The following is a 478,476-nucleotide window of genomic DNA, read 5'->3' as shown; positions in this document are numbered from 1 at the left end:
ATATTCAAGGAGATACTACATCTCTTAAAAGTTACACTTACTCACAATGCAATTATTACCCAACGAATACTTACGAAATTATTATCTAATAATAAGTTTTAAAAAATGGTAGAACAATTTTTCCAAAACTGGATTACTCATTTTGGAATTATTAATAAAAAAATGCATATTATAAATAACGATTAAGGAATACGTATAAAAAGGGGCGTGGTTAAAAGACGCCATTACCGGAAGATGTAGGTAAATGATTAGAGTTGGCAGAACATTTGATATCGAATAAAAAATAACTTCAACATCGTTATTGTAATTTCGTAATCAATTACGTAATATTAATAGTGAAGAAAAAAACAGAACAATGCTGTGTTTTTTTTCTAAGTGCGTGTTAGTTTCGTATTTCGGTTGAATCGAAAGTGAGAATTTGAAGGTTATTATAATAGATCAGATGAAATGACTCATGGAGCGTTGGTTACGCAGGAACGTTGTTATGTAACGTTCCCATCACATAATGAGAAGCGAAATGGAAATGTCCACCTACGCTATTTACGTGTACGGAAAATCAATTCTAAATTACGTATCGGTTGTTAGGTGAAAAGTATATTATATAAAAATACATTTAGGATAAAAAATTAAATTTTCATATGATTATTTACAACGTATTTAGAGTTTATGTGTCTTATCGTAAATTCGTTATGGTAACGGTTCCGAAATAACGATTAGGGTGATAACATAACATCTCGTGTGTAGTTGTAATCGCCTCGAATGCGGCGTTGCCGGGTATATACGAAAAAAGTATATTATATCTAGTAAATATTTAAAAACTGTGTAAGGATGATTAATTTAGGAGGTGGAGTTTCGGTAATAGTATAAAATATGATACTTTTGAGGTACGGAGGGACAAAATGTGTAAAATAAATAATAATTATCTGTAAGAAAATCATATTCAAGTTTATTAGCCTCTATTTCGTGAAAATATTGATGGAATATCATGGAAATTTCTGGATTCATGAAGGAATTAGTCCTCTTTTGATATATCACGCATACAAACATCTAGGATCAAGTATACAGGATAAATTTGAAAATAAAGTAAATTGAGAAAAAATAATTTCCCTCGTATCTTCTGAAAAATTGAACTTACAGATTTATAAGTATACTCAATCGTTTCAGGATTAATTCTTGTATAAAATGTCCAATTTTCATGTATTGGTTTCCGAGATACAGGCTGATAAAGTTGGCTGATATTCTAAACTCATTGAAAAAGTCATGATTCCATAACTTCCCTTATATCTCCCAAACCATCAAACTTATAGATTTATACTTATACTCAGTCGATTCAGAATTAATTATTCTATAAATAGTCAAATTTTCATGTATTTTCTCCAATTTGTTTCCGAGATACAAGCTGATAAAGTTGGGTATTATTCTAAACTCATTAAAAACGTGTTAACTTTATAATTTTCAAAATAATCAACCGTATAATTTAATACACTCACTCAGTAGATCAAAATATTTTTTTTTCGATATAATTCCATCAAAATTAAATATACATCACGCTTTTCCCAAATTTGATAACAAACGATTATTCCCAATATATTTATATCACAGTATCAAATTTTCTCAACCAACCTACTAAATCCGGCAACGCCGCTCGAAATTACACGTTCGACTATCACGACGCGCATTTTCAATTCCAGTATAACCGAATGGCGCGAACCGTACACTCGTCGCGTGGTTCTAAGACGATTACATGTGCACAACGTAACCAGTTTACATAACATTCACGCAGGGCCACAACCTAACCTCACAAACTCAGTGCTGCATCGCGAAAGGGCCCTATTACGTAACTGCATCGTCATTATTATAATGAAATAAACGATGCGGGAGTACGAGGTTCGTAAAACAGAATTATCGCATAATTACCCCGATTTTTTAACCTCCCTCGGTACGTATACGAAACCTAAACTAAAGTGTGACGGTAGAATTTTACGTAAAGATACTGAACGTATTAGAAAATTCAAAAAATTACGTAAACCTCGTAATTATTATTTGAAAGAGTTCGGTAAAGCTTTATTTCGAGCTATGGATCAAAATCGACTTTTGTTTATGTGTCCTTTATGCAGGAAAGTGCTCGAATGTCCGATGACCGTCGAGTGCGGTCACACTTTTTGTAAGGACTGTATAGATTCGGCGGAAAACGATTTTTTCGATACTTGTGTTGTTTGTTTGTTGAAATTAACGTCTCAGAAACGTCGCGTTAATGTTTTGGTACAACATCTGGTGGAAAAATGGAGGGAAAGGAATAAAAATGATAAAAGAAATGCAAGTAAGTCGATTATTATGTAATTCATTCGTAAGTTTTGTTATCTTTAGAATTTTAACTATATTATAAGTTTTAAAATGAATTTCAATGTCATTTATACGTCTTACGTAACGTCTGCATTTATATTTTTTTAATAAACGCTTCGTATATTACGTAATTTAATCTAAAAATCCAGTTTTTTTATAACTTTTTTTTTAATACGTTATAACTAATTATTTTTACTCACTCTGTATTATATAATATATCAATAATACATCAACAATTATTTAATTATATTTTTGTTTATTACAAACATCATATATTACATATTTAAACCCTTAAAACCCATAGGCGTAGAATTATTTAAAAAATACTTTATTCACCTATTTACTACTATAAAATAATATTAATTATTATAAAATATTATTTTTATATTCGAAATAATACTAAATTACGACGTTTTACTCATTTTTTTATAAAAAAACCTCTTATATCCGAAATTTTAATTTTTTCAATTATTTTCATTTCGGGTATGTTACGGTCCTGTTCTTTAACTAATCGGGGTCATTGCGGTCAATCTTTTGTTTCCAGACAAACGCAAACGATCCAGTTAAAAACATTTATATTAAGGAAAACGGTAAATAGAAACGTTCTGTATAATATTTATTGAAATTATTAAATAAATTCGAATGGAATCTTGAATTTTTTTTTGTTATACGTAGGGACGTTTCGTTGTGGTGCTAATGACGATGTATTTCAAGTTTAAAGGTCGATGACCCAGGAATTTTGGCAGTCGAAATAACTATACCGACTAATTGTTATTATATACGAGGTGTTCGAATATTTCGAGACAGGTGATTTTTCGTTTGTGTTGCAAAATATTCTTGTGGTTTGATACGAGGGATGGTTTGAATGGTGTACGGGGCGATTGTGATAAGTTAGAATCATAATTTGTTGATTAGTTGATGACGGAATTTACTTTTTAGAATTGGGTACGAATTTGGGCACTATTTATTATAAATTTTGATGATATAACGTGCGAATATGCTTTTGAGTAGATAATTTGAATGAAAAAGTATGGTTCCCTCATAAATAGTGCCCAATAGTGAATATTTAATTGAAAATACAGTTTTGTGCACCATATATTGCACATTTTGCAAATATGACGTGGAAAATAGTATAAACCAAATACTTGTAGGTGAATATATACGTAAGGTGGGTTATTCACATGGATAATTGGGTTTTTCTCATGATTAGTGCCCAATAGTGAACATTTAATCGAAAAATGCATTTTTGGGCACCATATATTGCACATTTTGCAAGTAGTACTGTATAAAACAAATACCTGTAGGAGAATATATGCATTAAATCGAACAATTTAAAGGAAAAGTGGGTTTTTCTCATGAATAGTGCCCAATAGTGAATATTTCTTTAAAGAATACGATTTTGGGCGCCATCTATTGCACAGTTTTACAAATATGACGTTGAAAATAGTATAAACCAAATACCTGTAATTGTAAATATACATAAAGTGGGTAATTCATATGGACAATAGGGTTTTTCTTATGAATAGTGCTCAATAGTGATATTTTGTTAAATATTACAGTTTTGGGAGCCATATATTGTAAATTTTTACAAACATGACGTGAAAAATGGTATTAAAAAAATGCCTGTACATGAAAATATGCATAATAGTAGCTAATTTGAATTAAAAAGTAGAATTTTCTTATCGATAGTGCCCAATAGTGAATATTTCGTTAAATATTACAGTTTTGGGCCCATTTATCGAAAATTTTTGTGAATAGGACGTTCAAAATGGCATAAAACAAATATTGGTCGTTAAAGTTGATAATTTACAAAGAAAATTTGAATTTTATTAAGATTAGTGCCCAATAGTGAATATTTCGTAAGAAAATACAGTTTTGAGCGCCATTTATCGCAATTTTTTGCAAATATGACGTGAAAAACGGTATAAAACAAGTGCTTGTCGGTTAAAATAAGCGTTAAAGCAGCTAATTTACATGGAATGTAAGATTTTCTTACAAATAGTGCCCAATAGTGATTATTTAATAGAAAATTACAGTTTTGGGCACCATATACTGCAAATTTATATGAATATGACGCTAAAATATGTATGAAACAAGTGCTTGTCGAGGAATTTGAGTTTTTCTTATAAATAGTGCCCAATAGTGATTATTTGATGGAAAAATAGAGTTTTGGGCACCATATACTGCAAATTTATACAAATAAAACGTGAAAAATTACATAAAATGGATAAATTTAGTTAAATAAAAATCAAGGAGAGCAAAAACCGAACAAAATTCACTGTAGACATAGAAGAAAATGCGTGAAATTACCAATTGAATCGAAAAGAAGACAACGACGTTGAATCTGTCGTCATAGCAGGTCATTTTTTGTGGCATAATGTCTTCGTTAACAAAAAAAAAAAGGAAAAATAATGTAACTTATAGTTGGCGATCGAATTTCATGGTTTATGGGTCCGACATCGATTATTTTCCATTGGTCGACAAACATAACAAAAGAAACCGCGTCGCAACGCTAATAATTTCAATGGGGTCATACTCGTTACGTTGTATCTGAAGCAGTGGCGGAGATAATAGGTGGAAGAAATCGAAAAAATTGCGAAAAACGAAAATCTGTAAGCAATTTTCGAACTGCCTACATTTCGGTGTCATTAATCGATACGTTTTCCATTTTTATTAACGAATAGTGCCCAGTACTGAAAAACGTAGTTTTGGACGCCATTTTTAGTTTTATTTTATACAAAAACTCAAAAAAATCGTAGAGAAAAAAAATCTGTAAATGAATTTATAAATTGCCCACATTTGGGTATCAATTGTCGATGTTTTTCCATTTTTATAAACGAATAGTGCCCAATAGTGAATATTTCGTTGAGAAACGTAGTTTTGGGCGCCATTTTTCGTTTAATTTTATACAAAAACTCAAAAAAATCGTACAGAATGAAAATCTGTAAATGAATTTACAAACTGCCCACATTTTGGTATCAATTGTCGATGTTTTTCCATTTTTATAAACGAATAGTGCCCAATAGTGAATATTTCGTTGAGAAACGTAGTTTTGGGCGCCATTTTTCGTTTAATTTTATACAAAAACTCAAAAAAATCGTACAGAATGAAAATCTGTAAATGAATTTACAAACTGCCCACATTTTGGTATCAATTGTCGATGTTTTTCCATTTTTATAAACGAATAGTGCCCAATAGTGAATATTTCGTTGAGAAACGTAGTTTTGGGCGCCATTTTTCGTTTAATTTTATACAAAAACTCAAAAAAATCGTACAGAATGAAAATCTGTAAATGAATTTACAAACTGCCCACATTTGGGTATCAATTGTCGATGTTTTTCCATTTTTATAAACGAATAGTGCCCAATAGTGAACATTTGGTTGGAAAATACAATTTTAATAAATATAATTCGAAGAAAGTCAATTTAGAAAAGTATAAAGATGTTTTTGAGTTGAAAAAAAAATATTTGACACGTGTAATTCATCATATTTCGCAGTCCACTTTATTTTTAAAGTTTTATCGGTAATATTTTGAAGGCTTCGATGTTACGAAGTACGTTAGTTTATTTTTTGAAGGGGATTTCGTTTATTTTCTGTTCGATGCGAATATTGAAAGTGCTTCTTTCTTAGATACAGATCGAACAATTACATAACCTAATTGATTAACGAATGTTCATTTTACAACCACGGTTGGATTTTACATAAAATGTTTGTTATACAACGAATAAAGAGATGGGACGCAACAAAACGTTAGCGGCATACGAATTCTCGGTCGAACATCTGTTTTGGTGTATAATTTTGAGAGGAGTAAACTTTGATTACCTGTATCTCAGAAATTATATAAGATGAATGAAGATTTTTAAGAAAAGTTAACTTTGATCCCCTATATCTCAGAAATTATTGAAGTAAAATTATTGAAAATTTTACAGTTTGTTAATAGATCAATTCTGAATCTATGGAATTTTTATATGAAATTCCACATTTATTAGTACGTGTGATATAATAAAAATTAAACGAGCATGAATCTTTTTAAAAAAAGTTAACTTTGATCCCCTGTATCTCGGAAATCATTCGAGGAAAACGAATGAAAATTTAACATTTTATCAATAAATCTAATCTGAATATATGGAATTTTTACATGACATCCTAAGTTTATTAGTACGTGTGATATAATAAAAATTGAACAAGTATGAATCTTTTTAAGAAAAGTTAACTTTGATCCCCTGTATCTCGGGAATCATTCGAGGAAAACGAATGAAAATTTGACGGTTTATCAATAAATCTAATCTGAATCTATGGAATTTTTACATGACATCCTACGTTTATTAGTACGTGTGATATAATAAAAATTAAACGAGCATGAATATTTTTAAAAAAGTTAACTTTGATCCCCTGTATCTCGGAAATCATTCGAGGAAAACGAATGAAAATTTAACATTTTATCAATAAATCTAATCTGAATATATGGAATTTTTACATGACATCCTAAGTTTATTAGTACGTGTGATATAATAAAAATTGAACAAGTATGAATCTTTTTAAGAAAAGTTAACTTTGATCCCCTGTATCTCGGGAATCATTCGAGGAAAACGAATGAAAATTTGACGGTTTATCAATAAATCTAATCTGAATCTATGGAATTTTTACATGACATCCTACGTTTATTAGTACGTGTGATATAATAAAAATTAAACGAGCATGAATCTTTTTAAAAAAAGTTAACTTTGATCCCCTGTATCTCGGAAATCATTCGAGGAAAACGAATGAAAATTTAACATTTTATCAATAAATCTAATCTGAATCTATGAAATTTTTATATGAAATCCTAAGTTTATTAGTACGTGTGATATAATAAAAATTAAACGAACATGAATCTTTTTAAGAAAAGTTAACTTTGATCCCCTGTATCTCGGGAATCATTCGAGGAAAACGAATGAAAATTTGACGGTTTATCAATAAATCTAATCTGAATCTATGGACTTTTTACATGACATCCTACGTTTATTAGTACGTGTGATATAATAAAAATTAAACGAGCATGAATATTTTTAAAAAAAGTTAACTTTGATCCCCTGTATCTCGGAAATCATTCGAGGAAAACGAATGAAAATTTAACATTTTATCAATAAATCTAATCTGAATCTATGAAATTTTTACATGACATCCTAAGTTTATTAGTACGTGTGATATAATAAAAATTGAACAAGTATGAATCTTTTTAAGAAAAGTTAACTTTGATCCCCTGTATCTCGGGAATCATTCGAGGAAAACGAATGAAAATTTGACGGTTTATTAATAAATCTAATCTGAATCTATGGAATTTTTACATGACATCCTACGTTTATTAGTACGTGTGATATAATAAAAATTAAACGAGCATGAATATTTTTAAAAAAGTTAACTTTGATCCCCTGTATCTCGGAAATCATTCGAGGAAAACGAATGAAAATTTAACATTTTATCAATAAATCTAATCTGAATATATGGAATTTTTACATGACATCCTAAGTTTATTAGTACGTGTGATATAATAAAAATTGAACAAGTATGAATCTTTTTAAGAAAAGTTAACTTTGATCCCCTGTATCTCGGGAATCATTCGAGGAAAACGAATGAAAATTTGACGGTTTATCAATAAATCTAATCTGAATCTATGGACTTTTTACATGACATCCTACGTTTATTAGTACGTGTGATATAATAAAAATTAAACGAGCATGAATATTTTTAAAAAAAGTTAACTTTGATCCCCTGTATCTCGGAAATCATTCGAGGAAAACGAATGAAAATTTAACATTTTATCAATAAATCTAATCTGAATCTATGAAATTTTTATATGAAATTCCACATTTATTAGTACGTGTGATATAATAAAAATTAAACGAACATGAATATTTTTAAGAAAAGTTAACTTTGATCCCCTGTATCTCGGGAATCATTCGAGGAAAACGAATGAAAATTTGACGGTTTATCAATAAATCTAATCTGAATCTATGGACTTTTTACATGACATCCTACGTTTATTAGTACGTGTGATATAATAAAAATTAAACGAGCATGAATATTTTTAAAAAAAGTTAACTTTGATCCCCTGTATCTCGGAAATCATTCGAGGAAAACGAATGAAAATTTAACATTTTATCAATAAATCTAATCTGAATCTATGAAATTTTTATATGAAATCCTAAGTTTATTAGTACGTGTGATATAATAAAAATTAAACGAACATGAATATTTTTAAGAAAAGTTAACTTTGATCCCCTGTATCTCGGGAATCATTCGAGGAAAACGAATGAAAATTTGACGGTTTATCAATAAATCTAATCTGAATCTATAGAATTTTTACATGACATCCTACGTTTATTAGTACGTGTGATATAATAAAAATTAAACGAGCATGAATATTTTTAAAAAAAGTTAACTTTGATCCCCTGTATCTCGGAAATCATTCGAGGAAAACGAATGAAAATTTAACATTTTATCAATAAATCTAATCTGAATCTATGAAATTTTTACATGACATCCTAAGTTTATTAGTACGTGTGATATAATAAAAATTGAACAAGTATGAATCTTTTTAAGAAAAGTTAACTTTGATCCCCTGTATCTCGGGAATCATTCGAGGAAAACGAATGAAAATTTGACGGTTTATTAATAAATCTAATCTGAATCTATGGAATTTTTACATGACATCCTAAGTTTATTAGTACGTGTGATATAATAAAAAATAAACGAGTATGAATCTTTTTAAAAAAAGTTAACTTTGATCCCCTGTATTTCGGAAATAATTCAAGGAAAACGAATGAAAATTTAACATTTTATCAATAAATCTAATCTGAATATATGGAATTTTTACATGACATCCTAAGTTTATTAGTACGTGTGATATAATAAAAAATAAACGAGTATGAATCTTTTTAAAAAAAGTTAACTTTGTACCTTGTATCTCGGAAATCATTCGAGGAAAACGAATGAAAATTTGACAATTCATTAATAAATCTATTCTGAATCTATGGAATTTTTATATATAATCCTACGTTCATCAGTCTGCGAGATATAGTCATTAAAAGGTATATATGACGTACTCTATTTACAATTTCTTGATTTGTCCTTAGAAAATAATAATAACCATGTCTATACATTATATAATAATGTGTTTATCGTAAATAACCACTTTTGTCTAATGAATATTAATTAATGTAAAGCACTTTGATTTTATACAGTATCAACAACAATTTTCCATTTATTCATAAACATATTATTTTTCTTATATAACTTTAATTTAGTGAAGTCGTATCTTTCAATACACCCCTCGTAGTACATTCTTAATTATTTTTAAGAAACATCCTTTGAGAATGACCTACCCAAATATGTGTCACTTATCTATTAAATTCTGGTCTGTATGATTTTTTAATTGAGGTTAGGTTAATCGAAAAAAATCGATTGTGTCACTATTCCAAATTTTTGATCATACTCGTATATTCAGAATAATTGAATTTTTTTAGGAATAGTCGAGCTCAGTCGATACAGGAATGAATCTATGAAATTTACACGTTTTTTCTTCGATTAGTTTTCGAGATACGGACTGATAGAGTTTGGTGTCGATTTGAACTTATCGAAAATGTCATTATCCCATAATTTCTCTTATATATCCCAAACTATCAAACTTATAGATTTTTATATATGCTCAATCGATTCTGGATTAATTTTACTATAAATTGTTAAATTTTCTTGTATTTGCCTTAATTTGTTTTCGAGATACAGGCTGACCAATTTTGGTGTCGATTTGAACTTATCGAAAATGTCATGATCCCATAATTTCCCTTATATATCCCAAACCATCAAACTTATAGATTTTTATATATGCTCAATCGATTCAGGATTAATTTTACTATAAATTGTTGAATTTTCTTGTATTTGCCTTAATTTGTTTTCGAGATACAGGCTGACCAATTTTGGTGTCGATTTGAACTTATCGAAAATGTCATGATCCCATAATTTCCCTTATATATCCCAAACCATCAAACTTATAGATTTTTATATATGCTCAATCGATTCAGGATTAATTTTACTATAAATTGTTGAATTTTCTTGTATTTGCCTTAATTTGTTTTCGAGATACAGGCTGACCAATTTTGGTGTCGATTTGAACTTATCGAAAATGTCATGATCCCATAATTTCCCTTATATATCCCAAACTATCAAACTTATAGATTTTTATATATGCTCAATCGATTCAGGATTAATTTTACTATAAATTGTTAAATTTTCTTGTATTTGCCTTAATTTGTTTTCGAGATACAGGCTGACCAATTTTGGTGTCGATTTGAACTTATCGAAAATGTCATGATCCCATAATTTCTCTTATATATCCCAAACTATCAAACTTATAGATTTTTATACATGCTCAATCGATTCAGGATTACTTTTACTATAAATTGTTGAATTTTCTTGTATTTGCCTTAATTTGTTTTCGAGATACAGGCTGACCAATTTTGGTGTCGATTTGAACTTATCGAAAATGTCATTATCCCATAATTTCTCTTATATATCCCAAACTATCAAACTTATAGATTTTTATATATGCTCAATCGATTCTGGATTAATTTTACTATAAATTGTTAAATTTTCTTGTATTTGCCTTAATTTGTTTTCGAGATACAGGCTGACCAATTTTGGTGTCGATTTGAACTTATCGAAAATGTCATGATCCCATAATTTCCCTTATATATCCCAAACCATCAAACTTATAGATTTTTATATATGCTCAATCGATTCAGGATTAATTTTACTATAAATTGTTGAATTTTCTTGTATTTGCCTTAATTTGTTTTCGAGATACAGGCTGACCAATTTTGGTGTCGATTTGAACTTATCGAAAATGTCATGATCCCATAATTTCCCTTATATATCCCAAACTATCAAACTTATAGATTTTTATATATGCTCAATCGATTCAGGATTAATTTTACTATAAATTGTTGAATTTTCTTGTATTTGCCTTAATTTGTTTTCGAGATACAGGCTGACCAATTTTGGTGTCGATTTGAACTTATCGAAAATGTCATGATCCCATAATTTCCCTTATATATCCCAAACTATCAAACTTATAGATTTTTATATATGCTCAATCGATTCAGGATTAATTTTACTATAAATTGTTAAATTTTCTTGTATTTGCCTTAATTTGTTTTCGAGATACAGGCTGACCAATTTTGGTGTCGATTTGAACTTATCGAAAATGTCATGATCCCATAATTTCCCTTATATATCCCAAACTATCAAACTTATAGATTTTTATATATGCTCAATCGATTCAGGATTAATTTTACTATAAATTGTTGAATTTTCTTGTATTTGCCTTAATTTGTTTTTGAGATACAGGCTGACCAATTTTGGTGTCGATTTGAACTTATCGAAAATGTCATGATCCCATAATTTCCCTTATATATCCCAAACCATCAAACTTATAGATTTTTACATATACTCAATCGATTCAGGATTAATTTTACTATAAATTGTTAAATTTTCTTGTATTTGCCTTAATTTGTTTTCGAGATATAGGCTGACAAAGTTTGGTGATGATTTGAACTTATCGAAAAGGTCATGATCCCATAATTTCCCTTGTATAACCCAAACCATTAATCTTATAGATTTTAATATGTACTCAATAAATTAAGGATTAATTTCACTACATATTATCCAATTTTCTTTTATTTGCTCCAATTTGTTTTCGAGATATAGGCTGACAAAGTTTGATGTTGATTTGAACTTATCGAAAATGTCATGATCCCATAATTTCCCTTGTATATCCCAAACCATCAAACTTATAGATTTTTACATAAGCTCAGTCGATTAAGGAATAATTCTTCTATAAACTATGAAATTTTGAAATTTTTTCTTCGATTATTTTCCGAGATACAGGGGCTCAAAGTTCGACGTATCCGTCATCGACCTCAATTTTGCGATCTACGAATTTTGCAAAATAAAAAATGATCAAGTTTTTAGTTAGGAAAAAAAAAGGATTAATGAAATACGTTGCATAAATAATAATTATTTATCGTATTAAATCATAGCGGTGAATTATGAAAATTTCAATCCGCACACTTTCAAATGAAAACCTTGTACTCATTTCACAATATCATTCAATGAATTTACACACTCTTGTTCTCGATTTACGCTCTAAACAACGACTCAGTTTTCCTTTATTTCGATTAATTGTTGTAATCAAAAACAACTAAAAATATTATTGATAATATCATAGAAATAAATAAGCAACTAATATTGGTTTAATATGGTGTGAATTATAAAAATAGTTTAACAAACATTATCCCATAATTTCCCCCATATCTTCTAAACCATTGAACTTAGAGATTTATGCATTCACTCATAAGATTTAGAAATGAGTGTTTTATAAAATGTCCAAATTTCATAAATTTTCTCCAATTAATTACCAAGATACAGGGTGCCAAAGTTTAGTTTCAATTTTTACTAATCGAAATTATAATTATTCCATAATTTCCCCCATAACTTCTAAACCATTGAACTTAAAGATTTATACATATACTCATAAGATTTAGAAATGAGTGTTTTATAAAATGTCCAATTATTATAAATTTTCTCCAATTATTTACCGAGATACAGGGTGCCAAAGTTTAGTTTCAATTTTTACTTATCGAAATTATCATTATCCCATAATTTCCCCCATATCTTCTAAACCATCGAACTTAGAGATTTATGCATACACTCATAAGATTTAGAAATGAATGTTTTATAAAATGTCCAAATTTCATAAATTTTATCCAATTATTTACCGAGATACAGGGTGTCAAAGTTTCATTTTAATTTTTACTAATCGAAATTATAATTATTCCATAATTTCCCCCATATCTTCTAAACCATCGAACTTAGAGATTTATGCATACACTCATAAGATTTAGAAATGAATGTTTTATAAAATGTCCAAATTTCATAAATTTTCTCCAATTATTTACCGAGATACAGGGTGTCAAAGTTTCATTTTAATTTTTACTAATCGAAATTATAATTATTCCATAATTTCCCCCATATCTTCTAAACCATCGAACTTAGAGATTTATGCATACACTCATAAGATTTAGAAATAATTGTTCTATAATATGTCCAATTTTCATAAATTTTCTCCAATTATTTACCGAGATACAGGGTGCCAAAGTTTAGTTTCAATTTTTACTTATCGAAATTATCATTTCCTCAATATCTTTTCAACTAAAAAAAATCATGTCTTTACCTGGTGAATAAATGAATAAATTGATTCATAAACTGTTAAATGTCGACGTCGATTTTTAATCCGAACACAGAATTAAATTTATTCAATGATATTAACCCATATCGTGGCAACAACACCGCTGAATTTAGCAATCAATTTCAATGTCGTCTTGTGACTGTTATATAATTCTTGCGTCTTATGATTTCGATACAATTGAACACGAAACGTTTCGTAACGTTAAAATTTGCCGTTTAAACTCGCCATTCATTTCTATTACAACAAAAATTTGATTTCGTTACGAACCACCCTGTATTTTCATTGATAACAAGCCACCCTATATGTTGTGACGTTATTTAGACACGCTATAACTATCGTACTCCCCTGTATATCGGAATATCAGCATTGAAAGGGCGTTTAGGTTATTTTTTTTTTAATTAATTATTTGGTAGACATTTTTCTTAGTGTATGGATGGTTTTTCGAATTTATTTTTTCGTGATATATAATTATTTGCGTAGTTGAATAAATATGGATATGAATATTTAATATCTTTCGATTTGGAAAGATTTCCTCTATGACCTGTCAAATTTTAAATTCCGTTAGTTTCCGAGATACAGGGGATTAAAGTTAACTTGAATTTTGATTAATCAAAATAACATAGTTTTCTAATTTTACTAATAGTTCCATAAGTGTCAAAAATAGAGCCTCATACTATAGATCCATCGATTCATAAAGAATTGCTCTATAATCTGTGACATTTTCGAATTTTAAATTCCGTTAGTTTCCGAGATACAGGGGATTAAAGTTAACTTGAATTTTGATTAATCAAAATAACATAGTTTTCTAATTTTACTAATAGTTCCATAAGTGTCAAAAATAGAGCCTCATACTATAGATCCATCGATTCATAAAGAATTGCTCTATAATCTGTGAAATTTTCGAATTTTAAATTCCGTTAGTTTCCAAGATACAGGGGATTGAAGTTAACTTGAAATTTGATTAATCAAAATAACATAGTTTTCTAATTTTACTAATAGTTCCATAACTGTCAAAAATAGAGCTTCATACTATAGATCCATCGATTCATAAAGAATTGCTCTATAATCTGTGAAATTTTCGAATTTTAAATTCCGTTAGTTTCCGATATACGAGGGGTTAAAGTAAACTTAAATTTTCAATAATCGAAATGACATATTTCTCTAATTTCTCAACAGTTCCATAACTGTCAAAAATAGAGCTTCATAATATACATCCATCGATTCATAGAGAATTGCTCTATGACCTGTCAAATTTTCGAATTTAAAATTCAGTTAGTTACCGATATACAGGGGATTAAAGTCAACTTGAATTTTTATCAATCAAAATGACATATGTTTCTAATTTTACTAATATTTCCGTACCTGTCAAAAATAGAACTACAATGTATAGCTCTATCGATTCACCAAGAATTCTTCTATAATCCGCCCAATTGTCAACTTTTTAACCCTATTTATTTCCAATATACAGGGTTCTAAAGATTAATAAAAAATTTCTCCGGTAAAATGACATATATATCTAATTCTACTAATATTTCAGTAGCTATCAAAAATAGAACTTTATTGTATAGTTCTATCTATTTAGAAAGAATTACTCTATAATCCATCAAAATTTCACATTCTCATCTCTACTAGTTTGCATTATACGGGGGCGCAAAGTTCACTCACACATTATTTTTAATTTAATTTAAACAAATCTCCATATGAAAATCTGGGACATCCTATATAGTTAGTATGTATTCTGACGACTTATGCATTACTGGGAAACGCGTTATATAAACTTGACGTAGTATAAAGTATATTGATTACGACGAATCGGCTCTTTAGAAGTTACGTTGAAATTATATTTCATTATAAGAAATCTGGCAACCGCGCCATCCTGTATAAGGAATATATTTATATAAATAATACGAAGTTATCGTAAAAATATTATATCGTCGCTAACTGATGCATATTGGATGAGTGTACAGTTAATTTTGAGGTCGTTCACCACAATTTATTTGAAATTTGGCAACATACCCGAATTATCTGTCGTTAATACTAATTTTAATGTTCGTAATAACCCCCAGTACGATAACGAAATTTTTACAAATAGATGGCGCTGTTAATTGCATAAAACCGATTGTTTCCATACATAATTGGTCATATCACTAACAGGTGGCGCTTAATACTTAATATATGTTATTGATTTATAATTTAAACAGTACCGGACTAAGGTAAAATTTGAATCGTTTGTTTTAAAAAATAAATTAATTCAATGAAATCGAATACAAAATTGCTATACCGGGTGCGTCTATAATGTTAAAACTGTATTAATTTCAAACTCGGAATCTACGTAAACAAAAATATTTTTTTATTTATTTCAGATGTGGTACCGAATACGGAAGATATATTAGGCGTGGCGCCTAGGTACCACCTTCGGTCCGGTTACGCGGGACTTCACGTTAAAAAGGACATGCAGAATAAGGTAAATACGAGGATTTTTGGTAGTACCGAGCGTACGTGTTGGCCCGATTTAATTTCGTTTGATTTTTCTTGTTTCAGATATCGAGTTTGTTGGAGAAATCCACAGAGAGGTTGTCGTATAAAAAGGCAAAACGAAAAACGAGAAACGGTGGTATTTGTGGTACGACTTATTGGTTTGAAGGACAGCAAGGATATGGACAAGTTCAGGAAACTCTGGATAGCGTTTTTAGAGAAGTTGATGATATTCAAGGTAAAATATTTTGAGTGGTACTACCCCAAATTATGTGCTCTAACTATTGAATTTTTGGTAGTACTTCAAATAGCAAAATCTTGATATCTCATTCTTTGTAGTGGTACCACTAAATATCGTGTCGTATTTGATGAAATTTCAATGTTGGTAGTACTGTTTACAAACAAAATCCAAAATTATTCTCTAATTCTTAAATTTTTGGTACTGGTATTAGTTCAAATCGCAAAAACTTGATATCTCTTAGTTTGTAGTGGTACTACTGAAAATATCGTTCCATATTTGATGAAATTTCAATGTTGGTAGTACTGTTTACAAACAAAATCCAAAATTATTATCTAATTCTTAAATTTTTGGTACTGGTAGTACTTCAAATCGCAAAAACTTGATATCTCATAGTTTGTAGTGGTACTACCGAATATATCGTGCCATATTTGATAAAATTTCAATGTTGGTAGTACTGTTTACTATCAAGATCCAAAATTGGTAGTACTTCAAATAGCAAAAACTTGATATTTCATAGTATGTAGTGGCACTACCGAAAATATTGTATCAATTTAATTAAAATTTCAGTACCGGCAGTACTTTCCGTAACAAAAACAGCTTATCACGTTCTATAAAAAAGTTCTACTGCATATTTTATGTTCTAAATCTCATCTTCGCTATTTCTTTTGGTAAACCGAACAGTACTACCAGATATCGTACTAGAATGCATCTAAATATCACTACAGGTAGTACTTTTTTGGTTCTATTATAAACAATATCAATCTAAAATGTATTGTTGTGTTGCAGTACCGAATATTTTAATTTTGGTACTACTTCATCTCTACTAGAAATTTGACATTATAATCTAAAAACGGTACTACATGTTATATGGTATCGTAATTCATCTAAATATCGCTACAGGTAGTACTTTTTTGGTTCTATTATAAACAATATCAATCTAAAATGTATTGTTGTGTTGTAGTACCGAATATTTTGATTTTGTTATTACTTCATCTCTACTAGAAATTTGACATTATAATCTAAAAACGGTACTACACGTGATATGGTATCGTAATTCATCTAAATATCACTATAGGTAGTACTTTTTTCGTTCTTTTATAGCCAATATCAATCTAAAATGTATTGTTGTAGTGTAGTACCGAATATTTTGATTTTGGTACTACTTCTTCTGGTAAAAATTTGAAATTATAACCTAAAAACGGTACTACACGTGATATGGTACCATAATTCATTCAATTATCAGTATTGGTAGTACTACCATCGACCGGTACTACCAAAACTTTGAAATTTTCACTTATTTCAACAGAAGAAGCTCTGAAAACAAGTTGGAACTGCATATTATCCTGCGACTTAGAATGCATCCTGTGCAGCAGATGCATTTTGGATCCTGTGACGACTGGTTGCGGACACACGTTCTGTCGTGGCTGTTTAACCCGAGTACTCGATCACGGTCTTCCCTGCCCCCTATGTATGACCTCCCTCACCATTTCGGATTATTCGAGGGGCTCCACGGAAGTACTACAAGAAGCCATCAAATTCCTAGTGCCACAAGACTACAATGAAAGATTGGCGATCAATTTGGAGGAGAGTTCGATACTGGACAACGGTACCGATGTGAGTACCGTCGTAATCGATCGTTTCGATCAGTTTTGAGGTTAGATTTTCCGATTTCAGGTACCGGTGTTTATTTGTACGAACGCTTTCCCGGGCGTCGCTTGCCCTTTGTACGTTTACGAACCGAAGTATCGTTTGTTGGCGAGGAGGTGTCTTCGATCGCCGACCAAACGTTTCGCCATGGCGGGAAAAGACGCCGGCGGCGATAAGTTCGTCCAATACGGCACTTTGTTGGAAGTCAGGGACGCCGTGAATCTCGAAGACGGTCGGTTCATTTTAACGACGGTCGGTGTGCGGAGGTTCAAAGTCGTCAGTAGAAGCGAACAGGTGAGAAACTTTAATTCAAATGCGTCACGTAACTTTTGGAAGACCCTGTATGTATTTTTGACGTTTTCGAATTTGAATTTTACGTTCTTTGACAAGAGTTCAACATTTTTGTCGTTTTTGACATCCCTAAATGTAAGTTTGACGTCTTCGAATGTATTTTTGACGTTTTTCGATATATATTTGACGTTTTTGAATTTTCTTTTGACGTTTATTCACAAAATATTTACATTTTTGACAAACTTAAATTTTTGACGTTTTTGATATTCCTAAATGTACGTTTGACGTCTTCGAATGTATTTTTGACGTTTTTCGATATATATTTGACGTTTTTGAATTTTCTTTTGACGTTTATTCACAAAATATTTACATTTTTGACAAACTTAAATTTTTGACGTTTTTGATATTCCTAAATGTACGTTTGACGTCTTCGAATGTATTTTTGACGTTTTTCGATATATATTTGACGTTTTTGAATTTTCTTTTCACGTTTATTCACAAAATATTTACATTTTTGTCGTTTTTGACATCCCTAAATGTAAGTTTGACGTCTTCGAATGTATTTTTGACGTTTTTCGATATATATTTGACGTTTTTGAATTTTCTTTTGACGTTTATTCACAAAATATTTACATTTTTGACAAACTTAAATTTTTGACGTTTTTGATATTCCTAAATGTACGTTTGACGTCTTCGAATGTATTTTTGACGTTTTTCGATATATATTTGACGTTTTTGAATTTTCTTTTGACGTTTATTCACACAATATTTACATTTTTGACAAACTTAAATTTTTGACGTTTTTGATATTTCTAAATGTACTTTTGACGGGCTTTAATGTATGTTTTGACGTCTTGGATTGTATTTTTGACATTTTCCGATATATTTTTGAATTTGCGTTTGACGTTTATTCACAAAATATTGACATATTTAAATTCTTGACGTTTTTGATATTCCTAAATGTACTTTTGACGTCTTCGAGTATATTTTTGACATTTTTCGATATATTTTTGACGTTTTTTGAATTTGCATTTGACGTTGAAGTTTTTGGATGTACTTTTAGTATACTCCTGTCAAATTTTGACATATTGTGACATTTTGACTATTTCTACAGTACTTTTTTCGTTCCCGAATAAAGTTCAACAATTGGATGTACGTTTCACGTTTACATACGCGTATTTGACGTTTTCGGTTAAAATTTTGACATTTTTGAATATAAATTTGACATTTTTGGATCAAATTTCAAAGTTTTTCGAAATGCTATTCCTTCAGGACGGTTACGACACGGCACGAATCAATTATATGAAAGACAACGACGTTCCTACGGAAAAACTACAAGAATTAATTTCTATACACGAAAGGGTCTACAATAAAGCTTCCAAATGGATAAAATCATTGAAACCGAAAGTATTGGCCGAAGTGGAAAGGCTCATAGGGAAAATGCCGAATGTCGAAAGGGATTGGTTCCAATTACCCGACGGACCATCGTGGGCGTGGTGGTTGATGCCCATTTTACCACTCAGCTCTCAATTACAAGTGAGTAGAGTCAATTTTTTGATACGTCCTGTACAATATTTATTAATATACATATTTGAATACGAATACGAAATTTTAAAAATATATTTCCTATGGCTTCAAAATAACAAGATTTTATATTAATTGTGTGGGACATTCTGTATTACAAAATTTTTCGCACAAACGTAACTATATTTACCTAAAGTTTCAAATTCATCTTTTTTTCGCGTTAAAATTGTGGGACGTTCTGTATAACAATGTTTTGTATAAATAGTGGGACATCCTGTATTACAAAATTTGATATCAAAATTGAAATAGATTTACAAAAATTTGTAAATTCGTCATTTTTTTTAACCAAAAATGTGGAAATAAAATTTTATATAAATTGTGTGGGACATTCTGTATCACAAAATTTTCCGACAAACGTAACTAGATTTACCTAAAGTTTCAAATTCATCTTTTTTTCGCGTTAAAATTGTGGGACGTCCCGTATAACAATGTTTTGTATAAATAGTGGGACATCTTGTATTATAAAATTTGATATCAAAATTGAAATAGATTTACAAAAATTTGTAAATTCGTCATTTTTTTGAACCAAAAATGTGGAAATAAAATTTTATATAAATTGTGTGGGACATTCTGTATCACAAAATTTTCCGACAAACGTAACTAGATTTACCTAAAGTTTCAAATTCATCTTTTTTTCGCGTTAAAATTGTGGGACGTCCCGTATAACAATGTTTTGTATAAATAGTGGGACATCCTGTATTACAAAATTTGATATCAAAATTGAAATAGATTTACAAAAATTTGTAAATTCGTCATTTTTTGGGACCAAAAATGTGGGACAATCTGTATAATAAAATTTTATATTATTTGTGTGGGACATTCTGTATTACAAATTTTTTCGCACAAACGTAACTAGATTTACCTAAAGTTTCAAATTCATCATTTTTACGCGTTAAAATTATGGAACGTCTCGTATAACAATGTTTTATTATAAATAGTAGGACATCCTGTATTACAAAATTTGATATCAAAATTGAAGTAGATTTACAAAAATTTGTAAATTCGTCATTTTTTGGGACCAAAAATGTGGGACAATCTGTATAACAAAATTTTATATAAATTGTGTGGGACATTCTGTATCACAAAATTTTTCGCACAAACGTAACTATATTTACCTAAAGTTTCAAATTCATCATTTTTACGCGTTAAAATTGTGGGACGTCTCGTATAACAATGTTTTATTATAAATAGTGGGACATCCTGTATTACAAAATTTGATATCAAAATTGAAATGGATTTACAAAAATTTGTAAATTCGTCATTTTTTGGGACCAAAAATGTGGGACAATCTGTATAATAAAATTTTATATTATTTGTGTGGGACATTCTGTATCACAAAATTTTTCGCACAAACGTAACTATATTTACCTAAAGTTTCAAATTCATCTTTTTTTCGCGTTAAAATTGTGGGACGTTCCGTATGTTTTATATACATACTGGGACATCCTGTATTACAAAATTTTTTACGCAAAAGTACTAGATTTATGAAAATTTCGATATTCTTCATTTTTATGAAAATAAAATTGGGGGACGTCCTATATAAATCGATTTTTCACTGATGTGGGACTTCTCGTATTACAAAGTTTTTCAGACAAACGCGTATTTCACGAATTTTTTAAATTTTCATGAGACATCCTGTAGGACAATATTTTATATGACTTTCCATGAGATTAATATTAATACATTCTGACATCTAAATTACGGGACTTCCTGTATATCACGAGAATTGTAGGGTATACTGTATAACAAGAGTTGTAAGATATAAATTGGGGGACATTCTGTATCACAAGATTTTCACGCAAACTCGACTAAATTTCCGAAAATTTCCTACACCCTACACATCCCGATGTGACCAAATTTAAAAGTTCTCATAGGGTCTAAATATATTTTAAATGACACCAAAAGACGGGACGTCCTGTATACGTAGATTTTTACAAAAAATAACGGAATTTTTTACGTAAATTATGAGACATATTGCACAAAAAGTTTAATTGTTGCAATACATATATATTTATTGAATTAAAATTGTGGTCCGCACTGTATAAAAGATTTGAGGTTATGTTTATGTTTCTCCAGGTGGGGTTTCTGAGTACGACCAGCTTGGAGAAACGACTCAGAGCCATCGACAAGATGTTGGAGCACATGAAAATCCGCATGAAGGCTTTGGAACGAAACACTGTTGCCTGTCCGCAGGAAATCGATTCCATAGATTATTGCGGCGATAATGGCGGTTCTTTCGATATGCCATATAATAATTAAATATTTATTGAAAACAACTTTTCGCTATTTATTACCGAAACACATCTTTTTATCGAAATTTCGAAAAAAATCATTATTGCTGACAAACCCCGTATGCGGAAAAATTAATTTCACACCAGCGTGTACGTTTTGATTCTAATTATACTTGAACGTACATTCGAATCGCGGTTTTGGATTAACGTTTAATTTTATTTTATTTTTTTTTCTAATACAGGGTTTCTCGTTAATACGGATCGCAAATAATTGTTACGAACGTCCGTATTTTTTCGAAAATTTCCTATTGTATGGTTTTTTTCTCTTCCCAAAAATTAATATTTATATCGTACAATCATTTTAACATAGACAAATTTTTGGATTCTCTATACTGTAGTTTTCCTACCATAGATATAGATAAATAATAAAAAACCTGTATATTTATATCTATATATATATATAATGTGACCAAAAATCTATTTATTTTTCTAAAAATTTTTTATTTCCATATATTTTTTTCAATATTCGATAAAACTCGAAATATGTCGTCGTGCGCTTGCGTATTCTTTTAATTTCTTTCAAAGATTAGTTTTAAATATTATAAATTTCATATTTATTTTTTTTCCATGTGATAATATTTTAAAGCAATTATTTATTAGTTCGGTCATTATATGAAAAACATTTTCTTAAATAAACTTTTTAAATGAACGCCTACTTCAATTTTACCTCTACCTTACCCAAAAATCTTCTAGAATCATTTGAAAAATGATCTAGAATAGTATAAAGTGCTTTGAAACGATCTACAAGCGTCTAAAACGATCTAGAATGGTCTATAGAATGCTTTGAAACGATCTAGAATAATCGAACACGACCTAGAATTGTCTTCAGAATGATCCTGAGTGCCCTGAAATGATCTTGAGTGATCTGAAACGAACTAGAAGCGTCGAAACGACCTAGAATGGTCTATAGAATGCTCGAAAATGCCCTGAAACGATCTAGAATGGTATAAAGTTCACTTAATCGTTCTAGAATAATCGAACACTATCTAGAATGGTATCACGTACTCTGAAACGATCTAGAAGCGGGTTCAGAATAATCTAGAACGGTCCAAAGTGTACCAAAATGGTTTAGCATCATCTGAAAAGCTAGAAAATAATCAAGAATAGTCTAAATTGTTTAAAAAAGATCTAGAATATTCCAAAAACGAGCTAGAATCGTCTGAAGTGTTCCAAAAACGATCCAGAATGATCTAAAGTGTTTCGAAACGATCTAGAATAATCCAAAAATGATCTAAACTGTTTTAATACGATCTAGAATGATCGAAAATATTCTAAAAACGATTCAAAATATTCCAAAACCATCTATAATGATTCAAAAACGATCTAGATTGGTCAAAAGTGTTTCAAAATAATCTAGAATCACCCAAAATGTATTAAAACGATCTAGTATGATTGAAATTGTTTCAAAAACGATCTAGAATAGTCTAAATTGTTTAAAAAAGATCTAGAATATTCCAAAAACGAGCTAGAATCGTCTGAAGTGTTCCAAAAACGATCCAGAATGATCTAAAGTGTTTCGAAACGATCTAGAATAATACAAAAATGATGTAAACTGTTTTAATACCATCTAGAATGATCGAAAATGTTCTAAAAACGATTCAAAATATTCCAAAACCATCTATAATGATTCAAAAACGATCTAGATTGGTCTAAAGTGTTTCAAAATAATCTAGAATCACCCAAAATGTATTAAAACGATCTAGTATGATTGAAATTGTTTCAAAAACGATCTAGAATAGTCTAAATTGTTTAAAAAAAATCTAGAATATTCCAAAAACGAGCTAGAATCGTCTGAAGTGTTCCAAAAACGATCCAGAATGATCTAAAGTGTTTCAAAACAATCTAGTATAATCCAAAAATGATGTAAACTGTTTTAATACGATCTAGAGTGATCGAAAATGTTCTAAAAACGATTCAAAATATTCCAAAACCATCTATAATGATTCAAAAACGATCTAGATTGGTCTAAAGTGTTTCAAAATAATCTAGAATCACCCAAAATGTATTAAAACGATCTAGTATGATTGAAATTGTTTAAAAAACGATCTAGAATAGTCTAAATTGTTTAAAAAAAATCTAGAATATTCCAAAAACGAGCTAGAATCGTCTGAAGTGTTCCAAAAACGATCCAGAATGATCTAAAGTGTTTCAAAACGATCTAGTATAATCCAAAAATGATGTAAACTGTTTTAATACGATCTAGAGTGATCGAAAATGTTCTAAAAACGATTCAAAATATTCCAAAACCATCTATAATGATTCAAAAACGATCTAGATTGGTCAAAAGTGTTTCAAAATAATCTAGAATCACCCAAAATGTATTAAAACGATCTAGTATGATTGAAATTGTTTCAAAAACGATCTAGAATAGTCTAAATTGTTTAAAAAAAATCTAGAATATTCCAAAAACGAGCTAGAATCGTCTGAAGTGTTCCAAAAACGATCCAGAATGATCTAAAGTGTTTCAAAACGATCTAGTATAATCCAAAAATGATGTAAACTGTTTTAATACGATCTAGAGTGATCGAAAATGTTCTAAAAACGATTCAAAATATTCCAAAACCATCTATAATGATTCAAAAACGATCTAGATTGGTCAAAAGTGTTTCAAAATAATCTAGAATCACCCAAAATGTATTAAAACGATCTAGTATGATTGAAATTGTTTCAAAAACGATCTAGAATAGTCTAAATTGATTAAAAAAGATCTAGAATATTGCAAAAACGAGCTAGAATCGTCTGAAGTGTTCCAAAAACGATCCAGAATGATCTAAAGTGTTTCGAAACGATCTAGAATAATACAAAAATGATGTAAACTGTTTTAATACGATCTAGAATGATCGAAAATGTTCTAAAAACGATTCAAAATATTCCAAAACCATCTATAATGATTCAAAAACGATCTAGATTGGTCAAAAGTGTTTCAAAATAATCTAGAATCACCCAAAATGTATTAAAACGATCTAGTATGATTGAAATTGTTTAAAAAACGATCTAGAATAGTCTAAATTGTTTAAAAAAGATCTAGAATATTCCAAAAACGAGCTAGAATCGTCTGAAGTGTTCCAAAAACGATCCAGAATGATCTAAAGTGTTTCGAAACGATCTAGAATAATACAAAAATGATGTAAACTGTTTTAATACGATCTAGAATGATCGAAAATATTCTAAAAACGATTCAAAATATTCCAAAACCATCTATAATGATTCAAAAACGATCTAGATTGGTCAAAAGTGTTTCAAAATAATCTAGAATCACCCAAAATGTATTAAAACGATCTAGTATGATTGAAATTGTTTAAAAAACGATCTAGAATAGTCTAAATTGTTTAAAAAAAATCTAGAATATTCCAAAAACGAGCTAGAATCGTCTGAAGTGTTCCAAAAACGATCCAGAATGATCTAAAGTGTTTCAAAACGATCTAGTATAATCCAAAAATGATGTAAACTGTTTTAATACGATCTAGAGTGATCGAAAATGTTCTAAAAACGATTCAAAATATTCCAAAACCATCTATAATGATTCAAAAACGATCTAGATTGGTCTAAAGTGTTTCAAAATAATCTAGAATCACCCAAAATGTATTAAAATGATCTAGCATGATTGAAATTGTTTAAAAAACGATCTAGAATAGTCCAAATTGTTTAAAAAAAATCTAGAATATTCCAAAAACGAGCTAGAATCGTCTGAAGTGTTCCAAAAACGATCCAGAATGATCTAAAGTGTTTCAAAACGATCTAGTATAATCCAAAAATGATGTAAACTGTTTTAATACGATCTAGAGTGATCGAAAATGTTCTAAAAACGATTCAAAATATTCCAAAACCATCTATAATGATTCAAAAACGATCTAGATTGGTCAAAAGTGTTTCAAAATAATCTAGAATCACCCAAAATGTATTAAAACGATCTAGTATAATCTAAACTGTTTTAATATAATCTAGAATGATTGAAAATGTTCTAAAAACGATTTAAAATATTCCAAAGCCATCTGGAATTATACAAAAATGATCTAGAATGGTCTAAACTGTTTCAAAATCATCTAGAACGATCACAAATATTCCAAAAATAACCAGAATCCACTAAAACACGTATTAATTTGTATATTTAAGAAACAAAACTGATTCGTCGAGTCAAATTTCATTAGAGAACATGAAACAACACAATTATATACAGGGTACGATAAAAAATTTGACCTTTTAGATTCATTTCGCTTTTATTAGAGATTTTTTAGGCGGATTCGTTGGTTTCGAGACCTGTTTTTTCAATTTCACGTGTGCTGGAGCCGCCGCTCTATTTTTAGCCGCAACTAGAGCTTGTTTAATGTAAGACATTCGCCTCCTCAAGGTCTCTCTCCAACCGCATTCGAAGGCCATGCGTTTTTCCTCCGCCGAAGGCGATCTGCGCAACATTTTCCCGAACATCAATTGCCAAACTTCTTCTTTGTTACATAGCTACGGATACGAGGGCGTTCGAAAGTTATACTATACGGGGGAAGGTGATAAAGTTACCTCGTAAAATATTTTGTTCGTTCTGGATAATGTTAAGACGTCGTTGATTTTCAGATAGCGGAGAATAAGTAAAAAAGGTCGAGCGGGGAGATTTTCCAATGTTCTCTTGTTGTCGATCAAATTTTTTATATAATCGAACACGTTCCGACCGAAATTGTTTTTTATTTCTTCTTGTAGATGTTTATCGTCGAGAAAATCGTCGATTTCGCATATTTTTCGCTTGGGAAACGAATGGGGCCCGTGGGTGATTTTCCAAACGTTCAAACATAACTAAAAACGATACAATTCGATTCGATTTTATATTTTTTTTAACTGAAAACGACTTACAAACGATTCTCCAATTGTTAAACCGTAATAGTCCCTGCTCGGCGCCGTTGCGCGTGCGTATAGTTGCAGCAACGTCGATTTTTTAAAATCTCTCGCCGCCATTTTATTCATTTCGACAATTACTAGACGATTTGACGTTTATTTGACGGAACCTGTCAAAAGTCATAGATCTCAACCGCCGTTTACGCGTCTGTCGCTTTAATTTCGATGATACCAATGTTGCCAGATAGTTTAATTTGTCTCAAGAACTAGTTTTTAACGTTAATCGTATTATGAAACATCTAAATTATTCCCGGAGCACTCTGAATTGATCTCATGTAATTCAAGACGTTTAAAAAGTATTAAAAGTAATCTACTATGGCCTTAAGTATCCCAAAACGATCTACGATGACCTTAAATGTTCCAAAACGATTTGAAACTGCTCCTAAACCATTTCAAAAGATGTCTAAGAGGTCTAAAACTGTATGAAAGTGTTCTAAATCGATTAAGAACGATCTTAAGTACTCTAAAATTATCTTAAGTGTCCTCAAACGATTTGAAACTGCTATTAATCTTAAAGGTTCTTAAAATGTCTTAAAAGGATATAAAATATCTAAAAAGACGTTTTGATGTTTTGAAACGATCTAGAATGACCTTAAGTGTTTTAAAATTGCCCTAAAACTATCGAAAATAACCTTAAGTGTTTTAAAATTGCCCTAAAACTATCTAAAATAACCTTAAGTGTTTTAAACTTGCCCTAAAACGATCTAGAAAGACCTTAAGTGTTTTAAAATTGCCCCAAAACTATCTAAAATAACCTTAAGTGTTTTAAACTTGCCCTAAAACGATCTGAAATGACCTTAAGTGTTTTAAAATTGCCCTAAAACTATCTAAAATAACCTTAAGTGTTTTAAAATTGCCCTAAAACGATCTAGAATGACCTTAAGTGTTTTGAAATTGGCCTAAAACTATCTAAAATAACCTTAAGTGTTTTAAACTTGCCCTAAAACGATCTAGAAAGACCTTAAGTGTTTTAAAATTGCCCTAAAACTATCTAAAATAACCTTAAGTGTTTTAAACTTGCCCTAAAACGATCTAGAAAGACCTTAAGTGTTTTAAAATTGCCCCAAAACTATCTAAAATAACCTTAAGTGTTTTAAACTTGCCCTAAAACTTTCTAAAATAACCTTAAGTGTTTTAAAATTGCCCTAAAACGATCTAGAATGACCTTAAGTGTTTTGAAATTGGCCTAAAATTTTCTAAAAGAACCTTAAGTGTTTTAAAATTGCCCTAAAACGATCTAAAATGACCTTAAGCGTTTTAAAATTGCCCTAAAACGATCTGGAATGACCTTAAGTGTCTTTAAGAAGGGCGTGAAAGGTTTGTAATTATTTAGAAGACGAAAATTTCCCTGACGTTAACAAAAAGATTCGCAAATCACGAAATTCACAAAGTTTATCAAGAAAGTGATTATATTTCAGAAAACAAATGACACAATTGTAATGAGATATTTCGTAATACGAAAAATATTTATTTTCAATAGTATCTTGTATCCGAGGAAATGAAAGATATTTAAAGAATGCCGATACTAAATCGAAACCGGTCAGTTTATCAGAAAACGTTCAGTGAATCGAGCCTCTTCGAATCTCGCTCTCTACGACAAACGATTTTTCGAAAAAAAAAAAAAATAAAAAAAATGTTGTCGACAGCGTCCACACCTACAAATATCATAAACAAAAACGACCAACGAAAATCGCCACAAGGAAGTCCGCCTAACATTGTAAGTCATATTTATCATTATTATCATTTTTTTTTAGACGATACTGTATATAAATATCACGGAACATTAAGAATCATCCAAAACGATCTATAAGCACGAAGTATGCTCTATAATACGCTCCAGAATTATTCAAATTTGATCTAGAATTATCTAAAAGGTCTAAAACGATCCACAATCTCTTCTATTTGATCTAGAACGGTCTAAAATTTTCTTGAACAATTAAAAATGGACTACAGTGTCTTTAAAAGATCTAAAACAAGTTCTAAGGATAGAAAGTATTGTCTAACTTCATTTAGTATGATCTAGAAAGGTCTAAAATGGACTATAATATCTTTAAAAGATCTAAAACATGTTCTAAGGATAGAAAGTATTGTCTAACTTCATTTAGTATGATCTAGAAAGGTCTAAAATGGACTATAATATCTTTAAAAGTTCTAAAACAAGTTCTAAGGATAGAAAGTATTGTCTAACTTCATTTAGTATGATCTAGAAAGGTCTAAAATGGACTACAGTATCTTTAAAAGTTCTAAAACAAGTTTTATGAATAGAAAGTATTGTCTAACCTGAATTAATACGATCTAGAGAGGTCTAAAATGCACTAAAGTATCTTTAAAAGATCTAAAACAAGTTCTAAGGATAGAAAGTATTGTCTAACTTCATTTAGTATGATCTAGAAAGGTCTAAAATGGACTATAATATCTTTAAAAGATCTAAAACAAGTTCTAAGGATAGAAAGTATTGTCTAACTTCGTTTAGTATGATCTAAAAAGGTCTAAAATGGACTATAGTATCTTTAAAAGTTCTAAAACAAGTTCTAATGATAGAAAGTATTGTCTAACTTCGTTTAGTATGATCTAGAAAGGTGTAAAACCAAGTACATGATCTAAAAAAGTTCTAAGATGAAAAAAGTATCAAATAACTCAGTTTAGTTTAATCTAAAAAGTTTTAAGGGGTCTTCAAATGTTCTAAAACAATATATAATGATATAAATTACTGTTATACTTAATCTAGAAATATCATAATTGTTCTTAAGCAATCTACAGCGACGTTATCAAATTATTTCCTAATTTCATTTAGCTGCATCTCGATTATTCTCGGATGTTTTTAAAAGCAGATTGTGACATGACACAGTTTATATTAAGAAAAAATATAAATATAAATTCGGATAAGATATTTTCAAGGATATAAAAATAAAAACAACGCAATTTCGAAATTATTCGCTATTTGAATCGTTGACAAATACAAACATTCGTTACGATACTTTCGGTACACACTGTATGAAACGATCTGAATCATTTCCTAGCGAAAAAATTGGAAAATTCATCGGTTATAAGTGGAATTATAACGAAAATACCGTTTATATCAAATAGATGTTCAAAGTTCTAAAACAAGTTCTAAGGATAGAGAGTATTGTCTAACTTCGTTTAGTATGATCTAGAAAGGTATAAAACGGACTAAATTATCTTTAAAAGTTCTAAAATAAGTTCTAATGATAGAAAGTATTGTCTAACTTCGTTTAGTATGATCTAGAAAGGTCTAAAACGGACTAGAGTATCTTTAAAAGTTCTAAAACCAGTTCTAATGATAGAAAGTATTGTCTAGCTTCGTTTAGTATGATCTAGAAAGGTCTAAAATGGACTAGAGTATCTTTAAAAGTTCTAAAACAAGTTCTAATGATAGAAAGTATAGTCTAACTTCATTTAGTATGATCTAGAAAGGTCTAAAACGGACTAAAGTATCTTTAAAAGTTCTAAAACAAGTTCTAATGATAGAAAGTATTGTCTAACTTCGTTTAGTATGATCTAGAAAGGTCTAAAACGGACTAGAGTATCTTTAAAAGTTCTAAAACCAGTTCTAATGATAGAAAGTATTGTCTAGCTTCGTTTAGTATGATCTAGAAAGGTCTAAAACGGACTAAAGTATCTTGTAAAGTTCTAAAACAAGTCCTAATGATAGAAAGTATTGTCTAACTTCGTTAAGTATGATCTAGAAAGGTCTAAAACGGACTAAAGTATCTTTAAAAGTTCTAAAACAAGTTCTAATGATAGAAAGTATTGTCTAACTTCGTTTAGTATGATCTAAAAAGACCTAAAGTGGACTAAGTATCTTTGAATCGTTGACAAAGACAAACATTCGTGGCGATACTTTCGGTAGACACTGTATGAAACGATCTGAATCATTTCCTAGTGAAAAAATTGGAAAATTCATCGCTTATAAGTGGAATTATAACGAAAATACCGTTTATATCAAATAGATGATGCAATTTATCGAGAAAATTACGAATGGGGAAAAAAACGAGGTCGGTACATTATAAAAAGCGTTGAAAACAAAAACATTCGATTAAATTATAGTTTAAACGCTAATAAATATGAACGCGAAGATATCTAAAGATGTGAGTAATTGTTTATTTCATTATTTTTAAAAATAAACCGCATTTTTATATGAAAGTTTCTTATCGAGTCGTAATTCATCACTTAAGTCGCGTTATTGACGCACAGATGGCGCTTCAATTGTCAAATCCGTACGACGTTTACGAAGTACCAGCTTTCGAAATACTATGTGTCAAATTTTATGACATTTCGATAAGTCAGAAAAAAATGACAGTCGTTTAAGTGAAGTTATTTTCGTTTTTTTTTCGTTCTTGATAAAAAAAATACTGTACAAGCTCAGCTACGACTACGATCATTTGTTTTTTGGTTTACTAAATTTTAAGCGTGATCGATGATGGTGAATGTTCTGGTCGTCCAATCGAGATGATTACTCAAGAAAACATCAAAAAATTCCATAAATTCATTATATCCAATCGTTCTGATATCAAAACGATCATCATCTGATCGTACTGCAGATGATGCATCACGTCCGAAGCTTCCAAATGCACAACAATCATCTGGGAAGGTTATGGCTTCAATATTACACTTGGAATTGATTTCTCGTCTACCGTATAGTCCAGATTCGGTCTACAGTGACTATTTATCTCAAAAAACGCTCGCCGTTAAGAAATTCAGCTGAAATGACGAAGAAATCGCTGAAATTGAAGCATTTTTCGAAGCAAAAGACAAATCCTTGTTCGAGGACGTCATCGAGATGTTAGAGAAGCGTTTTCGGGATGCGCGTGGTATATTGTCCATGGAGTATCTCTAAAAGAGAGAGACAAATAGTTGTTGGATCGTTCGAATGCAAAAATCGAGGAAAATCGACCTTATATGATGGAAAAAACCACCGATTAATAAATCGATGATAAAATTGAAAAAAATACACTTGGAATTGCTTTCTCGTCCACCGTATAGTCCAGATTCGGTCTACAGTGACTGTTTATCTCAAAAAAACGCTCGCCGGTAAGAAATTCAGCTGAAATGACGAAGAAATCGCTGAAACTGAAGCGTAAAAGACAAATCCTTAGTTAGTGAGAGGATTTATTGAATGTTGATGTACATTTAGTGTTTAAAATGTCATTTTTTCAGCCGAAGCTGATGCCGGGAGGAAACTATATAAGAATAGGTAAAGATTCGGCGCACAGCACGTGCGTGGTGTTCGCCCCGCGCGCCGAAGAAGTCGGAGTCTTGGCGAAATATTTGAAAATATTCAAAAATCACGGCGTGAATCTTCTGCACATCGAATCGAGACCTTCGACCAAAACGCCGGAAAATTACGAATTTATGGTGGAGTGCGCGCCGACCGGAAACCTAGGAGCCGCCATAACCGATTTGAAAAACACCAGCAACTATTTCCAGATTATATCGAGAGATTACAAAGATAATAAAGGTATGGGCCGTTCGAATTTAAACGAATTTGATTAATGGAAAATTTTTTATAGACACCGTACCGTGGTTTCCGAGGCGAATTAGGGATTTGGATCGATTCGCTAATCAAATTTTATCGTACGGAGCCGAATTGGACGCCGATCATCCGGGATTCACGGATCCCGTATACAGGGCGCGCAGAAAATATTTCGCGGACATCGCTTTCAATTACAAGTAAGTTATATTTATCGTACAATTCGATATATCAGACGGTTTTCGAAATTCCAAACTTGGCAACGTCGCCTCGATGTTTTATTATGGGATATAGTGTTCGATGGTCGTTTGACCGAATATTTTTATGAAAAAATGTGTTTTTGTTCCAACGTCAATTACGAGAGTAAAAATTTGGGTGTTCGAATTCAAACATGCTCGATTGGCGATGAGGGTTCGGAGAGGTGGAAAACCATCGAAAAAGTTCACCAAATTGTACTAGACGAACTTCAGTTTGAGTTTAGAGACAAAAGAACGCATTTTTTACCATTTTACCATTTACCATCCACCGTGTTCGCCGGATCTAATCCCCGGCGACTTTTTGCTCTTACCTAACTTTAAAGTTTCCCTTGGAAAAAAAAGATTCTCAAATCCGACGATTTTTATTTGTAATGTTATTATCGAACAACCCTCGTATGTCTATTAGTATGGAAAACAATACGAAAAAAAAAGAAATTCTTAGGAACTCCCACTGTATATTAATACAAACGCCAGTTGAAGAAAAATATTGCCAAAGACAAAGATTTTTATTTGTAATATTTTCAAACAACCCTCGTATTCTTAACAGTATGAAAAACAATACGAAAAATAGAAATTCTTAGGAACTCCCCCCTGTATATTAATACAAACGCCAGTTGAAGAAAAATATTGCCAAAGACAAAGATTTTTATTTGTAATATTTTCAAACAACCCTCGTATTCTCAAAAGTATGAAAAACAATACGAAAAATAGAAATTCTTAGGAACTCCCCCCTGTATATTAATACAAACGCCAGTTGAAGAAAAATATTTCCGAAGACAAAGATTTTTATTTGTAATATTTTCAAACAACCCTCGTATTCTCAAAAGTATGAAAAACAATAGGAAAAAAAAGAAATTCTTTGGAACTCCCCCCTGTATATTAATATAAACGCCAGTTGAAGAAAAATATTTCCAAAGACAATGATTTTATATTTTCAAACAACTCTCGTATTCTTAATAGTATGAAAAACAATACGAAAAAAAAAGAAATTCTTTGGAACTCTCCCTGTATATTAATATAAAAGTCAGTTGAAGAAAAAGATTTTCAAAAAAAACATTTTTTATTTTTAATATTTTCAAACAACCCTCGTATTCTCAAAAGTATGAAAAACAATAGGAAAAAAAGAAATTCTTTGGAACTCCCCCCTGTATATTAATATAAACGCCAGTTGAAGAAAAATATTTCCAAAGACAATGATTTTATATTTTCAAACAACCCTCGTATTCTTAATAGTATGAAAAACGATACGAAAACAAGAAATTCTATGGAACTCTCCCCTGTATATTAATATAAAAGTCAGTTGAAGAAAAAAATTTTCAAAAAAAACATTTTTTATTTGTAATATTTTCAAACAACCCTCGTATTCTCAAAAGTATGAAAAACAATAGGAAAAAAAGAAATTCTTTGGAACTCCCCCCTGTATATTAATATAAACGCCAGTTGAAGAAAAATATTTCCAAAGTCAATGATTTTATATTTTCAAACAACCCTCGTACTCTTAATAGTATGAAAAACGATACGAAAACAAGAAATTCTATGGAACTCCCCCTGTATATTAATATAAAAGTCAGTTGAAGAAAAAGATTTTCAAAAAAAACATTTTTTATTTGTAATATTTTCAAACAACCCTCGTATTCTCAAAAGTATGAAAAACAATAGGAAAAAAAGAAATTCTTTGGAACTCCCCCCTGTATATTAATATAAACGCCAGTTGAAGAAAAATATTTCCAAAGACAATGATTTTATATTTTCAAACAACCCTCGTATTCTTAATAGTATGAAAAACGATACGAAAACAAGAAATTCTATGGAACTCCCCCCTGTATATTAATATAAAAGTCAGTTGAAGAAAAAGATTTTCAAAAAAAACATTTTTTATTTGTAATATTTTCAAACAACCATCGTATTCTTAATATGCAGTATGTTTAATGTTTAACATAAAGCTACGTTGCCAGATTTATTTCTATTTCACGGATTATAGGGAAAAACGTTTTCAATTTTTTTATAGACATGGGCAAAAATTACCTCACGTAGATTATACAAAAGAAGAAATTGAAACTTGGGGTAAAGTTTTTAAGCAACTAACTACGTTATATCCTACCCACGCCTGTAAAGAACATAATCACGTATTTCCTTTACTGATTGAAAATTGTGGTTATAGAGAAGACAACATACCGCAATTAGAAGATATATCTAACTTCCTAAAAGGTATTTTTTTTTCGAAAAAAAAAAATTATTAATAAATTAGTCATAATTAAACTTTTTTAGATTGTACTGGTTTTACTTTACGTCCCGTAGCGGGTCTATTATCATCTAGAGACTTTCTAGCCGGTTTAGCATTCAGAGTTTTCCATTCCACCCAGTATATCAGACATCCTAGTAAACCCTACTACACCCCCGAACCCGACGTATGCCACGAATTATTAGGACACGTACCCTTATTCGCCGATCCGGAATTCGCTCAATTTTCCCAAGAAATCGGTTTGGCATCGTTGGGAGCACCAGACGATTTTATAGAAAAACTAGCCACGGTAATAATACATTTTCAACCGACCCGGTATATGAAAAACGTCTAAAACTACTTATTTTGCAGTGTTTTTGGTTTACCGTTGAATTTGGATTGTGTAGAGAAAATGGAGAATTGAAAGCTTATGGGGCGGGTTTGTTATCGAGTTTTGGAGAATTACAATACGCCCTAGAAATGAAATCGGAAATAAGACCTTTCGATCCGGTTAAAACGGCCGTACAAAAATACCCGATAACCCAATATCAACCTATTTATTACGTCGCCGAAAGCTTCGAAGATGCCAAAGAAAAAATGATGTAAGTATAAATGAATTTCTACTCACCCTGTATAACACTTTAAACTAACTTCACTATTATTGAAATTTTTTATATAAACACTCACTGTATACACGTAAAAGTCATTTAATGCACTTTATATATGAAGTAATTAAATAAAATATTTTAAATTGCATAAAACTAACCTCTAAATATTAACCGTTGACAGATCAATATAAACTGAACATAGATTCAATCGATAGTGTCTACCATACTGTTCGTGAACTGTCGATCATTTCCGTCACGGCGGTCGTTGTGTTTGGGTATAGTTAGGTAGAAAATTTCACTATATAATTTATAATCATTTATTTCAGTTTACACTGTATATAAAATAAATATATAGAATCGTTTAAATTTCATAAAACTAACGTTTAAATAGTAACCATTAACGCAAATTAAACAACAATGATTCAATTGACGGTTTCTATCATTTCGTGTACTATCGTTTGTAATTGATCATTTCTGTCATGGCGGGTCGTTGTTTTTGGGTACAGTTCGGCACAAAATTTCACTATATAATGTATAATTATGTATTTTAGTCTACACTGTATATAAAATCGTTTAAATTTCAGAAAACTAACGTTTAAATCGGAACTATTAACGAAAATTAAAAAATGATTCAATAGATGGTTTCTATCAGTTCGTGTACTATTGTTAGTAATTCGATCATTTCCGTCATGGCGGTCGTTGTTTTTGGGTATAGTTAGGTACAAAATTTCACTATATCATGTATAATTAATTATGTATTTTCATCTACACTTTATACAAAAATCGGTTAAAACGTATAAATAACAACCCTAAAAAACTAAGTAGGTATCTATTCAATCAATGATTTCTATCAATTCGAGTACTGTCATTTGTGATTCGATCTTTTCCATAATGGCGGGTTGATTTTGAGTACAAATTTTATTTAAATTTTCTTTTTCAGAAAATATGCGAGTACAATACCAAGAAAATTTGGTGTCAGATACAACGCTTATACCCAAAGCATAGAAGTTTTAGATTCTAAATTACAAATTCAACGCTTGGTTAGTAATATTTCAACGGAAATGTCCATACTGACTGATTCTTTGAAAAAATTGTAATACCTTACGAAATCTTAGTATTATTTGTTTTTTTTTATATATATATTTATATTATTTAGTGAATAAATAAACATTTATTTCCTATATTTTGATATTTTTATGAGGGAAAATCTTCAATGATAGGTTTAAAGGTAAATTATAAATATAGATTGAAATATACGTTTTTATTTGTCTGTATATATCACAATAATTAAAATAGGTGTTAATAAAATATAGAAATTCATTATTTTCAAAATATATACAATAATTATGTCGTTTTTTTTAAATATATTATTCAAAATATAAACATCGATATAAATAATCGAATTGAACTACGCCATTTTGGAAAACAGTTGAGTCTCGAAAGTGTTTAGGTTAGTTGTCGTGTGACACCGGTAGACGAAAGGTTGCGCGTTGTGGAAAGTTATACAAAATTATTATTTAAACAAATAAAATCGATATAAAAAGTGCAATCATAAATAGTGAAACGATTTTAAGTGTTTGTTTAGTGTTATTGTTATAATAAAAAAGTGTTGTGAGTGTTTTTTTTGTGATAAGTTTTGTGTAGACAGTAGACGCGCCAAAAAAACCGAAGGTAATCATTTATTCTTATTTTTCGATTATTATTAATAATATAAAGGTTTTAATGAAATTTTTGGATATTAGCTACGGGGTAAACTATAATTACCTTTTATATTATCAATTCCAATTAGGTATTAATTCAATTCATTATTAAACTCAACTGAACTCAAAATGTCCGACTTCAACCGATAATAAATTATTTTAAATGAAATTTAATTTGAAAAATTGTGATTTTTCTCAAAATTTCGTAAACCAATATAAATATTTTAATGAATTTTGTAAAAAAATGGATGAAATTTAATATGAAAACACTTAATCACTTTGTTTGGGTATTGGAATCGGGGTTACTGTATATCAAAGTCTGTTGTTGCAATGGTAGAGGTAGGGATACTGCTGGTACGATTACAGAGGCTTGTCCTGGTATAGCAGGTAATCCTTGAATCGCTGTGGTGGTACTACTGACTATTCCTTGATTTGAGGTTTGGTAAGATATGGCTGGTTCCTGTGGAACGTTAATTAACACTACCTTTTATTTCAAAAATTCGTACAGGCCACAATGAAATGAATATTGAGTTAAACTTCTTACAGATTATACATAAAGGATTTTTTTATTAGGAAAAAAATCGACAACGTTCTAAATGTTAGTATTTCTGAGATACGGGGCTTTAAAATAATAGTAAGTAAAATATTAGTATGAAGTTAATGTCGTTTTTGAAAAATCGTACAAGTCAAAATAACCAAAATTTTAAGCTGAAATTTTGGTGAATTATATGAAAAAGATTATTTAATCAGGAAAAAAATTGACATTGTACTAAACTTTTGTATATCTGAGATACGGGGCTTCAAAATAAATGTCTCCAAAATATTGGTATGAAACTATTGTCGTTTTTGAAAAATCGTTCAAGTCAAAATAACCAAAATTTTAAGCTGAAATTTTGGTGAATTATATGAAAAAGATTATTTAATCAGGAAAAAAATTGACATTGTACTAAACTTTTGTATATCTGAGATACGGGGCTTCAAAATAAATGTCTCCAAAATATTGGTATGAAACTATTGTCGTTTTTGAAAAATCGTTCAAGTCAAAATAATCAAAATTTTGAGCTGAAATTTTGAGAGATTATATAAAAAGGATTATTTTATTAGGAAAAAAATTGAAAACATCCTAAATATTAATGTATCTGAGATACGGGGCTTTAAAATAATAGTAACTAAAATATTGGTATGAAGTTAGTGTCGTTTTTGAAAAATCGTACAAATCAAAATAATCAAAATTTTTAGCTGAAATTTTGGTGAATTATATAAAAAAGATTATTTAATCAGAAAAAAAATTGACAATGTCCTATATTTTTGTATATCTGATATACGGGGCTTCAAAACAAATATCTCTAAAATATTGGTATAAAGGTATTGTTGTTTTTGAAAAATCGTACAAGTAAAAATAATCAAAATTTTGGGCTGAAATTTTGAGTCATTATAAGGAAAAGATCATTCTATCAAGAAAAAAATGTAGAATGTCTCAACTATCAGTATACAGTACATACAGTGTTGGACAAAAGTATAGAAAATATGGTATTGAAAATTTTACTTGTTTATCATGGTGAATTGAAAAATGAATTAATGATTATTACCACTTGTTGTGAACCAGGTAATATTCCAAGTCTTGCCATCAACAATTGCTCCGAGACTCTTCTAAGTTCTTGTTGTTGCTGCCCAATCACAGCTTGTAGTTCTGCATGCTTCCTCTGAAGATCAACTTGCAACTGAGACTGCGCATTAGGCATCACGATATTATCAACCTAAAAACCATAAAAATTGCGCATCCCCCGGTATATTCATCTATATATATATATATATTAACATTACCGGAGCTGGTGATAGTATACCGGGCGAGGGAAAATTGTTGATCAGCTGTTGTACAGGTATGGCTGTTAAATAATGTTGAGGATCCGTAAACTGAGTCGGTTGTATCTGATGTTGATGGACGATTGGTTCGGATTGTATAGGTTGTACTACGTGGGGGGGATTCTGGGGGACGTAATTACTTTGAGATTTCTATAAATAAAAACGATTATTACGCATACAATTCTTTATTCTAAGTAAAACAGTTCATAGAAAACGAGAACGATACAAAAAAGTTTTTACAAAGAAGAAGATCCGATCGAAAAGTGACTAGAAAGCTGGTATTCAATCTAAAAGTGACTGTGAAATTTTAAATAGTGTCTAGAAAGTTGGGATTCAGTATAAAAGTTTCTAGAAAGCTGGGATTCAGTCTAAAAGTGACTGTGCGGACTTTAATAGTGTATAGGAAGTTGGGATTAAGTCTAAAAGTGTCTAGAATGCTAAGATTCAGTCTAAAAGTGACTGTGAAATCTTGAATAGTGTCTAGAAAGTTGGGATTAAATCTAAAAGTGTCTAGAAAGCTGGGATTAAGTCTAAAAGTGACTGTGAAATCTTGAATAGTGTCTAGAAAATTAAGATTAAGTCTAAAAGTGTCTAGAAAGCTGGGATTCAGTCTAAAAAAGACTGTGCGGACTTTAATAGTGTATAGGAAGTTGGGATTAAGTCTAAAAGTCTCTAGAAAGCTAAGATTCAGTCTAAAAGTGACTGTGAAATCTTGAATAGTGTCTAGAAAGTTGGGATTAAATCTAAAAGTGTCTAGAAAGCTGGGATTAAGTCTAAAAGTGACTGTGAAATTTTAAATAGTGTCTAGAAAGTTGGGATTCAGTATAAAAGTTTCTAGAAAGCTGGGATTCAGTCTAAAAGTGACTGTGCGGACTTTAATAGTGTATAGGAAGTTGGGATTAAGTCTAAAAGTGTCTAGAAAGCTAAGATTCAGTCTAAAAGTGACTGTGAAATCTTGAATAGTGTCTAGAAAGTTGGGATTAAATCTAAAAGTGTCTAGAAAGCTGGGATTAAGTCTAAAAGTGACTGTGAAATCTTGAATAGTGTCTAGAAAGTTGGGATTAAATCTAAAAGTGTCTAGAAAGCTGGGATTAAGTCTAAAAGTGACTGTGAAATCTTGAATAGTGTCTAGAAAGTTGGGATTAAATCTAAAAGTGTCTAGAAAGCTGGGATTAAGTCTAAAAGTGACTGTGAAATCTTGTATAGTGTCTAGAAAGTTGGGATTGAGTCTAAAATTGTCTAGAAAGCTGGGATTCTGTTTAAAAGTGTCTATAAAGCTGGGATTCAGTCTAAAAGCTACTAGAAAGCTAGGATTCAGTCTAAAAGTGACTTTGAGGACTTTAATAGTGTATAGGAAGTTGGGATTAAGTCTAAAAGTGTCTAGAAAGCTAAGATTCAGTCTAAAAGTTTCTAGAAAGCTGGGATTCAGTCTAAAAGTGACTGTGAAATCTTGAATAGTGTCTAGAAAGTTGGGATTGAGTCTAAAATTGTCTAGAAAGCTGGGATTCAGTCTAAAAGTGTCTAGAAAGCTAAGATTCAGTCTAAAAGTGACTGTGAAATCTTGAATAGTGTCTAGAAAGTTAAGATTAAGTCTAAAAGTGTCTAAAAAGCTGGGATTCAGTCTAAAAGTGTCTAGAAATCTAAGATTCAGTCTAAAAGTTACTAGGAAGTAAGGATTTCGTTTTAAAATAACTAACAAGCGAGGGATTTCAAAAAAAAGCGACTAGAAAGACTTGAAAAGGTTCCAAATAGCTATTATTGGGTTGAAAAGTGTTTTCGTCTATTAATAAATAATCAAGTCGTAGTTATAACGTTTTTAACTTATTCGAAACGTCGCATTTTTGAGGTCAAACATTCCTCTAGGGGTCGAAACGTGTTTAAAATCGATATCACAACATCTCGAGTTTATTAAGGCCGTTACGTAATTCCGACGCCTGCTTTTGATTCAATCTTTCAATATTCCGAGCAAAAGTATAATTATTTTTAAGTATACGGGTTGTCCCCGTTGAAGAACTCACTCTATGACTCGATTGCCTGGAAGCGGGCGAGTCTGCGGACATCGAAGTACAATCCGAGGCGGATCCGTGTCTCACCACGCTCGTTTCGGTCGTACCGGTCGGACTTGAGACGGACCAAGGCGACGGTTCTTCGTTAGTTGATTCTCCTTCGCTGTTTCGTTTCGCCATCTCCGTGTTACTTCGTCGGGGAGAAAAAAAATATATTTTTTTTTCGGTACAAAATTATTAGAAAACGATCAATACCTTACAACTCTGTGATTGCAAACTATGAATTCCGGTTTGGAGTTCCATTGGTGGTACGTGATGTAGAATCTTGTTTGTAACCAGATCCACTGTTGACCTTTGGTTAAGAATCTGTAAAAACACGACGTACCCTCTCCCTTTTCCATCAGAGACACGTGACATACTACAACATTGTCTAAATCGTCTATGTGGTAATAGTCGTATCCTGGAAAGCACAAATTCGATAGAAATAATGAATCTAGAAATCGAAAAAAGTTGTCTAGAAAGTAAAAAAAGTGTCTAGGAAGTAAAAAAAGTTGTCTAGAAAGTAAAAACAGTGTCTAGAAAGTGAAAAAAGGGTATAGGAAGTGAAAAAAGTTGCCTAGAAAGTAAAAAAAAGTGTCTAGGAAGTAAAAAAAGTTGTGTAGAAAGTAAAAAAAGGGTCTGGGAAGCGAAAAAAGTTGTCTAGAAAGTAAAAAAAGTTGTCTAGAAAGTAAAAACAGTGTCTAGAAAGTGAAAAAAGGGTATAGGAAGTGAAAAAAGTTGCCTAGAAAGTAAAAAAAGTGTCTAGGAAGTAAAAAAAGTTGTCTAGAAAGTAAAAACAGTGTCTAGAAAGTGAAAAAAGGGTATAGGAAGTGAAAAAAGTTGCCTAGAAAGTAAAAAAAAGTGTCTAGGAAGTAAAAAAAGTTGTCTAGAAAGTAAAAAAAGGGTCTGGGAAGCGAAAAAAGTTGTCTAGAAAGTAAAAAAAGTGCCTAGGAAGTAAAAAAAGTTGTCTAGAAAGTAAAAACAGTGTCTAGAAAGTAACAAAAGGGTAAAGGAAGTGGAAAAAGTTGTCTAGAAAGTAAAAAAAGGATCTAGGAAGCGAAAAAAGTTATCTAGAAAGTAAAAAAAGTGTCTAAGAATTAAAAAAAAGTTGTCTAGAAAGTAAAAAAAGTGTCAAAAAAGTAAAAAAAGGGTCTAGGAAAGTAAAACAAGTGTCTAGAAAGTAAAAAAAGGATGTAGGAAGCGAAAAAAGTTGTCTAGAAAGTAAAAAAAGGATGTAGGAAGCGAAAAAAGTTGTTTAGAAAGTAAAAAAAGGATGTAGGAAGCGAAAAAAGTTGCCTAGAAAGTAAAAAAAGTGTCTAGGAAGTAAAAAAAGGGTCTATGAAGCGAAAAAAGTTGTTTAGAAAGTAAAAAAAAGGATGTAGGAAGCGAAAAAAGTTATCTAGAAAGTAAAAAAAGGACCTAGGAAGCGAAAAAAGTTGTCTATAAAGTGAAAAAAGTGTCTAGGAAGTAAAAAAGTTGTCTAGAAAGTAAAAAAGTGTTTAAAAAGCGAAAAAAGTTGTCTAGAATGTAAAAAAACTGTCTAGAAAGTAAAAAAGGGTCTAGGAAGCGAAAAAAGTTGCCTAGAAAGTAAAAAAAAGAGTCTAGAAAGTATGAAAAGCGTCTAGGAAGCAAAAAAATTTGTCTAGAAAGTAAAAAAAGTGTCTAGAAGTCGGAAAAAGTTGTCTAGAAAGTATAAAAGGGTCTAAGAAACGAAAAAAAAAAAGTGGAAATGGTTTCAAAAAGTATCTGGTAAGCCAAAATTAAATGTGGAAAGTGAATATGCTTTTACAAATTGTGTGGGTGGCCCAAAAAAGTGCCGCCTCGAAAGCTAATAATAACATAATAAACTCGCTAAGAAACATAACAACGAGTATACCTCGTATAAAAATAGATTACCTGACGTTCCTAAGAGCTCGAAAGGTAAATACCCAATAATTGGCGGGGCTCGATGATCTAAAAACAGAAATTTCCATTCCAGACTATGCCTAGACGTAAATTCACTTTTCGTCGAGTCTGTCAAAGGCATTTCTTTGATCAATAATGGTGTTTGGATACGTCCCGTCCCGACAAATAATAATCTATGAATCATACAAAAAAATAGATATATTATTATTAGAATTATTATGAAATTTTTATTTTTTGCACTCACCTCGTATCGGTTTCGCCCCCGTATACGTTCTCGTTGCGTAATAAATTTTCATCTGGACCTAGAGCATCATAAAATTTAAAAAAAAAACAATAAATAGTGAACGATAAAGTTGCATTGGATTCGAACCCGCGACCGTTTGACTGCCTAACCTAACAAATATATATATATATATATATATATATATATATATATATATATATATATATATATACGAGGGTATAGAAAATTGTGGAAAAGAAACAAACTGATAAGAGTGAATGAAATAGAGTAGGTACTCACGAAAATATCCTTCGAAATGTACCATTTCGAAGGATTCGTCCGTTTTCGTTTCGAAACCGCCACGTTTCAAATGACACGTAAAGGATATTTGTTTGTCTTCCTGAGAAGGATTCAAAATGTTATATACGTTCGTGTATTCGTCTTCGCTAATCAGCTGATATATCGTCGTCTTCGATATTTCCTTCTGTAAAGGAATATGGAAAATTTATTGATTTCGAAAGTGCTTTTGACACAATTACGCACAGAAATAGTGAAATATGAGTCGTTAATTGATTTTCAAAGTGTTTTTGATACAATTACGCATAGAAATAGTGAAATATGAGTCGTTAATTGATTTTCAAAGTGTTTTTGATACAATTAAGCATAGAAATAGTGAAATATGAGTCGTTAATTGATTTTCAAAGTGTTTTTGATACAATTAAGCATAGAAATAGTGAAATACAAGTCAATAATTGATTTTCAAAGTGTTTTTGATACAATTAAGCATAGAAATAGTGAAATACAAGTCAACAATTGGTTTTCAAAGTGTTTTTGATACAATTAAGCATAGAAATAGTGAAATACAAGTCAACAATTGGTTTTCAAAGTATTTTTGATACAATTAAGCATAGAAATAGTGAAATACAAGTCAACAATTGATTTCAAAAGTGCTTTCGACACAATTACTGATAGAAATAGTGAAATATGAGTCGATAATTGATTTTTAAAGTGTTTTTGATACAATTAAGCATACAAATAGTGAAATACAAGTCAACAATTGATTTTCAAAGTGTTTTTGATACAATTAAGCATAGAAATAGTGAAATACAAGTCAACAATTGATTTCAAAAGTGCTTTCGACACAATTACTGATAGAAATAGTGAAATATGAGTCGATAATTGATTTTTAAAGTGTTTTTGATACAATTAAGCATACAAATAGTGAAATGCAAGTCAACAATTGATTTTCAAAGTGTTTTTGATACAATTAAGCATAGAAGTAGTGAAATTTTCGTCTATTATTGACATCACAAGTACTTTTGACGCAATTATTGAAACAAAATATGGGATATGGGGTTTTTATTGATTTCAAAAGTGCTTTCGACACAATTACTGATAGAAATAGTGAAATATGAGTCGATAATTGATTTTTAAAGTGTTTTTGATATAATTAAGCATAGAAATAGTGAAATATGAGTCGTTAATTGATTTTCAAAGTGTTTTTGATACAATTAAGCATAGAAATAGTGAAATATGAGTCGTTAATTGATTTTCAAAGTGTTTTTGATACAATTAAGCATAGAAATAGTGAAATACAAGTCAATAATTGATTTTCAAAGTGTTTTTGATACAATTAAGCATAGAAATAGTGAAATACAAGTCAATAATTGATTTTCAAAGTGTTTTTGATACAATTAAGCATAGAAATAGAGAAATACAAGTCAACAATTGGTTTTCAAAGTGTTTTTGATACAATTAAGCATAGAAATAGTGAAATACAAGTCAACAATTGATTTCAAAAGTGCTTTCGACACAATTACTGATAGAAATAGTGAAATATGAGTCGATAATTGATTTTTAAAGTGTTTTTGATACAATTAAGCATACAAATAGTGAAATACAAGTCAACAATTGATTTTCAAAGTGTTTTTGATACAATTAAGCATAGAAATAGTGAAATACATGTCAACAATTGATTTCAAAAGTGCTTTCGACACAATTACTGATAGAAATAGTGAAATATGAGTCGATAATTGATTTTTAAAGTGTTTTTGATACAATTAAGCATACAAATAGTGAAATGCAAGTCAACAATTGATTTTCAAAGTGTTTTTGATACAATTAAGCATAGAAGTAGTGAAATTTTCGTCTATTATTGACATCACAAGTACTTTTGACGCAATTATTGAAACAAAATATGGGATATGGGGTTTTTATTGATTTCAAAAGTGCTTTCGACACAATTACTGATAGAAATAGTGAAATATGAGTCGATAATTGATTTTTAAAGTGTTTTTGATATAATTAAGCATAGAAATAGTGAAATACAAGTCAACAATTGATTTTCACAGTGTTTTTGATACAATTAAGCATAGAAGTAGTGAAATTTTCGTCTATTATTGACATCACAAGTACTTTTGACGCAATTACTGAAACAAAATATGGGATATGGGGTTTTTATTGATTTCAAAAGTGCTTTTGACACATAAAGCGGATTTACTTACCGGGGAATACCCTAATAAAGAAGCTATACCTTCCGAAGTATAATATATTTGACCAGACGTCGAAAATATTATAATGAAACCGTCTACGGCTTCTAAAATGAGATGGATGAATTCTTCATTGGTCAGAAACGTCGGTTTCCAATCTTCTTCTATTTCGTTAACGCGCGATCTCACCGTAACTTCTAGAAATATAAGAAAAAAACAAACAAAATCTAATCGAATCCGATCGGATGTCGAATTTTTTTCTCACCGTTGTGATTTTTCAAAAACGAAATCGTCGATTTCAAAACCGTGGATTTGTCCATTTTTCTATTACCGCTCGAAACCATCGAACTCAACTCGTTTACTAACATGTTGAATTGATCCCGACGTTTTTTTTCACTCAAATTTCTAGATTTTCTAAAATTATAATTCACTTTTATAAAATATGATTTTTCCCAATCGAAATCGTACCTTTTTGAATCTTTGTCGTCTGAATCATCGTCCATCTGTTCTCTTAAAAGAAAAAACAAAAAAAAAATAACGATCACGCGTTTAAAATTAACAGATTTGATCTGAAATTATTATACGCACCTCGTACAAATACCTGTTAAATTAATACCGTTATGAAATGTGATTCGTTCGACCCTGAATATTATTGAATAATATTTACCGTTAAATTACAACACGCAGATTTAATTTTTTATACAATTTAAAAAAAAAATTTTGATACTCACTCGAATCGTTTATTAAATCTGGTTTTCAACATATTCCTAATTGTGCGTTACTGACAGTGACATATTGGTCGATAACACGCGAACGCCCCGTATATTTCGAACCGATTTCGTACGCCAAAACCTTCATCATAATCTTAGTAACGATTTTCGAATAAAACTAAGCCAATAATAACAAGAAAAACTCAACTGACACTCGTATAAACATATGTGTGTGCTAAATCACGAAGAATGTACTCGATAGAGTTCAAGTTCTCTGGCTACTGCCGTCGCTATTTTCATAAAACAACGTTGCCAAGTTTACTTCATTAATAAAATAATTCGTATCGTCGTAAGTTTTATTTTATAGGGTGATTCATTTATATTTATACCGTTCCTAGTAAGTAAACAATGATTTTATTGAAAAAAAAAGCTTAAATAATACTCAAGTATGAGTATAACTATATAGATTGTCCCAAAAATACGATTCGTTTTAATAAAAACCCCTATATTCACATTTTTTATTTCTATTTTATCATTTTCAATGGAACAACCCGTATATTTTCATTGTATTAGATGGTACTAATCGTTTTTTATCGTAGGGCACAAAATGTTTCCCATACCTATCTCAAATCTTTCTGAAATTATAAATATTTGTTTAAAAATAATGGTACACCCCCTGTATATTCTTTAGTACCCCCAATTTTTTATCAAAATAACTTTTTTTATGTCGAAAATAAATTTATTTGGGTAAAAAGTCAATAAATCGATTTTTAAATTTTCAATTTTGGTATGCACCTCGTATATAGGATGTGAACGTGTCAAATACGGGTATTGTGACATTTCGAGCTATACAGGATGTCTCAAATATAAGATTTGTTTAAATTGAACTACCTATATTCAAATTGTTTATTTTTACGTGGCGAATTATCATTATTTCACTATTTTAAACGGGACATCCCGTATATTTTCATTGTATTAGTTAGTAATATTCGTTTTCTATCATAGGGCATAAAAGGTTTCCCATACCTATCTCAAATCTTTTTGGAATTATAAATATTTTATTAAAATTAATGTAAAAATAACTAGTACACCCTGTATATTTTCAAACTATTAGATACAGCTCTTAGTTTTCTCTAAATATGACTTTTTTTATGTCAAAAATGAATTTATGTCAATAACAAGAAAATAAATCGAATTTTATATTTTTAATTTTGGTGTATTCCTCGTATAAAAGAATAATTGGATTTTTTTTTCGTTTGGGGATGCGAAACTTTTTAATTTTACTAATACGTCGAAAATTCAGTTTTTAAAAATTTTTTTATCAAGTAAATAGTTTTTAATTTTTACTAAAACCGGTCCTGTGTTTACATCGAAGATTGATTGATTAAAATTATAATGCATCTAACTACGCATGCGTCGATATATACTTCCCGATTATTTTCAATTGCAGCTCGCACACAATGTTGCCACGTTTTAACAAAATTCCTAAAATCGTAAAGATTTTATTCATGAATTATATAAAAAAATCTATTAACACGTTTACTGACGAGGTATTATATAAAAAAAAATAATTAACACGTTTACTGCCGAGTTTTGAATTTTCTTTTTTTCTTTTCATTTTCAGAACATTTTGTTTTTTTAAATTTTTTTGGTTCAATTTTGGAAAGTCATTTCATTCAATTTTTTTGAATATTCTTCAGTTATTTGGAATTGTTTTTCAAAATTTCTTCAAAAATCTTCATTTTTTAAGATTTTTTTTATTTCTTTTGCTGAATTTTCAAAGAAAAAAATTTAAAAAAAAACGAAAATTTCAATATTTAAAATTTATTAAAAATAAAATAAAAATTTCCCATGATTAAAAATTTCTAGGAGCATTGATAAAATGTCCATTTTGAAAAGAACACGTTATGGCGTAAATATTCGAGTTTTATATAATACAGGGTCTATCGAAATTTCATCGATTCCATTTGAAAAAAACTCTTCGATCACGTCTCATATTAAAAGGTAATCGACTCTTCGAATAAATCTTCGGTACCGTAAAAAGCTGAGGCTCCATCGGCGACTTGGCAACCTTCACGTGTTTCCAATAGCAACCCAACTTACCTGACAACATATTCTGAAATTTAAATAAAACATTTTTCAACAAATATTAAATCATATAGAACTTAACCTAACTAAACCTTATCGTAATTAGCCTTAACCTAACTTAACTTAACTAACATAACTAAACCTAACCAAACCGTAACATTAGTTAAAGTAACCAAATCTAAACATAATTAACTAAATCCACCTTGCGCTTAACTTGACCTAACTTAAATATAACTTGACCTAACTAACCTTAACTCAACCAAACTTAAATATAACTAAACCTAACCAAATCGAAACATTAGTTAAAGTAACCAAATCTAAACATAATTAAAAAAACCTACCTTCAGCTTAACTTGAACATAACTTTACCTAACTAACCCTAAATTTAACTGAACTTAACCCAACTTAAACATAACTAAACCTAACCAAGCCGAAACATTAGTTAAAGTGACCAAATCTAAACATAATTAACTAAACTTACCTTGAGCTTAACTTGACCTAACTTGAATATAACTTTACCTAACTAACCCTAAATGTAACTGAACTTAACCCAACTTAAACATAACTAAACCTAAACAAGTCGAAACATTAGTTAAAGTGACCAAATCTAAACATAATTAAATAAACTTACCTTGACGTTAACTTGGTCTAACTTAAAAATAACTTGGCCTAACTAACCCTAAATGTAACTAAACTTAACCCAACTCAAATATAACTAAATCTAACCAAACCGAAACCTTAGTTAGTGTAACCAAATCTAAACATAATTAACTAAACTTATCTTGAGCTTAACTTGGTCCAACTTAAAAATAACTTGGCCTAACTAACCCTAAACTTAACTGAACTTAACCTAACCAAACCGAAACATAATTAGACTTAACAAAACTCAAACATAACTAAATGGAACCTAACTAAATCTAAATTTGACTGATCTTAACCTAGCTTGAACATAACTCAACTTAAATGTAACATAACTTAAACTTAACCTAGCTAAATCTAATTTAGAGATAAATTAACCTAAAAATGTCGACTTACATTGTACTTATAAAGATCGTCAGTAATAAATTTTACGCCATTGGGACAGATCAAAACGGCCTTGTACTTCCCGGCTGTTATGTGACTTGCGTACGTCGCCGAGCTCAATTGCTCTAATGAGTTCGATGGTTCGTTGTACAAATTATCTGTAAAATAATACGAAAACAATCGAAATTATCGATATTAATAAGCCCGAACGTATTTAGGGGTTAAATTCAATGCCCGTTGGATCATATAGTCCGTGTGGCGGTTGTTTTCCGATTTTTTATTCGACCGTTATTATTTACGTTAGAATTCGATTTTAGAGAATAAAAACTCACCTCTGACGTCAATACTGAAATGACAGAACGCTCTATTTCCAGCCTCGTCGTTGGCTACGTAAGTTATGTGATGTAATCCAGGGCCGAACTCGCTTCCTGGCTCCTGCAAATCGACGAAAAAAATGACACGGAGTTAAATTATCGAATAAAATAAAATCTTACTCTCGTTTTGTAAATCTTGGAAATTCCGACGTTGTCTTGGAAAATCGGTTCTTTCCAGTAGACGATGGCGGTTGTTTCCCCGCTATTAAGGCGTCTCTCGACGTTGTCCGGGCATCCCGCCGCTAAAGGCGGCTCTTTATCCAAAACGTTTATGACCAATTTACACGATGCGGTCCGGTTAAAATCGGACGACGAAGCGGCTATGAAATTTAATTCAGACCTTCCGGCGGGGAGGACGGTTTCCAATCTGGTACCCCAAACCGGTCGCGAAATGACCAAACTGCAATTCTCAGAATGAAAAAAAAATTTTCGTAAACAAAAAATTATCTACCCACTTCCAATCGGCGTTCGTTTCCGGCTTCGGTATTTTCACTAACATCTGCTTTTCACCTTGGGGCAGGACAAAATCCATTCGTCCTTTATTAGGACAGGTAACGTACGTATTATCCGGCGCTGCAAAACGGTATTTTCAGGTATTTTGCCAAGAATTCCAAGTAAAAGTCAAAAGGAGTTAGATTTGGACTATAAAATAACCACCAAAACGTCGATTCGATGGAAAACGAGTTATTTCTTCATTTATGTCGATTTTTATTTGATATTTGCTTTATTTAGAAGGATTTTGATATATAATAGTCACTGGGGATCAAATCTGTGCCTTAATATGGCCACCAAATCATCAATTCGATGGAAAACAAGCAAAAAATTAGCTCTAGTTTAGTTAATCCTTCAGTAATGTCGATTATTATTTAATATTGCGTTATTTAGAAGAATTTTGATATATAATAGTCACTGGGGATCAAATCTGTGCCTTAATATGGCCACCAAATCATCAATTCGATGGAAAACAAGCAAAAAATTAGCTCTAGTTTAGTTAATCCTTCAGTAATGTCGATTATTATTTAATATTGCGTTATTTAGAAGAATTTTGATATATAATAGTCACTGGGGATCAAATCTGTGCCTTAATATGGCCACCAAATCATCAATTCGATGAAAAATAAGCAAAAATTAGATCTAGTTTAGTTAATCCTTTAGTAATGTCGATTATTATTTGATATTGCGTTATTTAGAAGGATTTTGATATATAATAGTCACTGGGGATCAAATCTGTGCCTTAATAAGGCCACCAAATCATCAATTCGATGAAAAATAAGCAAAAATTAGATCTAGTTTAGTTAATCCTTTAGTAATGTCGATTATTATTTGATATTGCGTTATTTAGAAGGATTTTGATATATAATAGTCACTGGGGATCAAATCTGTGCCTTAATAAGGCCACCAAATCATCAATTCGATGAAAAATAAGCAAAAATTAGATCTAGTTTAGTTAATCCTTTAGTAATGTCGATTATTATTTGATATTGCGTTATTTAGAAGGATTTTGATATATAATTGTCACTTGAGATCGAAGCTGGTCTCTAAAATGGCCAACTGAACATCAATTCGATGAAAAACGAGCCATAAATTAGATCTAGTTTAGTTAAACCTTCAGTAATGTCGATTATTATTCGGTATAATGTTATTTAGAAAGATTTTGATACATAATAGTCACTGTGAATCAAATCGGGACTATAAAATGGCCACCAAAGCGAAAATTTGATAAAAAACAAGACAGAAATTGGATTTAGTTGAGTTGTTTATACATTTTACTACTTTACTCTTCCGTGTAGCGTTATTTAGAAGGATGTTGATGTATTTTAATCATTGGTTATTAAATCTGGTCTATACGATGGCCGAAACCCAAAATAATTGCATTAAATCGAGCGGCTTCCTCATAAAAATAATTTCCGTCATTAAATATACTCACTTTTGATACAGGAGCCGTACAAAACGTCCGACGCGACAGCTGGCGTCCAATTCATATTAGAATCGCACGTATAATTACCGATTCCTTCTTTCAAAGTAAAACCTTCGCGACAATAGATGGCGCACGATTCTCCGATATAAGTCCTACCGGAATTACAAACACCCGGTATATACCAACCGTTTCGGATAACTGGTAATTTGGGACAAGTCGCCACTGTAAAAAAAAACGTTTTTTTTTCCTAATATATACGAGGGTTTTTCGGAAATTTGTCTCACCCAAACAAATTTGATCGTCGTTTTCCCATTTTCCCGTTTCTGTACAAATTTTCTGTTTATTTCCTTTTAATTTATATCCTTCGTTACACCAGACGTTACATCTAGTACCCGCTGGTACTTTATCAAGTTTTTCCTCCCAACACCTGACGACGCCGTTCACCGGAGCCGGTGGTAGTTTGCAATAAACCACCCTAGATGGTCGGCAAGACTTACCATCCCTCTGGAACGTTTTAATAATAAAAAAAGGGTTTTCCGAAGTATAATTACACCTAGTACCAACCTGTAGCTTATATCCTTCGGGACAACCGCATTTAAACCCCCCCATAAAATTTCTACAAATCATTTCGCACCCCCCATTATCAATCGAACATTCGTCGACGTCCACGCACGTTTTATTCCTTCTTCGATCTAATTTCAATCCGAAAGGGCACGTACATTCGTACGACCCCGGTAGATTCTTGCAACCGTGCGAACAACCGCCCTTATTCACCCTACATTCGTTAATTTCCTTACAAACCCTACCGTTGGGTCGCAGAATATACCCAGCGGGACAAAGACATTTTCGTTTACCCCCTTCGCTACGACAAATATGCGAACAACCCCCGTTGTTTTTCGTACACGGATCCTCGTCCTTGCAGGTTTTATCTGCAATGAAAAAAAAAAAAAATCGAACGTACTTAAATGCGGTAGATAAAGCGGTTATATTACCGAATAATTTGTATCCCGGCGGGCAGGTACATTTCGGTACGCCTTGTAGATTGACGCAGCCGTGCGAACAACCCCCGTTGCTTACGAAACACGGATTCGATTCGACGCAGGACGTTTCGTTTTTTAATCGGTAACCTTCGGGGCAAGAACAGATTCTCGCTAATGAGGTCGAATTACATATGTGGGAACAATTGCCTGTAAATAGACGCCATTTTATGGTAAAAATCGTGTTCGCGAGTCGTGAATTCGGACATTACAGAGGCTAGTTTCGAAAAATTATATTGGAAACCCATTTCCGGGAGTGTGGGGCTATTACAGAGGCTAGTTTCACCAAGAAATATTATTCGGGGGGTTATTACAGTGGCTATGTTCAAAGATACATTCGAATTTCGTCAATTATCTTATTTGAAATCATTTATGGGCGTATAGAACGTGAATGGGGCTATTACAGAGGCTAGTTTTACCAAGAAATATTATTCGGGGGGTTATTACAGAGGCTAAGTTCAAAGATACATTCGAATTTTGTCAATTATCTTATTTGAAATCATTTATGGTCGTATAGAACGTGAATGGGGCTATTACAGAGGCTAGTTTCACCAAGAAATATTATTCGGGGGGCTATAACAGAGGCTATGTTCAAAGATACATTCGAATATCGTCAATTATCTTATTTGAAATCATTTATGGGCGTATAGAACGTGAATGGGGCTATTACAGAGGCTAGTTTCGCCAAGAAATATTATTCGGGGGGTTATTACAGAGGCTATGTTCAAAGATACATTCATTTTTCGTCAATTATTATATTTGAAATCATTTATGAGCGTATAGAACGTGAATGGGGCTATTACAGAGGCTAGTTTCGCCAAGAAATATTATTCGGGGGGTTATTACAGAGGCTATGTTCAAAGATACATTCGAATTTCGTCAATTATCATATTTGAAATCATTTATGGTCGTATAGAACGTGAATGGACTATTACAGAGGCTAGTTTTACGAAAGAAACGTGATAAAGATTAAATTAATGATCTATTGAATGTGAATCGGGTCATTACAGTGGCAATTTAACAAAGAAACATGCACTTACCGTTATTAAGTAAACAAGGATCTGTTGGTACACAATTTAACGAACCTTCCAAGACGAATCCTTCAGGACACGAACATTCCACTTCCCCTTCTTCATCGCTTGAACAAAAGTGACTACAACCCCCGTTGTACTCCAAACATGGGTTTTTAACCGAGCAATGCGTTAAATTGTGTAATTCGTGAGTTTGAGGACACGAACATGTTCGAACGCCTTCTTCAAATGCGCAAATATGCGAACAACCCCCGTTGTTCTCCAAACATGGGTTTTTAACCGAGCAATGCGTTAAATTGTGTAATTCGTGAGTTTGAGGACACGAACATGTTCGAACGCCTTCTTCAAATGCGCAAATATGCGAACAACCCCCGTTGTTCTCCAAACATGGGTTTTTAACCGAGCAATGCGTTAAATTGTGTAATTCGTGAGTTTGAGGACACGAACATGTTCGAACGCCTTCTTCAAATGCGCAAATATGCGAACAACTCCCGTTGTTCTCCAAACATGGGTTTTTAACCGAGCAATGCGTTAAATTGTGTAATTCGTGAGTTTGAGGACACGAACATGTTCGAACGCCTTCTTCAAATGCGCAAATATGCGAACAACCCCCGTTGTTTTCGGTGCAGGGATCGATTTCCGTACAAGTTGTGGAATTGACGAGTTCGAAGTTTGAGGGACATGCGCATCTAACCGCCGAATTCGCGTTAATGCAAATATGGCTGCAACCGCCATTGTCTGTCGAACAAGGATCAAGTATATAGCAATCCTTGTCTTCTAGGATGTGCCCTTCGGGGCATTCGCATTTGGCGGTACCGTTTTCGTTGACGCATCTGTGCGAACAACCGCCGTTATCTCCCCAACAAGGATCCGTCACTATACAAGTCCGGTTATCGTTTTTTAATGTGTAATTTTCCTCGCATGCGCAGAAGTACGAACCTCGAGTGTTTATACACTTTTGGCTACAATTTCCGTTGTCAGTTTGACATTCGTCGATGTCGACGCAAGTCACGTCGTCTGATGAAAGTTGGAATCCTTCGTAACATGAACATTCGTACCCACCTAAGAAAATTCAAGTTATTATATGAGAAAACAGTGAAAAAAATGATAAAACAATGTATTAGATGATAAAGCAACGTATTAGATGATAAAACAACGTATTAGATGATAAAACACCGTTTTAGATGATAAAACACCGTATTAGATGATAAAACAACGTATTAGATGATAAAACAACGTAATAGATGATAAAACAACGTATTAGATGATAAAACAAAGTATTAGATGATAAAACAAAGTATTAGATGATAAAACAACGTATTAGATGATAAAACAACGTATTAGATGATAAAACAAAGTATTAGATGATAAAACAAAGTATTAGATGATAAAACAACTCATTTAGATCTCTCCCTTACCTTGATAATTGACGCAAATATGTTCGCATTCGTGTAAATCCTCGTTTTCATCGCATTCGTTTACATCCACGCAGAATTTATCCCTTTCCAAAACGAAACCCTCCCTACAGCCGCATTTATAAGATCCCACCACGTTTACGCACGTCTGCGAACAGTCTCCGAGCAAAAGACATTCGTCGATGTCTTCGCATGTTTTGTTATCCGAACCTACAACAAAATAATCTCCCAGATTTTGGCGGTTGGTGTCGGAAGGGGGGGTTTTTTTACCTAATACGAACCCCAAAGGACACGTGCATCGCATTTTTCCGTCTATTCTCGTTTCCCCGTGGGAACAAGTCGTATTTTGACAAAGGGGGTTCGTCGCCGAATCGCATTCGTCGATTTCTGGAATTAAATGAATCAAATCACCCTTAATACGGCCCTGTTCCGCTACGAACCACTCACCTTCGCAATCGCCTTCTTCGCATTCTTCTTCTATTTCGTTATCGGTATATTCTTCGTCATAATCATCGTATTCATCGACATCTTCTTCGGTGGTTACTTTGTTTTTATTTTCTTCATCAATTTCGTTAATTTTTCTGTCAGAATCGACTAATTTCGGTTTGGGTGTTAAATCAGTAATAGATTCTTCTGTTGTTTCGTCGTATTCCTCGTCATCTTCAGTTGTATCATCGTCTTCTTCATCTAGTTTTTCTATATCGTCATTTTTATTGTGATTGGTATCTTTATTAGTTGTTTTAATATCAATTATAGTAGTATCTTCATAATCTTCGTCTTTCCTATCTATTACAACATTTTCTTCATTATCTTTAATGTCTATTCCATCTGTTTTGGTAGTAATTTCTTCCCTTTTAATATCTATAGAAGTATTAGATGATAATTCTTCATTTGAAGTAGTTATTTCTTCGTTATCTTCATCATTATCGTTCTCTTCGTCTTTCCTATGTATTAAAACATTGGTATCTTCATTTTCGATGTTAATAACAGTGTTTTTACCATTTTTATCAACAGAATTAAGCGTTTCATTCATATTTTTAGTTTTATCTTCATCTTCAGTATGTATTTCATCTGTTTCAGTAGTAATTTCGTTGATTTTTCTGCCAGAATCGACTAATTTCGGTCTGTCTGTTAAATCCGTGATAGATTCTTCAGTTGTTTCGTCGTATTCTTCGTAATCTTCAGTTGTATCATCGTCTTCGTCGTCTAGTTTTTCTATATCATCATTTTTATTGTGATTGGTATCTTTATTAGTTGTTTTAACGTCAATTATAGTAGTATCCTCAAAATCTTCATCTTTCCTATCTATTACAACACTTTCTTCATTATCTTTAATGTCTATTCCATCTGTATTGGTAGTAATTTCTTCATTTTTAATATCTATAGAAGTATTGGATGATAATTCCTCATTTGAAGTAGTGGTTTCTTCGTTCCCTTCACCATTATCGTCGTCTTCATCTCTCCTATCTATAAAAACACTTTTATCTTTATATTTAGTGTCAATAACAGTGTTTTTATCAAAAGATATAAGAGTGTCATTTATGTTTTTAGTTTTATCTTCATCTTCAATATCTATTTTAACTGTTTTTATTGTTGTTTCTTCGCTTTTAATATCTTTAGAAGTATTAGATGATAATTCTTCATTTGTAGTAGTTGTTTCTTCGTTATCTTCACTATTATCGTCCTCTTCGTCTTTCCTATCTAATAAAACATTGGTATCTCCATTTTCAATGTTAATAAGAGTGTTTTTATCATTTTTATCAACGGAACTAAGAGTGTCATTCATATTTTTAGTTTTATCTTCATCTTCAATATCTATTTCAACTGTTTTTATTGTTGTTTCTTCATTTTTGCTATCTTTAGAAGTATTCGATGATATTTCTTCATTTGAAGCCTTAATATCTTCGTAATCTTCATCGTATCGATCTTTTTTAGCGTTTTCTCCAACATTTTTAATCCTCGGATCTACGTATTCTTCTTCTTCGTAATCGTCGCTATAATTTTCTTCATCGTAGTCTTCATCTTCGTATTCGTCTTCGTCAGCAGCGTCTGCAAACAAAATATCACCAGCCGGCGGACAATCTTCTGGATCGCATTCGTTTATATCTGAAAATAGACTTGATTTAGTCTCTTGTGATCAACAGGATGAGAAATATTGGATTTATGAAACGTACCGATGCAGCGTGTTCCTTTTTTTCGAAATCCCGAAGGACATTCACATTTACTACCAGTTTCTTTATCGGGTGGTCCGATATTCGTACAAGGTGCGTCTGGAGTTGTGTTAAGATGTTCTGGAAGAACCCTCGTAGTATATTTACTTTCTAGAATAGAACACAAACTCATAGGTTATGTCTTGAATGTTAGAAAACGTATCTAGAAAGTTAGAATTTGAAATATGTCTAGGCAATCAGAGAAAAATATTTATAGAGTCAGAATCTAGATAAAAAGTGTCTAGAAAGGTTTTGAAAACTCGAAAAAGTATTTTGAAAGCCAGTATTTGAATAAAAGGTGTCTAGAAAGACAGAATCTGAATGACTGGTGTTTAGAAGTCTTGAATAACGTTTCTGTAAAGTTAGAATTTGAAATATGTCTAGAAAACTCTGGCAATTGAAGAAATATATTTAGAAAGTCATATTCTAAATAAAAAGTTACTAGAAAGGTTTTGAAAACACAAAAAAAAGTATTTCGGAAGTTAGAATTTTAACAAAGAGTGTCTAGAAAGTCATATTTTGAATAAAAAGTTACTAGAAAGGTTTTGGAAACACAAAAAAAGTATTTCTAAAGTTAAAATTTGAAAAAAAAGTGTGTAGAAAGTCATATTCTAAATAAAAAGTTACTAGAAAGGTTTTGGAAACACAAAAAAAGTATTTCTAAAGTTAGAATTTGAAAAAAAAGTGTCTAGAAAGTCATATTCTAAATAAAAAGTTACTAGAAAGGTTTTGGAAACACAAAAAAGTATTTCTAAAGTTAGAATTTGAAAAAAAAGTGTCTAGAAAGTCATATTCTAAATAAGAAGTTACTAGATAGGTTTTGGAAACACAAAAAGTATTTCTAAAGCTAGAATTTGAACAAAGAGTGTCTAGAAAGTCATATTCTAAATAAAAAGTTACTAGAAAGGTTTTGGAAACACAAAAAGTATTTCTAAAGCTAGAATTTGAACAAAGAGTGTCTAGAAAGTCATATTCTAAATAAAAAGTTACTAGAAAGGTTTTGGAAACACAAAAAAGTATTTCTAAAGCTAGAATTTGAACAAAGAGTGTCTAGAAAGTCATATTCTAAATAAAAAGTTACTAGAAAGGTTTTGGAAACACAAAAAGTATTTCTAAAGCTAGAATTTGAACAAAGAGTGTCTAGAAAGTCATATTCTAAATAAAAAGTTACTAGAAAGGTTTTGGAAACACAAAAAGTATTTCTAAAGCTAGAATTTGAACAAAGAGTGTCTAGAAAGTCATATTCTAAATAAAAAGTTACTAGAAAGGTTTTGGAAACACAAAAAGTATTTCTAAAGCTAGAATTTGAACAAAGAGTGTCTAGAAAGTCATATTCTAAATAAAAAGTTACTAGAAAGGTTTTGGAAACACAAAAAGTATTTCTAAAGCTAGAATTTGAACAAAGAGTGTCTAGAAAGTCATATTCTAAATAAAAAGTTACTAGAAAGGTTTTGGAAACACAAAAAGTATTTCTAAAGCTAGAATTTGAACAAAGAGTGTCTAGAAAGTCATATTCTAAATAAAAAGTTACTAGAAAGGTTTTGGAAACACAAAAAGTATTTCTAAAGCTAGAATTTGAACAAAGAGTGTCTAGAAAGTCATATTCTAAATAAAAAGTTACTAGAAAGGTTTTGGAAACACAAAAAAGTATTTCTAAAGCTAGAATTTGAACAAAGAGTGTCTAGAAAGTCATATTCTAAATAAAAAGTTACTAGAAAGGTTTTGGAAACACAAAAAGTATTTCTAAAGCTAGAATTTGAACAAAGAGTGTCTAGAAAGTCATATTCTAAATAAAAAGTTACTAGAAAGGTTTTGGAAACACAAAAAGTATTTCTAAAGCTAGAATTTGAACAAAGAGTGTCTAGAAAGTCATATTCTAAATAAAAAGTTACTAGAAAGGTTTTGGAAACACAAAAAGTATTTCTAAAGCTAGAATTTGAACAAAGAGTGTCTAGAAAGTCATATTCTAAATAAAAAGTTACTAGAAAGGTTTTGGAAACACAAAAAAGTATTTCTAAAGCTAGAATTTGAACAAAGAGTGTCTAGAAAGTCATATTCTAAATAAAAAGTTACTAGAAAGGTTAGGGAAACACAAAAAGTATTTCTAAAGCTAGAATTTGAACAAAGAGTGTCTAGAAAGTCATATTCTAAATAAAAAGTTACTAGAAAGGTTTTGGAAACACAAAAAGTATTTCTAAAGCTAGAATTTGAACAAAGAGTGTCTAGAAAGTCATATTCTAAATAAAAAGTTACTAGAAAGGTTTTGGAAACACAAAAAGTATTTCTAAAGCTAGAATTTGAACAAAGAGTGTCTAGAAAGTCATATTCTAAATAAAAAGTTACTAGAAAGGTTTTGGAAACACAAAAAAGTATTTCTAAAGCTAGAATTTGAACAAAGAGTGTCTAGAAAGTCATATTCTAAATAAAAAGTTACTAGAAAGGTTTTGGAAACACAAAAAGTATTTCTAAAGCTAGAATTTGAACAAAGAGTGTCTAGAAAGTCATATTCTAAATAAAAAGTTACTAGAAAGGTTTTGGAAACACAAAAAAGTATTTCTAAAGCTAGAATTTGAACAAAGAGTGTCTAGAAAGTCATATTCTAAATAAAAAGTTACTAGAAAGGTTTTGGAAACACAAAAAGTATTTCTAAAGCTAGAATTTGAACAAAGAGTGTCTAGAAAGTCATATTCTAAATAAAAAGTTACTAGAAAGGTTTTGGAAACACAAAAAGTATTTCTAAAGCTAGAATTTGAACAAAGAGTGTCTAGAAAGTCATATTCTAAATAAAAAGTTACTAGAAAGGTTTTGGAAACACAAAAAGTATTTCTAAAGCTAGAATTTGAACAAAGAGTGTCTAGAAAGTCATATTCTAAATAAAAAGTTACTAGAAAGGTTTTGGAAACACAAAAAAGTATTTCTAAAGCTAGAATTTGAACAAAGAGTGTCTAGAAAGTCATATTCTAAATAAAAAGTTACTAGAAAGGTTTTGGAAACACAAAAAGTATTTCTAAAGCTAGAATTTGAACAAAGAGTGTCTAGAAAGTCATATTCTAAATAAGAAGTTACTAGAAAGGTTTTGGAAACACAAAAAAGTATTTCTAAAGCTAGAATTTGAACAAAGAGTGTCTAGAAAGTCATATTCTAAATAAAAAGTTACTAGAAAGGTTTTGGAAACACAAAAAAGTATTTCAAATGCCAGAATTCAAACAAAAACGTCTGAAGAACAAGAATCCAAACAAAAAGTGTCTAGAAAATGAAAATATAATAGAAAAGTGTCTCAAACATTGAAAAAAGTATCTAGATGATGCATCACTCTGTATATTACGTAATAAATGCAATAAATAATTTATTTACTGACCCAAATGAGCTGATTATTCAAGTATACCCATCAATTAATTGTTATAAACATTTATTATAAAAAAAAACGACCCAATTCTAATTAAAAATTAAGTAAAAGTAACTTTTCAAATTATTATATTAATTAATAATAGTAATCCGGAATCACTCGAGTGCGTTCGGAGTAAACAAAATCAACGTTCTCGTGAACGCTTCTACGCTGTTAATTTCAAATGAATAAAAAAAGAAGTAGACCTTAACCTATTCGATTCGATGACATGTCTGACGTAAACCGTGACAGTTCAAGAAAAATTTGATCAAATCATAAATATGCCCTTCAATCCATTAAAATGCGTCTACGGTTCATTCGTCTTGCACCAACGGTACGTCCTCATAATAATGATGCAATTAGCTTTGCTGAACGCTTACCATTTGAGGGTGGTTTTGAACATAGCGATCACGGAAATGGTAGATAGGAACGTAAGTAGCAAAGTTGACGCCTGCCCGGAGTACGTTTACGAAAAATTGGAAAAAGTGGAAGGAGGCACTTTCCCGTGGGACAACGAGGCCGAAGCCGGGGTGCTGTACGCCTTTTTCGGCAGGTATATACACAAAATTATTTAATAAAAAAAAAAAAAAATTAGAATAGGAACTAATTTGAACGGTTCCAGCTACTTCTTGAGCCACATCCCCGGCGGTTGGATGGCGGATAAGTTCGGCGGCAGGCACGTCATGGGCGTCTGCATGATCGTCTCCTCGATAGTCACCCTTTTGATGCCGTTGGGGATACGGTACGGCGGCTCTTGGGGCGCTATAATATTAAGACTAATCTTAGGTTTTGCCCAAGGGCCTTTACTACCCACCATATCCACTTTCATACAGTGCTGGATACCCAAGCACCAGAGGGGGTTTTTGGGCGGGATCGCTTTCGGCGGTTCCAATATGGGAGCCGTTACCGGAAGTGTGTTTACAGGTAATTTAATTACGGGGGCGGTACGTAAAATCATACACATTACTAGGACGACACCGAAAATATTCTAACGAAAAAATTTAATTTAAATGTTAATGCTACGGGGACTCTACAAAATGTATCAGCACGAAATCGACGTAATTTGTATTATTACCGGGGATATGTGAAATGTACTATAAAAAAATCGGTAAAAGATCGCTTACGGGTGCAGTACGAAATGTATTTTTGAGAAAACGACATAATTCTTATTATTACGGGGGATATGTCAAATATAATATGAGAAAGTTGTCAAAAGATCGTTTACAGTTGCAGTATAAAATGTAGATTCACGAAATCGACGTAATTCTATTTATTACCGGGGAAATGCTAATTATACCATTATTAACTCGTCAGAGGTTCATTTACGGGGGCCATACCAAAAATATTCCGATGAAAACGTGATATTTTCTATTACGAGGGGAATACCGAATATATTTTAATGAAATATTCAAAGCTTCACCTACGAGGCTAGAATCTATGACATTTTAATGAATATATTAGTACAGCTGGCCGTTTAATTCCCACAATTTGTCGTTAATTGTCTTAAGTGCCTTTTTTGCCCAAAAAAATCCCAGAATTTGCCGTTAATAATTGTTGAAATCTGTTTTCTGCCATGAAATTCCCAGAAATGGCCGATAAAAATTTTTGATAGCCGTTTTTATGCTGTTTTTAGTGTAGTTTTTTGCCGTTAATTATTTCCAAGTGCCGTTTTTTGCCATTAAATTTCCGGAATTTGCCGTTAATTATTTCCAAGTGTCGTTTTTTGCCATTAAATTTCCAAAATTTGTCGTCTATTATTTTCAAATGCCGTTTTTTGCCGTTAAATTCCCAGAATTTGCCGTTAATTATTTCAAAGTGCCTTTTTTAACGTTAAATTTCCAAAATTTGTCGTCAATTATTTTTAAATGCCGTTTTTTGGCGTTAAATTTCCAGAATTTGCCGTTAATTATTTCCAAGTGTCGTTTTTTGCCATTAAATTTCCAAAATTTGTCGTCAATTATTTTCAAATGCCGTTCTTTGCCGTTAAATTCCCAGAATTTGCCGTTAATTATTTCCAAGTGCCGTTTTTTGCCATTAAATTTCCAAAACTTGCCGTTAATTATTTCCAAGTGCCGTTTTTTGCCGTTAAATTTCCGGAATTTGTCGTTAATTATTTCCAAGTGCCGTTTTTTGCCGTTAAATTTCCGGAATTTGCCGTTAATTATTTCCAAGTGCCGTTTTTGCCGTTAAATTTCCAGAATTTGCCGTTAATTATTTCCAAATGCGGTTTTTCGCCGTTAAATTTCCAAAATTTGTCGTCAATTATTTTTAAATGCCGTTTTTGGCCGTTAAATTTCCGGAATTTGCCGTTAATTATTTCCAAGTGCCGTTTTTTGCCGTTAAATTTCCAGAATTTGCCGTTAATTATTTCCAAATGCGGTTTTTCGCCGTTAAATTTCCAAAATTTGTCGTCAATTATTTTTAAATGCCGTTTTTTGCCGTTAAATCCCAGAATTTGCCGTTAATTATTTCAAAGTGCTTTTTTTAACGTTAAATTTCCAAAATTTGTCGTCAATTATTTTTAAATGCCGTTTTTTGGCGTTAAATTTCCATAATTTGCCGTTAATTATTTTCAAGTACCGTTTTTTGCCGTTAAATTTCCATAATTTGCCGTTAATTATTTTCAAGTACCGTTTTTTGCCGTTAAATTTCCAGAATTTGCCGTTAATTATTTCCAAGTGCCTTTTTTGCCGTTAAATTCCCAGCATTTACCGCTAATTATTTCCAAATGCGGTTTTTTGCCGTTAAATTTCCAAAATTTGTCGTCAATTATTTTTAAATGCCGTTTTTGGCCGTTAAATTTCCGGAATTTGCCGTTAATTATTTCCAAGTGCCGTTTTTTGCCGTTAAATTTCCAGAATTTGCCGTTAATTATTTCCAAATGCGGTTTTTCGCCGTTAAATTTCCAAAATTTGTCGTCAATTATTTTTTAATGCCGTTTTTTGCCGTTAAATTTCCAGAAATTGCCGATGAATACGTAATATTTTTTATTACGAGGGGAATACCGAATATATTTCAATGAAAAATTGAAAGTTTCACCTACGAGGTTAGAACCAATGCCAAAAATATTCTAATGAAAACGTAATGTTTTTGATTACGGGGGTCATGTCGAATATATTTCAATGATAGAGTCACGCCTCTCTACACTTACGGGTGTAGTAAGAAAGTTATTTCAAAATTTGATCACACTTGCAATTACGGGGGTTAGTGCTAGAGATATTCGAATGGAATCGCGATATATTCGAATATGAGGGGCGTAATACAATAATCGATCATTGTTATAGGAATGATGATATCGGCCGCCAAAAGCTGGGTGGTACCTTTTTACGTATGGGGTTTTCTTTCGTTGATATTTTGCGCTTTTTACTATTTATTCGTATTTTCGCATCCCTTCACGCATCCCTTTATAACCGACGAAGAAAAAGAATATTTGGCGCAAGAAATAAAAAAGCCGGAAAGATTCAAAGTACCGTGGTGGCAATTGTGTAAATCTTTACCGGTAAGGTCGGAATATATAATCAAAAAAAAAAAAAAAACGAAAACAAAAACGATTCGTTTACAGGTATGGGCCTTATTAGCCGGCCAATTCGCCCACAATCTAATCTTCTTCACCCTCTTGACCGATCTGCCGAAATATCTGAAAGAGATACTCAAGATGAACGTCGAAACGAACGCTTTCACCACCGCGCTACCCTTTTTCGCCCTTTGGGTGGGAAATATCGTGTTCGCTTACGTAACCGATTTCATAACGAACCGCGATTGGCTGGAACTGGCGACGGCTAGGAAGCTTTATACGACATTTTCGTGCGTCGTACCGAGCTCCATATTAATAATCACCGTGTATGTCGGTTGCAATAGATTATTGGCGCAAATATTGGTGACGGTGTCGTTTTTTTTGGTCGGACCGTTTTTCTCTGGAATGAAAGTCAACGTTAACGATATCACGATACATTACGGGGGTAAGTTCGAAAATTAAACGCCTTCCAATTTAGATTAACCATCGATATATATATTCGGTTAGGTACCATAATGGCGATTGTGAATGGTATAGCTTCGTTCGCTGGGTTGATAGCGCCTTATATGGTTGGTATATTAACTACCGACGAATCCATCGAAGGTTGGCGGATTTGTATGTGGCTTTTGTTCGGTTCGTCCACCGCTCTGGCGATTGTTTATATAATATTCGCCAAAGCGGACAGACAGGAATGGGATTACGTGAACGAATAGGTACGAGAAACAAAGAAAAAAAAATGAAAATGTAAATAAAAATGTTGACGTGCACGAAATTCGCTTTTCATTTGTTGGTAAAAATATCGAAGATTGTCGATATAAGGTCAGAATAACGCCGAACCATTCGAGTATCGACTTATTTTGGAATTAAAGCCCGATTTACACTACATAATTTGAGTTTGTTCGTATGACAGTTAAAACAGTCCAAGCAAGTCGAGCGGGCCAACTTAAAATTTCCGACAAGCTAAAAAATGCCGTTTTTACGCCGTTTTTTGCCGTTAAATTCCCAGAATTTGCCTTCAATCATTTTTAAATGCCGTTTTTTGCCGTTAAATTCCCAGAATTTGCCTTGAATCCTTTTTTAATGCCGTTTTTGCCGATAAATTCCCGGAATTTGCCTTTAATCATTTTTAAATGCCGTTTTTTGCCGCTAAATTCCCAGAATTTTCCTTTAATCATTTTTAAATGCCGTTTTTAGCCGTTAAATTCCCAAAATTTGTCATTAATTATTTCCAAGTGCCGTTTTTTATCGTTAAATTCCCTGAATTTGTCGTTAATTATTTCCAAGTGCCGTTTTTTGCCGTTACATTCCCCGAATTTGCGTTTAATCATTTTTAAATGCCGTTTTTTGCCGTTAAATTCCCAGAATTTGCCTTCAATCATTTTTAAATGCCGTTTTTTGCCGTTAAATTCCCAGAATTTGCCTTCAATCATTTTTAAATGCCGTTTTTTGCCGTTAAATTCCCAGAATTTGCCTTTAATCATTTTTTAATGCCGTTTTTTGCCGTTAAATTCCCAGAATTTGCCTTCAATCATTTTTAAATGCCGTTTTTTGCCGTTAAATTCCCAGAATTTGCCTTTAATCATTTTTTAATGCCGTTTTTTTGCCGTTAAATTCCCATAATTTGTCATTAATTATTTCCAAGTGCCGTTTTTTACCGTTAAATTCCCCGAATTTGTCGTTAATTATTTCCAAGTGCCGTTTTTTACCGTTAAATTCCCCGAATTTGTCGTTAATTATTTCCAAGTGCCGTTTTTTACCGTTAAATTCCCCGAATTTGTCGTTAATTATTTCCAAGCGCCGTTTTTTGCCGTTACATTCCCCGAATTTGCCTTCAATCATTTTTAAATGCAGTTTTTTGCCGTTAAATTCCCAGAATTTGCCTTCAATCATTTTTAAATGCCGTTTTTTGCCGTTAAATTCCCAGAATTTGCCTTCAATCATTTTTAAATGCCGTTTTTTGCCGTTAAATTCCCAGAATTTGCCTTTAATCATTTTTTAATGCCGTTTTTTGCCGTTAAATTCCCATAATTTGTCGTTAATTATTTCCAAGTGCCGTTTTTTACCGTTAAATTCCCCGAATTTGTCGTTAATTATTTCCAAGTGCCGTTTTTTGACGTTAAATTCCCCGAATTTTCCGTTCATCATTTTTAAATGTCGTTTTTTGCCATTAAGTTTCCAGAATCTGCCGTTAATCATTTTTAAGCGCCGTTTTTATGCCGTTAAATTCCCAGAATTTGCCGTTAATTACGTTAAAGTGTCGTTTTTGCCGTTAAATAATATAATATAATAAATAATAATTTTTTAGAGCCATTTTTTGCTGTTTTATGCTGTAAAATTTTCAAAATTAGCCGTTAATAATGTTTGAGGCCCGCTTTTGCAATGAAATTCCCAGAATTTGCCGTTAATAATGTTTGAGGTCCGTTTTTTGCCGATAAATTCCAAAAAATTTGTCATTGTTACAGTTCGAGGGCCGTTATATGCGCTTTTACCATTGAATTTCCATAATCTGCCGTTAATACTGTTTGAGGGCCGTTTTTTTCCGTAAAATTTCCGGAATATGCCGTTAATAATATTTTAGGACCGTTTTTTGCTGTAAAATTCATAGAATTTGCCATTAATAATGTTCGAAGGCCGTTTTTGCCGTGAAATGGCCAGAATTTGCCGTTAATTATTATCAAATGCCATTTTTCATCTTGAAATTCTCATAATTTACCGTTAATTATTTATAAGTGCCGTTTTTATATCGTTTTATGCTGTAAAATTTTAAAAATATACCGTTGATAATGTTTTAGCGCCTTTTTTGCCATGAAGTTTCGAAAATTCACTGTTAATTATTCTAAGTGCCGTTTTTCATCGTTATATTCCTAAAATTACCGTTTATTACTTTTAAGGGCCGTTTTTATGCCGTTAAATTCCCAGAATTTTTCGTTAATACTGTTTGAGGGACGTTTTTACCGTTAAATTCCCAGAATTTGCCGTTAATCATTTTTAAAAGCCGTTTGTGCCGTTAAATTCCCAGAATTTGCCGTTAATTACTTTTCAGTGACGTTTTTTGCAGTTAAATTCTCAGAATATGCCGTTAATTACTTTTTAAATGTCGTTTTTGTCGTTAAATTCCCAAAATTTGCCATTAATCATTTTTAAAAGCCGTTTGTGCCGTTAAATTCCCAGAATTTGCCGTTAATTACTTTTAATATCCAACTTTGGTTTGAGGTTGAGGTTTTTCCTTGATAAAACTTATAATTTGCGAGAAAATAAAAAATATATACTAAAAAAAAACGAAATTTCAATATTTCCCCCACCCTCGTATTAATAATTTATTTCGATTGTACATAGATGTGTTTTCAAGTTGTAACGTTTTTCTTTTGTTTCCTGGATGTGTCTTAACGTTTTTCCGAAAATATCTCCAGGAAAACATCGTAAATTTTCTTAATACCCGTTTTTCGATTTCGTCACCATCTATTTTAAGGTCCGTTAGTACGAAATAAACTCGGTGTAAAATATCGAACCGATCAATTAGGGTCAATTATTTAAAAATCATTATTTATATTGGGTCATAAGTTAAAAACGATGAACCGTTCGTATTTCCATACAAAAAAAATTAGAACTTTCGATTTTATCCACAAAAAAATGAAAAATTACGAAATAAAACATCGCTCGATAAGTCGTGTAACTGATGATGGTCGTAGGAGTCACATCGATACCTTGATGACACTCGAGCGTGCGAGGGACACCCGGAATCCATCGTCTATGATGCGGGTCTCCATTAGGATCGTGTACCATAAATCTTTAATTTAAATAATTAAATTTACGATTCTTCGCGCTCACACAATCATAAAACAAAAAATTTTATTATCGATTTGATATCCTTCAAGTAAATGACTAACAGATCCCAATATTTCGCACCGGGGGTGAATTCATTAAAATTTATGGCACACGATCCTAATGGGGACCCGCAACATAGATGACGTACGTTATTTTGTATCGATGTGACTCCCACGACCATCCTTTTTTTGTATTTGTTTTAATAAGCAAAGGATTCATTTTGTTTGTTTTGAGTTCACTTTATACAACAGTTTAGGTCTTTTATTATCGTTTTAGACATAAATCAACGACTTATTAATTTTTAAACAACCCTCGTATTACTGAAACTTATAATATTTGAAGGAAACGGTTGAAACATTGATGAATCACCCTGTAGATATTAAATACTGTCACTATATATCAACACAAACTATGTGGTAATAATAAAAAAACACCCATAGTGGTATTTCGATATCGAATCATCACGTGGGTGTTAATCTAGTAACCAAATGTGCAGTAAAAATTAACACTACTTCGTATTACATATTTCACGATTATAATACTTTTGTTTTACATATTTAACGCGCCCACGAAAATAAAAATCCGATATATTAGCATTTTTTTTTCGGTTAAATCAACATATCTTACAACAAAGTCCTTAATTTCCCCCGATTTAGTTTCCTGTGAAAAAAAATCGTACTGAGAACGTGGGATAATACAAGTGCTATTTGACATACTTGAAACAGTCATAATATAAATAAAAAGTATCTAGAAAATCAGAATCTGGACAGAAAAAAGCTAGAAAGTTGATAACAGTCGTTAAAAATATCTAGAAAGTCATAATATGAATAAAAAGTGTCTAGAAAATGAGAATCTAATTGAAAAGTGACTAGAATGGTTTTGAAGATAAGAAAAAGTATCTAGAAAATCAGAATCTGGAGAGAAAGAAGCTAGAAAGTTGATAACAGTCGTTAAAAATATCTAGAAAGTCATAATATAGATAAAAAGTATCTAGAAAGTGAGAATCTGGACAGAAAGAAGCTAGAAAGTTGATAACAGTCGTTAAAAATATCTAGAAAGTCATAATATAAATAAAAGGTATCTAGAAAGAGAGAATCTAATTGAAAAGTGACTAGAAAAGGTTTGAAGATAAAAAAAAGTATCTAGAAAACCAGAATCCAGACAAAAAGAGTCTAGAAAGTTGATAACAGTCGTTAAAAATATCTAGAAAGTCATAATATAAATAAAAGGTATCTAGAAAGAGAGAATCTAATTGAAAAGTGACTAGAAAAGGTTTGAAGATAAAAAAAAGTATCTAGAAAATCAGAATCTGGAGAGAAAGAAGCTAGAAAGTTGATAACAGTCGTTAAAAATATCTAGAAAGTCATAATATAGATAAAAAGTATCTAGAAAGTGAGAATCTGGACAGAAAGAAGCTAGAAAGTTGATAACAGTCGTTAAAAATATCTAGAAAGTCATAATATGAATAAAAAGTGTCTAGAAAATGAGAATCTAATTGAAAAGTGACTAGAATGGTTTTGAAGATAAGAAAAAGTATCTAGAAAATCAGAATCTGGAGAGAAAGAAGCTAGAAAGTTGATAACAGTCGTTAAAAATATCTAGAAAGTCATAATATAGATAAAAAGTATCTAGAAAGTGAGAATCTGGACAGAAAGAAGCTAGAAAGTTGATAACAGTCGTTAAAAATATCTAGAAAGTCATAATATAAATAAAAGGTATCTAGAAAGAGAGAATCTAATTGAAAAGTGACTAGAAAAGGTTTGAAGATAAAAAAAAGTATCTAGAAAACCAGAATCCAGACAAAAAGAGTCTAGAAAGTTGATAACAGTCGTTAAAAATATCTAGAAAGTCATAATATAAATAAAAGGTATCTAGAAAGAGAGAATCTAATTGAAAAGTGACTAGAAAAGGTTTGAAGATAAAAAAAAGTATCTAGAAAATCAGAATCTGGAGAGAAAGAAGCTAGAAAGTTGATAACAGTCGTTAAAAATATCTAGAAAGTCATAATATAGATAAAAAGTATCTAGAAAGTGAGAATCTGGACAGAAAGAAGCTAGAAAGTTGATAACAGTCGTTAAAAATATCTAGAAAGTCATAATATAAATAAAAGGTATCTAGAAAGAGAGAATCTAATTGAAAAGTGACTAGAAAGAATTTGAGGATAAAAAAAAGTATCTAGAAAACCAGAATCCAGACAAAAAGAGTCTAGAAAGTTGATAACAGTCGTTAAAAATATCTAGAAAGTCATAAAATAAATAAAAAGTATCTAGAAAGTGAGAATCTAGTTGAAAAGTGACTAGAAAGAATTTGAAGATAAAAAAAAATATCTAGAAAACCAGAATCCAGACAAAAAGAGTCTAGAAAGTTGATAACAGTCGTTAAAAATATCTAGAAAGTCATAATATAAATAAAAAGTATCTACAAAGTGAGAATTTAGTTGAAAAGTGACTAGAAAGAATTTGAAGATAAAAAAAAGTTTCTAGAAAACCAGAATCCAGACATAAAGAGTCTAGAAAGTTGATAACAGTCATTAAAAATATCTAGAAAGTTATAATATAAATAAAAAGTATCTAGAAAGTGAGAATCTAGTTGAAAAGTGACTAGAAAGAATTTGAAGATAAAAAAAAATATCTAGAAAACCAGAATCCAGACAAAAAGAGTCTAGAAAGTTGATAACAGTCGTTAAAAATATCTAGAAAGTCATAATATAAATAAAAAGTATCTACAAAGTGAGAATTTAGTTGAAAAGTGACTAGAAAGAATTTGAAGATAAAAAAAAGTTTCTAGAAAACCAGAATCCAGACATAAAGAGTCTAGAAAGTTGATAACAGTCATTAAAAATATCTAGAAAGTTATAATATAAATAAAAAGTATCTAGAAAGTGAGAATCCAATTGAAAAGTGACTAGAAAGGGTTAGAAGATAAAAAAAAGTATCGAGAAAATCAGAATCTGGACAGAAAGAAGCTAGAAAGTTGATAACAGTCGTTAAAAATATCTAGAAAGTCATAATATAAATAAAAAGTATCTACAAAGTGAGAATTTAGTTGAAAAGTGACTAGAAAGAATTTGAGGATAAAAAAAAGTATCTAGAAAACCAGAATCCAGACAAAAAGAGTCTAGAAAGTTGATAACAGTCGTTAAAAATATCTAGAAAGTCATAATATAAATAAAAAGTATCTAGAAAGTGAGAATCTAGTTGAAAAGTGACTAGAAAGAATTTGAAGATAAAAAAAAATATCTAGAAAACCAGAATCCAGACAAAAAGAGTCTAGAAAGTTGATAACAGTCGTTAAAAATATCTAGAAAGTCATAATATAAATAAAAAGTATCTACAAAGTGAGAATTTAGTTGAAAAGTGACTAGAAAGAATTTGAAGATAAAAAAAAGTTTCTAGAAAACCAGAATCCAGACATAAAGAGTCTAGAAAGTTGATAACAGTCATTAAAAATATCTAGAAAGTTATAATATAAATAAAAAGTATCTAGAAAGTGAGAATCTAGTTGAAAAGTGACTAGAAAGAATTTGAAGATAAAAAAAAATATCTAGAAAACCAGAATCCAGACAAAAAGAGTCTAGAAAGTTGATAACAGTCGTTAAAAATATCTAGAAAGTCATAATATAAATAAAAAGTATCTACAAAGTGAGAATTTAGTTGAAAAGTGACTAGAAAGAATTTGAAGATAAAAAAAAGTTTCTAGAAAACCAGAATCCAGACATAAAGAGTCTAGAAAGTTGATAACAGTCATTAAAAATATCTAGAAAGTTATAATATAAATAAAAAGTATCTAGAAAGTGAGAATCCAATTGAAAAGTGACTAGAAAGGGTTAGAAGATAAAAAAAAGTATCGAGAAAATCAGAATCTGGACAGAAAGAAGCTAGAAAGTTGATAACAGTCGTTAAAAATATCTAGAAAGTCATAATATAAATAAAAAGTATCTACAAAGTGAGAATTTAGTTGAAAAGTGACTAGAAAGAATTTGAAGATAAAAAAAAGTTTCTAGAAAACCAGAATCCAGACATAAAGAGTCTAGAAAGTTGATAACAGTCATTAAAAATATCTAGAAAGTTATAATATAAATAAAAAGTATCTAGAAAGTGAGAATCCAATTGAAAAGTGACTAGAAAGGGTTAGAAGATAAAAAAAAGTATCGAGAAAATCAGAATCTGGACAGAAAGAAGCTAGAAAGTTGATAACAGTCGTTAAAAATATCTAGAAAGTCATAATATAAATAAAAAGTATCTACAAAGTGAGAATTTAGTTGAAAAGTGACTAGAAAGAATTTGAAGATAAAAAAAAGTTTCTAGAAAACCAGAATCCAGACATAAAGAGTCTAGAAAGTTGATAACAGTCATTAAAAATATCTAGAAAGTTATAATATAAATAAAAAGTATCTAGAAAGTGAGAATCCAATTGAAAAGTGACTAGAAAGGGTTAGAAGATAAAAAAAAGTATCGAGAAAATCAGAATCTGGACAGAAAGAAGCTAGAAAGTTGATAACAGTCGTTAAAAATATCTAGAGAGTCAAAATATAAATAAAAAGTATCTAGAAAGTGAGATTCTAAATGAAAATTGCCTTGAAAGGTTTTAAAATTCAAAGATTTTCTGGATTACAGTTGAAAAAAATATCTAGAAAGTCGGAATTTGATTAAAAAGTGTCTAAAATGTCATATTTTGTATAAAAAGTGACTCGAAAGGTTTTAAAATTTGAAAATACCATCTAGAAAACCAGGTTTTGAGTAAAAAATGACTAGAAAGCCAGAATATGAATAAAGAGTATCTAGAAAGTCGTATTTTAATTCAAAAAGTGGCTGGAAAGGTTCCTATAATTAGAAAAAGCTGTCTAGAGTACCAAAACAAAAATAAAAAATGTGTAAAAAAGTAAAAAATACACCGTATTTCAATTAATTCCCGAATTTCCCTCGTAAAATAAATTTTCTAAATTATTTTCAATTTTTCATATATTAACTTTAATACCTTGTATCTCAGAAATTCTAATTAATAAATATTATTATAATTTCCGTTTTATATGATTCTTTTTTATATATTATTAAAATTGATTTTAATTAACAAACAACTTACCAGAAATAATAAACAGGCACATTAGAAAAAAAATACGCGAAAAACTTTTAAAATGCATTGAAAATTTTTAGTTTTTCCTCTAGCCGATGTTCGATATAAACTGATACATAAGATGCCAGATGGAATCATAAGAAACTCCTACCACTATACGTGGGACGAGATAAATTAATCGACCTAACAATTTCAATAACAATAATTATTTTATTTATATACAAAATAACGTATTTTAAATACACCCTGTATCTATTGGTTTTTTGCAATAATACCAAAAATAACTCATTTATACATATATTTACGTAATATTTCATTTTATTATTAGATTTTAATTTGCTTTTATAAGAATTTATTTAGAAAATCTTTTTTCGAAATTTATGCTTATAATCGTGTAAGTGGAGGCCAATTAAAAGAAAAAGAAGAATGTACGTGTCAAGCTTCATTACATCAACTTATGTACGCTCTTTTATAACCAATCTAAAATTCCACATTATTTATTTTTATAATCGTATAGGTAAAGGCCATTTATTATAAAAAGAAGATTGTATGTGTCAAGCTTCGTTGTATCAACTTAACGTACCTCCTTTTACAACCAATTCAAAATTTAACATTATTTATCCTTATAATCATATAGGTAGAGACCAATTACAAAAAAAGACGAATTTATATTTTAAAATTGTTATATTAACTAGTTGTACGTTCTTTTATATCGATTCGAACTATTAACTATGTTATTAATCGCATAGATAAAGGCCAAGTAAAAGAAGAATAACGTCACTAACTTCATTACCGAACGATATAAAAAAAGAAGATAAAAGGTTATTTGTTATTATAATGACTTTAAAAGCTGTTTTACGTATACTTTCTCCGGTAAAAAAGTGTGTTAATCCCCCCAAAAACCTATTTCTATCGAGATCGTTAAGTTTACGATTAAATAACGTTCAACGACCGCCATTTTCTTTACATAACAGTCCACAAATAAGATATGTTTCGACGCAAAACGAAAAAGACGTGAAACAAATTTACTGGGGTAGTTTAACGCCACAAATAAAAGCAGTGAAGGTAAACAATGGGCGATTCTATTATTTTAGTTAATTGTTTCTTTTCAGATTTTCTCCTTATCTTCTAGTTTGGTGGGAGTAATATCCCAGCCTTTCTTATATAAGGAGATAGCTTCGACGGGTAACGTGCCGGTTATAGTAGCGGCTTATACGGCTATAGGATTTTTTACAGTCGTTACCCCAATATTGTTACATTTTATAACCAAAAAATACGTCACGCATTTGAATTATAAAAAAGATACTGATAGTTATGTAGCGAAAACTGTTAATTTCTTCTGCGTGACCAAAGAGGTACGTGTTTTCATATAAATATCATTTTTTTATCTATCATTGATTCAATTTTTCATTTTGTTCGACGTTTTCTTGGATATTTTGATGCTTTTTAGTTAATTGGGGTTCAATGTTTTATAACGCTGGGTATTTTGATTGTTTTTTATTGTACTACATCCTAGGCATTTCACATATTGTCCTGTTGTCCTTAAACATTTCTCTTTAATGGTTTTCGAATGTTTAATAGTTCATTTGTCCTGACTTTGTTGTGTTACTGAATTTGGTACATTTAAGTATTTTTTATGGTGTTTTTGGATGAATTTACTTATTTTATCATCAAATGGGGCTTCTGGTACATCCACATGAACTTAAATCATCTTTTTAGTACCCTTATGAGTCATTCATAACCTTTTAGCAGTTTTTTTATGATTATCTACCATAAAATTTCGATTTTTATGGTGTTTTCGATCGAATTTCTGTAGTTTATCATTAAATAGGGCTTTTGATACATTTACATGATCTCAAATCATCTTTCAAGCACCATTTTCAGTATTTATACAGTTCTGAGTAGTTCATTTGTCCCCATTTTGTTGTAGCTCTCATTTATTACTTATTAGCAGTTTTTTATGGTATTTTTAAGTGACTTTATGTATTTTATCATTAAAAAGGGCTTTTGATACGTTTACATCATCTCAACTCATCTTTCAAGTATCATTTTCAGTATTTATACAGTTCTGAGTAGTTCATTTGTCCCCATTTTGTTGTAGCTCTCATTTTATTACTTTTAAGTAGTTTTTTATGGTAGTTTACCATAAAACTTTGATTTTTATGGTGTTTTCGACTGAATTTATGTATTTTATCATTAAATAGGTCTTTTGATACGTTTACATGATCTCAAATCATCTTTCAAGTACCATTTTCAGTATTTATACAGTTGTGAGTAGTTCATTTGTCTCCATTTTATTTTAGCATTCAATTGATTCTTTTTTACCAATTTTTTTCAAATATTTACCAATTTCCGAGTAGTTCATTCGACCCCTAAACGTCATCCAATTCCAATTCCACCGATATGTTCTATAGACAATTAATTTTCAGACCGAATTTACGCCCGAAGACGTATTGGTACCAGACGTACCCGGTATGTTTACCACTATAAAAGTAAAGGGTAAACCCATGTTCATAGATCCGAGGATGTTCGATTATCCCGAACATTACGCCAGGATAATGGGTTATGACAAACCGTTGGATTTAAAATTGTATCGAACGTCTGAAAATAAAAAATAATTTATTCCCTCGTTTTTTTTATCGCCCCGTACATCAATTTAATAAAAAACCACTTCGTTTTCCTCACCCTGTATGTTAATTTAATAAAGACCCAATTTTCACACACCCTGTATGTTAATTTAATAAAAAAACAAAGTCTACATACCCTGTATATTAATTTAATAAAAAATTAACTTTTACACACCCTGTATGTAAATTAAATAAAATCAGTTCTTTTTCCTCACCCTGTACGTTAATCTAATAAAAAATCAATTTTTACATACCCTGTATGTTAATTTAATAAAATCAGTTCTTTTCCTCGCCCTGTAGTTAATTTTATAAAAACGCAAATTTTACACACCCTGTATGTTGATTTAATAACGCATTTTTTCCTCGCCCTGTATGTTACTTTAATAAAAACGCAATTTTTACACACTGTATATTAATTTATTGAAAACAGTCTTTTTTTCCTCACCCTGTATATTAATGTATCAGTGGTATGGTTTTTCTCGTTCTGTATATTAATTTAGTAGTGACGTACTTATTTTTACTACCCCAGTATAATGACTAATAGAAACGCAATTTTTTCTCACCCTATATGTTGATTAATATTAACGAAATTATATTTTTTCCACCCTGTATATTAATCAATAAGAACCCGCTTTCGCTTACCTCTAATAAGATCGTACTTGTTTCTCCGCACCCTGTATGGTGTTTTCCCTCACCCTATATGTAAAACTTAATACCAACGCAGTAATTTTTTTTCTCACCCTGTATATTAATGAGTAATAAAACGCAATCCAATATTTATATATATATTTTTATTGGTTTCGACTGTACCTGCCAGTTTTTTCGGCATTACAATTTCAACATGGCACACTGTACATTAATAATAATCTGTAAATATATATAACTGTACATATATATCTATATATATAATAATAATAATTTGGTTGTTTACCAATTTTTTTTATTTAAAGATTCTCCATGTATATATAATAACATTCTGGAAGGTGAGTTTATGTCGTCACGCTTCGCGCAAGGCACTTCGCTAAATTAAAATAACAGAATTTGTCTTTTCATCGTTGCATTAGGGGGATTCGATCACTTTTTATGCGAAAAATCGTGTCGTTTTTCAAAATTCTTTGTATTATTTAAATTTTTGGAAAACCCTGTATTCAATCAAATTCGTTAGAGGATGCAAAAAGGAAATGACGTAAAATCTTCTTCTTTTTCGAAATGTGGTCCCATTTATTCTACAACCACGTCGAATATTAATTGTATTGTATATATGAGGGAGAGTAGGAAAATAAATTGAGGAGAGAAATTTGGAACTAGAATTTTTATTAAATAATGTACGAGGGACAATAAAAAGATAACAAAATGTCTGGGAAATGAATCAACTGAGAAAATTTTGACTGAAATACGTTGAATTATGTAACGAGGATCGATCGAAAAGCAACTGATTTTCATTAGATATAATACGAGGGATGATTGAAATGATGAAGAAACAATCTGGAGAAGAATTAAAACAAAAGAAAGCAAGAAAAATGGATATATTCAAAGTGAAAATTGTTTTTTGGTAAAAGAATAAAATTTAGATTTAAATAAACTGCGTTTTCGAAAGATTTTCATTAAATAATGTACGAGGGAGAAGAAAAAAGATAAAGAAACGCTATGAAGACAATAAGGTGACGAAAAGCAGGAAAATGGATATATTCTAAGGGAAAGTGTTATTTTTTGATACAAAAATGAAATGCACACCGAAATGAACTGCATTTTTGGAATATTTTCTTTAATTTATATAAGAGGGAGGATAAAAAAATAAAAAAACAGACTGTGAAGGTAATAGACCGAAGGAGAACCAGAAAAAATAGAAATATTCGAAACAAAAGTAGTTATTAGACAAAAAAACGAAATTTAAGAGTTGAAATTGTACGAGGGAGGATGAAAAAGTTGAAGAAACAGTCTAGGAAGAGAAGAAAGCATAAAGCAATGAAAATATTAGACGGAAAAGTTGTTTTTTCATATAAAAACGGAAATGAGCTGCATATTCGAAAGATTTTCATGGAATAATATACGAGGGCGGGTTAATAAATCAACTGAATCAAGGAAAATTGAAAAAAATTGTTATAATTGGTGGTAGGGGTAGATATTTTGTGAAAAAAGCTGAATTTAGATTGAAATTATCAATATTTTCAAAAGATTCTGATTAGATAATATACGAGGGACGATAAAAAAGCAAAAGAATAATCGGGAAAGGGGTCTGAAGGTTTTAAAGGAATTAGAAGAAGTCTCTTGGGATAAGGGAAATAAAAATCCGGAAAAACTGTAGGAAAACTACCGGATGAAAGGAAATGAACCGGAAATATGGAAATTGGGGAAAAACTTGATGTTTTTTCATGAAAGATTGAATTTTTTAACATTAAATCGGATTTTGGGCTAACGATTTGGATGTTTTACAAAAATTTAATACTATTAGAAAGAAATTTGGATTTTATCGCCAAAAATTTGGATTTTTGCTGAAATTTCAATTTATTTATGACAAATTTCGTTTTTTTGTGAAAAATTTGGATTTTCTGCGAAAAATTTGATGTTTATCAGAAAAAATTTGGAATTTTCAGCTAAAAATTTGATTATTTTATGAAATATTTGAATTTTGCCGCCAAAAATTCGATTTTTTGCAAAAAAAATTGGATTTCTGACAGAAATTTTGGTGTTTTTTGGAAGATTTCGAATATTTCCGCCAAAATTTTGATTTCTTTAGAAAAAACTTTGGATTTCACTGCGAAAAATTTAGTTTTTCCAGGAAAAGTTAAGATTTTTAGCGAAAATTTGAATATTTTCTGAAATATTTGGATTTTGTCGCCAAAATTTTGACTCCTTTTGGAAAAAATTTGAATTTTCGACTTTTTTAATGTTTTTTTGAAAGATTTCGGATATTTTCGCCAATATTTTGATGTCTTCGTGACTAATTTCGATTTTTTGTGGAAAATTTGATTGTTTCATGAAATATTTGGATTTTGCAGCCAAAAATTCGATTTTTTCCAATAAAAATTTCGATTTCCGACGAAAAATTTTTAGATTTCTAACCCCAACCTTCAATTTTCAACAAAAAAAATTTGGAAAAATTGAGAATATCCAAAAATATGTCGCGGAAAACGTAAAAGCGGCGATTCCCACCATTCAATTGTATACAGGGCTATCGAAAAATCAAATTCCGTCGAACGTCGAACCCCCCTTGGAACAAAAACAAAACATCTCGAACGATATTCGAATCGATGACTTCACGCGATTACTCATTATCACATTCAATTTTATTGCACTCGATCAACATTTTCCGATAAAACGATTCGAAAATCGCCCAAAATTCCGATGAAAAAATTCCCCTTACCCCCCTCCCCCCTCCCTACTAAAAAGACATGGAAGGAAGAGTAACCACGTTCCACATTTATATTTTACTGTATCACAGCCGAGAGGATTTACATGGAAAATATTTTAAATGTCAATAAAATCCGGGCTAAGCTACGGTTTCAAGTGTCATTAAAACAAAAAACAAATTTTCGTACCACCCCCCGTAACTAATTGGACCATTTCGAACTGAAACCGATCCTGCAGCGCCAATAAAAGAAATTTACGTAAAACCCCCGTAAGTAATCGAACTAATCGAGTCGTTAGAAGACTTTTTCGTACAACCCCCGTATGTATCGGAACGATATTCGAACTGAAATCGATCCTGGAACGTCAATAAAAAGAAGTTTACGTAAAACCCCCGTAAGTAATCGAACTAATCGAGTGTTTAGAAGACTTTTTCGTACAGCCCCCGTATGTATCGGAACGATATTCGAACTGAAATCGATCCTGGAACGTCAATAAAAAGAAGTTTACGTAAAACCCCCGTAAGTAATCGAACAAATCGAGTCGTTAGAAGACTTTTTCGTACAGCCCCCGTAGGTATCGAAACGATATTCGAACTGAAATCGATCCTGGAACGTCAATAAAAAGAAGTTTACGTAAAACCCCCGTAAGTAATCGAACAAATCGAGTCGTTAGAAGACTTTTTCGTACAGCCCCCGTAGGTATCGAAACGATATTCGAACTGAAATCGATCCTGGAACGTCAATAAAAAGAAGTTTACGTAAAACCCCCGTAAGTAATCGAACAAATCGAGTCGTTAGAAGACTTTTTCGTACAGCCCCCGTATGTATCGGAACGATATTCGAACTGAAATCGATCCTGGAACGTCAATAAAAAGTAGTTTACGTAAAACCCCCGTAAGTAATCGAACTAATCGAGTGTTTAGAAGACTTTTTCGTACAACCCCCGTATGTATCGGAACGATATTCGAACTGAAATCGATCCTGGAACGTCAATAAAAAGAAGTTTACGTAAAACCCCCGTGAGTAATCGAACTAATCGAGTCGTTAGAAGACTTTTTCGTACAACCCCCGTATGTATCGGTACGATATTCGAACTGAAATCGATCCTGCAACGTCAATAAAAGAAATTTACGTAAATTCCCCGTAAGTAATAGAACGGTTCGAAATTATTTTCCCAAAAACCGAAAAGCGCAAAGAAATTTTCGTATATCACCTGTAACCAATAATAAGCGAAAATAATGAAAGAAGTCTTCATAGAACCCCCGTAAGTAATTGAAAGATTCGATACTACAACCGAAAAATTTGAAAAAAATTTTCGTATGAACCCCGTAACTGTGTTAGAACAAGTTATAGCACCACCCCTGTAGGTATTTAAATGAATATACTTCCAATCGAGTCATTAAAAGAAATTTTCGTAAAACCCTCGTAAGTAATTAAAAGATTCGATACTACAACCGGGGAATTTGGAAAAAATTTCGTATAACCTCTGTAGTTCGAAAAGGAAATTTTGATTACGAGGGGAGTCCGAAAAAAAACCGTAGCTTCGTAAAATTTAAATTGAATTAGAAGACGAAATCAATAGTTACAACCTCGTTTTTTTATGTATTCGTGCGAAATTATTATACAGATTGTCCCCTGAACGATTAATTTCTAATAAGTAGTTTGACGTTTCTTAAAAAAACAGATCTTTGTGAAATATTCCCTTTGAGATCGATATCAACGGCCTCTGTATTTACCACAATCGTTGAACCGTCGTCAGTTTTATTTTTATCACTCTGTAGTAATACTTTTTAATTTTGAAATTAGAAAAATTTACGTATACTTTTCGAAAGATCCCGATGGAAAATTTTGTATTGTCATGTAATTCAAATCTACCTTAGACGGAGGAATGTACCGAAAAGGAGAAAATACACCAGATTTTTCGAAAAAAAGTCCAAGAAAAAAGGAAAAATTTAGAAATACTTTTTCAAAAACAAAAAATTTACGTGGAATTTCGACCTCAAATTGAGAAATTCAAGTGATACCAGGGTTACAAGAAAATTTAGTAAAAAACAATGAAATTTGAAGTGAATTAATATCATACGAGGGGCGGTGATGAAGTAAGGAAATTTAATAACTGAATAATAGAAAAATTTTAGCAGTAGTTTTTTTTTATGAAAAAATTGAACGCAAATTAAAATGACTTGCAGATTCGAAGGGTTTTCATTGCATATTATACAAGGGGAGATAAAAAAGTGGAAAAAAGAACCCGAGAAGAAACTAAGTTGAGGAAAAACGAAAACAGATGGACAATTTTGGAGTAAAAGTAGTTTTTTTTTAATATCGATATATATATCAAGGAAATTTGGATATACATAAAAAATTTCATTAAATAATATACGAGGGAAAATAAAAATAAATAAAGAAAAGTTTGGGACGTTTTAAAAAAGCAAAAATAATGGAAAAAATGGGGGATCAAGTAGTTTTTTAATGAAAAACTAAAATATTTATGTAATTTAATATACGAGGGGCGTTTGGAAAGTGATAAAAAGTTGAAAAAAAAGAAAGAAGAGTTTGTGACGTAACAACATGGAGAAAAAGCGAAAACAATGAGGAAAAAATGGCGAAATAAATAGTTTATTGATGAAGAAACAAAAATGCGTTGTAATAATATACGAGGAGAGATGAAGATGTTACGAAAAATGGAAAACTTTGAATTAAAAATTGTTTTCCGGTGAAAAAAACCAAAATCGGACTAAATTGAGCGAAGTTTTCGGTAAAATTTGCCTCAAATATTATACGAGGTTCGATAAGAAAGTAAGAAAACTGTCCGGGAAACAATTAAACCGAAAATATAGGTAAAAAAATGAAATAAAGTACAAATTAATCATTTTTTCGGCGAAAACAACGAAATTCGGACTGAAATGAGCGAAAATCCCAAAAATTTGTTTCAAATATTGTACGAGGTTTGATAAAAAAGTAAGAAAAGAATCTGAAAAGCGATTGAATTGAAAATAAAGGCAAAAAATGCAAAAAAAATGGCAATTTAATGTGTTTTTCGGCGAAAACAACGAAATCTGGACTAAATTGCGCAAAAATTCTGAAAAATTTGCTTCAAATAATATACGAGGATCGATAAAAAAGTAGGAAAACGATCTAAAAATCGATTAAAACGATTCAATATACGAGGGAACGTGACTGACGACTCAAAATCAATTGATTAACACGCCAAAATACGAAATTCCAATCGCAAATGATTTTTCCCCCCTTTTTGGTAGCACCACCGATCCATCTAAGGCGACATTAGACCAACATCCCTACGAAAATACGCGTCTCGAATCGAAAATCTCTCCCCGCGACCGGATCCGAACCCCGTCGATTTATTTCCCGTAGGTATCGGCCCAAATTCGTTACCGAACGAATTTTTATCCTTCGAACCGAATTTCCTTCGGGATCATTCGATGCGGTGTCTCCTGGCGCCGTTTTGTTCTTCTTCGTCGCACATCTGATCCGGCGCCGACCAGCGTCGCTTCCTGGCGGCGACGCTGTCGGGCGACATCGATTGCGGGGGGTAATTGGAAGTGTAGTGTAAGTTCATCGGCTGCGTTTGCGCGGAAACCTGAAATTTTTTCGTATTTTTCAATGCGCCCCCGTATTCGACGATCCCTTACGTACCTTTTGGTCGGACGGGTGCGTTTTCGTACTAGCCGGATGGGGTTGTTGTTGTTGTTGTTTGGGGGTGGTTTTCGATCGCCTTTCTCGGGGCGTTAACGATATTAGAACGTCGCCTACTTGCAACCGGTGCGTTTTCAAACCGCACAATTGCTGCGTCCGTTCCGGACAACAAGACGCCCAACCGTGACCCATCACGAAATATGGTTGCTCCAGAGTCGATTCCATTTCCACCTGGACATAACAAAAATCGATCAAAATCGCGATTTTTATGAAAAATTTTGAGTTTTCAAAGCTCGATTCGCTTTTAGGAAGGGTATTATGGTCCCCCGTGACGGTTTTAACGAAGGGAAAACTCAATCGGGACCGATGGTCAACCGTTTTCCCCCCTTAAATCAAAACTCGAGTTTGGAATTAGATATATAAGAAATTTAAAGCGAAATCAAACCTGAAATCGTTGATAACGAAACTTAATAGACTTTTTGAGAACTTCACGAAGAGCTACGAGCTTTAACCCATGAAAAATCAGACGTTTCGAGTTCGATTTTCTCAAAAATGAAATCAGGAATCAAAAATACAACTTCTCATACGAATTTGAGCAAAACCAAACAAAAATTCGTTGATTTCGTAGCTTGATGGTTATTTCGAGGTTTTAACGACGAGCTATGAGCTCAAACCCATGAAAAATCGGACTTTTCGAATTCGATTTTCTCAAAAATTGAATCAGAAATTTAAAATACAACTTCCTAAACGAATTTGAGCAAAACCAAACAAAAATTCGTTGATTTCGATGCTCGATCGTTATTTCGAGGTTTTAACGACGAGCTATGAGCTCAAACCCATGAAAAATCAGACGTTTCGAGTTCGATTTTCTCAAAAACGAAATCAGAAATCAAAAATACAATTTCCTAAACGAATTTGAGCAAAACCAAATAAAAATTCGTTGATTTCCAACCTCGATCATTATTTCGAGGATTTAACGACGAGCTATGAGCCCAAACCCATGAAAAATCAGATGTTTCGAACTCGATTTTCTCAAATATGAAAGCAACAATTTAAAATTGAGTTATTAAACGATTTTAAGCTGCATCAAATGCAATTTCGTAGCTTAATCGTTCTCTCGAAGATATCACGAAGAGCTAAGAGCTGAAACTCGATTGAATAGCACTTGATTTGAGCTGAACATTACCCTGAATCAAAATATCATCTGCACCAATCGACATTTCGTTAAAAACGTAGCTTAATCGTCCTTTCGAAGATTCCACGAAGAGCTAAGAACTCAAACTCGATTAAATAGCAGCTAATTCGAGCTACTTAACAGTATCTTGAACCGAAAATTCAGCTAAATCATCAAAATTACTTTGTTAACGAAGTTCAATTGTCCTTTCGAAGATTCCACGAAGAGCTAAGAGCTCGAAATCGTTAAAAAAATTCGATTTTGCCTTCTGAAGCAAAACGGGAGTTTAAAATTTGATATCTTGAATATTTCAAGAAAAATCAAACCAAAATCAATTTCGTATTTTTAAAGTTTCCACGACGAGCTATGAGCTCAAACTCGATCGAAGAGCAACTGGTTCGTGCTCAACAATATCCCGAATCAAAACCACGGACAAATTACGTTGATAACGAAGCTCGTTCGTCCTTTCGAGAATTCTACGAAGAGCTAAGAGCTAAAAGTCCAGGGCAGAGTTTGGGGGGTCCATAATGGGGATTTTTAGAGGTTGTAATAAGAAAATGTGAGGTTAGGGATAACTAGAAGAAGGAAAATTGGTTTTTGGGATATTTCGGAATATTCCAACTGACCTTGTCTCGTCTGTTATTGTAGGTGAGCGTTATGGTGGAATTCGCCGTCTGTTGATTTTCCTCTATTTTGACGACGGTGCTTTCGGCCAGCCTCACCTCCGGACTCCTTTCGGCCGACATGATGAAATCCTCGGTGCGCAAGTCTTCGATTCTCCTGAGGTCGCCGTTCGACAATTGAATAAGAGATCCTTTGGCGAAATTACCTGGTAGATTGTTGTTGTTTAAAGATTTTTTGGGCGATCTCGGCGGCGACATCGTCGCCTGCAGCCTCTTCCTACCTTCCAGAGGTTTTTGCAGATCCAGAGGACCGATCCGTGACGTTTCTTCAGGTCTTATCAATATTCTATGTTTCAAAGATCCTTCTTTACCTGAAGGTACCTGAACACACACAAAAACCACACATCAGATCAATATAATCAATAGATTCGTTCTAGATCAATCTAGAATGATCCAAAAGTGTACTAAAACGATATAGAGCAATCCCAAGCGTTTTGAAATGTTTCGAAACGATCTAGAATGATTCATAGCGATTTGGAATGATCCAAAGTGATCTAGAATTATCCAAAAGCGATCTGAAATTGTTCTAGATCAATCTAGAATGATCCAAAAGTGTAATAAAACTATATAGAGCAATCCCAATCGTTTTGAAATGATTCGAAACGATCTAGAATGATTTAAAGCGATTTGGAATGATCCACAGCGATCTTGAATGATCTACAGCGATCTAAAATGATCCAAAAGAGATCTGGAATCGTTCTATATCAATCTAGAATGATCCAAAAGTGTATTAAAACGATATAGAGCAATCCCAAGCGTTTTGAAATAATTCGAATTGATCTAGAATTATTCATAGCGATTTGGAATGATCTACAGTGATCTAGAATGATCCAAAGCGATCTGGAATCGTTCTAGATCAATCTAGAATGATCCAAAAGTGTAGTAAAACGATATAGAGCAATCCCAATCGTTTTGAAATGATTCGAAACGATCTAGAATGATTTAAAGCGATTTGGAATAATCCACAACGATCTAGAATGATCTACAGCGATCTAAAATGATCCAAAAGCGATCTGGAATGATCCAATGCGATCTAGAAACGTTGTAGATCCATCTAGAATGATCCACAAGTGTCCTAAAACGTTATAGAGCAATCCCAAGCGATTTGGAATTATCCATAGCGATCTAGAATGATCTATATTCATTTGTAATTATCCTAAAACGTTCTGGAATGATTCTAAGCGATCAAAAATCATCTTGATTGATCCCAAAGATATCTAAAACGATATAGAAGTATCCAAAACGATCTAGAATGTTCTAAAATCATTTAAAATGAACCAAAGAGATCAAAAACCATCCAAAATGATAACAAAGTTTCTAAAACGAGCCAGAAGATTCGAAAACCATCTAGAACGATCAAAAACCATCCAAACCTATCCGAAAGCATTTAAAACGAAGTAGAAGTTTCCAAAATGATCTAGACCGATCCGAAACAACCAAATATCTTTCAAATAGATCCAAAAACGGTTTTAAACGATAAAAAAGTTTCTAAAACGACCTAGAAGTTTCCAAAACGATCTAGAATGATCCGAAACGATCAAAAACCATCCAAATTGGTCCGAAAGCGATTTGAAAAGATAAAAAAGTTACTAAAACGACCTAGAAGTTTCCAAAACGATCTAGAACGATCCGAAACGATCAAAAACCATCCAAATTGGTCCGAAAGCGATTTGAAACGATAAAAAATTTTCTAAAACGACCTAGAAGTTTTTAAAATGACCTAGAAGTTTCCAAAACGATCTAGAACGATCAAAAACTACACGAAAGGAACCAAAACAATTTAAATTGTTATTCGAACCTTGATTATTGACGTATTCGTGAATGAATCGTCATTTTGACAGTTACTTACTTTGAACGACGAACTTTGGTTGAGAGGACTGACGGTTTGGGGTGGTAGAGGTGGCGTCTTCTTGTCCATCACTAACATCTGAGCGGATTTTAAACTAGAAGGCGGACTGTACGAACTAGGCGGCGTCAGAAACGACGAAGTAGCCGTCGGCGAATAAGTTTCGATCGGCGATAGAGGCGTCGGCGGAAAATTCGTTCTCATCTGCATGTAGGGCGGTTGGCACAGGGGATAAGCGAAATGGGAATATTGATGCGTTTGCGGGAATATCCTGTAAGCGCCGTACGGAGACATGTCTTCGGTTAAGTCTTCTTTGGGTTGTGCTAAATTTACCGGATTCGGCGGAGACGGGTACTTGCCGACTGGCCGGGGAGGCGGCGCCAATCTGGTACCGTTCGGATACGTCGTCGGCACTCCATTGTATCTGCTGAAAACGATCTAGGATCATCAAAAATCTTCTAAAACGGTATATATAAACCTAAATTGTCCTAAATTTATTGAAAAATCACCTAAAACGATCCAAAATGATGTGAAAATGTTCTAAAATGATGTATAAGGACCTGAATTGTACTAAATTTGTTGAAAAATGCCCTAAAATGATGTAAAATGATCCTTAAAGGATCTGCAATGATGTAAAATAGTCCTAAAAGATCTGAAAATGTCCTAAAATGGTGGAAAATAGTCCTAAAAAATCTGGGAATGTCCTAAAACGATCTAAAATTATGCAAAATGGTCCTAAACGGATCTGGAATGATGTAAAATTGCCCTAAAAGAATCTAAATTGATGTAAAATAGACCTAAGAGATATTAAAATGTCCTAAAACGATTTAAAATGGTGGAAAATAGTCCTAAAAAGATCTGGAAGATGCGGAAATGTTCTAAAACGATCTAAAATTATGGAAAATGGTCCTAAACGGATCTGGAATGATGTAAAATTGCCCTAAAAGAATCTAAATTGATGTAAAATAGACCTAAGAGATATTAAAATGTCCTAAAACGATTTAAAATGGTGGAAAATAGTCCTAAAAAGATCTGGAAGATGCGGAAATGTTCTAAAAGAATCTAAAATTATGGAAAATGGTCCTAAACGGATCTGGAATGATGTTAACATGTTCTAAAATGATGTAAAATGGTCCTAAAAAGATCTAAAAGATGTGGAAATGTCCTACAACGATGAAAAATGATGTAAAATGGTCCTAAAAAGATATGAAAGACGTCGAAATGTCCTAAAATGATCCTAAAAAGATCTGAAAGAAAGAAATTGGACGTGTATACCTTGTAGTTGGAGGTTTCGGAGCAGGCCTGAGAAACAACTCGGGAGGCTGCTTCGGAGGTCCTCTCCAAGGCTCCGGGTACGTCATATAAGGTATTCTCCCCTCCACGCCTGCTGAAATCATCGACATAAGAACCCAGTCGTTACGTCTTTCTAGAAAAAGAAAAAAAAAGAATAAAAGAATTTTGATTTTCTAACATCCCTCGGGGTCGTAGGACAGTCTTAAATACATTTTCCCTTCGACTATTTCAATAGTCAATGACAAGTCTTCAGAAAACTTGAATGGATACAACAGATAACGACCTAGTGACCCTTTTAAACCTGCTCGGAATATCGGATCGATGCGGTAGTCATGAATCGAACCCGCCGGCGCCCCACACACCTAAACGGGGCGTCTCGACGTTCTCCTACCCTTTTTCTTATCGACGCCGCACCCCCGGTTTTCCTTTCAAGCCAATTTATCGTTCGTCTCCATAGTACGCGCACTATGCTACAAATACTATTTTACGATACTATAGCGACAACGATGAACCCAGTAAAACCGCTTATTCTCTTTATATATTTGTTATATTCGCGTATTCGCGAAAATTTCATAAAAAACTGTCTCTTCAAGTGGAAATATTTTTTTATTACCCCGTATATCAACTAAAACGGAGGGACACGCTGTATAATAGAAATTAGTATATTGAGACACGCTGTATAATAGAAATTAGTATATTGAGACACGCTGTATAATAGAAATTAGTATATTGAGACACGCTGTATAATAGAAATTAGTATGTTGGGACACGCTGTATAATAGAAATTAGTATGTTGGGACACGCTGTATAATAGAAATTAGTATATTGAGACACGTTGTGTAATAGAAATGAGTAGCTTAGGACACACTGTACAATAGAAATTAGTATTATGGGACACGCTGTATAATAGGAATTAGTATGTTGGGACACGCTGTATAATAGAAATTAGTATGTTGGGACACGCTGTATAATAGAAATTAGTATATTGAGACACGTTGTGTAATAGAAATGAGTAGCTTAGGACACACTGTACAATAGAAATTAGTATTATGGGACACGCTGTATAATAGGAATTAGTATGTTGGGACACGCTGTATAATAGAAATTAGTATTATGGGACACGCTGTATAATAGGAATTAGTATATTGGGACACGCTGTATAATAGGAATTAGTATATTGGGACACGCTGTATAATAGAAATTAGTATATTGAGACACGCTGTATAATAGAAATTAGTATGTTGGGACACGCTGTATAATAGAAATTAGTATGTTGGGACACGCTGTATAATAGAAATTAGTATATTGAGACACGTTGTGTAATAGAAATGAGTAGCTTAGGACACACTGTACAATAGAAATTAGTATTATGGGACACGCTGTATAATAGGAATTAGTATGTTGGGACACGCTGTATAATAGAAATTAGTATTATGGGACACGCTGTATAATAGGAATTAGTATATTGGGACACGCTGTATAATAGAAATTAGTATATTGGGACACGCTGTATAATTGAAATTCAAATAAGACTGTTAGTATGCTGGGTTAAATTTGGATGCTGAGACATTCTGTATAAAAGAAGTTGAATAGTAAAATTGATGTAAAACATCAATGATTTTTTGGGACTCCCTGTATGATAGAAGAAAATTGACTTTGAATCAATGTAAAATATAAATTTATTTGGAATAGGTTCTTAAGACAGACTGTATAATAGAAATTTGTATATGAGGACTCGCTGTATAAAAGAAATATATATCTTGGGACATACTGTATAAGACCAAGTGAATTTAGAACAACAATTCGGAAAATCTTGTTTCGGGGCACTCTGTATGATAGAAACTTGTATCTCGGGACAAAATGTATAACAGAAATTTGTGTATTGAGACAAACTGTATAGTGTACGTTCGAACCAAATTTCAAAACTGAATATCAAATATGAATCCATAAAATTTAAAAAAAACTTTTTTGGGACACTCTGTATGATAAAAACTTTTATCTCGGGACGACAAGTTTGTATATTGAGACAAACTGTATAGTATGAGATCAAATTGAATTTCAGGAGTAAATTTAAAGTATCAATCAATAAAATTATAAAAGCAATGTTTTCCGGGACATACTGTATAATATAAATTAAAATTTTATATTAAAAACTTGCATATTGGATTGACTGCTCAAAAGAAATTTGTAGAACACTCTGTATAATAAAAATTGAAATTAATGATAACCATAAAAAGCATTGCGTTTTGGACAATCTGTATAATATAAATGTATATCTTTGGAGACCCTATAGAAAAATTTTATATTGATATAGACCGTAATATAATAGAAATTTAAATAATGAGACGTGCTGTATACTAAAAATTCAAATTGATTATAGAGAACCGTGCATTTTGCGACAATCTGTATAATAGGAATAGCGAGATACTATAATTAAACAGTGGTATCTATAATGTAAATTCGCCAGCTGGTGTTTTTAAATTAAAAGCAATTGTGATGTTGATGACGTTCGGTTGGAGACAAGCATCCACTCACTCACACACACACACAAACACTCACTCACACACACACACACACGTACAGAGTAAGAGCGATCCGTCAAGGTCAGCGTAGTAACGAGTAACAAAATAACGAGCACGCAAGCAAGGCTAAGGTTACATGTTACATAACCTTCCTCAATGGATACTAATAAATTAGTATAACGAAAAAATGTATAACGAATTCAAATCCATACATTTTTATTGAAATTACAATAATAATGACTCGAACTGTATACATGTTCCTGATTAAAGGCGAACGACGTATGATTTGTATTTCGAATTAAATTTTCGTATGATGAAAATGCACTTTATTAACATAATAAATTACGTACGTTAACAATTACTTTGATAATAGTGATAACAATTATTGTAAAATCGAGTACAAATTTTTATATATACAGTATGAGCAAAAAATTAAAAGAATATTTTGAATTACTTCCGCAAATTATTCAAAACAACTGAAATTAATTTTCTAGTTCTTACTCGATGCTCAGAATATGAAATACGGGGAGTTTAGAAAAAAAACAGAGAACGCAAAATGCATTTCAGTTGTATATACAGGGAGTGGAAGAAATTAAACTGAATCTACAAAATATTTAGAACAACTGCAATTAATTTCCTAATTTATACTTTTGATGTTTAGAATATGAAACACGGAGGATTTAGAAAAAATATAGAGAACGCAAAATGCATTTCAGTTGTATATACAGGGTGTGAAAGAAATTAAACTGAATATTTCGAATTACCCTAAAAAAATATTCAAACCATCTGTAATTAATTTTCTATATGACATACGAGGGATTTAGAGAAAATATATAGAAGAAAAAATTCGTCAGTTATATATACGGGGTGGGAAAGAAATTAAACTAAATATTTCGAATTACCCTAATAAAATATTCAAACCATCGGTAATTAATTTTCTATACGACATACGAGGGATTTAGAGAAAATATATAGAAGAAAAAATTCGTCAGTTATATATACGGGGTGGGAAAGAAATTAAACTGAATATTTCGAATTGTCCTAACAAAATATTCAAACCATCTGTAATTAATTTTCTATATGACATACGAGAGATTTAGAGAAAATATATAGAAGAAAAAATTCGTCTCAGTTATATATACGGGGTGGGAAAGAAATTAAACTGAATATTTCGAATTACCCTGAAAAAATATTCAAACCATGTGTAATTAATTTTCTATATGACATACGAGGGATTTAGAGAAAATATATAGAAGAAAAAATTCGTCTCAGTTATATATACGGGGTGGGAAAGAAATTTAATTTAGTATTCTGAATTACCTGGACAAAATATTAGAAACACCTGCAATTAAAGCTCTAGTTTATAGTTTTGATGCCTAAAATATGAAATACGAGGGGTTTAGAATAAATACGTAGGAAAAAATGCGTGAAAAAAGGGCGGACGTCAAATTAAAACAATATTTTAGTCTCTACCTGTATTATATTATTAGATACAGGGTGAAATACAGAGGGAAAAATGAGTTTCGTTTATATATACAGGATGGACAGGAAGTTAAATAATATTTGAAGCACCTGAAGTAAATTTTTCAGTTTTTAATATGATATACAAGGGTCTTGTGAAAAATACTAAAGGAAAAAAAGGATTCTACGTTAATTGTGTATACAGTGTGATTCATAAATAATATATTTGCTAGGACGTTATAATATCGCGAAAATTTTCGGTTTACGAATTTTTTCGTCTTCATTTTCCCCCACCCCTTCATAATTTCTTCACGGCAATAAAATTACTTTATCTGATCAAACAAATTATGTAATTTCGTTATAATTATAGTTCGATATCTAATGAATAAATTAATGTTATGTAATTATTGCATATACGAGCTCGTTCATTGGAAAGAAAAACGTTTTCTTTCATAGTATTTGGAACGTTGTGGGTTATTTGCAAAAATTTACGAAAAGGGGTCATTAAATTCGAAAGTACGTAGAAATTCGATCATAACTTATAAATACACACGTCGAAGAGGGACAAATAGTAAAAAACGTCGAAAAAAAAACAAAAATAATAAAAAAAATTGATATAAATTCGATACTGATGATGTCGAATTGGTCAGAAACGTTGAGAAAACGAAAGTAATTGAAAAAAATGATACCGAAGATGTCATATGTCGTTACGAAACGTTTAAAAACCCAAAAATTGATATAAATTCGATACTGATGATGTCGAATTGGTCAGAAACGTTGAGAAAACGAACGTAATTGAAAAAAATGATATCGAAGATGTCAGATATCGTTACGAAACGTTTAAGAACCCAAAAATGGATAAGAATTCGATACTGATGATATCGAATTGGTCAGAAACGTTGAGAAAACGAAAGTAATTGAAAAAAATGATACCGAAGATGTCATATATCGTTACGAAACGTTTAAAAGCCCAAAAATGGATATAAATTCGATACTGATGATATCGAATTGGTCAGAAACGTTGAGAAAACGAAAGTAATTGAAAAAAATGATACCGAAGATGTCATATATCGTTACGAAACGTTTAAAAGCCCAAAAATGGATATAAATTCGATACTGATGATATCGAATTGGTCAGAAACGTTGAGAAAACGAACGTAATTGAAAAAAATGATATCGAAGATGTCATATATCGTTACGAAACGTTTAAAAACCCAAAAATTGATATAAATTCGATACTGATGATGTCGAATTGGTCAGAAACGTTGAGAAAACGAACGTAATTGAAAAAAATGATATCGAAGATGTCAGATATCGTTACGAAACGTTTAAGAACCCAAAAATGGATAAGAATTCGATACTGATGATATCGAATTGGTCAGAAACGTTGAGAAAACGAAAGTAATTGAAAAAAATGATACCGAAGATGTCATATATCGTTACGAAACGTTTAAAAGCCCAAAAATGGATATAAATTCGATACTGATGATGTCGAATTGGTCAGAAACGTTGAGAAAACGTTTAAAAACTCTGAAAACCCAAAAGTAAATAATAAAATGATACTGAGGATGTTATATAAGTACGAAACGCCGTAATATTAAAAATTATAAAACATAAAGACACTAAACATGTTAAAAAAATCGTTTCTCTACAAAAATTGTCGTTACCAACTTTGTTGACGTTAAATTTTCGATTAACCCTCGTATATATTTTCGCGCGTTTCGTAAGTATCTCATTTATGCGTCGGATTTTTGTAATGTGATGTCGAAAATGAATTTTTTCTTTCGCATTTACGTTTTCGAGGCGAAATTCCGCAGAGAACTTTTCGTTAACATCCCGTATAAGTTTGTGTAAACATTTAGCGGAATTAGAAGCCTGGATAAGCGAGTGTTTGATAATAATTCAACATACTTAGATGTAATAAAATGGATTTCTGTGTTTACTTTAAACGCCGATGGAGTTCAGTTCAACAGATCACTTTGTTAGGAAAAGTATCTGGCGCGCAGATGTTTTTTCGAATAACGAGAATAAAAAGATATTGGGAGATCGCGTGTCAACGTACTTTTTGCTAAATTGATGAGAGGTTGAGTTGATTTAGACCGAAAACGAAATTCCGTCAATAAAAAACAGAAAAGCAATATGGGCATAGTGAAACGAGTTAATTGTTACTTGTTTTTCGTCCCCCGTATATCGTTCCAGTCAATTTTCTGTTGGCTATGGTAGAATTTTGGATTCCGAAAAATTTTAATGCATTTAGGACATAAACGTAGTACTAAATTGGGGATTTTAAGGTTACGCTATTTTAATTTTTTATACCCCTCGTATAATATTGACACGAATTTTGGGCTCGAATTATGAAAATTAATGATTTTATTCATAGTATGGAAAAAATTCATTGATATGATTTCAAAAATAACATTGAAAATACAATAAGAAGTTGGGATGTTTTAGAAATATATTAAGTACATTTTTTTCAACCCTCGTATTAATTCAATAGATATTTTCAGTACTGATTATGAAAATTCACGATCTTATTCACATTTTTGATACATTTTATCAATACAAAAATGAACAAAAAAAAGTTGGAGGGGTTCCAAAAATAAATCGTTTAGTTCAATTCTTTCACCCCTCGTATAGATTTAAAAAGAAATTTGAGTTGTATTTATGAGAATTATGGATATAATCCATATTTTAAAAAATTTTATAGAAATAGATATAAAATTAACGAAAAATATCAAGATTAAATTGGGGGGGGTTTAATAAAATTGATATACTTCACTTTGTTCGTCCCTCGTAGAAATCTAATCGACATTTTTGGTAGTAAATAGAAAAATTGAGGATCTTATCAACATTTTCAGAAAATTTCATAAAAGTAGATATAAAATTAATAGGATAATAACAGAAAGAAGTTGGGGGGTTTCAAAAATAGTTATATACCCTACTTTTTTCGCCCCTCGTAGCAATTTAATCGAAATTTTTGGTGCAAATCATGAAAATTGAGTATCTCATCCACAATTCCAGAAAGTTTCATACAAATAGTTATAAAATTAACAGAAGAATAACAAAAATAAGTTGGGCGTTTCAAAAATTCATATTATACACTTTTTCCGCCCCTCGTATAAGCTTAGTCGAAATTTTTGGTAGTAATTATAAAAACTGAGTACCTTATTCACATTTTCAGAAAATTTCATAGAAATAGATATCAAATTAACAGAATAACAACAAAAATAAGTTGGGGGGTTTCAAAAATTGTTATATACTCCAATTTTTTCGCCCCTCGTAGCAATTTAGTCGAAAATTTTTGGTACAAATTATGAAAATTGAGTATCTCATCCACATTTCCAGAAAATTTCATAGAAATAGTTATAAAATTAACAGAATATTAACAAAAATAATTTAGGTGTTTCAAAAATTGTTATATACTTTACTTTTTTCGCCCCTCGTAACAAGTTAGTCGAAATTTTTGGTACAAATTATGAAAATTGAGTATATCATCTCCATTTCCAGAAAATTTTATGGAAATAGTTATAAAATTAACAGAATAATAATAAAAATAAGTTGGGGAATTTAAAAAATTCATATTACACATTTTTTTCGCCCCTCGTATAAGTACAGTCGAAATTTTTGGCAATAATAATAAAAATTGAGGATCTTATCGACATTTCCAAAAAATTTTACCAAAATATATTTAAAATTAACAGAACAATAACATGAATATTCAGAGGGGGTCCAAAAATTCTAATACCACTCTTTTATCGCCCCTCGTATAAATTTTAATTACAAATAATGAAAATGAAGAATCTTCTTCACATTTTTAGAAAATTTCACCAAAGAAATAATTAAAATAACAAAAAAACAAATCAAAATAAATTGAGGTTTGAAAAAATAGATTGAATACACTTTTTCTCGCCCCTCGTATATATTTCTCGGTAATTTTCAGTTGGAAATGTGAGAATGAAAAGTTATCGAATTTACAACCTGTATCTGTGTCTATAAAACCAAACGCACAATTTTATTTTCCTACAAAGTCTCGAACCACGTCATCGTTTTTTATTATTTAAAAAAGAAAAAAAAACTTGACCGAAACCGGCCACCCGATCGTCAACAACAACTCGCACCACACTACCAAACAACCCAACCGAACTCATCGTATTTCAGGAATGCATGAAGAAATCTTCGGATTTTCAAGGGTAGGGATTGAGTGATTCTCGCCCAAACAATCCAATCCTCGTTAAAGAACCAGAAATCGAGTTGGTACAATGGAATTTACGCCGGGCAGGTACAGGCCCGCCTCTCGACAAGACACGCTCTTCACTTTCGTCATATAAAGATGAAAAACCCCATCGAAATATGATTTTTAACGGTCAGTTAACGTTTTAAACAACACCTGTTTCCCATAACCTCAAAAACCAGATAGATACGTTTCGTAATTATTTATGAAAATTTTGTTAGAAACATTTTACGATTTAAACTTGTTTGGCGGCGTGTGCAGGTGGGAGGAGCCAGAGTGAAGGATGAATGGACTCGTCCCCATGGAAACTAGGAAGCGTCAAGGCTGCATTGATTTTCACAATCAAGGTTGTATCGAGATACGATATACCCGAAATTAATTTCGACACCTTCTCGTATTTTTTTTTAATAACAAGTAGTAAAATTTTCGAAATACTAATTTTAAATAAGTGATAAATTAAAACGAGAACTCGATCGATAATAGCGTTGATGAGAAACGTTAATGAAATTAATTAAAAAAAAAATTATTCAATTTTGCCGCACTGTATCTCACGAATTAAAACCCGAAACAACAAGAAATTTCATACAAATTGAAGGATGATAACTATTTTTTAATAAGACTAAAAATTATCGAGTTATAAGGATAATACAAGGACGATGTCATTGTATGTTTTTTAAAAATTCAAAAATTTATACAGCTTAAAATAATGTAAATTTTCAGCTAATTTTTTCATAAACTATCTGCCAGGATCTATTGAATAAATAAAAAATTTTTTATTATCCTAAATTAGAAAATCAATTAGATACGAGGGGTTAAAGAAATTATTTCTTAGAAAAAATTTATTACAATTTGGAGGCTCTATAATTCATTAAATAGAGCCCGGGAGGACCCACAAATTTCTCCAAATATGAAACAACTCTTCCCGAATTGGAGGATGATAACAATTTGTTAGTAGAGCTAAAGATTATCGAGTTATAAGGATTTTACAAGGACGATGTCATTGTCTGTTTTTACGGAAATTAAAAATTTATACAGCTCATAATAATTAAGATTTTGAGCTTGTTTTTTGATTAATTATTAGCCAAGATTTATTGAATAAGAAAGAAAAAATTGAGTATACTACAGGATGAAATAAATTAGATACGAGGAGTTAACGAAATGATTTACATAAAAAAATTTAGTTCAACTTTGATGCTTTATATCTCGCGAATTAGAACCAGGAATAGGACGAAAATTTCTACAAATATAAAACAATCCTTCCTGAATTGAACGATACTAAACATTTGGTAGAAGGACTAAAGATTATCGAGTAATAAGGATAATATAAGGACGATGTTACAGTAGTTTTCACCAAAAATCAAAAATTCATACAAGTCAAAATAATTCAAATTCTGAGCTCATTTTTTGACAAACTACTTGCTAACATCATTTGAATAAGAAAGAAAAAATTTGAGTATCCTACAGGATGCAATAAATTAGATACGAGGGGTTAACGAAATTATTTACATAAAAAATTTTATATCAACTTTGATGCTTTATACCTCGCGAATTAGGACCAGGAATAGGACGAAAATTTCTACAAATATAAAACAATCCTTCCTGAATTGAACGATACTAAACATTTGGTAGAAGGACTAAAGATTATCGAGTAATAAGGATAATATAAGGACGATGTTACAGTAGTTTTCACCAAAAATCAAAAATTCATACAAGTCAAAATAATTCAAATTTAAAGCTCATTTTTTGACAAACTACTTGCTAACATCATTTGAATAAGGAAGAGAAAATTTGAGTATCCTACAGGATGAAATAAATTAGATACGAGGGGTTAACGAAATTATTTACATAAAAAATTTTATATCAACTTTGATGCTTTATATCTCGCGAATTAGAACCAGGAATAGGACGAAAATTTCTACAAATGTAAAACAATCCTTCCTGAATTGAACCGTACTTAACATTTGATAGAAGGACTAAAGATAATCGAGTAATAAGGATAATATAAGGACGATAATACAGTAGGTTTATACAAAAATTCATACAAGTCAAAATAATGTAAATTCTGACAAACTAAATTAGATACGAGGGGTGAACGAAATTATTTACTTGAAAAGAATTCAGTTCGACTTTGATGCCCTATATCTCGTAAAATAGTTGTGATATAGATATGAAATTTTCACTGATCACCCAATATTTACCACTGAACCCATAGATTATGTATTTCACTATGTATATTTGTTATATTTGGAAAATATTGGCACAAAAAACCAAATAATTTAAAACAAATATAAATTTATTATAGTTGGGACATTCTATATATATGACAAGACACGTGGGTGGAATTTTTGTGAAAATTTATGTAATAAAAGTAAAAAAAAATAGTTTTATCAGTTTGTACAGTTGCAAATGTTTATTATTATTATTATTATTATATTAATAAAATGTAGTATACGACAACCGAACGGAAACGGACCTGTCGTCATCATATTCCTTTATATTTTTAGAATTACAATTACAACAATCGTTTTACCTCATATCTAAAGCATCTATTGAATCCTTTATTATCCCCATCCATGTGATCCTTTATATAAATAACTAAATATATAAAAAAACGTTCACTATATCCAAAAAAGTAACACCTTAAGATTAACCTTCACCAGCTGATGTCATTCAACCGCGTTAATGCACGTCCCTACCACTCTACACACAAAACCCGACTACTTCGATGTTAGTTCGCCGTTCCACCGCCTCGTATCTGTCACTTATCAACGCAGTTGCCACATCTATTTCATTTCGAGATTTTCATGAAAATTTAATTTAAATACAATATAGACAACTAAATATTTATTTAAATAATTTGTTATATTGTAAATCGTATTAATTATCGATTGATAATACGTGTGATAAAATTCTATAAAGGTGAAGGTCGTCGGTGGGTTGGCGTGGCTGGTTCGGTTTCCAAGACGACGCCAGGGACGCGGCCGGTGCTATTCCTGGAATTCGGTTTATATAAAATAAAAAAAAATCCCCAAACTATACCGGGGTATTTTCTATTACGAGGTGTTGACCAAAATTAGTTCCTACTACAGTAATGTTAAGAAAAATTAGGTCCTATTACAATACTATACGAGGTGTTAACAAAAATTAGGTCTTACTACAATACTATACGAGGTGTCAACAAAAATTAGTTCCTACTACAATACTATACGAGATGTTGATCTAAATTAATTCGTATTACAAAAATATACGAGGTGTTGATCTAAATTCTACCGGGGAAATTATTATAGCAAAATTTTTATACGAGGTGTTGACATATTTTAAAAATCAGGTTAATTAATATCGTATTTTGAAAATTTGTAATGGCGATTGAGGATCGTATAATTTTATGATTTTTTCTTATTTTCACCTTCGATAAGTGACGCGAAAATATACTGATAGAATATTTATAGGAATATTGGCCTTGCTGTATACGTCTTGATGTTAAATCAATTATTCCAGACGTGGCTTTAATGGACTGACCATTTATTTTATTATAATGTCTTATCAAAACTTATAATCAGAATATACTATAGCGAGTATGTAAACAACAAAGAGTTTTATACGAGATGTGTACAAAAAAGATAAAAAAAAACTTGATTGTACGATATATATAACAAGTTTTTTATTCATAATACTAGTAAAGTCTGACGGATTTGTCCCTGATATAGTATCATTTTCCTCTGCACCACCTTTAGTTTAATATTTTGACGAATCACATTGTATATATAGAAAAATCGAATGATTCCTGTCATTAATAATCGATTCAACACATTTATTTACTTTCTATCGAATTTGGGGTATATAAAAGTCGAAAGGACTATAAAATCTTTACGTAACTTGATTTTAGTATTAAATTTTGACGAATCACATTGTATATATAGAAAAATCGAATGATTCCTGTCATTAATAATCACGAATCACATTGTATATAAAGAAAAATCGAATGATTCCTGTCATTAATAATCGATTCAACACATTTACTTACTTTATATCGAATTTGGGGTATATAAAAGTCGAAAGGACTATAAAATCTTCACGTAACTTGAGTTTAGTATTAAATTTTGACGAATCACATTGTATATATAGAAAAATCGAATGATTCCTGTCATTAATAATCACGAATCACATTGTATATAAAGAAAAATCGAATGATTCCTGTCATTAATAATCGATTCAACACATTTACTTACTTTATATCGAATTTGGGGTATATAAAAGTCGAAAGGACTATAAAATCTTCACGTAACTTGATTTTAGTATTAAATTTTGACGAATCACATTGTATATAAAGAAAAATCGAATCATTCGTGTCATTAATAATCGATTCAACACATTAACTTACTTTATATCGAATTTGGGGTATATAAAAGTCGAAAGGACTATAAAATCTTCACGTAACTTGGGTTTAGTATTAAATTTTGACGAATCACATTGTATATATAGAAAAATCGAATGATTCCTGTCATTAATAATCGATTCAACACATTTATCTACTTTATATCGAATTTGGGGTATATAAAAGTCGAAAGGACTATAAAATCTTCACGTAACTTGATTTTAGTATTAAATTTTGACGAATCACATTGTATATAAAGAAAAATTGAATCATTCGTGTCATTAATAATCGATTCAACACATTTACTTACTTTATATCGAATTTGGGGTATATAAAAGTCGAAAGGACTATAAAATCTTCACGTAACTTGGGTTTAGTATTAAATTTTGACGAATCACATTGTATATATAGAAAAATCGAATGATTCCTGTCATTAATAATCGATTCAACACATTTATCTACTTTATATCGAATTTGGGGTATATAAAAGTCGAAAGGACTATAAAATCTTCACGTAACTTGAGTTTAGTATTAAATTTTGACGAATCACATTGTATATATAGAAAAATCGAATGATTCCTGTCATTAATAATCACGAATCACATTGTATATAAAGAAAAATCGAATGATTCCTGTCATTAATAATCGATTCAACACATTTACTTACTTTATATCGAATTTGGGGTATATAAAAGTCGAAAGGACTATAAAATCTTCACGTAACTTGATTTTAGTATTAAATTTTGACGAATCACATTGTATATAAAGAAAAATTGAATCATTCGTGTCATTAATAATCGATTCAACACATTTACTTACTTTATATCGAATTTGGGGTATATAAAAGTCGAAAGGACTATAAAATCTTCACGTAACTTGGGTTTAGTATTAAATTTTGACGAATCACATTGTATATATAGAAAAATCGAATGATTCCTGTCATTAATAATCGATTCAACACATTTATCTACTTTATATCGAATTTGGGGTATATAAAAGTCGAAAGGACTATAAAATCTTCACGTAACTTGAGTTTAGTATTAAATTTTGACGAATCACATTGTATATATAGAAAAATCGAATGATTCCTGTCATTAATAATCACGAATCACATTGTATATAAAGAAAAATCGAATGATTCCTGTCATTAATAATCGATTCAACACATTTACTTACTTTATATCGAATTTGGGGTATATAAAAGTCGAAAGGACTATAAAATCTTCACGTAACTTGATTTTAGTATTAAATTTTGACGAATCACATTGTATATATAGAAAAATCGAATGATTCCTGTCATTAATAATCACGAATCACATTGTATATAAAGAAAAATCGAATGATTCCTGTCATTAATAATCGATTCAACACATTTATCTACTTTATATCGAATTTGGGGTATATAAAAGTCGAAAGGACTATAAAATCTTCACGTAACTTGAGTTTAGTATTAAATTTTGACGAATCACATTGTATATATATAAAAATCGAATGATTACTGTAATTAATAATCGATTATTTATTCTACTCACTTATTTATATAATAATATGAAATTATGAATAGTACGGTCTAGTACATACAACCTAGTCTTGAACTGTCATTTTTCGTTTTTTTTTTTCTAATAATTCTTTGTTATTAATGTTCATAACGCACACGCAATAACATTCCATCATATACCATAGCACGATATGATATTATTAATTAATATCCACTAAACTTCATTGAATTTAGTTTATACATTTAAATAGAATTTTCAACACAAATTTCCATCATTTTCAACGTTGTTTAAATGGAAAAATTGCTGTTTAGGTCGTCGCCTTGCAGTCAAACGGTCCCAGGTTTGAAAACTTTCCATCAAATATAATATTTCAACTTTTCCGAATTACAATTTAAACGTAAATCGTTTCCAACATTCCAACCGGCAACAGTGTACATACGTTTAGTAAAAAAAAAAAAAGGAAAATGAATTATTTACAGACATATTAACAAGGCTAGCCATTACGTGTATTTATACTAAAGACAACGACCGCACTATGATATATTTATATTATTAGAGAAGTTTCCATCTTTTTGGACTTTAGCCAGTAAACTTCATCTTCATGGACGTCCTGAAATCTTTCAGGAACCTGAAAACTACGTCACAATCAATTGGCTACGTCGGGCTGTACCATCCAATGGTTTCAGACACAATTTAATGTTTTAATAAGTCGTGAAACGAGTTGTACCTGTCATATGTCATTTTATGACGTCAAATAACTGTCATGGCGTTCTAGAAACTTTCGTGACGTCGAAAACTACGTCACAATCAATTCGATTCGTCGTGCTATATCATCGAATTGTTCCCGGAGCTAAAACGCTCTCTATTGACATATATACATACAAAAATAGCAGAAAACATTCTAATAAGGATAAAGGACGTCTTTGTATCCTTATTATTAACAATAAAATCTAGTACCACGTTCCTATATTGAAACAAAACGTTTTAGACACAATTTAGTGGTGTAGTAAGTCTTAAAACGAGTTGTAGCTGTCATATGTCATTTTATGACGTCAAATAACTGTCATGGCGTTCTAGAAACTTTCGTGACGTCGAAAACTACGTCACAATCAATTCTTGTAACACCGAATGGTTCCAGGAGTTTAAGCGCACTCTATTGACAGTTTTTCGAAGTCTATATATAAAAAACCTTTTAGTTATGAATCTACTCGTATATTTCCTATTTAAAACGAATGAATAGTTGAATAAAACGATTCTAATTAATAAAAAAAATCGACGTTTTTAAACGAAGTTATTTTCAACTAACCCTATATATTTAGGAAATAAGCCCTCGGACTATAAAATTGAAAATTTATTCGATTTATTTTGTCGGGGTAAATAAAATATCGAACGCACCTGGTATACGTTTAAAAACGTATAAACGGTGTTTATCATTAATTCCATTTTATATTATCGTTTTTGTTTATCAAAATGGCGTCTCTCACCTTTTACTAAATTTCCGAAAATGTAGAAAAACTCAACACATTACATAAACGCGAAAATTTGAATTTCGAAATCGAGACCTAACTCTACGATTAAAGACATGAGACTGTAGTCGTATTCCGAAATGTGTAGTACGTTTACTAGAGGAATGTGGTGGGGCTACTACTAAAGTCGACCGAAGAAACGGCCCCGAGAAACATAACAAAACTCGACGAAAATCCATCTGATCGATTGGGGTAAGAAAGTTCAGGGTGTAGGAGAGACGGTCCGAGGATGAAATGACTGAAAGATGCTATGCACTGGTTATTTTCTTCTTCTTTCTTCGCCGTCAGGGGATATCATTATTACATATTTATATCGTTTTTTTTTTATTATTATTATACAGTAGCTGTTTCGTTATCTTCAATTTATTATCTCGAAATTTGAAAAAAAAAATTATATAAGTATTATACAGGGTCAATCATAGGGAAGTATTTCGTAAAATAAAATATTTTGCTTTAAGTAGAGATTCCTTCAGGAAATACTCCCATAACTGCCCGCTTTAGGATCATAATAAGATGTTTTTGAGGTCGTTGTGAATCTAACTTAAACTAAACTAGATTAAACCTAACCTAAGCGAAGCTAAAGTAACTCTAACTTAACTTAAGTAAAGTAAAACTAATCTAAATGAAGCTAAAGTAACCTAACCTAATCTAAACGAAGCTAAAGTAACTCTAAACTGACTTTAGTAGAGTAAACCTAATCTAAACGAAGCTAAAGTAACTCTAAACTGACTTAAGTAAAGTAAACATACGATAATCGAAGCTAAAGTAACTCTAAACTGATTTTAGTAGAGTAAAACTAACCTAATCGAAGCTAAAGTAACTCTATACTGACTTTAGTAAAGTAAACCTAATCTAAACGAAGCTAAAGTAAGCTAAAATAACTCTAATACAACTTTAGTGAAGTAAACCTAATCTAAACGAAGCTAAAGTAACTCTAAACTGACTTTAGTAAAGTAAACCTAATCTAAACGAAGCTAAAGTTACTCTAAACTGACTTAAGTAAAGTAAACATACGATAATCGAAGCTAAAGTAACTCTAAACTGATTTTAGTAGAGTAAAACTAACCTAATCGAAGCTAAAGTAACTCTAAACTGACTTTAGTAAAGTAAACCTAATCTAATCGAAGCTAAAGTAACTCTAAACTGACTTTAGTAAAGTAAACCTAATCTAAACGAAGCTAAAGTTACTCTAAACTGACTTAAGTAAAGTAAACATACGATAATCGAAGCTAAAGTAACTCTAAACTGATTTTAGTAGAGTAAAACTAACCTAATCGAAGCTAAAGTAACTCTAAACTGACTTTAGTAAAGTAAACCTAATCTAATCGAAGCTAAAGTAACTCTAAACTGACTTAAGTAAAGTAAACATACGATAATCGAAGCTAAAGTAACTCTAAACTGATTTTAGTAGAGTAAAACTAAGCTAATCGAAGCTAAACTAACTCTAAACTGACTTTAGTAAAGTAAACCTAATCTAAACGAAGCTAAAGTAACTCTAAACTGACTTAAGTAAAGTAAACATACGATAATCGAAGCTAAAGTAACTCTAAACTGACTTTAGTAAAGTAAAACTAATCTAAACGAACCTAAAATAACTCTAATTTGACTTAATTGAAGTAAACCAAACCGAATCAACCCAACCCAATTAAAGCTAAAGTGAAGTAAACTTAACCTAATGGTAACTTAAGTGAATCTTATATAATTTAAGCTAATCTAATCGAAGCTAAAGTAAATCTAATCTAACTTAAGTTAAAGTAAACCGAACCTATAATTGAAGCTAAAGTAAAACTAATCTAATAGAAGTCGAAGTAAATGATTCTCGACTGTTTTCTTACCAGAGGTCTTCTTCTTTTTCAACCAATCTTAATCTCCCAAAATCATCCCTTCAAAAATAAAATATTTCGTTTAATTCGTAAATGTAGCTAATAAAATCTAACCGGAAATCAACCTAACCGATTATTAAACCGGAAATACTAATTTTCGACATATTAGATTCAGATAAATGGATTCTACGATCTCGAAAACGCCTAATTGCGATTTTAAATCTAGTAAATACATCCTGGGTTATCAAAATTTGGTATTCAACGATGATATTTTTTTTGAAGAATTTCACGTCAATCAAAAGATTAATTTCAACTCGAAACGATCGGCGATTGTTATTGTGGACCGTTTTCGAAAATCCCCAAGTCGAAAAAATCATTATTTTTAGGAAAAAAAGACCCAACTCATACACAAAAAGATACCTGCCATACATCTATTGTAAATTTCGAGTGCCACCCCGCAGGGTCATTGTAAATACGACCATTTGACTCCATTATGCCGTTTGTGTTTTTCTTTTATGGACCACTTGATGTCCCAGAAGGCGCCTCGTACCTAAATTCTGAGAAAAGATCTAATTGACTATACCGATGGTCTTTTGTTGAATGCTTTTCGAATTTACCGCCGAATTTTATATATAAAAAATATCAATTCACACGTAAACAAATTTTTTTATATAACATCAATTCATCCCAGTTCGGTTCTGTGTTAATTAATTTAATACATACTGCAAATAACGTGAATCATTTTAAATAAAAATATTTATTGTTTAAATGCGTAGTTTACAACTCAGGAAATGACTCATCGTACCCTACTGACCAGTGACCATTGTATATATATATTTATATATGTATATATAATACATTACGAATATATATTAAAAAATAAATTTTTTAATTCACGAGTCTATAATACTTTAGCCACGCCCCCCGTATTTCAAATATTTAATTACACACATACGATCGTCAACGTTGATGCAGATTTCTGTGTTACCGATACGCGTCCGTCGGTAAAAAAGATTCCAATACTGTTTATAGTTATTGTAGTTGTAATGGTGTCTGCATAATTAGACATGATTTTAATTAAAATAAATAATTAATTAAAATGGTTTTTGATAATATATAATTGAATCAATAATATGAAAAATATTAATTATTGGTAATTGAATGAATTTTTCTTGTTTCGCTTTTAACTTAAAATGTTGTGAGATTACGAGTGTCGTACGATTAATTGTGTCATTTTATTTTGCAGGATTCGTAAGGGAGATGAATCAGGATATCAAAGGAAACAACAGGTAAAATTTCTTAAATTTTATTTGATTTAAACACAGCCTAAAATAAAAAAAGTGTGTTAGTAGAAATTTTTTTTTAAATATATTAACAACAATAGAAAAATCCTATTATCAACATTTATAAGTTTTTTTAACAATTTAAATAAAATCACAGGGTAATAAATAATTTTTTTAAATAATTTAATAATTAACAATAATACGACTAGAATTATTTCACACGGTATATCAAATTTCAATTTTTTATACAAAATGGCGGAAGTACGGAAAGTGGAGGATATAACTGTCATTTATTTATTATATTGAGTTACGAGGGGTATTACGAAATATATTATGATAAATAAAAGATATAGTGGAAAATAAAACAATATGTATCTTGTAAATACGAGGGTACTGTTATAAATTCAACTCTATTTTTAGATTTAAAAAAATATTTTTACGAAAATTGTATTTTTCTACAAAATGGCGGTAATGAGTACTGTCATTCATGCTACGAGGGGTATCGCGAAAGATATAGTGGTGAAAAAATAATATATATAAATATAAATCATGAATATACGAGGGTATTGTTATAATTAAGACTTTTTTCTATATTCTTTCCCATTTAAAAGAAAATATTTTTACGAAAATATGCTACGGGAGATATTGCGAAAGAAATAATGACGAAACGAATGATTTCAAAAATTTTATACATCGAATAAATGAGATACGTTTCGAATAAAAATATTCCATCATCAATCGAAATCTAATATGACGTAGTTTAATTGACACCTAACTTGAATATACGAGGGTATTGTTATAAATTTGATTCTTTTTCTCAAATTCTTTTTTTAATAATATTTATACGAAAATGTGCTACGGGGGTATTACGAAAGATACATTGACGAAAAAAAAAATAAACATATTTATGTCAAATATACGAGGGGATCGTTATAAATTCGACTTTTTTCAAATTTCTATCGATTTAAAAGAAATATTAGCACTAAAATATTCTACGGGGGATATTGCGAAAGATGTAATACCAAAACATAAATGAGATACGTTTCGTATAAAATGATTTCATCATCAAATAAAATCGAAATCTGATATAACATTATATGTATATTGAATATACGAGGGTTGCGTAATAAATTCGATTTATTTTTTTAAATTCTTTTAGTTTTTCGAAATTATATATGGTATATACATGGGGAATAATTAATATTACGGTCTGTACCAAAAATAGATATGTATCTAAATGTTCAAATCACGTTATTTTTTATTTAAAAATTTTAATATATTTCGCGAATTTATAATAAAACTGGCAACACTGGAAATAGATAGAAATTTTCAAAAAATTTAGAGAAAAAAATTCAAAAATATGTCAAATTGTGACGCGTTCGGAAAACTATTTTTCAAATCGTGTTGAGATTGTAAAAAAATTCGTTGGCGTTGTTGCCAGTTTTTATAATTTGTCCGAAATAACTGGAAATTAATTTTTTTCGCAAAATCCATGTATATACCGTGAAAAATGAAAATAAATTTTTTGATTCATAAGGAAACCCTATGGAAATTCATTTTCCTATGAAAATATAATTATATCTAACATTTAGACTCTTTTTTTTTCTAAAAGAGGTGAACACATCTGTCAACAAATATCTTTTTATTTATTTTTATTTTTTTTAATAAAACGAAGCTTTTGCCAGCTGGATTATGAACGTTTTAGTAGTGGGATTGTGGCAAAATTAAAAACCAAAGTGTACTAACTCTAATATATTTCCAGCTTGGATACGAAAAATCGGAAATATATTAGAGTTAGTACATTTTGGTGTTCATAATATAGCGGACAAAAACTTTGTTCCAATTTTACGAGGTGTGGTCAAAATGTGGAAGATTTCGAAGTTATAAATCCTTATCTTTAGAGGATATTTATATCGTTAACTGTCATATTTTGGACACATTTAAATATGAGAAATATGGAAAAGTGCTTCTAATATTTACACCGATATTGCCCACAAAAAGAAATTTTTTTAATGAAAATATCAATTTTTTATCATAATTTTGTTAATAAAACGTTAGTTTTGGGTCTAAATGATGAAAAACCTTCAAAATCTTCTTCCCAATTGAAAAACAATCTCACCTCGATCTATATATCTCGACTCACATTGTAATAAAACATTTTTTTCTATCATAATTTCGTTAATAACAAGTAATTTCCGGTTTAAACGACGAGAACAAGCTAGTTTCCGGTCTAAACGATAAAAAAACTTCTTACGCGTAAAAACAATCTCACTCCAAGCTATATAACCCGACAGGCATTGTAATAAAACATTTGTTTGTCATAATTTTGTCAATAATACGCCGATTTTGAGTCTAAAGGATGAGAAAACGGAAAAATCTTCTGCCTAATCGGAAAACAACTTCACCTCGACCTATATAAGTCGATTGACATTGTTCTACAATACCAGAATTTCTTAAATAACTAGTAATACCCGGTTTAAACGATGAGAACAAGCTAGTTTCCGGTCTAAAAGATAAAAAAACTTACGAGTAAAAAACAATCTCATTCCGAGCTGTATAACCCGACAGGCATTGTAGTAAAACATTTTTTCATCATAATTTTGTCAATAATACACCAATTCTGAGTCTAAAGGATGAGAAAACGGAAAAATCTTCTGCCTAATCGAAAAACAATCTCACCTCGATCTATATATCTCGACTCACATTGTAATAAAACATTTTTTCTATCATAATTTCGTTAATAACAAGTAATTTCCGGTTTAAACGACGAGAACAAGCTAGTTTCCGGTCTAAACGATGAAAAAACTTTTTACGAGTAAAAAACAATCTCACTCCGAGCTATATAACTCGACTGGCATAGTAATAAAACATTTTTTTGTCATAATTTTGTTAATAATACGCCGATTTTGAGTCTAAAGGATGAGAAAACGGAAAAATCTTCTGCCTAATCGAAAAACAATCTCACCTCGATCTATATATCTCGACTCACATTGTAATAAAACATTTTTTCTATCATAATTTCGTTAATAACAAGTAATACCCGGTTTAAACGATGAGAACAAGCTAGTTTCCGGTCTTAAAGATAAAAAAACTTACGAGTAAAAAACAATCTCATTCTGAGCTGTATAATCCGACAGGCATTGTAGTAAAACATTTTTTCATCATAATTTTGTCAATAATACACCAATTCTGAGTCTAAAGGATGAGAAAACGGAAAAATCTTCTGCCTAATCGAAAAACAATCTCACCTCGATCTATATATCTCGACTCACATTGTAATAAAACATTTTTTCTATCATAATTTCGTTAATAACAAGTAATTTCCGGTTTAAACGACGAGAACAAGCTAGTTTCCGGTCTAAACGATGAAAAAACTTCTTACGAGTAAAAAACAATCTCACTCCGAGCTATATAACTCGACTGGCATAGTAATAAAACATTTTTTTGTCATAATTTTGTTAATAATACGCCGATTTTGAGTCTAAAGGATGAGAAAACGGAAAAATCTTCTGCCTAATCGGAAAACAACTTCACCTCGACCTATATAACTCGACTGACATTGTTCTAAAATACCATAATTTCTTAAATAACAAGTAATTTCCGGTTTAAACGATGAGAACAAGCTAGTTTCCGGTCTAAACGATAAAAAAACTTCTTACGAGTAAAAACAATCTCACTTCGAGCTATATAACCCGACTGGCATTGTAATAAAACATTTTTTTCTATCATAATTTCGTTAATAACAAGTAATTTCCGGTCTAAACGATAAAAAAACTTCTTACGAGTAAAAAACAATCTCACTCCGAGCTATATAACCCGACTGGCATTGTAATAAAACATTTTTTTCTATCATAATTTCGTTAATAACAAGTAATTTCCGGTCTAAACGATAAAAAAACTTCTTACGAGTAAAAAACAATCTCACTCCGAGCTATATAACCCGACTGGCATTGTTCTCCGTACCCAATTCATCAATTCCTCCAAAAACAATCAACGAATTCCGTAAATGAAAGATAATGATATGAATATACGAGATAATTGGAAAGTAACTTATTTAGACGGAATAATCGATGCGAACAATCGATTTTCAATCGAAAACCGCAGTCCAACAAGTAAAAAAATTTATGATAAATTTATCGCATCTACTTTCCCTGTTCGTTTCCGATTTCGAACCGACAATCCTCGGCTGGCTGCCTTTGTGCGGCAATTCGTCCCCCGATCGATTCTTCCCTTTTCTTTTGATGTAATCCAAAATTCTTTCGGTTTCGACTTCGTTCAGTATCCCGCTGCGATCGGGACCTTTGACGCCATCTACCGTACGGCACAGAAACTCTTTTTTCGTCATGAGACCGTATCTGGAAAGCAAAAAATCGCATCGAAAAAACCTAGAACGCGACGAAAAAAATCAAAACTCACCTAGGGGCGTACGCGAGATCCCTTAAAACGGCCGTTATATTAATTTTTTGGATTTCTAACGTTCTTCTTTTACATTCTTCGATGCACCACCTCATCACGACGCTGTAAACCAAAATTTCCGACGAAACTTGAAGGGTATCTCTCGTGGTTATGGCCAAAATGTCGACGTAAGTCAAATCTAGCATCTCCTTTTGTCTAAGTATGAAATCGGCGTTTCTGTCTATCTCTAGAAGGCAGTTGTTTCTCAAATTATCGATGAGATCTTGTACCCAGTCGTGGCTGCCTTCGTATTCTTCTTCTAATAGAGGCGGGGCCGATGGTTCCATGTCGTACGACGTTTCGAACTTCTTGCATTTCGATAAATGATGTAGAATTAGCAGTACGTTGGTTTTATCTAGATGTTTGTTGAGGTTTTCGATACATTGTTTGGCTAACGGTACGTTTTGGACTTTTACTGCCGTTGAAAATAAGTCTAGGGCTATTATGGGTTTGTCTATCGACAATGGATCAGCTTTCATCGAGCTAAAATATAAAAAAAAATAGTTATTAATAAAAATAGAATGTAGAAGACGAGCCCAGCTATGTTATCATACGATAAAAACATTAATAGAATGTAGAAGACGAACCCAGATTTGTTTTAATACGAAATAATTGATTACAAACATTAATAGAATGTAGAATACGAACCCAGATATGTTTTAATACGAAATAATTGATTACAAACATTAATAGAATGTATAAAACGAACCCAGATATGTTTTAATACGAAATAATTGATTACAAACATTAATAGAATGTATAAAACGAACCCAGATATGTTTTAATACGAAATAATTGATTACAAACATTATTACAATGTAGAATACGAACCCAGATATGTTTTAATACGAAATAATTGATTACAAACATTAAAAGAATGTAGAATACGAACCCAGATATGTTTTAATATGAAATAATTGATTACAAACATTAATAGAATGTAGAATACGAACCCAGATATGTTTTAATACGAAATAATTGATTACAAACATTAATAGAATGTAGAATACGAACCCAGATATGTTTTAATACGAAATAATTGATTACAAACATTAATAGAATGTATAAAACGAACCCAGATATGTTTTAATACGAAATAATTGATTACAAACATTAATAGAATGTATAAAACGAACCCAGATATGTTTTAATACGAAATAATTGATTACAAACATTAATAGAATGTATAAAACGAACCCAGATATGTTTTAATACGAAATAATTGATTACAAACATTATTACAATGTAGAATACGAACCCAGATATGTTTTAATACGAAATAATTGATTACAAACATTAAAAGAATGTAGAATACGAACCCAGATATGTTTTAATATGAAATAATTGATTACAAACATTAATAGAATGTAGAATACGAACCCAGATATGTTTTAATACGAAATAATTGATTACAAACATTAATAGAATGTAGAAGACGAACCCATATATGTTTTAATACGAAATAATTGATTACAAACATTAATAGAATGTAGAAGACGAACCCATATATGTTTTAATACGAAATAATTGATTACAAACATTAATAGAATGTAGAAGACGAACCCAGATATGTTTTAATACGAAATAATTGATTACAAACATTAATAGAATGTAGAATACGAACCCAGATATGTTTTAATACGAAATAATTGATTACAAACATTAATAGAATGTAGAATACGAACCCAGATATGTTTTAATACGAAATAATTGATTACAAACATTAATAAAATGTAGAATACGAACCCAGCTATGTTTCTGTAAGCTTCCTGTAGTTTATTTTCGGTGTCGTCTATTTCGCTGGATGCTGTCGAGTCTAATATAGGTTTTGTTTCTTCGCAAGGTTCGTCATCTACTTTCAGTACCATTTTATGGTAATCTGGAAACATAAATTTTCATATCTTTGGGTTATTTATCAAAATATCGATTTCCTCTTCGTTTATTGAAGGAATGTTACGAAAATATTAATGAGGATACGAATTTTTGTATTAGGTTCATAAAATGATGTATTTTCAGATTCCATTCGAAAAAAACTGCCAAAAAAATTATACGAGGGTCAGAAAAAATATAAATTCTCGATATAAAGATTATTCAAATTTAATTTTTATCTTTTCTATTGCTTTTTTTCTATCAATATAGATATATAATGATAGAATTATGTAATAAATGAAGAATTTTAGGTTCCATGGAAAAAAACTCCAAAAAAACCATACGAGGGTCAGAAAAAATGTAATTTTTCGATGTAAAGAATGTTCAAATTTTCTTTTCAGTTTTTCTATTGCTATTTCTTTACCGATATGAATCAAAACTGTCAGAATTATGTATAAAATGAAGTATTTTGGGTTCCATGAAAAAAACTCCAAAAAAAACCATACGAGGGTCAGAAAAAATGTAATTTCTCGATGTAAAGAATGTTCAAATTTTCTCTTCAGTTTTTCTATTCCTGTTTCTTTACCGATATGAATCAAAACTGTCAGAATTATGTATAAAATGAAGTATTTTAGGTTCCATGGAAAAAAACTCCAAAAAAACCATACGAGGGTCAGAAAAAATGTAATTTCTCGATGTAAAGAATGTTCAAATTTTCTCTTCAGTTTTTCTATTGCTTTTTTTTTATCATTATATATATAAAATGACAGAATTATAAATAAAATGAAGTATTTTTAGGTTACATGGAAAAGTAACAAAAAATTATACGAGGGATAGAAAAAATGATAAATATCTATTCAAAAATCTTACGACTTTCTACTTCTTTTCATTTTTTGGTCGGTTAATTGATGAAATTCCATAGAACAATTACTAGAATGATAAATTCACGGACCTATAAACTTATACGAGGGTAACAAAAATCATCAATTCCGAAAATTTTCGAACTTTCTCTATAATTTCACATTTCGTTGAATAGTACAACAAAAAACACATTGAAATCACGCAATTTTCAAAATTAATATACAGAGTGAACTCACCAACATACCACACTCCATTATTATCACTTCTAATTGTCACATATCACATTCAAACAAGTTTTTAAAAAAGAAAACATCCATTTTATTACACAGTAGTGGCTTACGTACCTAATAAACACGTTTAAGTAAATATTATCAGTAATAATTAACCTATTTTATCAATATTTACCCAAAACCACTAACGTACTAACGAATTTTATCAAACCAATACTAGATAACACGAAATAAATGTATAAAATCGATATTTGTTATCAAAATTCTAAATGCTGCTGCGTCCGAATCGCGTTTAATGCTGTATCTGTCCAATATTTCGTTCGCCCCTCGTAATTGTGTTGTATATAAACAGCGATAACCGCCAAAGGTATAGTAAACAAAAGTAATTAGTTCGAAAGTAATTAAAAATAAAGTGTGGGTAATTAAAACTAAGGATGGATCTGTTTTATCGTTACCAAAAAAAAAAAAAATGCGTAAATATTTGCGGTTGGATTAGCGACTGGGTTTTAATTTGCTAATTGGACTTAATGAATAAGGCGAATAGATAAAAAAATTTTCACTCGCAAGCGGACGGTGTTGATGACTAAGTGCTAAAAATTTTAATTTTTTCGAAAATGGAGACTAAAAATTAAGTCGTGCTGATTGCGACAAAAACGGTTGCCATTTTACTATGATTGAATTCTTTTTTTCTTTAAATTGAATAATAGAATGAAAATAATGAGGTTTCTAACCTAAAAATTGTCGTATTTTGACAGGTAACAGATCTACTGTTCCAAAAACTCAAAAATTAAATATTTCCAATAAAATATGGTTTCACCCCTGTATACTAGGATCGATTCTGTTTTTTCTCTTCTTTTTTGAAGTAAATGTAGTGAATAAAAACGTTTTATGAACTGAAACAATTTTTAACTATTATTTTAAAATCGAATTTTCTGAAAACGAATATTTTTATTACAAAAAATGGTGTCACCCTTGTATATTTTGACGAATCTGTTATCTCTAATCCCTCTTTAACGAAAATACAGAAAAATTGGGCATTTTTTGGTCTAAAACAATTTTCAACGATTGGGCATATTTCTAAAAATCAAATTTTCTGAAAACAACGATTTTGTTTACAAAAAATGGTATCCACCTTGTATATTTTGAAAGAATTTGTTATTTACGATCTCTTTTTGAAGAAAATACAGAAAAATTGGGCATTTTTTGGTCTGAAACAATTTTTAACGGTTGGATACATTTCTAAAAATCAAATTTCCTGAAAACAAAGATTTTGTTTACAAAAAATGGTGCCACCCTTGTATATTTTGAACGAATCTGTTATCTCTAATCCCTCTTTAACGAAAATACAGAAAATTTGGGCAGTTTTTGGGTCTAAAACAATTTTCAACGATTGGGCACGTTTCTAAGAATCGAATTTTTGCTATAAATAAAGATTTTGTTTACAAAAAATGGTATCTCCCTTGTATATTTTGAACTAATCTCTTATTTCTGATCCCTTTTAACGAATATACAGAAAATTTCGGCAATTTTTGGGTCTGAAACAATTTTTAACGATTGGGCATATTTCTAAAAATCAAATTTTCTGAAAACAAAGACTTTGTTTACAAAAAATGGTATCCACCTTGTATATTTCGAGAGAATTTGTTATTTTCGATCTCTTTTTGAAGAACATACAGAAAAATTGGTTATTATTTAGTCGGAAACATTTTTTAACGGTTGGACACCTTTCTAAAAATTGAATTTTTTAAAACAAAGATTTTGTTTACAAAAAATGGTATCCCCCTTGTATATTACGAAAGAATCTATGATTTCTGATATATTTATATAAAGCATACAAAAAAATCACGTGCTTTTGAACCAGGAACAATTTTTTTAAACCGAGAATAAACAATCAAAATTTTTTTTTCGAATTTGAAACTATCGCATCGCTTCATGCAAGTCCCCACTTCGGGATGAACTAGATCGTGAAATATTCGAAAGGTATGCGGATCACGACTAATTTTAGTTGTTGTTCCAGTGAAAATATTCGATATGTAAACAATGTTGCCGCTTTTTATAGCTTCGTGTACATTTTTTCGAGTTCAAGCGGACCGAAATCTAAAAAATCCATTAAAGAATTCAAAATTTTAAGAAATATAAACAATTTTATATTAAAAACACTATTTCGAAACTAAAATTTAATAAAAATCAATCGCAATCTGTTAATAGTGGTATTATTATAAAATATAATACGAGGTTAGTACAAAAAGTTGTCTTATTTATTTGTGATATTAAAACAAAGAAAAGAAAAAGGATTTTTTCATATTTTTGAACACTACGTAACTGAGTATTGAGAAAAAATCGCTCGCAATATGTTATCAATACTTTTACTACAATATATCATACGAGGTTAGTGCAAAAAGTTCGCTTTTTTATTAATGTTATTAACACAAAGAAAAAAAGAGGATTTCTTCATCTTTTTGACCACTAAGTAACTTAATATTAAGAAAAAATCACTTGAAATATGTTATTAGTGCTTTTACTATAATCTATCATACGAGGTTAGTGCAAAAAGTTCGCTTTTTTATTAATAATATTAAAACAATAAAAAAAATTAATTTCTTCATCTTTTTGACCACTAAGTAACTTAATATTAAGAAAAAATCACTTGAAATATGTTATTAGTGCTTTTACTATAATCTATCATACGAGGTTAGTGCAAAAAGTTCGCTTTTTTATTAATAATATTAAAACAATAAAAAAAATTAATTTCTTCATCTTTTTGACCACTAAGTAACTTAATATTAAGAAAAAATCACTTGAAATATGTTATTAGTGCTTTTACTATAATCTATCATACGAGGTTAGTGCAAAAAGTTCGCTTTTTTATTAATAATATTAAAACAAACAAAAAAAATTCATTTCTACATCTTTTTGACCACTAAGTAACTTAATATTAAGAAAAAATCACTTGAAATATGTTATTAGTGCTTTTACTTTAATCTATGATACGAGGTTAGTGCAAAAAGTTCGCTTTTTTATTAATAATATTAAAACAAACAAAAAAAATTCATTTCTACATCTTTTTGACCACTAAGTAACTTAATATTAAGAAAAAATCACTTGAAATATGTTATTAGTGCTTTTACTTTAATCTATGATACGAGGTTAGTGCAAAAAGTTCGCTTTTTTATTAATATTATTAAAACAATAAAAAAAATTAATTTCTTCATCTTTTTGACCACTAAGTAACTTAATATTAAGAAAAAATCACTTGAAATATGTTATTAGTGCTTTTACTATAATCTATCATACGAGGTTAGTGCAAAAAGTTCGCTTTTTTATTAATAATATTAAAACAAACAAAAAAAATTCATTTCTACATCTTTTTGACCACTAAGTAACTTAATATTAAGAAAAAATCACTTGAAATATGTTATTAGTGCTTTTACTTTAATCTATGATACGAGGTTAGTGCAAAAAGTTCGCTTTTTTATTAATATTATTAAAACAATCAAAAAAAATTAATTTCTTCATCTTTTTGACCACTAAGTAACTTAATATTAAGAAAAAATCACTTGAAATATGTTATTAGTGCTTTTACTATAAACTATAATACGAGGTTAGTGCAAAAACAAAGAAAACAAAATGGATTTCTTCATATTTTTGACCACTACGTAATTTAATATTAAGAAAAACTCCAGTTGCATTATGTTAATAGTAGTAAATATATAACAATATATACGGGGTGGATACGAAAAGTTATATATTCGATTATATATAAATTATATATTAAAATAAAGTGGAAAAAGATTTTTTTCGTGTTTTAAGAAGCTTTATAATTGAAAAGCAATCAATAGAATATATTATACAGGGTGATACGTTTGACTAACGCAAATAATTCGACGTTTTTTCCTATTTATTACGAAAAATTTTTCTATTATAACATTTTGACGTTCTCCAATTAAAAAAATCGGTTGAATTAAATACATTCCCTATATAAAAAGCTCGTTCCCAATAATTTTAATTTAAAAAACAACCCTCCAACAAACAATTGATTGATCAACAAAATCGATTCTATATTTACCGGGATCCGAATGACATTCAGACGAATTTTTCTTCGTAAAAACAACTCACCTTTCGATTTAAAAGATCCTGGAAACGAACACACCAAAAATAAACAAATATAAAAATCACCAGCTCTGTTTACCAGGTTAACTGACCCATCCCGAAGCCCGACTAAACTCAATTCCGGAAGGTCCCAGTACGCGCGTCGACGCGAAACGTCCTCGACGACGCAAACTCCGCGATCTAAAGCGAACCTGGTAAATATAAATTTTCTAGCAGCAGGACAGTTTTCCCTTAAAACCGTCAGATTACTTTACGTTAGGTCATTTTTCCGATCGATATCGCTACTACGAACTTTGTTTTCTACGAAAAAAAATATACGAGGCTTGCTCGATAAGTTTTCGAACTAAAAAGAATCGATACATTTCTTCCCTCGTATAAATATAACGTCTATTTCTTCTAGACCCCCTGTATATGATAAACTAGAAAGAATCAAATGAATTTCCAGGAGATACGAGTTCAAATCTCCTATTAAATGGACGTTCTGTATAACAAAACGATAATTTCTCCCATACCCCCCGTATATAATGAACCGACTTCAAAAACAAATAAATTTCCACATAAATCCAGTTTATTCACTATAATATATACAGGGTGAATCAAATTTAATGTAATTGTACATATTTTGAAACTATTACGGTCATTCTAGTTAAAAACTAAGATATTAGAGTCGAATTATGATCTTAAAGTCTCTCAAGAGTCATGGGGAGCTCAGTAACGGTCATTCTTATGAAAAACTCAGATATTAGAGTCGAATTATGATCTTAAAGTCTCTCAAGAGTCATGGGGAGCTCAGTAACGGTCATTCTTATGAAAAACTCAGATATTAGAGTCGAATTATGATCTTAAAGTCTCTCAAGAGTCATGGGGAGCTCAGTAACGGTCATTCTTATGAAAAACTCAGATATTAGAGTCGAATTATGATCTTAAAGTCTCTCAAGAGTCATGGGGAGCTCAGTAACGGTCATTCTTATGAAAAACTCAGATATTAAAGTCGAATTATGATCTTAAAGTCTCTCAAGAGTCATGGGGAGCTCAGAAACGGTCATTCTTATGAAAAACTCAGATATTAGAGTCGAATTATGATCTTAAAGTCTCTCAAGAGTCATGGGGAGCTCAGAAACGGCCATTCTTATAAAAAACTCAGATATTAGAGTCGAATTATGATCTTAAAGTCTCTCAAGAGTCATTGGGAGCTCAGTAACGGTCATTCTTATGAAAAACTCAGATATTAGAGTCGAATTATGATCTTAAAGTCTCTCAAGAGTCATGGGGAGCTCAGAAACGGCCATTCTTATAAAAAACTCAGATATTAGAGTCGAATTATGATCTTAAAGTCTCTCAAGAGTCATTGGGAGCTCAGTAACGGTCATTCTTATAAAAAACTCAGATATTAGAGTCGAATTATGATCTTAAAGTCTCTCAAGAGTCATGGGGAGCTCAGAAACGGTCATTCTAGTTAAAAACTCATATATTAGAGTCAAATTTTGACCTCGGCAGAGTCATTGTAAGCTCAGAAACGATTATTCTAGTTAAAAACTCAGAAAATAGACTCGAATCATGATATTAACGTATGTGAAGTGCCATTGGAAGCTCAGAAATCGTAAGAGGATCAGAAAAAAGACTCGAATTTTGTCCTTAAAGTGCCATTGGGAGCTCAGTAACTGTTAGTATCGTAAGACGCTCAGATACTAGATTCAAACTGTTACTTTAAAGTCCCGGAAGTTTCATTAGAATCTCAGAAATCGTAAGTTTCGTAAAGCGCTCAGAAACTATACTCGAATTTTGACCTTAAAGTGCCATTGGGCGCTCAGAAACTGTTAGTATCGTAAGACGCTCAGATACTAGACTCAAATTTTGATCTTAAAGTCTCGCAGGAGTCATTGGGAGCTCAGAAACGGCCATTCTCATGAAAACCCCAAAAACTGGACTCGAATTTTGACTTTAAAGTGTCGGAAGTGGCATTGGGCGCTCAGAAACTAGACTCAAATTTTGATCTTGAAGTCTTGCAAGAGTCATTGGGAGCTCAGAATCGGCCATTCTCATGAAAAACCCAAAAACGAGAGCCGAATTGTGACCTTGACGTATCTGAAGTGGCATTGGGCGCTCAGAAACTATTATTATCGTAAGGCGCTCAGAAACTAGACTCAAATTTTGATCTTAAAGTCTCGCCAGAGTCATTGGGAGCTCAGAAACGGCCATTCTCATGAAAAACCCAAAAACTAGACTCGAATTTTGACTTTAAAGTGTCGGAAGTGGCATTGGGCGCTCAGAAACTAGACTCAAATTTTGATCTTGAAGTCTTGCAAGAGTCATTGGGAGCTCAGAATCGGCCATTCTCATGAAAAACCCAAAAACGAGAGCCGAATTGTGACCTTGACGTATCTGAAGTGGCATTGGGCGCTCAGAAACTATTAGTATCGTAAGACGGTCAGATACTAAACTCAAATTTTGATCTTGAAGTCTCGCAAGGGTCATTGGGAGCTCAGAAACGGCCATTCTCATGAAAAACCCAGAAACTAGACTCGAATTATGACTTTAAAGTGTCGGAAATGGCATTGGCCGCTCAGAAACTATTAGTATCGTAAGGCGCTCAGAAACTAGACTCAATTTTTGATCTTAAAGTCTCGCCAGAGTCATTGGGAGCTCAGAATCGGCCATTCTCATGAAAAACCCAAAAACTAGACTCAAATTTTGACTTTAAGTGTCGGAAGTGGCATTGGGCGCTCAGATACTAGACTCAAATTTTGATCTTGAAGTCTCGCCAGAGTCATTGGGAGCTCAGAAACGGCCATTCTCATGAAAAACCCAAAAACTAGACTCAAATTTTGACTTTAAGTGTCGGAAGTGGCATTGGGCGCTCAGAAACTATTAGTATCGTAAGACGGTCAGATACTAGACTCAAATTTTGATCTTGAAGTCTCGCAAGGGTCATTGGGAGCTCAGAAACGGCCATTCTCATGAAAAACCCAAAAACTAGACTCAAATTTTGACTTTAAGTGTCGGAAGTGGCATTGGGCGCTCAGAAACTATTATTATCGTAAGGCGCTCAGAAACTAGACTCAAATTTTGATCTTAAAGTCTCGCCAGAGTCATTGGGAGCTCAGAAACGGCCATTCTCATGAAAAACCCAAAAACTAGTCTCGAATTTTGACTTTAAAGTGTCAGATGTGGCATTGGGCGCTCAGAAACTATTAGTATCGTAACGCGCTCAGAAACTAGACTCAAATTTTGATCTTAAAGTCTCGCCAGAGTCATTGGGAGCTCAGAATCGGCCATTCTCGTGAAAAACCCAGAAACGAGAGTCGAATTGTGACCTTGACGTATCTGAAGTGGCATTGGGCGCTCAGAAACTATTAGTATCGTAAGGCTTCTGAGCGCCTAGACTCAAATTGTGACATTTAAGTCTCGGAAGAGCTCAGAAATCGTAAGTTTCGTAAGAGGCTCAGAAAATAGACTCGAATTTTGACCTTAAAGTGTCAAAATAATCGAGTTCACTTAGCACCAAACATATGGTGCAGACATAAAAATAAAACAAAATACAACAGAAAAACAAAAAATTTTATTTCCGCATTAAAAACAAATAATATCAACGCACGCGTTCCGGATCGTCCAACCTCAACACTTCCACCCCGGCTAGTTCCGTTTCCCTCCCGAGGCACGACACGTCCTGCGGCGTCAAAAACACGAACTGCAATTCGGGCTTCGATTTGGCGTGCTGCAACAAAATGTCGATCACCTTGGAACGATTCAATTTATCCATATAAACGTCGAATTCGTCGAGAAAATAAAACGGCAGCTCCATACATTGCCAGAGGGAGTAGAGGAACGCCACCGTCGAAAAGGAACGCTCCCCCCCGGACAAATTCGACGTCGTCGTCCGACCTTGGGAGCCGTGCTGCGGTATCACCACCAAATCCAATTTCTTCCCCTCGATATCGATCTCCAAAGTACCCTTGAACTGCCTATACTCCAAAATCTTTTCGAACGAGTACTTCATATAAGTTTCGAAATATTTTTCCGTTAATTTGTAGTGTCGCTTCCTTTTTTCCACCGCCAAGGATAATTCGTTGATATCCTTTTGTAGTATCTTCATTATATCGGCGGTTTTTTTGAATTTCGACGTTAGTTCGTCGTATTTTTCCAAAATTTCCTCCAATTTTTCGTTGTCGTTTTCTATTTTCGTTATTTTGTGTTTGATTTCGTTTATTTCGTTGGTGATCGTTTGGATTCGCCGTAAATCGGGTAGCCGTTCGCCGACTGACCTTGCTTCCGTTTCCGATTGTTTTAGAGCGTTCCGTTTTAGAGCCGCTTCGGCTCCGGCTTCCTTAACTCGCATTTCGTAATCTCCGATTCGATTTTTATCGAATTCTTCACCGGTCGAAACTTCTTGTTGTTTCAATAGGTTTTCTCGTAATTCTCGATCCAATTGTTCGATTCTTTCTTCCAGATCTCTCGTCGCGACGTTCAAACGAGATAAATCTTCTTCTTTTTCGTTAATCGACGTCTTGATTTCTTTGATGTCGTCGTTTATTCGTTCGAGTTCGGCGTTTTTGGCGTTCAACCATTTTTTACATTCGTCCATTTCTTGTTCGAGATATTGGACGTTTTGTACTTCCGGTTCGGCGGTAGCGTTGATTTCCTCCAGTTGTTTTCTGATCTGAGCCCTGGCTTGAGTCACTTTCTTCACTTTTTCCTCCAATTGGATCCTTTTGTTGATCTGTGTGAGTAAATAGAATAGAATCGAATAATCAACGACAAAAAACTAGTCAGATTCGTCGTATTTCGAACGAAAATACTCGGAAAAGTCACTAGAGGCTCAGAAAATTTACAAAACAAATCAAATTTGTCAAAAATCTCGAGTGGAGAATGCCTTGACAGTCATTAGAAGATCACAAAGTGTCATAGAATTCGAATTTTGACAAGAAAATCTCAGAAAAGTCATTAGAAACTCAGAAAATGTCGATTCAAGTAGGTTGTGTCAAAAATATTGGGCCAGAAAAGAAGAATTTCGATCGGAAAAACTCAAAAAAATCGTCAGAAACTCGGAAAATGTCAAATCAAGTCCGAAGTATCCAATACGAGACTCGTACGTAGGGAAAATTAACGAATTACAATCGAAATGTTTCAGAACAGTCACTAGAGGCTCAGAAAATTTATGAAACAAATCAAATTTGTCAAAAATCTCAAGTGGAGAATGCCTTAAGAGTCCTTAGAAGCTCAGAAAATACCAAATCGGGACTGAGAATACGATTCGAAGCTCAAAAACGACTAAATTGACGTCACAACAACCGAATACCCCAAGGAGAGACTCAGAAAAGACATAAGGAACTCAAAAAAAGTCAAATCGAGCCTGAGAAGTCGACCTCAAAGCTCAGAAACTAGGAAATCGACGTCACAGTTGCCGAGTTTCAGCCGGAGAGTCTCAAACGAGTCCCTAGAAGTTCAGGAAATACCAAATAAAGCCTGAGAAGGCAAATCGAGGCTCAGAAACGACAACATTGACGTCACAATAACCAAATACCCTAAGAAGAGCCTCAGAAAAGACATAAGAAACTCAAAAAAAGTCAAATCGAGCATGATAATCCGAATCGAAGCTCAGAAACTAGAAAATTGACGTCACAGTTGCCAAGTTTCAGCCGGAGAGCGTCAAACGAGTCACTGGAAGCTCAGAAAATGTCTAATCGTGTCTGAGAAGACGAATCGAAGCTCAGAAACGCCAAAATGGACGTCGAATCAATCGCAACATAAAAAAATTCATCAGAAAACCACCAAAACATCGCTATAGGATCAGAAAAAATATATACTCACTTGTTCCTTAATTCCGTTCCTGAAATCCTCCAACTGTTTAACGACAGTCATTTTCTTCCTTTCCAAATTCTCCACGTTCTCCTCCAACTGTCGGGCGCGATCCTCGATATCCACCTGCAGGTACCGAGCTTTACGATACGACGAAGCGTACGTCCGATAATTGGGATCCGGATAATATTTATCCCCTCCGACGGTGATGCCTTGATGGCAATTCTTCGGTACTTTCCTTTTGTCGGACAACAAATCGCGCGCCATACCGTCGGAAGGTATCAACAGGATATTTTCTGGACTGCAATTGTCCACGATGCAATTGGACACGACGGCATCGGTTATATCGATCGCCCTGTAGATGCTGACGCAATCGTTCGGTTCGTGGACCGAATTTCGGGCGACGTCGTGCCTTTCGGGAATGAATTTCGAGGTTATGATTTGGGGATGGGAACCGGGACCTAGGATTTTATTGAAGATTTCCCTCAGGAGTTGATTGTCTTTTTTGTTGTCGACGGCGAAGGCTCGCAGAAGATTGGGGCCTATGTAGCCTGTAAAAAAAGAAAAACCCTCGGCTCAGAATTTCGTACGGACGAGCTCGGAAAATGGCCGAACAAGAACCGAAAATCGAAATCAGAAAAGTCATTAGAAGATCAGAAATTATATAATGAAGTAAGGTAAGTCAAATATTTCGAATAGAGAATGTAGAAAAAATGATATCAAGCTCAGAAAATGACAAACTATGCCAGAAAGTCGAGTACGAAGTTCAAAGTTTAGAAAATCAGTCAAACAGTCGAATTTCAACTTAAAAGTTTCAGAAAAGCCAGCGGATGCTCAGGAAATGACAAATCAAACTAGAAGAGTGTCAAAAGAGTCATTAGATGCTCAGAAAATGGCAAACTAAGCCAGAAAGTCGAGTACGAAGTTCAAAGTTTAGAAAATCAGTCAAACAGTCGAATTTCGACTTAAAAGTTTCAGAAAAGCTGGTGGATGCTCAGGAAATGACAAATCAAGTCGGAAAAGTTGAGTTCGGGGCTCGGATACTAAAAAACTGTGCCAAAACAATCACTTTTTGACCAGAAGATCTCAGACATTATAAAATCGAGCCAGAACAGTCAAATCTTGACTGAAGAGCCTCAGAAGAGTCATTGGGTTCTCAGAAAATGACAAATCAAACAATAAGAGTCTCAAAAGAGTCAATAGATGCTCAGAAAATGACAAACTATGCCAGAAAGTCGAGTTCAATGTTCAGAAACTATAAAATCAGTCAGAACAGTGAAATTTCGACTAGAAAGTCTCAGAAGAGGTGCAACAAGGTCAAAAAATGACAAACAGCGCCAGAAAAGCCGAGTTCGAAGCTCAGACACTGAAAATTGTTCCAATACAGTAAAATTTTGACCAGAAGGTCGAAATTTGAACAGGGACTCTTAGAAGAGATGTAACAAGTTCAGAAAATGACGAATAGAGTAAAAAAAGTCGAGTTGAATGCTCAGACACTAGAAAATTGAACCAGAAGAGTAAAATTTTGACAGAAGAGCAATTGGATGCTCAGAAAATGGCAATCAAGTAATAAAAGTCGAGTTTTAAATTCAAATATTACAAAATTGAGTCAGAGCAATAAAGTTTTGACCAGAAAGTCTCAGAAGAGGCACAACAAGCTCAGAAACTGGAAAACAAGTCAGAAAAGTCGAGTTTGAGGCTGTGATACCAGAAAATTGTTCCAGAACAGTCAAAATTTGACCAAAAGGCACAGCAAAGTTAGAAAATGATAAATAAAGTCAGAAACGTCAAGTTTGAGGCTCAGAAACTAGAAAATTGAGCCAGAACAGTCAAATCTTGACTGAAAAGTCTCAGAAGAATCATTGGTGGTACATGAAAAGGCGAATTGAGACGGAGCAATCAAATTTCGACCTAAGAGTTTCAGAAAAGGTACAACCTGTCAGAAAATGACAGACCAAGTCAGAAAACTCGAATTAGAGGCTCAGAAGAGACATTGGAAGCTCAGAAAACAATCAATTGATAGGATATATCAAAACCCTTTTGAGTATATAGGTAAAAAAATGATGATTTTACGATTATTCAAGGTGTTTCATCAAAAATTAGATAAAATTTCGTCATTTTCTACAAAAAACGAAAATCGCCAAGAACAATAAGACATTTTTCTGAGTGTAAAAGCGCAATTTATCGAATATACGGGGTGTTTCGTTATAAATTGAACAGAACCTCGACGTTTTTTTAGAATCACGTTCTACAATTCGGAAGCTGAATAGAATTTTCCTTGGAAAACCGATTTTTTCCAATGAAATTTCGAAAATAATTAAAGAAAAAACGTACCTTCGACTGCCGTTGTCCATTTCTTATCCTTTATCTTGATATAGGATCCCAAAGGACCTTTCGGTTCCTGCACAAACCGTTTCCTATTCTCATAAATCATTTGTTTGATTTTAGGCATCTCCCTCCCATATAACAACAAGTCGTTACCTGATTCCCCCCTCAAAGCCTCCAAATTTTTCTTCTCGTTGTAAATCCTTTCGTCCAATCGCGCGATCTCCCCTCTAAGGTTCCCCTCTTCGGTTTCCCTCCGCGACAAATCCCCCCTCAACTGAAATAAATCGTTTTTCGATGTTTCCAAATGATCCTCCAAACCTTTCAATTTCCTCTGCAGCTCCCCCAAATTCCGCAGCCTCTCCACTTTCTGTTGTTCCACCATCGACATATTCTCCTTCGAAGTAGCAATCTCCCCCTTCAAACTATCCAAATCGGAATTTTTATTTTGTATCGACGTCAAAATTTGTTGTTTTTCTTTCTTTTTAGACGCCATGTTAGTTTTGAGTTCGTTTATTTGGGATCGAGCGTCTAATAAAGGTCTTTTTTGCACTTCGATCTGTTGTTTTATCTCGCACATTTCACGTTCTAGCGCTTCGCGATTTTTTTTATAATTCGTTAAAATTTCGGCGCGTTTTTCCGAATTCGTTTTCAATTCTTTCAATTTCGTTTCGAAATTTTCCAAAACGCGATTTTTTTCGTTTAAATCCTCCTCGGCGTCGCGTACCTTCGACCAAACCAATTCTCTTTGCAATAACAATTTTCGATCTTTTAGAGACAAAATTGATTTGTGGTTGTCCATTTTCGTTTTTAAACGTTTAATTTCCTCCTGTAATTTCCGGAAATTTTCCGTTTTTTCGTTCATAATTTTAACGGAATCCTCCTTATTACCCTGTATCTTCTTATACTCGATTTCTAAACTTTCTAATTTCGTCGCTTTCATAAACAAAACGAATTTTTTCTTAGGATCACTGCTAGTTAAAAAATTCCTCGAAGTATCCTGATTAAGGATACAAATAGGATTATCGACTTGTATATTCAAATTTGTCGTAATATTTCGTATTTCTTTTAATTGCGTCGATATAATTTCACCTTTAGACGATTTTATTTTATACGAACCACCCCCGTTTGTACTTAAACTGCGGATTATGTTAATACTATCGCCGTATATATTCGGTTTGTAAGCCATAGGACCTTCGTTCGATAATTCGATTTCAATAATAGCGGAAGGTTTACCTGCTTTTACGAACCCTTTAACATTTGAACCTCGATTCGTTAGAGTAGCCCTACCACCTAAACCGATTATTAGTGCAGTTAAAATAGCACTTTTACCACTACCGTTTTTACCTATGACGAAACTGATATTTTTCACGAAATTCACTTCTAAATACGAATGGCACATAAAGTTTTTCAAAATAATACTCTTCACTGTACCAGCGCGTCTATCTTCAAAATTTTCCACTGTTTTAGCTTTTTTCGCTGCAACGTTTTCCTCTTCCGTAATCGGTTTTAAAGGTTTTCGTTTCCTCGATGACATTTCTAATCATTTAATTATATAATTGATAAACTAAATTTTAATAAGAAACAATCTCTTTACAAAGATATATCGATATCTAAATAATATGTAATATGTCATCTTTCAACTTTCTTCTTCTTTTTTAACCGAACGTCATCGCCTTAATAAGATAATCTTTTATTTAAATAAACGTTTTTACTAGTAGAAATTGATTCAAATAACATTTATATGTATTTATATGAATAATTTTCTAATATCAAAATACAAATTATATTTATTTGTATTACTAATTAACTCAAATAATTTGATATAATGTATTGATATATAACTTAACAAACGTGTCACTTTTGGTAAAAAAGAAGAATCAGTACTTATAACGAAATTATATTATTAAATATACGAAGGGTAGTACAAAAATTAATAAACGTATGAAAATATTTTAAGTGAAAATTACATTCATATTATATATAGGGTGTTTTAAAAAATCGAACCGTATTAATTAAAATGTCGTTAAAGTTATGTATAAAATGTTTTTTGTATAAAAAAAATTATTTGGGCGAAAGTTTCGTATAACGTTTAAGATTTTATAATTACCAGGGGTGGTACAAAAATTCGTACTATAAACGTTTATATTATATATATGGTGCTTTAAAATAATACGACAATCATTTGTATAATTTTTTATTATAAAAAAATGATAATTGGAGAGGTTTCATTTTTATTTTTTTCTCGTTTTAGATTCTTGCTTCGTTGGCGATTTCCTTTTATCTCGTCTTTTGGTTTTACTTTTCGATCTGGATCTTTGTTTTATTTTTATTTTCGGTATAGCCCCCGAATTGGGAGGCATTTTCTTTTCCGTTTCCGTCGGTAATTCTTGCAACCTGGCGAAGGTGTCATAACCGTATTTGCAGCAGCTTTTACCTGAAAAATTCCTCTTTTTTATATCGAGTATTTTTTTAGTGATTTATTTATGTTGTTTGTTGACTTACCGTTGCAGAAATCTTCCCCGCATTCCGTACAGGATACCACCCTAGTTTCGACGACCCCGCATTTATTTTTGCTCTTTCTGATTTGCGAATCTATTTGGAACTGACGCCGTTCCTGTGCCCGGCTTTTGTTTTGCAATTTTCCAATCTCTATTAACCTTAAAAACCATCATATAAAAAAGAAGATTTTTAAACCATAGAAATCTGGCCTCGATGCTAATAAGCTACTTAGCTGTTATTTAGTAGAAACAAATAAGGTGGAGAACGAAAAAAAGAAGAATTTTACCTCGAGAAATAATTTTCTTCGATCTTGCTCTTGGGTCTAAGGTCCGTCAACATTTTCCAATCAATGGAAACAGCGCACAGATCTTCCAATTTCAGATCGATCATTTCGACTGGTAGAGGATTCATAAAATTATATTTTTCTTTATTACGTTTAACTTCATTCTTGTTTATCTTGAATTTGAAATTTTTCTCTCTTATTTTTATCGTTTCCGGTAGGACTTTTTCCGGTTTGATTCTAAAATCTGGAACTCGTTCCAATAACCTCCTGAATTCTTCTTTGGAATTTATGACGGTTTTCGACATATCGAGAATTGGGACGGTTTCTTTTTTTTTCGTTAGAAAATCGTCGAGTTTCGCCATATTTCCTATCGATTTTTATACAGGCTTGAATCGAAATTCGTTATATCTAAAAACATTCGATGACACGTGACATATGACACAAAACACTTAACGAATGACAGATGACACGAAACTTATGATAATTGACATATGACACACTTCGTTTGACGGATGACTGGGAACACATTATGGATGATAGATGCAATAAAACACGAAAATGATGTCAAATGACTTGGAACATATGGTAGATGACAAATGACACAAAATTATGCTAAATGACAGTTGAAACGAGATATCAACTCGGAATTAATGACAGATGACGTGGAATATATGATAAATGACAACTGACACAAAAAATATTATAAATGACAGTTGAAACGAGATATGAACTCGGAATTAATGACAGATGACGTGGAATATATAATAAATGACAATTGACATAAAAAATATGATAAATGACAGATGAAACAAGATACGTTTTAGATGACAGATGCAACAGAACTCGGAATTGTTGACAGATGACACAAGTCTTGACGATGATAGGTGACAAATGACATAAAATTCGAAATTAATGACATATGGCGAGAAATATATGTTGATGACAGATGAGCTAGATAACAGTTGCAATAGAACTCGAAAATGATGACAAATGACGTGGAATATATGGTAGATGACAAATGACACGAAAAATATGATAAATGACAGATGAAACGAGTTATGAACTCGTAATTGATGACAATTGACGTGGAACATACGGTAGATGACAGATGACACAAAAAATATGATAAATGACAAATGATCAAAATATTTACTCGTAATTGTTGACAGATGACACAAAACTTGACGATGATAGGTGACAAATGACATAAAATTCGAAATTAATGACATAAGTGGGAGAAATATATGCTGAATGACAGATGAAGCAAGGTACGAGATAGATAATAGATACAACAGAACTTAAAATTGTTGACAGATGACATGAAACATAAGACGGATGATAGATGACAGATGACGTAAAACTCGTAATTGATATCAGATGACATAAAGCATATGACGGACGATAGATGGCGTAGAATATGTAATTATTGAATATATGACATATGACAGTTGACATATGACATAAAACACGTGTTTTCGTTGATATACACTCCAAATCGAGAAAAAAATTGTACTCGGGTATTTTAAATAGGCGTTATCGTCGTATACGAATACGATATTTCTGTTTTCGATTTTTTCGTTTGATTTTCATAATATCGATAAATTTTAACTAGTCGAAACTTGCGGGGAATGTAAATTGACATCTTCCTCCCATTGTTCGCGTTTCAACAACAATCCGTTACGTAATTTATCCAGTTTCTCCATATTGTTCAAGTTAATATCCAATTCCGGTAGTTTATCGATTTCTTCGTGACGTAAAATCGATTTTTCTCGAGGCGAATGATCATCGATTCTCAAAATATCGACTTTGACGCCGTTTTCCGAACACGAGTGTCTACTACACCTGCACATACAACAACAAAAATGCCTTTTATAATAAATGTGATCCCTATCGGTTTCCAAAGGAATATTTTCCGTTTGAATCATCCTTATACTCCTCCTGGAATGTCCCTTCTTCCTATAAGTCATCGTGGGCGATCCCAATTGGCTTTCATCGCTCGAATTCTTCTCCTCCCTCGATTTCTGTCTCAGTTTCCTCTTTTGATACAGTAGATCTTTCTCGCTCTGTTTCACGTATCTTGTCGGTGGTCTATTCACCCCCCATTTTGGCCTCTCCTCCAAATTTTCGCTCCTGCTTCTTCTTTCTTTTCGAATCACGTCCGTTCTAAGGAAAACCGATTCTTCAGTTTGCGTGCTACAATCGCAGAATTTTTTATTTTCTCTGTATTGCGTCGGAGTTAAAACTCGAGCTTCTATACGAGGCGTGTTCGGTATTAATAAAGCATACTGGAATTTTTCGACGCCACCCGGTATTATAAGAGTGACGTTATTGTCCGTTCTGGGAGTCGTTTGTGGAATTTCTTTGTCTCTAGGAGACGAAATTTTCGTTTCTTCATTATCTCTAGGTGATAAACTTTTGCCTCTAACCTCCAAATTATTATTAACGTCGTTATCAATGTTCTCCAATTTTTTGTTATTCAATTTCTCCTCGAAAAGATCCGCATTTTTACTAATTTCCATATTTTTAATTTTATTCACGTCGTTTTTAATATTCTTCTTCGTTTTCGCTAATAGCGCTTCCTTCTTTGCTAATTCAATAGCTTCCTCTATGGCTTCCTTCCGTTTCCTCTCCCTGTCCAATTTATCTTGTAACAATTTATACTCCTCCTCTCTCCTTTTCCTTTCTATTTCTTGTTCTCGTTCTATTCTTAGTTCTTCTTCGTGCTCTTCTCGTATCCTTCGTTCGTTTTCTTCTCGTCGTTTCCTTTCCCTTTCTTCCAATTGTTTACGTATGGCGTCCTGGTGGGCCAGAGCTATTTGTCTACGACGTTCGCGTTCCGCCATTTCGACGGAATCTACGGGAATGTTCTGCCCTCGCAAGAAGGTGTTTCTGAAAAGTACGATAATAAAATTGACCGTGACATTTGCCTCCATGTTTTAAAATCAGTAAAATCGGCCGCGAAATCAGTAAACATCAACCGCGAAATCAGTAAACATCGGCCGCGAAATCAGTAAAATTGGCCGCGAAATCAGTAAAATGGGCCGCGAAATCAGTAAAATCAGCCGCGAAATGTAACGCAAAATCAGTAAACTGAGCCTTCAAACCAGTAAACGGGCAACAAAATCTGTGAAATTACCCGCGAAGCAAATATGATGAACCACAAATTCGCTAAATTAGTCCTCGAAATCCGTTAAATTGGCCGCGAAATCAGTAAAATTGGTCGCAAAATCTGTAAAAACGGACCGCAAAATCAATAAAATTGTGTGCAAAATCAGTAAAATAGGCCGCGAAACAAGTAAAATAGACCGTGATATCAGTGAAATGTGCCTCGGACCCAGTGAACGGGCCACAAAATCAGTGAAATTACTAGCGAAACAAATGAAATGGGCATTAAAATCACTAAAATGATCCTCGAAACCCGTTAAAATGGCCGCGAAACCAGTAAAATTGGCCGCAAACTCGGTAAAATTGACCGCGAAATCGGTAAAATGTTCCGAGAGACCAGTAAAATTGGCCGCAAAATCAGTAAAAATTGGCCGCAAAATCAGTAAAGTGCGCCGCGAAATTAGTAAAATTGGCCGCGAAACAAGTAAAGTGGACCGCGAAACGAGTAAAATGGGCCACGAATTTTCTCCGATATTGAAATGAATGATTTCTTACCGATTTCGCGAACAACTAGAGCCGATTTGAGATCTTTCTTCTTCGCATCGTTGTTCGGGCGATTCGGCCGGTGAGGTATTATTGAAAACGATCTCTTCTCCTTTCAATCCTCTTTTTACCCAATTCGGCGGTTCGTGTATACCGTGTTCGCGAAAAGATTCTTCTTTGGATTGCCAGTATTTACTTTTGTCTATCCATTTCATTCTATCGTCTCTACTTGACGAAGATTCGTACCCGGATTGCGCGTTGGCGTAATCGGGCGAATGATTCGGATTGTCACTTCCGTATCCGGATGTTTCCCCGCCGATTTCTTTCTCTCTATCGTGTTTTTCGTTAGAATTGTATTGGTTTTTATAAAGAGGTGGTAGACTGCTTCTTCTTCGTGTTATTCCTCTCGATATCCTGGAATTTCAGTATACAGTGTGAGGCGTAAACGTTCTATTTATTCAGTACCTGTCTAATGGTCCGTGCGTATCTTCGGATAAATTCCAATGTTTATCTAAAGCGGCGAGTTCTTCTGAAAAATATGTTCCTAGAGAATTTTTTTTTCTTAATTTGCATTAATCTTTTTGTTTACCCTTTTCCCTTGCCCATTGTAGCTTTTTTCTTTCTATTAGAGAAAGGGACGCGTCGTACGCAGCGGACATCTTATTAAATTTGGCACGGACGTTTCGAAATATTTACCAAAGAAAATAATTGAAAGCTAAAACAGATATAAGCAGTTAGAGATGCTCTATTTGGAAAAAAAATCGATTATCTTTGTTTTATTGAAAATAAAACTGTCATTTGGGGTTAGAAGTTGTTTTTTATGTGAATAAAAAAGTCATCTGTCTGTATAGACTGTCTTTTATGAAATAAAACTGAGTTTTTGTCTTTATTGAATGTCTTTTATGAAAATAAACTGTCATTGCTCATTGTAGACTGTCTTGTATAAAAATAAAACTGTTATTTGTCTTTATAGACTGTCTTTTATGAAAATAAACTGTCAGTGCTCATTGCAGACTGTCTTTCATAAGAATGAAACTGTTTATTTTTCTCTATAGACTGTCTTTTATGAAAATAAACTGTCAGTGCTCATTGCAGACTGTCTTTCATAAGAATGAAACTGTTTATTTTTCTCTATAGACTGTCTTTTATGAAAATAAACTGTCATTGTTCATTGTAGACTGTCTTGTATAAAAATAAAACTGTTATTTGTCTTTATAGACTGTCTTTTATGAAAATAAACTGTCAGTGCTCATTGCAGACTGTCTTTCATAAGAATGAAACTGTTTATTTTTCTCTATAGACTGTCTTTTATGAAAATAAACTGTCAGTGCTCATTGTAGACTGTCTTTTATAAAATAAAACTGTGTTTTTGTCTTTATAGACTGTCTTTTATGAAAATAAACTGTCAGTGCTCATTGTAGACTGTCTTGTATAAAAATAAAACTGTTATTTGTCTTTATAGACTGTCTTTTATGAAAATAAACTGTCAGTGCTCATTGCAGACTGTCTTTCATAAGAATGAAACTGTTTATTTTTCTCTATAGACTGTCTTTTATGAAAATAAACTGTCAGTGCTCATTGCAGACTGTCTTTCATAAGAATGAAACTGTTTATTTTTCTCTATAGACTGTCTTTTATGAAAATAAACTGTCATTGTTCATTGTAGACTGTCTTGTATAAAAATAAAACTGTTATTTGTCTTTATAGACTGTCTTTTATGAAAATAAACTGTCAGTGCTCATTGCAGACTGTCTTTCATAAGAATGAAACTGTTTATTTTTCTCTATAGACTGTCTTTTATGAAAATAAACTGTCAGTGCTCATTGTAGACTGTCTTTTATAAAATAAAACTGTGTTTTTGTCTTTATAGACTGTCTTTTATGAAAATAAACTGTCAGTGCTCATTGTAGACTGTCTTTTATAAAATAAAACTGTGTTTTTGTCTTTATAGACTGTCTTTTATGAAAATAAACTGTCATTGTTCATTGTAGACTGTCTTTTATAAAATAAAACTTTGTTTTTGTCTTTATAGACTGTCTTTTATTGAAATAAAACTTTTAATTATCTTTATAGACTGTCTTTTATTGAAATAAAACTGTTATTTGTCTTTATAGACTGTCTTTTACGAAAATAAACTGTCATTGCTCATTGCAGAGTGTTTTTCATAAGAATGAAACTGTTATTTTTCTTTATAGACTGTCTTTTATAAAATAAAACTGTGTTTTTGTCTTTATAGATTGTCTTTTTTGAAAATAAACTGTCATTGCTCATTGCAGACTGTCTTTCATAAGAATGAAACTGTTTATTTTTCTCTATACATTGTCTTTTATGAAAATAAACTGTCATTGCTCATTGCAGAGTGTTTTTCATAAGAATGAAACTGTTATTTTTCTTTATAGACTGTCTTTTATAAAATAAAACTGTGTTTTTGTCTTTATAGATTGTCTTTTTTGAAAATAAACTGTCATTGCTCATTGCAGACTGTCTTTCATAAGAATGAAATTTTTCTCTATACATTGTCTTTTATGAAAATAAACTGTCAGTGCTCATTGTAGACTGTCTTTTATAAAATAAAACTTTGTTTTTGTCTTTATAGACTGTCTTTTATTGAAATAAAACTTTTAATTATCTTTATAGACTGTCTTTTATTGAAATAAAACTGTTATTTGTCTTTATAGACTGTCTTTTATGAAAATAAACTGTCATTGCTCATTGCAGACTGTTTTTCATAAGAATGCAACTGTTATTTTTCTTTATAGACTGTCTTTTATAAAATAAAACTGTGTTTTTGTCTTTATAGACTGTCTTTTATGAAAATAAACTGTCATTGCTCATTGCAGACTGTGTTGCATAAGAATGAAACTGTTTATTTTTCTCTATAGACTGTCTTTTATGAAAATAAACTGTCAGTGCTCATTGTAGACTGTCTTTTATAAAATAAAACTGTGTTTTTGTCTTTATAGACTGTCTTTTATGAAAATAAACTGTCATTGTTCATTGTAGACTGTCTTTTATAAAATAAAACTTTGTTTTTGTCTTTATAGACTGTCTTTTATGAAAATAAACTGTCATTGTTCATTGTAGACTGTCTTTTATAAAATAAAACTTTGTTTTTGTCTTTATAGACTGTCTTTTATGAAAATAAACTGTCATTGCTCATTGCAGACTGTTTTTCATAAGAATGAAACTGTTATTTTTCTTTATAGACTGTCTTTTATAAAATAAAACTGTGTTTTTGTCTTTATAGATTGTCTTTTTTGAAAATAAACTTTTAATTATCTTTATAGACTGTCTTTTATTGAAATAAAACTGTTATTTGTCTTTATAGACTGTCTTTTATGAAAATAAACTGTCATTGCTCAATGGAGACAGTCTTTTATAAAAATAAAACTGTTATTTGTCTTTATAGACTGTCTTTTATGAAATAAAACTGTCATTGCTCATTGTAGACTGTCTTTTATAAAATAAAACTGTGTTTTTGTCTTTATAGACCGTCTTTTATGAAATAAAACTGTCATTGCTCATTGTAGACTGTCTTTTATAAAATAAAACTGTGTTTTTGTCTTTATAGACTGTCTTTTATGAAAATAAACTGTCATTGCTCAATGGAGACAGTCTTTTATTAAAATAAAACTGTTATTTGTCTTTATAGACTGTCTTTTATGAAAATAAACTGTCATTGTCTATTGTAGACTGTCTTTTTTGAAATAAAACTGTGGTTTTGTCTTTATAGACTGTCTTTTATGAAATAAAACTGTTATTTGTCTTTATAGACTGTCTTTTATGAAAATAAACTGTCATTGCTCAATGGAGACAGTCTTTTATTAAAATAAAACTGTTATTTGTCTTCATAGACTGTCTTTTATGAAAATAAACTGTCATTGTCTATTGTAGACTGTCTTTTTTGAAATAAAACTGTGGTTTTGTCTTTATAGACTGTCTTTTATGAAATAAAACTGTCATTGTCCATTATAGACTGTCTTTTTTGAAATAAAACTGTTATTTGTCTTTATAGACTGTCTTTTATTGAAATAAAACTGTTATTTGTCTTTATAGACTGTCTTTTATGAAAATAAACTGTAATTTGGCTTTAAAAACTTATATTGTGTCACTAATAAACCGAATAAAGCTGTGACTGATTTATGACTAAACTATAAATATCAGTAGAATCAAATAGTCGAAATCTACCGTGATAATCCACAGTAAGGAATGGTTTTTACCTTGAACGACTTTTTTACTATGATAAGTCCTTATTTAGTATTCTCGACACGAGATCCCCTCATTATTTTACACAAAATCACATTTTCCAGATTTAATCATAAATTTCTAGGTCGTATATTAATTTTTCCGAATCGATTTTTCTAAATATAAGAAATTATCTAATATATATCACTATATATAGAATAAATTGTTAATAAATATGTCAAAAGGACTTTAAAACGATATAAAAGTGCATTTAGTTCTATAAAAAACGTTCCAAAGTATTAAAAATACCCGTAGACAATTTTTTTCCTCATGGATTCAATATATCACTTTCTGTTTTATGATTTTCATAGAATCCATCAACTTACCGCGTGTCTTTTGATGCTTCCACTCGTTGAAAATGAAAAATAATACACTGAGAACCTCACAGGACGAGTCCTTTCGATCGCAGACTTGCCCGAATTATGGAAAGGAAACCCACTACCATGCGGGAAATATTTAGCATTTGATCAATCGTATATAACCATGGTGACCACATTTCAAACATTCCGGAGGTTAATAAACTTTCATTTTCGCGGTAACTTTGTCAAATCGTCCAATCAACCGAGATGTCGTGTGAGGAAAAGTGATTTTTTCGAATAAGAAGTAGGTTAGAGTCAATAGATTTTATCCGAACAGGAAATTTTCACTCTTTTTTATTTATTCAAGCCCTATCGTAATTTAGATCACCCGAAACGAAGAATATTAAAGTAATAGCACTAATTACTCATCCTGTATGCATAAAATCGTATTAATCGATGTTTTATTTACCAAATTTAATGAATTAGGTTTGATATGAAGTTTTGGGACACCCCGTAACTCAAATCTATTCCCCAAACTCGTTATCTCGAAGAATATTGAGGTAATAGCACTGATTACTCACCCTGTATGTATAAAATCGTATTTATCGATGTTTTGTTTACTAAATTTAATGAATTAGGTTTGATACGAAGTTTTGGGACACCCTGTAACTCATATCGATCCACCAAATTCGTTATCTCGAAGAATATTGATGTAATAGCACTAATTACTCATCCTGTATGCATAAAATCGTATTATTCGATGTTTTATTTACCAAATTTAATGAATTAGGTTTGATATGAAGTTTTGGGACACCCTGTAACTCAAATCGATTCTCCAAACTCGTTATCTCGAAGAGTATTGAGGTAATAGCACTAATTACTCACCCTGTATGTATAAAATCGTATTAATCGATGTTTTATTTACTAAATTCAATGAATTAAAATTGATACGAAGTTTTGGGATACCCTGTAACTCAAATCGATTCCCCAAACTCGTTATCTCGAAGAGCATTGAGGTAATAGCACTAATTACTCACCCTGTAAGCATATAATTCGAACTCTGCAAATTACTAAGCTTTTACTATGTCAATTACTGTGTTTGTATAAAACTGAATAATCACTTTGTCTTTGTGAGTGCCTTAAAATTGATTGCCCCATTATTCTAAGTGCTTTATAGTTTCAATTCCGTATTTAAATTGTTCAAAATACATCTGCCCATTTTCCCAAACGTTTATTCTTCATTCCATTTGATTTTTACCCCAAAGAAAAGTACCAGTCAAAATTCAAACATGCTACGAAACATCACGTGGATTCTTTCGATTTTTATAACAATCGCTGCTCAAAACGAATCGTCATTCGATTTTATTTCGAATTATTTAAATGAAGAGCAATCGAAATTTTGCATGTTTATACTTTGTTGGGCGGTTAGAGGTGCGTACATATAGTGTTAGTCAAAACTGAGGTTTGATTAAATTAGTTTTTTTTTAGAACGAATTCATTTACAAAAGTACGTACATTCGAATGGAAATTCAAGAACTATGTTTCTAAATGATGCTAAAAATATTGATTCTACGTTATTTAATAATCAACTTACGATAATTTTGGATTATGATTGTCCCAATGCGATAGCGATGTTAAGAAAGGTTTTTTTAATAATTTTTATATTTTATTTTTTAGGGGCAAATAGCAATTTAATTAAAGCCCTGTAGGTACTATATAGGGTGACTCAAAAAGTTTTTATTGAAAGTATATCAATTTCTGACGATTTTATTATTATTACTGCCCAGTGGCTACTATACAGGGTGATTTAAAAGGTTTTTATTGAAACTACATCAATTCCTGAGGTTTTTACTTTCATGAAGGTCCTGTAAATACTATACAGAGTGAGTCAAAAAGTTTTTATTGAAACTATATCAATTCCTGACGATTTTATTATTATTAGGGCTCAGTGGCTACTATACAGGGTGACTTAAAAGGTTTTTATTGAAACTACATCAATTCCTGAGGTTTTTACTTTCATGAAGGTCCTGTAAATACTATACAGAGTGAGTCAAAAAGTTTTTATTGAAACTATATCAATTCCTGACGATTTTATTATTATTAGGGCCCAGTGGCTACTATACAGGGTAACTCAAAAATTTTTTATTGAAACTATATCAATTCCTGACGATTTTATTATTATTACTGCCCAGTGGCTACTATACAGGGTGACTTAAAAGGTTTTTATTGAAACTACATCAATTCCTGAGGTTTTTACTTTCATGAAGGTCCTGTAAATACTATACAGAGTGAGTCAAAAAGTTTTTATTGAAACTATATCAATTCCTGACGATTTTATTATTATTAGGGCCCAGTGGCTACTATACAGAGTGACAAAAATAATTTTTATTGAAATTATATCAATTTCTGACGATTTTATTATTATTAGTGCCCAGTGGCTACTATACAGGGCGACTTAAAAGGTTTTTATTGAAACTACATCAATTACTGAGGTTTTTATTTTCATTCAGGTTCTGTAGATACTATACAGAGTGACTCAAAAAGTTTTTATTGAAATTACATCAATTCCTGAGGTTTTTACTTTCATGAAGGTCCTGTAAATACTATACAGAGTGACTCAAAAAGTTTTTATTGAAACTATATCAATTCCTGACGATTTTATTATTATTAGGGCCCAGTGGCTACTATACAGAGTGACACAAATAATTTTTATTGAAATTATATCAATTTCTGACGATTTTATTATTATTAGTGCCCAGTGGCTACTATACAGGGCGACTTAAAAGGTTTTTATTGAAACTACATCAAATCAAGGTTTTTATTTTCATTCAGGTCCTGTAGATACTATACAGAGTGACTCAAAAAGTTTTTATTGAAACTATATCAATTTCTGAGGATTTTATTTGTATTAGGACCCAATAGCGACTATACAGGGTGACTCATAATGTTGTTTATTGAAACTATATCAATTCCTAATGATTTTGTTTATATTAAGGCCCAGTAGCTACTATACAGTGGGAAAAAATGTTTTTAAGCAATATTAGAACCAGAAGTAAACGAAATTATATATTAAAGAGCAAGTTTGAACCTATATATAGGGCGTGTTAATAAAAATAACCATTTTACGTTAATTTTTCGACTAAATTATTTACAGAACGACGATATGAAGTATGATTTCTCATATAATTGGTTGATAATCACGAAAACTACGCTAGAAAAATGGAAAATTGAAAATTTACTATCCGGCGTTAAATTGAGACTAGATTCGAAATTTCGTTTTGCCATAACACATAAAGAAAACGAAATTCACGATGTTTTTTTGCCCGGAGTAGAAACTAACCTAAAAATTCATAATTTTCGAAAAAATTTCTCATCGTTTTATGATATGAGAAAAAATTTGGAAGGGGTTTTGATACGTACTGGAAATAGGGTAAATCCCACCCTATTTTTGGATTATTTTCTTTTTATATTAAAAAAAAAATTTTACATCGATTGCAGAAGAAGATTATTTGGATATATTGAGAACTAAAGATAGGGTTCAATTTCAAATATTCAATTTTCAAATTTTCGTCGTTTTAAAAGAAGCGCATCATTTTCAGTAAGTTTCTAACCTTCTAATATTTTTTTATAACATTAACTTTACCCAATAGAGGATTTTTTACCTAATTATTAGTACTTTACCACATTTTTCTGCAATTTTGGAATTTTTAACCCTTTACATCAAATCGATACGTATTTCCTGCCATTTAAGGGTGAAAACCACCCCTTAAAAACTAAAAAAAAGTAGTATAAGTTAAATATTTATTTACGTATCGAAAAATGTACCCTTAGATAATCAACCCTTAAACTTAGAACATAAATATAAAGTAGAATCCTATAGACGTATTTTGACTATCCCCCGTATAATTATTTTCGTAATTAACGAAAGGTTTCGAATCAAATATTATTTTGTAACGAAATTTTAGTTTCAATTTGACCCGCAGACACGTCTGGTTCGGAAACGAATCCTCGGGAATCGACGGCGGCTTAAGTCAATTAGTACACGAAAGAAAAATCGATATCAGTACATCCGGAGGTTATTTACGACCGGCCAGAATCGATTATTACGATTTTTTAATGCCGCTGTATAAATTCAGGTACCATCAACGAATAAATTCGTTTTAGGAATTATTAAGTTTCATATTTTTCAGGTCCGCTTTCATTTTCGTCAATCCCGATCGAACCGGACCCGGTTTGGAAATATTGAAACCGTTTGCGATCGATACTTGGTATATCCTAGTACTATCTCTAATAATAATCGGTATATCGATATATTTGACGTTTCGATTGGAATCCAAATCGAAATATAGTTTGTGCAGCTCGATGTTAGTCACCATTTCAGTTATATCTCAACAAGGTATTGAGAATGTCGTAGTTTAGAGCTTATTGGTGTCGAGTACTAGATCAAATTGAACAACTATAGTTTCTGGCGTGTTCTGGGTCGAATAGAGCTGTTCTACAATGTTCAGTGCCGATTAGAGGTGTTCTGGAGTGTTCTGTGTTGAATAGAGCTGCTCTGGAGTGTTCTGTGTTGAATAGAGTCGTTTTGTAGTGTCCAGTGTTGAATAGAGTCGTTCTGGACTGTTCTGTATTGAATAGAGTCGTTTTGGAGTGTTCTGTGTTATCCTGAGACGAGTACTAGATCCAGTTGAACAACTAGAGCTGTGTTGCAAAGTTCTATGTTGCATAGAGTCGTTCTGGACTGTTCTGTGTTGAATAGAGTCGTTCTAGACTGTTCTGTATTGAATAGAGTCGTTTTAGAGTGTTCTGTGTTATCCTGAGACGAGTACTAGATCCACTTGAACAACTAGAGCTGTTCTCGAGTGTTCTGTGTTGAATAGAGTCGTTCTGGAGTATTCTGTGTTGAATAGAGCTGCTCTGGAGTGTTCTGTATCGAATAGAGCTTCTCTGGAATGTACTGTGCTAACCTGACTCGAGTACTAGATCCAGTTGAACAACTATAGCTGTGTTGGAGAGTTCTGTGTTGAATAGAGTCGTTCTGGACTGTTCTGTATTGAATAGAGTCGTTTTGGAGTGTTCTGTGTTATCCTGAGACGAGTACTAGATCCAGTTGCACAACTAGAGTTGTGTTGCAAAGTTCTATGTTGCATAGAGTCGTTCTGGACTGTTCTGTGTTGAATAGAGTCGTTTTGGAGTGTTCTGTGTTATCCTGAGACGAGTACTAGATCCAGTTGAACAACTAGAGCTGTTCTCGAGTGTTCTGTGTTGAATAGAGTCGTTCTGGAGTATTCTGTATCGAATAGAGCTTCTCTGGAATGTACTGTGCTAACCTGACTCGAGTACTAGATCCAGTTGAACAACTATAGCTGTGTTGGAGAGTTCTGTGTTGAATAGAGTCATTCTGGACTGTTCTGTATTGAATAGAGTCGTTTTGGAGTGTTCTGTGTTATCCTGAGACGAGTACTAGATCCAGTTGCACAACTAGAGTTGTGTTGCAGAGTTCTGTGTTGAATAGAGTCGTTTTGGAGTGTTCTGTGTTGAATAGAACTGTTCTGGAGTGTTCTGTGCTGTATAGAGTTGTTCTGGAGTGTTCTAAACATGAATCTATTCCTATGTTTTTAGGTTCGTCAATTGTTCCTTCAAGAACCGGCGGTAGGATAATATTTTTAACTTTATTGATAATGTCGATGATAATTTATAACTACTACACATCTAGTTTAGTTTCTTCTTTACTGAGTAACGTTCCTCGACCAATGAAAACGATAAAGGAACTATACGAAAGCGATCTAAAGGTACATTTAGTGACGTAAATCTGGAAAATTTATTATTTTTATTTCAAGATACACCCGCTTTATTGATATCATCAAGGCATTTGTACATGTGCGTTTTCCTATATTACGTCTATTTCAACTAAATATTACCAAATTTCATCGAAATCGTGCTTATAACTTCCTCTTAGATGTATACATCGTTTTAATGATCCCACAAAGGCATTCGACCATGTTTTTTTGTATATTTATTATCATTTATATAAAATCACGTAACAACATTTTTCTCACGAGCCTAGATGTAGTTTTATTGATATTAATAAAGCGTTCGTACATGTTCTTTATCTCTCAGATGTATACATCGTTTTAATGATTCCACTAAGACTTTTGACTGTGTTTTTAATACGAGAATATCAACAAATATGAACATTAACCTTCTCGCAGATCAATATTTCGATTTATTGATATCACCAAAGCATTTGAACACGTTCGTTTGCTATATTTCGTTGTACCGATGACCGGTTTCAAAATAGCGAATTTCAGGTAGCTATAGAGCCTTTACCGTACCTGTTCAGTTATATACTTCAACACAAAGACGATCGTTTCATAAGTTTATTGAACAGGACGAAAATCTACGAGAAGGGCGCTCTGAACGCCGCCTCCGCCGTACGGGGCATAGAGAAAGTTAAGAGGGGCACGCACGCGTATCTAACCGAATTATCTACGGCGTTTTCTTGTCTAGCGGATTCAGATCAGGACGTCGTGTGCGATTTGGCGGACATTATATTCATACCGTTCGGAGATATCGGATTGGTCGCTCAGAAACGTTGGCAGTACACGGAATTGTTCCATATCACGTAAGCAAAATCGTTTCTATCCAAATGATTCGATCTAATGAAATTTCAGTTTGAGGAAAATTTTATCCAGCGGCATTTTTCGAAGGATCGAAGATTTTTGGGTATCGAAAAGACCGAAATGTCTAAACAAAACGAGAATTAAGGCAGTCGGAGTACCCGAGCTATTTTTAATCTATCTAATATTCGTTATTGGTTTAATTGTATCGTTAATAATTTTTTTAATCGAATTTTTATTACATAAATATCGTTAGATGTATTGTAGAATCACTAATATTGTTTCGCGCACTAATAAAACACACCTTGTATAACGTAAATATTGCGTAATTATTTTCCCTTTATCCTTCTGTATTCTAAAATCGATTTAAAGAAGCGGACGATTGAATTTCTGTTTATTGGGCCCCACCTTTTATTGTAAAGGTCTCCCATTTAGCCAGATTTCACTTAAAAGGTCCCATCTTCACATAAAAACTCCGTCATTTAGCTAAATTACTCTCAAAAGATCCAATCCCCAATCCCCCTTTACACAAGAGGTCCCTCATTTAGCTAAATTTCTCTCAATAGGTTTAATACGTAATAGCCCTCCACATAAAAGTCCCCCATTTAGCTTAATTTCACTTAAACGGTCCCATCTCCGATCGCTCTTTACATAAAAGTCCCACATTTAGCTTAATTTCACTCAAACGGTCCCATCTCCAATCGCTCTTTGCATAAAAGTCCCTCATTTAGCTTAATTTCACTTAAACGGTCCCATCTCCAATCGCTCTTTGCATAAAAGGTCCCCCATTCAGCTTAATTTCACTTAAACGGTCCCATCTCCGATCGCTCTTTACATAAAAGTCCCACATTTAGCTTAATTTCACTCAAACGGTCCCATCTCCGATCGCTCTTTACATAAAAGTCCCACATTTAGCTTAATTTCACTTAAACGGTCCCATCTCCGATCGCTCTTTGCATAAAAGGTCCCCCATTCAGCTTAATTTCACTTAAACGGTCCCATCTCCGATCGCTCTTTACATAAAAGTCCCACATTTAGCTTAATTTCACTCAAACGGTCCCATCTCCGATCGCTCTTTACATAAAAGTCCCACATTTAGCTTAATTTCACTCAAAACGGTCCCATCTCCAATCGCTCTTTGCATAAAAGTCCCTCATTTAGCTTAATTTCACTTAAACGGTCCCATCTCCGATCGCTCTTTGCATAAAAGGTCCCCCATTCAGCTTAATTTCACTTAAACGGTCCCATCTCCGATCGCTCTTTGCATAAAAGGTCCCCCATTCAGCTTAATTTCACTTAAACGGTCCCATCTCCGATCGCTCTTTACATAAAAGTCCCACATTTAGCTTAATTTCACTCAAACGGTCCCATCTCCAATCGCTCTTTGCATAAAAGTCCCTCATTTAGCTTAATTTCACTTAAACGGTCCCATCTCCGATCGCTCTTTGCATAAAAGGTCCCCCATTCAGCTTAATTTCACTTAAACGGTCCCATCTCCGATCGCTCTTTACATAAAAGTCCCACATTTAGCTTAATTTCACTCAAACAGTCCCATCTCCAATCGCTCTTTGCATAAAAGTCCCTCATTTAGCTTAATTCCACTTAAACGGTCCCATCTCCGATCGCTCTTTGCATAAAAGGTCCCCCATTCAGCTTAATTTCACTTAAACGGTCCCATCTCCGATCGCTCTTTGTATAAAATGTCCCCCATTCAGCTTAATTTCACTCAAACGGTCCCATCTCCGATCGCTCTTTACATAAAAGTCCCTCATTTAGATCAATTCCATTGAAAAGGCCCATTTCCAATCGCGCTTTACACGAAAGGTCCCTCATTTAGCTGAATTTCACTTAAATGGCCCCATCTCTCTTAACAAAAGTTCCATCTTTATACACATTTCATTATTAGGGCCCCATCTATTCAAATTTCATTGAAAATTAATGTTTTTGATTACGTTCTGTTAAAAAAGTCCCATCTCTAATCACAGTCTATACAAAAAGATCTCTCATTATGGTGCGTGCCATAAAGAGGGTCCCATCTTGGTATTTATTTGCTTATGAAGGACCCATCTCCTGAAACTTCATCGAAGAGTTATTTTTTTGAATAAGTTTTGTTTGAGAAGTCCCATCTCTATTCACGTTCTGTTTAAAAGGTCCCTTCTTTTCATAAATTCGAAACTATGATGTAACACCATTCGATTAATTATTTCTGAGATACAGGATCATACTTAAGCCACCAAATGTTCCAGGTTGGAATCCTATCAACTTTCTGAGATACAGGACCGTAATTTGGTCGTCCGTTGGTCCAAATTCGATTCCTGTCCACTTTCTATTATACAGGATCGTATTTTAAATCTTTAACGATCCAAATTTGAATTATATCTATTTTCCGAGATACAGGACCGTAGTTTGATCATCCGTTAGTCCAAATTCGAATCCTGTCGACTTTCTGTTATACAGGATCGTATTTTAAATCCAAATTTGAATCCTTATCGAATATTTTTAATATTTATATCGATAAAAATGATTCATCATAAAATATTTTATTACTTATAATAATTGTGAAAAAATTAATTTTGATTTTTTTAATTGAATTACACGTAATAAAAAAAAAATAGATAAAATTTTATATAAACCATAAAATTTAATAATAAAATCGTAGATTACGAGGGGCGGATCATATTTACACACACACACACACACACACACCAATAATAATGTTATTCTATTAAGTTTGACTGAGGATGTTTGAACAGGTTCCGAAACTTTATTTGTTTATAAAATCGTAGTTGGGGACGGAGGGAAGGTGAATAAAAAAATTTTTTAGTGATTCTTATCGTTTTTATTAATTATATATATCCTAGTAAGGATGATTGTAAATCGGAATACCGCCGACTGGATAATTGATAGGATTATATCCTGGTACCATTATTTGAACCGGTTGATCCGCCCTTATAGGTATGAATTTATCCTTTCCCGCGGAAACGAAACGTTTCAGCGCCTCCTTGATTCTATAGAACAAATGTAGGCTCCTTAAGGACTCTTGGTTATCCCGTTCTAGTTCGAGGCTATCGTCCGCTAAAGCCCCGCAGATGCTTAGGATCAAAATTAACTGGAAAAATTTTAAAATTGGAAAAAAAAATTCGCGAACGCTTTTCACGTTCCAAAATTATATTTTGAAATTTATAAAAAGAGGATTTTTAATATTGGAAAAAAATGAAATTCGTACTTACTATTGGAACAGGAAGCATGATTCGAAATAATTAAAAAAATTTATTGGAAATACTCGATTTTATGCGGAAAAAATGAATTTAAAAAAATTTATTACTTATTGTTTAAAATCCTATAAAAATATTTTTCTTTTAACCAGAATCTACGAGGAGAAATCCATATTTAAACGTTAATCTAATTATCTTTTACCAAAAAGGTCCTATCTCAGTTATATTCGATTTAAAAGGTCCCATCTCTAATTAGCTTCCACCAAAAAAGTCCCATCTTCACTTATATTTTATCAAAAAGGTCCCATCTTTGATTATCTTTTTTAAAAAAGTTCCTGCCTCAGTTATATTCGCTTTAAAAGGTCCCATCTCTAATTATCTTTTACCAAAAAGGTCCTGTCTCAGTTATATTTGGTGTAAAAGGTGCAATCTTTAGTTATGCTTAAACAAAAAGGTCCCACCTCTAATTATCTTTCATAAAAAATGGTCCTACTTCAGTTATATTCGGTTTGAAAATGTCCCATCTCTCATCTTATGCCAATAAGGTCCCATCTTTAATTATCCTTTAACCAAAAGGTCCTATGTAAGTTATATTCGGTTTAAACGGCCCCATCTTTAATTATCTTTCACCAAAAAGGTCCCATCTGTAATTATCTTTTACAAAAAAGGTCCTGTCTCAGTTATATTTGGTGTAAAAGGTCCCATCTCTAGTTATCCTTCACCAAAAAGGTCCCATCTCTAATTATCTTTCATAAAAAATGGTCCTGCTTCAGTTATATTCGGTTTAAAAATGTCCCATCTATCATTTTGTGCCAATAGGGTCCCATATTTAATTATCTTTTACCAAAAAGGTCCCATCTCTAATTATTCTTTACGAAAAAAGTCCTATCTAAGTTATATTCGGTTTAAGAGCTCCCATCTCTAATTATCTTTTACCAAAAAGGTCTCACATCAGTTATATTCTGTTTAAAAATGTCCCATCTCTCATCTTGTGCCAAAAAGGTGCCATCTTTAATTATATTGTACCAAAAAGGTCCTATGTAAGTTATATTCGGTTTAAAAGGTCCCATCTCCAATAATCTTTTACCAAAAAGGTCTCACATCAGTTATATTCTGTTTAAAAAAGTCCCATCTCTCATCTTGTGCCAAAAAGATGCCATCTTTAATTATATTGTACCAAAAAGGTCCCATCTCTAATAATCCTTTACCAAAAAGGTCTTATCTAAGTTATATTCTGTTTAAAAGGTCCCATCTCTATTTATCTTTCACCAAAAAGGTCCCACCTCAATTATATTCGATTTAAATGGTCCCATCTCTAGTTATCTCTTATCTATCAGGTCCTATCTCCTTCTGTATATATATTTATATATTTTATTTTGAGGGTCTCATCTCTAGTTACTTTTTAACTAAAAGGTCCAATCTTGAAAACCGTTTTCTTGTAAAGGTCCCGACTCTATTCACATTACGTGGAAACTTGTATTTATTGGTTACTTCTGTTTGAAATGTTCCATCTTTAGTTACCTTTGATCTAAAAGGTCCCTCATTTAATTACGTTACATGTTAAAGGTCCCATCGTGAGTTACGTTTTCTTATGAAGGTCCCATCTCTATTAACGTTACGTATGAACATTTATTAATTGGTTATTTTATTTTCCCAAACGTCCCATCTCTAGTTACCTTCTAACTAACAGGTCCTTGATTTAGCTAAGATTCATAGTGAAGGTCCCATCAAGAGACGTTTTGTTTAAAAGGGACAGGACTCATTTGAAAGGTCCAATCTCTAGCTAGGAGGTCCCATCTTTAAGTATGACTCATTTAGAAGGTCCCAACTTTAGCTAAAGCTCATTAAGGTCTCATCTTTAGCTAGAACTCATTTGAAAGGTTCAATATCTAGCTAGCGCTCATTTAACAGGTCCCATCTTTAAGTAGGACTCATTTAGAAGGTCCCACCTTTGAATAGGACTCATTTAGAAGATCCCATCTTTGATTATGACTCATTTAGAAGGTTTTATTTTTAAGTAGGACTCATGTAGAAGGTCTCACCTTTGACTAGGGCTCATTTAGAAGGATCCACCTTTAAGTAGGACTCATGTAGAAGGTCCCACCTTTGAGTAGGACTCATTTAGAAGATCCCATCTTTGATTATGACCCATTTAGAAGGTTTTATTTTTAAGTAGGACTCATGTAGAAGGTCTCACCTTTGACTAGGACTCATTTAGAAGGATCCACTTTTAAGTAGGACTCATGTAGAAGATCCCACCTTTGAGTAGGACTCATTTAGATGATTTCATCTTTAATTATGACCCATTTAAAAGGTTTTATCTTTAAGTAGGACTCATGTAGAAGGTCCCATCTTTAAATGGGAGTCATTTAGAAGGTACCATCTTCAGTTAGGTCTTAACCTGAAGGTCCCATTTTCAAAATTCACCTTTGATGTGGTTAAGGCATAAAATAAAACCATATTATTCGTATTTCTCATAATTTTATTGAATTTTTTTCTCAAAAATCAAAATTAAATGTTAATATCCTTGAGGATATCAGTAAGGATATGGACGGGGGTAGTTATTGGCATATGGATAAGAATTGACAGGTGGTGGTAGTGGGTAATTATTGACAGGTGGATAATAACCCGCATTCATTATCGGTACAGGAATGCCATTTATTATCGGATCCGATTTAGCCGATTTGAAACGTTTCAGTGCCTCCTTGATCCTATAAAACAAATGAAGTCCTCTTAGAGATTCTTCTTCCCCGATATCTTCTTCCTTTTCCAGTGGTCTGGCGGCCGTCAAGGCGCAGACGACGGCTAAGATCAAAAATATCTGAAAAAAAGGACATTTTAAATCTGTCGATGTCATTTTTAAACTGTTTTATTTTTTGGTTTCTTCTAGACCTTTTTGAAATGTTCCTGGAAGATTTTAAGTGATTTAGAACATTTTAAAATTATTTTTAAACATTTTCATGACACTAAGAAACATTTTAAACTGTTTGGGAACATTGTAAACTGCTTTAAAAACCTGTTCTGGGCATTTAGAACATTTTACAATGTTTTAGAGCATTTTTAATAATTTCTAACCGCTTTTGAAACATTTTAATTGGTTTAGAACATTTTAAAATTGTTTCGGAACATTGTAAACCGCTTTAAGAACCTATTTTGGGTATTTAGAATATTTTACAATGTTCTAGAGCTTTTTTAATAATTTATAGTCGTTTTTGAAACATTTTAGAATTGTTTCGGAACATTGTAAACCGCTTTAAGAACCTATTCTGGGTATTTAGAACATTTTACAGTGTTCTAGAGCATTTTTAATAATCTCTAACCGTTTTTGAAACATTTTAATTGGTTTAGAACATTTTAAAATTGTTTAGGAACATTGTAAACCGCTTTAAGAACCTGTTCTGGATATTTAGAATATTTTACAATGTTCTATAGTATTTTTAATAATTTCTAACCGTTTTTGAAACATTTTAATTGGTTTAGAACATTTTAGAATTGTTTCGGAACATTGTAAACCGCTTTAAGAACCTATTCTGGGTATTTAGAACATTTTACAGTGTTCTAGAGCATTTTTAATAATCTCTAACCGTTTTTGAAACATTTTAATTGGTTTAGAACATTTTAAAATTGTTTAGGAACATTGTAAACCGCTTTAAGAACCTGTTCTGGGTATTTAGAATATTTTACAATGTTCTATAGTATTTTTAATAATTTCTAACCGTTTTTGAAACATTTTAATTGGTTTAGAACATTTTAAAATTGTTTCGGAACATTGTAAACCGCTTTAAGAACCTATTTTGGGTATTTAGAATATTTTACAATGTTCTAGAGCTTTTTTAATAATTTCTAACCGTTTTTGAAACATTTCAATTGGTTTAGAACATTTTAAAAATTGTTCCAGAACATTGTAAACCGCTTAAGTACCTCTTCTAATTATTTAGAATATTTTTCAATGCTGTAGAGCATTTTTAATAATTTCTAACCGCTTTTGAAACATTTTAATTGGTTTAGAACATTTTAAAATTGTTTAGGAACATTGTAAACCGCTTTAAGAACCTGTTCTGGGTATTTAGAATATTTTACAATGTTCTAGAGCTTTTTTAATAATTTCTAACCGTTTTTGAAACATTTCAATTGGTTTAGAACATTTTAAAAATTGTTCCAGAACATTGTAAACCGCTTAAGTACCTCTTCTAATTATTTAGAATATTTTTCAATGCTGTAGAGCATTTTTAATAATTTCTAACCGCTTTTGAAACATTTTAATTGGTTTAGAACATTTTAAAATTGTTTAGGAACATTGTAAACCGCTTTAAGAACCTGTTCTGGGTATTTAGAATATTTTACAATGTTCTATAGTATTTTTAATAATTTCTAACCGTTTTTGAAACATTTTAATTGGTTTAGAACATTTTAAAATTGTTTAGGAACATTGTAAACCGCTTTAAGAACCTGTTCTGGGTATTTAGAATATTTTACAATGTTCTATAGTATTTTTAATAATTTCTAACCGCTTTTGAAACATTTTAATTGGTTTAGAACATTTTAAAATTGTTTAGGAACATTGTAAACCGCTTTAAGAACCTGTTCTGGGTATTTAGAATATTTTACAATGTTCTATAGCATTTTTAATAATTTCTAACCGCTTTTGAAACATTTTGATTGGTTTGGAACATTTTAAAATTATTCCAGAATATTGTAAACCGCTTTAAGAACCTGTCCTAGGCATTTAGAACATTTTACAATGTTCGAGATCATTTTCAATTACTTCTAACCATTTTTTTAGAAATTGTAATTGATTTAGAACATTCAAAAATTGTTTTGGAACATTGTAAACCACTTTAAAACCCTTCTTGGTTGTTCATAACATTTTAGCATGTTCCATAACATTATTATTGATTTTAGAGTATTTTGTGGAACATTTTCATTCACTTGGAACATTTTATTTCGTTCAGAACATCGCAAATGGTTTCTAATCGTAATAAATCGTATTTGCGAAAGTTCCAGGAAAGTCTAGATTGTTCCAGAACACTTTTAAGTCATTCTAAATTGTTATAAAAACATTTTCGAATGTTCTATAGAAGTCTATAACGTTCCAGAATATTTTGAACCATTTAGAAAATTTCAATTTGTTTATAAACGTTCTGAATCACTTTCGGATGTTCTAGAAACGTTTCGAATGTTCTAGAAAAGCCTCGAATGTTCCAGATTACCTTCGATTAACTTTTATCGTTTTTTGACACTTTTTGCTCGGTTTTCAACGTTGTGGATTAATCGAAAAAAACATATTTTTGAGAAAAAAAATGCGTACTTACCGAACGAACAGACAACATGGTAGGAAACGTTTAAGAAAATTGTTACAAATCTTTCAATATATATTGAAAACATCCCATTATCGAAATTTTATTACGTATTGTTGAAAATACTATAAAAAAATTTATCTAGAAAAAAATCTACGAGGGTAAATCGATATTTACGCGTTATTTTTTCGAAATTAAACAAATTTGACATTTCGACGTATTTTTTTCTCGCCATCGTGGGGATAGGAGTAATTTGTGGACGTTTTTTGAATGAAAAAGTCGATCGGTAACATAATTAATTTAATTCATCCAATATACATTATATATTAATATATATATCTATATAAAAAAATTGTAGTACCATCTCCAGGCTAAAATTTGATCCATCAAAATTGATAATAAAAAAAAATAACAACAACCGATTAACTACCTTATGTTATATCGTATATAAGTATTTGAAAACGATTTCAACGACAAAAAATTATCTATGAAATATCAACATTTTCATTTAATAAGGGCAGGTACGTCTAAAATGATATTATCAGTGATAAAAGCTCGTTTTTCTTTTCTTTTTGTTTTTAATGTTCCCATTTTTAATTCAGTTTCACGTTAGTCCCATTTTTAGTTAAGTTCTGCGTAAAAAGGTCCCATATTTAGCTAATATTTATGTAAAAAGTCCTATATTTAGCTAAAGTTTATGTAAAAAGGTCCCATATTTAGCTGACGGTTTATTTTAGTTGAGTTTTACGTAAAAAGGCCCATATTTAGCTAATATTTATGTAAAAAGATCGTATTTAGCTAAGGTTTATCTAAAAAGGTCCTATATTTAGTTAACGGTTTATTTTAGCTAAATTCTACGTAAAAAAGTCCCATATTTAGCTAAACTTTACGAAATAAGGTCAAATATTTGGTTAATGGTTTATTTTAGTTAAGTTCTGTGTAAAAAGGTCCCATATTTAGCTAAAGTTTATGTAAAAAGTTCCCATATTTAGTTGACTGTTTATTTTAGTTAAGTTCTACGTAAAAAGGCCAATATTTAGCTAAGATTTATGTAAAAAGTTCCATATTTAGCTAAATCTTACGTAATAAGGTCCCATAGTCGGTTAACGGTTTATTTTAGTTAAGGTCTACATAAAAAAGTTCCATATTTCGCTAATATTTACGTAAAAAGTCCTATATTTAGCTAAAGTTTATGTAAAGAGGTCCCATATTTAGGTAAACTTAATATAAAAAGGTTCCATAATTAGTTGACGGTCTATTTTAGTTGAGTTTTACGTAAAAAAGCCCCATATTTAGCTAAGATTTATGTAAAAAGTTCCATTTTTAGCTAAACTTTACGTAATAAGGTCCCATATTTAGTTAACGGTTTATTTTAGTTAAATTCTACGTAAAAAGTTCTATGTTTAGCTAAAGTTTATGTAAAAAGGTCCCATTTTAGCTGAGTTCTACATAAAATGGTCCCATATTTGACTAACGAACCATTTTTAGTTAAGTTTTACGTTAAAAGGTCCCTCATTTTAGCTATGGTTTGCGTGAAAATCCAATTTTTAGCTAAGTTTTATGTAAAATGTCCGATCTTCGTCAACGATTCTTCGAAAACTCCATCCTCAAAACGTCTCTGTTCCCAAGACTCATCTTTAGCCAAATTTCATGCGAAAAAATTGTCATGTAAAAACGTCCCATCTTTAGCTAAGTTAAATGACCTCATCTCTAACCATTTCGACTAGTATGTTTTTACTTATATTCTACGGAAAAGGTCCCAGGTCCCATTCTTAGCTAATTTTCACGTTAAAGGTCCCATATTTAGCTAAGTTTCAAATAAAAAGGTCCCATCTTTATCTGCGATTGTTAAAAACCCTCATCCTCGGAACATTTCGATCAGTAGGTCCCATTATTAACTAAATTTTGTGTAAAAACTCCCATATTCAGCTAATTCAGATTCAGTTTTATTTAAAAAGATCCAAAGTTTGTCTACGATAGCTTAAAGACCCCATTTTTAGAAGTTTTCGATAAAAAAATCTCATATATAACCGAGTTTCGTACAAAAAGGTACCTTACCACCGATATTTACGAGCAGGGCCTTACCTTTTTATCGAAATTACCCTTTTTCCCCACGTAAATCATTTTCGGGTCAAAAAAACTCGCTCAATATCACTGAATATACATCCCCGAGTATTTATAATAATAAACCCTTAACACTACATCTACTATTGGCAAACGTACTATAACCATTCCATTATATTTATCAAAAACTAAATTCCCTTCTACCTTTTACGTTATTGAGCAAAATTATATCGACATTTATTTACGAATATTATTCGTTAACGAACATATCGATGGCGCACGCGCACGCGCACACACACACATACACACACACACACGCTCAAAATGTCTGCAACATTAACAGAATCGACGATAAGGTCGGAAACGTCGAACTAAAAACACAGCCTCGAGCGGTTTATATCGATATTGTCGATGATGGTGACTAGAAAACAAGAAACGAAGTACCTGGTTCAAATCTGCTATTTGGGGCGACTTTAGGCATCCACAGAACATCAAAAAGAAACCCTAGACGTGCGATTCATTTGAATTTAGAACTACAAGTTTATTCTGAGGTGGCTAATGTAGAGAATTTGGGTGTGTGCTTGGTCTGAACAAAATTAAGAACAAATTAAAAAGTTGTTCTACCTTAAAAACAACCAGAACAACATTAAGAATAAAAATAATTAGTATTATAACTCACGGTTTGTTCTGAAATGATGAATTTGGTTTGCTCGTCGACAAAAACATAAAGAACAAAATTAAGAACAAATTAAAAAGTTGTTCTACCTTAAAAACAACCAGAACAACATTAAGAATAAAAATAATTAGTATTATAACTCACGGTTTGTTCTGAAATGATGAATTTGGTTTGCTCGTCGACAAAAACATAAAGAACAAAATTAAGAACAAATTAAAAAGTTGTTCTACCTTAAAAACAACCAGAACAACATTAAGAACAAAAATAATTAGTATTATAACTCACGGTTTGTTCTGAAGTGATGAATTTAGTTTGCTCGTCGACAAAAACATAAAGAACAAAATTAAGAACAAATTAAATCGATGGATTTGTATAAGTTTAGTTACAAAAGCTCGAGATTTGTTCGTAGGCAACTTAAATCGAAAAATTGTGTTTGTTCCTTGTCAAAAACGTGAAAAACAAACGAAATCGGTGTGGATTTGTGTTTATTTTGTTCATAGAGCTTCTGTTGTTGCTTCTATAAGATCGAAATGAAGAAATTAGGTTTGTTCTTTATCAAAAAACGATCAGAACATATCAAGTTCAATTAATATCGGTGTGAAACTGTCTTTTGCACCGAGAGCTCAAAATTTTCTCTACATAGACAAAGAAGTTTGCTCAGTGTAAAAAAAAATTCGGAACATATTAAGAACAAACAAAATCGGAGTGGATCTGCGTTTATTTTGTTCCAAGAGCTCTAAACTTGTTCCTAGGAGCTCGAAATATGGAAATTAAGTTTGTTATTTGTCAAAACACGATCAGAACATATCAAGATCAACTAAAATCTGTGTAGAACTGTCTATCTTTTGTTCCGAGAGCTCAAAATTTGCTCTTAGATGATGAAGTTTGTTCCATATCAAAAAACATTCAGAACATATTAAAAACGAACGAAATCGATGTATAACTGTGTATAAGTCGTTCCGGGAACTAGAAATTTGTTCCTAGAAGATCGAAATAAACAAATTGGGTTTGTTCCATTCAAAAAACATTCAGAACGTATTAAGAACAATCAAAATCGGTGTAGAAATGTGTATGTGTCGCTCAGAGAGCTCGAAATTTGTTCCTATAAGATTGAAATAGACAAATTGGGTTTGTTCCATTCAAAAAGCATTCAGAACGTATTAAGAACACAGGTACTTATTAAAAATCAGTCTTAAAACCAATCCTCGCTCATACAGGTAACTAAAGACCAATCAATATGATTGTTATATGATATAGAATTAATGCCGTACCAATTCTTTTTCTAACTTAGACATGAACTGTCAAATTGACACTCATACCGACCGAAAACAACGATACATTGTTCTATTAAAAAATAAAATAGTCCGATTATTCATTTCCTTTGTTCTACTTTAAAAATTTCACCATAAAACCGTGTTGTTCGTCTTTGAGGGGTTCTTCCTTAACGGAAATAGGAAAATGGACGGTGTCGTCTAAAGGGGTGATATCTCGCATCGTGAGTACTGTAGATGGAGCTACCGTTCCGGGAGGACTCGAAACGTTGGTGTTGATCATGTGATCTTGTGGACTGTGAGGGGTCGTCGTTGGAGAAGTGATGGGACTGTCGGCTGAATCGCTGGTACTCTGATAATTGTTGTTGTTGTTCATGTTGTTCGGTACTACTATGGTAGGGGTCGTTGTTTCGATACTTGTTCCTACAATTATAATAAATATCGGACGGTAAAACCAACTCTTAAAACATTAATGAAATTGTTCTCAATAAATTGTTCCTAATAAGTTGTTCCAGACATTAATCGAAGAGCCATTATTCATGTTCTCTTTGTTAATATTGTTCACTTTTACATTTAAGAGCATATATAACAAATTTAGGAACAAAATAAAATAAACTGTTCTATAAATTATTCTTAATAAATTGTTCCGGATTTTAGTGAAAAAATCCGAAAGTAATGTTCTCTTCATCAATATTGTTCTCTACTACCTCTAATAACGTTTATAATGAATATGGGAACAAAATTAAATAAACTATTCTATATAAATAAGATTGTTCTTAATGAATTGTTCCGGATTTTAGTGAATGAAATCCAAAAATAATGTTCTCTTTATTAATATTGTTCTCTACTACCTCTAATAACGTTTATAATAAATTTGGGAACAAAATTAAACAAACTGTTCTATAAATAAAATTGTTCTTAATAAATTGTTCCGGATTTTAGTGAAAAAAATTCAAAAATAATGTTCTCTTCATAAATATTGTTCTCTACTACCTCCAAGAACGTTTATAATGGATATGGGAACAAAATTAAATAAACTGTTCTATAAATAAGATTGTTCTTAATAAATTGTTCCGAAATTTAGCAAAAAACGTCGAAAAATAATGTTCTCTTTGTTAATATTGTTCTCTACTACCTCCAAGAACGTTTATAATGGATATGGGAACAAAATTAAATAAAATGTTCTATAAATAAGATTGTTCTTAATAAATTGTTCCGGATTTTAGTGAAAAAGATCCAAACATAATGTTCTCTCTGTTAATATTGTTCTCTACTATCTCAAAGAACATTTATAATTAATATAGGAACAAATTAAAATAAATTGTTCTATAAATAAGATTGTTCCAAATAAATTGTTCTTTACTTACCTCCGAGTAACATTTCCTGTAGTAAACTATCGATATGGGCAACTCCGAACAATTTGGCAAATTGAATTTGTTCGATCATATGCCAGGTAATCGATTGTAGGGCTGGTAAAGTGAGCAGCAGTTCGCCGAATCTCCCCCTACTGTCATACTGTCGATCGCTGATATAATCCTCCAGGTTTATTTGAATCTGGTATCTCAATGACTTGATCCGACTCGGTTCCGTCAAACCCTTGGCGTCTGGAAGGTACGACGGAATTAAAAAAAAAATGAAAAATGATCGTCGACGACGCTACTCACTTGGATCGAAGAATACGATGGCCTTGAGGCAAGCGAATTCGGTATCGTCGATTTGGAGTTCGTTCATCGGTTTGACGAGTTCGTCGATGATTCGGCTACCGATTCTGGATATGCTCATATCTGGAGATACGTTACGGGGATCTGGTATCAAAGCTGCGTACGTTGGACGAGTAACAGTCCGATTATTAAGGTATGTTCGTACATTTTAAACAATTCACAATGTAATATGCCCAAAACGTGTTAGACATACCCCGTTGTAAGCGTTAAATAATTCACCCACGCCAAAAAATTTCGTACGACGCGCGTGCGCCAAAATATATAGATATATTCGCGTCCACCGAACGAAGTATTGATTCTAGTCGACAGAATATAGATTTTTCTGGTGTCCGCCAAATTTTTGATTTTGCAGATGTCCGCCAAAATACTAGATTTTTTGGCAGGCCTCCCAAAAATTGTAGGTTATGCAGGTGCCAGACAAAATTCTAGATTTTTTAGCAGACGTCTGTCAAATTATAAAATTATTGTGGTCCGCCATACTACATATTTCGAAAGTGACTGCCAACTTTAAGTTTATTCAGGTGTCCGCCAAATTATAAATTTTTCAGATGTCCGCCAAAACTCTATATTTTTTAACAGAAGTCCCAAAAATTGTGAATTTTGCAGGAGTCCGACAAATTATAAAATTATTGTGGTCCGCCATACTACATATTTAGAAAGTGTCTGCCAACTTTAAGTTTATTCAGGTGTCCGCCAAATTATAAATTTTTCAGATGTCCGCCAAAACTCTATATTTTTTAACAGAAGTCCCAAAAATTGTGAATTTTGCAGGAGTCCGACAAATTATAAAATTATTGTGGTCCGCCATACTACATATTTAGAAAGTGTCTGCCAACTTTAAGTTTATTCAGGTGTCCGCCAAATTATAAATTTTTCAGATGTCCGCCAAAATTCTAGATTTTTTAGGCAGACGTCTCTAAAATTGTGGATTTTGCAGGTGCCTGACAAAATTCTAAATTCTTTGGCAGACGTCTGTCAAATTATAAAAGTACCATGGTCCGCAACACTATAGATTTCTAAAGTGTCTGTCAACCTCTAGATTTTTCAGCTGTCCGCCAAATTCTAGACTTTGCAGGTGTCCGCCAAAATTCTAGATTTTTTAGGCACACGTCCGACAAATTATAGATTTTGCTGTGGTTCATCATACTATGCATTTAGAAAGTGTCTGCCAACTTTTAGTTTGTTCAGGTGTCCGCCAAATTATAAATTTTTCAGATGTCCGCCAAAATTCTAGATTTTTTAGGCAGACGTCTCTAAAATTGTGGATTTTGCAGGTGCCTGACAAAATTCTAAATTCTTTGGCAGACGTCTGTCAAATTATAAAAGTACCATGGTCCGCAACACTATAGATTTCTAAAGTGTCTGTCAACCTCTAGATTTTTCAGCTGTCCGCCAAATTCTAGACTTTGCAGGTGTCCGCCAAAATTCTAGATTTTTTAGGCACACGTCCGACAAATTATAGATTTTGCTGTGGTTCATCATACTATGCATTTAGAAAGTGTCTGCCAACTTTTAGTTTGTTCAGCTGCCCGCCAAATTTTAGATTTTGCAGATGTCCGCCAAAATTCTAGATTTTGCAGGAGTCCGCCATATTATAGAATCCATAGATGCTGACCACTATATTTTGTAAATGTCCCAAATGATCAACTCTATAGCCGTCAAATTATAGATTTTGCAGTTGTCCGCCCAAATTATCAACTCTATAGTAGTCAAATCATACATTTTGCAGTTATCCACCTAAATATTGAGTATGTAGTCGGTAAATTATAGATTTTGCAGGTGTCCGCCCAAATTATCAACTTTATAATCGTTAAATTATAGATTTTACAGGTGTCCGACTAAATATTGACTCCATATTAAACAAATTATAGCTTTTGCAGTTGTCCGCCCAAATTATCAACTCTATAGTAGTCAAATCATACATTTTGCAGTTATCCACCTAAATATTGAGTATGTAGTCGTTAAATTATAGATTTTGCAGGTGTCCGCCCAAATTATCAACTTTATAGTCGTTAAATTATAGATTTTACAGGTGTCCATCTAAATATTGACTCCATATTAAACAAATTATAGATTTTGCAGTTGTCCGCCCAAATTATCAACTCTATAGTAGTCAAATCATACATTTTGCAGTTGTCCACCTAAATATTGAGTATGTAGTCGTTAAATTATAGATTTTACAGGTGTCCATCTAAATATTGACTCCATATTAAACAAATTATAGATTTTGCAGTTGTCCGCCCAAATTATCAACTCTATAGTAGTCAAATCATACATTTTGCAGTTATCCACCTAAATATTGAGTATGTAGTCGGTAAATTGTAGATTTTGCAGGTGTCCGCCCAAATTATCAACTTTATAATCGTTAAATTATAGATTTTACAGGTGTCCGACTAAATATTGACTCCATATTAAACAAATTATAGCTTTTGCAGTTGTCCGCCCAAATTATCAACTCTATAGTAGTCAAATCATACATTTTGCAGTTATCCACCTAAATATTGAGTATGTAGTCGTTAAATTATAGATTTTGCAGGTGTTTGCCTAAATTGTTGATTATTTAGTGAACAACCCGAAGATTCTGAAGAGCGTCCGCCTCATTCTACACTTTAAACGATTGTACATAAAGTCGAATGAATGAAAAATGTTTGATAAATGAATTTCATGCTTGTACCGAACCACAAAACGTATTAAACACAATAAAAAATGTACGAACATGCACCTATTTTAATACTTTCACGATCTAAGCAGGTTCATTTAGTAAAAACGAAAAAGTACGAGGCGACGATGAGAATTTTCGCTATACCCCCGTAACTAAAATTCTATTTATTCGTTTTTATCGACGACGTAATTAATTACCTGAATTTTTAATGGAAAATTTCGAATTTATATAGAAATTAATTTACGAAATATTACAATTTACAAATCGAGTTTCGTCGTATACCAATTAGAATCGGTCACGTGATCGCGACAACTTGATGACACCAAATGATGATACATAAATATGCGTACATTTAATTGCACTTTGAAGAAGAAAAAAATGACGATAATTACATTGGATAATTGAAGGTTATGTCCTAAAAAATTATTATCGTCATTAAAAACTTCACTATTAACGACGGAAACGACATTTTCGACACTTTCTTCTTCTTTTTCGATCATTTTTTCGTCACTAAAATACGCGCCTTTCGAAAATTGCATCGCCTCGTACTTTATACCCTCGACACCAGATTTTCATGCAACACAGTTAATCATTTTTAATTTTTTAATGATAAATTAATCACCTGGACATTCTTTGGTCATTATACAGTTGTTCCCTAATAAAAGAACGTCTTTCAAATGCATCGATCTTCTTGCTAGACCCAGTAATAGATGCTCCCCAGCGTGCGCGCGGAGTAGAGTCACCTGGAAGATACACCCCGTAGAAAATATCACTTTTCGTGGCCCCCCCGTATCATTAGATGTCAAAACATCATTTATACTGAAGATGGACCACCAGAATCGACCAAAACACGATTTTTTAATCCAAATTATATTTTTTTGGAGCGTATTATACAATTAGAAGTAATAGTACAGTCAATAACGATTAGAAATTCAATTAAATCTAGAAATGGAAGCGGAGTTATCTAAATAGTACAGTCGTTACAGAATGATTTCTAGATTCACTCATTTTCTCACTAAAATCTCCAAAAAGATCGAAATTATTGACGCAAAAGCATTTAAAGTATTACGTTTCGTAGTCCCCCCGTATTATTAGATGTCAAAACATCATTTATATTGAAGAAGTACCAACAGAATCGACCGAAACACGATTTTTTCATACAAATTATATTTTTTTGAAGCGTATTATACAATTAGAAGTAATAGTACAGTCAATAACGATTAGAAATTCAATTAAATCTAGAAATGGAAGCGGAGTTATCTAAATAGTACAGTCGTTACAGAATGATTTCTATATTCACTCATTTTCTCACTAAAATCTCCAAAAAGATCGAAATTATTGACGCAAAAGCATTTAAAGTATTACGTTTCGTAGTCCCCCCGTATTATTAGATGTCAAAATATCGTTTATACTGAAGAAGTACCACCAGAATCGACGGAAACATGATTTTTTTATCCAAATTATATTTTTTTGGAGCGTATTATTCAATTAGAAGTAATAGTACAGTCAATAACGATTATATTTCGAATTAATTCTAAAAACGGAAGAAGATTTATCGACTAATAATATTCACCTGATCGTCCAATTGCAATTCCGTAAAAGCCGGTATGTATTTCGCCCATTCCACCAATATCAACAACTGCTGTTTCATTGAATCGCAAACGTCATTGATACTTGCCAATTGCCTATTCGAAATATCGTAATCGTTCACAGGATTTGTATCCATTTGCTAAAAACCAGAACAGTTTAAAACACTCTTTAATCACCACCCGAAACGTGTAAAAGCACCTTCAATTACTACCGGAACGTGTAAAATCAGTTTCAATTGCTTCCGGAACGTATAAAACACGCATTAATTACCACCGAAACGTTGTAAAATACGCTTTAGTTAACAACGAAACGTGTAAAATCAGCTTTTATTACTACCGGAACGTGTAAAATACGCTTTAGTTAACACCGGAACGTGTAAAACCAGCTTCTATTGCTTCCGGAACGTATAAAAACAGCTTTAATTACTACCGGAACGTATAAAACCCGCTTAAAATATCGGAATAGACCCCGGTTTTTGTGTAAATTACCTCTAAAGCAGCTCCCACTTGTCTGGAGAGCATTTCTGCGTTGAGTAACGATCCCACGGACAAACCGTTATTTTGGTTGTTCTCCTCGTAACTGGGTCTCCTGCAGCTGATTCGATCCCGTTCGTTCTGCACGGCTGAAATATAATTTCTTTAAATCGAATCAGTACTTTACGACGTCCCCCCGTATACGAAAAAGCTCACCTTCTTTTTTCATGCCGGCCTTGAAGCACTTCCTCAACCGACAATATCTGCATTGGTTCCTCTTGTCTTTATCCACGACGCAATTCCTATTGAATCTGCAAATAATACGAGGGGTGTGCGACAAGTACCAAAATTAGGGGCGTTAATTAGATGCGGACTTACCTGCATGTATATAAATGATTCTTTCTAACGGATCTTCTGAAAAAGCCTTTACAACCGTCGCAGGAGGCGGCTCCGTAGTGTTTGCCGGTAGCTCTGTCGCCGCAGATGGCGCATTGTTGGCTGAGTGCGTTAACGCCCCCGCTGACGTTACTCAATGTGGCTGTCAATGAATTGTTACATGCCGCCATCGTTAAATCTGGATCTACTGATAGAAAAAATTAAGTATTTTACTATAATAAAAAAATCACCTCTCGATCTATATACATCAACGGGCATTGGATTTTCCTATTGAAATTTAAGAAATATATGAGAATGCGTGAAGAAAATATTATAAAACCGATTTTGTGCAACTAGAAGATACATTTTTTCATTTAATAGGCTGTTAAATTATTAACAACCGCTTCTCGGCCTATGTGCACCATCGGAGATTGGATTTTTTTATCAAAATCTAAGAGATTCATGAGAATACGTAAAGAAAATGCTACAAAACTGATTTTGCGAAACCTGAAGACACAATTTCTCATTTAATAGGCTATTAAATTAATAACAACCGCTTCTCGGTCTATTTGCACCATCGGGGATTGGATTTTTTTATCAAAATCTAAGAGATTCATGAGAATACGTAAAGAAAATGCTACAAAACTGATTTTGCGAAACTTGAAGACACATTTTCTCATTTAATAAGCTATTAAATTAATAACAACCGTTTCTCGGTCTATGTGTGTCAACGGACATTGGATTTTTCTTACGAAATCGACGATTTTCGAGAGAATTGAGAGAAAATTATATACCGAACCTTCTGAATTTACAAAAAAAAGGACTTACCGAACATGTTTCTCAAAAAAAATTTGTTCTTAATTACACCAACTTTATCCATAGATTTTATCACGTCGAATAACGTGGAAATTATTTTAAAAAAATCGAATTATCTAAAGATGCATTAAAAACAATTATCTTATCTTTCAAAAGTATGTCTATTTCAGAAATATAACAGATAAACTTAAATGATAACATGAAATATATTAAAAGATCTCCAAGCTTCTGATATTTTGATACTAAATAATATTTCAACATTTAATATTAAATTCAAAGGATAGGTTATGAAATTTCTACTAAAAGTCATCCAACTAAGCTGGAATTTCGGAAACCGTTGGTGATATTCATACTGAACACACTATTTTCACCACCACTACACCAAAACGAAAATTCGATAACCAAGTTATCATCTTCAGAGACTCTTAGAGTGATACAGAGTCGGCTAGAATGTTCTATAATGTTCTAGAACAATCCCAGATGTTATGAAACGATACAGAACAATCACAGATGTTCCTAAACAATACAGAACAATTCCAGATGTTCTGAAATAATACAGAACAATCCCAGATATTCTAAAACAATACAGAACAATCCCAGATATTCTAAAACAATACAGAACAATCCCAGATGTTCTAAAACCATACAGAACAATTCCAGATGTTCTAAAACAATACAGAACAATCCCAGATGTTCTAAAATCACCTCAGATTGATATAGAGTCGACTAGAATGTTCTGTTATGTTCTAGAATTATGTAGAACGATACAAGGGGGAATCAAAAACCTGTTGAATGTTCTAGAACGAACGAAAATGTTCTAAAACGATACAGAACAATCCCGGATGTTCTAAAACAATCTTAGAGTGATACAGAGTGGATTAGACTGTTCTATAATGTTCTAGAATTATGTAGAACGATACAAGGGGGAATCAAAAACCTGTTGAATGTTCTAGAACGAACGAAAATGTTCTAAAACGATACAGAACAATCCCGGATGTTCTAAAACAATCTTAGAGTGATACAGAGTGGATTAGACTGTTCTATAATGTTCTAGAATTATGTAGAACGATACAAGGGGGAATCAAAAACCTGTTGAATGTTCTAGAACGAACGAAAATGTTCTAAAACGATACAGAACAATCCCGGATGTTCTAAAACAATCTTAGAGTGATACAGAATGGATTAGACTGTTCTATAATGTTCTAGAATTATGTAGAACGATACAAGGGGGAATCAAAAACATGTTGAATGTTCTAGAACGAACGAAAATGTTCTAAAACGATACAGAACAATCCCAGTTATTCTAAAACAATCTTAGAATGATACAGAGTGGATTAGACTGTTCTATAATGTTCTAGAATTATGTAGAACGATACAAGGGGGAATCAAAAACATGTTGTATGTTCTAGAACGAACGAAAATGTTCTAAAACGATACAGAACAATCCCAGTTATTCTAAAACAATCTTAGAATGATACAGAGTGGATTAGACTGTTCTATAATGTTCTAGAATTATGTAGAACGATACAAGGGGGAATCAAAAACATGTTGAATGTTCTAGAACGAACGAAAATGTTCTAAAACGATACAGAACAATCCCAGTTGTTCTTGAACAATCTTAGAATGATACAAAGTCGACTAGAATGTTCTAGAACGATACGAAAGTGACTCAAAAACGTATTGAATGTTGTAGAACAACCGAAAATGGTCTAGCACAATAAAATTGGTGTGGTGGTGGTGTAAACAGTGTTTTCAGTATAATACTGACCTAATTATAACGAAAAAAAATTATAAAAAATTTCAAAAACTTCGTTTTCCAATAAAGCAATAATTTCTATTGACCCTGTGTAATTAGAACAATAAAAATAACACATTTCATATCGAATATCAAATGAATCAAATGAAAAATTACAGGAAGACGTTATGACTATTAAATACAGGGTATTCCAAGAATTTTGTGCCATATTTATAAATAAAAAAGTTTCCAACAAAGATAATGACATATAAGTATTTCCTGGTAATTGGTCGAGTTGTTTATAACAAAAAAAGTCCTTTTTCGGTAACTGATTCGTCGTAACACGTGACTATTTATTTGTATACCATATAATTCACTATTGACGCGTATTTGTTGATCACAACAAAAGCTTTCGACTAAGTACTACTACCAATCACTTTCACCGTTAATATATTTACCAGACTCGCTAATTTTACATACAGGAAACAACCTAACGTTTTAATACTGATTCATTGTTCTAATTACATTATTTATTATTATTTTTAATAATAAAAACCGACTATGGTAAAATAATTATGACTAAACTCTGATATATGCGTTATCAATTCATTTTTCATCGGGTTCGTGACATTTCTGGAAATTTTTTTACGTGATTACAGAACCGAAGTCGAAGATAAGCGCGTTTCATTGTCTGTACAACGTTTTTCGCTCTATCCCGAACGACAGAAACCGCTGAGGAAGTTTTCGAAATGTTATATAGACTATTTTCGATTTTTTATATATATACAGATGATCATTCATCTTTTTTTTGTATCTGTCAGTTGTTTTTGACCGTTTCAGAACATCTACGATTTTTTTATTGCTTTAGAACATTTTCGTTTGTTCTTGAATATTCAAAACGTTTTTGAGTCCCCCTTGTATCGTTTTAGATCATTCTAGTCCATTCTATATCACTCTAAGATAGTTTTAGAACGTCTAGGATTGTTCTGTATTGTTTTAGAACATTATCATTTATTCTAGAACATTAAACATGTTCTAGATCATTATAGAACATTCTAGTCCATTCTGTATCACTCTAGTATGGTTTTAGTACATCTGGGATTGTTCTGTTTTGTTTTAGAACATTTTCGTTTATTCTAGAACATTCAATACGTTTTTGAGTACCTTTTATATCATTCTACATCATTCTAGAACATCATACAACATTCTAGTCGACTCTGTATCACTCTAAAATGGTTTCATAACATCTGGGATTGTTCTGTATCGTTTTAGAACATTTTCGTTTATTTTAGAACATTCAATACGTTTTTGAGTATCTTCCTTATCGTTGTACATCATTCCAGAACATTGTAGAACATTCTAATCGACTCTATATCAATCTAAGATAGTTTTAGAACATCTGGAATTGTTCTGTATTGTTTTAGAACATTTTCGTTTATTCTAGAACATTCAATACGTTTTTTAGTATCTTTCTTATCGTTGTACATCATTCCAGAACATTGTAGAACATTCTAATCGACTCTATATCAATCTAAGATGGTTTTAGAACATCTGGGATTGTTCTGTATTGTTTTAGAACATTTTCGTTTATTCTAGAACATTCAATACGTTTTTTAGTATCTTTCTTATCGTTGTACATCATTCCAGAACATTGTAGAACATTCTAATCGACTCTATATCAATCTAAGATGGTTTTAGAACATCTGGGATTGTTCTGTATTGTTTTAGAACATTTTCGTTTATTCTAGAACATTCAATACGTTTTTTAGTATCTTTCTTATCGTTGTACATCATTCCAGAACATTGTAGAACATTCTAATCGACTCTATATCACTCTAAGATAGTTTTAGAACATCTGGAATTGTTCTGTATTGTTTTAGAACATTTTCGTTTATTCTAGAACATTCAATACGTTTTTGAGTATCTTCCTTATCGTTGTACATCATTCCAGAACATTGTAGAACATTCTAATCGACCCTATATCAATGTAAGATGGTTTTAGAACATCTGGGATTGTTCTGTATTGTTTTAGAACATTTTCGTTTATTCTAGAACATTCAATACGTTTTTTAGTATCTTTCTTATCGTTGTACATCATTCCAGAACATTGTAGAACTTTCTAATCGACTCTATATTAATCTAAGATGGTTTTAGAACATCTGGGATTGTTCTGTATTGTTTTAGAACATTTTCGTTAGTTCTAGAGCATTTTAAAATGCATTCTAAAACATTCTATAATAATTATGAGGATTGATTATCCATCTAGATCATTCCGTTGGAACATCTATGAACTTTATCTATTGTACCAGAACATTTTCGTTGCTTCTACAACGTTTTGAAGTAAAATGTCGATTCTAGATTATTTTAGAATCGTAATAGATAATAATTAGTGCCTTCTAGATCTTGCTATCGATATTTACGTGGAAAATGTTTACTAAACGATTTTTTTTTTACCTTGATAGGTGTTTGTAGCAATAAAAACATCCATATCCATTAGAATGTAGTCACAAAACATTTCACTTTCACATAAATATATTTATTGAAAACTAAATAGTACCGCTTAATTAAAATAAGTACTAGTTTCTGATGGAATCGTCGGTAGTTGTCATATTGAAATTCGTATAAAAAAAAACTGGTTATGATATTCTAATGGAGGTTATGTTTGATGTCACAATCGAAATTAAAATGCAAATAACTGGTTTTACGAAAACCTAATGATTCACCATTCGTAAATTAAATATAAAATAATTTTTAATTAGTTGTCAGCAATGATTGGCTTTTACGTACAATTATATTTATATATATATAACGTTGATTAAATATAGTATACAACACGTTATCGTTATTCAAATATGTTAATTCGATGACTAGTCTTCATAATTACTTTTCAAAATTGTTATACTGATAATAAGAAACTAAATTTCTCGAATTTCTGATTATTTCGAACAAACAAAGAATCATTTATTGTCTTAGAACATTTTCGTTTGTTTTAGAACATTCTCGTTGTGTCTAAAATGTTTCAAACTAAACTATATCAAGCTTAGTACATTCTAAATCTTTTTAGAATAGTTTAAATTCATCATGGATGATTTCTGTGCAACCAAAAAGAATGTTTATTGTACTAGAACAATTTTCGTTTGTTTTGGAACATTCTCGTTGTGTCTAGAACGTTTTAAACTAAACTATATCGAGCTTAGTACATTCTAGATCATTCTAGAATACCTTAGACTCATTATGAATGGTTTTTGTACAACCAAAAAGGATGTTTAGTGTCCTAGAACATTTCGATTGTTCTAGAACATTCTCGTTGCGTCTAAAACGTTTTAAACTAAACTATATCGAGTCTAGTACATTTTAAATCAATTAAGAATAGATTAGGGTTATTACGAATTAATTTTGTGCAACCAAAAAGAATGTTTATTGTCCTAGAACAATTTTCGTTTACTTTAGAACATTTTCGTTGAGTCAAGCACGTTTAAAACCAAACTTTATCAAGTTCAGTACATTTTTAAATACTCTAGAGTCATTTTCGATTATTTACAAACAACCAAGAGGAACAATCATTGTTATAGAACATTTTCGTTTCTTCTAAAACATTCTCGTTGTGTCTAGAACGTTTTAAACCAAACTATATCAAATTTTAGTACATTCTACATCATTTTAGAATAGTTTACAGTCATTATGGATGATTTATCTGCAACGAAAAAGAATGTTTACTGTCGTAGAACAATTTTCGTTTGTTTTAGAACATTCTCGTTGTGTTTGGAACGTTTTAAAGTGTACTATATCGAGCTTAGTAAATTCTATATCATTTTATAATACCTTAGACTCATTGTGAATGGTTTATGTACAACCAAAAAGGATGTTTATTGTTCTAGAACAATTTTCGTTTGTTTTAGAACATTCTCGTTGTATTTGGAACGTTTTAAAGTGTACTATATCGAGCTTAGTAAATTCTATATCATTTTATAATATCTTAGACTCATTGTGAATGGTTTATGTACAACCAAAAAGGATGTTTATTGTTCTAGAACAATTTTCGTTTGTTTTAGAACATTCTCGTTGTGTCTAGAACATTTCAAACCAAACTTTATCAAGTTTAGTACATTTTTTAATACTCTAGAGTCATTTTCGATTGTTTATTAACAAACGAGAGGAACATTCATTGTTATAGAACATTTTCGTTAATTCTGGAACATTTTCTATAGTACTAGAACAAACCTACAACATTTTAAAGAACATTTCTCGACATTTAGATCGTCACAGAGCAATAATAATTCTTGTAAATCGTTTCTAGAACATCAACAAAGATTCTCTTTCATTTCAGATAATTTTTAACAAAACTGCATCGTTATTAATAAATTAAAAATGGTCGTGCATCATTTTTTTAAAAACCTAAGGATTATTATGTATTTTTAGATCGTTCTAGTACAATTTTTGGTTTCAAATCACTTACCGATGATATTGTAGCTCAAATAATTTTCATCTAAACGTATAGTGCTGCTTAGAAGGTAATCTCGAGCTTCCACCTCGCCATCGGACCCCTGGAGGAGTCCCCCAGGACTCGGGGAATAATAATTTGAACGCATCATCAAAATGAGAAGAAGAAAAAAACGCACAGCACTGAACGGCTAATAAACAATTCGAAATCGAGATGGAACGACGAGTTGTATGACAACCGATGTGGTAGGGGGTCGACTGGAGTGAAGTAATTTGTTTAAGATTTCATTATCATGTACCGATAACATGGATTTTATTTAAACAAATTCCGAATTTGATCAATTAGAAAATAAACCTTGACAACAAACTATTATTAGGGATTATATGTTTGCCGGTTATCGGTTTATTTGTTGAGTTATGGACGATTAAAGTTGGAAAGTTTGTGAGAAAAATTTGGATAACGGCGAATAGTTAACTTTGACGCTCTGTATCTCGGTGATCGAACGTAATAGAAACATCAAATTTCGAAGAATTATAGATGAATTGTTCCTGTATCTATTGGAATAAATCGAAAATCGATATTTTCATTTTTTTGAAAAATATCAGCAAAATTAGGGGACTATGATATATATTAGAAAAAATAAGTTTGACGCCCCGTATCTCGGTTATCGAATCTAATAAAAACATGAAAATTGGAGAGTTTATTGAAGAATTGATCCTGAATCTAATGATTTAAAGTATAATCCGCTAAGTTTATTATTTTAAGTAATATGAGCCAAATTAGAGGCACGTACTAATTAATAAAAACAAAAACTTTAAAGCCCTGTATCTCGGTAATCTAACCCAACAAAAACATGAAAATTGGAGAGTTTATTGAAGAATTGATCCTGAATCTAATGATTTAGAGTATAATCCGCTAAATTTATTATTTTGAGAAATATGAGTCAAATTAGAGGCACATAAAAATTATTCAAAACAAAAACTTTGAAGCCCTGTATCTCGGTGATCGAATCTAATAAAAACATGAAAATTGGAGGTTTCATTGAAAAATTGATCCTGAATCTAGTGATTAAGAGAATGAATCGCCACGTTTCTTATTTTGAAAAATATGAGCCAAATTAAAGGTACATCAAAATTATTCAAAACAAAAACTTTTGAAGCCCTGTATCTCGGTAATCTAACACAACAAAAACATGAAAATTGGAGGTTTCATTGATAAATTGATCCTGAATCTAGTAATTAAGAGAATGAATCGCCACGTTTCTTATTTTGAAAAATATGAGCTAAATTAAAGGTACATCAAAATTATTCAAAACAAAAACTTTGAAGCCCTGTATCTCGGTAATCTAACCCAACAAAAACATGAAAATTGGAGGTTTCATTGATAAATTGATCCTGAATCTAGTAATTAAGAGAATGAATCGCCACGTTTCTTATTTTGAAAAATATGAGCCAAATTAAAGGTACATCAAAATTATTCAAAACAAAAACTTTGAAGCCCTGTATCTCGGTAATCTAACACAACAAAAACATGAAAATTGGAGGTTTCATTGATAAATTGATCCTGAATCTAGTAATTAAGAGAATGAATCGCCACGTTTCTTATTTTGAAAAATATGAGCCAAATTAAAGGTATATCAAAATTATTCAAAACAAAAACTTTGAAGCCCTGTATCTCGGTAATCTAACACAACAAAAACATGAAAATTGGAGGTTTCATTGATAAATTGATCCTGAATCTAGTAATTAAGAGAATGAATCGCCACGTTTCTTATTTTGAAAAATATGAGCCAAATTAAAGGCACATAAAAATTATTCAAAACAAAAACTTTGAAGCCCTGTATCTCGGTAATCTAACACAACAAAAACATGAAAATTGGAGGTTTCATTGATAAATTGATCCTGAATCTAGTAATTAAGAGAATGAATCGCCACGTTTCTTATTTTGAAAAATATGAGCCAAATTAAAGGTACATCAAAATTATTCAAAACAAAAACTTTGAAGCCCTGTATCTCGGTAATCTAACACAACAAAAACATGAAAATTGGAGGTTTCATTGATAAATTGATCCTGAATCTAGTAATTAAGAGAATGAATCGCCACGTTTCTTATTTTGAAAAATATGAGCTAAATTAAAGGTACATCAAAATTATTCAAAACAAAAACTTTGAAGCCCTGTATCTCGGTAATCTAACCCAACAAAAACATGAAAATTGAAGAATTTATTGATAAATTGATCCTACATCCAATGATTTGGAGTATAAATCGTTACATTTATTATTTTGTAAAATATACCCCAAATTATAAAATTATTACAATTATTATAAAAAAAACTTTGACGCCCTATATCTCACTAAACTACAATAATAATAATATGAAAATTTGATAGTTCAATAAAAAATTGTTCCTGAATCTACTAATTTACAGCACAAATCGCTATAAGCATCATTAAAAAAATATGAGTCAAATTAGAGCCTCATAAAATCTTCTAAAATTTCAAATAATACCAAAAAACGAAATCCATGATAACGCCCTGTATATCGGTAATAAAGTATAGTAGAAACGTCAAAATTTGACAATTTATCAAGGAATTATTCCTGAAACGATAAATTTCAACTAACGGTCTCTAGATTATATATATACGAGTAAAATTAAAAATTAATCAAATTCCTTTTGTTATATTAAAAAAAAACAACTTATAACTTATGTACCGGTTTCGATACCACAGTGCCTCAACAGCAGAAGACTTTTATCATCTCAATCAAGTTTTCTCAATAAAAAAAAAGTACAAAACTATTTTTTCTATTCCCAAAAACGTTTCAACGAACGTATTTTATAATAATCAATTATTTTCATGAATATAAATATAATTTTATCATAAAAGGAATTGTATGTTTATAATATATCATTAGAAAACAATAATCATTAGTTCGTTGCATGAATAGACGATAACATAACCTATACAGTACGTAAATATAATTATTAATAACATCCAATTCATTGAATCGAATTTGAAATATTAAAAATTAATCAAATAGTGTTCCGAGACATATAAAAATAAAATTTTCAGCTGTATCTTCAAGTTGATCGGAAATATATACTATTTAGACTTTATTTTGGGACATACTGTATCAATACATTAACAAAAACCGACTCGTTTTTTTTTTCTAAATACCCGGTGACCTTCGGCGTCGAAAAACACGATATCCATTTATAATTCTTGTTTTTTCTAGCATTAAAAGTTAGTATACAGGATGTCCTCATCCTATTATCAAGTTTTTTCATATACAAATTGGATGTAAATCAGACCGGTAAGAAAATTTCGTTGATTCAAGGTCGATTCGTACAACAGAAAATTTAGTCAAGGTAACATGATATTTTAATTGAATTTTTATTATTAGTACTGTCTGTATAATAACTTTAATTATCTATTATTATGTTCTACGATGTATTTTCTCATATTTTTTACATTTAATTACCTTCCTAAACTAACCGATTACAAAACACACTACTAGGGAATGGGAAAGGTAGTAGTAAACTTTGAAGCCCTGTATATCATGAATCGATAACCGAATAAATGTGAAAATGTGACGATCTATAGTAGAATTAGTACTGAATCGATAGAGTTAGAGTATGAGGCTCTATCTTTTATAGTTCGAAAGATATGAGCAAAAGTAGAGAACGAAACGTTGTTGGGAAATGTTGATGTTAAAAAAAAAACTTAAGCAACTTTAAAGTCCTGTATCTCAATGGTTAGTGCAAGGAACAATTTGAAAATTTCGACAGTTATTATGGAATCGCTTTTCTATCGGTTGAGCTAAAATATGAGGCTTTATGTTCGATAGTTTCAAAGTTATGAGCAAAATTCGGGAACGGGAAATTGTTGAGAGTTGTTATAATTAAGTTGACTTTAAAGTCCTGTATCTCAGTAATTTGTTGAAGGAACTATTTAAAATTTTGAATCGTTATTAAAAAATTGCTCTTCTTTCAATTAAGCTAGAATATGAGGCTCTATCTTTGATAGTTTGAAAGATATGAGCAAAAGTAGAGAACGAAACGTTGTTGGGAAATGTTGATGTTAAAAAAAAAACTTAAGCAACTTTAAAGTCCTGTATCTCAATGGTTAGTGCAAGGAACAATTTGAAAATTTCGACAGTTATTATGGAATCGCTTTTCTATCGGTTGAGCTAAAATATGAGGCTTTATGTTCGATAGTTTCAAAGTTATGAGCAAAATTCGGGAACGGGAAATTGTTGAGAGTTGTTATAATTAAGTTGACTTTAAAGTCCTGTATCTCAGTAATTTGTTGAAGGAACTATTTAAAATTTTGAATCGTTATTAAAAAATTGCTCTTCTTTCAATTAAGCTAGAATATGAGGCTCTATCTTTGATAGTTTGAAAGATATGAGCAAAAGTAGAGAACGAAACGTTGTTGGGAAATGTTGATGTTAAAAAAAAAACTTAAGCAACTTTAAAGTCCTGTATCTCAATGGTTAGTGCAAGGAACAATTTGAAAATTTCAACAGTTGTTATGGAATCGCTTTTCTATCGATTGAGCTAAAATATGAGGCTCTATGTTTGATAGTTTCAAAGTTATGAGCAAAATTCGGGAACGGGAAATTGTTGAGAGTTGTAATAATTAAGTTGACTTTAAAGTCCTGTATCTCCGTAATTAGTTAAAGAAACTAATTAAATTTTTGAATGGTCATTAAAAAATTTATTTTTTATTTTAATTGAACTAGAGTACGAGGCTCTATATTCAATAGTTTGAAAGGTATGAGTAAAATAATATATAATTGCTAGATTATATTAGGTAACTTTGACGCTCTGTATCTCAGTAGTCGACTGGAATAATGAAATGAAACTTTAATAGTTTATTATGAAATTGTACACGAATCTGATAATTTAGAGTATAAATCGCTACGTTTATTATTTTGAAAAAATAAGCCACATTAGAGACAAATGAAAATTATTTTTTTAAAAAACTTTGACGTCCTGTATCTCAGTAATGCTGTGAGAGAAATATATGAAAATTTCCCTGTTTAATGAGAAATCGTTCCTTTATTCATTCCTTCAGATCATAAATTGCTATCTTTTTCATTTTTAATAATATGAGTAAAATTGTGAACCGTAGCATTTTTGAAAATATTAAGTATTACAAAAACTTTGACGCCCTGTATCTCAATAATCGAGTCTAATACAAATTTTAGAATTTGACAGTTTATTAAGGAATTGTTTGTCAATCTTTTGGTGCATAGCATAATTCGCTAAGTTTATTACTTTCGAAAATATTGGCAAAATTAGAGGACTATCAAAATTATCAGAAAAAAAAACTTTGGCTCCCTGTATCTCAATAATCGAGTTTAATACAAATTTCAAAATTTGAGAGTTTATTAAGGAATTATTTGTAAATCCATTGGTTCACAGCATAATTCGCTATGTTTATTATTTTCGAAAATATGGGCAAAATTAGAGGACTATAAAATTATCAGAAAAAAAACTTTGGCTCCCTGTATCTCAATAATCGAGTCTAATACAAATTTCAAAATTTGACAGTTTATTAAGGAATTATTTGTAAATCCATTGGTTCACAGCATAATTAGCTATGTTTATTATTTTCGAAAATATGGGCAAAATTAGAGGACTATAAAATTATCAGAAAAAAAACTTTGGCTCCCTGTATCTCAATAATCGAGTCTAATACAAATTTCAAAATTTGACAGTTTATTAAGGAATTATTTGTAAATCCATTGGTTTACAGCATAATTAGCTATGTTTATTATTTTCGAAAATATGGGCAAAATTAGAGGACTATCAAAATTATTAGAAAAAAAACTGACTCCCTGTATCTCAATAATCGAGTCTAATACAAATTTCAAAATTTGACAATTTATTAAGGAATTGTTTGCAAATCTTTTGGTTCACAGCATAATTCGCTGATTTTATTATTTTGGAAAATATGGGCAAAATTATATGACTGTCACAATTATTAGAAAAAAAAATCTTTGACGTTATGTATCTCGATAAAGAACTGTAATAATATCATGAACATTTCATTAATTCAATGAAAAATTGTTACTATATTAACATATTCACAATAGTAGATTAAATATCCCATATTTTGATTCATATGACCAAAATTAGAGGAGCACGATATTTTTCAAAATTCTCCTTAAGCTTCTATTCGAATATTTTCAAAAAAAAGTCGAAGATAATCATCAACGTCATTATATCATTTACGAAAAAAAAAATAATTGAATTCCACATAACATTGTCGTTATTTTATGCTATTTATTTCAAGGTAAACGACTGTAGAAAATTTAGGCAATGTCTGCATTATTATAGAAACTAATAAACAAATATTTTATATAAAAATAATTCTATAATTAAATTCTACAAAGTCATAACACGACAGATCCGTCTTCAATACATAAAAAACAAATAAGTAATATCAGTTTCCGTATTCAATTTTCGGTTTACGAAACATTGTGACCTGGATACGGTCCTGTCCTTTAAATAACAGTTCCATAAAAACAACAAACAGCAATTACGAAGAACCAAACAAAAATAATCTTATCGACAATAACAAGTAGAATTGACACAACGTTGCATTCACTAACCTCATGTAAATTTATAAACCGAGGGACAAAAAAAAACAACAAAAATATTACCGTTCTCTCTTGCCACTATAACTTTGGCGTTTTGAACGATGACGGACGCTTCCACGTCGTTATTTAATGTCAAAATCACCTGTTGCTCTTCCATGGCGTTTTGGAAAAGTTCCAAAGGTCGATCTGCGAGATTCCAAACACTACAACACTGTAATGTCGCCCGCGTATAACTGAGCATCGCCCACTTCGTTAAAAACGTTTACCGGAAATACCTCACCGAATACGAGTGCTAGTAATCGAGCGTTAGAAAGAGACGGAACGATAAAGGGTTGTCTGTGAGTTTGGATTTAAGTAGAGAAGGACGTGCGCAATGACTTGCCACTTCTACCGAATACAATCGACCGTATAAAAAATCATTATGAATCATAAATTAACTTAGTTGATTATTTTATTGTAGAACTATAATTAACCGCTGATTTGTATTTATAGATAATAAAGATGAGTCGTTAATTGGTATGTTGATATTAATTAAATTTAAGTTAGAGGTGGTGTAAAATAACTAATATATTTTAAATTAGAATTAATTCATTATATTTATTTGATCAGTAGATATTTTTTCATGAATACTACGCGATTTTTTTCTTATTAAAATGTATTTGAAGTTTGTAGTAGCAGCGACATCTTGTTGTTAAGTAATTACACTAGATTATTGATATTGGCGGCCATTTTCAGTCCGTTTTTATGGAAACATTCATATTTTCTTATAAAACTCAATATAAATAATGAGTTTTACAATTTTTTTTATTCTTCTATCTACTTTCTCAATTATACGTTGATACAAAAGATAAAATTGATAAAAAACGTGATCATTTTAAATTTGTATGACCAACAGCCATTTATAGCCCATTTTTGATGATATAATTCATATTTCTTGACATAAGCAAGAATTTTATCAATTTTTTTTTCATTCTACCACTTGTTTTTCTCAATAATATATCAATATGAAAGATAAAAATAACGAAAACGTAATTATTTTGAATTTGTATTATCAACAGCCATTTTTAATCCGCTTCGACGATATAATTCATATATATTTTTGAAGAATTCCGCATAAATGATTAACTTATTAATTTATTTTGATTTTACGACTTATTTTTCCGAATGATACGTCAATATTCAGCATATAATCATTCAAATATCAAATTATTTGTAGTTGTTTTGAGTTTCCATTACCTGCTACATCTATTGAGTGATTTTTGAAACTATAACACTAGATTTCACTAATCGTCGGCCATGTTTAGTCCGTTTTGGTGTTATTACTGAAATTTCTTGATAAACATTAAAATAAATAATAAGTTTATCATTTTTCCTGATTGTACGACTTGGTTATCTCAATTATACATGGACAAAAAAGATAAAATTAATGAAAACGTAATTATTTTGAAAGTATATTACTAACAGCAATTTATTGTCCATCTTGATGATATATTCCATATTTTTCGAGTAAATTTGACATTAAAAAGGATTTTATTAATTTTTATGATTCAACGACTTGTTTTTTTCGACAATACATCGATATGAAAGATAAAATTAATGAAAACGTGATTATTTTGAATTTGCCATTTTGAGTCCGTTTCGTTGATATAATTCAAATTTCTTTTGAACAAATTCAACATAAACAATGCATTTTTTAGATTTTACGACTCTTTTTTCGAATAATAAATCGATATTGAGTATAAAATCAATCAAATATCAAACTATTCATATTTGTTGTGAGTTGCTACTACCTGCGACATCTATTAAACTAGTTCTAGAACTATAAAACTAAATTTCAATAATCGTCGGCCATTTTTAGTCCGTTTTAATGATATTACTGAAATTCTTTAATAAAATTTATCGTTTTATCATTTTTTCTAATTTAACGACTTGGGTAAACGTAATTGTTTTGAATGTATATTACTAACAGCCATTTTTTATCCGTTTTGATATATTTCATATTTTTCGAGTAAATTTGACATAAACAAGGAATTTATTGATTTTACTGATTATACGACACGTTTTTCTCAATAATACATCGATATTAATCAAAAAATCATTCAAATATCAATTTATTCGTAATTTGTTGCCAGTTTCCACTACCTATGACATCTATTAAGTGAGTTTTGAAACTATAAAATTAGATTTCAATAATCGTCGGCCATTTTCAGTCCGCTTATCAAATCCGCTCGAGATTTCTCAATTAAAATTGATGATACTAATTTTTAATATCGATAGAAAGTATGAAGTTGATAAAAAATTTGATTATCAGTATTTATTTTTGATTTCTACTACCAGGGACATCTATTTAACAAGTTGTGAAACTATAATACTAGATTTCAGTAATCGGTAGCCATTTTTTGTCCAAAAAGTGTTATTTTTAATAGAATTCTTAATCCCCTCGTAAATAGGATTTGTATAATAAAAATTTTCGAACATTTTAATCATTTGAATATTGTTTTTATATATATATATATATATTCATATACAGTCTTATATACAAAGTTTTTAATATTTCGTATCCGTATAATTTATAACCAAACCCCGTATAAAAATTTTTCCAGAACAAACGTGTTCGTTATAAAAAAAAATTATTATTATTATTGGAAATAACAAAAAAACGCTATTAAATTGGTTAATCTCGTTTTTAATAAAGAGTGGGGTTGAATAAGATAGAAAACAAAAAGTTTTTTGTTCTTTTTGTGAAGCTGACTGGTTCTAGCGAAATAAGTGACGTCCTTTGTTATAAACTAAAAACAGTATAATATTTTATTGTACTTCTTAAAAAAAAAAAAATAAAACAATCATTAAATAAAAATAAAATAACATTGTTTATAAATATTATAAATAATAAGTCGGTAAATCCATTACGTAAATTTAGTGTCCTGAAAAACGTTATATCAGTTTGGACGACATTTTGATTAGTTTTTTCCAATGAAAATGATCAAAATTTTTATAGTGTTTAATACAGTTTTGTGCTTTGGAAATTGCAGTAAGTACTTTCTAATAAATCAACGTTAAAACGTGCATAAATCATTTTTTTTTTTTCAAATTAGATTTTCGTAAAAAACTTCGAGGTCGTTCAGTTTTTTTTTATTACACACAATAACGTGATTCATAAGCGGAATAATTCTAAAAAATTCCCGAATTAAATCTAAATACGAAGTACACTGTTAAAAATATTTATTTAAAAATAAAAATTTCAGACATTTATAAAGAGCTACCGTCAATTTTTTTCATCGACAATTACGAAAAATGTCAATCGGAAGGTAAAATTTTTTGTAAAACGACAATTAATTTGAAACCTACGGGTGAAAATACGTCTCGTTATTGGAAATTGATACAGGTTAGTTTTAATCCTATCGACGGCGCCATTTTGATATTAAAAAATCGATTATCCTTTCAGCATTCAATCGATAACGATCAAGCTTATAATCACGATGAATTATTCCACGCTGTATGTACGAATCGAACGGAAATCGGGCTGGAACGAACCATTTCCGAGCGTTATCGTGAAAATTTTAAAAATTTCGGACTCAACGCCGTCATTAAACGATTAAATTGTGGTTATGTTAGTGACGTGAATCAAGCGGATCTATTCGATTGGTTGTGGTTGTGAGTATGAATCGTTACGTCATTGCATTTTCCATATCTAATGTCAATTACTCACGTCATACGTCATTTATGCTATAAACTCTTCCCTTTTGAGGTTATTCTATATGTCAAATGTCATTTACTATGCGTACCTACTTCATTTGTCATTTGGATATAATAATTTTAGGTTAGTTTAATGTTATACGTCATTTATGCTATTAATTCATCACATTTGAGGTTATTTTATACGTCATATGTCATTTATTACATATATTTACGTTGTTTGTCATTTATATACAATAATTTTAGGTTATCTTTATGTCGTACGTCATTTATGCTATAAATTAATCACATTTGAGGTTATTCTATACGTCACATGTCATTTACTGCGCGTATCTACTTCATTTGTCATTCGGATATCGTAATTTTAGGTTATCTTAATGTCATACGTCATTTATGCTATAAATTAATCACATTTGAGGTTATTTTATACGTCTTATGTCATTTATTACATATATTTACGTTGTTTGTCATTTATATAAAATAATTTGAGGTTATCTTTATGTCATCAATCATTTATGCTATAAATTCATCACGTTTGAGGTTATTTTATACGTCATTTGTCATTTATAGTCACTTATATACCATAATTTTTAGGTTGTCTTCATGTATTATGTCATTTATATGACGAATTTTTTTCATTTCAGACGATTCTATTCGTCATACGTCATTTACTAGGTTGAATCACGTATTTTTAACTTATTATATACGTCATATGTCATTTATATTATTAATTCTACACATTTTATTATTTATATTTAGGTTTTGTCAATGTCAAATGTCGTACACTCGATTTGTTTATTCATTTTTAGGTTATACTACTATATATGTCATTTACTCGTTTGATTCACGTATTTTTAGGTTATTTCATACGTCGTACGTCATATACACGATTTGTTAATTCATTTTGAGGTTATATTTCCTTTATATGTCATTTACTTGGTTTATTCACGTGTTTTTAGGTTATCCTCTACGTCATACATCATTTACTAGATTTATTCATTCATTTTTAGGTTATATTCTTTTTATATGTCATTAACTCGGTTGTTTCACGTGTTTTTAGGTTATTTCATACGTCATACGTCATATAATCGATTTATTCATCCATTTTGAGGTTATATTTCCTCTATATGTCATTTACTTGGTTTATTCACGTGTTTTTAGGTTATCCTCTACGTCATACGTCATTTACTAGATTTATTTATTCATTTTTAGGTTATATTCTCTTTATATGTCGTTTACTCGGTTGTTTCACGTGTTTTTAGGTTATTCCATACGTCATACATCAATTAATCATTTGATTGACGTATTTTTAGTTTATTTCATACGTCATATACTCGATTTATTCATTCATTTTGAGGTTATATTTCCTTTATATGTCATTTATTCGGTAGTTTCGCGTATTTTTAGGTTATTCTGCACGTCATATGTCATTTACATACTCATAGCGACCTATTGGGATGCGAAGAATGAAGAAACCTCAATTCTGAGTCACAATTTCGGTGAGTAGACTTATCGTATAATAAAAAAAAAATCGTCAATTTAATATTGTTATAGGTACTTATCTGCGACAATTTTCTTTGGTGAGAAATTTTAAGAAATTCAAAAACATCCCCTCCAGCGAAGATTTTCAAAAACTGAAAAGCATCCAAGGGATCAGATTCTACAATATGTTGTTGATCATATTCTGTCATACTTTTTCCAGTTACATTGGAGGTTATGTGGACAACACGGATTACATCGAAAACGTAAAAAAAATTGGAAAAAAAAATTACGGAAACATATTTTAGAATTTTTTTTTTAGATTCCGGATAATACCGTTCGACACGGTATACGTAATCTTCTAGTATATCTAGTGCAAACTTTTTTTCTATTTTCCGCTTTCCTGATGTCTTATCACTTTTTCCAAATCGTGCAGAACAGAGAAAACGACGGGCACAAACCGAGAATCATCTATCTGTCTTTCTTTAATAGATATTTAAGGTAATTTTGCATAAATTTTCCGCGCGACATCTATCGATTCAAAAAGGTTAATTGATTGAAGTGTTTTGGTAAAATATTCGGCCATTTTTAGTCCTTACGTAAGTGTATTTATGAATTTTAACCTAAAAAATCTGAAATATCGAATTTATTTGATCAAATACTTTGTTTTTATGGAAAATAGATTGATATTAATATATTTTCATTTAATTTAAATCGTTAAAATATGATATTTTTCGTATTTATTACGAGCTAGTATCACCAACGACATCTGTATTAGCATTAATGAACTAATTGCGTTGAATAATATTCAGCCATTTTTAGTCCCTGTATGACTTTCTGATGAATTTAATTTAATACAAAAACATCGAAAAATCGAAAATCTTGAGTCAAATTTTACATTTTTTGTATATTGTCTTTATTTCAATTATTTTTTAATACTTGAAATATTATAAAAAGGAAGTCGGCCATTTTAAGTCCTCTCATTAGTGAATTTCAACGTAAAAACGTTCGAAAATCGAATTTTTTCTACCATTTCCTCCATTTTTTCAATATTAATATAGAATGAAATAATTTTTTTTTCTTTTAAAATGTTTAAAAAGGTGTTTTTGTTGTATTTATTTCATTTACGTATTACTAGCGACATCTACTGAAGTAATAATCAACTATAAACCTTTCATAGATAAAATAGTCGGCCATTTCTAGTCCGTCTATAATTTTATTTACGTATTTTAAGTGAAATAAGTCGAAAAATCGAATTTATTGAATGAAATCCTTTGATTTATTTTGAATAATTAAATGATTTGAATATTTTTCTATTATTTTAAACGTTTTAAAGAGAAACTCTGCCATTTTTAGTCCTTGTATAACATTATTAATAAATTCAACCCTCAATAAGCTAAATAATCCAATGTATCATATCAATTTCCTTATAAAAATAAATAATATGATCATTTAAAATAATTCTTTCCCTTTGTAATTACGAAAAAATCATATTTTTGTTATATATTTCGATCTCGTACTACAAACGACATCTATCGAATAACTAAACAACTGTTTGTACTGACTGATGATTGTAGGCCATTTTTAGTCCGTCTATAATTTTATTGACGAATTTTAAGTGAAATAAGTAGAAAAATCGAATTTATTGAATGAAATCCTTTGATTTATTTTGAATAATTTAATGATTTGAATATTTTTCTATTATTTTAAACGTTTTAAAGAAAAACTCTGCCATTTTTAGTCCTTGTATAACATTATTAATAAATTCAACCCTCAATAAGCTAAATAATCCAATGTATCATATCAATTTCCTTATAAAAATAAATAATATGATCATTTAAAATAATTCTTTCCCTTTGTAATTACGAAAAAATCATATTTTTCATATATATTTCGATCTCGTACTACAAACGACATCTATCGAATAACTAAACAACTGTTTGTACTGACTTATGATTGTCGGCCATTTTTAGTCCGTCTATAATTTTATTTACGTATTTTAAGTGAAATAAGTCGAAAAATCGAATTTATTGAATGAAATCCTTTGATTTATTTTGAATAATTAAATGATTTGAATATTTTTCTATTATTTTAAACGTTTTAAAGAGAAACTCTGCCATTTTTAGTCCTTGTATAACATTATTAATAAATTCTAACCTCAATAAGTTAAATAATCCAATGTATCATATCAATTTCCTTATAAAAATAAATAATATGATCATTTAAAATAATTCTTTCCATTTTTAATTACGAAAAAATCATATTTTTCATATATATTTCGATCTCGTACTACAAACGACATCTATCGAATAACTAAACAACTGTTTGTACTGACTTATGATTGTCGGCCATTTTTAGTCCTATTTTTTAAAAAATTCCAATAAAACCATATTTTTTTATAAATAATACGACGTTAAAACAAAAATATTGATGAAATTCAACAATTTTAGATTAGTACCATTAATAATCGTAATGATAGGTATGGGGGGTACAATATGGATATTGAACATATTCAAAGGCCCTTTCAAAGATGCATACGCAGACGCCGAATACATCAGATGCAGAAAAAACTGGTGGTCGACTTTATCATTCATCCACAATCATCACAATTACCACGAAAGTGTAAGTTAAAAATTATGCGGGGGTGAATTTTTTTGAAAAGAAAAATTTTTTTTAGTGTTTTTTTACCACCTGGTATCTAGCGGCCGATACGCAACTGTACGTTTTATCGTTATCCATAATGGGAGTGGCTTGGATATATAGAAAAAACGTCAAATATTACTTAGGGTATTTTTTCATATTAGGGTTACTAATACCCTCTATTGTAACATACGTTTACGATTTAGATTTTATTTTTCGTATTAACCCCGAGTGAGTATCATTTTTTTTTTCAATATTTCCCACATTTTTTCACGTGTCTTTATAATTACAGAAATTCGAAAATGGATAACTTCAGATCGTTCAAATTTAACGCGATGTATTCGTCCACGTATTGCAACATGGCGACTTATATGTTAGGATTAACTTGCGGTTACGCCTATTTACATTTAAAAAACGTCGAAATCCCATCGAAAACGGTGAGTAGATTACCTTCCATATCGAACCGTTACTTTGGAACTGATTGCGTTACTATAAGTTCCCATCTCTATATATGGTAAAGTATTTAGTTCGTACTTCGAAGTGTAGATGGCGGTTTTAACGTTTTAATTATTTAAGGTGACGGAATTTTTGTGGTTTACGTCGTTTTTCGGTTTACCAGTACTGGTTTTAGGAATTTCGTCGTATCATTTTTCAAGATTGACTAACGCCCTTTTGAGCGGTATATTAAAACCGATTTACGCTCTCGGTATAGGTATAGGGGTGTTCGGAATATCGAAAGGACTCGGAGGTAATTTTTTAAAAAAAAAAAAGGATTATTAGAATTTTTTTGATGAATTTTTAGGTTTGATAAAAAAAATATGCGAATGGAAACCGGCGGTACTGCTAGGAAAATTGACTTACAGTACATATATAGTTCATTACGGTATAGTTTTCCATAGAACTGCAGTTACTACTAAACCTTTATACATATCAGATTACGTATTGGTAAGATTTCTTAAGCCGATCCTGTACTATAGCTCGGAAAACGTTCATTAACGATCAGAGCGTCATCTAGCCGACGATTTCCGAAACGTAGTACAGATTCCTACCGATTTTATCTTAAATTATTATTGTTTTAGCTAAAATCGTTCATAGGGGACGCCACAATCTCGTTTTTCTTCGGGTTTCTTGTGTATCTGGTATTCGAAACGCCTGCTTCGAATATGCAAAATTTACTTGTACCCCAAGTAAGACATCAAAGAGCCAAAACGGAAGTTTCGAAAGACAAATAGAGGTGGAACTAAATGAATATTGTTCACAATCGAATTTTTTTGATTAAATATGTTAAAAATCTCCGATTCGTTTTATTTTAGACCGTTCATTATATTATATGAGGTTATAAAATATTCTAGGACGTACTAAAACAGTTTTAGAACGTTTTAAAATATTCTAAGAGGTTATACTTTATTCTAGGACGATCTGTGATAACTTTGGAACGTTTTGGAATATTCTAACATGCTATAAAATATTCTGGAACGTTCTAAAACGATTCTAGAACTTCTCGAAACATTTTAAGACATTTCAATATATTCTATGATTCCATAAATTATTCTAGGACGTTCTATAATAATGTTAAAATGTTTTGAAATATTCTAAGACGTTTTGCTTTATTCTAGGACGATCTGTAATAACTTTAGAACGTTATGGAATATTCTGGGACGTTATAAAATATTCTAGAACGTTCTAAAACAATTTTAGATCGTTTTAAAATATTCTAGCACGTTTTATTATATTTTAGGACGATCTGTAATAACTTAGGAACGTTTTGAAGCATTCTAAGACGTTTTAATATATTCTAGGAAAATCTATAATAACTTTAGAACGTTTTGAAATATTCTAGATCCATTTGCTGTATTTCAGAACGTTTTGCTGTATTCTAGAACGTTTTGCTATATTCTAGATTGTTTTGCTGTATTCTAGAACGTTTTGCTATATTCTAGGACGATCTGTAATAACTATGGAACGTTTTGAAACATTCTAGGACGTTATAAGTTATTTTAGAATGTTCTAAAACAATTTTAGAACGTTTTGAAATATTCTAGGACGTTATAAAATATTCTAGAATGTTCTGAAACAATTTTAGATCGTTTTAAAATATTCTGGGACGTTATATTATATTTTAGGACGATCTGTAATAACTTTGGAACGTTTTGAAACATTCTAGGACGTTTGGCTATATTCTAGGACGATCTGAATAACTTTGGAACGTTTTTTGAAACATTCTAGGACGTTATAAGATATTTTAGAATGTTCTTAAACAATTTTAGAACGTTTTGAAATATTCTAGAACGTTTTGCTATATTCTAGGACGATCTGTAATAACTTTGGAACGTTTTGAAACATTCTAGGACGTTCTAATATATTCTATGAAGATCTGTAATAACTTTAGAACGTTATGGAATATTCTAGGACGTTATAAAATATTCTAGAACGTTCTAAAACTTTGGAATGTTTTGGAATATTCTAGGACGTAATAAAATATTCTGGAACGTTTTAAAGCAAATTTAGAAAATATTTTTGCATCGAATCAATCGAATATTTTCCTCTAAAGCTCGAACATATAATCAAAACATCGTAAAGTAAATCTTCCTTGATCGTTGAAATAATCGTTAAAAAAGTACGTTTAATGTACGTTAAAATAGATAATCCATCTCAATAATTAAATTTTACAAGAAAATACCATCATAATTAAATTAATCGTCGACGAAAATCGAAATTACCAAGCTGCTTGTAAATTACAAGCATATTAGAATAATCTGAGTGATGATGTGGTTTCTAAAATCGATACTTTCACTTATAATAAGTATCCAACGTTCCCAAGCATCAATTTCCAGTAAGTAAACAAGTTCTAGAACGTTTTAGAATATTCTAGATTATCTTTTATAGCAAAACAAACTGAAATTATGTGTTTTACAACAATTTCTAACGTTATAGATTATTTCGAATCTCTAAAATCGTTTTCCAATCATCGTAATATATTCTAGAACATTCTAAGTCTTTCTTGAACACTCTATATCATTCTAGAGCATTCCAATTCGTTTTAGAACATTCTGGAACATTCCATATCAACCTAAACCATTTTAAGTCCTTCTAGAATGTTCTGTGTTCTTCCAGAATATTCTGCCTTGTGTTTCGACTTTCTAGAACATTTTATATCACTCTGTATCATTATTTATCGTCCTCGAACACTTTGTGCCGTTCTAAAACAAACTACATTGTTTTTTGTTTCGAATAACACATGCTATAACCTTCTGGAACATTTTATCGAAATTATAGAATATTCTGAATTATTTTTTGTCTTTTATAAAACATTTTATATTGTTTTGAGACGTTGTTAGTCGTTCTAGAACATTTTACAACATTCTAGAACATTTTACAACACTCTAGAACATTTTACAACATTCTAGAACAATTTACAACACTCTAGAACATTTTACAACATTCTAGAACATTTTACAACATTTTAGAACATTTTACAACATTCTAGAACATCCTTTGTGGGTCTAGAATATTCTGCTATATTCTACATAATTTTATATCGTTCTGAAACATTTTGCGTCGTTCTAAAACATTCTATATCGTCTAAAAACATTTTAGACAATTTTAGAACAATGTAGATTTTTTCTAGAAGCCATTGGATCATAATAGAACATTGTAGATTGTTTTGAGAACATTTTAGAGAGGTTTCTAGCATTTCAGATGGTTTTGGTGCGTCACAGATCATCGTAGACCGTTCTAAGTTACTTTCAGAACTTTACAGAACATTTTAGCACATTATAGAACATTCTAGAGCATTTTAGAGCATTCTACAATATTATATAACATTCTAGAACATCCCAGAACGTTCTACAATAATCTAGAATATTAAAGGGTATTCTAGAGCATTCTAGAACATTCTAGAGCATTCTAGAACATTCTAGAGCATTTTCTAGATCATTATAGAGCATTCTAGAACATTATAGAGCATTTTAGATCATTCTAGAGCATTCTAGGGCATTCTAGAGCATTTTAGAACATTCTAAATAATTTCTAAACATTATAAAATGATACTAACATTGCGTAACGTCTTAAAGATGAACAATATGGTTCGTTACCCGAATTATTCCATCAGGACAATTTCGATAAATGTTCGTTCCTTAATGACGAATTTCTTTATTGTTCTTTCGAATATCATATGGAACCGAACAATCCAGAAAATCCCACGTGGGATACCATACAAGTGAGTACGTCAAATAACGTGATGTAGAACCCCATAAAAACGTCAAACATTTCCAGGAAATCATTTCGAACGATTATAATTACAGACACGACGTTTTGCGTCACTGGATCTGCGTACCGTTCACGTGTCCCGATTCGATCGGAAATACGACGATTCTTGACGAAATACAACTAAACATCAACGATTGCTATGATAAAAAAATGAAAAAATACGATTTAAAAGGAAAAATAAGAAATTTAGACTGCGTCACGACAATACCTAAATACCAAGTCGATTATGTGGACGTGGCAACCGCGTAAGTTGAATAAATCGAACGTATTACGTATCGTTAAGCCCAGCGCACATTGTAATATAAAATTCCACAACGATATAAGTGAAAATTTTGTTGAAAATGTTAGTAAAGTTAAAAGTTTCATAAAATAATTATTATTTTTTCAAGGTAACACGTTTGCGCGGTTTAAATTTTAGTTATATTGAATAATTACTTCATTATATATCGTACAATAATTTTAAATGTGCGCTCGGCTTAACACCATGAAATAATTTCTTTTCGGCATCGCGGAGTTGCCGGATTTATGTATTTACTCAAACGTGAGGTATCGAAATTTTTTTTTGTGTTTTAGATTTGTATTTCTAATATACGGGGGTATTATAATTATATCCAGTTTAGTTGAAATTATAGCTACGAGATGGTGTTCCGAATCGTATAATAAGTACGAAAATACGTTAATGGGGAAAATAATTGGTTCGTTTTCCATAAAAAAAAATTGGTATCGATTAACGAATGTCAATTATACAGAGGAATTGATATATCTACAACCTATACAGGGTATTAGATTTATAAATACGATCCTAGTGATATTTCATCATACTTGTATGTTATCAGTGATGTTGCCAGTCGTCAATACGCATTTTATCGAAAAGGTGATTGATTTTTTTTGGTCCGTTCTGTATAATAACGAAATTTATATTCCAGTTGAGCGATAAATACGTAAGTTTATTGTTATCGGGCGGTTCCCATTACGTCATAATTTTTTTCGTATTATCCTCCATGTTGCTTACCTACGGTGTATTCAAAAATTTCAAAAACAAAAAACTAACCCCGAAAATTCTATTTTCGATTTTTTTGAGAAGATACATCAGGTAGGTACTTCGAAATTTGAAAAAAATTGTCGAATTTCAATTTTTTTTTAGGTTAACGCCTACGATGATGGTCGTTGTGTGGTTTAACGCTACTTTGTGGCGACATCTAGGCGACGGACCGGTTTGGTACAATCTAATCGGTAGAGAGAGTACGAGATGTAGGGAAAACTGGTGGACGCACTTATTCTATTTAAATACCCTCGTAAATTCATATAACATGGTTAGAATTATTTTTTTACGAAAATAATACGTCAAACGTCATGTCAAACATCATATTCCGTGTCAAAAGTCAAATTGCGCGTCAAATGTCTTGTTAAATGTCACGAACCGTGCCAAAAGTCGAGCTAAACGTCAAGTGCCGTGTCAAAAGTCAAATTACGTGTCGAATGTCATATTAAACGTCACGTTCCGTGTCAAATAACAAGTTAAGAGGCACATTCGTTGTCAAAAGTCGAATTAAACGTTAAAAGTAAAAAAAATCGCAGTACGTGTGAAATGTCATGTTAATCATCACTTTCCATGTCAAAAGTCACGTTAACGGTCACGTTCTGTGTTAAATATGATATATATTACAAAGTTGACGTCATATCCGGTCGATAAAATCACTTCAGATGGAATTTAAAGCATTTTGTTCGGGAGAAATATTCAAACGGGATCAGATCGAGTTTTCAGTGGGCTAAAATTGTTCAAAATTTTTTAGAAATCATACAATTGAATCGGTTTTGGATAAAACTACACGTCAACGTGTCGAATGTGAATTAAAAAGCCACGTTACGTATGAAATGTCATATTATAAGTAACATTCCGTGAAAAATGCCAAGCTAAACGTCACGTTCCGTGCCAAATGTCACGTCAAACGTCACTAAGCATCAATTCTAACCTCACTTCCATGTTAAACATTATTTACCATAAGGACGTCATATCAGGTCGAAATATTTCAGAAATTATGTAATCGCGTCGAATCTTGATAAAAAAACTTGTGGACATGTCAAATCACAAAAAAATTGATCAAAACTGCACGTCAATACGTCAAATGTCAATCCTAACATCACGATCCATGTTAAACGTCATTTATAACAATGAAAACGTCATATCCGATCGATATATTTCAGAAATGATGTAATCGCGTCGAATTTTGATGAAAAAACTTGTGGATATGTCAAATTATAGGAAATTTGATAAAGATTAGACGTCAAATGTCAATCCTAACATCACGTTCCATGTCAAACGTCATTTATAATAATGAAAACGTCACTTTTCGGCGATATATTTCAGAAATTATGTAAACGCGTCGTATTTAGATAAAAACACTTGTGGTTATGTCAAATCACAAAAAATTTGATCAAATCTAGACGTCAATACGTCAAATGTTAATCCTAACATCACGTTCCATGTCAAACGTCATTTATAACAATGAAAACGTCATATCCAGTCGATATATTTCGGAAATGATGTAATCGCGTCGAATTTTGATAAAAAAACTTGTGGATATGTCAAATTATAGAAAATTTGATAAAGATTAGACGTCAAATGTCAATCCTAACATCACGTTCCATGTCAAACGTCATTTATAACAATGAAAACGTCATATCCAGTCGATATATTTCGGAAATGATGTAATCGCGTCGAATTTTGATAAAAAAACTTGTGGATATGTCAAATTATAGAAAATTTGATAAAGATTAGACGTCAAATGTCAATCCTAACATCACGTTCCATGTCAAACGTCATTTATAACAATGAAAACGTCATATCCAGTCGATATATTTCGGAAATGATGTAATCGCGTCGAATTTTGATAAAAAAACTTGTGCGTATGTCAAATTATAGAAAATTTGATAAAGATTAGACGTCAAATGTCAATCCTAACATCACGTTCCATGTCAAACGTCATTTATAATAATGAAAACGTCATTTTTGGGCGATATATTTTGGAAATTATGTAATCGCATCGAATTTTGATAAAAACACTTATGGATATGTCAAATTATAAAAAATTCGATCCAGAGTACACGTCAATACGTCAAATGTCAATCCTAACATCACGCTCCATGTCAAACGTCATTTATCACAATGTCAACGTTAAATCCGGTCGATATATTTCAGAAATTATGTAATCGCGTCGTATTTAGATAAAAACACTTGTTGACATGTCAAATCACAAAAAATTTGATCAAATCTAGACGTCAATACGTCAAATGTCAATCCTAACAACACGATCCATGTCAAACGTCATTTATAACAATGAAAATGTCATATCCGATCGATATATTTCGGAAATGATGTAACGTCGTCGAAAATACGTCAAGTGTCAATGTAAACGTCACGCGTCACAACAATTCGCTTTATCGACACCATTTTGACAAAGATACGTTTTAAATAACCTCAAACATGTTCTAAGACGAAAGTTTCATTATATTACAGTGTACTCCAACACTTTGGTATCTCGCTGAAGATACCAGATATTTTATTTCGATGTTGGTACTATTGTGGTACATAAAAATACGCGAGAAACACATTTGGTACGTCCTGGGGACTCTGTTGTCGATTAGTACGATATTCACCTTCCTATACAACTACATCAACGATTTCGAAACCCTCATTATACCGAGGGCGGAGTAAGTTAAATTCTGAATCGAATCAAGACGTTATTCATTTCGTTTTTCCGAATTTCCAGATCGGTTTATAACCTCAAATACATAGTAGGCGATCCGTTGTGGCATTGGCATCACATATCCCATATGGGAAACGCCTGCGCGCCCATAATCGGCGTCGGCTTCGGTTATTTGCTGTATAAGACCAGACACGTGGATGTGTTCGGCGCAAGGGTGGGTTTTATACGGTCTCATATCGCGCAGATTTTGATTCGTGTGATTTTTTTTGCAGAAAACGACGTGGGAGGTCGTGTTTTGTTTGTTGACGTACTTACCTTTTGTGGGGATAATAATTATACCGGGTTGGTACGTTTTTATAGGTAAATTTGAACATGACGCGTTTATTTCTTCATGGTTCGTCGCTGTTACGAAACCGATTTTCGTTTTGTCTATGGGGTGGTTTTTGTTTGGTTGTATACATGGAATTGGAGGTGAGTTTATTGGATTTTTATTATTATTTAATGGAGAGGTTTTCTCGGGTTGTATATGTGTGTCTATTTTGGTGGTTTATTATTGAAAAAATGCGTTGATTCACTGTTGAAACTAATATTTGAGTTTCCGTGAATTTTTTCAGAATTTTCATGATTTTTTTTATAATTTTCACCAAATTCTTTTAGTTTCTTTAAAAATCTTTAGGTGGTTTTTCGGAATTTTCATAGTTTTCATCTATGTTTATAAAATCTTTTTCACTAATTTTCCGTAACTTCGGAATTTTTTCATAGTTTTCCCATAATTTTTATGGAATTTCTAAAATTTTTTTCATATATTCTGCTTTTTTCTGAATTTTCATGTTTTTTACCATGATTTTCATAATTTTTTCCATGAATTTCGCCATTTTTTCATAATTTAAAGATTTTTACATAAATGTTTTATAATTTTTATCCATTCCATGATTTGCTACATATATTTATTCGATTTTTCATATTTTTCTGATTTTTTTGGAATTTTTATAACATTTTTTAGTTTTTTTCTGAATTTTCGTTATTTTTACTATAATTTTCATAATTTTTTATCGTTTTTATCAAATCTTTTCCATAGTTTTCTCCAATTTTCGACATTATTTATAGTTTTTTTTTTAAACTTTTATGGATGTTTTCAAAGTTTTTGCATATTTTCTGGTTTTTTCTGAATTTTCATGTTTTTTACCATAATTTTCATAATTTTTCCATGAATTTCGCCATTTTTCCATAATTTTTCATAATTTTTATAGACTCTCCTTGATTTTTTGCATATTTTTAATCGATTTTTCAAAATGTTTATGATTTTTTGAAATTTTTATGATATTTTTTTCTGAATTTCTATGATTTTTACCATAATTTCCATCAATTTTTATGAATTTTTGGAATTTCTATGACATTCTATAGTTTTATCCTAAATTTTCAAGATTTTTTAAAATTTTCAAGATTTCACGTAACTTTTTGAAAATTTTTCTAAAATTTCCATTATTTCCATGATCTTTTAGTATTCATCAATTTTTTAGTGATTTTTCGAATATTTTCAAAATTTTTACGATTTTTCAATAATTTTCACTATATTTCTCTATTATCTGAATTTTTTTTGTTTATTCAAAATTTTTATGATTTTATATATAATTTACCGCAATTTCCATTTTTTACTTATTTTTCTGCATTTCCGGAATTTTTATTGATTTTTGTATAATTTCTATAGTTTTTAATAATTTTCCCTCGATTTTCATGTTTTTTCCTCAAATTTTCTCATTTTTTCCAGAATTTTTGATTTTTTTTGGAATTGCTCTCAATTATAAATATTTATTATTATTTAATCATTTTTACGTTATTTTCGTTAGTTTGTGATGCTTCGTCGATTTTTTTCAATTTCCTTTGATAATTTTCTTGATTTTCCATAATTTTGACGATATTTTTATCATTTTCATGATTGTTCATAAACTATCATGATTTTTTCGTAGTTTTTATTAATTTTTCATTAATTTCTATGGTTTCTTATCATTTTTCTCTGATAATCAGGTTCTTCCATAATATTTCCAGCATTTTCATAATTTTCTTCAAGATTTTCGTGATTTTTTTGTAATTTTCTTGATTTTTCTTATATTTTCTCCATAATTTTCATATTTTATTCAAAATTTTCCAATAATTATTCAACAATTCCCATATTTTCCATAACTTTTCAATATTTTAAAGGTTTCTTGTACAGTTTCCATATTTTTCAATAATAGAGATGGGAAATCGTAATCCTGCCAGTTACAAAATAACGGTTATCAATTTTCATGTTAAAGAACCAAATAGTTGACCAATCAGTACGTTTTAAGGGTTCCCAAAGGACCAGAGGACGTTGAAAATAGAAAATAAAACGATTTTAATCACAAAATCGACAATTTCATTGCTCTTTTATTTTAAAAAAACGTCTACAATTTTTTTTCAACGAACATATTAATTTATTCACAACATATAAACTGAAAAAAACAATTCCTAATAAAAATATGATGACGTCCATCATGAAATATTCGAAAAAAGACATACCGGCCGCAGCACTTCGTAGATGCCTCGCCCCCTTATGGCGCAGCACGTATTCTATCCACCAAATCGCTTTTTCCACGCCTACCATTGGTTGGTCGATTATAATCGATTTTCCTTCACGCACCGCTATTCTGTATCTACGAAAAGTAAAACATTTTCAATGGTTTTCTTGGTTTTCACATTATTTTTGTAGCTTTTCAATTAATTTCATCATTTTTTTAGGGTTTTTAACATTTTTTTCATAATTTTCTAGAATTCTTATATTTTATTTCCAATATTTTCTATTTTTCACATATTTAGTTTTTTTCGTAATTTTCTGAATTTCTCAAGGTTTTTACGATGTTTTTCATCGATTTTCCAAATTTTTATGATTTTTACTATAATTTTCACCTAACTTTCCCAATTTTCTCAATTTTTTAATTCTTTTTTATGACTTCCATCAATTTTTCTATTATTTTTATGATTTTTTCATAATTTTCACATAATTTTTCTTATGATTTTCTTCTTTTTCAAGATTTTCACATTTTTTCTCACGTTTTCCTTCAGTTTTTTAAATTCTTATGATTTTTTTAGTTTTTCTATATAATTTTCTTATTTTTCCAAAATTTTTACGATTTTTTCATGATTTCCATCAATTTTCTACTATCTACTTTCTACTTCTATTTTTATGCTTTTTTTATAATTTTCACATAGTTTTTCTAATTATTTTTATAATTTTTCCATTTTTTCAGAAAATTTTCACGATTTTATCCATGTTTTCCATCAGTTTTACAAAAAATTTTATGATTTTCATCAATTTTTCATAATTATTATAGAATTTTCGTAGCTTCTTCAAAATTCTCTTAATTTATCGGAAATTTTCATAATTTTCACAAAATTTTCATCGATTTCTCATAATTTTCATGAGTTTCCAAAAATTTTCATCGATTTTCATAATTTCCATCATTTTCCAATATTTTCGAGATTTTTATATAATTTTTATGAAATCTTCGTAATTTTCTCCCTAATTTTCACAATTTATATAATTTTTGAATAATTTCCATCCTTTTACAATATTTTCGAGATTTTTATAAAATTTTTACAAAATCTTTCTCATTTTTTGCGTATTTGCACAATTTATATAATTTTTGAATAATTTCCATCATTTTACAATATTTTCGAGATTTTTATAAAATGTTTACAAAATCTTTCTCATTTTTTGCGTATTTTCACAATTTATATAATTTTTGAATAATTTCCATCATTTTCCAATATTTTCGAGATTTTTATATAATTTTTGATTAATTTCCATCATTTTTCAATATTTTCGAGATTGTTATATAATTTTTACAAAATTTTCGTAATTTTTTCCGTATTTTTCACAATTTATAAAATTTTTGAATAATTTCCATTAACTTTCCATATATTTTGTTCGATAATCTCACAATTTCTATTATCCAATAATTTTCATAATTTTTTTTTCACATTTCCTACCCACCCTTTATACGCAAAAATCTATTTCGACCTATTTCCGCAAATCACTTCATTTTTAATGCACCCTGTATGCGTAACAATATTTTTCCTATCCTTATTCCTTTAAATGACTTCATTACTAACCCACCTTGTATACTTGACAGTTTTTTTCACGCCTATCTTTTTAAATCACTTCATTTTAAACGCAACGTTTTATACTAAACAATATTTTCTTCATACATAATTTTTCTTAAGTCATTTCATTTCCAACGTACCCTGTATATTCGATAATAACATTTATACCAATATTCGTGATTCGATCAAGTTCTAACGCACCCTGTATACATGGAGAATTTATTTACATTAAGTTGGTACCCATGCGAATATTAACGAACTTACTTATCGTGTTCGGCTACTTCGATTATGGCCGCCTTAAAATCATCCTTTACGATATTCTCATAATCGATTCTCAACCCCATTCCAATTTTTTCGATTTTATCGATATTATTATATTGATCTAATATGAAAGGTATACCTATCAAAGGTACCTCGTTAAAAATGGCTTCTTCTATCGATTGCAAACCACCTTGAGTTATAAATAACCTCACATTTCGATGACCTACGACAACAAAATGAAATCTATTAAATCTATTCACCCAAACCGATCGATACCTAAAATATCTTGTTGCGGAAACCATTTTCTAATAATAACGTTCCCCGGTATATCTAACAAATCTTCTTCTTCGTATTTCCATAATACCTCATAAGGTAATTCTCTAAAACAACTTATAATTTCTTTTTTTACCTCGGTAGATAAACTAGCACTTTTCACATTCGATCCTAAACTGAAATATATGACACCCCTCGTAGAATTATCCATAAATTCTTTAATATCCTAAAGAATAATTTTATATATATATATATATATATATATATTTGAATATATTAATTTGTTTACCTGCGGTAGGGGTTTCTTCTTTTTTATATGCATCATATTGATCTCGATTATATTAGGTACGTTAGGCCGTATAGAATGTATTAAAGGATTTACGTTCACCATTAGTAGACTAAAATTTTTTTCCACGTCACCTAAATACGGTAAATTACCGAAATGTTTTCTCGCTATTTCATCAGACACAGGAAGAACGTACCAATAATAAAAAACCCTGTACCAAATATTGTATAACAAACTATTCACTTTATCTATAAAAGTTACGTCACTATGGATGTTTAGCATCATATCCGGTGACGTAATAGGATGGGTGGGGTTACCGAAAGCGTCGTGGGTATGAAGATATACTTCCATCGATGATATACCTACAAATTTTTACGATCACACTGTATATACGTTAAAATTTTTACGTACCTATTGAAATGCATTTGTATTTTCCAACAAATCCAAGCGCTACGCTATAATGATTCATATTTTGTAAAATAACCAAATCAAATTCGATTTTGTCGTCATTTATTAATTTACGTACTGGTTCTAACCTCAAAATTGTTTCGAAAGTAATTATACCGAAATTTAACATAAATAATAGTTTAGAAAATAGGTAATTATCTTTAGATATCGATTTATGTAAAGAAATATTTTTTAAATAATTATAAGTAGTGGAAGTATCGATTTCCGTGAGATTTGTCAACGTTGGATCGTTAAGAGTATTCGGCGTTATAACGGTGACCTTGTGACCCCTTAAAGAGAGTTCCTTCCAAATCGGTTGGAATATCATTTGATGACTTATTGAGGGAACGAAGAAAACACACAAAATTTTCGCACTGAAAACATTAGAGAACGTTAAAAACAAAATAAGAAACACTCGTAGTGACATTGTTAAAATTTATAATATACTAAATTGTTCATTTAACATTATATAGGTCTACTTTTATCGTAATATTAATCATATTAATAATTCATGAGTATAAAAATGATAATTAACTGAAAAAATGCTTCATGTTACTAATTTACCATATTTCACATATTTAGACGTATTGAGGGGTTTTCAATAAAACATATTTTAGAATAATAATTTTTGTTTTCGTCACCATTTGTATTTTTTTTACACCCTGTATGTAATACCAATCTATAATTATTTAAAATTACGAAAAATTTTAAGAGGACACGTAAAATGTATTATTTTCTAACTTACCTCGTATATATTACAATAATTGTCGTCGATGTTATTTTACACACGCGTCGTATATATAGTTTTAACTAATGCCCGTTTAAATTATGACTATTCTAGACGGACCTTGTATATGAGACACGTAGGACACTCTTTTTGAAATCACCTTGTATTCAAAATAATATTTTTTTATACCTACTATAATTAGATATTTTGTTTTACGCACGCCCTGTATATATAACAATATTTTTTTATACCTATTCTCACTTTTAGGAAATTTAAAAAAAATTCGAGAGTTTCTCAAGTATACCATGTATATATTTCAATAAATTTCTATACCTTTTATGTATATAAGACCCACCCTGTATAAATGACGATACATTTTGACGCCTAAGATAAGAACAAACCTGTATATATTTTGATAATTTTTAATACCTATTACCATGAAACACAATTTTGAACGTACAATGTATGAATAACAATGTTTTAATGGCACATAAATTCATTAGATTTTTGTTTACAAACAAATATAAAAAAATAAATAGGAGACTTTTTTGAGAAAACCTTGTATATATTTTGATATTTTTTGATACCTATGGAACACTATTTTAGACGCACCCTGTATTAATGACAATATTTTTTTGACATTTCAGTCTAGTTGTAATTTCTCATAAACGACATTGTGGTCTCACACTATACTTGGGAAATTTATTATTATTTTTCTTCTTCTGCTTCTCTTCTTATCTCATCATGTAGGCAGAGACGTATCCAGATAATTTTATGTAACAACAAATAATCTATCATTTCTAATAATCTATCAAACCAAAATTTTTATAGGGCTCGCCGATAAGATTTTAAGATGGCAACCGATGTACATTTTAGGCAGGTTAACGTATAGTGTTTACCTCGGCCATTTTACTTTATTAATGTCGAAGGCAGCAGTAACGAGAACCCCAGTATATGTCAACCATATTTTAGTTGTAATTATACAACCAAAATCGGTTTTACCACCATTTTGATTAATTTTTCTTTCAGGTACACGATGTTATAGGCGATTTAATAATGTCATATATACTCGCATTTTTTATTACTATATTATTAGAAATGCCAATTTCATCTTTACAAAGATTATTCATACTACCACCTTCTATTAATGACGAAAACAAAAATAAATAATATGTGTAAATATACTTATGATAATAAAAAAATTGTTGAACCGATCCTGTCCTTTTTTCTTCGTCGTTAAAAAGAAGAAGATTAGTATGACAGCGCGTCATCTGTCTAGTAAAACGTGATTAATAACGAAAAAGTATATTATATTGTAGTAAATTTACTGTGAAAGGGGGAATTATAGAATAGAATACAAACAAAATAATTTTATTAATAATTATATTAATAAACGTAATAATATACAAACGACTAATATGTTCAACACCTCGTCGATAGGTGGTTGTATAAAAGTTTGTTCAAGCCATCGATGAAAAGAAGATGATCTCAGCGCGTCATCTGTCTATTAAACGCGTTTAAGTATTAGATAGAAAGTAAAATCGTTTTTAATTTATTGTGAAATGGGGGTTAATAGTTTTCAATCTTGTAAACAGAGAAATAACAAAAAACAAGAAAGAAATAGTGATAGAAAAACTGTAGTGGATATTATCGACAGTGATATCGAGATGTGTTATAGTGAGAGGGAAAATAGTGAAAGGACTGACTCGGTACCTAAAGACGAAGATTTATTTTTTATTGATATTTCGGGTAACAGAAATACTTCGAAACTTTTAAATGACACATTAACGAGTCAAAGTAGTTCGAATGTACCGGAAACTGTCTCCCCGATGTTTTCATCGCCAAATGTTGAGAAAAAAAGAAAAAAAAATTCATTAAATAGTTCGAATAGTGATAGATTGAGTGAACAAAATAAAATTGTTTTAAATAATGATGTTAAACGTGAAAAATCCGAACAAAAAGTTTCAAAATTGAATAAAAACGAATTAGATGAAGAAAAACACGCGGTTGTTACGAAAAAAAAGAAAATCAAAAGTGATATTGAGGCATACGTCGATAGGGATGAAAAAATCTGGGAGAAATTGAAACAATCGTCGATATTAAACGGTTCTCTTGATCTGGGTGTGAAAGTGAAGAAACGAGATTCGGATGAAAAAATTTATGAAGAAAATAAAAAAAAAAAGAAAGTGGATTATGAAGAGGAAGCTAAACAGGTTGATTTTCTGAAAAAATGGGAACAAAAAATAGGTAAGTGAATTGTTTTTCTTTATTTATGTCATTGTCTTACATAATTTGATAGATTTATGAGGCTGTTTTTGTTCTGCTTGTGTGTATAAATGTGGCAAAATTTTTGTAGTTTTTGTGGCTTTTCTCTATTTTCTTCATCTAAGAACAACTTTGGAGAATGTGGCATTTTCTTATTGTTTTTGTGGCTGTTTTTAACCTGTTTTCGTGGATAAATGTGGCAAGGATGACGCAGATATGCAGATTTCCTCGATTTTCTTCATATAATATCAATTTTGAAAGACGTGGCGTTTTCTTATTGGTTTTGGGGCTGTTTTTGTTCTCCCCTGTGGATAAATGTAGCCAGATTCGCTTTTATTCATTTCTAATTTTCTTGATCTAATTACAATTTTGGAGAATGTGGCATCTTCTTATTGTTTTTGTAGCTGTTCTTATCCTGTTTTCGGGAGTAAATGTGGCAAGGATAATGCAGATCTGCGGTTTTCTCGATTTTTTCTAATATCTATTTTGGAAGATGGGGCAATTTCTTATTGCTTTTGTTCTGTTTTACTTGATAAATGTGGCAAAATTTACCAGAAAATGTATGAGATTCAAGTAGATCTGTTATTTCTCTCAATTTTCATCTTCTCATGCCAATTTTAATAAATGTGGCCTCGTTCTTTCTGTCCCTGTTGCCGTTTTAACTCTGTTTTTGTGTTCCAAGAACATTTAAATACGTCGTTTTCTCCAATTTTTCCCCCCATACAAATTTTGATAACTGTGGCGTTTCAATACGAATTTGAATAAATATGGCATTGTTGATTTTATTCTATGTTTATAAAAACAGTGAGATGGATTCTGGTATTTCACTTTACTCAATTATCTTTTTACAATTCATATTTTAGTAAATTCATCTTGTTTTATATTACTTATGTGGATGTTTTTTTATTTCGTTTGCACATATAAATGTGGTTAAATTCGAGTAGAATTGACAGTTTTTTTAATTCTTTGTTTCAAATTCAATTTTTAATACATGTGGCTTGTTTTAAATTATTTATGTGGCTCAAAATTAACGTAGCTCGTTTTAAATTACTTATGTGGCCGTGTTTATTTCGTTTATTCATATAAATGTGGTTAAATTCGAGTAGAATCATCAGTTTTTTGAATTAACTTTTTCTAATACGTTTTGCAATAAATGTGGCTTATAATAAATTATTTATGAGGTTCAAAATTCACGTGGCTCGTTTTAAATTATTTATGTGGCCTTTTTATTTCGCTTTAGCATATAAATGTGGTTAGATTCATGTGAAGACGTCATGTTTTTAAATTTTCTATCAGTAATACGAAAATAAATGTGGCATATTTATGTGGCAATTTTTATTGTTTCGTCTAGCGTTCGATTCGTGTTATATTGATGGAAACGAGAAGCAAATACTCGCAAAACTTTACATAAAGTTGCCTTTCGATGATATACCCCCTCTCCACGACATCCAGAGACCTAGCAAACCCACGCTAGACGAAACCGAACGTGGTAAACAACTTAACGCCAAGACGGGGCCCTATAGCAAAGAAGAAGACGAACAGATCAAAGAGAATTGGATGAATTTTTGCAAAGTGAGTGTTTCGCATCGATTTTTTTTTGGGGATAATTAATTTCTTGTTGTTTCTTAGGATCACGATTTGAATTTGGAACCGTCGGTTTTTTACAAATTACCCAAATGCATGGGACGGAGAGAGAAGATAAAATTCATGCAGTATCTGTCTCATAAATTGGATCAGAGGAATCCTTTTTACGTACATTTGAGGTTCCAGAGATTGTATAGCGAGAACACGGTTAAATTAGGCAGGTTTACCGAAGAAGAAGACGAGAAAATATTGAAATTTATGAGGAACAGTTGTTCGAATAGGTCGTATCAAGATTTGGCTGTATTATTGGGCCGTAGGCCGATGGCCATACAAAGAAGGCTTTTCATGTTGGAGAACGGGCTTAACGAGACTAGAATCGAATGGAATATCGATTTGAGTAAACGATTAATCGAAGGTATTTTGAAGGTCACAGGTGAGGGATAAAATAAATTGACGATAATTTCATTAATGATATTTCATAGTATATTCTTATGTGTGTATCGTTTTGCGTTTTTTTCTTAGTGTATAATCCATTTTGTTTTCTTAAAATTTGGACCTTCTTCTGAATGACTTTGTAATTTTTTAATTTTCGTTTATCATCCTTCTCGTAGGAAAAGAAAAAGTAGAAGATTTGGAGGAAGTTTCCCTCAATATCTCCCAGTTGCGCCAATTATCCCATCTATTAGACGACATACCCCCGAAAAAATTGTTCAATTCCTGGTACAAATACGTCCACCCCAGATTATTCCTCAGAGAAACCTACGAAGAAATAAAAACCGATCTGGTGAAAATGTAAGTAAAAACGAAAGTTTCCGCTTTCACTGTATCATATTCGTTCTCTATTCCCCAGGATGTTTTATAATAAGGAGAAGGATTACAGGACGGTGAATTGGAAAAAGTACGCTTCGAATTTCAGCGGCATCAACGAGTACAAATTGTATGAACTTTTCGCGAATATGGTCTCTAATAAAGTACCGAGAAAGAAGAGATCGAATTTGAGAAGTGAGTACGATTTTTCGTCTCCCCCCTTGTATGTACGAGTCTCCAATATTTCGCGGTTTTTATAAAAAAAAAAAAAAATTTTCTTAGTGTACGCGTGTTTTCCGCTATTTTTCTTGGTCTACATAATTTTTTCACGTTTTTCGTAGGTGTTGTTAAACATTTATTGATGGAACGGACCAAATCCAAGGCTCTACGTAGGTATGTGTACAAAAACGGCGATTTGACAGTGACGTGACAATTTTTCCAAACTTTATAATGTATATTTAATAAAAATTTTTTTTTCTCTATTTTTCTCAGTATGTATTTAAATTTTTTGTTAATATTTTAGCGTATTTATTTTTTTCTCTAAGTGTACAACACGAAACCAATTTTCCCATCCAATATTTTTTCTATTTTCTTTCACAAATTTTTAAAAAAATATCGATCGTGCCCTATAAACGCAAATAAAATATACGAGGAGCGATTAAAAAATGTAGTACCACAAAAATTATTAAAGCACCTTCGTATTTTATATATATATATAAAAATTTACAGTGGAAATAGAAATTTTTTTAGGTGTTGATGTGATTTAAGTGTAATTGGAATTGTTTCTATCGATAAAGCCCCGTGAACAAAAATTAAAATATAAATACTATTAAAAAATTAGTAACAATAGAGTTTAACCAATAATAGCCTTCGTATTTTAAGATATGAAATTTTCATCAAAATAAAATACGCTAAAACTCGAGGGATTTTCTTAAAAATGGCGTCGAAACTATTATACGAGGTGTCCTTAAAAAATAAATTAGAAAAAAATTAATTATCAAGGTACCCTCATATTAAATTTTATATAGGTTTTTAATGGAAATTGGAAGATGCTAAATTATATTGGAAAAAAATCTTTTTTTATCATTACATATACGCCGATATAAAAAATACGAGGTGTATTCAAAAGATAATAAGTAAAACTGTATTAACCAACAATATCCCCTCGTATTTCACGGATATATGACATTTTTCTGAAAAAAATTGCAGAATTTTCTTATAAATGGCGTTGGGATCAATATACGAGGTGTAGTTGAAAAATTTTTTATTCAAAATCCAAAAAAGAGCAAAACACAATTCATCCGATAGATTTTTCGATCGCTAAAACCCGAATCATCATACGAAACGTCGAAATTTCAACTGGATCCTTTCATTTTCTGCCTCTTGACGCTCCTCTCCTTCGCCTGCTCGTACAAACTCACCAATCTCCCCTCCTTTGCCAAAACCTTCAAAATTTCAACGATCAACGGCAAATAATTGTGCTTCCTCCGTATATTCTCGATATGATATCGACGCCTCTTATTCTCCTCTTCGGCGACGAGAATCCTCAATCTAGTTATCTCCTCCTCAGTATCCTTCTGCTTTTCCAATTCCTCGATCCTCTTTTCGTACAACATTTTCCTATCGCTGACTATAGCCATCAAATTGAAATGGATCTCCCCCTCGCAATACCTGAACAAACAAAAAAAAAATGAAAAAAAATCACCCCCGAAAAACAAAATAAGACGGCCACCGCCACCCACCTTTGTATCCTCTTCGATATAACCGGTCTGACCGCCTCCGTCCAATCCGTATCGGCGGGTACGGCCCCCAAATCGATGGGGCCCTGTTTCAAACCGTCCAATTCGTACAGACGCCCGTCGATCGGTACGTAACTCACGAAATGGAACACGTCTTCGTTTTTTTGTCCCGCCGAAGGACCGAAATCGAAAACCTGTTCCCTGGCGAACGAATTATGAACTGTCCTTATAACTACAGAGTTACTTATGGTTAGACCTGTAAAAACGACTCGTTAAAACGATTTTCTACTTTTCGTGGGGGTTGAGGGGAATCGATTTACCTTTCATGTTGGCGTCGAAACCTTGACAGAAATCTTTGAGTTCCGTCAACGTCGGGCCCAATTTTAAATCGGGATGTCGACAGTTTAATAATACGCTGAGGATGGCTTGGGTCGCGCATGCGTTTTCTATTACTTGTCGGGCAAAAAATATTTTTTCTAATCGGCTATCTTGGACTAAAGATCCCGATGGATCGTCATCTTTAGTCCATTTGAAGAGGAATATCAAACCGTGTATCGGTCTGAAAATAACGAGAGAAAAAAAAACGGTTAATTTCCCCATAAATCTTATAATTCGGCCTTAAAATATAAAAAGTTGAGTAAATTTCCCCATAGACCAGCCTAGAAATTCGAAGAATCTCCCTTTGAAACATTGAGTGATTTTCCCCATAAATCTTTCTAAAAACATAAAAATTCGGCCAATTTCTCCACGAACTTCGAAAATTTGCCTTAAAACACAAAATATCAGTAAATTTTCACATAAATCTCATGTATTGAACTAAAAACACTAATATAAGTCTTTTATCCATAAATTTCAGATATTGAACTAATAATTTTTCCATAAATCAGCCTGAAAACATAGAAATTCGGTAAATATATCCATTAATTTTGCCTAATACCACGAGAATTTAGTAAATGTCACTATTAATTTGACTAAAAACAAGAAAATTCGATAACTTCCTGTTAATCTGACTTAAAAAGAAAAAATTGAGTAAACTTCCCCATAAATCTGCCTAAAAGCTTCAAAATCATTCAATTCTCCCATGAAACTGCTTAAAAACGCCAAAATTTAGTAAATTTTCCCATAAATCTCCTGAATCTGCTTTAAACCTACAAAAAATGGATCAAACTTTCCCACAAATCTGCCTAAAATTACAAAACCATTCCATTTTTCCATGAAACTACTTAAAAATGTAAATTTAAAAAAAAGTAAATTTCCCCATAAATCTTGTGAATATGCTTGAAAATCAGGAAAAATCACTCAAATTCTCCACGAATATTGTGAATGTGCCTAAAGAAGATATCTAACTATAAAACACAAATATCCAGGAAAACTCTCCAGGAATCTCGCGATTTGCCTTAACAAGTGAATTTCTCCGTGAATCTCTGGTATTTAACTAAAAAACAAAAACATCCTGTAAATCTCCCCATGAATTTTATTTATTGGACCAAAAAAACTAGTAAGGTCAAAAACTTTTCACGTTAATTTTCCATATGAATCTCATCTATTTAGTCAAAACCACGAAAAATTAGTGAATTTTCTCATTAAACTGCATTAAAACAGTAATTGCCACATAAATCTCGCAAAACGACTTCGAAAAACCTCTAAATTCCCACACGAATTTCACGACAAATTTCCACGAAAAAACAAATCCTTACTTTAAATTATTAAACTGTTCCCCATCGAGGCTCCACAATTCTTCTACTTGTACCCCTTTACAACCTACAAAATTATGAGCGGTTAAAACAAATTATATTTACGATAAAAATACCACGACTACCGAATTCTTGTATTAATTCCGTGAAAACACCTGGGTCGCTTTCTATAAGGCACCAATTCCCAACAGCTTCTGCCATTTTTTACAAAAACAATTTTAACATTTCACAAACATATCCAACCTCAAATTCATAACTGTCATTCTTCTTATTTTATATCACGCGTTTTATCTACTACTTAACCACTCCACGCAATCATCCAAGACTAATAGATAATATTTATCTGAAATCTATTTAAAAATATTTTTTATCTATGGTTTAGTTGAATTTAGTTTAGTGGATGTAATAAATCCGAGACCTAACCTGTATACATACTACACGTAGTTTTATTGTAAAACCACGTGGTTGTTTTTTATGATAATGTAAATAAAACAATAAAAAAAATTTATAAAACGTTTTTATTAATCGAAAAGTCCAAGACCCATGTCATCATCAGATTCCTCGGGTTCTGATTCCTTTTTCTTCTCCTCTTTAGCGGGAGCAGCTGCGGCCACAGCGTCAGGAGCTGCGGCTGCTGCTGGACCTGCCGCACCACCACCTCCAACCCCCGAACCGATATTAGTGATCAATTCTTTCACGTTAACGCCTTCCAAGGCTTTAGCGAAAAGCCCCGGCCAGTAAGGCTCCACGTCAACGTTGGCGGCTTTAAGTATCGTCTGTATTTTCTCACCCTGTAAATTGAAAATCATTATATTACTCGAATTATATGAAAATCAAGTCGAAGAAATTGTTTCTGATTTTCCTTTGGTAGCGAACAGATTGAAACCGTCCTACCATACACAAAAAAAGACTTTGCTGTACCCACAACTAGCACACCCCTTTCTATATCTACAACAGAAGGGGCCGGCTTATATGTGTGGGGTAAAAACGTGATTATTACAAAAATATTATTAAAAACTCAAAAAATAAATATGTAAAACTAAAAATTTATATCGTATTAACACCGATTACTTATATTTTCGAAAATATTACAAGGATTTGAAATTTATATAAATATGGTTGTATAAAAATAACACTTACAGTTATGGCGATGTCGTCGTCAGCTAAAATAAGTGCTGAATATACACAAGCGATTTCGGTAGTCGAAGCCATGGTATTTTTTAATTAAATGTTATAATTTGTGCAAGTCGCCAATCGGCCTTAGCTCAAAGAGAACAAGCACACGCAATGTCTACAATTGAAATGACAGATTCCATTACTGCGAATACGATTATTAACAAATACATAATCGATTCTAATCATTCGATTATTATCTACACTATTTTAATTTTTTAATTTCGAAAATATAATTTTGATTATAATATGAACGAAATTCTTCAATTAAAATACTTATTCACTAAAAAAAACGATGATTAATTGATAAAATTATATTTTAAAAGTATAACTAATAGTTATAGAAATGCAAATAATCGATTATAAACGATGTACGCTCTGTAGCTTTAATACTTTTGACGTTTCACGTTCATTAAATACGTTCGTCAATAATACCCTACAAAATTAATACGTATTTTGTTTTTTCTTATTATATTCACAATAAACTGGAGTGAATTGAGGTGATTAATATGAAAATAGCATTTTTGTATTGAATTATCAAATAATCTTATTAAAATATATTAATTTTCATTACCGAGCGCACTTATCATATACATATTTAGTAATTATAGTAGTTTTCACTAACGTACTTATGTCAAATTGATTGTTTTCAAAAAAGAAGAATAGATATATGGAGAAAATAACTCAAAACAAAGTTTTAATTTGTATAGTTAAAGTTAATTAAGTGAGAATATTCAATATATTACACACGTATAAGGTTCAAAGTTGATAAACAACAGCGATATCGTATCCCCACTATAAACATCGTTATCAACAATAACCAGTTTTTAAATTTATAATCAAAACCGAAGTTCATATATATATATAAGAGGGCAAGTGCTTGATCTCGAACAAATATTTTTGTTTAATACTCTCGATTTGGGTATTTCGAAACGAGAAAATGGCGCAGAGAGATGCTGCAACTAATCAACTCAACGAATACAAGAAAAATGTACAACAAGTAAGTGACTATTTTACGTAATTTTTTCTTTCAAATCTAGGTTTTTATTGCGTCGAGATTTAAGTTAGGAGATTAAAGGTCATCAGTTATTTTGAAAACAAAAGATATTTTTCTATAATTTCGATATTTTTTACCACTTTTCACGATTTTTTTATCAATTTAAGTGATAATATAAGTAGAACTTCTCATATTAATTTCTTTTTTTGTATTTTCCATCGGGTTTTCAACTTTTTGTAGGTCATGGTTAAAATTCGTTACAAATCGAGTTTGTCTCTATACAATTACGTTAATATATCTCAAGGTTTTTAGATATTAGCATTTTCATAAATGGAAAGTCTTATTTTGTTTTTTTTTGAATAATTTACTTTATAATTCCTAAAAATGATGATATTTTGAAAAATAAGTGTATATAGTACATTCTAGATGATGACTGAGCACAAATTCATGTAATGATTAAACATATTTCAGTGAATTACAAAATTTTATTATAAATACAAGGGTAGTCCTTTCATAAAATTATATCTAATTTATTAGTTTTATTTATTTTTTTGATGAATAATGAGCATTTAAAGTGTGTATAATGTTGTCGCCTTCTTATCATTAATCTTTAGTCATAACAAAAGCTTTCACAAGGTCATAAAATCCTTCCAATCATTTTATTGCTGTCATCTACTTTCTTTTGACTTATAGGCCTAATAAAGTTTTTACAATGTTGTCAACCCCTTTTATCCACTTCAAATGCCTTTTTATCAAACTTTAGGCATGATACATTCCCTCCAATCATTTTTTTCCATTGAAAGCGATGATTTTTTCACTTTTATTTTCCCCTAGACCGAATCGGTTACGACCGGTTTCGGTATTCCTATAGGAGAACGCGCCGCCTCCTTGAGCGTCGGACCCAGAGGTCCTCTTCTGTTCCAAGACCAAAACCTCGTAGACGAATTGGCCCATTTCGATAGGGAACGTATCCCAGAGCGAGTCGTCCATGCTAAGGGAGCCGGGGCTTTCGGATACTTCGAAGTAACCAACGACATCACCAAGTAAGTTTCGGTAATTCCCCCCTCGAAACTATCAATTTTTTAACCCCGGAATTTCCCGTAGATACACGGCGGCGAAAGTTTTTTCGACCATCGGTAAGAAAACCCCGATTGGCGTACGGTTTTCGACGGTGGGCGGCGAATCCGGTTCCGCCGATACGGTTCGAGATCCTAGGGGATTCGCCGTTAAATTTTACACCGAGGACGGTATATGGGATTTGGTGGGAAACAACACGCCGATTTTCTTCATCAGGGATCCGATTTTCTTCGCAAGTTTCATCCATACGCAAAAGAGGAATCCCCAAACTCATCTCAAGGACCCCGACATGTTTTGGGACTTTATGTCGCTCAGACCGGAGACGATGCATCAAATGATGTTCCTGTTTTCGGATAGAGGTAGATACATAAATATTTGTAAGGGAGAAAATGGGAAAATTCGGTTGGGAAATTGTGTGACTTTGTAATTTTCTCGGCAGGAATACCGGACGGTTACAGGCACATGCACGGATACGGTTCTCATACCTTTAAATTGATCAATAAAGATGGTAAAGTGCATTTCTGCAAGTTCCATTATAGGACCGAGCAGGGGATCAAGAATCTCGACGTGAAAAAGGCAGAAGAGCTGTCAGCTACCGATCCAGATTACAGTGAGTTTTGTTTTTTTTTTTTCGAAATTTTCTTGAAACTTTCCTTTACAATCTCGAATTTATAATAAGTTATGTATCCATCTGTATTTTTATCGTTCCAAAGCTACTAAATCGGGTCTAAAAATAGGCTACTTTGACAGATAATTCGAAATATTGACTTTATAGTGAATTTTTGGGAGTTTTTTTGAAATTCTCCTCAAGATTTTCTTTGAAATTTCGAGTTTTTAGTAAATTACGTCTCTATCATAATATTTATCGTTCCCTAGGTACTAAATTTGGTTATAAAATAGGCTACTTTGAAAGATAATTGAAAAATTTGACTTAATAGAGAACTTTTGGGTTTTTTTTTTCGAAATTTTCAAGATTTTCCCTAAAACCTGGAGTCTATACTAAATTACGTTCCTATACTTATATTTATCGTTCCCTAGGTACTAAATAGGGTCGAAAAATTGGCTACTTTTAAGATAATTCGAAATTTTGACTTTATATTTAGTTTTTCGAAATGTTCCACAAGATTTTTTTTGAAATTTCGAGTTAACATTGAGTTGAGTTTGTGTCTGTATATTTATCATTCTCCAGGTACTAAATCGGGTCTAAAAATAGGCTACTTAATAGATAATTGGAAATTTTGACTTTATAATAAATTTTTAAAAATTTCCCTCAAAATCAAAATTGAAATCTTGGGTTTCTACTGAGTTATAATATTTATCGTTCCCTAGGTACTAAATCAGGTCTTGAAATAGGCTCTTTTGGCAAATAATTCGAAATTTTGACTTTATAGTGAATTTTTTGAAGTTTTTTCGAAATAAAATCCAAAACAACGATAATTTTCAAGTAATTTCATGATGTAGCTTCTAAAAATAACTCCAATTATCATAATTTACGTTTATATTTATTTTTTCTATTAGCATTCAATAGGAATATCTACGTAATGTACTGGCGAATTAATTCAACAAAAATATTCCATGAAAACAATCGAAATATGACATTAATTCACATAATAATCGATTGAAAAAATAACGCGCGTTCTGTTTGTACGTCAAATTGACATAACAAGTACGTTCTACAATACAAATCTCACGACTCCAACGTAACAAATAATCGATTCACTAATAACAATCGATTATATCCATAAATTCCACAGAGTACGTTCGACAATGCGTCATTAACGTATTTCTATTCTTACATATGTCAATTAAATTAACATATACGAGGTGCGTCCGATATATTTTATTATTAAAAATATTAATTTAGGTATAAGAGATCTTTACAACGCAATCGCCGAAGGTAAATACCCGAAATGGACGCTTTCGATTCAAGTTATGACGCCCGAACAAGCTCAAAAATCCCCATTCGACCCCTTCGATTTGACGAAAGTCTGGCCCCAAAGCGAATATCCCCTCATAAAAGTCGGCACGATGGTATTGAATCGCAACCCCGAGAATTATTTCGCCGAAGTCGAACAAATAGCTTTCAGCCCCTCACATCTGGTGCCCGGCATAGCCGCCTCCCCCGATAAGATGTTACAGGGTCGTTTGTTCGCTTATTCCGACACGCACCGCCACCGTTTGGGGCCGAATCATCTACAATTACCTGTTAATTGTCCGTTCAAGGTGCGCAACTACCAGAGGGACGGTTTCATGAACGTCAATAACCAAGGAGGGGCGCCGAATTATTTCCCCAACAGTTTCGGGGGGCCGCAGAACGATCAAGTTGCCAAATCCTTGGATCCGGCGTTTACCGTTTCCGGAGAGGCTTTCAGGTAAGGAATTTTTGAAAAAAATTCGTTTTTGTTTGTATTTTGACGTTTTTTTTTGCGTTTTTTTGACTATTTTCACCGAAAATTTGATATAAATTGAGGTTTTTTAATGGTTTTCACAGTTTTTGGAGAAAAAACAATCTCGCTTCCCGGGCTATATATTCTCGTCGGGCGTTGTATTATAATCCAGTCTGATTCTAAGCTCTAGTGACTCTAAATTTGAGATTTTTACTTCTTGTTCTTCATTTTTATTAAGATTTTGGTGGCAAATAAGATTTACGGAAGGTTTTAGTCTTTTTTGACGATTTTATTCATTTTTTCAACTAATTTGATCAAAAATTTGGTGTTTTAATGAGATTCTTGGAGAAATAATCGCTCCTGAGGTTATTTACCTCGTCGAGCATTGTATTGCATTGCAGTTCGATTTCAAGCTCCAGTTATTCTGAAATTGATATTTTTCCTTCTAGTTCTTCATTTTTAATGAGATTCTGGTGTCAAATGAGATTAATGAGTTTTTTATCGTTTTTCTGACGTATTTATACTTTTTGTCGTATATTTTTATCGAAAATTTAACGTCAAATGAGATTCCTCGAGTTTTTTAATGGTTTTTACAATTTTTGACAAAAAAAAACAACCGTTTGTTTAGAATTTCACTTTTTTTTGTCAATTTTAGGTCAAACGAGATTCGATCGGCTTTTTATCAGTTTTTTAACGTTTTTATCAATTTTTTCGTCCGTTTTTATCAAAAATTTGGAATCAAATTAAATTCGTCGAGTTTTTAAAATGATTTTTACAGTTTGTGACTAAAAAACAACCACTTCTCGTGTTATATACATTGTCGGGCATTGTATTCTATTTCCAGCTCGATTTTAAGATCTAAAATTCAGATTTTCACGCTTAGATCTTGATTTTACTCATCAATTTTATGTCAAACAACATATTTTTATTCGTTTTTTAATTGTACCTACAGTTTTCGACGAAAAACAACCGTTTCTCTGACTATAAACCTAGTCGGGCGTTGTATCAAATTTTAACCTCGATTTACGGCGATATATTGACTAAATAATAAACGCTTCTCGAGCTATATACTTCGCCAGACATTGTATGACACTCTAACGTATCGTGGGACTCAAAAATATTGAATCTATTTGATTTTTTTTTATTCGTTGCTATCAATTTTTAACGGTTTTTGCTTCTAGTGACAGAAAAATCGATATTTTATTGATTTTTAGTCTTTTTTGATTGAGTAATAATCTCTTCCAGCTCTATATACCTCGTCGAGATGTTTTTCGGGTCTTTAAGTTTGTTCAGAAACAACCGCTACCCGGGCTATATACGTAGCTCGTTATTGAATTGTATTTTTTATGTTTTTATCAATTTTTCGACCTAAATGTGACCCTGTGGTCTCATTTGCGTGTTAAATAAATTGAAATCGGTGTTTATGTCATAATTTTGATTGATTATTTTCAAAATATTACGAAATTAAATAACTTTTTCGCTTTTTTCGAGGTTATCGATTTCGTTTTGCGTAATATTTAAACAAATATTTCGATATTTGAAAAAAAAATCGCAAGTCATTTCGAGCGATATTCGTTCTGGTATCGTTTAGATACAGTGTGGATCGAAAATTATTCTAAAAATTTCAATTTTATTTCGAATTTATCAATTTGTTAAAAATAAATTATTCCAGCTTATAAACAATTTATCTATTGATAAAAATCGCGTTTTTATTTATGCATTTTTGCACACGACTTGTTTCCCATTCGATATATATCACCGATTAAATTTCATACGAGGGTCGATTAAAATCGTTTCAATTCTATAGATAGTTTTTGTTTCATTTTTTTCTAATTTACTTTTTATTGACGCCTCGTATTTATCATATTCTATCGCCATCTATGAAAAATACTTTAAATTATTTCATGTTGGATAAATTCTTTAATATCCATGTGATACGAGGGGTTTTAATATCGTTTACTTTATTTTTTGAACACACCTCGTAGTTTTTTATTAGCATTTATGTGATGGAAATCGCTAGACAACTTTTTTCCACAACTCAAGTCTTCTACATCGAAAAAATTCAATTTTATTAAAAAATTAGATACCGGGGTGCGTTAATAGTTTATTTCGTTTTTTTTTTCTAATTTACTTTTTATTGACGCCTCGTATTTATCGTATTCTATCCCCATCTATGAAAAATATTTGGGATTATGTCACATTTGAAGAATTTTTTTATATTTGTGACGTACGAGGGGATGTTGTTAGTTAGTATCGCGTTCTATTTTATTTTTTACGAATCCCTCGTACTTTTTTGCGATAACGTCATAGATATCGTCATGTCGTGTTGCAGATACGAGACGGGCGACGCAGATAACTTCAGTCAGCCGAGAATCTTTTGGAGGAAAACGTTGAACAAAGAGGAGAAGGAGAGATTGGTATCTAATATAGTGGGCCATCTATCCGACGCTTCGGACTTTATTCAACAGCGACAGGTGCAACATTTCAGACAGGTCGACGAAGACTTGGGCGATAGAATCGCTCAGGGATTGAAAAAGTCCAAGAGTGCAAAGGCCAAAATATGAAAATTTGAAAAATGAACATTTTTTTATTCATTTTTATTTTTTTATCTGTCTAAAGGTGTTTTTGATGTCAATAAATATATTTTAACATATTCTCTTTTGTTTCTATTTAAATTACCCTATTTTTTGATTCCAGCAGCGCCATCTATTCGATAATTACCACACTTTACTACCACATCTACAGTACAAAAAGTAATTAGTAGATTGTATGATGTAGTTGAGACATTTTGGCATATATGGCGCACCCGGTGTTATTCTAAAAGTCCTTCATTGTTGAATTTTTCTTTTGTATTACACGATGCGCCATCTGTTTCATAAAATTCAAACTTTACACCCGAATCTACTGAACAAAAAGAAATTAGTAAATTGCACGATATAGTTGGGCTATTTTGGCGTAGCTGGCGCACCTAGTATTACTCAATAGTCCTCCATTGTTGAATTTTCTTTTTTATTACACGTAGCGATATCTTTTTGATAATATCCAAACTTTTCATCTAAATCTTCCGGACAAAAAGTAATTAGTTATTTGTTCTATTTAGTTTGGACACTCTGGTATAGATGGCGCACCCAGTTTAAATCGTGGAAAGTTTACAAACCATAATTTTTTAAAATAATCAATAAATTTTGGATATTATTCAAGATACGAAAGCTAATTTTGTCTTTATCAATAAAGTAACAAAAATTTTTCATCAAATTAAATCTTATTTACCTTTCTTCTTCATAGTAAAAATCTGTTCCGCCATCTATTTCACAACTCTTGAAACTTACTAAGCATTAATGAAAAATTTTAATAACAATCACCTTTGAAGGGTTGAAACCTCGTTAAAAATAACTTTTCAACAAACAAAAATTAATTTTTCTACTTCAAACTCATAATTGATGTATTTTTTTTTATTGAAAAACAAGAATCTAACCTAAAATTGATTCAATAGCTTTTCACTTACTTTTTATTACATATTCAGGAGAATAGCATGGAAAAACAAAAAAAAAATGATTAAATTATCGAAATTAGCGTAATAAATATTCTTGTCGTGAGTTTAAACATCGCCCATACACTTTAAAAATGGCTAAATCACTCCAAACATCGCTGAAACACTTTTAAACAAAAAAACTCAAGCAAAAACAGTTTTTTTTATATATATTATTATTACAAACGAATACAACTGATAAAAATAGCCCGTTTAGAACTTATCTTCTTAAATTTATTTAGCCAGTTCGTTAGATAACCAATCCAAGCCTTCGTACAACCCGTTCCCTTGTGTAGCACAAGTGGCTTGTATGAACCATCTCCGGTTCTTCAGAGCTTGCAATTTCAGTTTATCCGTCAATTCGGCAGTAGTCATTGAATTCGGCAAATCCTGTTTATTAGCGAATATCAATAAAATGCAGTCTCTCAAATCTTCCTCTCCTAACATATTGTGTAATTCCTCTTCGGCCTCGGCGATTCTGTCTCTATCGTTGGAATCCACGACGAAAATCAAACCGTCGGTATTGGCGAAATAATGCCTCCAAAGTTTTCTGATTCTCGTTTGACCGCCGACGTCCCAAACAGTGAAAGATATGTTTTTGTATTCCACTGTTTCTACGTTGAAACCGATCGTTGGTATCGTGGTTACGATTTCTCCTAGTTTTAATTTGTATAGGATCGTCGTTTTACCTGCGGCGTCCAATCCCACCATTAATATCCTCATGGGTTTTTTACTAAATAATCTATTGAATACTGCAGATATGGTGAGCCCCATAGTTTTATCACTTCACTATTATCCACAATTACTATACCGAATTATTTGTGTTTTTTAACCTTAAAGTCCTATTTTGTGCCCTTTTTACTAAATTTATTTTGAAAAATATACGATTTTTGTTAGTTTTTCGTCACTTATATTTTTAATGATGTGTAAATTGAAACGTCAAATACCTAAACGTCAGCTTCAATTGTCATATATCGAAAGCTGAAATAGCGTACACTTTATTATGATAGAATAGAAGCGCGTTTCTAAAAATTTATTACAAGATTTTGTTACTATGAATTAATGATCTTAATTAGTTCCTAGTAAACACTTTTTACTAAAAAATGTATGAATAAATACAAAATTACATCAATTTCAATAAAAACTCGAATTTTTATTCGAATTTTAATATTCATTTCAAATATACGAATATTGTAATAGCAAACAGTGATAAAATGGTAATGATATATCAACCCAGGCGCGTTTTCAAAAGCGCTAATAAAAAGCTATAACATAGTTAATGAAAGAGCGTTTTGTTTATTAAGAATTTTATTATATTTCATAATGTTATTAAAAATTATTTATAGTTGAATAATAATTAAAAAATGACAATCTATTAATTGATAATCAAAAATATGTATAATAAATAAATATATTAACAATTATGTAGAAAAAACTTTGTTTATACACAGCTGAACGTATATTAGAAATTTTTATTAATCGATTTTAGTATCGATTTAAATATAATTTTGTGATTACTAAATTAATTATTTTTTCAATAGATTCAGTATATTATTTATAAGAATTATATCCCTTTGAGGACCCTTAAGGGTAACGGTGGGTCAGATAGGAATAATTAGGTTAAAGCCTTTCGCACATAAAGTGACGGCGTCGGTTAACCTATTAGCTATTCCTTCCTAATCGGGGTGTCGGTCAAAAGAGGTGAAATGACCACTCGTAATTAAGTTATTGATAATAATTTCACTTAAACTTGAATATATAGGGGTCGTAAAAAAATTATTTTCCCTAATAGGAGAATAAAACGTTCGTAGACGATTCGATGGAGACTGAAAAAAAGTTTCGTCGATATCGTTACGATCATCAATCATTTTGATTGTTCGTTTAGGGTCAGAATATTTCGTTCGGTTGACGTAATCTTCGAACCAATATTGTGTACACTTTCGGCGCTCGGTTGTGGTAGAGAGATAAGGAAATTTAAATACGGTTACGTGGATTACACTACATGTACATACAGGGTTTTTCAAACATTTTGTTTTCAAATGTCAAATTTGGGTATTCATGTACGGGGTGTGGTCAAAATGGTTATATAAATATATACGAAATCACGTGTTTATAATCCTATTTAAATATATACAGGGTTTGTCATTGTTATAAAACAAAATAAAATATGCGAGTTTATTTAAAATATGTTATTTAATGTACAGGATGTTGCAGAAATGTTTATACATATATACAGGATGTCGCTTGTATGTGATTCTAAATACAAGATATTACGAAAATATATACATACATCCATATATACAGGACGTAACCTATTTGTGGTTCCCTACTCTATATACAGTATGTTACGAAAATTTATATATATACAGGATGTATCGTAAATAAACATTATTCATTTAAAACGCATTTTTCGATACAATAAAAATTGTTGCGAATGTAATAAAAATGCAGAAAAATGTATCTCAAAATATACAGTGTGTAACGAAAATATATTTATATTGGGAGAAAGAGAGAGAAGTGAAGGAGAGATGGGTGAGAGTGATGGAGAGGGGTGGAGGGGGTAGGGATGTGTGAGAGAAGGGTTGGTGGGGAAAGAGGAAGAGGGGAGGGGGAGGAAAAGAGAGAGATAGGGAGATACAGGATGTCCCGTACATAAAATGTGATGGGGATATAGTAAAAATTCAGAAAAAATTGTGTTTTAATATATAAAGTATTACGAATTGTATTATTTACAGTATGTTTCGTAATTTGGTTCGACACATTAAAATGTGATGCGGATATATTCGAATCGCGAAAAAAAAAATGTGGAAAATCGGTGTTTTAATATACAGGGCGTTAAAAAAAATTCTTCGGCGCTTATAAAATGGCAATCGTACCGCATGAAATCATGAAATTCGTTTTAAACGACAATAATTTGGTATTTAGTGAAAAAGTTGACGTTGAAATTTGTACTAACTCATTTTTCTCGCAAGTATCGAGGTCGTTGCGGCATTTCCGTTGTTGTCTAAATCAATTTTCGAACGAAATTCCAATTATTAACGAGCTGTTTCTCCGAGGGTGTTAAAGTACACCGATTTGTAACCCTAAAAGATCGGAATTTATCGTTGGGGATGACTAAAACAGTACGCCCTCAACAATTTCTTGACGCACAGTAAGGTTTCTTTTCCTATAGGGCTATCGAGCCCTAATGGACGATCTATTTATATAGTGTTTTTCACGAAAGCTGCGACGAAATGTGTTTTTTTTTCTATTTAAAGCCCAAAATTGTTTTAATTTTGTCTTATTTTGGAGTAATTTTTTTGATAGAACGTTAGAATTTATTTTTGTAGGGCAGTATACATTCTGAAGGACCCAAAGCACACAATAAACTACGAAAATAAAATGTAGAAATGTAGTAGAAATGTTCGTTTTATATAATTCAAAACATTATATTATATATTTAAAAAAAAAATGGATTTTAAAGATTTTTGTCGGGCAGTATACACTCTAAAGGGCCCAAAACGATGAACCAACCATAAATAAACGATTTTTTTTTCATAAAAATTCATGTTCGTATTATATAATTATTATTACTGAATTTTTTTTCTTATAAAACGTCGGAAATCGTTTTTTTGTCGGGCAGTATACACTCCAAAGGACCCAAAACGATGAACCAACCATAAATAAACGATTTTTTTTTCATAAAAATTCATGTTCGTATTATATAATTATTATTACTGAATTTTTTTTCTTATAAAACGTCGGAAATCGTTTTTTTGTCGGGCAGTATACACTCCAAAGGACCCAAAACGATGAACCAACCATAAATAAACGATTTTTTTTTCATAAAAATTCATGTTCGTATTATATAATTATTATTACTGAATTTTTTTTCTTATAAAACGTCGGAAATCGTTTTTTTGTCGGGCAGTATACACTCCAAAGGACCCAAAACGATGAACCAACCATAAATAAACGATTTTTTTTTCATAAAAATTCATGTTCGTATTATATAATTATTATTACTGAATTTTTTTTCTTATAAAACGTCGGAAATCGTTTTTTTGTCGGGCAGTATACACTCCAAAGGACCCAAAACGATGAACCAACCATAAATAAACGATTTTTTTTTCATAAAAATTCATGTTCGTATTATATAATTATTATTACTGAATTTTTTTTCTTATAAAACGTCGGAAATCGTTTTTTTGTCGGGCAGTATACACTCCAAAGGACCCAAAACGATGAACCAACCATAAATAAACGATTTTTTTTTCATAAAAATTCATGTTCGTATTATATAATTATTATTACTGAATTTTTTTTATAAAACGTGGGAATTTTGATTTTTTGTCGGACAGTTTATAATCCAAAACTATCAATACACCCACGAAACGATAAAAAAATCGTTTTTCTCGTAACGATTCGTACAAAAACCGAAGTATTTAATTCGTTTATATATATATATATATATATATATATATATATATATATATATATATATATATATATATATATATATATATATATATATATATATATATATATATATATATATATATATATATATATTATATTTTAATATGAGACTCGCTCCGGTTCCCACAGAAGAAAATCAATATAGTACAAGAAAAGGAAAGACCACCATTCAAGAACATACACTCCCGCTTTGTTCCACTCGAAATAACCGGCGCGACTTTATTGTGTTCGACAAATTACTACGCACAGATCTGGCTGGTCTTTTATTACTTTTCCCAATTAATTCAATTCAAGAGTTATCTTTGGATAAACGTATCCCTTGACATTATTCATCAACACGACATTCCCTCAAAACGAATCGATATTAACAAGCTTATGCTTACACATGTAGTGTTAACCATAACGGTTGCGAATAATCACATTGTTCCCGTTACCATAAAATCCCCGTATCAGCGAAAACGTATTCAGCCCTATATATATATATATATATATGGTGTCATAAGGCGATTTAATGGTATAAAATAATCTACAAATGATCTAAATCGGTGCGGAATAATAGAAAAAACCATAAAGAAACGATCTAAGGTGTTAGGAAATGATCTAAACTGTTTTAGAAACTTCTGAATTGATGTTAATGTTCAAATAACTATTTAAAACGATCTAGAAGATTTTGAAATGCTCGAAAATGATCTGTAATGATCTAAAACGTTCTGTATTTATATATATTCAATTTGAAAACCTTTAAGTACTACCTAAAATAATCTAAAGAAGCTTAAACATGTCCTAATGCGGCTAAAAAATGATCTAAAACGTTCTGTACTTATAAAGAAATATTTGAAATGTTGGAAAACATTCAAATACTACCTTAAATAATCTAAAGAGGTTTAAACATGATTTTAAATGGTCGAAAGTAGCTATAACATGTCCTAAAATGTTCTAGCGCGGCTAAAAAATGATCTAAAACGTCGCGAATTTATAAAGAAATATCTGAAACTTCTGAAAAGCTTAAAATACTACCTATAATGTCCTAAAGAGGCTTAAACATGATTTTCAATAGTCTAAAGTGGCTATAACATGTCCTAAAATGTTCTAAGGTGGTTAAAAATGTTTTAAAACGTTCTAAGTTCCTATGGAGAAATCTGAAGTTTTTAAAAACCTTCAAAAACGATCTAAGATATTCTAGACAGTCTAATATATGATCTAAAGCGGCTAAAAAATGATCTAAAACGTTCTGAATTCCTATGGAGAAAACTGAAGCTTTTAAAAACCTTCAAAAACTATTTAAGATGTTCTATAAAGTCTAATATATGATCTAATGTTGCTAAAAAAATAATCTGAAACACTACCTAAAATGTTCTAAAGATTTGAAATGTTCTAAAGTCGCCATATGTTCTAAGGTGGCTAAGAAATGATATAACACGTTTCAAGGTGGCTAATAACGGTATAACATGTTCGAAAGTGGCTAAAAAACGATATAACATGTTCAAATGTGGTTAAAAAATGATATAACATGTTCTAATGTGGCTAAAAAACGATATAACTTGTTCAAATGTGGTTAAAAACGATATAACACGTTCAAAGGTGGCTAAAAAAACGATATAACTTGTTCAAATGTGGTTAAAAAACGATATAACACGTTCAAAGGTGGTTAAAAAACGATATAACTTGTTCAAATGTGGCTAAAAAACGGTATAACATGTTCCAAGGTGGCTAAAAAACGATATAACTTGTTGAAATGTGGCTAAAAAACGGTATAACATGTTCCAAAGTGGCTAAAAAACGATATAACATGTTCTAATGTGATTAAAAAACGATATAACACGTTCAAAGGTGGCTACAAAACGATATAACATGTTATAATGTGGCTAAAAAACGATATAACATGTTCCAAGGTGGCTAAAAAACGATATAACATGTGCTAATGTGACTAAAAAACGATGTAACATGTTCTAAGGCGGTTTAAAATGAGATAACATATTGTGGGGTGGCTAAAATGTTCTAAATTATTACAGGGTGACTAAAAGTTCTTGAAAATCGCATCAAAACGATCTAATATACTCTATAGAGGTTAAAAAAATGATCTAGGCTGATAAAAAATGATCGTAAGTTATTTAAAACGTTCATAATCGATGTAAAGTTAAAATTTTGATGAGTGATGAAAAATTTTGAAATATCTTGAAAATTGATACTTTTCCGGCTTAAAATCGTAATCGATTGTCGAGCAAAGCTATAGAAAACAATAATACAATAATACAAATATAAAAACGGACTTTTTCATTTCGTCCAAACCCCTCCGATATTCCAGTCAGTTCTGCCACCTGTTTAAAAATTCCTCGGCCGCCCCCTACCCCGTCTCCTTTCGCCCTTACGGTAGCAAAGAGGAATTGGCCGTATACACAAAATATCCATAATGCAATAGTAGGGAGAGGAGAGGGGCACAAGCGCACAACGTTGCGGCGCTATTGCCAGTTCGATAACTGCCCCTGTTGAAGTTGCATCGACGTCGGGATGGAGTTTCATGGGAGCGACACGCGTTTTAAATATTCATAGTGATTGTGAGGGTGCCACCGAACTTTTTTTTTTTTGACCATGGGTGCCGTTTTTAATTAGATTCTCTGTCGAATCGTTTCGATTCAGGTAAGAGAGATTTCTATTCCCTTATTTGTATATATATATATATAGGTAACTACCTACCTGTAATGGCGGTTTTCTGTTATTTCTGAATAGGGATATCGACTGTGGGGGTGATATGTCAAAAAAATACCATTAGATTCATATAAATTTAATGCCGTTACCCGCCGTATCGATTTCTTTGTACAAACTCGAAATAATCGATTTTTTCTCGTTTATTTTATATCGATATCACGAACGATGACAGGAACAAAGAAATATTTCGGATATGACGTAAGCAAAGTGTCCAAATATTAATTTTTCGATATTCGGAAGGTGATACAGGACCCGGAATTCGGTTGCGAAATTTTTCGACGCCGTAACTTTTTTTTCATTATTTGAAACGTAGATTATTTTTCGATTGGTTCAGAAACATTTTTCGCAACCCAGACGCGTTTATAAACATTATAGTTAATTTCGCAGGCACTTTTAGTACTCTAACAGCATATTAAAAGTTTGTAAGCATCCCAGATAGTTTTGGAAGCATTTTCCGTACCCTGCGAGCATTTTCGATAGTTTTAGGAACATTTCTCGTACTCTGAGAGCATTTTCAATAGTTTAAGGAGCATTTTTCGTATTCTGAGATCATTTTGGAAAGTTTTAGGAGCCTTTTTCGTATTCTGAGAGCATTTTCAATAGTTTAAGGAGCATTTTTCGTATTCTGGGAGCATTTTCGATGGTTTTATAAGTATTTTTCGGATCCTTGGAGCATTTTTGATAGTTTTAAAAGCATTTTTCGTATTCTGGGAGAATTTTCACAAAAATTTTAAGCATTTTCGATAGTTCTAAAAACATTTTTCGTATCCCGGAAGCATTTTCCATAATTTTAAAAGCATTTTTCGATTTATGAGAGTATTTTTGAAAGGAAAAAGCATTTTAAAATGGTTCACAGGCATTTTTCGTATTCTGGGAGCATTTTCACACAAATTTTGAGCATTTTCGAATGGTTTAGAAGCATTTTTCGTATCCTGGGAGTGTTTTCGATAGTTTTACCAGCTTTTTTCGTATTCTGGGAGCATTTTCGATAGCTTTACAAGAATTTTGCGTATTCTGGGAACATTTTCACACAAATTTTGAGCATTTTCTAAAGGTTTAAAGGCATTTTTCGTATTCTGGGAGCATTTTCGATAGCTTTACAAGCATTTTGCGTATTCTGGGAACATTTTCACAATGTTTTTGAGCATTTTCGAAAGGTTTAGATGCATTTTTCGTATTCTGGGAGCATTTTCGATAGATTTACAAGCATTTTGCGTATTCTGGGAACATTTTCACAATGTTTTTGAGTATTTTCGAGAGGTTTAGAATCATTTTTCGTATCTTGGGAGCCATTTTGATAGTTTTACAAGCATTTTCCGTATTCTGGGATCATTTTCAACAAATTTTGAGCATTTTCTAAAGGTTTAGAAGCATTTTTCGTATCCTGGGAGTATTTTTGATAGTTTTACCAGCATTTTGCGTATTCTGGGAACATTTTAACAATGTTTTTGAGCATTTTTGAAATGTTTAGAAGCATTTTTCGTATCCTGGGAGCCTTTTTAGTAGTTTTACAAGCATTTTCCGTATTCTGGGATCATTTTCACACAAATTTTGAGCATTTTCTAAAGGTTTACAAGCACTTTTCGTATTATGGAAGCGTTTTCAATAGATTTACAAACATTTTTCATATTCTGGGAGCATTTCCGATAGTTTAACAAGCATTTTTCGAACATTTTCGATAGTTTTGAAAGCATTTTAAACAGGTTTACATGCATTTCTCATATCATAGGAGTAACTTTTATGATTTAGAAACATTTTTCTTAGTATGCCAGCATTTTCAGCGTTCTCAATAGCATCACAAGCATTTTTGATAAAATAGAGGCATTTGCAATAGTTCCACAGGCATTTCCGTATCCTATTAGCATTTTCATATTTTCTCGAGTATTTTTAGTTCTTTAGGAGTGTTTCAGCATTTTTATTTATGTGGAAGCATTTCCAATAAATTTTTAAACATTCTCAATAGCATCACAAGCATTTTTCGTATCCTATGAGCATTTTCAACAGATTGACAAGCATTGTTTATTGATCAGTTGAGCGTTTCGAACATTTTTCTTAATCAAGAAGCATTTCAAATGAGTTTTCAAGCATTTTCAACACTTTTTAAACGTTTTTAAAGATTTAGAAGCATTTTTTCTACCAATAAGCATTCTCAATTACTTTAAGTCCATTTCAACGTGTTCATAAGTTGTTGTAAACACATTTTCCAATCGTTTCAAGCGGTATAAAGATCATTAAACAAATTTCGATGATTTCCGAATGTTTTGAGCGTTTCGAATAAGCTTTGGAACGATTAAAAGAGATTACATTATTTATAAGGTTTTCAATCGATATTCAGGCGTTTCAAATTCCAAATTCCAACGTTGGAGACAAGCCGAAACGGCTTTGTCTTGTTAGAAACACTTTCTTATAGTCAGTTATGTCCGCTGTCGCTTCTTGGGTCCAGCATTGAATTAAACATTACCAGTTCTGGGTAAATAAGAGATCTCTATTGATTCGACGTGTATACAGTGTGAAACGAAATGAAAGTCAACGAATACGGAGAAGAAAATCCGTCCTTTATTACATACAGGACTCTTATATAAACGTCTAAAACCATTACGTCGACCGGAACAGGGAAGATAATGTGTTAAGGATGGGATAAGGACGATTTTACCCTTATCCAGGACGAGATAGGACGTGCAGATGTAAGTAAAATGAAATTTGTGTCATCGAGACGTATCGCTAAGCAAGAAAATCGCTGTTAGGTCATTAGTGTGCAGTAGAATTTACTAGGGGCGTCGATTTTTGATGTTTCACGATTTTTCGGCGAAGGCGCGTATTATTTTGTTAAATTTGGTGAATACGCTTCCAATATTTTGACGAATGCGTGTATTTTTTTGTTACATTGACGTTCGTGAGAATTTTTGATAATTTGATGAGCAGTTTTGTAGCTCAGACGTATATCAATAAGTTTGTAACCGTTAAAAACAGCTTTTCGAGCATTTTCAATAATTTCATGAGCATTTTTGTAATCTAGAAGTATTTTCAATCAATTTGGAGCATTCTCAATAATTTAACAAGCATTTTTAGTAACACGAGTGCATTTCCTTGAAGTTTGTTTGCATTTTCGACTGATTTTAAGCATTTTTTTGAACCAGGAGCGTTTTCAATAGGTCTTTGTGCATTTTTCTTAATATTACAAGCATTTGTTTAAATCCAGATTCATTTTTAACTAGTTCTCAAGCATTTTCGTCAATTTCCAGAGCATTTTTGTAATCTAGAAGCATTTTCAATCAATTTGGAGCATTCTCAATAATTTAACAAGCATTTTTAGTAACACGTGTGAATTTCCATCAAGTTTGTTCACATTTTCGACTGATTTTAAGCATTTTTTTGAACCAGGAGCGTTTTCAATAGGTCTTTGTGCATTTTTCTTAATATTACAAGCATTTGTTTAAATCCAGATTCATTTTTAACTAGTTCTCAAGCATTTTCGTCAATTTCCAGAGCATTTTTGTAATCTAGAAGCATTTTCAATCAATTTGGAGCATTCTCAATAATTTAACAAGCATTTTTAGTAACACGAGTGCATTTCCTTGAAGTTTGTTTGCATTTTCGACTGATTTTAAGCATTTTTTTGAACCAGGACCGTTTTCAATAGGTCTTTGTGCATTTTTCTTAATATTACAAGCATTTGTTTAAATCCAGATTCATTTTTAACTAGTTCTCAAGCATTTTCGTCAATTTCCAGAGCATTTTTGTAATCTAGAAGCATTTTCAATCAATTTGGAGCATTCTCAATAATTTAACAAGCATTTTTAGTAACACGAGTGCATTTCCTTGAAGTTTGTTTGCATTTTCGACTGATTTTAAGCATTTTTTTGAACCAGGAGCGTTTTCAATAGGTCTTTGTGCATTTTTCTTAGTATTACAAGCATTTGTTTAAATCCAGATTCATTTTTAACTAGTTCTCAAGCATTTTCATCAATTTCCAGAGCATTTTTGTAATCTAGTAGCATTCTCATTGACATTCGACACATTTAATCGATTTCAGTGCTATTTTCGAAAGTTTCCATCGATTTTACAAGCATTTTCTGAAGTTTTTGTGCATTTTCTATCATCCAGGAGCATTTGCAATGATTTTAATAACATTTGTCATAATTTGCGAGCATTTTCATCAACTTCTGATGCATTTTACCGATTTCAGAAGCAATTTTCATAAATTTATAAGCATTTTTTGTAGTCTACGTTTATTTGTATCAAGTTTACAAGCTTTTCTTTAATTTCACAAGCATTTTCAACTAATTTGTGAGTATTTTTTGTCATATATGAGTGTTTTCAATGCTTTCATAAGCATTTTTATGTTTAGGTATCGTTTAAAACAACTTCTGAAGCATTAAATAGATTGAACAAGCATTTTTTGAAACCCAGAAGCATTTCCAATAAGTTTTTGAGCATTTTTTATCATGTAGAACCATTTACATTGTTTTTACAAGCATTTGCCATATTTTCTCAACTTCTGACGCATTTTACCGATTTCAGAAGCATTTTTTGGAACCCAGGATCATTTTTTATTAATTTTTAAGCATTTTTTGTCTTATAAAAGTGTTTCCAATGTTTTTGTAAGCATTTTTGTAATTGCGTAGCATTTGAATCAACTTCTGAGGCATTAAATCGATTTCACAAGCATGTTTAGAGACCCAGAAGCATTCTCAATAAATGTTTAAGCATTTATAATGTATTCAAAAACATTTCAAGAACCAATCAATAACGACACCGTTTTTCACGCATTCGGAGGATGTTTTCCGAATATTCTGTCGAATGCTCCCGTTTTTTTTCTAATTTATTCATAACTTTCAATATACAGGGTCCACCGAAATGAAGTATACATCTCGAAATACATTTTTTTTTTGTTTAAATCACTTTTCAACGGTTATTTCGGATTTAGTTAATTTCCACTTCATTTATATGATAATTCCGATTCTTATTTGAATTTATATTGGAATATCTCCGAGGGGAAACGTCATATTTCCCTTTCCCGATGTTTTTTTCTATGGCAAAAAAATTTACATCGCGATTTTTCCGTATCGAATTAATTATATTTGGTGAGGTTACGAGCGGACTAGATCGTACGATACGGAGGTTAACGTACTAAGTATAAAGATAACCCTTGAACGTTCGAGGGGTTATATTAGCACCCCGAGATAATTCCCGAGTCAAGTTCGTCTGCTAATGGTACGGAAAACCGATCCGCGGATAGCGGAAAACTTGCTCGCTGTTCACACACAACTAAACCACATGTAATTAACGAAAATATTTGTTTTCACTTCACCAACAACATTTCTAAGATTGTTTCACCCTGTATTCGATACTTTCCGGGGAAAAACATGGCGGGGATTCGAGTTGACGATGTCGTTCATTGTTGAAGGTGATTTTTCGATGAAGATAAGCCGCGTTCGTTCTTTTGTTGACTTGCACAGCGAGCTTTTCGTTTTTTATGATGATGAACACGGTGAGAGCGTTTAACTATGCGAAAAAATTTGTCTATGGATAGTTTAGGGTGTCGTGAGTTTATTAAATATTTGTTCTTGTCAATACTATCGTATAATATGTTTGTGTGAATTATTTTCCACAGTGAAATATGGAATTTGTCTATGGATAGCTTCTCATGTACTAAAACTCTCATATTACGCCTTAACGCAGTTGAATACATTCAAATTTATCTATGGACAGCTTGTCGTCTATTGAAATTGTCAAATTCAGCTTCTATAAAATTAAATACTTTAAAATTTCTCTATGGATAGTTTCTCGTGTACCGAAATCGTCATATTTTATATAATACATTCGAATTTGTCTATGGATAGCTTCTCATGTACTAAAAGTACCATATTATGTTTTAATATCGTTAAATACATTCGAATTTGTCTATGGATAGCTTCTCATGTACTAAAATTATCACATATTATGTTTTAATATCGTTAAATACATTCGAATTTGTCTATGGATAGCTTCTCGTGTAGTAAAATTATCATATTATGCTTCAATATCGTTAAATACATCCGAGTTTGTCTATGGATAGTTTCTCGTGTACCAAAATTGTCATATTATGCCTTAATATCGTTACTTATATTCAAATTTGTCTATGGTTAGTTTCTCGAGTACCGAAGTTGTAATATTATGTCTTAATACAGTTGAATACACTCGAATCTGTCTATGGATAGCTTCTAGGGTACCGAAATGGTTATATTACGCCTTAATACATTTAATTACAATCGAATTTGTCTATCGTCAGATTATCGTATATTGCAATTATCGTATTGTGCCTCTATACAATTGATTACTTCCAAATTTGTCTATGGGTAGCGTTTTTTGTACTGAAATCATCAAATTCTGCTTCTATGTTATCAAATCTTTTCAAATTTGTCTATGGATAGCCTCCTGTGTGAAGAAATTGTGCTTTTATACGGCAAAATATGTCTAAATTTGTCTATGGATTGCTTGTCGTGTACAAATATTATTGAATTATGTTTTTTTATAGTCAAATATTTCTGAATTTGTCTATGGATAACTTCTCTTGAACTGAAATTGACGATTTATCTAAATTTATTCCATCTATTAACTATTTTTTACGATTATTATACATAAATTGCTGTCATGTCATTATTTATATAAAGCCCTATATACTGTCGTATACTATGTAATTTGTTTATGGATAGCTATTCTTATTCTGAAATTTTCCAAAAATCTATTTCAATAATCTTTCAATTATTTTCGATGTTAATATTACGAATATTTATCATAGCAACGACAAAAGATCTTTTCTATCGTCGAATATATAAAAATTTGTCTATGGATAGCTCTCGTTTTCCGATATAGTCGTATTTTTTACATTTCTACTATCTGTGAACTAGTTTGGTCATTTTTTATATAAAAATGCGTGTCATTATTGATAGAACAATCAAGTTCCCTGAAATTTGTCTATGGATAGCATTTTTTTTTCTGAAATTATCAAAACAACCATATTTCAACTATATTTGAAATATTTCTTACAAGAATTTAATTCATTAATGAGAGAAATCCTTTTTTGATTATAAAATAATTTCGAATTTGTCTATGGCTAGTTATTCATGTCCCAAGTTAACGACTATGGTGCTATTTTTTTTCTATATACGGATCACCATTAATATATTTTATATAAAAATGTATATGGTCAACGATACAGCGATAATTATTTAAAAAATTTGTCTATGGATAGCTTCTTTTATTCTAAAACTGTCAAAATATCTGTATTTCAATTATTTATCAACTACTACTATTGTTTTTTATGATATAAATTAATCATATCCATAAAATATATCGTTTGGTAGAATGTATTTTATAGTTTGTCTATGGATAGTTCGTTTTGCTTAAAACATCGACATCTCAGCCATTTTTCTTCCGATTCTAATGTTCTACATATCAATTAATATCTACTCAACGAGAGGAACAATTTTCCGTTTTCATTTATTACGATATCTTCCTGTAGATGGCGCTCGATTCGAAAAACTTCCAAAACTACGTTGAAAAACGACATAAAACAAATGGTATATCAATTTTATTAAAAGTATTCGTTAATTAGTACCCCTTGGACTAGATTATGATGAAAAAAGTAGATGGTTAGGCCACAGAAACGTGTTTTCAGTAATAATAATAATTAGAAACGGTAGGGGATGTTGTTCGTGGACCCTAGCGAATCTGGCATGTTTAATATAATACCGGAAATTAACCGATTCTCCGGGGGTGGAATGCCGGAGCTTTTTACAGTTGCCTATCGATCGCGTCTATGTATGATTCATAGCGCTTCTGGATTTTCACGTCTCACGCCTTCATACCTGTGCCCGGTGCGTGTCTTTTGCGTTCGTACCTCCGTAAAAATTTTCGATTTTTACATATATACAGGTTGTCCCCTAAATCGAGACGATGCTATTTTAATTCGCGCCCCCGTTGTGGTCAGGTAACTTATTTCAATTTCTGGCCAGTTGGGGTCGGGGAAATAACGAAGTAGCTCCGGAGTTTAATGCCGAGGGGGTGAACGTGAAACTGTACGTGGATCATCAATTCCCTTCTCGACGTTACGAAAGCTTATAAATCATCATGTTTATGTCGAGGGTTGTACAGAAATGTCGCTCATTTTACAGGGAGAAACCGATGAAAGGCATTAGTCGTAAAATGTTCTGTGTAGTTAGTTATTTCCATATGTCTAATATGGATCTTGGAATAAGACGAAACAAATTTCGAATTATGGCGAACGCGCCCAGAAAAATTTCAAATACAGACGAACGCGCCCGATAAAATTTCAAATAATGGCGACCGCGCCGGGAAATTCAAATAATGGCGAACGCGCTTGGGAGTATTTCAAATAATAGCGAACGCGCTTGGTTGGATATCCAATTATGGCGAAAAGGCAATAGTTTGTAAAAAAATCGATGTTCAATCAACAGAAAATGAGTTTGAATTTTTATATACAGCTATTTCGGAAATATAAACCATATCAAAAACTTTCAACTTTAAAACCTTGTATATCGTAAACCAGAGATGATTAAAACGTCAAAATTTTTTAGATTATGGAACATTTTATGCGCAATCTACATAGAAGAAATTTGAGTAATTATATACAAGGGTTTTAAAAATATGGATGAAATTAGAAAACTGTTAAGAATTTATTGAGAAAAACTTCAATTCAACTTTGAAACCTTGTATCTTGTAAAGCACTAATGATAAAATCCTCAACATTTTATATATTATGGAACAATTAATGCCCAATCTACAGAGCATGTGTTTGAGTTATTATATACAGGGGTTTTGGAAATATGGACAAAATTTAAAAAACTTTTGAGAATTTATTGAGAAAAAGTCTATTTCAACTTTGAAACCTTGTATCTCGTAAAACAGTAATGATAAAAACGTCAAAATTTTATAGATTATGCAACAATTAATGTCCACTATCCACAGCATGTGTTTGAGTTATTATATACAGAGGTTTTAAAAATATGGACGAAATTAAAAAACTGTTAAGAATTTATTGGGAAAAACTTTAATTCAACTTTGAAGCCTTGTATTTTGTAAACCAATGACGATAAAATTCTCAAAATTTTATAGATTATGGGACAATTAATGCCCCATCTACAGAGCATGTGTTTGAGTTATTATATACAGGGGTTTCGGGGAAATATGGACAAAATTAAAAAAACTGTTAAGAATTTGAGAAAAACTTTATTTCAACTTTGAAACCTTGTATCTCGTAAACCAGTGATGATAAAAGCGTCAAAATTTTATAGATTATGGAACAATTAATGTCCAATATCCACAGCATGTGTTTGAGTTATTATATACAGGGGTTTTGGAAATATGGACAAAATTAAAAAAACTGTTAAGAATTTGAGAAAAACTTTATTTCAACTTTGAAACCTTGTATCTCGTAAACCAGTGATGATAAAAGCGTCAAAATTTTATAGATTATGGAACAATTAATGTCCAATATCCACAGCATGTGTTTGAGTTATTATATACAGGGGTTTTGGAAATATGGACAAAATTAAAAAAACTGTTAAGAATTTGAGAAAAACTTTATTTCAACTTTGAAACCTTGTATCTCGTGAACCAGTGATGATAAAAACATCAAAATTTTTCAGATTATGGAATAATTGATGCGCAATCTACAGAGAATGGAATTGAGTTATTATATATGGGGGTTTAAAAAATATGGACAAAATTAAAAAACTTACGAATTTATTGAGAGAAACTTTATTTCAACTTTGAAACCTTGTATCTCGTAAACAAGTGATGATAGAAACGTCCAAATTTGTTAGATTGAGGAGCAATCTGCAAAGTATGAGTTATTATATAGAGAAGTTTCAAAATTTGAAAGGAATTCAAAAACTTCGAACAACAAATTGATTTTAACTTTGTAGCCTTGTATCTCGTAAACTAGTAACGATGAAAATATAAAAGTTTGATAGATTATTAAACAATCAATAACTAATCTAAATTCTATAAATTCAAGTTATTATATACAGGGGTATCAAAAATATGAACAAAATTAAAAAGCATTTTCGAAACCTTATATTTCGTAAGCCAATAACGATAAGAATGTCAAAATTTGACAGATTGTGAAGAAATACTTGCCCAATCTATAAAGCGTGCATTTAAAATATTATATACAGGGGTTACGAGAAAATAAACTTATTACATGTGAGGAAAATTCAACTTTTCACTTTAACCCTGTATATTTCCGATAAATCTCAAATCTATTAGACAAAATTTTATCAAGCATTTAGATCGATCTTTTTTCTACGAAAAAATTTAAAAACCAAATTTGTATCTGCGATAATTTTGGAATTATCAAAAATCATATCGAAACTAGTAAGAAATTTTCGAAAAAAAATGTTTCCAAACGAATATTTTCCCGAATTTTCCACTGTTTAGTCTCGACATAAATTTCCAATTAGAACGAAAATGAATTAGAATAATCCTCGATTTTGTTATTGCGCCGAATCTGACGTCACAGCCGGAGTTTCCTGTCGAACTTCCTTCCCTGCTGGGAACCAGATGGTCTAATTGAGCGTATCCCTCTTCCACCTCATTATATTTCCCCGAGGATTTTGGTTTCGACCAATTTATCAAAACGAATTAATTAGAAAACTTAAAAGTACAATATAAATGAATTCAACCCGAATTCTAATGGAATTAACATGTAAAATAAATAAATTTAGTCGATTTACGTACAACCCCGTATAATATCGAGTTTATTTACGATATACACTTCGAGATTTATCGATTTGTACCAGGGATCGACAAGCACAACGACAAATATTATAAAAAAATTGATTCAAACGAAAATTTTTGGAAAATTGGCGAAGGCGCAGCGACGAACGTCCCGAGAATTGGCGAAGGCGCCGGGATAAGCGGCCTAAGAATTGGCGGAGGTATCGGGCCGGTCGAACGCTTTGCAAGTGATGGCGGAGGCGCCGGTGCAAAAATTATGGTGGATGGGATTATGGAATTTTCTCTTGCGATACGTTATGTTCTTTGGAATTTTGTATCGCGAGGTTGGAAAATTACCTTTAAACTCGTAATTCCAGTGGAAATATCCGAAATTCCGAGCCGAGGATTGTTCATTATACGAATATTAAAGCAGGGAAAGGATTAAGGACTGAACTTGGTTTTTTTCTGAGGATTGCGCTTCCGAAACGTTTATTTGCTGAACCAAATTGGATTTTACGTATTTACGTGATTTAAACACTTCATTCTATACGAGGAGATCCGAAAATGTTGGGGATAAATTGATGTTATACGTGGAAATTCAAAAATAATATTGAGGGTGAATTTTAACGCCCTGTATATTGGAAAATAATAAGATTTTTGATATTATTCGATTGATTTTGAGGAGAGCAATTTATTTTGAATCATTCAAGATATTTTGTGAAACTCTAAGTTAAGAAGTTTGAGTGAAAAAAGAAAAAAAATAATTTTGATCAATAGATAAATGACGACCCTGTATATTAGTAAATAGTGAGTGGGAACATTTTAAATTTCGTTACTATATAGAGTAAACGTTATTTTATCGATTTATCTTCGATTTAAAGCTCTATATGTGTTTTTTGAGAAAATAAGAACAATTTTATGAAATCATCTAATTTTTACAAAAAAAAATCAAATCCACTTCAACACCTTGTATCTCTCAAACAATTGGCGATAAAAACATCGAAATTCAATAGATTATGAAGCATTTTATGACTAATATATAGAGTATGAGTTGGTGTTACTATATACAGGGTTTTCAAAAATATAAACAAAATTAAAAACCTGTGAACTTATACATCAAAAAAATGTATTTCAACTTTAGAACCTTATATCTCGTGAAATAGTTACGACAAAAATTTAAAAATTTGACAGTTTTTATAGCATTTGATGCTCAACTAATAGATCATGAGTTTGAGTCTATATATACAGGGGTTTCAAAAAAATGAGAACCTTAAAACTCCAACTTTGAAACCTTGTATCTCGTGAACTAGTGATCATAGAAACGTCAAAATTTCATAGATTACGGAACATTTGATGCCTAATATACACAGTATGAGTTTGAGTTAGTATATACAGGGGTTTCAAAAATATGAACAACATTAAAATCCTTCTATAAATTTATTGAGCAAAAAAATTGATTTCAACTTTGAAACCTTGTATCTCGTAAATTAGTCACGATAAGAATATGAAAATTCAACAAATTGTAAAGCATTAGATGCTCAGCCAATATGTCGTGAGTTTGATTCTATGTATACGGGGGTTCCAAAAATATGAACAGAGTTATAAAACTTTTATGAATATTTAAAAAGAAATCAATTTCAACTTTGAAGCCTTGTATCTCGTAAATTAATCAGGATTAGAATGAGAAAATTTCACAGTTTGTATAACATTCAATGCTCAATAAGAATATCATGAGTTTGAATCTATATATAAAGGGGATTCAAAAATATGAATCAAATTATAAAAAGTCTATTTGAATTTGTTAATCAATTAATATTTTAGAACCCTGTATCTCGTGAACAGGTGACAAAAAAATGTCAAAATTTGACAGATTATATAAAAGAATGATGCTTAATGAATACATTATGAATTTAAATCATTACATTCAAAAATATGAACAAAAATTTGAAATTATGCCAAAAAATTTCGTCCAACTTTACAGCCTTGTATCTCGTCAACAAGTAACGATAAACATTTCAAAATTTGACAGATTGTGTAACATTCGATGCTCAATCCAATAAGCATAAGTTTGAATAAGTATATACAGGGGTTTCGAAAATATAGACAAAATAATAAATAGTTTATGAAGTACATGGGAATCATCAAAAAGCTGACACCATATTATGTCAAATAAAATCATTTTTTTTTTCAAATTTCAGATACAAAAGGAGCCCAAAATTTATCGACGCTAATGAATGGTAAGTGAAATTCGAAATTTTCCAAAAAAATACCATAGACAAATAAGCATATAATCGTGAATAGAATGAATTCTGAAATGATACCCATCAATCGATAATAAACACCCCAATTCGAATTAATAGCTCGTTTGGTATGTCGTCAAAACATTCCCAGTCGAGAGTCAATAAAAGACAGTTAACACGGACCAATATAAAAACCCCCTAGGGCATTATATCATGGAACCGATGAGAATTTCCTTTTGTACGCATGCGTGATTTTAACTTTTCTTTTTTCTTACGAAATCGCGTCCGTTTTATCGAAAAAAAATAAATCGATGCTCGTGTATACTACATTTAAAGAATCTCCTTGTTTGTCCCACGTTAGTTTCATATTAAAAGATGTAAAAAATGAGAAAAAAATCATTTTTCTTGTCTGTATTTTCAATCTTCACGCGATTTTATTAACCGTATGTTATTAGGTATATTATTCAGAATAATAAATTTATTTTTGATCGCATTGGATAAGCGCGACAAGCACACCACGCTAAGGTCGAAATTCCCCCGTTTGATCACGTCAAACGGGGTGGAAATATCTATTGAAACATTGTGATTTTTTTGCAGGAAAAGCATCCTTATCAGGATTTCTCTTTTGAGGATTCGATTATGAAGATATTTCGTAGTATTTTATTGAATTTTATACTGGGCCTTCTAGAAACAAGCGACGCAGTAGATCCTTGTAAGTATATTTGTTTATAGGTTAGACAGAACCGGACTTACGAAATTTTTACATAATAATTTTCCCATTCTCCCCTAATAACGGTTATTTTCCAAAATAAAGAAAAACTTTTTGGATGAAATGTACTTGAAATTTTTCGTAGAAAACGTTTATTGTATTTTGAATGCACCTTAACAGGTGAAATTTTGAAAAAAAAAACGAGTTTGAAATGAATTTAAAAACCGCCATGTAGCGTAAATTATAGTAATCAGATTATTTCGAAATTATAACAGATATATTGGTGAAAATGAGCTCTTTCTAACGAGACTAATTTCGCTAAAATTAAACGAGCAGAACCGGACTTACGAACGTTTTTCTACAATAATTACACCACTCTCCCCTAACAGTTATTTTCCAAAATAAAGAAAAACTTGTTGGATGAAATATACTTGAATTTTTTCGTCGAAAACGATTATTTGAGTTTTAACACACCTCGATGGGTGAAATTTTGAAAAAAAAAAACGAGTTTGAAATGAATTAAAAAAAAATTAAAAACCGCCATCTAGCGTCAATTATAGTAGACAGTTTATTTCGAAATTATAACAGATAGATTGGTAAAAATGAGCTCTTTCTAACGAGACTAATTTCGCTAAAATTAAACGAGCAGAACCGGACTTACGAACGTTTTTCTACAATAATTTCTCCACTCTCCCCTAACAGTTATTTTCCAAAATAAAGAAAAACTTATTGGATGAAATATACTTGAATTTTTTCGTAGAAAACGATTATTTTAGTTTTAACACACCTCGATGGGTGAAATTTTGAAAAAAAAAACGAATTTGAAATGAATTAAAAAAAACAAATTAAAAAAGGCCATCTAGCGTCAATTATAATAGACAGATTATTTCGAAATTATGACAGATAGATTGAAAAAAATGAGCTCTTTCTAACGAGACTAATTTCGCTAAAATTAAACGAGCAGAACCGGATTTACGAACGTTTTTCTACAATAACTTCCCCACTCTCCCCTAACGGTTATTTTCCAAAATAAACAAAAACTTTTCCAATCAATTATACGCAGAATTTTTAGCTCAATCCAATGCTCGTATTAAAAATACCCGTTAACGAAAAACCATAAGAAATGATTTTTTCCGTATCATTTCTAATATTCGTTTATTTCGTACTACACCCTGTATATATCTAATTTCAGCACAATGCATTGCACCCCTCGGTATGGAAAGCGGAATTATACGAGATTCAGATATAACTGCGAGTTCGTCTTTCGATAACGGCAACGTCGGACCCCAAAACGGCAGGTAAAAAAAAAATTCGAAAAAAAAAAATATCCCGTAGCACTAAATCCGTTATATCCGCAGGATACGAACCGACAAAAACGGCGGAGCCTGGTGTCCGATGAAACAAGCGACGACGGAACCGGACGAATGGCTGCAAATCGACTTGCGAAACGTCCGTATGATAACCGCTACCGAAACGCAAGGACGTTTCGGCAACGGACAGGGCATCGAATACGCCGAAGCGTACATTTTGGAATATTGGAGACCGAAATTACACAAATGGATCAGGTATCACAATAGTAAAGGCGAAGAAGTTATAACCGGCAACATAAATCCGTATCTGGAAGCTAAACGCGAACTAGATCCGCCGATATGGGCGAGTAAATTTCGATTTTACCCGTATAGTTATCACAAGAGGACTGTTTGTATGCGAGTCGAATTGTACGGTTGCCAATGGACGGACGGTATAATAAGTTATTCGATGCCGCAGGGAGATAAGCGCGGCAACAATTGGGAATTTTATGATTTCAGGTAAAAAATTTGGCACTTTATAGCGATAAAACCGAAATATAGCAACAATATAGCGATATATATCTATTTATAACGATGATTGCCAAAATATAGCGATATATAGCAATATTATAGCGATATATGTATCAACTTATAGCGATAACTACTAAAATACAGCAATAATATAGCGATATACAGCAATTTATAACGATGTTTGTGAAAATATAGCTATATATAGCAATATATATCAACTTATAGCAATATATATCAACTTATAGCAATATACATCAACTTATAGCGATAACTACCAAAATATAGCAATAATATAGCGATACCTAATAATAATATAGCGATATATATATATATCAATTTATAGCAATAACTACTAAAATATAGCAATAATATAGCGATATATTATCTTATAGCGGTATTAACCAAAATATAGCATTATATAGCAATCTTATAGCGATATATCTATCAAGTTATAGCGATAACTACCAAAATATAGCGATATATATCAACTTATTGCATTATAATAATTATAACGATGTTAGCCAAAATATAGCAATAACAATATAGCGATATATAGCACTTTATAGTGATATTAATATTAATTTACAGCAATATGAACCAAAACATTGCAATAAAATGATATATAGCCATAATATAGTTATATTTAGCGATTTATAGTTACATTAACCAACGTATAGTAGTAAATAGTGATATATGTAGCTATATTATAGTGATTTATTCAAAAATATTTTGCAATTTACAGCAATATGAACCAAAACATTACAATAAAGTGATATATAGCCATAATATAGTTATATTTAGCGATTTATAGTTACATTAACCAACATATAGTAGTAAATAGTGATATATGTAGCTATATTATAGTGATTTATTCAAAAATATTTTGCAATTTACAGCAATATGAAGCAAAACATTGAAATAAAATGATATATAGCCATAATATAGTTATATTTAGCGATTTATAGTTACATTAACCAACATATAGTAGTAAATAGTGATATATTTAGCTATAATGTAGCGATTTATTCAAAAATATTTTGCAATTTACAGCAATATGGACCAAAATGACATATAGCGATATATATAGCAATTTATAACGATATTAATCAAATTGTAGCCATAAATAGTGATATATAGCTATAATACAGTGATATTTAGCAATTTATACTGATATGATCAAAATATAGCAATAAATAGTTGTTCATAACTGGATTTAGCCATAATATAGCAGCATATACTGATAGTTTAGCAATAACTGGCAACATCTAGCGATATTCGATAATTTTATGGTTGTTTTGATCGTTTCCAACGTATTTTGATAATTTTTTCTGTTCCTATTGGTAGATACGACGGCGATTGGGACGGTAATATGCTGAAGAACGGTTTGGGTCAATTGACAGACGGCAAATTCGGACACGACGATTTCAAATCGGATTTTTACGACGGTCAAACTTGGGTCGGTTGGAAAAACGATACCAGACACGGCGGACCAATCGAAATCGTATCGGAATTCGATAGAATACGAGAGTTTTCGTCCGTGCATATTTATAGCAACAATCAGTTTACCAAGGAAGTGCAGGTGCGATTTCCCGACGTTAAATCTTCATTCGTTTATATCGTTTTTTGTTTTCTTTCAGATTTTTTCCATGGCCAAAGTAGATTTTAGTATAGGCGGGAAGCGGTTCTCCCGAAGCGAGCCGATCACCTACGAATACATCGAAGATCGAATATTCGAAAGTTCTAGAAACGTATCGATTAAATTGCACCACAGAATCGGAAAGTTCGTTAGGGTTCGATTATATTTCGCTTCTAAATGGATACTGATAAGCGAGATTTCGTTCGATTCCGTCGTCGTGAACGGTAATTTCACCGTCGAGGCGGAACCCACCTCGACACCGCCCGAGGATAGTTTATCGGAAGAAGAAAAACACGATCATAAGATCGAAATTCCCGTACCGAACGATGTCAACGAACCGGCTATAGTCGCTATTATCGTTATAGGTATATTCCGATGATTTTTTTTTTTTGGAAAAAAAATTTTTGATTATTTTTTTTTCAAGGTATCATTTTGGCCATTCTATTGATTGGTACTATGGCGATTCTCGTTTATAGATTGAGGAATAGGAAATTTTTCGGTAGTCCTAATTCATCGAATATCGATTTTCCGAGTACAACGATGCCGCATCTTCAACCGGAATCAGTTTATGGTGAGTAATCCTATAGTTTAATAGTCCTATTGACTGCGCCAGTTACTGAAAAAATTATTATTTGATCCTATAGACTGCGCCCATTACTAAAGATATTTGACCTTAAAAACTGCCTTAATTGACGAAAAAAATTAATATTTGATACTAAAAACTACCTAATTTGATAAAAAATTAATATTTGATCCTATAGACTGCGCCAATTACGGAAATTTTTTTATTTGATCCTGTAGATGGCGCCAATTACTAAAAAAATTGATATTTGATCCTATAGACTGCGCCTGTTACAAAAAAATTAATATTTGATCCTAAAAACTGCCTAATTTGATAAAAAATTAATATTTGATCCTATAGACTGCGCCAATTACGGAAATTTTTTTATTTGATCCTTTAGATGGCGCCAATTACTAAAAAAATTGATATTTGATCCTATAGACTGCGCCAGTTTTTATTAAAAAAATTCAATAAGCTTAGTAATTTTCTCATTATCTAAAGCGTCGTCAATACCAGGGTTTTTTCAAAACTTTGGCCTTCTGTAATGCCTCAAAAATTTCGATAAATAAGAAGAATAGTTTGTCAAAATGTGACTTAGATATTTCATTTGTTTTCGTTTGTATGATAATTTTTTTCAATTCTGTCAAGGATTCAATGAAAAAGAAAGTTCCATCGAAGCTTATGGGGTGACTGAGATCGAAGATTATCGAATGGTGCAAGGTACGATGAAATCGAGTCTGAGATCGACTTTACCCCTACCCCACCCCGGACATATAACTGAAAACAACGAATACCAAGAACCATATCAGGCCATGAAATTCGCTCCTTATTATAGCTACAGTCCAGTCGTTATGGAAATGAAAGACAAAATCAACAACACCATAGAAAAACAAATAAAACCGACAGATAACTATGAATATGTTACGCCCGAGGGCAGTAATCTTCCCTTACTGTCCGACAGCGATAGTACGTTGACTTTATATAGAAACAGATTAACGAGCACGTCGTCGAAAGCCCCCAAGACGTCAACGAAATCGACACACAACGAGGATATAGTTAAACAAGTAGGTAAAGGATCGTGATGACCTTTAATTTTATTTTTTCTACATCCTTTATGTACAAAAAGGTTCGTTGAAGGAAATGCGAGTTCGCGAAAATGTTAAATAAGCGCGCGTCCGCCAAAAATTTCATCTACAAACGTATTCGGCAAAAATTTTGAGCAAGCGCACGCGTATGACAAAATTTTTATCAAGGAAGTATTCGACGAAAGTTTTGAACAAATTCGCGTTTACCAAAACTTTCGCCGGGCGCACATTCGGCAAAATTTCCAACAAATGTTGATTCGGCAAAAGTTTCAAATTCGAGTTCACTGAAACTTTGGCTGAAGCTATAATTTTAACTGTGGGCTCGTTCGGCAAAATTTCTCGCGAATATATGTCTGTCAAAATTTTATACAAATGAGTGACCGCAAAATTTTTTTAATGAACTCGCGTCCGCCAAAAATTACATACAAACGTATTCGGCAAACATTTTAAGCAAATGGTCGTTCGTTAAAAATTTTGAACATTGGCAAAACTTTTATTAAGGAATTAAACGCGCTTTTTGCAAAAATTTTAAACAGTTCGCGTTTGCCAAAACAGCTGAAGCGCGTTCGGTAAAATTTCTAACAAATGACAAATGTTTGTTCGGCAAAACTTTTAAACTGATGGCGTATACGACAAAATTTTTCGTAAATGTGTTTCCGTCAAAATTTCTAACAAACGCGCCTTCGTCGAAAATTTCAATCGCGGACACCAATATATCAACTGCTGCCGAATTCGGCAAAATTTTAAACAAATGTACAAGTTCGCCAAAGCTTTTACCATGGGCGAATTCGGCAAAATTTTAATAAATGCGCATCCGCTAAAGTTACAATCAAATACGCAATTGCCAATGGTTTAACTGCGGGCGGATTCGGCAAAGTTTTAAACAAATCCACGTCCCGGCGAGTTCGCTAAAATTTAAAACCAGCGTGGGTTCGCCAAAACTTTAACCGTGGGCGTATTCGGCAAAATTTTAATAAATTCGCGTCCGCTAAAGTTACGATTCGGCAAAATTTTAAACAAATTCGCGTTCCGGCGAGTGCGCTGAAACTTTAACCGTGGGCTTATTCGGCAAAATTTTAATTAATGCGCGTCCGTTAATTGTCAAGGCTTCAAATGCGGACGGATTCGGCGAAATTTCTAATAAATGCACTTCCGGCAAAATTTTAATCAAAAATTTGAAACGAGATCATGTTTTCAGTCGCCTACCAGACAAGACGCGATTGCGGCACTAAAAAATCGATTGGACGGTAATAATCTGAAAGAAATACCTCGACATCGTCTTCGAATGCTCACCAAGCTATCGGAAGGCGCTTTCGGAACGGTAATATACGAGGTGCAACGAAAAAATTCAACTTTTAGTAACAAATTTTAAATTTCTAGGTGTATATAGCCGAAGCTGATAGTATAAACGAATTTTCTTCGACGTTCTGTAGATTAACCCGATTGGTGGCTATAAAATTTTTAAAAGAAACCGCCGGGGACAAAGAGAGGTGACGAAATTTCACATATCGAAACCGAAAATTTCCTAAAAATCGAATTTTTCCTTTACAGACAAGATTTTTTCAGAGACGTTCGTATACTGGCCGCCCTAGAAGATCAAAACATAGCTCGAGTTTTGGGTATATGCAGTTTGGACGATCCACTCTGCGTCGTAATGGAATATTTGGATCAAGGTGATTTGTGTCAATTTTTGAGGACGAATCATCCAACGTACAACACGTTAACTTTCGATTGCCTCCTGTATATGAGCGTGCAGATAGCGTCCGGTATGAAATATCTGGAAACATTGAATTTCGTTCATCGAGATTTGGCGACGAGGAATTGTCTCATTGGAAACGGATATCAAATAAAAATTTGCGATTTCGGAACGTACAACGAACTCTACGTCAACGATTATTATAAAGTCGACGGTTATACGCCGTTGCCGATACGTTGGATGGCGTGGGAGAGCGTCTACCAGAGTAGGTGAGTCGAACGAGAAAAAAAAAATTGCTGTTCAAGTCAAAAAACAAGATACAATTCATGTCAACACGTTAATTGTGCGTTTTCTAAGTCAAAGAATCCATTTATCTAAGGCCAAGATGCAAAAAAAGTCTAATCCAACATTAGTTTAGCGTTTTATAAGTCGTAGAATCCATTTATCGATGTCCAACATGCAGAAAAAGTCTAATCCAACATTAATTTAGCGTTTTCAAAGTCGTAGAATCCATTTATCGATGTCCAAGATGCAGTAGAAGTCTAATCTCAAATTAGTTTAGCATTTTCGAGATCGTAGAATCCATTTATCTAAGTCCCAAATGCCGAAAAACCAAATCTCAAATTAGCTCAGCGTTTTCAAAGTCGTAGAATCCATTTATCGATGTCCAAGATGCAGTAGAAGTCTAATCTCAAATTAATTTAGCATTTTCGAGATCGTAGAATCCATTTATCTAAGTCCCAAATGCCGAAAAACCAAATCTCAAATTAGCTCAGCGTTTTCAAAGTCGTAGAATCCATTTATCGATGTCCAAGATGCAGTAGAAGCCTAATCTCAAATTAGTTTAGCATTTTCGAGATCGTAGAATCCATTTATCTAAGTCCCAAATGCCGAAAAACCAAATCTCAAATAAGCTCAGCGTTTTCAAAGTCGTAGAATCCATTTATCGATGTCCAAGATGCTGTAGAAGCCTAATCTCAAATTAGTTTAGCATTTTCGAGATCGTAGAATCCATTTATCTAAGTCCCAAATGCCGAAAAACCAAATCTCAAATAAGCTCAGCGTTTTCAAAGTCGTAGAATCCATTTATCGATGTCCAAGATACAGAAAAAGTCTAATCCAACATTAGTTTAGCGTTTTCAAAGTCGTAGAATCTATTTATCGATGTCCAAGATGGAGTAGAAGCCTAATTATATATATAGAATCCATTTATCTTAGTCCCAAGTGCCGAAAAACAAAATCTCAAATTAGCTTATCGTTTTCTAAGTCGTAGAATCCATTTATCTAAGTTCAAGATACAGAAAAAGTCTAATCCAACATTAGTTTAGCGTTTTCAAAGTCGTAGAATTCATTTATCGATGGCCAGTGTGAAGAAGCCTAATATAAAATTAGTTTAGCGTTTTCGAGATCGTAGAATCCATTTATCGATATCTCAGATGTGGAAAATTCCGGTTAAACCAATAATAAAATTCGTTGAACAAGACGAAAGATGAAATATAAGTGCCGATAAATGGATTATACGATCTCGAAAACGCTAAACGAACGTTTCCTTTTCTTTAGAGTATATTTTGAATTACAGGTACACTACGAAAAGTGACGTTTGGGCGTTCGGCGTAACTCTATGGGAAATATTGACGAATTGTCGTCAAAAACCGTTCGATTCGATGTCGGATCCGGACGTAATGGAAAATTTGGCGCGCCATAGTCGCGACGACGGTCAATTTAAATATTTACCACGACCTAGCGCTCATAAAGATATATACGATCTGATGATGGAGTGTTGGAAAAGGGACGAAACCGACAGGCCTACGTTTAGAGAGATTCACCTATTTTTGCAAAGGAAAAATTTGGGTTACGTCCCTGTATAGTTATCGGCGATTTGTTACGACGATTTAATATGGGAACAATATTGTAAATAAATACACAGGGTGATACTTTTTAAAATATTTATATAGATTTAAAAAAAAATTAAAAAAAAATGCATCGAATATTTATTTTATGGAAGAATGGTGATTTATTAGGGGACATCCTGAATAATAATAATTTTTTTTATATTAATAAACTGGTAGATGATAATCGCTTGTTGAAAGTTGTAGTCGTAGTTGATACTGTATAAAATGATCCGTTGTTTGAACAATCCCTGTATGTGCCTATTTATCTATTATTGAATTAGTTATAAACGATGGGACAATCGGTATAACGAAATAGCGGAAAATAAATTATTATTATATTATATCGATCTTTCTAGAACAAATTTAATTATCCCAAGATAATATGAGAATATTATAAATTGTTCTGAATGATCCTGGAACGATTTCAGAACATTTTAAATTGTTCCGAGTCATTCTAAACGATTCCAGGGCATTTTTGCAACATTATAAATCATTTTAGATCGTTTTGAATGATTCCAGAACAATTTGATAACTTTAAAAAATCTTCTAAATGATTCCAAACAATCTAAGAACATCATAAATTGTTCTATATGATTCCAAAACAATTTGAGAACATTATAAGTTGTTCTAAACGAATCCAAACAATTCGAGAGCATTATAAGTTGTTCTAGATTGTTAAAAAACAATTTGAGAACATTATAAATTGTTCTGGATTCTTCTAAATAATTCCAAACAATCTGAGAACATCATAAATTGTTCTAGGTTGTTCTATATGATGCCAAAACAATTTGAGAACATTATAAGTTGTTCTAAATGAATCCAAACAATTCGAGAGCATTATAAGTTGTTCTAGATTGTTAAAAAACAATTTGAGAACATTATAAATTGTTCTGGATTCTTCTAAATAATTCCAAACAATCTGAGAACATCATAAATGGTTCTAGGTTGTTCTATATGATGCCAAAACAATTTGAGAGCATTATAAGTTGTCTAAACGAATCCAAACAATTCGAGAGCATTATAAGTTGTTGTAGATTGTTAAAAAACAATTTGAGAACATTATAAATTGTTCTGGATTCTTCTAAATAATTCCAAACAATCTGAAAACATCATAAATTGTTCTAGATTGTTCTAAATGAATCCAAACCATTCGAGAGCATTATAAGTTGTTTTAGATTGTTAAAAAACAATTTGAGAACATTATAAATTGTTCTGGATTCTTCTAAATAATTCCAAACAATCTGAAAACATCATAAATTGTTCTAGATTGTTCTAAATGAATCCAAACCATTCGAGAGCATTATAAGTTGTTCTAGATTGTTAAAAAACAATTTGAGAACATTATAAATTGTTCTGGATTCTTCTAAATAATTCCAAACAATCTGAAAACATCATAAATTGTTCTAGATTGTTCTAAATGAATCCAAACCATTCGAGAGCATTATAAGTTGTTCTAGATTGTTAAAAAACAATTTGAGAACATTATAAATTGTTCTGTATTCTTCTAAATAATTCCAAACAATCTGAGAACCCCATTAATTGTTCTAGATTGTTTTATATGATTTCAAAACAATTTGAGAACATTATAAGTTGTTCTAGATTGTTAAAAACAAATTGAGAACATTATAAATTGTTCTGTATCCTTCTAAATGATTCCAAATAATCCGAGAACATCATAAATTGTTCTAGATTGTTTTATATGATTTCAAAACAATTTGAGAACATTATAAGTTGTTCTAAACGACACCAAACAATTTGAAAACATCATAAATTTTTCTAAATGATTAAAAAACAATTTGATGGCATTATAAGTTGTTCTAGATTGTTATAAACCAATTTGAGAACATTATAAATATTTGTATAAAATTATAAATCGGAAAATTTTGCATGAACATGCAAATTTCATTTTTGAAAATTTGTTAATTTCGAAAAATTTTTGAATTTATAATTCAAAATACAATTTTCAAAAAAAAAACTAATTAACAAAAAAATTGGATCGCGTATCAACCCTCATATCTCAATTTGTTATACAGATTGTCCCATCGAAAATTCCACTTCTATTTAATCCAAAATTGATTTTTTCACTTCATAAATTCCATTTTTACAAAAAAATCGGAAGCAGTAGAAGAATACGAACCCCGCATTTAGCTCGTGGACCAAAGATACGGAACGGACATTTTTTTTTCGTAACTACTTTTTACTGAAAGACCCGGTATTATATAGATTTGAACGTAAATTTTGGAATCCAATACAGACAAAAACATATCATGGTCCAAATATACTTTTCCAGTTTTTTTAAATTTTTTTGTATTTTTTTTTTCATTAAATTCTCGCGATTTTTATTCGAAAAAAAACCAGCACAATCAAGATTTAATATTTTTTAATTCACGTAGCACAATAATAAGAGACAATGCTTAGAAAAATTAAAAAATATATATAATTTTGCTAGTAGTCAATTGAGCAACATGTAAAAAATATTTAAAAATTAGTTTATAAGATTTATAAAACGTATACTTCGAAAAATAAAAGTAGAAACCGACTTTTTCACCAGATCTGAATGTTAGTGATTTTTTTTATAATTAATTTTATAAAAATATTTTTCTTTAAACATCTACAGACAAATTTAAGTGACTGGGATTCAAATCAGGACGATATTGTTTACATTTCGTCTATTCTATCTATTTTTCGTAGATAAATTTTCAACGAATCGAAATTCTAACCTCGAAATATTTCTACTTTTTATTCGAATGTAGTACCTAGACACACACACACACACACAATACCCTTCGCCTTGACTGAAATGAGATCACTATATCGCTCGATCGTGTACAATATTTATTAGATAAATTCATAAATATTTTCAATCTAATATGTACCATACTGTATAAGCACTAGATTATAGAACAAAAAAAAACTCGTTTTGTATATATTTACGATATAATTTATCATGGCTTTTTATAAAACCCCTTGTATATTGTAATAGAGTTCTTCAGCGATCGCAATAACAAGTTTAGGCAACCCCTCGAAACTATCTAAATAGTTCCAGATCATTTAAAGGGATACTGAATTGTTCCAGAACGATTTCGGAACATTCAAAGACGTTCCAAGCCATTTTAGGAAATTGTAAGTTGTTCCGGACCGTTAATGAAAATTATAAATTGTTCCCCAATCCACCTCAAGCAATTCCAATTGTTCCTAAACTATTTAGGAATGTTCTACGTTGTTCCGCATCATTTTAGAAAATTATAAGTTGTTCCGGACCGTTAATGAAAATTATAAATTGTTCCCCAATCCACCTCAAGCAATTCCAATTGTTCCTAAACTATTTAGGAATGTTCTACGTTGTTCCGCGTCATTTTAGAAAATTATAAGTTGTTCCGGACCGATAATGACAATTTAAATTGTACCCCAAAACCGTTTCATTCAATTCTAATTGTTAGCGTACAAATTCGGAATATTCTAAACAGTTCCGTTTACTTTTTTTAGATTAAGTTGTTGCGGAACGTTAAAGGAATTTATAAATTGTTTCCCAAGCCACTCATTTAATTTTAATTATTCCTGAACGATTTCGAAATATTCTAAGCTTTTATGCATCGCGTTAGGGAATTATTAGTTGTTCCGGACCGTTAGAGAGAATTATAAATTGTTCCCCAAACCACTTCATCCGATTATAATTGCTCCCGAATGATTTCGGAATGTTCTATGCCATTCCGCTTCATGTTAGAAAATTATAAGTTGTTCCTGGCCGTTAAAAAATTATAAATTGTTCCGCAATCCACATCAAGCAATTCTAATTGTTCCCGAACAGTTTTGGAATATTCTACGTTGTTCAGCATCATGTTAGGAAATTATAAGTTGTTCCGGAATGTTAATAAAAATTATGAATTGTTTTCCGATCCACCTCATGCAATGTTAATTGTTCCTTAACGATTTCGGAATATTCTAAGGTGTACTGTATCGTTTTAGGAAATTGTAAGTTGTTCCCAAGACAATTGAAGGCAATTCTAAATATTTCTGAACGATTTTGGGGCATTATAAGTTGTGTCAGATCATTTTAGAAAATTACAAATTGTTATATCGATCTTTTTTAATCTTTCCAGTACAAAGTGAATGAATTCTAAATTGTTTTTAATCGTTTAATGAAATTCTAAGTTATTCTTAAACGATTTAGGGCATTCTGAGTAGTTCCAGATCATTTTCCAATATTCTAAATTGTTCCAGATTATTCTATATAATTCCAGAACAATCTGAGAACATTTTAAAATGTTCCGGATCAATCTAGGGCATTCTAAATTGTTCCAGATCCTTCTAGAACATTATAAATAATTCTAGAACCGTTTTAGAGAACATTCTAAATTGTTCCAGAGTATTTTTTGTTTATAACTACAAGAAAAAAAATATTTTCCATGTTCAATGAAATAACAGAAAAACTCCAAAGATCGTCAAATTTGTAAATATCTTGGTGGTACGTTAGATTAGTAGCTTTAAGTACCTAAACTAGCTTGAACAATCAATTTTTACAAAACTTGTTAAAATCTTTTTGCACTGAGTAGTTTTTTCCGTTTCCAGTTGATATAAGTTCAATTTCGTTTTATTTTATAGAAAAGAAAAATGAAAATTTTAACCATATAATAAAAATTTAATCAAAAAAGAAGACGTTTTTGCTTATTATTCACCTAACCTTAACATACCCACCACCCGGAAGCTCTATAAATCATTTCAAATAGTTATTTCATATCGTCTAGATTCTAAATTGTTCGAGACCATTTTAGAAAATTCTAAATTGTTCCAGAATAATTTAAGAACATTTTGAACAGTTCTAGATCATTTTAGAACCATTTAGATGGTTATGGAAACAATTTAGAACATTCTAAATTGTTCCCAAAGAATTTTAGGACATTTTAAATTGTTACCGAACCATTCAAATGATTAGAAACGAACTTTAAAACATTGTAAATTTTTTCAGAAGGATTTTAGAACATTCTGAATTATTCTAAATCGTTTTAGGGAATTATAAATTGTTCCAGACCATTTCAGAGAATTTGAAATTGTCGTGGAACATTTGAGAAAATTCCATATTGTTCCAGAACAATTTTTATAACGTTCTTAGTTGTTAAAGATCAATTTAGCAGCATTGAAATGATTATAGATGAATTTTAGGACATTCTACTGTCTTTTAGATATTTTTAAAAAATTCCAAGTTGTTCCCGAACGATTTCAGAACATACGACGTAGTTCCAGATCAGATTTGAACATTCTACATTGTTCCAAATGATATCAGATCAATTATGAGATATTCTAGATTTTTGTAAACTATTCTAAATGATTCTAGAACAATTTCAAAACATTCAAAATTATTCCTGATCTTTCTAGAACCCTTTGAATTATCCCAAGATAATTTGAGAACATTATAAATTGTTCTAAACTGCTCTAAATAATTCCATAACTATTTGATAACATTAAAAATTCTTCTAAATGATTCCCAACAATTTGAGAATATCATAAATTGGTCTATATGATTCCAAAACAATTTCAGAACATTATAAATCGTTCTAGTTGGTTCTATTTGATTCCAAAACAATTTGAGATCATTATAAATTGTTCTAGATTGTTCAAAACAATATGAGAGCATTATAAGTTGTTCTAGATTGTTATAAAACCATTTGAAAATATTATAAATTTTTCTAATTGATTCCAAACAAATTTCAGTACATTATTAATGGTTATAGATTGTTGTAAATGATTCCAGAGCAATTTCATTATAAGTTGTTTTAGATTGTTCTAAATGATTCCAAAACAATTTTGGAACTTTATAAACTGTTCAGGAACATTCCAAATGAGTCCAGGGTCATTTGAGAACGGATTAGTGGGTTTTTCGAAGAATTTGAAGGATCAGATTTGTCGACCGGCCCAAATATATCGGCCGACGAGTTTATTTAAACGAAAAGTGGTTGGGTAATATAAGAAAAAACAACAAATTAGACAGAGCAGATAATATATTACAATGGAAATACATAAAAATTATGAAATAAAGTTTCTTAAAAAAAAATAACCAAAAATATTCATCGAAGAAAAAGGAGGAGAGGGAGGGAAAGAATGGAAAAAAACATTGTTTACTAACTAAAAAGTTGTTCGGTCGCTCGTTCCAGATCCCAATTACAAGAAGACAACGAAACTCTCGCCTGATGCTCCTCTATACCCATATCGACCAATCGCCTAATTTTCTCGTTACATTCCGCGTTTATAAAGGGACCTAAAAATATTTCGAAAAAAAAAACAACTTTTCTCACTACCCCCGTATAGGAAATTTTTACCTCCGGCGTACGCGTTCGTCCAATGTTTCGCCGTTAAAGTGAACATTTCCAAATTGTCTTTATATTGTTTGGCTACGACGGCGTCTTGGGGATCGTCGGGCTCCGCCGCCGATAGCAGAGCTTGCAACGACAACAAAACTGTCCTTAAAGTCATAGCGGCGGCCCTAAATCGACATTTTTTTTTTGGAGGGATAATACAATGGAAAATCATCGAATTATACACAACTTACCACTGATCTTTTAATATGTCTAAACATATGGCTCCTGTTACTGACGATATATTCGGGTGCCATATTTTCGTGATAAACCTAACCTATAATTAAATTTACGATTCGTTTTTTGTATATTCACACCGCGAAATTACGTTAAATTAATAAAAAAAAACGTAAAAGATAGTGAAAACACTATAAATATAATCAAAATAAAAGTTGAAATAATTCCGCGTTTTTATAAATAGCCCTGTCAAATATGTCAATTTTTTCAACACAAATACGTTCGAAATTATTCAAATTAATTATAAAAAAACGGTTTAAATAATATTTCGACTTACCTTTGGTGGATTGAAAGGATAAGTTTCCGGAACGCGAATTTCCAAAACGAAATTACCACCTTCGTATGGGGTATCGGGAGGACCTGCAATTTCACCTTTTAACTCTGTATAACTGTCATTTAATAATTCCACTCTTATAGCACATTTCGCTACCTAAAAAACCAACTTTATAATCACACTAACGATGATATTTGTTACATTATTATAACCTCTTCACTTTTTATAACTTCTTTGAATTCACGTTTAATCCTTTGTGCTGCGATATTCGCCATATTGATTATTTATTTGTTTTTCTAAATAGTTTTTTTTATATAGAAATAAATCGAAATTTTAATTAAACCGATTAATATTAGTAATGATTTGAAATGAAAATTTAGAATTATACACTAATCATTTTTAATACTTCAATTTTCTTCTTCTACTCGATATTGTAAAAACCTCACCCGTCGTGGTTATTCACGTCACTCCATAAATCAAATATAATAAATTTAGTATCAATTGTAGTGAATTGAATATAATAGAATTTCAATACTTTATTGAATGTAATTATGAATTCTTATCTAAATATAATATGAATATATCTAAATTAGTTCAGATGTGTGATGATTAGACTGGATTATACAAACGAACGATTCTATGTCAAATTATCAAACGTCAGATTGATCACTTGTCATTTGTCGTTATAGAAAACGCGTTCTACAACTACAACTTAATTTATATTATTAAAGTAATTTTTATTATATTTATTTTCAATAATTATTTATAGTTTATTTGATAAAATGATACTTGATACTTCATTAAATGTAATTAGAAATTTTTATCTATTTCTAATGTGGATATATACTTTTAATTAGATCGGTTGTTACACTGGTTTATACAAACGAACGATTCTATGTCAAATAATCAACGTCAAAAACCTCCCGTGGATATAATGATGTGATATATTGATAGTGAAATTATGTAGAAAATAACTTAATAATTCGAAAGATTTATTGGATTTATTTATAAAATGAGTTTTTTATTGTAAGTACTATTATTTATTTATATATATTATTATTAATAACTGAATATACAGTGGTAGTCGTTCTTCGAAAACGTTCAAACCGAAGAAGAACATACCCGAAGGTACTCATCAGTATGAGTTGATGAAACACGCTGCGGCCACTTTGGGTTCGGGTAATTTACGTCTAGCGGTGATGCTCCCCGAAGGGGAGGATTTGAACGAATGGGTGGCGGTGAATAGTAAGTACACGCCGTTTACGTCGTCGATTTTTTTCTGTATATAATTTTTTGAAACAAACTTTCAGCCGTGGATTTTTTTAACCAAATCAACATGTTATACGGTACAATAACGGAGTTTTGTACCGAAGATAGTTGTTCTATAATGTCTGCCGGACCGAAATACGAATACCATTGGGCCGACGGACATACCGTTAAAAAACCCATCAAATGTTCCGCGCCCAAATACATCGATTATTTGATGACTTGGGTGCAGGATCAATTAGACGACGAAACGTTGTTTCCTTCGAAAATAGGTAAACGTTACGGGATATTTTCGTTCCACGTGGTATAATTTTGGGTATTTCAGGCGTACCGTTTCCGAAAAATTTCCAATCCATTGCAAAAACGATTCTGAAACGATTGTTTCGTGTTTACGCCCATATTTATCACCAGCATTTCAGCGAGGTGGTTCAATTAGGCGAAGAAGCCCATTTGAATACCTCCTTTAAACATTTCATCTTTTTCGTGCAGGTAAGTTTAATATTACGGGGGTCGAACGATACAACACATATATTCAATCGGTAAATGGGGGGATGTTTACAAACAAATGTGACATGTGTCAATTGTTGAGGTTAGGTTGGTATGATTTAAGAGGGTAATTTGTAAATTATTATCATTACAATCTATTAGGGGAGTGTATTGTTATAAAAATGACGTAGATTTAGTAATTTGCAGTCAGTTTTGTGATTTATATTGAAATTTTTGGACCAAATTTTGAGTCCTCGTGACATAATCTAATGAACACTAATTTCGTCGGAAATGTCTGTGTTACTTTAGAAATTTAATGTCAAATGCCATTTTTTTCGCTATTATGATACAGTGGAAATACGTAAATTAATGATGTCCAATATTACGTGATTAATACGAATTATTTCGATCAAAATCAACGAATCAAATCGATTCTAGGGATATTATAGTGAAAAAGACATAGATTATCTAATTATAAGTCGGTTTCGTGATTTTTCCAAATTTTTTGGATCAAAAATTATCAAATTTCGTGTCATAACCCCTACTTATGATAAAAAAGAAGAATCGTCGATATTCATACGTTGTCATTGTTCTTTTACGTCAATTGTCAAATTCGTTGTATCACGACGGGAATTGTAAACTAAATTTTGATATAAAACCATTTGAATGAGATTATTTTAAAAAAATAAGTGAATGGAATCAAAAGTTACCGACTCTTATAGATTTTTGGTAATTTATCAATTTAATAATACAGTGTTTATACGAAAAATATCTCTTCTTGTCAGAAATCATCAAATTTTTGACTCATAACCTCTAAGAATGATAAAAAAGAAGAATCGGCGTGATATAACATGAGAACATGTTGTTAACGTCATCGTTACTTTTAAGTCAATTGTCAAATTCGTTATTTTACGAGGGGTATTCGTAAATTATTGTAAATTCATTTCAATTGAGGTTATATAAGTAAATATTGAAATTTTCATGGCGTTTAAATCATTTTTGAGGTTATTTAGTACAATTTGAGTAATTTTTTCATGAAAACGACGATTTTTGGTGAAATATTAATGGGTATTATTATGAAATTGTAGGAATTTAATCTGATCGAACGAAGAGAGTTGGCCCCCCTTCAAGAATTAATCGAAAAATTGACTGCTAAAGAAACTAGATGAATTTGAATATATTTATTTTATGTGCTTCTTATTACGACATATTTTTTTCTAATTACGTTAAGAAAAAGTTTATTTTCGACAGAAAAAACGTGAATATTTTTTTTTATAACTTATTATGTTTCTACTGTTATATATATATATATATACGAACGCTATTTGTTAGACATATTTTTTTATAAATGCTTATATCTTTTAGCTCTAGCTCATATTAAATAAAAAATAGTATATATTTAGTCGTATTTTTTAGCAATAACGTTGTAATTTTTAATTTGTGTTTTGAATTATAATAAAGAAGGAAAAAATCTTGACTAAAACGTCTATTATTTTAACCAAACTCGAAAAAAAAAACCGGAAACTAACCTAAAACTTATCGAAATTTCCAAAATCCGAGGTTTTTTATTGACCAAACGAGATAAAAATAATAATCACTTTTCGTAATTGAACGTAATTATATCGTTAACAAAAAATTACAATTTTTTAAAAATATTTACACGAAATATAAACAAATAAGTCCACCAAAAACTGATATAAAAACAACTTGCCTAACAGACATATTTGTAATTACGAACGATATAAAATTATTTATCGACCTTATTTCACGTATATATAATATAATATAAAATATAATAATAAACTGTCAAAATATCGATTATAATAATTCGATTACGAACATAGATTAATAACTACACAATAGAGGTTCAACGCATATTATTTGTAGTTGTCTTTCAATATATAGGGAATGAAAAATAAGTTTTTAAAACAAAATTTTTTCATTTTAAATTACGAACGATATAAAATCATTTATCGTCCCTATTGCACGTATATATAAAGGTTAAAACTAGGAATATATAAAATGTCAAAAGATAGATTGAAATCATTGGATTAAGAACATAGATTAATAACTACACGATAGAGGTATCTGAACGTACATTATTTGTAGTGGTCTTTTACTATATAGGGAATAGAAAGTATGTTTTTGAAACAAAAATTTTTTTATTTCAAATTACGAACGATATAAAATCATTTATCGTCCTTATTGCACGTATATATAAAGGTTAAAACTACGAATATATAAACTGTCAAAATATCGATTATAATTTTTAGATTAAGAACATAGATTAATAACTACACAATAGAGGTTTCTCAACGAATATTATTTGTTTTTAAAATAGTTTTTCCATAAAAATATAATTCAATTCCCGAAAATTCTTTTGTTTACATATAAGTTTATTAGAAAATTCACGAGAAAAAATTATTTTCATAATTATTCGTAATAATTCAATTAGTAGTCAATACTATCGGCTGTCAAATTCCTTAATCGATTCTTTGTGATACGAGTGACATTCGAGAATTACTACACTAAAAAAAGTGTTACATTTTGAGAAAAAAAAACAACGAAATTATAATTGACTACAATTTTTTTTTCATAGAAAAAATTTTTGTTGTATAATTATAAAGTCGTGGTAAATGTGATCTAAATTGGGTTTCTGAGATAGGATTGTTTCTGGAATGAATAAAATATACAAAGGAGACGAAAACAATGGGAATACGTACAAATGAAAGGGATCTGAAGTGCCCTTGCTTTTAGTAAAGAAAAGAGAAAAGTCAGGGCTAAATTTATATCTTAAAATCAAAGTAATTCAATTATTGGAAGGTATTAGTAAGAAAAAATCACTACGTTGAGACGTGCATAAGAAAAATTTATTTTTATATTTTATAAAATTAATTTCCAATTATTTCAAAGCTTCGAGAGTTTCCTGTCCATTGAAAATATTTAATAAGGCTGCTTTTTAATCAAGGGCTTCGTTTTGAATCCTTTTTGTAGTGAAATTTCACTATAAAAAGTTACATGAATGGTTATTCATCTAATAAATACGAAATTAAAATGGAATTACGTCATTTTTTGTCTATATTATACGGGGAATACAAAAAACTATAAATCTAAGACAAAAATTCAAATTGTTTTTGATTTTTAAACAAGAATTTCTGGAAGTATATAAAGTTCTGGATTAAAATGTTCGTTTAAGGCAATTAGTACAATAATAGTCTATAGAATTCAGGCTTTAATGGATGAACTGACTATAACTTTATAAGGATGTCAAGTTCTTGCTAGTATGAACCCAGAAATTTGAAAAAATAGGTAATGTTGCACGAAAATATTTGTTTAAAACGGTTATTATGGTGATATTTTGATTCAGGCTTAAATTTACGAACCGACGAAACTTCGGAAGTATGTAAAATGATGTATGAAAATGTTTGTTCAAAGCAGTTATTTCAATAATACATATGTAATTGATGAACCGACTATAAATATAAGAAATTATCAATTTTTCTTCAATATAGACCCAAAAATTACAAAATTATGATTAATACTGTATAAAAATGTTTGTTTAAGGCAGTTATTTAAATATATATACACGAAATTTAATCTGCAATTGATGAACCGACTATAACAATGAAAAGATGTCAATTTTCTTTCAATATAGACCCAAAAATTACAAAATTATGAATAATACTGTATAAAAATGTTTGTTTAAGGCATTTATTTAAATATATATACACGAAATACAGTTTTTAATTGATGAACCGACTATAACAATGAAAAGATGTCAATTTTCTCTCAAAATAGACCCAAAAATTACAAAATTATGAATAATACTGTATAAAAATGTTTGTTTAAGGCAGTTATTTGAATATATATACACGAAATTTAATCTTCAATTGATGAACCGACTATAACAATGAAAAGATGTCAATTTTCTGTCAATATAGACCCAAAAATTACAAAATTATGAATAATTTTTCATAAAAATGTTTGTTTAAGGCATTTATTTAAATATATATACACGAAATACAGTTTTTAATTGATGAACCGACTATAACAATGAAAAGATGTCAATTTTCTCTCAAAATAGACCCAAAAATTACAAAATTATGAATAATACTGTATAAAAATGTTTGTTTAAGGCATTTATTTAAATATATATATATATATATATATATATATATATATATATATATACACGAAATACAGTTTTTAATTGATGAACCGACTATAACAATGAAAAGATGTCAATTTTCTGTCAATATAGACCCAAAAATTACAAAATTATGAATAATTTTTCATAAAAATGTTTGTTTAAGGCATTTATTTAAATATATATACACGAAATACAGTTTTTAATTGATGAACCGACTATAACAATGAAAAGATGTCAATTTTCTCTCAAAATAGACCCAAAAATTACAAAATTATGAATAATACTGTATAAAAATGTTTGTTTAAGGCATTTATTTAAATATATATATACACGAAATACAGTTTTTAATTGATGAACCGACTATAACAATGAAAAGATGTCAATTTTCTCTCAAAATAGACCCAAAAATTACAAAATTATGAATAATACTGTATAAAAATGTTTGTTTAAGGCAGTTATTTGAATATATATACACGAAATTTAATCTTCAATTGATGAACCGACTATAACAATGAAAAGATGTCAATTTTCTGTCAATATAGACCCAAAAATTACAAAATTATGAATAATACTGTATAAAAATGTTTGTTTAAGGCATTTATTTAAATATATATATACACGAAATACAGTTTTTAATTGATGAACCGACTATAACAATGAAAAGATGTCAATTTTCTCTCAAAATAGACCCAAAAATTACAAAATTATGAATAATACTGTATAAAAATATTTGTTTAAGGCATTTATTTAAATATATATACACGAAATTTAATTTTTAATTGATGAACCGACTATAACAATGAAAAGATGTCAATTATCTCTCAAAATAGACCCAAAAATTACAAAATTATGAATAATACTGTATAAAAATGTTTGTTTAAGGCATTTATTTAAATATATATACACGAAATTTAATTTTTAATTGATGAACCGACTATAACAATGAAAAGATGTCAATTTTCTCTCAAATAGACACAAAAATTACAAAATTATGAATAATACTGTATAAAAATGTTTGTTTAAGGCAGTTATTTGAATATATATACACGAAATTTAATCTTCAATTGATGAACCGACTATAACAATGAAAAGATGTCAATTTTCTCTCAATATAGACCCAAAAATTACAAAATTATGAATAATTTTTCATAAAAATGTTTGTTTAAGGCATTTATTTAAATATATATACACGAAATACAGTTTTTAATTGATGAACCGACTATAACAATGAAAAGATGTCAATTTTCTCTCAAAATAGACCCAAAAATTACAAAATTATGAATAATACTGTATAAAAATGTTTGTTTAAGGCAGTTATTTAAATATATATACACGAAATACAGTTTTTAATTGATGAACCGACTATAACAATGAAAAGATGTCAATTTTCTGTCAATATAGACCCAAAAATTACAAAATTATGAATAATTTTTCATAAAAATGTTTGTTTAAGGCATTTATTTAAATATATATACACGAAATACAGTTTTTAATTGATGAACCGACTATAACAATGAAAAGATGTCAATTTTCTCTCAAAATAGACCCAAAAATTACAAAATTATGAATAATACTGTATAAAAATATTTGTTTAAGGCATTTATTTAAATATATATACACGAAATTTAATTTTTAATTGATGAACCGACTATAATTTATCAATAAACATCAATTTTTTTATTAAAGTATACCTAAAATCATTAAAAATATGTGAAATACTGAAATAAAATGATTTATTTATCGATTTATATCGGATATGAATGGAATTATACGATGAACCGACTATAATTCACGAGGAAAAATAAATTTCCTGTTAACTTTCACTAAAAACTTCGAAGATATGTGAAAAATTAAAAGCAAAATATAAGTTTTCTATTAATAATTAAAATTGGGCTTTATAGGATGAACCGGCTATAATTCACGAGGAAAAATAAATTTCCTGTTAACTTTCATTAAAAACTTCGAAGATATGTGGAAAATTAAAAGCAAAATATTCGTAAAACCAAGTTTTCTATTAATAACTAAAAATGGGCTTAATAGGATGAACCGACTATAAACCTAAGACAACAAATCAATTATTTCGAAACTTTTCAACAAAACTTTAGGAAGTACTAAAAGAAAATAATCATTCCATCCGTTTACCATCCATAAATTATGAATATTAAATTGAAACAACGCCGTTTCAACCATTTTTTTTTATTTACTTTTTCTTTCGGCAACGGAAATCATGCGCGTCTTCTAGTGGAAATTATGGAAAAGCGTGGTAAGGCATCAGTAACCAGTCGAAGTTCGGTTGATTCGGTTGACAGCTAGCTAGTTGATTTCTCACAAAATTCGCGATATGAAGTTTTCAAAATGAAACCATGGACGGACCAGAGGTAAATCGCAAATTTTATCAAAAAAAAACCGATAAAAATAATTTAAAAATATTATTCTTATCAATAATTTTATCATAATCATGATTTTATTAATAATAAAACCGAAAGAAATCACCACCTTCACTTCAGTTGATTGAATATAGTTTATTACGAATACACTCGATCTAACACGAACATACACGAAAATGAGGTTACTGATTGTGAGTTTGTTTGTATGTTTCTATTTGTATTTTTGTTTTTTGTTTTATTTTGTTTATTACAGATATTTTGTTTGTTTTTGGTAACTTTAAATGCAGCATCTGTCATTGAAACGGCTTTGAAGGATTTGGGAGAAAAATTAGGTTTGAAATTAGAAATTAACGTTCCCGATAAGGTACATACGGACGATGATGGCCGACAGTTTGTTTATAAAAAAGATTGGGTTGGTAGTATACCGGTGTTAACCAAAAAGTATCTAGATAATGAAGAAATTGTGTACGTAGATAAAACTAATTATAAATCGTTTCAATAAGAAAATTGACGCGTTTTTTGGAAGTTTTTGAAATATTGTTAGATGGAAAATAAACTTTTTTCAAAATTTTTGATTTTTTTTTCCATTTTTGTTATATTCCGGAGCGTGTTGTAAAGTTTTAAAATATTTGAGTGAGTTTTGTCAAATTTCTGGAACTGGGTGGGAAATTTTTCGGAAAGAAAATGTTTTGGAACAAATTAGAATGTTCTAAAATGAACTAGAACAATCAAACATGTACCGAAATTATCCAGAACAATTTATAATCTTTTCAATTTGCTTTCAAACCATTCACAATTTCACAAAATCACTTGGAATGTTCCAGGATCATTTGGAACGTATAAAAATTGTTCTGGAAGAATTTAATTTATGCAGCATTTGTTCTGGAACAGATTATAATATTTTAATTTTGTCCTGGAACAATATAAAATTATCATAAAATCGCCTTGAACAATTTATAATGTTTTAAAATTGTCCTGGAAGCTTTTCGAATTCTCTAAAATGATTTTGTACGATTTAGAATGTTTTAAAATGAATCAGAATAAGTTGGAATATACAGAAAGTATTTAGAACAATTTATAATATTTTAAATCAATTTTCAAACTATTTATAATTTCATAGATTCGCATAAAACAATTTATAATGTTCTAAAATGAACTAGACAATCAAAAATGTTCCGAAATTATCTAGAACAATTTATAATCTTTTGAATTTGCTTTCAAACCATTCACAATTTCACAAAATCACTTGGAATGTTCCAGGATCATTTGGAACAACTTAGAACGTATAAAAATTGTTCTGGAAGAATTTAATTTATGCAGCATTTGTTCTGGAACAGATTATAATATTTTAAATTTGTCCTGGAACAATATAAAATTATCATAAAATCGCCTTGAACAATTTATAATGTTTTAAAATTGTCCTGGAAGCTTTTCGAATCTTCTAAAATGATTTTGTACGATTTAGAATGTTTTAAACTGAATCAGAATAAGTTGGAATATACAGAAAGTATTTAGAACAATTTATAATATTCTAAATCAACCATCAAACCATTTATGATTTCATAGATTCGCATAAAACAATTTATAATGTTCTAAAATTGTTCTGGAACTATTAAGAATATCCCAGAAGGATCTAGAACAATTTTTTTGAATTGGCTTCATAAAATCACTTGGAACAATTTATAATATCACAAAACTGTTCTGGAATTATTAAAAATGTGTCAGGATCATTTGGAACAACTTAGAATGTATAAAAATCAAGAATTAAAAATGTTGCAATTGTTCTGGACCAGATTATAATGTTTTAAATTTGTTCTGGAACAGATTATAATGTTTTAAAATTGTCCTGAAAGCTTTTATAATCTTCTAAAATGATTTTGTATGATTTAGAATGTTCTAAAATTGTTCTGGAATTATTAAGAATAACCTAGAAGGATCTGGAACAACTTAGAATGTATGAAAATGTTTTGGAACAAATTGAAACGTTTTCATTTGGTTCTGGAACGGTTTAGAATGTTCAAATATTGTTCTAGAACTATAATAAAACCCCTTAATATACTCGAACAATTATATGCATGTATCAAATCGATCTGGAACATCTTAGAAATCCTATTGCGAATGTTGATTTTTCATTTAACTTTATAAAGAACGAAATATCATATCGAAACATCAAATTACATCATTCAATTGTATCAGATAGAAAGGAGAACGTGTTCTAATTAAATTAGATGAAGTAAATAGATTTGTACACGCTATATACGATCTAATTTGGAGGTTAAACGAACGTCGTTTGTTTCAAACGGAATTTAATTAACGTACGAGGTAAACGCAAAGTATTAATTGGTCTATAACATCATTATACACTTGAACTTTCACCAATTATATTCGAAAACAAATATACCCTATCAAAAACGTACAAATCAGTAAATATTTTTTCTTCTCTAGGCATACAGATGCATGCAGATTTTATAAAAACGATTCGGAACAATTTATAATTGTCAAAACGATCTGGAAGAATTTGAAAAGGTTCTAAAATTGTCCTGGAATGCTATAAATTGTACCGAAACAATTTTTAATATTCCAAAATTGTTCTAAAACAATTTAAAATCTCATAAAATGACCTGGAACAACTTAGAATATCAAATAATCGGTAGGGAATCATTTAGAATGTCCCAGGAATTATTTAACGAGTTTTAAAACTATCCGGAACAAATTAGAAAGTTCTAAACCTGTCTGGAACAAATTATAACGATCTAAAATTATTCTGGTACAAACTAAAACGTCATCAAATGAACAATAACGAATTAGAAATCGATCGAAATTCATAGAGGTTTTGAAAACCATTATAAATATTTTCAGAAGTTCTATTATTTATAAGGAACTGGAATGAAGAAATTCAAGAACTACTTAGAACGTTCTAAAATCGATCTGGAACAACATAGAATTCACTAAAATAGTAGGGAACAACTAATACAGTTCTAAAATCGTTATAGAACAAATTATAAAGTCATAAATATTCCAAAATTGCTGTAGAATCCTTTAGAATGACCCTGAACTACTTAGAATGTTCCTTAATTGTCCTGGAACATATTATAATTAACCAAAATAATCAAGACCGGAGTCAAATCTCCTGGAAAGAGAGATAAATCTACTTAGAACGTTCTAAACTCGTTCTGGAACAAATTTATAATATACCAAAATTATTCAGAACAAAATATAATGTTTTGTTAAGATACTGAACGTTCTAAAATGATCTAGAACAATTTAAAATGTTCTAAAATCGTTGTGGAATCATTTATAATATTCCAAAATGATTTAGAACAAAGTAGAATCTTCTGGAAAGATATTGAACGTTTTAAGATGATTTGGAACAATTTAGAATGTTCTAAAATCGTTCTGGGACCGTTTATAATATTCCAAAATGATTTAGAACAAAGTAGAATGTTCTGGAAGTATATAGAACGTTCTTAAATGATCTGGAACAATTTAAAACGTTCTAAAAATGTTCTGGAACCATTTATAATATTCCAAAATGATTTAGAACAAAGTAGAATGTTCTGGAAGTATATAGAACGTTCTTAAATGATCTGGAACAATTTAGAACGTTCTAAAAATGTTCTGGAACCATTTATAATATTCCAAAATTATTTAGAACAAAGTAGAATGTTCTGGAAGTATATAGAACGTTCTTAAATGATCTGGAACAATTTAGAACGTTCTTAAATGATCTGGAACAATTTAGAACGTTCTAAAATCGTTCTGGAACCATTTATAATATTCCAAAATGATTTAGAACAAAGTAGAATGTTCTGTAAAGATATGGAAGGGTCTAAAATGATCTGGAACTTCGTAAAATGTTTTGAAATTCATCCATAATCACAGGAAACTTGTAAAAAATGATTATTTTCCTGTTCCAGCTGTGTCGGTACAATAAATCTTCTGCTGAAGCTCCTCCAAATCCCCTTCAAGATACGATAGAATACGATAATTTGATGTCGATGATCGCGCAGATCGTTTGGAGTATCGTCTTCTTATTTATGATAATAACGGCAACGTGCGGGAACTGTATAGTCATCTGGATAATCGTCGGTAAGGACGTTTTGGTTTAATATGGTTGATGATGGTTGTTTGTCGCTGGTCGTAAGGTATTTTCGGGATGTTCTTTATTTGTTACAGCCCACCGAAGGATGAGAACGGTAACCAACTACTTTCTAGTCAACCTCAGCGCCGCCGATCTCCTTTTGACGACCTTAAATTGCATCTTCAACTTCATTTATATGTTACGAAGGTATAAACGTCTATTATTATTGTCGATTTCGCGTTCAATGACGAAGAAAATTATATCAGACGAAAAATTTTCCAATTAAGATAAGATAACGTCTATTTCTGATTCGATTTACCGCTCGAAAAGATTCGAAAATAATTGAGCGTAAATAAAAGTTTCGAATCAACATATTCGCCACGGTTTTTCGAAAAGAAAGTTTTCGCGAATGACGTGTATGATTAAATTAACGCGTCTTGTTTTTTGCTTTCCACGTCGTCTCAATTGATTTTACGAGCTTCACAGATTATTGTTGAACTTTGAAAACGTTCATTATGAAGTTGAGATTCTATTGAAACGTTTGAATAAATTATACACCGCATTTGTTTGAACAAACTTATAGTCTTTAGGAACAATTTAATGGCTTTTGGGAACATTTTATGGCTTTTGAGAACATTGTATGGCTTTTAGGAACAATTTAATGGCTTTTGGGAACATTTTATGGCTTTTAGGAACAATTTAATGGCTTTTGGGAACAATTTATTGGCTTTTGTGAACATTTTATGGCTTTTGGGAATATTTTATGGCTTTTAGGAACAATTTAATGACTTTTGGGAACATTTTATGGCTTTTAGGAACAATTTAATGGCTTTTGGGAACATTTTATGGCTTTTGGGAATATTTTAATGGCTTTTGGGAACATTTTATGGCTTTTGAGAACATTGTATGGCTTTTAGGAACAATTTAATGGCTTTTGGGAACATTTTATGGCTTTTAGGAACAATTTAATGGCTTTTGGGAACAATTTATTGGCTTTTGTGAACATTTTATGGCTTTTGGGAATATTTTATGGCTTTTAGGAACAATTTAATGACTTTTGGGAACATTTTATGGCTTTTAGGAACAATTTAATGGCTTTTGGGAACATTTTATGGCTTTTGGGAATATTTTAATGGCTTTTGGGAAAATTTTATGGCTTTTAGGAACATTTTATGGCTTTTAGGAACAATTTAATGGCTTTTGGGAACAATTTAATGGCTTTTGGGAACAATTTATTGGCTTTTGTGAACATTTTATGGCTTTTGGGAATATTTTATGGCTTTTAGGAACAATTTAATGACTTTTGGGAACATTTTATGGCTTTTAGGAACAATTTAATGGCTTTTGGGAACATTTTATGGCTTTTGGGAATATTTTAATGGCTTTTGGGAACATTTTATGGCTTTTAGGAACAATTTAATGGCTTTTGGGAACATTTTATGGCTTTTGGGAATATTTTAATGGCTTTTAGGAACAATTTAATGGCTTTTGGGAACATTTTATGGCTTTTAGGAACAATTTAATGGCTTTTGGGAACATTTTATGGCTTTTGGGAATATTTTAATGGCTTTTGGGAACATTTTATGGCTTTTGGGAACATTTTATGGCTTTTAGGAACAATTTAATGGCTTTTGGGAACATTTTATGGCTTTTGAGAACATTGTATGGCTTTTAGGAACAATTTAATGGCTTTTGGGAACATTTTATGGCTTTTAGGAACAATTTAATGGCTTTTGGGAACAATTTATTGGCTTTTGTGAACATTTTATGGCTTTTGGGAATATTTTATGGCTTTTAGGAACAATTTAATGACTTTTGGGAACATTTTATGGCTTTTAGGAACAATTTAATGGCTTTTGGGAACATTTTATGGCTTTTGGGAATATTTTAATGGCTTTTGGGAACATTTTATGGCTTTTAGGAACATTTTATGGCTTTTAGGAACAATTTAATGGGTTTTGGGAACATTTTATGGCTTTTAGGAACATTTTATGGCTTTTGGGAACACTTTATGGCTTCTGGGAACAATTTAATAACTTTTGGGAACATATTATGGCTTTTAGGAACAATTTAATGGCTTTTGGGAACATTTTATGACTTTTAGGAACATTTTATGTCTTTTGGGAACATTTTATGGCTTTTAGTAACAATTTAATAACTTTTGGGAACATATTATGGCTTTTAGGAACAATTTAATGGCTTTTAGGAACATTTTATTACTTTTGGGAACATTTTATGGCTTTTGGGAATATTTTATGGCTTTTGGGAACATTTTATGGCTTTCGGGAACATTTTTAATTCTTCTGGAACAATTTTGAATGTTATAACATTTCTGGAACATTAAACGTCACCATAGAACATTTTTAATCTGCGTTAGAACGTTATAGAACAAATCCCAATTTTCAAAAACACTTTTAAAGGTTTCAAACCGTTTTCGAATAGTGTTCTCTTTGTTTGAACATTTTATATGGGGTTTATATGGTTTTTACTATTTTGGAACAATATTATGGTCTTGAGGAACATTTTATGGCTTTTGGGAACATTTTTAATGTTCTGGATTAGTTCATAACATTTTTGGAACATTTAACGTCATCATTCAATTTTCAAAAATTCGCAAAAATTTTGATGTTGTACGAATTTTCCAAAAACTCTCAAAATATCCTAAATCCCGTCCAGATTCCAAAAATTTTCGAAATTATTTCCAAAATTCCAAAAGTTTTTTACGTATTTTTCAAATTTTCAAAAACCGCATCGATTTTTATAAAAATATTTCTAAAAACTTTCCTAATACATCTGGTATAATATATATTTAAATAACAATTAGAAATTGAACGAAACTCGTTATGTAATAAAAACGAATAGGGGGGACACGACGATGATGATTAGATTTGATTAGAGTCCAAGGCCGACATCAAAACAACAACATCATCAATCAGTCGCGCCAGATAAACCCACCGAAATGGATCTCACCGAAAAACAACAAAATCTCATTCGGAAAATCGCCAACGAAAACGACATCGAAAATTTCCGATTAACCAAAACCCCCGGATCGCTGAAAGGCGACAACTTCCTCGGCATCCTAACAGCCATCACCCTATACAACAAACAAAAAACCCTAAACCTCATCCTGAAAACCGCCCACCAGAACGAAGCCTTCAGAAAAGCGGCCCCGGTGCACGAAATGTTCGACAGGGAGATCTACATGTACAACAAAGTTTTCCCGGAATTCGAAAAATACCAAAAAGACCACAACATCGCCGACGCCTTCGACAGCACCCCCAAACTCTACGGCTACTGTATAGAAGATAAAAACGAGTCTCTCGTAATGGAGAATTTAAAAAAATCCGGCTACAAATTATGGGATAAAAGAATCCCCATGAACCACGATCACGTAGAGGCCGTTTTAGTCCAATACGCAAATTTCCACGCGGTGTCTTTGGCTATGAGGCAGTTAGACGGTGAATTATTCGCTCGAGTGACTCGTCCTATTAAAAAAAACGTTTTCGACAACATGGAGATGATCGGGAATAAGGATAAATTCCAAGGGTACGTCAATGCTGTGATGAGTAATGGGTATAAGGCTGTGGAGGGCGATCAGGACCTGGTGGAGTGTCTTAAGAAAGTGGAAAGTCAAATTTACGATTTATTTCAGAATCGTTTCGATAATGACGAGTTTAAGTTGGTGGTGTGTCATGGGGATTGTTGGTGCAACAATTTTTTGTTTAAATATGAGGTAAATATAATTTTTTTTCTATTAAATATATACAGTATTGGTCGAAATTTAGTTAAGCGATTGTTTTTATTTTTTATTTTTGGTTTCGTACATTTGACGCCCTGTATTTCGTAAAATAAAAATAGTTCCTCAGTGAAAATTTCATGGATTAATGAGGAATTGTTCTTTTATATACTGGGTGTTCATATAACTCTTTACGTGGAATAGTTTTGGAGATATGGTCGATTTTATGGAGGTATAACTTTTGATAAGCGATTGTTTTTATTTATTTTTGATTTGGTACATTTGACGCCCTGTATTTCGTAAAATAAAAATAGTTCCTCAGTGAAAATTTCATGGATTAATAAGGAATTGTTCTTTTATATACTGGGTGTTCTTATAACTCTTTGCGTGAAATAGTTTTGGAGATATGGTCGATTTTATGGGGGTATAATTTTTGATAATGGAAAATACCAATTGCCTTTAGGAAACTGTATCTCAGAAATTAATGGATATAGAAACATGAAAATTTGGCGGTTTATGACACATTTATTGTTTAATCAATATAATTTATCGAAAAATCTTTAATTTCATTGGTTTTGAAGTTAGAATTATTTTTATGAAGATAGTTTTTACTGAAACAAACTTTAAGGCACTGTATCTCAGAAATTAACGTAAATAGGAACATGAAAATTTCATAGTTCATGAAGAATCTATTGTATAATCAACAGAATTTATAAAAATGTCAATATTTTCACTGGTTTTGAAGTTATAACAATTTTTATGAAGTTGGAATTTTTGTTAAAACGAAAAGATGTAAACGAACTTTGGGGCACTATATCTCAGAAATTAGAGGTAATAGAAATATAAGAATTTGACACTTTATGAAGATTTTATTCCGTAGTCGGAAGAATTTATGAAAACATCATTATTTTCACTAGTTTCGAAGTTATAAAAATTTTTATAAAGTTGGAATTGTGTTAAAACAAAAAGATGTAAACGAACTTTGAGGCACTATATCTCAGAAATTACAGGCAATACAAACATGAGAATTTGACAATTTAAGAAAAATTTATTCCGTAGTCAACAGAACTTATAAAAATGTCAACATTTTCACTAGTTTTGAAGTTATAACTATTTTTATGAAGTTAGAACTAAAAGATGCAAACGAAGTTTGTGGCACTGTATCTCAGAAACTAATGACAATAGAAATATGAAAATTTAACAGATCATGAACTATTCATTTTATAATCAAAATAATTAAAAAAAAATCATTATTCTCACTTGTTTTTGAGTTATGAACAATTTTATGAAGATATAATTTTTAATGATAGTGAACTTTAAGACACTGTATCTCAAGAATTAGTTGGATTGAAAAAATGAAATTTTCACAGCTTATTCATTAACTATTTTCCTATTTAAGAATCATAAAAACGACTTATTATATATAAGGGTTTCGAATATATAAGTCAGTTCATAAGAATATAACATTTTTAATAATATTATCTTTTGAGCTCTATATCTTGGTTTTTGTATAAAAAAATACCTTTTTTGAAATTAGAAACACGAAATTTTCGAGTTAAATTTTCATATTAAACTATTTTTAAAGTGATAAGTGCAAAAACACGACGAAATCTTTGTCTATAATAATTGATGGTACAAAAAAATGTTATACCCTGTATAATCTTAACTGAAAATTCAAAATTCTACTAAGGCGTGTAATAAACAATCGTAAAAATTCTATAAAAACCTCTACATAAAACAATTGAAGAAATATATAAAAAATATGTGAAAAATAATTCAGAGTTGAAAAAAATTTTAAAAATCGATTTTCAAGTGACGTAGATTTGTTTAAAACAATGAACAATGCATGTTATTATTCTAACTTCACACTATTTAAAAGATAAATTATCATTGAATAAATAATTCCATGAAATATGCCATTAATTTCGATAAAAATATTAATCAAATAAAGATAATAATTATAACATCAAAATAAATTAGTTGGAAGTAAAACCTAGAATATATAAAGTGATTATGCTCATAAATTATAAATTACTGCATACTTCGAACATATTTTCAACTCGAAATACAGGGTGAATCATCAATAAGTTATTTCTTCCTCAAAAACGAGAAAGATGATATTTGAATTTAGAATTACCCAATGAAAGATGGTAGTGATCTTTGGAGCACTGTATCTCAGAAATTAATTGAAATAGAAACGTCAAAATTTCACAGGATATGAATCAATTATTCTATAATCGAATGAGTGTAGAAATAATTCGATATTTCCACTGGTTTTGAGGTTAGGACGCATTTTATGACGGTATAATTTTGATAGTACTGAGAAATGTTAACGAACTTTAGGGCACTGTATCTCAGAAATTAAAAGAAATAAGAAAGTAAAACTTTGACAGGACATGAATCAATTATTCTGTAATCAAATGAGTTTAGAAATAATTCGATAATCTCACTGGTTTTGAGGTTATGATGAATTTTATGGAGTTGTAATTTTTTATAGTACTCACAAATGTTAACGAACTTTAGGGCACTGTATCTCAGAAGTCAGTTGAAATAGAAACGTCACAATATCACAGGATATAAAGCAATTATTCTATAATCAAATGAGTTTAGAAATAATTCGATAATCTCACTGGTTTTGAGGTTATGATGGATTTTATGGAGTTGTAATTTTTTATAGTACTGAGAAATGTTAACGAACTTTAGGGCACTGTATCTCAGAAATCAATAGAAAGAGGAACGTCAAAATTTCACAGGATATAAATCTATTATTCTATAATCTAATGAGCTTAGAAAAAATTCGATAATCTCACTGGTTTTGAGGTTAGGACGCATTTTATGGTGGTATAATTTTGATAGTACTGAGAAATGTTAACGAACTTTAGGGCACTGTATCTCAGAAATTAAAAGAAATAAGAACGTAAAACTTTGACAGGACATTAATCAATTATTCTGTAATCAAATGAGTTTAGAAATAAATCGATAATCTCACTGGTTTTGAGGTTATGATGAATTTTCTGGAGTCATAATTTTTGATAGTATTGAGAAATGTTAACGAACTTTAGGGCACTGTATTTCAGAAATCAATAGAAAGAGGAACGTCAAAATTTCACAGGATATAAATCTATTATTCTATAATCTAATGAGTTTAGAAAAAATTCGATAATCTCACTGGTTTTGAGGTTAGGACGCATTTTATGGTGGTATAATTTTGATAGTACTGAGAAATGTTAACGAACTTTAGGGCACTGTATCTCAGAAATTAATTGAAATAGAAACGTCAAAATTTCACAGGATATAAAGCAATTATTCTATAATCAAATGAGTTTAGAAATAATTTGCTATTTTCACTGGTTTTGAGGTTAGGACGCATTTTATGGTGGTATAATTTTGATAGTACTGAGAAATGTTAATGAACTTTAGGGCACTGTATCTCAGAAATTAAAAGAAATAAGAACGTAAAACTTTGACAGGACATGAATCAATTATTCTGTAATCAAATGAGTTTAGAAAAAATTCGATAATCTCACTGGTTTTGAGGTTATGATGAATTTTATGGAGTTGTAATTTTTTATAGTACTCACAAATGTTAACGAACTTTAGGGCACTGTATCTCAGAAGTCAGTTGAAATAGAAACGTCACAATATCACAGGATATAAAGCAATTATTCTATAATCAAATGAGTTTAGAAATAATTCGATAATCTCACTGGTTTTGAGGTTATGATGGATTTTATGGAGTTGTAATTTTTTATAGTACTGAGAAATGTTAACGAACTTTAGGGCACTGTATCTCAGAAATCAATAGAAAGAGGAACGTCAAAATTTCACAGGATATAAATCTATTATTCTATAATCTAATGAGCTTAGAAAAAATTCGATAATCTCACTGGTTTTGAGGTTAGGACGCATTTTATGGTGGTATAATTTTGATAGTACTGAGAAATGTTAACGAACTTTAGGGCACTGTATCTCAGAAATTAAAAGAAATAAGAACGTAAAACTTTGACAGGACATTAATCAATTATTCTGTAATCAAATGAGTTTAGAAATAAATCGATAATCTCACTGGTTTTGAGGTTATGATGAATTTTCTGGAGTCATAATTTTTGATAGTATTGAGAAATGTTAACGAACTTTAGGGCACTGTATTTCAGAAATCAATAGAAAGAGGAACGTCAAAATTTCACAGGATATAAATCTATTATTCTATAATCTAATGAGTTTAGAAAAAATTCGATAATCTCACTGGTTTTGAGGTTAGGACGCATTTTATGGTGGTATAATTTTGATAGTACTGAGAAATGTTAACGAACTTTAGGGCACTGTATCTCAGAAATTAATTGAAATAGAAACGTCAAAATTTCACAGGATATAAAGCAATTATTCTATAATCAAATGAGTTTAGAAATAATTTGCTATTTTCACTGGTTTTGAGGTTAGGACGCATTTTATGGTGGTATAATTTTGATAGTACTGAGAAATGTTAATGAACTTTAGGGCACTGTATCTCAGAAATTAAAAGAAATAAGAACGTAAAACTTTGACAGGACATGAATCAATTATTCTGTAATCAAATGAGTTTAGAAAAAATTCGATAATCTCACTGGTTTTGAGGTTATGATGAATTTTATGGAGTTGTAATTTTTTATAGTACTCACAAATGTTAACGAACTTTAGGGCACTGTATCTCAGAAGTCAGTTGAAATAGAAACGTCACAATATCACAGGATATAAAGCAATTATTCTATAATCAAATGAGTTTAGAAATAATTCGATAATCTCACTGGTTTTGAGGTTATGATGGATTTTATGGAGTTGTAATTTTTTATAGTACTGAGAAATGTTAACGAACTTTAGGGCACTGTATCTCAGAAATCAATAGAAAGAGGAACGTCAAAATTTCACAGGATATAAATCTATTATTCTATAATCTAATGAGCTTAGAAAAAATTCGATAATCTCACTGGTTTTGAGGTTAGGACGCATTTTATGGTGGTATAATTTTGATAGTACTGAGAAATGTTAACGAACTTTAGGGCACTGTATCTCAGAAATTAAAAGAAATAAGAACGTAAAACTTTGACAGGACATTAATCAATTATTCTGTAATCAAATGAGTTTAGAAATAAATCGATAATCTCACTGGTTTTGAGGTTATGATGAATTTTCTGGAGTCATAATTTTTGATAGTATTGAGAAATGTTAACGAACTTTAGGGCACTGTATTTCAGAAATCAATAGAAAGAGGAACGTCAAAATTTCACAGGATATAAATCTATTATTCTATAATCTAATGAGTTTAGAAAAAATTCGATAATCTCACTGGTTTTGAGGTTAGGACGCATTTTATGGTGGTATAATTTTGATAGTACTGAGAAATGTTAACGAACTTTAGGGCACTGTATCTCAGAAATCAATAGAAAGAGGAACGTCAAAATTTCACAGGATATAAATCAATTATTCTATAATCGAATGAGTTTAGAAATAATTCGATATTTTCATTGATTTCAAAGTTATAATTATTTTTATGGGGTAAAATAAAAAAAAACGTACATTCAATATTTTTCTTTCAGGTATCGGATGTACCTTCAAGTTTAAGGATAATTGACTGGCAAATGTCTTCTGTTACCACCCCCGCTTATGATATAGTCTATTTTCTATTGACCAATAGCTCGGAGGCGGTCTTAAAAAATTACAAAAAATATTTACAATTATATTATGAAGCCCTATCATCGAGATTGAGAGAATTCGGTTGCGATGTGAATCAGATATTTTCCTATGACGATCTGGAAAAACATTTGCATACTTTCATGGCTTTTGGTGTTTATACGAGTATAATGATCTTAAAATTGGTTAATTCGGAGCCGGAAGAGGCTCCCGATTTTTCCAATGTTGAAAATGACGGGAATTTCATGGACCAAATGGAATACGAAATGAAAAATAGCGCAGGATACGCCGACAGGCTTAAAACAATATTAAAATTTGTGAATGAAAACGATTTAATTTAATAAAATTGTTGTTTTTTGAACGGTTTTTCACGTACATCCTGTATATTGTTTGTTGAAATAATTTTGATAAACAGAAACGATTTTTTTTGTTTTTACAGAAATTGGACTTTTGGGAATTGGTATTGCACTGTAAGTAATTTCATTGCTAATGCGACAGTTGCTGCCAGCGTGTTTACTTTGACAGGAATTTCATGTGACAGGTATAATAATATTATTCTAGCATCCGAAAACCCAAAAAAAATTTAAACATACAGGAGATTTCAAAATTAGTTCGACTAAATTATAAGTTGTAACTTTACTGCACTGTATCTCGAAAATAGGTTAAAAATTTTTTGTGAAAAGATATTTTATTGGAAAATTAGAACTTTTCTAGTCTGTACAAGGTTTTTGTAACGCCCTGAGCATAACAATTCGGTATATATAAGGGTAGAAAGAAAAGTATATCGTTTTTATGACAAAAATTGCAAATGGAATTTAACACCCTGTATCTCAGTTATTATTCATAACCATACTGTCAAGTTTGACACATATGTAAATAGGAGCATTACGAATCGATTGCAGTTTAGTGAGAAGCGCTAATTACGACGGCTTGGGAAATATGAGGGTAGAAAGAAAAGTATGTCGTTTTTATGACAAAAATTGCAAGTAGAATTTAACACCCTGTATCTCAGTTATTATTCATGACAATACTGTCAAATTTGACACATATGTAAATAGAAACATTACGAATCGATTGCAGTTTAGTGAGAAGCGCTAACTACGACGGTTTGGGAAATATGAGGGTAGAAAGAAAAGTATGTCGTTTTTATGACAAAAATAGCAAGTGGAATTTAATACCCTGTATCTCAGTTATTATTCACAACTATAATGTCAAATTTGACATATATGTAAATGAAAACATTACAAATCGATTGCTGTTTAGTGATAAGCGCTAAGTATAACGGTTTGGGAAATATGAGGGTAGAAAGAAAAGTATGTCATTTTTATAAAAAAAATGAGAGACGCTTTTAACACCCTGTATCTTTTTTATTATTCATAACTATAATGTCAAATTTAACATGTATGTAAATAAAAACATTACAAATCGATTACAGTTTAGTGACAACTGCTAAGTATAACGGTTTGGCTAATATGAGGGTAGAAAGAAAACTATGTCATTTTTATGACAAAAGTAAGAGACGACTTCAACACCCTGTATCTCAGTTATTATTTATAACTATAATGTCAAATTTGACGCGTTCATGGATTAAACGATATTGAATCGTATGGCGTTTTATAAAAAGCTCTTGGTTGGACGATTTAGTCGATATTAAAATAGAAAGGAAACTATGTCATTTTTATGAAAAAAATTGCGATCGGACTTCAACACCCCGTATCTCGGAAACTAAAGAAAATAAATAACAAAAAATTTGACAGTTTATAAAGTAAATGGTTCACAATATAAAGGGCATAAAAACAATTTGTTATAGTTAATTGTTTCTGAGATACGGAGCTTCATATGTGGTTATTATTTATATAAATCTAACGATATAAAATCTGGCGATTTAAAAGTCCACCAGATGATCTAATGAATTGGTTTAGGATGATTTTAGTACTATAATATTAATTTTGATGATTTTAAGGCAGATATCGAGATCTAGTATCATTTTATTCGCAGATATTTAGCTATAGTTTACCCCTTAGAACCTCGAATGTCGAAAACTTCATCTATAATCATCATCGCGATCATCTGGACAACCAGTATGTTACTGGCGCTTCCCTGTTTACTTTACTCGAGAACAGTAGCTCACGTGTAAGTATATTTTTGCAACAGGGACAAACTGTATATATACAAAACGGAATCACGCTGAAAAAAGTATCAAAATAATTTACTTTTGCTTAAATTGTTGTAGTACGAAGAAAAAACATCGAGTTGGTTGCATACTAGTTTGGCCCGACGAGAAACATTTCGGCTCAACTTATGACTTCTGGTGAGACAATCATCAATGATTAGATACATATTTAAGTCGAGAATTTTTCGTGAACTCCTCGTATATATGTACCAACCGGATAGCTAAGGGATTTTTTGCCAAAAAAACCTTATTTTCAAAAAAAAAATTATCCATAAAAAATATTTAAATGATACGCCTATGGTTAAAAATATTCACTATCTATTTTATCGGCATTACAGTTTTACGTATTGCAACGCCACCTATTATACGATAGATATATTAAAACTATTACGAATTAACTGTATAAATAAATAGGAGGTAGTATTAATAGTTAATAGATGGCAATACTTAAATATATTTTTGGTAAAATGCTTTTTTAGGTACCAAACGACTTTTCTGGTAGTTACTTATGTAGTACCCATGGTTTTAATGTCGATTTCTTATACCATGATTGGTACGGTACTATGGGGATCGGGATCTATTGGAGAAAAAACGCAAAGACAAATGGATGCTATTAAATCAAAAAGAAGGGTGAGTTTGCAAGTTAACGTTGTCAAATTCGACAGGTGTATAATTGAAAAGATTATGAATCGATTGAAGTGCTATATGAGGCTCTGAGTTGAATGATTTGAAAGATATTAGGATTGAAAATAAAGTATGTCATTTTTATAACAATAAAGTTCATCAACTTTAATACCCTGTATCTCAGTTATCATTCCAAACTGAAATGTGAAATTTGACACATTCGTAGATGAAAAGATTATAAATCGAATGATGTTTTTAAAAAAGCTTTAAGTTCAACAGTTCGGTCGATATAAGGGTAGAAGTGGGAGTATGTCATATTCATGACAAAAAAAGTTTTTCATTTTTAACACCCTGTATCTCTGTTATCATTCCGAACCGAAATGTTAAATTCTACAAATTTATATATTAAAAGATTATGAATCGAATGATGTTTTTAAAAAAGCTCTAAGTTAAACGGTTCGGTCGATATAAGGGTAAAAGTGGTAGGTATGTCATTTTTATGACAAAAAAACTTGAACTCCCTGTATCTCAGTTACTATTTATAAGTGATACGTGAAATTTAATATAAAAATAAACGAAACAATGATAAATCTGTTGGTGTTTTGTGAAAAGCTTCAAGTATGACGATTCAAAGAAAATTATTGATAAAATCTTAAAATTTTGTGTCGCTAAAAATTGTACAATCTAAACTCGACAACGCGAGAAACGGGATTAATATTAATTCTGACAGCTGTCAAACAACTTTTCAGTAATCGAAATCGAAGCCAACTCCAATGAATCGGTGTAAATATTACTTAAAATTGTACAGGACCGTACTCGCCTTTATAGTAGTAGAATTAATTTTCAGTTTATGGATCTGATTGGTAAATTCGTATTTTTAGGTGGTGAAGATGTTTGTATTAGTTGTAGTTATATTCGGATCTTGTTGGCTACCTTACCACATCTACTTTATCTATGTTTATTTCGATACGAAAATTTTGTTTAAAAAATACACTCAGCACGTTTATCTCGGGTTCTATTGGTTAGCAATGTCGAACGCCATGGTAAATCCCCTAATTTATTATTGGATGAATACAAGGTAACTTTAAAAAGTCGTTTTTATGGAAATTTGTATGATAATAGATGGCGCTTTGGTTTCAGATTTAGGAATTATTTCAAATCGGCTATTTGCGGTAGTTTGACGTGTATGTCGTACGGAAATCGATATGACACGTATACGTATTCGAAATCAGGTAGGAATCGATTCATTTTATCGAACATTTTAAGACGATTTTTCGTTTTTAAGCGAACGATACGATCAAAATTCGATTGACGAATCCTAAGGAACAAGAAAACGATTATCGTAAAGGGAACGTCCTGCAGAATTATCCTTCGAAGACGAAATTTGATAGAGGAGGAGTCGGAAAAAGATGGTACCGAAGGAGTCGGAAAAAAGTCGAAAACACCATGTTGTAAATGAGGAATTCGAAAAAAATATTGTGATAAATGTTTATTGTTGTTAATAAAGTTTTTTGAGTGTCGAAATTTATTTATTTAACATTTTTCTTTCCAGGAGGATTATTTTGTCTAGTTTCAAGGGACAGTTGAAAAAACAGTTGAAATCGCGTAATTATTGTTGTACTTTGGAAAAGAAATATACTGCAGGCCTCAATGGATAAACCGACTATAAATCTTTGATGAATAATCAGTTTTCTGTTCACTTTTACCAAAAAAACAGAAAATAGAATTTTCTGAAAAACAAATGGAATTTGGACTTAAATGGATGAACCGACTATAAATCTATGATGAAAAAGTAGTTTTGTGTTCACTTTTACCAAAAAACCTCGAAAATATAGAGAATACTCAGAAAAAAGTAGGGTTTTATCGTTTTTTCCGAGAAACAAATGGAATTTGGACTTAAATAGATGAACCGACTATAAATCTATGATGAAAAATCAGTTTTGTGTTCACTTTTACCAAAAAACCTCGAAAATATAGAAAATACTCAGAAAAAAGTAGAGTTTTATCGTTTTTTCCGAGAAACAAATGGAATTTGGACTTAAATGGATGAACCGACTATAAATCTATGATGAAAAAGCAGTTTTGTGTTCACTTTTACCAAAAAACCTCGAAAATATAGAAAATACTCAGAAAAAAGTAGAGTTTTATCGTTTTTTCCGAGAAACAAATGGAATTTGGACTTTAATGGATGAACCGACTATAAATCTATGATGAAAAAGTAGTTTTGTGTTCACTTTTACCAAAAAACCTCGAAAATATAGAAAATACTCAGAAAAAAGTAGAGTTTTATCGTTTTTTCCGAGAAACAAATGGAATTTGGACTTAAATAGATGAACCGACTATAAATCTATGATGAAAAATCAGTTTTGTGTTCACTTTTACCAAAAAACCTCGAAAATATAGAAAATACTCAGAAAAAAGTAGAGTTTTATCGTTTTTTCCGAGAAACAAATGGAATTTGGACTTAAATGGATGAACCGACTATAAATCTATGATGAAAAAGCAGTTTTGTGTTCACTTTTACCAAAAAACCTCGAAAATATAGAAAATACTCAGAAAAAAGTAGAGTTTTATCGTTTTTTCCGAGAAACAAATGGAATTTGGACTTTAATGGATGAACCGACTATAAATCTATGATGAAAAATCAGTTTTGTGTTCACTTTTACCAAAAAACCTCGAAAATATAGAAAATACTCAGAAAAAAGGAGGGGTTTTATCGTTTTTTCCGAGAAACAAATGGAATGTGGACTTTAATGGATGAACCGACTATAAATCTATGATGAAAAAGCAGTTTTGTGTTCATTTCTACCGAAAAACTTCGAAAATATAGAAAATACTAAGGGAAAACTAGATTTTATCGATTTTTCTTAGAAACAAATGGAATTTGGGTTTTAATTGATGAACCGACTATAAATATATGATGGAAAATCAATTCATGATCAAATTAGATCCCAAAGCATCAAAAATATGAGAATCGCCAGTCCAAAAATCTTTATTTAACCCAGTTACATTGAGCATACATATAATTCAGGTTTGAATAGATGAACCGACTATAAATCTATAAGAACCAATCTATTTTCTATCCATTTAGACCAAAAAACTGTGAAAATTTGAAAATCACTACATCCAAACCTTCATTACATCCATTTTTATAAATATATAAATCAAATTTGGGATTAAACAGATGAACCGACTATAATACTACGAGAAAAAATCGCCGTTTTATCAATTTACAGCACAAAACTTCATCAATATTTGAATTACCACAGCAAAACCTCAATTGAAACCAATTATATTGAGAATAAATAAAAATCGGGCTTAAAAGTATGAACCGACTATAAATCTATAAGAAGAAATCAATTTAGGCCCCAAAACTTCAAAACTATGAAAATTACTATAGCAAAACCTTCAGTACACCCAGTTTTCTGGGTGTACTTTGACTTAGGGCTTAAATAAGTGAACTGACTATAATTCTACGAGAAAAAATCAATTTAGACTAAAAATTTCGAAAATGTGTGACTTACAACCCTCCATTCAAACTAGTTATATCAAGAATAAACATAATTAGGGCTTAAATGGATGAACTGACTATACTAGTTCACAAAACTCGAAATAAGAAGCAAATAAAATTCAATCTAAAAATGATGAATAGACTATAAGTTTACGAAAACATCTACAATAATTAACTCATCAAAAATCTGTTTTTTTTTGACTGATTCTTATTATTATAAAATGCATTTCAAAGTTCCCCAAAACAATAAACTAAAAATAAATCGTTTACTGTAAACTAATAAAAACTACGAAATTATAAACAAAAATTATTTTTAGCATTAATTGGTTAAGTTTTCGCTAATAATTTAAAGCAGAAGGTAGATTTAAAAATAGTCGATTCCTACAATACGCAATACGTATTTTATTGAGGTTAGGTTTATTTTCTTTACACCCAATAAATTTAGTCAAAATTCTTTAAAATACCGACATACAACAGGGAAGATACCGGGGGGATTTCCATGGAGGGGGAGATAAACGGATCGCGCACACACTCAGGTGTTTGGAGGGATGCACAAAAAATCATTCGGAGAATGAAATTTCGGCTATATTGAAGTTTCCTTTGTTTTTTTTCGAATTTTGAAGTTTATTTGAGTTGTAAATAGAAGTTATAGTACAGGTAAGTCGAAAATATTTATTTTATATCAATTAATCGTATAAAAATACGAAAAAAATCGAAAAAATTCAGTTAAAATATTACTTCATTTGAAAATGAACGGACTATAGATCAAGCTACTAAAAAAATTTTATGAAAAGTGAAATAAATGAATAGAAACGATTTTTTTGGAAAAGTTGCTACATAATTCGTGTAATTTTTCACACTACGAGTCTTTAAAATACAGGAAGTCTAAATAAAATATTATTTCATTTGAAAATGAACGGACTATAGATTAAGCTACTAAAAAACTATTACAAAAAGTGAAATAAACAAATAGAAATAATTTTTTTGGAAAAGTTGCTACATAATTCGTGTAATTTTCTACACTACGAGTCTTTAAAATACAGGATGTCTAAATAAAATATTATTTCATTTGAAAATGAACGGACTATAGATCAAGCTATTAAAAAAATATTACGAAAAGTGAAATAAATAAATAGAAACGATTTTTAGTAGTCGCTCGGTAATTTGTGAAATTTTGTACACTGTGAGTTTTTAAAATACAGGGTGTTGAAGTAAAGTTTTATTTTCAATTAATCTTTTATAAATACCGTTAAACATTGAATCTTATTCGAAATATAAATGGATTTAGGAATATTTACTTGATATTTTTCAAAAATTTTAATACTATTCGTTGATAATATATGAGGTGAAACGTAAATTATTCCTACATATATAATTTCGCTTATATTCATTGAATCACTAAACTATGAGATTTATAATCGATCCCTATACATTGAGAAATATTTAATTCATAAACTATCAAAATTTTGCATTTTTAAAAATAATAGTTTCCGATAATATACGGTGGTTTAAAATTAACAATTCTTATAAACTAATTTTTTCCAGATACATCTGGATATAACTTGAAAGCCATTTTTTATTTATATATATATATATTCGTAATATACAATCAAGTCTACACGTTGAGATAAATATTTAGCAGTCGATTCGATCATAAATTCACTTTCTTACCTTCTGGTAAATATTAAAACGAAAATAAGCAAAAAGTGAATTATTGACTTTTTTTCTTTTCATAGAAAAGTTAATTACACTATCCTACACAATTTTGATATTGCTAATAGTTTCCAAATAAAAAAAACAATATATGTATATGTGTTACAGTTTTTTTGTCCACCAGTGTTATTATTAAAGTTATTAAAACCAACAGATGTCCACGACATAATTAAATTAATATATTTATTTACTTCCAGATAAAAATATATCATGAACGATTCCAATGGAACAAATTTTGAAATTGACGTGAATCGTTTACTAGAAGAATTCAATAATAATGATTACGTCCTGATAGGTATATATATACCTGTTTTTTTAACTGCTTTAGGAGCTAATTTACTTTTTATAATCGTAATTTCGAAAATTAGGATAAAAAGGTAAGTAAGAAAATAACAAAAGAATCGTTAAAATGTGTAACTTCCATCTCTAAATACGAAATGAATAGACGCATCGATATTAAATTAGAATATAAAACTTACCAGTGAAAATATAGATTCTAATTGATGTAATCCAATTGTTTTGTCAATATAACACTAAAACACCATGAAAATTCACACTTACAGGGTGTATATTATTAATAAACTACTTAAATAAACTTAAAAACACTTATAAACTAATTAACGTCATGGCAGCTATGAGAAGACAACATATATATAAAATGGCGCGAATGATTATGATTTTACAACGTTGTCACTTTTAGTAGATTAATTTATTATAATTTTTATACGTCTTTTATCATTTTTTCTAATAATCTTATCGATTATTTTTTATTTATAAACATTATTTCAAATCATTATACTAATTTATCTATTTGTATTCGTTATATATTATAAAATAGTTATAATAAATAAAACCGGCAATGGCGCACGGTTTCTGAGACGTACGATTTTTGCATTGCAGAACGAGTAATTATTTTTTATTAAATTTATCCACGGCAGATTTGTTTGTTACCCTTATTTGTATGCCAAACGCTATGTGGAGGGCATATACGACGTTGTACAGCTTCGATAGATATAGCTGCAAAATAATAGCTTACGTAGAATGTAAGTACAGGGTGTTCCAAAACTGCGTGAGGTTTAAAAAATATTTTTTTAAGGTATCGCTGTTGCCACTAGCATTCTGACTATAACAGCTATGGCGATGCATCGATATTTCGCCATAACTAAACCTCTTATGGGTTTGTTGTACCCACCTTTCGATAAACGCGGTTGTCTTGTTAATATTAGTGGTATTTGGACCATTTCCATGGTGGTATTTTGTCCGGTTTTATGGGTGTATGATTTGGAAGTGGAAAATATACCATTACCCGATAGGAATATTTCTGTTTACTTGTGTTTGGAAAATTGGGATGATTTTTTTATATCTCGACACGTTCTTGGAATAATTTGGTTCACGTTCATATTTTTAATACCAGGTGAGGTTCAGGTCTGGCCTATACGGTGGATTGTGATGTGATACGTTCATTTTTTCATGGTTTTTTTTTCAGGGTTGATAATGACGTTTACTTACACTACGATGGGACGAACCCTTTGTGCTATTAATGAACTTTATGATGATTCTCGATATCAGGCAGGTTAAAAATTTTTTTTCTGGTAATAAATCATATCATTTAAACCTATTGGATCGATTTAAATACGTTGTAAGATGTTTGGAACAGCATGGGATAAAATATTTTTAATTATATTTAGCGAACCATACAAAATGGTATTTTGTAAAATTTTACACAGATTAACAAGAAAAAGTTACGTGAAATGTCAAATTTTCAAGTTTTTATTTCAGCTAGTTAGCGAGATATAGAGTTTTAAAGTTGAAATTAAGAAATGTTTTCTAAAATACCTCGTATTTTTTGAATGAATAAAGATACAATATTATACCAAACATGAATTGATTTATAAATTATTGTTTCACGTACTCTCACAATTTGACGTTTCTAATTATTCTAGTTTACGAGATACAGGGCTTTAAATGTGACTTTTCAGTAATTTGAAAAATAACATTGTTTCGTAAAATACCTCGTAACTTTTAAATGAATAAAGATAAAATATTTTACGAAACGTCAATTGATTTATAATATAATGTTCTATATTATGAGAATATTTTATATTTCTAATTGCTATAGTTTACGAGATACAGGGCTTTAAAATTAACTGTTTAAAAAATTAAGAAATGTTTTCTAAAATACCTCGTATTTTTTGAATGAATAAAGATATAATATTATACCAAACGTCAATTGATTTATAAATTATTGTTTCACGTACTCTCAAAATTTGACGTTTCTAATTATTCTAGTTTACGAGATACAGGGCTTTAAAAGTGACTTCTTAAAAAATTAAGAAATGTTTTCTAAAATATCTCGTATTTTTTGAATAAATGAAAATATAATATTATAGCAAACGTCAATTGATTTATAAAATATTATTTCACGTACTCTCAAAATTTGACGTTTCTAATTATTCTAGTTTAGGAGATACAGGGCATTAAAAGTGACTTTTCATAAATTTGAAAAATAACATTGTTTTATGAAAAACCTCGTATATTTTGTACAGCACAAGATGGAATACAGTTTTTGATGTCATTTGATTGAGAAATTGTTGTACTATATTTTACCATATTTGGATACATTCAATGTTTCTAGTTTACGAGATATAAGACCTTAAAGTTGACTTTTTAAAAATTAGAAAAAAAGAGCATTGTCTCATAAAATAGCTCATATCTTTCGAACGGCTCTACTTAGAGTCAAATTTCAAAAACCACTCGATTTATAAACAATTTTTCTATAACAGGTCAAATTTTTGTTCACGTATCGTTTTTATTTCACGAGATATAGAGCTCTAAATTTAAGTTGACCGTTTATATCATTAAATTTTTTGTAGTCAGGCAACGTAATAGTGAAAAGAAGAAGAGTAGCTTACGTATTGTTTCTCCTAGCCGCAATATTTGCAATTTGTTGGCTACCAATACACGTTTGGATGTTAGTAACCGATCTAAAATCAGTATCATCAGACGACGAATCAGCAGACAAATTTACCCAACAGAAAAGTCGTTACTTGCTACTTTTGGGCCATTGGAATTCAGCTTTGAATCCAATTGTTTATTTCACTTTATCAAGAAAGCTAAGAAAGTCGATTCAAGACCTATTTCGTAGGACTACATGCGAAGGACAAAGAGAAACATCTAAAGTAGGTGGAAATATCCACGTAGAAAACAAAAATTCGTTTGGTTTGTTCTTGTAGGTAACTCTCATCAAATTGAACACGTTAAATCGTAATTTACCTTTACAAAATTCGAAATCTACTACTCAGAATACGAAGAAAAACGAAGAAATCTAATAAATTTTCCTATATTTACATATTTTTTTATTATTAAATTTGTTTATGAATATACGGAAATCGCCTTAATTTTGGATACCCCTGTATACTATTTGAAATATTTATGTCACACTTTGACATATAAGCGCGATCTATCGTTTTTTAACGGAACCACAACACCAGCAATCGCAATAATACTACTTTTCTTACATTAATCGCTAGTTGCTGATAACATAGAAAAATTTTCAATTAATATACAAATATACTTATATTTTCGAAAAAGCATTTAATTAAGGAAATATTTATTATTAATAACTTTCGTTACTAGTAGCAGCATCTACTGTCGAGTAACTGAACTACAAGTTGAACTTTATTTGATATTAATATCCACTGTCGATAAAGTAGATAACTTCTAAATTAATGTAGCTGATGTATTATCAGCACCATAGGCGTCTCATATATTTTATTTATTTATTACTTTTAATATTTTTTTATTATAGGGTGTTTCAAAAAAATATGATAGAAGGATATAAAATGATTTATAACAAAAAAAAATTTCGAATTCAAGACAAAAAGAGTTGAAGGGAAAATATTGATATACATTTTTTTTAAGAATTTTGTCGAAACTACTGGATTTATTGTAATTAAATTTCATACAAATATATTTGGGAATCATTGCATTGCATACGTAGGTTTTGTCTATATTTTTTCGTTGACATGTATGACAAGTGACAGATGACAGTTGTCGACGTAAACACGTTTTATTTTGGTTAGATAAACAAATGAAAAAATTCCCATTATCGAAATATGTGTTTAAATACATTTATTTATATATTTTTTTCTCATTACACAATTAAATCCTTATAAATATGAATCCTTGGAAGACATACGTCATTTGATTACCACAGGATGTATTGGAAGACATATAATATTCAACACAGATCAAAATGGAAGACACGTTGTTGTAGAACAAATCTCGAAACGATATTTTGGAAGTTCGTTGTTTTTTTTATGGTAAAAAATCTTCTGTTACGTCGAAATTCTTCTTTTTTTTTCAATTTTCACCAATAACTTTTCACTTGACACAGTTTCAAAAGAGAGCGAGAAGAAGATTCGTTCTACACGCAGTATATGTGGAAGACATTTTTTTTTTTGTTTCTACTTACCTTAATAATAAATTTTATTACTTTTACTGGTAGATACATATACAAAGCGTTCGATAATATATAAATTTTCAATAAAAAAACTTTTTTTAATAAACCTTTTTTTAAAAAAATACGAGACGACTATGTGTACCAAAATATAGAAATTCAATAGTAGAAAAACGTCGCTAGTGCCATCTATGAATCAATAGTAAAAGTTTGTAAATAAACTTATTGTATTATTAGAATGATTTACAGCATACAGGGGGCGATCAAAGTGTTTAAATTAAAATTTTGGGATATAAAAAAATTTATATATTTAACTAACGCTTTGTTTTCGCTAATTTCCTCAATAAATATGTCCATTTGAGATCGAAACGTAACAATTGACATCAATTCTCATTTTTTTTTCAACAAATTTCTTACATTAAATATATATATGTATATGTATAGTTTCGAAAAACGATTTAGAATGGAAGACCGATAGAAAAAGCTTTAATTAAAGCTCTACCCGAATCGTACATACCTATAAAACCGAAAAAGAACCCCAAAGATATGATGAAATAATCTAGAACCACCCCCTTCATATCTAGACTTTCTTTTTTCAATTGTAAATGGAAATAGCAAGGCCATATGAAACTCAACATGGTACCGGTGAAACTACCAATGAAACCCATCAGAATCGAGAAATGGGGTATAAAACAAGCCATCAAAATAGTGAAAACCACTACCCCCACCCTCCAAGCCAAACCCCAAACCTTTAGATCGCCGTCCAACGCCCAGATCGTATTGAAAGGTGTCTTCGGCTTACCTGTAAACAATTTATAAAATAATTAATATTTTTTTATGATTTGGGAGCGATTAACTTCGCATATTAGTACGTACCCCTAAAAAACGAGCGTTCTAGTAGCTCGCAAGCGGCGTAATACGGTAGAGGGTAGCTCAATAAGGCTTTAACGACCAAACACACGTTAACCAACCCCTTAAAGCCGGCCGAAGGTAAATTATTAGTTATTACTTGTTGCGTATCGTTTTGGAAGGTCAAAAAGCAGACGTATCCGAAGAGGGATTTGAATACTGCCGCCCAGACGTGCGACCAATCCAACATCCATTGAAATTTATTTGGTTCTTCCATATTGCCTTCTAAAGTCGGTAAGAAAATTTGGGACGTGTACGAAAATACGATAACGCCGAGATTTATTGGAAAATTTTCCCAATCTACTGACCATTTTACTTTCCTCCAGCCCCAATCGCCGATGTAGATGAGGCAGTAACCGAGGATGATGACGTTTATGAAGATGTGTGACATCGTACACCAAAACGACAATAAGCTGACGCTTTTTAAAGACTTCAGAAAACCTAATATAAAAAAAATCACTTTATTTAATATAGTAGGTTGTATCTGTCAAACGGTTAAAAATAGAATGTCATCTTAAACGTCATTCGGTTTATAAATAATTTCTATATAATCTGTCAAATTTTGACATTTTTATTATCACTTGTTTACGAGATACAAGTCTTTAAAGTTGACTTATCGAAATTTTGAAAAATGACATTGGCTTATAAAGTATTTCATATCTGTCAAACGCTTAAAAATAGAATATCAAATAAAACGTCAATTGATTTATAAATAATTTATATATAATCTGTCAAATTTTGACATTTTTATTATCACTAGTTTACGAGATACAAGTCTTTGAAGTTGACTTATCGAAATTTTGAAAAATGACATTGGCTTATAAAGTATTTCATATCTGTCAAACGCTTAAAAATAGAATATCAAATAAAACGTCAATTGATTTATAAATAATTTATATATAATCTGTCAAATTTTGACATTTTTATTACCACTAGTTTACGAGATACAAGTCTTTGAAGTTGACTTATCGAAATTTTGAAAAATGACATTGGCTTATAAAGTATTTCATATCTGTCAAACAATTAAAAATAGAATGTCAAATGAAACGTCAATTGATTTATGAATAATTTCTATATAATCTGTCAAATTTTGACATTTTTATTATCACTAGTTTACGAGATACAAGCCTTTGAAGTTGACTTATCGTAATTTCGAAAAAATGACATTGGCTTATAAAGTATTTCATATCTGTCAAACAATTAAAAATAGAATGTCAAATGAAACATCAATTGATTTATGAATAATTTCTATATAATCTGTCAAATTTTGACATTTTTATTATCACTAGTTTACGAGATACAAGCCTTTGAAGTTGACTTATCGTAATTTCGAAAAAATGACATTGGCTCATAAAGTATTTCATATCTGCCAAACAGTTAAAAATAGAATGTCATGCTAAACATCAGTCGGTTTATAAATAATTTCTATATAATCTGTCAAATTCTGACATTTTTATTATCACTAGTTTACGAGATACAAGTCTTTAAAGTTGACTTATCGAAATTTTGAAAAATGACATTGGCTTATAAAGTATTTCATATCTGTCAAACAATTAAAAATAGAATGTCAAATGAAACGTCAATTGATTTATGAATAATTTCTATATAATCTGTCAAATTTTGACATTTTTATTGTCACTAGTTTACGAGATACAAGCCTTTGAAGTTGACTTATCGTAATTTCTAAAAAATGACATTGACTCATAAAGTATTTCATATCTGTTAAACTGTTAAAGATAGCAAATCATATTTACCGTCATTTGAATTTGAAATAAACGTTTCATATTTTGTCAAATTTTGACATTCATAATATTGCTAGTTTACGTGATATAAAGCTTTAAAGTTAAAATTAAGAAAAATGACATCGTCTTATAAAATAGCTAGTATGTTCGAAACAGTTATATTAAGAGTTATATTTCAAACACCATTCGAATTACCAACAATTTTTCTATAAAATATCAAAATTTGACTCGCCTATCTTCTATATTTTACGAAATATGGGGCTCCAAAGTTGAATTATTTACTCACCTAAAGGTATCAAGAAAATGCCGACCAACATCATCCAAGATCTAGTGTCGATGTCTCCATCGGGAAACGTGCCAATCATCAGATCGCCGCATACAACGACGTATAAGATACACGTCATCAATAGTTCAATGACCTGGGCTATACTGACGATTCTACTTCCGATTTTTTTGCCGAAACATTCTTTGGCGATAGCGACGTATGAATCTCTAACTCGGATTTGTTTGCCTGTTTGGATGTCGAATTCGTAAAGGCATTCGACGAGAATCTTACCGGTATAACAGCAGATGTAGGCGACGCCGATCATGGCTGCGATGGCCCAATATCCCCCTTTAAGAACGGCGAACGGCAACGAAACTATAAACATGCCCTATGGACATTTGACAATTATTTTTGGTCATATCCATGACGTAGTCTAACTATTTGGCTTATATCTTCGAAACCGTTCATCGAAACTTTTCGTATTTAGTATCAATCGATAGCTAAGAAAACATACTTCGTACTTGCAAAATTTCATTTTTGTAACTATTTTATTTTTTGAGATATGTAGCGTTAAAGTTGGCCTTAATTCTAATAGCAATCAATTTTTCTGCAATACTATATCTTTTGCTAAAACCCTCGTAACGAACTGAATATTACCCAAATTGATTATTTTCATATAAAAATCTATAATATCTTATTGAAAACGCGTCACTTCTACTAATTTCTGCTCTAAACCTAGTCATCTTCAGAAAATATTCATGACCCGGTCTCACTTTTGGGCTAATATCTTCGTAACCGTCCAACAAAACTTATCGTGTTTGGTATCAATCGATAGCTAAGAAAACATACTTTGTACTTGCAAAATTTCATTTTTGTAACTATCTTATTTTTTGAGATATGTAGCGTTAAAGTTGGCCTTAATTCTAATAACAATCAATTTTTCTGCAATACTATATCTTTTGCTATAACCCTCGTAACGAACTGTATATTATCCAAAATTGATTTTTTTTATATAGAAATCTCTAATATCTAATTGAAAACGCGTCACTTCTACTAGTTTCTGCTCTAAACCTAGTCATCTTCAGAAAATATTCATGACACGGTCTCACTTTTGGGCTAATATCTTCGTAACCGTTCAACGAAACTTATCGTGTTTGGTATCAATCGATAGCTAAGTAAACTTACTTCGTACCTCCAAAATTTCATTTATGTAACTATTTTATTTTTCGAGATATGTAGCTTTAAATTTGGCTATAATTTTCGTAATACAAAATTTGTTGCAACTACTTTTTTGGTACCCCTCGTAATAAACTGATTATTTTTATTTCTCACGTGCATGCCGTGTGTTTTTTATATCCATATAATTTTCAGGATTTTCGACACGTGAAAATTAGTATTATACGAAATTGTTAAATACGAGGGTAATATGAAAATTAACGAATATATATTTGAACTATTATGGTAATTAGAGACTGAATAGAAAAAATAATCACCTGTATAGCATTCGTAACATTCCACGCTGCCTGATATTCATTGATTTTACAAACGGTTCGTCCTTCAACAAAATCAGAACTTTCCGAAAAATCAACAGATGACATCCTACTTTGATGTTTCTCGTAAACGTTATTCAAACTGCTATCTTGTATATTGGAATCGTTGGACATAAAGGGATTTGTCCCTTTCAAATTCGTCATCTCGTGGTGTTCGTCCAACCCTCCATGATTCACTTGATTTTGATTAGGAATCTGAGCGAAATGCACCCTTTCCCTTTCAGCCTCAGAGGGTTCTTCAGACGATCTATTAGAGGGTATAATCTGTCTGCGAAGTTGATTTGCTACGTTTACAGCTGCCGATAGAGGAGGAAGACGAATCTGTCCTAAACGATTCATTTTTCTTTTAGATTTTTTCTTCTAATAAATGGTGGCACTAAAAATCGATATTGCAACCCGTTTCTCGACGAAATTTACATCCAAATAGTTTAAAAAGCACTTAATACTGTATTTTAAACGAGAAATTTCAACATTTTCACTTTTTTTAAACGAAAATTCAGTAGAAATGTATTTAATTATATATAAGAGGGTAGTTGGACCATCGCATCATCTCTAAGAATTTGACATGGCAACGAGTTAACTGGAGTTGCGTAATACTTATCGTTAATAAATATAAATGTTATTTAATAAAAATAGTTTTAAAACGTATTTTTATTAATGTATCGTATTCATATAAACTAATTAAATAATATTTGATACGTATTATTATTTATATATAATAATAAACTATGACTTAAGGTATGCAACCAGTATTACAATGCTGTATTCGTTGCTGTATATGTCTTGGATTAAATTTCAAGCAAAAGTATATTCTCGACCAGTTCGGTATTGATTTATTATTATAGAGATTTGTGTTAAAAATAAATTGGTTGCTTATATCGTCGATTCCATCAGGACCAAAAAGTAGAGTGAAAAAAAGTCATGTTTTGTTCGAGCCGAAGAGGTGGCCGTAAAATTTCACTCCTCTATCCTAATGAATTCGCCATCTTGTAAACGAAAAAATAGTAGTGCCCAAACAAAGTTTTTAAAGTACGTTTATTTAATAAAAAAAAATCGTGTTAAATAGTTGTTTACATATTAAATAGTGTCACAACAAAAATATTTACCTATAAAACAACACCTGGTAAGTACTTAATAGTTATTATAGGTAAAGTGTAATTTTGTGAGGTTAGGGTTGCGAAAATGGAAAAAGAAAAAGATAAAACCAGCGAAATTAATAAAATACCGACGCCGCAAGATCATTCGAGTTTACTAGACGCAGCTAACCTTTTCGGAGGTAAATCACCACGAATTATAAAAAAGAATTGAAAAAATTTTGTTTACTATGTGGTATTTTAGCGTATTGGCCCCGAGGAGACGCAGCAGCTAATCTATTCGCTGTAGCAGCCGGCGGTTTCGGTCTACCGACACATCCCTCTTTACAATTCGGTATGCTACCGAATACCCCAGCAGTTAGCCGTCCTCTATCGTCTTCCTATCAATCTACGACGTCTTCGGCGGCTATTTACACCAACACGTTATCCGCAGTGGCTAATCAGGCGGCTACTTTGGGTATACCGGCCGGAAGTGCCGCTTGGTGGTCGATGGCGTCCCAATTAGCCGCTCAGGATTATCTGGCTAGATTGCAAGCTTCCGGATTGAACTTCGCGGGTTTGAGCGGCAGTCCCGGCGATTTTAACTACCCCAATTTGGGTTTACCGTCTTTGGGGGGACAGCACAAGACTTCTAAGGGCTCTTATAAAAGCGGACACTGCGCGACGGCTTCGGATACGGTTAAATCGTCTATTGGCGGTTCTCGCGGTAATTTAAAGTCGAATTTGACGGTGAAATCGTCAGAAAAGCATGCCAAGGTGAAAAGTGGTGTCGATCAGGGTAGAAGTGTAGGGAAAAGTGTGTTGCCGAGTAGCGAAAGCCCTAAGGAGTCTTCATCTCCTTCAAATTTGTTGGCAAGTTCTTTCGGTGTTAATACGAGTTTGTCTTCGGAAAGTGGCGAAGTTGATGGATCTAATTATGCTTCTTCTAATGTACTGAGGTGAGTTTTTAGTATTTAGAATAGTTTTAATATCGAAAATACGATTTTTTTACTATTATTTATATTTATTTTGAAAATGGTGATTTCGGAGTAGTTCAAATGTACTTTTTTGAAAGTACGATGAAAACATCCGAATTTATCATTAATTTATAGAAATTTTGAATGTTAAACGTCATTCAATCTATTTTGTTGAGTTTGTAGTGAATTTTTGGCATTTGTATATAGGGGATATAAAATAAACAAACGTTTATTATATTTGACACAAAAATGAAACATTCGCCCAGTATACATGTAATTGAATAATTTATTCATGATAATAACAATATTAGAACATTTTTCCAACTAAAAGTCACATTTTTGTAAGAATAAACTTTTAATCAATGTACATATGAAGGTATTTGTGGGAGTTAAATGTGTAAATATGAATAAAAACGTTTAAATTTCTCATAGATTTATTGAAATTTCGAATATTTCAATATATTCCAATCTGTTTTATACGAGGGACGATAAAAAAATGAAAATTAAAGATTCTCCCTGTATAAAGATGTTTATGGGTGATTCCGTTCTAACTGTGATTTTTTGTATTCAAAATTTCAAGATTTTAAAATTTAACTTTTCTAACTTTTTTATGCATATTATTCATCTATTTTACTGTAAAAATAAAACTCTAAGAGGAATTTACTACAACTTCAAAGTATCACGAGCAAGACACAAATGTCGGATTTTGAGTTCCACGGTACTGACTCATTTATCCACGGTACTGACATGGTAACTTAAGATATTAAACAACAAGTGCATCAATTTTCCTCAGTTTGATCATAAACATTAGAATTTATAAGGTAATTAGTTTAAATCATTTGTTACGACAAAAAAAATTAATAATTTATCGGTAAATTCTAGGAATGGACATGACACGGTACTGACATTCAAGTGATGTAGTATAAGTTTTCTTTAAGTGGCAAGTTATATTGTATAAAAATAATGTTTAAATATCTTAAGAATTATTCAATTAACACAAAATTTTTATTAATTGATTATTAATTAATGACTAGTACAAAAAAACAATACAGGACATTGAATATCACAGTTATAATGGAATCACCCTTATACTATCTACAGTCATAATTATATCTATAATTATTAAGGGGGCATCGAAAAAATTATTTTAGTAAAAATTTGTTGTGAAAATTAATTTTCACCCATAAAGGATCGATTAATTCATCGAAATCGAACATTCGATAAATGGGAGTATATACGAGGGTTATTTCAAACTTGTTTCTCGAAATTTGATATTAGAAATGTCGTCCTATACAGAGTGTGTTGATTTAACACGCTTATTTTACTATTTAGTGATCCAAATTCGGTTTTAAGCGGAGTTCGGTTACCACCGGACACGGAAATCATCAAATATACATCGTCAATAGTAGGTCCTAAAATACCCGGCACCACCAACAGGGGTAGGAAAAAAACAATCAGTTTAGATCCTCCTTTTGTAAGTTTACATCCATCGCCTGTGGGCGGTTACATCGAAGGTTTGTCCAAAAAAAACGTAAGTCACTTTTTTTAAATCGATAGTAGTAGTTCAAATGTACCCTCGTGAAATTTCATCGAAATTTTCGATTTTTCAACAGATTTTTTACGAAATGTTCGATTTATTAACATACCCGAATATTTTTTCTTCCGAACTTAGTGAAAAGACGAAGTTTTTATACGGGGGTTATAAAAAAAATAAATATTTATTATTTGGTGTCAAAAATATGATTCACCCTGTATAAACCCGGCTGTATTATATACATATATGATCATATCGATGAGTTTTTTTCTTTTTCTATAATTATTTCACAATTTTTTCTATAAATAACATAGATACGAGGGTAAATATAAAATTACGTATTTTTTTTTCAAAATTCTTTTCGAAAATTATCTTATGTATCGAAATCAACACTTCTCGTGATAATACTGATAAAAATTTCACATTTGATCTTCTAGTTAACTTTTTTACATAATTTTTTTACAAAAATTTGTCAAAAACATCTACCAAAGTAGTTCAAATGTATTCTCATTAATATTAATTAAAAATTTTCCAATTTTCGGCAAATTTTTTACAAAATTATCGATTTATCAACATTACCGAATATTTTTTCTTCCGAACATGTGAAAATACGGGGGATATCAGAAAAATTGTTATTAAAAATAATTATTTTATGTCTGTTTTTCCGCAAATAACGTATATACGAGGGTTAATACAAAAGTACGTAAAGTTTCGTCAAATAACTGCTATGGCGATACCATTATTTAATATTATTTTATAACAAAAATATACGAGGATCGTTTGAAAAGTACGTACGATTCAGGGTCAAGAGATATCACCGCCATCAACACCGCCTGATACTAACGGAAGTACGAATTACGAAACTTCCGATACTCCCGGAGAATCCCCTTTGAATTTATCAGTAAAATCCACCGTCGACGTACTAAATTCGACGTTTCCTTTAGCGTCTTTAACCAGTATTTCATCGAGCATCGGTTCCGATCGAATTTGTAAGTTTTTTCCACTCGAATTTCGATTTTTATTTTTGATTTTTTCGTATTAAAATTCTTCCAGCTCGTCGCAAACCCGGTCCCAAACCACGTCGTATCATTTCCTCCACTAACCAACTCCCCCCGTCCCCTTCCGGTAACTTATTCTCCCATATTTTCTCCCCGGTGGATTCACCCAGATCTCCGAGTCGAAACGAAGGTTCCGATGGGGGTAGTTCGACGTCGTCTACGTGTACCAACGCCGTAACGTCGACGCCGGTCTCGCCGGTATTGAATTACAGCCACAAAGAAGGTAGACCTAGAAATTTGGGTAGGGGTATAAGTAAACCCAAAAAAAACACGGTGGCGTCGCTTTTGGCTCAAAGTAGAGCTTTGGGTATAAAACCCGTACCCATTTTGGATCCCAATACTTCCATAAACCAACAAATGAACATATTAAAATCGAACATAATGGCGGCGCAACAATATCTATCGGAAACCGCCGGCGCCGACGAACAAACTCTGAATAAACTGCTGCAGGAGAAGATGAAAGGGACGCAAAGCGATTCGAGCACGGTGGACGCGACTTCCGATTCCGATAATTTAACCGATTCGAATCACACCGACTCGGAAATGGAAATCGAGGTGGTCGCTAAAAAGCCGAAACATTACGACGAGAGGTTGCTGAGAATCCCGTTGGAAAAAGGTTGTTTCCATCGAGATTTTTCAACGGTACCCCGTCGCCTAATTATTTATTTTTTTTGTAGGGTGGAAAAGGGAAACCGTGATACGGGGGTTGTCGAAAAACGGTTTCCTTAAAGGGGACGTTACGTACGCGGCGCCCGATTCGTCGAATAAATTCAAACAGATGTCGGATGTTACTCAGGTTAGTCGCGTGGTTTTTTCGTTGGTTTTTCGTCTGATTTTCCCGATTTTTTTCTTATAGTATTTAGAGTATCAGAAGTGTCCTGATCTTTCGAAGGAAAATTTCACGTTCAGTTGTAAAGTTATTATCGGTAATTACCTTCAACCCGTGCCCACCGAATTACAAGTCGACGGTAACGAGTTCATTTATCTAACAGAAGAAGATATGAATAAGAGGTAAGATAACGACGAAATTTTAACTTTAACGTACGATATCTCGTAAATTGTTATGTCTTAAACCCCCTCGAAGTCATTTTAGAATTATATTCGACGTTTTTCTATAGTTTTACGTCGTTTGTGGACATTTTATATAATTCTTATAACTATCGGAGCATAAAGAACATGTTCCGAGTCCTAGAACATCGTAAAAAATGCTATTATGTCGTTATATGTAGGTTCTAAACATTTTAAATTGTTTTCACAATATTTAGAATTGACCCAGAACAATTTTAATTACTTTCGGAACATTTTAATTGCCCTAGAACATTCAAAATTATTGCCAGAACATTGTAAATCGTCTTTAGACTGTTTAAATTACCTTAGAACAGTTTTAACGACTTCTGGAACATTTCAAATTGCCCTAGAACAATTTTATTCACTTTAAGATCATTTTAAATCATTTTTACAATATTTAAATTGCCCTAGAACAATTTTGTCGATTTTCGGAACATTTAAATTGCCTCAGAACATTCAAAATTATTGCCAGAACATTGTAAATCGTCTTTAGAGTATTTAAATTACATTAGAACAGTTTTAACGACTTCCAGAACATTTAAAATTGCCCTAGAACATTCAAAATTATTGCCAGAACATTTTAAATCATCTTTAGAGTATTTAAATTGACCAAGAACAAATTTAGTTACTTTCTGAACGTGCAATAGGACATTTTAAAGTGACTTAAAACATGGTAAATTATTTAAAGAACGTTATCAGTTGCTCTAGAACAATTTTTATCACTTACGGGGCATTTTAAATTGCAGAACATTTAAAAACTATGTTTAGGATATTTTAATTGACATCCGAACATTTTAAATTGGTCTAGAACATTTAAAAATCTCATTAGGACATTCTATTGACCTTGGAACAAAGAAAATCGATCTAACAACTTATTAAGTCGACTAAATCGGACTTGGAACGTATTAAATTGACATCGGAACACATTAAACCTACATCGGAACATATTAAACTGACATAGGAACATATTAAACCGACATAGGAACATATTAAACTGACGTAGGAATATATTAAACTGACGTCGGAACATATTAAACCGACATAGGAACATTTTAAACCGAAACAGGAACATATTGAACATATTAAACTGACATAGGAACATATCAAACCGACTTAGGAACATATCGAACATATTAAACTAACGTAGAAACACATTAAACTGACATAGGAACATATTAAACCGACATAGGAACATATTAAACTGACGTAGGAATATATTAAACTGACATCGGAACATCTTAAACCGACATAGAAACATATTAAACCGAAACAGGAACATATTGAACATATTAAACTGACAAAGGAACATATCAAACCGACTTAGGAACAAATCGAACATATTAAACTAACGTAGAAACACATTAAACTGACATTGGAACATATTAAACCGACATAGGAACATATTAAACCGACATAGGAACATATTAAACTGACGTAGGAATATATTGAACTGACATCGGAACATAGTAAACAGACATAGGAACATATTAAAGCGACACAGGAACATATTAAACTGACCTTGAAACATTCAATTATCTTTGGAAATCATTAAATTGTTGTCGGAATCGGTCCGGAACATATTAATAAAAAATGTTGTCGAACATTTGGAATGATCGATTTATGTGTACCGTTCAGATTAGACGAATTCGGTACGTCGTTGAGACCGAGTTTACCGGTAGAACAGAGAATAGAAATGGCTAGGAAACAACAAGCGGCAAGGGAGGCGGCCAGACAGGATAGACAGGAAAAGGAACATACGAAAATGGTGCAAGAAAACAACGAAACGATAGAAAAACAGGAACAAATCAAAATGGAAAAGGATGCGAAATATCATCAAACGATCGAAGATAAAGAATTGAAAAGACAACACGCCGCTTTGATAAGAGAACAGGTCCGTTTATAGTCGAATAGCGTCCGAAGCTAGCGAATTTCATAAAAATTTTCATTTTTCTTTCCTCAGGAAAAAGAAAGAAAACGCCAACACGCCGTATTGATAAAGTGCTTGGAAAATAGGAGGAAACTCGAGGCGCGCGAACGCAAAAAACAACAACTGCTCGCCGAAAAACAGGCCAACAAAGAAAAGAAACTCGAACAACGCAAACAGGAATTGGAAATTTTAACGGAAATCCGGAAACCGTGCGAAGATCTCGAACTCGATCCGACTCATTTGCCCGATTACGATCGCGTACCCGGTTTGAAATTGTGCGGAAAAGCGTTTTCCGATATACTGATGGTGTTCGAATTTTTGCACAACTTCGGCGAAACGTTGGGCTTCGATATGGAATCCCTACCGACGCTCGATTCCCTCCAACACGCCCTATTACCCGACAAAAACTCCTCGGAAGCCGAAGAAGAACTATTCTCGGTGATGACTCATTTATTGGTGTGCGCCATCGAGGATCCCGGTATACCGCATCCGGCGCGGTACACGACGATGTTGGGACAGAGTTTGCGACAGGCGGATATGACGCCGTTGAATATCAGCGAAATTTTGAGGTTATATTTGTACGCGAACGCGACGGCGGAAATCAAAGCTCTCACCGGAATACATTTCGAAAGGGAACGCGAAAAGAGGATAGCCGATCATCATCAGAACGACGACGAGATGTCGATTACGCAAGTCGGAAAAAACGCCCCCTATTACGAATTGTTGCACAATACGCAGACGTTCAAATTGTCGGATTTGTTGAAGAACAGGCCGTTCGCGAGTTTGGCGCCGACAACGAAAGCGGAAATTTTGGCGTATCTGTGTAACGAGTTGTTGCAGAACAAGGCGGTCATCAGACAAATCGAAAATTCCTTGGAAACGGTCGCCCAACAGAAAAAAGAAAAATGGTTGTTGGATATGAAGATAAGGAAGTGAGTTTTCTTTTTATTCTAATTTTTTTTTTCGTCAATTTTCCAGCAACTTTCGAACGTTTTTACTCTTTTGAATCGATTCGGCAACGTCTTAGAACATAATCGTATCGGTTCGAAACATTTTAAATTGTTCTAATGTTCACGGAACATTTTAAACAATTTCGATCCGTTCGAGAACAATTCAAACTCATTTAGGAACGTTTCAAATCATTCGAGAACATATTAGACTGTTTTAGAATATTTAAAAGTCATTTAGAACATTTTAATATAGTTTAAGAACATATTAAACTGTTTTAGAACATAGCGAAACATTTTGAAATCGTTTGGGAACATTTTAAATGATTCGAGAACGTATTAAATCATTTTGGAACGTTTTAAAACGATCTAGAACATTTTAATATCATTCGGGAACATATTTAACTATATTCGAATATAGCAGAACATTTTAAAACAGTTTAATCTTATCCAGAACATTTTAATATCGTCAAAGGAATATTTTAAACTATTTTAAAGCAGTTCAATCACATTTAGAACATTTTACATTCATTTAGGAACATTTTAAACTATTTTTGAACATTGCGGAACATTAAAAATAATTTAAGGATATTTTAAAGCGATCTAGAACATTTTGAACTCATTTTAAATGATTCGAGAACGTATTAAACTATTTTGGAACATTTTAATCTTTTCTAGAACATTGCACAATATTGTAAAATCGTTAAAGAACATTGTAAACTACTCCAGAACATTTTGAATTTATTTAGGAACATTTTAAACTATTTTAAAACACTTCAATCTCATTTAGAACATTTTAAAATCGTTAAAGAACATTTTAAATTCATTTAGGAACATTGCAGAACATTTAAAATAGGTTTAAAGAGATCTAGAACATATTAATATCATTTGGGAACACATTCAACTATTTTCGAACAATGCAGAACATTTTAAAATCGTTCAGAAACATTTTGAACTATCTTAGAACAGTTTAAACGTATCGAGAACATTTTAATATCGTTAAAGAACATTTTAAACCATTTTAGAACAGTCTAATTCTATCTAGAACATTCTAAAATGATTAAAGAACATTTTAAACTACCCTAGAACATTTTTAATTCATTAAGGAACATTTTAAACCTCGATTATTTCATTCGGGATCGTTTTAAATCGCTTCCGGAACATTCCCAATCAGCTCTGAACAATTTATCGAATCTCGAACGTATTTCTCGATATTTTTCTCGGTGTTTTTTGTTTTTTTTTTTTTTTTTTGATTTCTTCTCGCTCGTTCCCAATTACAGACTAACGTTGCTCCACAACAAGAAAATCCGTTTCGAAAATATCGAAAAACATCTGAAATTTGACGAAGATCCTCTGGTCGATTCTCCTTCTTTAAACAAAGACGAATTGTTGGAAGAAGAAGAAAACGAACTGAGCGAAAACGAAAGCGTCGGCACCCAACCCGAAGAGGTAAGACTTCCACCCTCTCCCGACCCTCGTAAGTCTCTAGGGCGTTGTTATATTTTGTTTCTTCATTTTTTTTCTTGTAATCCCAGGAAGAAGATAACAAATTGTCGCAAGAGGAATTGGGGAAAAAATTGGAAAAATTCGCGAAAACTTCGGAGATACATTTCAATACGTTGAAAACGGCGAGTTTACAACTAAGGGCGATCTGCTTCGGGCAAGATCGCTATTACCGAAGGTACTGGTCGCTGCCGAAGGCCGGCGGTATATGGGTGGAATCGATGGAAAGCGCCGAGCCGGATTATCGATGCGTCGACGACGTCGAATTGGGCAGCGACGGCGTCCAAGGCTCCAGCGATTTCGACAATTCTAGCCAAAAAGAAGAAGAGGACGATATCGGTATAGACGAGGAAATCGATAGGATAATGGAGGGCGGTAGCGAAGGGGAGGATAACGATTCGAGATTGAAGGACGTCGAAGAGGAAAAGGAAACGTACGAGAACGGAGAACGAAAAAATGAAACGCCCAAAGAGACGAACGATTCGGAAAAAAGCGAAAATTGCGACGCGGAAACGTCGGAAATTAACGAGGAATTGAATAATACCGAGGAGGAGTACGAAAGTTTCGGCGGCAAAACGTTCAGTTTGTTCGAAAGGTTGGGGCAGTGCGTCGAACGCGAAAATAAGACCGAAGAGGATCTCAAGATTGAAGTTAAGGCGGAAGTTAAGGTAAAAAAAAAACTTACATCGTATTAGAACAAATTTAATCATTACAGGACTTTTGAGAACATTTTATTTCTTTCCAATTTGTTCAGGAACATTTTATTTCGTTTCAGTTCGTTCCAGGAACATTTTATCTCGTTTCAGAACATTTCAGCTCGTTCAGGAACATTTTACCTCGTTTCAGAACATTTCAGCTCGTTTCAGGAACATTTTACTTCGATTCAGCTCGTCCGGGAACATTTTACATCGGTTTAGAACAATTTATATTGTTTTAATTCGTTTCAGGAACATTTTACTTCATTTCAGCTCGTTAAGGAACATTTTACCCCGTTTCAGCACATTTCAGCCCGTTTCAGGAACATTTTACTTCGATCCAGCTCGTCCAGAAACATTTTACATCAGTTCATTCATATGTTTGAACATATTATTGCATTTCAAAACGTTTCGTTTCATTCCAGTTCAATTTTAGCACATTTTTTAGTGTTTTGAAGCCTTTTATTCCATTTAAGTTCAAATTTCGAACAATTTATTGCATTTCAGGAACATTTTATTCGATTCTATTTCAAGTGTCGAACATCTCATTGCATTTTGGAACATTTTAATCTATTTAAGTTCAAATTTCGAACAATTTATTGCGTTTCAGGAACATTTTATTCTGTTCCAAAACAATCCTGTTCCGAATTTTTTCGACTACACTACAATTTACCGAAACGTTGCTTAAACGATCCTAACGCCGTTTATTTTCCCGGTATTTTCCGGTATACAATAGGAAGAATTGAAAAACGAAATACTGAACGAACTCAAAACGGAAATGAAACACGACACCTTCACCGAAAACGATCAAGACGACGACCACGAACCGAAATGGTTCAGCATCTTGAACTCCGACGCCACCACGTGCGACGAAATCAACTTGAGCTCGGGCACCAGGTGGGAGAACGGCGTCGGACCTTGCACCAAAGACATAATGGAATTGAAAATCCCCGTTTTCCCGCCGCCGGCCACCGATTCCAATTATTGCGACAGTCCGACGCCCCTACAACTCACCCCCGAGGAAAGTTTCCAATTGGAATACATACGGAAACACGGCGCCATCAAGACCAATAGAAAACAGAACGTCCCCTCCAAAATGAAATACGGTTGGTGGAGGATAACGGACGTGACTCGTCTCCGGGAGATATTGGACCATCTCCAAGTTAGGGGTATACGGGAAAGGGAATTGAAGAGGAACATCGTCGGTATAATGCAAGCGATGTACGACAAAAAAGGCAGATTGGTCGTCGAAGACGGTAGCGCCGATTTGACTACGTTGAACGACGAACCGATCGACGACGTCAAATTTATCGAAGACGGCGTTCCAGAACCCGACGTACCGGGCACTTGGAGCGTCGAATTGGAACGTAAAATCGATTTCGTATTATCGGAACAAGTAAGTATAAAACGACGATACGCTACCGACGTTTCCAATTTTTCTAATTATTTCGATCGATTTCGATTTCAGTTGGAAAATTTGGAGGATAAAGTCGCCAACGCTAGTATGCAATCGAAAGGTTGGAAAATACAACATGGAGATTTCGAGGAAATGTCCCACGAGGAAATCATAGCGACCATCAAACGTCGATTGGCCTCGTTGGAGATGAACATCGAGAGACGGTATCTTAAACCGCCGTTGGGTGTCAGGTGAATATTCATGTTCGGCTCAAACCTCTATCCGTGACCTTAAACCTCGATTCGTGACCTTAAACCTCGATTCGTGACCTTAAACCTGAATTTCTCACCTCATACCCCGATTTTGTCCCTTCTATCTTTAACCTCAAGTGGTACCCTTTAACCCCACTTTTTTCCCTTGATCCTCGATATGTGACCTTAAAACACTAATACTGGCCTTAAACGTTTGTGTTCGAAACCCAAACTTTCGATTTGTGCGTGCACTTAAATCTTAGTTATTGACCTTGAACCTCGATTCATTATCTTAAACCTCGATTAGTGGCCTTAAACCTCACTCTATGCCCTCAAATCCCTATAAGTGACATTATACCCCGATTTGGTTACTTTGATCCTTTACTTGGTTTCGATTAACCTCAAGAGCGGTACACTTTACCTCTCGATCTTCGATACGTTACCTTAAACCTCCATTAGTAACCTTATACCTCGATTTTGTGACCTTGAACCTTGATGGGTGATGTTAAAACTTCGGTTTGTCGCCTTAAACTACGCTTAGTGACCTTGAATCTCGATTTTGTTACCTCGATCCTCAATTTACGCCAACCACTCTCAATTTGTGTACCAAAACCTCAATCAAATCGTTCCCCTTAATTTGCGCTTCAATAAAAACCTTAATTTGTCACCTCGGTCCTCTATTTGTCTCCGAAAACCTCGAATACATCGTAATTTGTAATTTCAACCTCCTATTTATACTTTATAACCTCAATTTGTAACCTCACTCCTCGTATTATGCCTTCTAACCTCAATCGAATCTCGATTTCAAACCTTAACTTCGATTTAATACTTAAAGACCTCAATTAAATCGTAATTTGTTACCTCGATTTACGTCCCTCAACCTCAAACGTCGATTGTCTTAATGTTGTTCCGTCCGTGTTTAGTATCGGCGATTCCCATTTGGCGCAACTAAATCAAGAATCCTCCAACATTTCGTCGTCGTCCTCTCAGACCGTCCCCGACGACATCCCCAAAGGTTTAGCGACTTGGAGGGAAGCCGTCAACCGTAGCCTATCGGCCGCCCAATTATCCATGTGCATATACGCTTTGGAATCGTCGATAGCTTGGGATAGGAGTATAATGAAAGCGGTAAAGTATCATCGCCGAAGCGCGACTATCGAATATAACCTCACTTTTACCGTCCGATACTCAGTTCACGTTTAATTTTAACCGAATTTTTACAGAACTGCCAATTCTGTTTGAGCGGCGATAACGAGGACAAACTGTTACTGTGCGACGGTTGCGACAAAGGATATCACACGTACTGCTTCAAACCCGTCATGGATACTATACCGGAAGGGGATTGGTACTGCACCGAGTGTTTGAACAAAGCGACGGGGGAGAGGAATTGCATCGTTTGTAGTAAGAAGACTTCGAACACTGGTTGCAAATTGGTGTCGTGCGAATTGTGCCCGAGGGCGTATCACACCGATTGCATACAACCGAATCTACCGAAAATGCCGCGCGGGAAATGGTATTGCTCGAATTGCGCTTCGAGGAAACCGCAGAAGAAGCCGCAGAAAAAACCTCCCAAGTCGATTAAGGAAACGGAAACGAACGAACAACCACCCACTAGGTGAGTGTCGATTATACTTTTCTTATATCCCCGGTAAAAGACGAAAAAAATTGATTGGTGTATTGGAAAAACTCTGACGTGAGACCAGAGAATTTGAAACTAACAAAATTTTGACAAAAAAAACGATAAGAGCTAACAGAATACTACAGGAGCTGACAGAACTACGTAAAAAGCTGACAGACTATTAAGAAAATGCCTAATTTCAACAACAAAACCGATAAAAACTGGTATAACACCATGAAAAAACGATGTGAGCTGACAGAATACTACATAAACTACAGGAGCTGACAGAACTACGTAAAAAGCTGACAGGTTAACCTGAAAAACATTAAATTTTGACAAAAAAACGATAAGAGCTGACAGATTATCACGGATCATGCTAAAAACTATAAAAAGCAACAAAAACTACATAAAACGAAACGAGTTGACAGAATAGTACATTAAATGAAAAGAGCTGATAGAAAATTACGTGAAAAGCTGACAGCTTATTAGGAAAAATCCTAATTTCAACAAAAAAAAAACTATAAAAACCGATAAAAACTAGTAAAACAGTCTAAAACGATGTGAGCTGACAGAACTACGTAAAAAGCTGACAAGTGAAATGACCTGTGAAACGTCAAATTTTGATAACTGGTAACGAGAACTAACAGAAATCAACTAAAAATCGATAAATACTGACAAAACACCATAAAAAATGACATAAAACTGACAGAATACCACAAGAAACTGATAGTAAACAACAAGAAACGCCAAAAGTTGACAGATTACCACGGAAACCCCCAATTTTTGATAGAATACTACAAATACCGACAACAGCTGACAGAATACCGGGAAAAAATGCCAAAAGCTGACAGAAAACAACGAAAAATCGACAAGAGCTGAAAGATTATCACGAAAAACGTCAAATTTTGACTACAAAAAGTGGCAGAAAAAACACCAAATAAAAAAAATTCTCTTTTATTTGTAACCCAACCCCCTTACCCCTTATATTTATCAATTTATTTTTATATTTTCAGTCCGACGCCGTCGCACAGTTCGGCGACGACTAACGAAGACGTTTCGACGTTGAACAGCTCGCAGAGCGATACGTCGACGTCGATCGTTAACGTCGCCGCCTCGGCGGGCGCCGATTCGCCTTCGTCGTCGATCAACAACAAAAAACAAGAAAAACAAAACAAAAAATTATCGAAAGAATTGGCGGCGTGCAAAACGATATTAGAAGATCTGGAATGCCACGACGACGCATGGCCGTTCCTCTTACCGGTCAACACCAAACAATTCCCCACTTACAAGAAGATCATCAAGTTACCCATGGATCTGTCCACAATCAAGAAAAAATTGACGGAGCAACAGTGAGTGCTGAGACACTATATTCTTCTTGTTCTTGTTCTTCTTCTTTTATTTATCTTTTTGTATTAATCGTTATAGGTACAGATCGAAGGACGAGTTCTGCGCAGACGTCAGGCAGATTTTCAACAATTGCGAGACGTTCAACGAAGACGACAGTCCGGTGGGGAAAGCGGGACATTCGATGAGACAGTTCTTCGAAATTAGATGGAACGAATTGCATTTGTCGCACAGTTGAGACAATCCGTATAACGCCCGAGGGCGAAAGGGTTGATATGCGTTTTTTGTTGTTTCTATTTTTTTTTTTTTCGATCGCGTTTATGAAATCGTCTATTTATTTATTTATTTAATCATTTTTTTTTTCGTTTTCGTTTATTTCTTGGGGAACGGACTATAACTTTATTTGGGAACGGACTATAGCGCCTACGATTCGGAGGAGAATGAAGAAAAGTTACGGTTCGTTGGGAAATATTGCGGAAATTGATGCTGTGGAAAAAACTATCGATAATTTACGGAATTCTACTAAAAATTGACAGAATACTACAAAAAATTTACAGAAAACTATAATAAAACTACAAAAATTTACAGATAACTACAATAAAACTACCAAACAGTACAAAACATTCACAGAATATTACAAAAATTACCAGGAAACAAAGTTTTACAGAAAATACAAAAATTTGACAGAGAATTATAATAAAACTAACAGAAAACTACCAAAAAATACAAAAATTTACAGAAAACTACTGAAAAATAAAAAAAATTCAAGAAAACTACAAAAAACTACCGAAAATACAAAAAAATCAGAAAACTACCAAAAATACAAAAATTTACAGAAAACTGAAAAAAACTACCAAAAAACAAAAATTTACAGAATACTACAATAAAATACAAAAATTTACAGAATTTTGCAAAAAACATGCGGAGAAAACTACAAAAACTTTTAAAAAACACAAATTTACAGAATACTATAAGAAAATACAAAAATTTACAGAATTTTTCGAAAAACATGCAGATAACTACATAAAGACTTAAATTACAAAAAAATTGTATGATACTAATACAACTGAAAAATTTTTGGGACAAACTAGAAAAAGAGAAGAAAAATTAGCCGCAAATTTTAAAGAATAATAACAAAAAACTACAAAAAATTTAATAACCTATAATAATTAGAAGATGATCCACGAAACAACAAACAGCTGACAGGCGATTACAAAAAACTGACAAACGACTAAAAAAATTGCTAAAAACCGGCAAAACACTACAAAAAACGATCAAATCTGTCAGACCACTTCAAAATTGACAAAGAAATACAAAAAAAGTATGGAAAATCTGACGGAAATCTGGAAAAAACGACTAAAACTGACAGACGATTACAAAAATGATAAAAAGCTGACAAACGATTACAAAGACGGTAAAAAAAACTGACAGAATACAATAGTAAACGAGAAAACCAGACAAAATAATAGAAAAAGCTGACAGACGTCTACAAGAATGATAAGAAAACTGACAGAAATCTGAAACAGACAAACGACTGTAAAAAGTGACTAAAACTGACAGATTTATTCGAACAATGATGAGAAAACAGACGACTACAAAATGGCGACTGAAACTAACAGATTTGAAGAAATAGAAAAAAAATAACAGTAAACTGTAAAGAGGTTACTAAAACTGATAGATTGTTGTGAAAAACGATAAAATCTGACAGATGACTTCGAGAATAACTGACAGAATACTAGAAAAAGTCCACTAAAATCGAGAGAAATTCAATAAAATTGTCAAAAACCACAGGATATTACAAAAAAAACGAGGAAAGTCTACAACAATGAAATGAAAAGGGACAAAAGACAACAAAAAACGATACGACTCCTCCCGATTGGGGACGAACGGACTATAACTTCGAAATTTACTATAAAATTTATCGTAATTGGATAAAAATAAATATTATTAAAGTAATCCATACGTGATGGTGAAAAAAAAAACGATTTCTTCTTCTTTATCTTATTCCTCATATGTATTTATATAATTTTGTAAAATAATTTATTCGCTAGGTTGTAACGATATTAATTTATGTTTCGCCCTGTATTTCGACGTACGTGTCAAACACAAAATAATTTGGAACGTAATTAAAAAAAAGGTTTCCGAAAAAAAAAACTATTTTCGAGTAAAGTGTATTTTTTTCTTTTCGATGAATACCCACACACCTGTACCAATTTTCCTTTTATTTTCCGGATTTTTCTCCATTTTTCCTTTCGATTTTAGTCCGAAGCACGAAGAAAAACTGACAGGTTACGAAAAAAAAGTGACAGAATACGAAAAAAAAAGGGAAAGGTGATAGAATACGAAGAAAAACTGTCAGAATACGAAGAGAAATAATGAAAAAGTGACAGAATACGAAGAAAAACTGACAGAATTTGAAGAATAATTATGAAAAAGTGACAGAATAGGAAAAAAATTATGAAAAGTGATAGAATGATGAAAAAGTGACAAAAAACTGTAAAAAAGTAACTTAAATGGACAGAATTTTGAGAAAGTGACAGAATTTCACAAAAAAACTGAGAAAATACTACAAAAACGCAGAAAAATTGAAGAATGTTACAAATAATTGTCTAACCTGACAGAACACTAAAAAAAGCCAAATTACAAAGAAAAACCAACTAAAACGAACAGAATTTGGAGAAAATGGCATAATACTAAGAAAAACTAATGAATACGATAAAATTGACAAACAATTTATAGAAATTTGGAAAAATACTACGAAATAGTTACAAAAAATGACCGAATATTACGAAATAGTTGAAAAAATGACAGAATACTACGAAATAGTTACAAAAATGACAGATTACAGCGAAATAGTGACTTAAGTGACATAATACAATGAAATAGTTACAAAAAAAGACAAATTACTACGAAAAAGTGACTCAAATGACAAAATACTACGAAATATTGATTAGAAATGACGGAATAGTGACTAAAAATGACAAGATTGCAATGAAATAGTGACTTGAATGACAGAATACGATGAAAAAGTTACAAAAGGTGAGAAATTACTGCGAAATAGTGATTAGAAATGACAAATTACTACGAAATAGTTACAAAAGATGACAAATCTCTACGAAATTGTGATTAGAAATGACAAATTGCTACGAAATAGTTACTAAAAATGACAAATTACTACGAAATAGTGATTAGAGACGACAAATCACTACGAAATAGTGATTAGAAATGACAAATAACTACGAAAAAGTGACTTAAAATGACAAATGACTGCGAATTGGACAGATTACTACGAAATAGTGACACAAAAATGATGGAAAAATGAAAAAAAAACCGTTAAAACAAATAAAAATTGCAATTTAATACCCCAACGGATAATAGAAAGAAATAGAATCGATTGAAATAAAAAAAAAGAGACACACGACGACGCCTGCGCTTTTTATTATTCAAAACGGATTGTACATACCGAAATAATGACCGCAAGTCGGACACGTGTGATACGTATAACTGCAAGATTTCATATAATAAGGTAACAAACAACAAGGCCAACACATGCAGACACACAATATCAAAGCTATCCAATGGGTGACGTTCGGTCGTTCCCGTTCTATATCCGTCGTTACGATTATACGACAAACCGGACATACCAAATAAATCGGATCCGGACCGAATATAATCGAATCCGATGATACGATCGTCGGTGTGTCTTCGGATTCGATGCCTTTCACTTGGGCGTACGATGGAGGCGGTACCCTTTGGACGAACGACGGAGTCGATAGGATGCCGGTTTGGGGACCTGGAAACAAACCGAAATTGACAGAAAACTACTAAATATTAAATAAAAATTGACGAAATAGTGACTTGAATTGACAGAATACTAGGAAATAGTGACTTAAATTGGCAATATACTACGAAATAGTGACTTGAATTGACAAAATACTAGGAAATAGTGACTTGAATTGAAAGAATACTAGGAAATAGTGACTTAAATTGACAGAATACTAGGAAATAGTGACTTAAATTGGCAATATACTACGAAATAGTGACGTAAATTGACAAAATACTTCGAAATAGTGACTTAAACTAATGAAATAATGTCTAACATTTACAGATTACTACGAAACAGTGACATAAATTGATGCATCACTACGAAACAGTGACAAAAATGACAAAATACTACGAATTGGTGATAAAAATGATAGATTACTTCGAAATAGTGACTAAAAATGATGGAATACTACCAGAAAGTGACAGAATTTTTGAAAAAAAGTAGCAAAACTGAATAAAAGTCTTGAATTTTTAAAAAAGTTACAAAAAATATCTAAATTTTTGAAAAAACAAAAAATGACAGAGTTCTTGAAAAAAAACGATAGAAATGATAGAATTTTCGAAAAAAAAACAAAAACCAACAGAATTATTGGAAAAGCATAAAAAATGTAAGAATTTACGAAAAAATTACAAAAAATGGCAGAATTTCCAAAGAAAACTACAAAAAACGATAGAATTCTTGAAAAAGCAACAAGATATAATACAATTCTTGAAATAAGCAACAGAAAGGAAAAGAATTCTTAAAAAAGGAACAAATTTTTTGAAACATAATCTACAAAAATGACAGAATTCTTTTAAAAAAGCAACAAAAATTACAGAATTCTTGAAAAAAGCAGCAAAAAATTGTAAAACTTTTAAAAAAAACACAGAAATGACAGAATTATTTTAAAAAAGCAACAACAATGACAAGATACTTGAAAAAAAGCAGCAAAAAATGACAGAATTCTTTTAAAAAAGCAACAAAAATTACAGAATTCTTGAAAAAAGCAGCAAAAAATTGCAAAACTTTTAAAAAAAACACAGAAATGACAGAATTATTTTAAAAAAGCAACAACAATGACAAGATACTTGAAAAAAAGCAGCAAAAAATGACAGAATTCTTTTAAAAAAGCAACAAAAATTACAGAATTCTTGAAAAAAGCAGCAAAAAATTGCAAAACTTTAAAAAAAAACACAGAAATGACAGAATTATTTTAAAAAAGCAACAACAATGACAAGATACTTGAAAAAAAGCAGCAAAAAATGACAGAATTCTTTTAAAAAAGCAACAAAAATTACAGAATTCTTGAAAAAAGCAGCAAAAAATTGCAAAACTTTAAAAAAAAACACAGAAATGACAGAATTATTTTAAAAAAGCAACAACAATGACAAGATACTTGAAAAAAAGCAGCAAAAAATGACAGAATTCTTTTAAAAAAGCAACAAAAATTACAGAATTCTTGAAAAAAGCAGCAAAAAATTGCAAAACTTTTAAAAAAAACACAGAAATGACAGAATTATTTTAAAAAAGCAACAACAATGACAAGATACTTGAAAAAAAGCAGCAAAAAATGACAGAATTCTTTTAAAAAAGCAACAAAAATTACAGAATTCTTGAAAAAAGCAGCAAAAAATTGCAAAACTTTAAAAAAAAACACAGAAATGACAGAATTATTTTAAAAAAGCAACAACAATGACAAGATACTTGAAAAAAAGCAGCAAAAAATGACAGAATTCTTTTAAAAAAGCAACAAAAATTACAGAATTCTTGAAAAAAGCAGCAAAAAATTGCAAAACTTTTAAAAAAAACACAGAAATGACAGAATTATTTTAAAAAAGCAACAACAATGACAAGATACTTGAAAAAAAGCAGCAAAAAATGACAGAATTCTTTTAAAAAAGCAACAAAAATTACAGAATTCTTGAAAAAAGCAGCAAAAAATTGCAAAACTTTAAAAAAAAACACAGAAATGACAGAATTATTTTAAAAAAGCAACAACAATGACAAGATACTTGAAAAAAAGCAGCAAAAAATGACAGAATTCTTTTAAAAAAGCAACAAAAATTACAGAATTCTTGAAAAAAGCAGCAAAAAATTGCAAAACTTTAAAAAAAACACAGAAATGACAGAATTATTTTAAAAAACCAACAACAATGACAAGATACTTGAAAAAAAGCAGCAAAAAATGACAGAATTCTTGAAAACAGCAACAAAAACGAAGAGAATTCTTGAAATAAACAACCAAAAATTACAGGCTTCTTAAAAAAAGCAACAAGAATGACAGAATTCTTGAAAAAAGCAACAATAATGAAGAGAATGCTTGAAAAAAACAACCAAAAATTACAGGCTTCTTGAAAAAAGCAACAAGAATGACAGAATTCTTGAAAAAACTAGCGAAAACGACAGACTTTATGGAAAAAGCAACAAGAATGACAGAATTCTTGAAAAAAGCAACAAGAATGACAGAATTTTTGAAAAAAGCAACAATAAGAAAGAGAATGCTTGAAATAAACAACCAAAAATTACAGGCTTCTTGAAAAAAGCAACAAGAATGACAGAATTCTTGAAAAAACCAACCAAAAATGAAGAGAATGCTTGAAAAAAACAACCAAAAATTACAGGCTTCTTGAAAAAAGCAACAAGAATGACAGAATTCTTGAAAAAACCAACCAAAAATGAGAGAAATTTTGGAACAAGTAAGAAACTTCTGGAAAAAACCACAAAAAATCTCGAAATTATAGAAGAAACGTAGAGATTAGTAAAAAACACGCGACAATAGTCTGCGAATAAACTACTACAAACCGACAAATAACTAACTAAAAAAAAAAAAAAAAGATAAAAAGACAAAAAGTAAGAGACAATATAAATAACGGAACTAATACAACTACAAGGCGACAGCGATATCAGAAAAATCACCAACCCGTCGCCCAACTCACCTTGTCTCATAACGGACGAATAGGAAGGCAGCAAACGAGTCGGCGGGACGACAGACTCCGTCCTCCTAAGGAGATGTTCGTCGTCCAGGATATTGCAGGCGCACAACATCGGCTCGTACGTCCTGTACAATTGGAAATTCTTCGGCACGTCGAGTTCCGGTAGAGATTGATGGGCGGTCGAAGTGCTCGGTTGATTATCGTTGACGGCGGCGTGCGACGAGGACCGCGTCTCGTTGTAAACGTTATACTCCAATATCCCCCCCAAAATCTCCTTCACCGTCACCAATTTTTCTTCGTCTCGTTCTTGGTGCGGGTGGATTTTTATCACCGTCGAATTTAAAACTTCGTCTAAAATCTGTTTTACCGTCCGGGATTCCTGTTGGACGACGCCGCCGTTCGACGAATTACCACCTTCGGCTTCGGGAATTTCCCCGCCGTCGTTTTTTTCCGTATTTTCCATATGATTTTCATCCAAAAAAAAAACCGAAAAACAAATAGTGACGTTTCTAATGTTGTTTTTGACGTGTACGTCGTTATTTTGAGGTTAGTTTTCTACTAATATACTCGTATCGATAGCTAACTTCGGGTTTATCGTGTGATATTTCTTCTTTTTTATTTTTATTGTCTATACATTGACGAAATACAACAAAAATGACGAAAATAGAGAGATTACTATTAAAAATGACAAAAATCGACAGATTATCATTAAAAACGACATTAAATTGAAGGAAAGCTACCAAGGATGACAATTAACTGACAGAGTACTACAAGAAAGTAACAGAATGTTACGAAAAAGTGACTAAAACTGACAGATTACTAAAAAAGAACTGACAAAATACTACAAGAAGTGACTAAAGCTGACAAATCACTAAAAAACTGGAAGATTACAAATAAAACTGACAGATTACTACAAGAAATTTGAAAAAACTGACAGAATGCTACAAAAAAGTGACTAAACCTGACAGTTTACTACAAAAAAACTGACAAAATACTACAAGAATTGATTAAAACTGACAAATCACAAAAAAACTGAAAGATTACAAATAAAACTGACAGATTACTACAAGAAATTTGAAAAAAATGACAGAATGTTACAAAAAAGTGACTGAAACTGACAAATTATTACGAAAAAATTGACAAATTACTACAAGAATTGACTAAAGCTGACAAATCACTAAAAACTGAAAGATTACAAATAAAACTGGCAGATTACTACAAGAAATTTGAAAAACTTACAGAATGTTATAAAAAAGTGACTGAAACTGACAGTTTACTACAAAAAATCTGACAAAATACCACAATAATTGACTAAAGCTGACAAATCACTAAAAACTGAAAGATTACAAATAAAACTGACAGATTACTTCAAGAAATTTGAAAAACTGACAGAATGTTACAAAAAAGTGACTGAAACTGACAGATTACTACAAAAAAACTAACAAAAAACTACAAGAATTGACTAAAGCTGACAAAACACTAAAAAACTGAAAGATTACAAATAAAACTAACAGATTACTACAAGAAATTTGAAAAAACTGACAGAATGTTACAAAAAAGTGACTGAAACTGACAGATTATTACGAAAAAACTGACAAAATACTACAAGAATTGACTAAAGCTGACAAAACACTAAAAAACTGAAAGATTACAAATAAAACTGACAGATTACTACAAGAAATTTGAAAAACTGACAGAATGTTACAAAAAAGTGACTGAAACTGACAGATTACTACAAAAAAACTAACAAAAAACTACAAGAATTGACTAAAGCTGACAAAACACTAAAAAACTGAAAGATTACAAATAAAACTGACAGATTATTACGAAAAAACTGACAAAATACTACAAGAATTGACTAAAGCTGACAAAACACTAAAAAACTGAAAGATTACAAATAAAACTGACATATTACTACAAGAAATTTGAAAAAACTGACAGAATGTTACAAAAAAGTGACTAAAACTGACAGTTTACTACGAAAAAACTGACAAAATACTACAAGAATTGATTAAAACTGACAAATCACTAAAAAACTGAAAGATTACAAATAAAACTGACAGATTACTTCAAGAAATTTGAAAAACTGACAGAATGTTACAAAAAAGTGACTGAAACTGACAGATTACTACAAAAAAACTAACAAAAAACTACAAGAATTGATTAAAGCTGACAAAACACTAAAAAACTGAAAGATTACAAATAAAACTGACAGATTACTACAAGAAATTTGAAAAAACTGACAGAATGTTACAAAAAAGTGACTGAAACTGACAGATTACTACAAAAAAACTAACAAAATACTACAATAATTGACTAAAGCTGACAAATCACTAAAAACTGAAAGATTACAAATAAAACTGACAGATTACTACAAGAAATTTGAAAAAACTGACAGAATGTTACAAAAAAGTGACTGAAACTGACAGATTATTACGAAAAAACAATAAAACTGAAGATTATCATGAAAATTTGACAGAATACTATAAAAAAAACTGAAGACTGCTACAAAAAATAGACCAAAAGTGACTTGAAGCTACGAAAACTGACAGCTTACCACATTATTACTAAAAATGGAGAAAAGCGACAGAATGTTTGGAAAAAATGAACAAAACTGACAGATTTCTACAAAATAATTGACAGAATACTACAAAAATTGACTAAAGTAGACAAATTACTAAAAAACTGAAAGATTACTACAAGAAATTCGAAAAAACTGACATAAATCTGTTAAAAGTGACAGAATGTTTTAAAACTGACAGATTACTACGAAAATCTACAAAAACTGACAGATTACCACGAAAGAACAAGAGAACTGACAAATTACTACAAAAAACTGACAGAATACTATAAAATACAGAAAAAACTTGACAGGAAACTATAAAATATGAAAATAGGTTAAAAAGTAATGACTTCCCATCAAACATTGACACATATGTCACTATTTTGAGGTTAGTTTTCCATAAATATACTCGAATCAGTCGCAAACTTCAAGTTTGTCATCTCATTTTTCTTCTTCTTTCTTATTATCGAGGAATTCGATGAAATACCAAAAAATTCTCGACGTTTCAACAACTTTTGACGTATCTGTCATTATTTCGAGGTTAGAAACAAAATGTTCGAATAAAACAAAAATTAAATCGGAATAAATTTTATTCGATTCCACGAATCGATTCGTAATCGCAAAATTGAAATGTTAGATTCGAATAATTACAAGAAAAATTTTCGCACGTGTCTCCACGATGGCATTCAAGAATTTTTCGTAAATTTCTAAGTTTTAGAAAACGGCGATTCTCGATTGGTCTTCAAAAAATAATCCCCTCTAGCCCTACAAATTTAAAAAAAAATCAAATCGAACTCGTCTAATCGAGTTAAAACTCACTCAAAATCCACGTACAGTCCCATACTAGTCGTCGGTCCGTACTCGAAATTATTGCATTCCCCTCGTATGTAATTCTCCCACGACGGACAAGGCGTCGCGTCTCGAAACGCGTCCGGGTTTATCACCGATTCGGCGAAAAATTGATAAGACCTCCAATGACTACAAAACACTAAAAATCCCTTTTACCAAAAAGCGCCAAACCCTTCGAAATCGCATAAAAACTCACGTGGTTCGATTAACGATCCGGGATTTCTAGCTTCGATTTCCTTTACTGTACATCCCGGTTGGGGGGCGATTCCTCGATTCGGCCAAAAATCGACGTGTCCTACCGACGTCGGATAACCGAAAATTCCGGCGTCGCTATGTATGACGTCGACGAAATCCGCATCTCCGGTGTCTAGTTTCACATCGTTTGGCCATTTCGCGAACAAAGGACCCGCCGGATCCATCCCTGAATAATAATTATAACGCCGAATCGATTATAATCGAACATAACCGTTTTGATTTACCTGTTATCCTTCGTATCCTGCCGCTTTTGACGGTTTGCGCGCACACTCCGGCCATCTGAGCGCCCAGACTTAGTCCCGTCAGATGTAGGCTGGGTAAATGGAGACCTTTCGATACTAAATAATCGACGAATTTGGCGGTGTATTTACCTACTACCATCGTATTTTTGGCGGCTGTTAGATACCAAGGACCGGCTTCTAAACGTTGGGCGTCGACGAATAATACGTTGTAATCTTTTCTTTGAAGGAACGCTGTGAAAAGGAAAAGTTTTTTTGGGAAAATGCATAAATTACGATCCTGGATGGAGATCACTTGGAATAGCATTGACGTGTTGGTATACTACAAAACAAGCTGACAGAATACTACAACAAAACAGAAAAAGCTGACAGGAAACTACAGAAATCTGACAGAATAACAACAGAAACCACAAAAATCTGACAGAATACTACAAAAAACCAGAAAAAATTGACAGTATACAACTAAAACCTCAAAAGTCTGATAAAATATTACAAAAACTGACAAAATACCAGAAAATAATTGACACAATACTACAAAAAACTGACAGTATACAACAAAAACCACAAAAATCTGACAGAATACTACAAAAAACCAGAAAAAACTGTCAGGAAACTACAGAAATCTGACAGAATACTACAAAAAACCAGAAAAAATTGACAGTATAAAACTAAAACCTCAAAAGTCTGATAAAATATTACAAAAACTGACAAAATACCAGAAAATAATTGACACAATACTACAAAAAACTGACAGTATACAACAAAAACCACAAAAATCTGACAGAATACTACAAAAAACCAGAAAAAACTGTCAGGAAACTACAGAAATCTGACAGAATACTACAAAAAACCAGAAAAAATTGACAGTATAAAACTAAAACCTCAAAAGTCTTACAAAATACTACAAAAACTGACAAAATACCAGAAAAAAATTGATAGAATTCAACAAAAACCACAAAAATCTGACAGAATACTACAAAAAAACAGAAAAAATTGACCGAATACAACGAAAACCCCAAAAGTCTGACAGATTACTACAAAAACTGTAAAATACTACAAAATACAAGAAAATACTACAAAAATTTAACAGACTGCTACAAAAAACAGAAAAAACTAACAGAAAATTTCAAAAAACTGACAGAATTCAACAAAAATCTGACACAATACTACAAAAAAAAACATAAAAAACTGTCAGAAACAATAGAAAATCAAAAGAATTTGACAGAATACAACAAAAAAATTGACGAAAAACTACAAATTCTTTAAAAAAAAAACAGAAATATGACAAAAAATGAAAAAAACTGACAAAAAATTACAAAAACCGTAAAAGACTGACAGGAAACTACAAAAAACCGGAAAAAACCTGACAGGATAATACAAACAATCCGATAGGTGGCGTAAACAAAATGACAAGAAAATATGTCAATGTTGAGTTTGAGATAAATGTAATTAGGTAGCGCAAAGTGTTTTCAATAAAATTTATAATAAAATGACATGACTTTCTGTTCATTTTCCAGTCAATTAAAAATATCAAATCAATCAAAAAAAAAAGCAAATATGATCGTAGATTCGTATTATAATGTCTAAAATACAAAATAATGAAATTTTTAATAGAAGCAAGTGGCGACATCTATTATCGTATCTTAAAACCGCATAAAAATGGCGAAACTAAGATTCTCTGTAAACTATGTCGATACACAGTTTGGAATACTGTAAATAGGTGACGCTGCAAGTATTTAATAAAAAGAAACGATAAAAGGACGTGACTTTACTATAATCACATTTCAAATAACCTAAAAATGTATAATATAATGAGGTGTTCAAAAAATGGAATTAATAATTCGAAATAATTGATTTTTTCAATATAAACAAGTGTCGACATCAATGATCGTGTTTCGAAAGTAAAGCAAACAGTTTGTAATACATACAATAGGTGGCGCCACTTATTTTTTATAAAATAGGTGTTAATAGCATGCGATATTATTGAAACTACCCCGGAAATTAACATAAATGTGAAAAATATAATCATACGTTTATATAAAGGCGTCAGTCATTCGAAATAATTAATTTTTTTATAAAAACTGTTTCCGACATCTATGATAAGGTAGCAAAACTAAAATGTTTCTATATTCTCTCTGTAGTTGTGTCATTCAAGTTGTATACTCAAAATATTATCGATAGATGGCGCCTTAAACGAATTTTTTAATTATAAATTGTTTATAAATAAGTAAATGTTGAATGTCTTTCGATTTCATTTTAAGAATTCACCCCCGAGGCAAAAAACGATTTTGAAACGACGAAAGTTTATATAACAGAAAGCACTTTCACTCACACTCGTTCTAATACTAATAATATACATAAAACTCGATATAGTCGACGAAATTATACGGGGTACGTTCGAAATAAAATTACCTTACCTGTCCTTATCAATCTCCCAGGCGTCGACTGATACGATTCGAAAAAAGCGTGAAAAAATATCACGGTGGGTTCCGAAAAATTGAAATGAGATTTTCTCAAGCTTTCCTCGTCGTCAATTCTCAAGCTACTCGGTTGTAGAGGATTATACCTAAAAAAAAATTATTTTTTTCGAAAAAAATTTTAATAAACTATTAAATCACCTCGTAAATAATTGGAAAGTTATATCTAACACTGGATCAATTCCGTGACATTTTCCCTTATCGATAGGAAAAAGTTGTACGTAAGCGTCTTCTATACTTACACCGGGTGGTCCTGAAAAGGATTCGGTTAATTTTTAAAACGACCCCCGTATACTTTCACCGTATATATTTACCCGGTAACGATCCTATAAAGCAGAGTAGAGAGAAATGCGATAATAGACCCATAGTTTATGGAACCGAGATTCTGAATCGCGATTTAATACGTTCGCAACGGTCATAGGGGGGCTGATATCCACTCTCCTCAACCATAAATTCGTATTGATAACAAGGACTCGTGAAATCGTAATCGTGACACCAAATCAAATTAGTGGAAAAATCAGGTTGAATTTTTAATTAAAATAATAAAAAAAATATGAAATTTAATCGAGGTATATACGTGGTTAAATCAATATGATTAATTAAATTAAATAAAAAAATTATAATTTGAAACGGTAAAGGACTAACAATGTCTTTCGTATTGTTGTAAACCAACCTACGCCACCTTTTATCGAGTAGAAGTATTAAAGTCGTTAGTTATAGTTCTAAATCGCGACCGTATACTTGGAATACGAACCGTAAGATGGCGTATCGTCAATAAATTATTATTATTATTTTAAATACCTTACAAACTAATTTCTTCGAACAAAAATAATTAATATTGCGTTGTTTTTAGCATACTTTCGTTGTAAAACTGTATTTTCAATTATTACGTCAAAAAATCGAGATCTTCACATGCTCTGTTAAAGATTTGTATATTTTAAAAACCATTCGAGATATCGATTTATTTTTCACATGAATCGATTGATAAAACATGTGTCAAACAGGGGGTATTTATAAAGTTCTATATCGTAATTTCGTCGATTTTTTTAAATTTTTCTTAAAAAAAATCGAAGTATGTAGTACGGGGGGTATTCAAAGAGTTGTGTATTTCGTTGTTTTTCAATATTTCTATTAAAACACGTACAATTTGTATTACGGGGGGTATTTGAAGAGTCCTTCATCTGTTTTTCCTTGTTTTTTCCTATAAAAGCATAATTTTTTATTACAGGGGGTATTTATAAAGTTCTATCTTGTAATTTCGTCGATTTTTTTACATTTTTCATAAAAACAATCGAAGTATGTTGTACGGGGGGTATCAAAGAGTTGTTTTACATACTATGTTGTTTTTCAACACGTACAATTTGTATTACGGGGGGTATTTGAAGAGTCGTTCATATGTTTTTCCTTGTTTTTTCCATTTTTTTGCTATAAAAGCATAATTATTCATTACAGGGGGTATTTATAAAGTTCTAACTCGTAATTTCGTAGATTTTCTTACATTCATAAAATAAACCGTAATCTGTACTACGGGGGATATTCAAAGAGTTGTTTTACGTACTGCGTTGTTTTTCAACACGTACAATTTGTATTACGGGGGGTATTTGAAGAGTTCTTCATCTGTTTTTCGTTATTTTTTTCATTTTTCCATATGAAAGCATCATTTTTTTGTTACGGGGGGTTTACGAAATAAATCGAGAAATTATTCGACTGATTTATTTAAAAGTTCAATACAAAAAAATTTCATGGGGTAATAATTTTATCAAGGTTTGACAGTTTCGTGTACCCATTTTACGAAATCCATAACTCTGGTATATACAGCGGGATTAACGCCGCACACCGTACCGCCGAAGGATACTACACCGACTTGGAACCATCTCGCTTCCTTACCATATTTAATCATCAAAGGACCTCCGCTGTCTCCAGCGCACGTATCCTTTCCGTCGTCTCCCGCGCAAATTTGCGAATTTATCAATTTTAATCCTTCCGATGAGAAAACTTGTTCGCATACTTGGTTCAATTGAAAAGAAATATCCACGGTTCGCTTATGCGTAGTATGTTGATAATTCTCCATCAATCCCCAACCGGCCGTCGTCAATAAGATCGAGTTCGATAATTCGTGTTCCGGTTCCGGTAAACATATCGGTTGGATATAAGCTGAAAATAAACGCGATAATAACAAAAGTATGTTCGTTAATACTTTTTCCGATATTCCTTTTTGTTTGTCCAACATTAATAATCTCGTCAAATCGATAAAATGACATTAAAATTTATATTTACGACTAAAAATATTTAAAATCCCATAAAATTAGACGTTTTTTATTAATTTTTTTATAACTATTATACGAGGTGCGTTCGAAAATTTCGATTTTGTTATGCGAAAATAAAATTACTGACTTGAAAATTTCACTTCTTCTTTTAATCTCACTAAAGCGATATCGTAAGGCGCGTTATCGTCATTTTTATACGTGGGATGTACGATATATTCTTCGATTTCGGCAGTTATAGGCTTTAAGTTGCATATTTCATCGCCTTTTTTATTTTTCCCGCAATCGATTTCGTTTTTCGTATCGTGCTCTCCCAATACGATCGAAGTACTAAAGAAAAAAAATCATAGTTACAATCGAATTTATTTCTAACAAAAAAAAATAAAGGAAAAACTCACAGTTTGCCGTATTGCTTCGGTATTCTGGCTACGCAATGGGCGGCCGTTAATACGTACTTAGAATTGATTATCGACCCCCCGCAACCCCATTTCTTATTACCCTTAGAATTCGTATAACCCAATAAAGCCATCCATGGAAATTCGTTAATCAAAGCCTCCCTACCGCCGAAAACTATAAATAATTACATTGTAAAACGAATATATACCAAAAATTGTAAAAATATATCAATATATACCGATATACGTCAATATACATTGATATCTTTCAATATATGTCAATATCTACCGATGTATGACAATATATGTTGATATCTGTCAATATATATGGATATATGTCAATATTTATGGATCTATGTCAATATACGTCGATATCAGTCAATATATATCGATATACTTCAATATAGTTTGATATCTGTCAATATCTTTGGTTACATGTCAATATTTATGGATATATGTCAATATCTACTAATATATGACAATATCTGTTACTATATGTCTATATATATAGATATATGTCAATATATACTGAGATATGTCTATATACATTGATATCAGTCAATATATGTCAATATCTATTGATATATGTCAATATCTACCGACGTATGATAATATATGTTGATATCTGTCAATATATATGGATATATGTCAATATTTATGGATCTATGTCAATATACGTCGATATCAGTCAATATATATCGATATACTTCAATATAGTTTGATATCTGTCAATATCTTTGGTTACATGTCAATATTTATGGATATATGTCAATATCTGTTACTATATGTCATATATATATATATGGATATATCTCAATATCTACTAAGATATGTCAATATACGTTGATATCTGTCAATATATATTTATGTATGACGAAATCTGTCAATAACTCCTGAACATACCCCTTCTGATAAGGCTGTTGGTGCCGGGTTTGGGGGTGGTGCATTCTTGACATTCATTATCGGCTTCCTAAAACCAAATAAATCCAAAAATGTCGTTGGAAAAAAACAAAATTCAACCTTGAAACGTGAAGGATAAATTGTCTTTTAACAGTTTCTAAAATTACTTGAAAATATAACTAAAAACGATAGAAAAAAATTAACCTGATATCCACAGCTGCTGTTACCGGGGATGGCGGGGTTTTTCTGAAAAATCGCGTTATCGCCATCTGCTAAAACTAAAAATAAACACGTTGTTCGGAATATTTTATCAAAATTCATTGTTTACTGGGCTAGTACGAGTCTGCTTTTTATTAATGAATGTATAAAACTATTTTATACAACACGCTGTATGATGTGGTTAATATTTAAAAAAAATGGCATTGCCCTTACTTATATTATGAGTAAAAACAGCACAAATTATACCCACATCACGTATTGAAAGTAACATATTTCAACACTGATTTATTTTTTTCGAAAATTTTGCGGTTTTATACAAAGCAATTAACATTCATAAACTATTTTTAGAAATTGCAGGTGTGTAAAACACATTTTCTAAAGAACAACTACTTATTGAATGATATTGGAATTAGTTCGCAAGAAATTTTGCATAATAATGAACCAGATTTCAATTGAAGAATTAAATGTCAAACTATAGGGAGATTTAACGAAATTATATCGCCCAGTTTGGAATTTACTTAAAGATAATACCAATGAAGCGATGCATTTTGATAAAACGGTGTATAAATAATACGATTTATTTTAGTATACACATAAAAATCGTTAACTTTGTTAATAAAACTTGACGATATTTTTCTTTTGAGTACAAAAAAAAAAATTGTACGACCCTGTATGAAAATATGTCTGCATTATTATAAACTTCTGGAAAAACCATAATTGTAGCTATTCGGGAAAGAAAATGTTACACAATACGTAATTTCTGATAATTATACATTCTACAGTGTGATTTTTAAATGTTATACATCAAAATAACCAATAAATGAGTATAAAGTTTCTAAATTATCTCAATTAAAAAACATTATTAAAAAAAGAAGAATCCATAACACAGTTTAGATTGAAAATCCAATCATATAATTCCTATAGAGAAAAATGCTGAACATTAAATTAGGGTAAGTTATCTAGTGAAATATTATCAATAAAAAAAGGAAATAAAGAAGAGATTTTACTCAAAAGGTAATATAACTTCGTAGAAATTATATAAATAGAATATTAGATAGAAAAAGTAGTAGAAACAGTGTTACTTAATAATAAAGTGTATTAAAATCCCAATAAAGTAATAATGAAATGACACAATTATAATCGGGTAAATTATCTAGGTAGATATTATTCATAAAACAAGAAGAATAAAGTAAAAATTTTATACAAAAGGTAATATAACTCCGTAGAAAGTGAATAATAAAATCGAAACATAGTGAAAATAGTATTAATTAATAACAAAGTGAAATAAAAGTTGACTGAAATATAAAAGTGACATAATAAGATACGAGTATATTATCTATAGAAATAAAATTTATAAAAAAGAAGAAGAATACATTTCGACAGTTTGTTATAAATAAGTTTAAAAATGGTATTATATTTGAATTGTTAAACAGTTAATTTAATAATAATAAAATGAAAACAACAAACAACGTTAACGTGGATAATTACAGAAAATTAGTTCAAACCTATATCGATTTGGTAAGTAGAAAACGAAGATAAACGTAATTGAGGAATAGTTTTAATTTTAGGTCTCTTTTGTTAGAAAATTAGTTTTATACAACAAAAGAGACCTAAAATAAAAACTATACATTAACTAAAACACACAAAAAAGGTCTAAGAAGTTAAAAATTCATATTTTGTGATGAAATTTCAGCATGTGTATAGTACGGCGTTATTTTGGGCCGACAAAGTAGTAGCATTAACCTCAAATCCGAAAGATATATATTGTTTAGCTCAATGTATGTACCTTTTAAAGCAGTATCATAGGGCTACGCATCTATTAAAATCGAAAAATTTAGATAAGGTAATTAATTACCTGATATATGTAATTAATTATAGTTTGTTTATAATATTGGTTTTGTTGTAGACTAACCTACAATGTACGTATTTGACGGCACGTTGTTTGTACGAGGCGAACGAACTAGTAGAAGCCCTAAAAGTCGTTAATAATATAGATAATGTTAGTTCAGTATCGAAGGATGGTTTTTCATCACCTTTCAATAATTCCACCCCGGTTGTATTCGAAAATAGCCCGAAAAACGTGAGTAATGAACAATTAATTTTCGTTATTGTGATGCGTGTTTTTTTATTCAGCAAGCTTATTCGGCCTTTTTGCTTCTGAAGGGGAAAATTTTGGAGGGTATGGATAATAGGGGCCTAGCGGCGGACTGTTATAAACAAGCTTTGTACATGGACGTTTATTGTTACGAAGCTTTCGATTCTTTGATAAAATATCAGATGTTAACCCATCTAGAGGGTGAGTAAATATTTCTATTATCCACTTGTCATATTTTTTTTTTCAAAATTATTGTTAAATTTATTATGCTTTGTCATTTGTTGTTCTTCCTACCTAGTTCATTTTACGTTATTTTTTTCACTTATAATACGTTTTATATTACGGGGGTTAAACTAAAAGATCTATTTTTTCCATTTTTTCGATTAATAATATATTTTACAGTGGGTGTACAAAATGTTTTATTCTGCTTTTTTGTTATTCACGATTTTAATTGAAGTATTACGGGGACTCAACGAAAAATTCTTATTTTCGTTTAATACCATATTTATATATGTTATTTATAGTATACAGTGGGTGTCCGAAAAGTTTTTTTCAATATTTCATATTTTTTGGAAATTAAATATACACTTTGTATTCGGATGGTATACAAAAAGTTTTCTTTATTATTTGCCATCATTTACGCACGTTTTGTGTTACAGGGGACGTACATGAAGTTCTTATTTATTTTGTTATTCAAATCAAATATAAATTTTATATTACAGGAGGTATGTCAAAATGTATTTCTTGTTGATTTTTATATTTTTTATGAATGAAACGTACATTTCATGTTACGGGGGTAATTAAATAGTTTGTTTCATATTTCAAATTTTCTTGGATTAAAACTTACATTTTGTATTACCGGGGGTGGTTGAAGAGTTTTTTCATGATTCTCATTGTTTTTTAATTAGTTCACAAAAAAACATTCTTTTTATGTTACGGGGGGTTGTTGAAAAGTTTTTTCGCGATTTTCATTGTTTTTCAGGAGGAAACGTGAAAAGTTATTTCTTGTTTATTTTCTTCTATTTTTTTATGAATAATACACACATTTAGCATTACAGGGGGTATGTAAAAAATTCGTAATATCGTCGATTTTATCACATTTTTTATAAAAAAAATCGAAATATGTAGTACGGGGGGGTATTCAAAAAGTTGTTTTACATATTTCGTTGTTTTTCAATATTTCTATTAAAACACGTACAATTTGTATTACGGGAGGTACTTAAAGAGTTCGTCATCCGTTTTTCGTTGTTTTTTCTATTTTTCCCTATAAAAGAATTCATTTAACATTACAGGGGGTGTTTATAAAGTTCTATCTCGTAATTTCGTTTATTCAACACATTTTTCATAAAAAACCGAATTCTGTGTTACGGGGGGTATTCAAATAGATTTTTCACGTTATTTTTTAGTACGGGGGGTAGGTGAAAAGTCATTATACGTCGATAGAACGCGTTTAATATTAGATTGTACGTTTATTTTAGAAGAAGAATTATTAAAATCCCTCCCGATATGCGAACAATGTTCACCGGAATCGGCGGAAATTTTATACGTTTTGTACGGATCGAAATTGAAAAAATACCATACGCACACGAACAAACCGTCTACATTCGACGACAAATCCATCGACATAACGAATAATCCGCATCCTTCAACTGTTCGAACGCCTTCGATCGTAATAACGTCGAGCGTTCTAAAAAACAACGACAAAAATACGAAAAAAACCGACGAAAACGATCAGATGCACGTCGACGACAATTCGGCGTCGATAAAATTGAAGAACAGCCTGGATTTGCGCGTAGCCGAAGCGGAAAGGCTCTACTACAATTGCGATTATCGTTCTTGCAGCGCCTTAACCGAAAATATATTGAAAATCGATCCCTACCACGACGGTTGTTTGCCTATACACATATCCTGCCAGGTGGAATTGAAACAAAGCAACAGTGAGTCAAAGGACGCGAAAAAAAAACGGATTTTTTTCGAAATTTTTTTTTTTTACAGAATTGTTTTCGTTGGCGCACAATCTCGTCGATCTATATCCGAATTTGGCCATTTCCTGGTTCGCCGTTGGATGTTATTACTACATTATAGGTAATATCGTCGTTATTTCACTCATTTCTTTGCAACTCGATTTTTAGCGTTTTTCTTTGATCTTTTACATTTGCTCAATCGATTTTTGGCGTTTTTCTTTGATCTTTTATCTTTGCTCAATCGATTTTATCGATCTTTTGCCACTGATCAATCGATTTCGTCGATCTTATACGTTTGCTCAATCGATTTCTAGTCTTTTTACCTTTGCCCAATCGATTTTAAGCGTTTTCTTCGATCTTTTACTTTTTCTAAATCGATTTGGTACGATTTAATCGATCTTTTCTCTCTGATCAATCGAATTTTATCGTTTATCGTCGATTTTTTACCTCTGCTCAATCGATTTTTGGCGTTTTCTTCGATCTTTTACCTTTGTCCATTCGATTTAATCGATCGGTTCTCTCTGCTCAATCGATTTCGTAAATCTTTTACCTCTGATCAATCGATTTCTAGCGATTTTACCTTTACCCAATCGATTTTAAAGGTTTTCTTCGGTCTTTTACTGTTTCTAAATCGATTTGGTACGATTTAATCGATCGTTTCACTCTGTTCAATTGATTTTGTTCATATTTTACCTCGATCAATCGATTTCATCTAACTTATATGTTTGCTAAATCGATTTCTAGCGATTTTACCTTTACCCAATCGATTTTAAACGTTTTCCTCGGTCTTTTACTGTTTCTAAATCGATTTGGTACTATTTAATTGATTGTTTCACTCTGATCCATCGATTTTTAGCGTTTCTCGACTATCTTTTACCTCTACTCAATCGATTTTCAGTATTTTTACCTCTGCCCAATCGATTTTGTACGGTTTTCGATTGTATCGATTACAATCGAACACCTACTAATCGAAAGATTATGTTTTTTCGATTATTTCGTCGCTATTGTATCAATTCTTCTTCGTGTTAATCTTCTAGTTCCTATTCCGGCTGTTTATCTTCCATCTGCTTCGTCTTTCAAGCCTCTTATCATATATTCTTCTTATATCTTCTTTTTGTTATCTATCTGTTCTATTTTCCATGTCTTTATGTCTATTTCTTATCTATCTGCTTCGTTTTTTCGTCTCCAACCGCTCCAGTTCATCATCTTCCTTGTTCTGTTCTCCAATCTGCTCTATCTTTATTTCCTACATCTCTTAGTCTCTTATCTGCTGCACTTCCTTTTTCCACTACTTTCCAATGCTTTTCTACTATCTGCTCTGCATTTTTACTGTCTTTTAAAGTTTTTCTACTATCTTCTAAAGCTTTCCTTCTATTTAGTTTGGATTTCCACTATATTCTAAAGTTTTTTACTATTCGCTCTGCTTTTCTACTATCTTCTAAAAATTTTCTACTATCTGCTTTGCATTTCTACTATCTGCTCTGCATTTTCACGATATTTTAAGGTTTTTCTACTATCTTCAAAAGGTTTTCTACTATCTGCTAATGCATTCTACTATCTTCTTCGTTTTTTTTTTTCGTCTTGTATGTCGTTTTTATGCGTTCTAACTGATTTTTCATCAGGAAAAAGTGATTTCGCTAGAAGATATTTGGCGAAAGCGACTTGTCTGGATAGATTATTCGGTCCGGCTTGGTTGGCTTACGGACATTCCTTCGCGATCGAAAACGAACACGATCAAGCGATGGCGGCTTATTTCAAGGCGTCTCAATTGATGAAAGGGTGAGCGAAATCGAAGGATTTCCGTCATAGAACGTTTTGACGATGCGTACGTTTTTAGGTGTCACCTGCCATTGTTGTATATCGGATTGGAATGCGGTTTGACGAACAACGTCCGATTGGCCGATAAATTTTTTCAGCAGGCTCAAAATATAGCGCCCGACGATCCGTTTATAATGCACGAGAAGGGGGTGATTGCGTTTCAAAATTTGGAGTGAGTATATTTGGTGTTTTTCATGTTGTTAGTGATGTTATTTTGGTCGAATTAGTCAAAAATGTCTTTTCTCAGTGTAATTTGGCGAAAATTGACTCTTCTTGGTGTATTCTGATCAAAAGTTGGATTTTATTAGTGCAATTTGGTCGAAAATCGAGTTTTCTTTGTGTAATTTAGTCAAAAATGTGTTTACTCAGTGTAATTTAGTGAAAAATGTGTTTTCTCAGTGTAATTTGGTCGAAAATTGACTTTTCTTAGTGTTTTGTGATCAAAAGTTGGATTTTATTAGTGCAATTTGGTCTAAAATTGACTTTTCTTAGTGTATTGTGATCAAAAGTTGGATTTTATTAGTGCAACTTAGTCGAAAGTTGAGTTTTCATAGTGTAATTTAGTCAAAAATGTGTTTACTCAGTGTAATTTAGTAAAAAATGTGTTTTCTCAGTGTAATTTGGTCGAAAATTGACTTTTCTTAGTGTTTTGTGATCAAAAGTTGGATTTTATTAGTGCAATTTGGTCTAAAATTGACTTTTCTTAGTGTATTGTGATCAAAAGTTGGATTTTATTAGTGCAACTTAGTCGAAAGTTGAGTTTTCATAGTGTAATTTAGTCAAAAATGTGTTTTTTCAGTGTAATTTGGTCGAAAATATACTTTTCTTAGTGTATTGTGATCAAAAGTTGGATTTAATTAGTGCAATTTGGTCGAAAGTTGAGTTTTCTTTGTGTAATTTAGTCAAAAATGTGTTTTCTTAGTGTAATTTGGTCGAAAATTGACTCTTCTTGGTGTATTCTGATCAAAAGTTGGATTTTATTAGTGCAATTTAGTCGAAAGTTGAGTTTTCATAGTGTAATTTAGTAAAAAATGTGTTTTCTCTGTGTAATTTAGTAAAAAATGTGTTTTCTCAGTGTAATTTGGTCGAAAATTGACTTTTCTTATTGTATTGTGATCAAAAGTTGAATTTTATTAGTGCAATTTGGTCTAAAATTGACTTTTCTTAGTGTATTGTGATCAAAAGTTGAATTTTATTAGTGCAATTTGGTCTAAAATTGACTTTTCTTAGTGTATTGTGATCAAAAGTTGGATTTTATTAGTGCAACTTAGTCGTAAGTTGAGTTTTCATAGTGTAATTTAGTCAAAAATGTGTTTACTCAGTGTAATTTAGTCAAAAATGTGTTTTCTTAGTGTAATTTGGTCGAAAGTTGAGTTTTCTTAGTGTAATTTAGTCAAAAATGTGTTTTCTTAGTGTAATTTGGTCGAAAATTGACTCTTCTTGGTGTATTCTGATCAAAAGTTGGATTTTATTAGTGCAATTTCGTCGAAAGTCGAGTTTTCTTAGTATAACTTACTCAAAAATGTGTTTTCTTAGTGTAACTAGAGCAAAATCGGTATTTTCAATGTAATTTGATCACAAATAGACATTTTTTTATAGCATTTTAATCAAAAATTGTTTTTCTTGGCGCATTTTGTTATAAAATTCGCATTTTTCAACAAATTATAGTCAAAAATTCTTAAAACAACTTTTCTTAGTCTTTCTTAATGTCATTTGGGTAAAATTTATTAGTTCGGTCAAAAATGGTAATTTTTTTATGTAACTGTGTCAAAAATCGTCATTTTTTCGACGAACTATAGTAAAAAATTGTGTTTTCTAGTGTACATTACACTAAAAAAATCATTTTCTCAAAATTTGGCCTTTTCCAACAAAATATGTTCAAAAATTTGTTTTTAGTGCCATTTCTTCGAAAAAAAAGAACTTTTTTTAGTCTTTTTTCAGTGCAATTTGATTAAAATTTATTTTCTTTGTGAAATTTAGTAAAAAATTGTCTTTTTTGGTTCAACTTTGGCAAAAATCGGATATTTCAACGAACTATGTTCAAAAATTTGTATTTTAGTGTCATTTCTTAATGAGAAAACGAATTTTCACATTTTTTTAGTGTCATTTTATTAAAATTCATTTTCTCGGTTAAGTTTGGTCAAAAATCGTCATTTTTTGGTATCATTTTCTCAAAATTTGACTTTTCCAACGAACCATGGTCAGAAATTGAATTTTTTAGTGTCACTTTATAAGCATTTATTTTCTTGGTGCATTTTAATTTTTACCAATTCGCCTCCCGCCTCACCCACTCGATTTCCAACAGTAACACACTCGTCCCGCCGATTTTCAGCTACGAAACTGCCGAAATACAATTCCGAAAGGCACTAGAAAGAGTACGACGTATCAGAAAAGGTATAATACTCCAAAGGTGGAGCCCGCTGTTGAATAATTTGGGCCACACATGTAGGAAATTGCAAAAATACGAAGAATCCCTCGATTTCCACAACCAGGTGATATCGATACGATTTTTAATCGATTATCATTCGAATGAAATCGAAATAATACGTTTTTCAGGCCCTCCTACTACATCCCCAATCGGCAGGTACGTTTGCCGCCATAGCTTACGTCAACGTCCTCATGGAAAATTACGAGGAAGCCGTCGAATGGTTCCACAAAGCTCTAGGTTTGAAAAGGGACGACGCATTCAGTACCACCATGTTGAATTACGTCATCGATAAGTTAACCGAAGACAAACTTCCGTATCCGGGTAAGTGATCACGTGATTATTTCGTATATTTCAAAGTGTTACGAGTGTATTTCGAAAAGTTTTACTCTATTAAGTGCATAATTAATTCTCGATTATTATACCGGGGTCGGACTAAATATTCGTGTGAGATTTCGAAGTTTTAGAGCAAGTGAATGACGTGGTGAAAAGTGACACTGCGACCATTATAAAAAAGGAAAACGACGAAAAGGAGGATACCGAGTCATGGGAAAGTGATGAAAAACCGACATAACATCCGGTAGTTCATTTGTACCGAAAGGAAAATTCGTTTCCAAGTCATCTGATCGATTAAAAGTGACTAGAACGATGATTATCGAGTGTCGACGGTCGATTTTCCTTTTTTTGGAAAGTAAATATTCGAAATTAATCTTGATATATACGAGGGGGAATCGATATTATAGTCTATCTCGACTTTGGAGCGACGAATCGCTAAAAAAAGACGAAGATTCGGAAGATTATCGATGAAAAATCACCGGGAAGTGAATCGAAGTGCTAGAAAATCGATATTTTGTGATATAAAGTCCGGTAGTTCATTTGTACCGATCGATAAAATGAACCGATGTGTATAAAAATGTTTCTCTTACAGATTGTCCCGACGAAATACCGAAATTCAACATAGAACCGAAAATATCGGATTCGACTGTCAGCGAAAGTATGGCGGAATCGTCGAATTCCGTTATACCGAGCGTTAATAACGAAATGTCCGACATGAGTATGAGCATAGAGGTCGATATGGTCGACGCTAGTGATATAGTTAAAGAATGATTGTTAATTTTCATTTCATATTCTGATTAATTTGTGTTAATAGACATTGTGTTTCATTCGATTTTCATTTTTTTTTTTTCATTTATTTTCGAAAACAACCCGAAAAAACAAGCCGCGATTTTCCAAATCTACAAACTCCCGAGTCAAAATTGAGTCTTCTAAGACTATAAAATCCAAATTACGTTGCTCTAACATGTTTTTTCAGTGTATGAGTCGAAAGTGACTCAAAAGTAGATCATTTTGACTCGATCTACAAGCCCCCGAGTCAAAATTGACTTTTCCAAGACTCTAAAATCGAAATTACGTTGCTCTAACATGTTTTCCCAGTGTATAAATCGAAATTGACTCAAAAGTAGATCGTTTTGACTCGATCTACAAGCCCCCGAGTCAAAATTGAGTCTTCTAAGACTCTAAAATCCAAATTACGTTGTTTTAACATGTTTTTCCAGTGTATGAATCGAAAGTGACTCAAAAGTAGATCGTCTTGACTCGATCTACAAGCCCCTGAGTCAAAACTGGGTCTTCTAAGACTTTAAAATCGAAATTACATTGCGGTAACATGTTTTCCCAGTGTATGAGTCAAAATTGACTCAAAATTAGATCGTTTTTACTCGATCTACAAGCCCCCGAGTCAAAATTGAGTCTTCCAAGACTCTAAAATCCAAATTACGTTGCTCTAACATGTTTTCCCAGTGTATGAATCGAAATTGACTCAAAAGTAGATCGTTTTGACTCGATCTACAAGCCCCCGAGTCAAAATTGACTCTTCCAAGACTCTAAAATCCAAATTACGTTGCTCTAACATGTTTTCCCAGTGTATGAATCGAAATTGACTCAAAAGTAGATCGTTTTGACTCGATCTACAAGCCCCCGAGTCAAAATTGACTCTTCCAAGACTCTAAAATCCAAAGTACGTTGCTCTAACATGTTTTTCCAGTGTATGAATTGAAATTGACTCAAAAGTAGATCGTTTTGACTCGATCTACAAGCCCTCGACTCAAAATTGACTCTTCCAAGACTCTAAAATCCAAATTACGTTGCTCTAACATGTTTTCCCAGTGTATGTGTCAAAATTGACTCAAAATTAGATCGTTTTTACTCGATCTACAAACCCCCGAGTCAAAATTGAGTCTTCTAAGACTCTAAAATCTAAATTACGTTGTTTTAACATGTTTTTCCAGTGTATGAATCGAAAGTGACTCAAAAGTAGATCGTTTTGACTCGATCTACAAGCCCCCGAGTCAAAATTGACTTTTCCAAGACTCTAAAATCCAAATTACGTTGCTCTAACATGTTTTCCCAGTGTATGTGTCAAAATTGACTCAAAATTAGATCGTTTTTACTCGATCTACAAGCCCCCGAGTCAAAATTGACTCTTCCAAGACTCTAAAATCCAAATTACGTTGCTCTAACATGTTTTCCCAGTGTATGTGTCAAAATTGACTCAAAATTAGATCGTTTTTACTCGATCTACAAACCCCCGAGTCAAAATTGAGTCTTCTAAGACTCTAAAATCCAAATTACGTTGCTCTAACATGTTTTCCCAGTGTATGAGTCGAAAGTGACTCGAAAGTAGATCGTTTTGACTCAATCTACAAGCCCCCGAGTCAAAATTGAGTCTTCTAAGACTCTAAAATCCAAATTACGTTGCTCTAACATGTTTTCCCAGTGTATGAATCGAAATTGATTCAAAAGTAGATCGTTTTGACTCGATCTACAAGCCCCCGAGTCAAAATTGAGTCTTCCAAGACTCTAAAATCCAAAGTACGTTGCTCTAACATGTTTTTCCAGTGTATGAATCGAAACTGACTCAAAAGTAGAACGTTTTGACTTCTAAGACGCACTAGTCCAATTTAGTTCACTCTAATACTGAAATTGACTCGAAAAGCTGTGAAAATATAATTGCAAAAGTCAATAATATAAAATGATATAAAAAATTTAAAAAAAAAAACAAAATAACGTGTTTGATTAATGTTGTTCTCGCCGTTACGTATCACGAAATTGTACAAAATCCAAAATTTAATAAAAATCAAAACTACCATCTACTTTTTCCAAAATATCGTTTTTTGGACTTCTGTTTGTTTACGAGTTGGTTTATTGTTTTTTTTTCGACGGTTTTTTTAATGCATTGTTGAACTCGCTTCTGCTTGAAAGAAACCATGTGCGTCCCCCTCCTCTCCTCGTCGAATCGAACCAATAACTTCTCCAAATATTTTTCTAATTCTGGGGCATTTCTTTTCAAATTGTTTTGCTATGAAATTCTTCAAGTGTTGTGCCAATGAAATTCGTTGATGGTTGCGATTTTTTAAGTGTATGGGTGGAGATTTCGAAGCGATATTTTTTATCGAAAATTAATCATGCCGTCTTTGCAAAAGGTAAGTGGAAAAATATATAAAGTGTGTCCTCGAAAAAAAAAAAAGATCGGGAAAGTCGTATTTTTACAAAAATTTTGTTACTTTATTTTTTGTTTCCATTTATAGACATTTTTTTTAAACTTCATGGAATACCGTATATATTAGTTGATTTTTGATATACAGGATGTCCTTATAAAAATTTCTATCTAAAATTGTTTTTATACATTCTAAAAACCCCATAAATCGACTAAATCATAATATTTTTTCCATAAAACATCATAACGTTAATGAAATTTTCGATAAACGATGAGAATTTTTTATTATACAGTATGTCCCTATTGAAAATCGATCTAATATTGTTTCTATTCAGTCTTAAACACCATAAAACGACGTATTCATAGTTTTTTCCCATAAAACACCAAAATACTGTTCAATTTTTCGATTAACGATTAAAATTCCCTATTATACAGGTTGTCCTAATGGGAAATCAATCTAATATTGTTTCTATACATTTTAAAAACCCCATCCACCGATTAAATCATAATATTTTTTCCATAAAACACTATAACGTTAATCAAATTTTTGATAAACGATGAAAATTTTTTTTATTATACAGTATGTCCCTATTGAAAATCGATCTAATATTGTTTCTATTCAGTCTTAAACACCATAAAACGACGTATTCATAGTTTTTTCGTATAAAACACCACAATACTGTTCAATTTTTCGATCAACGATTAAAATTCCCTATTATACAGGTTGTCCTAATGGGAAATCAATCTAATATTGTTTCTATACATTTTAAAAACGCCATCCACCGATTAAATCATAATATTTTTTCCATAAAACACTATAACGTTAATCAAATTTTTGATAAACGATGAAAATTTTTTTTATTATACAGTATGTCCCTATTAAAAATCGATCTAATATTGTTTCTATTCAGTCTTAAACACCATAAAACGACGTATTCATAGTTTTTTCGTATAAAACACCACAATACTGTTCAATTTTTCGATCAACGATTAAAATTCCCTATTATACAGGTTGTCCTAATGGGAAATCAATCTAATATTGTTTCTATACATTTTAAAAACGCCATCCACCGATTAAATCATAATATTTTTTCCATAAAACACTATAACGTTAATCAAATTTTTGATAAACGATGAAAATTTTTTTTATTATACAGTATGTCCCTATTGAAAATCGATTTAATATTGTTTCTATTCAGTCTTAAACACCATAAAACGACGTATTCATAGTTTTTTCCCATAAAACACCAAAATACTGTTCAATTTTTCGATCAACGATTAAAATTCCCTATTATACAGGTTGTCCTAATGGGAAATCAATCTAATATTGTTTCTATACATTTTAAAAACCCCATCCACCGATTAAATCATAATATTTTTCCCATAAAACACCATAACGTTAATCAAATTTTCGATAAACGATGAGAATTTTTTATTATACAGTATGTCCCTATTGAAAATCGATCCGATATTGTTTCTATTCATTCTAAAACCCCATAAAACGACGTATTCATAGTTTTTTCCCGTAAAACACCACAATACTGTTCAATTTTTCTATCAACGATTAAAATTTTCTATTATACAGGTTGTCCTAATGGGAATTTAATCTAATATTGTTTCTATACATTCTAAAAACACCATAGATCGCCTAATTCATAGTATTTTTTCCACAAAACACCATTACGTTAATCAAGTTTTCAATAAACGATATGAATTTTTTATTATACAGTATGTCCCTATTGAAAATCGATCTAATATTGTTTCTATTAGTTCTAAAACCCCATAAAACGACGAATTCATAATTTTTTTTATAAAACAACATAATTTTAATAAATTTTTCAATCGATGATTATAATATTTATTATACAGAATGTCCCATGAGACGTTGTCACTATTCCAAAATTTCCATTAAATTTCCATGAACAATAACAAATTTGACAAATACGAGGATGATTAAATTTTTTCTTTTATTTCAAAGGTGTTTCTTTTTTCATTTAATTTATGTACAAGTCGATCTAAAAATTACGTTTTTGCGAGTATTTATATAAAAATCGTTCCGCGATCAACAACCGTGTTAATTAGTTGAAAAATTACGTTTCAAAGTGTAAATAAACCATACGTTCTATACAGTACATCGCGATTATGAATCACTCCTCCATTACGGGTTATTTAACAATAATACGCTCCACAAAATTTCATTAAGATACACTCCAAATCGAGCACAAGATTTTTTATAACGACTACGATCAATTAATTCCATTATTTCTGTATACAAACTGTATAAAACGAATTTGAAAAAAACTACGGGACGTCCTGTTTACACATTAAAAATAAAAGTTTTCATTTCTCTTTTCGTTCAATTTTAAACGGACATTCTGTATATTTCGTGGTTTCGTCTTCTAGATTTACGGTCCGCATCTATATACAGATTGTCCCGATCACGGGTACGCCGATATTCTTCAAAAACATTCCATAAATTCGTTATTGGACGAACGGAATATTTTTCCGGAAAATAAAGGTGAGTACGACGGAAATTGTCCAAAAAAATAATTTTTTTTTCACGTGGTAAAATTTTATTTTATTGATACCCGCCGCTGTCAACGACCTCTTTATTAACTGGGTTGTATTAACGATAATTTTTTTTATATATATCTGAATCACCTCAACCGAAACATGCCATCTTTTAAATTTCTAAATACCTTTAATTAATCAACAATTTGCGTAATTATTATTTTTTATGAAATAATCCGTATTATTTTTAAGTAATAAGGTGTTACAATACCATTATGCTTTCGAGAAAATTATACTTATTCAAAAAAAACTTTTATTTATAATTAACTACCATGTTAAACTCCAATGAGTCGTCAAAAACGTATAAAAAAAAGAAGAATTGTGTCTGCAATTTTAGAACTTATAATTAACCACACAAACGAACGTACTCGAATTTTCTTCTCTCGCATGACGTCATTTCCTAATATCTATTGTTAATTTACTCAAATTTAGACACACCCTGTATAATAATAAGGTCGTGAAAGTAGATTGCTGTTTAAATTGTATTCAAAAAGTACAACGTGTTTTTTTTAAAAAAAATTACGATTTATATAACTTAAAACCTTTGCCTACGCCTATGGAGATCAATTTAAAGGTTAAAATCATCGAAAACTTATAAAAAAGAAGACGTATCTTATTCGCACTTGCAAGTTTTCCACACAAACGAACGTACTTTTTCTATTTTTTAATCTCTTTCTATTTTTAATTCACGTAAATATAGACACACCCCGTATTACTAGAGGTTCGTTAAAGGATTTTGCTCTTTGAGTAGAATACAAAAAGTTCATTAACGCGTTTGATTTGAATAAAAATTACAATTTATGTAACTTAAACCCTTTGCCTACGCCTATGGAGATCAATTTCAAGGTTAGAATCATCGAAAACTTATAAAAACGAAGACGTATCTTATTCGTACTTTCAAAACTGTTATGGTTTTCCATACAAACGAACGTACTTTGCCTATTTTTTAATCTCTCACATTACGTCATTTCCTATAAACAAGTTTTAATTCACGTAAATATAGACACGCCCCCGTATTACAAGTTAAATTAGAATGCACTTTTAGTAGTATACAAAAAGTACATTCACGAGATTGTTTTATTAAAAAGATGAATAATTACAAATTATATAACTCAAACTCTTGCCTATATAATATTTTTTCATAAATTCTATTTGTACAATACACAAACGAACGTACTTTTATTACGCCATATGTAATTCCAGATAATTAAGGATATTTTTTATACTTAATACATACATAACTTTAAATTATTTGATAATTGATGAATTCAAAGATAAATAATTTTTTATAAATAAAATTTTGTCGACGCCTATGGAATTCAACTATATTAATCGTGTATGTATAAAAAAGAAGAACACACTTTACATCGAATGATTATGTATTATACACAAACGAACGTATTTTTACCTCGCAATACGTCATATCAGACAATTTAGAATAGTTTTTATATTCAATATTCACATAAATGTATTAATTATTTCAATACTGTTGAATTTAAAGGTGAAAAAATCATTTTTTATAAATTAAATCTTTTCAACGCCTATGGAATTCAGTTAGATTAATTAAACTTATAAAAAAGAAGAACATATTACTCTACTACAAATTATACAAACGAACGTACTTTTCCGTACTATTACGTCATTCCAGACAATTCAAAATGGTTTTTATTCATAATATTAATAAAAATGCATTTAACGATTCAATATTCACAAATCCAGACACCCAATATATGTTAAATTCGTATAAAATACGAGTAGAACACAAAAAAAGTTCTTTTACGAGTTTTTTTCCCCAATAAATACCAACAATAACACAAAAACGAAGTTGGCTTGTGCGTTTTTTTCGAACAAGTTCCTCCCAACCTGTCAAAAATATTTTAACAAACGATCACCGTTCATTATTGTTCTCGTCTATTCGGTTTGAATGTGCTTAAATAGTTTGACTTAACTTTTTAAACGTTTAACCCGGAGTTTTAAGAAGTTTTAATTTCGATAATTATTCTTCACGTGCAATAGGCGATACGATGTCTTCCATATCGGATTTATTTGGTTTGAATTCGCCGAGAGGTTTGTTAAATTTCGGTAACAATAATTCCGATTTGTGCTCATGTACGCCGACTACTTCAGCTAATTTTTCGGTAAGTTTTTTTATTATTTTTCTATCTATTATATTAAATAGTAACAAATTGTATTATTATCGATTGTATTGTATCATTTGCCAACTTTAACGATATAAATTTAGAATTAATTTCGCCATTTTCAATCTGAATATGTCTTATACGATGTTTAGCTTTTATTTACTAGACGTATTAGGATTTTTGCCAAATTTAATCTCGTATTTAATCTGATATAATAATATAAATTCGAATTTTTTTACGAACAAAATCCAGTGGCGTACTACTAGATAAAAATTTAAAAAAAAATTATTGATAAATTGAGGTTATGTTTGCGTCTGTTGGTACCTCACGTAATTTTATTCCAGTTGGATTTGGATGATACGAAATTTACGTCGAGTCAAATGAATTATACGGGGGTTATATCGACTCCGAAGTCGTATCAAAGAAATTTATCTTTAGGAAGTGCTGGTACTTCCCCTTGCACGCCCCCAGCTAATTTCCTAGCGGCTAGGAGCTTGAGGAGTACTTCGTTGAGGTAGTACCTCCTAATTAGCTCGAAAAAAATATATATGTATAAAAGACAGTTTTTTTAGCGATAGTTGTGGTAGTAACAGCCCCAACGTGTTGGAGCATTTGAATTACTCGAGGAGTAATTCCCCGGAATCGGAATTGAGCGGAATTTCCAGTCCGGATGCCGGTTTCAGCGATCTATTCGTAAGTGATCGTTGGATTGGTTGTTTTTACCGGTTTTTCAATGTTTTCCTTTTATTTTTTTCCGGTAGAATTCGTTGAATATTAGCGATAACCTATCGAGGAATTTATTTTCCAACGATTTGGATGTCGTTAATCTTCAACAGCTGCAAGCCATTCAAGCTTTGAAATGTCTCCAACAACCAAACAGTTCGACGTTACTCAGTTCGTTGTTGCCGCCGGCCTGTTCGCACAACAACATGCAGGTGAGGGAGTGAAAAATCAAACCGATCGGCCGATTTGGTTATTCCATTCTTCTTTTTTTTTCTTGTAGCAAATAATGGATAAATGGAACGGCAGTACGTCGCCTTTGCTCAATTTTCTTCCTGAAAATTTGCAGCTCGATCGCGCGGCTCGTTTTCATCGATCTGCTGCTTGTGAGTACCGATAATTTTCGTATTTTTACCTTTACTAACTTTACAGGTTTGGTTCTACTTCGGTTTTTGTGGTTTTCGGCTTTATTTGTCATTTTTTTTACGTGTTTTTCACTATCGGGAAAATTTTTTACTCGATTGCCTGTGATTCGATCGGTTTTATCGCGTTTTGGGTCCAGGTGCTTTTAACTTCCTTTGAATACTTCTAATGTATCGTATCGATGTTTTTTGATGGTTCAAAATCCGTTTTTGGCTCAAAAATCGATCATCTAACATCAGGAATCGATTATAGAAGCAGCGAATTCATTTACCATGAGTTTTTATGGAAACCACGTGGAAAATCGATGGTTTCCTCGGATTTTCTTTGTTCCAAAACCCTCGAACAACTTCCTGTTGCTTATTTTACCATTTTGACTTTTTTCCCTCGAAAAATCTAGAAATTCACGATACCAAGTGCTTTCAGCTTATTTTCTAAGCCTACAAAGTCACGTGTTGATGTTTTCTGATTGTCCGAAATCGTTTTTGACACAAAAATCGATCATCCAACATCAGGAATCGATTATAGAAGCAACAAATTCACTTACCACGATGATTACCATGAGTTTTTATGGAAAATCGATGGTTTCCTCGGATTTTCTTCGTTCTAAAACCCTCGAACAACTTCCTGTGGCTAATTTTTCCATTTTTGACTTTTTTTGATACAAAAATCCATCATTCAACATCAGGAATCGATAATGTTCGGAGCAAATTCACTTACCACGATGATTACCATGGGTTTTCATGGAAACTACGTGAAAAATCGATGGTTTTCTCGAATTTTCTTTGTTCTAAAACCCTCGAACAACTTCCTGTGGCTAATTTTTCCATTTTTGACTTTTTTTGATACAAAAATCCATTATTCAACATCAGGAATCGATAATGTTCGGAGCAAATTCACTTACCACGATGATTACCATGGGTTTTCATGGAAACTACGTGAAAAATCGATGGTTTTCTCGGATTTTCTTTGTTCTAAAACCCTCAAACATCTTCCTGTGGCTAATTTTTCCATTTTTGACTTTTTTTTTATACAAAAATCGATCATTCAACATCAGGAATCGATAATGTTCGGAGCAAATTCACTTACCACGATGATTACCATGGGTTTTCATGGAAACTACGTGAAAAATCGGTGGTTTTCTCGAATTTTCTTTGTTCTAAAACCCTCGAACTACTTCCTGTGGCTAATTTTTCCATTTTTGACTTTTTTTTTATATAAAAATCGATCATTCAACATCAGGAATCGATAATGTTCGGAGCAAATTCACTTACCACGATGATTACCATGGGTTTTTATGGAAACTACGTGGAAAATCGATGGTTTCCTTGCTTACGCTTCGTCCTAAAACAGATTCCCGTGTCCCATTTTTTGATCTTCTCCTTTTTTTATTCGAAAAATTGGATTTCATGACTGTTTCATTTGAAAAATAATACCTTGTGTTAATTTTTCCATTTTGAATTCCACTTCACCACAAAATTCTTCTATTTTACCACGAAAACTCATTTTCCAAATTTTTTCCGAAACTATTGTATGAAATTTTCATCGATCGCCCCCTCGAAACTATCTATCGTTGATCTAAAATAACTTCCAGCTCTGTACGACGCCACTTGTACGTGGAGCGGCGTTTTACCGCCCCGTTCGAACGTCAAACCGATCGGTTATTCGAGCAAAGTATTTCTCGGCGGCGTCCCTTGGGATATAACCGAACAAATGTTGATCCAAACATTCAAACCGTTCGGTCCAATACGAGTCGAATGGCCCGGCAAAGATAAAGCCGCCTCCCAACCAAAGGGATACGTCTACGTCATATTCGAGTCCGAGAAGAACGTCAAGGCTCTATTGCAAACTTGTACCAACGACTACGCCAACGGCGGTAACTGGTACTACACCATAAGTTCCAAAAGAATGAAGGCTAAAGAGGTTAGTTTATTGGACGGGGAAACGACGTCGCGTTCTCTAACGTCGTTTCGGTTTCAGGTCCAAGTCATACCGTGGATAATAAACGATTCCAATTACACCAAATCGACTTCGCAAAAATTGGATCCCAGCAAAACCGTTTTCGTCGGCGCCCTGCACGGGATGCTCAACGCCGAAGGCTTGGCCAAGATCATGAACGATCTGTTCGACGGCGTCGTTTACGCCGGTAGGAAAAAATCGATTTAATCGATCGTATTATCGAATTAATCGTTGGATTTTTATAGGTATCGATACCGATAAATATAAGTATCCCATCGGTTCCGGTCGCGTCACTTTCAACAATCAAATTTCTTATACCAAAGCCGTCGCCGCCGCCTTCATCGAAATCAAAACCGCCAAGTTTACGAAAAAGGTGAGTCTCTCAATTTTTTTTTTAATTTTTTGACATTTTTCTGCGTTTTTTTTTTTACAAAATATTGTTCAGTCTCGTCGAAACGCTCCGGAGATTTAAGAACGTTCGAAATGTGTCTAGGCTACGATATACCGCAGGTCAACTCTTCGCAGGACGTCTAGGTACATCAAAAACATCATTTGTAAGCTTTAGTGGTCATGGTAATGTGTCTAAAAGGACTTGGTGCTTGAGGAATATCTTTAGGAAGCTTTCCAGATCTTGGTGGAGATCCAAGTGGTTCGTACGAGGTCTAGTTAGTTGTCGTGATCGTGGTGGAGCATTTAAATAGCCTTGGTACTTGAAGAACGAGAAAAAAGGTCTTTTGGGAAGTTTTCAGCTCTTGATGGAACTTTTCAGTTCTTTGCAGGGGTCTAGGTACATCAAAAACATCATTTGTAAGCTTTAGTGGTCATGGTAATGTGTCTAAATAGACTTGGTGCTTTAAGAATGTCTTTAGAAGGTTTAGTTAGTTGTCGTAATCGTGGTGGGGCATTTAAATAGTCTTGGTACTTGAAGAACGAGAAAAAAGGTCTTTTGGGAAGTTTTCAGCTCTTGGTAGAACTTTTCAATTCTTTGCAGGGGTCTAGGTACATCAAAAACATCATTTGTAAGCTTTAGTGGTCATGGTAATGTGTCTAAAAGGACTTGGTGCTTGAGGAATATCTTTAGGAAGCTTTCCAGATCTTGGTGGAGATCCAAGTGGTTCGTACGAGGTCTAGTTAGTTGTCGTGATCGTGGTGGAGCATTTAAATAGCCTTGGTACTTGAAGAACGAGAAAAAAGGTCTTTTAGGTACTTTTTGGCCCCTTGTTTACTTGAAGAATGTCTTTTGAGAGCTTCCCAGGTCTCTGCGAAGGACCTGAAAGGATTTGGTGCAGAAAGCCAATGGTCGTTTCGGAGCTTCTCGTCCATTCGATTTGATTTCGTTTTCGGTAATTCTCCACGATAATTTCAAAATTTATTTCAAGGTGCAAGTCGATCCATACTTGGAGGATTCGCTCTGTTCGATCTGTCAAGTCCAACAGGGTCCGTACTTTTGCCGAGACATGAACTGCTTCAGATACTTTTGCCGCACCTGTTGGCAATGGCAACACAACAACGAATTGCGTCATCACAAACCGTTGATGAGGAATTCGAAGAATAATCAAGTGGTCGGTCTCGGGAATAACGGCGCCGGCGCGGTAATGCCTTCGACGTCGTCGTCGTCGTCGTCATCGTCATCGGGTCTGTTCGCCGTACAAAAAGTATAAAAGATTCGCGATTTATCGTTACGCTGTATCGAGCGTATCAATTATATTATTACCATTATTATTAATCATAATATTTCTAATTCTTGTTATTGTCGGTTTCGAAAAAAAATTTTTTTAGGTTAAGTTCATAAGGCTTCGATTTGAAACGTTACTCCTCTTTCCCCCAACTATTAGTTGACTGCGCGTAAAGTATCGAAATTTCGGCGATTCGATATTAATTTTGACGGCGCCGTGTGAAGCGGGCTCTTTATTTTATCCTATTACAAACGAATCGGGCCGTTTTTTTTTTCTATATTTGAAAATCTGGAAAAAATCGCGTCGTTCCGTACTTTACGCGCACCCTGTATTACGATTTAATTTCTTCCGATTAATTCTGATACGAATGCCGGAGCGAAATTTATCGATGCGACGACGAAACGTACGAGAGCGATAGAAAAAATTTTTTTATACGGTGTATGAAAAAAAGTGGATCGAATTTTCAAACAAATTAAATTTCGTAAAAAATTTGTCGGTTCATGTAAATAAAATTTCGATATTTTCCTTTTGTTAGAATTGATCGGAAGATTTATATATTTTTTTTGTTTTTGTTTTTTTTTTCTAAAATTTATAATCCGATAATTTTGAGGGGGGGAGTATGTGAAGAGTACGTTTCCGAAAACTTTTCACGTGATCTGATAATTGTTTGGATTTCGACTTTGCCGAATCGAATCGTTACTACGAATACTACTTTTATCGTCATTCGGCGTATTGTTTTTGTGAAATCGTTAATTATCATACATTTCATGTTTTCGTCATTAAATTTATCGAAAAGATATATTCGTTCAAATCGTTCCGTCATTATTTCGGCGTTTTTTATTCATTTAAAATTTGTACAAAGTGTTAATTAACATTCGGCGGCGTTCGTAATATAGTTTTATTTTTGACGAAGGAGATTTCTAGGACTTTTTACGGTTTGCCGAATAATTTTAGTACGATTCGTCAATATTCCCCAATTTTTTTACGTGTGACGAATAAATTCGTTAGCGTTTATAGTCAAACATTGTACTATTTGCCGAATAATGAGTTTTCCGAGTAAATTTTCGATTTTTCCGAATAATTTTCTATCTTTCATCCAACTCTTTATTATATATTATTATTATTAAACCGTCCAAGGTTAGTTTGACGGATAATTTTTCGATGTTTCTGCTAGTTCACGACAATTCAATATCGGTAGACACGACACTTTGCCGAATAGTTTTCCGAACATTCCTCAACTGTCTTCTGTTTTGCCGAATAATTTTTTGGATAATTTGCCAAATTTCACGAACATTCGGCGAAATTCTTCAACGGTACATATTTGAAATTTCGACGTTTGCCGAATTAGTTCTAGATAATCCGACTAGTTTTCAACAATTCGAAATCGCTTAGACACTTTGCCGAATAGTTCGGCAACAATCGTACATATTTTCGGAAAACATTTCGCGATTTTACCGAACAGTTTTTTGAAAATTCGACGAATTATCGTCATTTCTCAACCGTTTCATTCGACTTATATCATTTTATACACTACGCCGAATAGTTTTACGAATATTCGGCGACATTGTTCCACAGTGCATATTTGAAATTTCGCGTTTTGCCGAATACGTTTTCGATAATCCGAAGAGTTTGCAACATTTCGAAATCCTTTGACACTATGCCGAATAATTCGGCAACAGTTGTACATATTTTCTGAAAACATTTCGGGGTTTTGCCGAATAATTTTTTGATAATTCGACGAATTATCGTCAATTCTAAACCGTTCCATTCGACTTATATTATTTTATTCACCACGCCGAATAGTATTACGAATATTCGGCGATATTTTTCAACGGTACCTTTATGAAATTTCGCGGTTTGCTGAATACTTTTTCGATATTTCCACTAATTATAGACATTCTTAAACCCCTCATTCAACTCTCGTCCAACATATAACAGTTTGCCGAATTATTATATAAACATTCGGCGAAGTTTTATAAATTTTTCATTTTCGTCCGTCTTATAACATATTCGTCAAATTTCCATAATATCCGTCGAATATAATTTAAAAATAACATCGGAAGCGTACTTTTCGTTTCACCCCCGTAACAATAATCATGAAATTTTTTTTAAAATATTGTAACAAGTCCAAGATATTTTTATGGATTATAGAACTTCGTTTTTTTCTCTCTTTCTCGACTGATTGATCAAAATAACATCGGGACACTTTTCTCGTCGTCCCTATATATATATGTGTGAAATTTTATTTGAAATTTTCAAAAGAAAATGAAAAAAATTTAAGAGTTCCCGTATTTTAGCAATAACAAAACGTTTTATATGAAAAAAAAGTTTGGATTTGTCGGTGTTTAACATTATTATTAGTGTAGTTTTAAGTGTTGATCATAATAATAATTAATATATTTAAACTAAAAAAAAAAATATTTTTTAATCGTTAAATTTTCGCGTTTTTCGGGTTTTCTTAATATTTTTTTTTATATAAATTTTTAAGATATTTGCGTTTACAGTTGACGTAAACTGTATAATTGATATTGATATGAGACTGCTCTAATCGGCGATGATTCGGCTATGAACAAGGTCACTACGATTTCGGTTATAATTCCCCCTTACCTCCTACCCATATGTATGAATATGAAAAAAAATTGTTATTGTTCAAAAAGTTTATTATTAAAAGTGTGATTCATATCGCTAAATCGAGTTTTCTCTTATTAGAAAAAAAAAATAATAATTTTCTCGGTGGTGGTTGACTTTTTAAAAGCACGCTGTATGTTTATTGTTTTAGTTTAGAATGTTACGTTTTTATTTTTCATGTTTTTATTGTCGTTCGTGAACGATTCATTCAATTTTTAGTGAGAAACAGTTTGATTTCATTTTTTTTTTAATTTGGTGTTGGTGTTTTTTTTTTGAATGTTTGATGGAGTATAACAAAATTCGAACCGCCAAAAATTGAAACTGGAGGGTTTTTTTCGGACTTTTTTTAACCTTCTCGCTCAATCGAACCATCATTTCGATTTATTTCTGTATGTTTTTAATTCTCTTTCTGAACTTTGTCTTGTTCTTGTTCCATTGGAACATCTTTCCGACTTATTTTTGTATGTTCCCTCTTTGCCAGTTGTTCTAGTTTTCTTAATTCTTTTTCTGATCTTTTGATACGTTCTAGTTCGACTAGAACATAATTTGAACTTATTTTTTTATGTTCTCTCCTTCCCAGTTCTTGTTTTGGACTTTTTTTATGTTCTAGTTCTACTGGAATATTTTTTGGACCTATTTTTGTGGTTTCTAGTTTTCTCAATTCATTTTCTAGACCCTTGATACGTTCTAGTTCGCCTAGAAATATTTGGGACTTATTTTTTTATGTTCTCTCTTTCCCAGTTCTTGTTTTGGACTTTTTTTATGTTCTAGTTCTACTGGAACATATTTAGGACTTATTTTTTCATGTTCTCTCTTTCCCAGTTGTTGTATTGGACTTTTTTTATGTTCTAGATCCACTGGAACATTTTTTGGACTTATTTTTGCGGTTTCTAATTTTGTCAATTCTTTTTCTGGACTTATGATACGTTCTAGTTCAACCCTAACATCTTTTGGACTTGGTACTATTTGTTTTGGTCGATATTTTGACTTCTGTTCCTTATTCTTTGGATCTCTTATGACATTCAGCTTCCCTGCTTTCTGTCCTTGTTCTTTTTTCTGTTTTTCTTTCTATACTCATTTTGTTTTCATTTGATTTTGAAAAAAAATTCTACTCCATCAAACACGTCAATGAGTCGTTTGCAAAAATCATTCATCGTCATTTCTATGCCGATATTTCGAATTCTTTTTTGGAAATAAATAAAATTTCGATATTTCGACATCACCCCGTATAACGGCGTCGTTGATGAAATTTATTTTGCAAACATCTCGGCAATTTAATGATAAATGTTCGAATAGTGTTTTATTTTGTTTTAGTCAGTTTTTATTACTAAAAAAAATGGGAATGGACACAATAAAATTTCATTTCTAAATATCCCTCGTATATGTATTCGATTTTATCTTCACTTTTCAAATTCTTTCGATCGTATTCTTCGACGATTATAATCGATCGTTATCGATTCTTTTTGTTGTTGCTTCGTCTTATATATTGTGTACATTCTCATCGGATAATTTTTAAAAAAATTTTATGCCATATTTCAAGATGCTTTTTTTAAAAAATGATACAAAAAAACGGTAGCTAGTTCCGAATAAAATGCTCGTTGTACCTTTAAATATGACATAACGGTGACATATGATAGCTTAATAGGGTCGAAACGTTTCCCGACTTTAGTACTGATACTTTTAAAATATCAATAAAGGCTTTAAAGTTGATCGAATTATTATTCGACGATAACGTTTTGACTTGGCCTCGTATATACGACGAAATCCTCACAAAATAATGGACATTTTGACTTCGTCTCGTACATAAACAACCAAACCCATCCAAAGTAAATGACGTTAACATTTTGATTTCGCCTCGTATACACGACGTAACCATTTTATTTTGAATCCTCCTTGTAAATATACACGTCTAACCCTCCAAAAGACGACAATATTTTGACTTTACGTCGTATATTAACGCACCAAACGTCCCAAAAATGTTTCCAAGCAATTTCGACTTCACCTCGTATATACAACTCCATAATGAAATTTATGGGGTTTGATATTTGGAATTTTCCTCGTATATACGTTAAACACAATTTGACTGCACCTCGTATTTTAAATCTCAAGTGACGTCATATTGGAATCCATAGACAAATGAAAAAAGGTGAGTGTATAATACAAAAAATGTAGGTTAAATCAAAACACGGATCATTTTTTTGATAAATTATATTACAAAATAGAATTCAACAATAAATTCAATTAACAATTACCATAAATAAATTACGAATTTGAATTATTTCAATTTTCGCTTGTAAAAAATTTGATATATCCCCAAAATTGACGAAACGGTGCCAATTAGACCCACGTGCCATACTTTCAATTTGGAGGACCACAGGAAACCTGGCGGTAGAGTGTTTACTGCGTGTACCAAGTCGAAACACAATCTAATAGCGGAAAGAATTTCATTTTTTTGTGCCAACAGTATCTTTTCGTAAGGGATACTAAAAAAACAGAATTTTAATTCTTAAATTGATTATGTTACTGAATTTTGTTACCTATTGGAGTGCGCAACACAATTTTTGTGTCTTTCTAAAACTGCGATATACCGCAAGGTTCTAAAACGAAAATTTCAATGTAAACTAGGAGAAACTGTAATAAAAAAATTACAACTCGAAAAATTGCCTTATATGTCAAATTTGAAATAGGCTCCTCGCGAAAACACGCCTAACCAACTTGTCAAATTTAAAATAGTTTTAAGTTTCTCAATAAAAATGGTGGTGAAATTCATTTGTATAGAATTATATCGTAGAAACACTTCAAATGTCGTTCTTCTGAAAGGTAAGTGACATATTTTATTAAAACTTTTTCGTAATATTCACCATAATATTATATAAAACCAACTTACTTAACAAGTGTTAAATATAAGGATAGCACCCAACAAATTGAACTGGCTGTATCCCATTTATTATTATCTACACCTGTGATGAGCTTGTGTTCTGCAAACCAAGACATCTTTTCAATGGGATAATATACCTGATCGATTATATTGGTCAGTATTCCTAATTGGGCCATAAATTTATCAGGTTCCTAAAATTTATTTCCCAATTTTTTTTATATAGAATGTCCCAATTTACATAACAGATTATATTTATCATTTGATTTTGAATTTGTCTTTTCAAAGCATTTTAATGGAAAATTTGTTGATTTAGTCACATTTTTCATAGGAACCAGCATAAGAATTACATAATTTATCATTATATCAGTTTCCTTATACAAATTGTCTTACATTTGTCATAAATTATATTGTTTTAAGAACTTGTTAGTCTTGAAACATTTTTAAAAATAATCGTATTTTTCACAGAAATCAGTAAAAACTACATATTACAATCTATTATTTTGTCAATTTTCTCATACAGAATGCCATGTTGTTTTTTTTCTAAATTCAAAGTTTTAGATAATGACTGATTGATTTAGTCACATTTTCTTTAAAAACTATTCGTTATTTCTCACAAAAATTCAGTACCAGAATCTAATTTGTAATTTTTTATATACAGAATGTCTCAAACTTGTGATAAATTGGGCTCTGTAGGATTTTTTAAGAATTTGTTATTTAAAAAACATTTTGATAAGAAATTACAAAATTTTCACAAAAACTAGATACCACAATTTATTATTTTATCATATTTTTTCATACACAATATCCTAAATTCGTAACAAATCATATTTTGTAATATTTTTAGAAAATTTGTTGTTTGCTCTTGGAAAATTGATAATACAATTATTTTTTTCACAAAAACCAGTATAAAATTTATTATAACATGATATATTATACACAGAATGTCTCATATTATTCAATTATTTGAAATAAAGTGAATACTTGATATAAATACATAAAACTAATTTTTTAACCTAACTTTAATGCTTAAACTTACGTGTTTTCCACAACCATACTGAAGACTGTATTGGATCATGGGAAAATCGTCAAGCAATCGAAGGGTGGCCCTTGCTGCCGACATTTGCGAGCTGAATATAAAATATTTTTTAGCCAATCCATCATTATTCTGTACACCCCCTAAGAACTTGGTTACATAACTTAGAGTCCTCAAAATCTGCAAATAATTCATACAAATTGTAATATAAACTATGAACGAATGGAATTTTCATTTTTTTACCTTATCTCTACCTTTATACGTATCCAGAAGTGTACAAATTTCATCCAATACCTTAGACCACATGATTTTACTTAGTCATTATTCGTCATATCATATTGAAAAGAAATATATGGTATTTAAAGAGAAAAACATTTAACATTTACGTATATACACCATACTTAACCTATGAACACACGAAACATGAAAACATAGATAAATATATTTCCATACAGGTATAATTTGGTGAAATATATAGTGTGTAAATGTTATTTATTATATCGTATTCCAAATAGTCGTTCGCGAAAAAACTGCTGACGTTTTACTTTTGACTTATGTCATCTATCATTATTCTTATGTCATAAAAATGTGTGGTTACAAATTGTTTTAATAGAATTCTTTTATTAAAAAGTTAATATAAATAAAATGTAAATAAATATTAAATACTCGTCGAATAAAAATGTTTAAAATTACAAATGCATTTCTACGAGGCAATAGAAATAACGGTTTGGTAAGGTTAAATTTATTATCCTCGTCGTCGTCGCCTCAATTGAAAAAACCCAATACTACATCCGCGTTTTCGGAAAATGAAGATACCGAACAATCAAACAAACTTTCAAATAGATCAATGGTGGCAGCAGCTTTCGCATCTTTAAATTCAATGGAAAACAATTCGGGTATTAAAACCCCCCAAACTGACGTTAAACTTTCGAACGCTACCAATATCGAAGAACTGCTATCGATATCTGAAGGTACCGGAATATCCAGAAGATACGCGTTAAAAGTAAGTACGAGATTTTAATTAAATAAAAAACGAAATAGCTATCAGAATTTCAGGTCGTTTCGATATTATCCGATTGGTCGGCTACGGGTAAAGTGAACATATCCGACTTCGAATCGGATCCGAGATTCATTAAATTATGTCGGATTTTAACCAAATCAAATCAATTAACGAAAAATATTAAAAACGGTTCACGTAGCGAAGATTTATCCACTGTCCTAAGCGTCACGGCAGACGACGAAGCCGCAAAAATGGTCGCCAACATCACTTTAGCGCAAATGGTTAAAGTAAATCGATCCTTTTGTGGTTATTTAATCGATTTTTGAACAATTTTCTTTTAAGGTTATGTCAACTTTATCTCAAAAGAAACGCCGATCGACGTTGTTGTTACGATCGTTATCTTATAATATAACGAGAAGTACGGATCAATTGGATTTGAAACAGTGCAGCGACTTACTTTATTCGATGGCGACGTTGAATTTCATCGACGATAATTTGTTATCGAGGGTAGCGGGCGACGTTGCAGTCGAATTGGAAAAGCAGATCAAGAAGAGTTCGTTGATTGGTTCGATATTGACCAGTATGGGACTTTTGAAGTACAAAAATCCAGGTTTGTATTCGATTTTTGATGGAATTTGGTTGTTGATGGAATTGTTTCAGCTTTATTGGATAGTTTGAGCGAATGGATATTGAAAAATCAGAGTTTGTGTCGTCCACAAGATGTTTTTAGTTGGTTGATGACTTTGGCTGTATTAAATTATAAACCTCATAATTGGGAAAAGATGTTTCAGGTAAGGAGATAAGTTAACATTGGAAAATTGTATTTTTGTGATATAATTGTGATTTTAACCTAAAAAATTGACTCTGTAGATTGGTAATGATGGCAATAGGAAACAGTAGCAAAAGTAAACATTTACCCTGTATATGAGCAATTATATGATGTGAATTTGCGGTTTTATTGAATTTCAATCGATTTTCTAAAAGAAAATCGTCTACTTTGTATAAAAATGAATATTTTAAAGCATATATGAAAGTATTTTTAGATGTTATATGATTCAATAGTAGTTCAAATGTATCCGACAAGTTTTTCTACTTTATACAGGTTTTTTCTTTGGAATTTAACTTTTCTGAATCATTTTGATCAAGAAAATCTCAATAACAATATTTTATATGGAGTATATTAGATATAACGAAATATTTTTGAATTTGTAACAGAAACTTATATTCATCCTGTATATAGTTTCTTATAAGATGTGATTTCTTGTTTTATCATTTTTCTAAAAAGAAACGGTCGTTTTTATTTCATAGAAAAAGTATTTAACATACATACCAGAATACTTTCAGATGTTTTACAACTTAACAGTGATTCAAATAAAATTTTCTCTAATTTTTCGCATATTTTTTATATTTTGGAATATTTTAACGTTTCTGAATCGATTTTATCACTAAAAGTATGATTTTAATGTTTTATACGGGGGATAATAGAAAAGAAACGTTTTTATACGGGTGTAAAACAATTATTATCATTAGATTTTTATTTGTATAAATTTCGAAATTGGGCGTTAAAATTTAAAAAAAAAATGCGTTTCAGGTATTATCACCTCATATAACAATTTCGGAAGCGAGAAAACCATCGGTTTGGTTGGACATCGTTTGGTCTCTAGTTTTACTCGACCAAGCGACCGAAAATCAAATTTCCACCGTACTCGACGAGTCTTTTTTAAAACAATTAGGTAAATTTCACGCGTCCCCCCATATAACTTATCGTAAATAACCGATTTTTTTCTTCTTCCATTTCCCGCATCCAGAACCCGTCAACTTATCGACGAAATTGAAATTGATAAATGTCGATGCAGCGGCAGAATATCTCTTCAAAAAATACGAGGGTAATAGGATATCTTTGAATTCTATTATAAGAGATATAACTCTAGCTCCGGCTAGAGATAAAAACGAAATGGTAACAGCCGTTTTGGATACGTTAAAAAATTTGATAAGTTCGGATAAATTGGTAAAGACGCGCGTCGATACCGGATGCGGTTTTTTTATCGGTGAGTTTATCGGCGCGGTTGTTTCCGGTATAAAATTTTCTCATTATTTCAGATGCGGAGTTCGTTTTAGACAAAAATTGCACCCCCTTACCCTTCGAACAGGCTAAAATGAATAAAAACGCTACAAGGTTGGTTGGAAAGCTTTTGTCGAGCAATGTATAATGATTTTTATTTGGGTTTTTTGTTTGTTCTTTCTTTTAGAGTGGCTCTACTGATTTTCGATTATCACGATATGTGTAGAGGTAAAATATCCCCCACCGGTACTAATGATTTCGCTATACGATTATTAGATACGAGGGGATACAAAATTTTAACAGTACCGTTGACCGAATTTAAATCTAGGGATAAACTAGTGCATCGAGCGCAGTATTTGGAAGCCAAACTTAAAGAAATTGTTAATTGAATTGAAAAAAAAATGTTTATTAGTTGTGCTTAAATAAAAGTTTTCATAAATTTGTTGTTTTTTTCCCCAAACTTTGATTTTTCGATTGTCCTCGTATACACGTTAAACTATACCATAGACGTCATTTCTATCAATTATGTAATTTGTTATACACATATATTACGTCATTTGATGAACCGGGTGATAGATAAAAAATGAATCATTTGTAATATAGTGACGTCATTGGGAAAACAATAATTTGACGTTAAACCTGGCGATAGATACTAAGGTCTAACCATTCATAACGTGAAACGTCATCGACAATTCAGTATATTATGCAATCATCACACTTTAAAGTCATATGTGTTGTCTAACTTTACAAATTTTAAAATCAAATTTAACAATTTTTTACACCAAATATAGTAAAATTTTTTCGATTTGAAAAATTAAATAGGATTAACTAATTTATAGTTTTTGTTTTTAGTTAAAAAATAAATAATACAACTAGTTATGCAATACGCTTCATGGTGATGTTTGTTGCCGTACTTATATATATACACTTAACCTCACTTTTTTAAACTTATTGAGTGTTGTTTTTATCGTAAATTAAAATGGAAAATAACATTTTATGTGATTTAAATCTATCAGTACATCATGAAATTTATTTCGATGATGCAAACACCTCCGATAGTTTACGAAAATTACTGGTGCATTTGGTAAAAGCGTCTCCCGAAACGTGAGTAAAAATTTTTATTCCAAAGGCTCAAATAGATCTTTTTTTGTATATATTTCAGTTTATCCAATGAAAATATTTGTGCTTTAATTAACGATAAACTCGAATCGTACATAAATAAAAACGATGAAACTATTTACGATGATAAATTAAAAACTTTATTAACAAAATCTAATAACGTCGTAAGTTCTAATTTCAAATCGAAATTAGGTACTATAAATCCTAAATCGTTCATAAAACCTTTACCTTGTGCTACAGAATCGATAAGTTACTGCCCTGAGTCGGAAAATTTAAGTAAAACAGAACTAGAAGGGTTTTTGGATACTTTTAAGAATCGTTTAGTAACTAATCGAAACGTTAAACAAATTTTGTACCCCGAAAGAAAAACTACAACTACAGATATGAAAATAGGAAAAGAAACTAGTGGGGCATTCAAAACTGCTAGGGAAGAACTAGATTTACAAAATTTCAAAAAGTATGGTACTACAACTCAGATTACTAAAAGGAAATTAGGGCATAGAAGGAACGTTAATAGTAAATTCATATCGCCGTGTTTATCGCACAGGTACGATAATCCCATACATTTTTCTTGTATTTTTTTTATACGGATCTAATTGTAGTAATGAAGATGTAAAACAAGACGAAACGTCTATCGAAATAGACGATCGTTTAAAACACATAGAACCCAAAATGATCGAACTGATCCAATCTGAAATAATGGATAATGAAGCTACGCTACATTGGAACGACATAGCGGGTTTATCTTTCGCTAAAACGGCGATACAAGAAGCAGTAGTATGGCCGATGCTACGACCTGATATATTCACCGGTTTGAGGAGACCTCCTAAAGGGATATTACTGTTTGGTCCGCCCGGTACGGGGAAAACCCTAATAGGTGGGAATTTTCCAATAAAATTTCATTTTTTTTAATTTTTCGTTTTACAGGTAAATGCGTAGCTTCGCAAAGTAAATCGACGTTTTTCAGTATAAGCGCTTCGTCTTTAACGTCAAAATGGATCGGGGACGGGGAAAAGATGGTTAGGGCTCTGTTTACCGTCGCGCGAGTACATCAACCCTCGGTATATCATTAAATTTGATAAAAATTTTTATATGAATTCGATTTAAATTAAATTTCAGGTGATATTCATCGACGAGGTGGATTCTCTTTTATCCCAAAGGACGGATACGGAGCACGAAAGTTCGCGTAGGATCAAAACGGAGTTTTTGGTGCAATTGGACGGGGCCACTACGGAAACGGAAGAAAGGATCTTGGTTATTGGAGCTACCAATCGACCCCAAGAATTGGACGAAGCCGCACGTAGGAGATTCGTTAAACGGTTGTATATACCGCTACCGGAATACGAGGTGAGTTCGATAATTTAATAGAAATTTTAAACTTCTATTAATTTACATTGGCATTGGTTATTACGAGACGGATTCGATAATTTAATACCTAGGTTATTATTATTAATGAGTCTAGTTTTTTAATAACTTGAGTTTATCGAAAATACGAAGACGGTTAGATTATTATGGTTTTATAATCCAATTTCCATTGAATTTATAAGTTAATTTTCTCGTCACCCTCGTATATATATACAAGGCGAGCTCAATAATTTATTAATAAGACGAATACAAAGTTTTTCAGTAGTACAAATTAAAAATAAGAGGCCAGTTTGATAATTTGTTATTACATTGTATACTAGGTTTGAAATTAATTCGAAAATACAATGCCAATACAAGGCGAAATCAAATATTTATTTTTTAAATACGATGTTCAGTAAAAATTTTCGAAAATTTCATTGTTTGAAGGATACGAGGTTCAGATAGAAAGTTTCTTAATTTTTTTAGTACAAAATACGCGGTTTAGTAGAAAATTTCGTTAATTTCTTCAATAATGTATACGAGGAGATTTGAAAAAGTTTTATATGATTTCTTTATAAAAAACACGAGGTTTAGTTAAAAATTTCACGAGAATTTGAGGTCCAGTAAAAAACAAACAAATTTTTTTATAATATATACGAGTGGTTAAAAAAGTATTTACCGAAGTACGAAGCGAATTCGATAATTTCTCAAAATAGATACGAGGTTCGTTAAAAAAGTTATAAATTTCTTCGAAAACCAATTGAAAGGAGAGATACTAAAATTAAAAATTGTGTTTTCCTTTGGTTTTAATCGAAATATTCATTTCAGGCAAGATTGGAATTAATTAAAAAATTGATCGCAAACGAGAAACATCAATTGGACGATCGTCATTTGGAATCTGTAGCCAAACGATCCGAAGGATATTCCGGGGCGGATATAAAAAATCTTTGTTCGGAGGCTTCGCTCGGTCCGATACGTTCCATCGATATGAATATGATCGAACATATAGAAGCGAATCAAGTGCGTCCTCTGTTGATTGAGGATTTCGAAAAGGCGTTGAGTAGAGTTAAATCAAGCGTTTCCCCGGATGATTTGGAACAGTACCTGTCTTGGGACAAAATTTACGGTTCCGGATTTTAAAAAATAACGTTTTTTTTTGTCATTAAAATTAACTATCGACATGGAAAAATTACGAAAAAACGTTGTTTTGTTCATAAAAATTCGTGTTTTGTTTCTTATAAATTGAAATTTCGTTACTACCTTGTATATTTTTATGTAAGATTTTAAATAAAACAATGGCGTCTTACTAGAATTTTAAAGGGTGCGCCCTTTATGCCAGAGTGTCCAAACTGCATCAAAACTTTACATTATAGTGTGGGTACCGTCAAACAGATAACGCTGCATGCAATAATAAATAAAATAAAACAATGGCGTCTTATTAGAATTATATTGGGTGCGCCCTCTATGCCAGAGTGTCCGAACTAAATTAATAACTTTACTAATTTTTTCCTGTACAGTAGATTTGATATTATAGTGTGGGTATCGTTAAACAAGTGGCGCTGCATGTAATAATAAATAAAATAAAATTATACCTGGTAGGCCCTATTTACTACAGTGCCCAAACTACATAATTTATTTCTATTAATTTTTCACTGTCTAGTAGATAGCAATTTGGATATTACCGAACAGATGGCGTCAAAGTAAATGAATTAAATTTCACACTTACCTTATTCCTTATAAGACAATTCGTAATAAAAATAAACGGGGCCTACAAAATTGAGATTTTAGAAGAAAAGAAAATTCTATCTGGCTATAAATATATTTTCAATTCTGTTTTTATATAAACTCACTAAAATCGCTAGAGAAAAAAGAAAATTCAAAAAAAAACACTTACATCGTACTTATCTATTCTAAAACTGTATTTTTCTTTACAATATAGTGCAACATTATTTTTTTCTACGACCCATACAATTTTTACAAGTTTTTACCCATTCGATTGCTTAATATACAACGTGCATCGAAAGTGAACAACAAATGTGAAAAATTACAAAAGAAAAATTTTAAAAACACTTTTTACACCTTGAAAAAGTCGATTTTTACTCGAATTCACCCATTGGAATTATATTTATTTGTATACGGATTCGTTTTAGGGAAAACCACGTCAAATGATGATATAAACGATTTAAAAAACCTAGGATCAAATTTTTAGGAATCAATCACTTTTTTGGATTGGAGTTTCCTTACAGAATTTTCGATTTTTAGAGAAAAAAACACATAATATGATGTTGGCTGTTGGCAATAAAGACACTTTTCGTCATAAAAAAGATTAAAAGACGAAAAACAACCTAGGATCGAGTTTTCAGGAATCAATTACTACTTTTGATTAAAAAAATTTGAATTTTCCATTGGCATTTCCGTTTATGGTGCCTAATTACTCTTCTTAATGGTTTTTTATGGGAAAAGCCATCTAAAACGATTACATTACAAGTAAAGGGGCATTTCCCACAATAGAAACGATTTTAAGGACTAAACACAACCTAGATTCAAATTTTCAGGGTTCAATCACTTCCTTCAATAAAAAAAATTTATTTTCGAGGCCTAATAAATACGAAAATAAGTTAAAATCAGATGCTTTCGATCGGAGAAATGATGAAAAATAACCTAAAAACGGAATTTTTTAATTAGGATTTGAAAATACAAGCATAACAACTTTAAACGGTTCCCAATATCAACTAACATCCGCTAATTTGAAATAAAAACGATCTGAATACAAAAAATTACATTTTTCAAGTTTTTTTTTCAAACGATATAGTTCTGTTATAAAAATATATGAAATCAACATCTTATCATATTACCCCTGTAGAATATTTTTGAGCAATAATGATAAGTGAAATTTCAAAATCTAAACGAAACTGTAACGACCAATTAACAAAAATTTTTCTAATAATTTTCAATTTTTATTAATATAAAAGGGAATAAATTGAATTACGGTACATTACGCCTACTTTTTAAATGGATATTAATCCACTGGTTAAACGTGAATGTTTTAGTAAAAATAATGTACAGGGTTGAAATAATATTTTCGAGTAAAAGTGGGGGGATCACATTTATTCCACACACACACACACACACACATACACGACATAAGATATTTGGTCCTTAATAGACAGAATTGGTTATATTTTCAAAGAAAATTTGTGAAAATTCAAAGTAACTAATAAGAGAGTCCTTTCAATCTTCATCCGCCGCATTTCTTCGTGCCAAACGTTCGGCACGAGAACTGCCACCAGACGTCGCGTCAGTATCTACAAAAATAAGTTTTATGGTAGGGGGACACAAAATTAGAAAAAAAATCCGTTTTATTAGCCAGATTTATATAACAGCGATTAAAAAAAAATAGATTTAATTTCGATTCAAAACCACCATGAGAGCTTTTAATGTGAATTGAGTCAACATAAACAGTACATTGCGCCTACTTTTTAAGCAATATAGTAATCCAGGAAATGTAAAATAATGTATAGGGTTGAAATAATGGTGTTAATTTGAATTTTTGGTAAAAAAATGCTGTAGATTAAGTAGCGCAGAAAATCGTTGAATTATTGCTAATTTTGCTATATTGATTCATGATAACGGTACATTACGACTACTTTTTAAATAAACCCACCACAAATATAAAAAACAAGGAATATTTTCATAAAAATTACCATAAAACAAATAACGTTGACATAATATCAATGAAAGGCTTCAATATTATGAGTTTTGGTTATTGTATTACAGTACATTATGCCTACTTTTATGGGGAAATTCACCACAAATATAAAAAAAAATGTATCAAAAATAACGAATATTTTAATGAAAATTACAGAGGATTGGAATTAAAGTAGTGAAAAACCCCAATATTTTGAAATTTGGTGAAAAAAAAATTAAAAAAACTGAATCAAACTCCAAATTTGTGAAAAATTAGTTTTTAAAGATATAAAAAATTTTCAATTTCTTTTAAAAACTCTCACAATAGCCTTCGATGGGAATAAGACATAACAGTACATTATGCCTACTTCCTTTTGAACAAATCCACCACGAATAACAAAAAACAAGAAAACACGTAAAAAATGGCGAATATTTTAATGAAAGTTACAATAAAATAATCAGAATTAAAACAATATCCCTGAAGAGCTCGGATTTTTCGAATTTTGTTGCAAAAATAATTAAATTGAAGGTAAATTATTAAAACAAAAACGGACATTCTAATGTATGAAAGTTTAATTTTTGTAAAAAATGCTGCCGGAATTATCCAAAAAGTACCTTACTCAATAAGGGTTCAATTCTTGGGAAAAAACCTGACAGAATTAAAAACAAAATCATTTTACTGATGAATTGATGAATAAGAACAGACTACGCCTACTTTTCGAGCGAATCCACTACAAATATCAAAAATAGCGAATATTCAAGACAAAATTATACAAAATCGAAACAATTTTCTTCATTTAGTAATTCACCTCCAATCAAAGGAAACTTTATGAGAAAAATAGAAAAAAATAAAATAAATCGTTCATACTACGATAAATAATTATATTAAATTTAATCAATCAATTAATTAATTAATAAAAAAAAATCCATTATATGACATATAATAATAATAATAATAATAATCTGTTTGTTCATCAACACTTTTTTTTAAATATTTGAATAACTCCTTCGTCCGTTTACCTACTTTTACTAGTACCAGGGGAACTTTTTTCTTCTTTACCGTTCGCCGATGAAGATTTAGCCGGTTGGGGTATAATCGTAATTTCGTCGTTGATCTTCAATGGTTTCAATTGATCGGCCGAAGATCCCGAAGAAGATTTCGTATTAGCTGTTGTTGTTGTCGTGCCCTTTTTGTCCATCACTCTTTTGGCGACTACGCTGTGGGCTGAGTATACGTGATTTTCGAATTGTTTGTACATACCGAACGTCGCCGTACACACTGTACATTTATAAGAAAGGTGAGCCGGTTTTAACGTCATACTGTGATCTCTGGCTACGTGATTCAATAATTTCCATTGGTATACCTAAAATTACGACAAATGTTAATGCGGCGTCATTTTTATTATTGGAATTTTTTAAATAAATCATCGCCATTTTTATCGTCCGAAATACTAAGTTCCAAATTTAGCTGTTATCGTTTATGAAATTTTGCGATTAAACTTCTTTTTCAATCCTCGTATGATAATTACCACGAAAACGTCGATTCATAGCAATCCCCGAAAATATGATCCGTTTATTTACTATATTTCGACCCATGTCATTTTTTTTACAATTTATTTGAATAATTTTTCGCTTATATCTCAAAAATGACTAATACGAACATTTTAAACGCAACCCGTATACATACATAGCAAAAACAATGCATAAATCATGTCATTTTCTTCATTTTTACAAGATACGACGATTCCGAGACGCCCATCATTTTTTTTCAAATTTTGAAATTTCACAACGTTTTTTATAACCCTCGTATATAAATTTCGTTTTTTTTTTAGATACAAAAGCGTTCCACTCAATATACTAACGACCTACATACAATTTTTTTGAATTCTTTGGAAATAATTTCAAAGATTTTGTTCATTTTTATAATTTTTTCAATTTTTTTTCAAACATCTTTATGTTTACAACTTTTTTTAACAATTCTTGTTTTAAATTTCAATTTCTTGTTAAGCAGAGCATACACGGTCAATAAAACTGACAGTAGGTATTGATAAAAGTACTGAAGGTGCCCTTCTTCAGTATTTTCTGTGATTACACGATCATTATTACTGAAAGTATTACTGATGTTCGTTTAATTCACACGGTCATTATTACTGTCAATATTATTCGTCAGTTCCCGCTTTCCATCCTTTAGTAGATAACTTAACATGGATAGAGCCTGTTTGGCAATAGTTATAGCTTCTGCTGTTGTAAAAAAAAGAAAAAAAAGAAGAATATGGGTTAAGGATTGGCTGTTGGAAAGAGACAGGTACACCCATTTAAACCTATTGAATGAAATAGTAGTTAAAAATCCTGCAGATTTCAAAAATTATTTTCGAATGAGTGAAACAACGTTTTTAACTTTATTGGACATGGTTTCACCTCATATTAAAAAGCAAGACACTAATATGAGACAAAGTATCAGTCCAAAAGAGCGACTCGCTGTTACTTTGCGATACCTGGCGACAGGAAGAAATTTTGCTGACCTCAAGTTCTCAGCATTGATTTCCCCAGCAGCAATTAGTTCAATGATAATTGAAACATGTGAAACTCTCATCTATGTGCTTCGAGATTATATCAAGGTAAGTTGAACAAAAAAATTCAATTAGTAAAATATTTTATTAGTATGTATAGGCATTTATACACTTTACAAAATTTTATTTTATTCAGAAAATGTATGATAGTAGTCCTTCAAGTTATTTTTTGATGAAATGCCGTTATCATCGATTGGATCATAATTGTTATTATTGTTTAAAATCATAATTTTTTGGGGGGAAGTGGTGGTGGTAGAAGGGACATGGACTGGACTAGGAAGGGTTCCGTTCAGTATTTGGGAAGGATTTGATGAATGGAGGCAGGAAGATTGCGGCTCGTTGATTTTAACGGAGTTGTGATGCAGATTCCCCATTGTAGCCTCAAATAAAATGTCGTTTATGGCCTTTTCGGCAAGTATTTTTTGGGACGCATCCAAATTTTGCAATTTTGTAGCCCAAACTTTCGCTAAGTTAAGATTGTAATCTCCTTCTTTTTCCTTGGTCAGGTACTCACACGCTAAATTCAGCAAATCTGATTGTTTATTACATTTTTTTTGTTTTTTGGATTTTCTGTTGTAATTTATTGAAGTCGAAGGCTGAGTGATAACATCGTCCTCTGGAATTATGTTTGTAGTTTCTTGAGCCTAAAAAATAAAACAAGAGTTAAAAAATTCCTCGATGTTCATATTTCATGCTTTAAAAATGATTGACATTCTTTGTAACTAATTACAGCAAATTTTTATTACTACTAATAATAACAATCTTATTATTATTTAAAAAATATTTTTTTTTTTACAGCTTCCCTTAACAGAAGAGGAATGGTTATTAACTGCAGCAGAATTCAGCAAGAACTGCCACTTTCCTACTTGTCTCGGAGCTCTTGATGGAAAGCATATCGCCATAAAAAAACCGGCTAATACCTCCTCTCTGTATTATAATTATAAAGGACACTTTAGCATTGTTTTAATGGCATTGGTCAATGCAAATAAGGAATTTATAATGGTGGATGTAGGAGCTAATGGTAGGATCTCCGACGGTGGGGTCCTCTTTTATACAAAATTTTGGGATTTGTTTCTAAAAAAGCAATTGCATATTCCACCTCCCACAAAGTTACCAGGTTCAGAGGATTATTTTCCTTACGTTTTTGTGGCAGATGAGGCCTTTGCTTTGCACTGCAACCTTATGAAACCATACCCTCAAAAAAAATGTACAAAGGAGCAAGATACTTTCAATAAACGACTGTCCACAGCTCGATGTGTAGTCGAAAATGCCTTTGGCATTCTCGCATCAAGATTTGGTGTGTTTCAAAAGCCAATAAATCTTGGTCCTGACAAAGCAACAAAAATTACACTAGCATGCTGCTATCTGCATAATTACTTAAAAAAGGAATCTCTAAACTTTAGTGCACAAAACGAAATTGAAAGCATAGATGTAGGGGCTAGTCTTCGTGAAGAACATAGTAGGAATGCAAGCGACGCAAAATCCACAAGGGATAAATATTGTACATATTTTAATCTTACATAATAATTTGTCATAATACTTTTGCAAATGTTAATTTTTTATTTCAAAAAATTTAATACTGAAATTTATGGTAAAAACCAAACAATCAAAATCATACCTGTTCCTCTTCCTCGTTTTCCACATCAATCGACGAGTGGGTTTCGAATGGCTGCTCGATTTTATCAAGAAATTGAAGAGCATAAAATACCCATGACGACGGAGTGTAAATGTCTTCGGTACCACATCCAGACCTTTAATAACATAATAAATTCATTTCATATTTTCTTTTTTATATAATTATTATAAAAACAACTATACCTAATGCCTAAATAAAATTTTACTAAGAAAATCAAAATGTTGGTATATATTCTCACCTTTTCGAAGATTCAATTTTCTTAAGTTCTTTTCGAAAATTTGATCTTAATGTATTTATTTTTTTCCTGACATCGGAAATTTCCGCGTTAGGTTTTATTTTTTTGTACAAAGGCAATAATTTATTTAAGGCTTCCATCCTTTTATTTTTTTTCATGTAATTTGGATCTGTGGAGCTCCACAATTCGGGCATGGATTCAAAAGTATGAATAAATAATTTAAGATCTTCGTCCATATTATCCTCCATCTGCAAATTATTTAACAAAATGTAAATGAAGTTATGATTAATATTTTCGTTATTAACCCTCCGAGTACCATGGGGTCCTTTTGGGACCCAACACTTTTACGAGAATTTAACTTTCTCTGCTGTATGACCTTTGTAAACTCCGTTTTAAAATATTGTTTCTTCAGAAAATACAAGAAAAAACAAGTTGCACCTTTTATTTATTTTTGGGCATAAGTTAAAAGATGAGTAAACTTGAAGGTAAAATTCATTATTAGCATTCAAAAACATGTGAAAGTACCAAGTTTCAACTTCCTATTCAATAACCCAAGATTTAAAATGGAAAAAAATATTTGGGGTCCAAAAAGGACCCCTGTGGTACTTGACTTTCATGAGGACCGTGGTACCCAGAGGGTTAAATTCACAGTATTTTAAAAATAATCTTGTACTTACTTTGGATGCACGAGTTTTTGCACAATTTAATAACTGAGGAAGATAAATTTATCGTAATTAAACTTAATTTAACTTAATTTAAATAACGTAATTTAACTTAAATTCGTAAGAAAATAAGCAGGCTTCACGTTTTCAGAGAAAATAAACGGCAACTCTACAAAAAGCAAACCAACGTCGAACTCCAAGATTTCATCAATTAGATGGCACGTGTTTTCACAACCTAAACCCGCCTCATTACTGAAGAATGAAGCAAACCCGGCCACACGGTCATTATTACTGTCAGTATCCCCACTACTCGGCGACCAGAACTGAGGAATGAATGGATTGAAGCATCAATCTTCAGTACCCTCTTCAGTACTTCAATACCTCGGATTACACGATCAGTATTACTGACAATATTTTTCGATACTGTCAGTATTATTGACCGTGTATGCTCTGCTTTAGTCTTTTTTCGTGTTTTGTTCATTTATGTTTTAGGTTCCTTCTAGTTTTTTGTATGTACATTTTTTGTTTGTTTTTACTTTTTACTTTAACAATTTATTGTTTGTTCAATAGTTTTACTTAATATTAACATACATTTCAAGACCCAATGGATAAAAAAACGCAAATTAGTTGTAGGTTTTCATTTCATTTTCAGGTACCTTTCTATAAAACGACGTTAACCTTTTAGTTTTTTGTTTTTTTTTTTGTATATTGTTTGCAAAATTAGTCTCACCCTTCCACAAACGGGACACCTTCCGGAATCCTTGCTCTTATTGGCAGCGTCCTGCATACTGGACGTAACCAATCCGTGCGAACCCAACAGATGCCTTTCCAAACCTTGATCGGTAAAGAACCTAAACTGACACTTTTGGCAATTCAACGGCGGCCTAAAAATGAGAAAAAAAAATAACTGATTAAAAATCAATACCCCCTTCGTAACTATCCGTTTTCCACATTACCTATTGTATATCATTTTCGGGTGTATCTTGATTTTGTGTATCCATTGCATGTGATTTCTGAGCTGCTCGAGATCCTTGATGTAACCGTCGCATATTTCGCATATTACGAAGGAATTTTTGGAGGTGGTGTCGCCAGGTTTGGCGCCCCCCGACGATACCGGGGTGACGGACGTCGTCGACGACGACGAGGACGTGTTGCGAGGTAGGGGCGTTATCGATATGCTCGGCTGTTGAGCGGGTTTTTTACTAGAAGATTGATTCTACAAAAAAATAAACTATCGATATATACACAAAAATATTTATACGGGGGTTAATTGAAAAGTTAGAAGAAAAAAAATGTTATCAAAAAAATAGAATATGAAGTAAGATTATCTTTTACCAAAATTTCAATAAACTTACAAAATATTCTACGGCGGGAAGGGTGGGGGAGGGGGTATATATGTATATCAAATTCGAGTAGTACATTTGAATTAAAAATTGTGAAAAATGATGTTATTCAAATGTAATACTTTTTGGGGACAAAAAAAAGAAAAAATATTAGTTGACAGGTACCTGAAGGGCCGACGATGTGCTAGAGGCGGAAGGTACGTTGGGGACAAAGACGTGGCCGGAATTACCAAGCCGACCGCTTATATCTTGTCCTCCCACCACCTAACACACAACATATATGAAAAATGTACAGAAAATGCGATTTTTTTGCATTGTTTTATTAAATTTTTGTTTATTTAAGGGATTTTTTTCGTGTATTCGTTTAGCTTGTTTTTTTTTAAATTTTCGCTTCTTTATTGATTTTTTTTCTTTATTAATTTGTTTACTTATTTTTTATTTTATTACTTCTTCATTTCAATAAAATTCTTTGAATGTTCAATAGTTTAATTCTATTGTTTGGTTTAATTTTTTGTTTGTTCGATAATTTTTTTATTGTTTTTCCATTTTTTTGATTATTTATCGATTTTCTCAGTTTGTTTATTAGTTTTTTTTTAATTTTTAAAATGAATTTTTTATTTTTAAAGTATGTTTATTGTTTATTTTTGTTTTTGTTTGTTTAATCACGAGTTATTACTAATTTTATTTATTTATGGTTATTTTTACATCTCATTTGTGCAATGTTTTTATTTATAATTTTTCTTTGCTTTTGCAGTGTTTTGATGTTTGTTTTTTTTTGCAATAAACAGGAAACTACAAAATTTTAAAATAAAAAAAATCGTTACCAGGTAAAATTAGGAAGGACAAAATATAAAAAAGATGAAATCTTTTTTGAAAATTCGACTAACCTGGAAAACTTGATTACCGCTGAGTTGGTAATTCGTCGGTACTAATACCGATCCACCGGACATGGTTTGTTGTTTGAATACCATTCCGGGCGGTCGTACCAACGCCCCCTGCGGTTTGATATTGACGTTACCGCCCAAAGTAGGTCGACCTCTACCCCTAAAATGATATAAAAAATATATATAAATAGTAAAAAATTACAATTTCGAATGGAATATTGTCTCACCTGTTGAGGGCGTTTTGGGCGCTCTGCAATTGCATCTTGGAAAGGAATTGGAATTGCGTATTCTTCGACAGAGCCTGGTAAGCCGCCGCCGTAGCGTTCAAACCTTGTTGTCGCATTTTAGGCACTCTCGGTATTTTCGCCGGCGGTTCCCAATCGACGGGCGGTTCTAAATTCCTTTCCGCTTTGAATTTTTTCATACACGTCACCAGGTGGCGCGACAATTTACCTTCGTAAACAAAAAAATTTCAAAATATTCGAATAAACATCAATAAAAACGGCTTAAAAGGAAAATAAAACGTCAATAGAAAGAAGACAATGTCAAAATGAACAAATAAATGTCAATAAAATGTTTATAAACAAATAAATGTCAACAGTAACTGTTAAAAAACGAATAAAAGTGAATGGAAACGACAATAAAAAATGATAAAGACGAAATGAACAAATAAACGTCAATAAAAATTGTTAAAAAGTAAATAAACGTCAATAAAAATTGTTAAAAAGTAAATAAACGTCAATTGACAAAATGTCATAAATCCATTCTTATAAGAATAAGTGTCAATAATAGCGAATTAAAAGGAAATAAACGTCAATTTACAGGGAAATGTGTCAACAGGACCATTCGTAAGTGAAAAAATGTCAATAAAAAAGTTCAAAAAGTAAATAAACGTCAATTAACAAAAAAATGTGTCGGGAAGAGAATTTGTCAACAAATAAATGTCGAAGGAAACATTTATGAACAAATAAATGTGAATAATAACGGTTGAATAGGAAATAAATGTCAATAAACAAAAAAACGTGTCACCGAGGCATTTGTGAATGAATAAATGTCAATGAAAACTGTTGAAAATCGAATAAATGTCAATGAAAACTATTGAAAATCGAATAAATGTCAATGAAAACTATTGAAAATCGAATAAATGTCAATGAAAACTATTGAAAATCGATTAAATGTCAATTGGTACAGTAATCAGTTGGTACCTTTTTGATTATCTTCGAAGGGACAATTTGGACACTGGTGGAATGCAGGCGCCCTCTCGAGATGACCCCTCACCGCGTGTTCTGCTTCCATATGGAAAAGGATATCGTGAGGACTACGGATTTCGTAAGGACAAAAATTACATTTGTAAACGAAATTTTTCATGTGCGGCGTTTCCAAATGATAGGACATCGCCAACGACGATTCCGTTTTGAAATTACAAAATTCGCATTTTTTCAACGGCGTTTTAAACGGTTCGTTATTCTCTTTGCTGTAAGCCAAATTTTTCACTAGAGATTTTATCGTTTTTTCCGTTTCCGGATTCGAACCACCTAAAAACAAAATCCAAATTTTACAATTAAAAAAAAGAAAAAATCGGTTCGCTCACCTTCTCGACTGTGTTTGCGTTTCTGTTGTTTCAATAGATCGGTTTGAACGTATTCTTGTACTAAATTGAATCCTATGTTTATGAAGAATTTTCCTAAAGGGCTATCGAAATAAGAGTAAGGCTTTTTGGCGTCGTCGAGGTCCTTTTTCGTTTCCGGTACGTAATTCGGGTCAGTTTTCGCCTACGAAACATAAAAACCTCAAATAGTATAACAAAATTGCTCGAAATAACCCACCAAATACTTCAAATAGGGAAAGAAATCATCGAAATAACGATAAAAATATGAAACATTGAAGTAAATCATCGATATTACAACGAAAAAGGTCAAGCAGTGAAGTAAACCATCGATATTACAACGAAAAAGGTCGAGTAGTGAAGTAAACCATCGATATTACAACGAAAAAGGTCGAGTAGTGAAGTAAACCATCGATATTACAACGAAAAAGGTCGAGTAGTGAAGTAAACCATCGATATTACAACGAAAAAGGTCGAGTAGTGAAGTAAACCATCGATATTACAACGAAAAAGGTCGAGTAGTGAAGTAAACCATCGATATAACAACGAAAAAAGGTCGAGTAGTGAAGTAAATCATCGAAATAATAACGAATAAGGTTGAATAGTGAAGAAAATCATTGAAATGACAACAAATCAAACAAAAAACATCAGAATTGAAAGACTTGGATCTTTCACGGTGAAAAGGATTAAAAAACGATAAAATTTGAGGTTATAAGTCTATATAATTAGAATTAAATTGGGAATTACCTCTTTCTTGAGATGTTCCTCGACGGCTTGCGTCTTATCGTCATCGTCGCTATCGTCGTCATCGTCCTCGTCGTCGTCCTTCTTCTGCTTCTTCTTCTTATCGCCATCTCCGTCCCGTTTCTTATCCTTCTCCTTGATTTGTTGTTCGATCTCCTTGACGAATTCCTTGAAATCCTTAACGGGCGGTTTTTCGTAAACGTACGGTACGATAAAAGATGGCGCTTCGACGACGAACATATCGTCCGTCAAACTCGGTAAGAGAGGATTCGTTTGGGCGGGAGTTATAGTCGCCGGCGACAATTTAGCCGATTGAGAGGCGGCGGTTAAAATCGGCGGCTGATTAACGGGTATAGGGGTGATAGTTGCTCGCATATTCGGCGGGTACATCCCTTGCGCGGGCAACGCCATCGGCAGTACGGTCTGATAAGAGGACGTCGCGTTCGATATGGGATTGTTCGCGTTGGAGGCGGCGGAATTTTTATTTACAGGTATCGGTCCCCGACCCGATAAAATAGAATTTGTATCTATTATAACTAAGGTAGGTTCTTTTTTAGTACCCTGAGGAATATTGTTACTGTTACAATTACTCTTGGTCGCTATTTCTACTAGTCTTTTGGTATCGTTAACGACTATTGGAGTTTTCTTTATCGTACTTTTCGATTTATCCGACGGTATCCTTTCGACTGTTATCGAATCGTTACACGCCAAAGGATCTTGAGGTAAAATTTCTTCTATGTCCGATTCTTCGGAAGCCGATGCCGCCGCCGCCGCCGCTGCGGCGGCCGCAACGGCCGTCGACGGTGTCGTCGGCATCGGTAAACGTTCCTCCACCCCCCTCATCATCATCATCATTTTTTCTTTTTCGTATTTTTTCACTTTCCCCGTATCTGTGTCTTCCTTATCGCTTTCCGCGTAACTTTTAGTTTTATTCAAATTCCTCGAACTCCTCCTGTATATAACAAAACTATTAATACGTAATCAATCGAGAACATACTATATATATATATATACATATATAGAAAAAAAATATAATCAGCTTACCTAAGGGAGGATTTTGATTCAGTTTTAACCTTCATTTAAATTATTTTTTAATAGAAAATTCGAAATTTTAACATTTTATTCTTAATAATCAATGTGACATTACTTTGACGTTTTGACATTTATGCAAATAAACTTTTTGATGTCTCATAGAGGAGGCCGTGACATTGACACAAATAAATTAGGTTATGTTATAAACGGCAATTTTTAATGTTCCTTTAAATACCAGTAATCGCTAAAAAACGACTCAAAACATAAAATCGTAGATATTTAGTATTAGAATCGATATTAAAATTAGATTATGTTTTTTTGGATAGTTGAAAATCAGGTTTGCATAAATAATACAGTCAAATATTAAAGTAGAAGAAACGAACAGCTAGAAAGAGTAGTCGCTAAAAAACGACTCAAATAGATAGTAGATATTTGTCAATTTTTTTTTGGGGTTGTGAAAATTAAGGTTAGAACATCAAAACATCAATAAAGAAATTATAAAAATAAACAGAGAATCAATAAAACTGCATTCATTAATTAATAAATATTTAGATAGAAATAAATGAAATACTGGAAAGTTTAGTCGCTAAAAACGTCCTAAGTAAACCGGAAGTATGCATTAAACGTGACAATTAAGGTTGTGTTTAAATTGGAGGTTATAAAAAGCAATTTTTAATGATAATTCAAAATTTACGTCAAAGAAGTCTTTGAATTGAAGTTTCACAAATTATTATTTATCAAAAACAAACTCAAATTGACATCAGATCATAACTAAGATAAGACGATTTTTATTGAGTTGGAAGAAATAATTTGAAATCTATACTAAATAATGACAACAAATAAAAAAAACGAATATTAAATACAGTAGTCGCAAAAAACGACTCGTAACAGTATAAAAAATGACAGTAAAACTGTCAATACACAATTTAAGGTTATAAACGTCAACTAAAACAGGTTACGTTCAATATATCTAAAGCCATGTTGTCAGCTGTATTATTTTGTAATATAAACATAATTATTCCATTTTATTTAACCAAAAAATCAATTATACAAATTAAAAAAGATGTAATTATGATAAAAAAATGGCGATACCTTGGAGTGACTGCTTCAAATGGTTTTTTCTCCTTAATTTTCTTCTCCGGCGTCTCCAAATCTATAACTTCTGACGTTCCGTTCTCTTTTGGTGCATCAACGATCACAACGTCGCCGTCTTCACCTCCCGAGTCGTTCAATTCGATCGGATCACCGATTTTGTTTGCTTCGTCATCGTCGTCATCCGAATCGATTTCGTGTATTTCGACAACTTTGTCTTTAACGAAATCCTCCTCGAATTTTTTTACAGACGTTTCTGATCCTTCAGTACTCTGTTTGCTATTCTCGTCGACTTGTCGACTGTTATCGTCATTCGTTTTATCATTTTCTTCAGTTATTTTTTCCGCCATTTCCTCGTCTTCAGTTTGTTCTTCACTGGCTTTTGTTTCTTGGCTACTATCATCAACCAATTCTTCAGATCGAACTTCGTTTTCCTCCGATTGACTCTCGTTAATTTCATGAACTTCCATCGGAGCTTCATCTTCGCCTACTGGCGAAGGATTGTTTTCTACGGGAATTCGTTCGACGTTATTAACGATTTCTTCTTCTCTATCTTCTTCTTCGTCGTCGTCGTCTTCTATTTCATCTTCGTTACTGTCTTCAGTTTCTTCTTTTTCTTTGGTATCACTGTTATCATCTGTGTCTATTGGTTCGAGAGGAACCGCGCTTTTTTTAACACTATCTTGACTAACTTGATTTTCCATATCTACATTATTCGATAAATCACCATTCATAATGATGTTACCTATAAGGAAAAACGTGAAAATAACGACAAATTCTGTTTTAACTAAAATTGGGATTAGTCACCTTCTTCTTTGGAATGAATGTCTTCAACCTCCCCCATTTCCACGATAGCTGCCATAGCCGATAGGTCAGATATCTACGACACAAAAAAAAACATATACAAATGAAAACCAAAAACACCGCGAATCGATAAATAGAAAAAAAAAACAATAGAAGAAAAAGCAACACACATATCAAAACACGTGTCATATTAATAGAAAACAACAAAAAACGCGTAAATACTGACAGAAATTGAATCATACGAATATATAAAAGACCTTATAAAAAAAGCAACTTTCGAACAATTGATAACTTATTTAGGTAACATTTCGAGGTAAAAATGAATCATTGTTATTATCAGTTGCTTTGATACCACAGAAGAGATGTGGTTAAGTTTTTTTTTAATAGAATTCCCAACAAATTGAATAGCTTCGATATAACACTCATTCCATAATATTTTTCATAAAAAACAAACGAATTTATAAGTTTTATAATTTAAACAGTTATGAATTGAACGAAAAATATCAATTTTAATGTTTATAACGATTTCTATGTAATCGAAAACATAACCTAGAATTGTTCTATTGGTAATAATTTGTTTTAATAATAATAAAAAGATTGACAGGCGTAAACAAATGACAAAAACGAAGCCTAATTTGAAACGAAAAGGCAAAGTGAAAATCCTATTGCTCCACCACTGGTTTGGACTGTGGGACTGTGTAGAGAAAAGATAACAAGATTTACCGTCCAACCAACGCCACTGGGGCACAAAAAAAAGTGTTACCCAATCAACACAAATAAATTGGGCGTATATTACATGTATATTAATAGTATTAGGTTAGGATTTTTACCTTGATTGGTTTAATTTTCTAAAATTCCCGCCATGGCACATGGGATTTCACTCGAAAGAAACAGAACATCTGCACCGCCAATAGAACTTTGATGTGACAATCGACAATAGTCGTAAATACCCGCGATATTTAAAACCATCGACACTTTATTTCGACACAATAAACAACACAACTCATCACAAATTATTTATTATAAATAATCGTGGTTATTATTAATTAAAAAACACCGTAGACGGTTAAACACACATCGCTAACCCCTAGCAAAGCAGCACTAAACTGCCAATATGGCGTCTAACGGTACGTCACGTGACCCGAAACAGTGACGTCGCTTTCTCTATCCCACAACGTCTTACGATTTTTTCGCAACGTAAGCTGTCGAATAAAATTTTATAACAATTGTGGAAATTTATCGATTTTAAAGAGAAAAATTATTTTTTTGTTATTGTTTCATTTTGGTTCCGGTTTTATATTAGAAAAAAACATTTTCGATTGGAATTTGCGTGATGATATAAAAAATTTGAAAAGAAAATTTTATTTAGATACGTTATTATTCGATCTAACCATCGTTTCGTATCTAAAATACATAGTGGAATGAAAGTTTTATTGGAAATTTTGGAAATAATAATGAAAATCCCATCGAGACGATGATTCAATAGGAATTTTTTTTTCTAAATGGGAGATACCGCACCCGGCAAAAAACTCGCAAGCGGACTTCCCTCTGTATTAAGAATGGTTGCGCCCGAACCTCATTTTGTTCATGATGTGTATATTATATACTCTGTATCTAATAACTTTTCCTCAACGCCTACTTTTGATGGTCTCAAACATTTCGTAGAAAAAAAATTAATATATTTATATACAAGGTGTTTTATTTTTTGTAGGTATATATAAAAAATACTTTTATACTGATCACATATTTTTTTTTCGATAACAATAAATACAGTGTCCGATAAAAAGTAGAGCTTTTAATACGATCCGTATTATGAAAATAATGCGTTTTGAAGGATTTTTTTACCCTATGTCTGAAAGAAAAAAATGAGAATTCGTATGAATACACTCGAGGAGTCGTTTTTAAAAACACAAATTAATTGAGCAAATAGAGTAAATTAACTGAAAACAAAATTGAAATCATTTAAAAATGGCCCGGTATGAATTTCGATATGAATATGATAAAAATCTGACATTTTTCGATCGTCCCTACGAGTTTATGCCCAACTAACCATCGTATTTATAAAGTTGGAAAATCAATACTCAGTTATCGGGTACCATCGCGTTACAGGTGGCCTGCGAAATTTTCGAATTAGTTTTAGAAATTGATTTTTCTTAATTGGTCATTTTAAACGATACGAGGGGCGTAAATAACGATCTGTATTATAAAAAAATATACTTACGTTTAATTAATCGTCGTTGTCTTCTTCGTCGAAAGATAAAAGCGTTTTATTTTTAATTTGTTTTCCTTTATTCAACGATTTAATTTTAGAAGAAGAAGAATTTTCGTCTTTAGTTTTTTTCGGCGGTTTAAATACGACAGGTTCACTTAAATCTGCCGGAGTTTCTTCTTTTTCTATAATAAAATCATTAACGTGATACAGAGTGTTCAATTGATAAGAAAACTACACAATTTAATAGAATATATTCAAAATTAGACGAAATTAGAAATGTTAGAAATCAACTCGAATTAATGAAACGTTTTGTGAATTATAGGGTGTCAAAGTTAAATAGTACAAACAACAAATAGAAAATGATAAGTTTGAAAAATTGATTAGTTCGAAGGGAAAGTCGTGAAAAGCGCCTGAAAACGCGTTAAAAACACCAAAAAGTTATTCGGAATACTACAATTAAAATTTCATACACCCTGTATACGTGAAAATGTTATTCTTCATACTTTTTATCTTAAAATCTACAATTCAGTATTGAATCACCTTGTATAGATCTGATATAAATGCATTTAAAAAATATATTGAGATGTATCTAAAATTTTTTATAAAAAAAAATCTCAAAAAATCCTAACGTAGATATACTTGAAAAAAAAATATATGTAAAGGTCATAAAACGCAATTTTATTAAATATGGCGGCTGAAGAAAATTTTATCTGCTAGCCAGGCTGAAGCAAAATACCGTTCCGTATAATAGACCAAACCATTTTCGTCAAAAAGGGGAGTAAGCACCTTTCCAAAGTCTTAACAACGAGCTCCAACGATCACGTGTCCAAAATATGCTATACCGCTCTGACGACGTGGTATCGCGTAAGCCCGTCTCGTTTTGATAGCCTATCCGACGTGGAGAAAAATTAATTACAAAATGGTGTAAGCGTTATATTTACAACAAAATATCGAGATCTATTATTTTTCCGATTCCTAACTAAATTAATCCTGTCGCGGGTTTATTTTTTACATGAAATAATTTTGAAAATAAATAAGTGATTCGAAAGTTTTGCGTTAAATTGAAATATGAAAAGTTGGCGGGTTTGTATTCGCGCTTTTCGATTACGATTGCGCATAACGATGATGGCCGAATTACGGCAATCTATTGAAACATAATTACATCGTTGCACGATCCTGTTTATAATCTGCGAAGCTAATGATTCGTTTTTTAATTGAAAATTTGTTCAATATAAATTTTTTAATTTGACATATATGACGTAACTTCGATAAAATTCGTCGATATAGTAATGCAAAAATCGAAAATGTGAAATATAAAACAAAATATAATTAATAGTATGGTTGTTATTGAACTTATTTATCTATCAATTAGTACACAATAAAACGATATAAAATGATTATTTTTACTGAAATTTAACCTATCGATGATCGATAAATTATAAATATTATAGAATTATAGATATTATCACTAATTTCCAATTAAATGAAAATCCAACATATTTAAAGATTTTTTTCACTGCAAAACTCGGCAACGTCGTAAATGTCGTCTAGCTGCTGACGAGATATTTTTCAACAATACTCACAAAAACAAATTTAAATACATATATAATGATATTTAAACGTCGTATTATCTAATATATTAAGTGAATGAGACACGTTAAAGTTAAATTTGAATCAAAATATCGACTTACGTTTCTTTAACCTCTCTTCTTCGAATTTGGCTTCTTCTACTGTTAGATCCCCCGTTTTCAGGACTACAACGGTAGGTTGTTCTTCTTCAGTATCTAATAAATCTTCTTCGGAAATATTTCCGTATCGTTCACGCTATAAATTACGTAAATTAACGAAAAAAAAATCCAACATACAGGGATATCCTAACCTACTTTAGTATCTACTGTAGGTCCTTCGATATATTCGGCCTCTTTTTTCAATTTTTTAAGAAAACTAGGTTCGTCTGGTTTTATATAAGCGACATGTCTCTTAGACATTGCTCATTTAAAATGATTTATTTCGAAATGAAAGTTTTCGAAAAAAAAAAACAAAACACAGAAGCTCTCCTTACACAGTGAGACCACTACAATAAACTGACTGCGAATTTTGAAACGCTTTTCCTTCACGCCGTACGCTGATGCCTCTCGCCCTTCTCGTTTATTTTCTGCTTCTATCCCTATTAATTTTTACTACTATGTCAGCCGTAGAAAATGTTTGGGACGATCTAAAAAATTTAGGAAAGTACTTAATGACCTCATAACAAATCGGGCAGAGAGACGAGAAAGAGAGAGATAGAGATTTATCTATAATTATTATGTAAATAATTTTTTTTTCAAATTATCGACGTTTTTTTTTTAAATAAATTTTAATACACCATCGCTCTAATACAATTTGTTTTATTTATACTAGTTTACTATAACTGTAATTTTTCTTCATTGAGAAATTATATTTCCGTTAAAGTAATAATCTCACCTCACACTGTATTTCGAAAATTACCTTATTCTAGAAGCAAAAATTGTCTAAATAATGTTTGTACATAACTATATACATATATTTTTTTGAAAACGAATTTATTTTTGTTTATAAAACTAAATATTAATTTTTTTCTCACATAGTAAGTGATTATTATACGCATAATCTATGTTAGAATATGCGATAAATAAATAAATATTATAATTACCAATTATCAATATGTATAATTGGTGTTAATATAATTTCTTTATTAATGAATATACGTTGCGTGCTACCATCTAGGAATGATATAAGATAGTAATATCGTATCGAAATGGATTACTACATTAAGTTTTGAATGTACATTATGGAATTATACATTTCATTATGTAGTTAATAGTAAAAAGTTGTTATAACATAATTAGTTACACTATTTTGCATACTTCATTGTTTCGATTTTGCTTAATATAAATCCGTTATGTATCTCTTTCTATAACATTATATTTGTATACCTCACTATTGTCAACCTTATATTTTAGATCTACTAATTATAGATTATGTATCTCTCTTTAACAAGTTATATTTTACATTTTCGTATATTTCACTCTATTACGCGTCCACTTTTTACGTGTAAAATTAATAATTCTAAAAATTATTCACATTTTTTGTTAGTAATTCAATAATTTCTATTTCAAAAACAATTATATTGATGACTTGTATTCAGTGCGATTTTCGAACTCTTTTTAACACATTATAATTGAATACTTCACTGTTTTGATTTTGCTCAATCTAAATCCGTTACGTATCTCTTTCTATCACATTATATTCATATGCCTCACTATTTTTATTCTTGTATTTCAGATCTATAAATTAACAATTTTGTATCTCTTTTTAACGAGTTATATTTTTGTATTTCTCACTCTATTAAGCATTCACTTTTTACGTGTACTATTTCGATTTGACGTTTTTGACTTTGACATTTTGTTATACACAAATTAATAATAATCTTTAAAAAATTGTCCACGTTTTTTGATATACAAATATCTATAGCTCCGTTTGCAATAATACATAATGGTAAATATTTTTCTATTGTAAATTTAGAATCAAATTTTTAGAAATGTCTTTTTAGGTAGATACATCGAAATTAGTGAGATACACGTCTCCGGTGAACCCCGCTGTGTTTCCGCATTTAACTCTAGTTTTATTGGGGATTGGTATATTTTTTACGGCTTGGTTTTTCGTATACGAAGTGACCAGTACGAAGAAAACGAGAAGTTTACGAAAAGAATTAATGGTGGCATTGGTAGCTTCAATTTTTTCGGGTTTCGGCATATTATTTTTACTATTATCGGTCGGTATATACGTTTAAGTGTCAAATATTTTTTCGTTTTATAAATGTTTTGTTTTAATACATCGTTTTAACATTATTTTTTGGGTTTCATTTGAAAGGTGATTTTTTTTTTAAATAAAACAACATTAGTAACTAGATTTTTCTATTCACAAACAAAATCGTTATAATATTGTAAAAAATAATTTAAAAAGTGCGATTTTACATCAATTTATCATTGTTAGTAGTAAACGGTACAGGTTGTCCTCCGATTATTATAGAAGGACCGACATAATATCGAACTAATAGACTAGATCCTCTCTTCAATTGATTCCTGTTGGATAAATCGCCCCAACAATCGATCCAATTCTTGTAGTGAGGCATATACGGGGGTGAACCAGCGGTTAAACCACTGTCAGTTACCGCCATGCAGTTCGATATAACTTGAAACGGATAAGTTATGGTCGTCGATAAAAACTGAAAGGAAAATTTTATTAGAAAAGTACGTAATCGACGGGGAATTATATTTACCGTCATGGTTGGTGAGGTATAAACTTTCAATTCCTTCTCGTCTATAACATATCTATTTATGATGTATGTTAAACCGCTGGCCAATAATACCGACAATATATCACCGATAAGTCTCGGTATTAAGCCGCTAAAAAAACCTAATAGTCCGTTTTCGCGGTAAATCTCTTGAACTGAACTGAATATACCCCTAAAAATCATATTTTTACAATTCCATCAATTATTATAGCAAAAGCAAAAATTAGGGTTAATCTTCGGTTTATTCCACCAAAAAAATAAAAACATTAAAAAAACTTTTATTGGTATAACACTATTTTATTAATAAATAATTGTACTTACGCGTATTTAGTTTCTTTTCCAATAAACTGAGCCATCATTCTAACCGTAATCACGTGAAAAGGTTGACTAACGACTATAGCAACCGAATGCGTCATTACTTCACATTTAAGGGCTCTTATAAAATTTTTTCTCCTAAAATAATAACAAAACATGACAATAATAAATATTTTATAGAGTAAATCAAAACTGACTGTTGTTCATCTGTTGGTTCTTCATCTAAATCTTCTTGTTCTACAGGGGGTTGGAAATAATCCGTAAGTCTTTGTGTAGCGATGGCGCTCATTAAATTTCCACATACTTTCGGTGCTAATCCGTTGTAACAACCAACGAACCCGTCGACAGATTTAATATGTTTTACTACAAAAAAAAACTATTTAAACGGGAAATTTACATGTTATAATTTATTACCATATTCAAAAATGTTTGGTAATTTAAGAGCGTGTTTTCCGAATAGGGTTTTTGTAGCTTTTGGTGGAATCGGTTCGTAGCCGATCTAAAATGTCAAAATTAAGGATGATATACGATGGAAAAAATATGAAAACTAACCTGTATTAATACTTTCGCGTATTCGAATGGATGGGATACTGTATTTATTATAATTCTCAGCGCGTAATTAGACCAACGGTTATCTTTATGTTTTGACATTATAAGAATTATAATTAATTTTTCGAAAAATTTTAGGGCACAAGACAGGTGTATGCACTAAACTGTCAAAAAAATCGCGGCTACTCAATATACATTCATACACGCACTTCGATCACGAGGTTTTAACATATAATTTATATATCGAATACTTATGATAGCATTTTAATAAATTCTAGCACCGTTATGTAATAATAAATAGATAATAAATATTTTAACTACACACGATTTATTATAAATTGATTTATTATGGAACGGTAACTAGGGTTATAGATATATTCGTACCTTGGTAACACTGTTTTTCTTCTTTTACACAATTCTAACTTGTGAATGTCAATTTTTAAAAAAGGAGAAGAACATTTAGTTCCCGATTGTACCGTATATAGAAACATAATTTAAAATAATATTAATTGATTATTTCTTTTATAATCGTATATATAAGGCATTTTATTATAACAATATGATAGATTATTATCTTATAGCAACTATTTGTATAATTATTATAATTTTATACATTATTTTTTGAATTTAGCGCTTCGCATCTGTCATCGCGTCGAATTTCAACAAGTGCTTTGTGAATTTGGAATGGCGGATCGTTTGTACCATTCTACGGAATTATTTTCATTAATAGGTTATTACGAATAACATACGTTTTTTATTATTTAATCAAAGTGAAATTTGTGATATGATATTTAGAATTAATGGATTTGTGTTTGTGATTCGTGAACATTTATATATCAATTTTAAATGAACCCAAACTAAAACTTGTAAAACAATAACTCTAAAGTAAGTATTTTTTTATTAATCTGTTTTATTCTTTGAAATTTTATTTTATATCATTATATAATATACGTTTTTATATGTGTTATTGAGTATTTTAAAGTAATTTATATTGTTTGACAGAAACTAATTTTTACGTATATTGTTATTTAAATTTTTTTATTATATCATTGTTGTTATTTCGAAATAATTGCATTTTACAGATAATTATACTATCATGTTCTGGAAACATAATACTTCTACCCAAATTGAGGCTCTGTTAGCCAAAGAGGTATGTATATTAAAATAACATTAATTTATTTGTATATTTGAATATTTATTTCTAATAGGATGTTACTATACAAGAAATTATGGATTCTGAAGATATAATTAACGAATGTAGACTACAAAATAAAATGCTTATAGAATTGTAAGTAAGCGTTTTATATAATAATATACGATTCATTTGATATTTTTTATAAATTGTTTTGTAGTCTACAAAAAACCGAAATTATGGAAGAACTAATCTCTTTGATAACGAAAGAACCTTCTGTTGAAATCGAAGAGAGGAGTAGATTTAAATATCCGAATATAGCATGCGAATTACTTACTTGTGATGTACCCGCTTTAAACGAAAAATTGGCTAGTGATAAAGTACTTTTGGATAAGTTGTATACATTCTTGGAGTCCGATCTACCAGTTAATCCACTATTAGCTTCGTATTTTAGTAAAGTTATGGGTGCCCTTATAGCTAAGAAGACTGAGCAGGTTTGTGATATTATTTCATATTTATTAACCGCTTATTTTATCGCTTTTTTATTTAATTTCTTTTATATATTTTGTTGGAATTCAGATTCACTGACTGCTCCAAAAAACAAAAAACTATTCAGTATCACTTGTTTCATATGTCGATTTATCTTCACGGTACATTTGAACTACTCCACTAAAATAATCGATTAAAATCTTTTTTATTATAAAACTTGTGATACTGGATAGTTTGCTTCGGCTTTTATATGAATAGTTAGATTTATTATTAGATATTATTGATTTATAATACGAATTTTTCTTCGTTTCTTTTTGCTACGAACACAAAAAAATGTTTATATGGTGGTGAATTTGGTATTCCTACGGAAACAGAACTGGCTATCGTATCAGTTCACGTGCTTACAGGTCCTAGATTTTTTAAAAGCTAAAGACACCTTCATATCGTTACTGCTCAAACACTTAGGCACTTCCGCCATCATGGATCTCATGCTCAAATTGATGACGCAAGTCGAAGGTATTGAAATGAATCAGAATATATTGAATGTGAGTGTAAATACTGTAATTAACTTTTGGTTTTATGGATAGTTTTCCTATTTTCAGTGGTTAGACAGTCAAAATATCATACAATCTTTGATATCTCTTCTGAATCCTAAAGTAGATAAAGAGAGGCATTATAACGTTGCTCAATTGTTGTGTGATTTCATTAGGATAGCTAGAGATAATCAGAAGAACGCCGTCGAGAGAGTCGATCCGGATCCTTTGCTTAACACTTTGGAATCGTAAGTATATTTCACTCAAATTGAGTTTTGCATCAAGTAGTTCAAATGATCGTACCTCAAAAATTTCTCCTGAGCTTAAATAAACGATTCAAATAACATAGTAGTTTAAATGACTCATACAAAAGTGTGTGGGTAATCCAAATGACGAATTTGAGTTTCTAAGTGATATAATTAACCAAAAATAAAAAAAAATATCGTTTCACATGATCTGATCTAAAAATATTCTCTTAAATTAGTTTAAATGATTCTACCAGATGTTTTTGAGCTCAATAATTTTTTCTACTTGTCTTAGTAGTTCATATAACTTGAAACAAAACTTTCTAATGATATTAGAACGTAATTTCTAATGATTCACCTAAAAATTTGTGGATAATCGGAATGGCTGAATTTCATAGTAGTTCAAATGACCCAACCTATTCAATACTACCAATGATCTAGAACATAATTTCTTCCGCGAGTAGCTCAAATGTTCCATCCAAAAGATTATCGATTTCATATGGTAATTGTCGCAGTAGTTCAAATGACCTGAACCGAAACTTCTGATTGATTTTAAAAACAGAATTTATTTTTAGTTCAAATGTCACGAATTTTGTTTTTTATATCGTTCCAGTTCCGAAACGATATCGCTTCTATTGGATTACATTTTATCGGGCGAGGAGAAAAGTGAAAGCGCAATAGTCGGCGGTATCCAAGTGATCATATCACTTTTGGATTTCAATCAATCAAACGCTTCGAAATTCAGTTCGACACAAAATTTGTATGGGACGAATATCAACGAAGAAATTTGCGATAATGAACAAAAACAAAGGAGCATATCGAATACGACAAGAGTGATGAAGGATCGAATCAAACAGTTTCATGATTTGCTCGTAGATCCTCCGAAGGTGATATTATCGAAATCGTCTCAGTTATATCGATTTTTTGATTTTCCTTTTTTTTTTTTTCATTTCTTGTAGCAAATTCCCGTATCGACTACCGTTGGTATATTGGATCCCCCTTTGGGTAATATCCGTTTGCAAGTAACGAAATTATTCTCTGCTTTGATATCTACTAATAATCAAGAATTGTTGAAGGAAATCGAAATGAACGAAACGTTGTCCCTGTTGCTGGATCTGTTTTTTAAATATCAGTGGAACAATTTTTTGCATACTCAGGTCGAAAATTGCCTTATGGGAGCTTTGAAAATTCATTCGTCCGACGATAACGACGAAACTTCTAATGCCTTAAGTAAACACGTGAGTAATTTTTGATTTTATTCATATGGGACGTACTTATCATTAATATCGCGATTTGTTGTTACATTTCGATTTGTTGATCTTTTTTTTATTTTTTATACAGAAATATTTTCCATAAAATCTACTAATTCGAGACATTTAATTGGGACATATAGTATACTTAATATTAAATTTTTCAATGTTTTGTTGAAAAATTACTATTACTACTAATTTGGAATTTAAAACAATTTCATATTGTTGAATTTTAAATTTTGTAATTTTTTTTTCAAAATATTTATGAGATACATTTAATTGGGACATTCAGTATAATGAATTTTTAATTTTACATTTTTTCTCCAAATATTCGTCAAATACATCTTTCCACTTATTCCTTCTTACTTGAGACAGCCAGTATAATAAATTTCATATTTTTCCTTGCAGTTGTTATCTAAATGTAGAGTTATCGAAAGAATAATAAACGCTTGGAAAGAGAACGACGAACAACAGTAAGTTAAACCCAATTACCTCCCTCCCCCCCAATTTTTTTCAATTATCTCTCTTATTATTTCATCAGATCCCAATTACACGGTATCCGTAAAGGATACATGGGTCATCTGATAAGTATAATGAATAAAATCGTAACGTTATGTAACAATTCATTGGGACATTATCTCAAAGATAATCTACCGGAAGTCGCTAAGTCTTTAGACGAATTCAAGGAAACCACATTGGAGGAAACGAATAAAATACAAGAAACTTTATTAGTAAGTTTTTTTTAATATTTTTTTTTTCGTTTTTTAAGGGGAATTTTCTTTTTAGGGGGGTGCGCATCCTAATAGTTCGGTGGATAATAACGACGATTACGGCGACATCCCTTTTCCTCAATCGAGCGCCTTACAACAACAGGTACTAATTTTTTTTTTCAATTGTTTCCCCCTGTATTTATACTACAGTTATTTCAGATGTTCTTCCAGTATCAGATACAGAATTCGACGTCACAATTTATAGAAGGTTACAGCGGTTTCAGCGACGACGCTTTCAATCTCGGAAACGATACGCTCCAGTAAGTTTTTCTTTCAAATTTTCCACTTGAAAATTTCTTTAAATAATTCACAGCGTGATCTATTGTTTTTTAATAGAACTACGAGATTTTACATTACAGTTTCCTATAACATCGACGTTTATATTTCTTTGATTAAGATCATAGCTTATAGATGGCGTTCGATTAAAATAAATGTCGATAATCAATAGTATTCAGAAGTTATTACAATGAATAAGTTTATTTCTATATACGAGGGTTAATAAAAAGTTACGAGAATCGTACAATGAAATTTTATTTTCATTATTCTCAATTTCAGTAAAGATACGAGGGGCGATATAAAGATTCTACAAATATATTATCGGTTTTTCCCAATTTAATTTACGATATACGGGTTATTATCGAAAAGTGTGTTGAATTTTTTGTTGTTTCGTAATATTTAGATCGATCGAACCGAGGGTGGAAATGAATTTCGATTTATCGGAAGGGGATATGGTTCAACAACAGGAAATATTCAAACAGGTTTGCGCCCAAAGTATAAATACTTTGGACGACGCCGACGATCAAATATTCGACGACAGGGAACACACTTTTCAAACTGTCATAGAAAAAAACGACAGAAACGAAGCGGCGTATAGCAGCGATAGCGACGAAGAACTACCGACCGGAAACGACGATAATAACATGGAAATCGATCGTGAGTACGATAAATAAATCGAAATTAATCGTTTTACATACGATTTTTTTTGTTTTTTTCGTAGCTTGGACTTCGCCGAAAATCGCCGTCGAAGAAACGACGTCGGATTCGACGTCGTTTGGAGGCAGTGATCCTTGGAAGGCGGCCGGTCAAAGCGAAGATACCGTCGGAGGTTGGGCGGATTTCAGTTCGGTTCGATTCGATGTTAATACACCGGAAACGAACGAAGAGGAAAAGAAAATTGAGGTGGAGGAGAATAAAGTGGAGAGTGTGGATTGTAACGTTAAAAGTGCGGCGGGAGATCGAGCGGCTAATTTGATCGAAGATATCGAAAAGATGGTAGAGCAGAGCGTTATAGTCGAACCGTCCAAGTGAGTATTTCTTCTTTTATTTTTTTTTATTTGTTTATTCGTATTCGTAACTGATTTTTTTTGTGGGGTGGATTTTAGAAGCGTAGCCGGCGATAGTAGCGATTCGCAGCTCGAGGATGATAAAGAGAAAAAAGTTTGAGCGCATCACATATCGAAACGGATTTTTTTTGCTTTCCAAAAAAACGGAAATAAAAAATTAGTATTAAAATATTTTTTAAATTGATAATAACGATTAAAATGTAAAACAAATTTAGAACAAAAACGTGGGCCTGCACCAGAAAAAAAAAAATAAAATAATTGTTTAAAAAAAATTTTGAAAATTTCAAATTTCATTTTTTTTTTTTTTTGGTGAATTAGGCTCAATTAAATGCTATTTTTTGTTGTACTTATTTATTTGTTTTTCAGTATCGAATATCTTTTTTCGAACGTCGAAAAACCGGAAAATTTTATTTTTTTTCTAAAGCCATTCGTACACCAACCGGCGCCGCTAATGGTCCGTTATAGTGGAAATTATCATTTAATAGTTTCACAAAATATTTAAATCCATTTTTTTCTTCGCTTATCTGTTTTTTATATATGTATAAAGCCTTTCGTACAGTATCCGGCGCGGCCACGGTTCGCAAATAACAAATATCTCTTTAAATAGTTTGAAAAAATACTTAAAACCGAATAAAGCCCTTCTTACACTAACCGGTGTCGCGACGGTTAGCTAACACAATTTTTAAAAGGTAGAAAATCCATCGGGGCCGAATAAGGTCGTTTGTGTGGCCGAACAAATTTATTTTTTCAAGTTATTCAATTGAAATACGGATTAACCGCGTCGCTCGAAATTCCATTTCGTCATATTTGTGATAAACGTGATTATAAATACATCAATAAAAAGAATTGCTTTTACGTATCATATTTAATCGTATTACTTTATCGCGTGCCTCTGTAATAAATTTAATCGATAAAAAATTCGTTTATTTCGAAATTATTTCCCATTCGAACGAGAAACCGTCAATTAAATTGTCGAATCGATAAATCGCGGCTTCGGAATGAAACGAAACTTTCGTATCACCCTCGTATCGAATGAAATACGGTTGCAATAAAACGTCGGTCGGGGTGCAGATAATAATTACGTGTCCGGGGTAGTTTTACACTGAAAAAAAAAATGAAGTTCGGGAATCGATGTCGGTCGAGGTGTATGGACCGTGGTGCGATGAGTTATTGAAAAATTTCGATTTTTCTCGACGGAAAATTTTCTCAGATTTGTATTATAGATATATACGTTTGAATAGTGGATGAATTATATATATTATTAAAAAATGGCTCGTTCTTAATATTCTATTTCTCATTATATACAGTGCCTAGGTAATTAATTATACATATATATATAAAAGATCACATTATTGTTATTTGAAGATTTGCGTTTATTTAATTACCAAATTTGTTTTGTTGTTTTCCACTTATTTGGTATAGCGAGAGGAAATTCACGAAAAAAGTGATTTTCTTACTATACTAGGTATAAATTTCTTAATACTGTAGAAATAAAATATCGTTTTATCTATTTGTTTGAATTATTAAACCTAAAACCCCGAGAAAACCAGAAAAAGTTTATATGTGGATATTTTTTGAAAGTGCCATCTGTTCGACAATATCCAAACTTTCCGTTCAAATTTATTATGCAGCGGATTTTAGAACGTAATTTGGACACTCTGGCATAGAGGGCGTGTCCGGTATTAATCTAATAGTCCTCCATTGCTGAATTTTCTTTTTTATTCAACGCAGAGTCATCAGTTCGATAATACCCAAACTTTTTCTTCCAAATTACTGTGCAGTGAAATATTAGTGGGGTTTACGGTGTACTTTGTACCCTCTGGCATAGAGGGCGAGTCCGTTATTATTCAAATAGTCCTCCATTGTTATACTTCATTTTTAATACACGCAGCGCCATCTGCTCGATAATACCCAAACTGTTTTCTTCAATAAACTGCACATTGAGTTAAATAATAGAATTTATATTGTAGTTTAGACATTCTGCCTTAGATGGCGTACTTAGTATTAATCTATTATTTCATTTTATATTTTTTAAATGCAACCCGCACTACACTTAATGGTTGGGAAAATAAACACTTTTACATAAAAAATTTATTTATTAAGTATAAAGTAAATTAACTACACTACATTAAAGTTTTTATAGGGAGCTTTGGTGAAAGCCATCTAAAAATATTATTCCCTTATTTTAAGGGAGATTTTACGTGGGCATAAGATAACTAACTGAAAAAATATAACAAAAAGTAACTTTTTTCATTTTCGAGACACAGTTTGCAAAATAATGTTTTTACGTAGAGCAGTATATAAATATTATAAATTAATGTTGTAGTATAGATGGAATGGGGTTAAAAAGGTTTAAATATTAATTGCCGGTGAAAAAAAAAAGGGAAAGAAAATAAAGTATGAATCCACGGGGGATGTGAGATAGTTTCAGTGGTCGATAGGAAAAAAATGAGAATTTTTAAATTTAAAAAATGACCAAAAATTTAACTTCTATAATAATTATAAAAAATTATACTAAATGGTAAAGAATATAAGTAACAAATTACTTAATATTAATTTTAAATACGTACAGGGTGATGCGGCTTTCTCTCGATCATTTAGTATGTTATCAATATTACGAGGGTGTTTCAAATATATGTCGATCGATTTATTTATAATTTTGTTAAATGTGGAAATATCGAAGAAAAAGCCGCGGAAAAATTTTTAAAATATTAATAAATACCAAAAAAATATATATAAAATACTACTCGGTACATATACATATAAATTGGATAACAAAAATCACAGAAAAAAGGTTAAAACTCGATTTTTTTTTTATCTAAAATCACAGAAAAAATGATTTTCCAGTTTTTATAAATCGCCCCCTGAAAATTGATAAATTTCTTTCTAATTTTGCTTTCAAATGCCAATTCGATAAAATATTTCTTCGAAAGGAATATATATACAGGATGATACAAAATTTTATAAAAAAAAAATCACATTTTTTTAGCGAATTTTCCCATTTTCACGCAGTCGAATTCAACGATAAATCCGTCGTAGTTTCGATTAGAATCGATGAGGCGTTTATGGAAGAAACCGACGTCGAATTATACAAAGTATCATTATTCAATAAAGCATTACTCGAATACATTTCGATTATATCTTCGATGGCAGATTTAGAGCCGAAAATGAGCGCCATAACGGCCACTACAACTACAACGATATTTTTATAAATTTTCCAATTGAATTTTCCGAATCCCTTATCCCAAAACGTCAACATTTCGATGACGATCGGTACCGCCAGACCTAATATCGAAAAACAAAAAGCCCCGATCAAAGAAACGAACGGCACGATCGTCGGTACCGCTATCGCTAACGTAACGCAAAGAAACGTCATTACGGTACGCATTACGTAATTGGCGAGTTGTTGTCGTTTAGCGTAACGATCTTTGATGAAATTCCACATGATGTCGATGCACACGTAAAATTGCAGCCCGAACGTACAAAACACCGCTCCCCCCACTAATATATTGACGGCTTGAGCGGCGCTGAAACAAATTTTCACACTTACGAGGGTTATAAAACAAATAAATGTTTACTTACTAAGCGTTTTTCGGGAGATTTAACGTAACCGCGCCTGCGACGTTATCGCCGAATGCCAAATACCCGAAGAATCCTATCAAGATATATACGAGGGTAACTCCGCTCATACCTTGATTCAAAACACCGCATAATCCTACGAAAGATTGCGGGGATCCCATGTTGTTTTCCAACGGCATTATCTATAGACGAAAAAATGGAAAAATATTTTTTTATCCGACGAAATTTCGTTGATGTATCAACTTACCACGCCGATAGCTTCGATGGCGAATATGGTGATGCTGAAAAATATCGGCATGGTACTGATCGGGGCTACCATCGGTACGGAATTTATTTCTTTCAAATTTATGACCAAATAATAGAAAGTTATGCCTAAACTGACGGCCATGAAACCGTTCGCGGCCATCGAAAACGGCGCCAGGTATTTCAAATTCGGTACGTATACCAAAAATATTAACGGCACCAATAAAATCGCTATAGTTTTTCGAACTTCTATTTCGTAACCTATGTAATGGTTGACGACGTAGTTGAAATTGTTCGCCATTATCACAGTGTAACAACTACACGTCATAAAATACGTTACAAGAAGACCGATTTGTATTATTTGTCTGCAATTGAAATAAAACAATTATTAACACCCTGGTAAATCAAGAATAATCGTTCGACCATCAAAATAAGCGTTAGCATGCAGAGGAAAAGGTCCTATATCAGGACTTTAACAAAAAAATGAACATCTTTGTTAGAAACGTAACAACACCTGATAAATATATGAAAAAAAAATATTTTCGTGTCGGTTATAAATACGAGACGATTCACTAAATAGTCTACAACATTTTTTTTTCAAATATACGGGAGCTAGTCGAGAAATAGAGCGAACAATCTGTATTTGTTTTGTTGTTTCAAAATTAATTACGATTATCCCTCGTATTTCGTTGTTGTTACTCTTCTGAGTAAATCTAGTGAAAAAATTAACAAAATCTTGATACAAAAATCAATTTCGGTATATTTCATGTCGAATAAGTTTTCCATTCTCTTCGATATTGTATATCAAAAACAATCGGTACGACCCCGGTATAAAAGAATATCGATTTCATGAAAATTTACAATGAATTTAGGCTTTTGTCGATGTTTTTACTCTCATTTCGATGTTGTAAGTTTTTCTTTTCGGTCAATTCGAATGTCTATTGAAAACAATTTGCACGACCCCGGTATAAAAGAATATCGATTTCATGAAAATTTAGAACGAATTTAGGCTTTTATCGATGTTTTTACTCTCATTTCGATGTTGTAAGTTTTCCTTTTTGATCAATTCGAATGTCTATTGAAAACAATTTGCATGACCCCGGTATAAAAGAATATCGATTTCATGAAAATTTACAATGAATTTAGGCTTTTGTCGATGTTTTTACTCTCATTTCGATGTTGTAAGTTTTTCTTTTCGGTCAATTCGAATGTCTATTGAAAACAATTTGCACGACCCCGGTATAAAAGAATATCGATTTCATGAAAATTTAGAACGAATTTAGGCTTTTGTCGATGTTTTTACTCTCATTTCGATGTTGTAAGTTTTCCTTTTTGATCAATTCGAATGTCTATTGAAAACAATTTGCATGACCCCGGTATAAAAGAATATCGATTTCATGAAAATTTACAATGAATTTAGGCTTTTGTCGATGTTTTTACTCTCATTTGGATGTTGTAAGTTTTTCTTTTCGGTCAATTCGAATGTCTATTGAAAACAATTTGCACGACCCCGGTATAAAAGAATATCGATTTCATGAAAATTTAGAACGAATTTAGGCTTTTGTCGATGTTTTTACTCTCATTTCGATGTTGTAAGTTTTCCTTTTTGGTCAATTCGAATGTCTATTGAAATCAATTTGTACGACCCCGGTATAAAAGAATCTCGATTTCATGAAAATTTAGAACGAATTTAGGCTTTTATCGATGTTTTTACTCTCATTTCGATGTTGTAAGTTTTCCTTTTTGATCAATTCGAATGTCTATTGAAAACAATTTGCATGACCCCGGTATAAAAGAATATCGATTTCATGAAAATTTACAATGAATTTAGGCTTTTGTCGATGTTTTTACTCTCATTTCGATGTTGTAAGTTTTTCTTTTCGGTCAATTCGAATGTCTATTGAAAACAATTTGCACGACCCCGGTATAAAAGAATATCGATTTCATGAAAATTTAGAACGAATTTAGGCTTTTGTCGATGTTTTTACTCTCATTTCGATGTTGTAAGTTTTCCTTTTTGATCAATTCGAATGTCTATTGAAAACAATTTGCATGACCCCGGTATAAAAGAATATCGATTTCATGAAAATTTACAATGAATTTAGGCTTTTGTCGATGTTTTTACTCTCATTTGGATGTTGTAAGTTTTTCTTTTCGGTCAATTCGAATGTCTATTGAAAACAATTTGCACGACCCCGGTATAAAAGAATATCGATTTCATGAAAATTTAGAACGAATTTAGGCTTTTATCGATGTTTTTACTCTCATTTCGATGTTGTAAGTTTTCTTTTTTGGTCAATTCGAATGTCTATTGAAAACAATTTGCACGACCCCGGTATAAAAGAATATCGATTTCATGAAAATTCACAATGAATTTAGGCTTTTATCGATGTTTTTACTCTCATTTCGATGTTGTAAGTTTTCCTTTTTGGTCAATTCGAATGTCTATTGAAAACAATTTGCACGACCCCGGTATAAAAGAATATCGATTTCATGAAAATTTACAATGAATTTAGGCTTTTGTCGATGTTTTTACTCTCATTTCGATGTTGTAAGTTTTCCTTTTTGATCAATTCGAATGTCTATTGAAAACAATTTGCACGACCCCGGTATAAAAGAATATCGATTTCATGAAAATTTACAATGAATTTAGGCTTTTATCGATGTTTTTACTCTCATTTCGATGTTGTAAGTTTTCCTTTTTGATCAATTCGAATGTCTATTGAAAACAATTTGCACGACCCCGGTATAAAAGAATATCGATTTCATGAAAATTTACAATGAATTTAGGCTTTTGTCGATGTTTTTACTCTCATTTCGATGTTGTAAGTTTTTCTTTTCGGTCAATTCGAATGTCTATTGAAAACAATTTGCACGACCCCGGTATAAAAGAATATCGATTTCATGAAAATTTAGAACGAATTTAGGCTTATATCGATGTTTTTATTCTCATTTCGATGTTGTAAGTTTTCCTTTTCGGTCAATTCGAATGTCTATTGAAAACAATTTGCACGACCCCGGTATAAAAGAATATCGATTTCATGAAAATTTACAATGAATTTAGGCTTTTGTCGATGTTTTTACTCTCATTTCGATGTTGTAAGTTTTTCTTTTCGGTCAATTCGAATGTCTATTGAAAACAATTTGCACGACCCCGGTATAAAAGAACATCGATTTCATGAAAATTTAGAACGAATTTAGGCTTTTATCGATGTTTTTACTCTCATTTCGATGTTGTAAGTTTTCTTTTTCGGTCAATTCGAATGTCTATTGAAAACAATTTGCACGACCCCGGTATAAAAGAATATCGATTTCATGAAAATTTAGAACGAATTTAGGCTTTTGTCGATGTTTTTACTCTCATTTCGATGTTGTAAGTTTTCCTTTTTGGTCAATTCGAATGTCTATTGAAATCAATTTGTACGACCCCGGTATAAAAGAATCTCGATTTCATGAAAATTTAGAACGAATTAAGGCTTTTGTCGATGTTTTTACTCTCATTTCGATGTTGTAAGTTTTCTTTTTTGGTCAATTCGAATGTCTATTGAAAACAATTTGCACGACCCCGGTATAAAAGAATATCGATTTCATGAAAATTTACAATGAATTTAGGCTTTTGTCGATGTTTTTACTCTCATTTCGATGTTGTAAGTTTTCCTTTTTGATCAATTCGAATGTCTATTGAAAACAATTTGCACGACCCCGGTATAAAAGAATATCGATTTCATGAAAATTTACAATGAATTTAGGCTTTTGTCGATGTTTTTACTCTCATTTCGATGTTGTAAGTTTTCCTTTTCGGTCAATTCGAATGTCTATTGAAATCAATTTGTACCACCCCGGTATAAAAGAATATCGATTTCATGAAAATTTAGAACGAATTTAGGCTTTTGTCGATGTTTTTACTCTCATTTCGATGTTGTAAGTTTTCCTTTTTGATCAATTCGAATGTCTATTGAAAACAATTTGCACGACCCCGGTATAAAAGAATATCGATTTCATGAAAATTTACAATGAATTTAGGCTTTTGTCGATGTTTTTACTCTCATTTGGATGTTGTAAGTTTTTCTTTTCGGTCAATTCGAATGTCTATTGAAAACAATTTGCACGACCCCGGTATAAAAGAATATCGATTTCATGAAAATTTAGAACGAATTTAGGCTTTTATCGATGTTTTTACTCTCATTTCGATGTTGTAAGTTTTCCTTTTTGGTCAATTCGAATGTCTATTGAAATCAATTTGTACGACCCTGGTATTAGAGATATATAACGAATTTAGTAACACCCCGGTATACGAAAAAAATCGAATTTATAAAAAATATAAAAAAAAAGTTGAATATAAACATATTTTCAATGCGGTTTTATTATACGGGGGATATAATGAAAATTATATTTACCTAGCGTAAGGCGCGAATTTTTTACCCCATGCAGGACCTCTTAGACAGGATTCTTCTGCCACGTCCCCGAAACTCATTTGGGTGCGTCTCGTTTTTTTATATAATTCGTGAGCACTCGTAACCTAAAAACGTTTTGAGACATTTCCAAAAGACATAATCAAGGAACGTATAAAAATGTACTACCGGGGGTATTGAAAAAGTAATTATTTTAAACGTAAATTGATTCAATTTTCGATTGATTGAAGTGTTTGGTGGTTAACTTACCAAAATATATGAACAATGTGTACAAATGACCGATACTACGATCGTTAAAAAAATCCCCATGCCTAAACCGGAAGCTTTAAAAGCCGCCGGCATGGATAATATTCCGGTTCCTAAGGAAGCTTTTAAAAGATGAGTGAGAGTATCGCAATTACTAAAAAAAAATTAACAATATGACGCATTGACCTAATCGTATCGATATTTAAACTTACGATACAGGGTGAGCAAGTTGTCTGGCTTTGAACGGATCGAAAACCGCGTGATTTGATTCCACATCACCCGTAGAAGAAAGTTTATATCTAAAATAATTACAAAAATAGTAAAAGAAATTCGATTTTTCGTTAATTTCATTCTTACTTTGTTATTCCGTTAGTATTAGAATTATCTTGCGGTAAAAAACTGTCTAATTCCGCTTCGGCGTTTTGAGATTTCGTAGACTAGAAATTAAAAAAAAAATCACGTTTTTTTTTTCGATAACTCAGTTCTATAATGAATTAATTAAGAAAGGTACCAAAAAGAAATCGGAATATGTCGATATGTAAGTACGAGGGTTGCCTGAAAAGTATTGTCTACCAAAAACAAACATTTTTTTAAATATCTCGTACATCCCTTGTAATTATATTGAAGTATTTTGTAGCAGGGTGTTATATGTCTTAAAAAGCGACGCGATCTCATAGGAATATAAAAAAAAACGAAAGATTAATTGTTAAAAATCGTTTCTGTATGATTCGAATTAATAATATTTACGTTTATTATCCAAAAATAAAACCGACCTAGAAAAAAAAACGTTTTTTTTTCGATAACTCAGTTCTATAATGAATTAATTGAGAAAGGTGATAAAAAGAAATCGGAAGATGTCGATATGTAAGTACGAGGGTTGCCTGAAAAGTATTGTCTACCAAAAACAAACATTTTTTTAAATATCTAGTACATCCCTCGTAATTATATTAAAGTATTTTGTAGCAGGGTGTTATATGTCTTAAAAAGCGACGCGATCTCATAGGAATATAAAAAAAAAAACGAAAGATTAATTGTTAAAAATCGTTTCTGAATGATTCGAATTAATAATATTTACGTTTATTATCCAAAAATAAAACCGACCTAGAAAAAAAACGTTTTTTTTTTCGATAACTCAGTTCTATAATGAATTAATTGAGAAAGGTGATAAAAAGAAATCGGAAGATGTCGATATGTAAGTACGAGGGTTGCCTGAAAAGTATTGTCTACCAAAAACAAACATTTTTTTAAATATCTCGTACATCCCTCGTAATTATATTAAAGTATTTCGTAACAGGGTGTTATATGTCTTAAAAAGAGACGCGATCTCATAGGAATATAAAAAAAACGAAAAATTAATGGTTAAAACTCGTTTCTGAATGATTCGAATTAATAATATTTACGTTGATCATCCAAAAATAAAACCGACCTTGAAAAAAACGTTTTTTTTTCGAATACAAACAATTATACGCGATTTCATTATCATATTTTTGAATAAACATAACTTACCATAGTGAATAATAAACGATGTGTGTTTTTGTTTGAAGAAGTATATATCTGTAACAAAGAAATCGTAGCAACAAAAAAACACAGATTAAATTATAACAAATAATTGTTGACTTCCCAATTTACATTTAACGAAGTTGATTCTTTAATAATAGCCAAGTTTCTTAAGTGGATTGATGTCGATTCCCGAAAGATTTCAAAACAACAATACAATGAAACAGGGTACAATAGATACATTAGAGGGAAAAGTTTACGTGAATCAGCACGAAAGATCGATAAAAACAGTTCTGAATAATTTATCCGACTAAAGAAATGAACAAAAGTAATGCAAGGCGTTTGATTAATATACAATACCTTCGATAGACTCAGATCCCAAAATGTTCATTCGCGACAACCCTCGTAGTAGCGTCGTATATGTTTTTTTTTTTAATATCAAATCATCATTTAAACCCGATTGTTATTATTTATAAATATTGCGCTCAAAACAGAAGTAATAATAATAATAATTGATTAACCTTGTCCATATTTATAAACTATTCTTTTGAAACGTATTTTTGGCAAACAAACACCCGCATAATATGTGAAATTTAAATAAATTGTTTTTGATACCCACATTATCGGATAATGTGGGTTTAAATTGAAACTGGAATATATCGAATCCGATCGATAACAATTTGAATTTTAAAAATACGTATTTTTAATAAACTTTTAGTATCGCCCTTGTATATTTAAACAATTAAAGTAGCCAAGTAATTTTGGAACGAGTTTTACGATCTAATTTCATTGGCTTTTAATCGTGTAAAATTTTATTGACTTTTCACATTTAGAAGAAAATTTTGGGAAACGTAATTGTCGACGACACGTTGATGTACGAGTGGCGCCAGTAGTAGATTAAATAAAAAAATCTTATCTGGTAGTTATTGTGATGGGATCACGAGGATCAGATAATTCTGTGTTTTAGTTTCTGACGTAATCTTTATACGAATAAAAAGTTGTGTTGCATTTTATTTAAATATTTACGCGATTTAAAAGTATTCTAAAAATAGATCACGTTTTTTCAATTGGATTATTCGTGCATCCTTTAAAGTGTCTATATACAGAGATAAGATAATTATATGACGCTCTATTTTGAACGGAAATACGAGAAAACTCGATTTGATATATGTTAATGATGAAAGTGAACTTTCAAGACCCCGTATAATGAAAATTAGCATATTTGTGAATTTGAAAATTTCGATAATCATAGAGGGATTCTTCCTAAAAACATAGAATTTTACCACGAAGCTCTATTTTTAACAGATTTAGAGATATAAAAAAAGTAAGAAGGGAATTCATTTATATAGTGATAAATCTAAAAAGTCAAATTCAAGACCCTGTATAAAGGATACCAGTACAGTTAGAAATTTGAAACAATCCACAATTATAAAGCAATTCCTGTTCAATCGATAGAGCTCTAATGGAGAACTATATTCCATTAGGTTTTGGAGATATGGAATAAGTTACGAGGGTGTATCATTGAAAAGTGAAAGCAAACTACAAGACCCTGTATAATGGAAACTAGTAAAGTTAGAAATTTGAAAAATTCCATAATTAAATATCAATTTCTGTTCAATCGATAGAACCCCAATGGAAATATATATTTCGTTAGGTTTTGGAGATATGGAATAAGTTACGAGGGTGTATCATTGAAAAGTGAAAGCAAACTACAAGACCCTGTATAATGGAAACTAGTAAAGTTAGAAATTTGAAAAATTCCATAATTACATATCAATTTCTGTTCAATCGATAGAACCCCAATGGAAATATATATTCCGTTAGGTTTTGAAGATATGGAATAAGTTACGAGGGTATATTATTGAAAAGTGAAAGCAAACTACAAGACCCTGTATAATGAACACCAGTAAAGTTAGAAATTTGAAACATTCCATAATTAAATATCAATTTCTGTTCAATCGATAGAACCCCAATGGAAATCTATATTTGGTTAGGTTTTGGAGTTATGGAATAAGTTACGAGGGTGTATCATTGAAAAGTGAAAGCAAACTACAAGCCCCTGTATAATGGACACCAGTAAAGTTAGAAATTTGAAAAATTCCATAATTAAATATCAATTTCTATTCAATCGATAGAACCCCAATGGAAATCTATATTTGGTTAGGTTTTGGAGTTATGGAATAAGTTACGAAGGTGTATTATTGAAAAGTGAAAGCAAACTACAAGCCCCTGTATAATGGACACCAGTAAAGTTAGAAATTTGAAACATTCCATAATTAAATATCAATTTCTGTTCAATCGATAGAACCCCAATGGAAATATATATTCCGTTAGGTTTTGGAGATATGGAATAAGTTACGAGGGTGTATCATTGAAAAGTGAAAGCAAACTACAAGAACCTGTATAATGGACACCAGTAAAGTTAGAAATTTGAAAAATTCCTCAATTAAATATCAATTTCTGTTCAATCGATAGAACCCCAATGGAAATATATATTTCGTTAGGTTTTGGAGATATCGAATAAGTTACGAGGGTGTATCATTGAAAAGTGAAAGCAAACTACAAGAACCTGTATAATGAACACCAGTAAAGTTAGAAATTTGAAAAATTCCTTAATTAAATATCAATTTCTGTTCAATCGATAGAACCCCAATGGAAATCTATATTTGGTTAGGTTTTGGAGTTATGGAATAAGTTACGAAGGTGTATCATTGAAAAGAGAAAGCAAACTACAAGCCCCTGTATAATGGACACCAGTAAAGTTAGAAATTTGAAAAATTCCATAATTAAATATCAATTTCTGTTCAATCGATAGAACCCCAATGGAAATCTATATTTGGTTAGGTTTTGGAGTTATGGAATGAGTTACGAAGGTGTATCATTGAAAAGTGAAAGCAAACTAAAAGGCCCTGTATAATGGACACCAGTAAAGTTAGAAATTTGAAAAATTCCATAATTAAATATCAATTTCTGTTCAATCGATAGAACCCCAAGAGAAATCTATATTTCGAAAGGTTTTGGAGATATCGAATAAGTTACGAGGGTGTATCATTGAAAAGTGAAAGCAAACTACAAGACCCTGTATAATGGAAACTAGTAAAGTTAGAAATTTGAAAAATTCCATAATTAAATATCAATTTCTGTTCAATCGATAGAACCCCAATAGAAATCTATATTTCGAAAGGTTTTGGAGATATCGAATAAGTTACGAGGGTGTATCATTGAAAAGTGAAAGCAAACTACAAGACCCTGTATAATGGAAACTAGTAAAGTTAGAAATTTGAAAAATTCCATAATTAAATATCAATTTCTGTTCAATCGATAGAACCCCAATGGAAATATATATTTCGTTAGGTTTTGGAGATATGGAATAAGTTACGAGGGTGTATCATTGAAAAGAGAAAGCAAACTACAAGCCCCTGTATAATGGACACCAGTAAAGTTAGAAATTTGAAAAATTCCATAATTAAATATCAATTTCTGTTCAATCGATAGAACCCCAATGGAAATCTATATTTGGTTAGGTTTTGGAGTTATGGAATAAGTTACGAGGGTGTATCATTGAAAAGTGAAAGCAAACTAAAAGGCCCTGTATAATGGACACCAGTAAAGTTAGAAATTTGAAAAATTCCATAATTAAATATCAATTTCTATTCAATCGATAGAACCCCAAGAGAAATCTATATTTCGAAAGGTTTTGGAGATATCGAATAAGTTACGAGGGTGTATCATTGAAAAGTGAAAGCAAACTACAAGACCCTGTATAATGGAAACTAGTAAAGTTAGAAATTTGAAAAATTCCATAATTAAATATCAATTTCTGTTCAATCGATAGAACCCCAATAGAAATCTATATTTCGAAAGGTTTTGGAGATATCGAATAAGTTACGAGGGTGTATCATTGAAAAGTGAAAGCAAACTACAAGACCCTGTATAATGGAAACTAGTAAAGTTAGAAATTTGAAAAATTCCATAATTAAATATCAATTTCTGTTCAATCGATAGAACCCCAATGGAAATATATATTTCGTTAGGTTTTGGAGATATGGAATAAGTTACGAGGGTGTATCATTGAAAAGTGAAAGCAAACTACAAGAACCTGTATAATGAACACCAGTAAAGTTAGAAATTTGAAAAATTCCTTAATTAAATATCAATTTCTGTTCAATCGATAGAACCCCAATGGAAATCTATATTTGGTTAGGTTTTGGAGTTATGGAATAAGTTACGAAGGTGTATCATTGAAAAGTGAAAGCAAACTACAAGCCCCTGTATAATGGACACCAGTAAAGTTAGAAATTTGAAAAATTCCATAATTAAATATCAATTTCTGTTCAATCGATAGAACCCCAATGGAAATCTATATTTGGTTAGGTTTTGGAGTTATGGAATAAGTTACGAGGGTGTATCATTGAAAAGTGAAAGCAAACTACAAGCCCCTGTATAATGGACACCAGTAAAGTTAGAAATTTGAAAAATTCCATAATTAAATATCAATTTCTGTTCAATCGATAGAACCCCAATGGAAATCTATATTTGGTTAGGTTTTGGAGTTATGGAATAAGTTACGAGGGTGTATCATTGAAAAGTGAAAGCAAACTACAAGCCCCTGTATAATGGACACCAGTAAAGTTAGAAATTTGAAAAATTCCATAATTAAATATCAATTTCTGTTCAACCGATAGAACCCCAATGGAAATCTATATTTGGTTAGGTTTTGGAGTTATGGAATAAGTTACGAAGGTGTATCATTGAAAAGTGAAAGCAAACTACAAGCCTCTGTATAATGGACACCAGTAAAGTTAGAAATTTGAAAAATTCCATAATTAAATATCAATTTCTGTTCAATCGATAGAACCCCAATGGAAATATATATTTCGTTAGGTTTTGGAGATATGGAATAAGTTACGAGGGTGTATCATTGAAAAGTGAAAGCAAACTACAAGAACCTGTATAATGAACACCAGTAAAGTTAGAAATTTGAAAAATTCCTTAATTAAATATCAATTTCTGTTCAATCGATAGAACCCCAATGGAAATCTATATTTGGTTAGGTTTTGGAGTTATGGAATAAGTTACGAAGGTGTATCATTGAAAAGTGAAAGCAAACTACAAGCCCCTGTATAATGGACACCAGTAAAGTTAGAAATTTGAAAAATTCCATAATTAAATATCAATTTCTGTTCAATCGATAGAACCCCAATGGAAATCTATATTTGGTTAGGTTTTGGAGTTATGGAATAAGTTACGAGGGTGTATCATTGAAAAGTGAAAGCAAACTACAAGCCCCTGTATAATGGACACCAGTAAAGTTAGAAATTTGAAAAATTCCATAATTAAATATCAATTTCTGTTCAATCGATAGAACCCCAATGGAAATCTATATTTGGTTAGGTTTTGGAGTTATGGAATAAGTTACGAGGGTGTATCATTGAAAAGTGAAAGCAAACTACAAGCCCCTGTATAATGGACACCAGTAAAGTTAGAAATTTGAAAAATTCCATAATTAAATATCAATTTCTGTTCAACCGATAGAACCCCAATGGAAATCTATATTTGGTTAGGTTTTGGAGTTATGGAATAAGTTACGAAGGTGTATCATTGAAAAGTGAAAGCAAACTACAAGACCCTCTATAATTGAAACTAGTATAGTTAAAAATTTAGACATTTCACATATTATAATAAATTAATAGAGCTAAAATATAAAGGTACAGTTTGTGAGATACAGGCAAATATATAGAAAAAGGAAAGTAAATTACAAGGTTTCGTATTTTTTCTGAAATTAGATAATTATTTTGGTGTATAAATCAAGAAACTACCCACTCGCATGTTTTATTATTGGTTATATGCAAAACAGAACGTCAATTTTCATTCAAAATAATAAATTATTATTGGAAAAATTGGATTTGCGTCATCAAGTGTGATAATTTTAATGAAGCGACGTCTGCCATTTCAATTTTTTTTTTATTCTAATCAACACGTTATTCAATTTACTGAATTTCATTACTATTATTGACATAATTTCCACGTAAAAAAATATATAAAAAAATTACAAAATCATTCCAATAAAATCGGTAATTCCCCGTAACTCCAACATACACTATAAAAGACATTTAAAAATAAACAATATCGTCATAATTTTTAGCTGACTAAGTTATCGATTAGATTAGTTACGGTGTTATTATTATCATCATCCAGTTATCAACTAACTTATTGTAGTTGCTTTCTAGATATAAAAATCGCTTAAAATAAAATATCGATAACGAAACCATGAAAAAAAATTACGTCATCCGCATAAGACCCATTCATCGTAAGGTTCATTTATTCAATGTCGTCGGAGGAAACGATGAAGGGGATTAATACGAAACGTACTATTTCATTTTTAAATCGAATAACGATTCTCTGAAAATAATTCGGTCTCGTTCGCGGTCAGCAGACTTTTAAAAATAAACACGCGCATAGTTTAAAATCGTATACAAAGTGAATGCACTTTTTTAAGGTTAATTAACACGAATTAAAAATTACCAACAATAGATTTTAAATTAATTTCGTATATTATAGAAAATTATTTTGTATCACCCTATATATATGAGACGAATATCTAAATTTAACTATAAGAAGAAGGGATGATGAAATTTTCACACATATATCATTTTTGTAATACCATAAACGTTACTTATAACCCTCGTATAATATTTTAATATTTATTTCAATCAGATTTCGTTGTATATCACCTCGTATCGATATATAAATGATTTGTTAGGTTATGTAGCTTACACGTGGTGGTTATACTACAATATGTTTTTAATTATAAGATGAATTTTTCGAAATGAATAAACTGTTTCAAAAAAATCGTTTGAAAATACACTAAAAACGTATCTACCGATGATATATGTATTTTAAAGTTGTTAAAAAAGTAATTTGTGCTAATACTTTTATTTTATTGAAAAAAATCGATTTTAAATTGAAAGAAAACTCACCTAAATTACGTATTTTTGAATAAATAAATATATATTATTGTGTTATCAAAAGCATAACTACACGATAACGAATATACACAAAACAATTTTGACTACAGTCTAACGTAAACTAATGTTCGTGAGTTACTAGTAACTTGACGCCGCCGATTCCCGCTTTAGAAGGTGTCGATTTATATCGACCCCCACCCGTTAGTTTCGTTAGTCCGGTAAAATATATCCGTTAAAAAAAATTTGTATTACATCGTAAAATTTTATATAAAAATTTTAATTATAGCAAAAAATATTTTTTTTAGATATTGTAGAGTTCGATTCGTTCATTTCTTCCGATTCAAATACAATATACTAAAAATCTATAAAGAAACGCAGTATGTAATCGCCTCTACTATATCGATTTTTTTCATATTTGTATTATTATATTAATTATTTACGTAATATATCATAAATACGAACGTAAAAAATAATTTTAAATCAATGCGTCTTACTGAAATGTTATTATTGCAAAATATAGGTTATCTGTATAATTCCAATCAGGTTTTTCCGATCTATTTTTAACGTTTATAATTAATTCAAAAAACCCCTGCTAATAAAGATCAATTTGTTCTTAATTAATTTCTATTACGTATATTCGATTCGTTTTCTTTCATACCGAAACAAATAAAAACTACCGGGGGAGTTTAAATAATAATATTTACCGATTATTTTTAAGCATTAAAAAAGTTAGTTCACAATCCTCCGTACTAATACTACGTTCATATGCGCAGCGTATTTCCGTTCATCCCTACTACCACAGGTAATGTGCATTATTTCATACATCGCATGATGCAATAGTTTCGAAAGTTACCAAAGCGGTTGGTAAGCATGATGAAATTCATCCCTCAATACTGTCAGATATTGACAGTTGTTAATTTGAATCGTTTCATTTCTAATTATTTTTTCCGATAATAATAATGTTTACCCTACCCCCTCGCCAACCGAAAGATTACTATATAGGGGATGTGGCGCGGACACTTAGATCGTCGTCTCAATTTACGGCTACAGACAGACCTAGAGTGACTCAAAGTAATTTAGCGAAATATTGCGTACCGATAGAGTATGCCGACGATGAGTTACCCGAAAAAAAACCCACAGTTATTCATCCGAAAATTTTGGAAAAAATGATGTTGAAAGAAAGGTAAATTTAAAAATTAGTTTTAATAACGTTTACGCCATCTGTTATCCAAGTGTCCAAGTTTACCACAAACGAATCTACGTTAATTCATATTCGTACTTACGGTTAATTCGTCGAGATGGCGCTCGAGAATATTCTTTAGACATAGTCGTTTCATATTTTTTATTTAAAGGGGGTTTATTAATTACGAAAATTTACAGTTTAAAACGGTTATTTAATGATAATTTTTTTGAGATATTCTTGGTTAACGCGACCCGGAAAAGAAGATTTTTATATTCACGAAATGTTTAACAAATACACGACGGATAGAGACAAAGGAATTTACGATCCTAGATATATGCATAAAGGTATTATATATAGTAGATAAATGATGTATATCAATTTCACGTGTAACATTTTGGATTTCGATCTTTATAGAAAAAATATTCAATCGATCGTACCAATTCGAATTGGACTGCATCGAAGAAGGTAGATTGGACAAATTGCGCGTTAAAAATGAAACGGAAAACGCGGAATTCGAAGGATCTTTCCAAAGATTAGTGAAAAAACAAATAGAAAAAGAAACTCCTCCGATTCCTATAGTGCCTTGTAAACCTCAACCGCCGAAATGGTGGCCCGTCGATTCGAAACCGGAAGAACCCGTAGTGGAAACGATAAATATAGCTCCGGTGTATACGAGATCGTCTGCTAGATGGATCCAAGAACCTAATTTAACGGCTTTCGTACAGGATAATCCGTGTCAAAGGAAAAAAGATATGTTACTGTAAGTTTTGTTGATCTTTAATTTTTCGATCACACCTCGTATATTTTTTTGTTCGATTTAGCGTTGGACAACCTTTTAAAACGGAAGCTTGTAATTGGTATTACGAAATTTACCCGCCGCCCGATATAAAACGCCAAATGAAAAAACTGAAATAAATTTTCGAGTGTCATTAAGACAAGTCAAAATTTTCGTTAGATTTTTATCATTAAATTTTTCGTTTGATATGGATAAGATAGCGACGGAAAATCTTTTTCTTTTGGAATTTCTAGTGGACAACGTTAATTTGGATCCGTCCTGCGATTGCGACGAAGTCGAAGGTGAAAAATGCGTGTCGTTTCAATTTTTAGATAACGCACCTTTGGATGTATGCGAAGCCGATTTTAACCCTCAAAGGTGAGACATTTCATATATAAAAATAATTTCTATATAATTTTTTTCTTATTTAGAAACTATATATCGAATTGTCCGAAAGATACCAACATAAAAAGTGGCAAATCGTGTTTATTTTCCCTATCACCTGAACAAGCCGAAGAAGCAATCAATAAGTTAGACATTTACGTTTCGATTTATAAGAAAATGCCTCCTGGTAGTTGGATACCGGAAAATGTAGAAATCGGTAGCGCTCTTATATCAATAGCTAATTTATTCGAGGAACTTATAAATTGCATAACAACTTCCACGGGGGAAGAAAGTGAGTAAAATATAACGTAAATATTTGAAAATTCGAATGGACTATAATTTTTTATGTTGTTAAAGGTACTTCTCCTACAGCGAAAACATTGAAAGATTCTTTCGATATCAGTACACCCGAAGGAGAAATATGCGGAAAAATAGGCGTTTATATAAGATTATCGTGTTTCGGAAAACTCATAGTGACACAATTTCAAATGAATTTGCAAGATAAATCAGTTTTATTTAAAGATAAAGAAGGAAAATCTTTATATAGGTACAAAAAAGGCGGAAAAGGTAAAGTAGAAATAAAAATTATAAAATACTAACCTTTTTTATACATCTCGTTTAGTAATAAAATAGCTCGAAGGATTCCACAACACATTAAATCGTAATTCAATAAAAATCAATAACACAAATAAGTAAACAATAAATCCGCCATATTAGATTTCACTTATTTTCTAATTTTACCACTAGGTTAAAAATTTGAAATAGATCGTTTTTATACTATAAACCGCTTTCAAATCAAATACTATCCAATATGTTATAATTTAAAGACTGATTTATCGATTTTTTTAATAAATATTCACTTAAAATTGTTTAAAACGGCAATAAATAAACACGAAACCGCCAAGTACCTAACTTCACTTGTCAAACATGATCACTGGATCGATTGTTTCTTTAAAAATATCGGCTACGTGGCATCGGTAACTGTTTACATATTATTTTAATAAATTTAACACGTCCCGGTGTATCAAATGCACGAAAAATATATTTTTTTAAGTAAAATTTTTTTGTTTACTACGTCTGGCAACAAAACCAACGTATTACAACGACTAACGTTATGCAACTGATGGTAATTGGTAATGGTGCGCCAATATGGCGGTTTAATCGGAATTATAGCTTAACACACACTACTTCATCGTACTTACGTTTAGTTAATTTTTTTTAGGTGGTAAAAACGGTGATAAATGTACACCTAAAACTAATAAAAACAACGGAAAACGTTATAACGATTCATGTCCTACTACTCCATGCGGCGGGGACGCTAGAGCTCCCGTTCGAAATAATTCAAACGGACAACCAACACCTGGCGATTGTCCCGTAACTTCTCCAACTTCAGCATCTCCTTTCGATAATACCGGAAAAGTATGCGTGGATAATTGTCCGTTAAAACCGTGTTTGATAGATCAAAATAACCCGGGTAAATATAATCATACGATTCATTATTTTACTATAGCGTACCGTACACTACAAATAATTCAATCGATTTTTTTAAGGAGTTGGTAATGCGACGATGGGTTTTAACGTAGCAGGAGGACAATATAATTACAACGGCGGTGGAATGGGTTTTAATCCAGCTCCAATGGGATTTCCCGGTATGGTTCCACAAGCTCCTTGTATGGAATGCGGTAATATTCCGAACGCTCCTTGTTTACCACCGACGCAGTACGGACCCTACGGTGGCGGTTTTAACGGAGTTTTGGGAAACCCGATGATGCGCGGTGGTACCGGTAGCATCGGTCAACCGTGTTCGGAATGTTCTCCTTGTCCTAACGCCGATGATTCATGCGCTTGCGCGAAATCAGATCCGGAAGGTAATTACCAAGAAATCGGCGCTTCGATGGGGGGAAATTCTTTAACGATAAGAGTACATAAAGATAATAAAATAGAACCGGCCGATGACGACGAATCTGGTAGTTGCATATGCAAAAACGCGAAAAACAACATGAATCTCAACATAGAACCCGGTATAAAGCAAGCCGGCAAAGAATTACCTTTCGCTTTTAGAATGGGTGGGTAGTGAAATAAAATTTTTCCTCGATTATAAAGTTAATTTTCGTTTATTTTTATATAGGTCAACAGGGTCAAGGTCAGACAGGTGGCGTTGTGGTAAATCCTCCGACTTGTACGGCCGCGAACGGAGCTAAAGTTACCGAATTTTCGGATCCTAATAAAGAATTGTTCGTATTGAGGATCGGGAAAAAAAGCGAAGGTGTAGATAAAAAACAAAATTTGGAATTGGAACTTTGTACGCCGAAAGGTCCGGAACGGAAACCGATACCGCAAAAAAAATCGACGGATACGCAATACGATCCCAACGATGCCGGTCCGGAAACGAAAGGTAAGGGGAAAGGTAAAGGAAAGGGTAAAGGGAAGGGTAAAGGAAAGAAGAAATGATTTGGTCGTGTCTTTTTTTTATTTCGTTTGAATTTGTATTATTTTTTGTTTTTGGTTAATAAAGAAGAAGAAAATTGTTTTTAAACGTTTTTATTAAGTCGTTTTATGACTGGATCAACACAATTGGAGTGTAAGAAATATTTACACGTTTTTTTTTTATTGCATGTATCACGTTCTAGTAACGGAACGAAAAAACTCACATTGTATATTAAGATGAGTAAAAATTTTTATAATCGACCCCGTATATTGCTAATGCCGAAACAAAAAAAAATCTATTTCACGGTTTTAGAAAAAAACGAAGTTAATAAATTTTTGAGAAGCCCTCGTATGTTTAAATTTTTGTCAGACCCTCGTATATATAATTTTTTTATCGCCTAACATTATTTTTTTTCTTGTATATATAAAGAGAACGATAGAATTTGATCAGCAATTTACAGGGTGTCTTAAAAAAATTTATTTTATATAATAATATCAAATTAATATCGTACTAGATTTTGTAGAGTTTGAAAAAAAAAATGTACACGACTATTTTTTGGCGTAAATACTATTTTTTTTTGTTTATTTACGACCGAAAAAAAAAATATTTTATAAAAAATTTTGCTATTTACAAAAAAATTACAACATTTATTAGAATTTTAAATTCAAACATTTACACGGTGATTTTAGGAAAAATTTATACAGCCAAAATTTGCAGTTCCAGCAAAAATTATCTAATCCGTAGAAAAATTGAAAAATAAAAACATAATTCTGTGAAAAAGAATCGAATTTATGATTTTTTTGTAATAAAATAAATATTGAGCGATGAACAATTTTTCGCTGAAAAAATTTCAAAAAAAATATATATATGGCACATAATTCTATTGGAAAAGGAAAATTTCGAGTTTCAAAATATATGTTATACTGTATATCCCAATTATATACGGTATATATTTCGAAAAAATAAATCAAAATAGAAACGGAATCTGTTAAATCTTATATTTAACTGTCATTTTGACGTTCAAAAACGTGGAATAAATAATCGAAAGTAACCACGAAATACGCAGTATTTTAATTGAAGACTTTTCTACACACCCTCGTATAAATCGATTTCATTTAATTATAGAGTATGACACAGAGATAGTATAATGAAAAATACCATTTTTTTCAAAAATAATTCGTAGTTTTTAGGAAAAAAAGTATAGTCGAGTTTTTTTCTAATTAAATGCGAAATTAATCGATTTTTTTTTCATAGAAAAAAAAAGTGGAATGTAAAGTGACGAAATCATTTATAAAAATATAAAACCAAATTTGATAAATAAAAAAAATAATATATCGATTTTTATATTGGAAAAAATATTTCGATCCCCCGGTATACAGAATATGTACATGAAAAAATCTACTAGAAAAAGCGAAAATATTGTTAGAAATTGGAATAAATTTAAAATTCGTACAACAAAAAGTTATTTGAAGCCGTCCCTGTCTAATAGAAAAAACGAAAACTCGAATCGCGATAAATGTAAATAAATTAGTGAGTAGTGCATTTAAAATAAGAATTAGTTGCGAAATAATGAAATATAAGACAAATATCGAGAAATTTCAATTTTAATCAATTTTTTTTATTTCAATCACCAAAAAAATACCTTTTTTGAAAAAATATTGAGAAATTAATGGTTTACCCTGATTTTTTATAATAAAAAATCGAAAAAAATAGTAATATTATCGTATAATATCACCAAAAAATTTAGTTTTACAAAATACTACCAAAAGATTATTTTTCCCGAATTGTTTATAATAAAAAATCGAAAAAAATAGCAAAAATGTTGAGAAAAATAAATTATTATATTTCTATACTTTCAATGGTCAAAAAATTTTATAAAAAAAATACTAATAAAAAACATTTTTCAATTAATGAGAAATTGTTCGAAAAAATAAAATAAAAAAAAATTGGTGAAAAACTGATCTAAGAAAATCGAAAAAAAAAAACGAATTTTTGATAATAAAAAATCGAAAAAAATTGCAAAAATGTTGAGAAAAATGAATTTAATTATTATTTTTCTATACTTTCAATGACCAAAAAATTTATTAAAAATATACTAATAAAAAAACGTTTTTTCACTTAATGACAAATTGTTCGAAAATATTTTGAAAAAAAATTGTTCAATTCTAATTTTTGATAAAGAAAAATCGGAAAAAAATAAAAAAAATTAGTGAAAAACTGATCTAAGAAAATCGAAAAAAAAAAACGAATTTTTGATAATAAAAAATCGAAAAAAATAGCAAAAATGTTGAGAAAAATGAATTTAATTATTATTTTTCTATACTTTCAATGACCAAAAAATTTTATTAAAAATATACTAATAAAAAAACGTTTTTTCACTTAAAGAGAAATTGTTCGAAAATATTTTGAAAAAAAATTGTTCAATTCTAATTTTTTATAAAGAAAAATCGGAAAAAAATAAAAAAAATTAGTGAAAAACTGATCTAAGAAAATCGAAAAAAAAAACGAATTTTTGATAATAAAAAATCGAAAAAAATAGCAAAAATGTTGAGAAAAATGAATTTAATTATTATTTTTCTATACTTTCAATGACCAAAAAATTTTATTAAAAATATACTAATAAAAAAACGTTTTTTCACTTAATGAGAAATTGTTCGAAAATATTTTGAAAAAAAATTGTTCAAGTCTAATTTTTGATAGAGAAAAATCGGAAAAAAATAAAAAAAATTGGTGAAAAACTGATCTAAGAAAATCGAAAAAAAAAACGAATTTTTGATAATAAAAAAAATTAAAAAAAAATAGCAAAAATGTAGAGAAAAATGAATTATTATATTTCTATACTTTCAATGACCAAAAATTTTTATTAAAAAACTACTAATAAAAAAACGTTTTCTTTATAAATTAAATGAGATATAAATTAATGAGAAATAATTCGAAAATATTTTGAAAAAAAATTGGTGAAAAACTGATTTAATATAATCGGAAAAAACCGAATTTTTGATAATAAAAAATCGGAAAAAATAGCAAAAAAATCGAGATTTTTTTGTTTGAATTTTAATCGTCAAAAAAATATTTTAATTTAAATAATTTCGAAAATATAAACAAAAATTATAAAAAAAAAATAATAGAATCACTCACCATTTATATGTATATAAATAAATATATTTATTTTTATTTCAAATCAACCGGACTATCAATACGAAAATTCTTAATTTGACCGTGTTCGACTAACGGCGTCGCCAATTCGTCGTTATCGATTTTAATTCGAATTTTATTGGCGTCCAAAAACGTACACGCCCCCCTGATCAAATCGCCGTTGTGCGGACTCGCAATCGGCGTATCCAACGGCGTGTACGGTACGTAAATCCTCAAAACGTCCGGCGACGGATTCCTCGGCGTTGCTCTAGGCGTCGAATGACTCGATACGGCCCTCTGCAGACTGCTCGTCGCTCCTATACCCGAACCGATCGAACTAGCTCCACCAACCGAATTATCCGACATGTTGCTATGCGTATCCAAGCTGTTTTCGTGCGCTTGCGATCGAGTTATAGTCGAAAACACCGATAAATCGGCGGTGGACGTTACGCTCGTATCGGCTAACGATCGTCGCGAGCCGGTATGTTCGCAATCTAATAGCGAACTGGCGTCGTCCATGCTCGGATCGAAGGAAAATTTCGAACCTGAAAAATTTTAATTCAGAAACAAAAAACTCCCGTATCTCATCGGTTTAGAATCATAGTTTAGCGTTTTCGAAAACGCACGATCCGTTTATCGAAATTTCACTTGATAACTTTCCTTCTACCCGTTACATATTTTATAGAAAACTATATTTTCCTCGGTTATTCGTCAATTGACATAACCTAAGATAAAGTGAACCTAACATAACCTTCGGAGAGGTGCTAATACTCTCGAGGGATAGGTTTTAACTTGAAATCCTATTCGACCGAACCCCCCCATATCGTAAAAGCCGAACCGGAAGTTAATCGATTTCCGATATGCGGAAGTTCGATAAATGGATTCTGCGAGCTCGAAAACGCTAAACTAACGTGTTTATTTTAGGATTCTGAGCCAGGTAGATACGGAAATGTAGCCGAAAATCTTTATAATAATTATTTTTTGAATATATGAGAAATTCGGCGTATTAAACACATTTATTTCCCCTTCCCTTTTATCTAATTCTCGTTTTTTGTATTATTTATAGACGTAAGAACAAAACAAAAAATGTGAGTGTGATAGGAATTAACGAGAAGTGGAAATTTTAGTATTTTTTTTTTGGAAAAAAGCGTTAAAAAAGTTAAATATACGTTTTTTTATAAGTTGAAAAGCTTTAGGGTGGTAACACCCGACTAGTGACAAAATTAATCAAACAAACAAATTTTTTTTTCAAGATAAAGTTGAATTTTTATGTCTCTAAGTAACTTTATGAGCCCCCCTTGACATGTTGCTCAAAGATAATTAAAAAAATATATATAAAAAGCATCATATTTCACCAACCCCCTATAATTATTAAAAATCGATGTTTGCAGCATAAAAAATTGGTTTAAATCGAAAATAATGATAAAAATAACATTTTTTACAGTTTTTTGTCTCCCCCCAGAATGTTTCTAACCAATTTTTTTTATTTCTTCAATTTCTTTTAACGATTTCCCCTCACAACCCATCAAATTAATGAAAATCGATTTTTTTAGTACAAAAAACTAGTTTAAATTGAAAATTATGATGAAAATAACATTTTTTATAGTTTTTTGTCGCCCCCCAGAATGTTTCTAACCAATTTTTTTTATTTCTTCAATTTCTTTCAACGATTTCCCCTCACAACCCATCAAATTAATGAAAATCGATTTTTTTAGTACAAAAAACTAGTTTAAATTGAAAATTATGATGAAAATAACATTTTTTATAGTTTTTTGTCGCCCCCCAGAATGTTTCTAACCAATTTTTTTTATTTCTTCAATTTCTTTCAACGATTTCCCTTCACAACCCATCAAATTAATGAAAATCGATTTTTTTAGTACAAAAAACTAGTTTAAATTGAAAATTATGATGAAAATAACATTTTTTATAGTTTTTAGTCGCCCCCCAGAATGTTTCTAACCAATTTTTTTTATTTCTTCAATTTCTTTTAACGATTTCCCCTCACAACCCCTCAAATTTCTGAAAATCGATTTTTCAAGTACAAAAAACTAGTTTAAATCGAAAATTATGATGAATATAACATTTTTTAGTTTTTTGTCGCCCCCCTCACAATGTTTCAAATCAATTTTTTTTATTTCGTCAATTTCTTTTAACGATTTCCTCTCACAACCCCTCAAATTACTGAAAATCGATTTTTTTAGTACAAAAAACTAGTTTAAATCGAAAATTATGATGGAAATAGCATTTTTCACAGATTTTTTTAGCCCCCCTCAATTTTCGTCGATTAAATTTTGTCACACGAATTAGAGTGAGATGTTAGAAAGATGGAAAAAAGCGACATGGATGCAATTTACATACATTTCGCATTTTTTGTTTTATTTATAAAATTTCAATACAAAAATTCTTTTTTACTAGAATATTTCGATTACAGAGAATAAAAATAATGTAAACGCATCCAAAGTGTTAGTAAAATGGCAACGCCGCAATCATTTTAACGAAAAAATTGACAATTTCTAAAAAAATTTTGATTTTCTGTTAGATAAACGAGACTTTTTTTACATAACTACGAAAAAATTTAATTTTTGCGAACTAATTTTGAACCTCCCTGTAAGTTAAAGTAAATAAATATAATTCCAGCGTTGCCGATATCCAAATAAAATGTATTCCTTACCGGTTTATTAACATTTCACCGAAAACAACATTTAACGAATCAATTAATTTTTATGATTAATAATTTTTTTTTCACGATTCCTCACGTTTTTCACAAAAATAAGGAGGGGGATTAGAAGGATGTGTTCAAACAAAGGGTTAAAAAAAACGAATTTCGAATGATACCGAATCATGCAAACCTACCAAAAGGCATTCGAATCCTCATAGAAGTCAAATTTCATATGCTGACCGGAGGCATGACTAAAATAACACATTCAATTTACAAACAAACCAAAAAAAAATGATAAAAAACATAAAAAAATGTGCGAATTCAAAAATCGAACTTTAATCGATTATAAATTCATTAATACATCAATTATGGAAAATATGAACGGACTATAACATCAATTAGGACAAGTATGAATAGCCTTTAATCCAATCGGTGTATGTATGAATGGACTTTAACTCGATCAGAAACTGCCTTTACTTCAATTAAGCAATGTATGAAAGGACTATACTCCAAATAAGAAATGTATGAACGGACTATACACTTATTAGGAAATAGACGAATTATACTAAAATTTTGGAATTTGTTGAAGTCGCACATTTTTTCATCGGTGATTTTTGAAAAAAAGAAATCTAGATATTGAAAAAATGAAATAAAAATATTAATTGGAAGCGATTAACAAGCGAGTAAAGGATATTAAAAAGATTTTTTTAAAACGAAAAAGGTGTTAAAATAATAGACCCGAATAAAAAATTAAATTAATAAAAAAAATATATATTACAAAATCTGGAAAGGGAAATATAAATAAAAAGTAAATATGTACAGGTAAGTACAATAAACACAATCAGTTCACATTAGGTTACGAGATTTTGATTAAATATAAATGAAAATGGCGCAGTCGACAGGATCGAAATTGTAAAAATTATTTTTACACAAATTATAATATGAAATGGCGCGATTATAGGGATAAACATGATTTGTAATTTGAAAAAATATCATATAATGAGAACTGATTGGTGGATTTTATCAACAAGTAAATTATATATGAAAAAGATAGGATTTTATACTTCAAACACCTAATCTAGTTTAAAATACGACCGAGAACGTGAAAAAATGTCTCAATATAAATTTTATCCCATATTTAATAAACTTTTGACAAAATTCGTAACTTGATATCGAAAAATGTTGAAAAAATTTATTAAAAAAAATGAAGGAAATAGAAATAGTAAATGGAAAAACATACCAAGGAACAAAATTAAACTTAGAAAGTGATTAAACGAATTTGTTTAGGTAAGTAAATGATGCAAAATTTCTCCATTCATTCCGATATTGTGTTAAAAATTAAATATTTATATATAGGGCCTTCCATTAGTACTCTGGAGCATTTGACAACAAAGAGACCCATTTTTGGAGGAAAAAAAACAAAATCGTCAAAGTGGGGAGGATACCAATCCACATGGTAACCTAAAGCTTTCGATACATTTAGTTATATCATCATGATGAAAAATTATCATCAACGGCCATATATTGAGATGGTGCTACGATTTGGTTTTATTTTTTTTTTTTTTGGGTTTTTGTAGGTCTAAGCGAGTGATCTACCAATTCCGGTATGCTCAAAGTTGTCATAATACAATCCTTTCATCAAATTTGCAAATTTTTCTTTTATTCCAATTTAAAATACTCTATGAAAGACCCTATATACATACTACTTACAAGGTGCTTCAACATTCAGTAACTCAAGTTTTGATTAAATGGAATCGAACAATAGCAATAAATCACATTAATAGGATTTAGAAAAATTTGACAAATAATACATGAGAATATTAAAAATAATAAGTATATCAAGAAATTTTCATTTATACAAAAACAATAGCTATGGAAGAGAAAGAAAAATGAATGTTTTGTTTTGTGTAGCAAAATTTCTAAATCAACATTAATTGTACACACTGTATGTGATCAAATACAACGGAATACGTGATTATTGAGTCATTAATGAAATTGAAAGTGATTCGAATAGGATAATTCGTTTTTATAATTACTTATAACCGATTATATATGTGGTACAAATGAACTACTACTATTTCTCAACAATTTTTGTACACACTTCATAATATAAGATTCAATTTCTCGATAAACTTAGAGCATTGGTCAATTCTACTATGAAAAAAGCTAGTTTCGGTCGATTTTATATACAGCATAAAAAAACTAACAAAAATCAATTTTTACATTAGTTTTTGTATACACTGTATATGTATATACGTAGAGAGGAAGAAGAAAATGGGAAAATTGTTTGATTTATTAAAGCCTGGTGCATTCGTCGACGCTACTATCGGAAAAACTAGTTTTGCTAATTAAAGAAATACTACTATCGCGGGTACTATTATTTTCCGTATCGGTACCTGTAAAACCAACAGAATCGGCAACCGACATCTGACAATCCATATCTTTATCAACGGCTTCTTTGGCTGCTTCGCTGGTCAACAAAACGATCTCGTTCATTTGTTTTTCTTTATCAGTAAATTGTTCCTTCCTTATACCGACTATTTCTTCAAAAGTAGATTCTTTAAATACCCCAAATGGACCTACTGGTAGTTCTTCTTTAGTAGGCGGACCGGGTATGTCCAATTTGTACCTCTTCAATTCCTCCATGGACGATTCCAAATGTCTGATAACTGAATCTTCGTCGTATTGAAAATCCTTGTAAATTTTCACCTGAAACATAACTTGAAAGTTATATAAAATAAATATTAATAATTATTATGTCACCTGTATATAATTTACTATGGAATCCATATCTGAGAGTTTCAATAATTGTCTCTTATGTAATTTGAGTATAGTATAAGCCATCGCAGTTATCACTTTCTCCCCATCTAATAGATAAATATCCCATATTCGAAGACATAAATTGAACGGTACCTAAATTGAAAGTTTCAAAGTTATTCCACACTTTACACAAACCCTATATGATAAATACATAAAAACAATGCTCAAACTAAACCTTTTGACCCGATTAATTGGCCAATTAAAATCTATTTATGTAGTTTACGCATAAAATGAAGCAATAAACAAAATACTTACTCGTTCAATGAAACAAACAAAAAACCATTTCAAGGAGTATAATATTGCGTCTAAGCCGTGTTTATCGAAATGTTTTTTAACCTTAGGTAATAATTTACTTAATATCTTATCGTGATGAGCTAAAAACCTGTTAAAAAAACCATAATTATATAATAATAACAGTAGTATGATAGTATTAATGTACCTAGTTAATTTTGGGAAACCTTCCTTGTACAAACCATGCATTGCATATTTAGGATTAGTTAACAATATGTGAACGGCCCAAAAAGCGTCTTCTTCGTCCATGTACATCAATAAAACACCAGCTAATCCGGACATACCTTGACAATACCCCACTTCGGAATTATACATAGCGTAGGCTGTTAAAACATTAAATAGAGATTGTTGTTTGATGCTGTAACGTTCGCGATAATGTAGATGTTCCCTAAATTGTCTATTAACGTCCGAATCGATTTGTCGGGCGTCGGTCGAGTGTTTTCTAGCTAATTTCATCATTTCGACGTATTTACCTTTATTCTGTTTTTTTAATTTATCTACCTGGAATTAATAATGACATAGGAACACAAATTTCTCGATCAAATATGATTACCTCTAATAATTTACACCAAGCTTCGGTTCTAAGGGAATTTGGTATACCTTTGTAAACTCTAGAATGTAATTTTTCTTTGCTCGTAGCGCTATCCCAATTTTTGAGCATTTTTAACCATTTCTTTTGGCGTTCTACTTCGATCTGAAGTCTTTTAGCTTCCTGCGGGTCCACTTTGGATGGCAGCCTCTTATCGTGTATGAATCCATACCTATCAGTTGTGTGGTATACTTCGAAACCGGGATCTTCCCATGGATCAATTTCGGCTCCTTCCCTACCCTGTTCATATCTTTTGAATATTTTTTCTCGCTCTTCGGCCGATCTTTTTAAAAGATCTTCTTCATTCATCCCATTTACAAATTTTCTAACTCTTAAGCACGCAACACAAACCTACATTCCAATATTTATTAACGTGTGTGTACATTTGGAACTTTCACCAAATCTAAAAGATCGTTAAGCGATAAATATCGTTTATAAATAAATAGAAATTTATTAACTAAATTAACAGTATGTGGTAAAAGTAAAATACAGATGACACCTGTCACGGGTAAAATTTCAAACGCCCCCGAAAAATTTTACTTCGTTTAACATTTTTGTTTGCTAGTGAAATTTCCAAAATTGGAATATAGTATATAAGATTTACCTGAAATATTCTATTTTCATTTATACACACATAAATATAAAAACAACACTTTACCCGCTGCGAATATTTAACAAACTACTCCATAGGAAACTCAAAACAAGCGACGTAATGTCAGCTGCCAATGTCAAAATTTATGGTACCAACGCGGCGGGGTAAAAAAACTAATAAAAAGAAATAAAGATATAGTAGTTATTACCAGTGCGAGTAAGATAAAATATATATTTGAAAAGATAAATTTACTAATAGTGAAATTTGTTTGTCGTATATTATTTAATGGTTATATTTACAACAAAGTTTCCTTACGAATTTTAATTTTTAAATATCGATTAATTATAAATAATATTAGTGATGGCAGGAGGATTTACTGAAACGGCATTCATTAAGAAATTAGCTGAATTAAATAATTCGTCGCAAAGTATACAGACTTTAAGTTTATGGTTAATCCATCATAGGAAACATTATAGTACTGTAGCGAAAATATGGATTAGAGAACTTATTAAAGGTAAATATATTCTTAGATTAAAAAGAAATTTAGTATTGTTACGTTTATTGTTGTATAGCCAAAGATTCGAAAAAATTGATCTTTATGTACCTCGCTAACGATGTAATACAAAACAGTAAAAAAAAGGGGCCGGAATACGGACAAGAATTCAGTTTACATTTGAAAAAAGCTTTCGAACATATGTCTAAATGCGATGAAAAAACTAAAAACAGTTTAGATAGATTATTAACTATATGGAACGACCGTGGTATATACGATAGTTTATTGATAACAGAATTTCAAAGAGCGTTAGGTAAGTTTTTTAATTTAATTTAATCAACTCAAATCGAAGTATTTTTATTTAGTTTTGGGATACGAACCGCCGAATAAAAAACCTAAAATAAGTGATAAGAAGAGGAGTCCTACTAGGGAGAGAAGGAAATCGGAGACTGAGAAAATTGTGGAGGTAATTAACGTAAAAATTCGATTACATCAAATTAATAGGAATTTTTTACAGCATTCGGATGGTTCGATTGAAACTCACATACAATTGAGTCCACGTACACCCGCGGGAGATCCACCGGAACCGGAAGAATTAATAAAAGCCATTCAAGATTTGGAAATTAATATAGCTTCGTCTGACGAAATCGTTAGGGAACGAATAGCAAAATTACCCAGGGAAGTATCTGAAGTATCTCTAATTTCGAAAATACAAGGTAATTATTTACAAAAAAAAAAATGTTAAATTTCTTAAATAACCCTTGTTTATTACAGATAAAGAAGCTGCGGAAAAATTAAGCGCCCAAGTCGGAGAAGCCGTTCATTTACTTAGCCAGTATAATCATAGATTATCATCTGAAATGGAACACAGGAAGAAAGTGTCCGTTATGATGAGAGATTATTTGCATTTGCAAGAGGAGTTGTTGGCTCAAGCTGAAAGAAACTTGGAAGTGAGTTTGTTTACTAATTCAATTTAAAGCGATTTTATTTGTTATTTTTATAGGAATATCAGGAGAAATTATTGAAGGTGTTTAATGTGAGAACGGAATTGCATAATCACATCAGGAATCTACCAGATTTGACTCAATTACCTAACGTTACGGATGGTTTAGCACCTCTACCTTCTGCTGAACATTTATTTATGCAGTAAATATTGTTGGTCAAGTTTTAGAGATGTTTATGTACGCGGGGTGTCGAGTTAAGCATGAATTTTGGTTTTTATTTCAGTGTCTCAAGTTTATTTATTTTTTTTTTATTGATCTTAAAAAGGATTTTAGTTATGTACAATTTATACTCGATCATCCGGCGTGTACTATTTTATCATTTGATTTAATGGTTAGATTTTGATGTAATATAGAAATTAATAAGTTTATTTCGCTTTTTATTTAGATTTCCATCAAATTCACTTCACTTTTTAGCCTACCATTGTTTACCAATCTTTTTTGTAAACACAGTATAATATAAGATGCAATTTCTCGAATATACATACATTAAGGTTAATTTAATAAACAATAGAGTTGAGAGGAAAAGAAAAATCAATAATCAAACGTGTTTTTTGTTTTGTATAACGAAATTTCAAATTCACCATTCATTGAACACACTGTATGAGTCGAAATACAATGTAATCTTGAATATTGAACAATTAATGAAATTAAAAATATGATAAATAATTTTTTTTACTTAGTTATGATCCATTATACACGGGGGTACAAATGAACTACTACTATTTATCAACAATTTTTGTCCACACTTTATAATATAAGATCCAATTTCTCAATTGTTCACTCGTTATGGCTGCTTTAATGAATAATAGAGAAGAGAGGAACAAAAAAATTATGAAATTATCTAGAATTCATCATAACCACCAATTCCAAGGATATAAAGGGAAAAAAACGAAATTAATATTTGAAATTAAATTATATTAAATCGATTAATAATATAAAGTTAATTAGGTGTTCCGCACCATTTTACTAAGAAAGATATAGCACTGGCAACGTTGGAATCTGGGGCCATTTTAGCGCCCATATTCAATTTGTTCCAAGCGTCTTTGTTAGCTTGAAGATTAGTTTTGGAAAAAGTAACGGCTTGTTTTCTCACCGGATAACCAGTTATCAAACACGCAGTTTCTCCAGGTTGAAGGCAGGATTCGTAAAGTTGTCTATCGTCGATAGGTAAAGCCTTTAAACAAAAAAACTGTCATAAATTGAATTGAAATTGTATATAAGTACCTGTTCGATTTTTTGATCCATACTAACTGCCAGCACCCATTCCTTAACGTTATCGTGTTCTTTTGGATCTTCCATTAGGTAAGGATGATGGGGTAAAGGTATATTCGATGGAAAATCTGTTTGTAGTAGATCGGAATGATCTACTAATTGTCCTTCATCTTCTTCTATGGCTTCGCAAAGGTCTAAATAGTGATTCAGGAATACGAATGCTTCCGAAAGTTTTCCTTCTTCTTTTAGATCTTTACCTATCGAAAAAAATTTAACTAAACACAAAGAAAATCGAAATACCAGCGATTAGAACACGAAAACTTAATTTAATTATTCAAATAAACAAGAAAGTTTTCAAAATAATCACTAAATTGAAAAAATAAAACAAAAGTCACGAGAAAAACCTCTAAGAAATTTGAATATAAACAATAACATTAAAACATAACCTCGTAACATCAAGGGTACGTTCCTTTAATATAAACATGACGTGAAAGTTGTTAGCGAATATTATAGATGAAAAACGCCTTTCACAACTTGAAGGTCATATGAAATGGAATATTTCACTTAAATCTAAGATAGATTTATTCGAATTTATTGACTATATGTAGGACAAACCGTAAAAAAGAAGAGAAAATTAATTCTGGATATTTTATTATGTAATAGGTTCGAGCTGCATAAAAAAGAAGATCAAGATTCGTACAAGGGTTAGTTAACAATTTCTATGTATACGAGGGTTGGTTAACAATAAGTGTATAAACGAAAAATTCATAGAGGCAATTATTTGAAAGTGTGTGTTTATACGAGGGATAATTAAAAACGGTGTTGTAAGCGTACCTGCTTCATAATAGGCTTTATCTGCGGGAATGATATCTGTATATCTCAATAGGGCCGTACTAATTTTAACGGCGATCGATTTTAACGAAGGTACTTGTTTGCAAGCGGTTCTTAGAGCGTAATAATGAGTTACCAAAAGTAAATGTCGGAAATGTACTTTCGTTTCGGCGTTTACGTTAACGGCATTTTCCAAATTTTCGTTCTAAAAAAATCATTATGTTCACTTATAAGGTCACGGTGAGCGTGATACAAAAAGAAAACTTACAATTTCGAATAAAATTTGTCGTAATTGTTCCCAAGTAGCGTAACTATCTGGATCCGACATAAAATTAGCTCCGAACATTTCGGTAGCGATGTGATTGTAAATATTGAAGTTTTGCGGTATTGCCGGAGCTCCGTGCGTGTAATATAATTGAAGGGCTTCGATAATTAGACGATCTTTTAATAATTTGGCGGCGTAAAGGGCGACGTATTTGTGTAAAATCGGATTACTGTGTGATTTGGCTTTTTCTATACATCTCGTCCACTGTCCTTGTTCGGCTAATAAATCCAACGCTCCGATTATATCTAAAATAAGTTATATTAAGATAATTGAGATTATAGTAAATAAAATAAAACCTTACCGATATCCGCCAATTGTTCGACGTCTCCTTTTTTTAATAATCTATCCTTGTATTTGGTTTCGACGTAATTTTCCAAAAACGGATCGAGTTCTTTGGCTATTTTCCTAGCTTTGTTCCATTCTTCGGCTATTATAAAAGAATCGATGGCTTCTTTCATCATTTCCATGCTGATGTACAATTGCGCCGCAACGTTATTTTCGCCGATTTCTATCAATCTAATTAAAAACAAATAGACATAACACCAAAAAAAAAAAAAAACACGAGATAAAAACTAACCTCGGACATAATATTTTGATAATTTCCAAAGCTTCGTCACCGAATAGAAATTTATTTACCATATCGGCTGCTCGTAACAGCGCTCTTTTAACTATAGACGGTTCCGTTATGTTCGTATTAACCTGAAAAATGTAAAAAAAATTATTAAAATTCCTTTCAATAACATTCAAATATGTAAACCTGTAATAAACAATCGACGGCTTGTTTATGTTGACCTGCCAACGCCCATTCGTTAGCTCTCGATAATAATGTCTCTATACTGACGTCCGTCATTTGATTGTGATGCGAACTACTATATTCCGATTGAAGATCCGGATAAAGATGCGGTAAATAATCTTTACAGACTCGCAAAGCGTCTATCCACATATCTTGAAATAAAATATTGGATTAAATCGTACCCGGACGTAATAGGACAATCGGTATATCAATTATTCAAACATTCAATCAATCATTACTCTTGAATAGTCAGTTATTCCTTTAGTCAGTACTCTTATTCAATTAATTGCTTATTTAATCAGTCATTGAGTTAATTAATCATTCAGTTGATGTTTATTCTTCCTTTTAGGTTAATTATAAATATATTCATAGTTAATACAAAATTAATTATAAAAATAAGTAACTAAAATTTATTAATTTCTACTTTTCTGTACATTATTTATGGTTATTATTAAATAGATGGCGTCGATTGTTTTTAAAATTAATGATAAAAATGGCTGACTATTTAAAAAACTAGTTTTGCCATCTATAAGCAGGACGCCAAACTGAGTATCTGAAATTTATAAATTCAGGCTTTTTCGTAAATTATTTAACGTAGTTTGGATATTATTCAATAGATGGCGTAGATTGTACTATTGTAATATTATTTGGTTATTTCTTCCCTGTTTGAGAATCGTTTTACTTATTTAAGTTATTATTTAATAATAAATAATCACTTAATCACTTGGTTAATCAAATATTGATCGAGTCATTCAGTTATTAACTTGAAAAATGAATTATTCATATAATTGGTCACCCAAACAACTTCGTTATTCGCTCATTTATTTTTTTATCAATTCACCCAGTCACTCAATTATCCATTTTCTCTTTATATTACCTTCGTTTTTATATTTGTGGACGATCATTTCCGGTAGTTGCGCCCTCAATAACAACACCTCGAATTCGGAATAGCGTTTATCTTTGAAACATTGTTCGGCTTGTGCCCTAAGTACTTCAGGTACAGCGTCCGGTTCGTATTTCTCGGCTATTTTTAAAGCGTTCATCCAATTTTGAGCGTGAACGTACATCAGGATAGCCTCTTTCGGTTTACCGGCTAAAATAAATTCGGATTCGGCTTCGTTATATTTACCGTCGTCTTCCAAAGCCATGGCGTGTTTCAAATGGACTTCTTTTACCTGAAATGACATCGTATACTATTTATATTTTTTTTATACGGATCAAATTGTTTACCTTGTCGGGTAGATTTTTGCATAATTGGAAAGCGAAATCGAATTGATAAGTTTCGCAAGCGTAGTTAATGCATTGCTCCAATATACCGTATTTGTTTAATAATTTTATTGCCGAATCGATATGGAGAGATCTGGCCCACAGAAAAGCCACTTGGTTAGCGGCGTGAGGACCGCCGTTTTGCTTAGCTACTCTATAAGCTTCTTCCCACATCCCCAAATTTCTGAAATTTAAAAATAAATCGACGTTTCGTCACGATATAACTCAATTTTTCTATTACGAACCTGTACATATTCATAGCGGCTTTCCATTCGTCGATGGCCAAAAAATGTATTTCCGCCGCTCTATATTTTCCTTGGTTTTCCAATTGTTGCCCCAAATGTAGATGAGTGGTTTGTAATAGATTCGGGTGATATTTTTCCACAAGTCTAATCTAAAATTATCGATAAATAACCGATAAACTAAAGTGATTAGAAACACTCAAAAAGCAATTACAAAGTTTTCCGACAAAAAAACCATTAAACTCACCATATTATCGTACTGCTCCACCTTTTTGTACATGGCGATAGCTAAATCTGGTGCTTTAACTGAAACGTACAATTTTTCAGCTTCCCTATATTTTCCGATTTCTTCTAAAGTTTCCGCGTGTTTAACGTACATATCGTAGACTTCTTCGTTATCTAAATATTTGGAAGCGATGACGTGCGCTTTTTCCCATTGACCGGCTTCGTTATACATTTCGACGGCTTCTTTGTACATACCGCATGCCGAATATAATTTTTCCGCCGTCGAATAATCCTACCAAAACAATATATATATATATATATATATATATATATATATATATATATATATATATATATATATATATATATATATATATATATATATATAAAGTTAATTATTATTTCAATTATGAATACTTTACTTTAATACTAGAGAAATGATTAGCGATAATTTCGTAATATTTTCTAACGGTATCGGCGTCGTCGATAACTTTTATGATGTGAACGGCTTTTTTCCATTGTCTAGCGGCTACTGCGGCGTTTAAAGCTTTAATGGTACATCCCGCTTCGATGTAATGACTAATGGCGGCGTCCATTTGTTTACTTTCGACTAAACTATCGCCCCATTCTTCTTCTAATCGTACCACTTTATCGGGACTTACCGTTCGAGCTAAATCTACCGCTTTGTTCCATATTTTTCCTGAAAAATTATCAGAAATATATCTGAAATCAATAATGAATATAATGTAATGTTAGTTGGTAAAAATGTTAGCGGTCGACTTCATGTACGTCATATGTCAGCTGTCTAAGTTGTCGTTGAAAATGATATGTGATGTAGCAAGCACATTTTTCTTTATATATTAATAAAATATTTAAACTATAAATACCTTTTCTGTAACATTCCATAGCTAGATCAGGTTTATCTAATTTTTCGTATATTTCGGCGGCGTATTCGTATAATTCTTGTTTGATTAAATTTTTCAAAACTATTCCTACAACATTATGATCGTTTAATAATTGAGGATATTTATTTAAAAGGTTCGGGACGCGAGTTAATTTATTAGATTTCAAATACATATTGAGAGATTCTTCGTATTTCCCTTCTTTTTCCAATACTAAACCGACTTTTTCGTATTGTCCGCTTTGCGTCAACAACGACATATGTTCTTCTTTTAATTCCTTCAAATTTTCGTAATTCCTCCGTTCGGCCAATCTAAAATAATCATTATAACATAAAAAATTTTTAAAATATTTGTTTTTTCACCTCAGCGCTTCGTCCCATCTATGTAACTTCTTATACATATCCAAAGCTTTTTCGATATCTCCTTGTTCCAAATAAATATTTTCCGCCGTATTTAAATCCCCGTATAAAATCGATAGTCGAGCCCAAATTTCCGGCGAATTATTCGGATTTTCTTCTAAACAATTATTTTTCGCTTCCTTCGCGGTTTCGTGTAAAAAATGAGCGGTAGCTACTTCGTTCAGAGCGGTACTACATCGTTCGGCTAGAGGTAAATTTTGTTGTTTCATCGCTATGGAATATAAAGTGTGCCACATCGCTTCTGCTTCGGTGGAATTTCGCATAGTTTCCAGAAAGAGTACGGCTCTGTTATAATCGTTATCGTTTATCGCGGTACCTAAAACGATTTATTTAAAGGAAAAATACACAAAATCGGGATAATTTGAACGTACCGAATTCGACGAGTCCTTCGTCTAATTCCAAATTGAACGTATTATTACCGTCTAGACAAATCGCTTCGGTTTTACCGTTATTTCTAACTATATCGATTACGTCGCCTTTTACCGTCATTACCGTCGGATTTTCTGGTAAATCGATGTTGTACCATATCGCTAAAGTATTATTAGCTTGAGCTACGGCCACGTCACTATTTTCTACCCATTGAACGAAATTAACGCCGGTAAAAATCGTTTGCTTCTGTTGGGAAATTACGTCTACTAGTATTAATCTTGAAAATATCGTCAAATTAATTAACACGAATAATAAATAATTATTTGAATACCTCTGTTTTTTATCTCGGAATAACAATTTATTTCCGATTTCGTTCAATTCCAACCAATCTATTTTCGAATCGTGACCGATTTGTCCCAATAAAACTCCGTTAACCAAATCGACGACGCATACGGTTTTTAAATCGAGTAAATAAGCTAATTTTTTATTATCCGTTGTCGAATTACGTTCGTTTAATCTAACGCTTATTAAATGGGGATTCGCGAATTCCGTTCTAACAGAACATAAAACGTCGTTATCGCCGTATTCGATTAAAGTTAATTCGCCGGAATTGAAAACCAAACAAACGTTCGAATTTTCGAAATAAAATTTCTCGTTGCGCCCCGTATTATTCCAGTGTACCTGAAAAGTGAAAATTTTGAATATAAATATTTATATTAGTGCGGTAACTTACTTCGCTCGTGAGATTTCTGATCAAATCTGCTACGAGTAACGTTTCTTCGGTCCTAGCTACCAAATAACAATCTTTACCCATTATTTTAACGTCGCCAATTTCACCGCCGTATCGAGATTTCAATATAACGTTACTTTCGTCCGCGTTCAAAGGTTTTATCAACACCTGATTAGGTCCCACGTATGTTATTTCGTATTTATCTTTCCAAACGGTTCTTTTTAGCACTTGAAAACGAATACTTTTCGTAACTAATAACCGATGGATTGATTGTGAAAATTACCTGATTCGAACAAGAACACTGCTCCGCAAAGGCCTCCGCAAGTAACTTTCGAACCGTCCCTTTTCCAAGCTAAAACAGTAATCGTATAGAAATTCGTCAGTTCTTTAGAAACGCTCTCTTCCCATATAGATTTTCTAGTATTCCATATATATAACCTCAAACGACTGAAACTTCCTATAACAACGGCCTGAAAATAATATAAAAATTAAATTTGTATTGAAAAATTCGGTTCAAATTTTTTACTTGACCGCTCGGACTGCAACAAGCTACGTTAAAATCGTGCTCACTGGTATCTTTAGTATAATCGAAAGTTTTTACCGATTTTCCATGATTATTTATTACGGAAACTCTTTTATCACAACCGGCCATAAATATATGACCTTGAGGCCAGGCTAAACCATAAGGAGGAACGGAATGCAAAGCTACACGTCCTTGAGCTTCGTCTTCCCCGTGATCGCTCGTTATAAAAAACCTACCAAATAATTTTTAAAACAATACATACATAATATAAAATTAATCGTTTATTTACCTAATGACGTTACCGTCAACGTGTCCCGATAAAAAACCAGTACCTTTAGAATTCGGTGCCAAAGAAACTACAAGACTATTCGAGGCAAAAAGACTTTGAGATTTATTGGTTTTAGTTTGTAGGGCTCGAACTTTACCGTCCACCAAACCACATATAATCGGTCCGGTTAATAACCAAATGATACAAGTAACCGGTGACGGTTGCGGAAATTTATTACAAATAGCCTGAAATAAATACGACCCGCAAGTAAATGTAAATTTTTTTTCAATATTTTAATTACCAACTTTTTTCTCGCCCCATTTATCGCCGATTTTATAAACGTATACTATACAATCACTTTGGGCTACGGCAATCTTTGTCGAATCGGGACTAAAAGCAATTCCCGTTATGATATAAGATTTTTTGCCGGCTTCTGGATCGTAAGGTTTCGTCGAGAATTTATCACGTTTGTCACCTTTTTCGTCGAAAAGTAATATCTGACGATCGCAAGTGGCTACGGCTAGTTTTTGATTATTCGGCGACCAACACAAACCAGCGATTTTGAAATCACTGTCCTACAAAAATATACATATATTATAGAATACGAAATCACTCCATATATGTCATTTAAAAATTTGATTCAATCATGAATGATGACAATTAAATACGTCACATTGAAATTACAATTAATAAAGGTATCAAAATAGATTATACGTTTATAAAATGAATTTACTTACTTGTGCTTCTAGAATATTTTGCAAAAACTTTAACTGCATCATTAAAATTAAACCATAACAATGACATTCATTATAATTTTGTTTTCATGGAGATGTTGCCATGGTAACCGATGGAAGCCATTTTTAAATTAGGTCACGCGAAGATTCACGATACTAGCTAATAGAGGGCGCACCAAGACTAATATGTTTCGATTTAAATAAAAATATTAAAGAGTGATTTAATAGAAAACATAATTGAAAAATGCTTAATACCATTTTTAAAGAGTTTAAATGAAGTAGTTCAAACGTACCAGTAATAATTGAGACTTCCTGTATAAAAGAATGTTTTTATAGATGAATTAATAATTCAGGAAAATGGAAAAACATTATATATAAACGGTTTTATTTATTCGATTATATTTAATAATCAAAATTGTATTCAAAGTAAGAAGAATCAAAAGTATGTACTCTAACGAAACCATCCTCTCCCCCTGAACTATAACTTTTACCATCTGGATGGAAAGCGACACTATTAATGGGACCAAAGTGACCTTTAACTCTTCCGAATTCTTCCTCGAAAACCAAATGGAAAAACCTAATAAAAGAAGGAACAGGTAAACCACGGTTTCTATAAGAACTTTAAGTAAAAAAACTGACCTGGAATCAAACTTTCCCACCCTTGTAGATGTAGTAGTTACATCCATAGCATCTTGTCCTCCCCCTAGTACTACGTGATCCAATATCGGACTTATAGATGCGGAATTGACGGGTCTTTCAGTTTTATAAGTTTTCAGTAGTAGTAAATCTTTGGCATCAAAAAGTTTAGCAGTGTGATCTTTAGATGCGGTTATAAACATTGTTTGATCTTTATTCCATTGCATATCGTTAATTAGAAGATCATGTTCTTTAACTTTATTTATTTGTTTACCAGTCTTAAAAAAAATAGTAATATAACATTATAAATTCAATTTAAATATGAAGATAACTTACTTTCAAGTCCCATTGTATGAGTTCTCCGTTTTCGTGACCAGTTATAATACTTTCATCCAAATTATCCCATAAAATCGATGATACTCTATGTCCTGATATGGGTATTCTCAAAATTGGTTGTTGACTACCAGTACTTTCATCTACGATTCTGGTATCGATAATAAATATCTCGCACGGTTGTCTCATAGCTTTATCGGTGGTATATACGGCCATATTAGCCGAATAACTGAACATACATGTTCGAACTGAAGAAGCCGACGGTATATTGCCAATTTCTTTACCGGTTTCGCAATCCCATATTTTGCAAGTATTGTCACCAGCACCGGACATAAATCTAGTGGACGTCCAATCGACGTCTATACACCAAACAGCTCCTTGATGACCGTTGAATGTACCTAATCGTTCACCGTTTAATGAATACCATACGTCGGGTTTATTACCTTTAGATGCCGAAAATAGAAGATCTCCTTCTCTGTTGTATTTGATTTGGGTGATGGCACGTTCGTGCCCTTGCAATATAATAGGTTTCTGAAACAAATAAATACTTGCAATGTGATTTTGAGGTTATACGCAATATGCTATCCCAAAAATATCATTTATACTAGCAAATTTTATATTAAACTTGGAACGTACCATTCTTATACAATATTTTAGATACTATGAGCTATATTTTGATTATTAACTACTTATTTATATTAATTTTTTAATTTCGATGTTATTTGCCTCATTTATTTTTCACATAAAAGAATTAAAAGATTTCTACTTTGTCCACATATGTCAAAGTCATTACTGTCATAACGTGAGGATCGTTTTTACATTAATCTAGAATAGCTCGGATCAATTCTGAAGAAATAATGTTATTTTAGTTTTATTTTAGAGATTTTACCGTTGTGGAATAAACAAAATCTATCAGGAAATTATATAAACTGTAAACCTGAACGGTTACTGCATCTGTAATACATGTACTTTATAAATTGTTATAATAGCTTCGGATCGGTTCCGGACCTAATACTGGAACAAATCAATAAGTTTTGATAGTTCAAATGTCCCTGTCAGTTGTCAAAATTTTGAAAATCTAATTCCGTAAATAAAAAATAATGGTAACTATGGAAAATAAGTTGAAAAAATACGAGAAAATCGAATTTCTTGGTGAAGGTCAGTTCGCAACAGTTTATAAAGCCAGAGATGTAGACACCGATAATATAGTGGCGGTAAAAAAGATTAAAATAGGAAGCCGACAGGAGGCTCAAGACGGTATAAATCGAACCGCTCTTAGAGAAATCAAATTATTACAAGAATTACACCATATTAATATAATAGGGCTTCTAGATGTATTCGGTCACATGTCTAACGTATCGCTGGTATTCGATTTTATGGATACGGATCTAGAAGTAGTTATTAAAGACAATACAATCATATTAACTACAGCTAATATTAAGTCGTATATATTACAAACTCTTCACGGCTTAGAATATCTTCATTTAAATTGGGTAGATATTAAAGAAATTTTGCTTATGCGTTATATATAATTAATAAATTAATCTTTCTAGGTTCTCCATAGAGATTTAAAACCGAATAATTTATTAGTTAATTCTAGCGGAGTTTTAAAAATAGGAGATTTTGGTTTAGCGAAATTGTATGGGTCTCCTAATAGGATAAATACTCATCAAGTAGTTACTAGGTGGTATCGAGCACCAGAACTTCTTTTTGGTGCTAAACAATACAGTACTTGTGTCGATATGTGGGCTGTGGGGTGTATCTTAGCGGAATTGTTACTTCGAGTACCGATATTTCCTGGCGAATCAGATATCGATCAGTTAACGAAAATTTTCGACGGTAAGTTAATTTTAATTAATTTCCAGTATGATTAAGATTGTTATTTTTCAGTATTTGGTAATCCGACCGAGGAAAATTGGCCGGGTATGAAAACGTTATCAGATTATATAGAATTTAAACCGTTCAATCAGATACCTTTGAAGATGATATTTACAGCTGCCGGTGATGATTTGTTGGATTTAATTCAGGGGTTGTTGGTTTTGAATCCGATTAAGAGAAAAAGTTGTACGGAATGTTTACAGATGCCGTTTTTTAGTAATAAACCAGCTCCTACGGTCGGTTCTAAGTTACCTCTACCTCAGAGCTTGAGGAAAACCAGAGATCCTGATAAACCGTCTTTAAAAAGGAAGTTAATGGATTCCGCGGAAGGCGGAAGCTTATCAAAACGATTATTTTTTTGATTAAATTTAAATGATTTTCATTTTGTATTTATACATTTTTTTTTATTAAATATACTTTTCCGGGGAAAAATTTGTTTTCTTACGAGGTTTGTTAAAACTCTGTTCAATTCAGGTTAATTTAATTATAAAATACTCGTATTGTTTCTATAGTAATAATTTGCTTTAATCATTATTCCAGTATATTTTATTCATTCTTAATAGAGTAATAATTAGTAAAAAATCATTAAAATTCCATTCAAATATTAGTATAAATATATATTCATGTACTTCGGCAACCATTTTTACTTTACGGTATATGATTGGTTGCCTAGTTCTTGAGGGTACGTCTAAATTTTTAATCACGATTTCCAAACTACTTATCGGATAAATATTTTTAATCGAGTAATAATTAGTATAAAGCATTCAATTCCATCTTAATCAATTATAATTCTATAGATGTTCATAGTTTCGGCAACTAGTTTTATACTACGGTGTATAATTGAATGCGTATCCTTGAGGGTACGACTGAATTGTTTTTATTGAATATACCTTTTAATGGGAAATTAGTATTAGTTTTCGTAAAGGGTTTTCCATAATACTTTTAAATTCAGGTCATTTCAACAAATCTCAACTGTTAAGGGTCTGGAATGTTTTATAAATCTTATTCAAATTATTATTTTCGAAACTACTTATTAGATCAGTATCAGTTATATGGTAATAATCTGCTTCAAACATTATTTCAATATACTCTATTCACTTGTACTAACAATAACTATATAGAATAATACATTCAAATCCATTAAAAAACGATAATTATTTAGACGTTCACGAAGATCGGCAACCAGTTTTACATTACTGTGTATAATTAGTTGCGTACTTTTGTGTACAATTTTCGAAGCTCCTTATTAGATCAGTGTTGTTTATAGAGTAATAATTTGCTTTAATCATTATTTGAAGATGTTTTATTTCCTTTCAATGGATTAACAGTAGTACGTAATAATTATTTAGATGTTCAAGTAATTCGGCAACCAATTTTACTTCACTAGTATAATTGATTGCCTATTGTTTAGGGTACGTCAGAATTTTGTTTGATTAATTATGTATATTTTCTAAGGGAAAATTTGATTGGTTTTCTCACAGGGTTTGTTGAAATTCAGTACAATTCAGGTTATTTTATTAATAATAAAATACATTAAATGAGTTTTTATATATATATATTTTGAAAATATTTACATATTATCAACTTTCACTAGTATCACTTTTATTTTCTAGACTAGCATCTTCATTTTTTTCCTTAGATTTACCTAACCAATCCGGTAATCCTAATATATCCGACAATCCGGATAAAACGTATTCGCTTTCGTTTTTATTAGAAGTACTTACATTGTGTATTACTTTCACTTGTTTATCGGGAAGTAAAGGAAAGTTTGAACCTTCTACTGTGACTGTACCGTTTTTGTTTTTGGCCAAATTACCGAAATTAGCAGGAATAAATCCGGTAACAGATACTCCGTTTACGTTCGTTTGATACGGTACCGGAATATTGGATAAATCGATGAAAGTATCGTTGGATTTCGGATCGAAAAATGACACGTCTATTTGTTCGTGACTACAAAAAAAATTTTGTCAAAACAGTTTCGGAACACACTGTATACGTATATTTATTAATTGACTTACGTTTTATTATCGAAATTTGTATCGTTTTCGGCGTCCGTTAAAATTCCTATTTCGTAAACGATGGTTTTTACAACGAATCTGTAAATAATAAGAATAAATTTATTATTATTATTTTTTTATTTGAAAAGAAACAGAATCTTACAGATCTGAAGAGTTATTGCTACCAGTTAAATTATCGGTTTCTCGAGAATTTTCTAACGCTTCAACAGAGTCAGGTTTATCAGTTTTAGGTAGAAACGTAAAATCGTCTTCTTTAGGTTGTAAGGGCACTGCGACTATAAAACCGATCAAATAAATTATCGCTAATGTTATTTTCAACATTTTGAACAAACTGCGCGTTTAAATTTCACTATTAGTCTTTTATATTACGTTTTGATTAGCGACTATGGTTTGATTTAATTCACACCGAATACGTAGGTACGTGTCAAATTTTTTTTTCGTTTCTTCAACGTGTAAATAATTATTTATTTGTAAGCGCCATTGTGTCATTATCCAAGAAAAAATTTAATAAAAGCTAACGTTATTTATCATGAGATAACATAAATTTACTCGGGGTTTACTTAATAATATATATTTGTTTACGTTGATTTACACTTTTATTTGGTTTTTTCTATATTAGTTATTGATTTTTGTAATTATAAATATCAGTACGCCGATATATGAATATTATTAATTATATAGGCGAAGTACAGGGTGATTTAAAACGTAGGAATGTTGTTAACGTACAGAATGTTGTGGAAATTATAGATATTTTCGTACATACATACAGGGCGTTTCAAATATATTGAGTAATTGGAATTTGTTTGCGTTGATTTACACTTTTATTTGGTTTTTTCTATATTAGTTATTGATTTTTGTAATTATAAATATCAGTACGCCGATATATGAATATTATTAATTATATAGGCGAAGTACAGGGTGATTCAAAACGTAGGAATGTTGTTAACGTACAGAATGTTGTGGAAATTATAGATATTTTCGTAACATACAGGGCGTTTCAAATATATTGAGTAATTGGAATTTGTTTGCGTTGATTTACACTTTTATTTGGTTTTTTCTATATTAGTTATTGATTTTTGTAATTATAAATATCAGTACGCCGATATATGAATATTATTAATTATATAGGCGAAGTACAGGGTGATTTAAAACGTAGGAATGTTGTTAACGTACAGAATGTTGTGGAAATTATAGATATTTTCGTACATACATACAGGGCGTTTAAAATATATTGAGTAATTGGAATTTGTTTGCGTTGATTTACACTTTTATTTGGTTTTTTCTATATTAGTTATTGATTTTTGTAATTATAAATATCAGTACGCCGATATATGAATATTATTAATTATATAGGTGAAGTACAGGGTGATTCAAAACGTAGGAATGTTGTTAACGTACAGAATGTTGTGGAAATTATAGATATTTTCGTAACATACAGGGCGTTTCAAATATATTGAGTAATTGGAATTTGTTTGCGTTGATTTACACTTTTATTTGGTTTTTTCTATATTAGTTATTGATTTTTGTAATTATAAATATCAGTACGCCGATATATGAATATTATTAATTATATAGGCGAAGTACAGGGTGATTCAAAACGTAGGAATGTTGTTAACGTACAGAATGTTGTGGAAATTATAGATATTTTCGTACATACATACAGGGCGTTTAAAATATATTGAGTAATTGGAATTTGTTTGCGTTGATTTACACTTTTATTTGGTTTTTTCTATATTAGTTATTGATTTTTGTAATTATAAATATCAGTACGCCGATATATGAATATTATTAATTATATAGGCGAAGTACAGGGTGATTCAAAACGTAGGAATGTTGTTAACGTACAGAATGTTGTGGAAATTATAGATATTTTCGTACATACATACAGGGCGTTTAAAATATATTGAGTAATTGGAATTTGTTTGCGTTGATTTACACTTTTATTTGGTTTTTTCTATATTAGTTATTGATTTTTGTAATTATAAATATCAGTACGCCGATATATGAATATTATTAATTATATAGGTGAAGTACAGGGTGATTCAAAACGTAGGAATGTTGTTAACGTACAGAATGTTGTGGAAATTATAGATATTTTCGTAACATACAGGGCGTTTCAAATATATTGAGTAATTGGAATTTGTTTGCGTTGATTTACACTTTTATTTGGTTTTTTCTATATTAGTTATTGATTTTTGTAATTATAAATATCAGTACGCCGATATATGAATATTATTAATTATATAGGCGAAGTACAGGGTGATTCAAAACGTAGGAATGTTGTTAACGTACAGAATGTTGTGGAAATTATAGATATTTTCGTAACATACAGGGCGTTTCAAATATATTGAGTAATTGGAATTTGTTTGCGTTGATTTACACTTTTATTTGGTTTTTTCTATATTGGTTATTGATTTTTGTAATTATAAATATCAGTACGCCGATATATGAATATTATTAATTATATAGGCGAAGTACAGGGTGATTTAAAACGTAGGAATGTTGTTAACGTACAGAATGTTGTGGAAATTATAGATATTTTCGTACATACATACAGGGCGTTTAAAATATATTGAGTAATTGGAATTTGTTTGCGTTGATTTACACTTTTATTTGGTTTTTTTTATATTAGTTATTGATTTTTGTAATTATAAATATCAGTACGCCGATATATGAATATTATTAATTATATAGGTGAAGTACAGGGTGATTCAAAACGTAGGAATGTTGTTAACGTACAGAATGTTGTGGAAATTATAGATATTTTCGTAACATACAGGGCGTTTCAAATATATTGAGTAATTGGAATTTGTTTGCGTTGATTTACACTTTTATTTGGTTTTTTCTATATTAGTTATTGATTTTTGTAATTATAAATATCAGTACGCCGATATATGAATATTATTAATTATATAGGTGAAGTACAGGGTGATTCAAAACGTAGGAATGTTGTTAACGTACAGAATGTTGTGGAAATTATAGATATTTTCGTAACATACAGGGCGTTTCAAATATATTGAGTAATTGGAATTTGTTTGCGTTGATTTACACTTTTATTTGGTTTTTTCTATATTAGTTATTGATTTTTGTAATTATAAATATCAGTACGCCGATATATGAATATTATTAATTATATAGGCGAAGTACAGGGTGATTCAAAACGTAGGAATGTTGTTAACGTACAGAATGTTGTGGAAATTATAGATATTTTCGTAACATACAGGGCGTTTCAAATATATTGAGTAATTGGAATTTGTTTGCGTTGATTTACACTTTTATTTGGTTTTTTCTATATTGGTTATTGATTTTTGTAATTATAAATATCAGTACGCCGATATATGAATATTATTAATTATATAGGCGAAGTACAGGGTGATTTAAAACGTAGGAATGTTGTTGACGTACAGAATGTTGTGGAAATTATAGATATTTTCGTACATACATACAGGGCGTTTAAAATATATTGAGTAATTGGAATTATAATGTATTTTGTTATACGTGGGATGCATTTAATTTTACTATTTTGATAAAAATGATAAAATACAAGTACTACTTCAGATCTAACCTTCCATATAAATATATAGATATAAATCGATCGAATTTAGTTTTCTCTCTCTCTATTAAAAAAAAAAAATAAAAAAATTCGTTGTTATCTTATCGTCATTATTTCTTTTGCGATTTGTATGGTGTTGGCAACAAAAAATGCGAAAATGTCGTCGACTAGTTTATTTGTTGGTGTATGAATCGAAGCCAAATTGTTATTACATACATATACATACACCTACACGTACGCAGGTGTTGTTTTCTTCTAATGAAGTGCTTTTTTGAGTGATTTTGTTTGTTATGTGTTGTCAATCTAACGCCAAAGGAATTTTTATTGCGATATGGACAATCGTAAGTTATTTGATAATTAAAAACTGACGATTTTAAAATTTAATTCAAGAAATTAGACAGGGCCGTACTCACGTATATAATAAATTTAAATAATCTACTTGGAATTGAATATTTTTTTGTTTATTCACATTATGAATGTAAATAATCATATTCATAGGTATGTACTAATTGTTTTAATAAATATACGTGAAAAAAAATATTATTTTTTCGAACAATGTGCGTTAATTTTAGATACAAACAAGTTTTCACATCGTATTCGTCTTGGGAGGATATTACATCTGCCAATTTAAACCCGCTCATTATTTGGTATTCGTCTTGTACATCACGTATTTTTACGGTGAGTGTTTATAAACAAAAACGCTTCAAAATTGATTGGATTCCAAAATCGTTTTTCAGATTACGATAAATGCGGTTCGCTGTCGGTATCACCGGAAAACTATTCGTTTCCGAAAACGTTAAAAGGTGAATCGAAACTAGCAGATCTTCGAAGAAATTCAACGGAAAACGAAGACGATTTGTATAAGATAATAGATACGATTATGGAACAAGCGAATTTTCCGAGACAAACTTACCCTTATTTCAGGACGCGAACGTACATTTTCTTGTATGCCGTACACGATTGTTGTTGGATAATGAGTTCTTTTTTACTTTTCGGTATTCATTTTATTATTATTTGGTATAATTTTTTAGTATCCGTTAATGTTTTTTTGGTAATTATACACTTTCGCGGTCACCTGCTGGTTTTTTGGCTCTAGAAAATCGAAAAATGGATGGATTTTAATGATCTTGGTCTCAAAATGTTCCATTTTACGGCGGATTTATAAAAAAAAATACGAAAATTAAAAAAAATAAATATTTTTTACAGTTTCATGACTTTAAATGCAAAAAAAAATGACTTCCTACATATAATCTTTCGTAACTGTTTCTGACGTCGTGGAATCAAGTTCGTATATTTTTTTTCGCAATTTACATAAAAAAATGAATATTTTGAAAAAAAAAATTTCAAAAAAGGTAATTTTTTTGAATAATTGTGAGTTGTGGGATTTTGTTAATAATAAATTGAAATATATTGACAATGAGTTGCAACAATTGTGAATTGAATACATTTGAAGCACTTACAATATTCAGTGATACAAAACAACCTAACCTAACTTAACCTAACCTAACCTAACCAAAATTATAAAATTTATCTATTTTTCGATTTTTAATGGTCCAAAAACTATTAACATTGAAGAATATAGTACGAAACTATTCACGAAAATTGATTGTTTTTCATCGATTTCATTTTAAGCTATAAAAACTGAAAAACTGAAAACTCATTCTTAACCTACAAAAATCCATAACTCCACATTGAATGTCCGCGCCTAGCTCCTCTCCAACTCAACCGATTCAAATGTTCAAAAACTCAAAAGAAAGAAGGTGTTTCAGCGAGTGTTCTTAAACCAAAACGAAGTCTCTATCTTGAATAGAACCTGAGATATTGAGGATAGAACGTGTGTATGCCAAAAACCTACAAAAATCCATAACTCCACATTGAATGTCCGCGCCTAGCTCCTCTCCAACTCAACCGATTTAAGTGTCAAAACCTCAAAAGAAAGAGGATGTTTCAGCGAGTGTTCTTAAACCAAAACGAAGTCTCTATCTTGAATAGAACCTGAGATATTGAGGATAGAACGTGTGTATGCCAAAAACCTATAAAAATCCATAACTCCACATTGAATGTCCGCGCCTAGCTCCTCTCCAACTCAACCGATTTAAGTGTTCAAAAATTCAAAAGAAAGAGGATGTTTCAGCGAGTGTTCTCAAACCAAAACGAAGTCTCTATCTTGAATAGAACCTGAGATATCGAGGATAGAACGTGTGTATGTCAAAATCCTATAAAAATCCATAACTCCACATTGAATGTTCGCGCCTAGCTCCTCTCCAACTCAACTGATTCAAGTGTTCAAAAACTCAAAAGAAAGAAGGTGTTTCAGCGAGTGTTCTCAAACCAAAACGAAGTCTCTATCTTGAATAGAACCTGAGATATTGAGGATAGAACGTGTGTATGCCAAAAACCTACAAAAATCCATAACTCCACATTGAATGTCCGCGCCTAGCTCCTCTCCAACTCAACCGATTTAAGTGTTCAAAAACTCAAATGAAAGAGGATGTTTCAGCGAGTGTTCTTAAATCAAAACGAAGTCTCTATCTTGAATAGAACCTGAAATATCGAGGATAGAACGTGTGTATGTCAAAATCCTATAAAAATCCATAACTCCACATTGAATGTTCGCGCCTAGCTCCTCTCCAACTCAACCGATTTAAGTGTTCAAAAACTCAAAAAAAAGAGGATGTTTCAGCAAGTGTTCTCAAACCAAAACGAAGTCTCTATCTTGAATAGAACCTGAGATATTGAGGATAGAACGTGTGTATGTCAAAATCCTATAAAAATCCATAACTCCACATTGAATGTCCGCGCCTAGCTCCTCTCCAACTCAACCGATTTAAGTGTTCAAAAACTTAAAAGAAAGAGGATGTTTCAGCGAGTGTTCTTAAACCAAAACGAAGTCTCTATCTTGAATAGAACCTGAGATATTGAGGATAGAACGTTTGTATGTGAAAATTGATTGTTTTTCATCGATTTCATTTTAAGCTATAAAAACTGAAAAAATCATTCTTTTTGGATTTTTTTTTTAAATTGTTTATTAATTTACGTAGAATACAAAAAAATATAAGAACTTTATCTGATAATGAGATAAATGAGATAATTTTTTGTAAAGGATTATTTTGCAAAACCGTTTTTTTACGATTTAAAACAGTAAAACTATGAGAAATTTTCATTCCGGCTATTTCTACTAATTTTTTTTATAAATCCGCCGTAAAATGGAACATTTTGAGACCAAGATCATTAAAATCCATCCATTTTTCGATTTTCTAGAGCCAAAAAACCAGGTGACCGTGAAAGTGTATAATTACCGTTTTTTTTTAGTCGGGATATGTTTTCAAGTGAAAAAATGTCTTTCGGTTCTTTTCTACGGACCGTGGTTGTTGAGTTGCGGCATCGGTTTATTATTAGACGTCGTAGCTGCTGTACATTTCGGTTTGGACATGCTTTATATCCACGTAAGTTTTTTTCGACTAATTAAAAAACGTTCAAGAATTATTTGATTGTATTTTCAGAATTACACTTCTTGGTTGAATTTTATCGGCGTAGAAAACTACAAGGATTTCAGGAAATTCGATAATTATTACAGTTCAAATTTCGTACCGTTCGCCAGTTCTGTAATAATGGTGGCATTTTTCTCCCGATTATTAGCGTTTTGGGCGTTGAATATCGTCACTTTCTTTTCGATCAATAGTCATTTCGTGATGGCGTACGTCGATTCCGATTCCAGCTCTAAGCAATCGTCGAGTGAGTTATCGAAAATTAAAAGATGTTTTATACGAATCGTGATATTATTTCAGATAGACGTACGAAAAACGCGATCGATTCATCGGAATTGAGAATTAGAAATTGGCAAATGTTTTACGGTACCGTAGATACGAGTTCGAGGGACAGTTCTATACATTCCGATAAAGATTACGATTCTTCCAAAGGGGGTATTTCGTTGATGATGTCTGCTACTAGAAGGAAACATTCAGATAATAATAGCCCACGACCTGTGGCAGGAAATAGCACCACTCGGTATAGCATCGATTCCAATATTGAATATTTATCGGGGACTAATAGCAGCCCGAATGTGAGTTGAATTGATTGATGGTTTAAATGAATTTTTCGTTTTAAAAAATTTTTTTTTCTCATTTTTTCAAGGTAACTTCTAGTTATATAAGATTTCCGGATGTGGTGGATAGTATGGATAATAAATCGAGGAAATACAGTAGTGACTCGATAAGACGCGAAGTTCCGTGGTCCTATTTGAGATATAACGAAAAATTTGCTACTTACGGTGAATCTTCAAAGACTGATTCAAAGGAAAAGGAAGTACGAATTTTCAACGAAATAACTGGAAGTTAGTATATTTCATGATGTACTTTGTCCTACAAAATCGTAATTAATCATTTTTTTAGGTCAATTCTTTTGATATATCTGCGTTTCAACAAAAGATGAATCGTAAACTTATTTATTTGATGTAGTTTTTATATATATATATATTTTTTTTTTATTAAAAAAAATGTACTTTTATCTGTCGTGTATTACTAAAATTCGTTTTAATCAAACAGGAATGGTTTCGAGGTACGTTGTTTTGTATTTTCAATCAATATTACTTTCTAGCTCCTCTCCAACTCAACCGATTTAAGTGTTCAAAAACTCAAAAGAAAGAGGATGTTTCAGCGAGTGTTCTCAAACCAAAACGAACTCTGTAGCTATATTAGAACCTGAGATATAGATCTTTGAATGTAGAAAAATTGGCAAAAACCTACAAAAATTCATAACTCCACGTTGAATGTCCGCGCTTAGCTCCTCTCCAACTCAACCGATTCAAGTGTTCAAAAACTCAAAAGAAAGAAGGTATTTCAGCGAGTGTTCTCAAACCAAAACGAAGTCTCTATCTTGAATAGAACCTGAGATATCGAGGATAGAACGTGTGTATGTCAAAATCCTATAAAAATCCATAACTCCACATTGAATGTTCGCGCCTAGCTCCTCTCCAACTCAACCGATTTAAGTGTTCAAAACCTCAAATGAAAGAGGATGTTTCAGCGAGTGTTCTCAAACCAAAACGAAGTCTCTATCTTGAATAGAACCTGAGATATCGAGGATAGAACGTGTGTATGTCAAAATCCTATAAAAATCCATAACTCCACATTGAATGTTCGCGCCTAGCTCCTCTCCAACTCAACCGATTTAAGTGTTCAAAAACTCAAATGAAAGAGGATGTTTCAGCGAGTGTTCTTAAATCAAAACGAAGTTTCTATCTTGAATAGAACCTGAGATATCGAGGATAGAACGTGTGTATGTCAAAATCCTATAAAAATCCATAACTCCACATTGAATGTCCGCGCCTAGCTCCTCTCCAACTCAACCGATTTAAGTGTTCAAAAACTCAAAAGAAAGAAGGTATTTCAGCGAGTGTTCTCAAACCAAAACGAAGTCTCTATCTTGAATAGAACCTGAGATATTGAGGATAGAACGTGTGTATGTGAAAAACTCCCATAAGTAATGTGCAGGGGGAAATAACTTGAGAATGGTGAAAATTAGATGAAATCCGATGGTTGATGGCTGATCTGTACATCAATACCTTTCATTGAAAAAAAAAATTAAGCAAATCGGTTGGGTAGAACGCCTGAACGGACTCGGAATGGAAATCATCAATTTTTTCAATATCTAAGATTTCTAAAATTTTGAAAAATTCGTTTTAATCTAGATCTTATCTAAAATATGATTGTAAATGATATTTATAAAGAAATCAAAGTAGTATCAGTCATCGTTAATCAAGTAATAGATAAATCATCGATAAAAAAATTACGATCTCTCTTATTGAATTTAAGTATAAAAGTAAAATAAACTTTTAGTTCGTTATTAATTATATTGACGAAAGTTTAAATTGTTTTTTTCATTATTTTGTGTAAAATGGCGCTATCCACCACACAAAAAATATGCGGCAGATTAGCAGGTATACTAGGAACGGTAAGTACAATAATAAATTATTTGTACGTCAAATTAAAATAATTGATAATATATTTGTCATAACCACGCCCGATACAAATTTTTCAAATTTAAATAATTTAGAAATAATATATACATATAAGAAAAATATTATTCAAGTAAACGAATTTACTATAGAATTATCAGTTTTTGGTTTTTGTGTATAGGGTTTCGCAAAAGTTACGTAATAAAAGCAGAAAAACAGTCCCGGACTTGGATATTTTATTAGCACGACTATTGCGTATATCAAACTTTAATATCGGTTGATAAGGTACAAAAATAAGGTGCATGAGAAATTTCTTGAAAGGTCAAATGTATATCGGTATATTTGAAACTAATAACGGCGCACACAAAATCGTAAATCTCAGGATCGGCTCGACTTAGGAATTTGAAATTTTTACAGCAGATACCTTATGTAATTAGGAATACGAGAAAAATACTCCGATTACTTCGAGGTCATGTTTTGACCTTGAAAAAAATTGACAAAGTTCAACATTTTTTGAAAATTTTTGGTTTTTGCCCTGAAATTTCATTATTATGTTACTAAACCCAAAAGTTATTTACATATTTCGAAAGCTGACGGAATGACGGTTCTAAATCCATATTTCAATTTTTTTTTTAATTTTTAGATTCTTCGGAATAATTGCCCAAACTCGGCTTTGCAAAGTTGTTATATTTTTTGATATTATGAGGCAAAATTTTGTTTATAAATATCATGTGAAACATGATTTCGATGTATTTTTTGCCGCGGAACATGATGGCGCTATCAGTTTTGCCATAGAACGTACCTAAAAAGCGCTAAATGTAAAAAAGTACATGTAAAAATTTCAAATTCCTAAGTCGAGCCGGTCCTGAGATTTACGATTTTGGCACAAATGATTCCCATTTTTCCCTATGTGCGGCGCTTCGAAACTATTTGGGAAACCCTATACGAAAATTTAAAAAATTGTAATAAATCTTTTATTTTTAATATAATAATGAACATTTTCAGTTGCAAGGATTAACATGGGCCAGTTTGTCGTTAACATCAATCATTATGTACTACGAAAATGATAACGACGGTACAAATACTACATATTCTTTAAATAACGGTTTATACGAATATTATTTAGGTAAGAATCTAAACGGAAAATACATCTTTAGCCATAATTTTTCTTGTATATATGTGTTAAATTTTTTACTATTTACTTATTACTTATTCTATGGTTTCACGGAAGGTTTTATCGACGCGCCTGTCACGTCCGCAACCCGTCATACCTTCTTATTATTTATTCTATGGTTTCACGGAAGGTTTTATCGACGCGCCTGTTACGTCCGCAACCCGTTATACGTCTCGCATAGATAAAACAAATATTTTACGTATACGTACAAAATTTTCGTGAAAATCTACTTTAAAATTGTGATTATTTCACTTGTGAGCGATGATTTTTTATTTATCGTCTATATGTTTCAGATAAAGCTTCAAACGAACCTTGGAGAACAATTAGATCGAGCGATTTTATTATTCTCATGTGGATATACTTTTTTATAAGCGTCGCTTGGTCCACTATATCTTTAGATTTATTTTTAGGTAATTGTAGTTGATTTAACGAAAATTTAAGGTGATTCATTGATTTCTATTACAGCTATTAAATATAATAAAACAAGATATACGTTTTTGAAAATAACGTGGGGAATACTTACGATTGCAATATCAGTTATTGATTTGGTATTAACTGCATTGCTGTTGAGGGACTATTTAAATTGTCAAAATAATAATGAAACGGAGTATGACGAATTGATTTGCCATACTGTAATCGGTACCGTTATGTGTTTAGCCTCACGAGGTTTCGTCTTGTGGATTATGAACGCTACATTGGCCATATCAGAAATTGTATCTGGTATAAAAGTAAGAATATACCGTGTATACGAGGGTTGCTACTAAAGTTTTGAGATACGACAAAAAATAAAAACAAATATTTATAAATTGGATGTACGCATCAACCGCTAGTTCAGATGTAGAAGCTCGGTGGATGACTCATTAATTCGATGTTTTCGACTGTCAACAAACGGGAAAAACGCGCGAAAATCTTTTGATTCGAAAGTACGTTCACAATTAAAAACGTCAAACTTTCTGACAGCAATGTCAAATTTGACATATCAGTGTTGCTATATCTCAAAACTTAATTCTCAACACTCGTAATAAACGAAACGAATATGTTATTATTAATTAATATTTTTAGATTGTCAGTGGTAGACAAATTGTAAATGGACGTAGGTACGTTTGTAATAATCTGATTTATCTTTGTTATTGTTTTTAATTATTTTTTAGCGATATTACGATTCCCAGAGCTAAATTAGATAGGGGTCAAGATGGTGGTTCTTTGGATTTGAATACAAGATTTTCGTCGTTTCCTACTGGTAATCAAACACCGCCGGTAAATTCGTTCAATCAACGAGAATACAGATATTAATAAATTGTTTTTTTAATTGATTATAGTTTTTTTTACATCCTAAACGAAATTGATAGAAACAATCTGTACAGGAGATTCCTGATTACGTTATTTTTTAGTTCATTTGTAATGGCAAATAAAACACTAAACTTTCTTCTTATTCACCTTTACTACATCATTAAACCATAAACCAATAAGTAGTGGACTGTATTTACTATTTAACTAAATTGTACATTGAAACTAAAACATTTATCCACTCTTGCTAATTGACATAAACCAAAATACAAAATATATAAATATATTATACGATATATAATTAATTATATATAATATATAATATCACACACACGCTACCAAGGCCAAAAAGCAAATGTTACATTTCTTTTTCTATTTATCTTATGGCCGACTAGACAAGCAAAAAAGGGTCTAACAATAAAAACCACAATACAGCTTGTTGCCATGGTAACAAAATTCAGTATATGCAGCGAACAGATTAATAACATGAAAGAAATATACATATATACGAGGTGCGTTCACAACACAATCCCTATGTACTTATTTGTTAATATTTATTGGAACCACTCGAGATAAACGTTCGATATAGATAAAATTTACCTTTTTACTCTGAATATTGCGAAATATTAATTCGAGATAAGCCATGTAAGTGTTTCCATAACTTTATTAATAAATATTCGTTGATATATGGTAATAATCAAAGCGAATGCATAGTTTTAAAACATGAGTGTCTTAGACGAAAATTCCCCTTCAGTAACAGACGGATTATTTTCTTTCAAGTGAGTACTACAACTAATTTCTAGTTAAAAAAAATTATCGTGAAGACAACCTAATATTTAAATTAATCAAACGTTTAATTATAAGAAAAGGAATACGTATCGAATTGCCCGATGCTCCAGCACCAGATTCAGACGTTTACAAAAAATATAGAAGAAGAGGTACGGCCATAATTTTCAATCACAAATATTTCATCAACGATTGTACAACAAGAGAAGGCACCGAAAAGGATAGGGACGCTCTAGAAAACGTTTTGAAGGAACTTATGTTCGACGTAACGGTGTACGAAGACCTAACTTGCGAAGAAGTTTCAGAAGTATTACATGTTGGTGAGTTATTGTTTTATTCGTAGTTTTTGTTTATTATTGGAAATTTTATTTCGGTATTAGTGTCGAAAATGGATCATTCTGAATCTTCTTGTCTCGTAATATCGGTAATGTCCCACGGAGATAATGGAATACTTTACGCTAAAGATACTTATTACGAAACCGAAAAATTGTGGAAATATTTTTCGCCTTTATATTGTCCCAGTTTAGCCGCGAAACCAAAGTTGTTTTTTATTCAGGTAACACAACTAGTTTTTTTTTTTCTCGAATAGAATGATATGAATAATTGTTTAAGGCTTGTAGAGGTAACAAAACGGATCCCGGATTTGAAGTTACGTACGTACACGCCGATTCCGATAAAAAATCGACTGATTTGTATACGATTCCGGTTATGGCAGATATTTTAGTGATGTACGCCACTGTGGAAGGTAATTTTAAATCTCTCCCGCGATTAGAATTATTATTATGGGTGTTTTTTAGGTTATTACGCATGGCGGGATCCGTCTAAGGGAAGTTATTTCGTACAAAGTTTAGTTAACGAAATTAGAAAAGGATATAAAAACAACAAAGATTTGTTAACGATTTTGACCGGCGTTAATAGGGAAGTTGCCATCGGGTTTACTTCGGTTGAACCTAATTGGGAGGTTTTTAACAGGAAGAAAGAAATGTGTTGTATAGTATCAATGTTAACTAGGCTTTTTTATTTTAATTGATTTAATAAAATTTTATGGAATGTTAGTTTCATTTTTTTCCTTGTTATAAATCGTATTTTGAAATTTTCAAACCCACCGTGATTTGAAGTGAATACGAAAACTCTCTCTCATTGTATAAATCGACTATTTAGGGGAGGTTAATTCCAAATTCAAACCGTATACATGATTTGATTTGTTTTTTATTTTGATAATAATTAATCTTTTATCTATACAATGGAATATTGAGATTAGCTCTACTCATCAATCAGAATCAAACATTTATATTCATTTTAATCGTATAATATCAATCAAAACGATAAGTTTCGGATTATCTGTTTGAATATTAGAAATAAAACGTTTCGCTTTGGTACCGGTGCAACTGGTATTGGTATTTATGTATATAAAAAATTATGAGTTTCAATCATATTCGTTTTAATACTATTAAAGTTTTCGTTCAAATCGGTTGCGTTGGAGGAATTGTACGTATAAATTTTTTTGTGATTTTGATAGAATAGTGCATGGCAAGTAACTTGAAATGTATAATTATCTCGTTTTATTTATAATGAATCCAATTTCCAACTTGTTTTGATTGAATTGTTGTAGATACAAAGTCTGTTATGGATCGGTTTGTCATTATCTTCAATTACTTTTTACTACGAAGACGCGAAAAATTGTACATCGGATACCGATTATATTTGTATCGTCTATAATATATTTATCAGTGAGTTATTGAACAAAATAACGAAGTAAATCGGACTAATTAATTATTTGTTTCCGTTTTAGATCCTAACGGTAACATTTACACCGATGAATTTTTCGTAAAACCCTATATCTTCCAGATCTTTTCGTGGATATACTTGGTATTGAGTATATTTTGGTTTATATTTTCTCTTCGTACGCTATTTGGTAAAAGAACGCTACATTAATCGATTTTATATTTTTAATTTACATATTTATATGTTTTAGTTGTCAACGGTAGTCGTCGTCGTAAAGGTATATCGTGTTCGATTAAATTTTGGACAAGTGTAACTGTATTAGTAAGCATTACGGATGCGTTGTTATTAAGCGGAATTGCTGTCGATTATCAAAACGCGCAAAATATCTTCAGTTACTCACCTACCACCTACCCTATCACTACAACTTTTGTACCCACTTCTTCTAGCGCAACCACGCCGACTACATCTATTTTTACTACCACAACAACTACTCAAATTCCTACCGCGTCGACAACGACGATAAGTACTGTTTCGACCACATCAGCTCCAACAACTACAACTTCTGGAACGCAAAAAACGACATCGAAATCTACTACATCTCCAACAACGCCCATAACTACTAGCCAAATTTCTACGACTTCTAGTTCTACCACATCGACTACTCCTAGTTCTACGTCGACAAGTATATCGACTTCTACCGTACCAACAACTTCGAAAACGTCAACAAAAACAACTTCAGTTTCTACTACATCTCGAACAACACCGATAACTTCTAGTTCTACCACACGATCTACAACATCTTCGAGTACTTCTAGCTCTACAACAAGGAAATCGACAACTGTCTCGACGCCTACCACATCAACAACTATTTCGAGTACATCTAGAACAACACCGACAACTTCTAGTTCTACCACACGATCTACAACTCCGTCGAGTACTTCTAGCTCTACAACAAGGAAATCGACAACTGTCTCGACGCCTACTACATCAACAACTATTTCGAGTACATCTTCTAAAACTTCAACAAAACCTACTACAGTTTCTACTACATCTAGAACAACACCGACAACTTCTAGTTCTACCACACGATCTACAACTCCGTCGAGTACTTCTATCTCTACAACAAGGAAATCGACAACTGTCTCGACGCCTACTACATCAACAACTATTTCGAGTACATCTTCTAAAACTTCAACAAAACCTACTACAGTTTCTACTACATCTAGAACAACACCGACAACTTCTAGTTCTACCACACGATCTACAACTCCGTCGAGTACTTCTATCTCTACAACAAGGAAATCGACAACTGTCTCGACGCCTACTACATCAACAACTATTTCGAGTACATCTTCTAAAACTTCAACAAAACCTACTACAGTTTCTACTACATCTAGAACAACACCGACAACTTCTAGTTCTACCGCACGATCTACAACATCTTCGAGTACTTCTAGCTCTACAACAAGGAAATCGACAACTGTCTCGACGCCTACCACATCAACAACTATTTCGAGTACATCTAGAACAACACCGACAACTTCTAGTTCTACCACACGATCTACAACTCCGTCGAGTACTTCTAGCTCTACAACAAGGAAATCGACAACTGTCTCGACGCCTACTACATCAACAACTATTTCGAGTACATCTTCTAAAACTTCAACAAAACCTACTACAGTTTCTACTACATCTAGAACAACACCGACAACTTCTAGTTCTACCACACGATCTACAACTCCGTCGAGTACTTCTATCTCTACAACAAGGAAATCGACAACTGTCTCGACGCCTACTACATCAACAACTATTTCGAGTACATCTTCTAAAACTTCAACAAAACCTACTACAGTTTCTACTACATCTAGAACAACACCGACAACTTCTAGTTCTACCGCACGATCTACAACATCTTCGAGTACTTCTAGCTCTACAACAAGGAAATCGACAACTGTCTCGACGCCTACTACATCAACAACTATTTCGAGTACATCTTCTAAAACTTCAACAAAACCTACTACAGTTTCTACTACATCTAGAACAACACCGTCAACTTCTAGTTCTACCACACGATCTACAACTTCTTCGAGTACTTCTAGCTCTACAACAAGGAAATCGACAACTATATCGACTTCTACCGTACCAACAACTTCGAAAACGTCAACAAAAACAACTACAGTTTCCACTACATCTAGAACAACACCGACAACTTCTAGTTCTACCACACGATCTACAACTCCGTCGAGTACTTCTAGTTCTACAACAAAATCGACAACTGTCTCAACGCCTACCACATCAACAACTAATTCGAGTACATCATCTAAAACTTCAACAAAACCAACCACAGTTTCTACTACATCTCGAACAACACCAACAACTTCTAGCTCAACCGCACGATCTACAACATCTTCGAGTACTTTTAGTTCGACATCTTCAAAAACTACAACAACTAGTCAAGAAACTATAAATGTTACTACATCTCGAAGTCCCTTTTTGCAAATTCCAAAAACTGTTCGTATTGATACCTCTTTAAGGTCGGCAAGTTTTGATGTTGCAGCTTTGTTAAATGAAGAGGACGAGATTGTGCAGGTAATTGAATTTTTTTCTTCGAAAGATGTGTACAACGCACTTCATAATAATCCAAATCGTAAATATTTGAAGAAATATCTTTAGAAATTGATGTATATGTTTCTGGACCACTCGAAAATCGAGAAAGCAACATTCGCTTTCTTAACAAATATTTCTTGCGATTTTATTTTAAAGGATTATTACGTTTCAGCCTAATCTGGATGTTATAAATACTTCGATGTTAATTATGATGTCTTTGATTGCCAGAGGATACGTTTTATGGTTATTTAATTGCTTATTCGTCGTGGTGATGATAATTATTGTAAATAATTTACATAGGGTTGTAAGTATGATTAATGTTTGATGTTATAAAATGATTTTGTCACTTTATTAGCTTAAAATGTTAATATTGCAATAGAATAGAATCATTTAATCATTTGAAAACGTTCTTTTTGTAATAGAAGTACACTGAAATCGGCCGTGTTGTTTCTAATTAGAATTTGACGTTTCGTTACTTTCTATGGCATCTTTTTTCACTTTCATCACCTCGGTATAACAAGAATCCGTGGTAAGTGTTGAAATATTATATTTTGTTTTAGGTGAGACCCGAGATTTTCCCTATAATTGATACGGTTGCGATGGATAATTCGGCAGCTTTTTGTAAAACTTTATCCTTTGTAAAAATCGAATGAAAATAATGAAACTTTTTCCAAATCCCGTTTCGACTTTTATTTACGCAAATATTAATTATATTTCGCTGTTGTAGTATGTGTTAAATTTAAAAATTTAATTAGAACGATTAATTTTTATAGCTACTTCTAATTATCGAAGATCCTTATCACATGATAAAATTCAGATTGGGATGTTTGAACAATATCGTCTATGCAGCATTTTATCATCGTTATCTACATATCACCCGCAATAAAATAATAATAATTCCGTACGAACAAAACGTTGTTGTTGGTACGTAATTTAATGTAAGTTTGACGACATGTTTGGTACCAACAATAAAAAAAATGAGTGCGAGTAATTTGCATTATTTTGCGGTAAAATGTTTAGCTTTGCCTGCTGCTATTATAGGGAGTGTAAGTATTAAAAATTATTTCTTATAATAGTTGAAGAATAGATCTTGTAGCTTTTCTTGTTGATTTCTTAAAATACTTGAATAGTAAGCAGAATTTTTTGAGTTTTCTATAATATATTTGTAAAATTGAACAGATTTTTTGAGTTTTCTATAATATATTTGTAATATTAAACATTTTTTCTACTTAGTAAGCAGAATTTTTTGAGTTTTCTATAATATATTTGTAATATCAAACATTTTTTCTACTTAGTAAGCAGATTTTTTGAGTTTTCTATAATATATTTGTAATATTAAATATTTTTTCTACTTAGTAAGCAGTTTTTTTGAGTTTTCTATAATATATTTATAATATTAAACATTTTTTCTACTTAGTAAGCAGAATTTTTTGAGTTTTCTATAATATATTTGTAATATCAAACATTTTTTCTACTTAGTAAGCAGATTTTTTGAGTTTTCTATAATATATTTGTAATATTAAATATTTTTTCTACTTAGTAAGCAGATTTTTTGAGTTTTCTATAATATATTTGTGATATTAAATATTTTTTCTACTTAGTAAGCAGATTTTTTGAGTTTTCTATAATATATTTGTTATATCAAACATTTTTCTTCTTGGTAAGCAGATTTTTTGAGTTTTGTATAATGTATTTGTAATATTAAACATTTTTTCTACTTAGTAAGCAGATTTTTTGAGTTTTCTATAATATATTTGTTATATCAAACATTTTTCTTCTTGGTAAGCAGATTTTTTGAGTTTTGTATAATATATTTGTAATATTAAACATTTTTTCTACTTAGTAAGCAGAATTTTTTGAGTTTTCTATAATATATTTGTAATATCAAACATTTTTTCTACTTAGTAAGCAGATTTTTTGAGTTTTCTATAATATATTTGTAATATTAAATATTTTTTCTACTTAGTAAGCAGATTTTTTGAGTTTTCTATAATATATTTGTGATATCAAACATTTTTCTTCTTGGTAAGCAGATTTTTTGAGTTTTGTATAATATATTTGTAATATTAAACATTTTTTCTACTTAGTAAGCAGATTTTTTGAGTTTTCTATAATATATTTGTAATATTAAATATTTTTTCTACTTAGTAAGCAGATTTTTTGAGTTTTCTATAATATATTTGTAATATTAAACATTTTTTCTACTAAGTAAGCAGATTTTTTGAGTTTTCTATAATATATTTGTAATATTAAACATTTTTTCTGCTTAGTAAGCAGATTTTTTGAGTTTTCTATAATATATTTGTAATATTAAACAGTTTCTCTACTTGATAAGCAGATTTTTTGAGTTTTGTATAATATATTTGTAATATTAAACATTTTTTCTACTTAGTAAGCAGATTTTTTGAGTTTTCTATAATATATTTGTAATATTAAATATTTTTTCTACTTAGTAAGCAGATTTTTTGAGTTTTCTATAATATATTTGTAATATTAAACATTTTTTCTACTAAGTAAGCAGATTTTTTGAGTTTTCTATAATATATTTGTAATATTAAACATTTTTTCTGCTTAGTAAGCAGATTTTTTGAGTTTTCTATAATATATTTGTAATATTAAACAGTTTCTCTACTTGATAAGCAGATTTTTTGAGTTTTCTATAATATATTTGTAATATTAAACATTTTTTCTACTTAGTAAGCAGATTTTTTGAGTTTTCTAAAATATATTTGTAATATTAAACTTTTTTTTACTTAGTAAGCAGATTTTTTGAGTTTTCTATAATATATTTGTAATATTAAACAGTTTCTCTACTTGATAAGCAGATTTTTTGAGTTTTCTATAATATATTTGTAATATTAAACATTTTTTCTACTTAGTAAGCAGATTTTTTGAGTTTTCTATAATATATTTGTAATATTAAACATTTTTTCTACTTAGTAAGCAGATTTTTTGAGTTTTCTATAATATATTTGTAATATTAAACATTTTTTCTACTTAGTAAGCAGATTTTTTGAGTTTTCTGTAATATATTTGTAATATTAAACATTTTTTCTACTTAGTAAGCAGATTTTTTGAGTTTTCCATAATATATTTGCAACATTAAACATTTTTTCTACTATGAAAACATATATTTCTAGTTTTTTCTTTTTATTATTTACGCGGAACCAATTATTTACTTGTTACGTACGTATACACACCAATAAATCTTGATATACCCTATATTTAATATCTATGACCAAATCTCTAAAATTAGTTTATTGATTACCATTAAAACGGCGATTTCCACTTATTATTTCTATTATCTTTATTAGTAATATATTATTTATTCATTTCTTAGTCATGATTCTAATTTTTGGCGGCTGAATTGCTTCCTTTTTCCGAAAATAATAAAAGTCCTAAAAGGAAAACGTTTCTGACAACATTGATCATTACAGAGCAACGTTTGAGATTCAATAATTATAAACAACATTTTAATTTTCACTTAAACAGAAAAAAATACGAGAGTGTCGTATATTACTATCATCATTTTTCAAATTAATCGAGATCTTATCAACATTGAACATACAAAAACAGGATTAAAAGGATACAAAAGGATATTACGAAATTATAATCTGATCATTTAGGCGACTGGAATTTATTGTGAGAATCTAAAGCTGTTGCGAAATTTGTCTTTAAACTGAAGTGGCTGATAAAACACTCAGTCCAAATTTTACATCACGAATTTTCTATGAATGTTTTTAAATACCTTAATAATATGTGATTTGAACGCATCAACCGCTACTTCAGGTGTAGAATTTATTTTTAAAAATCATTGGTTGCCAAACAAGGACTGTACGGTGGATGACTCATCAATTCGATGTTTTGACTGTTCGAAAACCTCATTTAGACCGGGCGCTGGATGGAGTCGAGTTCTGGATGTTGCCAGGAGCCGTATTGGTCAATTTTTTTGCATCCCACCCCCTTAGACATCTAGTAAATGGACCGAACACATACTTTGATATAACGATTGTTTTAGTGGGAATATCCAATTGATTTTTATGATTTTAGATACTTACAGCTAGTCAAATACAATCAATATGTAATTTTTTACAAGAGCAAGCCATTGCTTGACAATTGGATGCACGTTTACACGGTTGAATCGACAATTTCTTAAGTGGTTTCTTGGTAATTTGAAGGTGCAATCAATTGGCTGTAGTTGAGTTTGAGGAAAGGGGAGACGGACCAGCACAGCTGCCGGCAACATGTGATTTTCTATTATTTAGAGTCTCAGGTAAAAGAATTTGAGTATAGTTGCCGGTTCTCACATTTTGCTCACTCAACTCCATCCAGCGCCTGGATTAATTGTTTGAATTGATGTCTGCCAGCTCGCATTGTCGTGGTGGAGAGTGATTCGTCTTCTGCGATTGGTTTCCCTGATTTTTCCAAACACTTCTGACAAACAAATTGACGATGCAATTTTCGAAAAAGTGTTTGTACAATTCCCATTTCTATATGAAGTTATAACTGGTTGCTTTTGGATATATATTTATAAATTTCCTTTGGAGTACGTTCTCCATTAAAAACGTCAAACTTTATGATGGTAAAGTTAGATTTGTAACGTAACTATTGACATTTTTTTAGCTACAAGCGGCAGTTTGGCTTGTTTTGTCTCTAATCTCGATTCTCTATTACAACAACCAAATTGAACCGAATGAAACTTCATCGTATACCAGTTACGGATATGTCATTTACCTTTTATATTTACGTGAGTACATTACATTTTATTTATTCATAATGATATTGAAATGTTTAAATCGAATTTCAGAATCGAATAGCACGACGGATTATCTAATAAATCCGGAATCTTTCGACGTAGTCATGTATTTTTATATGATATTAAGTTTCGTTTGGTTGATAATATCAGCAGATTTATTTTGGGGTGAGTCAAATTGGAATTCTTTGAACTGTTCTCGAAATTCCACTTTCCGACGCGCTTTTCGACAACCAAGTTACCGTACATAGGTCAAACAACATTTATTTGGGCACAATTCGCAGCCATTGTAGGTACATAACTAGGTATGGTGCTTATCTTAACATGTGGATCCAGGTTGAACAACAAGAGCAGCAACCAAACCAGACCAGTCACGTCATTAGTACCTATTGTCATTTTCTTCGTCTGAGCTTATTTGGTCTTCATCGTCGCTACTTTCTGTTTTCTTTAACCATTTTTTTATTCTTTTAATCTTTCTCGAGGTGCTGGGCTCAATATCTCTAAAATGTTACGTCGGGGTTTATGGGATGATTGCCAGTCACTTCGAAACCTTTTACTGCCTTGTCCATCGAAGCTACTCTCGATTAAGCTTAGTTAAATATTGAAGCCGAAACATCACGAGTAATTGTTTCGTATGGATGGTGTTTGAACAGTTTTAATACCTGTTTCATCAACATTGAACATTCCTTTTGCTGGATAAGCATTCTTCTCTGTCATTTCTTCTAAATTGCGAAAAACAATGCAATTTCCAACGCTCTACGTCAACTCATAAGCCAATTTGCTTAGCTGCTGCTGCTAGATTCCAAAAAACGTTTTAGCCAACTTAATAATATGGCCAGCTAACTCCTTTGCATCTTCTTGCAGCTTCTAAAGCAGCTTGCACTTGAAGTGGATCCCTTTTTTCTATTTGGTGCACTCTAAAAGAAAAAATAAGTACCTATAATATGCAATTGATAATACCGCGCCCTGAGCCCTAACCTAACCTAACCTAACCTAAAACTCATATCTACTTTAAATAACTCGAAATTACGCTACAAAATACATTACAGCATAATTTAGACTTTTAGTCATAGCTTTTATTGTAGTTAAAACTATTAAAGCACTTACTGAGTCTTGGTTGGGATTAACGTCTCGAGAAACGGCTAAAACATGTTTTCGGTTGGCCTGTTTTCAGCTACTGCTAACTTATCGAATATTCACGTGACAAATAATGTGCGAGTAAATACTAGATGTCACCACACGCTGCACATGTCCATTATTTTAGACAAACCCTCCCCTATCTCTGAAGACGATAACTTGGTTATCAAAACGCGCGCTAGGAAGTGGAATTGAATGATTTGTTAATTCGACGATGTTTTAGTAATTCAACGGAAAAAACGAGATAAAATTTCAACGCTATTGGTATGGTGGTCAGCCATTACTATCCTCATAACCATCTTGGATGTCATAATGATGAGTTTATTGGCCGCGGATCTCCATCAGAACCAAACAGTCGCTACTGATGAAAGTACATCGACAACTGAAAGTCCTAGTACAACGGTAAGGACTAAAAGGAAAAATCTTTACATTGAAATAGAAAGTTACGATAAAGATTTTATCTTTTTTTATTTTCTCTTTCAGGAAAGTATATCCGAAATTGAAACAACATATTTATCAAATATCGTAAGTATTGGAGCGATTATTATCAGTGTTTGGTAAAATAATTAAAATATAAATAAATAATAAAATAAAAAAAGTTTCTCATATATCAGTTTAATATTTGACTGAAAAATTTGATGGTTTCCAGGATACGCAAACAGTGAGTGCAGCAATTACGATAGTCATGTCTCTAGCAGCTAGAGGATATGTTCTTTTGATATTAAATGTCACATTTGCCGTTCTTTTAGCAATATCAGTTTATAAAAACCAACAGAAAGTAAGTTTACTAAGAATAAAACAACTAAATTTTGTACAACCCTGGTATTAATGAATTTTTTTCCATCTAGAATACTCCAATCGTTCATAGACCTATAATCAACGCTTATGGGTAAGTTTGGAAATTATTTCAATCAAATATAGCAAAAAAATTTATTTCGGTCGATGATTTTTTTCAAATTATATAGTATATAATTTTCAGAACCAGACCAAAGACACTTTACGACCAAGTAGAAATAGACAAATCGTTTCAAAATGAAGGTTTCCAATCGGACGAATATACGTTCGCTTTGAAGTCCTATCAGAACAACGAAAACGGAAAAAATCCTTTAAGCAATAGTAATAGGAGTAGTTTAGCTTACTCGCAGTCGCCCGCGCCGTATTCTTTCGAAACTGTGGAGCCTCTGAAATTACCTTCAATTCAAACAGGTCGATTGGCGAAAATTGGAAAAGCCGGCGGAAGAAAGTCTCCCCCTCGTCGAGTACCGTCGCCTACCGTTCCTACGACTTCCAACGGGTCGCCGCATATACCAGAACCTGATTACACACCTCCTCATTCACCCAAATTTAAACCAAAATCTGTATTAAGACCTAAGAGTAATTATGAATTGTAATAACTAAATATATGTATGACTTTTATTATTACTAATTATTTAAAAAATTTGTTGATATATTAGTTAATTAAATCTGTTGCTTTTTATTTTTCTACGTTTTTTTATATATTTCGAAATATAATTGTTGATCATCCTGTATATATAGTAATGCTCCATTCTATATAGTACACAAGTATCATTGCAATTACTCATCTAAGTAGCTAATATGATTTCACACTGTATTATTCATGTTAGATTGTTCAAAAATTTGTTTATAAAATTATTTGTTTAAATATCTTTTTTTTTTTGGAGAGGTTGTCTAGAAAATTAAGAATCTTTTTCAAGTAACCAAATAGGCATAGTTAAAATTTTTTTATTAAAAACTTTCAACATTCACTGTTCAATTATTTCATTTCTTGGAAATCAACAATGGTTAAGTAGTTAATGGTTAGTACCAAGGATTCAATATCTTTATAGGATATTGTTGTTATTTTAGGACAGGCTTTTATCAGTCCTGTAGATATTTTTACCCACATCATTTTTATTGTTGATTTTTAGTGACTAATTGCCATTTTTTTAATAGCTTATATTACTTATAATCTGTGTAATTACTAAATTATCACCATAGACAGATATCAATATCTTCGACATGTTTCTACATTCTTTATTATCTATCTAACTACCTGATGTGATAATAAAGGTATCAAAAAAGTATAATTTGCTTTACTGGTTGCATAACGAAAAAAAGGTATATAACCAGTATAACTTAGAGCATATTAAATGATATATATGCAACTAACATAACAATGCAGGGTATCGTTGGTTGCATACCGACTAGGGTAAAAACGCACAGTAGTAAATTTTCAAGTAAAAAAATTTGTAGTTATTATAGATAGACGAGATGATAATACACTTGTTAGAAACATACTGTTTACTGCTGAAGCTGGTTTCACACAAGACAGTTTTATTGATTCCCATAATTTATATTTATGAGAAGATGAAAATCTTCACAGTACAATTCAAACAAAGAATCAATATCTATTTTGTATTAATGTGTGGGCAGGAATAGTTGGTAATAATTTAATAGATCCACGTTTTCTTGATAATAACCTGAATGGTCAGATATATGCAACACCTGTAAACAGAAGGAACGAAATAATCGATAGAATAAACTTCCATTGTGACGCTGTAAGGCAGAATCTTGATTTGGTCTTTCAAGTTCAAAGAAATATCCTCCGTAGACTCCGAAAGTGTGTACAAGTGCAAAGTGACCACTTCGAACATTTATCATAGTTTTTTTTGTCCTTATTTTTTTTCTTATGTAAGTAACACGATGTTTGGAATATGCAATTCAATTAGAGATGTTTGATTGTAATTTAATGCCTCCTGTAAGTAGTTTTAATAAATAACGTATGATAATTATCTGCAAAATGTCTTTTTATGGCAAACGATTTCCTTGGCATGTACCTACAACGATCAAAAATCTACATATCTCCTAAATCACAAGTTTCATCGAGTTTTTGTTAAAAAGTCAACCGAAAAATTCATTTTCATGTTTAGATTGTAAGGGTGTTATCCTTAAAAAGTTACGGATTGTTAACTAACCATTGGATATGAGCCGCCCCAGGCCATTAAAAATTCATAATGTTCGATTGTATAATTTAAAAAATACACTCAAATATGAGATCTGATTTCGGAACTTTAAAAGCCCATTACTCAGAAATGAGGGATCGTATGATCATGATGAAGTTTTTCTATCACAGAAATATTTATCAACTCCAGTGAGAAGAGTGAATAAGTAGGAAGACTCCGGAAGTGGTACCGGGAAGTGACGTCTTTGGTCCAGAAATAATTCTATCCAAGGTCATAAACATCTATTATAGCTCACTTATACTGCTTATTATATTTCTCAATATAATTTCAAAACTTTAAGGATCTGACAACACACACATCTTAGTGATAATTAATAATTTTTGAATATATTGATTCAGTAATAAGCATTCAAATTGAAGCATAACCTCAAATACCTTCACATCACGTTTATTTATTACGAGGAGAGAAAAAAACGTCTAATCGTTATTTTTGTCATATATATTTGATTTTAAATTTACTAATTAAAATATTTCTTGTCATTTTGTCTGTGAAAACTATTTTCTTTTTTTTATCGGTAATATTTAATTCTGTTTCAATGGAAATTAAGAAGAAATTTTATTGGCAAGTTCATTGACCCCTTTTAAATTCTTTACTAATGTCTAGATTTGTTTTTGACTTGCGCACTACAAACGTTAACGTCACAAGCTTTGAACAATACATTTAATTATTTAAATGAGGAAATTTCGACAGTTTTACCATTGTATAAAGAATATTCTTTATACAATGTCTGAAGGTAAACAAATTGTTTGTGATCTGTGAGTGTTGGTGTAGTTGTGGTGTAAACCAGTGTGTTAAATAAGAATATCAACAACGGTTCCAAAAATTCCAACGTGGATAGGAAGTGAATAGAGGTGACAATGTATACTTAAGTATACAGAGACTCTATTTTCGGGCAACTTTTAAACATACGAACAGTAGAAAATATTAGGTAAGCAAAACTTAATCCTAGTGTGGCAGCATTACTAGAGAAAAAGTAGTTTAAAGAATCGATGTTGGCAAATAACTACAGTAACACAGTCTCTTTAGTTTTTATTGGTTATAAATATTTTTTGTTTACTTGAACTTACAAATACCGGTATATAGAATTGCGTATTTGCGAAAACATATGAATTAATGGGCAGTTCATTTATTATTTTTTTTTTCTCAAATTTATATAATTGACATCCTTTTAGTTTAGAAAATATTAATATTTATTATGTGATGAATTAATTCTAATATATTCAATACTGCTGCGTTGAAAAAACCTTGTTGACAGAATAAATTATCTCAGACATATTTTACGCGTTTCTTGTTGCTCAAATTAATCAATCTTAGTAATTATGGAAACGTCAAATCGAAAATTGCGATCTTTCAAGTATTTGTCGAGAAGTAATCGTGTCATTTAAAAGCAGAACGTTGAATATTTTATATAAAACCAACCCACCGCTTTTCCGACCTCAAGCTTCTCCATCCTCTGTCTCCCTTATGGATATTTTGGTTCTTCTATTCTTGTTAATTTGAAAAAAGACGTTCAAATAACGGCCCTATTCCTGTGGCTATTATGTAGAAGTCCCTTTGAAATTTCCATAATCATCTTTTGGTAGCTGATTCCACAGGCTTTAACTTCTCCACCAAGGAGTCCCGATAAACTGACGTTTCTAGGCGTCTGTGTTTATAAGCCACGTCAGGATTGAATACTGTTTTGAATTAAATATATACAATCTCTCACAACTTTTTTGAAGACAACAAAAAACAAGTTCCAAAATATGCGAACGTCATAAAACTGTTTTCTATTTTTCCTTATTTACGTAGACTATAATAACTGGAAGGTCGTAAAATAAATAAACTTGTTGCTTTAATTTTATGGCCTTGGCAACATTATATCGATGAATTTAAATGGAGAGGATGTAATTTAGTTAGGTATAAGTGTATTCGCACATTTAGTACTCTTTGGAAGCACAAATCTCTTTTTATGTGAGTTTGTATACTCATAACTGTGTTTATTAATTACTGATAAAATATGGAACAAGATTTATTATGCTGCATTCAAAACAATGTGCGTAAATATTTTTTTCGAGATTAATTGCAAGTGTTTTGTTGTAGTGATTGAATAGTTAGAAAAACTAATGTGAAAATATTGCTCTAGTAAATAAAAAATAGTTTAAAATATTCTAATATTTAAAAGCATACAAATCGCATTTTCGGCGCGAGAGACTATAGCGCATTATTTATCATTAGCAAGTAGATATTAACGATATTATAATATTTAGTTCTTCTTTTTCTTCTCTATTTTGGCCTCCACCTAAACAGTATTCAGCCAGCGCTGGTTTTCGCTTTGTTTTCTGTTTTTCTGTTTCTTTTTTAATGACTTCTTGTGAGTTAGACATGTTAGAAAAAGACAATCACAACAGAATTTCACACATTTGGGATGTTGGCTCGGTTAGGAAAAATAGGACCAGGGTCTTAATAGGAAGGATTCTCAATATCTCAATCTTGTAGGTATATTTTGATAAATTTCACGATTAGATTCATAATATTGTAGTTTTCTCAGCTTAAAATATTGGATAACCTAATTGGTGTAGGTATTTTTAGTTCAATTAGCTTGTTATATATATAATAAATCGTGTTGAATCGAATTGTACCATTTTCCTTTGTTTGTAAATGATTTTTTCCAATGTTCGTTGTGTTCTGTTTTAATTTGTTCTTTGAAATGTAAGTATGTAAATGTCTTCTTTATCTATTTTAAAATTTTCGGCTGGAACATTAAGATTTCTTCCGATTTGCGTAAGTTGCCCAGCCCAGCCCAAGAATCCACCTGTGAAAATCCATGTATATTCACTGTATTTCGCTCTCTGTTTGGTATTTTATTTCTTCTTCAAAGCACGGGTCTATTCCGCTTACGTAAATATTTTGATTTGTTTCTTCAATTCGATTTTTTGCTTCAGTTCAGTTTTTTCTCTACACTTTTCCCGAAGTTTGTCAGTTAATTCTTGTAATGGATTTTGATCTTTTGTGAATATTTTCAAGTAGAATTTAGTCCCAAGAGAAATAAAACAAAAAAATATCAATAATTTCATTTATTTAATAATTTTGTCTTCATTATACCTTGACAATTCTCATAATAATTGGTTTATGAAATGACAAATAACAGGATTCGATGTAGATTGGGGCCAATTGTCATTTGATGTTGATCAATATCTTTCGATCTACAGGGTGTCCCATTAGTGTGTGAAAGAGCACTAACTGTATGTCTTTTTTCCCATAAATTGTGACGTTGCCAAGTTGGAGCGAAAAATATGAAGATTTGACGAAAATTGGTGCACTATAAAAGCTGCTTAGTAAACGTTATTAGTTAGAAGGAAGTAACTAAAATTGTTTGGTAAGTACGAAGGTAAATGATGGCTGAAATGTCTGAATAGAGTAGAAGTTTTGTTTGGGGTTCGGGGTGTTTTTTAGATAAGCATTAATTCAGGAGATTTCAAGCGAAAACTTCATTTTTTTAATTTCCATTATTATGCAACGGATCAACCGTATTGTACCTCAATATATAACGACTTTCTCGATTTAACAATTTCTTCGTAATCCCCTTGAATTGTCCGTAAGAGTCAATGTAAAATATACCTTGACAAAAATAGGTCAAAAATAGGACAAAAATAAATATTTTTTTTTAAAGAATTGTAAATATTTATACATTGTAAACACATGAATTATGCTATCGCTAATTTACCTCTATTGAGCTACGTGAATATCAAAATTAATTCTCGAAATTCCAACCCTCAACGTTACCCAAAAGTACGGATTATTATTGGAGGAATGGAGGATGCGTAGTAAGCAGGACCAGACAGATGAAAATCGTCGGCCGGGTTTTCCGATTTCAGTTGTTTCTCAGATCTCCAGCAGGCGAAACAAGGATACGAGATGGGACTGCGCCTTAATGTGCTAATTGTTGCTTCGACCCTTGTTGCTCTCTCCTGTGGGATTCCGACTTCTTTAGTTGAAGAAATCAAGTCCAGCGAGCTTAGGAATAATAAAGGTTAGTAACTTTTCACGCGAATAAGAAACAGTACGGGAACACAATAAATATATATACACAGTTGTCTTAAAAAAAAAGCGAATTCGTATTTCCATCAGATTTTCAAACACACCTGTTGATCTGCACTTAACGGATCTTGACCAAATCGAGTCTGTTTTATTATCTCCGAATTTCAAATCTTTGTCTCGGCCACATGTTTTATTTGTTGAACCGCTCCCTTGTGTAAAATTTGGAAGGATAAGGAGGATCTAGGTATGTTTGATTCGGCCCTGATATAGGAACTTTTTCCTCTGCAGGGCTGGGGTTATTGTGGTTTTGGTGGGATGTGTTGGTCCAGCTGCTTCCAGAAGGGTTTTTTTTGGTTTTTTTTTGTTTTTCCTAATCTAATTTGGGGTTGGCGGGTACAACAGCGACTGTATTATTCCGTATCGTCGGCCATTTGGTTGGAGAACCGGTTCACCAGGTTTGGTGTCCGTGGAGAGGTCGTACGGGGTTTGGGGTTTTTCCATGGTGACTGGGGCCGTTTCCTGGGGAGCTTTAGGTGTTTCCAGTCTTTTCGGACAACGGGGATAGAAGGCAGGGTGAGATCCACCGCAATTTTCGCAAATAGGGAAGTTTGACTTTCAGTATTTTTCTGGTTTGTGACCGAATGCACCGCAGGTGGGACAAATAGGTTTGGCAATGCAGGAGTCTGCAGAATTGCCGGTGGAGGAACAGCGGATGCAGTATTTGGGGACTGCGGGAATGGAGTTTGAATTCGAGGCTTCGCAATAGCGCGAAAGCCCGTGGAAGTTTATGCCCTTGGTGAGGGCGTGATGGTAGGCTGATTCGGGGTCTGTTATTATCCACAACATGGAGGTAGGTTTATTTGTTGACCTGGCAATGATCCTCCAGGATTGGAGAACGGGAAATTTGAGTGGCGAAAGGATCTCTAGGAACTCTCCGTCCTTATAGGATTGGTCAACATTTTTGCAGACAAGAGATGTGGTTTTTCTGGGTTTGGACGGGGGTCTCGCCAATGGCGTAACGGATTTTTCTTGCCGATGTTTCATGATGAAACCTGGTAGGAATTTTGAGGAGGGCGGTGCCGTTGGGGTTGGCTTTGAGAAAGCTCATTTGTCCCCTCAATAGCTCTTGCGTATTGAGCACATTGTAGAGTCTGGAGTGAAGGATTCTGGGCAGAGGAGCGGGATTGTTGTTGGGCGACTGTATGGGGTTGTTGGGGGTTCTAGGGAGCTGGGTTTGGGTTGGTTCTTGGTTTTTTTGGGGATTAGGGGAATTTTGGGTAATAGTTTTGGTATTTTGAAGTGGTTGAATGGATTGTGGTTTCTGGATAGAAATATTTCTATTTCTTTTTGGAATAGCGCCCTGATGATAACGATCCACCTGTGGAGATTTCGAAGGAGTGGATTTTCGGGAATTCTGCGAGACCCTGGACGCATAGAAACTCGCGGACGGTGCAGAAGATGAACTCCTGCTATTTTGGAGAGACTTTTGTTTGAATGCATATTGGAAAGTTGCAGAGAATTTCTGTATGGTAGTAGAGTCGGATTGAAGGAGTTCTTCGAGTATATTTGCGAACTTTTCCTCCAGAGAATTGAGTTTGGTGGGTAAAGGTGGAAACTCGTCAACGGATGTGGTGGAAACGGGTTTGTATCGGAGAGGAGAGCCTATAATCGGATGGAACATGGAATTTTGGTTCAGAATGAGAACGTTGGTTTTATACAGGGAAAATAGTCAATCGAATTAAGTTATTGCACACTCTGTATATTATCTATTGATAATATATCTTTGTACATTGAATATTTATATATTTTCATATATTTTGTAATTAATAAATAGTTTGTCAACACATCAACTTCACTGCAGTAATCTGTGATAACATATTATCAAACCATATGGTAGGACTAAATCGATTACCATTAAACATAATATAAAATTCATTTTCGTCGTAATTGACGGTGATTAGAAATTATACGTAGAATACAAATACAAATGAAATATTTGATGATATTTATTTATATCTCCCATAATTATAATTCCTTATTTATTTTTATAGCACTCGAATGAAATTTCTTTGAGTGCAGTATTTTAATGGCATCGTAAAAGCAATAAATCCCATAAGAAACTTTTAGTAGTTTATGTGTAATCTTTAGGTTCACAATTTTTTCGAATAATTCATATCAAATTGAAATGTAGTATCTAATTACTAAAAGCTCTTCAAACCATTTTTGTTTGCCAATAAAAAAACGCCAAGGTTTAATTCTCAGTTGGAAAATAAATGCAGATATGAATATTTCGTTGCTCCACAATTTATTCGGCAAACCGCAAACTTCTATCAGATATTCCTTGAGGATTGTGAATTTATAAGAATGCAATTTATGTGTATCGAGTTGCTCCACAATTTATTCGGCAAACCGCAAACTTCTATCAGATATTCCTGGAGGATTGTGAATTTATAAGAATGCAATTTATGTGTATCGAGTTGCTCCACAATTTATTCGACAAACCGCAAACTTCTATCAGATATTCCTGGAGGATTGTGAATTTATAAGAATGCAATTTATGTGTATCGAGTTGCTCCACAATTTATTCGACAAACCGCAAACTTCTATCAGATATTCCTGGAGGATTGTGAATTTATAAGAATGCAATTTATGTGTATCGAGTTGCTCCACAATTTATTCGACAAACCGCAAACTTCTATCAGAAATTCCTGGAGGATTGTGAATTTATAAGAATGCAATTTATGTGTATCGAGTTGCTCCACAATTTATTCGGCAAACCGCAAACTTCTATCAGATATTCCTGGAGGATTGTGAATTTATAAGAATGCAATTTATGTGTATCGAGTTGCTCCACAATTTATTCGACAAACCGCAAACTTCTATCAGAAATTCCTGGAGGATTGTGAATTTATAAGAATGCAATTTATGTGTATCGAGTTGCTCCACAATTTATTCGGCAAACCGCAAACTTCTATCAGATATTCCTGGAGGATTGTGAATTTATAAGAATGCAATTTATGTGTATCGAGTTGCTCCACAATTTATTCGACAAACCGCAAACTTCTATCAGATATTCCTGGAGGATTGTGAATTTATAAGAATGCAATTTATGTGTATCGAGTTGCTCCACAATTTATTCGACAAACCGCAAACTTCTATCAGATATTCCTGGAGGATTGTGAATTTATAAGAATGCAATTTATGTGTATCGAGTTGCTCCACAATTTATTCGACAAACCGCAAACTTCTATCAGATATTCCTGGAGGATTGTGAATTTATAAGAATGCAATTTATGTGTATCGAGTTGCTCCACAATTTATTCGACAAACCGCAAACTTCTATCAGATATTCCTGGAGGATTGTGAATTTATAAGAATGCAATTTATGTGTATCGAGTTGCTCCACAATTTATTCGGCAAACCGCAAACTTCTATCAGATATTCCTGGAGGATTGTGAATTTATAAGAATGCAATTTATGTGTATCGAGTTGCTCCACAATTTATTCGGCAAACCGCAAACTTCTATCAGATATTCCTTGAGGATTGTGAATTTATAAGAATGCAATTTATGTGTATCGAGTTGCTCCACAATTTATTCGGCAAACCGCAAACTTCTATCAGATATTCCTGGAGGATTGTGAATTTATAAGAATGCAATTTATATGTATCGAGTTGCTCCACAATTTATTCGGCAAACCGCAAACTTCTATCAGATATTCCTTGAGGATTGTGAATTTATAAGAATGCAATTTATGTGTATCGAGTTGCTCCACAATTTATTCGGCAAACCGCAAACTTCTATCAGATATTCCTGGAGGATTGTGAATTTATAAGAATGCAATTTATGTGTATCGAGTTGCTCCACAATTTATTCGGCAAACCGCAAACTTCTTTCAGAAATTCCTGGAGGATTCTATGATTGTCAATCCGAAGAACAAATTTCGGAGCAATCTATGTGAGGTCTTGTTAACGGAAAAGACTTTCTTCGGTAGCATTTTTATCAAGTATAAAATCAAATTTCATAGTTGCACTTTATTCACATCGATGGATACTCTTGAATTAGAAGACCAACAGACCAACCAATGTCTTAGATGTCGATACATCAGGCATTCCTTCGTGTGATAATAATTCAAGGTCCTGCATAGAAAAAGTATACAAAATGGAAATATATTATACAATAACAAAGTATGAATTTAACTAATTAAAATAGTGAATTTTTGTTATAGTTAAAAGATCTCATCCAAATGAGTTAGTCGATATCGAAAGCAATGAAGCAGATGGATCTTTATACAAACCTTCAGCAATCAAAAGAGGTAAGATTGACACTTATACTAATGTTCTATTTCAGGAAATATAAAAATTGATATTCGTTGTCTCCTAGAAATAGTACTAAGTACTCTGTAGGCATAGAGACCAAAGGTAACCTTGAACTCTAAGCAGCGGTAACCCAAACCATACCTCCAATAGCGTGATGTACATGCTGCTCATCACTCGACTTTCCTCCATTGCTCGACGACCGTATACGTCTGGGTAAAACCCAGATTCATCCCTATAGACGATTTATATCGATGTCTCTGAGTTATTGAGGTCAAGTCAAAAAATACTTCGTATTCTATGGGCTTCTGTTTCTGCAAATCAATTTATTGCTGATATTCTTGTAGATGAAGAACTATCTCTTGGTGCTCCGGAACTTTCGTGCCATATGTGAAAACATTTGGAATTAGTATTCACACTACAGTTCAAACAAACAAATCCTCTTAGTAGTTATTTCACTTGCAGGTGTAAGTCTAGAAAGTAAGCTTCCATCAGATCTTCAGTGGGACCAGGACCGAACAGACCTTCTTATTAATAAAAACTATCTGCCCAATGTAACTAGTTTATTCCGATATCCTGATGGTTCACCTGATGAAACGGAAAAGAAAATCAGAGAGTTTGAAAAAGGTTATCAATATGCGAGGAATAACGATGATCTGGACGAGGTATTAGAAAATGCTGTATTGAAATCTGGAGTTTACGGAGATTCTGGAGGTTTGAATCAATACAGGTGAGTTCAAATACAAGGCAGTTCATAAATACGAGTATGAATTCGGCAGAGACATTTCCAAAATTAGTTGTTGAATAGTATTTTCGCCAAATAATTATTATAATCTACTTTAATACCAAAAATCGGAGACATTTTTGCGTATGGACACTCAATACTTCAACTGGAAACTTGTTAGTCTCGGAGATGTTGTCAAATTGGTACAGCTCAGAGCAACTATTTATCAATAAGTGAAAAAATAAAAAATAAGTAAGAAACCGATAGTATTAGCTGGCTTCCACGACCAAAGGCAGCTTTAGAAAAGAAAGAAATTCAGGAGAATCGAGGCGTTCATTCATTCATTCGATTAACTCGTACAAAAAGAAAGTGACGAGGCTAAATTGGACCAGATCGTCAACTTGTTGAAATATATGGTCAAAAAGAAACCGAGAGAGAGAGCAAACTTCGAAATTCCACAGTCCAGTCACAGGAAAAACAGAAACAAGTCGCCTACAAGAGAGCAGCACCGAACCAGGATCAAAAGCTTTCGTCCAGACGGCCATACCTAGCAGTCTGTGCCCGGAGGATGGTCACCCACTAGGATCAAAGAAGATCAAGAGAATGTTCCTCGCCAAAAAATGATTCGGCAATGGTAGAAAGAAATTCGGCCTACCTGGCAAAAAGTCAAGATCTTTTGTCCTGAAAGAGGGCCTCCAGAATGACGATAGCTCCGAGAAGAAAAGACAACAAGTCGCGCAAAGAACTAGACTAGCCGAAGTACTGAAGATATGACTCGACAGTCTATCGGGAGGCCATTTGGGAGTGAAGAAACCCCTTCAGCGAGTCCGTGAAAGGTTTTATTGGATGAATAGTTCCTACGATTTGAAGGACTGGTGTAATGTATGTATGTATGTTCAAGAGAAAGGCATGGGAAGCACTGGATTGCTTCAGATATCGCTGGACCATTTCCAATGACAGATAATGGTGGTAAATACATCCTAGTCGTGATGAACTACTTTACAAAATGGGTGGGAATTTACTGGATCCCGAATCAAGAGGCCACAACTGTTGCGGAAGTATTGTGAGAGAATTTATCAGCCAATATTTTGTGCCCATGAAGTTCACAGCGATGATGAAGGAAAGAACTTCGAGAGCCATGTGTTCCAGGAAATTTAGGAACCAGGACGACCGCATTACATCCACAATCAGATGTAATAGTTGAAAGAATGAACAGGACCATTGGCACATATATGTCTAAAGTAGTTTCCAGCCATCAGAGACATTGGGATCAGTATCTGTCCCTATTTGCAATGGCTTCTCGATCGACTAATAATGAGTCCTGAAACACCTGTGAAAATCCTGTTTGGACGTGAAATGTGACCAAGAATTTGGCTTTCGACCTGGAGAAGAACGGATGACACATACGAATTGGCTTCGAATTCATCTTCAAGTTGCCAGTGACAGAATGAAAAAATGATACGACACGGAAGCCACAGGCGTCGATTTTAAGGAGGGGGATAACGTAAGGCTGCACAACCCTTCGAGGAGAAAGGTTTTGTTTTTGTTTTTTTTTGTTCTTAAACCAAAACGAACTCTGTAGCTATATTAGAACCTGATATATAGATCTTTGAATGTAGAAAAATTGCCAAAAACCTACAAAAATCCATAACTCCACATTGAATGTCCGCCCCTAGCTCCTCTCCAACTCAACCGATTTAAGTGTTCAAAAACTCAAAAGAAAGAAGGTATTTCAGCGAGTGTTCCTAAACCAAAACGAAGTCTCTATCTCAAATAGAACCTGAAATATTGAGTATAGAACGTGTGTATGCCAAAAACACCTACAAAAATCCATAACTCCACATTAAATGTCCGCGCCTAGCTCCTCTCCGACTCAACCGATTTAAGTGTTGAAAAACTCAAAAGAAAGAAGATGTTTCAGCAAATGTTCTTAAACCAAAACGAAGTCTCTATCTTAAATAGAACCTGAGATATTGAGGATAGAACGTGTGTATGCCAAAAACCTACAAAAATCCATAACTCCACATTAAATGTCCGCGCCTAGCTCCTCTCCGACTCAACCGATTTAAGTGTTCAAAAACTCAAAAGAAAGAAGGTATTTCAGCGAGTATTCTTAAACTAAAACGAAGTCTCTATCTAGAATAGAACCTGAGATATTGAGGATAGAACGTGTGTATGCCAAAAACCTACAAAAATCCATAACTCCACATTGAATGTCCGCGCCGAGCTCCTCTCCGACTCAACCGATTTAAGTGTCAAAAACTCAAAAGAAAGAGGATGTTTCAGCGAGTATTCTTAAACTAAAACGAAGTCTCTATCTAGAATAGAACCTGAGATATTGAGGATAGAACGTGTGTATGCCAAAAACCTACAAAAATCCATAACTCCACATTGAATGTCCGCCCCTAGCTCCTCTCCAACTCAACCGATTTAAGTGTTCAAAAACTCAAAAAAAAGAAGGTATTTCAGCGAGTATTCTTAAACTAAAACGAAGTCTCTATCTAGAATAGAACCTGAGATATTGAGGATAGAACGTGTGTATGCCAAAAACCTACAAAAATCCATTACTCCACATTAAATGTCCGCCCCTAGCTCCTCTCCAACTCAACCGATTTAAGTGTTCAAAAATTCAAAAGAAAGAAGGTATTCCAGCGAGTGTTCTTAAACTAAAACGAAGTATTTATCTTGAATAGAACCTTAGATATTGAGGATAGAACGTGTGTATGCCAAAAACCTACAAAAATCCATAACTCCACATTGAATGTCCGCCCCTAGCTCCTCTCCAACTCAACCGATTTAAGTGTTCAAAAACTCAAAAAAAAGAAGGTATTTCAGCGAGTATTCTTAAACTAAAACGAAGTCTCTATCTAGAATAGAACCTGAGATATTGAGGATAGAACGTGTGTATGCCAAAAACACCTACAAAAATCCATAACTCCACATTGAATGTCCGCGCCTAGCTCCTCTCCAACTCAACCGATTTAAGTGTTCAAAAACTCAAAAGAAAGAAGGTATTTCAGCGAGTATTCTTAAACTAAAACGAAGTATTTATCTTGAATAGAACCTGAGATATTGAGGATAGAACGTGTGTATGCCAAAAACCTACAAAAATCCATTACTCCACATTAAATGTCCGCCCCTAGCTCCTCTCCAACTCAACCGATTTAAGTGTTCAAAAATTCAAAAGAAAGAAGGTATTCCAGCGAGTGTTCTTAAACTAAAACGAAGTATTTATCTTGAATAGAACCTGAGATATTGAGGATAGAACGTGTGTATGCCAAAAACCTACAAAAATCCATTACTCCACATTGAATGTCCGCCCCTAGCTCCTCTCCAACTCAACCGATTTAAGTGTTGAAAAACTCAAAAGAAAGAAGATGTTTCAGCGAGTGTTCTTAAACCAAAACGAAGTCTCTATCTTAAATAGAACCTGAGATATTGAGGATAGAACGTGTGTATGCCAAAAACCTACAAAAATCCATAACTCCACATTGAATGTCCGCCCCTAGCTCCTCTCCAACTCAACCGATTTAAGTGTTGAAAAACTCAAAAGAAAGAAGATGTTTCAGCAAATGTTCTTAAACCAAAACGAAGTCTCTATCTTAAATAGAACCTGAGATATTGAGGATAGAACGTGTGTATGCCAAAAACCTACAAAAATCCATAACTCCACATTAAATGTCCGCGCCTAGCTCCTCTCCGACTCAACCGATTTAAGTGTTCAAAAACTCAAAAGAAAGAAGGTATTTCAGCGAGTATTCTTAAACTAAAACGAAGTCTCTATCTAGAATAGAACCTGAGATATTGAGGATAGAACGTGTGTATGCCAAAAACCTACAAAAATCCATAACTCCACATTGAATGTCCGCCCCTAGCTCCTCTCCAACTCAACCGATTTAAGTGTTGAAAAACTCAAAAGAAAGAAGGTGTTTCAGCGAGTGTTCTGAATTTTTCAAGCCTCAACAATACAGAAAGGACTTCTTTTATATATTCAGAATAATAAAGTCACTAATTTACAAAAACGCTTTGTTTCTCACGGGCTATTTACTTGTTTCAAATGGAGAATTGGTTCCGATCTTCAGTTAGTCGGTGTGTTTGTACATCTACATAAAAATCATGAACCTACTGTGTTGTACGAATTTTTTATTTCTCATTTGCTTTGAAAAAAATTGGCCGCTTTTAATTTAGATAAGCAACCTCCGACAAATACGTGGGTGTTGAAATAAAACTTTTAACGGCAACGTTTTACAAACAGCACGTGTTTCAGCCTGCCAGTATTGTTTGGTTGACTAGGTGACAACTGGAAAAACAGACCGTCTACCTCATTTTAATACTTTCACGTCTCGTTGCGCTGGATCGATATTCCGGCGTTGTAAGCCGGGTCAGGACTAAATAACGAAACATGTGCAACAAATTTGTCGTCCAACTTTGTTTTCTAATATTTTATAACGGAAGAATCCAGACTATGGAACAAAAATAAAATAATTTTTGCAGCATTTCAGCTAGAAAACTAAAGAGTGCGTGACACGGCGTCAAAACTTTGCCTAAAGTTGTTAAATGATATTGCCGACGACATACTTCAAATGTTGCTGTTCCGTTTTATGGTCAAAGATATCCAGAAGAATTTGTAGTAGCTGATGGAGGATACAAACCCGAGCAAGGATTTAATGCAGACGAAGACACTGTTTTGGAAGAGAATGCCAAACAAAACATTCGTTTCTAAAAGCGAAAAGTCTGCTCCTGGATTTAAGGCAGCAAAGGATAGAGTTACACTGTTGCTATGTGCGAATGCATCTGGAGATTGTGTCATTAAGCCTCTGATGCTTCACAGATCGTTTAATCCTCGGGCTTTAAAAAATCAAAACAAGGACAACCTGCCAGTGTTTTGGCGCGCTAATAAGAAAGCATTTAGACTTTAAAGCACTTCTACTTTTGGACAATGCACCAGGTCATCCTAGCGAACTTGAAACTATGCATCCAAATATAAAAGTGTCATTTTTACCTCCCAACACGACGGCTTTGCTTCAACCTATGGACCAAGGAATAATACAGACCGATAATATGGAATGTAATCCTGATATGAATGTTATGGAATGCTGGAAAAAATTTGACATTGCAAAATGCATCGTAAACATAAAAGAATCTTTGGAAGGGCTGAAACCACACACATTGAAGTCATGCCGGAAAAAACTGTGGCCTGCTCTGACTCAATCTGGATCACTCCGAATCAATATTCACACCAGCTGAATCAACCTGAATAATTATTACCTGGAATGTTTAATTCTTCGCTATCTGACTGGTTGAATCAAGTGCGACCTCGAACCAAACCTGATTGAACCAGATTCGACCGGTCTGAAGGCGGGAAAAGATTTCCTTTAAACGGAGCGCTCGAAGCCGAATCTTGGTCAATCAGATTCAACTTGATTCGGATTCGTTTGGTGTGTAAGGGCCCTTAGCCGTTACTTTTTAATAGTAATCTGTTTCATTTCTCTAACACATCTTTTGTGCAGGTTCCAGTCGCGGCTGAAACGAGATGTTGAACTTTCACCAGAAGAAGTCTTAACGCTACTATCTCTTTATGAAAATAGTCGTCAACATCAAATTCCTCAAAGTGATAATTATCGTTATCCTTGGACTAGATTTGAGCCAACCGTAGACACGGATCACTTACAAGAACAAGATGATGACAACTGGTTAAATACTCCCGTCGTTTATTCTCATGCTTCTTCGTTTGACAAAGATTCGGACCCTAAGTATTTATACGAGAGTAGACCGGAAGATGTGGAAGTCAAAGATAGATGGCGAGGGTTTGGAGTAGATGGAAGGAGCAAACGGTTCATGGTAAGGATATAATTATGATAATCACTTTAAAGTTGAGTCCGTCTCGAATTCAAATGAATTTTCACCAATAATCACCAAATTTTTGCTATCTAACGTATGCCCTATTCTTTTGCAAATATTATAATGTTTGGATGGATTTTGAGTGGATCTACGAATAAGTAAATTATTGAAAATGAAACTTCAATTTTTATCTTTCAAAAATTAATAACAAAAACTAATTTTTAAACATTTAGAAGCGTTTTTATGTATAAATTTATTCAAAACTAATTTTTAAACATTTAGAAAATTAAAATTGACGTTTCAGTTTATTTCAGTCTTTTTCAGTTCTAAGAATTCTCTTTTTCGTTTATTAGATTCCGTTTCAATAATTTTTGAATCTTTATTTATGTTTTTTTTTTTGATATTTCATGGTTCGTTAATGCAGTTCTATTTTTTTTATCGTATTGATGACTTCTTAGTCTATTTTCTAAATATTGAGATGTCTGTCCTATGTATCAGCCAAACTTATTATCACTGATCGTTTTTGTGACATAGGATGACACGAATTGAAGTTTAAATATCTTGAGGACCAAATTTTGTATAATGTGTCATCAAAAAAATTGATTTTATGATAAGAATTGAATTTTATTTTTCAACCTTTTTGTCTGGACTGAATGGACGTTTCTATTATTCTTTCAATTGAAATCTTCAACATTTTATGAAAAAAAAAAGGGGGGGAATCATTTTTAATCAAACTTACTCCCGTATACAAGTTAAAAATTAACTAAAAATGAGTTGGCAACAAATCGACAGGAACTAGTAAGATTAGTTTTCATGAAATTCGTCAAAAGGAAAACATTTTTCATTTCAAAACCTCAAAACTAGATTTCAGAATTGCTACAAAGATTATTTAGTTCACAAGAAAATTTGAATTATTTGGGTATCTGTGAAAATTCGCCATATTTGTTTCGGCTTTTAATCTTAATATACAAGTAAGTTTCCAATAGCTTACAAAATCATTATTTTAGAAACCAGTTTCTTCTGGTATGGATCACAGCCTTGAAAATGGATGCAAAATCATTCAAAAGCTTGGTATAATAAGGTGAAATTACAAGTTACATGAAGAAAATTCTAGAAGATTCTCTAAAATAAAACGCAAAATTTTATCAGAAATCATTATAATAGAAAAGAACCTGAGATATAGATCTTTGAATGTAGAAAAATTGCCAAAAACCTACAAAAATCCATAACTCCACATTGAATGTCCGCGCCTAGCTCCTCTCCAACTCAACCGATTTAAGTGTTCAAAAACTCAAAAGAAAGAAGGTGTTTCAGCGAGTGTTCTTGAACCAAAACGAAGTTTCCATCTCGAATAGAACCTGAGATATTGAGGATAGAACGTGTGTATGCAAAAAACCTACAAAAATCCATAACTCCACATTGAATGTCCGCGCCTAGCTCCTCTCCAACTCAACCGATTTAAGTGTTGAAAAGCTCAAAAGAAAGAAGGTGTTTTAGGGAGTATTCTTAAACCAAAACGAAGTCTCTATCTCGAATAGAACCTGAGATATTGAGGATAGAACGTGTGTATGCAAAAAACCTACAAAAATCCATAACTCCACATTGAATGTCCGCGCCTAGCTCCTCTCCAACTCAACCGATTTAAGTGTTGAAAAGCTCAAAAGAAAGAAGGTGTTTTAGGGAGTATTCTTAAACCAAAACCAAGTCTCTATCTCGAATAGAACCTGAGATATTGAGGATAGAACGTGTGTATGCAAAAAACCTACAAAAATCCATAACTCCACATTGAATGTCCGCGCCTAGCTCCTCTCCAACTCAACCGATTTAAGTGTTGAAAAGCTCAAAAGAAAGAAGGTGTTTTAGGGAGTATTCTTAAACCAAAACGAAGTCTCTATCTCGAATAGAACCTGAGATATTGAGGATAGAACGTGTGTATGCAAAAAACCTACAAAAATCCATAACTCCACATTGAATGTCCGCGCCTAGCTCCTCTCCAACTCAACCGATTTAAGTGTTGAAAAGCTCAAAAGAAAGAAGGTGTTTTAGAGAGTATTCTTAAACCAAAACGAAGTCTCTATCTCGAATAGAACCTGAGATATTGAGGATAGAACGTGTGTATGCAAAAAACCTACAAAAATCCATAACTCCACATTGAATGTCCGCGCCTAGCTCCTCTCCAACTCAACCGATTTAAGTGTTGAAAAGCTCAAAAGAAAGAAGGTGTTTTAGGGAGTATTCTTAAACCAAAACCAAGTCTCTATCTCGAATAGAACCTGAGATATTGAGGATAGAACGTGTGTATGCAAAAAACCTACAAAAATCCATAACTCCACATTGAATGTCCGCGCCTAGCTCCTCTCCAACTCAACCGATTTAAGTGTTCAAAAACTCTAAAGAAAGAGGATGTTTCAGCGAGTGTTCTTAAACCAAAACGAAGTCTCTATCTTGAATAGAACCTGAGATATTGAGGATAGAACGTGTGTATGCCAAAAACCTACAAAAATCCATAACTCCACATTGGAAAAAAAAATTAAGCAAAAATTGTTTGAAAGAAGCTTATAACAGTCAAAATATGATTTGCAGCCTCTGCAATTGTCGACAAATAAACGATAAATAAATTTTGAAAAATATATTGGTTTTTGTTTCAGATATCAAAACGAAAGAGCCTCGACCCAACAAGAGAACTAAGATATATCAATGGACCAAATAAGAATGACTTTCATACTTTATCTCAACTTTTGAGTAATCAAAGAGGATCCGATAATCCAATATATCGTCGGCTAATTTTGTAATTTGGAAGGGAATTGTATCATATCAAAAATCAGGATTTTTGGTACCTATGGAAATACATATTAATATAATAGATTGATTCTGTATTTTATTAATTATATAGTGAATTGAAATATAATTTCGAATACTGGAATGGCTTATATTATGTAATGTGGTTCTCTATTTGCTTCTTTGCCTGTTTTTTTATCACTATATCTTCATAGCTCAGACATAACCTGCATTCTTTCAACAGTCTTCAACTATTCTGTTTATTGCCATCGTTTACGCTCCATTAAATTTTTTGTACGTTACATACGTCCACAGATTATGCAGATTTACTTCCAAGTCATTTCCTTTATTCTAGATTTTACTTCAATACAAAATATTGAGAATTGGTGTATATTTCTTAACATATGAATAAATATATATTATGTTTAATGTATCAGTGTCGTCATTAATTAAAATAATAAATAATGCAAAATTCTAGTATCATTTGACTTGTCTCCAAATTGACATAAACATTTGTGAAGTGTCAGGTGAGTTCTACCGCGGACATAGAGCTAGAACTAGAGATTGATATATTGATACATTAAATTTCGAAAAAATGCTGCAACGCTGTTTTTTGTTCCGATAGATAGTACAGACATTTGGGAATTTATTGAAAATTCATTGTTTCCTTGCGCGTAACCGTTCATAAACTTTTAAAACATAAATTTTAACCATTACAAGATACCTAACCTAACCTAACTCCCCAGTTGGTAGCATGTGCTGGTTCTATTGAGCTTCAAAGATTTGTGAAGAACCCACAAGGTGGCTTGAAAACAGTTGTAATCAAGGATCTTAATCCCCTGCCCTTTGTTCCTACTGAAGTCATATATCAGTCTGCTCCAAACATCCTGTGGCTCCATGGGAAATCAACTTGTAGACAATTGCCAGGATGGAATGGTTAAATGGAGAATGCGACATCAAAAAAAGAATTTCACCGATCTAAAACCCATGATGACACTGTCTACACATCCTTGCTCAAGGCTCGTCGAGAATGGGATAGTGTTCGACCAGCCACTATATATGAAGGCACAGGAAATTCTCCACAAGGGCACGCATCCACTATTGAAAGATGTCATAGCAAAACTTGGGGGGCTTCCACTTGCTCATGTTCATTTATTGACACATCAGACATTGGCCAAATTGATTCTGGGTCTGATTAAATTAACCAACCGTTGTCAACAGGGTACTAACAGATTTGGACCAGTCCAGGGTTCTGGAAACAGATGACTTAGTAGAAATCAAATCTGTGAAGCAGCGATTTATGACAGCTGTCCACAATTTGCAAAGCAGAGATCCAACAGCTCAGCTCTGGGTTCAATACTATAGCATGGTGACTCTTGTCAAGCAATCGAACAGAAACTCATGAAAGATATGAAAGTTGGAGGTGGTTTGACTAGTGGAAGGGGAATGATGGATAGTACATTGTTGAAG

General features: G+C 31.5%; 58 protein-coding genes across 97 annotated transcripts; 31 read left to right on the top strand and 27 right to left on the bottom strand.

Annotated features, from left to right (window-relative positions):
- The first annotated feature begins 377 nt into the window (after positions 1-377).
- Positions 378-22,805, top strand: LOC130898428 (LON peptidase N-terminal domain and RING finger protein 1). Its single transcript, XM_057807722.1, has 7 exons — positions 378-2,320; positions 15,991-16,091; positions 16,169-16,340; positions 17,650-17,957; positions 18,018-18,284; positions 19,554-19,817; positions 21,942-22,805. The coding sequence occupies exons 1-7, from the start codon at positions 1,873-1,875 to the stop codon at positions 22,122-22,124; spliced, it is 1,743 nt and encodes a 580-aa protein (XP_057663705.1). The 5' UTR covers positions 378-1,872; the 3' UTR covers positions 22,125-22,805.
- A 3,441-nt stretch (positions 22,806-26,246) lies between these two features.
- On the bottom strand, positions 26,247-27,142 carry LOC130898573 (F-box only protein 36-like). Its single transcript, XM_057807966.1, has 3 exons — positions 26,996-27,142; positions 26,669-26,938; positions 26,247-26,611 (listed from the first exon to the last, which is right to left on the bottom strand). The coding sequence occupies exons 1-3, from the start codon at positions 27,104-27,106 to the stop codon at positions 26,363-26,365; spliced, it is 630 nt and encodes a 209-aa protein (XP_057663949.1). The 5' UTR covers positions 27,107-27,142; the 3' UTR covers positions 26,247-26,362.
- A 1,393-nt stretch (positions 27,143-28,535) lies between these two features.
- Positions 28,536-36,961, top strand: LOC130898801 (protein henna). Its single transcript, XM_057808332.1, has 7 exons — positions 28,536-28,754; positions 32,216-32,516; positions 32,569-32,728; positions 34,794-34,993; positions 35,054-35,316; positions 35,379-35,608; positions 36,555-36,961. Exons 1-7 carry the CDS (start codon positions 28,554-28,556, stop codon positions 36,709-36,711), a joined length of 1,512 nt encoding a protein of 503 aa, XP_057664315.1. The 5' UTR covers positions 28,536-28,553; the 3' UTR covers positions 36,712-36,961.
- On the bottom strand, positions 36,861-46,857 carry LOC130898799 (circadian locomoter output cycles protein kaput). Of its 2 annotated transcripts, XM_057808330.1 has the most exons (12): positions 46,571-46,857; positions 46,308-46,349; positions 46,105-46,253; positions 45,855-46,036; positions 43,651-43,834; positions 43,372-43,429; positions 43,119-43,300; positions 41,439-41,643; positions 41,196-41,373; positions 39,139-39,327; positions 38,904-39,071; positions 36,861-37,774 (listed from the first exon to the last, which is right to left on the bottom strand). In XM_057808330.1, exons 1-12 carry the CDS (start codon positions 46,600-46,602, stop codon positions 37,589-37,591), a joined length of 1,755 nt encoding a protein of 584 aa, XP_057664313.1. In that variant the 5' UTR covers positions 46,603-46,857; the 3' UTR covers positions 36,861-37,588. The 2 variants fall into 2 exon arrangements, with proteins under 2 accessions (XP_057664313.1, XP_057664314.1); XM_057808331.1 differs by lacking the exon at positions 39,139-39,327 and having other exon boundaries at positions 46,571-46,849.
- A 1,541-nt stretch (positions 46,858-48,398) lies between these two features.
- Positions 48,399-73,553, bottom strand: LOC130898796 (uncharacterized). Of its 3 annotated transcripts, XM_057808326.1 has the most exons (15): positions 73,452-73,539; positions 57,610-57,756; positions 55,883-57,541; positions 55,706-55,822; positions 55,439-55,645; positions 54,030-55,082; positions 52,945-53,139; positions 52,517-52,881; positions 52,237-52,456; positions 51,962-52,174; positions 50,490-50,607; positions 50,155-50,434; positions 49,993-50,095; positions 49,673-49,818; positions 48,399-48,665 (listed from the first exon to the last, which is right to left on the bottom strand). In XM_057808326.1, exons 1-15 carry the CDS (start codon positions 73,507-73,509, stop codon positions 48,504-48,506), a joined length of 5,043 nt encoding a protein of 1,680 aa, XP_057664309.1. In that variant the 5' UTR covers positions 73,510-73,539; the 3' UTR covers positions 48,399-48,503. The 3 variants fall into 3 exon arrangements, with proteins under 3 accessions (XP_057664309.1, XP_057664308.1, XP_057664310.1); XM_057808325.1 differs by having other exon boundaries at positions 55,439-55,822; positions 73,452-73,553; XM_057808327.1 differs by lacking the exons at positions 51,962-52,174; positions 52,237-52,456; positions 52,517-52,881; positions 52,945-53,139 and having other exon boundaries at positions 55,439-55,822.
- Positions 61,260-65,316, top strand: LOC130898802 (putative inorganic phosphate cotransporter). The gene is made up of 5 exons (XM_057808333.1): positions 61,260-61,583; positions 61,653-61,954; positions 64,315-64,529; positions 64,593-64,989; positions 65,052-65,316. Exons 1-5 carry the CDS (start codon positions 61,312-61,314, stop codon positions 65,255-65,257), a joined length of 1,392 nt encoding a protein of 463 aa, XP_057664316.1. The 5' UTR covers positions 61,260-61,311; the 3' UTR covers positions 65,258-65,316.
- Positions 73,554-74,223: 670 nt separating the features above from the next.
- On the top strand, positions 74,224-76,066 carry LOC130898806 (transmembrane protein 70 homolog, mitochondrial). Its single transcript, XM_057808342.1, has 3 exons — positions 74,224-74,507; positions 74,555-74,797; positions 75,872-76,066. Exons 1-3 carry the CDS (start codon positions 74,280-74,282, stop codon positions 76,058-76,060), a joined length of 660 nt encoding a protein of 219 aa, XP_057664325.1. The 5' UTR covers positions 74,224-74,279; the 3' UTR covers positions 76,061-76,066.
- Positions 76,067-77,279: 1,213 nt separating this feature from the next.
- Positions 77,280-103,747, bottom strand: LOC130898803 (WAS/WASL-interacting protein family member 3). Of its 4 annotated transcripts, none has more exons than XM_057808337.1 (6): positions 103,642-103,747; positions 88,052-88,202; positions 86,780-87,203; positions 84,874-85,251; positions 83,074-83,304; positions 77,280-83,017 (listed from the first exon to the last, which is right to left on the bottom strand). In XM_057808337.1, exons 2-6 carry the CDS (start codon positions 88,177-88,179, stop codon positions 82,853-82,855), a joined length of 1,326 nt encoding a protein of 441 aa, XP_057664320.1. In that variant the 5' UTR covers positions 88,180-88,202; positions 103,642-103,747; the 3' UTR covers positions 77,280-82,852. The 4 variants fall into 4 exon arrangements, with proteins under 4 accessions (XP_057664320.1, XP_057664321.1, XP_057664318.1 ...); XM_057808338.1 differs by having other exon boundaries at positions 86,780-87,200; XM_057808335.1 differs by lacking the exon at positions 103,642-103,747 and adding an exon at positions 98,814-99,005.
- A 3,036-nt stretch (positions 103,748-106,783) lies between these two features.
- On the top strand, positions 106,784-144,341 carry LOC130898807 (ionotropic receptor 75a-like). The gene is made up of 7 exons (XM_057808343.1): positions 106,784-106,796; positions 140,890-141,010; positions 141,378-141,548; positions 141,603-141,808; positions 143,035-143,204; positions 143,724-144,037; positions 144,087-144,341. The coding sequence occupies exons 3-7, from the start codon at positions 141,529-141,531 to the stop codon at positions 144,286-144,288; spliced, it is 912 nt and encodes a 303-aa protein (XP_057664326.1). The 5' UTR covers positions 106,784-106,796; positions 140,890-141,010; positions 141,378-141,528; the 3' UTR covers positions 144,289-144,341.
- LOC130898804 (uncharacterized) lies at positions 106,797-118,477 on the bottom strand. 2 transcript variants are annotated; one of them, XM_057808339.1, is made up of 4 exons: positions 118,321-118,477; positions 112,991-113,123; positions 111,206-111,727; positions 106,797-111,144 (listed from the first exon to the last, which is right to left on the bottom strand). In XM_057808339.1, exons 2-4 carry the CDS (start codon positions 113,110-113,112, stop codon positions 110,877-110,879), a joined length of 912 nt encoding a protein of 303 aa, XP_057664322.1. In that variant the 5' UTR covers positions 113,113-113,123; positions 118,321-118,477; the 3' UTR covers positions 106,797-110,876. The 2 variants fall into 2 exon arrangements, with proteins under 2 accessions (XP_057664322.1, XP_057664323.1); XM_057808340.1 differs by lacking the exon at positions 118,321-118,477 and adding an exon at positions 114,211-114,306.
- LOC130898797 (structural maintenance of chromosomes protein 6) lies at positions 121,855-128,069 on the bottom strand. The gene is made up of 3 exons (XM_057808328.1): positions 126,445-128,069; positions 124,123-124,661; positions 121,855-123,031 (listed from the first exon to the last, which is right to left on the bottom strand). Exons 1-3 carry the CDS (start codon positions 127,970-127,972, stop codon positions 121,901-121,903), a joined length of 3,198 nt encoding a protein of 1,065 aa, XP_057664311.1. The 5' UTR covers positions 127,973-128,069; the 3' UTR covers positions 121,855-121,900.
- Positions 128,620-129,855, bottom strand: LOC130898805 (uncharacterized). Its single transcript, XM_057808341.1, has 3 exons — positions 129,224-129,855; positions 128,941-129,095; positions 128,620-128,872 (listed from the first exon to the last, which is right to left on the bottom strand). The coding sequence occupies exons 1-3, from the start codon at positions 129,580-129,582 to the stop codon at positions 128,670-128,672; spliced, it is 717 nt and encodes a 238-aa protein (XP_057664324.1). The 5' UTR covers positions 129,583-129,855; the 3' UTR covers positions 128,620-128,669.
- On the bottom strand, positions 129,358-137,534 carry LOC130898798 (trichohyalin-like). Its single transcript, XM_057808329.1, has 5 exons — positions 137,440-137,534; positions 133,458-133,583; positions 133,334-133,397; positions 132,881-133,282; positions 129,358-132,109 (listed from the first exon to the last, which is right to left on the bottom strand). Exons 2-5 carry the CDS (start codon positions 133,525-133,527, stop codon positions 130,825-130,827), a joined length of 1,821 nt encoding a protein of 606 aa, XP_057664312.1. The 5' UTR covers positions 133,528-133,583; positions 137,440-137,534; the 3' UTR covers positions 129,358-130,824.
- Positions 144,342-149,708: 5,367 nt separating the features above from the next.
- Positions 149,709-178,246, bottom strand: LOC130898792 (transcription factor HNF-4 homolog). 17 transcript variants are annotated; one of them, XM_057808322.1, is made up of 10 exons: positions 178,213-178,246; positions 163,380-163,584; positions 163,218-163,312; positions 163,017-163,150; positions 162,512-162,667; positions 161,561-161,681; positions 158,220-158,372; positions 157,923-158,159; positions 152,560-156,978; positions 149,709-150,068 (listed from the first exon to the last, which is right to left on the bottom strand). In XM_057808322.1, the coding sequence occupies exons 2-9, from the start codon at positions 163,565-163,567 to the stop codon at positions 156,671-156,673; spliced, it is 1,392 nt and encodes a 463-aa protein (XP_057664305.1). In that variant the 5' UTR covers positions 163,568-163,584; positions 178,213-178,246; the 3' UTR covers positions 149,709-150,068; positions 152,560-156,670. The 17 variants fall into 17 exon arrangements, with proteins under 17 accessions (XP_057664305.1, XP_057664293.1, XP_057664295.1 ...); XM_057808310.1 differs by lacking the exon at positions 178,213-178,246 and adding an exon at positions 177,040-177,208; XM_057808312.1 differs by lacking the exon at positions 178,213-178,246 and adding an exon at positions 177,040-177,208 and having other exon boundaries at positions 158,220-158,339.
- Positions 178,247-179,664: 1,418 nt separating this feature from the next.
- Positions 179,665-186,085, top strand: LOC130898791 (O-acyltransferase like protein-like). The gene is made up of 12 exons (XM_057808306.1): positions 179,665-180,007; positions 180,222-180,361; positions 180,422-180,630; positions 182,080-182,171; positions 182,227-182,417; positions 182,474-182,652; positions 184,602-184,773; positions 184,829-185,022; positions 185,084-185,228; positions 185,368-185,539; positions 185,594-185,736; positions 185,871-186,085. Exons 1-12 carry the CDS (start codon positions 179,950-179,952, stop codon positions 186,021-186,023), a joined length of 1,848 nt encoding a protein of 615 aa, XP_057664289.1. The 5' UTR covers positions 179,665-179,949; the 3' UTR covers positions 186,024-186,085.
- A 1,443-nt stretch (positions 186,086-187,528) lies between these two features.
- On the top strand, positions 187,529-200,097 carry LOC130898500 (nose resistant to fluoxetine protein 6-like). The gene is made up of 11 exons (XM_057807856.1): positions 187,529-187,624; positions 188,865-189,010; positions 189,067-189,305; positions 189,634-189,934; positions 189,987-190,153; positions 190,205-190,373; positions 192,578-192,771; positions 192,831-192,981; positions 193,040-193,238; positions 199,715-199,857; positions 199,913-200,097. Exons 1-11 carry the CDS (start codon positions 187,555-187,557, stop codon positions 200,051-200,053), a joined length of 1,920 nt encoding a protein of 639 aa, XP_057663839.1. The 5' UTR covers positions 187,529-187,554; the 3' UTR covers positions 200,054-200,097.
- Positions 195,140-198,604, bottom strand: LOC130898501 (UDP-glucosyltransferase 2-like). The gene is made up of 5 exons (XM_057807857.1): positions 198,121-198,604; positions 197,713-198,071; positions 197,427-197,649; positions 197,154-197,373; positions 195,140-195,439 (listed from the first exon to the last, which is right to left on the bottom strand). Exons 1-5 carry the CDS (start codon positions 198,581-198,583, stop codon positions 195,163-195,165), a joined length of 1,542 nt encoding a protein of 513 aa, XP_057663840.1. The 5' UTR covers positions 198,584-198,604; the 3' UTR covers positions 195,140-195,162.
- Positions 200,098-200,231: 134 nt separating the features above from the next.
- LOC130898601 (uncharacterized) lies at positions 200,232-204,056 on the top strand. Its single transcript, XM_057808010.1, has 6 exons — positions 200,232-201,130; positions 202,500-202,720; positions 202,778-203,165; positions 203,344-203,524; positions 203,583-203,734; positions 203,881-204,056. Exons 1-6 carry the CDS (start codon positions 200,446-200,448, stop codon positions 203,967-203,969), a joined length of 1,716 nt encoding a protein of 571 aa, XP_057663993.1. The 5' UTR covers positions 200,232-200,445; the 3' UTR covers positions 203,970-204,056.
- Positions 204,057-204,786: 730 nt separating this feature from the next.
- LOC130898603 (ubiquitin carboxyl-terminal hydrolase isozyme L5) lies at positions 204,787-207,247 on the bottom strand. Its single transcript, XM_057808012.1, has 5 exons — positions 207,098-207,247; positions 206,976-207,039; positions 205,599-205,837; positions 205,282-205,534; positions 204,787-205,210 (listed from the first exon to the last, which is right to left on the bottom strand). The coding sequence occupies exons 1-5, from the start codon at positions 207,171-207,173 to the stop codon at positions 204,895-204,897; spliced, it is 948 nt and encodes a 315-aa protein (XP_057663995.1). The 5' UTR covers positions 207,174-207,247; the 3' UTR covers positions 204,787-204,894.
- Positions 207,248-207,472: 225 nt separating this feature from the next.
- Positions 207,473-208,403, bottom strand: LOC130898606 (60S acidic ribosomal protein P1). Its single transcript, XM_057808015.1, has 2 exons — positions 208,113-208,403; positions 207,473-207,763 (listed from the first exon to the last, which is right to left on the bottom strand). Exons 1-2 carry the CDS (start codon positions 208,182-208,184, stop codon positions 207,494-207,496), a joined length of 342 nt encoding a protein of 113 aa, XP_057663998.1. The 5' UTR covers positions 208,185-208,403; the 3' UTR covers positions 207,473-207,493.
- Positions 208,404-208,791: 388 nt separating this feature from the next.
- On the top strand, positions 208,792-215,259 carry LOC130898602 (catalase-like). The gene is made up of 6 exons (XM_057808011.1): positions 208,792-209,145; positions 209,977-210,185; positions 210,247-210,578; positions 210,659-210,829; positions 212,084-212,591; positions 214,939-215,259. Exons 1-6 carry the CDS (start codon positions 209,086-209,088, stop codon positions 215,168-215,170), a joined length of 1,512 nt encoding a protein of 503 aa, XP_057663994.1. The 5' UTR covers positions 208,792-209,085; the 3' UTR covers positions 215,171-215,259.
- Positions 215,260-216,288: 1,029 nt separating this feature from the next.
- On the bottom strand, positions 216,289-217,091 carry LOC130898605 (ADP-ribosylation factor 2-like). The gene has a single exon (XM_057808014.1). It carries the CDS (start codon positions 216,907-216,909, stop codon positions 216,370-216,372), a length of 540 nt encoding a protein of 179 aa, XP_057663997.1. The 5' UTR covers positions 216,910-217,091; the 3' UTR covers positions 216,289-216,369.
- A 5,969-nt stretch (positions 217,092-223,060) lies between these two features.
- Positions 223,061-250,306, top strand: LOC130898600 (discoidin domain-containing receptor 2-like). The gene is made up of 13 exons (XM_057808008.1): positions 223,061-223,230; positions 236,220-236,258; positions 236,859-236,973; positions 238,163-238,268; positions 238,329-238,778; positions 240,135-240,369; positions 240,428-240,791; positions 240,851-240,997; positions 241,637-242,052; positions 243,272-243,394; positions 243,454-243,563; positions 243,625-244,038; positions 245,349-250,306. Exons 2-13 carry the CDS (start codon positions 236,256-236,258, stop codon positions 245,635-245,637), a joined length of 2,772 nt encoding a protein of 923 aa, XP_057663991.1. The 5' UTR covers positions 223,061-223,230; positions 236,220-236,255; the 3' UTR covers positions 245,638-250,306.
- Positions 250,307-251,639: 1,333 nt separating this feature from the next.
- Positions 251,640-252,958, bottom strand: LOC130898604 (ubiquitin-conjugating enzyme E2-22 kDa). Its single transcript, XM_057808013.1, has 5 exons — positions 252,735-252,958; positions 252,526-252,678; positions 252,206-252,288; positions 251,976-252,139; positions 251,640-251,914 (listed from the first exon to the last, which is right to left on the bottom strand). The coding sequence occupies exons 1-5, from the start codon at positions 252,795-252,797 to the stop codon at positions 251,778-251,780; spliced, it is 600 nt and encodes a 199-aa protein (XP_057663996.1). The 5' UTR covers positions 252,798-252,958; the 3' UTR covers positions 251,640-251,777.
- Positions 252,959-253,403: 445 nt separating this feature from the next.
- On the top strand, positions 253,404-255,757 carry LOC130898507 (MOB kinase activator-like 1). The gene is made up of 5 exons (XM_057807863.1): positions 253,404-253,548; positions 253,601-253,767; positions 253,833-254,060; positions 254,114-254,277; positions 255,363-255,757. Exons 1-5 carry the CDS (start codon positions 253,535-253,537, stop codon positions 255,441-255,443), a joined length of 654 nt encoding a protein of 217 aa, XP_057663846.1. The 5' UTR covers positions 253,404-253,534; the 3' UTR covers positions 255,444-255,757.
- A 4,943-nt stretch (positions 255,758-260,700) lies between these two features.
- On the top strand, positions 260,701-278,616 carry LOC130898592 (tachykinin-like peptides receptor 86C). Of its 4 annotated transcripts, none has more exons than XM_057807998.1 (10): positions 260,701-260,802; positions 264,729-264,900; positions 264,988-265,099; positions 274,735-274,836; positions 276,294-276,428; positions 276,529-276,606; positions 276,948-277,098; positions 277,974-278,170; positions 278,233-278,324; positions 278,378-278,616. In XM_057807998.1, exons 1-10 carry the CDS (start codon positions 260,788-260,790, stop codon positions 278,545-278,547), a joined length of 1,224 nt encoding a protein of 407 aa, XP_057663981.1. In that variant the 5' UTR covers positions 260,701-260,787; the 3' UTR covers positions 278,548-278,616. The 4 variants fall into 4 exon arrangements, with proteins under 4 accessions (XP_057663981.1, XP_057663979.1, XP_057663982.1 ...); XM_057807996.1 differs by having other exon boundaries at positions 278,215-278,324; XM_057807999.1 differs by lacking the exons at positions 264,729-264,900; positions 264,988-265,099 and adding an exon at positions 261,065-261,276 and having other exon boundaries at positions 278,215-278,324.
- Positions 267,793-274,656, top strand: LOC130898593 (uncharacterized). The gene is made up of 2 exons (XM_057808001.1): positions 267,793-268,625; positions 274,202-274,656. The coding sequence occupies exons 1-2, from the start codon at positions 267,852-267,854 to the stop codon at positions 274,634-274,636; spliced, it is 1,209 nt and encodes a 402-aa protein (XP_057663984.1). The 5' UTR covers positions 267,793-267,851; the 3' UTR covers positions 274,637-274,656.
- Positions 278,617-280,932: 2,316 nt separating the features above from the next.
- Positions 280,933-285,697, top strand: LOC130898594 (QRFP-like peptide receptor). Of its 2 annotated transcripts, none has more exons than XM_057808002.1 (7): positions 280,933-281,260; positions 282,514-282,693; positions 283,217-283,359; positions 283,413-283,730; positions 283,803-283,889; positions 285,194-285,495; positions 285,550-285,697. In XM_057808002.1, exons 2-7 carry the CDS (start codon positions 282,527-282,529, stop codon positions 285,643-285,645), a joined length of 1,113 nt encoding a protein of 370 aa, XP_057663985.1. In that variant the 5' UTR covers positions 280,933-281,260; positions 282,514-282,526; the 3' UTR covers positions 285,646-285,697. The 2 variants fall into 2 exon arrangements, with proteins under 2 accessions (XP_057663985.1, XP_057663986.1); XM_057808003.1 differs by having other exon boundaries at positions 281,189-281,260; positions 283,255-283,359.
- Positions 285,698-286,432: 735 nt separating this feature from the next.
- Positions 286,433-291,829, bottom strand: LOC130898591 (vesicular inhibitory amino acid transporter). The gene is made up of 4 exons (XM_057807995.1): positions 291,185-291,829; positions 289,713-290,079; positions 287,652-288,125; positions 286,433-287,577 (listed from the first exon to the last, which is right to left on the bottom strand). The coding sequence occupies exons 1-4, from the start codon at positions 291,578-291,580 to the stop codon at positions 287,234-287,236; spliced, it is 1,581 nt and encodes a 526-aa protein (XP_057663978.1). The 5' UTR covers positions 291,581-291,829; the 3' UTR covers positions 286,433-287,233.
- Positions 291,830-292,032: 203 nt separating this feature from the next.
- Positions 292,033-308,801, top strand: LOC130898553 (bromodomain adjacent to zinc finger domain protein 2B). Of its 2 annotated transcripts, none has more exons than XM_057807935.1 (18): positions 292,033-292,270; positions 292,414-292,517; positions 292,580-293,273; positions 294,624-294,822; positions 295,628-295,814; positions 295,879-296,499; positions 296,561-296,679; positions 296,740-296,894; positions 298,587-298,842; positions 298,912-299,810; positions 301,106-301,274; positions 301,361-301,996; positions 302,760-303,419; positions 303,492-303,670; positions 304,594-304,798; positions 304,894-305,285; positions 306,302-306,637; positions 306,714-308,801. In XM_057807935.1, exons 1-18 carry the CDS (start codon positions 292,215-292,217, stop codon positions 306,868-306,870), a joined length of 6,024 nt encoding a protein of 2,007 aa, XP_057663918.1. In that variant the 5' UTR covers positions 292,033-292,214; the 3' UTR covers positions 306,871-308,801. The 2 variants fall into 2 exon arrangements, with proteins under 2 accessions (XP_057663918.1, XP_057663920.1); XM_057807937.1 differs by having other exon boundaries at positions 292,059-292,364.
- Positions 308,802-310,054: 1,253 nt separating this feature from the next.
- LOC130898554 (uncharacterized) lies at positions 310,055-313,900 on the bottom strand. Its single transcript, XM_057807938.1, has 2 exons — positions 313,374-313,900; positions 310,055-310,425 (listed from the first exon to the last, which is right to left on the bottom strand). Exons 1-2 carry the CDS (start codon positions 313,831-313,833, stop codon positions 310,076-310,078), a joined length of 810 nt encoding a protein of 269 aa, XP_057663921.1. The 5' UTR covers positions 313,834-313,900; the 3' UTR covers positions 310,055-310,075.
- Positions 313,901-316,505: 2,605 nt separating this feature from the next.
- LOC130898555 (pancreatic lipase-related protein 2-like) lies at positions 316,506-320,133 on the bottom strand. Its single transcript, XM_057807939.1, has 7 exons — positions 320,068-320,133; positions 319,895-320,006; positions 319,694-319,842; positions 317,262-317,510; positions 316,979-317,203; positions 316,753-316,921; positions 316,506-316,698 (listed from the first exon to the last, which is right to left on the bottom strand). Exons 1-7 carry the CDS (start codon positions 320,117-320,119, stop codon positions 316,641-316,643), a joined length of 1,014 nt encoding a protein of 337 aa, XP_057663922.1. The 5' UTR covers positions 320,120-320,133; the 3' UTR covers positions 316,506-316,640.
- A 1,317-nt stretch (positions 320,134-321,450) lies between these two features.
- On the bottom strand, positions 321,451-323,933 carry LOC130898407 (serine protease 7-like). Its single transcript, XM_057807682.1, has 6 exons — positions 323,745-323,933; positions 323,517-323,590; positions 323,316-323,382; positions 322,416-322,587; positions 322,148-322,347; positions 321,451-321,907 (listed from the first exon to the last, which is right to left on the bottom strand). Exons 1-6 carry the CDS (start codon positions 323,800-323,802, stop codon positions 321,513-321,515), a joined length of 966 nt encoding a protein of 321 aa, XP_057663665.1. The 5' UTR covers positions 323,803-323,933; the 3' UTR covers positions 321,451-321,512.
- Positions 323,934-324,742: 809 nt separating this feature from the next.
- LOC130898385 (cell division cycle protein 16 homolog) lies at positions 324,743-333,001 on the top strand. 2 transcript variants are annotated; one of them, XM_057807647.1, is made up of 11 exons: positions 324,743-325,049; positions 325,225-325,374; positions 325,438-325,611; positions 325,665-325,827; positions 327,105-327,563; positions 327,622-327,711; positions 329,213-329,369; positions 329,428-329,580; positions 331,741-331,900; positions 331,965-332,157; positions 332,762-333,001. In XM_057807647.1, the coding sequence occupies exons 1-11, from the start codon at positions 324,984-324,986 to the stop codon at positions 332,938-332,940; spliced, it is 1,944 nt and encodes a 647-aa protein (XP_057663630.1). In that variant the 5' UTR covers positions 324,743-324,983; the 3' UTR covers positions 332,941-333,001. The 2 variants fall into 2 exon arrangements, with proteins under 2 accessions (XP_057663630.1, XP_057663629.1); XM_057807646.1 differs by having other exon boundaries at positions 324,890-325,049; positions 331,714-331,900.
- Positions 333,002-334,905: 1,904 nt separating this feature from the next.
- LOC130898760 (cytoplasmic polyadenylation element-binding protein 1) lies at positions 334,906-349,149 on the top strand. 2 transcript variants are annotated; one of them, XM_057808259.1, is made up of 11 exons: positions 334,906-335,315; positions 337,733-337,847; positions 339,917-340,038; positions 340,383-340,552; positions 340,611-340,731; positions 340,800-340,973; positions 341,042-341,144; positions 342,773-343,101; positions 343,159-343,324; positions 343,383-343,510; positions 344,517-349,149. In XM_057808259.1, the coding sequence occupies exons 1-11, from the start codon at positions 335,298-335,300 to the stop codon at positions 344,796-344,798; spliced, it is 1,728 nt and encodes a 575-aa protein (XP_057664242.1). In that variant the 5' UTR covers positions 334,906-335,297; the 3' UTR covers positions 344,799-349,149. The 2 variants fall into 2 exon arrangements, with proteins under 2 accessions (XP_057664242.1, XP_057664241.1); XM_057808258.1 differs by having other exon boundaries at positions 335,085-335,315; positions 340,602-340,731.
- Positions 349,150-349,626: 477 nt separating this feature from the next.
- Positions 349,627-351,812, bottom strand: LOC130898762 (peroxisomal membrane protein 11C). The gene is made up of 5 exons (XM_057808260.1): positions 351,596-351,812; positions 351,356-351,532; positions 350,329-350,510; positions 349,979-350,038; positions 349,627-349,924 (listed from the first exon to the last, which is right to left on the bottom strand). The coding sequence occupies exons 1-5, from the start codon at positions 351,656-351,658 to the stop codon at positions 349,717-349,719; spliced, it is 690 nt and encodes a 229-aa protein (XP_057664243.1). The 5' UTR covers positions 351,659-351,812; the 3' UTR covers positions 349,627-349,716.
- A 78-nt stretch (positions 351,813-351,890) lies between these two features.
- On the top strand, positions 351,891-354,853 carry LOC130898756 (uncharacterized). The gene is made up of 8 exons (XM_057808253.1): positions 351,891-352,355; positions 352,409-352,639; positions 352,695-352,962; positions 353,013-353,143; positions 353,944-354,085; positions 354,161-354,400; positions 354,453-354,528; positions 354,602-354,853. Exons 1-8 carry the CDS (start codon positions 352,032-352,034, stop codon positions 354,801-354,803), a joined length of 1,614 nt encoding a protein of 537 aa, XP_057664236.1. The 5' UTR covers positions 351,891-352,031; the 3' UTR covers positions 354,804-354,853.
- A 290-nt stretch (positions 354,854-355,143) lies between these two features.
- On the top strand, positions 355,144-358,367 carry LOC130898757 (fidgetin-like protein 1). 2 transcript variants are annotated; one of them, XM_057808254.1, is made up of 6 exons: positions 355,144-355,518; positions 355,577-356,080; positions 356,136-356,410; positions 356,461-356,594; positions 356,653-356,880; positions 357,706-358,367. In XM_057808254.1, exons 1-6 carry the CDS (start codon positions 355,394-355,396, stop codon positions 358,015-358,017), a joined length of 1,578 nt encoding a protein of 525 aa, XP_057664237.1. In that variant the 5' UTR covers positions 355,144-355,393; the 3' UTR covers positions 358,018-358,367. The 2 variants fall into 2 exon arrangements, with proteins under 2 accessions (XP_057664237.1, XP_057664238.1); XM_057808255.1 differs by having other exon boundaries at positions 355,480-355,518; positions 355,774-356,080; positions 357,706-358,337.
- Positions 358,368-360,984: 2,617 nt separating this feature from the next.
- LOC130898755 (neurofilament heavy polypeptide-like) lies at positions 360,985-375,566 on the bottom strand. Of its 3 annotated transcripts, none has more exons than XM_057808251.1 (12): positions 375,394-375,566; positions 373,176-373,248; positions 372,369-373,113; positions 370,248-371,196; positions 369,486-369,666; positions 369,100-369,429; positions 368,122-368,347; positions 367,898-368,054; positions 367,176-367,274; positions 366,624-366,883; positions 366,398-366,551; positions 360,985-361,928 (listed from the first exon to the last, which is right to left on the bottom strand). In XM_057808251.1, the coding sequence occupies exons 2-12, from the start codon at positions 373,228-373,230 to the stop codon at positions 361,581-361,583; spliced, it is 3,504 nt and encodes a 1,167-aa protein (XP_057664234.1). In that variant the 5' UTR covers positions 373,231-373,248; positions 375,394-375,566; the 3' UTR covers positions 360,985-361,580. The 3 variants fall into 3 exon arrangements, with proteins under 3 accessions (XP_057664234.1, XP_057664232.1, XP_057664235.1); XM_057808249.1 differs by lacking the exon at positions 375,394-375,566 and adding an exon at positions 374,003-374,306; XM_057808252.1 differs by lacking the exons at positions 367,176-367,274; positions 375,394-375,566 and adding an exon at positions 374,003-374,298.
- LOC130898758 (putative nuclease HARBI1) lies at positions 362,571-364,758 on the top strand. Its single transcript, XM_057808256.1, has 2 exons — positions 362,571-363,182; positions 363,933-364,758. Exons 1-2 carry the CDS (start codon positions 362,769-362,771, stop codon positions 364,656-364,658), a joined length of 1,140 nt encoding a protein of 379 aa, XP_057664239.1. The 5' UTR covers positions 362,571-362,768; the 3' UTR covers positions 364,659-364,758.
- Positions 363,206-365,817, bottom strand: LOC130898759 (uncharacterized). Its single transcript, XM_057808257.1, has 4 exons — positions 365,683-365,817; positions 365,009-365,253; positions 364,753-364,885; positions 363,206-363,778 (listed from the first exon to the last, which is right to left on the bottom strand). Exons 2-4 carry the CDS (start codon positions 365,251-365,253, stop codon positions 363,263-363,265), a joined length of 894 nt encoding a protein of 297 aa, XP_057664240.1. The 5' UTR covers positions 365,683-365,817; the 3' UTR covers positions 363,206-363,262.
- Positions 375,567-377,569: 2,003 nt separating the features above from the next.
- LOC130898913 (transmembrane protein 258) lies at positions 377,570-379,253 on the top strand. The gene is made up of 2 exons (XM_057808514.1): positions 377,570-377,587; positions 378,956-379,253. Exons 1-2 carry the CDS (start codon positions 377,570-377,572, stop codon positions 379,193-379,195), a joined length of 258 nt encoding a protein of 85 aa, XP_057664497.1. The 3' UTR covers positions 379,196-379,253.
- A 49-nt stretch (positions 379,254-379,302) lies between these two features.
- Positions 379,303-380,969, bottom strand: LOC130898715 (mitochondrial carrier homolog 2-like). Its single transcript, XM_057808187.1, has 6 exons — positions 380,567-380,969; positions 380,429-380,513; positions 380,212-380,377; positions 380,021-380,152; positions 379,685-379,871; positions 379,303-379,630 (listed from the first exon to the last, which is right to left on the bottom strand). The coding sequence occupies exons 1-6, from the start codon at positions 380,663-380,665 to the stop codon at positions 379,376-379,378; spliced, it is 924 nt and encodes a 307-aa protein (XP_057664170.1). The 5' UTR covers positions 380,666-380,969; the 3' UTR covers positions 379,303-379,375.
- A 76-nt stretch (positions 380,970-381,045) lies between these two features.
- Positions 381,046-387,835, top strand: LOC130898787 (serine/threonine-protein phosphatase 6 regulatory subunit 3). Of its 2 annotated transcripts, none has more exons than XM_057808299.1 (15): positions 381,046-381,448; positions 381,646-381,713; positions 381,772-381,851; positions 381,916-382,189; positions 382,559-382,729; positions 382,787-382,965; positions 383,576-383,849; positions 383,922-384,200; positions 384,621-384,685; positions 384,754-384,943; positions 384,999-385,085; positions 385,142-385,242; positions 385,662-385,915; positions 385,980-386,286; positions 386,365-387,835. In XM_057808299.1, exons 2-15 carry the CDS (start codon positions 381,660-381,662, stop codon positions 386,423-386,425), a joined length of 2,376 nt encoding a protein of 791 aa, XP_057664282.1. In that variant the 5' UTR covers positions 381,046-381,448; positions 381,646-381,659; the 3' UTR covers positions 386,426-387,835. The 2 variants fall into 2 exon arrangements, with proteins under 2 accessions (XP_057664282.1, XP_057664284.1); XM_057808301.1 differs by having other exon boundaries at positions 381,221-381,448; positions 382,592-382,729.
- A 566-nt stretch (positions 387,836-388,401) lies between these two features.
- On the bottom strand, positions 388,402-403,461 carry LOC130898788 (proton-coupled amino acid transporter-like protein pathetic). 2 transcript variants are annotated; one of them, XM_057808302.1, is made up of 9 exons: positions 403,283-403,461; positions 396,312-396,359; positions 395,163-395,242; positions 395,018-395,104; positions 394,809-394,959; positions 394,545-394,666; positions 390,152-390,512; positions 389,908-390,086; positions 388,402-389,852 (listed from the first exon to the last, which is right to left on the bottom strand). In XM_057808302.1, the coding sequence occupies exons 2-9, from the start codon at positions 396,312-396,314 to the stop codon at positions 389,330-389,332; spliced, it is 1,506 nt and encodes a 501-aa protein (XP_057664285.1). In that variant the 5' UTR covers positions 396,315-396,359; positions 403,283-403,461; the 3' UTR covers positions 388,402-389,329. The 2 variants fall into 2 exon arrangements, with proteins under 2 accessions (XP_057664285.1, XP_057664286.1); XM_057808303.1 differs by lacking the exon at positions 396,312-396,359 and having other exon boundaries at positions 403,283-403,443.
- A 1,459-nt stretch (positions 403,462-404,920) lies between these two features.
- LOC130898786 (uncharacterized) lies at positions 404,921-408,142 on the top strand. The gene is made up of 7 exons (XM_057808298.1): positions 404,921-405,213; positions 405,275-405,606; positions 405,660-405,904; positions 405,970-406,179; positions 406,835-407,086; positions 407,163-407,678; positions 407,741-408,142. The coding sequence occupies exons 2-7, from the start codon at positions 405,437-405,439 to the stop codon at positions 408,061-408,063; spliced, it is 1,716 nt and encodes a 571-aa protein (XP_057664281.1). The 5' UTR covers positions 404,921-405,213; positions 405,275-405,436; the 3' UTR covers positions 408,064-408,142.
- On the bottom strand, positions 408,138-418,254 carry LOC130898785 (USP6 N-terminal-like protein). The gene is made up of 7 exons (XM_057808297.1): positions 418,139-418,254; positions 417,499-417,937; positions 417,094-417,446; positions 416,910-417,036; positions 416,598-416,747; positions 416,231-416,543; positions 408,138-411,720 (listed from the first exon to the last, which is right to left on the bottom strand). Exons 2-7 carry the CDS (start codon positions 417,841-417,843, stop codon positions 411,212-411,214), a joined length of 1,797 nt encoding a protein of 598 aa, XP_057664280.1. The 5' UTR covers positions 417,844-417,937; positions 418,139-418,254; the 3' UTR covers positions 408,138-411,211.
- A 125-nt stretch (positions 418,255-418,379) lies between these two features.
- On the top strand, positions 418,380-419,991 carry LOC130898462 (regulation of nuclear pre-mRNA domain-containing protein 1B). The gene is made up of 6 exons (XM_057807796.1): positions 418,380-418,640; positions 418,699-418,932; positions 418,985-419,085; positions 419,137-419,335; positions 419,394-419,569; positions 419,623-419,991. The coding sequence occupies exons 1-6, from the start codon at positions 418,487-418,489 to the stop codon at positions 419,767-419,769; spliced, it is 1,011 nt and encodes a 336-aa protein (XP_057663779.1). The 5' UTR covers positions 418,380-418,486; the 3' UTR covers positions 419,770-419,991.
- Positions 419,992-420,521: 530 nt separating this feature from the next.
- Positions 420,522-428,533, bottom strand: LOC130898675 (intraflagellar transport protein 172 homolog). The gene is made up of 22 exons (XM_057808124.1): positions 428,466-428,533; positions 428,034-428,303; positions 427,750-427,973; positions 427,464-427,692; positions 427,221-427,407; positions 426,941-427,164; positions 426,539-426,888; positions 426,210-426,484; positions 425,782-426,154; positions 425,405-425,730; positions 424,940-425,217; positions 424,540-424,809; positions 424,296-424,444; positions 424,015-424,234; positions 423,662-423,959; positions 422,749-422,936; positions 422,569-422,690; positions 422,293-422,507; positions 421,935-422,236; positions 421,670-421,871; positions 420,848-421,092; positions 420,522-420,797 (listed from the first exon to the last, which is right to left on the bottom strand). Exons 1-22 carry the CDS (start codon positions 428,505-428,507, stop codon positions 420,564-420,566), a joined length of 5,223 nt encoding a protein of 1,740 aa, XP_057664107.1. The 5' UTR covers positions 428,508-428,533; the 3' UTR covers positions 420,522-420,563.
- A 297-nt stretch (positions 428,534-428,830) lies between these two features.
- LOC130898677 (eukaryotic translation initiation factor 3 subunit I) lies at positions 428,831-430,225 on the bottom strand. Its single transcript, XM_057808126.1, has 4 exons — positions 430,068-430,225; positions 429,435-429,962; positions 429,102-429,376; positions 428,831-429,039 (listed from the first exon to the last, which is right to left on the bottom strand). The coding sequence occupies exons 1-4, from the start codon at positions 430,068-430,070 to the stop codon at positions 428,865-428,867; spliced, it is 981 nt and encodes a 326-aa protein (XP_057664109.1). The 5' UTR covers positions 430,071-430,225; the 3' UTR covers positions 428,831-428,864.
- Positions 430,226-430,470: 245 nt separating this feature from the next.
- Positions 430,471-431,741, top strand: LOC130898676 (cyclin-dependent kinase 7). Its single transcript, XM_057808125.1, has 3 exons — positions 430,471-430,924; positions 430,985-431,270; positions 431,322-431,741. Exons 1-3 carry the CDS (start codon positions 430,532-430,534, stop codon positions 431,669-431,671), a joined length of 1,029 nt encoding a protein of 342 aa, XP_057664108.1. The 5' UTR covers positions 430,471-430,531; the 3' UTR covers positions 431,672-431,741.
- A 1,106-nt stretch (positions 431,742-432,847) lies between these two features.
- LOC130898459 (uncharacterized) lies at positions 432,848-433,752 on the bottom strand. The gene is made up of 3 exons (XM_057807793.1): positions 433,470-433,752; positions 433,328-433,405; positions 432,848-433,259 (listed from the first exon to the last, which is right to left on the bottom strand). The coding sequence occupies exons 1-3, from the start codon at positions 433,646-433,648 to the stop codon at positions 432,890-432,892; spliced, it is 627 nt and encodes a 208-aa protein (XP_057663776.1). The 5' UTR covers positions 433,649-433,752; the 3' UTR covers positions 432,848-432,889.
- A 3,201-nt stretch (positions 433,753-436,953) lies between these two features.
- Positions 436,954-441,421, top strand: LOC130898458 (uncharacterized). The gene is made up of 8 exons (XM_057807792.1): positions 436,954-437,221; positions 437,453-437,558; positions 437,618-437,875; positions 440,193-440,326; positions 440,384-440,615; positions 440,669-440,943; positions 441,015-441,213; positions 441,272-441,421. Exons 1-8 carry the CDS (start codon positions 437,171-437,173, stop codon positions 441,283-441,285), a joined length of 1,269 nt encoding a protein of 422 aa, XP_057663775.1. The 5' UTR covers positions 436,954-437,170; the 3' UTR covers positions 441,286-441,421.
- Positions 441,422-442,612: 1,191 nt separating this feature from the next.
- On the top strand, positions 442,613-445,321 carry LOC130898567 (uncharacterized). Its single transcript, XM_057807954.1, has 6 exons — positions 442,613-442,832; positions 443,842-443,962; positions 444,304-444,420; positions 444,476-444,738; positions 445,073-445,107; positions 445,162-445,321. The coding sequence occupies exons 1-6, from the start codon at positions 442,776-442,778 to the stop codon at positions 445,301-445,303; spliced, it is 735 nt and encodes a 244-aa protein (XP_057663937.1). The 5' UTR covers positions 442,613-442,775; the 3' UTR covers positions 445,304-445,321.
- A 595-nt stretch (positions 445,322-445,916) lies between these two features.
- LOC130898549 (caspase-1-like) lies at positions 445,917-447,133 on the top strand. The gene is made up of 5 exons (XM_057807932.1): positions 445,917-446,076; positions 446,162-446,403; positions 446,464-446,639; positions 446,696-446,828; positions 446,881-447,133. The coding sequence occupies exons 1-5, from the start codon at positions 446,021-446,023 to the stop codon at positions 447,111-447,113; spliced, it is 840 nt and encodes a 279-aa protein (XP_057663915.1). The 5' UTR covers positions 445,917-446,020; the 3' UTR covers positions 447,114-447,133.
- Positions 447,134-447,394: 261 nt separating this feature from the next.
- LOC130898763 (mucin-2-like) lies at positions 447,395-451,094 on the top strand. Its single transcript, XM_057808261.1, has 6 exons — positions 447,395-447,571; positions 447,696-447,813; positions 447,876-447,998; positions 448,059-450,397; positions 450,588-450,719; positions 450,976-451,094. Exons 1-6 carry the CDS (start codon positions 447,503-447,505, stop codon positions 451,066-451,068), a joined length of 2,874 nt encoding a protein of 957 aa, XP_057664244.1. The 5' UTR covers positions 447,395-447,502; the 3' UTR covers positions 451,069-451,094.
- Positions 451,095-451,202: 108 nt separating this feature from the next.
- Positions 451,203-457,834, top strand: LOC130898764 (uncharacterized). The gene is made up of 8 exons (XM_057808263.1): positions 451,203-451,461; positions 455,039-455,162; positions 455,223-455,336; positions 456,529-456,707; positions 456,789-456,830; positions 456,955-457,083; positions 457,154-457,194; positions 457,285-457,834. The coding sequence occupies exons 1-8, from the start codon at positions 451,393-451,395 to the stop codon at positions 457,694-457,696; spliced, it is 1,110 nt and encodes a 369-aa protein (XP_057664246.1). The 5' UTR covers positions 451,203-451,392; the 3' UTR covers positions 457,697-457,834.
- Positions 457,835-459,984: 2,150 nt separating this feature from the next.
- On the top strand, positions 459,985-477,478 carry LOC130898569 (uncharacterized). 5 transcript variants are annotated; one of them, XM_057807958.1, is made up of 7 exons: positions 460,031-460,256; positions 462,520-462,686; positions 463,101-463,340; positions 467,576-467,662; positions 468,129-468,393; positions 473,898-474,228; positions 476,877-477,478. In XM_057807958.1, the coding sequence occupies exons 3-7, from the start codon at positions 463,226-463,228 to the stop codon at positions 477,018-477,020; spliced, it is 942 nt and encodes a 313-aa protein (XP_057663941.1). In that variant the 5' UTR covers positions 460,031-460,256; positions 462,520-462,686; positions 463,101-463,225; the 3' UTR covers positions 477,021-477,478. The 5 variants fall into 5 exon arrangements, with proteins under 5 accessions (XP_057663942.1, XP_057663939.1, XP_057663941.1 ...); XM_057807959.1 differs by lacking the exon at positions 462,520-462,686 and having other exon boundaries at positions 459,985-460,256; XM_057807961.1 differs by lacking the exon at positions 460,031-460,256 and having other exon boundaries at positions 461,393-462,686.
- Positions 477,479-478,476: the final 998 nt, after the last annotated feature.

The sequence above is a fragment of the Diorhabda carinulata genome, chromosome 10, assembly GCF_026250575.1.
Source record: "Diorhabda carinulata isolate Delta chromosome 10, icDioCari1.1, whole genome shotgun sequence".
NCBI classification, from domain to species: domain Eukaryota; kingdom Metazoa; phylum Arthropoda; class Insecta; order Coleoptera; family Chrysomelidae; genus Diorhabda; species Diorhabda carinulata.
The sequence above is the reverse complement of the archived record's forward strand: the minus strand, read 5'-3'. Positions and strand labels throughout refer to the sequence as shown.

Coding starts and splice junctions, on each gene's coding strand:
- LOC130898428 (XM_057807722.1), top strand. CDS start 1,873: ATGCGGGAGTACGAGGTTCGTAAAACAGAATTATCGCATAATTACCCC. Junction 16,341..17,649: donor AGAAGTTGATGATATTCAAG/GTAAAATATTTT, acceptor TTATTTCAACAG/AAGAAGCTCTGAAAACAAGT. Junction 19,818..21,941: donor CACTCAGCTCTCAATTACAA/GTGAGTAGAGTC, acceptor ATGTTTCTCCAG/GTGGGGTTTCTGAGTACGAC.
- LOC130898573 (XM_057807966.1), bottom strand. CDS start 27,106: ATGAATAAAATGGCGGCGAGAGATTTTAAAAAATCGACGTTGCTGCAA. Junction 26,939..26,995: donor TAACAATTGGAGAATCGTTT/GTAAGTCGTTTT, acceptor TATCGTTTTTAG/TTATGTTTGAACGTTTGGAA. Junction 26,612..26,668: donor CGAACAAAATATTTTACGAG/GTAACTTTATCA, acceptor TCGTATCCGTAG/CTATGTAACAAAGAAGAAGT.
- LOC130898801 (XM_057808332.1), top strand. CDS start 28,554: ATGCCGATACTAAATCGAAACCGGTCAGTTTATCAGAAAACGTTCAGT. Junction 32,517..32,568: donor AGATTACAAAGATAATAAAG/GTATGGGCCGTT, acceptor AATTTTTTATAG/ACACCGTACCGTGGTTTCCG. Junction 35,609..36,554: donor GATGCCAAAGAAAAAATGAT/GTAAGTATAAAT, acceptor TTTCTTTTTCAG/AAAATATGCGAGTACAATAC.
- LOC130898799 (XM_057808330.1), bottom strand. CDS start 46,602: ATGTTGAAAACCAGATTTAATAAACGATTCGA. Junction 46,254..46,307: donor GACGACAAAGATTCAAAAAG/GTACGATTTCGA, acceptor TTATAATTTTAG/AAAATCTAGAAATTTGAGTG. Junction 43,301..43,371: donor GGGGGCGAAACCGATACGAG/GTGAGTGCAAAA, acceptor TATGATTCATAG/ATTATTATTTGTCGGGACGG.
- LOC130898802 (XM_057808333.1), top strand. CDS start 61,312: ATGCCCTTCAATCCATTAAAATGCGTCTACGGTTCATTCGTCTTGCAC. Junction 61,584..61,652: donor CTGTACGCCTTTTTCGGCAG/GTATATACACAA, acceptor GAACGGTTCCAG/CTACTTCTTGAGCCACATCC. Junction 64,530..64,592: donor AATTGTGTAAATCTTTACCG/GTAAGGTCGGAA, acceptor ATTCGTTTACAG/GTATGGGCCTTATTAGCCGG.
- LOC130898796 (XM_057808325.1), bottom strand. CDS start 73,509: ATGCATTTTAAAAGTTTTTCGCGTATTTTTTTTCTAATGTGCCTGTTT. Junction 55,823..55,882: donor CGAAGAAGGCGATTGCGAAG/GTGAGTGGTTCG, acceptor ATTTAATTCCAG/AAATCGACGAATGCGATTCG. Junction 52,457..52,516: donor CCGAAGGATATAAGCTACAG/GTTGGTACTAGG, acceptor AAAACGTTCCAG/AGGGATGGTAAGTCTTGCCG.
- LOC130898806 (XM_057808342.1), top strand. CDS start 74,280: ATGACTTTAAAAGCTGTTTTACGTATACTTTCTCCGGTAAAAAAGTGT. Junction 74,508..74,554: donor CACAAATAAAAGCAGTGAAG/GTAAACAATGGG, acceptor GTTTCTTTTCAG/ATTTTCTCCTTATCTTCTAG. Junction 74,798..75,871: donor TCTTCTGCGTGACCAAAGAG/GTACGTGTTTTC, acceptor ATTAATTTTCAG/ACCGAATTTACGCCCGAAGA.
- LOC130898803 (XM_057808337.1), bottom strand. CDS start 88,179: ATGTCGATGATTTCAGCAGGCGTGGAGGGGAGAATACCTTATATGACG. Junction 87,204..88,051: donor CCGAAACCTCCAACTACAAG/GTATACACGTCC, acceptor GATCGTTTTCAG/CAGATACAATGGAGTGCCGA. Junction 85,252..86,779: donor ACCAAAGTTCGTCGTTCAAA/GTAAGTAACTGT, acceptor GTGTGTGTTCAG/GTACCTTCAGGTAAAGAAGG.
- LOC130898804 (XM_057808339.1), bottom strand. CDS start 113,112: ATGGTACTGAAAGTAGATGACGAACCTTGCGAAGAAACAAAACCTATA. Junction 111,728..112,990: donor GCTTACAGAAACATAGCTGG/GTTCGTATTCTA, acceptor TTTATATTTTAG/CTCGATGAAAGCTGATCCAT. Junction 111,145..111,205: donor GATCTCGCGTACGCCCCTAG/GTGAGTTTTGAT, acceptor TTTGCTTTCCAG/ATACGGTCTCATGACGAAAA.
- LOC130898797 (XM_057808328.1), bottom strand. CDS start 127,972: ATGTCATCGAGGAAACGAAAACCTTTAAAACCGATTACGGAAGAGGAA. Junction 124,662..126,444: donor ATGGACAACGGCAGTCGAAG/GTACGTTTTTTC, acceptor CTTTTTTTACAG/GCTACATAGGCCCCAATCTT. Junction 123,032..124,122: donor GGAACGGAATTAAGGAACAA/GTGAGTATATAT, acceptor TTACTCACACAG/ATCAACAAAAGGATCCAATT.
- LOC130898805 (XM_057808341.1), bottom strand. CDS start 129,582: ATGGCGAAACTCGACGATTTTCTAACGAAAAAAAAAGAAACCGTCCCA. Junction 129,096..129,223: donor GAAGAAAATTATTTCTCGAG/GTAAAATTCTTC, acceptor ATGGTTTTTAAG/GTTAATAGAGATTGGAAAAT. Junction 128,873..128,940: donor CGGGGAAGATTTCTGCAACG/GTAAGTCAACAA, acceptor GGAATTTTTCAG/GTAAAAGCTGCTGCAAATAC.
- LOC130898798 (XM_057808329.1), bottom strand. CDS start 133,527: ATGTCCGCTGCGTACGACGCGTCCCTTTCTCTAATAGAAAGAAAAAAG. Junction 133,283..133,333: donor ACGCACGGACCATTAGACAG/GTACTGAATAAA, acceptor CTGAAATTCCAG/GATATCGAGAGGAATAACAC. Junction 132,110..132,880: donor TCTAGTTGTTCGCGAAATCG/GTAAGAAATCAT, acceptor CGTACTTTTCAG/AAACACCTTCTTGCGAGGGC.
- LOC130898807 (XM_057808343.1), top strand. CDS start 141,529: ATGCCGCTGTATAAATTCAG. Junction 141,549..141,602: donor ATGCCGCTGTATAAATTCAG/GTACCATCAACG, acceptor CATATTTTTCAG/GTCCGCTTTCATTTTCGTCA. Junction 144,038..144,086: donor ACGGAATTGTTCCATATCAC/GTAAGCAAAATC, acceptor ATGAAATTTCAG/TTTGAGGAAAATTTTATCCA.
- LOC130898792 (XM_057808307.1), bottom strand. CDS start 170,519: ATGATGCGTTCAAATTATTATTCCCCGAGTCCTGGGGGACTCCTCCAG. Junction 163,313..163,379: donor AATCATTTATATACATGCAG/GTAAGTCCGCAT, acceptor TATTATTTGCAG/ATTCAATAGGAATTGCGTCG. Junction 162,668..163,016: donor AAGTGGGAGCTGCTTTAGAG/GTAATTTACACA, acceptor TCTGGTTTTTAG/CAAATGGATACAAATCCTGT.
- LOC130898791 (XM_057808306.1), top strand. CDS start 179,950: ATGAAAATGATCAAAATTTTTATAGTGTTTAATACAGTTTTGTGCTTT. Junction 180,631..182,079: donor CTATTCGATTGGTTGTGGTT/GTGAGTATGAAT, acceptor GCGTATTTTTAG/GTTATTCTGCACGTCATATG. Junction 182,653..184,601: donor TTCTTTAATAGATATTTAAG/GTAATTTTGCAT, acceptor CAACAATTTTAG/ATTAGTACCATTAATAATCG.
- LOC130898500 (XM_057807856.1), top strand. CDS start 187,555: ATGATGTGGTTTCTAAAATCGATACTTTCACTTATAATAAGTATCCAA. Junction 190,374..192,577: donor TCGTAAATTCATATAACATG/GTTAGAATTATT, acceptor ATTATATTACAG/TGTACTCCAACACTTTGGTA. Junction 193,239..199,714: donor TTGTATACATGGAATTGGAG/GTGAGTTTATTG, acceptor AAATTTTTATAG/GGCTCGCCGATAAGATTTTA.
- LOC130898501 (XM_057807857.1), bottom strand. CDS start 198,583: ATGTCACTACGAGTGTTTCTTATTTTGTTTTTAACGTTCTCTAATGTT. Junction 198,072..198,120: donor ATACAAATGCATTTCAATAG/GTACGTAAAAAT, acceptor AAAAATTTGTAG/GTATATCATCGATGGAAGTA. Junction 195,440..197,153: donor GAAGTAGCCGAACACGATAA/GTAAGTTCGTTA, acceptor TACTTTTCGTAG/ATACAGAATAGCGGTGCGTG.
- LOC130898601 (XM_057808010.1), top strand. CDS start 200,446: ATGGGGGTTAATAGTTTTCAATCTTGTAAACAGAGAAATAACAAAAAA. Junction 201,131..202,499: donor AAAATGGGAACAAAAAATAG/GTAAGTGAATTG, acceptor TGTTTCGTCTAG/CGTTCGATTCGTGTTATATT. Junction 202,721..202,777: donor ATTGGATGAATTTTTGCAAA/GTGAGTGTTTCG, acceptor GTTGTTTCTTAG/GATCACGATTTGAATTTGGA.
- LOC130898603 (XM_057808012.1), bottom strand. CDS start 207,173: ATGGCAGAAGCTGTTGGGAATTGGTGCCTTATAGAAAGCGACCCAGGT. Junction 207,040..207,097: donor GGAATTAATACAAGAATTCG/GTAGTCGTGGTA, acceptor ATAATTTTGTAG/GTTGTAAAGGGGTACAAGTA. Junction 205,838..206,975: donor GAACAGTTTAATAATTTAAA/GTAAGGATTTGT, acceptor CGTTATTTTCAG/ACCGATACACGGTTTGATAT.
- LOC130898606 (XM_057808015.1), bottom strand. CDS start 208,184: ATGGCTTCGACTACCGAAATCGCTTGTGTATATTCAGCACTTATTTTA. Junction 207,764..208,112: donor ACGACGACATCGCCATAACT/GTAAGTGTTATT, acceptor TTCAATTTACAG/GGTGAGAAAATACAGACGAT.
- LOC130898602 (XM_057808011.1), top strand. CDS start 209,086: ATGGCGCAGAGAGATGCTGCAACTAATCAACTCAACGAATACAAGAAA. Junction 210,830..212,083: donor AGCTACCGATCCAGATTACA/GTGAGTTTTGTT, acceptor ATATTAATTTAG/GTATAAGAGATCTTTACAAC. Junction 212,592..214,938: donor GTTTCCGGAGAGGCTTTCAG/GTAAGGAATTTT, acceptor GTCGTGTTGCAG/ATACGAGACGGGCGACGCAG.
- LOC130898605 (XM_057808014.1), bottom strand. CDS start 216,909: ATGGGGCTCACCATATCTGCAGTATTCAATAGATTATTTAGTAAAAAA.
- LOC130898600 (XM_057808008.1), top strand. Junction 238,269..238,328: donor GTCGGACCCCAAAACGGCAG/GTAAAAAAAAAA, acceptor TTATATCCGCAG/GATACGAACCGACAAAAACG. Junction 240,998..241,636: donor TCAACCGGAATCAGTTTATG/GTGAGTAATCCT, acceptor AATTCTGTCAAG/GATTCAATGAAAAAGAAAGT.
- LOC130898604 (XM_057808013.1), bottom strand. CDS start 252,797: ATGGCGAATATCGCAGCACAAAGGATTAAACGTGAATTCAAAGAAGTT. Junction 252,289..252,525: donor ATCCTTTCAATCCACCAAAG/GTAAGTCGAAAT, acceptor ATTTAATTATAG/GTTAGGTTTATCACGAAAAT. Junction 252,140..252,205: donor GACATATTAAAAGATCAGTG/GTAAGTTGTGTA, acceptor ATGTCGATTTAG/GGCCGCCGCTATGACTTTAA.
- LOC130898507 (XM_057807863.1), top strand. Junction 254,061..254,113: donor GTTGTTTCCTTCGAAAATAG/GTAAACGTTACG, acceptor TGGGTATTTCAG/GCGTACCGTTTCCGAAAAAT. Junction 254,278..255,362: donor ATTTCATCTTTTTCGTGCAG/GTAAGTTTAATA, acceptor ATGAAATTGTAG/GAATTTAATCTGATCGAACG.
- LOC130898592 (XM_057807996.1), top strand. Junction 264,901..264,987: donor AGTCATCTGGATAATCGTCG/GTAAGGACGTTT, acceptor TATTTGTTACAG/CCCACCGAAGGATGAGAACG. Junction 274,837..276,293: donor ACAGGAATTTCATGTGACAG/GTATAATAATAT, acceptor TTTTATTCGCAG/ATATTTAGCTATAGTTTACC.
- LOC130898593 (XM_057808001.1), top strand. CDS start 267,852: ATGGATCTCACCGAAAAACAACAAAATCTCATTCGGAAAATCGCCAAC. Junction 268,626..274,201: donor ATTTTTTGTTTAAATATGAG/GTAAATATAATT, acceptor TTTTTCTTTCAG/GTATCGGATGTACCTTCAAG.
- LOC130898594 (XM_057808002.1), top strand. CDS start 282,527: ATGAACGATTCCAATGGAACAAATTTTGAAATTGACGTGAATCGTTTA. Junction 283,360..283,412: donor AATAATAGCTTACGTAGAAT/GTAAGTACAGGG, acceptor TATTTTTTTAAG/GTATCGCTGTTGCCACTAGC. Junction 283,890..285,193: donor TGATTCTCGATATCAGGCAG/GTTAAAAATTTT, acceptor TTTTGTAGTCAG/GCAACGTAATAGTGAAAAGA.
- LOC130898591 (XM_057807995.1), bottom strand. CDS start 291,580: ATGAATCGTTTAGGACAGATTCGTCTTCCTCCTCTATCGGCAGCTGTA. Junction 288,126..289,712: donor CATTTTCTTGATACCTTTAG/GTGAGTAAATAA, acceptor TTTTTATATTAG/GTTTTCTGAAGTCTTTAAAA. Junction 287,578..287,651: donor AGAACGCTCGTTTTTTAGGG/GTACGTACTAAT, acceptor AATTGTTTACAG/GTAAGCCGAAGACACCTTTC.
- LOC130898553 (XM_057807935.1), top strand. CDS start 292,215: ATGAATTCGCCATCTTGTAAACGAAAAAATAGTAGTGCCCAAACAAAG. Junction 301,275..301,360: donor TCGGCACCCAACCCGAAGAG/GTAAGACTTCCA, acceptor TTGTAATCCCAG/GAAGAAGATAACAAATTGTC. Junction 306,638..306,713: donor AAAAAATTGACGGAGCAACA/GTGAGTGCTGAG, acceptor TAATCGTTATAG/GTACAGATCGAAGGACGAGT.
- LOC130898554 (XM_057807938.1), bottom strand. CDS start 313,833: ATGGAAAATACGGAAAAAAACGACGGCGGGGAAATTCCCGAAGCCGAA. Junction 310,426..313,373: donor TTCGTCCGTTATGAGACAAG/GTGAGTTGGGCG, acceptor GTTTGTTTCCAG/GTCCCCAAACCGGCATCCTA.
- LOC130898555 (XM_057807939.1), bottom strand. CDS start 320,119: ATGGGTCTATTATCGCATTTCTCTCTACTCTGCTTTATAGGATCGTTA. Junction 317,511..319,693: donor TGGGAGATTGATAAGGACAG/GTAAGGTAATTT, acceptor TCCTTTTCACAG/CGTTCCTTCAAAGAAAAGAT. Junction 316,922..316,978: donor CGGATCGTTAATCGAACCAC/GTGAGTTTTTAT, acceptor AGGGATTTTTAG/TGTTTTGTAGTCATTGGAGG.
- LOC130898407 (XM_057807682.1), bottom strand. CDS start 323,802: ATGTTACTTTCAATACGTGATGTGGGTATAATTTGTGCTGTTTTTACT. Junction 322,348..322,415: donor CCGAAGCAATACGGCAAACT/GTGAGTTTTTCC, acceptor TTTTTTCTTTAG/TACTTCGATCGTATTGGGAG. Junction 321,908..322,147: donor AGAAGAAGTGAAATTTTCAA/GTCAGTAATTTT, acceptor GTTTATTTTCAG/CTTATATCCAACCGATATGT.
- LOC130898385 (XM_057807646.1), top strand. CDS start 324,984: ATGAAAACAACAAACAACGTTAACGTGGATAATTACAGAAAATTAGTT. Junction 325,375..325,437: donor AATCGAAAAATTTAGATAAG/GTAATTAATTAC, acceptor GTTTTGTTGTAG/ACTAACCTACAATGTACGTA. Junction 325,828..327,104: donor GATGTTAACCCATCTAGAGG/GTGAGTAAATAT, acceptor CGTTTATTTTAG/AAGAAGAATTATTAAAATCC.
- LOC130898760 (XM_057808258.1), top strand. Junction 340,553..340,601: donor TTGAGGAGTACTTCGTTGAG/GTAGTACCTCCT, acceptor TATAAAAGACAG/TTTTTTTAGCGATAGTTGTG. Junction 343,102..343,158: donor AAAGAATGAAGGCTAAAGAG/GTTAGTTTATTG, acceptor TTTCGGTTTCAG/GTCCAAGTCATACCGTGGAT.
- LOC130898762 (XM_057808260.1), bottom strand. CDS start 351,658: ATGTGGTCTAAGGTATTGGATGAAATTTGTACACTTCTGGATACGTAT. Junction 351,533..351,595: donor CGTATAAAGGTAGAGATAAG/GTAAAAAAATGA, acceptor AATTATTTGCAG/ATTTTGAGGACTCTAAGTTA. Junction 350,511..351,355: donor AGTATGGTTGTGGAAAACAC/GTAAGTTTAAGC, acceptor AATAAATTTTAG/GAACCTGATAAATTTATGGC.
- LOC130898756 (XM_057808253.1), top strand. CDS start 352,032: ATGTTTAAAATTACAAATGCATTTCTACGAGGCAATAGAAATAACGGT. Junction 352,963..353,012: donor TTTGAAGTACAAAAATCCAG/GTTTGTATTCGA, acceptor GAATTGTTTCAG/CTTTATTGGATAGTTTGAGC. Junction 354,401..354,452: donor CGGATGCGGTTTTTTTATCG/GTGAGTTTATCG, acceptor TCATTATTTCAG/ATGCGGAGTTCGTTTTAGAC.
- LOC130898757 (XM_057808254.1), top strand. CDS start 355,394: ATGGAAAATAACATTTTATGTGATTTAAATCTATCAGTACATCATGAA. Junction 355,519..355,576: donor GTAAAAGCGTCTCCCGAAAC/GTGAGTAAAAAT, acceptor TATATATTTCAG/TTTATCCAATGAAAATATTT. Junction 356,881..357,705: donor TACCGCTACCGGAATACGAG/GTGAGTTCGATA, acceptor TATTCATTTCAG/GCAAGATTGGAATTAATTAA.
- LOC130898758 (XM_057808256.1), top strand. CDS start 362,769: ATGGATAGAGCCTGTTTGGCAATAGTTATAGCTTCTGCTGTTGTAAAA. Junction 363,183..363,932: donor TGCTTCGAGATTATATCAAG/GTAAGTTGAACA, acceptor TTTTTTTTACAG/CTTCCCTTAACAGAAGAGGA.
- LOC130898759 (XM_057808257.1), bottom strand. CDS start 365,253: ATGGAGGATAATATGGACGAAGATCTTAAATTATTTATTCATACTTTT. Junction 364,886..365,008: donor AAAATTGAATCTTCGAAAAG/GTGAGAATATAT, acceptor ATGTTATTAAAG/GTCTGGATGTGGTACCGAAG. Junction 363,779..364,752: donor AAAACGAGGAAGAGGAACAG/GTATGATTTTGA, acceptor TTTATTTTTTAG/GCTCAAGAAACTACAAACAT.
- LOC130898755 (XM_057808251.1), bottom strand. CDS start 373,230: ATGGCAGCTATCGTGGAAATGGGGGAGGTTGAAGACATTCATTCCAAA. Junction 366,884..367,175: donor GCACATCGTCGGCCCTTCAG/GTACCTGTCAAC, acceptor ATTTTTTTGTAG/AATCAATCTTCTAGTAAAAA. Junction 361,929..366,397: donor GGTGTCCCGTTTGTGGAAGG/GTGAGACTAATT, acceptor TCGTAATTTTAG/GTATACCAATGGAAATTATT.
- LOC130898715 (XM_057808187.1), bottom strand. CDS start 380,665: ATGTCAAAACATAAAGATAACCGTTGGTCTAATTACGCGCTGAGAATT. Junction 380,153..380,211: donor GAACCAACAGATGAACAACA/GTCAGTTTTGAT, acceptor TTATTATTTTAG/GAGAAAAAATTTTATAAGAG. Junction 379,872..380,020: donor GGAAAAGAAACTAAATACGC/GTAAGTACAATT, acceptor TATGATTTTTAG/GGGTATATTCAGTTCAGTTC.
- LOC130898787 (XM_057808299.1), top strand. CDS start 381,660: ATGTTCTGGAAACATAATACTTCTACCCAAATTGAGGCTCTGTTAGCC. Junction 384,944..384,998: donor AAATACAAGAAACTTTATTA/GTAAGTTTTTTT, acceptor TTTTCTTTTTAG/GGGGGTGCGCATCCTAATAG. Junction 386,287..386,364: donor GTTATAGTCGAACCGTCCAA/GTGAGTATTTCT, acceptor GGTGGATTTTAG/AAGCGTAGCCGGCGATAGTA.
- LOC130898788 (XM_057808302.1), bottom strand. Junction 394,960..395,017: donor CAACTTGCTCACCCTGTATC/GTAAGTTTAAAT, acceptor ATTTTTTTTTAG/TAATTGCGATACTCTCACTC. Junction 390,087..390,151: donor CCATCGAAGCTATCGGCGTG/GTAAGTTGATAC, acceptor TTTCGTCTATAG/ATAATGCCGTTGGAAAACAA.
- LOC130898786 (XM_057808298.1), top strand. CDS start 405,437: ATGGATAAGATAGCGACGGAAAATCTTTTTCTTTTGGAATTTCTAGTG. Junction 405,607..405,659: donor GCCGATTTTAACCCTCAAAG/GTGAGACATTTC, acceptor TTTCTTATTTAG/AAACTATATATCGAATTGTC. Junction 405,905..405,969: donor AACTTCCACGGGGGAAGAAA/GTGAGTAAAATA, acceptor ATGTTGTTAAAG/GTACTTCTCCTACAGCGAAA.
- LOC130898785 (XM_057808297.1), bottom strand. CDS start 417,843: ATGAATGAAGAAGATCTTTTAAAAAGATCGGCCGAAGAGCGAGAAAAA. Junction 417,037..417,093: donor GGTTTCCCAAAATTAACTAG/GTACATTAATAC, acceptor TTTTTTTAACAG/GTTTTTAGCTCATCACGATA. Junction 411,721..416,230: donor CGATTCTGTTGGTTTTACAG/GTACCGATACGG, acceptor AAAATTTTTCAG/GTTCGAAATTTTCCTTCGAT.
- LOC130898462 (XM_057807796.1), top strand. CDS start 418,487: ATGGCAGGAGGATTTACTGAAACGGCATTCATTAAGAAATTAGCTGAA. Junction 419,336..419,393: donor TCTAATTTCGAAAATACAAG/GTAATTATTTAC, acceptor TGTTTATTACAG/ATAAAGAAGCTGCGGAAAAA. Junction 419,570..419,622: donor AAGCTGAAAGAAACTTGGAA/GTGAGTTTGTTT, acceptor TTATTTTTATAG/GAATATCAGGAGAAATTATT.
- LOC130898675 (XM_057808124.1), bottom strand. CDS start 428,507: ATGATGCAGTTAAAGTTTTTGCAAAATATTCTAGAAGCACAA. Junction 427,693..427,749: donor GTTGACGGTAACGTCATTAG/GTAAATAAACGA, acceptor ATTATTTGGTAG/GTTTTTTATAACGAGCGATC. Junction 424,810..424,939: donor ATCATTTCTCTAGTATTAAA/GTAAAGTATTCA, acceptor TTGTTTTGGTAG/GATTATTCGACGGCGGAAAA.
- LOC130898677 (XM_057808126.1), bottom strand. Junction 429,377..429,434: donor TCATACAATGGGACTTGAAA/GTAAGTTATCTT, acceptor ATTTTTTTTAAG/ACTGGTAAACAAATAAATAA. Junction 429,040..429,101: donor GTGGGAAAGTTTGATTCCAG/GTCAGTTTTTTT, acceptor TTCTTTTATTAG/GTTTTTCCATTTGGTTTTCG.
- LOC130898676 (XM_057808125.1), top strand. CDS start 430,532: ATGGTAACTATGGAAAATAAGTTGAAAAAATACGAGAAAATCGAATTT. Junction 430,925..430,984: donor AATATCTTCATTTAAATTGG/GTAGATATTAAA, acceptor TAATCTTTCTAG/GTTCTCCATAGAGATTTAAA. Junction 431,271..431,321: donor GTTAACGAAAATTTTCGACG/GTAAGTTAATTT, acceptor GTTATTTTTCAG/TATTTGGTAATCCGACCGAG.
- LOC130898459 (XM_057807793.1), bottom strand. CDS start 433,648: ATGTTGAAAATAACATTAGCGATAATTTATTTGATCGGTTTTATAGTC. Junction 433,406..433,469: donor AGCAATAACTCTTCAGATCT/GTAAGATTCTGT, acceptor TATTATTTACAG/ATTCGTTGTAAAAACCATCG. Junction 433,260..433,327: donor ACAAATTTCGATAATAAAAC/GTAAGTCAATTA, acceptor TTTTTTTTGTAG/TCACGAACAAATAGACGTGT.
- LOC130898458 (XM_057807792.1), top strand. CDS start 437,171: ATGTGTTGTCAATCTAACGCCAAAGGAATTTTTATTGCGATATGGACA. Junction 437,222..437,452: donor TTATTGCGATATGGACAATC/GTAAGTTATTTG, acceptor CGTTAATTTTAG/ATACAAACAAGTTTTCACAT. Junction 440,327..440,383: donor TGGACATGCTTTATATCCAC/GTAAGTTTTTTT, acceptor TTGTATTTTCAG/AATTACACTTCTTGGTTGAA.
- LOC130898567 (XM_057807954.1), top strand. CDS start 442,776: ATGGCGCTATCCACCACACAAAAAATATGCGGCAGATTAGCAGGTATA. Junction 443,963..444,303: donor TTTATACGAATATTATTTAG/GTAAGAATCTAA, acceptor TATATGTTTCAG/ATAAAGCTTCAAACGAACCT. Junction 444,739..445,072: donor AAATTGTATCTGGTATAAAA/GTAAGAATATAC, acceptor TAATATTTTTAG/ATTGTCAGTGGTAGACAAAT.
- LOC130898549 (XM_057807932.1), top strand. CDS start 446,021: ATGAGTGTCTTAGACGAAAATTCCCCTTCAGTAACAGACGGATTATTT. Junction 446,404..446,463: donor TTCAGAAGTATTACATGTTG/GTGAGTTATTGT, acceptor TTTCGGTATTAG/TGTCGAAAATGGATCATTCT. Junction 446,640..446,695: donor CAAAGTTGTTTTTTATTCAG/GTAACACAACTA, acceptor TAATTGTTTAAG/GCTTGTAGAGGTAACAAAAC.
- LOC130898763 (XM_057808261.1), top strand. CDS start 447,503: ATGAGTTTCAATCATATTCGTTTTAATACTATTAAAGTTTTCGTTCAA. Junction 447,814..447,875: donor CGTCTATAATATATTTATCA/GTGAGTTATTGA, acceptor TTTCCGTTTTAG/ATCCTAACGGTAACATTTAC. Junction 450,398..450,587: donor AAGAGGACGAGATTGTGCAG/GTAATTGAATTT, acceptor ATTACGTTTCAG/CCTAATCTGGATGTTATAAA.
- LOC130898764 (XM_057808263.1), top strand. CDS start 451,393: ATGAGTGCGAGTAATTTGCATTATTTTGCGGTAAAATGTTTAGCTTTG. Junction 455,337..456,528: donor ATCAGCAGATTTATTTTGGG/GTGAGTCAAATT, acceptor ACGATGTTTTAG/TAATTCAACGGAAAAAACGA. Junction 456,831..456,954: donor CAACATATTTATCAAATATC/GTAAGTATTGGA, acceptor GATGGTTTCCAG/GATACGCAAACAGTGAGTGC.
- LOC130898569 (XM_057807959.1), top strand. CDS start 463,226: ATGGGACTGCGCCTTAATGTGCTAATTGTTGCTTCGACCCTTGTTGCT. Junction 463,341..467,575: donor CGAGCTTAGGAATAATAAAG/GTTAGTAACTTT, acceptor TTTTTGTTATAG/TTAAAAGATCTCATCCAAAT. Junction 474,229..476,876: donor GAAGGAGCAAACGGTTCATG/GTAAGGATATAA, acceptor TTTTTGTTTCAG/ATATCAAAACGAAAGAGCCT.